Source organism: Callithrix jacchus, chromosome 3 (assembly GCF_049354715.1).
Source record: "Callithrix jacchus isolate 240 chromosome 3, calJac240_pri, whole genome shotgun sequence".
Taxonomy (NCBI): Eukaryota; Metazoa; Chordata; class Mammalia; order Primates; family Cebidae; genus Callithrix; species Callithrix jacchus.
The window spans coordinates 41,931,411-42,418,997 of record NC_133504.1 but is presented as its reverse complement, the minus strand read 5'-3'; the positions used below and the strand labels follow the sequence as shown (position 1 = coordinate 42,418,997).

Sequence of the window (487,587 nt, the reverse complement as noted above, 5' to 3'; positions counted from 1 at the left end):
TGGTTTAAAAGTGATATAAAATCTAATATTTAAACTCGAAACCATCAAGCATGCACTGATTTTAAAAACGGCAACCAGGAAAAAAGATGAGCTAACGAAATTCCACATTCTGACACACTGTCTTCTGAATGTCCATTTACTTGTTTATATGGATAAAGGCAACTACTTAAAACCACGGCACTCTCAATGCCAATGTAGAGTGGGAAATAAGGTAATAATTCCTACTGTTTGGTTCTGAAATTCACCACAGAAAACACAATAAATGCAAGTTTTCATGGTGAAATGTATTCTCATTCATTGTCATCTAGCTTTAGAGTCACAGCTTGATACATTTAAATTGTTAGACTGTGGAAGGAGAGATTTGAGAGGAACAGAAAGGAAGGAGAAGAGATTCCTCACAGGGATGCATCTACGAAGGGCAAATGACTCAGAAAAATCTTCATATGCTAAAAATTACCTTTTACAAGTCATTACCCAGCTACCTTCTTGCATTTCTCTACTTGTGTCCTAATTACTCATTTTAAGATTTAATTGTCTATTTCTCTTCTGTCCCTCCCTCCTTCTTCCCCTCCCTTCCTCTTTTCCTTCTCTTCCATCTTTATAATGGGTAGAAACTCAAAACTGAAATACCTAGTTTGGTCCTAAGCAAAGCTTCTGCAACTCCACTGATCCCAGTATCCCTCCTGTATAGGACCATCTTCCATTCTAACTTCCTTCAGTTATGGCCAAATAGACAGCTCTATATCTTTCAGCTCAAGTAAAACATGCTGTGAAAATAAACCCAATTAACTTATCTGGAATATCATGTGAGAATACACTGACCATATTAACTCCATGTATTTTTTTGCTTTGAAGTGGATTATCTTAAATCTTTAGTTATGCCTTGCTTTTTAAAGTTAAGGTATGTTTAGAATGGTAAAACAAAATTAACAAAGTATACGTTTGGATTTTTTTAAAATACAAACTTTAAAATGTACAATCAAATTATTGCTGTAACTTCTAGAAAGCACAGCAAGGAGGGCTAAAGGTAAAGGCGCTGTGAAACACAATCCTGTCTCAACTGGACGTCTATTGTAGACTGAATATGAATACATGGAGGCAGCAGAAGTGTAGAGTGCATTTTAATCATTTTTAAAAGAGTTAAATGATCAAATCCCTAAAGATACAGCATTTTTCTTTTTCTTTGCCCAGGAATCTGTTTTGGAAGCCAATTCAATGATTACTACTAGGACATGGAATTTTGATATCCATTTGGTACTGATTTACACCAGTATTTTAAGGCTGCCAACAAGAAAGGCCAGAATTTCAGGCAGCCAAAATTCCACAAGAGACAACTGTCTTTTATTTGATAGCTTATGAATTTGGGGCTTAATATGATTTTCCACTAACAAGTTCTGTACCCCCTCCAGAGTGCTAAAGCCAGTGCATAGATCAGCAAAGTAACCCAGAACATATGAGGCAAGTTAATATTAAACTTGAAGGAAAAATGTACAAATTATATTGTTTACTTAGGAAAAAAAAAGCACTCTAGTTGAAAGGGCTGATACATGATTTATTGCAAACACTTAACCAGAGTGTTCACATTTTTACCCACAATCCCACTTGTAGTACTTGTTTGGTGGTGGTGTGGCACTGGATACAGATTAATAAATCTATCAATTAAGTCCGTTAAATATTGGTAAGAAGCTCTAACAAAAACTACACGTCTTCCTTTTTTTATGAAATGGCTAGAAAAAATACAGAATCACATCCATAATGAGTAAATAAATCACAGTAATAAATAACTTAGGGAATAGGTAAATGAATAACTCTTTTTAAGCACAGTAAATAAAGAACCTGTTTAATTAAAAACAACAAAATGTTCTTAGTTTCCAGAAACAATTCTGTTGTGAAAAGAAAACTTCCACACACAATTAGGAAAAATAGTATAGACTTTCTTTCTATGCTCAAAGCAGTGTTTTCAAAAGAGTCAAAAAGAGGGCTGGGCACTGTGGCTCACGCCTGTAATCCCAGCACTTTGGGAGGCCGAGGTGGGTGGATCACGAGGTCAAGAGATCGAGACCATCCTGGTTAACATGGTGAAACCCCGTCTCTACTAAAAATACAAAAAATTAGCTGGGCATGGTGGTGCGTGCCTGTAATCCCAGTTACTCAGGAGGTTGAGGCAGGAGAATTGACTGAACCCAGGAGGCAGAGGTTGCGGTGAGCCGAGATCGCGCCATTGCACTCCAGCCTGGGTAACGAGCGAAACTCCGTCTCAAAAAAAAAAAAGTTAAAAAGATAATAAATAGTGGAACATATAAATGATTAACTGTGTGGGGTTTTTTGTTTTGTTTTGTTTTTTACGTAAGTCATGAAATCTTCTTCCCCAGACTCCAGAAGAAGAGGAGAAACATGTATCAGTCTCCTGTTATTTAAATTTCCCACTCTACAGGATTTTTCCTAGGATTTCAGGCTTATTAAAGAACTCTTCATGTTTCATACAGTTTGTAATGTAGCTTTATACATTTGTTCTCAATCTGAGTCAGCATTGATATATAAGAGATAATATCAGCATACGAAGCTGTAGAATTATTTATCTACAAAACCAGATATCAAACACTGCACCCTGCATTATTTTTTAGTAAAGAGAAATTAATTATGTCACAAAATTTCACAGATGATGCCTATGGAAGAAAAACACAAAGGAACTATTTCTATAGTAGAAGCCCATCCTAACTACTAAGAAAGCCACACAATACCCTTTAGATTTCACATTAGAATTCCTGAACTGTTAGCCTAACACCTGGCCCTGGTGCCAACCATGGGAAGACGACTTCTGAACCACCATCGTCAGGATGCACTCCGCCTGCCTGAGAGGGATGAGAATCTTCGAGGGATTCCCAGACCCATCATAAAGAAGGCTAGAGCACTGTATATGAGCACCATATAGCACTGCTATATTTCTAAAATAGTAATTGTACAGAGTCATCTTAACCATGTGCCAAACTGCTCCACCTATTGACAGTTAAAGCTGTGAGCAAATGGTTAAAAGACTTCTGACTTCTTAACTTTTGTAGTAGAAACATTTCCATAAAACAACTTCATTTAAAAATATATTGCTAAATTATTCTATGAGATTTATCATTAGCTAATAACATGATTTTATCTACACAAACTTTAAAAACTGACACTGAGTGGATAAATTATTTCACACAAAAAGTTACTGTATCTAGAAGAAAATAAAACGAAGAAATTTCTATAAATTAATCTTTAAAGTTTAATGTCTTTACTCACACCGACTTATAAGACAAGACCTGGAAAAAAAAAAGCCATTCCATTTGTAAAGGCCAAGATAATATATCTCAGGTGATAGCAAATCACATAAATACTGTGAGTATCAATCCTGGCCCTCTATCAGGAACATGCTTTTCTGGTTTATTTAATCAGGAATAATTATCTTATTTGTTTTCATCTTATTGGCACAGAGTTATGACAAATTCCATTCTTAATTTCTCACTAGATTTCCAAAAGACTCCAAATTGAGCTTCAATTATGGCTAAACTCTACAGGTGTGATATTTGGGGAAAAAAATGGAGAAATACTCCTCTAAATATATGAGATCCACCGACTGCTGCTTTATCTTAAAACTAAAGTTTATCCATTTAGACTCCCCCTGTCTGTTATAATACGTTCTGACCTAAACTTATCCCATATTTTGCCTTTACTCGGCAGCAATGTGACCAGTACACTATACTTCGTTACAAGATAAACATTCTGGCAGTCAGTTAAGTTCACTGTGTCCTTTGGAAGTCTAATCATACAGACAACAAGTATGACAGAACATACACTACTTGATATATACAAATGTGAGTCCTGAGAGCAACACATATGGATGAAAAGAGGAAATAATTTTTCATTAAGGCTGAAAGAAATTTGAGAAACTTTAATAGGGAGATTTTAAAAACTCTGACTAAAGTATATCACTTGCTTTTAGATAAAAACGAGCCCAATCTTGAGTTGCTGGCTGAGAATGTTTTGTTCATTTATTCATGACCGATGGTGAGCAGGTACTTGGCATCCCAGTGGTTTTATATTTGAATTTCATCTTCTACTTTAGGTTCATGGCATGTACCACTGACGTGTGTTCCTAATAATTCTCCTTCTGATAACAGCGAAGACAAGGCAGGAGGCTGCATGGTCAAGAGGGAAAGAGATGGAGAAAAACTGGGAGTCATAGCTTCTGGCAGAGAACCAAGATGATAGGGGATAGGAGAGCGTGGGTGTTTCTGAGGCACCTGCCCCAGGGTTACTGCTGGCATTCTTGGTGGGACTGCTTTAATCCCAGGCTTGGCTATTGCTGTTATCAAAGGGGGTGGAAAAACAAAAGATTTCTTCTCTTTTGGAATGCCAGACATATGCACATGTTCATCCTTTAGTTTCGCAATATCATTAAATACTGAGGCAAGAGGTTGGAACTTGGGTTCCCAACTGAGAAGATAATTCCAGTGATAGTTGCCTCTTCCATCATGATCAGAGGTTGTCTGAGTTGAAAGAGCTGCACACCTTACTTCTTGATCACCTGAAGTAAAGACAGACTCTTTTCTAGCATCAGCCAGGATGCTCTCTTTTGCTTCTCTCTTCTGAACTGTCTGGGATAACACATTATTTTGAGCACAGATGGTACTGCAGCCTTCCCCTTGATCTCCTTCCCCAAGCATTTGGCTGGCATCTGCTATTTCAGCAGTCACCACCACATCAGTTTCCCCAGATAGGCAGGAGAGCTGGTCCGAGTCCCTGGGGATACCTGAGTCTGGCACCCTGGACTCGCAGTCACTCAGAGCTAAATCTGAGCCCTTTCTATAGGGATGCTCATTTATCCTCTGGATTTCCTTGTCTTCTGCAGTTTCTCCTTCCACAGAACAGTGGCCACTGGAGTTTGAGTGTCTGTACAGATTGACAACGTCCTTCTCCATGATACTAATTAAACTCAACCATTCTGGCGTGGCATCCACAGGCACCACCTTGTTACTGCAGTCATCAGTTTTCTGGAAGGCTTTGAGCACATTGGGATCCCTGGTAACTTTCAAGTCCATATCTGAAGATGAGGTTTTCTTCTCCTCATACGTGTTTATTGTGTCTTTCTGTTTATGTCTTAAAACCAGTACAATTAGAATGCAGATGAGTATCAGAAACACTAAAAAGGAGACCACCAGGCTGATTGAAAAGCTGCTGGCAAACACTGCCAAGTGTGTTCCTTCAGAGGAGAAAGACACATTCACAAAAACAGTGCAAGATGCAAACTTGGAGTCTGGTTTGGGGCTATGAGCGATTATTTTCATTTCCATGATGTCTTCTTTGTTGACTTGACTTTTCATTAGGGGAAGGGCTCTAATCAAATAAATATTTCCATTGGTTTTATTTACTGAAAAGAAAGGAGATGAGGTCCCAAGAGAGTAAAGAATGACTCCATCAATACCAGCATCTGCATCTGAGGCTTCCACTCTTCCAATCAACTGTCTGTCTTTATTCTTTTCTGGGAGGGTGAAAAGATACTGATCTTGAGTGAAAATGGGTTCAAATTCATCTATCCCTTCAATATCCACCCAGACCACTAAAGAGGCTGTTGCATCACCTTTGTCTTTAGCTTGGACTGTGAGGCAGTATTTATTGCCATTTTCATAGTCAAGGATTTGCTTAGCATGAATATCCCCTGTCAAAGGGTCAATGAGGAAGAGATCATGATCGTAAGACATTCCATGAATGAGTAAACAGGGTGATACAATAGAATAGGTCAATTCTCCATATGGACCTGCATCAAAATCCAGAGCATTGATAGAGCATATGGTAGAGGAAACAGGCAGATTTTCAGGAACAACACAGTTGAAACTTGAAAACATAAACTGAGGTGCATGGTCGTTATCGTCCAGGACATTGACAAATACAACTGCAAAAGAAAAGTGTTTCTTTTCTGCATCTGAAGCTTGGACAGTTAAGGTGAATTTTGTCATTTCTTCATAATCCAGAGTTTTAATCAAATAAAGAACTCCAGTGTTTTCTTCTAAATAAAAATGTCCCTTCTCATTTCCAGAGATGATGTGGTAGATGATTTCTGCATGTGACCCTGTGTCACGATCGTTTGCTGAGACCACAGTGATGTGACTCCCTAGAGGGGTGCTTTCCTTGACATGGGTGTGATAGCTCAGGCTGCTGAAGTTTGGAGGATTGTCATTGACATCAAGTACTTGTATTGATATGACAGCTGTGGCACTCAGTGGAGGGCAGCCACTGTCAGATGCTAGAATGACAATCTCATGGCTAGCACTTGCTTCTCTGTCCAGACTGTGAAGCAACACAAGGTAAGCAACTTGCTTATAAGGATATTCTGAATGAATGAAATTAGTTTCCACATGAAAATTGCTCTGTAAATTACCACTGATGATGGAATATTCAACATATGTGTTTTCAGGGGTCCAGTCACGGTCGATGTTTGAGAATGTAACAAGCGTGCTTCCAATCAGAGCATCCTCACTTAGGCTAAGATTATAGGATTTGACTGTGAACTCGGGGGCATGATTGTTCATATCTTGTATTCCTATCTCCACTAATGTAAGAGCTCTCAGCTCAGGATTTCCACCATCACAGGCTTCAACAAGAAGTTGAGTTGTTGATATTTTATCCAGAAGCAATACGGGACCGGTAGTAAATATTGTGCCTGAAAAATAAGACATAGTATTTCAGCATTATGAGGTGCAGTTTCACGATCCATTTAATCAGCAGATGATTACTGAATGTCTAATAATATGTATTCAATTATTTGTTAGATTTGTTAAGTCACAACCTTAATAACTCCAAATAGAAATACAAATTATTGTATATATGTATATGTTTATAACATGTAAGATACAGCAATAATATTCATGACAGTCACTCTGTGAAATATGTGTGTGGCTTGAGGTTGCTTTTGCCACAGATTTCTCAGAATTTTATTTTTGTAGAGTAAGTTAGTTGTTCCACTATTCTTAAATTTTTGTTTGTTAAATTTATACCCGATTCTACTACCCACAAACACATGTATAGAGATATTCTGTTATAAAGATACTTATTCTGGGCAGGGCACAGTGGCTCACACTGTAATCCCAGCACTTTGGGAGACCGAGGTGGGTGGATCACGAGGTTAGGAGATCAAGACCGTCCTGGCCAACATAGTGAAACTCCGTCTCTACTAAAAACACAAATATTAGCCGGACATGGTGGCATATGCCTGTAGTCCTAGCTACTTGGGAGGTGAGGAAGGAGAATTGATTGAACCTGTGAGACAGAGGTTGCAGTGAGCCGAGATCATGCTGCTGCACTCCAGGCTAGGTGACAGAGTGAGACTCCGTCTCCACAAATAATAATAATAAAATAAGATATTTATTCTGGAAATACTTGTTGACACTCAAGCCAAATGAAAGCAGTAAAAATGATAATGCAGAGTTACTACTGAGATGAGCTTTCCTAAAGGTCATGCAAGTTGATTTTTCCCTTATTGCTGAATGTAGCTAATAGAGTTTATTGTGGTAAATATAGAAATATATAGTTTTTATAAGTATGTGTGTTATAACATTTTTAAGATAAATGTATCTTAAGGATGGTCACTAAGAAAGAATACAGAATGTTGACATTTAAATGCCACATTTCAATTAGAGTCCCACTATGAACTAAATAGATTGTCATTTAATGTTTAAAAAATATTTGAATCAATAGCTCAGTGCAAAATTTGTTGATAGCACATGTCAAATGAAAGTGTTGCTAAGGTTTGAGTGCTCAGAAGGACTTGCACACTGTGATCTGCTGTGGCCAGGGTGGCAGTTGCCATCATATGAGACGAGAGAGATTGAGAGAGAGAGAGAGCATGATATGTTTGTGTTCAGGGAGTAATCGTTCATCCATGGGCAACATGATACATGATACACTTCTCCATTTTCAACACCAGGTGGGCTTCATGCTGGTATTTTTGGACTAAATTCACCTTTCAGGTAATCCCAAGGTTGATTTTTAAATGAACTCTCACTTGTGAAATGATGCAATGGTGGATAGAGATGGGGAACACAAGAGTGTGATGTGTCCCAGGCCCTATTATTTTCCATTGTGCTCTGCTAGGGACATTGGTTTTGCTAATTATTCCTCTTCGTAAAATTTAGCTTTTAATGTTCACTCACTGTTAAACTTTCTCTATATACTGTTTAATTGAATGTGGAATCACTTGTCTGAATGCATTTCACAACCACAAATGTCTTGGTTTCTGACAAAAAGACAAAAAGCTTTGGGAAGCATCAAATAAACCAAAATACCACAATGGTTTCTAGTTGATAGAGATGCTTAAATAACTTTCCTTTTTAAATGATTCTTGTGCCTATTGAACACATAATGCTATTACTGATTTTTTTTTAACTTGGCTTGGGGAAAAGCATCCAAGCTCTAGTAAGATGAAGTCTTCAGCGCAGAATAATCCATTCAACATCATTTTGATTCCTTCTGATTCCTGGGATAATTGCCTGAACTGAGCTTAGTTGGGCGAATGAACCTGAGTGTTTATTATACTGGGGTCTCTGAATTTGTGAGCATTTACCAGCATTTAACCAGGGACTTTTGCTTTCCAGCCACTGAGGTTTTAGAGAAGAGAAATAACACTGGCATTGGCTACTGCAGCACTTGATGTGAAGAGTAATTTAACAGTCATGCTTCTTATTCCATGGAGGCGGGGGGGGGGGATTTTTTTAGGGGCATTTAGAAAGGGTTACTTCAGGTTTCCACTTTGAAACTCCAACCTATGAGCACTAATGCAACTATAAATAACTCACCATCCTTAGGATCAATGGAGAATTCCTTAGAAGAGGAAAGAATTCTGTAAGAAATGCTCTCATTGCTTTCTAAGTCTGTGGCTGACACAGTCAGCACTGAATACCCCACAGGTATTGATTCAGGAACTGTGGCCTGAGGGAAAAAGAGAAAAATAGGGACATTGTGTTTAAAGGCTGAAGATATTTTCACAAACAGGGCCTGAACTTGAGGTCATTTTATTCATTTTGATTATGGAAACCATACAATACAACCTGACTTTATTAGACATATTAATTTATGGAATTGACATATTAAAAATATTGTGTAAATAGTCCCTGGAGTCCGGAAGAAAAAAAGATACTGTTTGTTTTGTTTTTGAAACAAAGTTTCACCCTTATTGCCCAGGCTGGAGTGCAGTGGTGTGATCTTGACTCACCACAACCTCTGCCTCCTGGGTTCAAGCAGCTATCCTACCTCAGCCTCCTGAGTAGCTGCTGCTACAGGCGCCCACCACCACACTAGGCTAATTTTTATTTAGTAGAGACGTGGTTATACCATGCTGGCCAGGCTGGTCTTGAACTCCTAATCTCAGGTGATCTGCCCACCTTGGCCTCCCAAAGTGCTGGGATTACAGGGGTGAGCCACCACACCTGGCCAGAAAAAAATAAGTTTTAAAAAGTATTTTATTCCATTTTTTTCATTATAGAAAAATTTCTTCTAAACTATTCCTATGTGGCAGAAGATAGTTAATACATTCACTAATGTATTATATGACAGCATGGCATAATTCAAGCAAACCACAGGGAATCATTACTTAGGTTAACCTCCCCTTGTGTTTACACTTAAATCTTGCATTTGCTACATCAAAAGGTCTGGAGTCCATTTGCAAGGATTGAGCTGAATGCTAATCCTGGCCCTTACTTCTATAAACATATACTATGCTCTCAAAGCTGAAATTTCCAATTTATAGTTTTGTTTATGTTTTTTTTTCTGTAAAATTTTAATCAATGCATTCCAAAAATATGTCTATGAAAGAAAGAATTTTCCCAAATTAAGTGCCGATAATGCAAACAATCTTATCAGTGGTTTTGCAAATATTAGGTAGGTTCCAATTGTCATGAAACACTAGACTACAACCTCTAAAAAGTAAAAAATATATATATGTAGTAAACTAAGTCGAATGAGACTTTCATTTCCATATGTACTTATAGACTCCATGATATTAAGTATAAAACCCACAGCATTAACTTAGGCACTAAAAACAGTGAATGCTGTCTGTTTGAAACAGTCTGTTGGCGATGGAAGGCTTACATCATTCTCTATTCTTTCTAGTTTTGGCTGTGGTTTCAGCATCCCTTTAAGCCCTTTACCTGATAGAATTCTTGAGAAAACACTGGTGGATTGTCGTTGACGTCCAGCACACGGACTACGAGAGCTCCCTCTGTGCGGTGCACTGAATCAGAAATTTGGATGAGCAGCCGATATTCAGTCACTTCTTCAAAATCCAGTGTTTTCACCAACACCACCACTCCAGTGTTCTGATCAATAGCAAACTTGGTTCCAGGATTACTCTCTTTAGCAAAACTGAATATGAAAGCTGAATTCAAATCCACATCATGGACTGACACATGAGTCACAATTACACCAGGCAAAGAATCTGAAATAGTCATGACCAGTGTCAGTCTTCATTAAATTTCATCCTTTGAAATTCATTTCTTTCATAGTTCCATCCAAGTGTTTTTATTCTAAGTCCAACATGATTTGCTCTTTCTTGGCCTGATTTCTCGTACAAAGCTCATTATGCACTGAACAAAAACTTTGAAGAATTTATGAGCCCAATAAAAGTGAAAATTTACCACTGAGAAGGGAATTGAGGAGGTAGGGCATATTTAATTTTTATATTATATTATTTCCCTCATATGCTTACAACACACTTCTAGTAACAAGAAAACATTCTAAGCCACTGATTTACAATATACAGTTTCTGTATCAAAATCGTATCTTCATGGGGTATGTGAATGGGATGAGGGGTAGTATTACTCAGAACATTATAAAATATGGCATTGCATTGTCAAAAGTAGGTCAGTTTAAATATTTGGGCACTAATGTTAGAATTAGATACTTATTTTCTTAAATGTATTTTTGAACAATTATTTCTTTTAGAGTGGTGTGCACACTGCTTTTTTTTCCTTAAATCTCAAAATTATTAAGACTATAGAAAAACAAAGTTTACATAGTACTAGTAAGGAAAGCAAATCTTGAATATTATTCACCAAAAAATTACAAAGTAGATGACGTGCTCAATGCCTCACTCACCACATATGTTCTCTAGCCTAAACAGCCCATGAAAGGGACTTTGTTTCTAAGCTTACCGATATGGTACAGGGGGAAAGAATATGCCAAGATGCTCAGAATCCTTCCACTGTATATGAAACTCATAATTTTCTAATTTCAAGCTAGAACACTCTCAATGTGCACTAACCACACCATACCCCATTGAGCATGTTTTGATTTATGTAGTTTCTTCTTGTGATATATTTATATTAGGCCCATTGCTATATTTTACCACTAATTGCATGTGCTGAAAAATAGAACCTTCCATAAAATCAAATGAAAATATATCAAATGTGTGAGAGGCAGAACTGGATAATTTCTTTTATTTGTAGGCTATAATATTTGTAGATGTCTCTACGAATAAATATTTCTGGAATATTTCCCTCTGTGAGAGGTGATGGTTATAATTTGTTTAGAAAGTGAATATAATAAAATGGTAGAAACATTTTTAGGAATTAGTTTAATATTAAGAGTGAAGTAGAGAGGCAAGCAAGGGGCCCCCATTATTTTCAACTTCAACTTTAAAGACTTAGGTTGTGTTTCGCCAGTGCAGCCATTGACCATGGACAATTTTGGGTTCACAGACTATGGGATCATTGGATAATCCACAGATCCAAATAATGAAAATTAACCAGATGGGCATGGTGGCTCATGCCTGTAAGCCCCAAAATTTGGGAGGCCAAGGTGGGCAGATCATGAGGTCAGGAGTTCAAGACCAGCCTGGCCAACATAGTGAAACCCCGTCTTACAAAAAATACAAAAATTAGCCCAGCGTGGTGGCACATGCCTGTAGTCCCAGCTACTTGGGAGGCTGAAGCAGGAAAATCACTTGAACCCAGGAGACAGAGGTTGCAGTGAGCCAGGATTGCACCAAGAGAGTGAGACCTGGTTTCGAAAAAAGAAAATTAACCAGCATCTCACTTAAAAACTTTCCAGTTTCAACCTCCACGATTACGGGGTTACAAACGTTGAAGATTAGGTTATTCTGGGAAAAACGATGGCTTTTTTCCCAGAATTAGAAAAACATCTAATTCACTTCATTAAACATCTAATTACTTGTTATTAGTATCCTGAAAAGACTGACAGATTATGAATGCTGATTCTTCTTAGAGGAGGCTCACATGGTTATCACAGTAAACAAAATACACTTCTTCATAGAGTAGATTTAATTTGAGAGAAATGTCTGTATATAAACAGATACTGTAAGGAATGATGGTTAGAGCATGGGGACTTGGCCTCCACTGATCTGAGTGCAAATCACAGCTTTAACATTTTACTCCTTTGACATTTAATATTTAACTTATGATCATCCAATTTCTATTCTGCAAAAGGAAAACAAAAATGATCTAGCTTGCATGGTTGTTGAGGATCAGCACTCGTGTTTAATACAGTGTCTGGCTAAAGAAAATATTAAATGATATTATACAAGTTAATCAAAACCACTATGCCAAATCGTCACACTTACCTTCTGCAATTTCCACTGCTTCAGAGTGGAGAAAAGCTGGGGCATTGTCATTTATATCAGTCACCTGTATCTTGATCACCGTTGTATTAGAAAGCCTGGGCATCCCTTTATCTGTGGCTTGGACAATCAAGCTGGTTTAGGAAAGAATGAAAGAATGCGATTCATCATCCAGGAATTAGAAAAACAACATAAATATTAAATATCTAGTTGAAAATTTTAAGATGAGCTGACTAGCTACTTTTATTTCTCTCTTGGATTTTCTAAATGGCAACATTTAAAATGTGTTTTATAAGAATGGTACCCTGAAGTTTGTTTATTCTTGACATGTTCAGAGAACTAAATTCAGCAAGCTGCCATGGATCATGAGGCATTAATGTCAAAATGGACCATTTCAGAGAACCAGACTGTAAAATTCAATCCTGACCTGCAGAGAATAATCTAAAAAAATAGAAATACCAATAGCTGTACTTTGGATGAGTAGACTGTCTCCACCTTGCCATGCCGTGGTCTGAGTATTGCTACATATTTCCATCTTATGGAACCAATGAAAGATGTAGCGACTAAAAGATTGCTTTGTACTGATATTTTTTGATCCAAATAGCAAATCAATCAAAATGCTAGAATTAAGACAGGACACTGCTATGATGAACACACATACAGAAGTTGCACGATTGGCTAGGATTGTGAAGTAGAGGTAAAAGTCCACGATCTGCAAGAATTTACATGTACTGTATATAAATCTCTCTTGGATAATGCTACAGTGAGCTTCTCCATCAAACAAACTACCAACCTTATTACTATCTTCACCTTCTCCCTCTCTCTCACCACTCTTCTAACAAACAACTAATTCTGTGTCTCATCAGTATTACCTCCTGGATGTCACTTGGATTAGTGTTCCCAGCCATTTCTCTTCTGCCTTCAGCATATTTTGCTTTGTGTGGGTGTGAAGAATTTCCTGGGACATGAGACTTGCTGTGTTTTTAAAACCAAGATAGTCCAGGTAAACTGGGACATGGAACTTTCAGTGCTACATCCACGGAAGTCCCAAGTAAACCCTGACAAGCTAGTCCCCTGTAGCCTCAGTCCCTCACCATTTTTACCTGGAATGCTCTATGCTTATTGTATTCTTTCTCACCAGGAGTATCTGATAAATTACCAACCTCCCTATTGTGTGTCTCCTCCCCGTCTACCCTCTATATTGCTCTCAATTGCTCTAACTAAAATCCTAATTTGAAAACCTGACCTTTCCATTTAAACCCCTTCTTTGGCTCTCCTTGTCTCTAAAAGGTTGTCCAACCCCTGAACATGTTCACATAAACTTTTATGCCCTTGCTTTTACTTGGAATCCCACCCCTTACACCTTCTTGGTTTTTCAAAGTTCACATCTCTGCCAAGTTTTCACAGACATTTCATTTGATTTAAATGCACCTTTATGTATTCCCATAGCACCCTGTACATTCTTCTGCCATAGCAATCATCACTCTTTTTCCTAAATAACATACTTGTCTGCCTCTTCTGCAAGTTTCTTAAGGGCAGGGAGCTGCCTTATTTGCTTTTCTTTAGTGAGTATTGAATGTTGGTTTCTCAAGATTTGCCCAAGGTTATATACATATTATGTGACAGAGCTGGGATTCAGGCTTATGTCTTGGTCAACTGGAAACCTGTGCTTCACATTACTCATTGAACATACCTCTCTTTATTGTGTATATGTCACATTCTAATGTATAATTATTGGTTTATTTTTCACTCCACTCTAAACACGAGGAAGGCCAGGAGGGCAGCTGAATTATAAAATGAATTATTAATTAGATGATGCTCTTTATTTCAGAAGTGGAATTAGTCTTAGCTAGTTGTGAGGACTACCTTCTAAGAAACTAAGTCTTGAAAGTTGATACACTTCTACTTTTTTTGTCATTGTTAGCTCACTTGATAAATGTTCTTTCTCTTTCTAATTCTGAATTTTAAAATGATGTAAATATCAACTCTTTCATGGTTTGAATTCCACTTAAAATGAAATGATCAATGCTTATCTATTATTCATGAAGAACACAGGCTGCCTTCTGCACCATCAGAATTGAAATATTAGTAGAACAACCACCTGAATCTCACACTTCTGGAGCCTAATTTCTGAAATAATTCTATGTGGAAACTTAGTTATGAACGTCAGTTAGGTACATATGGAAATATTTCAACAAAAATAATGAACTCATTCTGCTTTCTTCCTTGCTGCTTGTCCCTCCCAATGCCATCTAACATCTCAACCAAGACATCAAAGTTTAACTCTTCTACTGAATCCATAATTACCCTTATTTTCACAATGTTACAACTTCGGGCATCCTACATAATGTTTTGTCAGATTAACAAGAAATGAGATTCTTTGATATGGAGAGAAATATATTGTTTAGCATCAAAATAAATGGAAAAGGAAAACATTTCTCAATGACTTGAAGAACAAATAAAAAAATATGAAGGTAGATGTGCAGATATTCCACACACAACCTCTGCAACACTTCAAGCCATCTATGATGGCTCTTTGGCAGTTGTTGGGAAACTGTTGGTTGTAGCCAGTCCAGCTCGCTCCATGTTCCACAACGGTTCCCTGATTACTATTATCAATAGAGACAATAAATGAAACTGACCAGATTTAGAACAGGTCCATTCTAAGGCTTTTAAATTCAGAGCATTTTTTTTCCTACTTTATCAACCATGGGAAGTGTCTTTTACCATGTTAAACTTTAAGTAAGGCCTTTGACTAGGCAGGATCTTTTTAATTGCCTTAACAAGTACTAAACTTGTTGGTAGAGAATTTTTCAAAACTCTCAATTATATCTTAAATGTCTAGCAAGAATTTTCTATTTTTCTGAAATTCTAAAAAAATAAAAATAATCAGCCACCATAAAAAAAAAACTATGAAAATAAAAACTGATTTCTGGTTAAAGATAGTAAGCAACTACACAGGTTTTATCTTCTCTTCCTCTCAAGATTCTGCTAAAATGCTATCAAAAACCTTGTATCATGAGTTATAAGTCCATAAAGCTAAAAAAATGAGGGGAGATATTAGTGGGTGGAATGAATAAGAAACATCAACAATTTCTGGAAGATCCAAGCAGATTCAAGAGTGGTTGCAGATGAGGGGACTGAAGGAAATCAGAGATTAAAATCCACTCAGAATGTACACCAAAAGTAGATCCCACTGAAAACTGCAAACTTGAGTTATAATGACGTGTCAATGTAGCTTCGTCAAATGTAACAAATGCTCCACTCCAGTGGGGATTTTGATAATGGGGCTGTGCATGTGTATGGGCAGGTATATATAGGAAATCTCTGCATCTTCTCTTTTTGTGGGCCTAAAACCCCTCTAAAAAAGTGTTTTAAAATGCATTTAGAGGAGCATAAAGATACGTGAGGAGCGGAGTTGCTCCCAGGTCACCAAGGAGAGGCTCAAGACATGGCAAAAATTGCAGTGAGATATTGAGATAAAAATAGAATATTTTATCTATTCTATTTTAGAAGAATATTTTAAATTCAGATTATTTAAATAGAAATATTATTTTAAATACAGTGTAGTAATGTCCCTTTTGCCTATTACTCTTCATTCTCAGCCAAAGAATTCCTTTGGTTCGTACTTCAGGTTAATAATATTGAAAGATCTTCTCTGGAGAACTGAAAGTCCCCTCCCAAAGAAAAATGAACTCCATATATACTGCCATTTGTATGCCATCCTGAAAAGTAGTCAACCTCCCCTTTGGTTCACTTGAAAGTGAAGTGTGCTAGTCAAGTACTTCTAGCTCACTCGGAGGTTCTAATAACTTTGTCACTGCCTCACTTATAACTAAGGATCAACACTTATTTACAGAAAGCCTCCAGCATGAATAAAGAGAGCTCAGTATAGACAAACAGAAAGAAAGGAACACAGTGAAAACAGATATTGAAAGGAACAAAAGAAACTTTAAACAATTCTAATTAATACCTTGGAGAGGTATCAGAAGACAATATATCCATAAACCAACAGCTCGATATTATTTAAAGAGCCAAGCATCAAAGAAGAGCTTTTAGAAGTAAAAACAAATACATAATATCCTCCCAATTTTTAACTAGAAAATAAAAAAGAAATTTTAGAAGATTAAAATTCAGGAAATATCTCCCCAAAATAAAACAACAAAAATAAACTGACACACACAACAAGAAATGTAAAGTAGGAAATGAAATATAACTAAGAATCCACCTAGGCAAGCCAATACCTAATTTAATAGGATTCATGAAAATGAAACAGGGCAAAACGACAAAACAAAACTGAAAAAAGGGGAGGAAATTTTCAATGAAATAATACAAGATAATTAAAAGAAACATGTCTGCTTCTGGAGGGCTTTAGCCTTGGGAGAGGTGAGGCAGTAGTTTCTGATTTTCATCTACACTCTACACACTATTTGATTTTTTAAAAGTATATATTATTTTGATAACAATAAAAAGTCAAATTAAGAAAATATACTTAGATCAAAATCTTGAATCTTTATGTATCTACTGACTTCTTCTTTTCTGCCTAAATAGGCTCAATCAAGCCAATCCTAAAACATATTTTACTCTCAAGACTGAATCCCACTCAGTTACACCGTATGGCATTTCTTCCTTTCAACATAATACTGCTGAAAAAGGAAAGCTGTCTATCAAAGTTGTCTCTACTCACTCCTTAATCCATTCATCACTTTTGTGAATCTGCTTTCTATTCATCACTTTTGTGAATCTCCTCTAGAAAACATTATCAAGAACCTCCTAATAATCAAAGGTTTCCTTCCAGTTGTGGACATAAACATTATAAACCTCAACGTGCTTACTCAGCCTTGGTTGAAATGGAAAGAAATTTCACATCACAATGATATTCGTTGAGAAGTCTTCAGAGAAAATAATCCTGCCATATGAACTTTGAATACTAAAACTACTATGCTAGTACTTTGGCTTTTGTTTATAAACAGAAAGATACAAGGATAGAGAATAATTGCATGAAAATGAATATAAAGCACTGTTGGGACACTAGCCAAATTAGATACAAGTTTGATTTTTTTAAGTTTAAATCTATACATACAACACTTTTTTACTATCATGAATTATAGTTCTCTTCTTTAAAGGTTGGAGAAACTCTCTAAGACAATAATTAAGGAAGTATTTGTTGTTTCATATCCCAAAACTTGTGGTGTCTATAATACATACTGGGTATAGGAAATTGCATTTATTCATTTAATTTGTAGAGTATTTTTATTAATGAAAATAAATCTGTTGACTTAAGTTTTAAATGAACTTAACAGATTTATATTAATTAACCTACTACTATAATACCATTAGATTTATATTAATTCATATATTAACAGATTTATATTAATTAACCAACAACTATAATACAACTATAATAGTTGTTAGAAAACAATTTGGAATCAGGTTATTTCTCACAAACCTTTTAAAGTAAGTAATAGTGGGCTTTCTATATCTGTAGGTTCTACATCCACAGATTTAACCAACTGTGGATGTAAACTGAAAAATACAATAGTAAAAAGATACAAAATAAAAATACAGTATTACAACTATTTACATAGCATTTACATTGCATTAGTTATAAGTAATCTAGAGATGATGTAAAGTATGTAAGATTCAGGAGAAAGTTGAAACCCAGTCCAAGGAATCCAGTAAAATGATGCAAGAGCTGAAAGACAAAATAGCCATTTTAAGATATAATCAAATTGAGTTTCTAGAGCTCTTACCACAAGAATTTCATAATATAATCATAAATATTAACAGCAGAATAGACCAAGCTAAGGAGAGAATTTCAGAGCCCCAAAAACAGTTCTTCAAATGAACTCAGATAAAAAGCTTTATAAGGGAAGGAAAAATGAAATCCTTCTTAGGCAAGCAAATGCTGAGGGAACTTGTTTCAACTAGATGAGCAAGAGGTCCTTAAGGGAGTGCTAAACATAAAATCAAAAGAATGGCACCTGCTACCAAAAAGACACATTTAAACACATAGCTAACAGGTACTATAAAGCAACTATACAATCAAGTCTACAGAACAACATGATGACAGAATCAAAGCCACACTTATTAATACTAACCTTGAATGCCAATGGGATAAATGCCCCACTTAAAAGACACAGAGTGACAAGCTGGATTAAAAGACAAGACAAACCATCTTCAAGAGACCCATATCACATGTAATGACACTCAGAGACTCAAAGTAAAGGGATGGAGAAAGACATACCATGCCAGTGGAAAACAAAAAAGATCAGGACTTACTTTTCTTAGATGAAATGTATTTTAAACCAATAAAAAATAAGAAAGATAATGAAGGGCATTACATAATGATAGAGAGTACAATTCAATAAGAAGACTTAAATACCCCAAATATATATGTACCCAATGTTGGAGCACCCAGATTAGATAAAAGTTTAAATAAAACAAGTTCTTCTTGGCCTATAAAAAGGCTTAGATAACAACACAATTGTAGTATGAGACCTCAACCCAACTGACAGTGTTACACAGATCCTCAAGGCAGAAAACCAACAAAGAAACTCTAGATTTAAACTTGATACATCACCAGTTGGATTTAATAGACATTCATGGAACATTCCACCCAGCAACCACAGAATATATATTCTTCTCATCTGCACATGGAATATATTCTAAGATTGACCACAGGCTCAGTCATAAAGCAAGTCTCAACAAATTCAAAACAATTGAAATCAATATCATTAAAATGGCCATACTGCCCAAAGAAGTTTATAGATTCAATGCTATTCCTGTCAAACTACCAACATCATTCTTCACAGAATTAGGGAAAAAAAAATCTAAAATTCACATGGTACCATAAAAAAGTCCAAATAGCCAAAGGAATCCTAAGCAAAAAGAACAAAGCTGGAGGCATCATATTACCTGACTTCAAACTATATAAGGCTACAGTAATCAAAATAGCATAGTACTGGTATAAATGCAAACCCACTGACCCATGGAACAGAATAGAAAACTTGGAAATAGAACCACACACCTACAACCATTCAATCTTAACAAAGCCAGCAAAAATAAGCAATGGGGAAAGCACTCCCTATTGAATAAATGGTGCTGGGATAACTGGCTAATCAGAAGAATGATACTAGATCCTCACCTTTTACCATATACTAAAATTAACTGAAGATGAATTGAAGATTCCAATATAACACCTCAAGCTATAGAAATCCTAGAAAAAAAAAACTAGGAAATACCCTTCTTGAAATTGGCCCTGGCAAGAAATTTTTGGCTAAGTCTTCAAAAGCAATTGTAACAAAAAAACCAAAAATTGACAAATGGGGTCTAATTAAACTAAAGAGCTTCGCCACAATAAAAGAAATTATCAACAGAGTAAACAGCAATAAAAGAAATTATCAACAAAGTATACAGACCACCTACAGAATGACAGAAAATATTCACTAATTATTCATCTGGAAAAGGTCTAATATCCAATACCTACAAGGAACTTAAATCAACTAGCAAAACCCAAACAATCCCATTAAAAAATAGGCAAAAAACATGAAAAGACACTTTTCCTAGAAAGACATACAAGCAGCCAACCAACATGAAAACATGCTCATCACTAATCATCAGAGAAATATAAATCAAAACATAATGAGATATCAGTCAGAATGGCTATTACTATTGTTACTGTCATTATTATCGAGACTGAGTCTTGCTCTGTTGCCCAGACTGGAGTGCAATGGCACAGTCTCGACTCACTGCAACCTCCACCTCCTGGGTTCAGGCAATTCTCCTGCCTCAGCCTCCTGAGTAGCTGGGATTACAGGTACCCACCACCACACCTGGCTAATCTTTGTATTTTTAATAGAGATGGGGAGGCTGGTCTCTAACTCCCGACATCATGATCTGCCTGCCTCGGCCTCCCAAAGTGCTGGGATTACAGGCGTGAGCCAATGCATGCAGCCTAGAATGGCTATTATAAAAAGGTCAAAAAATAACAGATGCTGGTGAAGTTGTGAAGAAAAGGGAACACTAATACATTGTTGGAAATGTAAAATAGTTAAGCCACTGTGAAAAGCAGTTTTGGAGATTTCTCAAAGAACTTACCATAAAGTATCATTGCTGGGCATATTCTCAAAGGAAGATATATCATTACAGCAAAAAGACACATGCACTCATATGTTTATCACCACGCTATTCAAAATAGCAAAAAGATGGACTCTATCTATTTATCTATCTATCATCTAGATATATAGAGAGACCATGGAATGAATGAATATATATATTCATATATATATATGAATATTCATATATATATAGAGAGAGAGCATGGAATACTATGCAGTCATAAAAAAAGAAATCATAGAAATCATGTCTTTTGCAGAAACATGGATGGAGCTGGAGGCTATAATCCTAAACAAACTGACACAAAAACAAAAAAACAAACTACCTCGTTTACAAATGAGAGCTAAACATTGAGCACACATGGACATAAACATGGGAATAATAGACAATGTGGACTGCTGAGGGGGAGAGAGAGAGGCCGGGTGGTAATTTTTCAATCGCCTATGGAGTACTGTGCTCACTACATGGTGCAGTATACCCATGTAACAAACCTGCATGTGTCCTCTGTATCTAAACTAAAATTTGAAATTAAAACAATTAAAAATAATAAATAAAAATAAACCATATGAGAGGCTTGCATGGTAATATGCAAATACCATGCCTTTTTATATAAGAAATTTGAGCATCCATGGATTTGGGTATGGGGGAGTGGGAGAGATGCAATGGAGAGTCTCACAACCGATACTCCATGGATACTGAGAGATGACTGTATTTTTAGAGATTCTACTGCAAACACATTTCGATGCCTTCTCCTTTCATTCAGTCCAACCTATCCCCTTGGTCTCCATGACATCATCTTTTCCTGGGTCTTTCTATTACCTAAATATATTTTGCAGTTCCTATTTCTCTGCCTAATTCTGAGGTGGTGATAAGTCACCACTCCTCAATTCTCATTTTACATATTCTCCCGAGGTAATTCCATTTTACACATTTTCCCTGGATGAATCTCAAATTTGTATCTTAAGTAAAGACACTTATCCTGAGCTACAGATTATTATTTTCAATTGCCTAAAGGGTAGCTTCACTTTTGTCCTTGTACTGGTCAACTCAAAATGCCCAGAATAAATAATCATAATCTCCATCTATTCCTTTCCCTTTCTTTCCTAAGTAGAAATTTCAGCACCGTTCCCTCTCTTTTCTTGTTCAATAAATTCAACTGGTCGAGTCTCTATGGATTCCATATTCAAATCAACATTTCGGTATGTCCCTTCCTTCCGTCTCCACTGCATCATCCATGTAACAGACTTTTCCTTGCTGCAGCCTAGTTCAGCTTGTTGGTTTATGCTAGTTCTCTGTCTTGCAGTGTATCCATTACCAGATGTCTTTAAAAATAAAGACAGGAACTTACATTCAACTGCTTATAATCGTATGTAGTTCACAGAACAATGTATAGTTTCCATTACATGACATAGAAAGTCTTTCAGAACTTGTCTGCTGCCTGTTTTATTATCCCACACTTAGTTGCTTCTCTGATGTGCTGTACTACTTGCTATTTCCAAACATACCAAACACTGGCACATATCCGTGCCTTTCTTCATTCCTTTGGCCCCAAATGCTTTTCATTCCCTTTTCCTCAGGGCATCAGTAGACTTGGATTCTAATCCCAGCTTTGCTTTTCGTGAGTTGTGTATTTTGAAAAAAAATAATTAACATCTCAGCCCATTTCCTATGTTACCTGTAAAATTGCTTTCTCCCAGTCATAATGAGCATGCAATGAAGAATACACTGAGTTTATCATTGCTCCTGGAAATAACTGCTTGCCTTGAATATTTATTTATTTTGTAAATGTATATGCATGTACTCTTAAGATTCATTCACATCATAAAATAAGCCCTGCAATCATTCACATCAGCTAGAATCATGTTCTATCATGTACTAGTTTAGTATTCTTGGCCAAACCACTTTACCTCTCTGAGTTTCCATTTATTTATTTTATAAATCACGTCTACTACAAGAATTCAATTAGTTAATAAATGTAAAGCAGGAGTTCCATAAATGGAAACTACTGTGATTATTAGTGTGCCTTCTGCCACATATTTTACTAGGACTTGATTTTCAAACTCCTTGAGAACAAGGACATTTACACTTGTCTTGGTGTCCCCATCTTCATGCTTGATAAATAGCATTTTATATATTCATAAATATCAGTCAGACAGAAATTAATGCCTATTTTATAATTCATCATATTTCCTTTGAATTTGTTATATGCTGCTTAATATTAAAACCAAAAATTATTTAATACATTTATATTTAGTAGAATCATGACTGATATTATCTCCTTTTTTATTTTATATTTTAATGTATTATTATTTTTAGAAATGCATCACTAATTAAAGATTAAATTGCCCAAGTCTTGGAAATTGAAAAATATAAGAAGAAATCTTTTCTTTTTCAATTTTTAATTTTGGGAGTACATAGTAGGTACATATATTTATGCATTACATGAGCTATTTTGATACAAGCATGCAATGTGTAATAATTACATCAGGGTAAATGGGGTATCCATCACCTCAAGCATTTATCCTTTGTGTTACAAACAATCCAAAGCTTTTAGTTATATTTAGTTATATTCTTTTTGTTATTTTTAAATGTATAATTAAGTTTTTACTACAGTCACCCTTTTGTACCAGAGAATACTAGGTCATACTCATTCATTTTAACTGTATTTTGTACCCTTTAACCATCCCCTCTTACCCCCAATCCTCCCTGACACTTCCCAGACTCTGGTAACCATCTTCTACTCTCCATATGCATGAGTTCAATTGTAATTTTCAGCTCCCACAAATAAGTGAGAACATGAGATGTTTGCCTTTCTGCACCTGGCTTATTTCACTTAACATCGTAACTTCCAGTTCCATCCATGTTGTTGCAAATGACTGGATCTCATTCCTTTTTAATGGCTGAGTAGTACTCTGTTGTGTTTATATATTCCATTTTCTTTATCCATTCACCTGTTGATGGACGCTTAGGTTGCTTCCAAATCTTGGCTATTGTGAATATTACTGCAATAAATATGGCAGTGCAGATATATCTTGTCGATATTGTGATTTCTTTTTGGCAGGTATATACCTAGGAGTGGGATTGCTGGCTTGTATGGTAGCTCTGTTTTCTTTGAGGAAATCTTTTGTATTTTAACACAAAGGGCTGTAATTGGAATATTTTTCTCAATCAGACAAAAAAGCAATACTTCAAAAGTAAAAGCTGAAAGCTAAATGAGACTGTTTCCAAAACATTCACTAAAGGTGTACCAGACTAGGGGAAAATCATCCTCTATTTCTTATTGCCTTAAATATCAAGAAAAGTACTAAAGGATAGAAGCCACACCACAGCAGGGATTGTGGGTAGGGGTGGGGAGAGCCCAGAGAGGCAGGAGGTTTAAAATATTTCCTTGCCTTGGTGATGCTGGAGATTGTGTGTGTGTGTGTGTGTGTGTGTGTTGTTACCTGTGTGTATCTGTGGCAGTGTGTAGGGGGTTCAATTTCTCTCAGTTCTTGCTTCTCCAAGCCTAGAGTTAAATTCTTCATGGGGATGGGAGAGAGGCACTTTTTAATACTGGGACCAATTTAATGTGAACATAGAAACCATGACGCAAATAGGAAAAAGTTGAAAGAAATAAGATTTAATTGTTAATTAGTTTCCATTAAGAAGAACACTGTAACAGAAAGTCCTTAAAATCAGAAAATCCTTAGTTCTTAGAACACAGCTGACCTTTAATAATTCCTGAATTTATAATTACTCAGCTAGACTGAGATTTATCTACAGTCATCCATGGAGGAGGAAAGTTTCATGCTTGAGCAATTACTAGAGAAACAATGTAGCAGGGAATAGGTTTTAATATATTTAAACAATAAGTGCCATAGCCATTGTGCAAAATATTATTTTTAAATTTATAGTAGTTAATACAGGGCAAAGTCTTAAACTTTTTAAAACACTTTTGAAGTATATTAAACAAAAAACCTAAACATTTAAACTTTTGGCGTTGGGAAGTTTTCCGGAGGATAATTAATCCAATCTACCCAGTAAGATATTCCACTTTAATCAGCTCTCATTGCTTAACCACATGCATATACTGTAATTTTTTCACAAAACATAAAAGTAGTCTGGTGTAGAAGAATACTGACACCCTTGTCTTTGGTATACTGTATCTGTTTTCTTTAAATAGGTCTGCTCTGCAGCTCTCCAGTGGAAACAGTGTGCCTTAGAAGGAGAATACTTAAGCGCAAGTTCAAGTTTGAGCCGCAGATTATCCTGTGACCCTAAGCAAGCCACTGTATTTCTTTTGCTTTATCAGCAAATAAGAAAGTGCTCACCTTAACATCTTTATAGGGTGGTTGCAAGGATTAAATAGAACACAGTATGGGCAAGCCCTTTGGAAAAACACAAAAATACGACATCAATCTAAAGCATACTAAAATGTTCAATAGGAGAGCTAAGCCTCTCTTGGACCACAGGCTGCCTGACTGCTTCTCCAGAGACAAATAAGGTGAAAAATTTTTTATGTTTTCTTCCAGAAGCATCCTAAGTATGCAGGTGTGCTTTTATTCAAGCAGGCAGGCTAGATATGCACCGTAGTGGGTATCGTTACTGCCTTCACTTAGTCACATATCTCATCAGTACATAGAGTTTTGCCTCTTTCTTTTGTAAAATCCACTCCATGGTATTCCATTCCAAGGTTTTGCTAATTCTTTAAGCAGTCCCCACTCATGGATATTTTAGATTTCTTAAGAGTCTTTTGCTGACTGGGTGCAGTGGCTCACACCTCTAATCTCAACACTTTGGGAGGCTGAGATGGGTGGATCACTTGAGGTCAGGAATTTGAGACCAGCCTGGCCACTATGGTGGAACCCCATCTCTAGTAAAAATACAAAAATTAGCCAGGTGTGGTGGCAGGCACTTGGGAGGCTGAGGCAGGAGAATCACTTGAATCCAGGAGGTGGAGGCTGCAGTGAACTGAGATTGTCCAGTCTGGGTGACAGAGTGAGACTCCATCGCAAATATATATATATATTTCTATTTCTATAATAGATCGTTCCTATTAGAACACAGAACTGCAACAGGACCTTGAAGGCAGCGTTGTACTTTCACATGCAAGAATAAAGAATTAAAAAGCAAAGCATCCTTCAGTCTTCACTGTTTTTAAAAAACAATAACAACAAACACTTGCAGAGGGCTCTCTAGTTCATTAGGCTACTCACAAACATTATCTTTTTAATGTCACCCATTTAGTGCTTAATAGAGTCACAAATTCATAAAATCTTAGAACTAGAAGGGACCTTAAAGTTTTGCTATTTTAATCACGTTTTCCAAATACAAATAATCGATAAGACTAACTTTTATATCTAAAAGAGTGATCACAAATTGGATCAAAGTGAAAACAAATTGCACAACTGAGCTTACATAACAGGAAATTATGAACAAAGCAACAATGTTGTCAGTAAGCAGGCAGAAAAAGTAGAGCCAATGGATCTGAACCCTGGACCAACCTGTAGGAGCTGGTGAGCTCGTAATCTAGAATAGCGTTTGTTGTTATCACACCACTCAGTGCATCAATCCGGAATGCTGCTTCTTGGTTGCCAGAGAGAATAGAATACTCAATTAGGCCGTTCAAACCACTGTCCAGGTCGGTAGCAAAAACCTGTGAGGAACCGACAGTTTCGTTAGATAAGATTTATTCTGCAACGTAGGTTCAGTCTGTTTTTCAGAGACATGCATTAAAAAAGAATCACAGATTGTCAAACACATTTTAAAAACAATGATTAAAGGGAATACCAATAAACAACTGAAGCTTACATTTAACTTTATGATAAACTGAGTGATGGGGAAAGTCTTCATCCAAAGAATTTCCAAATAGCTCTCAGTAGAAATGGTACATGTTTTTGATCTATAATTTTGTGCAATAGGAAGAAATATTTGTTAAAAACATCTAAGTTGCTTGAATAGGAGCGTTCCAATAGTGTATATGAATTCATGCTAGCACCAGAAAAGGAAAAAAATGTTCAGGGAAATCTCCACATAATGAGTGATTTTTTTTTATTTGCTCTTTTTTTTCTGCTTAAAGAATTACCTATAAAGGCTGGGCATGGTGGCTCAAGCCTGTAATCCCAGCACTTTGGGAGGCTGAGGCAGGAAGATCACAGGTCAAGAGATGGAGACCATCTTGCCAACATGGTGAAATCGCATCTCTACTAAAAATACAAAAATTAGCTGGGTGTGTGTAGCTTCCTAATCCCAGCTACTCGGGAGGCTGAGGCAAGAGAATCCATTGAACCCAGGTGGCAGAGGTTGCAGTGACCTGAGATTGCGCCACTGCATTCCAGCCTGGGGACAGAGCAAGACTCCAACTCAAAAAGAAAGAAAGAAAGAAAAGAAAAAGAAAGAAAGAAAGAAAGAAAGAAAGAAAGAAAGAAAGAAAGAAAGAAAGAAAGGAGGGAGGGAGGGAGGGAGGGAGGGAGGGAGGGAGGGAGGGAGGGAAGGAAGGAAGGAAGGAAGGAAGGAAGGAAGGAAGGAAGGAAGGAAGGAAAAAGAAAGAAAGAAAAAGAAAAAAAGAAAGAAGGAAAGAAAGAAAGAAAGAAAGAAAGAGAGAGAAGGAAATATTACCTATAAAATTGGCCAGGTGTGAATTTTTAAAATATTGTATTTAAAGTTTTATTTTTTTAATTTTATGATTTTTGAGATGCAGTCTGGCTCTGTCACTCAGGCTGGTGTTCAGTGACTTGATCATGGCTCACTGCAGCCTCAGCCTGCTGGGCTTAAATCATCCTCCCATTTTAGCCTCCCAACTAGCTGGGACTATAGGCATGCACCACCATGCCCTGCTAATTTTTGTATTTGTGTGTGTGTGTGTGTGTGTGTGTGTGTGTGTGTGTGTGTGGAAATGGGGTTTTCCCATTTTGCCCAGGCTGGTCTCAAACTCCTGAGCTGAAGTGATCCACCTGCCTTGGCCTCCCAAAGTGCTGGGGTTACAGGCATGAGCCACTGTGCCAGGCCCTAAAGTTTCATTTTAAAGGGATCATTACATTAGTGAAACAAAGCCTAGATTTAGTGCTAACAAATGTAGATCCCAATCATGTATTTGATGAGTTATCAAAGTAGTGTTGAGGATAAAACAGAAGTTTTACATCATTCTCCATTGTTCTGCAATAAACTTTAATCAGTAAACCAATTATGCCTGTGGATTCTATATCTTCTTTAAGAAAATGTTGACAAATTAATCAATTACTTTTTACTTTTTTATATTCTCTATGCCCCTGAACCTCAGTCTTAGCTCATGTTCCTTGTCATCTTTCTCCTGGGCTACTATACGAATAGATTTCCTATTGGTTTTTCATTCTAATTTCCTACCCTCTCAGTTTATCCTTCACATTGCCACCAGAGTTCTCAGGCAACCCTGAATTACCCAAGTGCAGTATCCAGGAGCTCATCAGGGGACAGCTCTTGGGACAGAAAGGCTGCAATATGCAGTTTCCTTTGGGATCACCAAGAAGAGAAACTGGTTGGCATCAAAGTCCACTATGTCCTTTGGAGCTGTACATTTAAAAGTGCTACAGAGAGTAACTCTGGGTGGTCAATCAGCTACAGTTCTAGGGTCCTGGCAACATATCACAACTAGGGCTAACTGCAGCAGGGAAGAAATGTATCAGAAAGACAGTGCTGAGTCTGTTTCCCAGGGAACCTAACCTAACACATTAGGGCAATGCAAATAAACTAAATCCTCCCCGTTCACAGGAGGAAGTCAGCATATAATATCTAAGGGTGATAAAAATCAATATGAAAAGGTGTAAGCATATTCTCTAGAGTTACACAGACAAGCACCAGAAGAACTGAAAATAGAAATGATGAAAAGAATATTGTCAGAACTGAGAGAAGATGGCGCTGTAGGACCAACTCAGGATTGCAGCTCTCAGTGAATCCGCAGATGGCGAATGGACGCCGCATTTCCAGATGGATCTTTATCACACACAAACCAGGAAATTCCCAGGTGTAGGAGCTGCACGGGCCCCCAGCACAGCTGTTTGGGCCTGCACAGCTGTTTGGGCTGGGGCTGCAGCACAGCGGCACTCCATAAAAAAAATACACTGGTTTGGTTGCCCTGTTAAACCAGCAATTGGAGATTTCAGAAGGCAGATTAGCACATTCATCTGATTAAACAGGACTTAAACAGAAAGCCAGGCCAGGAGATTCCCAGGCAGCACTGTGAATCCAGCCGGCAGAGTGGGTCGCTGCACGGGAAATCACACAGATCCCGGCACCCTTTCAACAGGCGACTGGAACACCAGGGAGAATGTCAATCGTTCAACTTAAAAAAAAAGGGCTTTGAGGCATGGAACCAGGTGATCAGGCTCGGCGGGTCCCACCCCCACAAAAACAAACAAAACAGCAATTGGAAATGCTCTGGGTTGAGAGTTTCATGGCAAGCACAGCTGAACCCAGGATGGTGAAGCTCGGAGGGGGAGGGGTGACTGCCATTACTGAGGCACTCAACCCCTACGGTGGTACACTCCCATTGTTGAAGCAGCCTGCTGTTGCCGAGGCAACCCGCCATAACAGAGAGAGTCCGCCACTACAGAGGTGGGCCATCATCACCACAGCAGCTCTAACCACACCCGTATAAACAGGACTACAGGGAATTACACATGGCAATAGGGCACAGCCCACAGCAACAGGGCGAAGCTCACGACAGCAGGGCAGAGCCCACAGCAGCAGGGAGGAGCCCACAGCAACAGGGCAGAGCCCATGACAGCAGGATGGAGCCCACAGCAGCAGGGCAGAGCCCATGGCAACAGGGCAGAGCCCACGGCAGCTCAGCATAACCACTGCAGGCAAGCAGTGATTAGACTGCCTCCTTGCTGGGCAGGACAGTGCAACAGATACTCATAAATAAAGCCCTAACTCCCCAGGACAGAGCACCTGAGAAAAAAAAGGGGGCTTGATGAGTTCTGCTGCAGCAGACTTAAACGTACCTGCCTAGCAGCCCTGAATGAACAACGGAGCTCACAGCTCAGCACTAGAGCTCCTATAAAGTACAGACTGTCTCCCCAAGCAGCTCCCTGACCCCCGTATATCCAAAGAGTCATCTCACAAAGGACTGATCAGACTGACATTTGGTGGGCATCATTCAGGGACAAAGATAGCAGAAGAAGAATCTGGTAGCAACCCTAATGGTTCCGCAGCTGCTACAACAGTTCTCCAGCCAACCAGGGCCTGGAGTGGACCTCAGCAGTCCTACAGCAGTGGGGCCAGACTGTTAGAAGGAAAACTAAGAAACAGAAATACTTAACCATCAACAACCTGGACATCCACTCAGAGACCCAATCAGAAAATCAGCAACTACACAGACGACAGGTGGATAAATCCACAAAGATGGAAAGAAACCAGCGCAAAAAGGAAGAAAACACCCGAAACCAGAACACCTCACATCCTACAAAGGACCAAAACTCCTCACCAGAAAGGGAACAAAGCTGGACGGAGAATGAGTGTGATGAAATGACAGAATCAGACTTCAGAAGGTGGGTAATGAGAAACTTCCGTGAGCTAAAAGAACATGTTCTAAATCAATGCAAAGAAACTAAGAACCTTAAAAAAGATTTGAGGAAATGATAACAAGAATGGACAACTTAGAGAGGAATATGAGTGAATTGAAGGAGCTGAAAAACACAGCATGAGAACTTTGCAAAGCATGCACAAGTATCAACAGCTGAATCGACCAAGCAGAAGAAAGGATATCAGAAGTTGAAGATCAACTCAATGAAAGAAAATGAGAAGTCAAGATTAGAGAAAAAAGTGCAAAAAGGAATAAACAAAGTCCCCAAGAAATGTGGGACTATGTAAAGAGACCTAATCTACATCTGATAGGTGTACCTGAATGTGACTAAGAGAATGAATCCAAGCTGGAAAACACTCTTCAGGATATTATCCAGGAAAATTTCCCCAACCTAGCAAGTCAGGCCAATATTCAAGTCCAGAGAAATACAGAGAACACCACAAAGATACTCTGCAAGAAGAGCAACCCCAAGGCACATAATCTTCAGATTCACCAGGGTTGAAATGAAGGAGAAAATACTAAGGGCAGCCAGAGAGAAAGGTCAGGTCACCCACAAAGGGAAGCCCATCAGACTCATGGCAGATCTCTCGGCAGAAACCCTACAAGCCAGAAGAGAGTGGGGACCAATATTCAACATCCTTAAAGAAAAGAACTTTCAACCCAGAATTTCATATCCAGCCAACGGAGCTTCACAAGTGAAGGAAAAATAAAATCCTTTGCAAATAAGCAAGTACTCAGAGATTTTGTCACCACCAGGCCTGCTTTACAAGAGCTCCTGAAAGAGGCACTGCACATAGAAAGGAACAACCAGTACCAGCCATTCCAAAAACATACCAAATGCTAAAGAGCATCAACAAAATCAAGAATCTCCATCAACTAAGGGGCAAAACAGCCAGCTAGCATCAAAATGGCAGGATCAAATTCACACATAACAATATTAACCCTAAATGTAAATGAGCTAAATGCACCAAGCAAAAGACACAGACTGGCAAATTGGATAAAAAGCCAAAACTCATTGGTGTGCTGTATCCAGGAAACCCATCTCACATGCAAGGATACACAAAAGCTCAAAATAAAGGGATGGAGGAAGATTTACCAAGCAAATGGAGAGCAAAAAAAAAGCAGGAGTTGCAATTCTCATCTCTGATAAAATAGACTTTAAAGCAACAAAGATCAAAAGAGACAAAGAAGGACATTACATAATGGTAAAAGGATCTATACAACAAGAAGAGCTAACGATCCTAAATATATACAGACCCAATACAGGAGCACCCAGATACATAAGGCAAGTTCTTAATGACTTACAAAGAGACCTAGACTCCCACACAATAATAGTGGGAGACTTTAACACTCCACTGTCAATATTCAGGACTTGAACTTAGACCTGGAACAAGCAAACCTGATAGACATTTACAGAACTCTCCACCCCAAATCCACAGAATATACATTCTTCTCAGCTCCACATCACACCTACTCTAAAATTGACCACATAATTGGAAGTAAATCACTCCTCATAAATGCAAAAGAACAGAAATTATAACAAACAGTCTCTCAGACCACAGTGCAATCAAGTTAGAACTCAGAATTCAGAAACTAACTCAGAACTGCACAGCTTCATGGAAACTGAACAACTGGCTCTTGAATGTTGACTGGATAAACAATGAAATGAAGGTAGAAATAAAGAAGTTCTTTGAAACCAGTGAGAACAAAGACAAAACATACCAGAATCTCTGGGACACATTCAAAGCAGTCTCTAGAGGAAAATATATAGCAATAAGTGCCCACATGAGAAGAGTGGAAAGATCCAAAATTGACACCCTATCATCAAAATTGACAGAGCTAGAGGAGCAAGATTTAAAAAAATGCAAAACTTAGCAGAAGACAAGAGATAACTAAGATCAGAGCAGAACTGAAGGAGATAGAGACACGAAAAACCCTTCAGAAAATCAATAAATCCAGGAGATGGTTTTTTGAAAAGATCAACGAAATACACCATTAGCCAGATTAATAAAAAAGAAAAGAGAGAATAACCAAATAGATGCGATAAAAAATGATAAAGGGGAAATCACCACAGATTCCGCAGAAATTCAAACCATCATCAGAGGATATTACAAACAACTCTATGCACAAAAACTAGCAAACCTGGAAGAAATGAATAAATTCTTGGACACTTGCATCCTCCCAAGCCTAAACCAGGAAGAAGTCAAAATCATGAAAAGACCAATAACAAGATCTGAAGTTGAGGCAGCAATTAAAAGCCTACCACAAAAAAAAAAGCCTAGCTCCAGATGGATTCACAGCCAAATTCTACCAGACTCACAAACAGAAACTGGTACCTTTCCTTCTGAAACTATTCCAAATAATCCAAAAAGAGGGAATCCTCCCAACTCATTTTATGAGACCAAATCGTCCTGATACCAAAAGCTGGCAGACACTCAACAAGAAAAGAAAACTTCAGGCCAATATCCATGATGAACATAGATGCAAAAATCTTCAATAAAATACTGGCAAGCCAATTGCAACAGCACATCAAAAAGCTTATCCACCATGATCAAGTAGGATTCATCCCGGGGATGCAAGGCTGGTTCAACATACACAAGTATGTAAACGTAATTCACCACATAAACAGAACCAAAAACAAAAACCACATGATTATCTAAATTGATGCAGAGAAGGCCTTTGATGAAATTCAACAGCCCTTTATGCTAAAAACCCTCAATAAACTCGGCCTTGATGGAATGTATCTCAAAATAATAAAAGCTATTTATGGCAAAACAATAGCCAATATCATACTGAATGGGCAAAAACTAGAAGCATTCCCTTTGAAATCTGGCACTACACAAGGATGCCCTCTTTCACCACTCCTATTCAATATAGTACTGGCAGTTCTAGCTGGAGCAATCAGGCAAGAAAAAGAAATAGGGGGTATTCAAATAGGAAAGGAGGAAGCCAAATTGTCTCTATTTGCAGACGACATGATAGTATAACTAGAAGACCCCATCGTCTCAGCCCAAAATCTCCTGAAACTGATAGGCAACTTCAGCAGTCTGAGGATACAAAATCAATGTGCAAAAATCACAAGCATTCCTATAAACCAATAACAGACTGAAAGAGAGCCAAATCAAGAACGAACTGCCATTCACAATTGCTACAAAAAGAATAAAATACCTAGGAATACAACTCACAAGGAACGTAAAGGACCTTTTAAGGGAGAACTACAAATCACTGCTCAACAAAATAAGAGAGGACACAAACAGATGGAGAAACATTCCATGTTCATGGTTAGGAAGAATCAATATCGTGAAAATGGCCATACTGCCCAAAGTAATTTACAGATTCAATGCTATCCCCATCAAGCTACCAATGACCTTCTTAAGAGAACTGGAAAAAACCACCTTAAACTTCATATGGAACCAAAAAAGAGCCCACATAGCCAAGTCAATTCTGAGTAAAAAGAACACAGTGGGAGGCATCACACTACCGAACTTCAAACTATACTACAAGGCTACAGTAATCAAAACAGCATGGTACTGGTACCAAAACAGAGATATAGACCAATGGAACAGAACAGAGGCACCGGAGGCAACACGACATATCTACACCATACAATCTTTGATAAATATGACAAAAACAAGCAATGGGGAAAAGATTCCCTGTTTAGTAAATGGTGTTGGGAAAACTGACTAGCTATGTGTAGAAAGCAGAAACTGGACCCCTTTCTGACACCTTACAGTAAAATTAACTCCAGATGAATTAAAGGCTTAAACATAAGATCTAACACCATAAAAACCCTAGAAGAAAATCTAGGCAAAACCATTCAGGACATAGGCATAGGCAAGGAATTCATGAACAAAACACCAAAAGCATTGGCAGCAAAAGCCAAAATAGACAAATGGAACCTAATCAAACTCCACAGCTTCTGCATGGCAAAAGAAACAGTCACTAGAGTGATTGGGCAACCAACAGAATTGGAAAATTTTTTTGCAGTTTACCCATCTGACAAAGGGCTGACATCCAGAATTTACAAAGAACTCAGATCCACAAGAAAAAAAAAACAAGCCCATTCAAAAATGGGCAAAGGATACAAACAGACACTTTACAAAAGAAGACATACATGAGGCCAAGAAACATATGAAAAAATGCTCATCATCACTGGTCATTAGAGAGATGCAAATCAAAACCACATTGAGATACCATCTCAAGCCAGTTAGAATGGCGATCATTAAAAAATCTGGAGACAGCAGATGCTGGAGAGGATGTGGAGAAATAGGAACACTTTTACACTGTTGGTGGGAGTGTAAATTAGTTCAACCATTGTGGAAGACAGTGTGGCGATTCGTCAAAGACCTAGAAATAGAAATTCCATTTGACCCAGCAATCCCATTACTGGGTATATATCCAAAGGACTATAAATCATTCTACTATAAGGACACGTGCACACCAATGTTTATTGCAGCACTGTTTACAATAGCAAAGACCTGGAAGCAACCCAAATGCCCATAGATGATTGACTGGACTGGGAAAATGTGGCACATATACACCATGGAATATTATGCAGCAATCAAAAATGATGAGTTCGTGTCGGTTGTAGGAACATGGATGAATCTGGAGAACATCATTCTCAGCAAACTGCCACAAGAACAGAAAATGAAATACCACATATTCTCACTCATAGGTGGGTGATGAACAATGGGAACACATGGACACAGGGAGAGGAGCACTACACACTGGGGTCTATTGGGGGCAGAAGGGGAGGGACAGCGGCAGGGGAAGCTGTGGAGGGATAGCATGGGGAGAAATGCCAGATGTGGGTGAAGGGGAGGAAGACAAAAAATCACACTGCCACGTGTGTACCTATGCAACTATCTTGCATGTTCTGCACATGTACCCCAAAACCTAAAATGCAATTTAAAAAAAAGACAGCACCCAGTGAATACAAGAACCTGAGTGGCTCCAGGGAATGTAAAGCATAGCTTCTTTGAGTTGTCATTAAAATGAATTGGATGTAATTTGTCTCTGTCTTCACCCAAGATTCAGATTTCAAGGAAAGAAAGTCTGTGTTACTGAGAGGTGAAGCACTTCACAACACCTTTGGTGGGGTGGGAGTGGGAGGCAGGTCAATATCTTGATGACAACCACACCAGGACTGCATCGACAGAAGGTCAGAGCCTCAAAAGAAGTTTGTGGGGCTGTAACTAAAGGAGGGCAAGAGCAGTGTGGGAACTAAAACCAGGAAGCAACCACCACAATTGATATGAACACCAGAGGCTCTCTATTTCTACTTTTCTGAACAGGACACAGCAGAATGGTAGTGCTAGCTTCCTGGGAATGCAATGACTGAAAAATGGAAAGAACGAAGTTCATTCTATCTGTCCCTGATTCAGCCTTCTTTCTACAAATCTGCCATAATATGAAGCGCTGGTGGGTCAGGCGCTCTCTCTTTCAGTGCACCTGGGCTTTATATGGGTCTTTGCCTTCACTTATTTCACATTGAGCAATTTAGCTCCATTCCAGTTAGACTGTGGGACAGAGAAGTGCACTGCTGCAGGGCCCCAGTGTGGGAACCTCTAGTGACAAGGTGGCACTAGAGTCACCTGCCATCTCCACTGATTAGCATCACTGAGCAGAGATGATAAAGACTGAAAAAGTGAATGTCCTCACTTTCTTCTGAAACATCTCAGTCATGGCTGAAGCCAGGGTAAAGACACAGCACATCTGGAACAGGCTGGTGACTAGAGTAATTAGACTGCTCTAATACAAAATACATCTGCAGTCATAGCCGAGGGGATCCCAGATATCCTAGATGGTTTGTAGGGACCCAGAGTTAAAACTCCAAGGCAGCTGAGACTCTATTGGTCTTGTTTTCACCAACAGCAGGGATCATGTGCATCAGAAACTGGAATTGATGTAAAAGAAAGGGGTCTTTGTTTTTTTTGAGATGGAGTTTCATTTGTTTCCCAGGGTAGAGTGTAATGGCGTTATCTTGGCTTGCTGCAACCTCCACCTCCCAGGATCAAGCAATTCTCCTGCCTCAGCCTCCCAAGTAGCAAGGATTACAGGCATTAGCCACCACGCCTGGCTAATTTTTGTATTTTTAGTAGAGGAGGGGTTTCACCATGTTGGTCAGGCTGGTCTCAAACTCCTGACCTCAGGTGATCTGCCCGCCTCAGTCTCCCAAAGTGCTGGGATACAGGCATGAGCCACTGTGGGGTCATTTTATATAATAAGGTGAAGGTGTCTGCACAGTAGAGAACTGTTGCAGGTCTTGTCCAGAAAGTGTGCTAGCCTGCCATGTAAATGCCTTACCCCACCTAGCCTGGAGGAAAAGGGGTGTAATAAGCATCAAGTCCTGACCACAGCCATGGCATTCCAGAGGCCAGAGAGAATGGCCATGCCTGTGGCTAACTTTGCCTGGAAGTTGGTTTTATGCTGATTGCCTTTGCAAAGTCACGGGAGGTTGGAGATCTCTTAATTCCCAGTTTCATGACTACAAAAACTCAATTCAATAGTGAAGGGAAAGATGAAACAAGCACTTGTCCTGAGGCAGGCAGAGAAAGTATCAAGGATGGTTGGGTTTTAGAGTGTGAACAAAGCTGCCCTGTGAATGGATGCTTGTTCAGGACTTGCAGACTTTTACTGAGACTAGTCCTGAAAACAGCGGATCCATCTACATTCCTGTTCACCCTTGAAGACTTAGCATAAATATCATTCTTTTGTGAAGTCTTACACTTTTCCTCCAGGAAGAGGCTGTGTTTCCTCTTTTCACTCATGACACTGAATGCATACTTCTATTATATTAATAAATGCATACTTCTAGTGCTCAACAGTGCTCCTAGAGAAAGCAGATGTCAGTATCCGAGCACCATACAAATAAAGAGGAAGAGACAGTGCAAGAATTTCAGAGTTTCTTTATCCTAAGATTTTATCCCATCTATAAAATGTGTACACGCCCTGGAAACACTGAAAATTTAATTTATGTGTTGGACCGTAGGCATTAGATATTTTAAAGTATATTGATTCATCATGATTCACACACACACACACACACACACACACACACACACACACACACACACACATTTCTGTTACCTGTATGATGCTAGCATTGTAGAATTGGCCTTCAGACACTGATGCTTGGTAGATGCTTTGCTCAAAGCATGGTGAATTATCATTCACATCCTGTATCAAGACTGCTACTTTGCTATAGGCTCTATGCCCGCTACTTTCAGCTAAAACGATGAGCTGCACCTCATTTCTGACTTCAAAATCAAGAAACTTGGGTTCTTTCACAGTGAGTTGTCCTATTTTTATTTCCAAGGAGAAAAAAACAAGAAAATGATGTTGTAGTTATTCTTAAAATGACTCAAAGCATCTTTGCCTCACATGCTAACAGCTCGCAGCTCACCAGTCCCATAAAAGCCTCCCACTGGCTGGCCTCCCTTTCCCACCAACCAGGGTCATTGTGAAAAGAGTTGGGATCTTACAGGTGCTTGCAGGTTTCGAACACGTAGAGGAAAAGAATCTATGAAATACCAAAACCTGGGAGTGATCTCTCTCCATATTTAGCCCCTGGCCGTGTCTAGAAAGTCTACCTTTCAAATATATCTTCACTCCAGCCCTACTGGTACTGCCCTCCTTCAAGCCCCCAGCACTTCCCACCTTGTCCCCTGCATTAGCCACATAACTGTCTCTCCCTAATCCAGTTTTCATTCTGGATTTAATAATAATAATAAAAAAGATGCTGTCATTGTTCTGCATGAAACTCTTCATGATCATAGTAGGCATCTGCTCCTTGAATGCTTATTAAAGAGTCATCACGCTAGTGGTTCCATCAGCCCGGAAAGGCCCCCACAGCTATCCTTCCTCAAGGAGTTTTCCAGATCAGCATCCCTGTACCATCAGACGCCCAAAAGTCTCTTACAAAGCCTCTGCATTTCCAGGCAGCTGCATCATTACTTTGTTCAACAGTTTTTGTCCTATTATTCCTCTTGTTTTTAAGCTCCACACACCATCTCTTATGCACTGTCATACCTCCAGTGTCTAGCTCAGGGTCTGACCCCCAGAAGGCACACACCAATACTTTTATGCCCTCATATAAAAGGCAGAACCAGGTTAGGAAAGCAGATTTTTGAGGGTGATGCCATGCTCAAGTTCCCCTCCCCCCAAATTAAGAAACTTACTCCTTTAACATAATTTCCTTCTCTAGTTTTTACTGTTTTTTCCTCCATTTTACAACAAAATTTCTGACTCAATGTATTATTTTTATTAACTTGGCTTTCACCGTCAGCAAGTTCATCGAATAGAGAGTTGCTGAATGAACACTAACTAATTTGGAGTTAGAGAAACCTGAAACCAGGCATAAATCCCAGGCCTAGCCATTTACTTTAAGTCAATGACCTAGCTCCACCAACTCCTAATTTTGTGACCTGGATAAATTATGCAGTTGATGTAAAGCTGAGTCTCCTTTTCTATAAAAGGGGATGTTAACAATGACTTCACAGGGTGGTTGTGAGGAGCAAGCGACATAATACATATTTGGAAGGTCTCTTTGTAGTAACATGTAGATTCCATGATGTATTACCTGTGTTTGTCTGCCCCTCATCATCACATATGGATTTAATATCTCTGTGAACTCTCAATTTAGAAAGCGAATGTTTAATAGCCATAAACTACTAGACGTTCGATCCTGGTTAAAGAATCTGTACTGTTTCTGGAAATATGGTCTGAGAGCTGCAGTTTTTATTGCTCTATCTGAATCAGCTTCTTCAGATAAACAACCTAGTCCAAGAAACTTTTGGCCATCTGATAACTGCTTGAATTTTAGTGGGAGGCATATCCTGTTCAAATATTCTATCTTTGCTGTTGGGTGTTTTGGGGGAGATTTTATAGCTTAAGAAAAAAACCAAGTATTTTTGATATTAAGTCACTATACTACCAAATTTAAAATTTCATAAACTCAGTATCATTTTTTGACATCAGATTCAGTTATCAATTTAATACTAGAACCAAATTATTTCACAAACAGTCTGTTGTGACCAATACCCGTGACAGAAAATTTAGAGTAGCTGTAACTTTTGGCAGCTGGAGAATAATTAAGATGCATTTTGATATGGTGGTGATGAAAGTAGGTGGTCTTCAGAAACCTCCCTGAAACAAAGGCTGGTTCCCACACCCCAAAATGTCACCAGAGCCAGAGTCTGAGGTGGGTCCACAGTTCTCACCCAGGTCTCTTCTCCACCAAGCAGAGCACATGCCTGGCTATCATGTTCCATTATTGGTTGTAGAGGAAAAATAGAATAGAAATGTAACACTAAATTACCCATGTCACTGAGTAGAAAGTGTGCCAATTATTGTGGAGATCAAAGTGGATTTTTAATAAAAGGCTTGTGTTTAGGCTTTGATAATTGGAATTTTGCACTTGGACTGGATCTATGGTTCTAATGCTTTCCTCGCATGGTTTTTATTTTTGGGGTAATAACTGGCATATGCTGTGAAAGTCATGTAAGTAGAAAAGACAATAACCAGCCTGGGGGGTGATTCAAGCCTGGCATACCTGCTAGATCCACATTTTTCCTTGGACCATACATGTGTATTTTTCGCAGACATCAAGGATGTACTGTCATCAGTGAGATGAAAACACTACTGGACCCTGTCTAGTGGCACCTTCCTTAGAGTAAGAAGCCTTGCAAATAGTAACTTCATGTTCTGGCTTATATGTGAATGTCCCAGTTATGTAATAACTTGAGAATAAAATGGTAGTAACATTTTTCTTCTAAAAAATACATACATTATATAGCTTTTGGCAAAGTTACGAAATACACATCCAAATGAGATCAAGATTCTTCAAATGCTACATGCTTGATAACATAATCAGGTTACTTCCATCTATTATATACTGTGTATATGCATCTGTACAAAGCAAAGCAGAATGTGATAAATATTTATGTTATTCGGTAGCTTTCAAACCCTCTCCTACTAAAAGGATGTCTTTATTGAAAGTTTGATAATTTTGTTTTGTGCCACTGTAACAAATACTAAAATGAATGTTGCCATCTGTTATTTACAAAGAAAAACTTAGTCAAGCTCTAAAATTGCTGCTGGTTTAGACAGTGAGAAATAGATGTTTTTACTCTAAAGTGGAATGAAGTTTAAATACAGAGTCAACTTGGTTTGTGACTATGGAACAGAGGGTAAACTGGCACAAATTGACAGAAAACACAGTTCTCATCAGAGATCTCTTTAATTACAACTTATTATATTAATTACTAATAAAATGGTTTTTCACACTTTTATTATTACTATAATCTTAGAGATAAATATTATTGATTATATATATGAGTTTTGCATTTTAAATGGTCTATGGTTTAAAATACATACATTAAGAAAACCTATACAATTAGATATAATTTTAATGATAATCTGTCAAAGGTAGCATAAAAGATGCATTTAACATCATAAAGTTTTAAAAAAGTTTTTCTTGACAGCAGTATGGTAAACTATATACTTGACCAATCCTCATGATAAAAACAATTAAAATGCTTGATAAATTATATATATAATATATATATGTACATGCATAGACATGTACGTGTATGTATTAAAATGCATTATTGAGTTGGTACAGTTGTAAGAATCCTACAGAGGACAAAACAGAAATGAAGATAGAAACCCTGAGAGGTTAGCAAGCATTAATAGCTAATTTTTGTTCCAAAGATTTTTACCACAACCTTCTATCTTAATATTTATTTCTGATAGTTGCATGGAGTATGGAAAATAAGGTGAGAACCCAAAAAAGGTGAAAGGGCTAATAGGAAAAACTAGCAAAAAGCTGGAAACTTAAAGGCTACATATATTCCAAATCAGTGGCCATTATTGGAAAAAAGAAACAACACTGAAACTGAAGCTGAATTAGCAACGTGGACATCACTGAAATGTGCTGAAGTGTTTCAAATTGGGTAGATATTAAAGGACAAAATTATGAATACAATCCTCAGACGGAATGCAGCATCAAAGTCACTCGTGTGATCTCAGAAGAATTATAATCTACAGCAATAGCAATGAGTTAAAAAGAAAGAGACTACAATTTCTAATTACAATGTTCTTCCAAAAGGCTTTGGCCAAAAAATCACCAACTATCAAGATCCCCAACCACTGACATTGTCTGCTTCTGGCATCCAAGTGTTGATATCATCACAGCTCCATGATCCAGAATCACCCAAAGCAGATGATCCTCCTTCATCTGATACACAGTAACTTGACATTTTTTTTTTATTTAACTGTGGTGTTGATTGAAAGAGAGACATAAAAAAATCTTATGTACTTATGTATTAAGTTTAAGCCTGACTTAATGGTAGCTATACTATCATAGTTACATATATTTTTAAAACTCTTAGGAATTAAATTTAAACTAGCTTCCCCCAGATGATTCTCCAGGTAAATTGCAGAAAAGAGAGCAAATCCTCTTTTAAGGGCACATATTCAGCTAAGGCTTCAAAGAATCCTCATAGGGCTTTCAAGGATAATGAGTAGCTAATAGTCCACAAGCAAAAAATTGTAGAGAAACAAAGAGCGATACGTGACTGCAAGCAAACCCATAGACAACAGAACCAAACCTTCAAAGACTTCAGATGCAGGAATTGTTGGACACAGAATTATTACATATGTTTAAATACATTTTATAAAACCTTGGAAATATGAGCAAGGAATAAAAAGCTATTTTTCAAAGACAAAGAAGAGCTGAAAAAGAACCCAACAGAACTTTGGGAAATGAAAAATACAGTTCCCTAGAATGAAGAAAAAGACAGATGAAAAAATATAAAAAATAGATATAGGAGAGAGTCACATAGCCCAACATTTGTCTAATTGGAGTTCCAACAAAAGATACTAATGAATGGTGTTTAGATCAACAGCTGGCTTCTTAATGCAACAATGGGATGCCAGAAAACAGTAGAATAATATCTTACTATGATGAGAAAAAATAACTGTGAAGCTAGAATTAATGACAAGACCAACAAAAACTATTTTAAAAGCAAGGATTAAATAACCATATTTTTTGGTTATCTAAATCTGGGAGAACTTACTATACAAATCCTCACTAAAGGAGATAGTTCAAGCAAAAAAAAGAATACTAAAAGAAAAGCTGAGATGTAAGAAAGAATGGTTAGCAGAGACATCAGCAAGGAGGCAGCTAAATCAACTGAAAATACTAATAATGCCTAATTTGAAAGAACTAAAATTGTGGTCAAAAAAGCAGGTAAATCAAAATAAGAGTACTTAGAGATCAATAATTGCAAATCTCTTGTATTACTCAGGAAGAGAATAGTGATTAATATTGGACTTTATATATGTTAAAATAACTAGGCTAGCCATTGAAATAAGAGAAATAACTATATAACTTCCAACAGGGGAAAGTGGTCATTTTCAGATATGATTGTATGTGTCAAATATACAGAAAAATGTCAGTCTCTAGTTTGCAAATTTGCTAGATAGAAAATCAAAAGAGAAAAGTCAGTTTGAAATATATATACCAGCAATGTCAGGAAAACCATTTTTTTTCATCTACGGTAGCAAGAAAAAGTACGAAGTACGTAAGCTAAATCTAACAAGAGATATGCAAGCTGGTCCATTTCATTCTTTGCTATTCCTCTTTAACATGGAATGGTTTATGCCTTATAAGTCATAGCATAGTACATAGCATAATTCTATTATCATGCTTAAGTCAAGGTAAAAATAAAAGACGTGTTGTTTAGAAATTCAATTGTAGTGGAAAAATTATAACAAAAAAAGTCAGTGATTAGCTGAGTGCAGTGGCTCATGCCTATAATCCCAGAACTTCAGGAGGCCAAGACAGGAGGATTGCTTGAGTTCAGAAGTTTGAGGCCAGCCTGGGCAACATAGGGAGAGCGTCTTTATTTGTGAGAAAAAAGAAGCCAATGATCAATACAAATTCAACTTGCTAATTATTTCTGGAATAAAAGAAGAGAGACATGAAGTGATGTGTACGTTAACTGGCTTAATTTAGTCATTCCACAATGTATGTATATTTCTGAACAACAACCAAGAAATAAAACCAGGAAAAAGGAGATATAAAAATGAAGGGGCACACAAGAGGCTTTCTGAAGTCCTAGTACAGCAGCAATTCCCTCTTCCCTGTGACAGCTGTATTCTAAGAACCGCAGGGAATGTTTGAAACTTGGATGGTACCAAACTTTATATATACTATGCCTTTTTCTGTACATGCATATCTATGGCAAAGTTTAATTTCTAAATTAGGCACAGTAAGAGATTAACAACAATGACTGATAATGAAATTGAACAATTATAATACACTGTAATAAAAGTTATGTGAATGTTGTCTCTCTTGCAAAATATTGTATTATATTGTATTCATCCTTCTTCTCCTTGTCATGATGTGAAATGACAATATGCCCACATGATAAGGGAAAGTGAGGTGAATGACATGGGCATTGTGACATGGCAGTAGGCTAATATTGAACTTCTGACTGTATGTCGGGAGAAGGATCATCAACTGCTTCAAGTGGTCCCGGATCACTGAGTCACGATGACGTTGATGGTGGGGAGTCCTTGAGATTTGCATTTTTTCTTTGTCAAAACCTTTTGGAAATCATTGTAATGAAAGCTTGTTACTTTTTAATCAAAGTGTTGGTATGGAGGTTATAATCCTTCTATGAACATATGGGTGACTTCAATGCTGTAGTTTATCTGAGGACTGTATTCTATAATTTTATCTTTTCATATCTGTGTGATTTGAAACACTTCAGCAAATTTCAGTAATGTCTACATTGTTGGTTCTGCTTTAGTTTCTTCTTTGTCTTCCCTTTCTCTGTAGATGACTCAAAAAGTTCTTCCTCATTTATTAACACTTCTCAATGGCCTTCAGTAAGTTCATCAAGCATGTCGGCAAACCCTTCTCCAACAACTAGTCTTGCTGTGTGAATTATTTTCCTAACTTTTCCATCAATCCCCAGGAAGCCATTAAAATCATTCATGACTTCACTCTAGAAGTTCTTCCAGCAGGCATTTACAGTTTCTGGTTTTAATTCGTGCATTGCAGCTTTGATTAATGTTACTGCGTCAGCAACAGTGAATGACTTCCAGCATTACATTATGTCCAGATTATGGTCTGCCTCAATTAATGGCTGATCAAATGTGATCAAATACCAGGCAGGTGTGTGACCTTGACAAACCAAATGATGCCTGCTCAAGGGGATGAGGCATGGAGGTTTTATTTGGAGGTAAAAATACAATCTATTTTCATAGAATGACCATGTGCATTGACTAAAACTAACAGAACTTTGAATTCCAGCCCTTCCTCATGCAAGTTACTTTTTTTTTCACTTCTGGGATGAAGGACTGGTAGAATCATTCCATAAACAAGATGTGTGCCACCCATCCTTTCTTATTATGTTACAGAACATAGGCAGATAATTTTTTTGTTTTAGAGAGCATGTGGGTTCTTCACTTCGTGTGCTACACTTGATTTTATCGTATGTACTGCCGTGTTGCCACACGGTACCAGAATTCATCTGTCCTTCCATGTTTTATACCTTGTTGCTTCCTTTGTGCTTTTATGAATGTAGGTACTTATTGGGCATCTTCTTCCTGAAAAGCCTAGTTTTACCGCAGTTAAAGATTTGCTTTGGATGGTTTCCTTTCTCCTTACTGACTTCGAGTTTTTCAGAAATGTGGCGGCAACTTTTTTGTTGGCAGATGCAGCCTCTCCAGTAGTTTTTGTGTTTTTCAGTCCAAACCTGTTTCCAAATCTGCGTAACCATCTCTCACTTGACGTAAATGGCTTAGGGTCACTGATTTCAGGGGATTCCTTGCTGAAGTCTTCATTGAGGGCTCAATGCTTTCTGGTGCAACATGTTACTGGCAAATTAAACAGGTTTTCTATTCAGGTCTTCCACCCACAAATGTAATGCTGTTCCCTTCTTAACTAAGCATTTACCATGCACTGTGGCCATGACTTTTGCATTTGTGAGGTGCCATAGCAAAACTAGCACAAATTTCTTTTTCTTTCCTCACAATTTCACAGGTAGAATATTCATTATCTACAATAGTGTGTAGATCTTAGCAACCTTAGTATACAATCTTTTCTCTTTTCTTATTAAATTGTGAAGTTTTACTTTTCACTTCCCCTTCCCCAGGAAAAAACAAAAACTTTAATTTTCGACTTCTTTTTGGCATATCCAAACTGCCAGAATACTACACTTGTGCTTTGGGGCCATGAATATAAATACTGCAATAGGCAACAGTGAAACTGAGAGTTGAGACAGCTACTGAGTAGTAGATAGGGAGCACGTACAGTGTGGAGACCCTGGACAAAAGGAGGATTTACTTCTTGGTGGGTCGGAGTAGGATGATGTGGGATTTCATCACACTACTCAGAATAGTAAGAAATGTAAAACCTATAAATTGTTTATTTCTGGAGCTTCCCATTTATATTTTTGGGCCATGGTTGACCACAGGTAACTGAGCCTGGAGAAAGGGAAACTATGGATAACAGGGGCTACCGTTGTGTCTGTGAATTTTTATTTTACTATTGTCCATTAAATAGTCTTTCACATTTCAACATACCATCTGGCAGATATTTCACAATAAAATTTTAAAACGCAATGTAGGGCCGGGCGCGGTGGCTCACGCCTGTAATCCCAGCACTTTAGGAGGCCAAGGCAGGTGGATCACGAGGTCAAGAGATCGAGACCATCCTGGTCAACATGGTTAAACTCCATATCTACTCAAAATACAAAATATTAGCTGGGCATGGTGGCACGTGCCTGTAATCCCAGCTACTCAGGAGGCTGAGGCAGGAGAATTGCCTGAACCCAGGAGGCGGAGGTTGCGGTGAGCCGAAATCGCACCATTGCACTCCAGCCTGGGTGACAAGAGCGAAAACTCCGTTTCAAAAAAAAAAGAAAAAAGAAAGAAAAGAAAACGCAATGTAAATAAATTACCTAATCAAAAAATAAAGATGTTCCTGTGAATGACCTCTTTGGGCTGACCCTAAGAAGATTTTATCTTCATTTTAATGATGGACAGTAGAAGAAGAAATAAGACCAGGTCTAGGCCACGTTAGAGTGCCGTGGCAGAGGGTCTGGCTAGTCTGGGAAAATATGCCAGCTCTGCTACTCTTCATTCTTCCTAAGCATTCTGACCTGGGCTTCTTTCCCTGAACCCTCAGACACCTGGACTGCAAGAAAATTGAGACTTGGTAATGCTCACAAATGACCCTTTTGTGAACAGGCTTCCTAACCCATCCTTTAATGCCACAATGGGATGACGAGATCAAGATTTCTAGCAGGCTACCACAGAAAGGCTGCTGACCAAAGGCTGTGTGGACCAAATGGTCATAACACCACCCTGGGTGACAGGACATTTACCTAAGGAATTACCCACTCTCAATTCTTCCCAGGTGCATGTAGTATAGATTAAATAAGGCACTTGTATGGCAACATAGACATTATTAGAAACAGTCTTCTCTGAAGTCTGACAACAAAGCAGTAGATGTGTTATCTACTACAGAGCTCTTAGTGAAAAAAAAAAGTATGTTTGAAATAAACAATTGGCATTCATTTAAAACAGTAATGGTTGAACTGAAGCTAAATTTGATACATGCTGTATTTGGAAGTAATTTCTTTACTGCTGTATAGAAACCTTACCAGCTGTTCTTTTTTTGTTGCATTGTTGACATTCAGTGGCAAATTACAAGAATCTCTGATGAAAATTCCTTATGGCTAGACATGTACGCTTATTTTGAATTCAGACTCAGTGTAAATGATCTCAGTACTATATCTCCAACTATCCCAAATAGGTGGGTAAATTGTAAGTGGAAACTAATTTATCTTCAAAAGTTTTAAGGGGAGGATAGGCACTGTCTAATTTGGAAATATTAAGAACACACTTCTTAGTGAATATAAATAGATAATTAATTAAATAAAGAGTTCTTGATTTCCCATCATTTATCATAGGCCAGGTTTAAAAATCCTTTCTTGCTTACTTTTTAAACTGTTTAGCTCTAACAATTTCTACTTTGCAAATTTTGCAGAAATAACACTAAATGGAACAGAAAATAAAGCTATTATATGGTAGAGAAGGATTACCTGACTTAGAGCATAGGGAAAGAACTCCATCTTCATTTCCACTAAAAATTGAATATTTCATGCTGTCCTGCATTGAGTCAGGGGCAAAAGCTTTTACAGTCACAATAGAAGTACCTGCAAAAATTAGGTTAAAGAAGAACTCCATTAGGATAAAAAAACGCCATGGAAACACAAGAATAAATACTGATTATTTATTATTTGCCTACTATATTTTCATTTGTCCACTTATTCAACAATTACTTATTGCCTTCAGTGAGCCAGATTCCATGCTAGGTGCTGGGGCTACGCTAGCAAACAAGATAGAAAACGTCTCTGACCTCATGTTGGTTATTAACTGGTGTAAGGAGACAGCCAATAAGCCATTAAAACATACATAATCATGTAAAAGTTTCCATTGTGCCAGGGCCCTACAAAGAGAGAAATAAGGTTACTTGATAGAAGGGACTCCTTTTTCAGGGGAAGCACCAGACTTTAGAGTGGTCTGGGCACAGTGAAGGATGAGAAGCCATAGAAAGAGCTGGAAGAAGAAGATTCTGGGAAAAAGAGCCACCACCACAAAGGCTGTGGGCTGGGAAAGGGCTTGGTTGGGTAAAGCACAGTGAGTAGGGGAAGAGGCAGAAGGTGGAGGTTGCAGGGTAAGCAAGAGTCAGATTTTATTGTAACTGCAAAGGGAAGTCATGGGAACATTTTAAGGAGTAGAGTAAAATATTATTTACTTTTTAAAAATATCACACTAACTGCTGTGAGAATAGAGAAAAGAGGGGTAAGAATGGAGCAGAGAGACCAATTAAGAAAATACTCCAATAGTCCAAGCAGAAGACAAGGACGTAGGACTGTGGGAGGGGAGATGGAAAGACATGGACAAATTAAAGACATTTGACACACTGTCCCAAACATTGGAGGTGGGAGTGGGAAAGGAGGCTATAGGAGCATAAAGAAAAGAAATATTCCCTCACGCAGCTTCTGATCTAGTTATAGGTAAAAGCAACCAACAAGACAGTAACCAACGAATTAACTGTAAGACATGCATTCATTCAAGAATTGTTCAGAGATATTTGAAACAGTCAAGAGTTAACTTAGAAACAGAAATTCAATTAGGTATAGGATTTGGAAAGATAAAAGAGAAGCATGTCATTTTGAGTTATGAAAACAGATGCCAACATGAAAGAATTAGCAGGGATAGAGGCAAGAAGACAATCCTCGTAATTAGATCTAGAACCAAATAAGCCAGGAGTAGGGAATAAATTTAAATAGAAAGAATAAATATAATATGAAGAAAGGTTAAGAGAGGTAGGCAAGAGAATGGGAGAGCTTGAGAACCAGGGAGAAAGTGTAGCTTTATGTCAAGAATCAGCAAGTTTTTCTGTCAAGGGCCAGATAATAACTATTTTAGGTTTTACAGGGCACACAATCCTGTTGCAAATACTCAAATCTGATATTGTAGCATGAAAGTAGTCACAGATAATGCATAACCAAGGGAGTGTGGCTGTGTTCCAATAAAACTTTATTTATAAAAATAAATGGATGAGCAGATCTTCGCTTTATGTGAGGGGAAGCAATGAAGAAATGCAAACTTCTTGAGGGGATTGATATAAGAGAAGATGCTGAGTGCCTTTAAGACAAACTGGGTAGGGCAGCTGTCTGTATGGGAAGCTCTGGGGAAAAAAGTCATTTACAGCAGCTGGAAGGGTCCCAAGGATTCAGTTGGTCCCCAACTTAGTACTTCAATGTCCTTGTAATATTTTATGTCCTTTGCTGCTCATCCTAGCCCAGTTGTTCATGTGTCTCCCTCCTAGGATTGCCTGTCTTATTTGTAAAAGTATTTTTCACTTAATCAATTTCATTTATATGAAATTTACATACAATATCATGTACATATTTTAAATAAACACTTCTCTGACTCTTGAAAACTATATACACATGTGTAATCAGTATCATGATCCCAGAATATTTTCAACACCTTAGTTCTCTTATGTCCTTTCACAGTTTTCTCTTACTTTTGGCCCCAAGAAATCACTGATCTGCTTTCTATAACTCTAGATTAGTTCTGCCTTTTAAATTTCATACGCTGGTGAATTACACAATACCCGATTTCTTTTGCTCAGCATAATTTTTTGAGAATCAAGCATGTTATTTTGTGTATAAAAATTCATACAGTTGTTATTGCAAAGTAGTATTCTATTAAATGAACAAACCACAATTTCTTTTTCATTACCTATGGATAGGTATTTGAATTGTTTCCAGTTTTTTGGCTATTATGAAAAGAACTGCTATGAACATTCATAGGCAAGTGAGTGTGTGGACCCATGTTTTCAGTGCTCAAGGGTAAATACCTATGATAAGTATACATTTAACTTTATAAGAAACTGCCAAACCATTTTTCCAAAGTGATTGTATCATTTTACGTTTCTGCTAACAACATGTGAGAATTGCAGTTGCTCTATGATATGGTTTGGCTTTGTGTCCCCATCCAAATCTCATCTCAAATTGTAATCCTCATAACTGTCATGTGTCAAGGGAGAAACCAGGTGGGAAGTGATGGCATTGTGGGGGCAGTTTAACCCATGCTATTCTCGTGATAGTGAGTTCTCATGAGATCTGATGGTTTTATAAGGCAGTTTTCCCTGCTCTTGCTGCTCTCTCTTTTCTATTGCCACGTAAGGCATGCCTCTTCCCCTTCTGTCATGATTATGTTTCCTGAGGCCTCCCCTCCATGCAGAACTGTGAGTCAATTAAACTTCTTCCCTTGTAAGTTACCCAGTCATGGGTGAGTATCTTTATGGCAATGTGAGAACAGACAAATACATCCACATTGACTGGTATTATGAATCTTTTAAATTGCAGCCATCTTAGTGGATATGTAGTAGTATCTTACTGGGGTTTTAATTTTAATTTATCTGATGTCTGATGATATTGAGCATCTTTTCATGTGCTTATTGGCCACTTCTACCGGTCTTTTTAATTCATCTTTGTTCCTTGGCCTCCTGTTTCCTACACACCTTCCATTTCTGAGAAACTTCCTCACAGTTCCACTTTTACACTGTTGGTGGGAATGTAAGCAAATACAACCACTATGGAAAACAGTGTGCAGATTCCATAAAGAACTAAAAATAGATCTACCATTTGATCTAGCAATCCCACTTCTGGGTATCTACCCAGAGGAAAAGAAGTCATTATACAAAAAAGATACCTGCCTATGCATGCTTAGAGCAGCACAATTCACAATTGAAAAAATATGGAACCAGCCCAAATGCCCATCAATCAACAAGTGGATTAAGAAAATGTGGTGTACACACACACACACACACACACACACACGCCACGGAATACTATTCAGACATAAAGAGGAATGAAATAATAGCATTCACAGCAACCTGGATGGAATTGGAGACTATTATTTTAAGTGAAGTAACTCAGGAATGGAAAACCATTGTATGTTCTCATTCATAAGTGGGAGCTAAACTATAAGGATGCAAAGGCATAAGCATGATACAATGAACTTTGGGGATTTGGAGGAAAGGGTGGGGAAAGTGAGAAATAAAAGACTATACAATAGGTACCATATACACTGCTTGGATGATGGGTGCACCAAAATCTCAGAACCACCACTAAATTACTTATTCATGTAACCAAACCTCATATGTTCCCCCAAAATCTGTTAAGATAAAAACTTCAATTAAAAACAAAAAACCAAATATGTATATAAAGAAAAAATATTACATAAATATAATATATATATTCTAAAAAATAAAAGAAAGAAACTTCCTCATAGTTCCTTACTGGCCTTAGTCCTCTGATTTTAGGCCTATAACTATTTTAGACTACCAATCTTGCAATGACTCTGCTTCTTCACTTACTCTCATTCTGCCCCATAGGATGACACTTATTGGTCAAAATATGCCTGCTGTCCTGACTGGGGAGAGATGGATAGGAGGTAAGGCTATAGAAGTCTACCCTGCTGCTGGGCACACTGTAACAGAGGCCATGTATAAGACAGTGGTAACAAGTCTCAAGAGAAAAGTAAGATGAAACATTTAAAAAGAACAGGAGCTGACATGGTGTCAGAGAGGGGTACAGAGCAAGACTCATCATCCCAGATGCCTTTGGGTAAAAGCAAGAAGCATGAACAAATGAAGAAGTCAAATGGTAGAGGAGGCCAGAAAGTGTCTCAGACACTCGCCGTCAGCCTATTGCTGCCAGCAGGGAAGGGAGGCTTCAGGATGCTGAAGATTCCATGCTTTTCAAGAGAAGCTCAAAATTTTGTATTTATTTTTATTTGAAATCTCTCAATTTCTAAGTGTTGAAAAACAATTTAATTTATGGGGGAAACCCCACTATATTGGTTGAACAAAACACAGCTGTGGTCTGCCTCCAATTCTGAGTTTTCTTATTTACCTTCTCTGATAGAGAAGACAAATCTCTCTTCTTTTGTTACCAGCTCTTTTGGAACTTAGATCATGCTACTAATTTGTCACCTAAGAACTTGTAATGAACAGAGCTGAAGACTGATCTCATCTCCCTGCTTAAATAGGACTAAGTTCCATGATAGCAGAGGAGATTTTCTATGTATTTGTATTGTATATATTTTATAACTCTGCATTAGTTTAGTTTTGAAAAATTCATCTACTTGTGAATGTTACAGTATCTGGCATCTTTTGCTCAGTATAATTTTTCAAGAATAAAACATGTTGTTTTGTGTATCAAGTTTATTTCTTTGTATGTAGTAGATGCTTAATGAATATGAGAAAAAAGGAGGTTAAAAAGGGAGACAGAGGAGAAAGGATACTGACATTTTCTGAGTATGAGAAATTAGAAAAATCCTGGTCTCTGCCTACAGGATCACTGTAAGCCAACAGCAATTATTTTTTAACTAAAAAAATTTTTTTTCAAATAACTCACTGCTATAATACCACATCTGATAGTGAGATTTGCAGTAGTTAAAAACAAACAAACAAAACAACAACAACAAACCACCTACTCAAGACCTTTGCTGAGCCATCTCGTTGAACCCTCATACACAGGCCCCAGACATCACAGCTTGAAACCCATCTTGCTAGAGGTAATAACAAAAATGACACCTACACCAAGCCAAATTGATATTTTTTCTGAGTATGTAATAGGATTTCACTGAAAAGAGCAGAAAAAAGAAAAGGCTCTGGAACAAATAGTCGTTTTCCTCAGAAGCCTTTTAATGCTTAACTTTCAAAAATGCAATGATCTCTGTAAATGTTAAAGGAAATAAGTATGTGATATTATCTGTAAAACTGGAACTTCAGTGAAAACTCAGTTATAAAAAAAGGCATAAAACAGAATTTGTTATGGAAAAAGAGCAAGAAAACTCAATATATATTGAATATATAACTCTCTTTATAAATATTATGTTTAACATAAACTGTAACAAAATTTAAAAATCATTTATCAGGATTTCCAAATGGTTGTTCAAGACCGTTATGAAGTCATTTAGTGACAAAGTAATGGATTTTAATCAATCATGTTGGAGTCAAGTCACTACACATGTTGATAACTCTTTCAAATTGCATTATAATCTGATGCTTAGTTTATTGCATTTTGGGAGATATGTTGTTAATATAAAAATATCTTACGTTTTTGGTAGGAATATGCCTTTACAGTATAGTACAATATGTTTTATCCCCACTTCTCAAAGTTCTGTGCTTCTGGGTACAATTTATTTCCTAAACACAGGAAATTTTATTTCAACTGGTTTGTCATATAAGTCTTAAGAATAGCAGTAGGAAAATAAACAGCTATGCCAACAAGAGAAACAATCTTGCTGACAGTTTTTTTTTCCCATGGGTTAGAATGCTTAATATATGCCCAATTACCGAAGAAAACATAGTGACTTCTTGCATAGAAAAGAATAAAGATGTGTACAGAACTGCAAAGAAAATTTACACATGGCCTCTCTCATAAAAAGAACAATCCTATTTTTATTGCAAATCAAATTTTCATAGCATCAAATGGAATTGTAGCATAAAAAAATTTCATTCAATGAAAATACTTCAAATTAGACACTAAAGTCAGCAAAGAGCTGCAAATGTTTGTATATGTTTTTCCTCTGACAAAGTCCAAATTCGGGATTCTCTTGAAAAAAAAAAAAAAAAACAGGAAATAACTAACTAGAGGGACTTGAATCCTTCTAGGTATCTGCTTACTGTGAAAATTTAAAATAAAAGTCTATCTCTGGGCATATAGATAAAACTTACTATTTATTTCACATCATCAAGGTAGAAAGATAAGCTCTGAAAACCGACACTGTACCTTCAATTCAAATTAGTTAAGTGAAACATACAGAATAATTTACCTTTTACATTTTTAAGCTTTTATAAATTTTACTTCAAGTCTAACACTGTATTAAGACAAATGTAAAACATTTAATGTTCTTGTTTTTTCTTTACAAAAATAGAGTTAAAAAGCTCTGACCACCCACAGCAGTAATTTAAAAGCATAATTAGATAACTATTAATATTATATGACTGTGAAAATCAATAATTATGTAAATATTTAGGTAAAGTAATTATGAAAACAGTGTATTCACAGCAGTGCATGAGTAAATAATTTTAGAGTTTTTTTTTTTTTTTTCTAAAAAAAAGCCATATGAGGACATTGGAAGGAATTTCTTATTAATTTACTCTCCTTTTCTTTTGTATCAGAAACATATGAAACTTAAGAGTTGGTTGGTACTTTTTAATATCCAAGACTGTGTTTTATCCTGTTATAATAGCATCGTGATCATTCTTTCATTGTGGATATGACTATTCCTTGGAGATTTTTGAGCAAGAAATTAGATACAGACACCTGAAGAGAATTTTAGAAATTCTCTCAAAGAATCTATTCTATAAGAAAACAAAACCTAGAGAAAAACTTTTTTCTTATTTAAATTTACTTAAAATGGTCACGAAGGACTTGCAAGATAGAAATACTGTAAAATCATCAGCTTTGTATAGTAAAAGAAAAAACATCCCATTATGATTCATTAGAAAGATTTGAAAGGTTTCTGTGATTAAAGTATGGGTTGTCACATTAGAAGACAGAGTTCAGATTGTTTTTTTTTTTAAAGTTTTTCAGCAAAAGAAACAAACAGAATAAGAAATAAGAAACAGAAAATTAATAAGGATATCCAGGATTTGAACTCAGATCCGGAACAAGTAAACTCAATAAATATTTATAGAGCTCTCCTCTTTAAATACACAAAATATGCATTCTCCACCTTAAATACACAAAATATTGCTCGGCCATTATTAATACCCATTTTTAGAATAAAGCTACATTCTCGTTCTCTCTCCCTCTTTTTCTTTCTCTTTCTTCCTCTTCTTCATTCCTTTTTTTTCTTTCAAAAAAAAATCCATGTCTTTAATTCTAGAGTTTTGTGTTTGTTATTCCTAAGCAATGTAAACATTTTCTTATTGATGACTGACTTGAGAGAAACAGATTTTCAAACATTTGGATGATTGTGAAGAATCTGTTATCACTTAAGTATCCAACCATTGAAACTAAACATACTGCAACTACTTAAGAAAAGTCTGGAGTGACATTAGGGAGATGGCAGAATGGGAAACCCCAGACCTTGCCGCACACAAAGGCACTGACTTAACAACCACATATGTTCCAAAAGGCCTTCAAGAGAACTGCAAAACCAGTTAAGAAGTCATAGGACACCAGGCAAGCTCAAAACCAAGAACAGTCACGTTGTAGACACTTCATTTAACACCCATTGGACCTTCCCCCAAGCCAGCAACAGTGCAGTTGGGAATAAACACACAATTTACAGCTTTTCCAATGGGATGGAAAAAGAAGGGTAGAATATACATCCAACTTTACAGCTTTGGGGGAGCTGCCTGTGCAGATAGTTTCTGTGTTAATTTGGCTCAGAATACTGATAGGGAGCCAGCATATTTTGGATGCTTGAGGGCTGTTGAGAACAAAAGAGAACTCAGTGGCTTACGCAGTGCCAGAGAATGTGAGGTACTGCAGATAGACACTAGAGGGAGCAAGAGAATAAAAGACCCTCAAAAAGAAACGGGCAAACCTCTCTGGGTAGTTACATACACAAGCCCAGTAAAGATTCATCCCCAGAAAATGTTCAGGAGGCCCCCAGAATGTGTAACCAGGATGATTGGTGAAGATCTTCCTCTGCATAAATCCAGTCTGTGAAGACTAAAGAGGCGGCGACCTTTTTTCAAATGCACAAATCACACCAAAAAGAAAAAAGAAAGAAAGAAAACAAGGAATATGAAGAAATACAATATGGCTGAATCAATGGAATAAAATAAATCTCCAGGTGCTGACCTGAAGAAACAGATCTATAAATTACTTAACAAAGAATTCAGGGCTGGGTACAGTTGTTCATGCCTATAATTCCACCACTTTAGGATGCCAAGGTGGGTAGATCACCTGAGGTCAGGAGCTCAAGACCAGCTTGGTCAACATCATGAAATCCCGTCTCTACCAAAAATACAAAAATAAAATGGGTGTGGTGGCAGGTGCCTGTAATCCCAGCTACTCAGAAAAGTAGGCTGAAGCAGGAGAATCACTTGATCCTAGGAGGTGAAGGCTGCAGTGAGCCAAGACTGCACCACTGTGCTCCAGCCTGGGTAACAGAGTGACACTTGGTCACACACACACACACACACACACACACAGAATTCAAAATAATCATTATAAAGAAACTCAATGCACTACAAGAGAATACAAACAGACAAATGAAATCAGAAAAACTGCATGAACTAAGTGAGAATATCAATAAAGAAATAGAAACTAATCTTAAATACCTAAAAAATTATGGTGCTGAAGAATAAAATAATTGAATTGAAAAATTCAACAGAGGGACTTAACAGACTTAAACAGAAGAACCAGTGGACTTGAAGACAGATCATTTGGAATTATCAAGTTAGAGGAACAAAAAGTAAAAAAAGAATGAAGAAAAGTAAAGAAAGCCTAAAGAACTCATGGGACATCATCAAGTGAACCAATTTATTCATTATGAAAGCTTCTGAAGGAGAAGAGAGAAACAAAAGACAATGGGTAAAGAGCTTATTTGAAGAAACAATGGCCAAAAAGTCCCCAAATCTGAGGAAGAAAATAGACAACCATTTTCATGATACTCAAAGGACTGTACATAGGATAAATCCAAAGAGCTCTACATGAAAACAGATTAAAATCCAACTGTAAATGTTAAAGAGAAAAATCTTAAAAAAAAAAAAAAGAGAGAGAGAAAGTGACTCATCCAGAACAAAGGAGCTCCCATAAAATTAAGTGGATCTCACCAGAGACAGTAGATATCAGAAGGGAGCAGGATGATGTACTCAAAGGGCTGAAAGAAAGAAAATTGCCAACCAAGAATACCGTATCTTCCAAACCTGTCCTTCATAAATGAAGGAGAGGTGACTTTCCTAGATGAACAAAAGTTGAGGGATTTCAACTCTAGTAAACCTGCCTTACAAAATATGAGAAAGTAAGTCTTTCAAGTTGAAACAAAATGACACGAGACAGCAAATGAAAACAACAAAAAAATACAGCTCTTGTAAAGGTCAATATAATATGGTAATAGTGATGAAAAATCACTTTTATTCTGGCATAGAATGTAAAAGATAAAATAATAAAAATAACTATAACTACTAACAATGTTAATGGATATGAAATATAAAAAGATATCTGTAACATTGATAATATAGAATGTGTTGGGGGGATGTAAAGAAGCAGTTTTTTGTATGTAATTGAACTTGAGCTGTTATAAGTATAAAATAAATTGTTATTAATATAAGATATTTTATATAATCTCCATAGTAACCACAAAGAAAATATGCATAGAAGAAACACAAAAGGAAATAAGAAAAAATTATGATGTGGTGCCACAAGAAAATTAACAAAACACAAAGGAAGGAGTAAGAGAAGAAAACAAGCAAATGAAAAATAAGATCCAGCTATATGCTGTCTATTAGAGACTCACTTCACATAGAAGAATGCATGAATAGGCTGAAAGTGAAAAGATAAAAATATTCCACACAAATGCTATCCAAAAGAGTGCAGGAGTGACCATACTTTTATCAGGAAAAAATGGTTTTAAGTGAAAAACTATCACAAGGTGTAAATAAGGCCGTTATATAATAATAAAAAGTTCATTCAACTACAGTATAATGAAACTCAAAATTATTAGCAAAAGGAAAACTAAAAAATTTTCAAGTATATGGAACTTAAACAACACATTCTTGAACTACTGATATATCAAAAAGAAATCAAAAGAAAATTTAGAAAATATATTGAGATAAAAACAGAAACAAAACATACCAAAAATTATGGGATGCAATGATAGCATTACTACAAAGAAAGTTAATAGTGGTAAACACTTACATTTATAAAGAAAAAAGATCTCAATTTAACAACCTAACATTACAACACAAGGAACCAGAGAAAGAAGAACAAATGTAACCCAAAGTTAGTAGAAGGAAGGAAATAAATATTGAAGCAGAAATAAACAAAATGATAGAAAAATAATTTAAAAATCAATGAAATTAAGTTAATTATTTGAAAAGGTTAACAAAATTGGCAAAGCCTTTGCTAGACTTATGAGACAGAGAAAGAAAAAGAGAGAAAATGAATCTGAAATGAAAGAGGAGACCTTACAACCAATGACACAAAAAATTCAAAGGGATCACAAAAGATTAATTTGAACAATTATACAGCAATAAATTAGATAACCTAGATGAAATGAATAAATTTCTAGAAATATATATCTACCAAGACTGAATCATGAATAAATAGAAAAGCTCAAGAAACCTATAAGTAGTAAGGTGATTGAGTCAATAATCAAAACCTCCCAACAAAGCAAAGCCCAGGACCAGATGGCATCACTGGAGAATTCTAAGAAACATTTAAAGAATTAATGTCAATTCTTCTCAAACTCTTTCAAGAAATTGAAGGGGAGAGAATACTTTGAAACTCATATTTATGAGGCCAGGGGACTACACTCATTCCAAAGTCAGACAAACATATTAAAAGGAAAGAAATTTTGTTTAGACGAATCTCCCTGATAAATATACATGCAAAATTTATCAACAAAATACTAGCAAGCAGAATTCAGCAGCACATTAAAAGGATTATACACCATGACCAAATGAGGTTTGTCCCTGGGATACAAGAATTGTTCAACATACAAAAAACAAATTAATGTCATACACTACATTAACAGAACAAAAAATAAAAATTACATGATCATCTCAGTAGATGCAGAAAAAGCATATAACAAAATTCAACATGGTTTATGGTGAAAACTCAAAACATTAGTACTTAGACTAAGGGTTAAAAAAAAAAAGAAAAAAACCCTCAAAACAAGCTAGGAATAAAAGGAAATGATTTCAACATAATAAAGGCCATATATAAAAATCCCACAGCTAACACAACACTCAACAGTGAAAAACCAAAAGCATTTATGCTAAGATTAGAAACAAGACAAGAATGCCCCCCCCCCTTTTTTTTTTTGAGATGGAGTCTCGCTTTGTTCCCCAGGCTGGAGTGCAATGGCAAGATCTTGGCTTACTGCAACCTCTGCCTTCCAGGTTAAAGCAATTCTTCTGCCTCAGCCCCCTGAGTAGATGGGATTATAGGCACCTGCCATCATACCTGACTAATGTATTTTTGTAGAGACAAGGTTTTACCATGTTGGCCAGGCTGGTCTTGAACTCCTGACCTCAGGTGATCCACCTGCCTCAGCCTCCCAAAGTGCTGGGATTACAGGTGTGAGCCACCATGCCTGGCCAGAATGTCCACTATTACCACTCCTATTTAACACAGTAATACAAGTCCTAGCCTGAGTAATTAGATAAAAGAAAGAAAGAAAGAAAAAGCATGAAAACTAAAAAGAAAAAAAAAAAAAAGCAAAATTGTCTGTAAAGAATAATCCTATATGTGGAAAACCCTAAAGATGCCACAAGATAAACTAATAAATTCAGCAAAGTTGCAGGATACAAACACAATATACAAATTTTAGTTGTGTTTCTATCCAGTAACAACAAGCAATCTGAAAAAAAAAAAAATTAGAAAAACAATACCATTTACAACAGGGTCAAACAGAATAAAATACTTAAGAATAAACTTAATCAAGGAGGTAAAATATTTGTACATTGAAAATTACAAAACATTACTGAAGGAAGTCATAGAAGTCACAAGTAATTGTAAAAACATCCCATGTTCGTGAAGTGTAAGGAAATATGGTTAAAGTGTCCATACTACCAAAAGCAATCTACAGATTCCATTCAATCCCTACCAAATTTCCAATGTCATTTTTGGTAGAATTCATACAAGCTACCTTAAAATAAATATAGAATGTCAAAGGACCCTGAATAGCCAAAAATAATCTTGAGAAAGTTAAAGCTAGAGGCCTCATACTTCCTGACTTCAAAACATTTTGCAAAGCTACACCAATCAAAATGTATGATACTGGAGTAAAGACAGGCATTTAGACTAATGGAACAGAATGTAAGGCCTAGAAATAAGCCCACGCGAATATGATGAAATGAACTTCAATAAGGGTGCCAAGGCTACACAATAGGGTATGATTTGTATCTTTAAAAAATGATGCTTGGAAAACTGAATATCCACATGCAAAATACTAAAGTTGGAATCTTATACCACATACAAAGATAAACTCGGAATGGATTAGAGATGTCACTGTAAGAACTGAAACTCTAAAGTTAATATAATATAGGAAGAGAGCTTCAGGACATTGAATTTAGCAATGATTCTTTGGATATGAGACCAAAAGCACAGGCAACAAAAAAGCAAAAACTAGACAAGTAGGAGTATATCAAACTTAAAGCTTTTACACAGCACAGGAAACAGCAGACTAAATAGAAGAAAATATCTACAAGTTATATATCTGATGAGAGGTTAATATCCATAGTATATAAATGACTCTTGCAACTAAACAAGAGAAAAGAAATCTGATTAAAAATGAACAAAGGACTTGAACAAACATTTCTCCAAAGATGATATCCAAATGGTCAATATCATTAAATATAAGCAAAGTGAAAATCAAAACCACAAGATATTACCTTATACCCATTAGGATGGCCACTATATTAAAAATTAAAAAAAATAAAAAACAGAAAATGACAGATGTTGACAAGGATGTTGAGAAATTGGAACCATTGTGCACTGTTGCTGGGAATGTAAAATGGGCAGGCCGCTATGGAACATAGTGCAGAGGTTCCTCAAAAATTAAAAATAGAATTACTTTCTGATCCAGCATTTCCACTTCAGGATATATATCCCCAAGAATTGAAAACAGGATCTCAAAGGGATATTAGCACACTAATGTTCATTGAAGCATTTTTAAAAATAATAAATGAAAGGTAGAAGCAACCTAAATGCCCTCATTGAATGAATGGATAATCAAAATGTGTATATACAGACAATGAAATATTATTCAGCCTTTAGAAAGAAGGAAATGAAATCCTGTTATATGCTACAAAATGGATAAAGCTTAACGACATTATGTGAAATAAGCCAGTTACAAAAACAAATACTGTATAATTCCACTTATGTGAGTATTTAAAGTAGTCAGACTCTTAGAAACAGAAAGTAGAATGGCATTTGCTAAGGGTTGGTACAGGGGGCAGAAGAAAATTGCTCAAAGGGCACAGTTTGAATTTTACAAAATGAAAAATGTCTAGAGATCTGTTGTGTGACAATGCACACACAGTTAACACTGTTGTACACTTAGAAATAATCAAGATGGGAAATTTTATGTTATGTGTTTTTTTAACACAATGAAAAAGAAGAAATGTGTTGATTTTTTTCTAACACTTTCCTATTATTAAAAATGGCTGAAATGTTACTAAGGCTTTAAAAAAAAATCACTCATGACGTGAGACAAAGCATGGAAAATGTATGCTCAAAAGAAATAATATTCCAAAATTTGAGGATAGATGAAAATCATGCTTTAAAATGAAAACGGTATACATTTCTAAACTTATTTGCTTTTGTGAACACCTAAAGAAATAATAGAGAAGCCAGAAAAACTGCTTATTTATTTTTTATGTTTTACCAAAAAAAGATATGCAAAAAAATTAACATAAAGTTAATGCATGCAATGAGCAATAAACATAATTAAGTCTGAAATATGCTTTTAATAGGATTACAGATTTTAATGGGCAACTTTCAAAGAAGTGATTATAAATTGTTGCATTTAATTATTTAAAAATGCACACATAGCAACTTAGGGAAAGGCAGGTGCTAAAATGATCTCTAGATGTTCCAATTACATTTCTAATTTTGTGATTTACAGAAGGCTATATTAAAACATGAGTTGGAGAATTTTCACTGCTGCTTCAGTGTTGGATCAGATTCAACATCTTGCTTGTGGACCTGGTGCTGCCAATTTTCCCTCACTTCCCAACCATTTCCTGTCTGGGCTGTCATCCCAAAGTTGACACTCAGACTTTAGATTCCCTGAATTCTCAAGAGCCATCTTCATTATCTTTTCCAGCTCCCAGACTCCAGACCAAGCTAGAATCCAGAGCCTGCATGTAGTCAGAAAGAAAAGTTGCATAATTTTTCTATGTGTATAATTCTCATTGGTTTTGAGATGCCCAGAACACTTCCAATTATCTCAAAAAACGTAAATCTATCTACCAAAATTTACAGTTATACTTCAGTTAAAGAAATGCCTTTTAAGATGTTTTTAGTTGCCAAATAATAAAACTACAATGTTTTTCAGTGGCTCTTCATGAAAACAACATTTTTATCCTCAAAATAATCTGAAATCAGGCTTCAGACATCCACAAACAATAGATGCCAATTAGAAATAAAAACAAAATCTTGTTATTTCTACTAAATGTTTTATTCTATTTTTGACTTAAATATTAGTGGGGAGGTGGAACAAGATGACAAAATAGAAGTCTCCACAGTTTGTCCTCCCAACAGGAACACAAAATTGAACAATTATCTACACAAAAAAAGGAATTTCATAAGAACCAAAAATCAGGTGAGCAATCAGAGAATCTGGTGTTTACTTCGTATCACCGAAAGAGGCACTGAAGAGGGTAGAGACAATCTTGAATTGCATACACCACACCCACCCCTTCTCCATCCCCTGGCAGTGGCCATGGGCTGAAGACAGAGAAACTGTGCACTTGGGAGAGGGAAGAACATAGTGATTCTGGGACTTTGCACTGGAGCTCTGTGCTGTCCTGTCACAGCAGAAAGCAACGCTGGCCAGAACTCGGCCAGCACCCATGGAGGGAACATTTAGTCCAGCCCTAGTGATAGGGGAATCTCCTGTCTCAGTAGATGGAACCTGAATTCCAGCAAACCTTGCCACTGCAGGCTAAAGAGTTCTGGGGTCCTAAATAAACTTGAAAGGTTGTCTAGGCCACAAGGACTATAATTTCTGGATAAGGAATTGTGCTGGGCTTGAAGTCAGTGGACTTGGGGGAGCACATGACCTACTGAGACACCAACTAGGGTGGCCAAGGGAGTACTTTCACCACCTGTCCCCAGTCCCAGGCTGTGCAGCTTATAGCTCCAGGACAGACTCTTTCCTTTCACTTGAGCAGAGGAGAGGGAAGGATAAAGAAAACTTTTTCTTGCAACTTGGACGCCAGCTCAGCCACAGTATGATGGGACATTAGGCAGAGTGCTGAGGCCCTGATTCCAAGCCCTAGCTCCCAGACAACATTTCTAGACACACCCTGGGCCAGAAAGAAACCTGCCTTCCTGAAGGGAAAGACCTAGCCCTGACAGGATTCACCATCTGCTAATGAAAGAGCCCTTGGGCCCTGACTTCCTTCGTAGCCAGGAATACTCATCATGAGCCTTGTGTGAGACTCAGAGATGTGTTGGCTTCATGTGAGACCCAGCACATGGGTCACATGTGTGGTGTGACATATTCCCAGATGTAGTGGCTATGAGGAGAGACCCCTTCTGCTAGAGAAAAAGAGAGAGAAGAGGAAAATGGACTTTGGCTTGCAGTTTAGTACCAGCTCAGCCACAGTGGGACTGAGCACCAAGTAGGTTCTTGGAATCACTGATTCCAGGCCTTGGTTCTTGGACAGCATTTTCTTGAACTGCTCCAAGACAGAGAGAAGCCTACTGCCCTGAAGGGAGAATCCCAGGCCTGGCAATATTCACCGCAAGCGGACTCAACATTCCTTTGGCCTTGAATGAACATTGGCAGTAGTCAAACAGTATTCATCATGGGCCTGGATTGGTGGTGGCCAGATGAGAGTAACTCTTCTGCTTATACAAAGAGGAGGGAAGAAAAGGATGAATTTTTGTCTTGTGGTTTGGGTGCCAGCTCAGCTGGGGTGGACTAGAGCACCAGGTAGATGCTGTCAGGAGTCCTGATTTTCTGACAACATCTCTGTACACCTGCTTGAGGGGAACTCACTGCCCTAAAGGAAAGGACACAAGCTTAGCCAGCTTCAGCACCCACTGTAGGGCCCTATGGCCTTGAGCAAACATCGGTGGTAGCAAGGCAGTGGTTACTACAGGTTTTTGATGAGACCCAGTGCTGTGCTGGCTTCAGGTCTGACCCAGAGCAGTCCCAGCGGTGGTGGTCACAGAGGTTCTTGTATCACGCCTTCCACAGCTTCAGGCAGCTCAGCCTAGAGCAAAGAATTTGTTTGGGAGGAAGTCATGGAAGAGAATATTCTTCTGGCTTGTATCCAGGACCACCAAGGTGGTGCCTCTCCATTAGGAAACCCCTAATGCAGATATAACTGCAGTGACCAAAAACTTAGATCATAACACCAATGTCACTTTGAATACCTGGAAAGCTTTCCCAAGAAGAAGAGGTACAAACAACCTAGATGGTAAATACTACAATAAATGCCCAGACACTGATGAACATCCACAAGCATCAGTACCATCCAGGAAAACATGACCTCACCAAATGAACTAAAATAAGGCACCAGGGACTAATCCTGGAGAAACTGAGATATGTGACCTTTCAGACAGAGAATTCAAAATAGCTATTTTGAGAAAACTCAAAGAACTTCAAGATAACACAGAATGGGAGTTCTGAATCCTATCAGATAAATTTACAGAGATTGAAATAATTGAAAAAAATCAAGCAGAAATTCTGAAGTTGAAAAATGCAATTAACGTATTGAAGGAATGCGTTACAGTCTCAGCAACAGAACAGATCAAGCAAAAGAAAGAATTAGTGAGCTTGAAAGCAGGCTATTCGACAGAGGAGACAGAAGAAAAAAGGATGAAAAAGAATAAAGTACATCTACGAGATTTAGAAAATGGCCTCAAAAGCGCAACTCTAAGAGTTATTGGCCTTGAAGGGAAAGTAGAGAAAGAGGTAAGAGTAGAAAGTTTATTCAAGGGGATGATAACAGAGAACTCCCCAAACCTAGAGAAAGATACCAATATAAGTACAAGAAAATTATAGAACACCCAGCAGTTTTAACCCCAAGAAGACTACCTTATGATATTTAATAAACTCCCAAAGATCAAGGATAAAGAGAGGCTCCTAAAAGCAGCACAAGAAAGGAAACAACAGGCAATGGAGCTCCAATACATCTGGAAGCAGAGTTTTCAGTGGAAGCCTTACAGGAAAAGAAAGAATGGCATGACATATTTAAAGTTCTTAAGAAATACACTTTTGTCCTAGAATACTATACTCAGTGAAAATATCATTCAAATATGAAGAATAAATAAAAACTTTCCCAGACAAACAAAAGCTGAGGGATTTCATCAACACCAGACCTGTCCTACAGGAAATCCTACATGGAGTTTTTTAATCAGAAAAAAAGGGACCATTAATGAGAAAGAAAAAATCATCCGAAGGTACAAACTCACTGGTAATAGTACATAGAAAACCACAGACTATTATAACTGTAACTGTGTGTGTAAACTATTCTTGTCCTAAGTAGAAAGACAAAATAATGAACCAACCAAAAGTAATAACTACAACAACTTTTCAGGACATGGTCAAAAAACAGTACAATAAGATATAAATAGAAACAACAAAAAGTTGGAAAGTGAGGGAACGGTGTAGTCTTTTTTAAATTTTTGATAGTCTTGCTCTGTCACCCAGATTGAAGTGCAGTGTTGTGATCTCAGCTCACTGCAAACTCCGCCTCCCGGATTCAAGTGATTCTTGTGCCTCTGCTTCCTGAGTAGCTGAGATTACAGGTATGTGCACCATGCCTGGCCAATTTTCGTATCTTTTAAAGTAGAGACAGGGTTTCCTCATTTTGGCCTGACTGGTCTTGAATTGCTAGCCTCAAGTGATCCACCTGCCTCAGTCTCCTGAAGTCCTGGGATTACAGGTGTGAGCCACAGCACCCTGCCTAAAGTTTAGTCTTTATTAATTTGCTCTTTGTTTGGTTGATTGTTTGTTTATGCAACCAGTGCCAAGTTATCATCAGTTTAAAATAATAGGCTATGAGATATTACTTGCAAGCCTCATGATATCCTCAAATCAAAAAATATACAATGAATACACAAAAAAGCAAGAAATTAAAATATACAACCAGAGAAAACCACCTTCACTAAAAGGAAGTCAGGAAGATAAGAAAAAAGAAAGAAAAGACCCTAAAACAATCAGAAAACAACAAAATGGCAGGAGAAAATCCTTACTTATCCATAATAACATTGAATGTAAGCAGACTAAACTCCCCAAACAAAAGACATAGCATGGTGGAATGGATATAAGAAGACTTGATGATCTTTTGCATACTAGAAACACTCTTTACCTATGAAGAGACAGATTGAAAATAAAGAGCTGGAAAAAAAGATATTCCATGCAAATGGAAACCAAAAAAGAGGAAAAGTAGCTATATTTACATCACATACAGTAATTTTGACACAAAAACCATAAATATGGACAAAGAAGGTCATTATACAATGTTAAAGAAATCAATTCAGCGAGAGGATATAATGTTTGTAAATATATATGCACCCAACACTGGAGAACCCAGATATATAAAGAAAATATTATTAGACCTAAAGAGAGAGATAGACCCCAATACAATAATAACTGAAGACTTCAACACTCCACTTTCCGCATTGGATAGATAATCCAGACAATCCACAAACATCAGACTTACTATGCACCATAGACCAAATGGACCCAATAGATGTTTATAGAACATTTCATCCAATGGCTGCAGAATACACATTCTTCTCCTCAGCACATGGACCATTCTTAAAGGACAGACCATATGTTAGGCCTCAAAACAAGTCTTCACAAAATATTGACAAGAATTAAAATTAGATCAAATATCTTCTCTGACTGCAAAGGAATAAAACTAGCAATCAATAACAAAAAGTATTTTGAAAATTAAATAAACACATGAAAAATTTAAAATATGCTCCGAATGATGAGTGATTTAATGGAAAAATTTAAAAGGAAATTTTAAAATTTCTTGAAACAAATGATAATTGAAAGACAAAATACCAAATCCTATGGGATACAGCAAAAGCAGTACAAAGAGGAAAGTTTACAGCAATAAGTGCCTACAGCAAAAAAGTCGAAAACTGTCAAATAAACAATCTAACAATGCCTCTGAAAGAACTAAAAAAGCAAGAGCAAACCAATGGGAGAAGAAAAGGAATAACAAAATCAGAGCAGAAATAAATGACACTTAAATGAAGAAAGCAATACAAAATATCAAGGGAACCAAAATTTGGCTTTTTGAAAAGATAAACACAACAAATCTTTAGCCAGACGCAGAAAAAAAGAGAGAAGACATAAAGAAATAAAATCAGAAGCAAAAAAGAAGGCATTCCAACAGATCCTGCAGAAATTTAAAGGAACATTAGTGGCACCTACGAACATTTATACACCAGTAAGTTGGAAAACATAGGATAAATGGATAAATTTATAGACACATACTGAACTATGAAGAAGTCCAAAGCCTGAACAGCCCAATAACATGTCATGAGATTAAAACTATAATACAAAGTCTGCCAGCAAAGAAAATCCCAGGACCTGATGACTTCACTGCTGAATTTTACCAAACATTTGAAGAAGAACTAACACCTATCCCACTGAAACTATTCCAAAAAAATAGAGCAAGAGGAAATACTACCAAACTCATTCTACAAGGCCATTATTATCTTCATACCAAAACCAGACAAAGAGACATCAAAAAAGAAAAGTACAGGCCCTGTCTCTGATGAACACTGATGCAAAAATCCTCAATAAAATACCAGCAAACCAGTTCAACAACACATTAAAAAGATCATTCATCATGACCAAGTGGGATTCATCCCAGAGATTCAAGAATGATTCAATTTACATAAACCAATCGATGTGATACATCATATCAACCGAATAAAAGACCGTATTATTATTTCAATTCATGCTGAAAAATCACTTAATAAAATTCAACATCTCTTCATGATAAACACGTTCAACAAACTGGTTATAGAAGAAACATACCTCAGCAGGCTCACGGCTAGTTATCATACTGAAGAGGGAAAAACTAAAAGCCTTTCTTCTAAGATCTGAATATGACAAGGATGCCCATTTCACCACTGTTATTCAACAGCACTGGAAGTCTAGATAGAGCAACCAGACAAAAGAACAAAATAAAAGACATCCAAATTTGAAAGGAAGAAGTCAAATTATTCTTGTTTGCAGATAATATAATCTTATATTTGGAAAAACCTAAAGACTCCTCCAAAAAACTATTAAAACTGAAAAGCATATTCAGTAGTTGCAGGATACAAAATCAGCATATTGCCATGTCAGCAGCAAACAATCTGAAAAAGAAACAAGGAAGTAATCCCATTTACAACAGCTACAAATAAAATAAAATACCTAGGAATTAACCAAAGAAGTGAAAGACTTCTGCAATGAAAACTATAAAACATTGATGAAAATAAATTGAGGAGTCACAAAAAAGGAAAATATATTTCATGTTCGTGGATTGGAAGAATCAATATTGTTCAAATGTCCATACTACCATAAAACCTACAGATTCAATGCAATCCCTACCAAAATACCAACGACTTTCTTCACAGAAATGGGGAAAAAAATCTAACATTTATATGAAATTATAAAAGACCCATATTAGTCAAAGCTATCCTGAGCAAAAAGAACAAAACTAAAGGAATCACATTTCCTGGCTTCAAATTATACTACAGAGCTATAGTAACAAAACAGCATCATTCTGGCATAAAAACAAACACATAAATCAATAAAACTGAATAGAGACTCCAGAAAAAAATCCAGACATCTATAGTGAACTCGTTTTTCACAAAGGTGCAAGAACACACACTGGGAAAAGAACAGTCTCTTCAATAAATGATGCTGGAAAAACTGGATATCCATGTGCAAAAGAATAAAACTAGACCCCTACCTCTCACCACATACAAAAATTAAATAAAAATGAATTAAAGATTTAAACCTAAGACCTCAAACTATGAAACTACTAAAAGAAAACATTGAAGAAACTCTCTAAAAAATAAGAGTGGAAGTAGACTCATTGAGTAACACTCCAGAAATATAGGCAACCAAAGCAAAAATAGAGAAATGATATCATATCAAGTTAAAAAACTTTCACACAGCAAAGGAAACAATCAGAAAAGTGAAGAGACAACCCCATAGGAATGGAGAAAATACTTGAAAACTCTCTCTCTGACAAGGGATTAATAACCATAATGTATATGAAGCTCAAATAACTCTTTGGAAGAAGATCTAATAATCTGATTAAAAAATGGGCAAAAGACCCATATAGACAATCTCTCAAAAGAAGATATACAAATGACAAAAAGGAATTTTAAAAAAGGTGCTCAACCTCACTGATTATCAGAGAAATGCAAATCAAAAAAACTACAGTGAGATATCATCTCACCTCATTTAAAATGGCTTATATCCAAAGACAGGAGAAAAAAATGACAGTGAGGATGCTGAGAAATGGGAATCCTTGTACGCTGTTGGTAGGAATGTAAATTAGCTCAACCACTATAAATAGCAGTGTGGAGGTTCCTCAAAAAACTAAAAATAGAGTTATCAGGTGATCACGGAATCACACTGTTAGATATATTCTCAAAAGAGAGAAAATCAGTATATTGAAGAGATATCTGCACTCCTATGCTTATTGCAGGATTGTTCACCATAGCCAAGATTGAGAAGCAAGCTAAGTGCCCATTAACAGGTGAATAGATAAAGAAAATGTGGTACATATATACAATACAGTACCATTCAGCCTTTAAAAAAAAAAATGAGACTGAGTCATTTGCAACAACATGGATAAAACTGAAGGTCATTATGTTAAGTGAATATAAGCCAGGCACTGAGAGAAAAGCTTCACATGTTCTCACTTATTTGTGGTGCTAAAAATTGCAATAATTGAACTCATGGAAATAGAGAGAAGAATCATTACCATAGGCTGGGAAGGGTAGTGAAAGGTTAGAGGGGAAGTGGGACTGGTTAATGGGTACAAAAATATAGTTAGAGAGAATGAATAAGGTCTAGTATTTGATAGCACAACAGAGTTCCTAAAGTCAACAATAATTTATCATAGATGTAAAACTAGCTAAGAGTATAACTGGATTGTCTGTAACAGAAAGAAAGGATACATGCTTGAGGAAATGGTTACTCCATTTAGCCTGATGTGATTATTATACATTACATGCCTGTATCAAAGTATTTCATCTACCATATAAATGTATATGCCTACTACATACCAGTAGAAGTTAAAAATTAAAAATTTTTAAATGTAAAAAAATTAATTTCCTATAATAAAAAAATGAAAGTTTCTTGTAAAATCTCCAGTGCCATAAATCACAAATACCCAAAATCCTCCCGCTTTCAGAAACAGAACAAAATAAACCTCTGATTCCTCATGGTTCTTTAAGCTATTGCCATGTTCCTTTCTTTCCCTTCATAGGAAAACCTTGTGAAAAATAAACTGATGTCCTTGTCTGATTTCAGGGACTGATTTCACTTTTTCACTCTGCACTTCGCTTTTAAAAGAAATCTCTATTGAATTAGTTCATTCCAAGAATCCCAATTCCCTACTAAGCTGTTCCATTTAGCTATAAGGTTTTCTGTTTAGCTATGAAGAATTGCTATCAGAAGCCACAGCTGACTCCAGAATTCACATTAGAAAGCCTGAGCTGCTGGTATCTATTCTTGGGTCAAATCCTGAACAACTTCAACAGAGCAAACTTACTCCTCAGAACTTCCTCTCTGTACTCTCCAAGCACCTTATTTTGCTTTTAATGCCATTTCCTTATTGCTGTATCCTCTATATTTAACACATGGACTTGTTATTTCAGACATACTTTCCTTTCTTCCAAGTTCACAACTCCTGATACCAAGATGGCAGTCCCAGACCATCTCAGGTAATGCTCTTTCCAACTCAACCAAGCCAGGGACTCAGTGAGCTGTAGCCCCACTCCCAGCAGGTGACATTCCATGACCTCATTTACTTCTGCTTTGGGGACAGGCTCCATTTTTCAGTCTCTTTCTTACCTAACCCCTGCTCCATATTAAACATGGCTGACCGCTCCCTTTTTCTTAAATGTGCCACTTTCTTATTTCTCTAACACCATCCTCCGGAGAATTGTCACTACCACTCCAGTCCTCCATCTCAATCTCCTTTTCAGATGCATTATTTCATCAACTCCTATAAAATATTGATGTTACTTTAAATTTTCTTCTCAGCCCTCACTCTACCCTCACCCTTGGCTGCACATTGGAGTAGCATGGGAGCTTCTACAAATAAACAATGCATGGTCTACCTTCAACGAATGATTACCATTTAACTGGCTGTGGGAAAGGGGTAGATGTCCGTGTATTAGTAATTTTTTAAAGCTCCCTTGGGATCTCGATGTGTAATCCTGGTTGGCAGCCTCAGATATAAATAACCCCCACCTCATTGAGGCTATCCTGGAAACACTTGAGAAGCACATTCCCTTTTGTCATCCCTCACTGCTGTGGCTTTCTTCAGGCCACGGTTTTTATCACACAGATCACCACAGTATCCTGCTAACTCGTCTCTCTCCCCCAGGCTACCCTCCACACAGCTTCCAAAGTGAGCTTTCTACCATGTCAAGGTTGATTTTGATCATTTAAAAGCCATCAATGTCTCTCTCTTCCAAGTTATGGCTGGAAAGCACATGAGCCTCTGTGCACGCTGCTCTCCAGCTATTCCAGATGAGACGCTTGGTCACAGGGACAACTCACCACACCCTCTCAGGCCCCAAGCTGTGTGCATGACATTTCCAGTGCCTGGCACAACTTTCTCTTCCACCCTTCCCTCTTACCCTATGTTTTTTTCTTCTTTCACGCATGTATATGTCTTTTGTTATCTTAGAAGTAATGGTTAAATGGTAAAATGATATCAGTAAACATTTGGAGAATATCCACTAGGAGCAAACATCCTCTGGCTCTGCTATCCACACTGTCTGGCTGCACTTTCATCTTCATATCTTAGACTTGGAACTGTTGGTAGTCATGATGGTGAAATGCCTTAGAGATCACAAAGTGCTCACTTAATCATCAAAGCCACCTAGTAAGAGACTAAATGAATAGATGTTCAAGGCCCCTTAAGATTGAATATAGTGTATAACATACCAAGTATATGGTCAACATTTAATAGGAAGTCTGTTGGAGAAGGAGAAAAACCATGCGGGGTATCTTTGGGAATATTGATGAGTGTCCTTCAAGAGTTAAAGATATATGAAGCAGAGTTATAGTTTTAAACAGTAGAGCTGACATGCACGCATAATTAGTTGATTTGTCGATGCTTGATCTAATATTTTTATGAGCCCCACTCCGTATTATGTTTATCAAAGGGAGAATATCCTCTCTTGTACTCCTGCTATAACAATCCTGATGCTATCCACAGCAAATGGATGTGTTTTATAGAATAGGTGGAAGCTTATCCACAGATAGGCAAGAGAAAAAGTATTAATATAGTTCCCAAATATTAACCCTTTTACATTTATAAACAAAGCACGACAGTTCAGAACAGAGTTATGCAAAATCACCATAAAAAATTGTAAGTGGCTTCCAGGGCCAAAGTTTTGACAGAGGTGTTAAGACACCAGCAAGGAATGCGTAAATCAAAAGGAAACTGGTGAGTAATGGAAGCCCACACAGTCAATGAAGGCATCATAAAATCCAACTCGGCAGAGCTGTGTAAATTCTGCCTGAGGAACGAGTAATGTAGGCTGATGACACTCAACACTTGAATGACATCCTCCTCCTAATTGTTGAGCAAGCAACTTTCTGATTACAGCTTGGATTCTTGTGTCTTTTATGCCGAGAAAGAAAGAACTGGTCATTCCAATATTGACTACTGTAATCCGCATAATAATCACAGCTCACCAAATAAATAACAAAACTGTCGTGGTGTATATATCAATCTCCTTCATATTGGTGAATAAGTTCCCACTCCTGAGGAAAGGAACTCCTTGGTGAGTTAATCAAATGAGGTCTTGTGTAGATATGGCTGAGGAACAGATGTGGGACTTGGCTGAATTCACAATGATTAAAAACTGCTTTGTGAAGTATGTGCCTTCTTCTGAGAATACGACTTTCTTCTATCTTTCTCCTCCAGAGCTATCTTGGAGTCATAAGTAAAGTGATTAAATTCCATGCTATTGTATATGGCTAGTTAGATAATCCTCATTACAATGAATTTATACCAAAATATGAGACTGTCCCTAAATAACAAAATAGAAATGACAGATAACACGTGCTTCCCTCGTTCATTACCATAGGAATTCATATGTGGGAACATTCATACATTCCAAAGCTGAGAATAACACTGTGTTTATGGAGAAATCCATCACCTTGGAAAGCATCATTCTTATCTGGTTTGAAGACAAAATAAGACATACCATAGGCCTCTAACAACTGTAAGTAGTTCATTGTTGTAATATAATTGTTATGTAACAACTGGTTGCTCTGGTGAGAATTTATACCCAGCTAACTTTATAAAATTCATGGATTTGGGACAGGAAGACAAAAATAACAACCAAAGCAATGACTAGTATCCTCTTAAAACTTAGTTGAATCTTAACAGTATCCCTTTGAGGAAGTCATCAAAGAGCATATGCCCAGTAGAGCCATCACAGAGGCCGACACACCTAGCTACACTAACTGGTGTCAGGAGGTTCCCACTCTAACACACATGCGCCCAGCCTTACCCAGAGTGGAGCCTGAATTCGCCAGATCAACTGCCAAAGGGCTGGAAGAAGGGTTTTTCCTCCAAAACATCAAGATCTAATTTATATATTATACCATATTAAATACATTTTACTAGTGAGAGTGCTCCCTTGTGTCATCATGTTTTAATTTTCTTTCATTTTCAAGTTCTGAGTATTTACTTTTAATCGGGGTATCAATATCATTCTTAATTTCCATTTTTCCCCTCCTGGCAATTCAGTGAAATGCATGAAGTTGTGAATAGTCCACATCAAGGACTATGGTTGCTGATTCATTCTTATTGTGACAACCAAAGCACTGGAAATGAAACTGAAGAAATAAAAGCTGGTTTTTGGGGATTCATTTACATTGCTTAGTGGAGTTAAACATCATGGGCAACCAAGTGGTTTATCCTTAACTTTTAAAGAGATTCAGAACAGTTATGTTCTCTCTAATCTGTCTTGGAAATACAGGGGAGCAGGTAGTCAGCAGGGGTGGCATTCACAGTAAAGAGTTGGGAGTCATTTGGACGTTAACTTTTCTTGTCACACTGCTGTGGGGCCAGCTTGTGTCTTACCAGAAATTCGCAGAGTGCCTCTTCCTATAATTAAGTGAACATTTCATGACTGACTCTTAAATTTTACCAACCAAAGGGCTGAAGCTATACATTATTTTAAACAATTGAGGTGTCAAGTTTACTATTGTTAATAGAAGAATGCAGTGTTAATCAAAAGCTGAGCCTGTGGGCTTTCCAGCAAAGAAATGTTAAACAAATAAAAGTACATTGGAGTTATTTGTTTTAACTTTTAATTTTTTGTGTTTTCTTAAAAGAACAGGAAAATATTAAAAGCAGTTTGGAGTGATGAAAATTTATGATGATACTAAAAATAAATCACTCAATTCACTCAGGATGCCAAGTGGTGCCTACTGATAGATCAAATGTGTGAGTGGCCCACAGAAAACCTAAACTTCCAAAAGGCATCTATTTTTCATTTGAAAATAAAGGTTAAGCCTGCAGGTGTATTTGGGAAGAAAATGATGCTGGCAGCTATAAAACACTATTAAATAAATTATATCAAGTATTCTAAACTGGCATATGGATTTACAATCTTTTAAAATGACTAGATTTTGGAAATTTGAAAGCAAAAAACAAACAAATGAGGAAAAATCATCTTCTGGTGTCTAAAGTATAATCTGGCAGGTTGCAATGAGTTCATGTTCCAAGCAAAGCATCATCCAGCTTGAAATGTCAATCAATATTTTATGATGTTGTCATTATTTTTCACAGGGGCCCAAGAAACCCTACCAACCCGGGTATAGATTAATTGCATCTAGTCAGCTTCAACAGCCTCCTTAGCTGTCATCCTTTCCTTTTGCCTTTTTCTCACCTGCTACACCTGCAACTTTTAGTTTACCTCTCAACTTAGACTTATGCTCTTCATACATGTTATATTTGCTCTTCAAAGAAAGGTCCCAACCTATTGTTTCAGATGTCTTAACATGTACACCCACCTGGATATTTATGGATACCACATCCTTATGTTATTTCCAGAAGTATTTCTAGCTTTTTTTAATGTGTATGATTTAAAAAAGAAATTTTAGAGTAAATTCTATTAAAAAGATAAAAGCTAAAATTAATTAAGTAATTCCAAACCTAAGGGAACTAAGAACAATTCTAACCAGGGTCCAAGAAAACACAATAAGAACAGCAGATTGAAGGCTCTCCATTCATTTATTCATTAGCTTTTCTAACTGAATCGAGAGCCCTCCTTCAGAGGTCAGAAGGAATTTGATCCTCACTGTCTTCTGCCCTGACGTTTCATCTCAGACCAGGCCCCTCTTAACATGTTTATTCCAATACCAATAATAAGCATTGGAGTAAAAAATTTAAAATTGAATGCACAATGGCACTCTTGTAGTATAATCCATACTCTTAAGCATTTTGTCAAAACGGGTACAATATATGAAGAACTCGAACAGACACTCACCTGCCTCACAATTTTCAGTCACGAGGCCTTTATACAGGTGGTGGCTGAAGGAAATCTTTACGTCTTCTCCTTCCATGTGAATGACCAAGAGACCTGTGGTTGTCCTAGCTGGAACACCCTGGTCTGTAACTTTTAACTGTAGCCAGATAGGGAAATATTCTGAAGATGGACTTTGCTGAAGTTGAATTTCTCCTGTATGTTTATCAATAGAAAACATTGACTGGGTCTCCACAAAACTAAAAACCACAGTTCCATTGGGCCCCAAGTCTGGGTCATCGGCTTTCAGAATGACAGTTGTCTGGTTTGTAGGTGACTGGGGGGAAAGAAAAACATAGAAAGGGTTCTGTTCCAAAACTGGGTCATTGTCATTAACATCAGTGATATATACTTTTATAATTACGGTGGTGCTTCGTGAGCCCTCGATGCTACAGTCTCTGGCCACAGCACTAAATGTATGCTGAGATCTGGCTTCACGGTCGAGGGTGTTGCTGGTTCTCAATGTGCCTGACGTAGGATCAATGGTGAATGCACCAGAAGCCTCATCAGTCAAAAGATACTCAGTTTGCCCATTCAGGCCTTCATCCTTGTCCACAGCTGAAAGCATGAGAACCACTGTTCCCACTTCAGCATCTTCTCTCACAGAGGACTGATAATAAAGTGTGGGAAAAGAAGGGCTGTGGTCATTGGCATCCAAAACTCTAACTTGCAGGTGTATTACAGAGCTCCTAGGCGGATCTCCCAAATCAGAGCACAGGATGGCAAGGGTGAAATTGCTGACTTGCTCCCGGTCCAAAGCACGAGTGGTTGAGAGTTCTCCTGACATCTCATTTATAGCAAAGTACTCATCGGTATTTCCATCTATTAAAAAAATATTCCAAATTCATTTGAATTGAAAAAGTAGTAGCTCTTTGCTAGCACTATCTATGGTATTTATTTATATATTCATTCAAAAAGATATTTATTCCCGATTATATTGTATCCTAGCACCTTTATAAATATTGGGGATATAACAGTCAACACAATAAAGACTCTGCCATCATAAAACTTCTGTTCTATTGAGGGAATAAACAGAATAATATGGTTCAATGCCTTTCTTTAATCAGTCAATAATTAGAACACTAGTTTTCACTGATTTGCAGCCATATGATTTTTTGTTTGCATCTACAACTCGAAGTTTTAATGTATTTTTCCTCATAACAGGATGAAGATATATGTTTTATTTAATATAAAACAATAGGAGTTGGGGATCAGAAACAGAATATAATGTCCTTTTTTTTTTAAAGCTATCAATCAGAAACTAACAGATCTGATTTGCAGTTATTTTCCCAAATATTAACCACTACAGATTTCACGCCTGTTATACTATTGCAGTAAGCTGTCTCTTCTACAAGTCCACAGAGTTTTGTGCATGAATCATAACACTTTGGTTAGAGTTAGTTGGACACTTTGCTATTTTTTCCAAAATGGAAGGACAATGTTCTCTTCATCTATTCCTTTAAAAAAATCTGCCCTTTACTATATTCCATGGTATCAAGTAGAAAAAACATTAAAATTGAACACAAGGACAAAAAGCTTTCAAAGACATTTTTAAAGAATCCTGAAAATTAGTGAGTAAAAGTGTGGTTCAAATACTTGCCAGCCATATTCTTTGGATGAAGAGCAGGCCCAACAGTGTGGGAACTTACTAGAGCCTGCATATCAGATGCATATAGGGACCAAGTGCAGTGGCATTGAGGGGAAACAATAGCAACAGGTAGTTAAGGAGGAGGAGAGGGCCTTGTATTTTTATTCATGAGGCATAGTTAATTTACACCAAAAGTGGAGATGATTGGACAAACCTACATTTCTGTAGTATTTGTGGTTGACAAAGTGAATCGGTCATTCAGCAAACATTTGATGAGCACCTACTATGTCCCAAGTTTGTGCTTGAGATCAGAGATATGAGAGGAGTAAGGCATGACCTAGCTTCAGGAGTTTACAGTCTAAAAAGGAAAGGCTAGTTAATACTAAAGTATTAAAATAGCATGTGAAAATCATATGTACAGAGTGCTACATGAGTACATACAGGTAGTGCTAGCCAGGGGCTGCTGTTTCTCTGAGAAGTATAGAAAAAGGGCACATAGCCCTATGTTAGTACAGCCAAGAAATGCTTATTGGAAAAAGTGAGATCAAAGCTCACTCCTAAAGTGGAGGATGCCACACTACAAGTTTTAGGAAGAGTGTTCCATGCAGAGTAAGAGCCTCTGAGAAGTTCCAAGAATATAAGAATTAACAGGCTGCAGATGTTTGGGTGTGACTAGTACACAGGGCTCCTGGCTGTTTGTGGAGAGTAGGAAAAGGCTGGCAGTAGTGGCAGAGGAAAGACATGAATTTGGGAGGTAAGCAGGAGATAAATTGTAAAGGGCTCAAGGTATACTGCTGAGGATTCTCTGCTTCCCCCTGAAATCCATGAGGGAGCCCCCCCAAAGGATTTTGGACAGGAAAGCATCATGAATAAAATTTCTATTTTAAGAATAGTATTGAGACAGCAATGTCAATGGTTGATTAGAAAATAAAATCCCAGCACTTTTGAAGCACTCCTGAAATCCCAGCACTTTTGGAGGCCAAAGTGGGAGGATCGCTTGAGCCCAGGAATTTGAGTCCAGCCTGGGCAACATAGTGATTAAAACAAATTTAATCTACAAAAAAAATTATAATAAAAGATTTAAGTTATTCAGGCATGGTGGTATACGCCCATAGTCTCAGCTACTCAGGAAGCTGAGGTTGGAGGATCGCTTGAGCCTGGCAGAGAGTAGAGGCTGTAGTGAGCTGTGATTCTGCCACTGCTCAGCCTTGGTGACAGAGCGAGACCCTCTCTTTAGAAAAGAGAAAAAGTAAATGAAAATGAAAAGGTTTTAGGAGTGATAGTAATCTGCTTGTGCAACAAGGTGTATCTGAAAGAATATGTGCATACAGGGGGTGAACACATTGCAAAGATATTAAGGAGGAAAATTAAGAAGTTATGGAGAAAGCATTCTTAATCTGGCTTAGGTGAATGAGTGAAGGGTGTTTAGATCAATCAATCATCTTTAAAATGAGGCCTGAGTGCAGCTGGGTTACTTGAAGCTGTCTCAGGAATTCACCTGGAAACAGGCAGTTTTGTGGTAATTTCCAGAAGTTCAATTTAAATATCCTTATTCCAAAAATTGTTCTACCTGAGGGATCACCTGGGATCACGAAAGTTATCTTTCCCACATTCACCTTTATAAAAACTCATCTTGCAAATGAGAAAAGAAAATCTCCCTTTCATCCAAATAAATGGCTGCCAAATAAAGTGGTCATTCCCAATATTGAAAGTTCAATGTCAAAACAGTAACTGACTTTAATGCCTGGGAAAAATATCCTTTTGCAGTAGAAGAGGCCCCTGCTATCAATCAAATTATAAGGCTTATTCAAGTTTTCAAGTGGTAGATAAATAAAAAATAAGGACTATTTGGTAACGGTTTGGCATATAACTCAGAAGATATATAAGTACTAAATTAACTTCTATAATAATACTTCCATTTTTAAAAATGTAAGGAAGGAATTTTCTGTGCTTACACCTGTAACAAAGAGAAACAGCAACAGACTTGGCGCTGCACTTTGTCTTATTTTAGCAAAAAGGAACATGCATTCCCAGATGCATGAACTTCCTGGGAAAAAGGAACCCATCAATTTGATTCAGAGATGCATTTTCAATACAGTTTTACTTTTTATGTTACTGTTTGTCAAAATCTGGAATTCACTTTCGCTATTGCAATCTTACAACCACAATAACAACAATCTAACATAATTTTCAAAGCGGAGACCTTATGTTCATTGAAAATTTTTTAAGATCTTACATTTATCCACATATTTTAATTGTAGAAAAGTACAGTAAAATGATCGATACTTTAACCATAAAAGTCCATTACATTATGATAAAATTCTGCAAGGATGTAGAAAGGTAATATTGATTGAAGAAGTAAAAATGCAAAACATTTAACTGAAAATGCTTGCTTGTACATATAATTGAAAAAAACTTAAAAAGCAAAATTCTTCTTCTTTATTAACTTTAAAAAATCGTATTTCAAACAGTAGAGTCTGTGAACTCTGAAAATGTACAATTCACTTGGCATTCCCAGTGCCCTCTGCTCCCTGTGACTGCACTGTGCAGGTGTCTCGGTTTGTGCATGGTTGTTTCCATTCTTGCCAGCATCCTCCTCCCCCTTTCTCCCCTCAGGCACCTCATTCCCTTCTTTGCCAGGTGGTGGGGGCTGTTTTAGGCCTGGGTTCTGTTTTTGGAAGGGCAGATTTAGCAGACAACCCTGCTTATCTCCTATGTGGCTCCTCCATCACCTTTACTGTGTCACCTTTTTAGCCTATTTCCTGGGCATGATGCCTTGGTAGGCAGCTCTGCCAATCCAAGGTATGTTCTCTGCTACGGAGCTCCCAGTTTCCAACCCGGCTGAGAAGGTGGACTCCGCATGGGCAGAACAGGAGGAGACTTTGGGACCGTTAAGAGACACGCAGAACCAGGAAACAGGAAGGTGACAGAAGAAGAGGATGCCTTTCATATATTTTAAAGGTATTTTTTAATTCTGTCTAATACTTTTAAAAGGTCATATAACAGTCTTATTTTAATGTGTCAATAGGTAGGATATGCTGGGAAACATACCTTTATTACTCCTTAAGCTTATGGAGAAAAGTTTAATTGGCAACTTAAAAATATGTGTCTGTTGGTACATGATTTTTCAAGATTATTTTAAGGGTAACTGAAGCAAAAAAAAAAAAAAAAGAAAAAGAAAAAGAAAGAAAGCTGCAGATCACAGGCAGAGACTAGCAGAGGTTCCAGACCATGATAGAGGAGGTAGAAAGGGGGTAAGGCTGTTGTGTCATTTTGGACACATTGATAATGCAATGCTGTTGGATATAAAGACTGGGTCCTTGGGGCTGTCAGGAAATTGTGAAACATTTTGAAATAGGAAGAACAAGATGAGCAGGTGTCCTGGTACTGAAGAAAGAAGGGTGGGGCACAGGTGTCCAGTGTGTTCTTGCCATCAGAGTGGTCTTCCACCTTCACTGCCTTTTTGACCACTCTGTATATTGTTGAAAACTGATAATAATGTAAATGATTCTTGTCCACAGAAATGTCAGTAAATCTGGTGAAATGCCACTGACTGTTGTCTTGCAAATATACCTCTTATGTATTTCAGAATTCCTTATTCCCTTTGTGTGTGTGTGTGTGTGTGTGTGTGTGTGTGTGTGCCTATGTGTGGCTTTTGGAATTTTCCTTGAACCAGTTTAACATCTTTTTGGTTCACTCATCAGTTAGTGAATTAAATAAAAGTTATTTGCAGGTACCATTTTAATATTTGTATGAGAGTTACTATTTGACTTTCAGTAACAACATCCTTTAATGGGATCTGGATCTAGGATGCAGATAGAGATGGGAGCCATTAGCCTCCCAATGGCAGCTAAAGACAGGGGCTGGATGAAACGACCCAGTAAGCATGTGTCTATGAGAAAAGAAAAATTTTTAAAAATTAAAACTGATTATGTGAAAGCAACAAAAATAGAAAAACACTATCTGTTCCATCCTTACATCCACTAATGTTAGTACAGAAAAAAATTCACAGCAGTTTGCAAAGGCAGATTTTTAAAGAATGTGGAGGGCAATGGTTCAAGGTAGCTGTGAGAAGGAAGTAGAGAGAAAGCTCATGGCACCAATCAATCAGTTCTGACCGGATGTGTATTTTGTAGAGAAAACCAACAGGTATCAACACTGAGTAATCAACACAGAGGAATGTGTGTCAACATAGTCAGCACCCTGGAGGAAATTTTTAAATACTTACATATTTGGAAGGCTGAGGCACACGAATTGCTTGAATCTGGGAAGTGGAGGTTGCAGTGAACCTTCGTGCCACTGCACTCCAGCCTGGGTGACAGAGCAAGACTCGGTCTTAACAAACAAACTTACCAATTATGTGATATTCAACAGCTCTGTTATTGCCAGCATCCATATCAGAGGCTAAAACAGTATAGACAACCTCTGGTTCCTGGTTTTCCAGAACCTCAATGTCATAACTGAAAACAATAAACTCTGGTGCGTGATCGTTTTCATCTTCAACAGTGCAGAGGATTGTCGTGGTGCCGGACAGTGAAGGGACTCCGCCATCTCGTACTAGTACTGACAAAGAACACAAAGATGGCATGAATTGTGGCCTTTGATCAATACCTAAAACATACTGTTCTAACTAGACAAAGTCAGACTAAACTAACCAGGTAGCACTGGCTCAATTCTATTTTATTTAAAAATACCCTACCAAAACGTAACATTTCACCACTGAACTGGTTTTTTTGTTTTGTTTTGTTTTGCATAGTCAAAGAATCCCTTACCTCGAAGGGTGAAGACTTCTTGAATTTCTCTGTCAAGCATGGTGGTTGTCACTACCTCTCCAGTGTCAGAATTTATCTGGAACAATTCAAATGAAGCACCAGGCATGATTTCAAACTGAAGCTTGGAATTGACTCCTTAAGAAAAACAAAGAAAAACTTAGCAATCATTTCACTGAAATACATTCATCCACTTTCCATTTCTTTTCTTTGAACATGTTATGCCATAGATGAAAATGGCAAGATTCTCAAACAGCCTTCAAATTAAGGTGAAAGAAAAACTCTCTTGGCCGTTCTTGCTAAATAAAAGCCTCATGGGCTGAAATGCTTGATTTTCAAAAGTCTTATGAGACTTCCCCACAGTGAATGCTTAGAATTTTTTCCTTCCCATAAAAAATTTCTTATGAGTGTGCAACTCTACAACATATTCCTAATTACTCCTTCTAACACCCCTGATTGTGATTTAATGACTTAATTTTAAGCTTACAGGGCAAATGACAATTTCTATAGATTGACCCACTGTTTAAAAGCCCATGCTAAGTTACAGAACTGTTTATTCTTAACCTCAAGAAGTAAGCACTTAGAACTGCTTATATACATATTTTTGTTTGTTTTGTCTTCCACTTCGTGTTCAGTCTGGTATCTGGAGTGAGAAATGTGGTACCACATTATTACGCATGTTGGAAATAATTCTTCCCATATTTTTGTGGTTTCATTTCTCCCCTGAGAAAAGTATCACGTCATTTCCATCACTGGTTATGAAGATCATTCATACTATTAATTGTAATGACTTTATCCCATGCCGTTGTAATTTATTTGCATTTTACACAAGTTCCTCTCAGTCATTTTCCTGTGTTCTTTTTTATCACTGACAAGAAGCTAGGTGTACCCCCAGTACTCAGAATGTACGATGTTATACCTTAATAAAAGACGAAATGCCATTCTTTTGGCCTTAACAAAAAAACATCAATTACAGATTTCCATCTTGCCAGTCTTAAAAAGTAAATGTTCATACCATTATGACCTGTTGGATATTATATAGGAGTGAGAGCTGAAAGGAGTGGAATAGAATTCTAGGTTTATCAGAATGAATATACATATCTTCTTACTATATAACTGGGAGGAAAAATATATTTGAGATATAATCCACAGGCATTGGAATGACCCTGAGAAAAAAGTCTAATAACATAGGACCAATGTATTTTATATGATATGGTCAGAGATCACCAAAATGTGTCATTCCATCATTAGGCATTAGGCATATTATTAATGGTTATTACTAAAGAGTCACTTGAGGATTACTTGTTCACTTAAGGATCATATAATCTATTATATAGCCAACACAGAATTTCTTAAAATCCCAAGTTGTTAAAATTTGTTATTCCTATCTCTGCCTATTTTATAAAAATGGGAACAATATTATCTTATATTTACTTTCCTTTTCCTCAAAAAAAAAAGAGAAAAATAACAGGTACCAAGCATAGTACTGTGAGCCAAGTACTGCATCAAACAAATGTGACCTCTGTCTTCAAAAACATCACATGGATCTTTTAATTTTTAAATGAACAAACTCATTCATATGATTTTTGTGACAAATTATATATGCACAATTGCATATTATTTTATATGATTTTGTTACACATTATATATACCATTGCATATTATATATTGTATTACATATTAGAGAATGCTATATATTATACATTTGTAGTTCTCAACACTTGCCAAACCTAGAATATGTCTTCAATTGTTTACACATAAATTCATATCTTTATACTGTCCCTTCCTCCCATAGTTCCCATTATCCTCTAATGTGCTTCACTGCTCTACTCAACACTTATCTGGCTTTTTAGGAACTTCCAGATTTTATTTATTTTTAATTCTATATGGGTTTTATCCCTAAGATACCAATACATTCACCTTCAACCATCTTAATATATCATTAAGGATAAATAAGATCTTTACCTATAACTGTAGTCTGCATATATACATTTTTTTATACCCCAAACTTCATACCCTTTAAAACTTGGTAATAGGAAGTAAATTAAATGTACTTTCCTATGACTTATTTAAAATTTAATTTGTGCTTTGGTTTTTCCTCCTTAGACCCTTGTAAGCCTACAGAACAAACATAGCATCATCAAACATGAGAACTAAGAAAAGAAAAATTAAAAAGATTATTTGGTCTTATTCTATCACCTCACTAAGCAAATTGGAAGTTTGGATCTAAAGATATTTAGTTATATCCTTATGACACATGTCCACTAAAGGATGTGTGTGTGTGTGTCTGTGTGTGTGTGTGTGCCTAGGTATGTATATATGTCCATATTTAGGTGCGTGTGCATGCCAGTGTGGATGTGCACACACGTGTGCACATACAGACACACACACATCTATCTTCTCTTAGACCTCAAGACCTATAGTCCCATGACTTCCTAATTCCTCCCACTCTAGGATACCTCTCCTCAATTCATTTCTCTCCTTCTCCAGTCCAGCCCCATAAGCTATCCCTCTAGCAATCTTGCTTAGTTTCTCAGGTCCTGGGGCTTTCTGCCAAAGATGTCCAGCAGAGCCCCAGCCCAGGATCATTCCAACCATCTCTTTAACTCATTTGAATATCCCAACAGATGGCTGGGGCTACAGAAAATTTCACAACATAATGGATTGAGACCACTGCAGTACCATCGTATAGGGCAATCTTTCCAGGTGTCCATAATCACCCCTCTTCCATGCAGGTCTCCTACGCAATCACTACCTGGCTTACTCTCACAGATCACTTCCCTTTCCATTTTCCAGAGAGAGAAAGGAGGCATTGGCAGCCCTCACCCTGTGCACCTGTACTCAACTGTTCCCCTTACTCCCTGTCTCAACTGCAAAGTCATTCTTCAAACACACTCCCAGAATTTTCCTGTCAGGTCTAGTCTTTCTCCTAATTCTTTTTCCTTAAATTACATCCTTCTCTAGCTATAATAATCAGGCATTTTTCTCCTTCTCTTTGTAGCCAAATTCCTTTTGAAAATCATACTCAGTCTATACCTACCTTCAAATCATGCCATTCCCAGTTATTCTTTCTACAGTGACAGTGACCTTCTGATTATAAAATCCACTGGCCATTTCTAGTTCTTACCTAAATTGTCTTCTCTGTGGTATCATATATGGCTGACAGACATTAAAAAGAAAAAGGAAGAAAAGGAACAAAAGGAGGGAGGGAAGGAAGGCATGAGGAAGAGAGTAGTAAAAAATAATAGAAAATGAGTTTCTTTGTTTGTTTGTTTCTTTATGACATATTTTTCTCTTGCTTCCTTGAGTGGGGTCATTGACAAACAATATGCTGGCCATCACACCATTGCCATCTCACGCTACACATTCATGTCTTCAGTTTGCATCCATATGCAGATGACATCCATGCCCATGCACTGAGCTCCAGTCATCTGTTTGGCTGGTTCATTCGTTTATTCATTCATGTGTTCACTTATGAATGCACAGATACTGAGTGTCAGGTACTAGAAAGGCACTACTGATAGTTACCTTGGTCCACAGAGTTCCCCTCTAGAGGAAAAGATAATTAGATCCGCGAGTTACAGAAAGTGTGATGGAATATATGAAATCACTGAGGGAGTGGATCAGAGAAGACATCTCAGGTATAGTTTGGTCATTAATTATCTCATTGAATTAACATATGTAAAGAGTAATCCTAAGTGCCAAGGTACCAAACCATGTGCTAAAAATATAACGTCTGGTAAACAGACAGATTCTCTACCCTCACGGTGTCCACAATATAGCACTGGATACAGATAAGAAAGCTGATAGTTACAATTCCCCCTGATAAGACATGATGGGTAAGTTGCGTTGCCCTCTATATAGTCGGAGACCTGAAAGATGAATAGGAATTAATGGGTAAGAAGGAAGAAAGTATCTCTGAATGAGTTCAAAATAAAATCCAAATACCTTACCAAAGTCCCCAAAGTCCCATATGATGTGGGTTCTGCATATCTTTCCAACCTCTTCTCAGGGATTCATTCCCTTGCTATATTCTTTTTTTTTTTTTAATTGAGGCGGAGTTTCGCTCTTTACCCAGGCTGGAGTGCAATGGCGCAATCTCGGCTCACCACAACCTCCGCCTCCTGGGTTCAGGCAATTCTTCCGCCTCAACCTCCTGAGTAGCTGGGATTACAGGCACGCATCACCATGCCCAGCTAATTTTTTGTATTTTTAGTAGAGACGGAGTTTCACCATGTTGACCAGGATGGTCTTGATCTCTTGAGCTCGTGATCCACCTGCCTCGGCCTCTCAAAGTGCTGGGATTACAGGCATGAGCCACCGCGCCCGGCCCTCCCTTGCTATATTCTTATCCCACTGGTTTCCTTTCTGTTCTCTGAACATGCTAAGCATCTTTCTGCTGAGGCCTCTGTAGTGGCTGCTCCCTCTGCCTGCTCCTCTCAGTTCTTCACATGGTGTACTATTTATTAAACCATAGTGTCTCAGATCCAAATCTGTTCTGTACTCTGCCCTGTGAGGCTGGGGCTTGGGATCTACAAACCACATTCTCCATCGCCAACTACTCCTCTCCTAGGGTTTGCCACAAACAGACACTAGAAGGAGACTGAAAGTCAGGACAGAAAACAGGACTTCCTTCTTCCTAGTTACTTACTGTCATCATGAGCAATGCTAGTCAGTCTGTTTCACTACTCCCAGAACCAGGCTCTGCAAGGTCCCTTCTCTCATTTTCTTCCTAGGGTTTGATAATCCAAACCTCTTCTTTCGCAGTATTAGGAGTGGTAGCTGCCTTCTAGAGTTTGTTTTTGTTTTTTTGGTTATCTCAGTATTCCCTCTTGCTTACTCATTCATCCGACATCTGCTTGCGGCATCTATTCTTCCTGACTGAATATGGTTGATAGAGTACTTGGCACCAGAATTGTGTCTCAGGTAACAGAGACTCTGAGGTTGGTTTGGTTTTATGTCTTAGGCTTTGAATGCAGTGATGAGTTCCTTAACCATGGGAAATGGAATGCTAGGAATTCAATAATTGGAGAGCTGTCACAATTAATTAAATTATCAGCCATGTTTGACTGTGACAAAGTGACTCTTAAAGGACTCGAATCCCTTAGAGAACCAAATGGTGCTAACTTTGATCATATACTAGTAAAAAGGTCTATGACGTAAAGATTGTTTTTCAAAGGACTAGGAAATTATAGAAAGATCACTACAAGCTGAGGCTTTAAACCTGTAGCTCAAGTCATAGTTACAAAGCTGGAGAGCTCCTGTATAGAAGCCCTAAAATTAACCTCCCTGAAGATCAGACCCAAATTGAGTGGCAGGTATAACAAGTACCTTGCAAGGAGATGCCTGTTCATGTGAATACCCATAACCAGAGTAAGATTTCAGCATAACTCAGGTAGCCAGGGGCAAATCTGACTCAGCTGAAGAAAGCCTATCGTTTTAAAAGAATAGTAAGGTTTTTCTAATTTATATGGCATAAACCTGGTAAATATGGGTGGAAATCAATTCTAAGAATGTGAAACCTAGGAAGATATAACATTGGTTTAGGATGGATTTGTTGATAGATAAACAGACAATATTGATATTATTTGCTAGAGAGTCAGAATTTAATGTGTTAGCTCATACAGTGTGTCTTGAGAGCATCTTTGACTGGTTGGATTCAATGGTGACCTATAATCACTGAGGTTGAGACACTAGATCTTCCTTTGAATACTATTAAAAGCTTAAGGAAATGATAATGTTAGAATGAATTTATCATGTATGACACGCTCACCAAACTTCCCCACTACCTTTTCCAAGAGTTCAGAGGACCCTCCCTTCATAAGTACACTGGGAAAGGTATTAGAAGGTCACCAGCATCCTTGAAAAGCAGAACTGGTGCGGTTTTTCATAGACTGGGGATGGATGATGGTGCCCCTGGTCCCAGGGACCATCTTTTGAGAAGCAACTCTTGATACCAATTTATAAAACTATCAGAAGTCATTTGCTTCCACCCATCTTTATGTAAACTTTCTGTAAACATCTTTATGTAAACACTGTTGAGCATCATCTAGTTGGTAGAGATACTGATCTTCTTGGCATCCAATGGAACATTACGTTGATACACCATTATGATGACATCATGATAATGGGATCTGATGAGTAGAAGGCAGCAAGTAACTTAGATGTCTTAATTAGACACATACATTAGATTAGGGATTGGCAAACTACAGTCCAGTGGTCAAATCTGGCCTGCTCCCTGTTTTTGAAAGGTTTTACTGAAATATAGGCACAATATTAATTATGGTTGCTGTCTTGCTATAGTGTCAGAGTTGCACAAAAGAGACCATAAAACACACAAAGCCTAAAATATGTACTCTCTGGTCCTTTATCAGAAAAAGTTTTGCTGAATTCTATCCTAGAGTAAAAGATGGGAGAGTAATAGGAGCTGAGGACAGAGAGGAAAGCTGGCTGTTAAGCTAAAAGGCACAAAACCTTATCCTCCTCTTCCTCAAACTATGGGGAAATAATAAAGAATTCTTGCCAGGGGGTGTGCTATTTTTAGGAAGATCATTTTTCTTTTCTTTTTATTTTAAGACAGGCTCTCATTCTGCTACCCAGGGTGGAGTGTGCAGAGGCACAATCATGGTTCACTGCATCAAATTCCTGGGTTCAAGCCATCCTTCCACTTCAGCTTCCTGAGTAGCTGAGACTACAGGAGTGTACCACACCAAGCTGGTCTTGAACTCCTGGCTTCAAGCCATCCTCTCATCTCAACCTCCCAAAGCACTAAGATTACAGGCATGAGCCACCATATCCAGCCAAGATTAGTTTTTTTGTGTAATGCCTCACCTGTACAATGACCCACAGTCAGGCATTTCTAAAGCAAAAATAGAATTATGCCTGGCTGAATGAATAAAGAAATAAATAAATGAATAAATTCTGAACAGTAAAGGCAGCCTGAGGAAGCTTATGTCATACCTGCTTCAGTTTCTCAGACCATATGGTCAAAAATGTTTATTGAGTTCCTATGTCACATCTTGCACTACTCTAAGAACCTGGAATACAAATATTAATAAATAGAAAGTGCTGAGTCCAGGAGAAGTTCACAGCTTAGAGAAAAAGCAGACAAATAAACATTTACATAATTAGAATACTATATATTACATGTATTAATAATATGCACCAAAGTTTTCACAGCAATTGGCTCTGAAAGAGTGAGGTTATGACTGGTCCTTATTCTTTTTCATCTGCTTATTTTTGATGTTTATGCAAATGTGTTTATCATAGAATCTTTTTTTATATATAAATAAAATTTATATAGAGAGAGCCAAGGCAAACATAACCATCCTAAGGGGTTAGCAGAAGTACTGCAGCCTAAGTGGGTAGTGGCTTCATTAGCATGCTGTTGTGACTTTCTCTAGCAAATGTTCCACAGCCTTGGATTGGGAAATTCAACTTCTGAAATGCCCTATAATCTAGCCCCCCTCTAAATCCTTCTCTTGGGACTTTGGTATAATCGAAGTTGCTAGAATGGTGCAAAACCAATAAGATCGATCTGCACCTGAATCTTGTGGATCTCCTTATGCATCCCTGGAGTAATTAGATTGAATCTAAATGGTGGGCAAATGCCACTGAGGAAAGAATGAGGAGGCATGTCAATGAATAACTACTAATAAAGTGCAGAGGGGCCCAGCATGGTGGCTCATAACTGTAATCCCTACACTTTGGGAGGTGGAGGCTGGAGGATCACTTGAAGCCAGGAGTTTGAGGCTGAGGTGAGCAATGATTGGGCCGCTGCCCTCCAGCCTGGGGGACACAGTGAGACTCTGTCTGCATAGAAATGAAAAAAAAAAAACAAATAAACAAAAATAAAGCATCAGGAGTATGTTCTCTTTAAATAAAGTATGGAGGAAAGTTGGTGGATATTTTGCCTCTGTATATGATGCAGAGGAAATGTCACTCCATAAAGAAACATTTAAAATAAACTGAATAGCCAGATGTATTGCCCACTCAAGTGAGAAATTATTATTACAGAAGGCTATATATTCAGATATTTTAACATCTTTATCCTTTATTCTTTGGTATACATACAAATAAGTTACCTTCTAATGGGTATACAGAATGGCACCCTATAACTTCCTATGAAGATAAAGCTATCAGCCCAGTGGAAATATTCCAAAGACAAGGGAGAAAGTCCCTATTTACCATATTGCATTAATTCTAAGATACATTTGTTTTTCACATTTCTGAAAGTAGATGCATCTTCACAATTAATGGTGTCTTAAATTTGATGAAATACGGTGTTTTTCCCTGGCTCCAAGTGTAGACTTAGGCAGTGCAGTTGTGCATCTAGGGTAGCACAAGGGATTCCAGAAAACCAGATGTAGTTTACTGAAGATGACCCCAGATGTAGAATACATTTTTATGGAATAGAGAATAACATCTCTTTAATGAATTCTATATTTTATTGTGGCAATGTACTGTTATTTTATGTTCGACACCCTTGAGCAATTATAAGTGAGTGGTATTCCCAGTGGGGCACCCTTTCCTCTTGGGAGTGAGGAAAGGGCACCGCAGGGGGAGATCTTTTTTCACTAACAATAGAGCTCTTGTTGGTGACACCAAATGCTGTAGTTTTAATACCTTAGTTAAAATCTGGTAGTTGTTTTTTCCTTTTAATATAAAAGAAACTCCTGCTAGAGCTAGTGTGAGTCATACACCATAAACATTCAATGCTCAAATCCCTGTGGGTTTTGAATGCCAAATAACACTGCATACTTACATTTTTAAAAAGTGCATCGTAGAATGCTAGAAAACACATGTTAAGCTCTCTAGTATTGAGTAACGCTGTGGTATTTATAAAAAAAATACATACTATAAAGTAAACCATTCATAAATTCCAGTAATGCCAGTTATGTTAAAATCCTGACTACGTCATTTAATTCTCATGCATAATCCTATTTTCATTGTTTCAACCCAATAATCAAAAAAGAAAAGAAGGACTGAGGGAAGATATATTCAATAGTATGTGCATATACACAAATATTCACATATACTTACATAATCACCTACTTAACAGATCTGGCCTCATTAAAAACACTGAGATTTCCAGTAAATCAAAATTGTCTCCAAAATATGTAAGGTTACGTGAGACTCATGAAGATGTTAATGTGTATTTCAAACATCCATTAATCCAGAAAAACAGTAATTTTGTGTCTGAATTCTCAATTGGCAAACCATAATCTCTAGAATAATGAAGTTTCAATTCAATTATAATTAGCAGGTTGTAGACAATTCATTCTAAATGAAAATAGCATTAACACTGGGCAACTTGACAGTAAAAAACAGAAGAATATATTTATGGTAATTGTCTTTGGTTAGTATATGCAAATTTTGAGAGAAATTCTTTTCTCCCTCTTCAAGCGTTAAAGCAAAAGTAATCATTCTAGTAGAATCCATTACAAAAAATAAAATTCATAAAATAAAGCAAGACCAAAGGGAGGAAGCATTTTACATACCTTATTAATTGCAAAATCACACATCAGCAATAGGTTCAGTGTATGTCTACATACTTTGGGGAGTAGTTTTTGTGTTGCCTAGCATCCGATATTGCTCTGTTTCTACAGATACCACTCTATGAGAACTTTACTGAGATGAAAATATTGTAAAACACAAAGCCTATGTATATTTTTTTACTGTGTCTGACACCCTAAAGATGAATACTGCCAAAAATGTGCTAAGTTCTAAGCACAGATTGGAGTGAACAATCGTTAGTAGGCTTCAGTGTGGCATCTTAGAAAAACTCTTTGATCACACTGCCCCACTCTGGTCAAAGACAGAAAACTGGGTTAGCCCTTGAAAAGAGTGTTCGTAACATCACATACAAATTCATGTAAAGTGCATTTTGTTAAGAGATGATGTTTTCCAAATAGGCAAAGTATTGAAATATTTATAATTTGGTTTAAAATTTCATGTAAATGTATCTTTTACCCCTTAACAATGTACAAGGAAATGCTATTGTTAATATTATTTCCATTAAAAATCTATCACAATTCTTGCAAAAATATAACAAAATATTACACTGATGTACAATGCCATTGGCTATATCCAAATTTAAATTTTAAAAGACTGGATTATTAAAGGGAACTAACACGAATAGTTTATATTCACATAATATTCATATTCATATTAGTTCAGTGTTTCCAATCTGAATGGGAATATAAACTATTCATACTAGTTCAGATGGAAAAATTCAGCATATATTTTGAATAGGAAACACAGCACTGTAATTTTTATAATTTTGTTTAAGATAAAAACAGAATATAATTAAAGTTGGTGAATCTTAATTGCCAAAACAGCCACAGTGATGTTGAAAAGCAAGTCAAAGAAATTTGTAAATTCCTAACCATAGTTAACTGTTCACTCCAAAGTCATCTGTCTGAACTCAGTGGTTGAATTTAGTAAAAATAGTCATAAAGTTAACATACCGATCATTTATTGTGTCAGACACTGGTCTAAGCTCTTCAGATGTAACAATTCATTCATGCTTATAACAGAACTATAATTTAGGCACTGATATTATCTCCATATCACAGGTAAGTAGGGATATAGAAAGGATTAGTAACTTGTTCAAGGTCACATGGCATAAGTAAATGGTAGTTCTAGGGTTCAAACCCAGGTGGTCTGACGCCAGCACTACAGCTCTTCCACTATGCTATATACAGAGGAAATAAAGAACGATTTATCTTCTTGTTCTCAATGTATCTAACTATTATATTCTGAAAGAAATGTGATGTGATGCTTTGTCCATACTTCGATTATCAAGGTCAAGTCAATACAGTATATGTTAATTGGGTGTGTGTCACCCTAATATAAATAATAATAAAGTTAATATAAGCAAATGTTAATTAGGTGTGTTTCACCCTAATATAAATAATAATAAAGTTAATACAAGCAAATCCTATATTATGTGATATATCTATACTTTACAGGTGTATATGTTTCTGTGTGGATGCAAATGAAAGTATTAGAAATTTGAGATAACTAGCAACTGTTCATTTTTCCTGAGCCATAACTGTTATAAATTATGTCAATTATAATCTTCAATTTTTTTTTTAAGAATTAATGCCCAGTTTCTGTATTTTTAAATTACCTGAATCTCTGTCCAGAGCTTCAACCCTTACGACAAACTCCCCTGGATTTTGGTTTTCTTTCACTGAAGCTTCATACAGCTGCTGCTTAAATACTGGAGCTTCATCATTTACATCAAGAACAGTAATTGTTAAAGTCTGGGATGAAGAAAGTGCTGGTGTGCCATCATCCAGTGCCAGAACAGTCAGAATGTGCTGAGTTTTCATTTCATAATCCAAAGGACAAGTTGTAGTTAGTAAGCCTGGTTTTGAAAACAGAAGAAAAGAAACATGTATTCTTATGAAAGTCATGCTTACTCCACTTGTGTCTAACTTGTTTACCTAAACATTCAGAAGTCTTAATTGCTAAAATATGAACTGTATTTTTAGTCAGAAAAGTCATCTCAATTTAAATTATATCAAACAAAACAATTCAAGAATAATCTGTTATTCAATTATCTACTGAGAGCACTACATTAATATTATCTAGCCTCAACATCTACCTCATTTTTAAAAAATATATAGGATGCTAACAATATGTATCTTGTCACATAACACCTCGTGTATGAGGTTAGGAGTTCAAGGCCAGCCTGGTCAATGTGGGGAAATCCTGTCTCAACAAAAAATTAGCCAGGCATGGTGGCAGGCACCTGTAATCCCAGCTACTTGGGAGGTTGAGGCGAGAGAATCACTGGAACCCGGGAAGCAGAGGCTCTAGTGTGTGCTAAGTTTGCACTACTTAACTCCAGCCCGGGCAACAGAGCAAGACTTCATCTCAACAAAAGAAAAATATAGAGCAAAGATGTTATAAGTCAGACAATAATCCTCACAAGTAAAACATGTCTCTATCCCACTGCCATTTTAGCATATAAACCATGTAAGTCAGGTATAATAAAGACTTGCACACAGATAGTCATTACATGATTCCAATTATTACATTTTGCTTTTAAGATTGCTGTTTGCTTCTCCCATTTTATAAGAATTTTTCTTAAAATAATTAAAGAGGTTTACTGAATCCTATTTTGTAAAAGTTTTTTAAATAATTACTCATCACTTTATATTTCACAGCCATAAACACCAAAAAAACTCACTATGTCTTCTTTATAAGAAATATGAGCCTTGTGAGAGAAAAAATATTCCATCTCATACGAATGCTTTTGGCAATTATCATTTTATGTCTTCGCAAAACACCTCCATTGAAACAGTCGCTGCAATTACTCAAGAGATTCTGGGACCTACATTACCAAAACACAAGTCTAATTTTATCCATCCTTTTTAACAATCTGAAATATACCTTCCTTAGCCATCTTGGAACACATTCCAAGTATTACTGAAAAAGGTCCTTGGAGAGCCTCAGCTCTAACAGATATCAGCAGTCTGTGTCTGGACTATTTCTCTGTCAGTTGGGCATTTAGGTGGTGTCCATGCATGCCTCAGAATGAAACCATATGTACAGGATTTAATAAATATTTTGATGAAATTTTCCAATGGAATAAAGCCAGACTATAATCATGACTTCCAAATCCTACACATTCAATTCCATTCCAAATAATGCTTTTAACTAACAGTTGGGCCAAATGGTATCTGACATTTTTTTCTAAGGTTTATGTAGAAATAACTTTTTTTTTAGTGAATAAGATGAGAGTTCATTAATTTTTCAATATTCCCTGAAAAATGAGTAGAGGGAAGTTCATTTTTAAAGTCACAAGACTAAAAATTTGTACATTTATTCCTCCATCAACCACATAAAAAACATATAATAGATGTTATCTAGCAACATGGTGACAGCAAGACAAGTGAAGTGAGAGTGAGTAACATTTCTGCAGAGTACCTGACAGTGAATAAATGCTTCTTTAAAAAAATATATGTTACAATTGATGTGAAAAGCAAGGGTCTTAATATCCAAATGAATTCAGCCATTAAAAATATATATTACTTCCAACATTTACAAATATATGCTTGTATAATCTCAAAGATAAGTTTCCACACCAAAGTCTTTGAACAATGCTGTTTATCTGTCACACTGCTACCTTTATTCACTTTTGGTACCATATCCTACCCTGCAAGGACTCACAAAGGCACAGAGAAGTTTTCTGTTGTGTATTCAGCCCATAATGTCAGCTAGCTACAGAGCATAGTTAATATTAACTAACAGGACAATTAAAGTTGGTTCACCAAATACAACCTCTGCGCCTATTACATATAACTAAATTAAACAACAAAAGAAGTCAAAAATGTTTAAACTATATGTATCTTGAGAACCATCATTTTAAGAGAAGAAAATGAAAACGGTAAATATAAGCAAGTGATGAGAGGCTTTAATTGGAAGTGGCAGAAAAAGAAATGAAAGACATCCAAATCAGAAAGGAAGACGTAAAATTATCCCTGTTTGTAGATTACATGATCTCATATGTAGGAAACCCTAAAGACCCCACAAAAAAACGTTAGAACAAATAAATTCAGAAAAGGTAGGATACAAAAACCAGCATTCAAAAATCACTTCATTTCTATACACTAACAATAACTATCTGAAAAGGAAATTAGAAAAACAATTCTATTGACAATAGCACAAAAAGGAATAAAATAAAACAGGGATAAAGTGAGCTAAGGAGGTGACATTGACGAAAGAAATTAAAGAAGATACAAATGGAAAGACATGTATGTTCACAGAGTTTAAGGTCTAATATTCTTAAAATGTTCACACTACCCAAAGTGACAAACTGATCTACAGATTCAATGCAATATCCACCAAAATCCCAATGGCATTTGTTGCAGAAATCAAAAAACATAATATTGCAATTCAAATGGAATCTCGAAGAACCCCAACAGTCAAAATAATCTTGAGAAAGAACGAAGCTGGAGGCATCACACTTCCTGACTTCAATGTATTAAAAAGCTGTAGTAATCAAAACACTATGGTATTGCCATAGGACAAACATTTAGACCAATGGAACAGAGTGGAGAGCTCAGAAGTAAATCCATATGTATATGGTCAATTGATCTTGAACAATGTTGCCAAAAATATACATTAGAAAAAGGTTAATCTCTTTAATAAATGGTGTGGGGAAATTGGATGTCCACATGCAAATGCATAAGGTTGTATCCTAAGCTTATACCATACAAAAATAAAACAAAATAAAATGGATTAAAGACATAAATGTAATACCTGAAACTATAAAAGTTCTAGAAGGAAACACATGGAGGAAAGCTTTGTGACCTGGGTCTTGGCAATTATTTCATGGATACACAACAAAAACCAGACTACAAAAACAAAAATAAACAAGGGAGATTATGTACAATTAAGAAGCTTCTGCACAGTACAGAAAGAGACAGCCTATAGAATAGGAGAAAATGTTTGCAAACAATTTATCTGATGAGGGGTTATTATCCTGTGTATGTGTGTGTGTGTGTGTGTGTGTGTGTGTGTGTGTGTGTATACAACGCCTACAACTAAACATAAAAAAAAAAAAAATAACCAAATAGCTTATCCACCATGATCAAGTAGGATTCATCCCAGTGATGCAAGGCTGGTTCAACATACACAAGTGTATAAACGTAATTCACCACATAAACAGAACCAAAAACAAAAACCACATGATTATCTCAATTGACGCAGAGAAGGCCTTTGACAAAATTCAACAGCCCTTTATGCTAAAAACCCTCAATAAACTCGGTATCGGTGGAACGTATCTCAAAGTAGCAAAAGCTATTTACGACAAACCAACAGCCAATATCATACTGAATGGGCAAAAACTGGAAGCATTCCCTTTGATATCCGGCACAAGACAAGGATGCCCTCTCTCACCACTCCTATTCAATATAGTACTGGAAGTTCTAGCCAGAGCAATCAGGCAAGAAAAAGAAATAAAGCATATTCAAATAGGAAAGGAGGAAGCCAAATTGTCTCTATTCGCAGACAACATGATAGTATATCTAGAAGACCCCATCATCTCAGCCCCAAAACCCCTGAAACTGATAAGCAACTTCAGCAAAGTCTCAAGATACAAAATCAATGTGCAAAAATCACAAGCATTCGTCTACACCAATAACAGACTTAAAGAGAGCCAAATCAAGAACGAACTGCCATTCACAATTGCTGCAAAGAGAATAAAATACCTAGAAATACAACTTACAAGGAACGTAAAGGACCTTTTAAAGCAGAACTGAAGACCACTGCTCAACGAAATAAGAGAGGACACAAACAGATGGAGAAACATTCCATGTTCATGGTTTGGCAGAATCAATATTGTAAAAATGGCCATACTGCCCAAAGTAATTTACAGATTCAATGCTATCCCCATCAAGCTACCAATGACCTTCTTCACAGAACTAAAAAAAACCACCTTAAACTTCATATGGAACCAAAAGAGAGCCCGCATAGCCAAGTCAATTCTAAGTAAAAAGAACAAAGCAGGAGGCATCACACTACCAGATTTCAAACTATACTACAAGGCTACAGTAATCAAAACAGCATGGTACTGGTACCAAAACAGAGATATAGACCAATGGAACAGAACAGAGGCATTGGAGGCAACACAACATATCTACAACCATACAATCTTTGATAAACCTGGCAAAAGCAAGCAATGGGGAAAGGATTCCCTGTTTAATAAATGGTGTTGGGAAAACTGGCTAGCCATGTGCAGAAAGCAGAAACTAGACCCCTTCCTGACACCTTACACTAAAATTAACTCCAGATGGATTGAAGACTTAAACATAAGACCTAAGACCATAAAAACCCTAGAAGAAAATCAAGGCAAAACCATTCAGGACATAGGAGTAGGCAAGGACTTCATGACCAAAACACCAAAAACATTGGCAACAAAAACCAAAATAGACAAATGGGACCTAATCAAACTCCACAGCCTCTGCATGGCAAAAGAAACAGTCATCAGAGTGAATTGGCAACCAACAGAATGGGAAAAAATTTTTGCAGTTTACCCATCTGACAAAGGGCTGATATCCAGAATTTACAAAGAACTCAAACAGATTTTACAAAGAACTCAAACAAGAAAAAAAACAAAGAAGCCCATTCAAAAATGGGCAAAGGATATGAACAGACACTTTACAAAAGAAGACATACATGAGGCCAACAAACATATGAAAAAATGCTCATCATCACTGGTCATTAGAGAGAGGCAAATCAAAACTACATTGAGATACCATCTCAAGCCAGTTAGAATGGCGATCATTAAAAAATATGGAGACAGCAGATGCTGGAGAGGATGTGGAGAAATAGGAACACTTTTACACTGCTGGTGGGAGTGTAAATTAGTTCAACCATTGTGGAAGACAGTGTGGCAATTCCTCAATGACCTAGAAATAGAAATTTCATTTGACCCAGCAATCCCATTCCTGGGTATATATTCAAAGGACTATAAATCGTTCTACTATAAGGACACATGCACACGAATGTTCATTGCAGCACAGTTTACAATAGCAAAGACCTGGAACCAACCCAAATGTCCATCGATGATAGACTGGCCTGGGAAAATGTGGCACATATACATCATGGAATATTATGCAGCAATCAAAAACGATGAGTTCATGTCCTTTGTAGGGACATGGATAAACCTGAAGATCATCATTCTTAGCAAACTGACACAAGAACAGAAAATGAAATACCACATGTTCTCACTCATAGGCAGGTGATGAACAATGAGAACACATGGACACAGGGAGGGGAGCACTACACACTGGGGTCTACTGGGGGGAATAGGGGAGGGACAGCATCGAGGGGAGTTGAGGAGAGAGAGCATGGGGAGAAATGCCAGATATAGGTGAAGGGGAGGAAGGCAGCAACTCACACTGCCACGTGTGTACCTATGCAACTATCCTGCATGTTCTTCACATGTACCCCAAGACCTAAATGCAATAAAAAATAACAAATAACCTAATTTTAAAATGGACAAAAGATTTGAATAGAAATATCTCCAAAAAAACATACAAATGACTAACAGGTATATGAAAAAAACGCTCAATGTCACTAATTATTTGAGAAATGAAAGTCAAAACTACAATGAGATGTCACTCATACCTGTTAGGATGACTATTACTGAAAAAACAAAAGACAACAAGCATTGGTGAAGGCATAGAGAAGCTGGAACCCTTGTACACTTTTGGTGGGAATCCAAAATGTTATAGCCACTATTGAAAAAGTATGGATGTTCCTCAAAAAATAAAAACAGAACTACCATAAGACCCAGCAACTCCACTTTTGGATATTTATACAAAAGAATTGAAATCAGGATCTTGAAGAGAGAGTAGCACACCCATGTTTACTGCAGCACCGTCCACAATAGCCAAGATGTGGAAACAACCTAAGAATGTTAATTGGCAGATGAATGTTAATTGGCAGATGAATGTTAATTGGCAGATGAATGGTTAAAGAAAATGTGGTATGTGCATACAGTTGAAGACAATCAGCCTTAAAAGAGAAAGGCGTTTTGCAAGATGTGACAATATGGATAAATCTTGAGGACATTATGCTAGGTAAAACAAGCCAGTCACAAAAAGACAAAACTCCATGATTCCATTTACATGAACTGTCTAAAATAGTCTAATTCATGAATCAAAGAGTGCAGTGGTGATTGTCAAAGGCTGCATGGAAGGGAAAATGGCAGAAACTAAAGTTTCAGTTAAGCAAGGTGAATAATCTCTAGAAATATGCTGTGCAACATTGAACCCATAGTCAACAACAATGTATTGTACACTTAAAACTTTGTTAGGAGGGTGGGTCTCATGTTTTCTTACCACAATAAAATAAAATATTTTAAAAAGTGACATAGGGCACTGTACCTGATGACTCATCTAGCATAAACGCCATGTTTTCATTTCCTGAGAGGATGCTGTATGTTACTTTTCCATTCCTTCCTTCATCTGGATCATGAGCAGTTATATGGTGCACCAAGGAGCCCACTGTGACATCCTCTTTGACATGGGCAATGGGAAAAGACATAAAAGTGGGCTTGTGGTCATTTACATCCAAAATCACTATTTGTGCCGTCAGTGATCTCAGTCGCCGGTCCGTCACATTCACAGCCTGATCAGACGCAGTTACTGTCAGGATGACAGTTGGAATGCTCTCTCTGTCAAGAGGGGACACAGTGACTAATGTGCCAAATGAGGGGTGGATGAGAAATGGATTCATGCCAGGGTTGTGGGATTCAATGTAGTATTGTATTCTACCGTTCAAAAAACTGCCGTCACCATCTTTGGCATTAAAGACGTACACCAGGGTTCCTATGGGAACATTCTCCTCTACGCTGATCACAATGAGCTCATTCTGGAAAGACGGGGAATGGTCATTCTGATCTTCCACATCAATACTAAGGAAGACTGTGCTACTCAGGGAAAGGTTTTTGCTATAGTCTGTAGTAATCACCCTGAAAAGATAATGAGATGTCGTTTCATAATCAAGTTCCTTAGAAAGAAACAAGTCTCCAGTTGAGCTGTCTATTTCAAAGTGTCCATCTTTATCATCTGCAACAATACTAAAATGTAACTTTCCATGATAATGTTGGTGAAGGTGATCAGGTGACTTTATCAAGCTCATTATTTTTGTGGGCTTCAAATTTTCTGGTATAACTAAGTGTCTAATATTCTGAGAAATGATTGCTCTCCCTTTGGATAGTGGGATCACCTGAAATACAAATAAAAGATATTAATTTGGGGTATTTTAAAAACAGTTTAATCAATACCTATAATAATATTATTTAGAAAACAAATTCCTTTCATGTATGTGATCATACATATTAGTGAGAAGTGTCTTTTGTATATTATATAATTCTAGTATGTCTCAGAAGATCAAAAATTGCACAATATTTAGGAGATAAGAGGTACAGAATTTTCTGTTTCCCAGTTTGCCGTATTGTGTGAAATGACAGCTTGATGAAGCCATGCTATAGTTAAGCCAAACTGTAGCCTGGTGATTCTTCAATGGGAAGGCAGGATAGCTAGTTCTCCAAACTATTGTAAATACTATAGACCAATCTATCCATAATGACAACATCTGTGTACATTTAAGAATCATATGTTTTTGTTTGTCTGAAACAAGAAACTGGAGGGATGATCATATAGATTTTTCTCTTAACCCACATATCCTTAAGCAAAGAATATAATTCGGAAACAGAGTTCTTATGGATTAAGGTTATTGTATACACCTGTATTAATATTTCTGATTGTTACAGGCATGCACAAAGAATCTAGCTATGCACAGTCATCTTCTTTTTGAGTGCTTGGTGTAATTTTTTTCCTACTATGGAGACTTCCCACAACGTGTTTGCCCATTATGATTAAAATAAAACCTTAAAATATGAATCTGAAGTTACTTTTCGAAATTAAAAAAAATTACAAAAAACTATGTCATTTATTACACGGCCATTTGTTTACATAAGAAGTTTCTCCTGCACATTTACCAGCTCCTTGATACTAGGAATAAGTACAAGAAAAGATACCTTTTGTTCATTATAAACAAGTAACATAAATGCAATATAGTGATGATTATCTTGTCAAGAACTCTACAAAGCTAATTTGCAAATAATTTGGATCTAAGGGCCAGGCGCAGTGGCTCACGCCTGTAATCCCAGCACTTTGGGAGGCTGAGGCGGGTGGATCACAAGGTCAAGAGATCAAGACCATCCTGGTCAACATGATGAAACCCCGTCTCTACTGAAAATACAAAAAATTAGCTGGGCATAGTGGTGCGTGCCTGTAATCCCAGCTACTCAGGAGGCTGAGGCAGGAGAATTGCCTGAACCCAGGAGGCAGAGGTTGCGGTGAGCCGAGATCGCGCCATTGCACTCCAGCCTGGGTAACAAGAGCGAAACTTCGTCTCAAAAATAAATAATAATAATAATAATTTGGATCTAAATCATTTCTCTAGTGATATCAAAAAGCTAAGTATGCTATGTACAATGCTCTCTTAAAGCACTGAATATATGCTTTATATATATGAATATTCATGTCACATACATACATATTCATATACCTACATATTACATGTATCTTCACTCTATAAACTTATAATAAAAGTCAAATGAAATCTTTAGATGTCCTTCCACATTTTATGGTGATGACATTACCTGAATATTAACAACTGCCTGTCCTTGAAGAGGAGGCATTCCCTGGTCAGTGGCAATGACAGTCATTCTGTAGGAAGGTCTGTAATCATATGAAAGTATCGTGGTTGTTCTTATTTCACCACTGTTGGCATCAATCTTAAAGTGATCAGAACTATCTTCTATAAACACACAAGAAAATTAAGAAATGAATGTTAATGACAATGCAGAAAACAGAATCAATTAATCCAATATCTTGATCATTGGGAAGATTTATTTGGTTTAAATCCTATGAGAGTATGGACACAAAAATGACACTAAAAATAGACAAGAAACATAAATTTTTTAAAAAGTTATATTACAGAAAATGTCAAGCATATAAAAAAGTGAACAAAAGGATATAATAAACTTTCACGAGTCCATCACCTAGCTTAAACAATAATCAATTCATGGCCTATCTTATTTAATCTATTCCTGATGTATATACTTCTATTTTCCCATTTTTTTGAAGTTCCAGAAATTATATTATTTCTTCTGTATATTTTTCAAAATGCATCTCTAAAAAATAAGAACTATTTTAACACAATCACAGTACCATATTACACCTTAAAATTAATGATTCACTAATATCACCAAATATTCAGTAAGTTTTCAAATTTTCAGTCATCCCATAAATATCCTTTATTTTTCTTGTTTGTTTACATTAGAATCAAAATTAAGTCCATATACTGCATATTTCTTTATGGATTTTTGCCAGCCATTTCTTTATTTGTCCTTGCAATTCATTTGTTGCATAAACTGGATCTTGTATCCTGACATTTTCCATGATCTAGATTTGCTGTTGCATCTCCAACGTGCAGTCTAATATGTTCCTCTATTCTCTGTTTTCCTTAACTTGGGAGGTAGATTTAGAAAACTGACTAGATTCAGGTCAGATTTGATTTTCTTTTCTTTTTTGCAAGACTACTTCACAAATGCTGTTTTTCCCTTTAGATGCATATGTCTAGCAGCCTTAAAAAATAAAAATAAAAAAGATGAGGCCTCTCTCTGTCACCCAGGCTGGAGCATAATTGTGCCATGATAGCTCACTGCACCCTGGAGTTCATGGTCACAAGTGATCCTCATACCTTGGCCTCCCAGATAGCTGGGACTACAGGCATGGGCCAAAAGCTAGTTGTTTTTGATATTGGCCCCACTGATGCACAGCCTACATACATTAACTATTTTTCTGAGATGGAGTCACTCTCTGTCGCCTAGGCTGGAGTGCAGTGTCGCGATCTTGGCTCACTGCAACCTCCGCGTCCCATGTTCAAGAGATTCTCCTGCCTCAGCCTCCTGAGTAGCTGAGACTACAAGCACACGCCACCACACCCAGCTTATTTTTGTATTTTTTTTTTTTTTAGTAGAGACAGGGTTTCACCATATTGGTCAAGCTGGTCTCAAACTCCTGACCTCGTGATCCGCCCACCTTGGCCTCCCAAAGTGCTGGGATTATAGGCGTGAACCACTGCACCCAGCCTTCATTAACAATCTTTTAAGTATTGTAAAGTATAATATAAGTTGACATCCCAAATCCAAAAATATGATATCCAAAATGTTCGAAAATCCAGAATTTGAGTATTGACATGACACTACATGTGAAACTCTATGCCTGATTCATCTGATGGGTTGCAGTCAAGACACAGTCATAACTTTGTGTAATGCACAAAATAATAAAAAATATTGTATGAAATTACCTTCAGGCTATGCATACAGGTGCATATGAAAAAATGAATTTCATGTTTACACTTGGGCCTCATCTTCAAGATAATCTCATTATGTATATGCAAATATTCCAAAACTTAAAAAAAATATCAGAAAGCTGAAACACTTCAGTCTCAAGCATTTTGGATAAAGGATATTCAATATGTGCTGTGCTTTGGTTTATCATCCCTTTTTCATATTTTTGCTGGAATATTTCAATAAAGAGAAACTTTCAGAGAAAGAGTTCATTATAAGAAAGGCAGGATAAATGCTTGATGAGTTAAACTTGAACAATTTTTGAAATAATGAGTTGGTACACCAACATCCACCAATGTTCCAACTATGATAAGTAATGTTTTATCTTGCTCTTGTTTTGGAAATCATTAAGCATGAATTTAAACATATTAGTTGTGTTTCAATATATTGCCATTATTATCTTTACTGATGCTGAAATTGTCCCATCACTGAACATTGGCATCTTCTTAAAGTTGGTTCCTGGGTCTCTTTATATGATCCTAATAGGTTTAGTAGCCTCCTTCTAACTATGATAAAATGGTGCAAACTCATCTGTAGATTTCCTGTTCATGATGTGGCATCACCATTTCTCCAAGGACTGCTGGTTCCTTTTGGTGGAAAATGGTTTTGGGAGAACATTTTTGGGACATTAGGGGTGCTCATTGTTTCTGGGTTTGTCATCATTTCTAGGCTTTTCCAGTGGACAGAGAATACACATGCACACATCTATATATACATTCATATTGACGCTTATAATTCAAATTGGATTCATAGGGTTTTGAGTTAAATAACAGATTTGGTTCTTCGATAAAATCTGAATGTTTCAAACAGTTCAAACATCAGACAAATCCTGAGTAGAAGGATTCATTCCCCTCCATTCTTTAGTTCAACAGTTGCTGAGTCATTACTATGGATCAAATACTTTGCAAGTTATTAGGGATATAAAGGCAAATAAAAAAGAAGCCGTGTCTTCAAGAAACTCATTGCATTAAGCAAGCAATTATGTGACATCTATTAGTTGTGATTTCTATGCTTTAATCCATTGATTTTGTTCTCATAGAAATACCACAGAATGCATTCAGGAATATGATACATATATACCTTTATTCCCCTTACACCGATTTTCATCTTGTTATTTTACCATATATTTTGTAGTTGCTTCTATTTGACTATCAGATAAAAAATAAATATGTGAATAATGTAATATATATTTCCACATTTTTGTATTGATATGCCTTAAGTATCATTTTAGAAGCTAATTTTTAAAAAAGAATATTTTTAACATTCATGAATACATGAACATCAAAGTATCACTTCTTAGATTGATTAATTTTCAGTATTTCCTCAATTTTTTCCAACAAATAACAGAGTATAAATAGAGGAGTGGACCTGTATATAGCTCTAAATCTCATTCCCCTCCTCTTTCCCTGTAGAAAGTCACTTTTATAACTAAAGTTGAGGTTTATCTTTCCAGTTCATACATCTATAAATAATGTATACCATAGCTTTGCTTGCTTTTAAATAACAGCATTATAGCAGGTTTACAGCTCTGTGTGTGTGTGTGTGTGTGTGTGTGTGTGTGTGTGTGTGTATCTCAGTGTATGTGTGTGTCTCTTTCCTCTTCACTATCATTATCTTTACAGGCACACCATGGTGCCTTCTCCAAACCCAAATAAAACAGGAAAAAAAGATGTAAAGATCTTATTGACCTAACTAACCTAATACCCAGAGGAAGATTCTTCAATGTACGCCTGCAAAGCCACTTTGTCTTCCTCCCAAGGACCAGATTAGAATAAGCTAAGACAATAAAAAGATAAATATGAGAAGTAACAAAAGGGAAGACAAAAATAACAGAGGGGGAGGACAGGGAGAGAGTCTCTGAAGGAGAGGACAGCAGGGACACAGAGGCAGGGCTGTCTACAAATGTGGATGTGCTGCAGTCTCACCACCTCTGTATAATTCACAGTTCAAGTGTCCTGAAAACTTGGGATGAACTTCTGAAATGTTTACAGGTAAAGAAATTAGGATGGTTTATACAGGCATAGAAACATGAGAAAAGAATTTGCTCCCTGACCAAGGAGGTATTGAGAAGAATCACATATGTAACTTTTCCAATGAAAGGCAATGCAATGAACTCAAAGCTGCTGTTTGCATCAAATTCTTTTTATCTTCTGTAAAATCTTTGCCTTCCTTGATTAACTTTGGATTCAATATTTATCCACACTGCTATGTATGAAACTCTACTATATTTTCATTGTTATAGTCTGTGAATACACCATATTACGCAAACAACTGAAATAATACTTCAGTGAGTAGCCTGTTTCAGTATCACTGTGCATGTATAGAGTTCCTCTAAGGTAACAGAAGTTGAACTGCAAGGGTATAGCATAGGCACGTCTCCAATCTTATCAGATACTGCTTCACTGCTCTTCAAAGTCTTCACATCAAGGAGTCTGGGCATGCTTTAACAATCTTCTTTTTAATTATTCAGGCTTCTTTTCTTTGAGTTGTCTGTTAATATTCTTTGTCAAGCTTTATTATTTATTTATTTCTTTTTCTTACTGGCTTGCAGGAGTTCTTAATAATTTTGTATTGGTTACTGGGCTGTAATTATCTTTTCCCAACTTGTGTCTTGACTAATCAAATTGTAAACAATGGTCTATTTTGTAGTGTTTTCCATTTTAATGTAGTTTTATGTATCTCTTTGTGAGCGTCTGCTTTTCTTCTTGTTTAAACCATCTTCTCTATTCTCAATGCCATATATTTAACCAGTCTCATATTTTCTTTTTTAAGAGTTAAAGGTTTCTACATTTAGTAAGACTCATCTTTGATATGTTGAGAGTAGAGATATTTTTTCCTTCTAATAACCAATCATATCAGCCTCACATACTGATACTCCATCTTTTCCCCATTTATTTTCCACCCTCTCATATATCAAGTTTCCATATGTGTAAAGTGTGACCCCTACTCTTTTTAACTGGTCCATTTATTAATGAGTGAATCAATATAATAGTGTCTTAATTACAAAATTTTATAAATCAAGACCTGGTAGGGCCTACTTTCCACTTGTTCTTTGGACATTGTTTTAATTATTCCTTGTCTTTTACTCATCCACATGACTTTCAGAATCAGCTTGTCAAATTCTATCAAAGTCTCATTGAAATTTTGATTGAAATCATACTGAATTAATAATTATATTTTTGTTAAGAATTGTCATCTTTAGGATATTGAGTCTTTCCAAGCATGAACATGATAGAGCTTTTCATTTCATTCTTTTATGTCCTTCATTAATATTTTTTACTTTTCTGTATGAAAGTCTTGCACAAGTTATATTGGATTTTTTTCTATGCTTCTAACAGAGACAGATCCTATTTAGGTTGTTTTGAAGTTTATATAGTTTGAGAGGCCCTCCTTAACAAAAATAAATTGTCCACTTCTCCCTCGACCCCGGGGAGGCTAGGCAAGCAAAACACCCTAAAACTAAGCTTCATTAGCTTCACAGTAGATCAGGCCCTACACCCTTTCATGTTCTTTGTGAATTCAACACAGAAAATGAGATCTTTGGAAACTGCTACATTTTTAAAATACTAGTGAGTTTCGTAGGTTGACATTGTTCCCAGAAAACTGACTATTAAATCCAAAGGGTTGCCTATAGCATCTCTTGGGTTTTCCATGAAGATAATCAAATCACCTGTGGGTAAGAGCAATGTTGTCTCTTCTTTCCTATGTCCTATGTTTGTATGAAACATGACAAAGCACCAAATTGTCTTTTAAAATTATATAAAACACAATGCCAACTAAAATAAATAACTGGAAAAAATCTGAGGCCTGTATATCCCAACAGAAAGCATAAAAGTAAACTCATTTCAATAGTTTCCCCATACACATACACATATGTGTACATGTGACATTTTCTAGGCATGATTTACTCCGACCTTACAAATATTTAGTCTTCATAAAGATCCATAGATGCTTGGAACTCTTAATCATACTTAATATCAATTCTTATCCCCTAACACTTTCCTATCATTTAAAGTAAATTTGTACATCATGTTATTGCAGTTTACTTACTAAAGATGAATGATAGAAAGATACTCTGATTTTTCATTTAACTTATACATTCTTTTTCAAAAACTGAAAGTAGTTCTTGACAATAGCAAATATATCTTACTTGTAACTTGGTGTTTTTTCAAAATTAACTACAGCATTTTAAGTAATCCAAATAGAACCTTTTCCCCAGAAGGGAATAGTTGATCAATGAAAGCAGAAATCCAAGGCCGGGCGCGGTGGCTCAAGCCTGTAATCCCAGCACTTTGGGAGGCCGAGGCGGGTGGATCACGAGGTCGGCAGATCGAGACCAACCTGGTCAACATGGTGAAACCCCGTCTCTACTTAAAATTACAAAAAAAAATTAGCTGGGCACAGTAGCGCGTGCCTGTAATCCCAGCTACTCAGGAGGCTGAGGCAGGAGAATTGCCTGAACCCAGGGGGCGGAGGTTGCGGTGAGCCGAGATCGTGCCATTGCACTCCAGCCTGGGTAACAAGAGCGAAACTCCGTCTCAAAAAAAAAAAAAAAAAAAAAAAAAAAAAAAAAAAGAAAGCAGAAATCCTAAAAGTTCTTAATCCTGCATGAACAGTAATTTTTACCTGAAGATACTGAGTATACAACTTCTGCATTATTTCCTTCATCAGGATCCTTTGCAAACACAGTCGTAACCAACATATTTACTGGTTGACCTTCCAGAACCTGCCATTAAAACAAACAGCTTACAAATGAATCAGCAAAAGTTTAAAAAGAAATATCAGTGGACCTTTAAATGAATGAATACATTATACTGAACATTTTAAACTATCTTAAAATCCACATATAATTCAAACATGTACCATGTAAAAGTTATATGGGTGTAAGTCCATGAAAAGCATCCTCCTTACAAATTAAATCTTTTATTCAATTAGAATGAGTTATCTGAGGCATCTAAACTAATTCTGACCAAAAGAAAAAGAAAGAAAGAAATTGAACTTACTAAAAAATCTTATATTTGTAGTGTATTTTAAGATTTCTGGAATAATCTCATTCATCATCTCTTAGGACAATTTTTCAAAGGTGGTTGTTACAGCTTAAAATAAGCATGAACCTTTAATTCAGGAAACATACCTCATGTAGGACATAGCAATTATCAGGAGCTGTCTTGTAATACTGAAACACACATGTGAAGTTCAACTTCTGTTTTAGTGTCCAACTGCCCAATTAAGCCACAGGACATTTTAATGATATGATAGAAAGGCATAGTGATAATATAATAATATTTTATTTTGTTAGAATTTTTCTTTAAAGCTGGATTCAGAATATCAGTTTACAGTACTCTTGTTAAGTTGTTCAATGTGTATATTTGAGCACAATTTGAATGTCTAAGTCAAGTGTTCTGGAACGGTAGCTTCCAAACTTTTCACGATTATAACCCATCCACTAAAAAAATTACTAGTATCCAAACATATTTATTGATTATGTGAATGAATGGATATTCTAATTTATTATGTATGTTATAAAACATACAAAAAGACAGAAATGAAAAAGATGAGATCATATACATACCATTGCAAGTTTGTGCATGTGATCAAAAGAATCAACTTTTACTATCTCTGCATGTCCACCTACCCACTTAGGAGCTACCTATTGTTCCCCTATGCTTAAGTAACTATCTTAGAGATGTGTATCAATTTCTCTTAAGAAGTTCTGCACAAAAAGATGCATGTAAACTAAAACTACTGGAAAAAACAAGCATCATCCTGAAGCACCATTCAGTCTGTGTACAAAGGTCCTAATTACACTCATTATTATAAAGCAACTGGAGGTACAATGCCAAAGAGTACATATATTCATTAACTATTTAAAAGTTTTTTTTATTTAAACATGTGCACAATATCTAGGTTTCCTAGAAAAAGTATGCGTTGCCACACCAAGACTGATGTGATAAATTCACATGTTCTACCACAAGATGGTGCTCAAAACAAATGACTAAAGATATTACCACTTTATTGCAAGGCCACTTCACAAACCTTCACGTGTAACTCCTTTCCAGGGAGACACTGGGGGAAGAGGGGCTTGTTATCATTGATGTCAGTCACTGAGACGTAAACTGCTATGGTGGCATTTCGTGGTGGGGAGCCGCGATCCGTCACTAGCACAGTCATCTGATGATGCCCCTGGTGCTCACGATCCAGTGCCACCCAACTGATCAACTCTCCTGCAGAGCACAGAGCAGAACAAGACACAGGCACTGTGTACCAGACACACCACAGCCAGAACAATTCCCAGAAGGAAAACCAAATACAAAGCTCTGAGCAAACGTGCGACTTCTAAGACCATCTACACAGAAGTTTGGCTTTACGGTACTGTTGAAAAAAATGTTCTCAAGTTGCTCCTGAAAATATCACTTTAAATTTGTTATTATTTGTATTTCAAATTATTGTCCATCAATCATTTGAACTAAAAAAAAATGAGTTCATAAAAATGATAAAACTCTGTGGGCATTTAGTAACGATTTGGAAGATTTAAAACTGCTGTTTATCCCTCTTTATGCTGCTATACAGGATGATAGAAAGCACGTTAGCTCTGACACAAGTTCTGGATTTGGGCCCGAGGTTCCCCACCCCAGACATGTAATGACCTCTCTGAGCCTGGGATTGCTGTCAGGAAGAAATGTAATCACACATTTAAAAGTGTTGTGTAAGCTATACATGATTACACGAATGGCAGTTATCATTACTTTAACATAGTGGCTAAATATCTTTCTGAAAATCAAGTAATATTCCTTAAGCAATGGTTTGTGTTTATGTACACAGGTATTTTTTATCTTACAAAATATACAGGTAGCAATGGATAGTGACTTTCTAAAAACTCTTAATGAAGTTTTATTTCAAATATTTCTGCCTAGAGCTACACTGCCTTTGGTAATTTCCCTCATGTATCGGCCATGCAGACCCAGGCATAACATCTAACTGCCTCTCCCTACTGCCAGGGGCCTTGCAAAGACAAGCACTCAGTCCAGTAGCCTGTCTGCTGTGGCAGAGCTCTGCCAAGCATTGGTTTCCTCATCATTTATGAAAAAAAAAAAAATGTACTTGTGAGAATGTAAGCATGAAGCAGCTACCAACAAACATTTCTACGCTAAAATTTTTTTTTCCTCTTAATGCAAATAAAATAGCACTGTGTAAAAAAGAAAAGTGGAAACAAGGAATGAAAATGAAAATTCTCATTTAGGTAAGTTGCTGAATTGGTGAGCTTAAATGCAGTATATATGATAACTGTTTACCATTAATATATAAACTATATTTATAGTGTTTACTCTGAGGTTTTAATATAGATCATAAACACAACTACATTTTTAAAATTCCAAACTGTAATTCTCCTCTGAAGACCTTAACTTCTGAATGACAAATAGATTTTTATTCATAAAGCAAATCTGATGGGTAAGCAGCAGCCTTGGAGGTCAGGGGTGTAAAAGACTATGCAGCTCATTTTGAAATCTTTTAAGATTTTGAAATCTTAACCAATGAATCGATTTCTAGTGACACCAGGGTAGGGTTCCATGGGAGCTCAAGTCCTGGTCACTTGAAAGACAGTCCAGAGCACTGGATGTAAAGGGGGCGTGCTCCCAGGCTCTGGACACCTTTCCTCCACTCTGCCTTGCCATGCTGTCCTTGGGAGGAGGAACAGTTTACAAGCACATGATCTTATAAGTCCCTTCATACTCTTTGGCTCTTTACCCCTGAAAACGAACATGGCACAGCGCTTGTCAGGAATTGTCTCCTGTATTCACGGTAAGAAGACAGTCTGAGCTTAAGCTGCTTGCTTAAAGCCATACAATGAAATGAGGAATGGACACACCTGGTCTTCTCATAGGGGAGGGGAGATTATCGAGGAACCAAATGTAGTTTGCTTATTTAAAAAAAAATTACCAAGTGAAATAGAAGATCTTGAAAACCACCTAGCCATATGGAAGTAAAGTGCAAGAAGTGTCATCCTGTATACTTGTACGGTTTGTGCCCTCGCAGAAGGAGTCCCAGCTTAGGAAGTGAATGAGAGAAGAAAGGCAGCTTGCAACCTCCTTGGCAAGCCATGTGCCCTGTGAAACCTTCCATCTGCTGAGAAAGGTCACCTTCTCCTAATTCACACAACAGAGGCTTGAGAACAAAGGCTTGAAGTTTATCAGAACTGAATGCAAAATCTGTCCCACTAAAATCATCTGCCCAGGTTATGACATCGATGGTGCGTCCTGGACCTGTGCGAAGCAGGGGCTTCCTCTCCATCTTACCAGCTCTGTGACCTTGGGTATATTACTTGAGCTACCTGAGTCTCAGTTTCCCCGGCTATGCATTTGAAATATAAATACATTTCATTGTAAGGATTAAATAAACTCCCCATAAACTTATACAATATAAATTTTTAAATATAATGACTTTTAATATTTAATTTCTTAATTCAGACTTCAAAAACTTCACTGTAATGATTCCCCTTTTTCCTCTGGTTTCCCTGTCAGAATGAGAATGAGGACACACATTCTTAGAGTGATTTTGAAATCTTAACCAATGAATTGATTTCTAGTTTTACATTAATATTTATATTTCACAAAATATGTTTGACATTTTTTAAAGTCTGCAATTGGAAAAGGATGGTTGCTAAAAAAAAAAGCCTTTACACGAGGATATTTTCACTCCAGTTCTGACTATATCTCTAGTTCAGAAAAAGAACCGTATATTGGCAAGATGTGCATGTGATGCAAAAAAGTATGAATCGTTATGATTGAAACTCTATTCAATTTTCACTCCATTTTTAAGATCTCACGATATAGTAATCAAATACCATATTTATTAAAAACCGTATTTCAGTTGCTTGTATGCACTAATGCTACACCTAACGATTTGAGTTTTCTCAGCACCTATTTTATTTTTACTTAAAGGCCAGTGTGATCGTACTCAATTCTCATTTTAAAGGAATAGGTGGAAACTATAAAGTGCTACCTGTATTAGGATTCATCTTGAAGAATTTTCCTTCGGACAAAAGGAAATATAATAGCTGTCCATTCTTTCCAGAGTCCATGTCAATAGCTGTAATTTTGCCTATTACCCCTTGGGGAACAGGGCTCTCTTCGACTTTTAAAAACAACACATCATGCAAGAAGGTGGGGGAATTGTCATTCTCATCCCGGACATGAACAATGACCGCAGTGCTCACATTTTGCAACAATCCGCCCTCGGGGATCCAAGCAAACACTCTAAAATTATATGTTTGGGTGGATTCATAGTCGAGCTGTCGCCGCAAATAAATCCAGCCCGTGTAAGGGCGGATTCCAAACACAGCAGAGTCTACGCTGGGTTCCAGGGAGTACCTAAGCGGCGAGGCTGCAGGCTGGGGGCCAAGTGGGTGCGCCCGTGTTTGCAGTATTTGTGTCGTCAGTGAGAGAGACTCGCTGACTTCCACTTGATACACCAAGTGTTCGAAAGTCCAGGATAGGCTGGGTTCGCGTTTCTCAATAATGACCGTCAGCAGCAGCAGGGCTGCCCGAGGAGGCACGCCGTGGTCCTCGGCCCTGAGAGTCAGCGTGCGCTCCCGGGGCTCGCCTGCGCCCAGGCTGCCGTTGAGGAACAGCACCCCCAGGGCTCTGTCGATGGCAAAGACGCTCGGCTGAGGGTTGGCGATGGCGTACCGGATGAGTCCATTCCGCCCACTGTCTCTGTCTTCTGCACGTGCGAGGTACAAGGCTGTGCCAGGCGGTGTGGTCTGAGATAGTCTAATCTCATCCGAGGTCCTGAGGAACGTTGGGTGGTTGTCGTTGACATCCAGGACGGTTATGTTGACCTCCGTGCTGCTGCAGGCTGGGCCGCTGCCGAGCTGCGCCTCCACTGTGAGCACAACCACGGGTTGCGTCTCGTGATCCAGGGTCCTCCGGGTGCGAATAGTGCCCAGCCACGGGTGAATGGAGAACTTCCCGCCCAGATCACCAGAAGAAATCCTGTAAAGGATTGGTTCTGAGGAGTCTGAAAAAGAGAGAGGGGCAACCACTGTATGTCAAAAGGGTAGACCCAGTAGAAATTTAGAAATTGAAATATTAATACAATCATGCACTGCCTAATGACATTTCAGTCAACGTTGGACCGCATATACTATGATGGTTCCACAAGATTCTGACACGTATTTTATTGTGCCTTTTTAATGTTTATATACATAAATCCTTACCATTGGCGTACAACTGCCTACAGTATTAAGTATAGTAATATGCTGTGCAGGCTGTGTAGCCTAGAAGCAAACGACTACAGCATTTAGCCTAGGTGTCTGTTAGGCCACACCACCTAGGTTCATGTGAGTACACTCTGTGATGTCTGCACAATAACAAAACCTTCTAGTGGGGCATTTCTCAGAACATTTCCCGTCGTTAAGAAGCATGATTGTATATTCTCCATCTACAGAGACTACTGTGCAATGTCGTACTTCCTAGCCTGTTGAAAAGCGGACACATGGATTTAAGATGTTTTTGGTGTATAAAAAGAAGGTCCAATGGGACAAGAGCAAGCTACAGGTTTAACAATCTTTTTTCATTGTTCTTGCATTAGATAAAAGGGAAAGATATTCAGAAAATAATTCAGTTAGCTTTTTTATATATTTGAAGAAGTCAAGTTAAATTTATGTTGATGTTTCTCTATTATACCTGCCTATGAAGGGCAAATATTCTCCATAGAGATTGAAGGAAGGGAGAGAGGAAGGAACAGGAGAGGACTAGGAAGAGGACAAGCTCTTTGAAGAGGTAATTCATTTTTAGGAGGTTCACACTTGTAGAGTGTATCATTTATCCTGCAGAGGTTCCTCTACAAGTGTGAAAAAGTCACACACAGCTATTTGCTCAAGTACTACTTGGACTAGTAAGATTTTTTAAATCATTCAAATTGGTAGCATAAGGGAAATGTTTACTACTTTCTTTTAAGGAGACAGAATGACGCCCAGTTATCTGAAAAGTTGTTCAGTATATACTAAGTGGGGAAAGAAGCTCTATAACAACAAATACAGAAGGATGCATTTTTGTCAAAAACTTGTAAATTGTGTGTGTGTGTGTGTGTGTGTGTGTGTGTGTGTTTTGTGGTGAGTGGGTTATAGGAGACATATACTTTGGATATTGTAATCTGTATTGTTTTAAACATTCTTTAAAACATACCTATTACTTTTGTGATCAGAAAAAAAATATGGAATGGACAGAAACAAATGGAAGAACAAAGAGCAAGCCACAGGTTGTGTTGTCTCCCCTGTTTTGACTTGCATGGAAAGAAGAAAAAAATTATTCAGGATTGCGCAGGCTAGGAAAAACAAGAAATGTTCCAATAACGGGCTTGCAGCAGCACAAGAAGTAAGAACTTACTCAAAGGCTCTCTTGCTTTCACTGTTCCAACAGGACTATCTTCAGGCACATCTTCATAAACTAAAAAAGTGTACTTAGGCTTTTCAAACTCAGAAGTCACCAGAGTTGTCTGGAAAATGTGTATGGTAACGTCGGCATTAATGAGAGCTGCGAGTCCACCACCGTCTTGAGCAGTGACCATCAGTGAAAGTGTACTCGACTCCAAATGACTAAGAGGTGATGACAAATAAATAATCCCTGGGTGGGGAAAAGAAAGAATTAGTAAAACAGGTAACATGTAACAAATACTGATGAGCAATAGTAACACCTGGTTGATTAAGTGTACTGTGATGTTTTTGATTTTATATGTCAACCTAATTGGGCCACAGGATGTCCAGACATTTGGTCAGACATTATTCTGAGTGCATCTGTGAGGGTGTTTTTGGATGAGATTAACATTTAAATATGTAGCCTGAATAAAGCAGATCATCCTCCCAATGTGGGCGGGTCTCATCCAATCAGTTGAAGGCCTGAATAGAAGAAAAATGCTAAGAGAGAATGCCTCCTGCTCCCAATCTGGGGCATGGGTTTTTCTCCAGCCTTCAGACTCAGAAACACTGACTCTTCCTAGGTCTAGAGCCTGATGGTCTTTAGTCTCAAACTATACCATTGGCTCTCCTGATTCTCAGGTCTTTAAACTGAGACTAGAGCGACACTGCCAGGCTCAGCTATGGCTCACCCTGCATATCTTGGGACTTGACAGCCTTCATAATCACATGAGCCAATTCCTTGTAATCAGTCTCCTCACACATGTACACACACATACATCCTGTTGCTTCTGTTCTCTGGAGATGAACTGATACATGTATTTGCCAACCAAAGAATTTGAGCATATTTGTGAAACAATGTCCAAATTATGTTAGGTAAGCAATATTTTCCTAGAGCTAAGACATTAGACATTTTACAAGTATATAAAGACACTAGAAAAATGTAAATTGTGGTGTTTTATTTTAGGCCTTACCATATTACCAGCCCAAGATGACAGAACAGAGTATATCCCACAGTCCAGTGTATTCTGCTTCAGCCTAATGAGGGGTTGTAGGGTGATTATAACCTGCTCAAGTGCCAGCATCCCAAGTCTACAGGATGAAACTAAAATTTTATCTTCTGAAGTGTTTGACATTTGCCCTGAACTAGACCATGTACGGTAGCTCTCTTTTTCAACTGACTCCACTCCACCTTTGTTAGTGAGAAGATACAATACAATGGCTGGGTACAAGAAAACTTCAGCAAATGTAAAGACAATTGGGACAAGAGTGGCAAGTTAGACTTATGTATGTAGAGTGTGTGAGAGAAGGTATTTAGGGTTAAGTCAGGAAGAGATTCAGTAATACTGACAAAATAAATTATTTAATATTATTAATACTACCACTTAGTGTACTAGCATAAAAACATGAAAATAGATCTAATGCAATCAACTTAAGAAATGAACCTGTTAGTTTTATTTAATGAGAAAAATGCATGCAAACTTATTAAATGAATTTGCAAACAAATGTGTATGGCTGACTTTTATGAAATCCATTATGTACCATCAGCCATAACAATCAATTTAATGAATAAATACTGCAGTCATGGCCAGTTTAAGAGAAGTTGGCAAAAACTCTAGGAGTATCAGTTTCTGGTCATAAAAAAGGTGACATCCATTTGATTTCCTTTTTTATATCAAAATCTGCCCTCTTACAACTTTGATTTCTTGTTTTATTTCTATTAGAAATTTAATAAAATATTATTATTAACTGAAATCAAATATCTTGCCTGACCTGCTCTAAATATATCCTCATTTTCCTTTTTTCCCTAGCTTTATTGAGGTATAACTGACAAATAAAATCATATGTTTAAGGTGTACAATTTGAAAATTTGTGATATATATATTTCTCTATGTATACATATACATACATATGTAAGCATTTTATTTAATGATTCCTTATCTAATATGATTTTAAGTCATTTCTCTCACAGTTCCTTTCTCCTAAACATGGTCCAAGTTGATCGTCTCAATTTTGACACCCAAAGTGAAAACACTTTGTTTCCAACTATTGCAAAGCAGAGTATAAAGACTCTTTATTAGAATACTATAAACTACTAATATAACCGACTATGAGTACACCCGCACTTAGTACCATATTCACATTTGGTTTCAGACAGATTTGATGATCCATCAAAGTACTCAGTACTTACCACAAAAAATTTACAAGTCAGATCTTTCCCATCTGTTATTGGTGCAGTTTTTAAAAAATATTGTTTTCTTATTAAAGTATCTGATTGATTGAAACAATAAAACTTGAATATACAAAAATGTGTACAGAAGAAAAGAAAAAGTCCCTCGACCCCAACCATCCCACCCTCTAGGTATATATTCTTCCAGGGCTACTACTATATTCCAATTACAGAGAATTTTGAAAAGATTTTGTTGACCCCTGAGGATTATGACAATGAAAAACTTAATGTCCGCCTCAACACAACCTGGTCTTTCAGCATCCCGACTGACTCCTGAACTATTTTTATTTTGTGTTAGAATAGTGTTCTTGAAATCCAAATCTAGACACATTGATGGCTCCCCACGTTTTCAGGATAAAGCTCAAATGCCTTATCTTAACATACCAAGCCATTCATAAATGTGTCCTCTCCCTCTCTACAACCCCATCTCACAGCTCTCTGTGCCATAGCTCTCTGTACAGTACCTTTTGCTCTAGGCAAAGTGAACAACTTGTAATTTCCAGAAAAGACCTTGCTGTCTTCTATCTGGATTGCTACATCCTCTTCCTAGAATAACTTCTTCATATTCTTTGACGTAACAATTGCTAGCTATATTTTCTTTTATTAATTTTTTTTTGAGACAGAGTCTGTCTCTGTTACCCAGGCTGGAGTGCAATGGTGTGATCTTGGCTCACTGCAACCTCTACCTCCCAAGTTCAAGTGATTCTCCTGCCTCAGCCTTCCGAGCAGCTGGGACTACAAATACCCACCACCATGCCCGGCTAATTTTTGTATTTTTAGTAGAGATTGGGCTTCACCGTATTGGCCAGCCTTGTCTTGAACTCCTAACCTCTTGATCTGCACACTTCAGCCTCCCAAAGTGCTGGGATTATAGGTGTGAGCTACTGCTCCTGGCCTCTAGTCATATTTTAAAACATAGCTCAAGTCTCACCTGGTACAGCTGGCCTTCTTTTACCCTCCACTTAGCTCTAGCTACCACTCTTCTATGACCCCACATAGCCTGGGTATATGTGCCTATTATGAACTTAACATGTTTTATTTAATTACCAGGCTACAATATTTTATATCAATCCCTCATGTACCCATTAGTTTACTCAATTATTTATAAACAAGGTTAAAAGACATTTTGAAAACATATAAACAACAATTTACTATACATAAGGAGAAGAGAGTTCTGTAAACAAAATGAAAAATAACTAAAGATAGATTAGCAGTGGATAAGGACAAGTAACTTAGACAAGAAAGAATAAAATGTTAATAAATACAATACTGCTCAAAATCACTAAAAATAATGAAAATGCAAAATTAAAATAGCCACATCATTTTTACCTCTAATGTTTCCCTAAAATATTTAAGTGACAATACCCAGAGTTAATAACAGATTGTTAGTTATGTACACTCTCCAAAAGGCATTTTGGTGATATTTATCAAAATTTTAATTGCTCACATTCAATAACTCAGAAACCCACCCCATATTTGTGTAAGCACACAGAAATAAATCAAGAGGATATCATTTGGAACACTGAAAATGACCTTAATATCCATCAAGAAAAGAATGAATAGTTCACTCCATTGTGGTATATCAATACAATAAAATACTACGTAACATCAAAAAAGAATGAAGCACATATACATGTTTTCATCTAGAAAGACTTTACATACTACATTTTATGTGAAAAACAAGTTGAAAAAGTGAATCTATGTTATCAATTAATTGTGCTTAAAAAATAATGTCAATACTGCATGTATTAGACAGGATTCTCCAGAAAAACAAACCAATGTATCTCTCTCTCTCTCTCTCTGTACATATAGATATCTATAGATCTTATATCTCTCATATCTACATATGTAGATATTAACAGATACATATAAAGTGAGATTTATGATAAGGAATTGGTGAAATTGTGAACTCTGAGAAGTCCCATGTTCACCCATCTGCAAGCTGGAGACCTAGAAAAGCTGGTGGTATAGTTTGAAAGCCCGAGGGCATCAGTGGTATAGATTGTAGTCAGGGTGTGATGGCCTGAGAGGCAGGAACACTAAGGGCAAGAGACTGATGTCTCAGCTCAAGCTGTTAGGTAAAGAGCAAATTCAACCTTCCTCAACATTTTTGTTCTTTTCAGGCCCTCAATGAATTAAATGATGCTTACACATTCTAGGGAAGGCCATCTGATTTACTCAGTTCACCAATTCAAATGAAAACCCACTCACAGAGACACCCAGAAACAGATGCCCAGCTATCTGGGCATCTCGTGGACTATTCACATTAACACGTAAAATTAATAATCACGTGGTTCATGCCTGTAATCCCAGCACTTTGGGAGGCCGAGGTGGGTGGATCATGAGGTCAAGAGCTCGAGACCATCTTGGTCAACATGGTGAGACCCTGTCTCTACTAAAAATACAAAAAATTAGCTGGGCATGGTGGCATGTGCCTGTAATCCCAGCTACTCAGGAAGCTGAGGCAGGAGAATTGCCTGAACCCAGGAGGCGGAGGTTGCAGTGAGCCAAGATCACACCATTGCACTCCAGCCTGGGTAACGAGCAAAATTCCGTCTCAAAAAAAAAAAAATTAATAATAACATGAACAAACGTTTTAAAATAATAGTGTATCTATTTAATGTAAAAGAAAAATTCATAAAATTCTGCTGAGAATATTTGATTACAGAACAATATGTAAAGTATATGTACAAGCACTAATACATATACGATGTGTGTACATACAGAACTATGCATACTGAAAAACATGAAAGGATAAGAACTGTCAAGAGAAGTCATCTTTGTGTGTTGAGATAATTTTACTTCTTACATTCCTATAGTTTAACATTTTAAAATAATAATTATATGTTAACTTTGTAAATGAAAAATAAATATTTTAAAGATATTCAGAAAAAGAAGATAAGTTTGGTTATTTATTTGACTGTTTTTAGAACTATGAAGGAAACTTGTAAACTATAGTGAAAACTTAGATTGGACACTAAAATGTGGGCCTTTAAAAATAATTGCAGACCAGGCACAGTGGCTCACGCCTGTAATCCCAGCACTTTGGGAGGCTGAGGTGAGGGATCATGAGGTCAAGAGATTGAGACCATCCTGGCCAACACGGTGAAACCCCATCTCTACTAAAAATACAAATATTAGTAAGGCATGGTGGCCTGCACCTGTAGTCCCAGCTACTAGGGAGGCTGAGGCAGGAGAATCGCTTGAACCCAGGAAGCGGAGGTTACCATGAGCTGAGATCTCACCATTGCACTCCAGCCTGGTGACAGAGTGAGACTCCATCTCAAAATAATAATAATAATAATTGCACAGCATACTTCCTTAAAAATAGAATTTTTATTCTACAAAAGGTTTTAAGGACGACTATCATGGAAATTTCAGAACCAGCAAGTAAAGCTATTTAAGGGAGTTATTTCCATTAAATTAGTCCCTTGGGTTAAAATAAAGATGCTCTGAAGAAACTGTCTATATAAAGCTGAACATGAAATACAACGTTTCAAATCCTCGAATTACTAAAGTGTGCCACAATAACACATGGCAAATTATGAAGTCTAATAAAATTAATATCTACACTGTATTCACTCAGCTACTGAAAAGGATTCTCTCTGGTAGAACTATTCGGTGTATAATTATCACCCCCTCCAAATCCCTAAACGAACATTTTTAATTGAGACAGTTTAATAATAGGTTTTGAGGTTTCTGATGATTTGACAACAGGGAGCAAGAAGCAACACATCGCTTATTTTATCCTTGATACCACCTAGAACGTTAGTCCATGAAGCAAAATTAAGTTTCTTATTATCTTAACAAAATTTTACTGATGAATGTTCATTTTATTTGCCATATTATCAGTTATCAAATACATTTGAAGGAAACGTAAAAAGAAGAAAAGGCAGATACAGCATCATTAATAGAGAGTTATACAAATATAATCTTTTCAAGAATCTTTACCCTTAAAGAATGCATACAAACCAGTCAGTAACTAAGTGTGATGCCAACGAACTCGGCAAACAGGAACTGCCAGATACAGGTGAGCAGGAGATAACAAAACTTATGGTTGTATGTAAACAGTGAAACATTAGCTATTATGGAGAGGGCTTAGCTTAGAACCTTGCATATGGTAGCCACTCAAAAAAATGAATTTATGTGGGGGAAGGATCACGAAAATTACTTCTTAAAGGAAAGTGCCTTGTTAATAATTTTAAAAAATATTTACAAGTATTTCAAAACAGCACCATACAAGCACCTAACCATACAGGGTAAATCTCTGCAATCTCAGTTTTCCACTAGGTTTTAAAAAGAAAATGCCTGGAGTTTTTGAAGGGATTCAAGATGGCGCGGTAAGAACAACTCAGGATCACAGCTCTTAGTGAATGCTCAGAGGGTGAGTCAAAGCCACATTTCCAGACGGATCTTTGTTGCCCACAGAATGGGGGAATTCCCAGGTGTAGGAAAGACACGGGACACAAGCGCAGCCATCTTGGCTGTTGAAGCCACTTCGGCCAGCGCTGCAGCACAGCGGCAATCCACAACAATCCGCACAAAACACACTGACCCGGGTGCCCTGCTAAACTGGCAATCTGAGATTTGGGAGGGCAGATTAGCATATCCATCTGATTAAACGGGACTTGGACAGTGAGCCAGACCAGGAGATTCCTGGGAAGTGGCGTTTGAGCCAGCGCAGTGGCTCGCTGCACGGGAAATCACACAGATCCTGGTGCCCTACCAGTGGGCAACTGAAACACCTGGGAGAGAGCCATCCATTCAACTTAAAAAAAAAAAAAAGGAAGGCGCTCTGAGGCAGGGAGCCAGGCGAGCAGGCTCGGTGGGTTTCACCCCCACAGGGACAAACAAAACAGCAATTCGAAACACTCCGGGTGGAGAGTTTCACTGTAGGCACAGCTGAACCCAGGACGATGCAGCTCGGTGGGGGAGGGGCGTCCACCATGACCAAGGCAATCCGCCCCTACTGAGGTACACTCCCATTGCTGATGCAGCCCACTGTTGCTGAGGCAATCCACCATAACAGAGAGAGTCCGCTGCAGGGCAGGGCCCGCAGCAACAGGGCGGACCCCACATCAGCAGGGCGGATCCTCGGCAGGCAAATAGTGACTAGACTGCCTCCTAGCTGGGCAGGATAGTGCAACGGACACTCAAAAAGAATGCCCCAACTGCCCGAGACAAAGCATCTGAGGAAAAAAAGGGGTTTTAAGAGTTCTGCTGCAGCAGACATAAATGTAGCAGCCTAACAGCCCTGAATGAACAATGGAGCTCACAGCTCAGCACTTGAGCTCCTATAAAGTACAGACCATCTCCTCAAGCAGCTCCCTGACCCCTGTATATCCAGAGTCACCTCAAAAAGGACTGATCAGACTGACATTTGGCGGGCATCATTCTGGGACAAAGATAGCAGAAGAAGAAACTGGTAGCATCCCTCACTGTTCTGCAGCTGCTACAAGTGTACCCCAGACAAGCAGGGCCTGGAGTGGACCTCAGCAGTCATACAGCAGAGGAGCTAGTCTGGTAGAAGGAAAACCAAGTAACAAAAATACCTCATCATCAACAATCTGGGGGTGCACTCAGAGACCCAATCAAAAAGTCAGCAACTACTCAGATGACAGGTGGATAAATCCACAAAGATGGGAAGAAACCAGCACAAAAAGGAGAAAAACACCCAAAACCAGAACACCTCGCCTCCTACAATGAACGAAAACTCCTCACCAGCAAGGGAACAAAGCTGGATGGAGAATGACTGTGACAAAATGATAGAATCAGACTTCAGAAGGTGGGTAATGAGAAACTTCTGTGAGCTAAAAGAACATGTTCTAAATCAATGCAAAGAAACTAAGAACGTTGAAAAAAGGTTTGAAAAAAGATTCGAGGAAATGATAAGAATGGATAACTTAGAGAGGAATATGAATGAATTGAAGGAGCTGAAAAACACAACAAGAGAACTTTGCAAAGCATACACAAGTTTCAACAACAGAATTGACCAAGCAGAAGAAAGAATATCAGAAGTCGAAGATCAACTCAATGAAATAAAACGAGAAACCAAGATTAGAGAAAAAAAAGGCAAAAAGGAATGAACAAAGTCTCCAAGAAATGTGGGACTATGTGAAGAGACCTAACCTACATTTGATAGGTGTACCAGAAGGGGACGAAAAGAACAAATTCAAGCTGGAAAATACTCTTCAGGATACTATCCAGGAAAATTTCCCCAACCTAGCAAGGCAGGCCAACACTCAAATCCAGGAAATACAGAGAACACCACAAAGATACTCATCAAAAAGAGCAACCCCAAGGCACATAATCTTCAGATTCACCAGGGTTGAAATGAAGGAGAAAATACTAAGGGCAGCCAGAGAAAAAGGTCGGGTCACCCACAAAGGGAAGCCCATCAGACTCATAGTGGATCTCTCGGCAGAAACTCTACAAGCAAGAAGAGAGTGGGGGCCAATATTCAACATCCTTAAAGAAAAGAACTTTCAACCCAGAATTTCATATCCAGCCAAACTGAGCTTCAGAAGTGAAGGAAAAATAAAATCCTTTGTGAACAAGCAAGTACTCAGAGATTTTGTCACCACCAGGCCTGCTTTACAAGAGCTCCTGAAAGAGGCACTACACATAGAAAGGAACAACCAGTACCAGCCATTCCAAAAGCACACTAAATGCTAAAGAGCATCAACAAAATGAAGAATCTTCATCAACTAATGAGCAAAACAGGCAGCTAGCATCAAAATGGCAATATCAAATTCACACATAACAATATTAACCCTAAATGTAAATGGACTAAATGCACCAATCAAAAGACACAGACTGGCAAATTGGATAAAAAATCAAAACCCATCAGTGTGCTGTATCCAGGAAACCCATCTCACATGCAAGGATACACAAAGGCTCAAAATAAAGGGATGGAGGAAGATTTACCAAGCAAATGGAGAGCAAAAAAAAAGCAGGAGTTGCAATTCTCATCTCTGATAAAATAGACTTTAAAACAACAAAGATCAAAAGAGACAAGGAAAGTCATTACATAATGGTAAAAGGATCGATACAACAAGAAGAGCTAACAATCCTAAACATATATGGACCCAATACAGGAGCACCCAGATATATAAGGCATGTTCTTAATGACTTACAAAGAGACTTAGACTCCCACACAATAATAGTGGGAGACTTTAACACTCCACTGTCAATATTAGACAGATCAACCAGACAGAAAATTAACAAGGATATCCAGGGCTTGGACTCAGACTTGGAACAAGCAAACCTGATAGACATTTACAGACCTCTCCACCCCAAATCCACAGAATATACATTCTTCTCAGCACCACATCACACCTACTCTAAAATTGACCACATAATTGGAAGTAAAGCTCCTCAGCAAATGCAAAACAATGGAAATCATAACAAACAGTCTCTCAGACCACAGTGCAATCAAGTTAGAACTCAGAATTCAGAAAGTAACCCAGAACCACACAGGTTCATGGAAACTGAACAACTGGCTCTTGAATGTTGACTGGATAAACAATGAAATGAAGGCAGAAATAAAGAAGTTCTTTGAAACCAACGAGAACGAAGACACAACATACCAGAATCTCTGGGACACATTTAAAGCAGTCTCTAGAGGAAAATATACAGCAATAAGTGCCCATATGAGAAGAATGGAGAGATCCAAAATTGACACCCTATCGTCAAAACTGAAAGAGCTAGAGGAGCAAGATCAAAAATACTTAAAACCTAGCAGAAGACAAGAAATAACTAAGATCAGAGCAGAACTGAAGGAGATAGAGACATGAAAAACTCTTCAAAACATCAATAAATCCAAGAGCTGGTTTTTTGAAAAGATCAACAAAATAGACAGACCACTAGCCAGACTGATTAAAAAGAAAAGAGAGAACAACCAAATAGATGCAATAAAAAATGATAAAGGGGAAATCACCACAGATTCCACAGAAATTCAAAATATCATTAGAGAATATTACAAACAACTCTATGCACATAAACTAGTAAACCTGGAAGAAATGGATACATTACTGGACACCTGTGTCTTCCGAAGCCTAAACCAGGAGGAAGCCAAAACTATGAATAGACCAATAACAAGGTCTGAAGTCGAGGCAGCAATTAAGAGCCTACCACACAAAAAAAGCCCAGGTCGACATGGGTTCACAGCCAAATTCTACCAGACACACAAAGAGGAGTTGGTACCATTCCTTCTGAAACTATTCCAAATAATCTAAAAAGAGGGAATCCTTCCCAAATCGTTTTATGAGACCAACATCATCCTGTTACCAAAACGCGGCAGAGACCCAACAAGAAAAGAAAACTTCAGGCCAATATCCAGGATGAACATAGATGCAAAAATCTTCAATAAAATATTGGCAAGCCGATTGCAATAGCACATCAAAAAACTTATCCATCATGATCAAGTAGGATTCATCCCAGTGATGCAAGGCTGGTTCAACATACACAAGTGTATAAATGTAATTCACCACATAAACAGAACCAAAAACAAAAACCACATGATTATCTCAATTGATGCAGAGAAGGCATTTGACAAAATTCAACAGCCCTTTATGCTAAAAACCCTCAATAAACTCGGTATCGGTGGAATGTATCTCAAAGTAGCAAAAGCTATTGACGACAAACCAACAGCCAATATCATACTGAATGGGCAAAAACTGGAAGCATTCCCTTTGATATCCGGCACAAGACAAGGATGCCCTCTTTCACCACTCCTATTCAATATAGTACTGGAAGTTCTAGCCAGAGCAATCAGGCAAGAAAAAGAAATAAAGCATATTCAAATAGGAAAGGTGGAAGTCAAATTGTCACTATTTGCAGACGACATGATGGTATACCTAGAAGACCCCATTGCCTCAGCCCAAAAACTCCTGAAACTAATAAGCAACTTCAACAAAGTCTCAGGATATAAAGTCAATGTGCAAAAATCACAAGCATTCCTATACACCAATAACAGACTTAAAGAGAGCCAAATCAAGAATGAACTGCCATTCACAATTGCTACAAAAAGAATAAAATACCTTGGAATACAACTCACAAGGAACATAAGGGACCTCTTCAAGGAAAACTACAAACCACTTCTCAATGAAATAAGAGAGGACACAAACAGATGGAGAAACATTCCATGTTCACAGTTAGGAAGAATTAATATCGTGAAAATGTCTATATTGCCCAAAGTAATTTACAGACTCAACGCTATCTCCATCAAGCTACCATTGACTTTCTTCACAGAACTGGAAAAACCACCTTAAACTTCATATGGAACCAAAAGAGAGCCCGCATAGCCAAGTCAATTCTAAGCAAAAAGATCACAGTGGGGGGCGTCACACTACCGGGTTTCAAACTATACTACAAGGCTACAGTAATCAAAACAGCATGGTACTGGTACCAAAACAGAGATATAGACCAATGGAACAGAACAGAGGCATCGGAGGCAACACAACATATCTGCAACCATACAATCTTTGATAAACCTGACAAAAACAAGTAAAGGGGAAAGGATTCCCTGTTTAATAAATGGTGTTGGGAAAACTGGCTAGCCATGTGCAGAAAGCAGAAACTAGACCCCTTCCTGACACCTTACACTAAAATTAACTCCAAATGGATTGAAGACTTAAACATAAGACCTGGCACCATAAAAACCCTAGAAGAAAATCTATGCAAAACCATTCAGGACATAGGAGTAGGCAAGGACTTCATGAACAAAACACCAAAAGCATTGGCAACAAAAGCCAAAATAGACAAATGGGACCTAATGAAACTCCACAGCTTCTTCACAGCAAAAGAAACAGTCACTAGAGTGAATCAGCAACCAACAGAATGGGAAAAAAATTTTGCAGTCTACCCAACTGACAAAGGGCTGATATCCAGAATTTACAAAGAACTCAAACAGATTTACAGAAAAAAAACCAAGCCCATTCAAAAATGGGCAAAGGATATGAACAGACACTTTACAAAAGAAGACATACATGAGGCCAACAAACATATGAAAAAATGCTCATCGTCACTGGTCATTAGAGAGATGCAAATCAAAACCACATTGAGATACCATCTCACGCCAGTTAGAATGGCAATCATTAAAAAATCTGGAGACAACAGATGCTAGAGAGGATGTTGAGAAATAGGAACACTTTTACACTGCTGGTGGGAGTGTAAACTAGTTCAACCATTGTGGAAGACAGTGTGGCGATTCCTCAAGGCCTTAGAAATAGAAATTCCAATTGACCCAGCAATCCCATTACTGGGTATATATCCAAAGGTCTATAAATCGTTCTACTATAAGGACACACACACACAAACGTTCATCGCAGCACAGTTTACAATAGCAAAGACCTGGAACCAAACCAAATGCCCATCGATGATAGACTGGATTGGGAAAATGTGGCACATATACACCATGGAATATTATGCAGCAATCAAAAATGATGAGTTCGTGTCATTTGTAGGGACATGGATGAATCTGGAGAACATCATTCTCAGCAAACTGACACAAGAACAGAAAATGAAATACCGCATATTCTCACTCATAGGCGGGTGATGAAAAATGAGAACACACAGACACAGGGAAGGGAGTACCAAACACTGGGGTCTATTCGGGGGAAGAGGGGAGGGACAGCATGGCAGGGAGCTGGGGAGCGATAGCCTGGGGAGAAGTGCCAAATGTGGGTGAAGGGGCGGAAGGCAGCAAAACACACTGCCATGTGTGTACCTATGCAAATGTCTTGCATGTTCTGCACATGTACCCCAAAACCTAAAATGCAATAAAATAATAAAAAAAAAAAGAAAAAGCCTGTTATGATGTTCCTCCCTTTTCATTTAACAGAAGTCTTAGAAATAGAGACCATAACTCTAGGGGTGCCATGTTAAGATACATATACAGCATGTAAATACACTCATACACACACACGCACATACGCACACACACATTATCCATCTATCTGTGTAATAACACTGATCTATCAAAAATTCCTGTGTAGTAATAGGATTACAAATACTGTGTGAACAAAAACCTGTTCATCAATGCTAGGCTTTAAGTAATTTTTCAATAACATCAGAAACTCCACTGCTTTCTGTGCATATCCACAGGCTAATCCCTTAAACCTACTATGGTTATACCTTAATCCCCCTGGTAATACCAGACAGAATTGGTTCCTGTCTGAAACTGCTCAATTCTTGGTTTAATTAATTTCAGAAGCCCAAAGTTTAGTCTTTTTTATTTTTTTATTAAATGAAAGCATTATATACAACTAAATATTACCATCAAAGGAAATCAACACAATTGGTAAAGTCATTTGTCTTTGAACTCGAAGGGCTTTAGAGATACTGTGGGCTTTATTCCAGTCCACTGTAATAAGGCCAATACTACAAAAAAGCAAGACACAGAATTATTTTGATTTTTCAGTGCATTAAAAAGTTATGTTCACACTATGTTGTTGCCTATTCAGTGTGCAATAACAATATGTCTAAAGAAAACAATGTATATACCTTAACTTAAACATACTTTATTGCTTAAAAAAATGCTAATGGTCATTTAAGGTTTTAGTGAGTGGTAATCTTTTGCTGGTGGAGAGGCTTGCCTCAGTGTAGATGGGTGCTGACTGATCAGTGTGGTGGTAACTGAAGGTGGTGGTGGCTGTGGCAATTTCTTAAGACAACAATGAAGTTTGCCACTTTGATCGATTCTTCCTTTCACAAAATATTTTTTCTGTAGCACGCAATGCTGTTTGATAATAGTTTACCCACATTCGAATTTCTTTCACATTGGAGCCAATCCTCTTAGGCCCTGCTGCTGATTTATCAACTAAGTATATGGAATCTTCTAAATCTTTTGTTGTCATTTCAACAGTTCACAGCATCTTCACCAGGAGTAGATTCCATCTGAAGAAACCATTTTCTTTGCTCATCCAAATGAGCAATTCCTGATTAGTTCAAATGCTGTCATGAGATTGCAGCAATTCAATCACATCTTCAGGCCCGACTCATAATTCTATGTCTCTTGCTGTTTTTATCACTTCACTGAAGTGGTGATTCCGTCAAAGTCATCTATGAGGTTTGGAATCAACTTTTTCCAAACTCCTATGTGAACCTTCTTCCATGAATGTTGATATACCAACCTCCTTCCATGAATCACAAACATTCTTAATGGCATCTAGAATGGTGCATCCTTTCCAGAAAGTTTTCAATTTATTTTACCCAGATCTATCAAAGGACTCACTATCTGTGGCAGCTATAGCCTTAGGAAATGTATTTCTTAAATAAAACACTTGAAAGTCAAAATCGCTCCTTGATCCATGGATTACAGAATGAAGCGGGGTGGGTTGGAAGCATTAAGAAAAAAACCTCTTTGTATATCTTCATCAGAGCTCTTGGGTAACCATGTGCATTGTCAGTGAGCAGTGATGATTTGAAGGAATTTTCTTTGAATAATATGTCTTAACAGTGAGTTTAAAATATTCTGTAAACTAGGCTGTAAACAGATGATATCTGTAAGCAGATAATGTTTGTCATCCAGGCTCTGTTGTTCCTTTCATAAAGCATAGTCAGAGTAGACATAGTATATTTCTTAAGAGTCCTAGGACTTCCAGAATTATAAATTAGCATTGTTCCACTTAAAGTCACCAGCTTGCATTGGCCCCTAATAAGAAAGTCAGCCAGTCCTTTTAAGCTTTGCAGCCAGGCATTGACTTCCCCTCTCTAGCTATGAAAGTCCTAGATGTCATCTTCTTTCATATAGGCTGTTTCATCTCCATTGAAAATCTATTGTTTAGTAGAGCCACCTTCACCAATAATCCTAGCTAGATCTTCCAGATAACTCACTGCAGCTTCTCCATTGGCACTTGCTGCTTCACCTTGCACTTTTAGGTAATGGAGATGGCGTCTTTCCCTAGACCTCATGAACCAACCTCTGCTAGCTTCAAATTTTTTTCTGCAGCTTCCTAATCTCTTTCAGCCTTCCTATATTTAAAAAGAGTTAGGACCTTGCTCTACGTTAGGCTTTGGCTGACAGGAATGTTGTGGCGGTTTGATCTTCTAACCAGACCACTCAAACTTTCTGACTCGGCAGTGAGGCTCTTTTGCTTTCTTATCATTCGTGTGTTCACTGAAAGGAAAAGTGTAAACTGAAAAGTGTGTTCACTGAAAGGAAAAGTGTAAACTTTTCCTTTACATTCACAATTTGGATAGCTGTGCAAGAGGCCTAGCCTTGGGCTTATCTGCCTTCTTTTGACATGCCTTTGCCACAGCTTAATCATCTCATATCTAGGTTTTGATTTAAAGAGAGAGATATGCCACTCTTCCTTTCACTCCAACACTTAGAGGCCATTAGTGGGTTATTAACTGCCAGATTTCAACACTGCTGTGTCTCAGGGATTGGGGCAGCCTGAGGAGAGCCAATGGGTGAAGCGACCAGAGCACACATGACATTTATCATTTATGTTCACAGTCTTTCATGGACATGGTTTGTGGTATCCCCAAACAATTACAATAGTAATCTCGAAGATCACTGATCACAGATCACCATAACAAGTAAAATCATAATTAAAAAGTTGGAAATATTGTGGGAATTATCAAAATGTGACACAGAAACATGAGTGTCCCCATAATGCTAGTAAGTTTGTTTGAGGAGAGTTGCCACAAACCTTCAATTTGTAAAAAACACACTATCTGTGAAGCACAATAAAGTGAGTATGCCTGTAGGAATAGACCTGGCTTAGATCTGAGCATGGCTGCTAGGTCATTTACCAGCAAATATGGATATCTATACATTCAATCACTTCCTTCATTTCTTGAATTATATTCAATATATTTGTTTTGTTCAGGGTCTAAGGGAAACCGAAACCACCCTAAGAATTTTAGAGGCCATTTAATTAAAGAAAGTGATTACACAAGTATGGGAAATCCAAAAGAATGAGAAGAGGATGATGAACAGTAACTGCAAGAAACTGTGACCTTCTCTAGGGTTGCGGAAACAGAAGGAAAAAGGCAATGTTGCTACCTTTACCAAAAAGAGGAGGAGGGTGAGGTATGGTGTGTCTTGGAGCTCTGAGGCAGTGCAACAGGGTTGGCGTCCACAGCTCTGAGGCATCTCTGTGCAGCTCAGACTCAGGTGTTTCAGAGGGTTAGTGCAGAGCTATGTTCAAGCCTTTAAAAGCAGGGCTCAGCAGTCCTAAGGTCACCACGGTGTGGCTGCTGTAACCCGAGGAGGACTGGTGAGGGCAGTGCTCACTGCCCAAAAGGCCTTGCGTGGCTGATGACAGCTGACGGTGGCATTCTGAGGAAAACGGTGCAGTTGGTGCCAAAGGACTTGAGAGGAATACTAAATACAGAAGAAAGCATGAAAAGGCCCTTTCTCTCCTCCTCCTGACTTCCAGTTTCCTGCCAGTACCTTCCATTGGTGGAACAGATCTGAAAGCAGGTTATAACAGTATGTTGGGGCATCAGTCCCCAGCTGGCTGTGCCTTCTCCTAAGATGTCTAGGTCCCAGCTCTGTAGGGCCTCCTCACTAATGCTAAGTTTTGACGATGCCTAACGTTTAGCTTAGTTCCCCCAGCCTGGGGTGGTAGTTGCTTCAATCATATGTTAACCTCGGTGTTTCCTTTTTGACTTTTCTGTCTTCAATTACCCACTTTACGAACTTTCCATACTAAATTATTTCTGTTGCTATAAATGTTATTGTTTCTGTTTTCCTGACTGGATGCTGACTGGTACTGATCTCGCCGATCCTACTGGCCTGGCTTGAGTTACTAGTTAGACAAAATAATCACTGTGGCTTGAAGGGATGCCATATCTGACCGATGTCACCTTGTTCACATGTCAAGGCTCTCCAAGCAAATAAACAAGTGCATGCTCGGCAGACAAAAACTACAAGTCCTAATTATGCCATCCTTACAAAACAGGCTCCTGTTATTCTCTGCCTCAACTCCCCTACTGTTTCCTTCATGAAACTTACCACACCTGCAGTATTTTCTGTTTTCCTGCTTTTGTTTGTCCTCCTTCACAAGTTAAAGCCCCTGAGGTCGAGGACTGTGTCTGTCTTATTCACCATTACCAAACCGGGTCTGGGACAGTCCCAGGCTCAGAAAAGGTACTCAGTAATTATTTGTAGAATGAATTAACAAATGAACAAACCAACCTGGAAAAGTCACGGCTTGAGATTAGGTAGAATTCCACAAAGAAGAAAGAAGACATCTTAGTCAGTTTGGCTGCTATAGCAAAAGTACCATAGACTGGGTGGTTCACTTCTGGAGGCTGGGAAGCCCAAGATCATGGTTCCAGCAGATCAGTGTCTGCTCAGGGCTGTCTTCCTGATTTGCAGACAGCCATCTTCTTGTATCCTCACATGGCACAGAAAGCAAGCTCTAGTTCCTTTCTTCATATAAGGCCACTGATCCCATTGTGGGGCTCCACCCTTATGACTTCATCAAACATAATTAACTCCCAATGACCCTGTCTCCTAATTCAATCCCGTGAGGGGTTAGAGTTTCAACATATGAATTTTGGTAGGGCACAAACATGTAGTCCATAGCAGAAGAGTAATGAGGTGTCAGAACTCCAGACCAAATATTTACATTATCATACACCTGTAACAATTTAGAGTGTGTGTTACCAAGGCAAGAACAGATCATAGAAAGGAACAGATAGCCCCTACAAAGATGCTAGTCAACTTAGGTGGCAGTCATGATGTTAATGAAGGAATTCCTCTAGGTCCTGATATTTAAAAATCAGTCAACTCAGAGAAGGAAAAACACCCCACAACAACTTTGTCTCATGCACTGTAAAGTTTCAGTGGATAAGATCAATTTTGTGCCTTTGGTAACAACATGCCCTTATTTAGTCAATATATATAACTATTTTTAATACATTATACATGAATCCTACCTAATTGCCAGTTTAATAAAGGAAGTCACCAGATCAGGTGCCTATGTAAGTCACTGTTCATGTTTAAAGTCAAATTGATGGGACCCTGAAAAGTCATTTATTGAGCTGCTTCTACTTAAGACCACAAAATCTGTCCCTGGCCAGTGGGAAGCAATCTTATGTTCAAAAACTATGGAGAAATAATTCATAACTCCTAGATACCAATCAAAAAACATCTACCCCATATTTAAGTCTACTCATTTGCATTTTAAACCCATAGTCCCCCTCTTGATGTGGAGTATTTACTATAACAAGCTGCAAACTGTGTGCCAAAAAACTGGACATTCAAAATACAGATTTTTTTATGATAATGTCTGACTTCAGATTTGTATGTATCTAACGCTTGTGAACCTGCCTAGGATGATATATTAAAGATATGTCTGTGACAGTTAGAAGACCACTTTAATCAATGTGATATACTCAGAGGATATTATCATTATTTTGGTTTAAAATACAAAGTCTTCCTCCTACATCAGTAGTGCACAAACAAGGGTGTGAAGTTTGTGATGTTTTTAATCCTTGCCTTCAAATGCTGTGAATGTTAGATTTCTGATTCTATATGCTAATTTTATGTTCTCAGTGCTAGGTTTATTTGGGAATGATTTTGATTAAACCTTAGCAGAACCAGACTTCCTACATAAACCTGACATCCTAGATATTTTCCATATGGGGAACTGCTTCTTAAAAGCAAAGCAATAAGTCTATGATTTAGAGTTGATGGAGTAAGAAAGGAGCATGGAGTCAGATTTTTGGCATCAGATACAGCTGGGTTCAAATCCTGGTTCTATCAATCCCTAGTTTGATCTTGAGCAGTTTCTTAAATGCTCTGTGCTTCTGTTTATAACTTTAAACAGACTGAAAAATAAAACCAATATCATTTACCCTGCAGAACTGCTGAAAGGATAAAACTACATCATATATATAAGCAAAGTACTTAGTGTAGTGTCTCACATATCCTGACTCCTTAATACAATACTAGTTCCCTTCCTTCTCTCCTAAAGACTATGAGGTATTAGATGGGTAATTCCATGTACCAATAAATAATCAATAATAAATGATTTAAAATATTTTTGGGAAAGGTAAAGTAAAAGGAACTGGAGTAGCATCAATATTTCACGGCAAAGCATGTGTAGGAAGTATGCTAGAAGAGCTGACTAGTGGCCCATCTGTCCTGGCAGCCTGCCACCAAGGAACTTTTTGGAGGAGGCTGTAATGACACTCCTTATTTCAACATGTCCAGCCCCTCTACTTAAATGGTACTGATTTCTGGTCCATAGATTTATCTAAACCAGTCCTGTATGGATGGTTGTATATTTTCCATTTGTATCACTACTGTCCAAGGCAGACCCACTACTGTAGATTTGTCCCACTACTGTAGATGGCAGACTCTTATAAGTTTGCATGTGTTCCCCTAAGTTAATATTTCAAAATATTTTCAATAAACCTTTCTGATTTTATAAAGGAAAAACCTGTGTGCTGATACTGACACAGGTTGGCAACATGGATGCAGGCTGATAGTTGCTTTTGGGGAGGCCCAAATACATTTCCAGTGGACACAGATGGGAGACCAGAAGCTTAGCTATTATTCTCTCTCATTTTATCATTTGAAACACTGATAATTTGAGAGAATCAACTCTGCACACCACTGTTGACACCAACCCACCACCACCAACAGAGATAACATTGATTTAAATATTCAGTTTAAAGGAAATCACTTACTTAAAGCAAAAACAAAAACCCTCGAAGACCTAGACCTGAGTGGTCCTTACAGTTGAAAGAGTGCCATATAAAGGTCATTAATTTGGCAATAATTGAGAAAAAAAGCAAGTAGTACTTCAAGATAGCATAATTTTTAAAAGGTAATATAGAAAGTTGGATAATGTCTCACCAAGTTTATGTCTACTTGGATCCTCAGGATATGACCTTATTTGAAAAAGGGTCTTTGTAGATACAATTAGTTAAGGATCTCAAGAGGAAATCATCCTGGTTTTAAGTGTGCCCTAAATCCAATGCCTGGTATCCATACACAAGGAAGGACACAAGAAGACACAGAAAAGAAAGCTATGCAAAAATGGAGACAGGGATGAGAGTTACGCTGCCATAGCCAAGGAGTGTCAAAGATCACCAACGAACACCAGAAGATAAGGGAGACTCCAGAAGAAACTAATCTTGTTGCCACCTTGATTTCAGACTTCTGACCTCCAGAACTGTAGAGAATAAGATTCTGCTGTTTAAGCCAATGAGTGTGGTGCTTTGTTACAGCAATTCTAGGACACGAACACCAGCAGTAGGCATACGGTAAGTTTGGGAACTCTGAAGCGAGACTGTCTCAGTTCACAATTTGGTTGTCACTTCCTCACCATGTTTATGAACTGTTTATCATCTTTGGAATCATTTGCTCATTTGTGAAATGGAGACAAAAATAGTTCCTACATCAAAGGTTTGGCATGACAGTTAAGGCAGTTAATGCTCAAATGTTGACAAAAGACAAAATGACAACAAATTTCATTTAAAGATCTTAATTGGCTTTTATTTGCAATTCTAGAATTGAGCAGCACCTCATTTTATGACATAGAATGTGTTCCAATGAGCTGAGTAGAAGTGGCTGGCTTCATAGACAGAAAAGAAAAGCAGAAACAGGGAACAAATAGGAGACTGGTCGTTTCACAGTTACTTTCCTTGTAAATGTTAAAACAGACAGGACTTTGTTATCCTGCCAGCTAAAATTGGCTCATTCGGGGATTTGGCTATTTATTATCCCTCTCTCCCCTGATTTCTTGGACGGTCAAATAAACAACTTCATTTCAGCTCGGTGGCATGAAACTTGAGCATGAGTGACTCCATTTTGGTCTGGTCTGTTGGGCCTAGTGCTCCGTTCAAACCAACGGCTTCCTATAAATTTTATTTAACAACACCCATTATGTTTTACAGACTGTGTCTCTATGTCCCTGTATCTCCAAAAGCATATTATTTCTGCCTTCTTCTTACTTTATGGGAAGATTTGTGACATTGATATGAACTAATATTTTTATAAACATGGTAAATATGACTAAGCCTGTGTTTCTATTATTACCATCCTTTCATGTCTACATAGGGGTCAACAATGAAGGGAAATCGCAGCCTTTATGGTAAAACTCACGCATTTTTTGTGTGACAGTTGTAACGAAAAACTGATTCACATGGCATGTGTTTCAATGTGCTGCTATGATTACTTTAAGAAAATAACAGATAGTGGATGAATACTATTTAAGTAATAAACCAGAAGCTTTATTTTAGAATTTTAGAAAATAAAAGTTACAAAATGCATAGTTAATTCCAGAAATAAAATCTTTGTGGAGAGATGATAAATAAAAATGCCTTCCACTTCCTTTAATTTCATTCCACAGTCTTGGTTCTGTCTCAGAGTCTGGAATCTACCCATTTGAAGTTTTCTATTTTAATAAGGTGAGCAGGTCCTGGCTGCTCCACCTATTGATGTTACTTGACAGAAAATCATGAAACTTCGCTCAGCATCTGTTTCTTCATAGGAAACACAGGGAAACAAATAGGCTCAACCTTATGGAGCACTGAGGAACTCAGCTGACAGGACAAGTAAAGAAAGAACTATAGCATGTCTACATGGTGACTATTCAATAACTTTCTGAAAAAGTTATTCTTCTCTCTAAGACATTCTACCGTGAATTTCTTTGATTTTATTTATTTATTTATTTATTTTGAGACAGGGTTTCACTCTTGTTACCCAGGCTGGAGTGCAATGGCGCGATCTTGGCTCACTGCAACCTCCGCTTCCTGGGTTCAGGCAATTCTCCTGCCTCAGCCTCCTGAGTAGCTGGGATTACAGGCATGCACCACCATGCCCAGCTAATTTTTTGTATTTTTAGTAGAGATGGGGTTTCACCATGTTGACCAGGATGGTCTCGATCTCTTGACTTCATGATCCACCTGCCTTGGCCTCCCAAAGTGCTGGGATTACAGGCTTGAGCCACCGCGCCCGGCCTTGATTTTAATTACCTTAACATGAAAGATCTCATTATATTCAACAACTTAGATTATACACTTAACAAATGGCACCAAAAATGAACAAATCATTGGAAAACATCTCTCCAGAAAGAAATGCATAATTAAAGCACAGTCTGTGAACATCTATAGTTTTTGTTTTCAACTTGAAGATGAAATTGTACATCTAGGCTTTGCCACTTGACTACTTTCTGAGGCTGATTTGAGTCATGTGCACACACTGGTTCCCAGACACATGAAGCAAAAGCAAGACCTTGACTTACAGTGACATTGCTTTGGTAAGGGAAATGCTAAATACCTGCTACTTGGTATCTTCTAAATCTTAGATATTTGTTTTTATTCTAAAGCCAACCTATGTGTCCATAACTGCACAGCAACAATTGTACATCTATATATCAGTAAAATTCATAACTTTAACTAGAAAAAGGTATGGAATTTTGTACTTGTGATTTTCAGGCGACGCATACCACCTTTTTTTTTTTTAACTATCAATCTCATCACAAAAGGTATAATCACATGTGTTTTGTATATTGGAAAGTAAATTTGCCAATAATAACTTTAGGTAGAAAATGTAAGAAAATCCTTTTAATATTATTTTGACCTTTATTTTCACCAAAAGTAATAGGGTAGTATCCATTAAAAATATGAGCTTTACAAAAGTGCAAAGTTTCTAAAATTATCTGAGAAGTCAGACCTCAGGAAAAATGCAGAAAAAGAAGGCATGGCCAGAGGTTCCGGAAGAGGGACACCCATTGACCATGCCTTCGGGGTTCTTGTTCGGGTTTACTGACATAGAAGCTGCATTAAGGAAACTTCCTTCTAGTGATGAAAATGGCAATGGCATTTTAGACAATGGCACTTGTGATGGGTTTGTCTGTCTTATGTTTAGACAATGGCACTTGTGATGGGTTTGTCTGTCTTATGTTTAGACAATGGCACTTGTGATGGGTTTGTCTGTCTTATGTTTAGACAATGGCACTTGTGATGGGTTTGTCTTATGTTCAATATGACCAACAAGAAGCAGAAGGATTTGGGGAATGGTGGGCATCAGAGGAAACAAAAGGGCAACTGAAGGAAAAGCTTTTAAGTGACTCCAATAAAGTATGTACCAAAAGATGGTCCTCTTGTCGGGAAATGCTAAAAAGTGATTACACTACAGGTTCTCAATGGGAGTGTAAAGAGGAGGGGTGTGGGCAAAATTTGGAGGGGGTTATAGTCTGGAAACCATATTCAAATACTTGCCATTTTCATAATATAGTTTAAAATTACAGAATTAATGCAGCTGCAATAAAAAATTACAAAAATATTTAGAGTGGTATAAATACTCAAAATAGAAATCAATAAATCATATAGGTTTAGCAGAAAAATACTGCCTTCACAAACAGTTGCTTCTGAAAAGATGTCTTCTTATTTATACAATAGTTTTTAGCTATTCAATGTATTTAACCTCCAAATCAGCAGTCCCCAATCTTTTTGGCACCAGGGACCAGTTTCATGGAAGACAATTTTTCCACAGAACAGGGGTGGTGGGGTAATGGCTTCAGAATAAAAGTGGTCCACCTCAGCTCATCAGGCATTAGTTAGATTCTCATAAGGAGCACTCAACCTAGATCTCCTGCGTGCATAGTTCATAACAGGGTTAGTGCTCCTCTAAGAATCTTGCACACACACAAATTATGAAGGACTCCATGTTTGTTCAGCAATGAAAGGCTTATTATTATTATCTATGTTATTAACTTTTTATTTTCTATAGGGACTTTCAAGGATTTCTAGTTCCCCACTGGTGCCACTGCCCCACAAATCACCGCAACCCACCAGACTAAATATGGACGCTTCTCTAAACCAATAAGGCTGAGATAATAAGAAGCAACAGCTTGCTTTATCCTCACCCACTGACAAGCTCAGCCTTCTGAGAAGAGATAAGTAGCCATCCCATCCGATCACAAAAGGTGTCGAATCTGGAATTTAGTTGCCCTTTCAGAAAAGTCAAGTGTCCAGATAAAGACTCCCTTACCTGTCTTCTTTGTAACATTCCCAATTTCCGATAAATGCAGAGGTTCCTTTTGGGCCTCTTTCATGACACTCAGGTAATATAGGTAAAATTAAGTATAAAATAAGACAAACACAGACAGATAATTTCCATCTCACAGACCATCACTGAAAAGATTACTAAAGGAAAGTCTTGTTTTCTAGCACTAGGGGCTCTGACTAACCTTCCTCCTGAAATCAAGTGCTCCGTAAAATATAAAATACATCATCTTAAATGCCTCAATAAACTGATAATAAAGAAGGCAAAAAGTTTAAGTTATGTCAAAAACTTAGAAGACAAGCAGCATAGTGAATTTGGCTTTTGACCTCAGGGCATTTGTGAAATCCTAGTGACCTTGCACTTTCCTTTTACTGACCTTGTGGAACTCATGGGGAGCAGAAGACAAGATCAAAGCTGTTTGTGGGTAAGTACAGTCTGGGGATGGAGAATCTCAGAAGACTTTGTCCAATAAAGTTAGGTCCACACAGGTTTCAGTTTAAGGATGAACTAGAAATAAGTTCTTGTATCCCCAGTAGATTGCAAATAAAATTGTCTGGCTTGAAATTCAGTGATAAATAAGAGGTGGTAGAAATTTCCTTTGAGAATTCCTAACTACAAACCAGCATTCACATCAGTTTTCAGTCTGAACTCATAATACAGGATGATGCAAAAAATTTCAAGCCAAGAATTTAGTTTAAAATGGTAGGAAGTAGTATTTTCCTAGGACACTCAGGCAAAAGAAACACGAATACCTAAATACCTTCCAAAGAAACCCACCTTCATCTCAGGATTCAAAGACTTCTCTCAGATAAAGATCCAAGCCCATAATTTTTAAAAAATCACACCAAAAATGAAGAAATATGACAGTATGAAACCAAGGACCAATGGCAGATTTAAAAGAGGAAAGACTTCAGAAAATACAAACTGACAAAATGGTCTAGTTAAAGACAAACATTATCAGAGTGGATTTCAAAATAAATACAATCATATGTTGTGTATAAGAAGCAAACTTGAAACAAAAGAATACAGACAGGGTGAAAGTGAAAGACATCCAACTGGATTTCATCTCCACCCTCATGTTCCCTGACTCCTATCATCTATCAGATCCGTGATGACCCCTTGCTCCTTGTCTCTTTCCTTTGGTTATGTTACAGTTTTCTTTTTTGCCTTCCCTAACAATCCCTTGGACTTCCCCAGTGGTCCTTCTTCCTCCTCACAGTTCTTTCATTTATTTACTTATTTATTTTTGAGATGGAGTCTTGCTCTGTTGCCAGGCTGGAGTGCAGTGGCACGATCTCGGCTCACTGCAACCTCCGCCTCCAGGTTCAAGTGATTCTCTTGCCTGAGCCTCCCAAGTAGCTGGGATTACAGGCGTGTGCCACCACATCTGGCTAATTTTTTTTGTATTTTAGTAGAGATGGAGTTTTACCATGTTGGCCCAGATGGTCTTGATCCACCTGCCTCACGTGATCCACCTGCCTCAAGTTCCATCTTATTCATGCTCCCCTCCCTGACTGTTTTAGATTTTCCAGCACTCTCTTTAGAAGCCCTCCACTACTTGCAAAAGTTACTGTAATCAATACATGGAGTTTGCACTTAATTTTCATGAAACACAGTCACCTTCATAAGATAGTGACTCTCTGGCCTACAAACTTGATTGTACTTGAAATATAAAAATATCTTTGAAAAACATGTAGACCCAAGGAGTGGCTTATGAGTCTAAGAAAAGTGAGACAAAGAGAGGCAAGTGTTAGGCATGCACACTAGGTTCAGTAAATTTCTCTGAATGAACATTCATCACTTAGAGTGAGAGGGAAGTATTAGGATAAAGCTGTTTCTTCCATATTATATATGCTGAGTATTTCAAACATTCACTTTTTTAAACATTTGTATATAAAGAGGAGCTAGAATACCCATTTATTTGAATTTAACATTCTTTTTTTCAGCTTTATTGAGTATAACTGACTAGTAATTGTATATTTGAATCTAACATTCTTAAATAACTAAGCTCTCTATTGGAAGTTGAGGGGCCAGAAAACATGTAACTCCCGTATTCTTTATTATTTACTATATATAAATATGCATATATAATATATGCATGTATTATAATTCATATTATTTATCAATAATAAATCATAAAATCATAAATAAAATGAATAGCTCTCTTTGCCTATGTATTGGCCAGAGTAAAATTTGTGACACTATATTTTAATATTTTAAAGTACAGTGATTATTTAGCCCACATTTTTCACAACACTTGCAAATGGTCATTAACCACCAGTGCAGGGACCAACTTTAACTTTAAAAAATGTCATTAATTAATTTACAGAGCACCAGTTATTTTCTATTTTAATGACTGCTTGGATTTATGCATACCATTATAATGCATAATGTTTATCTATGTTCTTCATCTTGTTACTTTTTATTTAAATAGAGGAAACTGTTGAAATAAGAATTTTTTTGAACAGATGCAATGCTAAGTGAACTTAAAGAGATATATATATGTAGATATGCCTATGTAAGTTATGTGCATATATAAATAAAATCATGCTCTTCTACTAAGCACTACTTTCAGAATGAAATATCCTGAAAAAATATAATTTTTAACCAAAGTAGCAATTCACAATTAGTAAATCATTACTAAAATTGTAAGCTATGGAATAACTAAGAACAAAAATAAGCATAAAACCATGACCTTCAATGGATACAGGGTTTATATGTAAGGTTCTCTCACAAACATATACAAACCAAAAACTACAGGATAGCAACACCAATTTCTTATTAGTTGTAGATATTTATGAAGTCTCTCCTATATTTAGTTTGTGAGAATACAAAAATGGATTCACTAAATAGATTACATTGTGCTCTTTATTTTGCACACAAATCTTGGTGACTAAGTTGTGCTGGCTGAAAGAACTAGAATGGATTTCAAATTCTATCTCATATTGAGAATTTTTTAAAAAGTTTAAGAAAAATGTACCTGTTTTGGAAAAGTCCATTGAGTTCTACTTATTCAATTGGAAAGAGTAAATAAAATTCAACAGATAATTTGGTGTTCAAGTAGTCTCATATATGGAAATTCCTGTCACAATAAGAGATCATTTTTCTATCCTATTTAGTTGAATCAGTAGAATTTATATTTATCTTAACTTCATCTTTAGTGTTTTTGTAAGTCATAATACTGAAACAAGCCTTAAAATGGAAATGCAAGAAGTAAATTCAAGTGTCAGGTTTACTACTATGTCTCTGAGTAAGTCACTAAGACTTTCAGAGTCTTCAGTCTCTTAATCCGCAGATGAACATAAAAATATTCACCTTGTTTATCCCATGTAACTATTGTAAGACTCGAATAAGCAATACTACACATGGAAGAGACACTGAAAAGTATTATTATCTAAGACAAGCACAGAAGCAGATCACAGGTCTAGAATGGGGTTCAAGTTCAATTCCATCATCACTAACAGTGTACCCTTTAGATAAGTCACCAAACCCCTTCCAGCCTCAATTTCTTCCTCCACTAAATGAGGCAGCTTATTTTTAAGGTTTTTTCCCTCTTTATGAGTCTGTGATCTTGTACTAGAAAGGCTAATAAAGAAATTCTCTAACATGCTTTTGTTTCCTATGAAAGTGACATACACTGATTAGGTGCTCATGATTAATTTCAGGATCTGTCTTGCAAATAAAAGAAAGTCATCATTTATTTGTCAGGAACAGGCTCACATCCCTTATGAAATGATGTGTGGTATTAATTTATTAACTATATGCCAGAATGTTCGATATTAAATGTAGGAAGGTACATTCATGAAGAATTACAAGAATCATTACATGGTATAAAATCTGAGCATAAAACTAACATTGGAAAAGAATCTGCCCTTGAAATACAGAAAATGAGTCTATACTACATTACTTACAGTCCATGTTAAAATCCACACACCCAATACAAACAAAAGATTACAACTAAACATTGAGGCACAGCTACCCTTGTCTGGCAGTTTGATGTCCTTTTAATTACTTGTTTTTCTGTAGTGCTAAAATTGGATTTTGTGTACACCACAACTAAACATAGAACAGACAAAGGATGGGCAACATCAGCTTGTGGCTGTAAGCACTACAAAAGCAGGGATTCCTGTCTGTTTTATTCGCTGATGTATCCCAAACACCTAGAACACTGCCTGCAACATAAAAACCACTGAATAAATACATGTTGAACAGATGAACTGGCTTCCATTTTTTCCTTGAATACACAAGCTACATTCTGTTTATGACCTTTATTGATTTGTGTTTATGTCATTAACACGCTTCTATAAAAAAAGAGATAAACCACATGATTTAACCAAAGGCTGCCCTAATAAAAGAGAGTTTTTGGGATAACAATAAATGACCAACCCGAAAGCTTGAAACCTATCTGTTGCCTTAATATGATCTGAATTCCCCAAACCTCAAACCTTAGCATCATGCAATATACCCAGGTAACTAACCTGCACATGTATCCCCTGAATCTAAAATAAAAGTTTTAAAAAAAAGTAGTTTCTTCCATTATAAAACTACAAAATAAATAGGACAAACCCCAAAGCTAAAGAACTGCTCTCGGGCCAGGCGCGGTGGCTCAAGCCTGTAATCCCAGCACTTTGGGAGGCCGAGGTGGGTGGATCACGAGGTCAACAGATTGAGACCATCCTGGTCAACATGGTGAAAGCCCGTCTCTACTAAAAATTACAAAAAAAATTAGCTGGGCATGGTGGCGCGTGCCTGCAATCCCAGCTACTCAGGAGGCTGAGGCAGGAGAATTGCCTGAACCCAGGGGTCAGAGGTTGCGGTGAGCCGAGATCGCGCCATTGCACTCCAGCCTGGGTAATAAGAGCTAAACTCTGTCTCAAAAAAAAAAAAAAAAAAAAAAAGAACTGCTCTCTTCATGTTACTAAAGAGAGCACTTCAAACAATGGAGGAAGAAATCTACATATAATTCACAAAATGGGATTAAAAATACATGAAAAAAGAGCTAAAGAGAGCACTTCAAACAATGGAGGAAGAAATCTACATATAATTCACAAAATGGGATTAAAAATACATGAAAAAAGAGCTATTAATAAATAAGCCTCTTGTGTTTCTTCCCTTTAAAACTCAAAACAGTGTGGTCTGCCTTGTGCCCACATCAAAGAAACCCAGTGAACTAAGAATAAGAGAAATGAAGGCTCAACTCAGTATATCTCCCCTGGCGCCTAAACACATTTTACAGAAATATTCTTTGAACCAACAACAAACCCAGAAAACCAGAAACAGAACAGGAAGATGAACCCACAAGAGAAAACAACCATGACATTGCCACACCCCCTTCTAGTTTTCTCCAAAACATTTTTCATAGCAGACGAACACAGTAAGTCAAAGACCTCTATTTTTAATGCATGAGTCTTGGTTGTGGCATAACAGATCAATGAGAACTCTTTTGTCTGCAGAAAAACACAAACCTATATCAGAAAGCATGTTAAGTTTATAAAATAGCATGTTTGATAAAGAAAGCATCAAAATGAAAGAATGAATGAACCAGTGAGCAAATGAATATCTCTAAGAGAAAATTCTAGAGTAATTCAAGAAGAAGTAACAATGTATAAATGGGCTCATCAATTCTCAATATTCTCCTCATATGCTATAACATCTCAACCTGCCTATATAAGAACTTAGGTTAAAAAGGAAGAAGGACAATTGAAAGGTGCTGAGACTAGTTTCAAAGTTCCCATTGTCAAGGGCAGAGAGTTATTCTGGAAGAGAACAGAATAAATGCAGCGACAAAGGGAGGTAAGAAAAAGTAAAGTACCAGCACAGGTAAGTTGGAGAGAAAGTCTTGGGAGAGTTTTGAGGAAACGTGGGGATAGGCTATCGAGTCACTTACCATGCTGTGATTCAGAAAGAGGATTTTATATAAAATTTTGCTCCATTTATCAATGAAACTCCCATGCAGTTTTTAAGAGGCTCTAGGAAAGATTTAAATTGCTTTTTCAATATTTCTGTATGTCATTTACTCATTGAATCACAAGTATATGATAGAGGCACTTGCTTATGACTGTGTTTACATTGCCAGCCTCTGTAGCGATCAGCCACATGATGGAAGCAAGAAATTCCAGCTTTATGTAGGTTCCTGAAAGAAAATATCCAGAAGAGGAAGACTACACTTGAGCCTTGAACAACATGGATTTGAACTGCATGGGTCCACTTATACACGGATACATTTCAACAACAGTTGCAAGTGCACCTGCCTGTCCTCCGTGCCCTTCCACCTCTTCTGTCTCTACCACCTCCACTACCCACAAGACCAAAACACTAACCCTTCCCCTTCCTCCTCCTCCTCAGCCATGTCAATATGAAGATGAGGATGAAGACCTTTACTTAATGAATAGTAAATATATTTTCTCTTCTTTATAATTTCCTTAATAACAACTTCCCTTAGCTAGCTAACTTTATTTTAAGAATATAATATATAAAACCTAAAACACACAAAATATGTGTTAACCCACTATTTATGTTATGGGTAAGGCTTTCAATCAATAATAGGCTATTAGCAGTTAAGTTCTAGGGGAGTCAAAAGTTATGCAGATTTTCAACTATGTGGAGGGTCAGAATCTCTACCCTCTGCATTGTTCAAGAGTCAACTGTGTATTCTAATACTACTTCTTGTTCTGTTCTTTGAGAACATCTTTATATAGAAAATGTGTTACAGCCATTATGGAAAACAGTATGGAGGTTCCTTTAAAAGTTAAAAACAGAACTACCATATGATCCAGAAAGTCCACTTCTGGGTGCATATCCAATGAAAAAACAATCAGTATGTCAAAGATATATTTGCATTAGAATGTTCATTGCAGCATTATTTGCAATAGCCAAGATATAGAATCAACCAAAGTGTCCATCCACAGATAAATGGATAATGAAAATGTGGTATACATACCCAATAGAGTACTATTCAGCCTTAAAACAGGACTGCCTGTCATTTGTGACAACATGGATGAGCCTCAACGACATTATGCTAAATGAAAAAAGCCAGGCACAGAAAGACAACTACTGCATGATCTCAATTTTACATGTGGCATGTAAAGATACTGAACTCACTGAAATAGAGAAACAGTTTAAAAACAAAAATACTGAACTCATAGAATGGTGGTTGCCAAGAGCTGGGGTAATTGGAGATGTTGGCCAAAGGGTACGAAGTTTCAGTTAGATAGGATGAGTAAGTTCTAAAGATCTATTGTATAGTGTTAATAATAATGTATTCTAATACATCAATGATAATGCATTAATAATAATGTATTCTGTACTTGAAAATTGCTAAGGGAGTAGATCTTAAATATTCTCACCACAAAAAGTTCTAAGTGTGAGAGGTGATGGGTATGTTAACCAGCTTGATTTAATCACTTCACAATGTACACATATCAAAACATCACCTTGTACACCACAATTAGATACAATGTGGTCTCAGTTGCTGTCAACCAACAAATGAACTTTCAGAACTCAACCATTCAACTTGGAGACTGCCTGTTCAAAGGACAACTTTTTCCCATAGCTAGTCACGATGCTTTTTCATTCTCTTCCAAAGGTTAAAGTAAAGCACTACCAGGCCTCATGAATTTCTCATGAGTTATGATTAAGTGCGACCAAATTCCAAGCACTATTTGACTGAGAAATGTCTTCAATCTAAATGCACGGGCCTCAAAACTGCCAACAATAACAACCCAAGGCTTTTTTCATTATAAATTGGTCTTTGCTTAAAAATAAAATTCCATGAAACTTCCCTAAGATAATGACCCACATAAAGCGCTTTCCACGATTAACAATGGCATTTGTGCTATAGTCGCTGCCAGGAAGGGAAGCATGAGTCTAGCTACGGCCAGGACAGCAACAGAGGTCTCGTCTAAAAACAGAATACAGTATAGCTCATTTTTCCAGATCTTCCAGGGGAAACCGAATGGTGAGTGTGTTAATGTCTTTTTAAAACAATCTGTGAAATGCTTTTATATCCTGTGCCCTGATTACTGGCTGACCTATATATTTTTGGCATTGCTAGTGCCCTAGAGGGCCTGATGATTTGACGGGCAGTTAAGTCCTCAGTTAAGATGAATTTTGAAAAAGCTCAGATAAACAGACTAATTTCCTACAAAAGTATTTTCTTCTGATCTTTGAAATGTTAAAAGGACCACATCAGTGTATTATTTTGAGCAAGGAAAATTTTGCCTCAAAAGGACTGCCAGTATAAACAACTAATCCCTGGCCAGTTGCACAAGCCAGACAAAGCACAGTTTCCAGGCAGAAGCAGCAGCTCTCTACCTAATGGGGCTGGGTGGGAAGGCATATTCACATAGATTTCCTGTGTAAATTATCATTTGTTTCTACCGTATATGGCTATTTCAAAGCATGTTGTGAAGATCCAATAAGACAATGCACAGAAAATGTCTAGTGTAGCATCTGACATCATTGTCATTACAATAGAAACACATTCTACCCATTGTTTGGATCAGGTGAAAAAAATGCAAAAGAAAGAGGTTCTTTTTTTTCTTTCTTTTTTTGCACCTTCATTTTTTGACCAGAGTATCTCTACGCATCTCAAAAGTATTGTAATGTCATATTATATACTTAATATTTTTTAATTTTCTTATAATCAAATATTTAAACCATTATTTTGTTAGCAACAAGCTAATGAATAGAACATGAAAGGTAACTTCTTAAATATTTATTATTTCTAAAAGACAGCTTGTCCACTGGGCTTCTTTGGCAGATATTCAATTGCCATCGTAGAGAACTAAAAGGAGTTTTAGGTATCATTTTAAAAACAAGGAAACTAAAACCCAAAGAGACTAAGGGAATGCCAGACTGAGTACAGAGAAAAGGATCTACTTTGGATGCCTGTACAAATCTCTTGCCCTAATCTTAGCTATTAATACACCAAAATGAGGCTCAGTCACCCCACAAGTCACTCTCAGATGGCATGATCATACAATAAAGGGAAATTAACATTTGCAAGGTAAATAAATACTGGCTGACTATTTCTACATAAACTACTGCCTTTAGTTCTCTCACAAAAACTTTGCAACATAGGTATTATCAGTAATATATATATATGTGTGTGTATATATATATATATTTTTTTTTTTTTTTGCTTTTTTGGAGACAGGCTTTTGCTCTGTCACCCAGGCTGGAGGACAGTGGCCTGATCATAGCTTCATAGCTCACTGCAGCCTCAAACTCCTGACCTCAAGCCATCCTCCCACCTCTGCCTCCCAAGTAGCTGTGACTGACTACAGGAGTCAGCCAGAGCCCGGATAACACTATGTTTAAGGTAAGGACACTGAAACCAATAAAGACCACAAGATCAGTAGTAGGCAAAGCTGAGACTCAGATCCAGGTCTAACCTAACTACAAAGCCTCAGCCCTTTTCAATATACTTCAGTGCCAGCTGGAAGGTTAAGTGAGTCCTGCAACACCCCCATTATTGAAAAAATGTCACTTTTTCTAATTTTCTGGTTGTTAAGTAGTTAAGCAGAAAGTTTACATCCAAAGGATAAAAACTGTTCCAAGTTCACATACCTGTGGTGGAGTCAATGATAAAAAGGGATGACACATCTCCTGGAATAAGCTCATAAGCCACTGTCCCATATATCCCAGAGTCCCGATCAGTGGCGAGAACATGGATGATCTCGGAGCCTGGCTGTGTCTGACCACTGATACTTGTCACATAGGTTGATGGGTTAAACACGGGATGATTATCATTCACGTCCTCCAGGTCCACACGAACAAAGGCTTGGGCACTTAGCCCACCCTGGTGGATGAATGAGCAGTGATTACAAATGAGTTTGTGCCGAACACTGGGATGTAGAATAATTGACAATGACCCTAGAATAGATGTGAAACAATACAATTTGAACATAAACACATTTTGTCATGTCAAAAGAGTATGTATACATACATACACACATACACACACATGCACATCTATATATTCATTTTATTTTCAACCTTGATGTATGAATTCATATGTATTAGCATGGTATGTATACTTCACTGCTGGTTCTTAAGCATGGAATGAGATTTCCACTAACAGCAGCTATGAGGCAAAAATTTCATAGTAGAGGCCAAATATATTCAAGGGAAGTTGTCCTGATGTCCAAAAAGAAATCAAAATCACTTATCCCTAAGATAATTTTTAAATGAATGCTGGTAAGTGCTAAGAAGAAGGTGTGAGGAAGCATGGACAGGGGATGTCCCCGTGAAGCCCTGGCTAGGAAGGTACCACTGGCCTGCAGACCAACCCACATGACTTCAGGTAACTAGACTTCAGTTACCTGAAAGGAAAGGGTAATAGGCAGAGGAAAGAGCAGAGTCAAAAGGCCCTGAGGCAGGAGCCCAATGTGCCTTTCTGGCCTGCTAAGCCACAGCAAGGAAGCAGGAAGGGCTCAGGTCAGAGAGGCAGGAGCGGGTCACAGGGACTTTTGCAGATCTCTGGAAGGACCATGGCTCTTTCCACAAGAGGGGTTTAAGCACAGCAGTGGCCTGATTTCACTGAGGTGTTAACACTGCTCTGGCTGCGGTGTTCTGAACAGGCTAAAGGGCAGCAGAGTGGAAGGAGGGAGAACTGGCAGGAGGAGGCTCTTTGAATCAAGTCCAGAGTGGATGGGGCCTGAAGGAGGACAGGAGCAGTGCAGGTACTCAACCCAGACACTCGGGGTTGGATCTGTTTGGGAATTCTGAATGTTTTAAGTTTTAGAAGGGAATACAGCACCTAAAGCAGTGAGAAGTGGATCCCACACTGTTTATTTTGTGTTGCCTCCATCTAAAATCGAGAAGAAAGAGAGCAAATGAAACAAGAAAATAATCCTCTGCAATTCTTACTTTTCTAAAGTGAAACACATGTTCCTTCTTTAAAACACCATTTTCCATTTCTATCAGGTACATTTTGACACTTTCATCTTTGACAAAAATCCTTGGTAAGTCACAACAGCCTGGGTTTTCTCACTCATGTATCCTCCCCCTCCTCATCTTTTGTTTCCTTTTTCTACTCTGGCAAGGAGGCACAGAGCAAGGAGGAAAAAGGACAAGGAGGAAGATTTGGCAAGAGACAGAGGGAGAGCTGCTGCCCTGCAGATGGAGAGGGGGCGCTTTTTGACAGGGCGGAGGGCAGGAAAGAAGGTTGTTTGGGATGAAGGTAAGACAAACCCAGAAATGGCTCTCCCGCTCTGAGCTCTGAGCTCTGAGATGCCGTGTACTCCAGACTTTGAAGATTAAAAAAGAATGGGGAAATACTTTAGAAATAGTGTGATTTTCCATGTTCTGAGTTGAATAAAGTGCCAGAGCCATGCCAGGTATCAATTAGAATAGAAGAAATGGGGCTGGTTATGACTCCACAAAGAACAATGCAAGTTCATTCATCTGGCCTTCATGCTTAAAATGCAGGCTGGCCCTACATCTGCAGTCACCCTCAGTAACCTGTACGTCTCCAGGTATGACCTGTAAGAGGGGACTGCAGACGTGATAAGCGTATAGAAAATATTCCTTCACATCTGCCGTAGACCCTGCTGCTGCTCCAAACGGCCTTCCTTCTCAGTTTTGCTTTCCCTTTTCTTTCTTCCCTTTCCTCTTTTTTCTTTATTTCCCCTCAAGTTCAAGATGTCATTTAGGATGGAGGTAAGAGAAGTATTGAAAAAGTAAGGAAAATATGAAAAAATGAATATTGCCCCAGCTTAAGATCTTTAAGAACAAAGATCCTAAATCAGGCAATGCTCTAAAAAATATGCAAATGTTAGATGCACAAAGTAGATAATGTATTGTCATCGAACAATACATTTTTGTTGCAGGTATGGCAGGTGCACTAGTGGAGCTAGAGAGGGCTGGGCGTGTAGTGGCAGAAGCTAAGCAGAATCTAGAGGACAGGCTTGGCATTCAGATTCCTCTCACCTGATTTAAGTGCTAAGGAGGACAGACTTTATTCTACAGAGCAGTAGACTCCATCAGTATAAAATGTGGTGTGTACATTCTTTTTTTTTTTTTGAGACAACAAGTTTCACTCTTGTTGCCCAGGCTGGAGTTCAATGGTACAATCTCGGTTCACTGCAAACTCCACCTCCCAAGTTCAAGCGATTCTCCTGCCTCAGCCTCCTGAGTAACTGAGATTACAGATATGTGCCACCATGCCTCGCTAATTTTGTATTTTTAGTAGAGACGGGTTTCTCCATGTTGGTCAGGCTGGTCTTGAACTCTTGACCTTAGGTTATCCACCCGCCTTGACTTCCCAAAGTTCTGGGATTACAGGCGTGAGCCACTGGGCCCAACTACATTCTTTATAAATATATTTTTATCTGTTAATAAACCGTATATACATTTACCGTGCTAATGTATTATTTATGTTATAAATATCAGAAAAAATGAAATGTAATAAGACAGAATTCTAATGTCTTCTAAAATGCCCACACGGGACAACTATTGCTGTCCTTAATGAAGTGACAAGATCAAATCTAGATTTTAGAAAGAGGTATCTGGTGTAGGGAAGAAAAGATGTATCTTTACAAAAAAAAATACAGAAGTTCTTAGACAAAAAGCTGGGAAAATGCTGAGTTCACCAGGTTAAGTGGATGCATGATTTGCCTCAGAACTTCTCACAGAGACTTTTGCATGTACATTTCTAGAAGGAGTGAGTTCTGAGTTGTTCTCCACTCTTTTTAGGCCCCAGACGCTCTTTGGAAGAAACAGTTTGGAAGAAACCAGTTTCTCACAGAACACAGTGTGGGAAAAGTTGATTTAAACTCATTTTCTCTCCATCCACTGAGAGTGTACACTTCCCAATGCTGTGTAGCTAAATTTCTGTCCAGCTCATGAAAACTGTTTTGATAATGCAACCTCATAAAAGATTCTGAGTCAGAGCCACCCAGCAAAGCCACTTGCAGATTCCTGGCCCTTAGAAACTATATGAGATAATAAATATTTGCTATTTTAAGCTGCTAGCTTCAGGAATAATTTGTTATACAGCAATAGGTATCTAATACATTTCATAAATCCCATGCATAAATACATCTTAATTTTGCCTTATCTTTTCTTTTTTCCACCAATGATTCATATAGCATTTTTATTTCATTTTAACCATTTAATTGTTAGGATTATTGTAAGGAACCCAATTCCCTCAAATTATACCGTAAAAGATGAAAGTAGTTTGGGAAAGCTTCAAGCTTGAAAACATACAATATCAGAGGGAGGATGGTCGCCTAGGGCAGTCAGCAGAAGGAACATTTTCTACTGTTACTTCTACTTTGATAGTTGTCTGCTTTCCACTCTCTTTGTTCTTGCCTTCTGAGACTCCTGAATAGTAGAATATTAATAACATCTCTCCTTCACATCTCTTAGCTCTGGTGAGCTACTGTTTTATTCCAGTGAGCTTTCTATGTCAATGAACTCCAGTCTACATTTCATGATTCAGTGAACAAAGGTGATAGGAAATGAGGTTCCAGGTTGTTAAGGGGGAAAAAAGAAACCTAAGTTGTGATATCACCAAATCCAAGAGAAGTGGCATTCAAAGAATATTTTCAATTTCATTGAGAGAATGAATAAGATAAAAATAAATAAAGAATCCCAGGATATGGCACAACAGTAACCATAGAGAGAAAAGCAGTTTTATAGGACAGGTATAGAGGGAAAAAGAGATCAAATAAAGATTGAAAAGTAAGAAAACAGAGACAACTATCTTAGTAGACTTGATGTGAAGGAAAGAAGAGAAATAAAATGGTTTTCTGAAAAGGTACATGACATCAAAAGGAATCTGGGGTAATTTTTAACATAGAGACTATCATTGTACCCTGTATGCTTATGAGGGTCATTCAAAAGAATGTGATAAATTAATAATTCAGGAAAAAAGAGAAAATCATTATAGAAATGATATCTGTAAGAAGGTTAGAATGAATGGGACCCTAAACAGTAGAGAGATTTGCTTTTGATGCAAACAGGGACATCTCTAAAATGATAACAGAAAAGAAGGCAAAGAATGTGAGCCGATACACAGGTAAGTTAGTGGATTTGGTGGCAGGAAGGTAAGACCTTCCTCTCTCAAGCAGACCTGCTATTTTTCTCCAAGTGCATTCAGCTGCTGAGGTGCAAGGGCAGAAAAGGCAGTCAGATTTACACAGGGCTGGGGTTTTACCAGGAGAGTTCTACAGAATGGGGAAACTAAAAGGAGTTTGCAACTGAGTGACTTTAGTGATGGTTAACAAATCAATGATCTTAACATGGGAGAAGAATTATTGATTACAGCAGACATGCTACAGTAAATTAGACAGAAATTTAAAAATGCTTATCAGATATAGCATGCTTGAAACCAAGATGTCAAAGCTTGTGTAATTACTGGTGACAATCCTTGGAAAGGAGAAAGTCAAGGAACTGAGAGGCTCAGGGTGTTGGGTTTTTCAGTAAACAAATAGTAAGATCTCCCAGAATGGTGAGGAAACTGGTGAAGTGGAAGAATGTGAACAAGGGGTAAAAGTCCTAAAGTAATAAGAAGGTCTAAATCATGACAGCAAAAAAACAAAAGAGGAGGGGTACCTATGGTATAGTCAGACAACAGGAACTTTAAAAGAGATTCATTTTTGATGGAGAAAGAAGTAGAAATTACTTGGTTGTTGCCCTGGGCAACAAGCAGGGCATCCAACTCACTACCTACCAGCTTGTGATTGGTGAAATACGGGCTTCCTTGTGATACCTCAGAGAGTAATGGGTATCCTTGGAGGACAAGTTGTGTTTAATCAGGGCAAGAAGTTAAAGGAACAGAGACCAGTTTAAGTTTATAAAGGAGTTTGCTAAATAATGGACCATGAATTTTAAAGAGCATGGTAGAAGCGTTTGGAAGGGCAGAGAAGGCGGATAGGTATATTAGTCCATTCTTACATTGCTGTAAAGAATACCTGAGACTAATTAATTTACAAGAAAAGAGGATTAATTGGCTCATGGTTCTGCAGGTGAACAGGAAGCATAGCAGCTTCTGCTTCTGGGAAGGCCTCAGGAAGCCTCCAATCATGGCAGAAGGCAAGAGGGAGCAAGGCATCTTACATGGTAGGAGCAGGAATGAGAGAGAGAGAGAGGAGGTGGCAGGTGGTGGTGGTGGGGTGGGTGTTGCTACACACTTTTAAACAACCAGATCTCATGAGAACTCACTCACTGTCATGAGAACAGTATCAAGGGGGGATGGTGCTCAGCCATTCATGAAAAATCCACCCCCATGACCCAGACACCTCCCACAAGGCCCCACCTCCAACCTTGGGGATTACAATTTGACATGAGATTTCATGGGACACAGATCCAAATCACATCAGTAGGAGATTGATCCAAACTAAGGGATGAACTGGGCAGGGTAGGGAGGAGAATATGGACAATAATAAATGGCTGGGACACACTTAAAGATTAGAAGGAGGTAAAGGGGTACTGAAGATATTTTGGGATTCATCCTGGTCATATATTAAAAAATGGTGGGAATCTGAGATATGCTCCACACAATTTAGTTAGAAAACATGGGACTATGAGGAGATGGGGCAACTGCTTATTCCTAGAACAGGTGGACGATGGTAATGAAGGAAATGAAAGACAGGAATAAGCACTTGAACATTTGTTAGAAAGTGGAAGAACATAATCTATTAAAAACAAGTGTGCCTTTTTACTCAGCAAGTTTACGTTTTGGTAGTAACTGCATTGCACACAAACTATGAGTACAACTTCAGTAGCCAAGTTTTCTCATGACTCTATACAACAATGAAGAGCTCAGTCCATTTACTCCCTATATTGCTAGTCTGACAAAATCCTCCCTTAAATCTTGAGTGGTGAGATGGAGTTGAAATATCTTTATCTCAGACACATATGTCAGCTACAGAATTCTGGATGTAACAAAAAAATAGAGATAGAGCTTTAATAAGCGTATACACCAAAAAAATCTATTTGTTAAAAATGAGTGGGAAAAGGAAACAGAAAATTAGATATAAGCATGGAATAATTAAATTACAGAGCTTTATTCCGAGAAACCACTTGATTGCCAATGTAATCCAATTGTTTGGTTCCATTATGTAACTTGATAGCATTCTCATGACTTATGAGATAAACAGCAGCAGCAGTAGCAGCAAATATAGAGTATTTCAGAAGGAATGTCAGTAGAGCAGAAGTGACTCCGTTGAAAACAATATTGACAGTCATCACAAGGATAAATAGAGCAGTGGCAAAGAACAGCAGGCATATTTTACAAGAAAATTCCTCTATTGGCAGATAAAAATCTCTTAGTAACCACTAGCAAAGGGTTCTCAGCAATTTTCTTCCAAAGGGCTTTCAGGACATTTATTAGAAAGAGAGAGAATCAGAGGGAAAAACCACAGATTGTCAAGGTAATAATATAAAGTTAAAGGACTTCTGTCAAGGCTCAGTTTAAGGTTTTAAATAAATTCATTATGGCCTAGAATCCAACAACGTAAACCTAAAAGATCAGGCCTGAGTTAATTTATTCTTTGAATGCAGTCTACATTGCTTTCAGGGGAAGGCTACTGAGCCATTACCAACCTTGTCATCTTTCTCTTTACCAACTTTTTTGACTATGCATTTCTAAGGGCCATGTAGTGCTAATTAATATTACAAAGAATAGTTATGATAGATGAAGAATCCACCCTGTAAAAACTCGGTTTATCACAGAAGAAATTCATGAGGATTATGCAGTCAACAGAATAAGCACTGCACACTGGTTAACTTCATATTTGTATATGTGTTTTATACATATATATACTATGTGTGTATACACACACATACACTGACATGAAAACACATGTGTTTCTTTCTCTCCATACATTCTGAAGCAAACATAAGAAATGCTGGAGGCAGTTTTAGGTCCAGAATGAAGGTTAGGAATTTGTTAAAAGCCTATGATGCAGAGGGCTCTTCTAGAATTTGTCTCTTAAAATGCATTCCTGGGCTTGCATCAGGCCCTGTTTTCACAAGAACCTATTTCCAGGAGGGGATCTGCTTCTGAGAGGGTTCCCTCCTGCACACAGCTCCCTGCCTGGGTCTCCATTCAGCCTCACACCTGCAAGACAGGCAAGAGGGCAAGAAGGAGAAAACCACAGCCAAGACGAGGAAGGTGTGCAAATGCTCAGGGGAGGAGACCTCGAAGCTCTGATAACCCATTGCCAGACACTAGATGTTAAAAGACTGAGTGTAGAAACATCATGTTCCTCACCTTCATCAAGGCTAAATGTGTCACTCTCTGCTCATCCTGAAAACAATGAATTGATCCTTTTTGGAGGTGAATATTTTAATGGCCAAAAAACTTGCTTATATAATGACCTCTATATCTATAATACCAGAAAGGACACCTTGGTTAAAGTCCAAATTCCTAACGCACTTCTGGGGCACTGTGCTCTCCAGGCTGTGGTGGAGCATCAAGGCGACAGACAGGTTATGAGTGTTTGCAGGGGAGCTTGCTTCTCCTGATGGACAGCAGTTCTACCACTGCAAGGATCTCTGTCTTGCATCTGTCCACCAGGACCTGGGAGTAAGTCAAATCAACAGTGGCTCATTTATATCACAGTGAACAGCAGATGATAGCCTGGGAGACATAGCTAATTCTTTATGGTAGTTTACATGAGAATAGTTCATTTAAACTCATTATTCAATTCTAGGATGGCATTATATAATTATATCAAAATCTATCAAGAATACATTTCTAAAACCTTGAATTAATATTTTGATGTGTATCTATTGAGCTTCAAATAACTACATAGGCTTGAATTAATGTAAATTCTGTTTACTTCTATTTTTTGTTTCCTACATATTTTCTTACATAGAAACAGGGATTCCTGACACCATATGTTAAGGTATTGGCAAAAATCTAACCAAATAGATCATGGGTATTGTATTGAATATAAAGGGCTTTACTTTCATGCTCGTTTTTACGTGTTTACTTGCAATAAATATATTTAGACTTATTTTTTTCCCAAAAATTTATGGCTTAAATAGATGAATTCTCTCACTAATTTCAAAAGAGAAAGATTAGACCAGAGAGATGTTAGTAGGATCTGTCTATATAAAGGAGTAGTAAGCAAATAAAAAAGAAACAAGGAAAGTCTCCAAAATGTATAAGTGAAAAATATAAGTAAAGTCTCCAAAATAAAATAAGTGAAAAAAAGGTGCAGATTAGTGTGTATAATAGGCTACCTTTGCTGTAAAAAATGAAAATTGAACACGATGTTTCTGAACAGTATTTGGAAATGTAAATGGTCAAAAATAGTCAAGACAATCTTAAGTCAGGACAAAGCCAAAAGAATACATGATATGGTGGCCTATGATAAAGCTAAAATAATTCAGAGAGATGTTGCTAGCACTAAGGTAGATAAATAGGTAAAACTGAGAATAACTAATTCAGTAAGTGGTGCTGGCTTAACCGTAGGAAAACAGTAACAAAACTTCTTCCCACTAGATTGAAAAAGGTAAGTATGAAGGTAAAACAAAAAAGTTTTGGAAGAAAACAATAAGAGAACACCTTCATATCCCTAAGATAAGCAAATATTTCTTAAAAGAACACAAAAATAACTAGCTATAAATGGAAACAAACTGAGAAACTACTGAGCTCTATTACAATGAAGAACTTCTGTTCTTCAAAGAAACCATGAAGGATAGAAAAGGCCAGCCACAGAATGGGAGGACTATATACGCAATAAATATATCCAACAAAAGACTTTCAGGCCAAAAATGTAAAGAACTCATGCAAATCAGTAAGAAAAAGATTGAACAATAACAATGGAAAATGAGTAAAGGATTTTCTTCTTGTGAAGAATAGACACTTCACAAAACAAATTATACAAATAGCAATAAACATGAAAAAACTCAACTCATTAGCTATCAAAGAAATGCAAAGTAAAACCCAAATGTGATATCCCATTATGTAAGTACTATTATTGCTATAATAGAAAAGGCATTAAATATGAAATGTTAATAGAATGTGTAGCAAATAAATCTTTCATACTTTACTGGTAGGAGTGCAATTCTACTCCTAAGTATATACTCAAGAGAAATGCTTGCATTTGTCCAATATATTGCACCTATAAGAATGCTAAAAGAATCATAGCCTAAAATGGATACCACAAATTACAGAATAGATTAAAATTATTATATATTCATATAAAGACATACTATAAACCAATAAGAATGAGTGAACTACTGCTATACACAACTTCATAAGTGACCCTAACAAATGATGTTCAGCAAATGAAACTCGATAGAAACACATACTGTATGATTTCATTCACTGAAAGCTGAAAAAAAATTGGCATACTAATGCTTGGTGTTAGAAGTCAACAGTGATTTCTCAAAAGGCAGGGATGTGGGGTGGGGGAATGGAGGGAGGACAGTTAAAACAAGAGGCAAAGAGGGGGCTTCTGGATTCTGGTCATGTTTCCTTGTTTGCTTTTATGGGTCTGTTCATTTTACAAAAATCCATTGAGCCATACACTTATAATTTGTGCATTTCTCTGTATGCATTTCATATGTCACTTTGAAAGTTTAACAACAACAAAAAAGACATAGGAATCAAGATGAAGGTGACTTCACTGATCAAGAATGGGTCAATTAGAACACCAGAAAGGATAAGGTCAGCAATGTATTGAAATACATCAAATTTTTTAAATTTCAGGAATTTATATTCAAACTAGGAAAAAATTTTTTATTTACCTTTGGAGATGATTAAGACACAAAGTTACTATTCAAAACTATTGCTAAAATAAAAACAATCAAGTCTTATCCCACATTTCCTGTATAAATTATACCAAAGAGTAATCAAATAGTTGTTGTGAGAACATTTTCCTTAAAGAATTCCAGATACTCAACACAAAAGGAATAATAGAATTCTAAAGTTACCATTTTTCAGCGTCTAATAAAATAATGGTATGTGTCTGCTGATGCAATAAGAAGCACATGGCATCACCTAAATGAATCTGAAAACAATCAGCTCTCTATCTTTAATGGCAGTTTATAGGAAATAGAGGGGATAGAGAAACACGGTTAATGAATCCCAAGGATGTAATCAGCCACATTTAGTATGTGGAAAATTTACAGGACAAGTGACTTGGTTTTTTAAAAAGGCCATAGGAGAAAAGGTAAAAGGCCTGACTGTAACAGGTGGAAACTTAAAGAATATATCAATCAAATCAATTTGCGAAGTTATTTGGATCCTCATTCAAAGAAATCAACTATAGAAGACATGTTTAGATAATCGAGAAAATTTAACATAGAAAAGGTATTAGCTATCATTAAAATAAAGTATTATTGTTAATGTTTTCTAGTTCTTTTTTTTCAAGTCGTTATTTTTTAGAGATACTATTAAATTATTTATGGGTGAAAGGATATGCTTGATATTTGCTTCAAAAAACTCCAGCAAAGGAAAGAGGTAGTGCCACATGCAACATAATTAGCTAATTTTTGGTAATCATTGGTCCTTTGTGCTGTATACACAGTGGCTCACTTGTGATTATGTTTAAAACAAACTTCATACATAAAATCTTACCCCGTCCGTAGCTTTCACCAGGAGATCATAGGTAGCTGGATCTCTTTCCCTGTCGATATCTTGGGAAACACAGATTCGCCCATCATGAGGGTCGATCTGAAATGCCTGAGGAGCTTCATAGCTCAGGAATCCATCATAAAGAGAATACTCAATAAAGCCATAGAGTCCTGAATCTGCATCGGAGGCTGTCACCTATGAGACAGGAGGGTGATCAGGAGGAAATAGAAATGCTAGCATTACTTTTCAGTTAGTCATGAACTATTACAATAATTTGTACAACCACACAACCCTCATAGCTATTCACAACGCCTAGTCTTTGGTTTTCTATCTCTTTCCTCACTTACCTTCTGTGATAATTCCCCCTCCACTTTCCTTCTTTCTTTGTGAGTTCTCCTTTTCAATCTCTTTTGCCCACTCCTATCTTTTCAGATGATCTCTCAAGGTTTAAAGTCCTTAGGGCTCAGCCCTGTGTTCTTTTGTCTTCTTATTTCATTCACCACACCTAACTAATCTCATCGAATCCTAAAGATTTAAAAATACTCATCGAGTTAAGGACTTGACAACCAATCTGTTGATTCCCTCTCACACCTAGGCCTTCGAGTGATAGGCTTGATACTCCCCATCTTTGAGAGCAGCAAGGGGAGGGCAAAGAAATCAAGACAGTAAATGCCACTATTCCTAGAAACCCAATCCCAGTGAGAGAATTCACCCTGGAATGTGAGAGTTGAGTCTCCCTGGCCAGCTTTCCTTCTGGGAGTAATGTCCCAGTCAGGGCCCTGCACAGTGGAGTAGCATTCAGTCTGCAGGTGCCTGTTGGCACACAGGGAATGAAATACAGCCCATGCTGTGCTTGCCAAACAGGCACAATCATTGACATGCCCAAAGGAAAGGGCACCTTCTTCTTTTGCAGTAAGTACCATTTATGTTACCAGCAGTCCTGTGCCTGGTAGAAAAGATGAAGCAAGTAAAATGATGAAAGCACTTAACTTATTTATACTAACTGTGGGAGTATATGGTGAGAAATACAACAGGCTCTATAAAATGCAAAAAATTCTTGCACTCATAGACTCATGATAGATAATGCTTTTAATTTACAACCCAATTAACAGTAAGAGCAAACATCTACATAGCACTTACAATAAAAGAAGCACTTTAAGGAAATACAGAAAGGAAGGGAGGGAGGGAAGGAGGGAAGGAAGGAAGGAGAGAAGGAGGGAAGGAGAAGGGAAGGGAAGGAAGGAAGAAAAGGAGAGAAAGAAGGAAAAAAAGGAAGGAAAGGAGGGAAGGAAGGAAGGAAGAAGGAAGGGAGGGAGGGAAGGAGGGAGGGAGGGAGGGAGAAAAGAAGGAAGGAAGGAAGGAAGGAAGGAAGGAAGGAAGGAAGGAAGGAAGGAAGGAAGGAAGGAAGGATTCTATGCTACAGAACAGGTACTCTTATAAGTGCCTAAAATACATTACGTACTTACAATCTATAGGTACTAATATTCATTCTTTGGATCAGACAAGTCAGGCTCAGAGAGTTTATATAACTGGCCAAAGGTCACATAACAAATAAGTGTCAAAACCGAGATTCATATCCATGCAATTGGCAGCAAAGGGCATGCTCTAATGACCGCAGTCTATGTGCTGCCTCCCAAGTCTGAGACCTTGTCATTTAATCTTTTATTTATTGAAAAATCAGCTGCCAAATCTCCTGACCTTCTTTCAACGCATGTGCTAGATTATGTGTAGCACTATTCCAAGTAACTGTTTACCCCAAGTACATGTTTCTCACCGTAATATCATTAACATGAAGAAAGGCAACCAGTAGTGGTGCCTGTGCTCTCAAGTCTTAGCTGAACCTTCTATTCCATGTGATCCAATTCCAGCTGGGTTCCAGAAAGAAATATAGAGAAAGTGACGACAATTGGAAATAAAAGAGAATTAAGCAGATCAATTCAGAAAGTCCAACTTCCCATTAAGGGACATCACAGAAAAAGAGAAGAGAAAACAGAGAAAATGAAAAAAAAAGGTGCAAAGAAGCAGCTATATTTCTTTGGTTCACAAGAACACATATGGACAAGGTCCCCAAAGTCACTCTGATAGAAGAGGAGAGAGATGGAAGAGGCATTCTGGCTTTTAATTTCCTCAGTCCAGAAGTTGTGCTCAGCTCACATTCCCCTGGCAAGAACTAGTTATGTGTCCCCAACTTAGCTACAAGGGAGACTGAGAAAAGAAGAGAAGCATAAGGATATTTGGTGCACACAAACAGTCTCCGCCATAAATGTCATGTCATCTAGAATGTATGAAGACAGGCACATAAGATTATGTAGGTCTCCAAGTAGAGGTTGTGAAACTCAAGCAAGTGTGAAGTTATACCCAGAAGTGGCTACCCAATGCTACCCTACTATAGATTTAGTTGTGGAAAATAACTTTGGCTGTTCTACATATATTTGTAAGGCTTTTAGAACGGAGGCAAAAATAAAAGACAATCTCATCACCGATAATATTTTTGCTCCTATTATTTAACTCTAGACTGAACACAAAATAATTAGCTTTTCATCAATACAATATACATGCAGGATTTACACCTTAATTACAGTACTTCCCAAATAAAGCCTCATCCTGATAACATGTTCAACAAAATTCTCAATGAACCTGATCCTTCATCCTGTTCTATCTTGAGCATATAACTATGATGTGACTTTTGGAACTATTTTGAAGTAGTCTAGCTTAGTGGTTCTCAACGAGGGACAAGTTTGCCCCACAAGAAGACATTTAGTATGTCCAGAGACATTTTTGGTTGTCACAACTGGGGAAAGGTTCCTATTGTCATTTAATTGGTTAGTGCCAGAGATACTGCTACAATGTATTATATAACATCCTACAATGCATAAGACAGACTTCACAACAAAGAATTATCTGGCCCAAAATGTTAGTAGTGCCTAGACTGAGAACCCCTGGGCATAATGAAACTCTTACCAATTGGCAGTGTTATTTTCCCGTTTTAATTGTCTATTTTTTAAACTGATGATACAGCCTTTAAATTTATCTTCCCTCTCATCTATTTCATATTCTGTAGCAAAATTGTTCATCCTGTGCAATCATCTAACATACTTATGCGTTCTTCTCATCACTTCTTCTCATACTGTGATTCTTCTCATTAGCTGGGCTGAAGCAGAAATCCACAAATTTCCCCACTACAAAGAACTAAACTCCAAATACATTTTGTCTATTCTATTCTGACAGCTGTTAATAATTTAGAAGTTTCAAGTTCCTGAAGACACCAAATATATGTTCTAAAATTATATGGTATTCTCAATAACTTCAGCTTCATTGAAAGACACATACGATGAACTTTTAAATTGTAAAATTCATTCTTAGCATTTAACAGTACATTTTAATAAGTGATTCAGCTTATATAAAACAAATTTCCTTATTTCCACTTTCGAGATCTTTTTCTCATCTGGACTTTTGGCAAAGCAAAATATAAGGAGTCAAGAGTAAGATAAGAATATTGATCTCAATTTATGTTAGCAGTTCATATTCTGAGTTTCAGAATTATAAAATAAGAATGTTTTTCTCCCAGTTGTGACCAAAATGCCAAAAAATATTGACCTAGAATTCCCAAACAACATATCCCACCTGTTAGGTCTTGAATGCCTAGGATTAATATCAGGTCTTGAATGCCTAGAATTAATTTGACATCTTTCTAAAATTTACATTTTTCAATATCCATTGACTGACACATAAAATTTAGGCAAACTGAATAATAGAAAATGGAAGTGGCTTTTTCAAAGCTTCAAGAGGAATCTTGCTCAGTTAATAAGCTCCGTGGTCCTTTCTCCAGAGATGGTTGCATGAATTGAAGCAAGAGGCACCTGGCCAAACTCTATTATCGCAATCTTATGGTGCTGATTGAGCACCAAGAGACTTCAGGAGGACTTTATCCCTCCGTCTACTTACTGAGCCACATTACAGAACTCTCAATAATATTCCTGTGTTCTTCATGCCAATCTCAATTTACCTGTTTTAAACAGAGGTGAATTTGATACATTTTACTGTAAACTTCTTCCAACTCAGAACTGTTCTCCCTGAGTCTTATCTTTCACAAGTTTGATGGAAACATAAAAATGCAAAATATCAATATAATATTAAAATCCCCCAATTCCATTATTAGCGTTCTGAGATTTAAATAATTTTTATCACACAAGGATGCTCATGCTCACTACTCCTATTCCACATAGTACTGGAAGTCCTAGCCAGAGCAATTAGGCACAAGAAAGAAATAAAAGGCATCCAAATAGGAAAAGAAGCCAAATGATCTCTCTTCACTGACAATATAATTCTATACCTAGAGAATTTGAAAGACTGCCAAAGCCTCCTGGAACTGATAAACGACTTCAGTAACGTTTCAGGATACAAAACCAATGTACAAAAATCAGCAGCATTCCTATACAGCAATACTGTGGAAACTGTGAGCCAAATCAAGAACACAATCCCATTTACAATAGCCACCAAAAAGTAAAATACCTAGGAATAAATCTAACCAAGGAGGTAAAAGGCCTCTACAAGGAAAACTACAAAACACTACTGAAAGAAATCATTGATGACATAAACAAATGGGAAAACATTCCACACTCATTGATTAGAAAAATCAATACTGTTAAAATGGCCAGACTGTCCAAAGCAAGCTACAGAGTCAGTGCTATTCCGATCAAACTACCAATGTCATTTTTCAAAGAATTCTAAGAAAAAGTATTCTAAAATTCACATGGAACCAAAGAGGAGCTCTAATAGCCAAAATAATCCTAAACAAAAAGAAGAAAGCTGGAGGTATTACCTTACCCAACTTTGAATTATACTATAGGGCTACGGTAACCAAAATAACATGGTACTGGTACAAAAACAGAAAGAGGCCAATGGAACAAACTAGAGAGCCCAGAAATAAAGCATCATACCTACAGCCATCTGATCTTTGACAAAGTTGAATACACAATGAGGAAAGGACTCCCTATTCCACACATGATGCTGGAATAGCTGGCTAGCCATATGCAGAAGATTGAAACTGGATCCCTACCTTTCACCATATACAAAAATTACAGGAATTTATAGTGCCACTCCAAAGGCAAAGAACTACGATTGACAATAGTCAAGCTGTGGATGAAATGACCAGGAATGGAGAGTGAAGTATATAAATCCCAGCTTCATAGGAACTTCTCATATTGCTTTTCTGACTAAAATTGCTGTTTACCTGGTCTCTGAATGTTAATGCCTGACTAACTGAAGTCCTTGCCCAAATCAGTTAATCAGTTTTCGTCTTGCCCCATCAATATGTTCTCTTCTCTTGCATATACTGGCCTGCTGCCATATAAATTAAAATATTAGAGATATTCTATATTTTACATATAGATTAATGTATTGTTGGGGATGTTTTCATTGTGCTCTTTTGGATGTAATAAAGAACTCTCTATTGAGAAAAAAAATTACAGGAATTTTAATGTCGACTGGATGACTTTTAATTTTAATACACAATAATCCAGTGTGTACAAATATTTAAATGGATTAAATATTTAAATGTGAGACCTCAAACTATAAGAATCCCAGAAGAAAATCGAGAAACAACATTCAGAACATTGGCCTTGGCAAAGCATTTATGACTGAGTCCTCAAAAGCAACTGCAACCAAAACAAAAATTGACAAGTGGGACCTAATTAAACTAAAGATTAATTAAACTTCTGCACAGTATAAGAAACTTAACAGAGTAAACAGACAACCCACAGAATGGGAGAAAATCTTCACAAACCATGCATCTGACAAAGGTCTAATATCCAGAATCTATAAGGAACTTAAATAATTCAACCAGCAAAAAACAAAAAACCCATTAAAAAATGGGCAAAAGACATTAACAGACACTTCTCAAAAGAAGACACACAAACGGCCAATATACATATGAAAAAAATTGCTCAATGTCACTAAACCATCAGAGAAATGCAAATCAATACCACAATGACATGCCATCTCACACCAGTCAGAATAGCTTTCATTGAAAAGTCAAAACTAACAGATGCCAATGAGGCTATGGAGAAAAGGGGACACTTATACACTCTTGGTTAGAATGCAAATTAGTTCAGCCACTGTGGAAAGAAGTTTGGAGATTTCTTAAAGAACTACTATTCAACCCAATAATCCAGTTACTGAGTAAATAGCCAAAAGAAAATAAATCATTCTACCAAAAAGACACATGCACTTGCATGTTCATCACAGCACTATTCGCAACAGCAAAAACAGAGAATCAACCTAGGCACCCATCAGTGGTGGATTAGACGAAGAAAATGTGGAACATATACACTATGGAATGCTACACAGCCATAAAAAAAGAACAATATCATGTCCTTTGCAGAAACATGAATGCAGCTGGCTGCCATTATCCTAAGAGAATTAACAGAGGAACAGAAAACCAAGTACTGCATGTTCTCACTAATAAGTGGGAGCTAAACATTATGTACACATGGGTATAAAGATGGGGACAATAGACACAGGAAGGGGAAGGGTGGGAGATGGTTGAAAATCTGTCCATCAGTTACAATGCTCACTGCCTGGGTGATGGGATCAATTGTACCCCAAAATTCAGCATCACGCAATACATTCACATAACAAACCTGCACATGGTACCCCTTGAATCTAAAATAAAGGGTGAAATTACAAAAAGTAAAGTAAAATTCAAATAAATAATTTTTATTACTTCCTACATATTAACATTTAGGTAAGAATTCCTCCCTATGAATATGTCACAAAGACAGGAGACAAATTGAAATCACTGGCCCTTCAAGGCAGGTTTCCATGGTTTTTGGATGTTCTACAAGTGAAATGGATCTGCTTGCACCCCCCCTCATCAAGATAGCCCCCTTTTATGTGGGCTGGGCTTCTTCCTCTTCAACATCAGTGGTCAGCCTTGTGGCCGGCCACCTGCCCAGTCATTTACACCACCCAAAAGGCATGATGTGACAGCGTTGGTCATATTTCCTCTACCTACTCCTAAGCAACTGTATACTTAACTCAGCAAAAGTTTTGAAAAAAAATTAAAAAGCCTCAGAGCCCAATAAAAAAGAGCAATAAAACAGGTGTTCTAGGGGGAAAAATGGCAGCACTTGAGATGAAATTTAAAATTAAATAACCCACTTTAATTTTTTCTTATTAAAATTTCCAATTTTTCTACCCATAAGCATATAACAATTTGTTTGAAGAAACAAAGTTCTTAACACACACACACACACACACACACACACACACACACACAGAACTTGAAACAGAAAAGAAGAAAAAAATCATTAGTGTTTTACATTTGAAGCACTCGTCAACCCCTGATCATACAGCTGAAATAGGACTATAATATTCCAGGGGAACTTGGATTCAGCATCGGGGACCACAACTAATGCAAGCATGCCACTCTCTGAACACCACTTGGCAAGTTCACCAAGTTCCAAAGTCTAATGACTGAGGCTTGATCCTTATTTTCTGAATCATTTGGCAGCCTTTTACACAGCTAGTCATTGCCTTATTATTGAAACACATCCTTTGTCAGACACCATGCTATGGCCCTCCTCCTCCTGCACCATCTTACTGACCTCCCCTCAGTTTCGTTCACCGGCTTTGTGTTCTCTTCCTGGCTTCTGAACACTGCAGCACCCCAGAGCTTAGTCTTGAGACTACCTCTTTTCAGTCCACACTAAGTGCTTGTAAGGGACTGAATGTTGGCTCCCAAAAAGCTCTGTCAATGTTCTAATCCCCAGAACCTGTGACCATTCTCGTACTTGATAAAGGAATGACTACTATCTTATATGGCAACAGACACAACTAAGTGGAGCATTTTGAGAGGAGAATCTTATCTTTGCTTATTTGGGTGGGTCCTAAATCCAAAAAAAATGTCCTTACAAGAGGTAGCAGAGGAAGGTCTGTGCAACAGAAGAGGAGGAGGCAATGTGACCACAGAGGCAGAGAGTGAAGTGATGTGGCCACAAGTCAAGGAACACCAACAGCCACCAGAAGCTGGAAGAGATAAAGAATGGATTGTGGTCAAGCCTGGTGTAATCTCAGCACTTTGGGAGGCTGAGGTGGGTGGATCACTTGAGGTCAGGAGTTCAAGACCAGCCTGGCCAACATGGTGAAACCCTATCTCTTCTAAAAGTATAAAAACTAGCTGGGCGTGGCAGTGGGCGCCTATAATCCGAGTTACTTAGGAGGCTGAAGAAGGGCAATCTCTTGAACCCGAGAAGTGGAGGCTGCAGTGAGCCAAGATCATGCTACTGGACTCTAGCCTGGGCAACAGAGGAAGACTCCATCTCAAAAAAAAAAAAAAAAAAAAAAGATTGTCCCCAGAGTCCCTAGAAGGAGCAAAGCCCTGCTGGACTGCAGACTTCTAGTCTCCAGATATGAGAAAGGATTATTTCTACTGTCTTCAACCACCATATTCTTGGTAATTTGTTCCTGCAGCCCTAAGAAATTAACACACTCCCTGAGTGCTCTGACCAGCCCACTGCACTACACCAATCTCTGTGCCGATGACTCCTGATTTTGAATCTTTGTCTGGGCTCCAGACTCTGCATCCTCCTATGCCAACTCACACCTCACACCTCCTCTCAAGTGGTGAATTAGCATCTCAAATGCAACTTGCTCAAAGGGAACTCCTCATTCCCACCCAACTGCACCCCACAATCTGCTACCCTCCCAATCTTTTTAGTGAATGATATCACTATTCACTTTCTGCTACATGCAGTCAGAGAGATACTGTTTGGAATGACACCAAATCCTATTATTCTGTTGCTCAGAATCTTCCAACGGCTTCCAATCCTACCCGACGTAATCCAACTCTTTAATCTGACCCCTGGCTACTTCTCTGATCTCATCCCCCACTCCTCTCTGACTCCCTCATTCCCCTCTAGACACACCAGTCTCCTCCACAGTCCTGGAAAACACTGGCTTGTTCCCACCGTAGGGCCACTGTACTTGGTGTTCTCTGTGTGAGCAAGGCCTTTCCTCCAGCCTCCAGTACAACATGCTCACATCTCTGTAATCTTCCTACACCTAATCACACAGGCCTTGCTTGATGCTCTAGTCAAGAGTGTCACTTTAACTCTGTCTCACCCTTTTTTTCTTAACCCTGTTTGCTTTCTTCAGAGAACTTACCTCCATGCTATGTCGCATTATGTATTTTTATTTATTTGTACATCGATAATAACATATCTTCCTCACTGAAATTTAAGCTTCGGGACAAACGTTACGCTGATCTTGCCCCACCCCTAACCACCCCTGCTGCATCGCCAGCAGCCACAGCACTGGTGGCTAGTTCATACTAAAGTGCTAGAAATGTTTTTTGCATGAATAATGAATCTAATACCATGTATAGGACACAAGCACGTTTAAAAAATAACCTTCATGACTATTCTCTCTATTTGCCCTTCAGAGGAAGCATATAAGAACAAGATATTTCATGACACTCATCGAACACTCATTGAGGAATCATGTTTTTACTCATAAAACACAATCTGCTAATGAAGTTACATCATCATAGAATAAGATCCATAATACTTTGTCAAAGCCACTAAAATGCTACAACTAAAATCAGCTAGACAAAAGAAAGAAAGAGAAAGAAGAAAGAAAGAAAGAAAGAAAGAAAGAAAGAAAGAAAGAAAGAAAGAAAGAAAGAGAAAAGAAAGGAAAGGAAAGAAAGAAGGAAGGAGGAAGGAGGGAGGGAGGCAAGGAGGGAAGGAAAGGAAGAAAAGGAGGAAGGAAGGTAGGGAGGGAAGGAAGGAGGAAGGGAGAGAAAGAGGGAAGGGAAGGTGAGGAAGGGAAGGGAAGGTGAGGAAGGGAAGAAGGAAGGAAGGAAGGAAGGAAGGAAGGAAGGAAGGAAGGAAGGAAGGAAGGAAGGAAGGAGAGAAAAAGAGAAAGAAAGAAAGAAGAAGGAAAGAAAGGAAGAAAGAAAGAGAAAACTATCTCAAGGCATGTGAAGCTGTTAAGATGTTGGAAACAGAACATCTTTTAAAAGGTATTATCTTTTAAAATGTATATTCAGAGAGACTCACACAGCTATTAGATGAATAAGCTGAATATATATCCTCACGTTACAGACCCAAAAAATTGTTACAATAACATGTTTTTAATTGGCTTAATTGAAGAATGAGTTTAAGGAATGACAAATCCTACTATTTAATTTTTGTCCTTTCTCCCCACCTCTAAAAAGCAGTCTAAGGAAATTTAATGAAAGGAGACCAATGGGGCTTAGTGGGGTGGAAAGTAACATGTCCTATCATAAGGTGTCACAAAGGAAACAATTAAAACAGTGTGATCTAATAAAAGAATTGGCAGATAGATCAATAGAACACAAAAGCAAGACCTGAAACAGATCCTACTAAAACTAAAATTTTATATGACAAAGAAAACCACTGATGAATGTGGGTTTGTTCACATAAATTGCTAGAAAAATTGGCAAAGGACATGAGGAAAAATCAGATATTAATCTCGCACCAAAATAAATTCTATACCAATACGTTAAATATAAATAGTGAAATCGTTTAAAGCACAAAGAATATATAAAGAAATATTTGGCTGATCCTTACATTGGAAAGAAATTTCAAAGCACAGAAGAATTTCAAAATTAAAGCAGATCACAAAGGAAAAAGTCAATAAATTGACTACACAAATGCTTAAACTCCACTACGTCAAAAATATGCACACAAAAATTAAAGGAAAATTACGTATGTTATCTGCAACAAATACATATTAAAATGTTAATGTCCTTAATCTAGAAAGAGGCCTTTAAAAATAAAAATAATACAAATTGCTCATTAAAAAAAAATGGCCAAAGGACATGAACAGATAATTCATAGAAAAATATATTTAAGATATTCAACTTCACTTGTAATTAAATCAATAAAAATAAAATAATACTTTGGCCTTCCAAATTGGCAATCATTAAAATAATGATCATGTGTAGAAAGATGTATTAAGCATAGGCTCAACTTTGCAGCCCATCTGAAGAGTAACTTTGTGTTTACCACATATGCATGTTAAACATTCTCCACAATCTAAAAACATTCACCTCCTTTGACTCTCTTAGCATATTTCTAAAAATATACATAGAAAGATATTTTTATTGAAAACATACAGTGTGGCATTATTTATTCTAAAACCCAAATGTCCAATCAGAAGAGTTGTTAAATAAATTAAAATCCATCCATAAGAGAGAATTCAATGTAGCCATGAACACTGTATATTTAAAGGCACAATAAAATGTCCACAATATTGTGGTGAGCAAAAAACAAGATAACTTAAAATTACATATAAAAATCCAATTTATGCAAAAAAAAGTATAGAATTTAAAACTAAAAGGAAGTAAGCCAAATATTAAGTAATTTAATGTGGGGAATAAGTGATTTTTATGTTTGTACTCCATTCATTTCTTTCCCAAATTTTCAAAAATAAATGTAATTTTATGGAAACATTATTATGAAAGAGAAGATGAGGGGCCAGGTGCGGTGGTTCACGTCTGTAATCCCAGCATTTTAGGAGGCTGAGGCGGGTGGATCATGAGGTCAGGAGATCGAGACCATCCGGGGCAACATGATGAAACCCTGTCTCTACTAAAAATACAAAAAAATATTAGCTAGGTGTGGTGGCGCACACCTTTAGTCCCAGATACTTGGGAGGAAAATCGCTTGAACCAAGGAGGCAGAGGTTGCAGTGAGCTGAGATTGTGCCACTGCACTCCAGCCTGGTGACAGACTGAGACTCTGTTTCAAACAAAAAAAGAAGATGAGCATCAAAAAATATTAATCGTAAAAATAAATTGTATTTGATAGGCACTGGCCATTTGTCTATTCAACTATTATGAGTGCCTCTTCACAGTATTGGGTTCTTGAAGACCCAATACAGCACAGATGGGGAGGAGTCACACGGTTCAAGGCATTACTGATTTCTAAACCCAGGGTGAGCAAGGGCCAGACAGTAAATATTTTAGGCTGCATGGGCCATAAAGTCTCTGTTACAACCACTCAACTCTGCCATTTTAGCATGAAAAAACCAGACAATAAGTAAATGAATGGCTGTGTTTTGATAGAATTTTATTCACACATACCAACATTTAAATTTCATGCCATTTTCATTTGTCACGAAATATTATTTCTCTTTCCTTTTTCAACCATTTAAACATGTAAAAAACCTTTCTTAGCTCACAGGTGGTAAAAAAACAGGCTGGATCTGGCCCATGTGCCATGGTTTGCCAAACCCTGATCTAAAGCATAAGAAGGAATCTTTAGAAAAACCAAGTTAACACTTCAGGCCCAGGAATATCACTGCAGAATGACCTCATTCCAGTACATATCAGGGGCTTGTTTGAGATCCCATATTTGAGCTGGTCTCATAGGCAGGTTTAGTCACCACTTATTGCTGTTCTATGTTCTACTCCTACATTAGAGACACAGGCTTTTTTCTTTCTTTCTTTCTTTTTTTCTTTGAGACAGAGTCTAGCTCTGTCGCTCAGGCTGGAGTGCAGTGGCACAATCCCGGCTCACTGCAACCTCCACATCTCAAGTTCAAGTGATTCCCCTGCCTCAGCATCCTGAGTAGCTGGCACCTGCCACCACATCCAGCTAATTTTTTGTATTTTTAGTAGAAACAGGGTTTCACTCTATTGGCCAGGCTGGTCTCGAACTCCTGACTTTGTGATCCACCACTCTTGGCCATTATTTCTTTCTTTTTTTTTTTTTTTTTTAAAAAAAAAGAGGACCTAAAGCTGAGGCGGGTGGATCACGAGGTCAGGAGTTCAAGACAAGCCTGGCCAAGATGGTGAAACCCTGTCTACTGAAAATACAAAAAAATTAGCTGGGTGTGGTGGTGGGCACCAGCAATCTCAGCTACTTGCTTGGGAGGCTGAGGCAGAGAATTGCTTGAACCCGGGAGACAGAGGTTGCAGTGAGCTGAGATCGCACCACTGCACTCCAGCCTGGGTGACAGAGTGAGACTCTGTCTCAAAAGAGAAAGGACCTAAATTATTTGACTTCAGGCCCTTGCCAAAATACTTTCACTGACTGAAATTTTTTATATCGTGACTTTATATTTTACAAAAAATTCATTTTAATAACGTTCCTCATTGGAAAATCTAAAACAGAAAATGTCTATTACAGAATCCAGTAATTATTTTACCAAGATCCTTTTGACTTTAAATCTAATCAAGATTTAAATCTAATCCAAGACCCCCACCCCTCTGCGCAAAACACACGCACAAATCAAACAAAATGAAAACCTCTCCGAGGTTCCTAAGCTAAAAGGAATTGAAGGAAGTTGAAGTTGGAGGAATAGAGTGCCTGCGCGGGAGCTCTCATCCCAGAGTTCATCCCATCACACTGTTTCAATATGGAAGTTGAAGTTGGAGGAATAGAGTGCCTGCGCGGGAGCTCTCATCCCAGAGTTCATCCCCATCACACTGTTTCAATATGGAAGATGAAGCTGGAGGAATAGAGTGCCTGTGCGGGAGCTCTCATCCCAGAGTTCATCCCATCACACTGTTTCAATATGGAAGATGAAGTTGGAGGAATAGAGTGCCTGCGCGGGAGCTCTCATCCCAGAGTTCATCCCATCACACTGTTTCAATATGGAAGTTGAAGTTGGAGGAATAGAGTGCCTGCGCGGGAGCTCTCATCCCAGAGTTCATCCCATCACACTGTTTCAATATGGAAGTTGAAGTTGGAGGAATAGAGTGCCTGCGCGGGAGCTCTCATCCCAGAGTTCATCCCCATCACACTATTTCAATAAGGCCTCGTCTTCCTTCACAGGTAAGATACTCATCTTTAAGAGAATAATTAATTGATATTTACGGCATAAAAATTAGGTTGCTGGTAGCTGATCCACAGACTGGCACTTCAACATCTTTTTGATTACTTGCTTTTGAGTTATTAAATTATTTTGGTGAACTGACCTAGGCTGTTGATACTCTTAATCCTGTGGCAAAAGAATAGATCAAAATACTGGTAGCAATTGTAAGTAACTCACTGACTCAATACTAATGTTCACAAGTCACCTCACTTTAATGACACTAAGTCATAATTCACACACGTACACACAGTAGCCCCAAATACATACCTACATTATCTTTCACTTTAAGATACAGCTGAAAAATAAGTTATGACACCTACTTTCCCAAGTTCACTATATGACTTTCAAGTTCTCTTTTAAACTGTTTATTATTAGCATTAACAGTGTTAGTAACAAGTGAAATTCTCTTAGTTCTGGTTCATATGATCATTTGTCATGTACAACTTCTCTAATTGTTCTCTGACAACAATCATTTTCAAAAACATTTGTACTACCCTTCCATCATCAAACAATAATAAAATAAAGAGAAAAAAATATGTCAAAAACAAATCAATCCATGACCAAATATTTTCATAGTATTCTTACAAGTATCTGGAAACACAAAAAAGTATATGATCAGAAAGTTTTATTCATCCAAAAATGAATTTGGATTACAAATACTAAATGTCTATCATAGATATTGGCAATGCCTAATATCATAAATCCTAAATGATGAACAAATTCATGAGAAGATCCTAGCTAAGTATTTCTTCCAAAGTTTTGTTTCCCTGAATCTCAGAAGTAAATTCTTTGGCCAGTATGAATCTCATAGGCAATTTGGCAGAAGGAACAGACTTATAAAAGCTGATACCTTATTTTTATTTTTTCTCTTACCTCTAAGATTTCACGATGGAATTTATTTTCACATATGCCTCATATACACAGGCATCAGTACTTTCGAACTGCTGAGTAAACGTCTTCTTTTCTCCATCTTCATTCTCTGGTTTGGTTATCTCATCCAGCTTTGTGATTTTAAATATCTCTTATATGAGAATAGCTCCAAATTCATGTCTCTAGCATGAACCCTTTCCTCATGCTACAGCTTCACATACAGAAATACCTCCATGACTTTCCCACTTGCAGCACAAGGAAAGCATTCTAAACTAAAAACAGCAGATCACAGAGTCACTGATGTTGGGTTTGCAAGAGGAGGCAGAGTGCTGAAGGAGAAGAGGAAGAGTTAAAAAGACTGAGGCAAAGGAGTGCTTCTCCAGGAGAGGGGCCATATGCAAATGGAAACAAGAGTCCTGGCAAAAGAACAAGGCAAATGGGCAACTGGGTCAGCCGACCTCACCTGACATCTCAACACCCTCTCTACACCATATGGATTGGATTGCATTGCAAGAATCCAAAGTAAAAGGTGACTTTCAATGTTTTGGGGGTTCTGTGTGTTCCCAGCAGAGGAAGAAATCAAAATACTGTTCTCCCTGCAATCACCTGTACTCCACCAATGTGAACAGCAGGAGATGAAGGCGATGGGCCACATGATGACCCTGACCTGTTGAAAGCTGAAGCTCATTTCCTTTTGACCAATATTCTAACGCAAGAGAGAAGACCATTGTGCAGAGTTACATAAATGTTACTATTCCCAGAGAAAATAAAAATCTGAATAACATACCCCAAACTACTAACAGGTGTTCTCTCTTGGGGTATAATCATGGGAAACATTAGCTTATAAAATGATACCGTTTTTGTAAACAATGTTTGATACTGAGCCTGATTTTCTTTATATACACCAAAAGCTTCCACATGGTGTGATTGTTAAGGGCCACCCTCTTCACACTCCACCCACAAAGATACCTTGAAATGCCCATGAAGTCCAGAGAGGGGAGCTGGTTTTGTGTTTTTTCCAAAGGATTCGCATTTTAGCATTTCCTTCTCTTTTAGGAATGAGTATCATAATTAAGAATCATTTGACTTTTATCTTTTAGCTGTACTTCCCCTGTATATATTTTGTAAAACAAAGAGATACCCTAAGTTTCTGCACAGAGGTCTTCCCAATGGAAGGATGCATTCTCATATATAAACATGAACAGGTGCACTCTAAACTCAAGGGAAACCCAGGGTTTTGCAGGCAAAAAAAAAAATCCTAATGAAAAACACAAAAGAGAGGGAAGGCGAAGCGAGTAAGTTCACAATATAACTTTAAGGGCTGTGATTTCCAATATGGACTGTGACTGATTCCATGACAGCTAACTGCTTTAGTTTTTCACACCTGCAAAAGGGTCATAGTCACAATGGGCAAATATTAAAGTTTGGAAACCTATTCTTATTTTAGCAGCCTGGCTTCATAGAGGAAAAGAGAAAGCTGGGCACATAGATTTAACTATGGAAGTGTGGACTGCACTGCTTTGTATACCAGCTCCTAATACAATCGCTTTTACAAAACTGTGTATTTATTGTAAACATACTATTTAGGAAACTTCCTATTATATTTTAGTGTCCCTTTTATAACGACTTACAGGAAAAACATTTCCTCAAGCCTTAGTCTCAGGAAAAGTCAATGCTACTTCGCCTGATCAGCTAGGAATGTTTCTAACTTGTGGACTATATGAGTCTTACCACTTCATTGAATCTGTGGTAGCTTTCATACACGTGCATAATCTTGCATAATCCACTTCTATGTACTAAGGCTTCCTGATTTTATCTCATTATTCCACCAGACTTTTGTCCTGATTTCTTTAATTTTATCTTCATCTTACTGAGTTTTCTGTAGTTTTGTTAGTAGCTGATATTGTATTTTTTAAGTAGATGGATAATAAAATACATTAACTTAATAAACAGTATCCAATAGAAATAGATGTTACAAGCACACAGCTATATGATTAATACCTGACTAAGGAATTTAAACCTAAGAAATATTTTCAGCCCAAAATAGACCAAGAGATAACTCTAAACATGCCACTAAAATGAATTATGTGCAAAGCCCATTCCTTGCAAGTTAGAACTTCTACATGTTGATTCAAGTCCCATTCACATGGCTATTCAACTAATCTCTCAACGTCCCAAGTCAGTGATTGGGCTTAAAACCTTTTTGTCGGGGAAAACAATTGGGCCTCGTATTTTAACACATATGACAGTAGAGGGATCATAAAATGATTATTTTAAAAAGATTCTCTTTACGTAATAGTTTAATCAGATGTTGTATTTCATGGTGGCGTATTCACAATGTCTTTGACATCCCGATGTCGTAAGTGCTGCCCAACTTCTGGCTATGTCCAAAAGGTACTTTTAAGCTAAAAAGCAGGATTTTTCCTGCCAAGGTATCCTATAGAATGTTTCTTTATGTCATATGCTAGTCTAAACTCTACAGCCTTCCAGAAATGTCCCACCAGTCCACTCTTTCGCTGTTTCAGGCCTGACTGGGACATGCTCTTGTCCATGACCCTGAAGTCTAAGATGCACCAAATCACCACTCCCAACAGCATGTCAAAGGACCCCCAGAATTAATTACATTATGTCTTGATGGTGTCTGTCTCTACAAGAATGAAGATTGCCTCTTAAGGTGACTTTATTCTCAGGCTGCTACAAACTATCAAGTAATAACATTTACGTATATAAATATTTATGATGCACATATGGGATAATTTCTCGGTCTCAGACACATCCACACTCAAGAGTTCAAGGAATCAATCTAAGTAAGATTTATCATACAGTTAAAAACAGAGTTGACAAAACCCAAAATTTCACACATTCATCGAATAAATGCTCTCTCAAATCTGTAATCACAGGTAAAGAGGAAGTGTAGACCAGAAAGAAGACTAGAAGCACATCACATTTCTCTTCTGCTGCTTTGTAACTATTACTAATGAGGGAGCCACAGTCCAGGGAGGCCTCAGAATCACCAATAATCTTACTCTAAGGCCAGACTAACAACACTGTACAGAAAATTTTATTCTTGAAATGCAATGCACTTAAATCAGCACTATTCCGCTCATAAAGAATGAAAATGCCAAGGTCAGTGCAGAGGGATTACACTTGGTCATCAGGCACAAGGCTCCCCTCAGGAGTCAGACAGGTTTTGGACTCTGGTATTCCTTCTTAGCAGCTATGTGACCTTGGACAATAACTTAACGTCTCTGTGCTTCAATTTTCTAGAAAGGGAATAATTCATCTCTAGGCATTCTCTCAGTTACAAGTAACAGAAAACCCAACAGGACCATCTTAAACAATAAGGACATTTATTATCCCAATTTGTCAAGAAGTCTGGGCTGTGTGGAGTAGGGGGAAGTGTTAGGCAGTTCCAAGACTGTTTAATTCAGTAGATCAATAATCCTATCAGGATTCTAGGTCCTTTATATCTCACTCCTTTCATTCCCTGGCTATGCTTGGTGCATTGGCTTATCCTCCTTAGCCTGGTCCTCACATTGGGCTAAGTTGCTGTTTGGTGCTATACTTCACTTGCCAATGACGATATCCACAGATAGAAAGAACAACATATTTATCTTGCATCCATATTTTAGAATGAGAAAACTCTTCTCATAAATTCTCAACAGTGTTTCCCTCAAGTCTCAAAATTGCATGGCCTTTCCAGCCCTAGCCAATTATTTGGTAAGTCAAATTAGACCAATATAATTTGTTTATGTCAATTACAGTTCACTCCAAGTAGAAGGACTGAGAAAGAGCCAACTAGAGAGTGCCTATTTGGAGAAAGATAAAAAACAATAGGGACTCTGTAGCAAGGACAAAGGGTGTGAGACTGTTGGACAGGCAACTACTAGATCTGCCACTATCTTCTTGAAGCTATTTTGAGTTTTAAATGAGATAATGTGTGTTAAAGCTCTTAACACAAAGCTTAGCAACTAGTGCAGAGAAGTAAAAATACGTTAGCTGTTTATATCATTAGGGGCATTATTAATAACACCATTAAGTATTAGTCTTTCCACAATGTTCATAATCAATTTATTTAAACATAATCTTTTTATTTAATCTGTTTATTTTAACATCTGCTTGGTCATACTCCACCTGGAGAATCTGATGAACTTTTCTGCCAACCTAGCATGCAGCTACAGGTGTGTGCCTCTGTGGTGACCATACACACACATTTTCCATACTGTTTTAGCTGAAGGTTTTTGGCTAAAACAAGAACTCTGGTTAAAGTCTTTAAAGAATACTTCCTGATATAGGTCTTCCCACTTCTCCTCCTAGCTTCTGGATGGCCCCATCATCACACCTGTGGTCTGCCTCCTGCCACAGCCCACAAGATCTACAAGGAGAGAAACCATCTCTATCTCCTTCGATGTTAGTTTCTACTGCCCAGCACGGGTTTTGATTCAGCACATTGACCAAGTTCTATTTGTAAAACTGAAAAGTTATCAAATTCAAACAATGAGTTAAAGCGTTTTCAAAGCAAAAGCAAATTTTCTTTTAATACAAAGTAGCTACAAGACTATTATATAAAACTCAAGGGTGGGTTTCTCGGAAAGTCCTCAAATATCCTTAGTGTAGAAAAGCAAGCAAGAAGGAAGGTGAAAGAATGAGTAAGAGGACAAAAAGGAACTATGGTAGTAAGAGTTGTTAAGAAGAGGGAAGAAAACTCAACTTGTTTTTATGTGTGAACAGTATGCTATGATATTCAATGTGCTTTCATTTGACTCACAATCATGGAGGAGTTGTTCAAGGGAAGAGTTTTTATTACTATTTTATAGGTTAGAAAATTGAGCAAGGTAAACATTTGTCATTTCTGTGGTTATACAGCATCCTGAGTTGAGCAGAAGAAATTGAGCATGATCAGCTGAGGCTTTTCTGGGATCTTTCTGTTCAGATCTGGTCTGCCTTAAGAAGACTCGAATTCTTTCTTTCTTAAATGTAAGTCCTACGTTTTTCTTGTTTAATACTTTATTCTCGGCCATAGAAGTGTACCTGGCACATAATAGGTACTCAATGCATACCAGAAGAAAAGAAGAAACAAAGGAAGGGAGGGAGGGAGAGATGTGAGAAGAAAAGAAAGGTGGGGTGAGAAAAAAAGAATTGAACAATTTCTGATATCTGCCACATGGTTCAGGTTCTGCTCATGAAAAAGAGGCCTTCAGTTGCCCATTAATTTTGTCTAATGCAAGGGTAGAGTATTAATAAGCCCACTTGGCCACCAATTAAAAGTCCATTCTCTAATCAGCTCTAACCATGCTGATGATGGCATAATTCCAATTTGTTGACACCTAAAACTTCTTAATTGGCTCTGAATTCAGGAAGGGAAGAGAGTTTATTGAGCCCCCAATATGAACTCTTTGTGCTCAAAGTTTCAACGATGTCTCTAACCTCCTTTATAGCCTATTCAGTTTTACTTTTTGCAATGCCTAATCCTGTCAGAATATACAATCAGCTGTTTCACACACTCCTCACTCCAGTGTTTGCCTCATGGTGTTCTCTTTCCATGAAATTCCCTTTCCCACTCTACTTCAATATAACCAAATGCTACTAATAATTTATTTATTTGAACACAACGGCCCAGTGAAATTGTTACCACTCTTCCCAGATGCCCACAGCTGAAGTAATCTTCCCTTCCTCTGAATTCTCAGAGCTACTTCTCTGTATCATTCTAATACTGAACATCTCCTATTTGATTTATTTGTATATCCTAAACCTTCCTGATATAACTCCTTCAAACATAATCTGAAGGAATTGGTAGGAATTAAATAGCCCAAGAGAAGAAAGGCATCCTTGGTGAAATTAACAGCCTGAGCAAAAAGTAAGACCCCATGACTGTCTGTCTATGTGGAGTGGAAGAAGCACAGGGGCGTGTAATATAAGCTAAGAGTAGAAAAAGATACTGCATTATTCTAATTACATAAATTCTAATGACATTGGAAAGCCAACACAAGTTAGCATAGGGAAGAGATGTAAACAGTAATGTGGGCAAACATTTATCAGGCTAAACAGATTCTTACATATCTGTCAAATTCTATTTCATTCACACATAACATTTGGACAGGATCAGGCATTGCAAAACTGAGTGATTATTTTCTCTATTTCTGTTCTTAACTCCTTTTATAAATTAGGCCAAAAGTTTGAACTAAGTTTAGTCTAGGTCTAGAATATCTATTCTATATTTGTATGCCTGAAATTGACCCAATTTAGGATATGGGCTCAATTTAAGTAAAATATTGCATCATACAAAACAAAAACAGTTCACATATACTTCTTATGCTTCTTACCAAATGCTACTCATTTTCACAAAACTATGACACTCTTTAATTACAAGATACTGTGTCCCCTGGTTTTTCTAGACAACAATCCCTCCTTAGTGGGTACCTTTTCCCTTCTTTTTGTTTTTGTTTCTGTTTTGTTTTGTTTTGTTTTTTCACACAGTTTCATTCTGTTACCCAACCTGGAGAGCAGTGGTGTAATCTCAGCTCAGTGCAACCTCTACCTCTTGGGTTCAAGCGATTCTCTTACCTCAGCCTCTGGAGTAGATGGGATTATAGACATGTGTCACCACGCCCAGCTAATTTTTGTATTTTTAGTAGAGATGGGGTTCTATTGGTCAGGCTGGTCTCTAACTCCTTACCTCAAGTGATCCTCCCATCCCAGCCTCCCAAGGTGCTGGGATTACAGGCATGAGCCACCAGGCCCGGCCCCTTTTCCAGACTTTTTTAGCCTGACTGTGCCTAACAGTCTGAGTTTTACCCACTCTATAGTTAATTCTCCCAAGGACAGGCAAAGAATTGACCTTTTACATGTTCACTTTACAAAACGGCACTTACTGAGACCCAGATTTCCCATTTGTCAATGAAATTCTGAAGGGCTCCTTTCAGAGCAACAGCTTCTCAAAATGAGGAGATGAGGCAGGTGGCTGAGCAGTAGTTTCCTCTTCTCTCTCATTCCCCCAAAAATGAATAATGAAAATATCTGCTCATAATGAGAATATCTGCTCATTTCTGTGTTGGGTAGGGTAAACCTACGAAGAAGGAAAACAGCAAGTGAGGGGAGAGTTTGAAGGCATGAAAGAAAGGCTTAATAAACAGACCAAGGCCTGAGACTAGAAAAGGAGACAATAATGGGCTTGAAAGTAGATACACTTTATTTTTGTTTCTGTTTTGGCTTTAAAATGGAAAAATTCCATCTAATACATGTTTATCTTCTATGTTTTTTAAGAGATTCTGAAATCTATATTACCATAAGGCCTTATATTATAATCAATGGATATTTGTCAATTTCATTTTAATTTCATTCAAATAAAGAATTATACCCATAAATTCCCTCCATGCCCTTATAGGGGTAGTAAAGAGGAGTTTGAATCCTGAGTCCACCATGTATAAACTGTGTCAGAGTTAACTAGACACTTCCCAGGATCATTGCAAATATTCAGTGAAATAATGTGCAGAAAGTGTCCGATGCCTGACATATAATAGGCACTCAATGAAACATAGTTACACTATTATTCTCATTCTCATTTTCTATCCAACTTCTCTTTAACAATCACAGTTCCAGCCCTTCCACGGTGACACTGTGGCTCCATAGTTCTCAACCACCACACCTCAACACATCATTGTAGGGATCAGCAGTGAGGCATGTCTCAACTAATGTGCTTATGATATAGAATAACTTCCAAAGTTTTTGAACGACTTTTGGAAAATAAGTGTTATTGAATTCCTATCCCTTTAAAGCTATCCCCATGATAATATCACTCTTAGTCATTCACATTCCAGTGAGCTCTCAAGTAGGACCTTCTCCCCGAAACTGACTGCCAGCCTTAACCACTAAAGTCATATTTAAAATATAAAGAGCTGAATTCTCCATTTCTACTTAGAACTAAGGTCTGAGTCTAAATTTGCATAACCAAAAACTCACTAAGTTATTCTACTAAATGGAGATTTATAGGTCTATATACCTCTGGCCAGAGGCTTTAAAAAGACAGTTTTTCCTTTAACATGCTCAAATTCTTAGGCAGGACTCTGCTCCCCACCACCCCCACCTTCTCAGTAGGTCTAAGGGAAAATGGGAACAGAACAATTAGCATGAGCCCTCCGTGTCTGTGGGCTTTTTCCATGCCTCCAAAAAAACATCTTAAGAGGAGATGTGGAGTTTCATGATCTGGGAGAACTGGAAACAGAAACTGAGCTGTAAATGCTAGACTATCATGCCTGAGAGCAACTTCCATTTTCCATTCTGGATTGGCTTTAGAATATGGTATCATTCCCAGAACCGTTAAGAATAATTCAACTTTTACCTACCCACCCTCTCCCTTTGCTTTTAATCCTTCCCCCAAATCAGATGGCATGCAAGCGTTTAACATTACAATCTGCCAAAAAGTTTAAAAAACTTGTGAGTACAAATCTGCTAATAGTTAGAGGCAGTTTATGGAAATACATGTTTTAAGTACTCGGCATTAAAAAGAGAGAGAACACAATATCTGAGACATGCCTCATCACTGACCCTAACAACGATGTATTGAGGCGTGGTGGCTCAGAACTACAGAACCATACAGTATGACCATAGGGGGCTGGAGGTAATGGCTAAAAACAGGGAAATGGGAAGGAAAATGGGAACTGCAAATAATAAAGTAAGTTTCGTTGAGTGCTCAATCACAAGTGAACATCATCTTGTTTTTGTGTGGAATTGCTATCTTTAATATTCCAAAGAGATTCGAGGCCAGCAGAGGGAGTTGGTGACAAAGGGATCCAGGCATCAAAGCAGAAGCGGGAACCAGTGGTGGTCTATAGTGGTTCAGGACTAAAGAAAGTACATTCCAGCAGCTCCCAGAACATTCTGCTGGTGTTTTCATAGAGTTTCAAATTGTTTTAAAACAGCAAGGGAATGCTCAGGGAACCCTCTGGGAGCCAAGGAAATAGAGAGGATACGCTAAGCTGCTGTGAATGAGTTGTGAGACAGCATAAATCCACAGGGCATTTCACTCTGTTCAAGGAACCCATGATGGAATCACCAGGATTTGTCACTTATAAATTGATTTTTCACTTATAAATCGAGAGTAAGATTTTCCTTTAAAAGTAAATAGGCTTACTTTTAAAGTAAGTAAGATTAGCCTTTATTGTTTGATGATATAAAGAGCCCTGCAGAATATCTTTCCAGGGTTCTTCTCATCCAGGAAAATAGAAGTGTACACTACACTCTATAGAAGTGTACATCAACCTTCACCTCCCATGCTGTCAGGGTGTTGAATTATTTGATGATTAAATGAGAGTTGGATGCTACCTTACACCCTTACAAATCAGAGTCCTCATACAACAGGTCTTGGTGTAATGACACTTTCAAAAGCAATAGGAACCTACTCTGAACACCAAAAGGAAGATGCAGCTCTTCCCTTCAGTTTTTCTTGAAGGGATAATGAGAGTCTACACACTGCTTCAAACTAATAAAACTTCCTTAAAATCTGTCTTAGACATCCTTCTCTTTTCTCTAAGGATTCACACTCATGCCAACTACCAAATCCCTCCCTCTCATGTAACGTTGCACACAGTCACCTCTTTTTTTATGCTGTCCCCACCATTTTGTTCTCTGTCCGCCTACTCCATGCTCCCAATTTGGGAACTGCCAACTGCATGCAGCTCCAGAAAATTAGGAAGTCCATTCTCTCAGCCAAGCCCTTTCTCATCACTTTCATTGCAGTACAATTGATATTCAGAGTTATGCATTGACCTTAAAGTATAGTTAGATGAGTTTTGAAATGTGTACCTGCAATCAATACACCAATCAAAATAGAGAACATCTAAATCAACCCAGAATGCTTCCTGGTTCCTCCTCCCAGTCATACCCATGCCCCTAAGCAACCACAGCTCTCATTTCTATTGCCATAGATTAATTTTGCTAGTCTTTAACTTTACATAATATCACACATGTGCTTTTTTCTTTTTTAATTCAACATAAAATTTTCAAGATTCATCCATGTTGTTTCATGTTTTAGTAGTATTCTGTTAATGATATACACCATACTTTATTTATCCGTTCATCATGGACATCTGTTATTTCCATTTTGGAGCTACTATGAACGAAGCGGCCGTCAATATTATTGTGAGTCCCTTTGTAGACATATGTTTTCATTTTGTGGGGAGGTAAAAATCTAGGAGCCGAATCAGAAGTTCATAGGGTACCCATCTAACTGCAAAAGAAACTACCAAAGACTTCTCTCTAAGTATTTTACTGGTAACATCTGAGTTCTAGCTGCTCCACATCCTCATCAACATTGGTGTTATCAGACTATATTCTCCCAATATGTAGAAGCCTTCTTTATTTTCTTAATGATATCTTTTTATAAGCAAAAGTTTTTAATTCTGATGAAATTCGTTTTAGTAGTCTTTGTTTTCTTTTATGGTTTGGGCTTTTTGTGTTCTCTCCAAGAAATATTTTTATCTCAAAAAATCTCACTATCTCAAAAGTGCAATGGTGGCCAGGTGTGGTGGCTCATGCCTGTAATCTCAGCACTTTGGGAGGCCGAGGCAGGCAGATCACTTGAGATCAGGAATTCAAGATCAGACTGGATAACATGGTGAAACCCCATCTCTATTAAAAATACAAAAATTATTCGGGCATGGTGGTGTGTGCCTGTAGTCCCAGCTACTCGGGAGGCTGAAGCAAGAGAATTGCTTGAAATCGGGAGGTAGAGGTTGCAGTGAGCTGAGATCATGCAACTGCTCTCCAGCCTGGGCAATAGAAAAAAAAAGTGTGATGGTATTCTGCTGTGTTGTCTTCTAGAAGGTCTAAAGAAACTTTTAAAACTTTTTGGGTCTATAAGCAATCTCAAATTAATTTTTGTTTACAGTGCAAGATGGTTGTCAAGTTTTTCTCCATGCTGATGTCCAATCATTCCAGAATGATTTATTGAAAAGACTTCCTTTTTACCATTAAATTGCTCTGGTACTGGACTCTAATTCTGTTCCACTGAATTATTTGTCTTTCTTAATGCTTATACTGTACCCTCTTGATTAATATAGCTTTATACAAGGTTTTAAGTCAAGTAGAGAAAGTTCCCCAGTCCCCAGCCCCAAAATGTTTGGCTGTCCTAAATCCACTATATGACCATATAGATTTTAGAATCGACTCACAACTTTTATAAAATAAGCTTGCTGGGAATGTCAATTGGGACAGTGATAAAGGTATAGATCAATTTGGGAAGTAATGACATCTTAAAAGTACTAAGTATACTATATTAGTCTGTTCTTATACTGCTAATAAAGACACACCTGAGACTGACATAAAGTAAAGATGCTTAATGGACTCACAGTTCCACATGGCTAGGGAGGCCTCACAATCATGGCAGAAGGTGAATGAGGAACAAAGGCCCATCTTACGTGGCAGCAGGGACTTGCCTAGTCTTAAATGAAAGTTTGGACTTGGACTTTTGAGTGAATGCTGGAATGAGTTACAACTTTGGGAACCTGTTGGGAAGGCATGATTTTGAAATGTGGGAACATGATATTTGGGGTGGGGACACAGCCAAACCATATCATATACTAATGAATGAACATTATATGCCTCTCCATTTATTTAGATCTCCTTTATTTTCCCTTAGCAGAATTTTATAGTTTTCAGTGTACAAGTCCTCATGCAATTTATTAAATTTATTCTTAGTTATCTTATTTTTGATACTATTTAAAAACTGAAGTTTTAAAATTTCATTTACTAATTTTATGTTTTTCTATACATTAATGGAAAAACAATTATGTGTTGTATATTGACCTTGCATCCTCACATCTTGCTAAATTCATTTATTTATAAATTATTATAGATTACTTAGGCTTTTCAAGATAATCATGTAATCTGTGAACAAAGATTATTTTATTTTATTCTTTCCAATATTTTACCTTTTATTTCTTTTTCTTGCCTTACTATTCCAAGGACCTTCATATTGCAATGCTGATTAGAAGTGGTGAGAAAAGCACTTTTTCTTTTTCCTAATCTTAAGAGGAAAGCATTCAGTGTTTCATGTAAGCATAAAATTAGCTACAAATTTTGTATAGATACGCTTCTTGGTTCCTATTTTCAGTTTGTTGACAACTGTTTGTATTATTTTTATCTCAAATAAGTGTTTAGTTTTTTCAAATACTTTTGCTGCATTTATTTAGATGATTTTATAAATTTTTCTATTTTTTTCTGATAATGTGGCTAATTTACATTGATTTTCAAATATTGAATTACTTTATATTCCTGGGATAAACTCCGCCAGGTTTTATGATCCTTTTAATACATAATTGGATTTGATTTTCTAGTATTTTACTGAGGATTTTCATGTCTATGTTCGTTAGAGATACTGGCTGTAATTTTGTTTACATGTAATGCCTTGATCATGTTGTGATATTAGGATGATCCCGGCCTTATAAGATGAGTTGAGAAACATTCTTTCACTCTATATGTTCTGAGTTTGTGTGACATTAGTACTGATTTTTTTTCTTGAATGTTTGATAGAATTTACCAGTAAACCATTTGGGCCTGATATTTCAAGAAAAAAGAGTGATAATTGCTAAAAATTCTATGTCTTAAGTAGATATAGAGCTATTGAGATTTCTTATTTCTTTTTGTGTCATTTGTAGACTTTGTTATTTGTCCATTTCATGTAAGTTGTTAAATTTACTGATACCGAGTTTTACATACCCTTTTTAAGGTATGTAGGATCTGCAATTATATCCTCACTTTCATTCCTGCTATTAATAACTTATCTTCCTTCTCTTTTATTCTTGATTATGCTTGCTATGGGCTTATAAATTTCATTAGTATTTTCAAAAACACTTTCCTATGCTACTTTATAGGATTTCCTCTTTATAATTATTTGCTTCTATTTTCTACCTTGCTCTGTCTTATCTTTCTTCTTTTTTAATATAAATATGTAAAACATTTCCTTCTAATAACTACTTCAACTGAAGTTCACTGATTTTTATATTGCATTTTTATTACCACTCAATTCAAAGCATTTTCTAATTTCCATTTTAATTTCTTCTTTGACTCACAAATTATTTAAAGGAGTACTGATTAATTTTCAAATATTTGGGTTTTCTTTTTTCTAGAAATCATACGGTTATTTCTAATTTAATTCCATTATGATCGCAGAACATAGTCTATGACTTCAATCCTTTAACTGTGGTGAAACTTTTTTATGGTCTAACATGTGGTCTATGATGTTGAACATTTTATGTGAACTTCAAAACCATATGTTCTGCAGCAGTGAGATAGAAAGTTGTATAAATGCCAACTATGGTAAGTGGAGAAAAGGGTTGTTCAAATCTGTATTCCTGGATTTTTTTGTTGGTACTTTTGTCTACTCGACCTATCAATTACTAAAGAAAGGTGTTAAAATCTCTAATTTATGTACTTTATTCTTTCTCCCTGCAGTTTTATCAGATTTTTCCCCAGGTATTTTGAAGCTATTATTAGGTCCAGGCACATTTGGGATTATGATGTCTCCAGTGATTAATAGTCCTTTTATTTTTTGTATTTTTGAAATGTTATGAAATGTCTTCCTTTATCTGTGATAATAATTTGCATCTTGAAGCCTACTTCATCTAAAAAGACAAAGCCACACCAGCATTCTCATGCTTATTATCTGGACAGTATATTTGCTAACCTGTCATTCCCTACTAAATAATGTGTTTCCTTGGGAGGCCGAGGCGGGTGGACCATCCTGGCCAACATGGTGAAACCCCGTCTCTACTAAAAAAATACAAAAATTAGCTGGGCATGGTGGCACGTGCCTGTAGTCACAGCTACTCGGAAGGCTGAGGCAGGAGAATTGCTTGAATCCAGGAGGTGGAGGTTGCAGTGAATCGAGATCACGCAAGTGCACTCCAGCCTGGCGCCTGGTGAGAGAGCAAAACTCTGTCTCAAAATAAAAAGAAAATAATAATAATAATAATGTGTTTCCTTTACCCTCACCCCCATCTCCACCCCCAGACTCTGGCCACTTGAAACATTTTCTCTTGGCCAGGTGTGGTGTGGTGGCTCACGCCTGTAATCCCAGCACTTTGGGAGGCTGGGGTGGGTGGATCACCTGAGGTCAGGAGTTCAAGACCAGGCTGGCCAACATGATGAAATCCCCCTCTACTAAAAATACAAAAAATTAGCCAGGCCTTGTGGCAGGCATCTGTAATCCCATGTATTCGGGAGGCTGCGGCAAGAAAATCACTTGAACCTGGGAGGTGGAGGTTGCAGTGAGGCGAGATCATGCCATTGCACTCCAGACTGGGCAACAGAGTGAAACTCCATCTCAAAATAAATGAATAAATAAATATAAAAAATAAAATGTTCTTTTCATCTTTGTTTCATTGTTAGCAGTTTGAGGATAATTTGCTGAAGTATATTTCTCCTTTTATTTTCCCTGTTTGGGATTTGCTAATGTTCTTAGATATGGATGTTGATATTTTTTCCAAATTTGGGAGATGTTTAGCCCTTATTTATTCATATATATGTATATATATATTTTTTATTGCTTCATTCATTCTATTCTCCCTACGGGACACCAATTACATATATGAAAGACTGCTAAATATTGTCCCAGAGTTTACTAATGCTTTAAAAATATTTTTTAAATCTTTTTTCTTTTCATTCTTCTGGTTAACTTATTTCAGATGTTATCCTTTTCATCTCTGAATTTCCTTACATAATTTTCATAATTTTTATTTTCTGCCATCATTTCCACATATTCCTTCATTTTTTAGCAGCTGTTTGAAAATATTTGTCTGCTAAATCTAACATTTGTGTCATCTTGGGGTATCTCTCAGGGTTTGATATTGGATCACACAGCTTCCTGCTTCTTAACATGTCTGGTTAGTTTTTTCATAGTATGCTGAATATTGGGCAGGATACATTGTATATAGCCTGAATTATGTTGTCTCCCTTTAAAGAGTTGACATTTTGTCCTTAGGGGATGGCCCTTATTTGAAGGCATAATCCTTATTGCTAAGGTGTGGACTTTCTGTCATCTCAAAAGAAAGCCCAAGTTGTACAACAAAGCTCTTCACCTCTATCATGGAGAACCACTGTCTCCTAGCACTGGATGAACTCTGGCTTCTCCATGTCAGATTTCATCCCAACAGCAACTGTTCTCTGCTGCACCCGAGTCTCGGCCAGCAAATGCGCAGCCCAGGCCTAGGCCGTGGACCTATGGTAATAACCCATGCAGATTTGTAGAACTCCCCTCTAAGCAATTTCCTTTTCTCCCGTAGTGTACCCACAAGGCTTAATAGCCCTCAAGTCCCAATCACTGCCTCTCAGTTCAGCAAGAACACTGCTCCTCTTGAACTATGCCTCATTTTGCTAAATTAGAAAAGTGCCCTGAATCAAAGTGTCAGGGCCAACAAAGAGATCATTTCCTAAGTTTCTCTTCTCTCAAGAATCCCAGTCCTGCTCTGCCCATTGTCCAACACCTGAAAACAGCTGTCTCATATAATCTGTCTGATTTTATAGTTGTTCATGGTGAAAGGACAAGTCTAGTATTGGCTACTCTGTTGTAGCTCTGAAATACAAATGATAGCTCTTCTTGTTTTTCTTGTGAAAATCAACCCCACCTAAGAATGTTAATGACTAAATTCCTTCATCTCATTACATCTCACTCCAGGAAAAATTTTTGGAATCCTGACAAATCCATTACACAGTTTTCTCTCAGAGGACTTACATGTTGTATGCACTTGTGGAAAGTCAATCTCTTCTGACTGGCAACACAGATCCCACCTTCCTTTCTTGTTTTGCTCTTATGCTGGACAATATTGTCAGTTTCCCAACGGCACCTGATTGCATATTCCAAAGTTTCTTCCAACAAATCTTGGGACTGAGATATAAGTGACTGTCTTGGAAAGAAAGTTGCCAGTATCAGGTTCTAATCTTCCCCTCCTGGGGGTCTCTTTCTCAAAAGAGAAAAGATGCCAAGTCCATTAATCCTTTCCTCATGAATGCAGTGATATACCAAACACTGCAAATAAGAAGACTCCCAAGTTCTAGGCAGTCCTGAAACTGTCCCACACACACTGGGGTCTACAGTGAGTAAGAGAACAAGTGGTAACAAAAATATCTTTTATGGCAACATGAGGGAGGACTGGATACACAAGGAATTTCCCACAAGGAAATTCTGGGACTCAGGCATCTTTTACTTGAGACTGAGGGCTCTCAAGCTCCTTCCCCATCATAGGGACTCTCTTACTTGTTACAAATCTAGCTTTAGAAAGCTGAGTTATATGAATCTTAACTTCTGTCTCCCCCAAGCATCTCATGTATGGTCTCTGTTAATTTGCTATTGAAAGGTTTCTATGTTCTTTTTCTTTTCTTACATCAACCCCAACTTGCTTAAACAAGAGCAAAACCTTGGAGCTTCTCAGGTATATGGTGGAAGCAGAGATTATATGTTAATTCTGAACCATTGCATAGGCCTCATCCAAGTAGCCATTCCAAGTTGAACATACATAGAAAACCTTTTCTTTTTCTTGTTGACGGGAAGTTATACTTTTTTCTAAAACCCAAGATTGCTCTGCCTTTCCATATACTTGTTTTAAAGTAGTCACACATTGCACCAGAAACAGTCCTGGTTGCTTTCTGGTGCAGCTGAGAGCACTGACTCGGAATATCCCCCACTATGCCCGTGAGGTGCCCCACACAACCCCAAGACCCTCCCCCTCAGTCTCAGTACAGTGCTTCCTATGAGTTCCTGGAGGGTCTTGCAGGGTGTGGTTGCACCAGTGCTTGCAAATGTCTGCTGAATGGCAAGCTCCACAGTGGCAGTCCCTGGGAAACCATTTTCTATTAGCAGGACAGGTCAAAAACCCTGCATAAAGACATACATTCCCTTTACTATATCCTGCATTTTCTCCTCCTTCATGATCTCTTTCTTCCCATCTCCTTACAAATGCAAAAGTTTCTATAACTAGATCTTCCCTGCTGCTCCCCCCACCCACCCCAAGTACCATACGTCTCACACCCTTAGACTGCCCATGTCATGGGCAATTTCTCTGGGTTTCTGCTCAAATAGTATCTTTTATCTCTGTATGTATTTGACATGGAATTAACCTTAGAAAGCAAGTTTAAGAATGAGAAAGTTAACAATAATATAACTTTAAGATTAAATTCTCAATACCTAGGTTCCAGAATTTTAGTAATAAAAATGCAAATTTAAAATACTTCTCTCATGTGTGAAATACATTCTGCCAGATCATTTTAAAATCACATTAATCATATTATCTCATTTGTCACTCAATGATTACTCTAATTTAAATATTATGATGGTGCCTGAGCTACATTTAATGAGCAAATTTAATAAGAATAACATTGAAACTTTATCCAAGCAGCTTAATAGTTCTTGAGGAAAAACTTTCATAGGCAATCAATCTACAATTCATACACGTTGAGCAAGGAAAATAAAATGTATTGTCTTTTCCTAACATAGGCCATCATTATTATGTATATAACTTATTTCTTAAAATTAACAGTTTCAAGTTAAAAAGGAACGACTTAAGAATTACAAGAGGAAAGGTCAAATGGAATAGAGCAAATAGCCAACTAGAAGCCCTTAGCACTCATCCCTACACAAATATAGCCAAAACAAAAAATAAACAACTACATCTTGATGAAAATAACTAAGTGAGAGTGCTGGAGTACATCAAAGGAACAGCAGAAACCCTGTGAAGCACAGTAACCTAGGACAGACACAAAGAAAAGAGAAGAAAACATCTGGCTTCCACCACCCCAGCAGTCAGTTGGAATCAGCTTAGAACTAGGAGGTACTTCCCTCTGCAGAGAAAAAGTAAGCAAGGGGACCCCAGCAGCCCCCATCACTTTTTGACACCTACAGACCTCACCACTAGGAACTTCTGAGGTTCTCACAGATGCTAAGCCCAGATGAGTGAGCTTCCTGGAGTTCTCTTGGAAAGACGATGCCTTGGATACCCAGAGCTGCCACACACATTAGGCCTGAGATAAAGGAGCACATCATCTCCTGAGGAATTGGTGGCTTGGACAAGCCAAGCAGCCAGGAATCCCAGGACTAAGCTGATGTGGTGCCCCACATCCTAGAGTATTGGCTGAATTCAAACACCTAGCCCTACAGGCCAAATAATTGAAGTACCCTGCTTCCCTGGAAGTAGACTAGAGTCTGGGCTGCTGAGACGCTTTCCTCCCCAGGGAGTAGAGTCATTATTGTGCTGCCTGCTGCCTCCCAGGGCCCAAGTGACAGCTATACTCCACCATTCCATATTCCTTGCTGCTGCTGTACCTGGCCCCACAGAATCTGAGATACTGCCATGTCTCATCATTCCAAGATCCAGAGTCACCATTATGCAGTGTCTTATCTTCTGGGGCCTGAATTTCCACTGGGCCCTATTGGCTCTGGTTCCTAAATTGCAACTGTACCATGTTCACCAAGCTCAAACCTCCAGAGAATCCCTTGTTTTTCAGAGCCAGGTCAGTACTGTGCTCTGTCCCCAAGTGTCAGCTACAACCTGCCCTCCTGAGCCTGAGCTGATGGGGAATTCCTCAGAATCACAGACCCCAACTTTGCTAGTAATGTTCATCCAAAAATGCCTTGGAGACTCAACCTGTACCCTAGTGCCACAATAGGTTCATAAGCTTCTGAGCACAGGACTCTGGCTCCACAGCCACTCTGAGCATCTGTGTCCTATAACCCAGCACCATGACAGCTGCTTATGGGTCATGTCAGACATGACACCAAGAGGGATCCCCTCAACTAAGATTACCTATTGTAGGGAAAACAAGAACAAAGGTCCCAAAAGTCCTCATCACTGAGGACTGTAACAACCTATGCTCCTGCAGACACTGCCACAGACTCCTATAGCCTAGGCCACTGAATCACCACAGTCATCACTGACATTGATTGCAGCTGAAGAAGCTGCACAAAAGGTATACTACTGCATCTACTTGGAACCAAAGTCATCACACCCTTCCCAACTGGCAGACTAAGAACCATCTGTAGTGCAAGTTTTCCCTACAAAAGCCACTCTGTAAAGTTTGGAAGAAGTGATTGTTCCACCAGATGCTCAGCCATCAATGCAGGGCAACAACAAAATGAAAAAGCAAGGAAACATGATAACACCAAAAGAACACAATTCTCTAGTAACTGACCCCAAAGAAAATTATATTTATGAATTGCCTGAAAATGAATTTCAAAAAATAATCTTAAGGAAATTCAGCAAGATACAAGAGAATAAAGACAGAAAATTCAATACATTGAGGAAAAAAATGCATAACCTGAATTAGAAATTCAACAAAGAGATGGATCTCATACAAAAGAACCAAGCAGAAATCCTGGAGCTTAAACATTCAATTAATAAAATAAGAAATAAAATAGAGAGTTTCAACAGTAGACTAGATTGAGTGGAAAAGAGAATCTCTAAACTTCAAGGTAGATATTTTTAAATTACCCAGAGGGCAAAGAAAAGAACATAGAATGAACAAGAGTGAAGATGGCTGGGTGCAGTCGTTCACTCTTATAATCCCAGCACTTTGGGAAGCTGAGGTGGGAGGATCATGAGGTCAAGAGATTGAAACCATCCTGGCCAACATGGTGAAACCCCATCTTTACCAAAAATACAATATGCCTATAGTCCCAGCTATTCAGGAGGCTAAGGCAGAAGAATCACTTGAACCTAGCAGGCAGAGGTTGCAGTGAGCCAAGATTGCACCACTCCACTCCAGCCTGGCAACAGAGCAAGACTCGACCTCAAAATCAAAAAGGACAGAAGACAGCCTATGGGTCTTATGGGACACCAATAAGCAAACAAACATTCACAATACGGGAGTTGCAGAAAAAGAAGAGACAAAAATAGGGATGGAAAGCTTATTTAATGAAATAATTGCCGAAAGCTTCTCAAGTTTTAAAAAAGATGTGGATGTTGACATCCACGAAGTTCGAAAGTCTCCAAACAGATTCATTTCAAAGAAGTGGCTCTCTAAAGCACATTATAATTAACCTGTCAAAAGTCAAAGACAAGAGGGAATTTTTAAAACAGCAAGAGAAGTGTCAAGTATCAGTATATACAGGAATCCATACTAGACTACTAGTGAATTTCCTAGCAGTAACCTTGCAGGCCAAGAGCGAATGAGATGATGTACTCAAAATGCTGAAAGGAAAATCAAACAAACAAACAAAAACTGTCAGCCAAGAATACCATACCCAGGAAATCTGTCCTTCAGAAATGAAGGAGGAGATTCTGCCATTTGCTATAAATGGATGGACCTGGAGAACATTATACTAAATGAAAGAAGTAAGACACAGAAAGAAAAATATTGTGTGGTCTCACTTATATGTGGAATATTTTTAAAAAGGTCAAATATATAGTGACAGAGAATAAAACCAGGGCAGGATTGGGATGGGTGGGAGGAAGTAAGCAGATGAATGTCAAAGAATACAAAGTAGTAAATATAAAGAATAAACAAGTCTGAACAAGTCAAAAGACCTAATCTACAACCTGAAGACGATAGTTAATAACAGCGTATTGTATTCAGGATATTTGCTAAATTAGTAGATTATAGCTGCTCTTGCCACCAGGTGAAGTGAAATGGGTAACTATGTGAGATGATGAATGTTAATTTATTCCATTACAGTAAGTATTTTACTATATACAGTATATGCATCATGCTGTACACCTTACATATAGAAAATACAACTTATTTTTCTAAAATGGCCTGAATGTCTTATTTATAGAAATAAAGAAAATATAATTTACTTGGTATAAAAACACAGAATTATTCTTATGTGCAATTAACCCAATTAACCTTTTATAACATGTTTATGGGTTTGCTTTATTTTAGAGGGACGCAGTTTAATTCAGGGCTTAAATAATTTTTTAAAAATGAATTCTACTTACTAATTTACTGTATCACTCGCAAATGTGAAATAAATTTAATTTGGTTTAAATATAAGGAGAAAGATAGTTATAAGGGACATGTAGTTCCCAGAGAGAGAGAGAGAACACACAATTGCTAAGATCTCTTTCCAAGTGAATTGTCTTGTCAACATTGAAAATAAAGAGAAAACTCTGCATGCCTCTAAAGAAGCATCTCTCTGAGCATAGGGCAAAATCTTATTTCTCACCTCCTCGGTAGAGGACCCAACAATGTTTTACCCCCATTAATTTCAGCATGTCCTCAAGCCAAACCTCCAGCGTGAGCAATCTTTTTTTCAGTTTAGCTGCCTTTCTCAATTCCCCACCATCAAGACATTTGGAATTCCAGAAAAAGAGGAAGAGAAGAAAATGTTTCTGAGTGGAAGGATATCACTCTGGACTTAAACTCAATTTCAATGGGTCTACCACTGAGAAATGTTCCTTATCCATAATATATGCAAAATTGAAATCTTATGCATACTTGATAAGCAGTAGGTTGTCCAAAATTTAATATTTCAGCAAATGAGCACTTTTAAAACAATCAAACAGCTTTACAGGGCTAAAATGTGGGAATATCATTTCAGTAATCCCTTCTTCTAAGCTTTTCATATATTCTTCCTAAGACAAACCAAGTCTCCCTGAATAAGAACAGTATCTGGCATGTAACAAGTGTTCACATAAGTGTTTGCAATTATGATTACCTTGTTGAATTACTGAGAAACCCTGTGGAATGCTGAAATTCAAACTAAACTCCCTGATAAAGTAGGAAACACAGTCTTGTTTAATGCAGTGACATACTGCTTACTTATTGCAACTATGCAAATCATGGATGCTCAATAAATGTTTGTTGAAACCCAAAGCAGTAAGAAGAGAGGAGAAAGAGAAACAAAGAGGAAAAGAAAGAGGAGGAAGGAAGAAAGCTAGCCAGTACTGACAGACACAATTTCCACACTGGGTAGGGAGGTTAGATGAGAGCAGGTTTATTTTTAATTACAAGTCTGATTCTGAAAGGATTACAGAATCATCCAACCACTGGAGTCAATTTATTTCTAAAACATGTCCCATCTATGCACTTTGGCCCATGACATTTTGTATTCCTGGGATGCTTCCTTCTTCCTTTCCGACTATTAACAATCTATCCATTCCTTAAGCCCAATTTCAATTATACTCACCCTATTAAATGTCTCCTCTTCTTCCAAAGTAGAAGCAATCTTTTCCTGTTCTTAAATACAATAGTTATGGTATAAATGAACACCACTTTTGACACTTACATCCAGTTCTGCATTGCTACTTATATTTTCATGAATTTATTTTTGACCACCTTAAATAAACTGTAAGCATCTTTGAGACATTGCGTTTTAGATCAGCAAACAATGTAAGTTCCATGTAACATCTCATTTCTCTCTGATGCTGGACACCTCCTGGTGGCTCCAGAGCCACATGCTCCACCTTTTTCCCACTTGCTCTGTGCCCCAGAAGGTTGACCTGCAGGATGGATTACATCATCAAGCTCCCTTGCCATCTGACTTCCAGTAGGTTAGGCCAATGGGGGAAGCCAGTGAGTTTGGATACTTACTTCTCCAGTTCCTTCCTTCCTTCCTGGCTGAGGCCCTCACTGAAGGTCAGAATCCCTATAAGATGGCCCTCCCTACCTGGCCTCCCTGGCCTTCATGTAACTATGCCCTCTACTTCAGGGTTTACTTCTGTTACTAACCCCATAGCACTGCATTAATTTATAGTTTCCTACCATGCCCTTCCACTTACCCTTGTAAACAGAACTTTTATTAAGCTTTTCTTAAATTATAATAATTTTCATGCTCTGTCTTCTTGAGACCCTGGTTAATAGATCTGCTTTATTTTCCTTTTTGCACTTAAGATCTGAAATAATCATATTCATTTGTTTACTGAGGTTTATTTTCAAGAATCCTCTCTTTCCTCCAAAAAAATAACAATAAACTCCATATGGCAGGCATTTTGTCTTATTACCCCAGCTTCTAGAACACTGCAGATAGAGAACAAACAGTCAACAAATATTTCTTGTAGAAATAAATCAATTATATATATATATATATATATATATATATATATATATACACACACACACACACATATATATATATATGTTCCAACTCAGAGTGATATCTCTTTATGTTTAGAAGATTCCAAAACTATAGGTCAGTTACTAGTCCACTTTTTCAAGATTTAAAACAAAGTACTAACTCAGCCCTTAAATACAGCATTTCCTTAAGCCCAATCAAAACACAAAATCCTTAACATTGTACATTATCCTCCTGAAGTAGAGTTTCTAACATTAAGGGAAGCAAAGCAGAAAATTCCCAGAGAGTGTAATATAAAGACAAAAAGACATCTCCAAACAACTTTTTTTTTTTTGGCTGAGGGACATATGATAACTGCCAAAAAAAATTAGGCCGCAATTTAAGAAGCATTCCTGACATCATTGTACACTTGTTTGTCTACTTAAAGCACAAATTTATCACTGTCATTGCACTGCTGTCCAGCTACAACTTCCCCATCTCATGCCTAAAATTATGCTTTTAGAGTACTGAAACATTAATACCCACCAAGATGAAGGATAGGCCTTCTCTTACATTAACACCTAAAAGTTGATTTAGGTATCCATGATAGAGAAGTGAAGGAAAGACTGGAAATGAGACCTTGCTCACCTCTTTCCTAGATGGGATACTGCAGGTTTATAAGGAAAATCAAGAGTAGACAGAGAAAAGGGAGTTTACAATGAGCTGAACCTGTGTTGGCAGTCACGTCATTGGTCAATGCAGTAATTCAACAATGGAAGTAATTGCCTTCCTTGACAGCTGCTAAGAGGGTAATGCTGGGGCTACAGTTTCCAGATGAGCTCATGTGGGTGTGGCAAAAGGTTCACCCTTGTAACATGCTGTCCTCTTTAGCAGCTGTTCAACTGCCTGACACGTGGCTATTTTCTCTGGCTAAATAGAGTATCATTTAATTATACTAGTGAAGACCAGGAGGGACATGATATAACTAATATTATTTGCAAATCAATAAATGAGGGAACTAAGCATAAAAATAAATAGTATGCATTTTCAGAAATTTGATAGCAATTCGAACAGTATTTTCAATCAGTTACTAGGATTCACCTCTAATCCTCTATCTCAAATACTGATAAAACATTTCATAATTTGTTTTGACTATACACAAATTTAATTGCATATACATTTAATTAGAGTTCATGACTCATTAACAATAGAATTTTCCAACTTCCCCCACATTTTAAGTAGCCTCCGGTTTCCCAAAGACCCAGCCTTTCCCAGTTGTCAGGCATTTCCTGCCTCTAGGAGTGCCTCCACATTATTGCATAGAGGCATTCCTACTCCTAGATCTGTTCTTGAATGAGCTGGCATTTGACAGAATTCCTCCTTGTTTGGAGAAGCAACCAGAGGCAGTTTGAGAGTATTCAGATATTTAACACTGAGTTCCAGTACTGGGGGAAAGACAGAAAGACTTTTAGCTAAAGAATCTCAAGTAAGCCTGACCTTGGTTACTGGGAAGCTAAAGCTGCGTTCTCTCCAGGTCCTGAGTGTCAGTAAGATGGAGCAATAAGATCCCATTCAGGCCGAAGCATGGCCAGGAATCAGCTCCCTCCAGAAGTCTCCAAAAAGTGGCAGAACACTCTGAGTTTTCTCCAAGCGAACTGATGGACAGAATTGATTGAGAGAAGAAAACATAAATTCACTTAATAATTTCTTATCTCTTCCATTTTTTATGTTTCTAAATATTTTTATCTTATATATTTTAAATCATATTTTGTCTTCTATATTTATTTTTATTTTATATATGCATTCACATGTATACACCTGTATACATAATTCTTATGTGTGGTTTATAAGGAAATAAACATATACTGGAGATGAGTACTCCAAACTTTTATTAATAGGTGCCTTTAGTCCAAAAAATTTTAAGGCTGATGCAGTAGGCCTGAGATGAGCACACGAGAAGGGGAAGGAAGAGAGCGCTAAGTCAAATGGTCATGATCAGCTGTCTGAAAGTTGGGGAGCTCCCACAGGAAGAGAAGCCCAAGAGAGAAGGGACAGGAAGGGCTCCGAGGACAGCCTGGAAGGAGGGTCCACAGCAGAAACAGAGGAGCACAGCTGCATCTGCCCCATCTTCTATTTCCTGCCAGAGGGACACAGTTGACCTCACAGCGCCCCCACCTCCCATCCCAGGATCACTAGGGAGGCTGTGTTTATCCAACCTCTTTTCTTTTTCTTTTCCTTCAGGCCGTTGGTGTTATTCTCCACCCGAAGAGGAATAAGTCTTCCTTCTGTTAATAAATCTTCACGCTCCCCGAGTCCTAATACCATTGCTTCCCCTTTCGTGCCATCTGATCCTCCAAACACCTTGTCCTAGGCTCTAGTGGGACATTTATGACATCTCTAGACTACAGAAGTTGATTTCACAGCCCCTCAGGTCACGCAGTAGCTCCACCCACTTTCCTAAGCAACCAACTTGGTACCACAGAGGAGGAACTCAAACTGGATAAATACTTATAAATAAGCTAGTTTCCCCGTGTGTAACAGCGCGGTTTCCCCGGTGCTGCTCGTTTAAATCTCCGAGCTGGCGACGCAGAGGAGGGAAATGTCTGCTCCAGCTCCTCGCGGCAGCTTCCTTACATAATCTTGGCGAACATTCACATTTCCAGTCAGTGTGGCTCATTTTATTTCCCAGATGTTTTTACACTCCAAGGCCAAAACTAACACGAAATCGCTCCTTCCCTGTCACCCCGGCCTCCGTCTGTCCCCGTCGCTCCCGCCCTCCCATTCCCCGTTCCCAGCTGCGGGGATCAAGGACGCCGAGCGCACTATTTCCCTAGGAGCTGCAACTACCACCACAGGATTGCGGCGGGGTCGCCCTAGGTGAGAAGCCACGCAAACGCGACTCACGGGGCTAAAACCACTCAAAGAGCACCTGTCACCACCTCAGGCCAGTCCCGTATGTGTGCGTGTGCATGTGCGTGTGCGTGTGTGTGCATGCCTGTGTGTGTGCGCGCGTGCGTGTGTGCGTGTGCAGGTGCGTGTGTGTGTGTGTGTGTGTGTGACCTATCAGGGGAACGGGGAGGCATTCTTCCCTTTTACATTGTAGACTCCCAAGTGCACCGTGAGCACATTTTTGACAGTTTAATGTTCAGTATTAGTAGCCTTACCAGACATCCTTGGCCAAATTCAAGAACTATTTCCATTTAAGCCCAAGCACTTAGTTATTACTCAACAGTTGTTCCAATCAACTCCCTCAGAGCAACTGTGGCCCCAGTAAGCTGCTTCAAGGCAGGGATCTCATGATGTTTTTGGACCTCACACAAGAAAAAACTACAAACATTAGTGGATTGGTTAATCTGAGCTGTTAGAGAAATCAAATTGTTTCATACACTATTTGGGACATGATTATACTAAAAATAAAAGAAAAAACTATTCATCATTTATCTGAAATTCAGATTTAACTGAGCATTCTGTCTTTTTGTTTACTAAATTGAACAACCCTAACATGGCCAGTGGGGGAAAGTGTCCTGGTTCTCTGAGAATCAGTATTGTCTTAGGAAGACCTGGAAAACAAAAGAAAAACCTTCTAATAGCAGAAACTATCTTAAAAATCAACTAGACTTTCAATTCTCTTTCTATATGTTACTATCAGAATATGGCATTTTCTCAACTTTCAGAGAACGAAATAAGTTAATTACAATTTCTCAATGTTAAGCTGCTTCTTACAATATTTTTTCTAGCCATTTCATCCTTGCTTCTTTGCCAGCAAACATCAGTGGATGTCAGAAAACGTGAATAATCCTTAAATCACTTTAGTAGGAAAAATGACCTAACCATTCTTAGTTTGGAAAGTTGACTTTTTGTGGACAAAATTTTTTATTTTTGTTACATTTATATTATATGGTTAAATTTTCTGTCATTAAAATTATTTCTAGTTAATTCCATTTGACCCAGCAATCCCATTACTGGGTATATATCCAAAGGATTATAAATCGTTCTACTATAAGGACACATGCACACGAATGTTTATTGCAGCACTGTTTACAATAGCAAAGACCTGGAATCAACCCAAATGCCCATTGATGATAGACTGGATTGGAATGTGGCACATATACACCATGGAATATTATGCAGCAATCAGAAATGATGAGTTTGTGTCATTTGTAGGGACATGGATGAATCTGGAGAACATCATTCTCAGCAAACTGACACAAGAACAGAAAATGAAACACCGCATATTCTCACTCATAGGCAGGCGATGAAAAATGAGAACACATGGACACAGGGAGGGGAGTACTAAACACTGGGGTCTATTGGGGGGAAAAGGGGAGGGCCGGTGGGAGGGGGAGGTGGTGAGGAATAGCCTGGGGAGAAATGCCAAATGTGGGTGAAGGGGAGAAAGGAAGCAAAACACACTGCCATGTGTGTACCTACGCAACTGTCTTGCATGTTCTGCTCATGTACCCCAAAACCTAAAATGCAATAAAAAATTTATTTAAAAAAATTATTTCTAGTTAATACATTAATTTTAAATGTGCCTGTATGTCATGGTATTCTTCTAAGGAGACAGTTGTCAGAACTAATGTGAAAACCACCAAATAATTGCAAGTATTTCTTTAATTTTAGTTTAATTTTACATATGTGGAAACTGAGGCTCAGAAAACCCCACGAATGTGCCCAGAGTTAGGCACATGGCCCTGTTGTATCAGCACTAAGGCCAGGTGTCCCAGTGCCCAGCTAAGTACCTGATTAAACAGGACACTACTTTTCTTTTTATTTATTTATTTTTTTTTAATTGCATTTTAGGTTTTGGGGTACATGAGCAGAGCATGCAAGACAGTTGCATAGGTACACACATGGCAGTGTGTTTTGCTTCCTTCCTCCCCTTCACCCACATTTGGCATTTCTCCCCAGGCTATCCCTCCCCACCTCCCCCTCCCACTGGCCCTCCCCTTTTCCCCCCAATAGTCCCCAGTGTTTAGTACTCCCTTCCCTGTGTCCATGTGTTCTCATTTTTCATCACCCGCCTATGAGTGAGAATATGCGGTGTTTCATTTTCTGTTCTTGTGTCAGTTTGCTGGGGATGATGTTCTCCAGATTCATCCATGTCCCTACAAATGACACAAACTCATCATTTCTGATTGCTGCATAATATTCCATGGTGTATATGTGCCACATTTTTCCAATCCAGTCTATTATCAATGGGCATTTGGGTTGATTCCAGGTCTTTGCTATTGTAAACAGTGCTGCGATGAACATTCATGTACATGTGTCCTTATAGTAGAACGATTTATAGTCTTTTGGATATATACCCAGTAATGGGATTGCTGGGTCAAATGGAATTTCTATTTCTAAGACCTTGAGGAATCGCCACACTGTCTTCCACAATGCTTGAACTAATTTACACTCCCACCAACAGTGTAAAAGTGTTCCTTTTTCTCCACATCCTCTCCAGCATCTGTTGTCTCCAGATTTTTTAATGATCGCCATTCTAACTGGCGTGAGATGGTATCTCAATGTGGTTTTGATTTGCATCTCTCTGATGACCAGTGACGATGAGCATTTTTTCATATGATTGTTGGCCTCATTTATGTCTTCTTTGGTAAAGTGTCTGTTCATATCCTTTGCCCACTTTTGAATGGGCTTGTTTTTTTCCTGTATATCTGTTTGAGTTCTTTGTAAATTCTGGATATCAGCCCTTTGTCAGATGGGTAAACTGCAAAAATTTTTTCCCATTCTGTTGGTTGCCGATTCACTCTAGTGACTGTTTCTTTTGCCGTGCAGAAGCTGTGGAGTTTCATTAGGTCCTATTTGTCTATTTTGGCTTTTGTTGCCAATGCTTTTGGTGTTTTGTTCATGAAGTCCTTACCTACTCCTATGTCCTGGATAGTTTTGCCTAGATTTCCTTCTAGAGTTTTTATCGTCCCAGGTCTTGTGTTTAAGTCTTTAATCCATCTGGAGTTAATTTTAGTGTAAGGTGACAGGAAGGGGTCCAGTTTCTGCTTTCTGCACATGTCTAGCCAGTTTTCCCAACACCATTTGTTAAACAGGGAATCCTTTCCCCATTGCTTGTTTTTGTCAGGTTTATCAAAGATTGTATAGTTGTAGATATGTTGTGTTGCCTCTGGTGCCTCTGTTTTGTTCCATTGGTCTATATCTCTGTTTTGGTACCAGTACCATGCTGTTTTGATTACTGTAGCCTTGTAGGATAGCTTGAAATCCGGTAGTGTGATACCCCCCGCTGTGTTCTTTTTGCTTAGAATTGACTTGGCTATGCGGGCTCTCTTTTGGTTCCATATGAAGTTCATGGTGGTTTTTTCCAGTTCTGTGAAGAAAGTCAATGGTAGCTTGATGGGGATAGCGTTGATTCTGTAAATTACTTTGGGCAGTATAGCCATTTTCACAATATTAATTCTTCCTAACCATGAACATGGAATGTTTCTCCATCTGTTTGTGTCCTCTCTGATTTCGTTGAGCAGTGGTTTGTAGTTCTCCTTGAAGAGGTCCCTTACGTTCCTTGTGAGTTGTATTCCAAGGTATTTTATTCTTTTTGTGGCAATTGTGAATGGCAGTTCGTTCTTGATTTGGCTTTCTTTAAGTCTGTTATTGGTGTAGACGAATGCTTGTGATTTTTGCCCATTGATTTTATATCCTGAGACTTTTCTGAAGTTGCTTATCAGTTTCAGGAGTTTTTGGGCTGAGGCGATGTGGTCTTCTAGGTATACTATCATGTCGTCTGCAAATAGAGACAATTTGGCTTCCACCGTTCCTATTTGAATACCCTTTATTTCTTTTTCTTGCCTCATTGCTCTGGCTAGAACTTCCAGTACTATATTGAATAGGAGTGGTGAAAGAGGGCATCCTTGTCTAGTGCCGGATTTCAAAGGGAATGCTTCCAGTTTTTGCCCATTCAGTATGATAGTGGCTGTTGGTTTGTCATAAATAGCTTTTATTACTTTGAGATACGTTCCATCAATACCGAGTTTATTGAGGGTTTTTAGCATAAAGGGCTGTTGAATTTTGTCAAATGCCTTTTCTGCATCAATTGAGATAATCATGTGGTTTTTGTTTTTGGTTCTGTTTATGTGGTGAATTATGTTGATAGACTTGCGTATGTTGAACCAGCCTTGCATCCCCGGGATGAATCCTACTTGATCATGATGGATAAGTTTTTTGATTTGCTGTTGCAATCGGCTTGCCAATATTTTATTGAAGATTTTTGCATCTATGTTCATCATGGATATTGGCCTGAAGTTTTCTTTTCTTGTTGGGTCTCTGCCGGGTTTTGGTATCAGGATGATGTTGGTCTCATAAAATGATTTGGGAAGGATTCCCTCTTTTTGGATTATTTGGAATAGTTTTAGAAGGAATGGTACCATCTCCTCTTTGTGTGTCTGGTAGAATTCGGCTGTGAACCCGTCTGGACCTGGGCTTTTTTTGTGTGGTAGGCTCTTAATTGCTGCCTCGACTTCTGACCTTGTTATTAGTCTACTCATAGTTTCAGCTTCCTCCTGGTTTAGGCTTGGGAGGACACAGGAGTCCAGGAATTTATCCATTTCTTCCAGGTTTACTAGTTTATGTGCATAGAGTTGTTTGTAATATTCTCTGATGATGGTTTGAATTTCTGTGGAGTCTGTGGTGATTTCACCTTTGTCATTTTTTATTGCATCTATTTGGTTGTGCTCTCTTTTCTTTTTAATCAATCTGGCTAGTGGTCTGTCTATTTTGTTGATCTTTTCAAAAAACCAGCTCTTGGATTTATTGATTTTTTGAAGGGTTTTTCGTGTCTCAATCTCCTTCAGTTCAGCTCTGATCTTAGTTATTTCTTGTCTTCTGCTGGGTTTTGAATTTTTTTGATCTTGCTCCTCTAGCTCTTTCAATTTTGACGATAGGGTGTCAATTTTGGATCTCTCCATTCTCCTCATATGGGCACTTATTGCTGTATATTTTCCTCTAGAGACTGCTTAAAATGTGTCCCAGAGATTCTGGCATGTTGTGTCTTCGTTCTCATTGGTTTCAAAGAACTTCTTTATTTCTGTCTTCAATTCATTGTTTACCCAGTCAACATTCAAGAGCCAGTTGTTCAGTTTCCATGAAGCTGTGCGGTTCTGGGTTGGTTTCTGAATTCTGAGTTCTAACTTGATTGCACTATGGTCTGAGAGGCTGTTTGTTATTATTTCAGTTGTTTTTCATTTGCTGAGCAGTGCTTTACTTCCAATTATGTGGTCAATTTTAGAGTAGGTGTGATGTGGTGCTGAGAAGAATATATTCTGTGGATTTGGGGTGGAGAGTTCTGTACAGGTCTATCAGGTTTGCTTGCTCCAGGTATGCGTTCAAGCCCTGGATATCCTTGTTGATTTTCTGTCTGGTTGATCTGTCTAATATTGACAGTGGAGTGTTAAAGTCTCCCACTATTATTGTGTGGGAGTCTAAGTCTCCTTGTAAGTCATTAAGAACTTGCCTTATGTATCTGGGTGCTCCTGTATTGGGTCCATATATGTTTAGGATTGTTAGCTCTTCTTGTTGTATCAATCCTTTTACCATTATGTAATGGCCTTCCTTGTCTCTTTTGATCTTTGTTGCTTTAAAGTCTATTTTATCAGAGATGAGAATTGCAACTCCTGCTTTTTTTTGCTCTCCATTTGCTTGGTAAATCTTCCTCCATCCCTTTATTTTGAGCCTTTGTGTATCTTTGCATGTGAGATGGGTTTCCTGGATACAGCACACTGATGGGTTTTGATTTTTTATCCAATTTGCCAGTCTGTGTCTTTTGATTGGTGCATTTAGTCCATTTACATTTAGGGTTAATACTGTTATGTGTGAATTTGATACCACCATTTTGATGCTAAGTGGCTGTTTTGCCCATTAGTTGTTTTAGATTCTTCATTATGTTGATGCTCTTTAGCATTTAGTGTGATTTTGGAATGGCTGGTACTGGTTGTTCCTTTCTATGTGTAGTGCCTCTTTTAGGAGCTCTTGTAAAGCAGGCCTGGTGGTGACAAAATCTCTGAGTACTTGCTTGTTCGCAAAGGATTTTATTCTTCCTTCACTTCTGAAGCTCAGTTTGGCTGGATATGAAATTCTGGGTTGAAAGTTCTTTTCTTTAAGAATGTTGAATATTGGCCCCCACTCTCTTCTGGCTTGTAGTGTTTCTGCCGAGAGACCTGCTGTGAGTCTGATGGGCTTCCCTTTGTGGGTGACCTGACCTTTCTCTCTGGCTGCCCTTAGTATTTTCTCCTTTATCTCAACCTTGTTGAATCTGATGATTATGTGCCTTGGGGTTGCTCTTTTGCGGAATATCTTTGTGGTGTTCTCTGTATTTCCTGCATTTGAGTGTTGGCCTGTCTTGCTAGGTGGGGGAAATTTTCCTGGATGATGTCCTGAAGAGTATTTTCCAGCTGGGATTCATTCTCTTCGTCCCCTTCTGGTACACCTATCAAACGTAGGTTAGGTCTTTTCACATAGTCCCACATTTCTTGGAGACTTTGTTCATTCCTTTTTGCCTCTTTTTTCTCTAATCTTGGTTTCTTGTTTTATTTCATTGAGTTGGTCTTTGACTTCAGATATTCTTTCTTCTGCTTGGTCAATTCGGCTATTGAAACTTGTGCATGCTTCGCAAAGTTTTCGTATTGTGTTTTTCAGCTCCTTTAATTCATTCATATTCCTTTCTAAGTTATCCATTCTTGTTATCATTTCCTCAAATCTTTTTTCATATCTTTTTTCAAGTTCCTTAGTTTCTTTGCATTGATTTAATACATGTTCTTTTAGCTCACAAAGGTTTCTCATTATCCACCTTCTGATGTCTAATTCCGTCATTTCGTCACAGTCATTCTCCATCTAGCTTTGTTCCCTTGCTGGTGAGGAGTTTTGGTCCTTTCTAGGAGGTGAGGTGTTCTGGTTTCGGGTGTTTTCCTCCTTTTTTCGCTGGTTTCTTCCCATCTTTGTGGATTTCTCCACTTGTCGTCTGCGTAGTTGCTGACTTTTCGATTAGGTCTCTGAGTGGACACCCAGATTGTTGATGATGAAGTATTTCTGTTACTTGGTTTTCCTTCTACCAGTCAAGCCCCTTCGCTGTACGACTGCTGAGGTCCACTCCAGGCCCTGCTTGTCTGGGGTGCACCTATAGCAGCTGCGGAACAGTGAGGGATGCTACCCGTTTCTTTTTCTGCTATCTTTGTCCCAGGATGATGCCTGCCAAATGTCAGTCTTTTGGATATAGAGGGGTCAGGGAGCTGCTTGAGGAGACAGTCTGTACTTTATAGGAGCTCAATTGCTGAGCTGTGAGCTCTGTTGTTCATTCAGGGCTGTTAGGCTGCTATGTTTGATTCTGCTGCAACAGAGCTCATTTAAAAAACCCTTTTTTTCTCAAATGCTCTGTCTTGGGGGGTTCGGGCTTTATTTTTGGATGTCCGTTGAGGTGTCCTGCCCAGCTAGGAGGCAGTCTATTCACTGTTTGCCTGCCGAGGCTCTGCCCTGCTGTTGTGTGGTTCGCCCTGTTGCTGCAGACTCTGTTCTTCTGCTGCGGTCTCCGTCACGGGCTACGCCCTGCGGCGGAGTCTCTCTGTTGTAGCAGGTTGCCTCGGCAACGGCAGGCTGCGTCAGCAGTGGGCGTGTATCTCAGTAGGGACGGGTTGCCTCGGTAATGGTGGACGCCCCTCCCCCACAGAGCGTCTCTGGGACCGTCTGCACGGGGAGTGTTTGGAATCACAGTTTTGTCCATCCCACTGGGCTACCCCAAACGCTGTGTCCCTGCAATCCCCTGGGCTGGCCCACTTTCTGAGTCCCATTCAGTCTCAAGTCCAGCCCTCTCAATTCTCAGGTTGCCGGTTCAACAGGGCATCTGGACAAGCGTGCCCTGTGGGGAGCGCTGGGTAGGGCTGGCCGCCGCCACTCCAGCTGCTGGCTTCACCAGGCGGTGCCTCTGCCTGGTGTCCCGTGTCTCTTTTATACTTGGGAATTTCCCCGTTCTGTGGGCAACAAAGATCAGTCTGGAAATGCAGCTCTGACTCACCTCTCTGCAGATTCAATGAGAGCTTCAATCCTGGGTTGTTCTCACAGTGCCATCTTGAGTCCTCCTTCCCAGGACACTACTTTTCAAATGGCAGAAGCCCCTTGCCAGGTGTGGCCAACTGAGAGTGACTTTAATCCACTCATTAAGACCCTTTTCCTCTTCCACCATTTAGAAAGGATGATTATCATACCACCATAGCTAAAACATAAAAGAACTTTACAAAGGAATTTGTAAAGTATTTATTAAAAACATTCATTTCTGAAGAGTCAATGTAACACAATTTCACGATTACAAAATTGACAGTAAATGCCAGTTGTTCTCCCCTTTCAGATCCACGCACTCTTTTTGGTTAATCATTTTGTAATATCTCCCTTTGTATCCTGATATAATTTTTTTATGAAATCAATATATGTCCTAGCTATAATATAAAGGGAAAATAAAAGTGATTCATACTAAAATAGCATTTATTACAATATGTAATTATCCAGGAATAACTATAATAGGAAATACAGTGAGATAGATATCTGCACATATTTTTAATGAACAGGTTTGAAATTATGAGAAGGCTCCATTCAATATGCTTTTGTACATAGTTTACACTTTGAAATAAGAACTAAACAAAGGTGTACACATACAGAATCAGCATGAATGCTGCACATGCAGGAATGCTTCATATTTGACATTTTAAAAGAAAAGCTAAATAAGCTGATATGCATGGGTATACAACACCCATATAAGCTTATATGCATGTGGGTGCAAACACACAAACACACACATGCAATCAGCATGAATGTAATAGCTACAAAAATAAGCCTCCTGAGTTGGTGGCTCAATTTAATATAATATTACATGTAATATCTCCTTTTCTTATGAATTTTTTATGAAATTGATATAATGTCCTAGCTGTAATTTAAAGGAAAAGTAAAAGTGATTCATAGTAAAATAGCATGTATTTCAGCATGTAATTATCCAGGTACAACTATAATAGGAAACATAATTATAGTCATATATGTAGATATTATATATACATATAATATATACACATATCATATATGTAGATATTACAATGTAATATTACAAAAATAGGCCTCCTGAGTTGGTGACTCAATTTAATAGGCAGTGCTGCCATCAGTGACACATTTTGCAAAATGGTCAAGTTACAAATAAAGTTTCATCTTCCCTCAATTTACTCAGTAGTTGTATCCTTGGGTAATTCAAAGTATATATATAAAATCAGTGCAAAAATTATTTTGTGTGTTTATACAGCAAACAGAGTAAGGTTCTTGACTTAGGTTATTATAAGTAGGTTTTTCACCTGCTTGGATATCAAACTACTCATTCAAAATTTATGAGGAACTCAAGCAACTTTTATATTGTATGAAAAAATGAGATGCAGAAATTGTATTTTTTAAATGCTGGCTGCCGTTAGGAAGCATGTGGAGGACACTGCAGGAGCACAGAGGAAAGGAGGCGCCTGACTCCTTCTGGAGACGGTGAAGAAGGTTTCCAGGACACAAAGCAGGGTGATGCTAGAACTAAGTGTTTGAAGTAGAACAAGACCAAAAAAAAAAAAAAAAAAAAAAATAGAAAAGAAAGCCAGAGAAGAATATATGAGTGGACAACGACTGGGGCATGAGGAACAGTGGTGTGTAGTAGAAGTGGATATGTATCAGCAGGGAGGAGATGATGAAAAATCAGAGTATATCCTGGAGTCTTTCAAGCTGGAGTGACATCCAGTTTGCATTTATGAGCATCCACTTTGGTGGCCGCGTAGAATGATGATTTGTAAGAAGGTAAGTTAGATAAGTTAGGAAATTGTTAGATTAACACAGGCAGAAATAGTCAAGGCTTAAAATAACAGCCATGGGGGCTGACTGAACAGGGCAGACCTGACATATATTTAGAGGTAGATTTGATGGGCTGGGAAGACCAGATGGAGAGAGGAGGCAAGAGACAAAAAGGAGTCAGGGTTCTCCAGAGAAACAGAACCAATAGGAGATCGATAGATGGATGGATAGATGCATGCATACATACATACATAGATGGATGTGAGAGAATTTATCACGGCAATTGGTTCACACAGTTATAGAAGCCAAGAAGTTCCACAATGTGCTATCTGCAAGCTGGAAAACTGGGGAAGAGAATGGCATACCTCAGTACAAGGTCAAAATGCTGAGAACCAGAGAAGACCATGATTTAACTCTCAGTTCAAAGCCAAAGGCCTGAGATTTGGGGCACATCACTGGTATAAGTCCCAGAGTCTAAAGACTGGAAAACCTAGAGCTCTGATGTCTACAGGCAGGAGAAGATAGTCCCAGCTCCAGAAGAGTCAGAAAAATTCATCTTTCTTCTGCTTTTTTGCTCTATCTGGGCCCTCAACTGATTGGATAGTGCCCATTCACATTGGGTGAAGGCAGATCTTCCTTACTTGGTCCACTGATTCAAATGCCAATCTTTTTCAGAAACACTCTTGCAGATACACCCAGAAACAATGTTTTTCTAGGTATCTGGGTATCCCTTAACCCAGTCAAGTTGACACCTAAAATTAACCATCACACCCTCATAGTAGGATAATGGTAGAGGAGGACTGGTAGCTATGCAGGGAAGACACTCTTTTGGCATGAGTAGATGGTGGGTGCTAACTAAACTAGTAATTACCAAGTTACAAGTAGGCACTAGTGACTTGGTAATTACTACTACATATAGTGTATACACTACCATCATTGGAAAAAAATGGCCCAGAAATCACACTCACTGACAGTGGGTTGAATAATACAATTCAGCAATTTTTAATCACATAGTTGCTGAAGCAGAGAGAAGAAGACTCAAAATGAGGCTTTATAGAATTTTAGTCACACAGAGGACATTATAGAAAGTAACCTGAGAGCAGAAACTGTTTTCCTTGATATAATCCTAGTTCTAGCATAATGCCTGGCACAAAGTAAAAGCTCAGGAAATATTTATAATATAAAAGACTTCATCAAGCATCAAAATACTTTATTAAAGAATCACTCCTTTCTAGTCTGAAAGTTTCTTCTCTTTACTAGACCCTTCTTATCTTTGTTTATTTAATTTAATTTATTTATTTGTTTATTTATTTTTGAGAGGAGTTTCACTCTGTCACCCAGGCTGGAATGCAGTGGCACGATCTTGGTTTACTGCAATTTCCACCTCCCAGCTTCAAGTGATTCTCCTGCCTCAGCCTCCTCAGTAGCTGGATTACAAGCACCTACCCCATGTCTGGCTAATTTTTGTATTTTTAGTAGAGATGGGGTTTCGCCATGTTGTCTAGGCTGGTCTGGAACTCCTGACCTCAAACAATCCACCTGCCTTGGCCTCCCAAAGTGCTGGGATTACAGGCACGAGCCACCGTGCCCAGCCTCATCTGTGTTTAAACATGCTTTAGTCTGCTTCGAAAAATAAAAACACTACCTTGCACCCATTTTCCATTCTAGCCACAGCCTTTTCTCTCTCCATCCTGCTGCAGCTAAGCATTTCAAAAGGGTTTTCACATGCTCTTTCTGTTTTCTCACTTTTCGCCTCCTCCTTAATCTGCTGCAATCTGGTTTAAAATCTCATCACTCCATTGAAATACTTCTTGCTAAAATCACAAATAGCCTCCATGTTGCTAAATCTAATAAACATTTTATATCCTCTTTTTATTTAACAGCTTGGCATCTTTCAATAAAGGTCGCCACTCTTTACTTCATGATAGAAAGTTTCCTCTCCTGATTTCGCTGAATCACACTCTTGATTTTCCTCCTACTTCTCTAAATATTCTTTTTCAGTCTCCAAGGCTGATGTGCCCTCTCTAGTCAATGCTAAGTGTTAGAGTTCCTCCAAGTTTGGGTCTTCAATCTCTTCTTAGGTTATATTCTCTGCTTAAGCTATTTCATCTCTACCCATGATCTCAAGCCCATATGATGCCAACTTTTAGATTTTATCACCTATCCAGCACATTAATCTGAGCTCTAGTCCTCTAAATACAACTTTTTCAGCTCCCTCAAACTCAATATGAACTCATCAAGACATACTGGTCAGAAACCTAAGAGTCACCCCTGAATCACCCTTTTCTTTACCCAGTAATCCACTCCATCAGCAAGTTTTATTGCCTCCCCATTCAGAACATACCCTGAAACATCCACTATTCTCATTCTCTATCAGAATGCTGGGCTATTCCACTAATCTCCAAAGGTCTCTCAGTTTCCATTCTTGGTCCGCATCCAATCCATACTCCACCCAAAAGCAAGAGTGATCTAGAAAACATACATAAACCCATTCATTATTGAAGTTCTTTAGTAATCTTTTATTGTTTTAAGATAAAAATCAAAGTCTTCTATGTGACCTGACCTTGCTGCCTCACCAGGCTCGCTCATGATGCGCTCCTCCCTCAGCCCCATGCTCCATCCCACTGGTCTGTCAGGTCCTCTGATATTCTGTATGCTTCCTGCTATAGACCCCAAGTAATGCCACCCTGTCTGCCTGGAAGGCTCTGTGTCCCCACTACCCTTGTCCCCGCAATTCCCATGCATTCACCAAAGCTTAGCTAAAGGAACACCCAAAGAAACCTGTCTGTCCATGCCTGAAGTCCCCTCTTCCTCCATAGCTTTGCCCAAAATAAGATTTTAACAGTATTATAACCGTTAAAATTTTATGGTATGTGAGATGTAACTCCCATACCATAAAATACATTTATTGCATTGACTTAAAATATAACTCACATACCATAAAATTCACCCATTTAAACTGTATACGTCAATGATATTTAGTAGGTATGTAAATTTTAGAAGTTTTCATTACCTTGAAAAGAAACCCTGTAGCCTTTAGCTATCAGCACCTGGTCCTCCAGTCCCCTGACCTAACCCTATGCTAATATTTTACTAACTTCTGCCTCTATAGATTTCCCTATCCTGGACTTTTCTTATGAAAGGAGTCATGTGATATGTGGTCCTTTGTGACCAGTTTCTTTCATAGAACATAACGTTTTCAACATTTCATTCCTTTTTATGGTCCCCAAATTATTTTTAATAATTGAATAACTGGTTGTCTCTCCTGCTAAAATAGAGTTCCTATAAAACCAGAGACCATGTCTCATTTCTTCCTAAATAACACAGAGAGGTGTTCAAAAACACCTCTAACAAATCAAAAAAAGTGAGCTTGGCTCAAACCTCTGCAATACATCACTCCAATTTTGAAGGCTAAGAATCCAGCTGAACTTTTTATCACTAAAAACTCATTCTGCAATCTATATTGGTACACTGTAGCAATAATTACAAAATAATTAAAATCTAGGACTACATCCTCAAATTCTTGTTATATCACTCTGTACACTTTTCATATATGCATATGCATATGTTAAAATACATATACTTATATACTTACTTATATGCATATGTTAAAATGCATATAAAACACCTGGGGATTTTGGTAAAGCGCAGATTCTGATCCCTAAATCTGGGATGGAGCCTGAGATTTTATATTTCTAACAAGCTCCCAGGTAATGCTAATACTGCTGATCTAGGGATCAAACTTGCAGCAGGAGGGTCTTAAAATATCCTATTTTATCTTCTTCAAGCCTACTGGTATTCTTGAACTATGTTTAAATCATTTTTGATAAATTATTATACTTACAATATACATGGTAGGAGATTAACAACTACTTGTTGAATTTCTACTTAGTAAATGTATAAATTGCCTCCAGACATAACAGCGTTCCATTGCTACATCCCTGGTCTGACCTATGTATACAAACAAAAAAAACTAAGGCTGAACCATCAATTAAAACAAGGAGCTTTGACAATCAAAGGATTCAAGAAAAAGAAAAAGTAAATCAGACCCTAAACTACTATAATTCAGGGATATAAGTAGGATAAGTTACTAAGTTGAAAGTAAACAGTGAAAAGGAACACAGAAAAGAACTTAACATTCCAAGCAAATGTGTGTGCTATCTAAAAAAGAAGTAAAAATTTTCCTTTGTCTTTATACAATGATTACAAGGAGCAAAAGAAAATGAGACAATATAGGATGTGCAAGAATGAAAATTTACAGTGGATAGGAAAAACCATGCAAGAAGCAGAAAACGAGGATGAAAGCATGCTACAGATGCAAACAACCAAAATGAGATCTCTTTTGAGAAAATGAATCATGCAGACATTAAACTGAATTACTAAATCAAACTACAGTCTCTTGGATTTTAGAATAAACGGCACAACGGCACACTGAAGAAGTAAATGAACACTGACATTGGAGGTTCTCAAAACTGCAACTTGTCAGAAACCTTACAGGGTGTCAGTAAATTAGTTAGGTCTATGTGCCCAAGTAAGCCTTCACCTCAAATCAGATGTTTGGCAGAAAACAGAAAGATTATCTCCATTTAAGCCCTCCTATTTAAGATTCAGGATTGTGTTATCTGTAAATTCTGTGCACTCCTCTACCACAAGCTAATGGCAGCTGGAAGTCTCCAGCTATAGAGACTCCCCCCCATGATAATAACATCTACAACAGGCAGAGTCCAGGATAACCATGGAACACAGTAATTCACTTCTGGCAGCTCTATTTCTTTTTTAATTAACATCTTTTCTAAGCAAGAGAGAACGCTGCACTGCAAAAAGCAGATTCCTGATAAGCACACCTTGACAGCAGCAGATAACAGGATCGCTGGGCTGAGGGATCACAGCCAAATAACAGGTGACAGCAGTTATTCACTGGGACTGTGCAACAGGCCTAGAGGGGTCTATTCCTTCAGGAAAGAGATTTACCATAAAAGTCATCTCAAAGTCACAGCTGAATGAAAGGACAAACTTCTTTTCAAGGTTCTAGCCCCATCTGAGGAATGGGTAGCTCTTTACCACGCCTGTGTTGTGCAAATGCTTGGAAGTAGTCCACGTGCTTATACCCAGTCCCTCAAGTAACATGTGGAGGACTCTTCTCTATTTTTAAAACTTCTAAGCTAAGTAAATTTCTAAGCTAAGTGCATTTCTTCCAGATAGAATAATTTAATCTACTGAGGTCACTCGTATTTCCAAATGTTGCTGAAAAACATCTAGAAAAAGTACAAACTCACTGCCCTATTTAGAAGCCAAATGCTAATTAGCAGGTCTCCTTCATCATTAAAACCAGAGCTGTGAAACTGACATGGCAGTTGGCTCATTTGGAGATCTCAGTATTTAACACTTAGCAGGAACTGAATTTCCATTCCACCCAATCTCTACATTATATAATAGAAAGTGCATTTCTGGTTCATCAGGCTCCACTTAACTAAGGCAAAACACATAGCTCCAAGGGAACTTGCAAAGCCACAGTGCTTAAATGAACCATAACCAATTTTCAAACAGAGCTTTTTAAAAGTAATACTGTCATCAGCTTCTCAGTGCACACACCACAGACCCCTCGCCCCAGCCAAGTGTGGCTAATTCATCTTTGCTGGGCCCACCCACAGTCTGAGAGCAGTTCTGGCCCAGGGCAAAGAATGAGGAAGGGCTCAGTATCATAATCAATTTTACTACTAAAACGTTCTGTTACCCTGCCTGCACCTTTAGATGTGGATGCATTAGGGCCCAGGCTACATGGATCCCTGGACCTTCCATTGATCGCCCTCTGCTGCCCTATTTTTCATTTCCTTCCTCGGTTGGCCTCTTAACCTCTGTTTTTTCTCAGGATTAACGTGCAGCCCGTCTAAACCAGAACTACAAGCCAGACTCTTCTAGGGGCTTCAACACTGTTCCCTCACTCCATACCCCGACCCCAGGCCCCACTTCACTGGCCTATTGCCATCAAAGTCCTTGAATGACTAACAAGTGACCAAAAATTCTATTTTATCTTATGGCATCCAAAAGTAGATTGTTATATCTCATGTCTTCTTTAATTAGTTCTTAGTGGCAGAAGTGAAAGGCTGTAGTGAATGCCTAACAGAGAAAAGTTGTCAACAATTGGTGAGAGTAATAATACCATAGATTATTTAAAGTCATCTCTTTCCATACTTTGCAGTCTTTAGATCAGGAGGCATTCCATTCATTGGTGATGATCTAGGTAACGTAAGGGAATAAGCAGGAAGCAACACAGGTCTCCTCATAAGGTTGTATGTGAAGTACTGTAATACAAAGTGCTTATCCCCAAAAGGGAAAAAAATGCCATGAAATCAGTGCAAATATATAACTAGATAGAATAAGATGGAGTATTTGACAGCACAACCGGGTGACTATAGTCAACAATAAATTATTGCCCATTTTTAAATAACTGGTCAGGAGCGGTGGCTCATGCCTGTAATCCAAACACCTTGGGAGGCTGAGGTGGGAGATTTCTTGAGCTCAGGAGTTTGAGACCAGCCTGGACAACATACTGAGACCTTGTCTCTACAAAATAAAAATAAAATAAAATAACTAAAAGAGTATAATTGGATTGTTCATAACACAAAGAAAGAATAAATTCTTGAGGTGATGGATTCCCCATTTACCCTGATGTGATTAGTATGCATTGTATGGCTATATCAAAATATCTCATGTGTCCCATAAATATATACACCTACTATACACCCACAAAATTTTTTAATTTAAATTTTTCTAAATGCCATACAAAATCAGAAAAGGTAGAGATTACTCAGAATCATCATGATTCAAATAATGTTTCACTTGATAAATGTCTGAGGTGATGGATATGCTACACGCTGTGATTTGATCCTTACACACCGTATACATGTATGGAAGTATCACAAGTACCCCAGAAATACATACAATTATTATGTGTCAATTAAAGAAAAAGAGCATGTTTCACTAATAAGTGTTAAACTAAGTCTAGCCTAAAGCTACCTTCTTATGTATTTTAAGTTCAGCCTTAAGGTTTCTTTGTACATAGTGAACTGTAACCTAACTGGATGTATAAACAGACTAACTTGCTCTTGTACCACCAGAGTTTCAGCCACTCACAGGTGAACTGTTCAAACAGTGTTAAAACAAGGCAGATGCCAAACTCCAACCAATCCAGCTGTTCTGAACCACACTTCACTTTTCCATATGTCACTTTCCTTTTTCTGTCCATGAATATTGCCTGACCATGCAGCAGCCCTGAAGTTGCTCTGAACCTATCCTGGTTCTAAGGGCTGCTCAATTTGTGACTCATTCTTTGCTCAATTAACTCTGTGAAATTTCGTCTGCCTAAAGATTTTCTTTCAACAGAGGTAGCATCTGAGTTCTGTCTTGAAAGATGGAAACATTTAGTCTTAATGGAAGTAAAGGGAAAGGGAATCCAAGACAGAGAGAACTGAAGATGCCAACAGACAGAGGTGAGAGTGTCCTGACGAGAGCGAAGGCTCTGAGCTAGAAAGAATGGGTCTGAAGACTCGCTCTACCACTTCCTGTTGAGACTTGGGGAAAGCCCATAACGTTAACTACCTTTCTCTTCATCTGTAAAATGGAAAATATAAAACCTTCTCGCTTAGGAATTTTGTGATTGAAATAAATAGTAGAAACCTATCAATTGCTCTATACATTAAAGCAAACAACGTATAGATTATTCATTCTCAATTCAGCTGGAGAGAAGTGTATATGAAGGCAGTAAGTGGGAAATTAATTTGGAGATGCAGTCGGGAACCATGCCATGTGGTTCCTTGAACTCAAAAGCAGGGGGCTACAGCCGTTGAATAGCAGAGAGCAGGAGAGTCATATAACCGGAGCTGCGCTTCAGAGCAACTTAATTTGGTAGCAAAAGGAAAGGCAGACTGAAAGAGAGACACACTGGAAATGTGAAATCTGGGAGAGATAAAGCAAGTCATGCAAAAAAATAACAAGGGTGAAAATAAAAAGAGAGGGCCAATTCTAGACATGAAAAAAGACTGGCCAGGCACAATGGCTCATGCTTATAATCTCAGCAGTTTGGAAGTTGAGGCGGGAGGATCTCTTGAGGCCAGGAGTTCAAGACCAGCTTGGGTAACATAGTGAGACCCCATCTCTACAAAAATTAAAAGTAGCCAGGTGTGGTGGTGCATACCTGTGATTTTATCTACTCAGGAGGCTGAGGCAGGAGGATTGCTTCAGTCTAGGAGCTCAAGGCTGAAAAGGTCTATTATTGTACCACTGCACTCCAGTTTTGGCAACAAAGTGAGACCATGTCTGATAAAAACAAGAACAGGGCCAGGCACGGTGGCTCACGCCTGTAATCCCAGCACTTTGGGAGGCCGAGGCAGGTGGATCACGAGGTCAAATGATCGAGACCATCCCGGTCAACATGGTGAAACCTCGTCTCTACTAAAAATACAAAAAATTAGCTGGGCATGGTGGCGCGTGCCTGTAATCCAAGCTACTCAGGAGGCTGAGGCAGGAGAATTGCCTGAACCCAGGAGGCAGAGGTTGCGGTGAGCCAAGATCGTGCCATTGCACTCCAGCCTGGGTAACAAGAGCGAAGCTCCATCTCAAAAAAAAAAAAAAAAAACAAGAACAAGAACAAAGAAACAAAACATTACTGCTGAGGTTTGGTAAATATGTGGTTTTTGAAGCCAATGAAAATGAAAAATGAAAGTGGGTATTCTAGTCTCAACACTTTGGGGGGCAAAGTCAGGCAGATCATTTGAGGTCAGGAGTTTGAAACCAGCCTGACCAACATGGTGAAACCCCACCTCTACTAAAAATTCAAAAGAAAAAAAAATTAGCTGGGTGTGATGGCACATGCCTGTAGTCTCAGCTACTCAGGAGGCTGAGTCAGGAGAATCGCTTGAACCCAGGAGGCGGAGGTTGCAGTGAGCTAAGATTGTGCCACTGCACTCCAGTCTGGGCCCTGGGTGACAGAGCAAGACTCCATTTCAGAAAAAAAAAAGGAAAGTGGTTAAAAAGGCAATGCTATTGACAGACTAAGAGGACCAAAAGAAGGGCTAAGTTTAAGAAGAAAAAAAAAGATGAATGAAATTAAGTTTAAGGTTCTAGCAGGATATTTGATAATGGCTCTAAACAGACAAGGAAATCTTCAAAAGTGAGAGCAGAATCTGGCAATGGTTTATAATCTGGGTCAGTTATGTCCAATGTAACTATGAGGGGCTGTTTATTAATGTCTTTAATCTGGTTTATGCATACAGCTCTCCTATTTGCCAGCATAGAATGTGAGTGCCTATTGGGCCACTTTTGGTAGACAGAACTGGCGCTTCGGGATGAACACATGACAGAAAATTGGAGAGCCGAAATGACTGTTCATCATTTTTTTGGCTGCCTGACATCTATCTCCCCCTCTTCCTTCCTTTTGTGGGGACATCCGCAGTGCATGTGTTTTGATGGGAAGCCAAGTCCTACTTCTCACTACAAAAGCCAGAGAGGCCAGATACTCCCTCTCCTCTCTCGGCAGATGGATCATGAACAGGTGTCCTAGACTTTACCAAACAAAATGTTTCTACATGAAAACAGATTTGTGAGCAAAGGACATGTGGGAAAGGAGGCAGCATAGAACTCAGCCTCAGCAGCAGCACCCAGCAGCTGCAGGATTCTTAGACCACCTCGGCCACTTGACCCAGCTCTCCCGGTTTCTGCCCACACTCCTTATTCTTGTTTTCTAGATTTTGGATCAATTTTTTAAAGTTACCCAATATCCCTCCCATACGTTTTTTTTTTTTTCCCTATTAGATAGGGTCTCTTTCGATTGTCATATAATTTTAAAACTTCAAAACTTCTCTCCTGTCATCAGTGTTTCCTGTATATAATAAGTATCATGTGGTAGTGAGTAGTCAGGACTCTGGAAAAGTCCCTCCTGGGTTTTTCCCTAGCTATGCTCCTCACTAGCTGTGTCATCTTCTGCAAGCCACTCACACACTGTGCCTCAGTTTCCACATCTGCAAAACACAGGTGATAATATTAACCCATGGCATGGTAGTGTGCAAATAATGAGATCATATAAAGTGCCTACCACAGTGTTTGACACCTAGTAACCATGAATGTTGGGAGTGATTATGATAGTAGTAGCAGTGTAGGTGTCTCCTGAATAAGCCATGGTCTTTGTCCTTAGCACTTTGGGACCTAAGTGAAGAGGCAAGGGACATACATGTGAATGGCATAGCATCCTTGTAGATGACACAAATGTGAGTCTAAAACCTGTTGTCATGTCAGTTTATAAAATGTTCCTTTTTCAACTAGTCACATTTATGCTACTGAAATACTAGGCCATGCCCTACAGCCATGAAAAGTTTTCAGAGTCCAGCTAAGAACGACTGACAGGCTAAGACTGAAAGAGAAAACCAGCAAAGGCATCTGTTTCAAGCTGGGCAGCAGCAAAAATCCAAAAGCACTCCCCAGGAACATGAGTCTGTTTCCATGTGCCCTAGGGATTCTGGTCAGGCATATGGAGACCCAAGGCAGAGTAAAATTAAAATAGGACCTCATAGGATCCTCCCTGAGAAAACGTAAGAAATAATTCCCCTGGATGAAGAGTTAACTATAGTCCAAAAAGAGTCTCTTCTGTAGAGCAGACAGTGCTGTAGAATTCTTGGACCTGTCCTCTCAGTGAAGACTGAGTTATAGACCTTTTACATTTTAAGCATGAGCTGTGTGGTGTAGCATCCATCTGTCAGTATTCTTCAAAAATGTATCCATCCTCCACTTATCTAAAACAATTACTTAGAGGAATTCAATTTCAGGATCATCTAGTACATTGCTTTTGGGGATTCAGTTTCATCTTTTCACTCTAAATTGCCAATAGTTCCAGCATCATTTGTTGAAAAAGACCATCCTACCCTGTGGCCTGCAGTGCCACTTCTGAAATAAATCAAGTGTCCAAACGTGGGAGTGCTTCTGGTCTCTCTTCTGTTCCATTGAATGATCTGTCTATTCCCACACCAGCAATGTCCTATCTTAATCGCTACACTTTTATTATTAGTCTTCTTATCTGGTAGCTCAAGTCTCCTCACCTTGTCCTTCTTTCAAGTGTCTTAATTACTCTTAGCTGTCTACATGTTAATGTATACTTTAGAATCAGCTTGTCAAATTCTACCCAGAAAACCTGCTGGAATTTTTCTTGGGATTGCATTGAATCTACAGATCAATTTAGGGCAGCATTAGCATATTTATGATATTGAAACAAAGAGTGAACAGACCTCAGCTTGGATGCAGGGGGGAGATTTAACATGAAATTCTGAGTCTTGGCAATTACAGGAGGGTGGGAATCCCATTTGCTGAAATAAGACAGTGTGTGGGACTTAAAGAAAACATAAAACTTATTTCATAAGGAAAACATGAAATTTACATAATAAGCAGTAGTACTGCTCAATATACCAGTATCATTCAGCACTAGTATATACTTTTCTCTTTTGTAGATTTTACATATATTTTGTTAGAGATATAAGACATCTTTTGTTGGATATATTTCTAGTCATCCTCTCTTGTATTTTGTTATACCTTATATTACTGTACATAGGAATACTCCTGAGTTTTCATGTTAATCTTATGTGTTGTAAAAAATTATCTTATAATTAGTTGTTATATTTTCTTGGAATTCTCTATGCAGATAATAACACCAGTCCCAGTTAAATCTCTTCCAGGCCTTGTAATGGCATTTCAGGATTCCTGTCCCGTGAGGACATTGGAATATCATAATTCTAGACTCAAAGCCCACAGAAGGCCTGAGTCAGTTTTTGGTCACCTGGCTCTAAGTTCCTGGACTCCATGGGCCTTCAGCCTTCTTTACATACAGAAGCTGAGTTCTTAGCCATCACCTCCTGCTTTCATACCATCCCAAGCCCAAAAAGACTAAGGCTTTGGTTCTAATCAACATTTTAAAATTTTCTGTCCTATATGTATTCCACAGAGAGGAAGGTGTTCATTTTAAACCTGGATACAAATTTTTGTTTCATATTTTAATTTACCTGCCAGTATTCTTTGTTTATAAAGAAGGGAATGCATCAAGATATAAACCACCTGTGCCACTTTATCAGAAGTTAATACAATCACCCTTACTATGTATCGACTATGGGAAATGTTTTGAACAAGTACTGTGTACTAAAAGTAAGTTGAAATTCTTAGAGACCATAAGACAAATCATTTTAAAAAGATGATTTTAGCTATTTTGTCTAGAGAGCAACTTGAATAGTCCACCATTTTACATATTCTCCTGGAGGTTACAACATGGACCATAGTTTATCTTTATATTCCTAGAGTCAGGTATGCAAATATACTAAAGACTATTATTAGCTTATATACAACTATAATTTTTCAATTTAATTTAAAATATTAAAATTAAAAACTCAGTGGTGTGCTAGTTGTCTTAAAACAAGCCACATAACTTTCAGTGCTTTATTTTCTTTATCACACAAATTGTGTTATAATAACAACTATTTCAAATAAACCATAATGGCATATAAGTTGGGAGGGAATAATAGGAGTAAAGGTCTTACATTGTTCAGTAAGAGAGTACAGGCCCTAATTTGTTTTAGACTTTAAATTAAATATGCATGTTAAAATAGGCTGGGTGAACACTTAAAGGATAGGCACAAAGAATAAAATTTTCAGGATAATGGAGTAATAGAATGAAAAAAAAAGATAAGAAAAAGAGAGAGAGAGAGAGAACCTCAATCAATCCAACAGCTGTGTCCAGATCCAGTCCTTACCCTTCACCAGGATCTGTGCCCTTCAAGCCTAACTTTGCATGCACCACAGACCAAGGCTCCCTTGCTTCTGGAGTTCCAGTGAGCTCAGCCATCCGCTAGGAGAAAGGATAAGAGAGCAGAGAGAAGAAAGGCAGTGAAAGCAGAGTGTTTGTTCTCTGGCTCCCTTGTTACAGGGCCGTCAGCTTCTGAAGGGAAGCTTCTACAGATCTCTCTGTATATACCCCTGGTTCCAGTAACTGCTCCCTTCCTTAGTGGGTTGAATTATGTCCTGCAAAAAGATGTGTTCAAGTCATCAACACTGGTACCTGTGAGTGAAACACTATTTGAAAATAGGCTCTTTGCAGATGTAATCGGGTTAAGAAGAGGATATATTGAATTAGGTGAATCCTAAACCCAATTACTGAATTTTTATTTATAAGAGAAGAAAAGGAACTTCAGTTACAGAAACAGAGAGGAAAGAGGCCACATGACCATGGAGGCAGTTTGAGGTGATGCAGCCACAGCCAAGGAGGGAGGGAGGATTACTGAGAGCCCCCAGAAGCTTGGAGGAAATGAGGAAGGCCTCTACCTTGGAGCCTTCAAAGGGACCACAGTAGCCCTGCCAAGTACATTCATCTTGGCCTTCCCATCTCCAAAATGGTGAGAAAACGAATAACTGTTGTTTTAAGCCACTCAGTTTGTGATAATGACCTCAGGCCTCTCACTGGCTCCGGGCCATCTTCTATCTCTTGTGGTTTTCCTACACCTGTCTAGGCCATCATAAACAGTCACTTAAACGACAGTCTGCAAATTACAGTATTACCCAGTTTCAGAGTTCATCAATTTTATGCCAGGACCTTGACTGATAGAGAAAGCAAAAGAAAAACGGAAAAAAGAAACACAAAAAGCTTGATAAACAAAAAGTGCATACAATGGTAGAATAAGATAATAAATCCAAATATCAGTCATAGAGATGAATAAATGTAACAAATTAAAATTGAGCTGAATAAATTGAGTTTACAGAGAATACATACAACATTACATGTTTACATGAAATTCAAAACCTGGCAAAAAATGTGCTGGGCATGGTGGCTCATGCCTGTAATCCCAACATTTTGGGAGGCCAAGGGGGGATGACTGCTTGAGGCCAGGAGTTCAAGACCCGCCTGGGAAATATAGTGAGACCCTGTCACTACAGAAATTTTTAAAAATTTAGCCAAGCATAGTGGCATGCACTTGTAGTCCCAGCTACTGGTGAGGCTGAGGTGGGAGGATCGCTTGAGCCTGGGAGGTTGAGACGGCAGTGAGCTGTGATTGTACCACTGCACTATATGACAGAGTGAGACCCTGTTTCCAAAAAAAAAAAAAATAATAATTAACTGGCAAAAATAATACAATATATTGTTTAAAGATACATATTGAAGTAGTAAATTTTATAAGAAAGATTAATACAAGATTTAGAATTATGGCCATAAAGGTGGAATACAGAAAATTTCCAAGGTATTGGTTTCTTAAGCTGGGTAAAGGACACATGAGTGTTTTTTTTAATTATAATTAATTAACCTGTACCTATATGTATTTTATGTACTCTTATGAAGATAATGTGCTTTATGATAAAAATGTAATGTTAAAAAGTTAGCTAAGATTATCACAATAAAAATTATAAGGTTAAAAATTTAGCTAATGTGCTTCACAATAAAAATTGTAAGGTTTAATGTTAGCTAACGTTATCAGTGATAAGTCATGTTGATAACATGTACTTTTGATATGATGTGATGAAAATGGCATTTTACCTCTGTGGTCTTCTTCCCCCATAATTTATAAGTCCAGTCAAATCCTGAGAAAAATGTAGGAGAAACCCAAATTAAGGGACATTCTACAATACCTGACAAGTACTCATCAAAATTACCAAGGTCATCAAAACCAAGGAAAGTCTGGGAAACTATCACGGACCAGAAGAGCCAAGGGAGACTGGCTGCTTAAAGGTAATGTCGTATTATCCTGCGTGGGATCCTGTGATGGAGAAAGGATCGGGGAGCAGGGGTTAGAACTAAGGATATTAAGAATGGAGTTCAGTCCATAGTAATGCACCAATGATGGCTTATTTGTTTTGACAAATGCACCATGGAAATACATGAGGTTAACAACAGGGAAACTAGATGAGGGGTACACAGAGAATCTGTACTATCCTTACAATTTTTCTGTAAACCTAAACCAATTCTTTAGAAATTATAAAAGTTATTAGAAGCAAAAACAAAGCTAACTTTCTAAGACTGATCAGCCAATTCTCAGTCATCAAAGTTACTATGTCAGGTAACATTCAAAAATTGCAGAAGTTATTACTTTAGAAAAACCAATATTACTTTAGAAATCATGAATACCTCTGGCCAATTTTAAAAAAAGGGTACAGATTTTATATCCTCTCAGTTACATCCTAACAAAATAATCCAAATTGTACCTACCAACTACCAAAAATGAAAACTGATAAACTAGATTATAATCTTGAAGATTTTGTAGAGAACTTGTTACACAAATGTTTATGCAAGCTGCAAAAATTTGTCTTGCTATTAGTGCCAGTATTATTTGAGTCCAAGCTTGATAAGAAACCTGAAATAGGCTCAGTGAGAGCAGAAAGTGAAGGCCAAGGGAGAATGGAAATTGGTATAGCTAAGTGTTGAAGGCGTACAATATAATCACATATAACATCATGATAAACATTCTAATTCATAATAAACCTTGTGAACCTCTCTGCTTCCTCTGCTAAATTCCCCAAAGTAGAAACAATGCTGGGTCAGAGGGTAACCATCTTTATTGCTCTTCGTAGTGACATCCTGTCAGGGGTTTCCCCAAAGACTGAACTAATCTGCCCTCTTCCTCCATGTTGTTTTTCCCCCAGTAATGCTCAACTGATAAATCTCACTGCTAGTTTTAATGTTTTTATCAATAAGGTTAAATTTTTAAAAATGTTTTGGTCATTTGTGTGTCTTTTGACAAATTATATCATGTACACTGCCCATTTTTCTCAGTAATATTAGTTTAAGTGTATTATCTATATTATATGTTGTAAGTACTTTTTTCCACCTTCATTGTTTGATTTCTAATTTGGGATGAAGTATTTCTGATTAATTAAATGTTAGCTAGATTTAACTGCATGAAAAGCTATTATTTTCTTTTATGACTGTTTTTCCCTGTGTTTTCATGTTTAAAAAGACCTTGTGGTACTTCCGATATCAGAAAACGTGTCATCTACATTTCAATCACATTACTGTATGGTTTCATTTAAAAATCCTTGACTGGGCATGGTGGCTCACGCCTGTAATCCTAAGGTTTGGGAGGCCACGGTGGACAGATCACTAGGTCAGGAGATTGAGACCATTCTGGCTAACATGGTGAAACCTGTCTCTACTAAAAATACAAAAGAAAAAAAAATTTGCCGGGTGTGGTGACACGCTCCTGTAATCCCAGCTACTCGGGAGGCTGAGGCTGGAGAATCGCTTGAATCCAGGAGGCGGAGGTTGCAGTGAGCCAAGATCACGCCACTGCACTCCAGCCTGGGGAACAGAGAGAGACTCCATCTCAAAAAAATAAATAAAATAAAAATAAATAGAAAAAATAAAAATCTTTTATCCATCAGAAATTTATTTTGGAATATATGTCATGATATATACATATATAATAAACATATACTGTAAACATGCATTTGGTTTGTATACAGGAACTCAGAACCAGCATGTCCAAATTTTTATTTGGGCTAAAATTTGCATAAATCAGAAAAAATTCTTTGACTTTTTTATAGTTCAGTATGGTAGCCAGAAGTCATATGTGGTTACTAAGTGCTTGAAATGTGGCTGTATTACAAGGCACATGGTATATTCTAAGTATAAAATACACAGGGGATTTTAAAACTTAATTTGAAAATAAAGTATGTAAAATATCTCGATAATTTCTTCCATGGATTACATGTTGAAATAATAAGATTTGGGATATGTTCTTTAAATAAGATATAATATTACAATTAATTTTACCTGTTTTGTCTTCCTTCTTTAGGTGTGGATACTGGACTTTTTTTGTTTTTATTTTTTTGAGATGAAGTCTCAGTCTGTTGCCCAGGCTGGAGTACAGTGGCATAATCTTGGCTCACTGCAACCTCTGCCTCCTGGGTTCAAGCGATTCTCCTGCCTCAGACTCCTGAATAGCTGGGACTACCGGCATGCACCACCATGCCCAGCTAATTTTTGTATTTTTAGTAGAGACAGGGTTTCACTTTGTTGGCCAGGCTGGTCTTGAACTCCTGACCTCATGAATCACCCACCTTGGCCTCCCAAAGTGCTGGAATTACAGGTGTAAGCCACCGTGCCCAGTTGGAAAATTTTAACTAACATATCTGGCTCTCATCTATGGTTCACAGTACATTGCTGCTGGACAGTGCTGATTTAGTTCCTATGTTCAAATTAGGCCTCCTTGGCTCCTAAAACTGAAAAAGTATGCTTTAGTCTCCTACTATGCTTTAGCACCTTGCTACGCAAAGTGTGAGCCCTAGACCAGCCTTAAAGAGTTCATCCAGAAGCTTGTTGAAAATGCAAAATCTCATGTCCCACCTCTGGACTACTAAATCAGAATCTGCATTTTAAGGAGACTCCAGGGGACTCCTTCACACAATAATGTGAGAACCACTGCTTCCATCAATAAACATCCAAAACTTGGCCATCTAGTTCTTACCACTAACTACCCTCAAAATGAAAAAAGGCCATGAAACATAAATTCAGTGACAGGGAAGGGAGGGCAGCAACTACTGAAAGCCTAAAAGAAAACAAGCCTAATCTAGGCTTTCTCTGGGTAGAGAGAAAGATAAACCCCACTCAGGTGGACCCTTGGGAACTCCCTAGAGCAATGATCCAAAATCAGGTAATTCAACAAAACAAAAACACTTGCTTATTGGGCTTATATTTTTAATTAAGCAACATAGATACTATATGTATTTTATAGGTTTCTTTGGAGGGAGAAACTTTTAGAATCTATACATCTGACTTGTGCTATGATCCTGACATTTTCTCCACTCTTGCAAATAAACTTTGCTCCTGAGTTAACATATTCTTTGAACCTGGCTTACTTTGTTCTTCCTTGACTGACTTACAGTACCTCTTTCAATTCTTCTCTAAAATGATAAGTTTTTAAATCACTATATGTAAGAAAAACTGAAAAAGTATGCTTTAGTCTCCTACTTAGAAACACACTACTCCAAAAATTCTTTTTTCTTAGAGGCTAAACAGTTATACAGCAGAGATTTGAATTTTATTTCTAAAATGATCCACTAACTGGGCATGGTGGCTCATGCTTGTAATCCCAACATTTTGGAAGGCTGAGGCAGGAGGACCACTTGAGCCCAGGAGTTCGAGACCAGCCTGTGCAATATAGTGAGACCCTATCTCTAAAAAAAAAAAAAAAAAATTAATAAAATAAAAACAAATAAATAAAATGACTCCTCTCAGTCCCTCCATACACTTCCTCACTGTCATTGTTTCCTCTGTTTATTTTTTATTCTAAGTACTGCTGATTCTGTGAATGTATCTTTTTTATTAACAGGGAAAGAAATGAATTAATTTGATATGCTCTAAATACATAAAGATGCTTCAAAATATATAGAAACATTACTATGAAATCAGTTTTTAAAAGATATACTTTCTCATTGTCCTGAGGTTTTTGGTCTTGTTCAAAAGCAAGAAGTCTTGCCTTCCCAAGTTCTTAATGACTTACAAAGAGACTTAGACTCCCACACAATAATAGTGGGAGACTTTAACACCCCATTGTCAATATTAGACAGATCAACCAGACAGAAAATTAACAAGGATATCCAGGGCTTGAACTCAGACTTGGAACAAGCAAACCTAATAGACATTTACAGAACTCTCCACCCCAAATCCACAGAATATACATTCTTCTCAGCTCCACATCACACCTACTCTAAAATTGACCACATAATTAGAAGTAAATCACTCCTCAGCAAATGCAAAAGAATGGAAATCATAACAAACAGTCTCTCAGACCACAGTGCAATCAAGTTAGAACTCAGAATTCAGAAACTAACTCAGAACTGCACAGCTTCATGGAAACTGAACAACTGGCTCTTGAATGTTGACTGGATAAACAATGAAATGAAGGCAGAAATAAAGATGTTCTTTGAAACCGATGAGAATAAAGACACAACATACCAGAATCTCTGGGACACATGTAAAGCAGTCTCTAGAGGAAAATATATAGCAGTCTAAGTGCCCACATGAGAAGCAAGGAGAGATCCAAAATTGACAACCTATCATCAAAATTGAAAGAGCTAGAGGAGCAAGATCAAAATAACTCAAAACTTAGCAGAAGACAAGAAATAACTAAGATAAGAGCAGAACTGAAGGCGATAGAGACACAAAAAACTCTTCAAAAAATCAATAAATCCAGGAGCTGTTTTTCAAAAAGATCAAAATAGACCACTAGCCAGATTAATAAAAAAGAAAAGAGAAAATAACCAAATTGAAGCAATAAAAAATGATAAAGGGGAAATCACCACATATACCACAGAAATTCAAACCATCATCAGAGATTATTACAAATAACTCTATGCACATAAACTAGTAAACCTGGAAGAAATGGATAAATTCCTGGACACTTGCCTCCTCCCAAGCCTAAACCAGGAAGAAGTCAAAACCCTGAATAGACCAATAAAAGGGTCTGAAATTCAGGAAGCAATTAAGAGCCTACTACACAAAAAAAGCCCAGGTCCAGATGGGCTCACAGCTGAATTCTACCAGACATACAAAGGGGAGCTGATACCATTCCTTCTGAAATTATTCCAAAAATCCAAAAAGAGGGAATCCTTCCCAAATCATTTTATGAGACCAATATCATCCTGATACCAAAACCCGGCAGAGACTCAACAAGAAAAAAAAACTTCAGGCCAATATCCATGATGAACTTAGATGCAAAAATCTTCAATAAAATACTGGCAAGCCAATTGCAACAGCACATCAAATAGCTTATCCACCATGATCAAGTAGGATTCATCCCGGGGATGCAAGGCTGGTTCAACATACACAAGTCTATAAACGTAATTCACCACATAAACAGAACCAAAAACAAAAACCACATGATTATCTCAATTGATGCAGAGAAGGGCTTTGACAAAATTCAACAGCCCTTTATGCAAAAAACCCTCAATAAATTAGGTATTGATGGAACGTATCTCAAAATAATAAAAGCTATTTATGACAAACCAACAGCCAATATCATACTGAATGGGCAAAAACTGGAAGCATTCCCTTTGAAATCTGGCACTAGACAAGGAGGCCCTCTCTCACCACTCTTATTCAATATAGTACTGGAAGTTCTACCCAGAGCAATCAGGCAAGAAAAAGAAATAAAGGGTATTCAAATAGGAAAGGAGGAAGTCAAATTGTCTATATTTGCAGACAACATGATTGTATATGTAGAAGACCCCATTGCCTCAGCCCAAAAACTCCTGAAACTGATAAGCAACTTCAGCAAAGTCTCAGGATATAAAATCAATGTGCAAAAATCACAAGCATTCCTATACACCAATAACAGACTTAAAGAGAGCCAAGTCAAGAATGAACTGCCATTCACAATGACTACAAAAAGAATAAAATACCTAGGAATACAACTAACAGGGAACATAAAGGACCTCTTCAAGGAGAACTACAAACCACTGCTCAATGAAATAAGAGAGGACACAAACAGATGGAGAAACCTTCCATGTTCATGGTTAGGAAGAATCAATATCGTGAAAATGGCCATACTGCCCAAAGTAATGTACAGATTCAACACTATCCCCATCAACCTACCTATGACCTTCTTTACAGAACTGGAAAAAAACACCTTAAACTTCATAAGGAACCAAAAGAGAGCCTGCATAGCCAAGTCAATTCTAAGCATAAAGAACAAAGCGAGAGGCATCACACTACCAGACTTCAAACTATACTACAAGGCTACAGTAATCAAAACAGCTTGGTATTGGTACCAAAACAGAGATATAGACCAATGGAACAGAACAGAGGCGTTGGAGGCAACACAACATATCTACAACCATCTGATCTTTGACAAACCTGACAAAAACAAACAATGGGGAAAGAATTCCCTGTTTAATAAATCTTGTTGGGAAAACTGGTTAGCTATGTGCAGAAAGCAGAAACTGGACCCCTTCCTGACACCTTACACTAAAATTAACTCCAGATGGATTAAAGACTTAAATATAAGACCTAACATCATAAAAACCCTAGAAGAAAATCTAGGCAAAACCATTCAGGACATAGGCGTAGGCAAGGACTTCCTGACCAAAACGCCAAAAGCACTGGCAACAAAAGCCAAAATAGACAAATGGGACATAATCAAACTCCACAGCTTCTGCACGGCAAAAGAAACAGTTATTAGAGTGAATCAGCAACCAACAGAATGGGAAAAATTTTTTGCAGTTTACTCATCTGACAAAGGGCTGATATCCAGAATTTACAAAGAGCTAAAACAGATTTACAAGAACAAAACAAACAAGCCCATTCAAAAGTGGGCAAAGGATATGAACATACACTTTAAAATAGAAGACATACATGAGGCCAAGAAACATATAAAAAAATGCTCATCATCACTGGTCATTAGAAAAATTCAAATCAAAACTACATTGAGATACCATCTCACGCCAGTTAGAATGGCGATCATTAAAAAATCTGGAGACAACAGATGCTGGAGAGGATGTGGAGAAAAAGGAACACTTTTACACTGTTGGTGGGAGTGTAAACTAGTTCAAGCATTGTGGAAGACAGTGTGGCGATTCCTCAAGGCCTTAGAAATAGAAATTCCATTTGACCCAGCAATCCCATTACTGGGTATATATCCAAAAGACTATAAATCGTTCTACTATAAGGACACATGTACAAGAATGTTCATTGCAGCACTGTTTACAATAGCAAAGATCTGGAATCAACCCAAATGCCCATTGATGATAGACTGGATTGGAAAAATGTGGCACATATACACCATGGAATATTAGGCAGCAATCAGAAATGATGAGTTTGTGTTGTTTGTAGGGACATGGATGAATCTGGAGAACATCATCCTCAGCAAACTGACACAAGAACAGAAAATGAAACACCGCATATTCTCACTCATAGGCGGGTGATGAAAAATGAGAACATATGGACACAGAAAGGGGAGTACTAAACACTGGGGTCTATTGGGGGGAAAAGGGGAGGGCCAGTGGGAGGGGGAGGTGGGGAGGGATAGCCTGGGGAGAAATGCCAAATGTGGGTGAAGGGGAGAAGGAAAGCAAAGCACACTGCCATGTGTGTACCTTCGCAACTGTCTTGCATGCTCTGCTCATGTACCCCAAAACCTAAAATCCAATAAAAAATTTTAAAAAAAAATCTGGAGGCAGAAGATGCTGGAGAGGATGTGGAGAAATAGGAACACTTTTATACTGTTGGTGGGAGTGTAAATTAGTTTGACCCTTGTGGAAGACAGTGTGGCAATTCCTCAAAGACCTAGAAATAGAAATTCCATTTGACTTAGCAATCCCATTACTGGGTATATATCCAAAGGGTTATAAATCATTCTACTATAAGGACACATGCACACAAATGTTCATTGCAGCACAGTTTACAATAGCAAAGACCTGGAACCAAACCAAATGCCCATCGATGATAGACTGAACAGGGAAACTGTGGCACATATACATCTTGGAATATTATGCAGCCATCAAAACCGATGAGTTCATGTCCTTTGTAGGGACATGGATGAACCTGGAAACCATCATTCTCAGCAAACTGACACAAGAGCAGAAAATCAAACGCCACATGTTCTCACTCATAGGCGGTTGTTGAGCAATGAGAACACATGGACACAGGGAGGGGAGCACTACACACTGGGGTCTGTTGGGGGGAATAGGGGAGGAACAGAGGGGGTGGGGAGTTGGGGAGAGATACCACGGGGAGAAATGCTAGATACAGGTTATGGGGAGGAAGTCAGCAAATCACACTGCCACATGTGTACCTATGCAACAATCTTGCATGTTCATCACATGTACCCCAAAACCTAAAATGCAATTAAATAAATAAATAAATAAAAAGAATTCTTGTCTGCCATATAGAAACTCTCTAGCACTCCCTGGCCTCAAGCTTTTCTAAAAATTCTGCTTGTGTGAAAAGTACAAGAATAACAATACTTACAACTTCCATTTTTGTAACCTACTTTCAGTTATGATCTGGATTTATAAACACTACTTGGTATAATGTTGTTTATTTCCTTTATTGTCTCTGTTTTTTGGTTCTACCATTTGTTTTGTTTTTGTTTTTATCCATATTCTTGGTGAATGTATTTCATCCTTAGAGCAGGTCAGCGTTTTTCCCCTTATGCGAATGCTTGTTCTGTTAGGGAAGGGCTGCTGCCAAATTCTAGTGAAATCCATGCTGTTGCTTGAAGTGAATAAAAGTCTATTGTGTAACTCTCAAAAAAAAATCCTCCTTAAGGAGGTTAAAGTAAAAAGACATTTTCCCCTAAAATCAACTTGCCAGGTAAACCCAATCAAATGGTCATCCTCTGCCTGCCCTACCTAATACCTAACACTGAAATGGCACAAGGTATGGTGGAAAGTGCAAAGGAGTCAGGGCTGAGTCTGGCCCGTTGTGAATGACAATAAAGAACTTGGAAGGCTAAATGTGAATCTCTAGTAGAAGGCGATGCCCAAGAGACTGTAGAGGCCAGCCCACTAATTTCTACCTTTCCATTCTGTTAACTAGATCTTCTTGTCTAATCATGAGCCAACAGTTCACTATTTTCGTTACTTAATTTTAGAGTAGTTTAAATAGCTGTTTGTACAGGCATACTCCTATAATTCTTTTTCAATATTTTCTTGGTTATTCTCACCTACATTTTTTGTTCCTGCAGAACTTTAGGATCATTTTGCCAAGTTTAATTTCCCATGGGTTTTGACTAGATTTGCACTAACATCTATAAACTTATATTGAATCATTGAATTCATGAACATGTTACATCTCTCCATTTATTCAGGTCTTCTTTTATATACCTCCATAAAATTTAATAGTTCTCTTTCCAAAAGTCCTGCACATTTCCTAGCAGCTTAATTCCTAAGTTGTCTATATTGCTGTGGTTATAGCAGATGCAATCATTTTTAAATATTTTCCTTTTACTTAATTATGCAGCAATACATGAATACAGTCATTACAAAGCATTACAGAAGAGTAAAAACGAACACTCTTGTCATTAATCCTACAAACCCTCAGTCCTCCCTCCAAAGGGGACATCTATAAAGAGTCGCACTCATGTCCAACAAGACAATTTTCCATGCCCTGTAACTATTGTTGAGTTTTTTACTTTATTATGTTCTGCACAAACAAGATTGTACAATGTATTTTCTTTATGACTTTTCATACAGTGGTGTCGTTTTAGAAAAGTCTCCAGGTCGGCATATATGGCTATACCTATTGTTGCATATTAAGCTATTATAAGAATTTGACAATACATTTAATACATTTCCCTATTAATGGACATTTAAATCACTTCAGGCTTTTCACAAGGAAAGCACTATTTCACCAAACATACATATACCTACATTTATGCACATATTTATGCCAGTATTTTCGTAGGTGAGATTTATGAAGGTGGGAGTTCTGGGTCAACATATGAGCATTTTGGCCGGGCGCGGTGGCTCAAGCCTGTAATCCCAGCACTTTGGGAGGCCGAGGCGGGTGGATCACGAGGTCAAGAGAACATATGAGCATTTTAAGAAATTGAAAGCTACTATCCAATTGCCCTGAAAAAAAGGATTTACCACCTTGTGCCAACATTCTGAAAAAGTCCATTTTCCCACACCCTTATGTTTTACATTTTCACCCTTAATTTTTGGCAACTTGCCAAAATGCTATTACATAATTTTTTTTTTTTAGTTAATATTGCACTGAAGAACTGAGAGAGATACTTATATTTGCATTGGCTATCAATATCTTCTTCTATAATCTGTCTTTTCCTAGCTCCTCTGATAAGCCATGAATTTCCTCTTTAACCCCTTGAATGTGCGGTAGCAGCTCTATTTTATTATGAATATGGTTCTCTTGTCTGCTATATACACATCCCATACTGTCATTTGCCTTTTTGTGGTGTCCTTTGTCAAGCAGAATTTCTGTAATTTATGTACTTAGATCTGAGCTTTACAAAATATGTGCTTTATTAACAAAATGATAAGTAACAAAATCTAGAGGTATATCTAGTATTGTAATTTCAAAGTAGTTATGACCACAAACCGTATTTCAAGATATTTCAAGATCTGTAGTGTACTATGGAAATAACTAGTGATTCTATTGCTGACAAAGTTTAGGTCCTGCTAACTACTGAGGTTTGCCAGACTGTAATTAAAGGAAACAGTAAATTTTAGATATAGTTAATTGTTAATAAAGATGTGGTTGTTTTCCCATTCGATTTTGCAAACTCCTTGGTCTAAAGTCATCTATTTATTAAATTCTTTCCTAAGCACCTTCTGGCAAAACTAACTATTCTTCCTCTGTGGTCCCACAGCTGTCTACACTGCACTCACAGAATGCTCCATGCCAAGTGTTTCACTTTCCTTATCTCATTTCCCTCAAAAGACAGCTCCTGGAGAAAGGACCAGAGTGAGACAAAGCTGAGGCAGCCAACACCCTGCCTTACAACCCTGGCATACATGGCCTAGTGTGAGTTACAAATAGACTGATGTATTAAAAACAGTGTAAGATTGATGGTTAGCAAACCAATGAAACTATACTTGCAACACACAATTGAAATTTATTTTCAAAATCCATCTATAGTCCCGTTGTGCTGGTAGCTCACATTTTATTGTGGTGCTGAGCTTCCATTTCAAAAGACTATATCAGCCATTCTAAACCTTGTTTTTTAAATTATTGTCCCTCAACAGGGTCTTTTTTGGGCATTTTTTCCTAATTGCCCCATGAAATTTTTATATCTCAGTTTAAAATATACATGTATAGCTATTCATGTACGATGACCCATTGGAGGGCCAAAAACCACTATTGTAATTTTTTTATTTCCCCAAACCAACTTTTGCCCCTGCTAAGGATTCACAGACTAAAATGAAATTCTACGAATGATGAGTTTTAATGAGACATAAATCTGTATTCTATTTTAATGAAACATAAAAAAAATCATAGGTCATTATATTTGTTACACAGAAACAATGTTATGTTGTACCCTTCTTATCCCTACAGGCTAAGAAGTTGTAAGACCAAAGAACACGGCATTAAGCAAGATATAAAGAAAGGCATTTTTTAAAAATCACAATTGAACCCCACACTCCTTGCGACATAACTCAGACTTTCTCAGTTTCACCAAATAATGTCTTTCACATGTTTATTACTTCATATGTCATTAGAAAAAGAACAGCATGCCTGAAGTTATAACATGCAAAAGGCATACACATATATCTCACCAGTAAGTTGAGAGGTACTATGAAGTCTCTTTGAACTTTGCCAGTATTTTATGAAAATGACTCAAACTTTTGCTGGCATGGGCAAAAATAAAGCAGAGTCACAGCACTGACAGTCCTTTGATATTAGATTGTTGTTAAAAGAAAGGATGCAAAGTCTTTGTTGGAATCATGTACTAAAATAGAACGGAAAGCTTCATTGACTTAAAAGCTAAATGGAAATTGGTTTGGTCATACTTTAAAACTGTAGTCTAAATGTCTTCAATATGATAATATAGTGTGTTCAAAAGATTTCTGCATCAACTGTAGCAACCTGTTGAGTCTTTGGGAGCAAAAAAGATAACACTGTGAATCAGCATTTTGGGAAGCAAAGGGATTACAATTCACAAATTAATTAAACACAGTAGATAATGTTCTTTTTCCCCAACCTTCTTAAATCAAATACATGTAAAGTCTATTTTTTAAAAGCATGCAGCGTGCAAAGTATTTGTCATAACATAAAAGTAAACTGAGAAAGCTCTTTGTGTTTGCTGAGACGATTGCTGGCAAACAGGGTGACATGAGTAAAAGATTTTCAGAAAAGCTTTTTCCTATTTTCATTTTGAAAGCTCCTCTTTTAGCAGAACACCCTTTCCCCAAATTAAGAAAAACTATACCACAACATTTTTCAGTTAGCAAACCTCAATTTGTTTAAAACTATTAAATTTGTATTGAAGGAGCTATGTCACCATTTATTAGGCTGTTATTTTTTTATGTGAAAGTCTCAGTGTTCATGAAGCATTTCTTGTTTTATAAAAACAGCTATTTATTTATTAGTGACATAAGTGTACGTGTCTGACTAATAAGCTCTGTGGTTAAAAGGTTTGGGGAGGGGGAAAAGACATAAACTGGGCCACTATCGATTGTATCCAGGTAATATTCTGGTGAGTGATATCACTGGGAAGAACTGAGCTTTGTTTTGCCTTTATCCACCATACCCAGTTATCAATAACCATTGGGCAAATAAATGGGTAAATTTTATTTACCGCTAAGCCAAAGTCTCCTTTATAGCATCATCAAATGTACCATATTCATCCCCTACTCCAAACATCATTACATCATCTTCATCTGTGGGATCTCTCTTGTTACCACTAGAACAAAATTTAGGGGGCAGGAACACAGGACTTGCTCCCAGTCAGACCACCATTTATCCTTCCTAACTCGTGGTGCCCCATTTTACTGCTGAAATGATCCATCCCAAGAATGCTACAAATTTCAGATCATCTGTCTCCCCTCTGTGACTTTCAGGGCAGATCTTACTATCATTCCTCCATCCTGTTGACCTCAATCCCTACATTCCCTCTATCTCTACATTTTGTAGGGATCCCTATTTTGAGCTCTACAAAAATGTAGAGCCTGAATCCCTAGACTCTCTTACCCTACAAGGCTCAGTATATCCTGTAACAGGCTCAAACATACCCTCCTTGAATCCCCCAAATCCCTCCACTGTACCTTGAATAATCCAAGTCTATGACCTCAGGAAAATCGCCTGTGTTCTCATCCTCTTCTCTGAATGTTCTCTTAACTTTTGTGCTGTCCCTGAAAAATGGACATGCCCTCGAACACACACACACACACACACACACACACACACGAACACCAGGACATTGCTCACCTTGACACCTTCTAGTGTAGCAGCTGTTATTTCCCCCTCCCCACATCTCTAGTGCCAGTGGCTAGAAGTGAGGTGCATATCTTCTTTGCTTCTCCCAAGCTATTTATTTTTCCCCCTTCTTGAAATCCATAACCCCTTTAAGGCACATGTCATCAGATACACAGCTACCTCTCCTTATGATAATTATCTACTATATTCCTAAAGACTCCCCACTTATTGTTAGAAGATTTTGCCATGGTTCCCTGTCTTTCTCTTGGTCACTAGTTTTCTTATCTGCATAGATGACTCATCCATAACCCTGGTGCCAAGGTCCATGCTGTCCTCATGTAGAAAGATCCTATCTCCCAGTCCTCCTCAGGCATGCACACCTCTGCTCATGCCCTGTCATCATGATTGTCAATAGCTGCACCACCCACAAACACCCCAACCTCAGCTATCCCTTTCTTTGACCACCACCTCCCCTCTCTCCAGCCTACTCACTCCAGTATCCACTCCAACCACCTCCAACAGCCACCACCCCCTCATGCCCTCACTTCCTCATTATATTATTTAGACTCCATGGTCCACTGTTAAGGTCAACCTCATGCCCAAACCCTTACTTCCATCGCTCTTAAGCTAGTTAAACCCAACTCTTCCCCTATTAGATGTTTCTCTAGACCAATATGGCTAAACAAAAACACAGTTACACTGGCTCATCTCCCTTAAAACTTATTAACCTCAAGTGACAATAGAAGCTTCCTGGAAAATAAAATAAATTACTACTTAAGGTTGTGGTAAAATAAGTGTCTCTGCTGAGTGGATATTTTCATTCTCACAGACACACTGTGGAACACTCTGTCTTCAAATGGCTCCCTTCCCTCCACCACCTGCACTCTGCAATGACTGTCAATCCTGTCTCTCTTATTTTCCTGAGAACATAAAAACCAGCAGAGAACTTCCATATTGTCCCACCCACAAACTACCCATCCCTGCTGCAAACATACCCACAGACTACACCTTCCCCATAGCAATGGATGAATTGTCCCCTCTCCACTAGGGCTCTGGGCCCCATCCCATCTCACCTACTCCGGGACTCTGTACCTGCAACCATTACATATCGTAGGCATCATCAATTGTTCCCTTTCTCAGGATCATACTTTCAGCATACAACAAGCTGTTAGTTCTCAAAAAATCTCCAGTGAGACCACACGGTCAAACAGCTACCCCACCCTCTCCATTCTGCTATCCAAAGGAGTCGTGGAAAGTGAGGAGTGTCTTCTTCTCTTTATATTAAAACTGCTTGTGAGCTGCTCGCTGCGTGTGGCCCATTCTTAGCCCTCATTTTTATCCAGCTTTCATTTGACAGAATGGATCACTTGTTGATTCTTGGAAAAACGTCATTCTCTTTGCTTCCAGGATCCAGAATTCTCCTGGTTTCCCTCCTCCCTGACCAGCTGCTTTTTTCAGCCTCCTTGCTTCCTCCTTCTGTTTTGGGATGGACTGCTGCATGGCTCATCCCACAGACTTCTTTCCTATTTACATTCAACTCACTGGTGATGGGGCTCAAACCAATGGTTTTGATACCACCTGCTAGCTGATGACCCTCAAATTCATATCTCCAACTCAAACCTCTTTTGAATTTCAGAATTGCACATCCAAGTGCCTAATTGTTATCTTGCTTGGATATTTTGTAGGTATCTCAAAATTAACATGCTCCCAAATCAACTTCTAACTTCTTCCCCTAAACCTGTTGCCCCAGGTCCCATAATTTACTGCCTGCATTTCCATTCACCCCATTACTCAGGCCAAAATTCATACAGAGAGTCTTTCTAGCATTGCCCTCATCCAGTCCATCAGCCAATCTTGTCTTCCCTACATGAGAATATATCCTGAATCTGATTTCTTCTCCCCACTTCCACCTCCACTGCTACCACCCTGGGCTAAGCCAGAACCACTGTGCACCTGCATTAATGCAACAGCCTTTTCATGACTCTCCCTGCTTGGAATCATGCTGTATCACCCCCAGTACCACCCTCACCATGCCATCTTATCACACAATGCCAGGTTATGCTCTCAAAGGATAAATCAGATCATGTCACTTTGCTGGTCTAAAAAGCCCCCACTCACTCTCCTCCACTCTCAAGATAAGATGCAAAGTCATTGCTGTGGCCTACGAGGCAGGCCTCAGATCAGCAGGCCCCTGACCATCTCACCATATCTCTTCCATGCTCACTCTTCATTCCTCATTTAGCTCCAGCCACACTGCCCTCCTGGAGTTCCACAAACCCAGCAAGCAGGCTACTGCCTCAGAGTGTTTGCCCATTACTTGCTGTCTCTTCTACCTGGATGACCACTCCCACACAGGTGGGTATGGTGACTGGCACCTCACCACACTTAGTTCTTGGACCAACTGTTACCTCTTCAGAGAAGCCTTCGTGACCACCTTATCTGAAAGAGCAATGGCTGTTACTCTGTCTCCTCATCCTGCTTTAATTCTACTTATACACTTGGCACTGAGCACCATCAGTTGTTACTTCTTTATTATCTTTCTCCCCGACTAGAATGGCTCCCTTAAGACAGAGATATTGGCCCACAGTGTCATCTTTAGGGCTTAGAATCGAGTCTGGACCCTCGTAAAGCCTCCATAAAGAAATATTTCCTGAATGAATTAATGCATAAATCACTCTTGTCTTCATGCTCTGAGAAAACCAACCCTATTAAGCAGGAAATCAATTTCTCCAGGAAGTTAGGAAAAGCAGTTTCCCAGGTCACTTTTGCAAGTAACCAAAGGAAACTGTTTTGTTTTGTTTATCATGTATAATTCATTCTTCTTGCTCCTCCAAGCACCTCCTAGAAAAGCCTCAAATAGCTGCTTGTTCTAAGTGCACCTTCTGTTACAACGACAGCATAGGCTAGGCCAGGCATGGTGGGTCACACTTGATCCCAGTGCTTTGGGAGGCCAAGGTGAGGTTATCACTCGAGCCCAGGAGTCCAAGACTAGCGTGGGCAACATAGTGAGACACTGTCTCTACAAAGATAGAAAAAAATTAGCTGGGTGTGGTGTTGTGTGCCTGTAGTCCCAGATACGAGGGAGGCTGGAGCTGTGATCGTGCCACTGCCCTCCTGCCTGAGTGTCCCAGATAAAAAATAGAAAAAAAATAGCTGGGTGTGGTGTTGTGTGCCTGTAGTCCCAGTTACGATGGAGGCTGGAGCTGTGATCGCACCGCTGCACTCCTGCTGGAGCTGTGATCGTGCCACTGCACTCCTGCCTGAGTGACAGAGCAAGACACTGTCTCAGAAATAAAAAAAGAAGAAAAAAGTATAGGCCACCTGCTTTCTGGTCGAGCCCAACAAGTCCCTTGAGTAGAACAAAAACTGATTAAACTGATTATAAAATTCTCATTAATGCATTTGTCTATCCCTGAAAAATGACTTCAAAATCTCTCAGGGTAAGATCAGAAAAAAAGTTTCATTACTGAATTTATAGAAGATGAGAATATTCCCTGGAGAACTTTTTTTTTATAATTTCATCTACATTTTCCTGTCAAAAAGAGCTCTTCACCTTCTCCTTTTCCAATAATGAGTCTAACTCTCCTATGTTATATATGTGGCGTCAGCTCTTAATAAATCAATAAGATTTCTCAGGAAATAGATAAGAATTAAAAGTCTAATCCATATAGCTTACATTGGAAATCTGAAGGTTAAAGAGTTGTCTTTAAGGCTTTTATCATGGCTCTGAAATGGAATTTCATGAATCAATACATCCCTGAGAGTCAAATTTAGAGCAACATATTTCGATTAATACCGAAAGTTAAACATACACTAAAGTTATCACAGACCCACTCCCACTGTCAAGATTAAGACTTGCTTTACACAAAGTGAAGAAGTTAAGGCCCAGAATCTGTTTCTGGAATTTTCACTGACAGACAAATTATAGTCTTGAAGGAATTAACTGTAAAAATAATGAGGGCAGTTCTCACTTACACAATGAACTCTTCAATCCTCAGAACAACTTTAGGAGGTGGGCCCTATTATCATCTTCATTTTACAAATGAAGAAACTGAGTCAGAGAGTGCTTACGACCTGCCTGAGATCATATACAGAGAGTGAGGGATTGAGCTGGAACCTGAGCCCAGGTGATCTGGCTGGAGTCCACGCTCAGCACTCCTCCAGATCACATACCATGATGGGACCCGCGATGCTGCTTCTCCAAACATTGCAAATTATCAAATTTTAAGAGTAAAGCAAGTTACCGGCTGGTAAAAAGGAGGCAAATAGATTACTTACAGTTGCTCTTCTACCTGTTCATGTACAATTTATTATCAACTATGCAAACTTAAGAGTGCTAACTTTTTTTCTCATTAAAATACTTTTGACTGAGGTAGGGGACACAAACCTACACCTGTAATGAAGCTGTATAGCACTACATATATGCACACTCATACACACACACGTATGTACACCCTACACATACATATAATAAATACAAGTAAAACTAGGACATCTGGGCAGGGTGCAGTGGCTCACACCTGTAATCCCAGCACTTCAGGAGACTGAGTCGGGCAGATCAGTTGAGGTCAGCAGTTCTAGAGTAGCCCGGACAACATGGCAAAACCCCTTCTTTACTAAAAGTATAAAAACTAGCCGGACATGGTGGTGTGCACCTGTAATCCCAGCTACTCAGGAGGCTGAGGCAGGAGAATCGCTTGAACCCTGGAGGCAGAGGGTGCCGTAAGCTGAGATCATGCCACTGTATTCCAGCCTGGGAGACAGAGCAAAACTCTGTCTCAAAAAAAAAAGAAAAAAAGAAAAGGAAAAAAAATTACAGAAATCGAAATAAGTGTTTTTATATCAGTGTCTATAGCCTGGTTGCAATATTATACTATAGTTTTGCCTCTGTAATGCTGCTGATGTAAGCTGAATAAATGATATGTTGATCTTTCTACATTCATTATTCCTCCCAACTACATGTATGTCTACATTTATCTCAATAAAAACTTATTATCTCAATTTAAAATTATTAAAATATATATCTTTAGGTTTTTGCTATTTTGAAAAATCACTTTCACACAGATTTGGATTTTCCATGCTGAACCTCAAACTATTTTTTGCTCTTAACAAGATGGAGTTCGAGGAAAAATCACCTGGAAACTTTATACCATGAGGTATTCTCAAGAGGGCTTTAGTAACAATATTCAACCGTAGTTCTGATGTGGCGCTGCCTTTATGGAGAAGTTAAAACTGTTGTATGATGGTCAGTGATGTGGAAGACATACCACCTTTTTAGATAATTTTTATGTAACTAAAATAGATGAATAAGAAAATTGTAAACAAGGAAGGATACTGTTTCGAAACAACCATTTGATCATAAAATATGTCTCTTAAACAAGCTCCCTCACTCCTATGTTTCTTTCCAAGCAAAACACAAAATTCTCCAAAGAATTGCCTCATTTCTTGTTGACTTCCTTTCCTCACCTCCTATTCACTCTTCAAACTACCTCAGTCCTGTTTCAACCCTCAGGACGCATGCCATTAAATTCAACTGAAAATTATTGCACTGAATTTCTTGCCTTTTCCTCAGCCTCCAGAGCTGTTTGCCCTCCCTGTTTCTTTCCCTCCCTCTTCCTGGGCACTTCTGGATTCTCCACATCTCAGGTGCTCCTTTGCACTCTGCTCTGCAAGCTTGCCCTCCTATTCCTGGCTATTACATGTGGGCACTCCTCTCTTCCTAGGTAATCTGATGCAGGCCCATGACGTCATTTTATATCTATAAATTCATCTTAGCTCACTATTTTATATCTCAAGACCAGAACTCTCTACCTCAGATGCTCCAAGTGTCCTCAGTAGGAAATCTTAATGTATGATCTTTTCCTCTTTACACGAGCAAGTTACCCAGGAGTTCTCTTCCATCACTCTCATTATCGGTTCCCTCAACAACCCACTTACCCACTTATCCTCACAAGGATTTCTCCAATGTCTGCACCTCTCCATTACTCCTGCCACCACCCATATCCCAGCTACCTCTATTTCTCACCTCAACTAAAGCAAGAGCCTGCTAACACATCTCCCTGGCCTCATTCATTCCCCTGACCTTCATCCAAGTGACCTCCTTGTGACTTTCATGCTTAAAACACTTTGATTACTTTTTATAATAAACACAAAATCCTTAACATGCCCCCTGCTCTCTATTCCAGCCATATGAGCATTTCTTTCTGGTGTTCACAGAAGCTGTCCCTGTTCCCCCTGGCTGAGCCAGTCTTTCCAGTTTGTTTGCCAAGTCAGTTTCTACTAACCATCCACAATTCAGCTCCATAATCATATTTCCCCAGGTGGGACATGCCTGTCCTCTCTATCCCCCAGTATAGGCTCACACATTGCCATATGCCATTCTTTGTAGCACTCATTGATATTTAAATGCAACTTCTATCTGTGTGATTGGATGGTTAATGTGTGCCTCCTCACTGGACTGTAAACTCCTCAGGGAAGAATCATGTTTATATGCACTCATCACTGCACTTATGCCTGACACGCTCCCACTGATACACCAATATTGAGGAAATTGCATCAGAAATAAAAGACAGATTTTAGAAACGGTGCCTCTGCCTTTCTGCCTCTTCACACCATGGCTGGGGAAGAGGATGAGGTTTTACAATTATATACATGATAAAATTGTCATTTAAACATCCCCAAAATTGAACCAAAAAAAAAAAAAACCACTGTCATTGATATGAATGTTATTTAAACGTTACTATTCATGTTTTATTTTTTATTTTTTTGAAGAAAGAAAAAAGAATAAAAAAGGAATGAAGGAGAGGAAGAAAGAGGGAGAGAGAATGGGAGTGTTGCTTTATTCTAAAAATGGGTATTGAAAACCTCTTTTATGCCAATAATTGTGCTTAATAATGGCCAACCAATGTTTCATTTAAACCTATGAGTAGGTGTGATACTGATAAGAGTGTATATTCTGTGTAAAGAGGAGAGCTCTATAAATGTTTATTAAGTTTACTTGTTCCGGATCTGAGTTCAAGTCCTGGATATCCTTATTAATTTTCTGTCTCGTTGATCTATCTAATACTGATGTTGAAGTCTCCCACTATTATTGTGCGGGAGTCTAAGTCTCTTATAGGTCTTATGTATCTGGGCGTTCCTGTATTGGGTGCGTATATATTTAGGATCGTTATCTTTTCTTGTTACATTGATCCTTTTATCATTTTATCTTTGTTGCTTTAAAATCTATTTTATCAGAGGCAAGAATTACAACTCCTGTTTTTATTTATTTATTTTTGCTCTCCATTTGGTTGGTAAATCTTTCTCCATCCCTTTGTTTTAAGTCTTTGTCCTTGCATGTGAGATGGGTCTGGATGCAGCATACTGATGGGTTTTGGCTGTATCTTTTGATTGGGGGATTTAGTCAATTTAAATTTAGGATTACTGCCATTTGATGTTAGCTGGCTGTTTTGCCCATTAGTTGATGTAAATTCTTCATTATGTTGATGCTCTCTACTTTTTGGTATATTTTTGGAAAGGCTAATACTGGTTGTGCCTTTCTATGTGTAATGCTTCTTTCAGAAGCTCTTGTAAAGCAGGCCTAGTGGTAATGAAATCTCTGAGTACTTGCTTGTTCATAAAAGATTTTATTTTTCCTTCAATTGTGAATCTTAGTTTCACAGGATATGAAATTCTGGGTTGAAAGTTCTTTTCTTTAAGGATGTTGAATATTGGCCCCCACTCTCTTCTGGCTTGTAGGGTTTCTGCTGAGAGATCAGCTGTGAGTCTGATAGGCTTCCTTTTATGGGTAACCTGAGCTTTCTGTCTGGCTGCCCTTAGTATTTTCTCCTTCATTTCAACCCTTGTGAATCTAACGATTATGTGCCTTGGGGTTGCTCTTCTTGAGGAATATCTTTGTGGTGTTCTCTGTATTACCTGGAGTTGAATATTGTCCTGCCTTGCTAGGTTGGGAAAGTTTTCTGAGTAACATCCTGAAGAGTATTTTCCAGCTTGGATTCATTCTCTTAGTCATATTCAAGTACTCCTATCAAACGTAAATTAGGTCTTTTCACATAGTCCCATATTTCTTGGAGACTTGGCTCATTCCTTTTTATCCTTTTTCTGTATTCTTGTCTTCTCGTTTTATTTCATCAAGTTTGTCTTTGACCTCTGATATCCTTTCTTCTGCTTGATCAATTCAGCTGTTAAAACTTGTACATACTTCATGAAGTTCTCTTGTTGTTTTTTTCGGCTTTGTTAATTCACTTATATTCCTCTCTATATTGTCTATTCTTGTTAGCATTTCATCAAACCTTTTTTCAAAGTTCTTAGTTTCTTTGCATTGGATTAGAACAAGTTCTAATCCACCTTCTGAAGCCTACTTCTGTTAATGAAACAGAGTTCTTCTCCAACAGGCCTTGTCCGTTGCTGAAGAGGAACTGTAATCCCCTGTAAAGGGAGAGGCGTTCTGATTTTGGGTATTCTCAGCCTTTTTAGGCTGGTTTCTTCCCTTCGCTATAAATTTATCCATCTATCATCTTTGTAATTACTGCCTTTCTAATTAGGTTTCTGAGTGGACGTCCAATATATTGATTCCCAGTGCCGGAATCTGAGCAACCCACTGCGCCAGCTAAAACAGCGGCGTTAAGATTGATGGTGCTTTTCTGCCCGGGAAAAAATCATAATTCAATTAAAACATGATGTTAATTGAATTATGATTTTTTCCATTTATCTTGATTTTTCCCCATATCTCCATTCCACAGGTAATAAATAAGTAAAAAAATGAGTACATAAGTTTTTAAAATAATCTTACTTGTTTTTTGTTTTTTTGAGACAGTATCCCTGTCTCCTAGCCTGGAGTGCAGTGGGACAATCATGGCTCACTGCAATCTCCACTTCCCAGGCCCAAGGGATCCTCCCACTTCAGCCTCCCTAGTCGCTGGCACTACAGGTGCATTCCACCACACCCAGAAAATTTTTGTAATTTTTTTATAGAGATGAGGTTTCACCATCCTGCCTAGGCTGGTATCGAACTCCTGGGCTCAAGCAATCCTCTTGCCTCAGCTGCCCAACGTGCTGGGATTACAGGCATGAGCCACCACACCCAGCCAATCTTTATTTTCTCTCAAAATTATAATTCACAACTAAAAGCTGAAAATGCATATAAAGAAGGAGTTTTATATTGTTAATAATAAATGCAATTTTCAGATTTTAACTTATTAGACAAGCAGCATTGCTAAAACATTTCCTTACGGCATCATTTATTTGCCTTCACATCTGTGATGATCAATGTCATAATTTTATCAGCCTCTTCACAGCTTTTGTAACTACACAAAAAAATCATTAACATGTGAGCATCACACCCTTCCCTCCTTCTACTTTCTCCTTTCCATCAACAAGACAGAGTTACCAGTGTAGCCTTACCCTGTCACTTCTTTGAGCACAGAAAGCCAAAAATCCATGCAAGTAGATCTTCAAGAGGAAAACAGTTAAAGAATTGCACTCCTCATGGACTGAACATGCAGAAGGAGCAGACTCTGGGGAGAAGTTTACCCTTGGGAAACAGCACAGAAGTTGCTTAGAGTCCATTGAGTAAGGCAACAGTGAGAAAGAGAAGATGGTATAGAGGAAAGAAAGTACTTCTTGGCTAGGAGTGCTCCAGTCTCCCAAAGTTAGGAGTGCCAAAGAATAGGAAAGGGACTGGGGACTTTAATGAGATTTGCCTTGAACTGCACTTGAATGCTCTTAAGTGCTGGAGGGAGTTTCAGGTGGACTGGAATTCTTGCTTGTTCTGTGCATCTCCAAATGGACATGCTCACATCACACTTTCTTTACCAATCACTAAAAATAAGAATATTTATTCTGCACTTACTTATTCGGTGCTGGATACTACAGAGAAAGTTCCTGGTTCTAGCAACTATTCTAGACTTACTAGTAAGAATTTTTTTGCCAGAAGGTGAGAAATACATCCATCAAAAATTTAGGAGGCTTCTGCCTCAGTGAAATGTCCAGGGGTCCAGTGGTGTGGGGCACATTGAGATATCCCTTCTAAGGTGAAGGGTAAGTTATTGCATCTGGTCCCTCCTACAACCAAGGAAGAGGCACATGCCTGGTGAGTCTCTTTGGATTTTGGAGGTAACATATTCCCCATCTGAGTGTGCTGCTCCAGTCCATTCACTGAGTGACCCAAAGAGATGCTAGTTTTGAGTGGATCCCGAACAGAAGAAGGTTCTTCAACAATTCCAGGCTGCTCTGCAGGCTGCTCTAATGCTTGGGCCAAAGGATCCGGCAGATCCAATGGTGCTTGAAATGCCAGGGGCAGACAGGGATACCGTATGGAGCCCCTGGCAGGCCCAGATAGGTGTATCACAGCAAAAACCCTTAGGATTATAGAGCAAAGACCTGCCATTCTCTGCAGATGACTACTCTCCTTTTTGAAAAGCAGCTTTTGGCTTGCCACTGGGCCTTAATAGATATTGGACAGTTAACCATGAGTCACCAAGTTACTACGCTTATCATGAACAGGGTGTTAAGAACCCTCCAAGCCATAAAGTTGGGTGTACACAGCAGTAATCCAGTATCAAATGGAAGTGTTATTAATATACATAGGCTCAAAAGGGCACTGAAGGTACAACTAAGTTACATGAGGAAATGGCCCAAATACCATGGACCTGACTCCTGCTAGGTTATCTCCTCTCCCCCCGCCCACAACTATGACCTTATGGGAGAAAACTTGGACCTGGTTCACAAATGCTTCTGCATGATAAGGAGGCACCACCTGAAAGTGGACGGCTGCAGCACTATAGCCCATTTCAGGAACACCTATGAAGGACAGCAGCGAAGGGAAGTCCTCCCAGAGGGCAGAACTTCAAATAGAGCATCTGGTTGTTTCTTTTGCTTAGAAGGAGAAATGGCCAAATGTACAGCTCTATGCTGATAAATGGGATCAGGCAAGTCATTTGGTTGTATGTCAAGAAACTTGGAACATGATTGGAAAATTGGTGAAAAGGTCGGGGGAAGAGGTATATGGACAGACTTCCCTAAATGGGCAAAAATATTTGAAGATATTTGCGTCCCATGTGCATGCTCAGCAAAGCGTGGTTCCAGCAGAGAAAGAGTTTAATATCAAGAGGACAGGATGACCTATTCTGTTGATATCAGTCAGCCCCTTTCCCCAGACACTCCTGTCATTGCCTATAGGTCTCATGTACAAAGTGACCATGGGATTAGCAGAGTCACCCAGTGCTTATGACACACCACAATGTAAACACAAAATCCATAATGCCAATTGTTATCACGGGTTTTGTGCCCCTGCTGGTATACATAGCTCATCATATAGCTTGATACTATAGCGCCATACAATTTCTACACAGAATGGAAAGAATATGTGTTTACATCTCTAATATAAAATAGCATTAAGTCCCTAACAAATATTAGCTTGTCAGTCTAATACTCTGCTAGCATGTATTAACTTGTCAATTTAGTACTCTACTTGAGAAGCTTTAAAAATTAAAAGTTGAGCTTGTAATCCAAGCAATTTGGGAGGCCCAGGTGGATCACCTGAGGTCAGGAGTTCAAGACCAGCCTGGCCAACATGGTGAAACCTCATATCTAATAAAAATACAAAAATTAGCCAAGTGCGTATAGTCCCAGCTACTAAAGAGGCTAAGGCATGAGAATCACTTGAACCCAGGAGGCAGAGGTTGCAGTGAGCCGAGACTGCGTCACCGTGCTCCAGCCTGGGCAAGAGGCCAAGACTCCATCTTAAAAAAAACACACACAAACCAAAACTATTAAAGGTTGAGCTTCATTTCATATATCTCAACTGTGAAAAATCTAAATCCATCCCAAATAACCCTACACTTTTTTCTGAAACTAAGAAGGATCTACATAAGTGTTCTGGGAAAAACTGTTGTGCGAAAAAGAAGCAATATTTGTTACTTATTACAAATATGAGTAGGATTGATCCAGGCAGCTGGAAGTCCTTTTATTTGACAATCACAAAAGCATCATCCTCAGGATAACAACTTTACAAACATCTCAAAGGACACAGTAAGCACTTCACTTCAAGTACTATGAAACACTAGATATTCTAAGAATCCCTCAGGCAGTAAGTCAAACAGAAACTGGACTGACTGCAACAAGCTTATTGCCTTGCTGAGCTCACAGTGAGGTGCAGGCGGAAGTCTAGGTCTTAGGCAAGAGGAGCATTAAGAACAAAGAGATGCAGCTAAACTTTGAGAGCACCCCGTGCACGCAGGCAGAAATGTTTGAAGCCAACAAACCCGAGAGGCCCACATCCAGCTGGAACTCCTGAAGGAAGTACTGTCTTTCCTATTTAATAAAGGCCTTAGGGGACTGCAGTTAGACATTTTAGGAAACTGCATAGTAATGCAACACTGCTGGGAACAGAAATGGGCAGACATAGGGGCCCTATTGCATCCTAAATGTGAAATCTATTTAAGGGGGGGGTGGGCAAAGATAGAGCTCAAAAGGGTTATAGTCAGTAAATCATAAAGACTTTTTCACCATTTCTAGCAAGACAAGAGTTCCAGGCATCTTCAGAGTATCCAGCAGTTAGCTGACAGCCTCCGGCTGCCATGCCTTCAGGAACTGTGGCAGCATCCTATCCCCAAGCTTCTTCCAGTCAGTGCCTACTGTGTGGGAGAGCTGGGCTTTCCTGCCCAATGGTGGACTCATCTGCTGGACCGTTTTTGCTGTAGAGCACCTCGTGGTCTAATCAAGATTTTTTTCAAAGCTATATTTAGTCTGATTCTCTTCCTGCCCAAACCTCCTTCCTTCCCTCTTTCCATTCACAAGTGTCAAACCCGTGTCACAGTCTGAGTCCTGCCCACCTATTCCTGCTCTCTTGCTCCTGTGTCCTTCACAAACTTGTGTCCCTATGAATCTCTTGCCTATCTAATGTAATCATGGAGCCTGATCCGCAGAGTATCTCTGAACTGACATAATAATCAACAGTGCTATTTTGTATTCGTTTTATTTTATGAGAAGGAATACTGTTGCCATGATGAAAGCACATTAAATTTCATGAATGTTGTGCAATTATCTTTTAAAGCATTGATGTGACAAATACTAATATAGCTCTTAGCTTTCATACACTAAAACTAGTAAATTATTTAACACATACCATTGATGAGAATGAAATATTAAATAGAAACTATAATTATTTACATATGGTCCAATCATTTTATATATTCCCATTGTTCAAATAGCACTTACACACACACACACACACACACACAACTTTCCAGGGTATTGATGTATTCAGCATAACATGCTCAGGTCATTCAAAAAAAATTGTTTTAATCAGAGAAATAAGACAACAATCTGCCTATTTTTTGTTTGTTTTTGTTTTGAGATGGAGTATCTCTCTATCATCCAAGCATGAACACAGCTCACTACAGACTCAAACTTCTGAGCTCAAATGATCCTCCTGCTTCAGCCTCCCAAGTGACTGAAACCACAGGTGTGCACCACCATGCTCAGTTAATTTTTTCTTTTTTATAGAGATGAGGTCTCACCATGTTGCCCAGGCTAACAATCTACCTATCAACTACAAATTAAATATTATAGTACATATGTAAATAATTACATATGTACTATATGTAAATAATGTAATATTTACATATAGTACAAATTATTTAGTAAAAATTATTTACTAAATGTAAATAATTATTACGTTTATAATTTGGATTATGTTAGTTATCATCAAACAAATATTTATTGGTTTTGTTTCAGTAGCACCCTGGACCCTGCAACCAAGCAAAATTGCAAAGAAGGTGAAGCTGCCTAGGACTCCCTCCCATTCATTTTTAGTCTTTCCAAGTTCTTATCCCCAGATGCTTCTCCATCCCACTTCAAGTCTATAAACGAGGCTCCCCAGAGTCCACATATGTTCCCTCTCAGGAATATCCTCTAAAGTATTAACAAGTGATACTAGTTCATAGTACAGTTGCTTTTCAGAAAGAAAATAATCTGAGCTGCAGTGAAAACTGTCCTACAGAGCTGACCCTGTGACCTGGATCTGAAGGGATTAAAGGCAAAGCTCACTGATTTGAGAAATGAAATATAGCTGGCGTCAGCTTTCCTGCTGAACCACAGCTTTCTAACTATTCCTTGTCAAAATGTGTGTCACTGCAGACTTTGTCATCAATGACGTCAATGTGAGGAAGCAGCTAAAGAACTGTGTGAAGACAAAATGCTAAATCAGAGAAATGCACATATAAACTTTCAATTACCTATAAATATATCAGAAGTCCAGTGTAGTAAACACCCTTTCACAAGTCTTAAAAATCAAAACCTCTGTTAAATTCACCAGGTCCAGGCCTACTTTCTGGTATTGGTGTTCAGTTCATAACATCTGATTTCCTTCTTTGAATTTATAATTCATTTACCAACCATTTAGGCTCAATAACAAACCTACTTGAGAAAGAGCCAGGCCAGCTTAAGAGAACAACTGGATCTGGGCCATTTTATGTAACCAAAGAATCGTCCGACTTCATGAACTGTCAAGGGAAATATCATAGGAAGGAAGAGATGGGAACGGAAAAATTAAATACCTTTGGCAATTGCTTGGATCCTGTCTTTTAACATATATTTTGTGATATGAGTTCCCACCATTTCTGCAAGTGATTTTTGTTTATTAAATGTCCATCACACACATTATTTTATTTAATTATGTAAACAATTCTATGTTGTAGGTTTGCTTGGCTCCATTTTGCAGAAAAGACATGAAATCACTACTGGCGGAATTTTAGTGATTTAGATGAAACTCACACTTGCCATATGGCAGACTGGGGAGGAGACTCCAAATAAGAACTCTACTACACAGCTTCTTTGCAAGATGCCGTATAGCACTTCTCCTTCACTCAACACAATATTTCAAAAAGGTATTTTCATAGCTGCTCAAGAAAGTGCTTCTTAGCCACAAAAGATTACCTCACTATAGGATTTAAAAGATTAAACGTAATAATTTGGGGCTGGATGCAGTGGCTCATGCCTATAATCCCACACATTGGGAGGCAGAGGCGAGTGGATCACGTGAGGCCAGTTCAAGAAGAGCCTGGGCAACATGGTGATACCCCATCTCCACTAAAAATACAAAGATTTGCTGAGTATGGTAATCCCAGCTATTCAGGAGGCTGAGGTAAGAAAATTGCTTGAACCTGGGATGTAGAGGTTGCAGTGAGCCAAGATCACACCACTTCACTCCAGCTTGGGCAACAGAGCAAGACTCCATTTAAAAAAAAAAAAAAAGTTTTTTCTCTAGCCTGCACTTCTATCTAGGCTTCTTTATACATAGTATATAGGTTTTCTGTTTTGCCTTTTGCTGTAAAGTTGTCAGGAGTCTGTCCTCACTGCTCTAATCTCTTTCCACCAGGAAACTTTCTTTTAATTTGCTATCTCTCAGGGGCTGTGAGATTGGAAACCAGACTAGCATGTTAAAATCATTCATGCAGCAAGCATATATTGAGCCCCTTTTATTTATCATCAACAGGGCAGTAGCTGCTGATGATCTGAGTTCCTTGAGACGCAGTCCCTGTCTCCCAGGAATCTGCAGTCCAACAGAAAAGATGAGCACACAGAGTGGAACCCAACAGTGGAGCTCCAGACACTAATGCAGATTTGACACACTGCTGTGAGCACACAGGAGATGTGAAAACTAGCTGGCCTCTGAGAATCGTTCTCGGAAGTGAGATGTGAACTGGATTTTGAAGAATATATACAATTTTATTAAGCGAAACAGGAAGTAAGGGCATTACAGGCACAAAGGAACAGAGCATGAGAAAAGTCATGGTGTCCTGGAAGGGCTTGCTGGATTTAAAAAAGGTAGACAACTTAAAATAACAAGTCAAGGAAGATGTTGTAGAAAATAAACTTTGAGTCAGAGCTGTAGGTAAAGGGCATGAGGTTAGTAGATGAACTTGGCATCTATTTTGGGTTTGCAGAGGGCTTTTTTCTTACTTTCTGGTTAGATGTGTTTGGAATTATCACATATTCAGGCTGTAAGTAGGTAAACTGTCATTGCCATATGGGGCTTTTTTGCATTGTGATTTTTTCCACTAATCAACCTCAGTTTACTGGTAAGTACCCGTGTGTAGCTTAACTATAACATGTACATACTAAAGTATAACTGCAACCCGCTAGATTGTGAGTTCTGTGAAGGCATGGACATCTGTTTTCTTCATTGTTGATGCTACAGCCCCTAGAGCACTTTAATGTTTGTTGACTGAATAAATGCACACGCTGCATTTATGTTTTGCTTTACATAAGTTTACCTACTTATAGTCCTATTATATAGTAATTTCAAACACATCCAACTGAAAAGTAAGAAAACAGGCCTCTGCAAACCCAAAATAGATGTTAAATGTGTTCATCTACCAACCTCATGCCCTTTAGCTCTAGTTCTGACTCAAAGTTTATTTTAGAAAACATCTTCCTTGGACTTGTAATTTTAAGTTGTCTGCCTTTTCTAAATCCATCAAGTCATGCAAATCATTTTCATGTCTATGACCTTCTTTTATCCTATTGACATGACACAAATAAAAGCAAGCACCATTTTAACTAAATGAGAAAGTACTCACCCATGGCTGGTTCTTCTGTCTCCCATCACTATAGCCTTAAAGCTTCTGTGGCAACATTTAAGAATGGCACGCACATCCCCACCTTTAAAGCTACTACTGGCTCTTCCCCAAAACAGCCACGCAAATTTTTCTCCACATGAAAGACTTTTACAAATTGACGTAAAAGTATTGACGATTTTGTTTTTCAGAGTATCTGTGCCATCTGTTACATCTGGCTTATAACAGGGTGAACTGAATTGACAAGTGATACCCAATTACAGTAATTATTCTAGGGCCCACTGAATCACCTGGAGGGCTTGTTAAAACAAAAATTGCTTCTCTCCCCCACCTCTTTCTACTGCCAGTTTCTGCTTCAGTAAACCTGGAGAGAGCACAAGAATTTGCATTTTTAACAAGCTCTCAGGTGATGCTGATGCTGCTGGTCCAGGGACCACACCTTGAGAACCACTGATCTGGAAAATCAGGATAATTCATTCATTCTATTATTGTAATTACATCAGTATGCCCTCTGCCTTTATGTTTAACTTTTTTTTCCTATTTTTAATCCACATCAATCTTCAGTCATATGCAGAAATAAATGTTCAGATACAGAAATAAATCTTAATTCGGATATTATTTCATGAAAGCTGAAGATTCATCCTCTTGCTAATTAAAATGAGTTAAAAGTAGAAAAAAGTACACAACACAAAAGGGGTAGGTAACTGCAGAGAATTAGTATAACACTATTTTTTTTTTTTTTTTTTTTTTTTTTGAGAGGGAGTTTCGCTCTTGTTACCCAGGCTGGAGTGCAATGGCGCGATCTTGGCTCACCGCAACCTCCGCATCCTGGGTTCAGGCGATTCCCCTGCCTCAGCCTCCCGAGTAGCTGGGATTACAGGCACGCGGCATCGTGCTCAGGTAATTTTTTGTATTTTTAGTAGAGATGGGGTTTCACCATGTTGACCAGGATGGTCTTGATCTCTTGACCTCGTGATCCACCCGCCTCGGCCTCCCAAAGTGAACACTATTTTAAATGAAATATTTCAATTTAGGACACGTTTCTAGCCCCCAAACAGAAACAATATTTTGCTAAAATCCTAAATAAAATTTTCTAACTATATGAATAGAAAATCAGACCGATATTTCCACATGAATGGAATTTTCATTATGGAATCAAGTTACTTGGTTCGCAAACTTAGTATATAGAAGCTCTATGCTTCCTTTGGACAAACTGGAAAACAGCTGTTCTGGTTTTTCTTCTCCAAGCCTTAATTTCACAGAGAAGAGCTAATATTCTCTTGTCTGGTATACCATAAAGCACACCACAGTGTTTCCCACTATGAGATTTATCTTGTTTATTTTGAAGCTCAAAAGGCAATGACTCTCTGGCCAAGTCAGGGCTCATGAAGTTCTAAAAGTTGATGAGCTCAATTTTTAAATAAAATGCCATCCTGTGCACACACCATTTTAAATGTGGGAGTCAGTATTTACATAGCTGTTAAACGATCTTCCATGTTACAATCAAAATATCAACATATGCTATACGGATATGTGCAGATATATGCTGAAAACTCTAATGAAAATAAAACAAATGAAATTCTCTCTTTTCAAGAGTTGATAATTAGAATGTTTATTGTTTCTAAAGTTCATTAGACTGGTAATAGTATCAGTTCAAATACTATCCTCTAAGGTTGCAGTTTCTCAGGTGCACACAGAAATATTCCACAGATGCATACAAAGCAGATTTAATCCCAATAAAACAATAAAAACATCATTACAATAATCTGATTTACCCAATCTTCTGCCCTAAAAAGATACCAAATGGAGAATTGCCAGCACAAAATACTACAGTGATAACTGCTTTCATCAACTGACCCCAAAATACTCTATGTGATACTTCCAAGAAGATAATGTCTTTATACTTACATAATGAAGGCCAGAATTTTAAAGAATTATGAAGAATTCCTACTCCCCATGTGTGGAAATAAGTCAGATCAGAAAGTAGCAGCTCCCATTAATGACAGAACATTTCAACATTAGATTTATCAGGGGAGTTATGCTGCCGCTAAAGCATATTCTCATGACAAAATGGAATAACCCTGATGGTAGAATGTATTTGGGAATCTCTCATTTAAAAATCCTAAGAGGGAAGGTTAGGATTGAAGCATTTGCCCAAGTGATAAAACTCGTAAATTCACAGCTCTTAAGGAACTTTATGCTTCATTAAAAAATGAAACAAATGAGACTTTAAAGAATCATCAATAAACCAAAAATCAAAGTTTTTGTTCTTCCCTTCTCAACAAAAGGGAAAGCAAAGGCAGAGCCTCTACAACCATCTTCACAAATGCTGTGCCAACCCTGCCCTGCCCTCCACTTTTCTCCCCTCCTCTCCCCTCCCCTCCCCTCCTCTCCCCTCCCCTCCCCTCCCCTCCCTTCCCTTCTCTTCCCTTCCCTTCCTCAGAATGACCCTGTAAGCTATTGCTCTCAGGAATCCCTGCTAGGTGGCTTCTGGTTAGATTTGCATAATGGGATAAGGCAGGAGACTGAGGGCCAAAGGAAGGGAAACCCCAATATGTGCCAGCCCTTTTCTCTGTCTCCAGCAGGATCTCTAGAAAATAGCTGCTTCTTCCCTGTGATCTTAGCTCCTACACACACACATTCTCTCTCGCTTGCTCTTTCTCTCTCTCATTGTTTCCAACTTACAAAACCCAATCCAGATGTAAAAATAGAATATTCAAGACCTAAATGGACCCACTGAACCCAATGAGTACTAATCTAGTGCTAAGGTGGGGTCTTCCCAACATTAAATCTGCTAGGCCACTAATTCTGCACCTGATGGACCAGTAGCTGATGGGAGCTTGTCTTGGCATTGTAACCAATATTATTAGCATGAATAGCTAGACAATACCAAGGTTGTGCACAGACCACTGGTACATTTCTACTGTTACAAGTGAATTAATGTCCTATATATAAACCTGAGCTTCAGTGCTCCTTCTTAACCTGGCATTAACGATACTAATTCAACGGACAAAAGTCTCCAATGATTTAATTAGAGATGCATACAGAAGGGAAAAAGCAAAACAAAACACCAATATATACTGCCATGTAAATGCTAAATGTTATTTTGATGAGCTCAAGTTCCACCCCCTCCTTCTTAGAAATACTTTGTGCTAAATGAATTTGTCAATGCTGATACAAACATTTTCCATGTAAAGTGGAACATCTTCCTAAGGGAGATTTGTTTCCTGAGACATTTGTAAACCTCCTTAGTATCACCAATTAGGTATCCTGACTCCACCATTTATGATGTTTGACCTCAGCACATTATTTCACTGCTGTTAAAGCCTCAGATTTCACATCTATAAAATGGTTTAGTAACAAGACCAACCTCATGGGGTTGTAGTGAACTTTGAACTTTGGTGATGCTATTGCTTAGTATGGGTCCGGGACTGGGATTGGAAAGGCTCTGCTTGAACCCTCTTTGGGGCTTCCTAAGCTAATGGAAAGAGTTTTCTGAGGACTTGGAGTTTGTCAGAAGCTTGTGCTTCTGACCCATAAATGGGTTAGATCAGATACTGCATATAAAGTCAAATGGTATTGCCTAGCATATAGTAAGAAGTCAATAAATCTTAGCTATCATATTATTGCCAGCTACAGCTTCATGCCAGTAACTGGAAAGGGATATAATACAAAAACGTTGCTGATCTATGTATTATTTGGTGAAAAAAATAATAATTATTATAACAATAAACAACTAGCAAGCTAAAATATCTTCAGAACATGTAAAAATCCTATTTTCAGATTCCACTTTCAACTGAAAGGCAGTTGAAATTGAATCACTGTATGCTATCGGTCCCTAAATGGGCTTCCAGACCAAGAAAAATTCAAATGTGTTTAAAAGGAGAGGCAATTCAGGGAGCAAAGGAATAACATATGAAGCACAAGCTTCTGACAAACATCAGGTCCTCAGAAAACTACTTCCACCAGCCTTAGGAAGCCCCAAAGAGGATTCAGGCAGAGCCCTTTCCAATCCTAGGCTCTGACCTATACTAAGCAATAGCATCATTAAAATTCAAATACAATTTTAGGCCCGTCATCTAACAATCTAGAGTTTTTCATTGAAAACATATTTACCCTTTTCTTCTATAAAATATCATGCTCTGTTCTCTTTCAGTGTCCATTCATTGTATATCCCATATATATCCATCTTGGGTCTAGCTAAATAAAGCTGATGGATATAGTTTTTACAAAAAACATAGTTCTGGGACCATAAAAACAAACAATTCCACTTTGTATTTCAGGATCTATCAGCATTTAGTGTATCTCAGTGGGAAATTTATATTTACCTACCTTTTAAATGCTAACATTTGTTTATCTATGCTACCAGATCTATTTTCTGAAAGAGAGCAGAAAAGAAAGAGAAAATATATGAAATGGAAAAGATTGTGACATGGATATGAAATAATGATAGATCATAACTTAGAATAGAAGGTATATAGGAAATTAAATTTTAAAAATAGGACATATTTTTATAAACTAAAATGAAATACACTGTAAATATTCTAGGTTTAAATCCATATATTGTAAGAAGGGATAAAGATGTTGCCTTTTTTTTCCCCTTGTGCTCTTAATATTATCACCATCTGGCTGCAGCAGATAGATCTTTAAGTAACTATATTTATCATTTAGAGAAACATAGAGCAAGAACCTGGACATTTTCAGTGGATTGTCCAAGGGATAGGTGAGGAGGGGACATTTTCAAGAGGAAGACTTTCCCATACTTATTCACTTTCCAAGGCTTCTCAGAGAGTTCTCCCTGAGGCCAGGAGCTGACATTCAATGCCCTGCACTTGATGTTAAACTAATCAAAAGCACAAGAGGGAGGTCATGCTTTTAAAATTCAGAGGAAGGAAAGGGACAGAAGCCACCTGGCGGGAACACCTCCACCCCACCCATCCACCCCCAACATACAACAATCTTTTATTATCCAGAATTTGTATCCCCTTAACATAGAGTATCGTTCGTTGCTCTTTTTCTCAAGTTACAAATGATATAGATGAATTTTGCCTTTGATTTTTGGCTTCATAAATATTATCTGATTCCTTCAATGTCTTTTCCTATTTCAAAATATGGGAAAATTGGACATCTCAACTCAGTGGTCTTAACACTTCATGGTCCAGCAAAAGACTACGAAGAATCACACTTTTTGTTTGCATATTGTTTTACAGCATACAAAAGCTTACGTGTATATTCTCTTTTGTTCCTCATCACAAACATGTAAGGTAGATAAGAAAGATGGCATTGTCATTTACATCCTCTGAGAGAAAACTGAGGGTCTGAAAAATAGTTGGGAATGTTGATACTGTGCACATGGGTAGACAGAGAGACAGAAGAGTTGTGGTTAAATTTCCCATACAAGGTCTTACAACTATTAAGTGATAGAATTTAAATTCCTTCCAGAATGTCTGACTCTGGATTTTGTATATACAAATTGACAACTGTTCCGATCCAAAATGTGGCTTAGGGAGATTTAGCAACTTTAAAACGTATAACCAAAAGCATTAAACACTGGGATAGAGGGGAAAACATTATCTAAGGGATTTAAAATTTGTACTGCCTATAGCTAAAGACATATATATATATATGAAAGCCCAATATGTAGTAAAAAGACTATGAAAGAGAGATCCTAAAACAGGATGATAAAAGAAAATAATTGTACATAGTTCTCTACAACTAATGTAAGATTGCACAACTAATATATATGTGCTCAATGTTTAAGGTAAATGGCTAGTTAATTGAGAAAATGACATGAAATAATAAAAAGCCAAAACTTCAAAGATGAACCGTGAAAAAGTAAGACTCCTCCCCACACCAAATCCTCAACCTGATTCTTAAGTTTCTTCTGTATCTTTCTAAACATTTTGTATACATTTATACAAAATGTACACAGGTGCACACACACACACATACGCACAGAGGAAATTTGAGGGTTTTGTTGTTTTATGTCAATGGCAGCATACTATAGAACTGCTCTTTTCATTCAGGATATATCAGCATATTTTCTAAATCAATATATGTAAATCTACTTCTTTCAAAATTATACAGGCTTTTTTCCCAATATAAGGTCTTAAGATCCCCAAGTATTAATTTCCCTATCATAGCATTTTTCAGGGACATAAATTGCATGACTAGAGAACAAACACTTTATTGTCATGAAACTAATTCATACTAAGACTGACAAATTTTTAATGAAACTAACTGGCAGCATGTAATAAAAACTGTACACTGACAATTTCAAAACCCTGTAAGAAAGCCTCTTTCCACTGATCTCTTGAAGGAGAATCAGAACCTTTTGGAAAACAGCACTGAGCTATTAAAATGTTCATAGAAATTTATACCTTAAGTCTTAGTACACATAGTACAAGAAGTCATTTAGGAAACTAAACATCCTGTAAACTATTCTCTCTTTTTTCTCTCTCTCCTCCCCTTTGTCCTTCTCCTCTCTCTCTCCCCCCCTCGCCCCCCCATCAAAGTTGATACAATATAACAAATTTTAAAAGTCAGGGCTCTATGTATATCAGCATAGAGACTTCATATAAATTCAATGTTATTTGGATTTTATGCTTAACTCAGAACAAATTTATTTACTTCTTTACTCAAAAGTGTATGTAAAAATAAAAATCATCAATATTGATTTTGCAGAGAATAGCAAATATTCGAAGAGATAAAATATGATATTAAAAGTATGCTATTTCATTCCCTATTACCCAAGTGATATCAAAATACAATTCTAGCCTTCCAAAATAAGAGTTGGAAAATGAGTCAACATCAGAATTAACACCTTAATGCCCATACATTGTCGGAAAACAGCAATGTCACCATGTAAAATGTGTGAACAGCCCAAATTAGATTGGTCACCAAAAAAACAGCTTCCAGGATGTCATATAGGGTGTACACAGAATTCCTATAGAATTCAACAAACAGCCATACTGAAACATATCAGCAAAGATGCTTTGTGATTTAAGAAGTATTTGCAGGAAAAGACTTCCATTAGTGCTTTTTAACTTCCTTGAGAGAAATGAATGTGGAGTTTGACTTCTACTCTTGATAATGGTAGAATAAGTGATTCAATCCTCTCAGAGGGTGACTAGAAAAATTGGACAAATTTAAAGATATAGCCTATTAAAGGCACACAGACCTCTCAAGTACAGTAAAGATTTTCTGGGAAAGGAGTCTAGGTAAATGTAAGTTTGAAGCATCTTCTTTCCATGGGAATTTACATGGATTCCAGCAGGGAGAACTAGAAACTGAGAGACTGAACAGGATTTGCAATATCCTCTTGGTGCCCAGGCCACAGAGATTGGTCTCTAGGGCCTATAAAGGTTTGGGGACTTTGGAAGGCTGAGGCAGGTGGATCACTTGAGGTCAAAAGTTCAAGACCAGCCTGGCCAACATGGTGAAACTCTGTCTCTACTAAAAATACAAAAAAATTAGTTTGGCATGGTGGCAGGCACCTGTAATCCCAGTTACTAGGGAGGCAGAGGCGGTAGAATCACTTGAACCTAGGAGGCAGAGGTTGTAATAAGCTGAGATGGCGCCATTGCACTCCAGCCTGGACGACAAGGGCAAAACTCCATCTCAAAAAAAAAAAAAAATGGATTGGAGAAAACCTTGCAGAAGTCCCTTACTTTGGCTGTGATTCCTGAAGGCTGTTCCTAAGGAGTAAAGGTGAACACAAATTCAGCCCCTCAAAGGGGCTGCAACACAGCTTTGAATTATTGCAATATTTGAGACTGGAAAAGAGATCTTTCTACCAACCAGTCTCCCCAGTTTCTTAAAGTGTTAGCACTCCCAGGCAACTGGCAGAAGGAAATATAAACCCTAACTGTTAAAAAGAGATCATCATCTGTATGAGTTATCAATTGCTGCTTACAACATTATTCCAGATTTAGTGGCTTAAAACAAGGCGTATTTATCATCTCACAGTTTTGAGTCAGGAATCTAAGGGGAGCTTAGCTTGGTGGTTTTGCATCAGGACTTTCAACAGGCTGCAACCAAGGTGCAAATGAAGCCGCAATCATCTAAGCTTTGACTGGGTCTGAAGGAGCCACTTCCAGGTTCACTCAGCTGGCTGTCGGCAGGAGCTTCAGTTCCTCACTGTGGGTTCTCCATAGGGCTGCTCTCAATGTACTTCTCCCAGAGAGATCCAAGAGCACAAGAGGAATCCAACATGGAAGACACAATCTCAAAAGTGACATAATGTCTGGGTGCAGTGTCTCACGTCTGTAAATCCAGCACTTTGTGAGGCTGAGGCAGGTGGATCACCTCAGGTTAGGAGCTCGAAACCAGCCTGGCCAACATCAGGAAACCCTGTCTCTACTAAAAATGCAAAAGTTAGCCAAGTGTGGTGGTCCACCCCTGTAATACCAGCTACTTGGGAGGCTGAAATGGGAGAATTGCTTGAACCTGGAAGGTGGAGGCTGCAGTGGGCCGAGATTGCACCACTGCACTCCAACATGGGAGACACAGCGAGACCCCATCTCAAAAAAAAAAAAGTAACATACAATTACTTCTGCCATTTGCTATCAGTAAGAAGTGAATTACTAAGTCCAGGTCACCCTCAAGAAAGGACACTACACAAGGATTGATGTCGTCGGGGCAATCTTAGAGCCTGGATGCCTCATCATGCTGGGTCTCAAAATATTTTTACAAACAGCTTTTCAAATACAATATCCACATACCATCAAAGGTAACCAGGAATAAAAAAAAAGTCAAAAAGAAAAATACATTAGAAGCAACAGATCTGTAAAGCTTCAGATATTAAAGCTGCATTGTCAGACAGAGGCTTTAAAAGCTGCACATTTTTTGTTGTTATTGATAAGGAAAGGATGATGAATTTTAACAGATAACTCTAAACCCAAAAATAATTAATTTAATTTAATTAAGTTTCAGGTTTCTACTTCCCAGCTAGCTGGTGTAACCAGGACTGGACTTACCCTTTTGTCTTAAACAACTAGAAATCTGGACAAAATATACGAACTAGCTCCTCTCAGACATCGGAGAACAAACAGTACAAAACTGTGATCCCTGAGCTGAGAAAAACAAGGTGATTCTTGCAGTTACCCAGTTTAGAGGCTGAGAGAAGACAAAAGAGTCCTGGATCAGAGATGAAAGACTTCATGACTCATATCAAAAGCAGTCGCTATATATAGCATATTCACATCAATTACCCAAGCCTAAGTTTTAAGGGCAAGGAGGATGGCCAGATTATGCGTGCACATAGACAAGTGGAAACACTGAGGGTAAAGAACCCATCACTTTATAGGGAGCAGTAAAGCCCGCTCTTCATCCTGAATGGAGACATTTACCTCATTCCTCAAGGCTGCTTGCTGAAAATGCAACCCTGATAAATAATCCAGGTAAAGAGTGGTCAGGACCTTGCATTCTTGGCATACCCAGCAAGACGTGTGGGGCCTAGTCAAATGCTAAGTGCATTTCATGTTAGGCAGATTAGAATGATAGTTCTAAAAGCTGAAATATTTTTTGCCTGCTTACAAAACCAGACTGTTTATATTCAGTGTTTTTATTAATCAAGTAAGACAATTATTGTTAAAGCTAGGTTTTAAGAAACAGAGACGAGACTTTTTATTTTAGTTCAGGAAATATAAATAGTGTATATTTCCTTTACAAAAGGAACTTTAAGATTTAATTAGATTTTTTCTCTAATTCCTTTTCTATTTTAGCTTCCTTTACTGGCATATAAGTAATGCTTGCTCAATAAAGTTCCAAAAGAGCCCTCTTTTCCATATTCACAGGTATTAAGTATTATACACAAAAACTTTGTCAGCACCTGGTACAGTATTTAGTGCAGCATCTATGAAGGTTACACAAGATTTTTGATTAAAGAATAATTTGAGGAAAATCCACAGCAAGAGATAGTTCCAATTACATCCAGAGATCATTCTAATTAACCTGGTATACATTTTTTTAAAAAGAAAAGTGAAAATGTGTATAAGGGTATAAAATCCATCTACATGTTTATGGAGTATATTCGTATAGAATAAAAAATAATTTATAAGCTTTGTATACAATATGCCTGATGGCTGTTGAGTTGTCCCATAAGTTACGTATTTAACTTCAGTCTTGTACAAGCAAGCAAGGATTGCCAGGCATGAAATGATACTAGGTTATACTTCTTATTAGCAAAATAAGGTATAGCCCAATAATTTACTTTTTTATACTATATTTTAAATGGCTTTAACTCTACATATATACTTTATAGCTACTGTAATAATTTAAACATGGAGGCCTATCTCTTAAAATTGCTAAAATAACGAACATATTCAAAAGAAGCATTAGCCCATTCTTATAAGAAGTTCGCAGAAATGTCAAAAGTTTATACAATGTTTGTAATTTTACCAAGAACAAAGAGGTGTATTATGTCCAAGTATAATACTTAATATATTTACATGTTTCTGGAAAAAGTGGAATAAAAATAGATATTTGTAGGTTGAATTATAATTTGAATGCATGATGGAAATTATACCTAAAGGCAATTTTGAAGAAATCATTTATAAAGCAAATAATTTCTTCATAAAATAAGTGTATTTTTATAAATCAGACTTGTTTAAAGCAAGGTATATCCTATATGCTTTATAAATGTTTGCCAAATGATATTCAATATCATAATCCCTGTAGTCCGATGAAATCATTCTGTCACATATTCCTGCCAAGATTACTGAATAAGTATGAAATGGTTTTGAAGATACATGCGCATTTAGGCACTGTGATGTGTAAAATCTGGCAGGTACACATTTAAATGAGTCTGACTAGGTAGTTGGTTTTAAAGCCTGACCAGCATTACCCTAAAAGCAAAACCTCATCTGCCTGCTATTTGGTGTCCACAGTTCTCTCTGATTAGTTGTTTCATATACAAAAGATTATTACATGTGGGCAGTGCTCCAGCCGGACATTCTTACCCAATGACTACAGAGTTTTATTTCACATACATGTTTCATGAGCAGTAATATCACATTTTAAATGGCTTAGAATGTTTTTTCAGCTCATATAGATACAAATCATAAAATAATCAAGTCCAAAGTGTGCAGCAGTATTACAGAGTGCATAAGGTTTAATCATATGTGATTACACATAGAAAAAGTTAAGTATTTTATTTTAGAATTTTTTCCAGGATTTTCTTGGAGCACTCATGTTATCTAAAGTTCCCCAGTGCAGAATCTTCTCCTTAGAATCATTCATTTGCCTGGCTATTTCTCTAGGTTAAGCTTCTAATTATTCACTGGACACTTTTCTTTATGAATGTGTTTATTTAAATTCTCATCTGCCATGCAGTATAGAATTTCATTTGCTCTAAAGTCATGTTTTGATGGACTATCATGTTAATTTATTTTATACTAACATCCAGTTAAATAAGATTAGTCTGTTTCATAATGATAGTATTTCTTTACTGCTATTGATACAATGATTTCTCTTAAAATAAAAGTCCTACATTCATTAACTAATTCATTAAATTTATTCAATGATTCCTTCTCTGAATACCATCTTGGCTCTATCTGTTAGCTCTCCTAGACATAGTAGTAACATACTATAAACTATTCATTAAAATGCCAAATGTGCATTGCCTACTATGTACCAGGCATTGGTTTCCTAAGACTAGTAAAATATGGACCATGCTATTGCGAAGGCACTTAGAGTTTGATGGAAGAAGACAGAGAAGGGAGGAAGGGAGAGGGAGTGAAGAAGGAAGAAAATGGTAACTAAGTAAAGTGATGGATATGTTAATTAGCCTAATTCTGGTGATCATTTCACAACATACACATATATCAAAACATCGAGTTGCACACCTTAAACATATACCATTTCATTTGAGAATTATACTTCATTAAAGCTGAAAAATAGCAGATACATTTATACTTGCTTGTATATGGAGAAAGAAACACTGGAGGCTGGGCACAGTGGCTCAAGCCTGTAATCCCAGCACTTTGGGAGGCTGAGGCAGGTGGATCATTAGGTCAAGAGATCGAGACCATCCTGGCCAACATGGTGAAACTCCATCTCTACTAAAAATACAAAAATTATCTGGGCACGGCGGCGTGCGCCTGTAGTCCCAGCTACTTGGGAGGCTGAGGCAGGAGAATTGCTTGAACTCAGGAGGCGGAGGTTGCAGTAAGCTGAGATTGTGCCACTGCACTCCAGCCTGGCACCTGGTGACAGAGTGAGACTTTGTCTCAAAAAAAAAAAAAAAGAAAGAAAGAAAGAAAAGAAACACTGGAAGGACATACGAAACTAATAGAAAAGGTTGTTTATTGGGGCTAAGGGTGGCTGGTGAGCTGGGTAGACACAAGAGTGCAAACAAAGCTTCCTAAAATAAATTTCTCTATTTTTTTTACTTTTGGATCCCATAAATGTCCAAAATTATGACATTTAATTTAATTTTTTTTAAGTGTATACAGTACAACAGTGTATAAAAGTCTATAATTCCTGAAGGAAAGGTGCAAATTAGCATTGAACTTCCTAGAGGTCATATCAAGTAGAGAATTATGTTGTTTCAAAATTCAGATTTTCCCAATATTAAGACCTGAAAGGAATTTCTCCACTCTATTCTCATTAATCGGATATTCTGAGATGCAGTGAATGAGAATCAACATCTTCTTAATACATCCTTTTAAATTTCAAATCATTCTCTTGCTTAAACTGTCAATACCTTCCAATTTGAGTGGGATAAATCTGAATCTCTAACTACAGTCTGTGACACCCTATATGACCTGGCTCACATCTGTTCTTCCCTTTGATCACAAGGCTCCAACAGCACTGGTCTTCCTTCTGTCCCTTGACCATAGCAATCCATTACCTGTCTCAGTGCCTTTGTACTTACTATTTCTTTTCGCCTTCAATGTCTCTCTCCCAGGTAGTATTCACATAGCTGCCTCTTTATCATTCAGTCTCAACTGTAGCATCATCCTCTTAGAGAAAGCTTACCTTCCCACTCTCAATATGAACGCATCACCATTCACCCAGACGTTTTTGAGCCCATCCTTCTGTTTTTATTCTTTATGGCACTATTTACAGTCTTCTATTTTATTATTTTTATTTTCTGTCTGTCTTCTCCCGCAAGAAAACAACTCCTAAAAGTTGCTGACTACCATCTTGTATCATCAGCTTTCTTCAACAGGGCCTGAGATGTAGTGGGTGATCAATAAATAGTTGAATGAATGAGTGAATGACAATGAATTAGTGACTGTGAGAGAGAATAAAAGAAGCAAGAAATGGAAAGATGGAGACAGAGAAGAGAGAGAAAGGAAGGAATCTCTTAATGTTCAACAATTGTTAGCTGGGCATGGTGGCTCATTCTTGTAATTCCTGCACTTTGGGTGGCTGAGGTGGGAGGATCAATTGAGCCTCAATTAAGGAGCTTGAGACTAGCCTGGGAAACAAAGCAAGACCCCATCTGTACAAAAATAAAATAAAATAATTAGCCAGGTGTGGTCACACTTGCCTATAGTCTCAGCTACTCCAGTGGCTGAGGCAGAAGGATCACTTGAGCCTAGGAGTTCTAGGCTACAGTGAGCCATGACTGCACCATTGTACTTCAGCCTGGGTGACAGAGCAAGACCCTGTATCTAAAAAAAAAAAAAAAAAAAAAAAAAAAAAAGTCAAACAGCTGTGGCTAATATTAAATAAGATCTTTCAGCTAATTCTGATATGACCTTACATGAGGCTTTTAGACCCCAATGGCTATTTAGAGTACAAAGTTTTAATGCTGCTGTATATATGTTACTGATCTCATAAGATATGTATCTCAAAATTCATATTGGAAAAGTCCTAAAATTTTAACTAATACCTGTAGTTAGATTAGATTTATCATAAATTTAGGTTTTTCAAAGCATCTTCCCACCCAAAAAAATTCATAGAGCAAGACTAAGGATTCTGAAAAAGATTTTACTGCCTACCACCATATTTTTCCTTTGTAATACTTGGTCAAAGTTAACTAACACTTACTTCTTTACAACTGGGGCTTCACATAGACTTGATTTGGGCAACCACGTTTATAAATCAAGAGAAGGAACTTGAATAAGTATCTACTGGATCACTGGACTTCTGCAGTTGCATCATAGAAGCAATCTAACATCAAAACTTACCTTCTTCCAGCCCCTTCACAGTGGAAGAAGAGAAGAAGCCTACAAATGGTTTCTATTAATTGGCCCAGAATTTCACATCCTTTATTTCTTTGTGTGCTGGCTAGATTTTATAACCATTGCCATGTGGCTTCAGGACACACTGACTTACTTAAAATCACACATTAAAAATGTTTCAACTCCACAGTGTCTCTGACAGCCCAGTTTTTATCAGAATGATTCCACAATCTACACAATGTGCAAAATTACTCATAAAAGATTACTCCCTATTATTTGCATCTGTTAAGGTTCATGTGTATTATTTATTGCAGCATTGGTCTGAAATCAATTGTGGTTTAAGTATGTGTTCCTGATAATGCCCTTTTCGTATCACAGCAAGAGGGTGACTGGTATGAAAGGCTTCCCACTTTTGATCAAACCATGCTTTCCTTTATTTTCAAGGTCAGCTATAAAAAGAGTTATGTTTCTGAGTTAGAAATGGTTTATCATAGTACCTCACTGGCTATCCTCGGTCACAGATGATTTTTTACTTTTCAGTTAATAAATCCAGGGTTAAATTTAATATCCATTGGCCCTCCTGAGACCCAAGCGCACAATCCTAAGAGGACATCTGTCTCAGAGAGCAAACGTCTCTGCCATCCCCAAAACTAAAGTCACATTATGGTCACGTGCATAGCATTTGTTTTGTGTCTTTTCCATTCTCTAAACTTTAGAGAATGCTTTAGAGTGTGAGATTGAACTTTTCCCTGGAAGAGTAATTCTTTATGCAAATCTGTGCCCAATCTTCCCAAAAAGTGTGGAAAATATATGCAAGCAGAAGCAGAGAACAGCACTGCTCACAGCCAACATTTTGAAGGTGATGTGTAGTTAGGTCGGTGATTTGAACACTGCTGGAGCTTTCAGACTGAAAAATCATGTTCTTATTTCAATAGTAATGGCATTAACGATTCTACTACAGATATTGTATGCCTTATGTCCTGTTAGTCTCTAACAAAAACAACTTGCTATTTAAAGTACAGCTCTGGGCAAAAAAAGGTGGTTTGGATTGCAAGAAGTTATTAATTAACATGACAGCAAAGCTTCAGGACATGAAACCACAAAGCAGCTCTCTGGCTGGTTGTCAACAGTGTCACACATATGTAAATAATCCACAGTTTTAAAAGGCTGTTTTCTCTTCTATACTTTATCCCCTTGACAATGATTGTAATTTTCTGTACTGAGATCTCTTCCAAGTCTAACATTTGTGATTACAGAACAGTATGAAAGTAATCTTGGTTCCAATTGTTTCTTTTTAAATCTCATAATAATAAAAGCATCCTAGAAATGAGCTCTGTCATATTCTTAAAGAAAACTGAGACAATTATCAGTATATCTATCCACTGTAATCAAAGCTAGCAGGTAACAATAAAATTAAATTAAATGTTATGGGCATACTTTTAAGCCATTTTTAAAGAACACTATCTTTTTGTCAACATATTAGAAAGTCCTCATTTTTCCCCTAAACTTTTGGCATATACAGCATGTACAGGAAATAGTTCATTAAGACTAAGTGCAAGAGAAAGACTCACTCTCTCACTAAAATGTCTAAACTTAAGTGCATTTTACAAAAATAATTTTTTAATGAACCACTAACACTGATGGAAACATGAAGACTTAGTAAAACTGCCTTGGATATGCAAACCCATATTAAATGTGTAGGTTTCAGAGATGACCCAACCCTGCCCACAGTACACAAACACACACTTATGCCAAGTGACCAGCTGCAAGGAAAGAAGTTATATGCTGTGAGAAATAATGGACTCTGATCATTAAGAGGAAGGGAGAGCTGATATTACACAATGCAGACAGGGGAGAATTCACTTGACACCCAGTTGATATATGGCGACATTTTTTGGTACTGCCTCTCCCAATTTTGATAGTAAATGGACAAATGTAGTGGATACAGCCCTAGAAGGGTTATGGTATTCAGGTGTTTGACCCCTCTGGGATGAAGACCTGAGTCACACCACCTTGACTGAAAGGAGTGGTAGCCAATGTGAGGGGATTCTAGAATGGGCAGGAGAGGAGGAAGATGATGAGTATCAGCTGCAGTCCCAAAACCATCTGCAGCAGAGAGATATGGCTCCTCCCACTGATCTTGTAAGTTTCCCCAGAAAAAGAAACTAACCAGAGTCCAGAATCCTGAAGGAGCAGCTCCTGGATGGAATAAAATCCTTTAGGAAGCAAGTGGACCCAGGAAGCCCAATGGTGCTGTATTCGTTTCCTTAGGCTGCCAAAATAAAGTACCACAAACTGGCTGGCCTGAGACAACAGAAGTTCATTATCTCACAGTTCTTGAGGACAGAAATCTGAAATCTGAGCTGAGATTAAAGGTAAGTAGGTGTCAGCAGGGCCATGCTCCTTGCACGGGCTCTAAGGAACAATCTGCCTTGCCCTTTTCAGCTTTTGGTGACTCCTGGCATGTCTTGCTTTGTGGCAGTGTAACTCCGGTCTCTGCCTCCATCTTCACACTGCCTTCTCCTCTGTCTCAAACTTCCCTTTCCCTTGTCTTATGACACCAATAACTGGAATTAGAGTCCATCCTAAGTTCAATATGGTCTCATCTTCAGAGCATTAACTTACATCAACAAAGTTCCTATTTCTAAATAAGGTCACAGTCACAGGTGGGCTGCAGTGGATGGCCCAGTGCCCTGCCTAGAATCCCCTTTCAAGCCCAGACACTCATTCCCCCAGCAGGCAGTGAAGTGTCCCCCCCAGGAAAATGCCCTCAGTGACAGGGAGCTGCCTCACACAATACTATGCCCTTTCCTCAGGGGCAGCCCCATGACTCAATTCAGCACCGATCTGAAGGGCGTCTCCAGCCCGGATCTCCCTACAGGAGAGGCTGAGGTCTTGCTGTGTTTGCATCATGGTTCACCTTCCTCTCTGCCCAATCCTGCTGCCTGCAATCTATTCCAGGTGTGGTTCCCAAGAACACACACCAATAACCTTCCTCCATACAAGTCTTCACCTCAGCAGCCATTTCTAGGCAACCTGACCCTCAGGCTCCCTGACCCCTGGCCAAGCCTCTTGACCACTTACTAGCTGGAGAATTTTGGACAGGATACTTAACCATGCTACTCCCAATTTTTCTTATCCACAAAATGGGGACAATAGCAATACCTTCCATGCAGGTGTTGTGAGAATGAAACAAGTTAATTAATCCAGATTTTTTAGAATGCTGCCTGGCAACATAGGAAGTGCTCCATGAATGTTGATTACAAGCTATTGTTATAAGCATGTTTTCTTCTGTAGGCAAAACATTCATTAAGGAATGAATTTGTTTTTATATTAACGTTGTATTTCTTTAGCTTTTCCTAAGTTATAAATCAGTAGGACAATGAATCTAAAAGCAATAAGTTATAATTTATATTATTTCTGGTAATCTAATTATAATAAAATTGAAGTATTACTACTTTTTAAAATCACTATTATCATAATTTCCACATTAATTAATTTTCAGCAAGGGAATGAAATAAGTGGTTTCTGTATTCCTTATACATATCAAAGCAACAAATGTACTGAACTCCTTCTGTAAACTTATGTATTTACTCTAAATTTAATATATCAAACCCAACAAAATCAGAAAGGGGCAAAACTAATTTAAATCGAAGGCTTAACATATCAAAGTGGCTCTGGATCTTAAAATTTATTAGCCAATTAAAATATCAGAAAAGTATCTTATAGAGTTCTTCCCATCAAGGCGATAAATTAACCCTTGGAGATCAATATAAACTTTCAAGGGCAGAGTCATTTAATTCATAAGCTTAAAGTGCTGAAATCTTAAAGGAATAAATTAGCCATACTTTTTTTTTTTTTTTGCATTTAGTGCAGCCATACCTTAAATTAGTTTTTCTCAGGATTTGGATGTATTACTTATTTATTTGTTAGGACAAAAGCAAGTAAGTCCTAGTTAGTCAAAGTAAATCAAGAAAATTAATCCAGCAGACAGAGGACTCGCAGGCTGTTTACCTTTATGTAGTAAATATGTCCCACATTGCTTCCGCCAGCAATCTCACCCAGTCCAGTAAGCGCCAGTCCTAAGAACGATGTCTGGTTGCCTATCCATGTCTCCACTCGTAAGAAATAGCTGACACTTTTTAAGTGCCTGCATATGCTAGTGCTTCAAGTACATTATCTTCAATTCTCAAAATAACCCTTCAAAGTACATATTATTATCCCATTTTCTAGATTAATAAAATGAAGTTCAATACACACAGCTTATAAAACACAGAGCCAGATAGATTCAAGTCTATCTGTTCTTTCCTCTTGCTGTGTCCCACTGAGCACATAACTATTAATAAATCAACTCATATTCTGCTTAAAAGGATTGGAAAAGTACCTAACAATATTGGCATTTCTCCCAAAACAAGAGGAAATATATCTACCATTATCAATTTTTTAAGTTTTCAATACATTTACTTTTCAAGTTAGAGAATAGAATTAACTAAAACGTTAAAATATTGTTGTATTCTCAAATCTGCTACCCATTGCATAAAAATAAGAAACATATCTGCCTTTTAAAAAGTGATTTCTTTCTTTTTTTTTTTTTTTTTTTTTGAGACAGGGTCAGGCTGGTCTCAAACTCCTGACCTTAGGTGATCCACCCGCCTTGGCCTCCCAAAGTTCTGGGATTACAGGCGTGAGCCACCACGCCCGGATAAAAAATGATTTATTTCTTACAAGTGAAGACTCAAGACTAAAAGACTAAACAGCAGATTATTAACTTGAGACGTTTGAGAAATAAAATCACTCATAATATCTCTGCTAATATGCAAAATTCATAGCTTCATATGCTGACAGTAAAAAGAGGCATGGACAAAGATCAAGTTTTTTACGTGAAATGAAAAGATCTGTCTAATACTAAATGACAACACAAAAAGGGTATTAACTGTTGTACTGTTTTATAACGTCTATGGCAGACATTTCAATGGCAGCACTGCTGTAAGAACATGAAAGATTATAGACAGAATTCACGGTTACCCTGCAGAATGTACCCAATTCTTCCAGCAATCAACATTCATTGTTGTGGCTACCATGCAGATCATTTCATTTTATCACTGAACAAATTTTATTTTTATTATGTGCCAATCATTTTACTAAGCCGTTAGCAGTAGGCAAGATAGATAAGGTCTCTACCATCAACTCATGATGCTTACAATGAGCAGGGAAGCAGACCCTGAGCACTTACCTGTGAGAAGAATGCTACAGAAGATAAAATGCATTATGCAATATCAGGAAATGTCAGGTCCTGATACATGATAAGAGATATTACCTTTAATATCTCTTATCACATAATGCATATTACCTTTGGGTGTTTATAAGATGGGAACTTAATGAGCAGTGGGCAAGTGGGGAGCTCAGGTGGTCAAGAAAGGATTCCTAAGGATGTAATATTTTTAAGAAACAAGTAAAAGTTAGCTAGGGGAAGGAGAGACGCATGGCAGACAGGACAAGGATAGCATACGGAACACAAAGTGTCTTACTCAGCTCAGGCTGCTGTAACAAAATACTGTAGGCTGGGAGGCTTAAACACTTAAACAACAGAAGTTTATTTCTCATGGTTCTGGAGGCTGGAAGTCCAAACTCAAAGTGCCAGCATGGTTGGGGTCTGGTGAGAAATCTCCTCCTGGTTTATGGACAGGTAAACTCTTGTTGTACCCTCACATGTAGAAAGAGATCTAGCTCCTCTCTCTCTTATTAGGTCACTAATCCCATCATGCAGATGCAACCCTCACAAGTTCATCTAAACCTAATTATCTCCCAAAGGCCTCACCTCCCAATACTATCACATTGAGGATTAAGACTTCAACATATGAATTTTGGGGACATACAAACATTCAGATCATAACATAGCACAAAGGCCTGAGCTGAGAAAAAGCATGGTGCCTTTTTGAAATACAGAGGACTGGGGAAGAGTCCCTTGAAACAAGGATAGAGAGGCAGGCAGAATGGATTAAGATGTGAACTTGATCTTACAAGCAGCAAAGCCCTGGAAAGTGTTAAGCATGAGTAACATAATCAGATCTGTGTTATCGATGATTTTGAAAGAAAGCAATTACCAAAGGAAACGTTGGTTTCTATCTGATACATGATAAGAGAACATGGTACTCAGCGAGAGATAATTGTGAGATATTTGGGCTCCAGAGCCTTGACTCTCAAAATGAGAACTAGCAAAATAAATGTTCACTTAAGATGAAAGTGTCTTTGGCATTCAAAACTTAGTCTTTACAATTTTTAACAATCTTAGGTGGTTCTTACCATGTGGACAGGGCTTGCTAAGGACTGATGTTCCTCAAAGGGGCTACAGTGAATGACTTTTCCTGCATGTCCTAGTCAACCCCAAACAGAGTGGGAAATATTATCAGCTAATTCATGGATTTGATTTCTGTTTCTACTTTTCCATGAAGGATTATCACAGTTATTCAATTAAGATTCCATAATCATAAATATACAAAATTATTTGTTCACACTGAGTGCTTAAATAATTTTAGGCCAGTGCAGTGGCTCACTCCTGCAATCCCAGCACTTTGGGAGGCCAAGGCAGGTGGATCTCGAGGTCAGGAGATTGAGACCATCCTGGCCAACATGGTGAAACCCCATTGCTACTAAAAATACAAAAATTATCTGAGTGTGGTGGCACACACCTGTAGTCCCAGGAACTAGGGAGGCTGAGGCATGAGAATCGCGTGAACCCAGGAGGTGAAGGTTGCAGTGAGCCAAGATCACGCCACTGCCCTCCAGCCTGCTGACAGAGTGAGACTCCTTCCCAAAAATAATAATAATAATAATTTTTAACTGTTAACACTTAGTACAAGTAACACTAGTTAATCCAAGACACATTGACCTAGTAAACCTTTGCAGCTGTACACAGTAGCTATCAGTCAAGAACAATGTAATACATTATACAACTAGAGTAAAATTCTACAGGCTTTATTTTCAAAGGACTCCTACTATTAAGTCTTAATCATCTGAATCTCATTGGAATTAATAGAAATTGAAATGCAAAAATAAAGCAGGAGTTCTGCTTCTGGTATAGCTGAGTATATGCCTACTGAAACCTCCTGCATGTAACAACTGTAAACTTTAAATAAAACAAAACCAAAAACACCTGAAACTTCTGGGGGTAAATAAAAGCACTCAAATTTTTACAAGGGGTCCAAAATGGAAGAATGAACCAATATGGAGTGGGTTTCCCATTTTTGAGGTTTATTTATTTAGGCTGTGAAGCTGAGGGTGGGCAGCAGTCAAGGCACCATGCAGGGTGGCTAGAGTCACTAGAAACACACAATCTTTCTGGATGCCAGGACCTTAGCATAGGGGTCCGGGCAATCATAGCCATTAGAGAGAGAAAAGGAAATATTAGAGAGGGGAAATCCGGTCAAGCTTGAAATTCTGTATATAAACTATGCCCAAATTTCTGGCTGACCTCTGAGCTCCACATGTATGGGATATGGAACAGCCCAGTTAAGAAAAAACAGACCTGAAAAGGGACTTGCCCAGGTGCCTGAGAGTGAGAGTCTGCAGCTTGAGTCCAATTAAGTTAATTACCTGCTAAAACAGAAATATCAACATTATTTGGAAGAACATAACACTCAGAAGAATCTACAGTCTCCACAATATCACATATCACATACATAATGTCCAGAATACAATGCAAAAGTATTCAATATCTGAATAACTAGATAAATATGATACATTTACAGGACAAAAAACAATGAAAAAAAGCCAATCACAGATGACACAGATGCTCGGATTCACAGATAAAAACTTTAAAGCCGCTATTACAGTTATAAGAGGTAAAGGAAGACACTCTTGTAATGAATGAAAAGATAGTTAAGGGCCGGGCGCAGTGGCTCAAGCCTGTAATCCCAGCACTTTGAGAGGCTGAGGCGGGTGGAACATGAGGTCAAGAGATCCTGGTCAACATGGTGAAACCCCGTATTTCCTAAAAATACAAAAAATTAGCTGGGCATGGTGGTGCGTGTAGCCTGTAATCCCAGCTACTCAGGAGGCTGAGGCAGGAGAATTGCCTGAACCCAGGGGGCGGAGGCTGCCGTGAGCCGAGATCGCACCATTGCACTCCAGCCTGGGTAACAAGAGAGAAACTCCATCTCAAAAAAAAAAAAAAAGAAAAAAAGAAAAGATAGTTAATATCAGCAAAGAAACAGAAACTATAAGACTGAATAAAATGAAAATTCTATAGGTGAAAAATATAAATTCAAAATGTGTTTGAAGGGCTTAGGAGCAGGATGGTGATGAAGAACATGACAATGAATTTGAAAATAATACAAACCATCTGATCTGAAGAATAGAAAAGAAAATTATTGAAAAGAAAAATTAACAGATTCTCAAGGCCACAGATCTAAAAGTCTAACCTATGTGTATCTGACATCTCAGAGAGAAAAGAAAGACTGTGGCAGAAAAAAAATATTTTAAAATAAAGAAAAAGCACGTTCTAGGCCGGGCGCGGTGGCTCATGCCTGTAATCCCAGCACTTTGGGAGGCCGAGGTGGGTGGATCATGAGGTCAAGAGATCGAGAACATCCTGGTCAACATGGTGAAACCCCTTCTCTACTAAAAATACAAAAAATCAGCTGGGCATGGTGGCACCTGCCTGTAATCCCAGCTATTGGGGAGGCTGAGTCAGGAGAATTGCCTGAACCCAGGAGGCGGAGGTTGCGGTGAGCCGAGATCGCGCCATTGCACTCCAGCCTGGGTAACAAAAGCGAAACTCCATCTCAAAAAAAAAGAAAAACAAAAGAAGCACCTTCTAGAAATACTCCTAATTGCACATGGAATACGCTTTCCCATTTTAAAAAAAGTTTTCTACACAAGTAACACACAAATGTGGTAAGTGTGCCTCAGATGTTGAAACGCATTTAGAGAAATAATAATAAAGTAGCCTTAAGATATTATGAATTTAGATTAGAGCACAGTTGTAGTCCTCTGTATAAATGGCAAATCTGAATTCCGCCCCCCCAAAAAAAATATTTCTTTTAAAATCTACTAAGCTTCAAGACTCAAGGTAAAGTTATTAAATTCATTTTGTGGTATTAAGTGTATGCTGTGATATGCATAGAATCTATATGTTTAATGCCAGCAAGCAAATTACCTCTAGTACCATCAAACATTAATTTATAAATTGCCCTTCCTGTCACCTCTCTTCTTTATGCTGGAAGCTGATAGAGGCAGTGGAAGTGAAACAGACATAAGCATGACAATTAGATTCTACACAAGAAAAATGTCATATAAAAATTCTTGTAAGATGAGTCCAGGAAATATATCTGCCAGCACTGAAATATTGTGTTCTTGTTTATACACAATGTAACAGAACAGCCTTTGTATTATTTTTAACCATTCATACTTAAAATAATCTATACTTCAAAGGAGAGTAAACAGTGCATAAGCTTAGATTGCTCTTTACTTCATAACTTGGTTCTTGTATAATAGATATTCTTAGGACCAGACAAGTCAATCTCTAAATAAACATTAACTTCCTCTGTGTTTCCAAACGTAGAAATAAAGATGAACATACAACATGAGGAGTTTCTAACTAAACAATTGTTAAAAATCCAATCGTATTTAAGGCCATATATGGTAAGGCTAAAAATAATATTTAACCTCTTGAAATCATACCCATAACAATAGCTAATTCTACACAGTTAATTTAAATGAAGAACAAAGGAAATTTCAAAATAATCTGAACAAAAGAGCTTTGGAAGTTGGAGGACAGTCTGTCCTACTGAACAGAATTTTTAGATTAATTGTTATCAGCAATGAAGCCAATCAAAAATTGCCAAGTTCTATTTTGTTCTTTCCTCTTTGCTATTCTCATGAAAGTGAAGCTCTACTACAGGTCTTCCCTGCCTTTTTGTCATAATACATTTTTCAAAAGCAACAAGGGGATGGCATTTTCTAATCTGAGAATTTAGTGTGAAATAAATCAACAGGGTCATCAAAGCAAGTATTCAATAATTACAAATTACTACAAACATTTAAAATAGAAAATATGGATTTTAATTTCTATAAGGCATGCATAAACAATTTACTTGATTGCATGTAGGGCTATGAATATATCTAATACATGATACAAATAAATACAACTAAAAAGTTTTACAATAATATTATTTTTTAAATTTATTTTCTTGAAATAGAGATAGAGTTTTGCTATGTTGCCCAGGCTGGCCTCAAACTCCTGGCCTCAAGCACTCCCCCAACACAGGCCTCTCAAAGTGCTGAGATTATAGGCATGAGCTACCGTCTGGCTTAATATTCTAATTATAAAAATATGTTAACAATTATTTTAATAATAAGTTTCCTTTAATATGTGAAAGAACATTTTAGAAAAGATTTGTGTTTTTCAGCTTTCTTAAAAGTGGTTTACAAATAAGTTTTAACTGATGTCCCTTTTTGTTAGTAAATTTCATACAATAAATGAAATTATTCAAAATTATTCAATGACTTTATAATTAGCTCCATGCTCAAAGTAGTGTATTAATAAATGTTTGTTGAAGGACACTGCTGATGATACTGCTCCTCTTTACTTGAATTGAAGAGAAATTGAAAGCATCTTCTTTTTATCTCCACCCCACTTCAACCTCCAAATAAGAAGAAGGAGCTCACAGGATAATCAATTTTTTAAAAAATGAAGAAGACACAAGTCAGTCTTAATACTAGGAAGTTAATATTTTTCTCTTTCACTAAGTCATTTATTTCTTGGGAAATTAGAGCTAAACGACTAAGTAGGCCCCTTTCTTAGGAAATACCCTAAACTTTGGGAGGGCAGAGAAGCACCCAGGGTAATGAAATCCATGGAATAGGCAAGCACGACCACAGATGAACTGTGGAGAGTGCCAGAGAATAGGCTACTCAAGCTATCCTAATCTTTAAGCCAAAAAGGCCAAGATATCCTCAAGGCTTGCAAGCCTCCTGGTTAGCTGTCCAAGGTAGGAAGATGACTGAATTTCGGATGGAAGTCCTGGATGTTAATTAGGACAGTGGCTTTCCTGGAGTATCTATTGAGGTCCTGTCTCGAGCCATTTAACATGAGTAGCCATAGGAATTTTTAAAAGAACTAACTTTTATTTTATTGGAGACAGGGTCTTGCTCTGTCACCTAGGCTGGGTGCAGTGGTGCAATCATGGCTCCTCACTGTAGCCTCGAATTCCCAGGCCCAATTGATCCTCCCATGTCAGCCTCCCAAGTAGCTGAGACTACAGGTGCACCCCACCACACCTGGCTAATTTTTGTATTTTTTTTTTGTAGAGACGGGGTTTTGGCATGTTGCCCAGGCTGGTCTCAAACTCCTCAGCTTAAGCAATCCGTCAACCTCAGCCTCCTGAAGTGCTGGGATTACAGACACGAGCCACCATGCCCAGCCTGACAGTTCTTTTTCTCACACTCTCTTAGCTCCATAGTTTAATCAAACTCAAGTAAAATTACACAGAATGATGAACTTTCCTGGGAGTTTACCATGTGTCAGGCAGTGCTCTGTGCCCTGGATAATATGTATCCTCTCATTTAATCTCCACAATAACCTTACCAGGTAAATCCCATTATCATCCCTATTTTATGGATGACAAAACTGAGGCTTCCAAAGGTTTCGGAACTTACTTGAGGTCAAGCTGTGAGCTGAAATTTAAACTCAGGTCTGTCAAACTCTGCAGTGCAAGCTTTTATCCACAAGATTACACTTCTGTTCAAATGAAGGAAACTTGGAAATAATGACAACAAGCAAACCTCTTCCATCCTCTCTACTAAAGAGCTTTCACACACTTCATCATGGACTATCTGAGATCTGCATGTTTATGGGAAAGTGGTAAAGCCTGAAATGAAGTTAACAGCCGGGCTTTTTAAAAGGAAATTCAAAACAGAATTATTGAGAGAGGAAGACACAGTGTCTAACTGCACAGACATGGTAGGGTTAGTATGCCCCAAAACTGTCCAGTAAAAAGTGAGAGCAGCAAGATAATTTAAGCAATAATCAAGATGGAGATATTTTTGTCTGTTCAATAGAATATTCTATCTTGATCGATTCAACCATTTCCTCTCATATGAGAGATATTAGTTACTGGCTTCTATCAATAACAGCATATAATGTAAGAAATGAGCAAAAATAAATTCCACATGTCATTTCTTACACCTCAACAGCTACATTTTTTCACAACTTTTTGATACTAACAGATGAGAAAGAAGGCCACTTTTGCTCAAGAACTAAAGCAGAGTACTGAACCCATCATCAAGAGATATCACACATTGAAAAAGATAGCAGCACAGGTTTCCAGAACTCTGAGTAGGAAAGACCTGGGAAAAAAGATGGGCCAACAGGTAGCAGATATCAACTTCCACAGGGCATTGAGGAAAGGAGTGAGCAACAAAGACCCTCACATACTTAGTTTTTAGATATTACAGACTATGAGAGAGGAATATTATATGCTAAGAGAAGAAGCAAATGTAGAGGTAGAGGTAAAAGATAAAGGAGAAATTGAGTGATCGAAAATCAGCATCAGAGAAGATGGGAGAGAGGATGGTTGGATGGATGGATAGATGAATGGCAGAATATGGATGGGTGAGTTTGATTTGGACAAAGAAGAATCACCTAGTTCTTTGGAACTGGTTAGTGCATTTACAAAAATATCTGATGGTAGCAGGCAAAAACACAAGCAAGTTTTCAACTATTAGTCCGTACTGAGTAGGAAGCATAATTACCTGTAAAGAGTAAAGGTAGCAGGCTATGATGCTTAAAGCGAATGAGGTTGTGGGAGAGATGCTTAGTGAATGCAACATAATTACTCAACAGAGTTGAGGGCCTAGCTGATACTATAATACCATACTTAAATTCTACTCTAAGTAGACTCTATTATCACTTGGAATTACTCCAGCAGTCCTCTGTAGTCTGAGTGTTTCAGGGAGTGGGTGGGGAGGGGAGAGATATAGTTGGAGAGACCTACTGTTGGTGATACGTGTGCAAGTATGGAAGAGGAATGGTTAGTTTGCTGCATAGAGAATTACAACAGAACAGAGAAGGAACTAAAGCAAGGAGGGGGTGATATACAAGAAGAGAAAAGAAAGAGCTAGGGGTCTAGTAAAATCTAAATTAAAAAATAAATGCAAACCAAATCAAAGGCCGAGAAAGCTGAAAGGCTGGCAGGCTGTGATCAGAGACGGAGTTGAGACAGAAGAGGTGGAGTTGTTCTAAGTGATTCCAAATTACAGGAGACGGTTGTAGGACAGGGTTCCTGGAGAGGAATTGATAGTAAGGACCTCAAACCTGGGTCAACTGAAGAAATGTGAGACCAGATTGCTTGGATGGCAGGAGATACAATGGGGACAGCAATGAGTAAAATAGGCTGTCAATGTCCTCACTGAACATGGAGACTGGCCAAGTGGTCCACAGGAAGCAGAAACAAGAGGGGAGAGAAACAGGCAGATCCAAGTAGTATGTGCCTTAATGCCTGGGACTGTGGCACACAAGGCTGAATGTCTCAGAAGCTGTGCTGAGGAGCTCAGAAAATGGAGTAAGATGCCGATCATTTCTCTGGGTTGTGGTCCTTGGGGCTCAGAACAAGCACACAGCATCATCATCACAGAGACTTGCCCCCCAACATTATATGAGTGGCAAGACCTTGTCCCAGCCAGCATCCATAGCTATAGACTCTTCTCTCATTTTCCTCACTGTCACTTTCACAGCTTTCAGTGTCACCTCCACATGAGTAACTTCCAAGTTTACGTCTCCCACCTTACACTCGTAGTTCTGAAGCTCTACCTAGCCTTCAAGATGTACTTTCCTAGACTACTGGCCATTAATTCACACTCAAATCAAACACTCAAGAAAGTCAGCATCTTTTCCCCAAAACTATTGCTTCCAGCTTTTCCTATTCTTCCCACTAATCCAGACGGAAAACAAGGTGTCATTTTTTAATCATTCCACACTTTCTCACTCATGTCTATAAAAGTTGTACCAATTATTCCTTTGTGATGCTTCCAAGGCCATCCTTCCTCTTACACTTCACTACCATCCCCCTAATTCAGGCCCACGTAGCTGGCTTTGTGTTATTACAAGAGATTCAGGATTCTCTACCTGGTTTCCTTCCTGGCTTCTTTCTACTCTTTATACTAATTTAAGATTAATCTTTCTGAAACATTACTTTTCATATGTGAATCTCTATTCATAAACCTCCCATATCTCCCACGTATTTCCATAATAATAAAAGCCAAACTCTTTGCACAAACACTGTTAAGTCCTTCATAGGAGGCTTCTCCCATGTCTCCAAAACCACTTCCTATTACTTCACTGCAGGAACCAGACACACCATGATTATTCCAATTCCTCCTATCCCCATAGATTCAATAGATTTTCAATAATTCATATTTCTGATTATATTTACTTTATCTACTTTCACTACAAAGCATAGATTTTAATTAAATGAAGATTTTAATTCATTAAGATTCAAATAACTTGGCATTTGTAAAAATGATTTAGCAAAATTTCCCTAATGGGCTATGAAAGTATAAATTACTTCCACAGTTGCTCACTTTTAATTTATAATTTAAAAGATGAGGGAACCATTAATAGATGCCTGGAGTTTAGTTGTTAATGAAATTAACTTAGTAAGGTTTCAATCCTCAGAGAAGGGAAATCTTGCTGATCACAACTTTCTGAAGTCCATCCTAAGTGCTTCCCGTTTGAAGATGATCATACCTAGAAATGCATTACACATTTCTACATACACACAAAATGTGCAGCTACAGTGGAATACATTCATGACAGGTTGTAAATAATAATGTATATAACAGAGAATCCCCTGATCTACTGGATAAGGAAAACTTTCTCACCTATAAACCCTACATACCACTTTCTACCATGAAACATCAGTTATCTCCAATCCTTAGATTCATGTGGTGTTAAACAGGATTATAACATGCTATTGATGAGGAACTAGGGCTAGAGAAGTTAATCAAGATAGTAAATAGCAGAGTCAGAATTGGAGCCAAGGTTTTCTGACTCCAAGTCCAATGCCCTCTCATTCCATACTCTTTCAATAAAAGATTCCAAAGAATAATAACTGAGAAACTGAATAAAAGACCCCAAGGCACTCCATAGAATGAAGAAAAAAAAAATAGAAGGGAGATTAGTTCAATTTGAAAAGTGTTAGATTAGCAGTGCCAAAATCCAGGTAAAGACACATACCAGGAAGAGAAAGTGCTAACCGGAAGCTTATATGGGAGGTTGATCCTGGAGATTTTTTTTAAATGAACTTCTGGGAATTCACAGGAAGAGAGTATAGAAAGGCAAGGAGTGAGGTGAAAACAGAGCCTTTGGAAATGCCTCTACCACATTGAGTGTGGGGTGGCACAAGAGAAACAAGGAAAAAGAGGAATGAGCAAGAGAGAGGCAGAAAGAGAATGTAAGGAGACAATGGGCAGTGAAAAAGACGCATGCAAGAAAGAGGAAGCAGGCAACAGTCCAAAATGATTCAGAGAGCATGAGGGAGGTTATGACTAAGAAAAGCCTATTGGATTTTAAAGAAACAGACACAGGCCTCTTGAGAGGCAGAATTTAGTACAGTGATGGGAGAAAGTCAGAACACATGGAGAGGGGTGATCAGCAAGTGGGAGCCGGGCACATGTCATTCATTCACAAGGACTGACAGAGAAGGGAAGGAGATGTAGAACATAGCACTGTAAGCCCTGCTGGCAAGCACCTTGCCCGTTTTGCTCATCACTGTCCCCAGCACCAAGAACAGTTCCGGGCATGTAATAGATACTCAATAATTATTGGTTGGTTGGATGTTGTTGAATTCAATCAAAGTTATTTATTTCAATAAATGTTGTTTGGATAAATAAATGAATTAATGAATCAATATAGTACTTGTATTTGAGGGAGTATGAAAGACTACTCTTCATGTTATCGCACATAATTCAGGTCTCAATGCTGGAGTTGTACTGTACAAACTAAAATCTGGTTATAAGATAAAAGCTGTGAATGCAGTTCACATCATCAGACTTCATGCAGAGTTGAGGATGGAGATCTTGTCTAGAGGTTGAAGTTAATCTTTTTGACAGTTATCTGAGTGAAAATGGAATCCTTCAGACCAAACAGAGAACTGGAGGAAAATCGCTGAGTGTCTGCAGAGTAGAATTCCCTCTCTGCCTTGACCAAGAAGGCAGCAAAAGATTGAAAGGAACTCCTGAGGGGTGGATTGTTAAGAAGAGGCTCTCCACCCGAGACAGGCAGGAACTGAGTTAAGAAGTCCAGATAAGTGCCTACAATGCTGTAAAAACCTTTTGCAGCTAGATGTTACCTATCTCAGTTTGCTAAGGGTTCTTGTCCTCTGTGTTAATTCTTTCAGTTCTGCCTCACACTTAAAGTCTTTTGAAAGTTTTAGTCTGGGCATGAGAATATAAGAGTTCAGCTAGCACTTGGAGTGAGGAGGGTGGCTGGCACCATGGTGGCAGCAGGAACAGCAACTAGAGTGGAAAGATCCCAAGCATTGGGGATGTGGAGTAACCACTGAGACAACTTGAAGTTCAAGGATTTGTTGTTGTTGTTATCAGATGACGTGGTGTCCTCTTAGAGGAAATCTAGGCAAGATTTTGTTTTTCCTCTTTTTCATTTGTTTTTGTTTGGTTCTGACAAAGGCAACTTGAGCAGATATAAGCAATAAAGGAGGAAAACTTGTAGATAGTAACAGAAAGAAATTACAATTACAAGGATGTATGTGATGTCATTGAGGAAAGCCCTGGAACGAAGGAGGGGTCATGAGTTTCAAAGGCAAGATGGGGAGTTAGTTTTTGCAAAGGGGCATAAGGAAAGACTGAGAGAACAGAAAGAAAGAAGATGCTTCTGAGAAGCTCATCTGGAAATTAGTGGGTAAGTCAGCTGCAGGGCTTATGGAACACAAAAAGTTAATGAAGCTGCGTTGGAGAGGCCACCAGAGAGGCCAGTGACTAAGAGGCTTTTGCAAATCTTGAGGGGCTACATCGCTGGAATTTCCAGAAACTCTAGTCAGCACAACTGAATGCTGTCTGCAGCAATACTTGGCAACCTGGAAAGGTTTGTTGCAATTGTTGGAGGTGCAGTCCTATGTGTTAGCCAAGCTCAGCTCACCATAATGGATCTACCACACATGGAGTCATAACAATGGGATAAACTCACACCTCATAGAAGAATCTTCTCACAGTGTTAGAAACAACTCTAAAGGAAGGTTCTAATCAAAAGAGTCATAATTAATCCACCCTGCTTATTTTCCTTCCAATGGAGTCAAGTTGTACTGTTCATACCAAGATCTTTAGGGTGTTCCAGGTAAAAGGAGTCTTGGAAGTCATCCAGTCCAACCTCTCACCTATTATGGCTTTCACTTTTAGAAATCCATGGAAGAAACTATCAGTGAGCACTGGCATACCCGGGCTCCCCTGCATTTCTCAGCCTCCTCTGAAGTACACATGTGAGGCTGCATGGCTGAGCTATGGCTAATGCCACATTGGTGGAAGTTGTGTAAGTCACTCCCAGGCCCGACTTTCTCAGACGGAGGAGAAACAGCCAAGTTGCATCACACCAGAGTCTGCTTGAGAGAGAAATATACTTTGACAGTGTTAGTCATTACTATTTGTGGACTTGTCTGTTTCATCAGCAAGCATTCATTAATGGGAAGCCACTTTTTCATAATCTAGCAACTCAGAGTTGTCAGTGACTCTAGAGAAAGGGATGGAGATTATTACCACCCATATACCTAAAAGATTTAAATGGTGGAAGCAGTCATGAAACCCATTGTTACTTTGCAGTAGCACCTCACATACCTAAAAGTTATTATGTCAGACATGATTTGCAAAGCTAAAGCCTCAACTCCCTAAGAACGAGAGAGTAAGCAGCAAATGCCTAAAACAACCCAGGCTGAGAGCAAAATAAAGCTTTTGAGCTTCTTTTCCTGGTAAGCTCTTCAGGCTGGATTTCTTTACGCAAGTTATTTCAGAGTAAATAAATCAATCTTGGAAATTTGATTATCTCCCATCAAATGGGAAATTGGCCAGGCACGGTGGCTTATGCCTATAATCTCAGCACTTTGGGAGGCCGAGGAGGAGTTGAGCCCAGGAGTTTGAGACCAGCTTGGGCAGCACAGCAAGACCTCATGCCTACAAATTATTTAAAAATTAGCCAGTCATGTTGGCGTGTGCCTGTGCTCACAGCTACTTGGGAGACTGAGGTGAATCACTTTACCCTGGGAGTTCCAGGCTGTAGTGAGCCATGATTGTGCCACCGTACTCCATCATGGGCCACAAAGCAACCCTCTCCCTCAAATAAAAAAATAAAATAGAGACAAATAGGAAATTGAAAACCCAAAAAAGAATGGCCTGAAAAGGGGCAAAAACATGCCATTCTGATAGCGACGGAGAGATTGGGAAAACTATAAAAGGCAACGCACCCAAATCAAAAAGCAGGGCATAGTGCCCCATTTTATAAAGAATAATTGAGCCCACTGCCCCTCAGAGTCCTGCAAGCATCATGGAAGGAGCTCAGCTCACAACTGATGCTAATAAAGATGACTTCAGTCTTCATCCAAGCTTTGTAAGCTTCGAAGGAAGGTAGGAAAGTGTGGAAGAAGTTTCTGGAAATGGTAACTCAAAACTGTCAGTGTTTAAAGACATAAACTTGGTCATTTGAAAAACTCACTTATGAGAACTACCTTATTGCCTGAGTTGCCTCATAAAGCTGCTTAAAAAATACGAGACATTGCTGGGCATGATGGCGGCTCATGCCTGTAATCCCAGAACTTTGGGAGGCTGAGGTGGATGGATCACCTGAGGTAAGGAGTTCGAGACCAGCCTGGCAAACATAGTGAAATACCATCTCTACTTAAAAAATACAAAAATTAGTCAAGTGTGGTGCCAGACAGGAGAATCGCTTGAGCCTGGGAGATGGAGGTTGCAGTGAGCCAAGATTGCATCACTGCACTCCAGCCTGGATGACAGAGTGAGACTATGAGACACTATCTATTGGAAGAGGTCTGACTTAGAATGGGTGGTTCCTCCTGAACCTGTCTAGGCACATACATCCAGCGTGAAAGACATCAGGCTTCCATAAGCTAAATCAAGATCTAAAAGTCAAGCTGAAAGGACGTTAGAGATCATGCAGCCAAGACCCCGGCAAAAAAAGTTAGGTGACTAGAGGGCATACATTCATCTCACTGCAGAGGGGGAACTACAGCCAGTGTCGTATTTGAGAGCCGGAATATTACTAACATCACAATTTCCTAGGCCTACTCACAACCCTCTACATCCCTTCCCAAGCCTTCCGGTTGGCCCGCAGGCCTGATGCACTCACCTGCAGAAAGCAGTGTCCAACCGGAGCATGTTCTGCAAGGGTGGAATTGTACACCTGCCTCCAGAAGATGGGCTCGTTGTCATTCACATCATCCACGGTGATGCTCACCAAGCTGGTGGCGGAGAGCGAGGGCTCTCCGAGGTCCTGGGCCACTACTCTCAGCTCCACCGCCTCCTGGACCTCTCGGTCTAGAGTCCGGAGGGTGCTGATAGCACCGCTTTCGGGATCAATGGTGAAAGATGGTCCACACTCTGCTGTGGGTAAAGCCTCTGGATTGCAGGGAGCCGAGAGTTGGACTAGCCTGTAGCGCAGCCAGGCGTGATCAGTGCCTGCTTCGTCGGCGTCGGAGGCGCTGACCCACAGGACTACAGTGCCAGGGGCCGCGGCCTCGGACACTGAGGCCTTGTAATGCTGTTGGCTGAAGAGAGGTGGTTGGTCGTTGAGGTCGGCGACCCGGAGTAGCAGCGTCTCCTCAGTGCTCAGCGGGGGGGACCCCGCATCGGTGGCCACCAGTCGTAACTCGTACAGATCGCGGCTCTCTCTGTCCAGGGGCGCATCGACGCAAAGGAAAAATACCCCTGGGGGGCCGCCGGGCCGCAACGCGAAGGCTCCCTCTCCGCCTTCCAAGGACAGAGAGATGCTCGCGTCTCCCAGACCAAGCTCCCCCGCGGCCTCGTCTTCCTCCTCCCAGTCACCGTCCGCATCCGACACGGAGAAGCGAGCCACATAGTCGCCGGGTCGGGCGCCTTCAGAGACGCGGGCGACGCCTTCCTCTGTGAGGAAGAGCACGTGAATGGCTGGCCGGTTGTCATTCACGTCCAGCACGGCGATGGACACGCGCACCGTGGCAACCTCAGGCTCGGCGCCTCCATCGCGGGCCTCCACCACCAGCTGGTGCCAGGCCTGCGCCTCGCGGTCTAGAGGTCTCCGCACTCGCACCACGCCGCTCAGCTCCTCCACGGCGAAGTAGGCCGCGTCGCCCAGGGCCCCGCCGCCACTCCCCGCCGCGGGCACTTGCCGGGAGCGGACGCTGTAGCGCACGAAGCCATTGGGCCCCAGGTCGCGGTCGGTGGCGCGCACGCGGCACACCTCCGCGCCAGGCGGGGCGTCCTCGCGCACCGCGGCGCGGTACTCTTCCTGCTCAAAGACCGGGGGGTTGTCGTTCTCATCCAGCACGCGCAGCTCCACAAGCAGGCTGCCTGTGCGCCGCGGGCGGCCGCCGTCCCATGCGTCGATCTGCAGCCGGTGCGCCGCCGCCTCCTCTCGGTCCAGGCGCCGCAGCAGCACCAGGTCTAGTGGCTCCAGGGGCGACGAGGAGCCTGGCAAAAGCGGTGACGGTAGTGGCCCCGGAGCCCCGTAGCGCAACTCGAAGAACGGGCCTGCAGGGTCCTCGGGCAGGTCAGACGGTAGCACCAGGGTGTATCCCTGAGTGCTGAACAGCCCGGCGTCGGGATCCTGGGCACCTGGCAGGCGGAAGGCGGTCCCCGGAGGGCTGAGCTCAGAGACGTCGAGCTGCAGGGAGTCGAGGGGAAAGCGGGGCGAGTGGTCATTCACGTCGTTGACGCGGATCTCCACCTGCACCACGGCGCCCAGCAGCGTGGCGGCCACGAAGCTGTAGCGGTCCCGCCGTTCGCGGTCCAGGAGCCGCGCAGTGCGGATAATGCCGGTGTCCGGATGCACGTGGAAGTCGTCCAGCAACGGGGAGTCATCCGAGTCCTCCGACAGAAAGAAGCCGCTCCCCTCCTGCTGCGCGGGCGGCAACCCCGCGCGGATGTCACCGACCAGCGTGTCTGGGGGAAGCCCTTCATCCACGGAAAGGGTGAGGTTGAACAACTGGGCAGAAGAGCCCGAGGCCCCCCAGAGCCACACGTGCACCAAGAGCCCGAGCACGGAGCGCTGAGTCCAGGCGCCACTGCTGCCTGGCCGTCCGCGGGGTGTCTCTCTCCTCCCCGGGAGCAGAAGGGGCTTCCCGACGGGAGCCCCCAGCTGCTGACGCCCTTCGCCCATCTTCCGCCCACAAGGGCTCATTTCTCCGCCAGGTCCTGGGAAGGTTCTCGGGTAACTGCCAGCTTGTGGCAGGATCGCAGAAAAATCCAGGAGCCTCGTCAGTGTCTAAGCCAAAGAAGAAAAGACTTTGTTTGGCAAACAAACCGAGGGACCCAGGAGTTCCCGAGGTTACATCTGCAACTGGTGAAAGCGTCCTCCTCTGCCTGCAGCTCACGCAGACAGGGAAGCTCTAGCTGCCTCTGCCGCGGCAGCCACCTCTTCATCCCCTGGATTTCTTTAAAAGAGTCTCATCTCTTTTTCTCTCTCCTTTTATTCCTTTTACATCTGTTCCTTGTTCTACTCGTCTGGTTGTTCCCCCCAGTAAAGTCAGGTGCATTATTTCTTTTGCCAGAAAGGAGGAGATTATTTGAAGGGCGCGCACACAAGGAGAGGATGGGGATCGGGCCGGAGGAGGGGGTGGAGAAGGGCGGGGAGGCCGGGAGTCAGGGCGCGGGGTGGAGGGAAGGAGGGAGGGAGGGAAGGAGGGCTGCGGTGGTGTCTGCTGCTCCAGGGGCGGGGCGGGGCGGTCTCTCCCCGTGGCGTCTCCCCGCGCCCGGGACCGCGCGACTCCGGCTCCGACCCAGCCTCCGCCGCCTCCCTTCCCCTCCCCGCCGTGTGACGCGGCGCACACGAGGGCAAACTCCAACCTGCGAGCCGCGGCTCTGCAGCAGGGCGGTAGAAGAGCAAATGCAAAATCCCTGGGAGACCTGCAACGCGGGGCGGGTGGGGGACGCGCAGGCCGGGCGTCTGCACCCGCTTGGCGTGCCCAGTAGTGATGGGTGACGGGAGCGGCCTCTTTGCGGCCTCGCCCTCCATCCCCTTGACCGTCCCTTAGCAGGCCTGACGCTTGGCTTGGGCTGAGCAGAGAAGGTGGGGGTTATCATCACTTTGGGGTGCCAAACTTGTGTTCTCCATTTGGCGAGAGGGACTCCCGTCCGCAGCGGAAGAACAGATGGAGTCAAAGGCCGTTGCCTAGCTGGGGCCAGGATGGCTGCGAAGGGGAGAGGGCGGAACTTGGAAAAACCTTCCAGAAAACCCGAGAAATCTGTGGCACACATGGTGCAAACCACACTTTATTGTGCCGCGCTACTACTCAGCGATGTGTGAGCCTCTTGTCACTACCCTCTGCCACCAGGAATGAGGACAATATATCCGCCTTGAGAACCCTTTATCTAAATTCAGCGCCATCATGACACTTCCAGGGTGTTTGACGATGCTGATTTATGAGCAGAAAGCCCTAGTGGCTGACACCCCCTCAACCCCTCAGCGCTCCACCACCGCCCCTAAGCAAGGAAGTTTGCAAGCGAGACCACTCCACGGATACCACTTTCAAAACTAGCTTCTGTCTGAGCGGAACGCAAATGCCAATAAATAGCCATAGTCGCAGATTTCCATTCAATTATCCCTAATAATCGATAGAAAGTGATAAATGTCCTCTAATAAAGTATGCCTGAGAAAAGACTCTGGGCTCTTAAGAATGGCTGGCCGTATTTAGCAAATGGTTTCTGCAATTTTGCATTTGGGCCAGAGGGAAGAATTAATTTCCTAGATACTGTTTCTCTTCTTTAGGGAGGACCAAAAGCCCTGCATAGTGGTTTCTTGCAGCAACAACAAAATGCCTTTTCAATGTGCAGTGGAGTTATATATAATTGCTAATCCACAGCCACACTACCTCTGACGAAATAACAATAAAATAATTGACTTTGTAACAGATATGTTGCCATAAATGGAGACATTATTAAAATAAATTTAGCTTTCATTCCCCAATGAACTCTCTTTAACCATTAAAGCGATTTGTTATGAGTCTTTAGAACCTTTTTATCTTCAGTCACTGCATTCTCACCCTAACTAGTCCCTTCCCTCCACACTTGCCCCTCTGTAAGTCATTCTTTTTTGTTTTTGCTGTTGTTATTGTTGCTGTTGTTTCTCTGTCACCCAAGCTGTAGTGCAGTGGCACAATCGCCACTCACTGCAACCTCTGTCTCCTGAACTCAAGTGATTCTATCACCTCAGCTTCCGGAGTAACTGGTACTATAGGTCCCCACCACTACGCCTGGCAAATTTTTACTTTATTTTATTTATTTTTTGTAAAGATGAGTTCTCACTATATTGTCCAGACTGGTCTCAAACGCCTGAGGCCAAAAAAATCCTCCTGTCTAGCCTTCCCAAAGGACTGAGATTACAGGCCTGAGCCACTGAAACCAGCCTATAAGTAATTCTTGAATGAGCATCTGGATTAATGTTTTTAATTAATATGTCTCAAATCATATTATCTCCTGCTTAGAATCTGAAATGATTCCATTGTACTTAGCTTGTAATTCAGACTCCTTCAATCAAGCTTCTTTTAATAGTGCAGGTCCAATCCATGTTTCTGATCTTGCCTCACTCCACCACTCTGGACTCAACCATCTGCCTTCTTTCTCTCCTTGTACCTTTGAATTGTTAGAATTTACCATGCATGGGAGTTCTTTTTTCTGCTTTGGAAAGATCTAGCTCTTTCTCCTTCAGGTCTCAAGTTCAGTGCCCTCTGTTAAGAAAGATCTTCCCTGATCATCCTACCTCAGATCTCCTAAATCCTATTATATCCTTTCAACATATTTTATTCACAGCACTTATCCGCATCTGAAACCAGTTTGCTTTTTTTCACTTGTTTATTAGATTATTACAACCTTAAAACCCTCATTCTGCTTTATCTCAGCACCTAGAACAGTACCTAGCATGTAGTGGGTCTCTATTTACTAAATATGTGTTGGACAGATAGTTGGTTAAATCTTTGGGTAGGTGAATGGATTTGTCTATTAAAGTAGAAGTTTGAAGCCATAACCAAGAACAAATTGGCCGTGAGAATCTTCACTGTGATCAATTCTATCTTTGCAATCTTACTCATCTAAATCATTCTGTAGGGCTTCTTGAACTTATTTTTCATCTTCTTCAACTTACTTTGTACACCATTGTATTAGTCTGTTCTCACATTGCTAAAAAGAGCCTGAGACTGGGTAATTTATAAAGAAAAAAGACTTAATTGGCTCATCATTCTACAGGCTGTACAGGAACCAGGATGGGATCAGCTTCTGAGGAGGCCTCAGGAAACATAATCCTGGAAGAAAGTGAAGGCGGAAAGTGCAGGCAGGAGGAAGAAAATGAGCAGGAAGGTGCTATACACTTTTAAATGAACACATTTCACGAGAACCCACTCACTATCATCAGGACAGCTTAGGGAGATGGTGCTAAACCATTCATAAGAAACTGCCTCAGGAGCCGGTCACGTCCCACCAGGTCCCACCTATAACACTGAGGGTTACCATTCAACATGAGATTTGGGCGGGAAACAGATCCAAACCATATCAACCATCTTGTTAACAAATATTTACTTGAATCTAAAAATAAAGAAAAAGAACCATCTTTTTCTGCATCTTTCACTGACACATTCTCTGTAAACAGTGGTTTCGTTTAGAAACAGCGGAAAGCAAATGGAAAGTCAGGAATTTCAGGCTTCTATTTTCCCATTAGTTCTAAAGCTTTATATTTCAAGCATGTGCAATTCAAGGTCTCCTGTCCATTGCACAATTAACCTTCGTTGAAGGTACTGAATGTCCTTAATTATAGAATTAAGAATTCAATTTTGTGAAGTAAGAGAAATAAGGGCATTTCTCAGATATGTGAAAAATAATTTTAGATAATTCAGAAGCCAGTAGCCTGCAAGAAATAGGTCAAGGTCTGATCCTTGTAAGGGAAGCATCATGGTGTAACTGGCCAGAGTTTTAGCTTTAAAATTGGAAATCTCTTATTGTGCTCTATAACTGGGGGGAGGTTACTTAAATCTTAAGCCTTAGAGTTTCCTCCTTTCTAAATTGGGGATGATACAGCTAAGTTACAGGGATGTCATGAGCCTTAAATGAGACAATGTATGCGGATGGGCATATAGAAGGCATCTGGTAAATGGGATGTTTTTGCCCTCTTTTGTTTGTGTGATGAAATGTTTTAGGAGTGAATTATTTTGGAATTCTCAGTAATATCAAACTCTGACTTCTTATTCCTTCAGAATGTGTGAAGAAAGAGGATATAAAATTCCCACTATCTGGCAGGATGCAATGGCTCATACCTGTACTCCCAGCACTTTGGGAGACCAAGGTAGGAGGATTGCTTGAGCCCAGAAAGTCAAAACCAGACTGGGCAATGTGGCAAGACCCTATGTCTACAAAAAAAAAAAAATTAGCCAGGCACACTGATGTATATCTGTAGTCCCATGTATTCAGGAGGCTGAGCTGCCAGGATGGCTTAAACCCAAGGTGTTTAGCTGTGTTCATGTCACTGCACTCCAGCTTGCATGACAGAGCAAGAGCCCATTTCAAAAAAAATGCCCAGTATTATAAACATAAACTATTATTGGACAAAAAGGCTCAAGACAGTTCTTCACTTTGTCTTACACAGTTTAAGTAATACAGGAAGTCCATCTTCAAAAACATTTCCCCCCCAGACTTTAGATAGCCCTCAGCTTTGTAATAGTTAAACAGTGTAGTTACTAAGTGCTCAAATCAGTGTTCAAAGCACCCCAAGTCAACCTTTTAGAAAAGGAGTTATAATTATTATCCCCATCTCACAGATGAGGAAACTGAGGTTCAGGAGCATTGCATGTCATGTGACCAAAGTCACACAGGTAGTAGAATTGAAACCTGAACCCAGTTTTGTTCCAGTGTCCATGGTCTTCATTGGTCATTTACTGACTTCATCGTTTTCTTTAATCAGATTGTCTTCTTCTGAATTATTAATGAAGTCGGCACAGTGATATAATGACTTTTGGGAAGACTTGGGAGAACTACAGAAGGAGGAACTTGTAAGCATGTTAGTGGGCATCATGAGGAGGCACAGGAAGATAATCACAAGTCAGTAACTGAAAATGCAACAAAAACAAACCAACTCTGCACTTAAAAAATGGTACTTAAAAATTTGGGAGGCTGAGATTACCTGAGGTCAGGAGTTCGAGGCCAGCCTGACCAACATGGAGAAACACCATCTCTACTAAAAATACAAAATTAGACAGGCATGGTGTCTCATGCCTGTGATCCCAGCTACTCGAGAAGCTGAGGCACAAGAACTGCTTGAACCCAGGAGGCAGAGGTTGCAGTGAGCCAAGATCGCGCCACTGCACACCAGCCTGGGCAACATGAGCAAAACTCCAACTCAAAAAAAAAAAAAAAAATAGTACTTCGAAGCCAGTAAGGAGAATCATGTGACATGGAGGGTTTCTTCCCAACTTCTCACCCAGGAGAATGACCCTCTGAGGGTTAAAAAGGGTACATGACACCAGGGAGCCCCCATGTGAAGCTCCCTTGCCTCACATGCCATCTTTCTGAAAATGGTTCAGCCAAAGAGTGTTTGGAGCTTGTGATGGTTAAAGGTGATGTGTCATGTTGGCCAAGGCTACGGTGCCCACATTGCTTCGTGAAACTCTGGCCCAGATGCTGCTGGGAAGGTCATGTCATGTTGGGAAGAACCCTAACTAATATAGAACTTTGTGGAAGTGGAGATAATTTAGTATTTAATATTATAGCTGGTATTTAGAATCTACATGCATTTTGTGCTCTTAAAGTTTTTAAAATCAGAATCTTGGACATAATTGGGATCTTAATAAGTAATCAAGTACATCTTTCTATTTTAGAATCTAAGCCACCAAAAAGAGATGATAGTCTTTTCCTTTTTTAAAATGTTGAGAACCAATTCCACATATGCCTGTATGATATTCTTAACTCCACAGAATATGATTACATTTTACAGATTATGAATTTCTGATTTGAATATCAACATATAGTTATTTACTTTGATTTTTTGGGAAGATGAAGAAAAACTGGCCAATAATTTTTTATGCCAACCCTTCATCACATAGTTGAAGGGAACTATAACAAGGCTTACCGTTAAGCAGGTTTATCATACTATATTGAATCACAGTTTCAGATCTAGTGGAAGCTGGAATGTAAGAATCACATACACCAAAGTTGTCCCTGCTTTTGAAGATTGTGGTATAAGTAGGTCTCAGATAGAACCCCTGGCTAAGGTAATTCCTGCCTAATTTCCCCTTCTCTCTCCTAACGTGCTTATTATCCTTCTCAATACTTGGTAAGGCAGACCAGCTTTCCCCATTCCCTCCAACAGACTCAGGATGGCCTATAAAGGCCAATCAAACCTGCTTTTCCCCATTCCCTCCAACAGACTCAGGATGGCCTATAAAGGCCAATCAAACCTGCTTAACCACATAGCCCCTACAGTCTGGCTTTTCTAATTCTGTCTTTGGCACAACCCCATTTTGCCTTTCCTAAAAGCTTTTCTTTAGATGAAATAATCTCAGCTCCTCACTTCCCCAACCCTTTAATCATTTTGTTTCTGTTCTCTGAACTCCTTCCAATTTTCCTATATATTGTATCAGATGCAGAAACCAAAACCACACACCATTTTCTAACGGGGTCTATGCATTGCCAAACCTGGGGAGGCTGACTTACTTCTTCAATCAGAAATCAGAGCCAAGTCCAAAAGGTTAACAAGTAGATGTTGGAACAGGTGTGACACCCCTATTCCAATAAAGCAACACTTTCTGAGTTGGTAATTATTCGGTGTGGAAAGATAATCTACTCGTTTTCACACAAAAGAATTTTTAGAATATTCATGTATTTGTATAAGACAGCATGATAGATAAAGCTGGTGAAGAAAAAAGATAAGTAGCTTTGGATCCTGACCATATTTTTCTAAGTACTATTGTTCTTTGTGAGAAGTTTAGAAAGCCTATCTGTTTCCTGGGACAAAACAAAGTTCACTAAAATATATATACATAATATATGTTATAATAATTCAGGCAAGAGAAAGCAAAGGAAATACCCAGGACCCTGCCAATCCCACAAATATTCAGTGAGAAAAACACCTGGATTCTCCCCAAGCCACAGCTGTTTAGTTGGAAAATGCCTGGTTCCCATTGAATCAAGGCAGTCAGGGAAAAGAGCCACATCCGGCCCAGTGTGTCTGCTGCCTACAACGCACACACATGAATCCTATTTGATCAAGACACAGTTATTTTGGAAATAAATAGGCCCTGCTGGATCCAAGCACAGTTCATGACTAGCACACGCAGATGGGGTGTACTGAGTGCAGATATTATCTATGAGAAACTCCAATACATAGATATTTGGTAAGAAAACTTATGCCACAGATTTGGGGGCTCTGTTACTATCTCAGTTATTTCTTTCCTGGGACATAGGTGGATTTGGCAATGCTTCTCCTTGATTAAGGTTGCTTGGATCACCAGGATCTAAGTGTGTTAACCCAGGTTCTTTAGGTCGAGCAGTGAGTATATATTAAAAAGAAACATAAAATTGAGTAAGTTAATCTTGTTTTCCTTTAGTATACAATCAACAGTATAGTAGCATAATCACAATAGGAATGTTGCAGGACTTTCTGAACATATGTGAATTAGGAAAAACCTTTATCTTTCTCATCACAGTGTACACTTTCCACATATTCCCATCTTTCCTTTATTGGCATAAACTTCTTTTGTGTCAAATGGACACAATTTCACTACATTTTCCAAGTAACTTTTTCAGCATTTTTAAAATCCATTATTTTAAAAATACTGCTATTGGCCCTGAAGTTAATCTGAAAATTAGGCAGGTATTTCCAATGAATTAAATAATCATCATACTTATGATTTATCTCCTTTAAAGCATACAGAGGTTTCTTATTGTTAATAGAATTTATGAGGAGTGAATCCATGCTTAATTCCTTTAAAGATGTTTTTAGTTTGTTACCCAAAATAAACCTGAGGAGAGAACCTGTGCTTTGAGAAATCACAGACTTCACGTCTGAGGGTTCTAGAATCCTGAGGGCTTGGGAGAGTTTCTTCTGCCCCATCACTTGCTCCAGAAATCAGGATAGGTTAGAGTGGCAACAGCTTCGTGAATTCAGGTTCTCCTCAGCTTTCCTCTGTCGACTGCAAATACCTTATTTCCCATAATTCTTTGTATCTCAGTGCAAAAAAAAAAAAAAAAGAGAGAGAGAGAGAGAGAAAGAAACATAGAGGAATCATATTACAGAAGCTTCCAGCCTCAAAGGATGCATTCAATTAATACACAGTAATCTCTCAGGAAAGCAAACCTGAATCCCCTGGTCAACAGTGTCCATTCTGGCCACTGCACATGGAGTGTTTTAGCCATCAAACTGACCTCCAGGGTATCTGCAGTCACATGACCGCATGTGCAGGAGCCTCTCTTCAAACACAGCTTCTTGTGTTTGCAAATGTGTCTCTATATTTTTTTCTCTGACTTCATGGACTTTTATTCCTAACTCTGTACATTTTTTTTTTTAATAAATGTAGCCTCCACCTTTTTGCTGTGTGCTTTATCTTGAAAATCCTTTTTGAAGGCCTCTGGCCTCTCATGCATTTTTATCCCCAGTCTGTCCTGCCTCACCTGTGGGCTTTATTCACTGTTCTTCCTTCTGTTAAGCCATGGTCTCTTATCCAGGCATAACGGGAAAGCTTAAAAATAGCCATAAAAAATGTAGTTTAGAAGAGATGCTTTGAAGCTGAAATGATAAAGCCCTTCAGGGGGCACAGATGAATGTTAAATGCTGGGAAGCAAACACCAGTAATCAGAGCTGCAATCATTCGTTTTTGAGCAAGTGCATTGTGCGGCCCAAGAGGAAAAAGGCAGAGCTGTAAAAGGCTGCAAAGTGGCCACAGCTGCCAATCCTTGAACTTTGCAGGTGCCCAGAGTGAATGATTCCAGGAACTCACCTCTCCTTCTGCAAGAATGTCACCAGCAGAAAAGCCATATTCGCAAATCAAGGGAACCTGACGGATTATTCTAGACCTAATCTCCATCGTCACAGTCCACTGTGGTAGGCAGAATAATTCCTCCTCCCCCACACCTGCAAAGATGTCTGTGTCGTTGAACCTGTAAATACATTACTTTATTGACAAAACAGACTTTGCAGGTGGGATTAAGTTAAGGAATTTGAGATGGAGAGATTGTCTAGGTGGATCACCCAGAGGGCCTTAGAAGGGAAAAGGGGAGGCAGGAAAGTCAGAGTCAGAGTAGGAGGTGGGACAAGAGGTTGGAGTGAAGGAGCCATGAGCCAAAGAACTCAGGCAGTCTCTCAAAGCTGGCAAAGGAAAGGAATTGAATTCTTCCCAGAGCATCCAGAAGGAACGCAGTTCTGGCAACACCTTGATTTTGGCCCAGAGACCTGTGTGAGACTTCTAATCTACAGAACTGTAAGATAATACATTTGTGTTGTTTTAAGCCACAAAATTTGTGATAATTTGTTACAGCAGCCACAGGAAACTAATACACCCCTTGGCAGCGCTGAGGCCAGTTTTTCCTCTTCCCTGAATTCTCTGAAATAAATACTCACATTTCCAGTGCCATTGTTCCCTCTCAAACATTTATGTTCTCATTGAAAAGAAGACTGAAATTACCACAGCATCGGTTTTTGCCTCCAGCCAACAAGATCTCAAGGGATCAGTTACTGCTGGAAATGTGGGCAGAGTCCTTTCAGAGAAAGTGTCTCTCAACAATATCAAGAGGAAGTTTTTCCTTGATTTAAATGCATCATTTGAAGTTTTGTCTTTGTAAAAATGTTTTTAGGAAAAAATCTGTTCACAAAATAACCTTCTTGTTTAAAAGGCTAATGATTCCCTATGTAATTAATATACAATCAAGATTGTTAAAACTTTAACTAGATGTGATTTGGGAGTAATATTGAGTTAGCCATAATTTATCAGGGGGAGAGAATAGAGTCTTTGGGAAAGAAAGAGTCAAGGACACAAAGGTTCTTTTTAAATCTAAGGGCTTGACCCAACAACCAGAAAATGGGGTTCTGGCTATACTGTGGAGAGAAATAAATCCTGACTGGAAACAAATCTAAGTGCTCTATAATGGGCCATGAAATCTATTCAATGGGAGTCACTGGCTCCAGAGGTGGGAACCTGCTAGTGTGTACACAAGAATCTGTTTCTTTTCATCTCCTCATACTCATATGGAAATGTGATGGTTTCCAAACTTTTCTGACTCACCGTAAGTAATGTATTTCACATCACAGGCCACATACGCACCTATACAATGTAATTGAAACAATAGTTTCATGACATCTTACTTACCCTTCCAGAGTGAGCTATATTCTGATATTTCCTAATTCTTATTGCCATTTTTCATTAGTGTTCATTCTTTCATTTATTTTTCATTTTTAAAGTGCTAGTCAGGATCAATTAAGTGGTCATGACTAGGAGTTTGAAAACATAGCTTCAGTAGTACTATTTATTACGAAAGTAGGTCTTTTCTTTCGGTGTTAGTAGTAACAATTATTTGTTATTCCCTAGAAACTTCAAAAGGAATGATAGCTTGAAACTATCTTTGAAGTCTTTCTAATTCTATAATTATGTAGTTTTTCATCAAAAGAAATACTATGTTATTTTATCTAAAGTTTTTTAATAAAATAAAGCAATGACTAATAACTTGGAACCTTCTCTCTAAAAAGTTTAATTAAAAAAAATGTTTTTTCTAAGATAATTCTGATTCTGTTGTGCTCTTCAATGATTAATGCTAAACCCAAAAAATGTCTTTCTAATCAAAATCAGGAATTACTGAAATTTTGCCATATCTTTTTTTTTGGTCACATTGGCATTAGTGTTTCTGAATTTTGATTTCAGGAGTTGGGGAACTAGAATCACTTGTAAGGGATAAAGCATTTTGAGTCACTTCCAGAGAGTATCTTGATTTATGCTCTACCCAATATCGCCTTGAAATCCACCTCCTCTTCTCATCATTAATATTGCTGAAGGCAGGGGAAGCATCCTAAGACTCGCAGAGAAACTGCTCACTCTCACTTTGTTTTTAGCAATTATGCTGCCCAACACACTTCTCAGATTCCTGCCTGTAAAATAAAAGTGACACTAAACTCTCAGAGCTGAAGAATAGCTAATAACTGTTCTAACCCTTCAGAGATGCAGAACAATAGCACTCACTCATCAGTTTGCTGAGAGGTGACAGGTTCCAATTTCCTATTTTCCAGAAACTCTCTCCTCATTACCAAGCAAAACTGGACCGGTTAACTTGCCCAAGATCTATAGCTTGCTCAGTGATCTCATCAGTCTGCGTCCCTGATGGGAACTCAGGCAGGTGGTGTGGAGAGCAGCAAGATGACATATGGAGACATATTGCCTAAATAGACTGATCTACCAGGCCAACTAATTTTCCTTCTGAGGAGAGCAATTATTTTAAATTGCCGTATATCAAAATGACTTTGTTCTTGCCACTAAAATATGTCAATAAACTATAATGTAAATGAGTACCTCCTGCTACTTTGATTTTTTAAAATTAAAGATTAAAAAAAATGAGAAGAAGCAGAGCCCACATTGCTTCATTTAGAATTAAGAAAGGATCACAATTCAAGGCTTTACAACATTAAGCTGGGGTGTGTAACTCACACCATTTTAGAAGCCTTTTGACGGTATCACAAAACTACTCTGTAACTTTGTTTTTAAATCATATTAATTCTGTTGAAAAGTTTTATTTTGTGTGAAAGAACATGGTCTCTTATAGTAAGTGATAGATACCAAAAGAAGGACGCTGGAAAGTAGATGTCGGATACAATAGAGATTATAAATAACTCACCTGCCCAACCTGTCTAGGACCAGAACTTAGGCTGATTCAATCAAATACTCCTTATGAAAGAAATGCATTCAGAATTCCAAATAAGGGTTTTGAAAGAAAATTTTAATATCTATATTTAGATTTAGCAGCCCTAAAGGGAAATAGGGTGTTGATTTATGCAACTGAGAGAAATTATGAGCAGCTGGAACATTAAGGGCACATTGTTAGAGGGAGTTTTCATTGCCAATTTGGACTGAAGTTCCAGAACCATCCAGAGCCATGATTTAAACACATAAGACCTTAGAAGCCCCAGTCTAGTTAATTTTAGCATGTATAATATCCAATCCTTGGGTTATTTGATTGATGGAGCCATTAAAGATACAGCTGTTAATGATAGACACAGAGCATAGTTAAATTTTATTACATTTTACAGTTTTTTCTTTAGCGATAACTATTTTTAAACTTATGATGAGTGATTTTTGAAATAAGATACATCTTAACAGAAGAACTGAGTAAAAATAAAGTCTGAAAATCTTATTATTAATTCTAGAGAGCTTGACTATCAAACTATAAAGCTGTTCCCCTGGTAAAGTATCTAAATACATATAAGCCTCCTCATGTGGGCTGAGCTTGCAACAGAGACATGAAACAATAAGAATAACGTCTCAGGGTAGACAAAGACATAATTATCTTCTATATTGTTGAATAAATAAATCACTGCATAATAAATTGTCTCAACCCCTTATTCTTCAAATTTTGTTAAAAATCATTTTCCCCACTTCTTGCAAAGAGCTTCCATTCCTGATCTCTCTGTTTTCTCCCAGAAATCTTCAAGTCAAGATAAGCAGTTTAAACCATTGGATTCATTCAGTTATCTTTGAGGGTTTTCTCTAACACTACTCTTCATTCGTCTGGACAAACAAGTTACCTGGCATTATGGTGGACCCTATCATTCTCCCTACACAAGCGAAAGATCATCTGGGGTGCATTAGACTACCACAAGGGGGAGTGAGAGCCAAATATTTTCAGTTGGGATTTCAGAAGGAAACCATTCTGATATGTGAAGTATTTGGATTAGGAATTCAAGGAAGAAGTCTGGGTGCAGTGGCTGATGCCTGTAATCTCAGCACTTTGGGAGGTGGAGGTGGGCAGATGACCTGAGGTCAGGAGTTTGAGACCAGCCTGGCCAACATGAAGAAACCTCATCTCTATTTTAAAAAAAAGAAAAGGGAATTCAAGGAATAATCTGGTAGGACGAGATCCAAGATCCCTTCCCTGGAAGAACCTAGGATCTAGTAAGGAAGTAGGTAAGAAAATTTAACTACATTACAAGACGAATAATGCTGTGAGAATAAGGACTTACGGAACTTGGAAGAAAGCTTCACTCTCATTCATATCCAATCTGGCCAACAGAGTTCATTGCTTCAACTGTCCCTTAGCAACATGCCTTAATATCCTTGGCACCTACTTATTCCAAAGCATTATCCCCTTCCACAGCCTCCCTGTTCTCCACATCCTTTTGGATAATCCAAACAAGTTTTTCCTTTTGTTTGGCCTTCCTGGAGATGCTGTCTTCTCCTGTGGGTAATTCTCCTCTCCTTCTGTGTCTCACAGCTGATGATCTTCCTGCTACAGCACTCATCACTTTCTAAAATTAACATCTTTGTTGGGGTACCTGTTTATTTTTCTAAAATTAACATCTTTGTTGGGGTGCCTGTTTATTGTCTGCCTTGTCTCTAAAATGCATGATTCCTGTGAATTTTATTCCCTTCTCTGCCCTCTGTGCCTACAACAGCACTGACTGAATTTATGAATTCATGCAAACTGAAAGCATTTTAAATCTATAAGTTCTGATCCCAATTGGGTCTCCACTGCTGTTCAACAAACCTTTAGTTAACAAATTCCTTTTCTTGAGTTATAAGAATCTCCTTCACCCCTGCTACAAATTCACTTCAGCAAACGATCTGGTCCTCCACACCCCCATGGCAGTCCCAATAAGGACTTCATGGGTGAGGAATATTTAGGGTACTGTCTGGTCTGTCTCATAGGTAGCATTTCTGCTGCATTAGGCAAGGTTTCTCAGTCCCTCTTTTAAATGCTTCTCCTGTGGCTTACACAAAAACCAGTCTCTCTTGATTTTCATTCCTGAGACCTCCTGGATCAAAGTCTCCATAGACAATACCTAAGTGTGTGTGTGTGTGTGTGTGTGTGTGTGTGTGTGTGCGTGTTTTCTGAGACAGAGTGAGTCTTGCTGTGTTGCCCAGGCTGGAGTGCAGTGGCACAATCATGGTTCATTGCAGCCTTGACCTGCTGGGCTTAAGTGATCCTCCCACCTCAGCCTCCCAGGTAGTTGGGTCTACAGAGATGAGCCGCCATGCCCAGCTAATTTTTTTATTTTTGTTTTTTAGTAAAGATAAAATCTCACTATGTTGCCCAGGCTGGTCTCAAACTCTTGTGCTCAAGCTATCCTCCCAGCTCAGCCACCTAAAGTGCTAGGATTACAGGCATGAGCCACTGTGTCTGGCCTGTTGGTTTTTGTTTTAAGAGCCACTGGTGCACAGGTAGGATTGATAACCACTTGCTCTGGATTTCTTCTCTTCTCCTTCTCTGTCCAGAGACATCTTTACACTTAGTAACTGGGTAAAAGCTGAGGTAAGGTTATAGGGGCCTGGACTGGGGCGGAGTCACATTTTGCCTTAAAACTGCCTTTGCAGCCAAGCACGGTGGCTCACTCCAGTAATCCCAACACTTTGGGAGGCTGAGGCAGGCGGATCACGAGGTCAGGAGTTTAAGACCAGCCTGACCAACATGGTGAAACCCTGTCTCAACTAAAAATACAAAAGTTAGCTGGGCATGGCAGTGGGCGCCTATAATTCCAGCTACTCAGGAGGCTGAAGCAGGAGAATCACTCAAACTTGGGAGGCAGAGGTTGCAGTGAGCCAAGATTGCCCCACTGCACTCCATCCTGGGTGACAGAGAAAGACTCTGTCTCAAAAAAGAAAAAGATAAAGAAAAAAAGAAAAACAAAAAAATCTGCCTTTGCATGACAAACACATCTCTTTTATTTGGATTACATGTTTCCAGATTATTACAAATAGGAAATTTTAATCAACATGCCCATATACACAACATACATAAAGGCAGTTGTAAGATGCGTATGTTCCATATCTATATAAGTTTCAGAAAATATTAGTTGCCATATAGAAGAATATTGCTATACCATGGTGATTATCATTTGAGGGAAAATCATTTGAAGGGGCCGATGCCTCAGAATGACCAGGTGCCAAGGATGTTAAGGTATGTTGGTAAGAGATAGGGTGTCCCCACTATTGATACCCCCTCACTTGTCCACTCTTGTAGCTTCAGCTTCCTACCTAGACCCCAACAATGCTCAAGCTTATGACTTTAAGATCACACACTCTTTCGTCCTCAAATGTGAATTCCTCATTCTCAACTGATGACTAATCTTTTCTAACTGACGTTTAACAGGCCTCGTTGGTATATTGGGGCCACTATATTTAATGGCTGGTATATTTAAATATACCAGCCCCAGTATACCATTTTCTCTCCTAAGCTTCCTTTCTGTCACTGGGTCCAATGGACTATATTTTTGATTTAAATGTGTTCTCTCTCTCTCCACTGTTTCTTGAATCTGGATAATCAGGTCTTGTTTAAATGATTGGAGTTGTTTTTTAACAAACCAGCCTACCTTCAACACCTAAACATGCTCCCTCCCCCGTCAAACTACTAAATACTTCCATAGTTATCTTTCTGTAGAGACAATCTGATTATTTTCCCCACCATCCCCTCTTGTTTTAAAACCCTTCAGTGGTTCTTCCATTAAGGGCTAGAGTCAAATCTCCTTAATCCTGCATGCAATGTCCTTTGTGATCAGACCTCAGCTTATGTGCCAGGCTCATCACCCTCTTGTCCTCCCCAGGCCTTTACCAGCTCACTACGTGAGAGTTTGATAAGACATCACTAAATTCAAGCCTTTCAAATGCCTTCAATTCCTAGGCACACGCTTATGCCTGCCAAATGCAAATTAATAAAATGCGGAAAATAATCAGTGTATTTTTATTTGCTAGTTGGTTTTATTCCACGTGCTAAGGTTCTTCTAAATTTATTCTGGCTTCCCTGCGCAATTCTGCCTAATTCCATTTTATGTGAAATGACAACAGCAGCAAAGTTCAGAAACACTGCCACCTTGTGATGGCTGAGCAGGTGAAAAGCAAAGTGACCCTCCCTTTATAAATATGTTTATAAACAGAGGAACTGAGAACTGGAGATTCCCTGACCAGTCCCTCTTTCCAGGCCTTAAAATTAACAGCCACTGGATTACTGCTAGAAATTCAAAATTTAAGAACTCTACCTTCAATGTCTACTTTTAGTGACTCTCCTTTGTAGAGTCTTGATTTCCCTCTGAATATTTAAAGATACTGAAGGACACACTTATTTAAGGCATCTTCAGGTTCAGGTTCCCTGAAAGCCCAGAGAACTTTTTTCTTTTGAGACGGAGTTTCACTGTTGTTACCCAGACTGGAGGGCAATGGCACGATCTCGGCTAACCGCAACCTCCGCCTTCTGGGTTCAAGCAATTCTCCTGCCCTTTACTTTTAGATCTGTGCTCCAGACCGTAGCTGTCAGCTACGGACAGCAGTGAGTTGATGCTATTTGCCAATACAAACCCAAAACAGGGCATGTAAGAAATCCTCAAGAGCTGCTTATGGAGAGAATTAACGAGGAAACAAATGAACAGAAGATACCATGATGACTCTAAGAGTGGAGAAAAATGTTTCTAAAATTTTTGAAAGCAGTCATTTTATTCTGAAACATTGACATATTCTATACTCTTGAGCTATTTTTAAGGTGGGCTTGAATAAAAGAATAATGGAGGTATAGAGAAGCGAAGTAACCTATGTCTAGTGGCAAACCAACAATATATAGGTTCAGAGCAACTCAGGGCTTTGCAAAGATGGGTGAGCCTGAAAGGAAATGTAAAACATATTCATTCAAACCCCTTTTGATACTGCTTTGCAAAAACAGGTTTATCTAGCTCTTCCTTTCTCTCTCTCTCTGTCTCCCTCTCTCTTGGCTCAAGACAGGATCTTACTCTGTCACCTAGGCTGAAGTGTAGTGGTGTGATCATGACTCACTGCAGCCTTGATCTCCCAGGTTCAAGCAGTCCTTATGCCTCAGCCTCCACACCTGGCTAATTTTTTGACTTTTTGTAAAAATGGGTGCCCATGCTGGTCTCAAATTCCTAAGTTCAAGTGATCCACGCACCTCCCAAAGTGCTGGGATTACAGGCAAGAGCCATAACACACAGACTTCTTTCTTTCTTTTACTCTCTGTCTTTCTTTCTTGCTCCTTCCTTCCTTCCTTCCTTCCTTCCTTCCTTCCTTCCTTCCTTCCTTCTTTCTTTCCTTCCTTCTTTCTTTCTTTCATTCCTTCTTTCTTTCTTTTATTTCTGAGACATAGTCTCACTCTGTCACCCAGGCTGGAGTGCAGTGGCACTTTCTAGGCTCACTGCAGCCTTTGCCTCCTGGGTTCAAGTGATTCTTCTGCCTGAGCCTCCGGAGTAGCTGGGACTATAGGCATGCACCACCAAGCCCAGCTATTTTTGTATTTTTAGTAGAGATGAGATTTCACCATATTGGCCAGGCTGGTCTCAAACTCCTGGCCTCCTGATCAAGTGCTGGGATTACAGGCATGAGCCACTGTGCCCAAGTGACTCTATTTCTTCACGATTATTTCATCACATAGACTAGCTTATTTTTTTTTAAGTTTGTTCTCAGAATGATTGTTTTCAAATGACTTAGAACTGGATTTCTCATAAGCAGCATAGTAGTCACTGGAGACTTTTGTACACAGGTAGAGAATAAGCTGCTTTGGAAAGTCATTGGTCATTCCAAAGCTCATTTGTATCATGAGACATCACAGAATATATGCTTTGTAAATAATTGGTTTTTCACAGAGTCAATAACTAATTACCAGTTCATGCCCTATAAATAAATCAATATTAGAAATTAAGTCTAAGTGAACTCATCACAGAAATGAGTGGCCAACTGACCAAACAGCAAACTTCATGATGTACTTCTTGGCTTAGTTGCTCTTTTTGTATTTTTTTTTAAAGCAGTCTTCCTCCCCTATTATTATTATTATAAAGAATGAAAATGGACAAGGTGAGGGAAGGCTAGGCAGCTATGAGGCCAAAAGGAAAAATAAAATATATTCATTTAATTTTAAAAACCACTGATCCTAGAAAATGTTTGCAGCTTTTGGGTTGTAACAAGATGAAGCAGGCCTAACATGGTGGGTCACACCTGTAATCCCAGCACTTCGGGAGGCTGAGGCAGGAGGATTGCTTGAGCCGAGGAGTTTGAGACCAGCCTGGTAATATAGGGAGACTCCATCTCTACTAAAAATACAAGTAAAATATTAGCAAGGCATGGTGGTGCATCCCTGTGATCCTACTTACTCAGGAGGCTGAGGTAGGAGGATTGCTTGAGCCCAGGAGGTCGAGGCTACACCAAACTGTATTCCCAAGGAAGATGATGAAGCAGGTCAGCATGATGGCTCACGCCTGTAATCTTAGCACTTTGGGAGGCCAAGGCAAGACCATCCTGACTAACATGGTGAAACCCTGTCTCTACTAAAAATACAAAAATTAGCTGAGTTGCATGCCTGTAGTCCCAGCTACTTGGGAGGCTGAGGCAGGAGAATCGCTTGAACCCAGGAGGTGGAAGTTGTAGTGAGTGGAGATTGTGCCACTGCACTCCAGCCTGGCAACAGAGTGAGACTCCATCTCAAAAAAAAAAAAAAAAAAAGATGAAGCAGGTTCTGTGACACCGAACAGAATTCAGGGCAAGTGTACGGCTGAGCAGCCTCATACTATAATCCACACTCAGGGCAATTAACAGAAAGGAATTTTCAGAATGAAATCATGACATTGATCTTGTCATCATCTCCATGCACTTGAGTTTTTCAAACAAATTAACCTTGTCTCCTTAAATGCAATGTGTCCTTCTTACACTCCTTAAGGAACTTTGCCATCTAAAAAAATTAAGTTTTCAAGATAAAAGGACCTACTCTGGCCACACTGAAGATTATGACCAGCCAAGTGGCAAATGCTAGAAGAAATCCACGTCTTTCTTTTCCTTTCACTTTGCCCATGTTCCATGTGTATCAGTTCCACTTAGCTAAGATGGCTGCTCTTTTTGACTTGCTGAAATACCACAATGCAATTCTGGTGGGTACAGAAATTCTAGGATGTTGTCTATTCTTAATTAAACACCCTCATCTGTGGTGCAGCCAAACTTTGAGATTTTCATGACTACTGAGCCCTGGACAAAACACAGGTATTTCTTGTCCAGTAGAGTTGAAAGCCAAAAGAAACAAACAAGAAGGAGGAAACAAACAAGTAGGAGATTGCAAAGACAGAGAGGCAAAGATGGCTTAGCTCCCAGTGGTCAGTGATGCTCTATCCAGATAAGGGGCTTTGGGACCTGGAGCCTACATGTCCTGATGGGTTTTCAATTCTGATCGCAAGATGTTCATCTGAAATGCTAATTTTCCGTGTTCAGCCATTTGCCATCTGGATAAAATTCCCAGCACAGCTTCTGCACAACCTCAGGATAAAGTGGCAAGCTCTCAACTGCCTTGAGTGGTATACCATGTAACTAACCACTTTTCTTTGTTTTTTCACAGGCAAGATACAGTAATCTTATTTATTCATTTAGAGACAAAGTCTCGCTCTGTTGCTCAGGCTGGAGTGCAATGGCATGATCTTGGCTAACTGCAACCTCTGCCTCCCAGGTTCAAGTGATTCTTGCCCCAGCATCTGGAGTAGCTGGGACTACAAGTACGCATCACGAAGCCCAGCTATCTTGTTGTTGTTGTTTTTTTAGTAGAGAAGGGGTTTCACTGTGTTAGCCAGGATAATCTCAATCTCCTGACCTCGTGATCCGACCGCCTCAGGCTCCCAAAGTGCTGGGATTACAGGTGTGAGCCATCAGGCCCAGACAGTAGGCTTTCTAATATTAACTACAGCATAAATATTGAAACTCACATAACTGGAATATTGAAAAAAATTTCCAAATAATCTTTGAATTTAAATAGCACCTAGAGAATCCCAGGCCCCAGAACAACTCTAAAACTCAAATGACTAACCAATGTGCCATTCTTTGCCTTCTCTAATTTCCATACTTGTTTTTTGTCTGTGTGTGCTGATCATTAGTCATCTCCCACATTCTTGACAGTAGACCAGGCATGGTGGAGATAGCAGCTAATTAACATCATTGAGATGGAAGGGTTTTTATGTCCTGCCTGCTCTCGGGAAATTAATCCCTGGAAGATTTTCTTTGCGTGGAGATATCCTATGTCCATCCTGTGGACAATAGGAGATGTTGTCCAGAGTCTGTAACATGGATTTGATCATTCCACCTGCCTACTTTTAGCAGTGTGTGATAACACAAGGTAGGATGGCTTGCCCTGGCCCCAACATACGCACGACCGTGGTTTAACATCACTTCACTAGAGTACACAAATTTTTCTGGTTTACCTGCAGAAAATTCAACATTTAAAAAAAAAAATTGGGAAATGCTATTGGTCGTGCACAGCACTCCAGTCATGCACTGAGCACACACCAACGGTTGTTTAGTAGGCGGCCCCACGTTGGGTACAGTTCTCTCCCCGAAACTACAGGAAAGGCACTTCATTCTCACACATTGGATTCTTTTTGCACTTTCATTCTCACATGTAACAAATCTCCCACAGGCAGACAGTTTGCAAAGACCATATGGATAAAGAAATATTTTGTCTTATTTTTTAGTTGTTTTTTTTTTTTTTTTTTTTTTTTTACAAAACTGCTATGTAGATTTAATGAATTATCTAACTCAGTATTGTCAAGGGAGTTGGGCAAAATTTTCAGATAATTATATTTGGCCCCGTTTCACATGAAGATATCCTTTATGACTTAGAGTACATGCTTGGTGTATATATTTTAATGTATTACTCACATTTTGACTTTTAAATAAAATATGTTGAACTCTAACTATCCTCCCTGAATCTTTGATGTAACTAAGAATAGCACTGATTCTTCCATTCTCCAATGCCCCCGGTCCTGCTTAGGTATTTGAAGCTGTTTCTTGCTACATGAAACATCCCAGACTGATTTTTTCGGGCTGTCTTTTAACATTGTAACATACTTTGTTTCTTGGAGCCATTTGGTATTTTCATTGTGTTGATTTCTGGTAGCCTTGCTCCTGAATATTTTCTAGATTAAGCCTTACATGGCTATGGTAGGTGATAATTTTATACTTACTAGCACTCACCAGGACATTTATACATATCCACATTTATGGCTATCTTGATAGTTTATAACTTTACTCCTAATACATAGAAAAACCTACTTCTTTTTTTGCAGAGCAAAGCTTGGAGATGTGAGTTCTGGTGGTTTACAGGCTCACTTATTTGTGGCCCTGTGTGACATCTTCTCAATGAGCAGTATTTAAATCTTGTATTTACAAACTTAAAAAGAGCTACAGGTCATACATTTCAAAAGGTAGACCTGCAAATGACAAGGATGCAATACATTGCATTTATACCTACAATCACAAATGAATTAATGTCAATTCAACTCTCTTCAGGAGCCAGTGAGTAATACAAATGTGTGAATGAGCCAAGGTTAAGATAGCAGGGGGTAAATGAAACCAGATTGCATGCCCCTCCTATTAATACAGATACCTTTAGAATTCGTGCAGTCTCAGGCAAACACATCTGCAAGTCAAATATGGCCTCTGGAGCATGATGATTTTAATTTTCAGGTTATCTCCATCACTAATTTGCTTGTTTTATTCATTTAAGGGCAATGTAACATCATTTGCCCTTATATGGGCAAGAGTGATTGAAGAGCTTTTTCTTTTTGAATGTTCTGGTAGAATTTTATCAAGGAAGAATTTTATCCTTTGAAAGTGTGAAGGAGTTTATAGTTAACACAATATGGTGGAAATGCTTTGATAATTCTTCTGCAGTTTGGGAATGTTCATGACAACTGGGGAGGAAGGAATATGGCAGGTGATTCTGAACAAGGGCCCCAGAGTCAGATTGCAGAGGTTCACATCCTTTCTCCTCTAGTTCCCAGCTGGACAATCCTGGTCACATGTACTCCCCTTCCTAAGACTGGGGATTTCCTCATCTGTAAAGTAGAACAGGAGGTCAGGCACAGTAGCTCACACCTGGAATCCCAGCACTTGGGGAGGCCAAGCTGGGAGGACCACATGAGGTAAGGAGTTTGAGACCAACCTGGTCAGCAAAGTGAGACCCTATTGCTACAAAAATATATATATTTTTTCAATTAGCTAGGCATGGGTGTGCACATCTGTAGTCCCAGCTACTAGAAGGCTGAGGTGGGCGGATCACTGAAGCCCAGGAGTGCTGTGACTACAGTAAGCCATAATCATACAACTACACTCCAGCCTAGGTGACAGAATAAAACTCCATCTCAAGAAAAAAAAAAAAACTTATGATGGAACAGTGCCTACTTGACAGAATTGGTCTGATGATTACATGAGACAAGAAAAATCTCACAACAGTGCATGGCAAATAATAGACACTCAACTTATGATGGTTATCACCATTATCATAATTATAGCATTATATTTTACCTTGTAATTAATGTATTTTCTTTATTTCCAGTGATTCTAGTAGTTTCTAGTAGCCTCTGGGGTTGCTACCCAATAAATCAATGGCATTTATTGTTCCCAGGAGGAAGGTGGGTAAAACCTAGGACAAAGACATCAATTAAAGTTCTAAATTAATTTCCATCCGTCTATAACATAAATAACAAACTAGAAAGCAAGGCATTCATTTGCAGGAGGCTGGCTTTCTTAAGAGAGAAAAAGATTTGTATTTCCAAAGGGCTAGAGAGTGGAGCACTGGAGCCTTTGGGTGCATGCTATAAGTCACAAGGAGAGGAATAATACACACGTGTGAAAACAGTTTCCCTCTACACCGAGGACAGACGGCAGCCCTCCCTGGGCTGGAGGGTGGATGGAAAAGAAAGGAGAGAGCAAAGGCATTTAGACACCAATAAAATGGCGACTCACTGCCCCTCCCCATCCCATACTTCATCACCAGCATCGAGCCTCAGAAAGAGGCAAAATTGAACCCTCAAGTTTGTCTGCACAGACAAAAATCAAGTTTCAACCCCCAAGTTTGTTTCAAAGTATGGGAAACCCACGCCCCAATTCCCCTAAGAAGCTCTAGCAGAGCAGTTTCAGAGTGGATGGTGTGTTACCATAAACCACAGTAGAGAAAAATAGCTGCTCCTCAGATTTCAGACACAGGAAGAAGATGTGAGGATGTCTAAATGTCTGTGTGTGAAGAAGAGGACTGCAGAAATATTTTCTTAAGTTTAAATCCTGACCTGACTATATTTTAAACCAGAAGTGACTGAGTTTTGTTGAATTGGCAAGGTGATTTTTCTGCTACTAGGAAGAAATAGGGGCTTGTAATTGATTTGCGTAAAAATAAAGAAAATTACCAATCTGAGTCTAATGAATGTTTAAAACTCTTCCCCTTTTATTATGATTTATTAATTGACTTCCAGGAAGGTGTTTTTTGCTTGCTTCCCTTTTCTCTTGATTGCTGGCTGCTGACTCTAGTAATTAAGGAAACAAGATTATGACCCTGAAACTTTTTGACACTCCACCAATTCTGTGCAGCTGTTTTTTCTCTGCCATGATCTGCTCTCTGCATTTTGCAGCCACATGAAAAGAGCAATGTTTTAAACCTTCACTGGTGCTATGGATCAATTCTAGCTCGGATTCTCATTTGAAATTGATTCCCCATGGGCAGGAATGTGGGTGCTATATCACTTCCTGAGCATGTCAGTAAACATCCTCTCTGTCAGCATTGCTGTTCAATCATGTCCTGCACAGTACCCTGTGGGTACATGAGATCACAGAGCCCTTACATTTAGCCATTTCCTAAGAAGCCACACTTTTTTACACTCAGTCAAATTCTCAGAGATCTCTTGGTTTTGCTTCTATTTTCACCTCCCAAGCTGACATATACTTTCTCAAATTAAGACTTCTGGAGACTTAGCTGTAAAAATATTTTTAAGAAATAATTTTGATTTTATGGAAGAAGAAATATCAACTTAGAACTGCTTTGTGGAAGCATATGATAAATTTGCATAAATTTGGACTTAACTATGAGAGTCCTGGAATTAAAACACTGTGATGTGAAAACTTTCTTTGATGAATGACATGTGGATTCAGCTGAGTTCTCTACTACAGCATTCATGGAAGCCCCTCCTTCGAGCAAAATACACAGTGCCATCAAGAATGACAGCATCCTGGCTGGGTGTGATGGCTCGTGCCTGTAATCACTTTGAGTGGCTGAGGCAGGAGGATTGTTTGAGCCCTGGAGTTCAAGACCATCCACCTAGGAATCATAGTGAAACTCTATCTCTACAAAAAATATATATATAAATTAGCTGGGTGTGCTGGCACATGGCTGTAGTCCAGCTATTCAGGAGGCTGAGGTAGGAGGATCACTTGAGCCCAGGACATTGAGGCTGCTGTGAACTGTGATTGTGCCATTGGCACTCCAGCCTAAGCAACGGAGGGAGACCCTGCCTCAAAAAAAAAAAAAGAGTAAGAGTATCCATTTTCAATGGGCACATATTGGCTCCTTGGCATCCATAGCCATGTGGGAGTTAAGGCTCCAATTGGGGGATCTGTGCTGCAGTGGCCTGAGCTGGATAGTTCACGGACGGGTCCTGATGTAACCATCCAGTGTGTTTGTTCTCCCCACTGCACAGACAAAATCAATTCACCAAGATCATGGCATTGCAGTAAAGATGGAGTTTAATCCATGGGAGGCTGGCCAAGAGGGAAACAGAGTTATTACTTTAATTAATCTCCCTGAAATCTTGGAGTTAAGGTTTTTCAAGGATAGTTTGGTGAGCAGGGGGCTACGGAATAGGTGCTGCTGACTGGTTGAGGAAACAATCATTGATGTGTGGAAAATGATATCATGTGCTGAGTCTGCCTCTGGGTGGGGCTACAGGACTGGGTGGGTCATGAGGGTCCAGGTGGAGACAGCCAGTCATCAGGAATGCAGGAAAAAAAATCTCAAAAGGCCAGTCTTATGGTCAACAAATAATGATGTTATCTACAGGAGGAATTGGAGAAGTTACAAACGTTGTGACCTTTGGAACAATGGTTAGCTATTGTTTAATTATGCCCATGTCTTTGCAGAATTCAGGCCCTTTTGTCGTGATCCTAATCTTGTGGCTTTTCTTTAGTTTGACAGAGGCAGTTTAGTTTTGGGAAGGGTTATTATCATCCTTACTTTAAGGTTAAACTATAAGTTAAATTCCTTCCGAAGTTAACTTGGCCCTATGCCCAGAGATGACTGAGGAAATCTCTGAAGTTAGAAGCAAGATGGAATCAACTATGTCAGATTTCTCTTGCTGTCATAATTTTGCAAAGGCGGTTTCACTGATGTCTAATATGCAGGTCCTCTCAGGGTGTCAGTCCACATGGATTCAGAATACAGGATCACTGCAGCCCATTTCTACTTCATCTTCTCCTCCAAGGCACTGAGTTATTTCATGTGCATAGTGCAACAAAACAGCTTATCGAGGTAGTGTATAAGTAGAAAGAAAAAGAGAAGACAAAGAAATCCAGAAGAAAATCCTGGTTCTATCTTTTGAAATTCATGTTCATTCCCAAACATGAATGCCAGTATTTGCTCATAAACCAAAAAGAATAAAAATAATAACGTATAAGGCTTTCAGACTGTTCCATATCGACTTGAGGTAGAATATTATTGTTAGTGACCTGCTGCTCCTACTCATGCCATAAACTTGCAGATTTAAATTTGCAGAAAACATCAATTGCATGATTGTGCCAAAGCACCTGATCTCTCCCCTTCTTGCCCTCTGCAACTCTTAATTACATTCATAATGTTAACTTACCAGTTTTCAAAATACTTTTTCAATTGGATAGGACTATATTTTTAAAAAATCTAATGTGTAAATATGGTGAAAAAATCTAAGGATGAAGGTAAAATTCATAGAGGCAATTTCAAAGCCCCTCATACAACTAAACTCTTTCTACATGAAATTTCTCCATCCAAATCTGATCTGTGGGTGCTCTCCAGAACAGCCTCTGGAGCAGCATTAAACTTTCTGGAATGATGGAAATGTTCTAAAACTGACCTGTTCAATATAGCAACCATTAGCCACATGTGGCTATTAACCACTTGAAATGTGGATAGTGTGAGTGAAGAACTGATTTTTTATTTAATTTTAGGGAATTAAAATTTCAATCTCTTAATTTAAATAGCCATGTGTGATATGATAAGAAATATGTATTTTGGTCTTCTTTCTACATTTCTTGGCACACAGCTGTTAAAACCCTTGCAACCTCTGAAGTAATCATGTCTTTCTATATACTAGAGGTATATTGAACCAGGTGGCTGGGAGCTCTGTACAGCCTCTGAATAGGGTGATAGATTCAGAGGCTTTCCAGAGATTCCAATCACATGATTAGAATCCAATCACACGATTAGAAAGCTGGAACTTTGAGTTCCAATTCCCCTACCTCTGGAAGGGAAGAGGGCCTGGAGGTTGAGTTGATCCCAGTGCTCAACAATTTGATTAATTACACCTACAAGATGAAGAAGTCTCCATAAAAAAACAAAAGGATGGGGTTTGAAGAGCTTCTGGGTTGGTGAATGTGTGGAGGTGCTGTGAGAGAGAGTGGTCCAGAGAGGTCATGGAAGCTCGTCACCCCTTACCCCATACCTGGCCCAATGCATCTCTTCCCTCTGGCTGTAGCTAAATTGTATTCTTTGTAATAAACTGGCCATCTTGTATGTAAACTGTTTTCCTAAATCCTGTGAGCTGCTCTTGCCAGAGAGGACCTGTTATTGTTAGCTAAGTCAGACAGAAGTTACAGGCAACCTGGGGCTCACTACTTGTGATTGGCATCTGATGTGGGGGACCAACTGGAGTCCTTAATCTGTGGGATCAGATGCTATTTCCAGGTAGATGGTGTCAGAATTGAATTAAATTGTAAGACATCTAGTTGGTGTCCTCAGAGAACTGGTGAATTGCTTCATAGGAAAAAGCTCTACACATTCTAGTGACCAGAGTGTTGTTAGAGTATTGAAGAGAGAACAGTGATTTTCCCCCTAAAACCATGAGTCTGGTAGCTGCTATTTTTGACAGCACTACTCCAGAGGATTTTGCTCTTAAGGTTACAAAGAGCAAAGCTCCAAGGGGGTGGGAGGGAAGAGGCCCCAGCACCAGGCCTAGGCATAAGGTAGACCACTACATTTGACCTTGCTGGTGACTCTGGAGCTTGTGAGAATCCCCAAAGCTGACCCTGGGAGAATGGAAATGGGCTAAGACACCCTTTATGAGTCTTCCGGGCTCATGAGAATTCTGCTCTATTCATTGTGTAATTGTAGTTTCTCCCTTCCTGCAGACATTTTTCTCATTTGGAGAAGTGTTGGTTGCTAGGAAACTGAATTGCCTTTTCAAGGAGAGTACTTCAGAGGGAAACAATTCACATGATTTTCTTCTTCTATAAAATAAAAATTTTTTAAATATTTGCAATGCATTGTGAAAAAGTCAAGCTTGTACATTTCTTTGTATATTTGTTTTAGCAATCATAGAACCTTTCAATTACTTTTCCCACTGCTTCACAATGCAAGAAAGAAAACAGAATCTGCCCTTTCTATAGTATTTCTTAAGAAAAAATAACATTCCCAGGCTTGTTTCCAGAAATGGTGAGGTGATATCTATTCTGCTTTCTTCATAAGGGAACTGTGAGTGAGAATCAAAAATAATGACATTTATAATGGAAATGGAAATTGTAAAGTACCATCCACCAGAAATAAATTAGCATTGCACCCGACACCTCATAGTTTTAGAAATCACTTATTCTTCCCATGATTTTCATAAACTTACAAAATCATGCAGTCTGAACACATCATTTAATAAATGAAAGAGCCACAACTTGGAGAAATGAATAGGTCTCTTAGGTTTCTAACTTCCAGACAAAGATTTCATTATACTGCAGTGACTTCTCAGGGAATGTGAACAAAACTCCTTGTAATCACTGTCAACAACATTTTAACCTTGGATAGGGAGTAGTCAGCATGAAATGACATTTCCTCTCTAACTCACCTAATACGATGCCTGGCACACAGTAGGTGCCCATTAAAGAGCAGTTGTTAATAATGATGATAATATCCTAGCTAACAAGGATCTTTTCTCTCAAATTTCTTGGCCCTTGCTTTAAAAATCCAGCTGTAGGAATTTTTTTATTGACCAACAGCAAAATTCTGTCATGTTTGAGACATCTGCCCATGTTAATTGACAGTCTGAAGCAAAAGAGCTTCCTTTCTTTGTATATCCGAGCAGCAGAAGAGCCACCAAAAGGGGAGTAGGAACAGTTTATTTACAAAGAAAGATTTTGTGGTGGCTCATACCTGCAATCCCAAAACTTTGGGAGGCTGAGGCAGGACGATCATTTGAGCCTAGGAATCCAAGACCAGCCTGGGTAACATAATGAGACTGTCTCTACAAAAAACAAACAAAACCATATAAAACTATCTGGGCATGCTGGCACACACCTGTAGTCCCAGCTACTTGGGAGGCTGAGGTGGGAGGACTGCTTGAGCTTGGGAGTTTGAGGCTGCAGTGAATCGTGTTCAAGCCATGCACTCTAGCCTGGGAGACTGGGCAACAGACAGAGACTCTGTCTCAAGAAAAAAAAAGAAAGAATGTATAATGAAAGAATGATATGGTTGGAAGAACCTATTTGATAATTACTATAGATGCTATATTTTTCAGATTATCCACGGCTTTTGTGGAGCCCATACACCTTAGAAAGTGTTCAGCACAGGAGAGCATCCCAGGGGTCCTCTTTTGTTAGATGAGCTAGTATTTTAAAAGTACTTAGATATAGGCAAGCTCCTCGGGGTGGCAACTAGCTTACAAATAGCATCCCACAAGCACACACAGCTGGTTTCATACTGGCCCAATATCTCCAGACCTGCCACGGGTCTCAACCCTGCCTGGGCATTAGAACTACCCAGTGAGCTTGAAAAACTATTGATGCCCGAGACACTCCCCAGGTCAATCAGTCTCTGTTTCTGGGAGGTAAGGGAGGTCTGGGCAGCTTTTAAAACTCCCTGGATGAATCTAACATGAATCCAGAGTTAAGAATAAAGTCCTTAAGGCATTCTGATTTCAGGTTTCTTTGATCTAAACCAAGCACTTGTAGGTCCACAGCACTAGCTAAAAGAACTGTGAGATCAAAAGTTTCTCTGCCCCATCTAAGAAGAGATTGATAACATCAGATCCTCACTGAATCACCTGCCCTCCTATTTCTGCTCCTCTCTCCCTCCCTTTTTCTCCTTGCCTTACTCTTTCTCTTTGTCCCTTGCTCTCATCTCTCTCCCTTTCTGTCTGTCTCCTTACTCTCTCAGTCCTGCTTTGAGAAATCTTCCCCCTCAATATGTCTTTTGATCCCTTTCACTTTCTTCCTTTCTGATAGTTTATCTCAGGAATCCACCTTTCTTATTTTTCATTCATTGCTCCACTTTTGTTTCATTTGTGAGCCAAACTAAAAGATTATGTGTAACATGAGCGAGGAGCAGGAGGGTTAGAGGTCAATGATCCAGACATACACATATAAACGTTGAAAAGGAAAAAGTCCAAAAAGAATCAATGCCACCAACTTTCAAAGCACTTGAAAGCAGCCACAATTTCCATTCCAAATCTCTCTATCCTCCTCTAATTAGACTTTCCTTTCCCTAATCACCAGCATTGAAGAAAATGAAAAACAAAAAAAATCAACAATACAATTTTATTTTTAATGTAGATTAATGCTCTTCTCTCTTTTTTTTTTTTTTTTTTTTTTCTTTTTTGAGACGGAGTTTCACTCTTGTTACCCAGGCTGGAGTGCAATGGCGCGATCTCGGCTCACCGCAACCTCCGCCTCCTGGGTTCAGGCAATTCTCCTGCCTCAGCCTCCTGAGTAGCTGGGATTACAGGCACGCGCCACCATGCCCAGCCAATTTTTTGTATTTTTAGTAGAGACGGGGTTTCACCATGTTGACCAGGATGGTCTCGATCTCTAAACCTCGTGGTCCACCCGCCTCGGCCTCCCAAAGTGCTGGGATTACAGGTGTGAGCCACCGCGCCCGGAATGCTCTTCTCTTTTAATTAAGGGTAAAACAACACCACTTGCTTGTCTTTGCTGCTTTCAGTACTCAGTTCTGCAGCTCAGTGGCTGAATGCCTGCACCACTGTGGCAGTAGGGAACTGCAGATTGAGAAACAAGATCTTAAGGAAAAACTGTTTGGAGGTCATCAAGATCGAGAGTAAAACAATTAGTAATAATAAGTTCTACAGCATGAATTTCTATTTCACATCTCTTGCTCTCTGGAATCTCTTGAGGATCTCCCACATACGCCATTTTAGTGAGGTGCTCATAAATCTGTTTAACTTTGTTGAAGATAAAATGCAGACTAAAACACATTGGTCTCTGTGTCCATACTTGCACCCCAAGTTCTCCACATATTTGATAGTTCACTCAGCAAGTGTTTGTGCTTATCTCTGCCTCCACTGTCCTCAGTCTCCTGTGCTGGAATTATTCTCCACTTGTTATATTCTCCCCAAGAACAGCCATCTGAGATGGAGGCACACATTCTGCACTCATTTTTGCCATCCCTGTCTATTTCTCCCATTATCTCATTTAACCCTGGGAGGAGGGGCTTAAGACTTAATAAAAACCTAATTCCTTGGGATTGTTGTAAATATATACAGAAAAGACTTCAGTATGCCAGGATTTATTTATTTATTTTAGTAAAAGAAAAGGGGAGAGAGTCAGGCTACTTCAGATTCCCTGGGCTTTTGCCAACTGACCTAGGAACCCAGAAGCAAGAATGTGAATGTTTCTGGAAAATGCTTTCTGAGTTCCAAACAACCAACTTTCAGCAAATATAGGGCATAAAGTCAGCATACATCTATTCAGTCAAGAATTGCTGTTCTGGGAGTTGTGAATTGAGGACTGCCTACGATGATGGGAATCCAAGTGTGCTGTTTGAATAAATAAAAGATAATTTTGCCTTTTAAAACCTTCTTAGCCTGTGGGATGTTTAAATGGTGCTGGCTAAGAATATTTGGAGAATCAACACTGACAGCCTTGGGGATGAGAGACGTCAAAAGAGAACAACCTTACTAGGGAAGTGGATAGTTTCCAGCATTTTCCACCTCCCTGGTGTGGGCACTTGCTGCTGCTGTCACCCTGTCCCAGACTTTACTGTTGCCACCAAAAACTAACTAATAACCTGACTCCTTTCAGGAAACCAAAGATAAAGGAAAATAAAGAAAGAAAGATTCAATGAGCTATGAATACAATGTTTAAAAATAATAATCTTGCAAACTCACTAGTTAAAAATAGATGCAGCAAATAAAAAATAAGCAAACATAATTTAAAAAAGCAAAAGTAATATTAAAACAGCTAAAATACTAATTAAAAGAATAAGATGTTAAGCAATTCAGAGTACATTTAAAAAAATACCATAAAGAATAATTAGTATGGTGAAATAAATGAATATTTATTAAATACTTAATTTTTTTTTTGAGACAAAGTCTCATTCTGTCACCCAGACTGGAGTGCAGTGGTGTGACCTTGGCTCACCGCAACCTCTGCCTCCCAGGTTCAACCAGTCTCTTGCCTCAGCCTCCTGAGTAGCTGGAGCTACAGGCATGCGATGCGTCACCATACCCAAGTAAGCTTTTTTGTTTTTTTGTATTTTTAGTACAGATAGGGTTTTACCTGCGCCCAGCCAAATACTAGTATTTTAAAAGGAAAAATAGTCTATGTAAATTCAAACTCTGTTAATGAGTATTGTACCAGAAACAGGCTATCATTATAAATATCAGCTACTAAATGCTTAAAGTATTTATTTGCTCACCACACATCAAGGAAACATTAGTCAGCCTGTTGAGTTATAAAAATTATCTCCCTATGATTAAATTATTATAGTACTAATTAAAATAAGCATATACTTTTTATACCTGCATTTTCTTAAACACATGTTCACTTACATCTAGACAAACACTAAATGACTGTATTGTAAACAATGCATGAATTCTAAATCCCATAGACCAATGCACATGACAATTTCATTTTGCTTTTCAAGATAGCAAAAAGACAGAATAAATCTTGCTCACCCATTTGAATTTTCTATGCAGGCATTATTCCCTGGTTATCTCAAGTTGAATGGTTAATGCTATTTAATTTTAATGGCCTGCTCAATTTTAAATCCTACTTGCAGAATGTGTACTCTGTTTATGCTATTTCATGCTTGACTTGTCTATATATCTGGGAAAAAATTTTATTTTGATTTGCATGCAGAATTTTTAAAAAATTGCAACTGGAAACCACTAATATCTGAAAGCACAACCAAATGAATTTTCTCTCATTCATAGCACCCAGGAAAGCCAAGATTGGCAGGAATGAATATGTTTTCCAAGCCTTGGCTTTTCTTGGGATCAAGAAGATTTTGCCTTGTATTTTTGCAAGTACAGAAATAAGAACAAAAAGCACAACTATATATATTCCATTTTTGCACTAAGTTTTAGGCTGCTTATACAACTTAGAAATGTTTATCTATCCATCTGTCTATTGTCAGGTAGAGTCCAATGCTACTACAGGAGCTACGCTAAGCAGAAGAACCTCAACTATGTTTTTAATGGCCATTAAATGAAGTCTCAAAAGTGAAGATATCTAATCAGGTCCAATTCCTGGAACAATGTAGAAAAGATGGACCTAAGAAACTAAAATTGAAGTGTCTTTTTCATGGATTTAGTGCAAATTCCCTTTAAGAAATTGATAAATTTCACTATGGACTGGTTGCTAGGATACCTCTCAAAATCTATTAAAGTTAGCTCTTTTCTTTAAAGGTCTGGGCAGGGTTTCCATTATTTCAAAATGACTTTGAGAATCATGATGGGTGTTCCATCTAAGTGAATGAAACAGGTAAATGAATGACCCTTAAAAAAAAGGATTACCAAGATTCTGAAAAGTAATGAGGCTCTCTCATAATGATATATTTAAAAGTTAACTTTGTCAAAGAGGTTCAGATTTTCAGATCTGAAAGGAAGAAATAAAAATCAAATGTGAAATGGACAATGTAAAGTTTCTTGGGAGTAGTTAAACGCCTACGGTTGCAGAAAGCAAGGGACAGAGTTTACATTTATAGAGGGTATGTTGTTTGCCACTTATCATCTTAAAAGTCTTTTTTCTCTGGAACTGAAAGTAGCATGGATGCTTCGAACATTTCACATTTTGAATTTCTGTCAATTGGTGAAAATTTGGTAAGCACTCAGGAATGTCCACATCCATTTCTATTACAAGAAAGCAGACTGGGGTAAAAAAAGATGAATGAGTTCTAGAAAGGAAGCTAGAAGCATGACTCCTGAACTGAGGACACAGAGTGAATTCTTTGATATTTTGATATTCACATCTCTGGAACTTCATCACACATGGATATTTTCCTTATCTCTTTTAATAAACTATGGATAAGAATTCTGAAATCAAGAGTGATTTGTATCACCAAAAATGAGAACTTTGATGTCAATACTACCCAAAGTGATCTACAAATTTAATGTATTCCCTATCAAAATCCCAATGTTTAGCAAAAAAAAAAATCCATCCTAAGATTCATATGGAATCTCAAGGGACCCAGAATAGCCAAAACAATCTTTAAAAAAACAACTTTGGAGATTTCACACTTCCTGATGTCCAAATGTTTTACAAAAGTATAGTAATCAAAATAGTGTGGTACTGGCATAAAGGGACATAGAGGCTAAGGAACAGAATAGGAAGCCTAGAAATAAGTTATCCATATGTGATCAAATAATTTTCAACAAGGTTGTCAAGACCAGTAAATGGGGAAATGACAGTCTTTTCAGCAAATGGTGTTGGAAAAACCAGATATCCATATGCAAAAGAATAAAGTTGGAACCTTAAGTTATACCAATACAAAAATTAAATGGATTAAAAACTTAAATCGAAGAGCTAAAACTATAAAACTGTTAGAAGACAATATATGAGAAAAGCTTCCTTACCCTGGATTTGACTATGATTTCTTGGATCTGACACCAAAAGCACAGGCAACAAAAAGTACAAATAGGCAGATAGGACTACATACAAATTAACCATCGTGCATCAAAGACACAGTTATCGGAATGAAACGGCAACCAATGAAATGGAAGAAAATATTTGCACATCATATATCTGTAAGAGTTTCATATCCAGAATAGATAAGAACTCTTACAACTTAACAATTTAAAAAACCCAGACGACATGATTTGAAAATGGACAAAGGACTTGAATAGAGATTTCTCCAAAGAAGACAGACAAATGGACAATAAGCACTTACAAATATGCTCAGCACTACTAAACACTAGGGAAATGCAAATTAAAGCCATGAGATACCATCTCATACCCATTAGGATGGCTACTATCAAGAGGAAAACAACAGCGACGAAATCCAAAAACAGGAGGTGCAACACGTGGGAGTTGCTACCAGAGCAGAGTCCAGGTTGGAGTTGGAATCAGTCCGGATTGGAGTTGGAACCGTGGAGATGCCGAAGGAAACCCGTCTTCCCTAGCATCCCGTAATGCACCTGCATGCGTGGAACGCAGTTGAAAGCTGAGCGGTACCAGTCCCATAGGGTACTTCGGCTCGGGGTCCTCCAGTCTCAGTGGCCGCTGCTGGCCAGCTCCCTCTGGCTTTTTAAGGACCCCTGTGTCGTCACCCCTAAAGAAGGCTTCTGCTCTGCTGGAGCCCAGATGGAAGCTGGAGTGGCTAACCTTACTTGGGTGGGGGAGAGAGGTATCATCGTGGCTTCTGATTCGAGTGCTCGTGTTGTCGCAGGTGAATGAGAATGAGCCACTTATCGTCAGCAAGTTCTGCAAGTATGAGCATGGTGACATTGTTTCTACCCTCAACATTCTCAGCTGTCAGCAGCAGCAAAGACCAGCATCAAGGGTTGGGACCTTGCTCAGTAGGTGGCACTGAATTCATACCAAGCTCATGCTGGGCAGGTCACCTGTGCTGCTGCCTCTCCCCACAAGGACTCTGTTTCTTTCCTGCAGTGAGGACAATAGGTTTTATTCTGGAATACTCTCTGTCCCAAGCCTGCATCACAGGTGGGCTTGGGACAGGAGGAAGAGGATGAGAGAACTGAAGGCAACGGGAAGGGAGGTCGGAGGGAGAGGGCAGGGTGGAGTTACCTGCCAGACTCTAGAAAGATCAAGGACATTGAAAAAAAAAAAGAACAGATTTACCATCAAAGAAAAGATGTGGGTAAAAAAATACAACAAACAAATAAAACAACAGGTTACAAGACTGGACATGAAGAGAGACTAACCCTTTAAGGAAAAGAAGTCTCAATAGAGGGTTAGAAACATTAAAAAAAACTCTTTTCACTTTATCCTATGAGGAGAATATTTCTGAAATTTCTGTTTATGGTTATATAAAATTGGGCTGAGGATTTTTTAAAATGTAAAGTTTGTAGCAGCCTTTGATTGGGATATTTTCACCTGTATATGTCTTTCTACCTTTAATAAAATAGTGTGCATGTTTTATTTCAGAAGATATCAAAGACCACATTTTGATTGGGCCACACAATCAAATCAGAAGAATGTTCCAATTTATTGAATTTGTCTCATTCTTTAAGATGAAGAAAATTAACCCAGGAGAACTTAGAGCTCCGTCCACCAGCTGGGTCTCTGATGAAGGGAAGTGAAGTGAGGATTCTGCACAGGTGGGTAGTAGCTGGTGGAGTAAGCACCCTGCAGGTGCAAGTCATTACCACAGATGGGCAGGAATGCTGCAAAGGCATTCCCCCATTGTGTTGGGAGAATTCCCAGACACCCCATTCCACTCCTTCAGCTCTCTCCAAGATGGAAGAATGGGGAACTATGTAGTGCATGCACCATCCAGGAAAAATCCTAAATCACATTTACCCTGAAAAGCATGCTTCTGTCCGTCAATATCTCTACCCTATGGCTGAGGCTTGGGGACAGGTAGGGAACTGTGTGGCTGGTGATATTTATATTTTACTTTATTTACCAAGAATCTTGTAAATGGAACTCTTTCTTTTTTTATATGTCAGTGTTTTAAAATGAACTATCTGCAAATCTGTGACGTTGTACTAGAATAAATATTTTATTACCTGCTCAAATTCAAGTCTCACTTAAAAGGTGATAAACAGAAAGTACTTAAAGGAATACCTTACATTTTTCATCCATAGTTCAAGTGAAATGATAGAGTAATACTAACATATTAGCTGTCCTTTATACATATTAATCAATAATGCAGTTTTATTATCAAAAATTGATGTAAGTCTCAGTAGTGAATAATTTTAAAACGGTCTAAACGTGAAAGGCTTCCGCATTCTAATTATTCACAGACAGGCAAGTTAATGTATTTCACAACTAAATGACAATATATGCATCCAAGTTTAAGTTTATAGTCAAATATAAGGTTATTATGTCAAGTCTTAGATGAATTATTTTTATTTTATAGGACTTCTAACCTATGTATTTCATGCTTCTGTTACTAGATAAAAACATTTTGCTAGCTAGAATAGACTTATACTTAGAAAGTTCCATTTAGAGTTACATAATTTAATAAAGTTTGATTAAATGAAATAGCAAAATCTGTGATGTTACAAAGTGACAAAATATAAAACTAAAACTATGGCATATCTAAAAATCGAGAATGATTTGTTTTGCACACATTATAATTCCTGTATACCAGAATAATAAGGTATGTTATATCATAATTTTTCATAAATGGTTTTTCAAAATTCATCAACAATTTTAAATAAATATGTGCTTATATATGTTTTGTACATAGCTCCACAAGTTTCCCAACTGAAATAACTAAAGAAATAAAAACAGAGAAAAAAACCTGCCTCTGTGCTGGAAGGAGGGAAAGATAACATGTCAATAAGTGTTTGTCGAATGAGTGAATCATGCAAAGATCTAATATCGTATTAAAATAAGACAGGAGATAAACTTCCATAGCTAGGACCCAGAAATAAAGGAAACAGAGTTACTTTCATTGTATCCGGGGATTATCCCTAAGCTGTTTCTCTCAGCATTTTGAGCCCATGTCGCTAATAGGTGGATATCAAATTTTTCAAACACCAGCAGAGGACAAGGAGGAGCTGACATTCTGACCCAGTGAAAGTGGACTCTGGTACTTTCATTAGTCACAGCCTAGCTCAGGGTGTCTTGTTTCTTATTCCTCACTAATAGTCCCAGTCATATGAGCACTTGAGATTACTTTCACTCCACCCTACTTCCCTGTAGCCCCTATGGCCTCCCACCCTCTCACGGACATTCATCATTATTTTGCTCTTGCAACATTCCCTCTCTTGGCCACACTCCAATGTAAACGATTTACTGTAATACATCTCCACCTTCACACCTCGTACAAATGAAATGAAAAATCCTACAAGTAATTCCCAAGGAAAACAGTATCTTCATTCACTTCTAATGCCACCAAAGGTATTGGAAGCAATATTATTAATTGCGATTGTCGTTGCAAATAGCTTCCAAGAGGATAGTAGACAGCCAAGACTTTTTATTCAAATAGCTGTTTTCATTCGTAAAACAATCTACTAAATGATAATGTCATACTTTTTGGCAACATCAGCATTCATGGGTTCCCCTTTTAAGAATATTCTCTTACATTTGATATGCTCAGTACAGGACAATACTCCTTAAAAAGTTTGATGAATAATTTTCTTTTGTATTTTTTAATCAACAGAAACTGCACTGATTTTTATTTGCTTAAACAAAAGTATTTTTTCATATTAAAAATCATTTTACCATAGTGTTAGAAGACACCATACTGGAGGTACTTGTAGTGAGATAACATTCTGCATATTAACCCTGTGTTTTTCTCTCCTCCACTTCCTGACCCTTTCTCTCATCAGTCAGACGCAATCATGTTGCCTGGGAGAGAATTAAGATTGTTAGAGCAGGAATTTAAGGAGAAAGAAACTATCTTAATATTATTTTTGAAGTAGAAACTAGGGTTTTAAGATTCAAACGAGAAGCTCCAAGCAGAACAGAGCAGAGAGTTTATAACCTTTTCAAAAGGAAAGAGTCAGCCAAGAGTCAGCTCCACCCCTTGGAAACATCAAGAAGCCCAGCCAGCACCTACACACCATCCCTTGCCATTCCTGTGAGCTCATGATCATGACCCTGGCAGAAAAGCTACAAGTTTCTTCTCATGACTTTCCTATTAATGCCTTCGTCATGTTGTTGCCTATACATTGACCATTGCTCATTCAACAAAAGCAAACTTCTCACCATCCTTCACCCTCTATCCTGCCCTGAGACGTTGATGAGCTCCCATCTGAGTTGCCATTGATATATATACCCACTTCTGGGGGCATTCAAAAGCAAGTCCCCTCTATCTGTTAAGAAACAATGTGGCTGCCTATAAAATAGAAAAGTCAAAGTAATGGTAGCTTAAGGAAGATAAAAGTTTATTTCCCTATAATGTAATAGATTTCTAAAGGTGAGCAGTCTCGAACTGGAATAGCAGCCTTGGGTTCATAATGACCCTCTGTGTCCCTCTGCATTATCCTAACACTGCCTTCCATTTTCAGGGCCACCTCTTGTTCCAAGATGGTGGGACAAGTGGTCACATTGATATGCTCCAGCAGTCACATTTGCTTTCCTGACAGGAGAAAGGGTGAATGCCCACATCTCCCAGCTGAGCCAACAACTTTAAGCAAACTTTCTGAAAGTCCCACACAACATTTCTGATTAAATCTCACTGGCTAGGACTTGCCCTCATGGCCACACATAACTGACTAAAAGTCTGAGAAATATAGCATTTTAGGTGGATGCATCCCCTGCACCTTCCCCACTGACCCCTGCCAAAATAATAGTAATAAATAAAGTGAAAGAGGAGAATGCTTATTGAAAATTAACTCACCCTACCATATGTCTCTCTCCTCAAAAAAAAAAAAAAAATAGAGCTGGGTCTTTGAAAGAGAGTTGGTGTGGAATTGAATTCACAGGTGCATATCTGGGGGAGGATTAGATAATGGGGAAAAGTCATCCTTGTTTCATAAGAAATGTATAGATACATAATCAAGTAATTAAGGTTCCATTAAGATTTATAAATGGCAATTAACAAAGTCAAATATTTCAAGGTGTTATATATAATACAATTATCTATGTTATATAGAAAGATAAAGATGTATTATGATTATATAAAATATAGATTATATTAAAAATAAACATGAGTAAAATATATGCAAATATACGTATATAAATTTTGTGGGGGAAAAATAGTCTGTGGGAAGATATGGAAATACATTTGTAAGGGACGCCTGAAATAACACAGATGCCTCCTCCAAAGCTGTGTGGTCATCTCTCCGTGAGTGCCCAACATGAGATTCACCAGAAACTGAATAATGTCTAGAGACACCTTAATTTTCACCTAAAACAAAAAGAGCCATTTTACCAAGCCCTTGGGAGAGACGGGTGTCCTAGAGTCTAGAACTGCGTAAGCAGCTTAAGCTAGAAAGGAGAGCAAAGAACCTTAAAAGACTTAACCATATGCTGGTTTCAACCATAAAAGACAACCAGTAGCAACCAACCATGATGGCAATTAATATATCCGACAAAATAATAGCTAATATTCATAGAGTGTTTACTATTCGCCAGGCCCTGTAATGACCAATTTACTCTTAAATAGGCACAACAACTCAGTGGGGCTAGGACTAGTATCATCCCTGTTCCACCAGTGAGAAAACTGAGAAACAGAAAAATGAAGTCGTTTGTAGATGAGGACATTGCACAATGAATCAGTGTCAGAGCCAAGAATAAAACCAGGGTGAATTGCTCTGAACTATACCTTCTTCTCTTCCAGAACTGCAGACATCTGATCAGAATAAAAGATCACATGATATCATAGAATCATCAGGATGGTGCTGAAGATGAACAAACTGAAATGTCTGAAAGTTTTTAAGAAATTCATAGGCTGTATGAATTACAAAGTATGATGTTAGAGATGCCAACCATATTGCTTTTCGGAGGAGTGGGCCATTTTTTTATTTCATTTTCAGAAATTTCCAGTTGATACTTTTTATCTTCACAAATGATAGCTATAAAGGAAGGCTACTTGAAATGCATGTCAGTCCTTATCTTTAATAAATTCAGCTTACGATCAAGCCACAAGACAAAATACGTTTATCTCCAGGGGGTCTCTCAACTCAATGCAGATTATAGAAGTTGCAGTTTTGTATCCAAAGAGGTGAAATGTTTTTACCACTGACCTTCAGATCATCCTCACTTATCTGAATTTCTGAATTTCAGATAGAAATTAAGCAAGGATGTGATGTATACTCTATTTACTTATTTATATATTTCAGAGCTAAATTTTTCAGAAATGCAAACACTATGTTTGTTTGTTGAGACAGGGTCTCACCTGTTGTGGACTGCATTGTAGTGCAGTGGTTCAATCATGGCTCACTGAACCCTCGACCTCCTGGGCTCCAGTGATCCTCCCACTTCAGCCTCCCAAGTAGCTGGGACTACAGGCTTGTGCTACCATGCTTAGCTAATTAAAAAAAAAAAAAATTGTAGAGACTGGGTCTTACTATATTGCCCAGTCTGGTCTTGAACTTCTGGGCCCAGCCAGTCCTCCTGTCTTGCCCTCCCAAATTTCTGGGATTACAGGCAAGAGCCATCATTCCCAGGTGACACTATCTTTAAACCATAAGCTACATGTATATTTTAGAAAGAGCAATAGAAGGTACAGTTTGTTCAAATAAGAACATTTTCCAAAGGTCCACTTCTTGAAAAACTGAACAGTACAAACGCTGTGAGACTGTAACTCACACTTTCTAAATTCAGCTTAATCATATCAAAGTATCTTCCAAATCTATGAGTTCGCTGCTAAATGTTAATTACATTTTAAATTCATAAATGTATAAATTAACCTTGTTAAAATTACTTTCAAATCCCATTGTTTAATAATTCATTCAATAATTTACTTTTGTTACAAAAGTTTAAAAATTCAAATCAGATCACTGAAGATGATACTTCCAACTTCCCAATTATTAAAATTTCTGACTTCAAATATCAAACGAAATAAAGTGAGTACCAGCCAACATATTGGTGAATAAGATAGCTCAGTTATTTCGCAGCTCAAATTCTATTGGGTGAAACAGACAATAAAAATAATAAATCATATTAAAAAGCAACAAGTGAGAAAAATAGAGCAGAAATAGGGGATAGCTAGGGATTACTATGTGATTTAGCTGGGAGGGTCACAATTTTAAATCAAGCAGAAAGCACACCCATTCCCCCTATTCTAAGGCAGAAGAGTCCAGTAAACTTCAGTTTTTACAAAATTGAACTATGATTTATGACTCAAGTATCAATATTTCTTTCTTTTTTTTTTTTGAGACAGATTCTCGCTCTGTTGCCAGGCACCAGGCTGGAGTGCAGTGACGCGATCTCAGCTCACTGCAACCTCGGCCTCCCGGGTTCAAGCAATTCTCCTGTCTCAGCCTCCCGAGTAGCTGGGACTACAGGCGTGCACCACCACGCCCAGCTAATTATTGTATTTTTTAGTAGAGACGGGGTTTCGCCATGTTGGCCAGGATGGTCTCAATCTCTTGACCTCATGATCCACCCGCCTCGGCCTCCCAAAGTGCTGGGATTACAGGCGTGAGCCACCGCGCCCGGCCAAGTATCAATATTTCTACTTCATATATTAAAATAATTAGGTAAATTATTCTCATGGAGAATTTCTGGTTTTCAGCTTTCTAAATTCTCCTAAGGAAGTTACAGGAGAAACTTCCCCTGACCAAGTTAAGAAGGAAGAGTCGTATTTAATCAAAATATCTATCTATGCTAATAAGTTTATTAACCAAGAATGAATTTATATTCACTATATGGAGAATAGCTGGAACCCAGGAGGCAGAGGTTGCAGTGAGTCAAGATTGTGCCACTGCACTCCAGCCTGGGCAATAGATTAAGACTAGGTCTCAAAAAAAAGAAATATTATATATATATATATATATATATATATATATTTATTTAATTACATAATTTTCTATATATGTATTTATATTTACATATATACCCCTTTTTTCTATATATAGAAACCCTTCTTCAGCATCTATGAGGATGCTAAGATTTTATTTATTTATTTAGAGAAGAAGTCTCACTTTGTTGCCCAGGCTGGAGTGCAGTGGAATGATCTCCGCTCACTGCAGCCTCCGCCTCCCGGGTCCAAGCAATTCTTCTGCCTCAGCCTCTCAGGTAACTGGGATTACAGGCATGAGCCACCACATCCAGCCAATTTTCTTTTTCTTTTTTTGGTATTTTTTAATAGAGACAGGGTTTCCCCATGTTGGACAGGTGGGTCTCAAATTCTTGACCTCAGGTGATCCGCCACCTCGGCCTCCGAAAGTGCTGGGAATATAGGAGTGAGCCACCGGGCCCGGCTGAAGATGCTCATACTTTCTACCTTATCTTAATCAATATAGCTAATTAACTTATTTCCTAATTGTAAACCATCCTCGTATTCTTAAAATAAACTCCACTTGGGTATGTGGCTTGATTCTTCTATTAAACTTTACTAAGAACTTTTGCATCTGTAAGTGAGATGAAACCACGGTTTATTTGTTCTTTATTAGATTTGGGTCTTTGTTATATTAACATTTAAAAACACACAAAAGATTTCCTCCTTTATCTAGGTCCTAGAAAAATTTCAAGTCATTGCAATTATTTCAGGACTCTATTCTGAAGCCCTTCGGGTTTGGTGATGTAGGTGTTAGTGGTGGTAGGTTGGTTGTCTTTGACAACTTCATTTTCTTTATGGCAATTAATCTGTTTATGTTTTCTGTAACTTTTTGAAACAGCCATAGGCTATTTTTTCTTTATAACTAATCATTTTGTTTGCCTTTTAAAATATAATGGCATGGAATTGGACACAGATCTTTTAGTTATTATTTACTTCCTTCCTCCTTTTGTTTCTATTATTTATACTTTTGTTTAATTGGTTTATCTAGTTTTACCTATTTTTGTAACAAAAAAATCAGTTTTTAGGTTGCTAATTCCTTTATTCAAAAGAAAAATGTTTAACATATATATATGCAATTGGTTGAGAAAGTCTAAAGTGAGGAAATAGAAATCAAGAGTTTGATTATAAGTGAGTAGAGAAATGGTATGTTCCTAGAGGGAAACATTAGATTAAGCGTTTTTTTAAAGAGGCAGTATTACAACCTATTCTTTTTATGTTGATGACACTCATTTAAGAGACAGGGAAGGAATTCATGGTACAGAGAGAAAGGGTTTAATCATGGGAGCAAGGTCCTTGAGTGGGCAAGAGCATATGGCAACAGCTGCATAGAGGGAATTGTTCTGAGGCAGATTGCTCATCCTGTGTAACAACAGGAAAAAGGCATTAACTATGAAAATGTGTATTTGGTCATCATTGATGGTCCACTTGAGATATGTGGTTACAAACCCAAGAATGAGTCCAGTCAGTGGAGTTGCTTTTCTTTGCTAACATTTTATAGCTTGACTATACTCAAGCTATAATGGAATGGGCAGTGGAAGAGATTTGGGCTTAACAGTGGTTAGGGGTTCTGTCAAGTAGGTAAAAGGGCACATACATGAAATTCTGCATCTGAATTCATAGGGTTCATGAATACATTACGGTAGATGAAATTAATGCATCTAGGGCATTAAGGGCAGTGTGGAGCAGGGAAACATTTTTTAAAATGCTTTTCGGAATCTGATACATATACCTAACTTGAATACAACAGTTGAAGCTAGGGGCTTTCTCATCTCCTTGTACTATTATTAATTTCCTCTCGGCCTTTGGGGATGGAACATCATCCACCTCTGATTTTTCTTGTTGGAAGGCATATTAGAATCTCTCAGGAATGCAAGTGTAGTGTTCTTTTTTCTTTATTTAAGTTTACAAAATACATGCTTATAGAAAATTAAAACATTATAGAAATATGTAAAACCAACCATGAAAGTTCTTTCATAATTACGCTTCCTAACAGAGCCACTGTTGGTAACGTAGTGTTACTTATTGTATTTTAGAGCATCAAGTTGTTCACAAAAAATGCTTGCACAACTTTTTTTTTTAACTTAAAAGTAAAGTTTGGAAATCTTGCCCTAATAATCCAGACATCCCTTTCTTAATGAATACTTAGAAACAAATTACATCAAGGTACCATCTGTTAAACCAGTCACTTACTGGCAGGCCATTTGGGCTAGTTTTAAGTATGAAAGAACAAAGGTGCAATGAATTCGCTTGTGTACACTTGTCAGATTATTCCTATTAGGCAGTTTCCTAAAAATGAATTTAGTAGGCCAAAAGGTTCAGTTTCAATCAATCCTGGAAAACTACATTCCTAAAGGCTGTGACAATTATACTCCCACCTATAGCATGCAAGATGGGTAATGTAATTGGAAATGCTCGTTCAAAATCATGGTGTAACTTTTTAATTTGGAAAATTAAAAAAATTGTCCTTATAACTGTGTTTTCTAATTATATAAGATGAAGTCTGACAAATCTTCACTGAAGGGGAATCAGGATCCCAGGGAAGGATTGATAAAACTTGTATTTACCAAAAGAAGGAATCAGTATTAGAAACTTTAAAACTTCATTATAAAATCTTCACAAGATTATAGCTCTTGCTTTCGTTTTAAATAGCTGCACTGGTATCTCCAGTTATTTTCCCCAAGTTTCAATACCAGTACTGGTATCATCCTACTAGTTGTGGAATAAAATCCATACTTGTATGAGCTTTCCCCACTACAAAGCAGCTTTACTCCCCATTATTCAACAGTAGCAAATTCTTTGTACAAGAACACACCGCAGGCTTTGCGTCTGGTTTCATCTTATAATACTCTTTTCTGTCTTTGTCCCCTTCACTTCAAAGTCATCTCCAATGACACTTACTCTATGAAGTCTTCCACAATCCTTCCTGAGAAAAATGGTCTTATCCCTTGTGTTCCCCCAGCATTTCACCTGCACCTCCATTACAGAATATCTATAAACTACCAAAGTGAAAGTCTTAAAGGATAGACACATCTTACTTGTCTATTTCCTGAACACTATCTAGTGTAGAACTTTGTAGAACATATACTCAAAAACTGCTTTTGGAATAAACATACATAAGACTTCAAATATTTTAATCTCAAATTATTAGTCACAGATATTAGTTTTTAAAGGATTTTTAAAAAAAACTACTGTGCCCCCATGTCCTGTTATTATAATGTTTCATATTTTTAAAAAGGGGTTTTCTAATAAGACTGTCAAAATATTCTATCTAGAATAGTTATGTTCAATAAACCTGCATTTGCTTGATATCTGCATCTTCCTAGCATCACAAATTGTTTTAGAAATAAAAACACGGGGGTAGGGGACAGGGGACAGTTTATTGTAAAATATGAAGCAGCAATGATTGAAGCAAGTGAATTTCTGCTTTATACTCCCAGCCAGAGCACAAAATGACTGGATATCTTCATCAACGCCATGTTTAAAAAAAAAAAAAAAAAAAGAAAATTCCACATTCATTAAAATCTCTTTCTCTTGATAATTTCTGGTTTCCAGCTGACTGGATGAGTTTCTTCTGTCTAAAAATAGAAAAGTAAGTTAAAATAAAGTATTATTAGTTTGCTTCATGTCTAACAGGCTTTCTAACAAAAATAAGGTATCTAACATTATTCATCGGCATTACACACTTAGCAGTTTTTTTGACAATTTTAGGAAAAGTTGATAAACTTCTGGCATTATCGAAGTCTAATAACAGATGGATGGATTATGATTAGTTTGTAGTTTTTCATCTAAAATAACATTTCTATTCGAATATTCTAACACCAAAGCTTATGATTCTCAAATTAATTTGCATAGCAATCTATTTATTTGCTGTTATCCTTGGTGCAACATTTCCCAGCAACTACAACAAAGAAAGCTGGGATAAAATCAAAGCCATCCATGGATTCACTGGCATCAGTGAAACAATATAGAAATCGATAAATAGACACCATTCAAGAAGACAAATATCTTAAATATTATGAAGATTATTTCTCCTTCTGATAATTAAATGAGAATACACTGCCAAATTGGTACAGCTGTTTTACTTAACGAATGTTAAACAGAGAACTTACGGCTGTGTCATCCTCTCGGTATACCTTAATAGTTTTATCAGCTTCAGCTGTTAGCAATCTACTTTCAGACTGATCAAAAGCACAAGCAAATATTCCTGATTCACTGTCCAAAGACCCAGGTTGCACAGCTGCATGAACTCTCTGAAAATTGTAGCCAGTTCTCCAATCCCAAAGATGCATGGTGCCATTGTCAGCTTAAAGGGAAAAAAATCTAGTTACACCTGGTATCCCTTCAGCAGTACAGCCTGACATTTATTAAGCAAAATTAGCCCAAGCACCAAGGCAATACTACAATTATAAAAATACATACGACACAGGCACTCAACCTTCTCTTAATAATAGTTTGTCTCATTTCATTTGTGCTGGGTTCAGAATTTATAGATCTTATAGATCTTAAAAAGCACCGCAAAGTCTGACATCAATTCCAGAATACCAAACAAAATTTTGGGCAATTCCCAGTATAAATCCCTGAGATTCTTTAGGTGGGAACTCAAAGAGAACTAAACTATGAAATATACTACATGTATTATGAATATGCATAAACACCCATAGTAACATGCACATATACCCTAATCGGGCAAGTGCTGCTCTAATACTTAAGTGTCACAGCTTAGAAGCATTACAAATATTTATTCATCATTAAAAGAAAAAAATAAGAGACCAAACATATTGATTATAAAAATCTTATTTTACCTCCAGATACAAGTACTCCATCAGAATTTACTGTCAACGTGTTAATAATAGCATTATGACCAGAAAGATTTTGAATGAAACTTCCATCAGGGAATTTCCACTGCTTTATGTTATCTGGAGAACCAGATGCAAATGTGTAACTGAAATAATATTAAAAAGAATTAATGACAAAGTAAACCAAGTTAAATAAAGTGGGGTAACAGAACACAAGATACTATGTATGGCATACGATATGATATGTAAAAAGCATGAGATAAAAACAGTGCAATGAAATTTCATTTGAATACATTTCAAATGTCCACGATTAAAATATGACACAGAAACACTATAATAAAGCTTATTATAGTTATATTTTGCATGTGCACTCAATTATTTATGTATTCAGCAAAATACTGTCATATCAAAATGTAAAAATATTAAGACATTCGTTCAAAGATAAATCGGATTTTCAAATTTTAAACAGTATATTTTAAGTCCTAGATGAATGTTTTATTCTCCTTTCATTTCCTTAATCTCTGCAGTAAGCTAGAACAATAAATGTGCAAATGCCCTGTTTCACATGAAGGGCAAGGCAAATGCAACTCTTACAGAGGGAGGGAGAGCAAGACAGGAACGGAAAGAAAGGAAGAGAAGGAAAGGAATAGAGGGCAAGAGGAAGAGAAAGGGAGTGAGGAGGAGAAATGGGAGTGAGAAAGACAAGCAAAGGAAGGAAGAAGAGAGGAGAAAAGGGTATGGAGAGTGAAAAACAGAGAGAAGGAAGGGGGAGAGAGAAAGGATATGCATATAACCAGGAAAGTGTCAGGGTGAACTGATAGAACAAACAGTAGTAGTGATATTATGTTCCACCTCCTGGGATACTTTGACTATACTGTCCAGATTTCTTATTTCTCTTTCTACATATATTAACTTCCTCCTTAAGAATTAAACTATTCAATGAATGTCTCAGTGTTCAGATCATTTATGTCCAAAACATTAAGCCCAGTCACTAATATCTTTTATTTTGACAAGCAGCATTTAATCATGATATATTTACATTGTCTGATTTGACATTATTTACGTGTTATCAAGTAGAAGGCTTTCCTTATGTTTTATAGGGAATAAAGCAAAATAGTGCATGAAGAAAATAAAAGAAACACATGTTCCTGTGTGACACAGGCCTAGAAATGACAGCAGCTAAATGACTGCCAAAAAGCATGCTGACACGAGCATTTCAGCATTATACTAAGAACTGAAGAAAAAAGAGAAGCTAATTAGGAAAATACACTTACTGTCTTGGATGTAAAACTACAGCCCTAACTGATTTTTTGTGATTTGTTAAAGTCACTCTTGTTTTTCCAGCCACCAGATCCCATAATCGAATTGTAGTATCATGGCTTCCTGTAATGGAAATACATACATCTCTCAAAACAGACCAGAAAAAAGAATGAAAATTAAATAAAATACAAAGCATTCTTCCAAAACACATATGTTCTAAATAAAAGTCTTATCACTTGGAAATTAGTCTTGGCTAATTTCTTCATAGTTCCAAACGTTTAGGTTGACTTTAAATCTTTAAAAAATTACAATTGATTCACTGTCAATTGAACAGCTAGAACAAACGCAAATAACAAATAAAACAAATATATGATTTTATACCCTCATGAAAGGGAAAAACTCCAATGATTTTTTAAGTTAATAAAATACAACAGGCACAGGAATTATTTTCTAGTATTAAAGATCCAACTTTATTTAGAGAAAAACAAGATTCAAATCATTTCTAAAGGTTCTAAAGGTTACTAGTCTCAAGGTATTTTGTCTTCTAACTTTAATTTTCTAGAAAAATAATTTTGACACTGTAAAATAGTAAACTGCTCATAACACAGTATTCTAGTCAGACATTACAGGATACTATGTATGGCATACTCTATGATATGTAAAAAGCATGAGATAAAAACAGTGAAATGAAATTTCATTTGAATATATTTCAAATGTCCATGATTAAAATATGACACAGAAACACTGTAAACACAATACAAAGCATGAGTCATCGTGACTATTAAAAGTGTATGTATAACATGGATTCTGTTATGAATATGCTGTAAACTTGAAAAGTATCAATCATACCTGTAATAATTTGTGGTTCTGCAGCCTGACATCTCACTGTAGCAACTGCATTTGTATGTCCAGATAACGTGTGTACGCTGGCTTTAGTTCTCACATCCCAAATCTATAAAAATGCAACAGACATAATATAATGAAGAAAATGCTTTAAATCAAAGATAATGATTTATAAACTGGAGAAAGAATATAAATAGACAGCTTGCAAGAATTTTAAAAAGCTGAAAGATCAGGTACTGAAAGTCTAGGAATGGGTATGATGGGACTACTTCTGGACTACTGAATGAAAGAACTAATGGACAATAGTTGTGGTTACAGAACGGAATGTGAGAATGTCACACTTCAGGGGAAGGGCACTAACAACACTAACATGATGAGGCCATAGAAATGAAGACTAAGGTGGAAAAATAACGCAAGTTAAAAAACAGGGATTAGGGTATTGATGACTTAAGATAACTGTCTTTAATTCTCTATCAATCAGTTGAAGGCTCTCAAACCAAACGTGCACATTACAAGATGCATATATTTACAGATAAACACACAAATCTATCACGTTTACCCGTGCAGTTGAATCTCGACTACAGGTTACCAACACATCGATTGTTGGGTGCAAATCCAAACCATACACTGCACTTAGATGTCCATGATAATGCCTTATAACCTAAAGAAAAAACAGGAAGGTTAAAACTTCTAGAATTAGAAAGATAAACAGTGGTTCATAACATTTTAAATCCTTAACTCCGAGCTTACCTTATTGTATTCAAGATCCCAGCATTTTACTTGTTTGTCTTCTCCACAAGAGAATAGGTATGGGCTTCTTGTGCTTACAATCACGCCCCTCACAGTACTAATATGCCCAGTCAATGACAGTTTTAATTTGCCACTAGCCAAGTCCCATATCTGCAATCAAAGAATATTTATGTTTTTCTTTCACTGGTTATCGCAAAGCAAATTTTTAGAATCCTGATATTAAAATTAAGCTTTCGAAGAAAAAAGGAAAAAGATAACAAATATGTAAAAATTAAAAATTTTGCAAAATGACTCCCCTCCAAATAAAAGCAAGAAAAAACCTGACATGCTCAAACTGGAAAAATATTTGTAATTAGATGACAAAAGGTTAACATTCTTGTTACATAAATGGTATCGTTGATAATAACAGTATGAAAAGGTATTAAATTAACCGAGGATGGCAACAAATTAAAGAAACCCTAAAAGCAGCAAATACTGCTGCTTTTTAATACAAATATGAAAACATTCAAACTCATTAGAAATTTTATACAAAGTTTTTAAAAAAGAATAAATATCCATTTTGCTTACCGTATTAGATATATGTAAAGGAACGTACAATCAATGTGTTGAAAAGAATCCTCACATATACTGCAAGTATCAATTCACCCATTTGGAAAGTAATTCGTACTTTGGGTATCAGCTTCAAAAATATTTGAACCATTTATTCCACTTATAGAACTCTCCCATAACAAAATAATTTAAAATACAAAAAAAGTCTTATATACAAAACTTAACAGCATTACTTATAATGGTGAAAATCAGACTAAAAACTCTAATGTCCAACAGTAGGAAAACAGATTACAGACTATCTAAATGATATATTATGCAACCACTTTAAAAGATGGTAAATTTTTCACAGGAATATGCTTTTGACATGATGTTAAGTAAAAAAAGCAAGATGTAAAATTACATACTAAGTGATTTTTAAAAGAAAAACACACACACAGGAAAAAAGCTTAGAAGTGAAGGCACAGTTACAGAAATAAATACTAAAATGAAACTTACCCAAATATCTAACAATGGTAGGATTATATACAGGTGTATGTATTTTCATAATTCTCTATACTTTCCACATTTTCTACAGATGAGCAGGCTCTTAATTTTGTAACCAGTTGGAGAGAAAATTTTAACTATCAAGGAATTAATGGTAGGTAGTCGGCAAGTAAATACCACTTTTCAAACAGATATTTACTTAGAACACTTATGGGTATAAACGATAAATTTTACTCCTTATTCAGGTCTAAAACAACAGAGGAACTGCAATAGCAATTCCTGCCACAAGAAGTAATAACTGATTAAACTTAAATGACAAACACAAAGTCAGGTTTATATGTTCTGCCTTCATTATTACCTTTATAGTTCTGTCAGCAGATCCAGTAACAAACCACTGATTTCCAGGTTCCACAGCAATACATCGAACCCAGCCAAGATGCCCACTGATAACCTGTATAAAACAAAGTAGAATGGGCAGACTAACATAGAAGTTAAAATGTATTTAAGCTTAACCGCAGCCCGAGTTTGAATTGCCCTCCCATCTTCACATCCTAAATTTAAAAGATAATTTGACTATTAGATTTTATAGTAATTTAAATTATCTTCAATGAGTGAATAGATACACAAACTGTGGTTCATCTACATAATGTATACTACTCAGTAATAAAAAGGAATACATTATTAATACTTGCAACAACTTTAATAACTCACAAAGGTATTAAGCTGTGTGAAGGAAGCCAATCTCAAAAAGTACAAATTGTATGATTTCAATAGTCAAAAAGACATAGCTAAACCAAGTTAAGAGTCCATCGAGAGGTGACTAGATAAAGAAAATGTGGTACATAAACAAAACGGAATACTATTCAGCCATAAAAAGAATAAAATTCTGTCATCTGCAACAACATGGATGGAACTGGAGGACATTATGTTAAGTGAAATAAGCCAGGCACAGAAAAACAAATATTGCATGGTCTTCCCGATACATGAGAGCCGAAAGATAAATGATCTTGAGTGTTGAATGATGGCTACCAGAGGTTAGGAAGAACAGTGAGTGGGGAGGCAGAGGATAAAGAGGGGTGGTCAATGGGTACAAAAATATAGTTAGATAAAGGGAGTAAGATTTAGTGTTTGGAGCACTAGTTTGGTTAGTTAGCTTGGTAGCACAATAGGGTGACTAGAGTTAAGAATAATTTATTGTGTATTTCAAAAGAACTAGGAGAGCAAAATTGGAATGTTCCTAATACAAAGAAATAATATCCCAATTACGTGGAGAGAAATATCCCAATTACAGTGATTTGAGCATTACACATTGTATGCTTTTTTTTTCTTTTTTATTTTGAGATAAGGTGTCACTCTGTTGCCCAGGCTAGAGTACAGTGGCACAATCTTGGCTCATTGAGAACTCCGCCTCCTGAGCTCAAGTGATCCTCCCACTTCAGCCTCCGGAGGAGCTGGTACTACACAGGTATGCACCACCACACATAGCCAATTTTCATATTATTTGTAGAGACGGGGTTTTGCTGTGTGGCCCAGGCTGGTATTGAAATCCTGGGGTCAAGAGACCCACTCACCTAGGGCTCCCAAAGTGCCGGGATTACAGGCATAAGCCACCATGCCCAGCCTACACACTGTATGCTTCAAAATTGGATATGTAGCCCATAAATATGTATATCTATTAGCCATTAAAACTAAAAATAAATTAGTATTTAAATTATTGAAAAAAAATAAGACAACTACAGTGACAGAAAACAGATCATTGATTGTCAGAGATGAAGGAAGGCATAACTGCAAAAGAAAAGCACAGGGGTGTTTTTTGAGGTGATGTAACATTTATATCCTAATTGTGGTAATGGTTACCCAAATCAATACATCTATTACAATTCATTAATCTGTATGTCAAAGAAAAAGGTTCTTACTGTACCATCATTTGAAAAATAAAAATTTAAAATATATATTCTGTGTAGCTGTACACTTCCTATGTATATTTTCTTTTTAAATTTTCTGTTTTTAATTTTTGTGAATCCACAGAAATATGGGGTACATGAGATATTTTTATACAGTCAAGCAATGCAAAATAATCAAACAGTATGGAACACTTCACAAATTTGTGTTATCCCTGTGCACGGGCCATGCTCATCCTCTCTGCACCATTCCAATTTTAGTATGTGTTGCTGAAGTGAGCATGCATGCCCATTTTCTTTTAGATGATATACTCTGAATCACTGTAATTTATTGTAATTGCAAGAATAACTGGTAAGCCCAGTGAAATTTCTTCACATGGTATTTCCCCCTTCACCTTCAAACTAAATACTTTGAACACTTTTTCTGAATTTATTTAGTCTGCCATCCATATTTAGTAGCTTTATCTGGACATTTTGTATTGTATTTTATATAAAATACAAGTGCAAATTTTACTTAGGGAAGTGACCTTCCCAAGAGCTCTTTTAAGATACTGCCTGGATTCACTTTTTCCTCCTTATTCTGTTCTTCGGTGTTTGTCGACTAGAAAGCAATCATGGTTTACATAATAAAATAAATGCAGAGTCACTCACCCTGTAGAGTTTCCACGGCGGATGCCACTGGGGTTTTGGCATTGTAGGAGCTTTTTTAGCTATCAGTGCAGAATTCTTGGTATTGCCAGTCTCCATGACAATCTAGACATAAAAGAGACTACATTATTATTATTAAAGACATCATACCTAAGGCTTCATGTTATCAATTCCGAAATGGAAACTGAAAGAGAAAACTTACAAAAGCTTTTCCATAAATGAAGAAATAAAATTTTCTGCATGCTAATTTAAAAAAGCAATTATAAAGCCACAGAGAGGCAGAACTTAGACTTAAGAGTACACATCACCGTATGGGTTCAAAACCCAGCTCCGCCCATTACTAGCTGACTGACACTGGGTAGTAATTATGTAACCTCTATGTGTCTCACTTGTAAAATGGGAATAGTGCCTATTTCATAGGGTTACTACAAAAAAGTAGTAAATGCTCCATGTAAGCTTCTATTATTAAAGTTATTTTAAGTGTATTAATGCCACTGCCTTTCACTGTCATATTTTAACATTATTAATATTTATCTTCTAATACTTAAATAATATTTTAAAAGGTATGCTACCTGATATACCTTCTATTTTAGCAACCATCTAGTCACCTAAAAAATATTTAAGCCCATAAAGTTCCTGCCCTCAAGAAACTTAAATTATACCCTCATAATATAAGGACAGAGAACCTGGACAGAAAATGTGTTCTGAATGAAGTTAAAGGAAGAAATGAGATGTGGAGGCTACACCTTCACTCCTTTCATAAGGTCAAATCAATTGCATAATGAGCTGAGCAGTAAAGCCAGCACTTATTTCAAATGGCAGCATAAGAAAATACACTGCAGATAAATAAGTCAGTAAAAACACTGTAGAAAATAATTATATTACTACTTCTACCATACTGAGCAGTTGCCACTTACTTACAAACCAATAAACTTATTTCTAAATGTTCATTTATAAGACCAGTTGTATAACGCATGAATAGCACAACACTAACAGCACAGTACAACTGTACAGTTCTACAGTGTGTAACTGAATAGCCAACTTAGTTTTAACAAAAAACTAAAACTTCATCTAATACATACTAGCACAAGTTTCAAAAAACACTCCTTGCATTTTTAATAGTGGGCAATAAATACCAACATCATATTATCTTTATCAAAATATATATATTATGCACAATATAACAGAATTAAATTCTTAAAAATACATTAATTTACTACCAACTTGAGTTTTAGGGCTATGAAATATGAATGACTAGCTCATGCTGCTATTTATCTTAATTATTCCAAAGAAGTGTTCATTTCTTTAGTATTTAAGACTTTTGGTTAAAGGGAAATAAGGCAACATAATCTGAAAGTTAAAAACCTGCTATTTGAGGCAGAAAAACTTACTGAATTCATCGTTGTAGGCTGTGGACGGTCAGCAGCCCCAGGATGTCGGTATTCACTTCCACTAGGTGCAGTACGATTTGCATCAGCCCTGAGGCAAAAGAAATTATATAAAGTAATTAATACCTCCAGTCATATATTCTGCAAAACCAACCCTTTAAACTTTTCTTAGTCCTGATAAAGAAAAATGTCATATAATAGTTATAAAGAAATTTTTTAAAAAACCATCAACAGTGAAATATGCTTTTAAGATCTTTGTAATTATAGTACTTCATACTTGGCCTGAGAAGGTAATGCCACCGCTAAGGACTGTGCAGCTGATTCACTTGGCATTCTCTGGATCTTAGTATCTGCTGTCAAAGCGACCCCTATTAAAATGAAAAATCAATTTCTTTTAGTAGCTTTGTTTTCATTTATATACATTTAAAATAAAAGGATGAAGGAAAACATACACCAAATGTTTATCTCCAGGCAGTGGAGATAAAATTTTGATTAAATTTTGCTCATCTTTGTTTTTAATTTCTACAATAAATACTGCCTAATAACACGTAACTCAAATTTGATTTCATCACAACCAACCTGGTATTAAAGCAGCCCAGAATAGTAAAGTTAATTTCCATTATATTCGGGTATTGGTTTCAAAAGTCAGTATTAAGCAGTTCTTCAAATACTAACATAATGTTTCCAAAGGTGGGATGGAACTTACTACACCCAATTTCCCTGTACTTTCTGTATATACTAAGCCTTTTGTCCTCTACCCTGTTATACTAGCCCCTCCATTTGAAAGCCAATGCCTTAATATAGACATAGGACATGTTTCTAACATACTGCTTCTAACATTTCCATTATTTTTATAAGCTTAGTGATATTTACATGTCTGCCTAAGCCACCAGATAATAAATTGGTCTAGGCCTGCAACAGTTTTACTGTCTTTGAATTCCTAGCACAGTGCCTGAAAAATTACATACTTAAAAATCTTTGCTGATGAAGGCCCATGAATATTTATTATCACCTACAAAGCTATGTATGGATGCTTGGCTATTGAGCTTATCTTGCATTTTATAGGCAATGAGAATCTCATTATTGGCTCATTAGTGAAAATATGTGTGACATTTTAAAGACATTTTCAATATGCAACAGCTCACTAACCAGGTCCTGGTGGGTATGGATGTGTACCTGCCACAAAGTATTCAACTTCTTGTCCTGGAAAAAGGGGGAAAAAAAATCAACAGTACTGAATGTATCTTATATAAAAGTTACCATCTCTTTAAATGTAGCAAATAATATTAAATTATCAACCGAGCTACCAAATTTTCTCAACTAAAGTCAAGCCTCAGAAATAAGGGAAGTTGATCACTTTTGCTCTGACCCCTGTAAACCATGTCCTTGCCCATTCGCTGTACAGCAATGGTGTGCAAAGAAGCCCTCCTATCAAATGACAATCCACTCTGGTATTTCTTCCAAGTGAATGGTTTCCTGTGGAATCTTGAATTCTCTTTATTACGATTTTAGTATTTAATTTCATCTTTCTGAATTACAGACAAGATACATGGCATCCCCACAGGTTAAGAATATTCTCCAAATTCTTCCCTTAGTCTCCACTGCGACTTTCTCCACATTCTAAGAATCTCTGCCATCATTATTCTGCTTTAAAAAAAAAGTCAGCAACCAATGTCTCAGTATTCCCATGAGGATCAAAACTTCCATTATAATACCAATACAGCCATTAAATACTGTATGATCACAATAAGTTCTGCCAGGAGGGGCATAAATAACCCATTTTATTTTTCTATTTTTAAAATTCACATGTAAGTCCTGACATTTCTGATAATACCATACTCACCTTGATTGGCAGGGTACTGTTTATGACCATATGAATCTGTTGCATTCTGAGGACCCTTCTCTTTAAGGTTTTCTTTTGAAGTAGGCATATGCAACACAGGACCATACTCATTACGAAGCTTGATTGCCATTTTTCGTTTGTGACTATTTAGAAATTATAAACATAAGAACATATCCGTAAATACTTTAAAACAAATACTTGGATAGCTTAAGTTTGCCAAATCATGTAGAAAAAGTTTCTAGTAAGATTTTAAGTCATATTTAAAAGATTAAAAAATTTCCAAGTTCATTTTCCCACCATTATCTGTTTTCTTTTGCTCACATTCCACCACACAGCATTCATTAAACCTAATATTTTAGTTCGTTACCAAATAAATACAAAACCTTTTATGATAAATTATCAAGGGTCTGATTGAAAGATATATAGAAACTAACATATCCTTTAAGAAACCTCAAAATCAATATACTTTCCTTCAATATATAAATATAGTAAGAACTTTATAGCAGCCTTTCTATGTTTCTAAACAGGTTAGTCAAAACTAATCAAAATCCTTAACTGGTTCAGTATTTTAGAAAGAAAGGCACTTATATTACTTTTTAAAATTGTCTACTTTATAAATTAAATATAAATGCTTGTTTGAGGAATTCAGTAGATTTTAAAAGGGTAAAGAACAAAGAAGGAACACTGCACATAATGCAATCCCAGACTAGAGCTGGATATGTAGAACCAAAAATGTGCCACCATTCAAAAATCTTTATCATACTAACGAGAAAAGATAGGAGTAGAGGTACTGGCCAGGTACAATTTCAGCTCAGCAAGGCTCTGAGAGCAGCAGGAAGCTGAAAGCACATACAAAGTGATTTATTATAAAATAAAACACCTAAAAGGGGCTCGCTTAATTACTGGGCATTTATAAAATGCAATTAATTAATGGAACTTTTACTGTAAAAGGCAAAAAAAAAAGTTAAATCAGCTTAAATTATGCCAAAATACCACTCATTATTGAATAATTAGGCCATGAGTATTACTAACTTATCTTTAAAGGTCTCCCTCTCCCTGTTCTCTTTGCCCAATATTAAAATGTTAAATATTTCAGCAACTGGAAAAAAAAAAAAAACAAAAACAAAATCTATACCTACCTCTCTTCATCTAAAGGCACAGGTTTTCCATTATCAGCTACAAACATGTCATGGGTCCTCTTCAACGACCTGAACACAAGTGTGTGTACAGAATGTTTCTGTACCTCCTAAAAAGAAAGAATGCAATTACACACCTACCTATAAATTAAACAAATCATAACATAACGTCAGATTGGTTATACACTTTACATGTTTAAAAATGTAAAAAGCTTTATACACTCATCATAGCTACTAGTTGCAAGCTACAGGAGTCAAGTTCAGAAAAGAGGAAGCTCCTCTTTGGCTAGAAACTCAGGTATAGCAACTGAGTGATGCCTGAGTTTAGTCATTTATTTAACAAATATTTATTGAGCTCTGGCAGGTGTTGTGCTAGAATCTCACAACAAAATGATAAAAAGGTGGTCATGGTCCCTGTGCTCAGGAGGAAACAGTAAAAAGTAAAATAATTCCACATTTTGATAAGTGCTATGAAGGCAACAAGCAAGGTGCTGAGTCAGAGTACGAAGGACTAAGTATAATTGTAAAAGATTTCACTAAGATGATATTTAAGCAGAAAGGGAGTTAGCTTTGCACAAACAGAAGTTAAAACGAACCAGGCTGACAGAAATATTATGTAAAAAGGTGTTCAGTTAACTGAAATAAAACAAGGAGCACAGTACAGCTGTATATGGTGGGTGAGAAGGTGCTTTGTGGTTGCAAGGGTACACAAGGTCCAGATTAGGTAAGGCCTTTTAGACCATTACAACAACCTAATATTTTGTGTTCCAGCAACATAGGGTCAGTAAAGGGTTTTAAGCAAGAAAGGTATGAACAACTTACGTTTTAAACAGAACTTATAGAACAAAATGGAAACAAGGAAACCAGTCCAGGTGAAGGATGCGGTTGGTCTGAATTAAGGTGGACTGCAGTGGTTACAGAGAAGAGTTGATGGAATCAATAAATATATGGGGTAAGATGGACAAGACCAGCTAACAGAGCGGCTGTTCAAGGCAGGGAAAGATGTAAAGAATGGCAAGATTTTCTGGGGGTAGAGATGAAATAAGAGAAGAACCTGAACGCAAGATAAAGAAGGCCGCCAGTCTTTTAGGGCACAGAATCACTGACACTGCCCCGAGGGCGGCGAGTACCAGTGGTCGAACACCAACAGAGGCCCCGCCTCCAAGGACAGTGTCCAGCCCCCAAGAGTCAAACGGGGACTGAACGATTTATCTCAGGCTTCGCGCCCGGATTGAACTTCTGACTCGGGTTCTCATCCGGTTTCTCCCCCTTCCCCGAAAACCTGAAAAAGAGACCACCCGGCCTTGGCCAAATAGCTCCCCTCGTAGCCTCTTTTCTCTCCGGACTCCAAGCACTCTCAATCCCCCACGCCCACTGCCAAAGAAAAACAGTCCAGAGGCAAACGGTTCTTGAGAGCACCAGTGTCACTTTACCTCGACCATGATGCTGCCGTATATCCCACCTCTGGCAGCGACGAAACCCTAATCACTAACGCAGTACCCGCCGCCACAACTGTGCGGCACCTTCCGGAATTGGGCACCCAGGCGGCGGATGTGACGCAACTCTGCGCACGCGCGCTGGTTTCCCCCGGCCATCTGGGATCGGGAGGCGGATCTTCCTCCTCGGGACCGCCTCTAGGGCGGAGTCTCGAAGCTGAGGAGCGGAGACTCCTTGAAGCGCCTGACCGGAGGGTTTCACTCGCACCTCTGAGGAAATCTTACAATTTGTTTTCTTCCTTATCCTCAGCCTTAAATGTTTTGATTGGGGTCCTGGTTGTTCGTGCTGTTTTGCTTGGGGTCCTGATTGTTCGTGCTGTATTACCCGGTAGCTTAATGCTTTTTATTCAGGGAACCTCAGCGTCTGGAGAGCAAACTCCCGTGGGCTCTAAGTCACTTGCACTGCCTTGATCTCTTTGGAGGTCGCCGACGTGGTTTGTCTGCTGGTTCCAGTCCTGGCGAGAAGCACTTGAACACTGTTGTAGGCTTAACGCCTGAAAACAATTTCGCTTAAACAGTCCAGTAAACACTTGTTGAGTGAATGTTGCGGAATAGTTGTTTTAATTTGGAGATTTTTCATATGTAGATATACAAAATAATTTTAACAGTGTAAAACCCCACATTTATTTTCTGCTAATAGGTTGGTTTTTTTTTTTTAGTTTCTCAAAACTGTGTAGCTCTTGGCCATTTCCTAGTTGTCTGCTGATTATTGGGCTTCAACAATGCCAGGATACAGCGTTTCAAAGCTGGTTGAAGAAAGGCACAATTGGAGACTTTAGCCATTTTTATTTTTACATATCCTTGTGCCAAGTATTGATATTTTTGCTTTCTACCCTGGTAAAATCTGCGGTTTGTGGTCAATCCTACCCAATTATTTTTCTATGTAAAATGAAAAATTGATGGACTTGGGCATTTGCAAGCTTAAATAGACAAACACCTTACTGGCCCTGTTTCAGTTTCACTGATCCTGTCCCCAGAGCATACTACATACACTTCGAAAGGAAAAAAAAAAAAAGACCTAGCAAAAGAATAGCAATGTAAATCGATGACCTCACTTGGAAATTTAAAACATTAAGGTCATGGTGGATTTTTGTTTTGTTTTGTTTTGTTTTCGAGATAGAATTTCGCTCTTGTCGCCCAGGCTGGAGTGCAATGGCACGATATTGACTCATTGCAACCTCTGCCTTGCAGGTTCAAGGGATTCTCCTGCCTCAGCCTCCCGAAGAGCTGGGATTCCATCTATGCACCACCACGCCTGGCTAATTTTTGTATTTTTAGTAGAGGCGGGGTTTCACCATATTGGCCAGGCTGATCTTGACCTCCTGACCTCAGGTGATCTGCCCACCTGGGTCTCCCAAAGTGCTGAGATTACAGGCCTGAGCCACCGCACCTGGCCCTAAGGTCATGTTTTTACTTGAAGATGCATCACCTCTGAATTTGACTGATTTTCTGTAAAAGTGGTCAGTGATGGTATTTCCTTGCGAGAAAATACCATAATTAAAATATATACTTGAGGAACTAAGTAATATACTCACCTATGAATAATAATAACTATAGAAAACAACGTGATTTGAAATGACAAACCATAGAAACCTAAGCAAGACTATTATCTATGACAATATATTTATTATCTAGTTGGACCTATTAACTTTTTACATATTTAATCCTCCTAGAGATGTTAATTTATAGGCCCAGACTCATAATAACATGGTAATGATTGAGGTAAATTGCCTCGAATTTGCTCCTTTTAAAATGCTGTCCTGAAGTTACAGAATTATGTCATCCACTTGAAAGTTTACAACATTTTAGATAAATATAGAGCGCAAGTGACCCTATTATTTAGTTCAGGGATTCATGAATTATGTGTATTATAGGAAAATGTTGTATTTATATGGGAAAATGTTTTATTTTCTGGAGAAAGGATTGTAAGTTTCACTGGACTCCTGAAGGTCTCCTGGATACATACATCCCCTGGCTGACACCCCCAGCTGCCTTATTTGAACAGCAGGTGTCACTGCTGCGCTTCGCAAGTGCCCTCAGGGCTCTCCTTAAAGCAAACACGGCAAGTAATTTATTAATATAAATATTAGTATTATGTCTGTGTAAAACCAAGAATACAAGTTTTAAGGAAAGCGTTCCGTCTTTAGTCAAGATTTTTTAAACCCACCAATACAGAAAGTCTTTTTATTCTCCTTCAAATATTGTCCTTTGCTCTTGAGCAGTGATAAGTCATATGAGTGTAAATTTGAGTACCAATTTCAACAGCTGTTTATGATATTTTCATAGGAAGTGTTTTATGATTCTTATAATCATAAAATAATGAATATTATTATTTGTTTTTCCTGTTTTTCTCAACTTAGAGGGTTACATATACAAGCTTTCAAAAACACCATATGCAATGTTCTTTAGAGTTGTGTGGCTCAGTATGCCCATCCCTTAAATTTCATATTTGAAGTTGTTCATTAATTCAAAAAAAAAGTAATGGTGGGAGTTAGCATTGTTTATTTAAAGTTGGGAGGTCAAAACCTGTGAAAAATGATACTGGGACATTTCTTCCAAAAGTTTGATATTTAATTGTTTAGCACAATACTATGAATTTGCCTAAATACTAGGGTAGTGTTAACAGATACTTTCTTGTAACATAGTTGAAACAGAAGCTTCTGGACTACAGGGAATAGTGAAGGAGCTATTCTTCCTGCTAATTCCTGGACTTTGGGAATAATAAAATTGTACTATCAGTTATAACCTGTCAGTTATAAATATCTTAACAAGTATGTGTATGTGCATATGAGAGAGAGAGAGAGTTTTGCTTATTATAATTTCACCATTCTCTACTACATGAAGCTCCATCTCAAGTATATTAGTTTGTTAGGGCTGATATAACAAAGTATCACAAACTGGATGGCTTAGACAACAAAGGTTTACTGTCTCACAGTTCTGGAGGCAAGAAGTTTGAAATAATGGTGTTGGCAAGGTTAGTTCCTCCTGAGTGCTGTGAGACAGAATGTGTTCTATGCCTCTCCCCTAAACTTCTGGTAGTTCTCTGGCAGTCTTTGCCACTTCTTGGCTTCTGCTGCATCACTCTCATGTCTGCCTTCATCTTCACATTTTGTTCTCGCTGTTCATATGCCTATGCCAAATTTCTCCTTCTTAAAGAACATCAGTCATGTGGAATTAAAGGCCCACCCTACTCCAATATGGCCTTATCTTAACTAATTCCATCTGAAAAGACCTTATTTCCAAATAAGATCACATTCTTTAAGTACTGGGGGTTAGGAATTCAAAATGTGAATTTGGGGGACACAATTCAACCCACAACATTGTGCCACAAAACAAGTGACAATATTGAACATAATTATGATTTTTGTTGTTTACCTTTACAAATAAGAATTTGTACTTACAAACATTTACAAATGTTTTATTTTACGAAAATATTTTTGATGTTTATGCTGCCACAGAAGAAATAGCAATGTCATGGTTCCAGCTTTCTTAGCTGAATGTTTGGTTGTAATATTTCTTCCATTATCTGTATTTCCTGGTAGACTTATGGGTGAATATGGCATGATGTTCACTATCACACACATAGGATTGAATTGACTTACAACTGGTAAGTTTTCAATATTTGCTGAATGAATGAATATGTAAGCACTTAAATATGGGTGTAGGTGTCATTGAGACCTTAATTTTGTTTTTTTGTTTTTTTGAGATTGAGTCTGGCGCTGTTGGCCAGGCTGAAGTGCAGTGACGCCATCTTGGCTCACTGGATTCAAATGATTCTCCTGCCTCAGCCTCCTGAGTAGCTGGGATTACAGGAGTGCGCCACCACGCCCAGTTAACTACTTGTATTTTTAGTAGAGACAGGTTTTTACCATGTTGGCTAGGCTGGTCTCCAACTCTCGATCTTAGGTGATCCACCTGCCCCAGCCTCTCAAAGTGCTGGGATTACGGGTGTGAACCACTGTGCCCAGCCAAGACTTTAATTTTGATTTTGACTTGCAGCTACTGAATATGTAGGAAGAATAGTGTGTGTGTGTGTGTGTGTGTGTGTGTGTGCTGTTGTGTGTGTGCTGTGCTCACAGCACACACACACACACACACACACATCTTTTCAATGCTATTTCAGCAACCATTAATTTAATCACAGTCTTTCTCTGTAACACAGATAATTGCTTTTAAGAGGATAGTTCAGTTCTGTTTTTCTGATCATAGTGAATTTTATGACAACAAAATATTCATTACATCTAAGTAATTTAATGCTAAATTTTATGTAGTTTCATAAAACTTAGCTATTTAGTTACAAAATAGAATTTATCTGTAGAAACATTTTCAAAAGTCAGTTTAGATAGCAGAAATACCTCTTGATGCAAATGATCAAGAAGAGTAAGGCATTTGATTAAATATTTTACTATTTTTTTTTTTTTTTTTTTTTTTTTTTGAGACAGAGTTTCGCTCTTGTTACCCAGGCTGGAGTGCAATGGCGCGATCTCGGCTCACCGCAACCTCCGCCTCCTGGGTTCAGGCAATTCTCCTGCCTCAGGCTCCCAAGTAGCTGGGATTACAGGCATGCGCCACCATGCCCAGCTAATTTTTTGTATTTTTAGTAGAGACGGGGTTTCACCATGTTGACCAGGATGGTCTCAATCTTTTGGCCTTGTGAGCCACCTGCCTCGGCCTCCCAAAGTGCTGGGATTACAGGCAATATTTTACTATTATTATTAATTCATATTTATAGATCCCATTATATTTATATACTATAATGCTATTTAGACACTTTTAGACTTTCTTTTAGAAATATGCTACCAAAAGCCAGTATCATGTTCAGAGAGAAACATTAAAAATATTTTTGGCTGGGCACTGTGGCTCACACCTGTAATCCCAGCACTTTGAGAGGCCGAGGTGGGCAAATCACCTGAGATCGGGAGTTTGAGACCAACCCGACCAACATGGAGAAACCCCATCTCTACTAAAAACACAAAATTAGCCGGGAGTGTGGTGCATGCCTGTAATCCCAGCTACTCGGGAGGCAGAGGCAGGAGAATTGCTTGAACCTGGGAGGTGGAGGTTGTGGTGAGCCAAGATCTCGCCATTGCATTCCAGTCTGGGCAACAAGAGCAAAACTGTTTCTCAAAAACAATATATTATTAGTTAGTCACAAAACAAGGATGCCAACCATCACCACTATTATCCACATTTATTTTTTATGAAAGTACTAGTCATTCAATCGGACTAAAAACAAAGAATTAAATTGTGTAAAATAGGCAATAGGAATGCAAAGTTATCTTTATTTGCAAATAGTATGACTTTATACCTAAAAAGTCAATTGAAAAAACTATTAGAAACAATAGGAAAATTCACTAAACAGTACAAAAATGTTATTAAAAATCAATAGTTTTCCTTTACGCAGTTAAAAATATAGCAGGGAAGGGGATTTTTATTTAAAATCACAATAAACTTTAAAATGTGCAAGACCTAGATAAGAAAAATTAAGAGACATAAAAACATTAATCAGGGGCCTCCCTCCTCCCTAGTCCTGTGGCCCCACTACTGCTGTTTCTGGACGGACTGCAAAAGCTCTCAGGGATGCTGGTCTGGCAGTCAGGTCTCTAAGCTGACAGGATTTCCTGAAATGATGTGAAAACTTTGCATCCTGAATTCCATGCTGGAATCCTGGCTCATAATATTCCAAAAGGTAATGCTGACATGGCCAGACCTGACTGTTGCCTGTAATCTCTATCCCTTTCTGAAGACAGGGCTTCTCCAAGCATAACAGTTGAGAGGCTGTTGGGCAAATTGATACTGGTCAAGTAACTTTACTGAGAGATGCCACCAAAAAACCACAATCCAGTGACAGTGGTGTGTCAGAGGACTATGAGGCAGTGTCCACAGAGAGGCAGAGCTCCGAGAGTAAGGACACCTTCTTGGAGAGTAGACACTGGTTAGCCTTGAAGGTGTTTACAATTACTTATATGGCAAAGTATGATGAGGCAATTTCAGATTACTTCAGGAAAAGTACAGTAAAGAAATATCTCATATGCCCTTGCAGTATGAAATGATCCCTCATCAGACTCCTGTGCAGCTATACACACTGAAGTTGAAGCTTCCCATCAGAATTCTAAATGACGCCCCTGGATTTAAAAACTTGTGTGATACTTTGAATGCCTGGCAGCTGGGGAAGGAACTCAAAGAGGCATTAGGCATTCCAGCTGCTGCCTTGTTCAAACATGTCAGCCCAGAAGATGCTGCTGTTGGAATTCCACTCAGTGAAAATGAGGCCAAAGTCTGCGTATATCATAAACAAAGTCAAAAGACAAATGAAAAATTGGGAAATACATGCAATGTGTGTGTTACCCACAGGGCTAATTTTCTCAATATGAAAAGAGCTCTCATGAATCAACAGAAAAAATGAACGACTCAATAGACAAGGCACATGGACAGGCAGTTCACAGAAAGACCATTGACATTGTGGCTGATATACAAATTATGAAGGATTCTCCGTGTGCTCATGATGAAAGAAAATGTAATCACAATAACAAGGTAACATATTTCACCTAATAGGTTGGCAAAAAAATTAAAATTTGATAAGAACCAGTGTTGGCAAGGATGAGGGACAACCTAAGTATTGATGAGAGCATAAATCGAGGGAATTGTTTTTATAGGCAGTTTAGCAATAAACCAACAATTTTTTTTTGAGATAGGGTCTTACTCTGTTGCCCAGGCTGGAATGCAGTGGACAACCTCCTAGAGTCAGGCAGATCCTCCTACCTCAGCCTCTCAAATAGCTGCCTGGCTAATTTTTGGATTTTTTTTTTTTTTTGTAGAGATGGGGGGGGTCTCACTATGTTGCCTAGGCTGGTCTCAAACTCCTGGGCTTAAATACTCTTCCTGCTTTGGCCTCCCAAAGTGCTGAAATTACAGGTGTGAGCCACCACTCCCGGCCCCAAAATTGTTTGCATACCTTTTGTTACAATAGATTCACTTTCTAAAAATGTCCTTGGTATGTATGTATGTGTGTTTTTGTGTGTGTGTGTATCTGTATGTCTTCATGAATGTGTGTATGTATTATATATAATCTTCATAGAAGGATGCAAAGATCTACATACACAGGTGTTCATTTTGCTAAAGTAGGAAATCAATACAAGAGAACAAATATCTTTGTGCATAACAGGAAGAAACTATCCATCACAGCAGGTAAGGGAATAGAGTCAGAATGCCGTAATTGCACTCCTCTGCAAGTTATTGGCAGTATCACATTGGGCAACTTTCTTCTTTTTGTGCTTCAATTCTCCCATTTGTAAAATGGGAATAATAGTACTACTCTAACTCATAGTTATTGTAAGAATTAAGTTTAATGTACAAGTAACAGTGACTGGCACAGAATTACTTGATTCATAAGTGTTAGTTATATGACAACAATTATCTCATTTGTTAAAAAAGGGGAGAAAGTTGCATAAATGTAACCTAGAAGTCAGAGGTCAACTCTCCTACACAGGGAGCTTCTATTTTCATCCTAATCTAAACCTAAAGTGGGTCTCAATTCTCCCCACAAAGAAACCTAGTACACAAGATATTAGTTAGCAAATACGGTAGTCTGTTCTCACACTGCTAATAAATACATACCTGAGACTGGGTAATTTATAAAGGGAAGAAATTTAATTGACTCACAGTTCCGCAGACCTGGGAAGGCCTCAAGGAACTTACAATCATGGCAAAAGGAGAAGCAAACACGTTCTTCTTAACATGGTGGCAGGAAGAAGTGCAGAACAAAATAGCAAAATCCCCTTATAAAACCATTCAATCTCATGAGAACTCACTATCACAAGAAGAGCATGAAGGTAACTGCACTCATGGTTCAATTACCTCCCACCGAGTCCATCCCACAACACATGAGAATTACAGGAACTAGAATTCAAGGTGAGATTTGGTTGGGGACATGGCAAACCATGTCAGCAAAGTAGATTGAAATATTGAACAAATTACAAAGGACTGAAGGGAGATCCTGGACAGAATAGCATACTTTGTCCCTCCTCCTTCAACCTGCTTCTTTTTCTTAGTTTGTCCTTAACCCTTTATTATGTGAAGAGGATGGATATTTCTCTGTCCAGGTCTCCCTGTTCCCTAACATTGTACCCACTTTTCTAGAAGCCAGCCTTTCTGGTTTTCTTTTATTTATGTCTAGATTCAATATTTTTTTCGAATACATGTTTGTGTTTCCTTTTTAAATATATACACATATATTTTTCCCCCATTTTTATCTATAGCACTCATGCTTTCCCATCAAATTGTAACTCTTTTTATGAAAATTTCATTAAACCTTTGTCCAATCCTGTGCACATTTCACAGAAAAAAATTGTACATCTAATTCAAGAAATACTTAATAGTTAGTAAATTGTGAAAGATTTTTGAAATTTTTGAAATGCATGTTATTGACATGCACCAAAATTAAAGTTCCCATTTTCTCTAGAGTTTCACTGCTAATACTATCAGACTGGCTGTCTTATTTTTAAGCATAAATTGCATGTTGGAAAGAGAAGCTTTACGTTCAAATAATGCAATCAATCACTAAAAGTTTTCATATATTAAGTATACGAACTGGGCACGGTGGCTCACAGCTGTAATTCCAGTACTTTGGGAGGCCAAGGCTAGCAGATCAGTTGAGCCTAGGAGTTTGAGACCAGCCTGGGCAACATGGTGAAATCCTATCTCTACAAAAAAATACAAATATATATAGAGAGAGACAGAGAGAGAGAGAGAGAGTCTTGCTCTTTCACCCAGGCTGGTGTATAGTGGTGCAATCTGAAGCCCACTGCAGCCTTAACTTCCCAGGCCCAAGCAATCCTCCCACCTCTCAACCTCCTGAGTAGCCTGAGTGGCTGAGACTACAGGTGTGTGCCACCATGTCCAGATAATTTTTGTATTTTTTGTAGAGATAGGGTTTCACCATGTTGCCCAGGCTGGTCTCAAACTTCTGGGCCCAAGCAATCCACCAGCCTTGGCCTCCTGAAGTTCCAGAATTACAGTTGTGAGTCACCGCTCCTAGTCCATATATCTCATATATGAAAACTTTTAGTGATCGATTACATTATTTGAAAATAAAGCTTCTCTTTCTAACATGAAATTTATGCTTAAAAATAAGACAGCCAGTTTGATTCCTAAAAATTTGATCTCAATTTTCTCAACAAATGCCAAAAATCATCTCAGTCGAAGTTAATGAAAGATAAAATGAGTACTATAGAAAGGACATCAGGTGTCTAACAGATTTGTCTGTGAAGAATCAAATTATTACATTTGGAAGTTTTGGTTACTTCTGTTGCTGCAGTTGGTAGGCTTTATCTCTAAAATGCTACCATAAATATAACATCAGGCCAACTGACCCAATTTTCTGCCGCCCTCCTCTTCCTCGTCCTCCTCCTCCTCCTCCTCCTCCTTCTCCTCCTCCTCCTCCTCCTCCTCCTTCCCCTCCTCCTCCTCCTCCTTCTCCTCCTCCTCCTCCTCCTCCTTCTCCTCCAGCAAATATCAAATTGGGAGAGACAATCTGGTAGGTTTAGCTTGAGTAAGGGGTCTGTCTGCCCCTTGCTTGGTCACCTGTGGTTAGAGGGTCAGGGTGTTGTTGGACTGACAGGACCACTGGAGCTTCACCCCTCCATTTTAGGGGTCATTCCAGGAGAAGGGAGCAGCACTCCCAGAGGTGTTTATTTTACCATTCATGGTTGTAGGTCCTAATGTGACAAAAGCAGAAGAGCATCTCTATCTTTTCCCAGTTCTTGTGATCTCCATCTGTTTGGAGGAGAAAATGTCCTATCTTGTATCCTCTGTCAGCTCCCATAAGAAAAGGAAACTGACATCTACGCCAGTAGAGGGAGACATTCTGCAAGAGATGGCATCATCTCCTATTCCTTCCCCACCATATGCTTTCCCAGAGAAGATAACTAACAAATTGCAGGTGTCACCACTGCACTGGTCTCAGGCTTGCCCCAAGAGCTCTGGTCTGGCCTGGCCTCCAACTCTTCAGTGTTAATTTTCCTCTGGACAGTGGCTCTCAAACTGTTGTTGAAGGTAGCACACATACACAAAAATACATTACAGAGACTAACAACTTATTACACTACCTCAAAACCCATGCCTATTTAGACAAGAGCCAGTATTCCTTTTAGTCATTCACTCATTTATACATTCATACATTTGCTCAACCAATATTCATTAAATACCTCTTATGTGTCAGGTGCATTATATAAACTGTACAGTCATTCAAACCATGTTTCAAGTCTAAAAGCCCTCTTCCTTTTAAGTTCCTTTCCCACAAAGGAAGTAGGTTCTCAAGTTACCGGTCCCAAAGCCTCACCTCCCCTCATCTTTGGCTCAGTACAAGTTATTGTAACTAGTTTTAATTTTCTGTCTTTCCTTCTAGACTTACAGCTTCACCAAAGTATCCCCTTCCCCCTAGCATGTTACCTGACAGAAAGTAGATGCTCTGTAAATACTTGTTGAACCCAAACTGCCTTGTGCTATAGAGACTGGGCCCAAATTGAGTTGTAAAAGTATCAACAAGTATATTGATAATTGGTACCAGCAAGGCTTTGCCCTTCGAGCCAGAGAGCTGCTGGGCCAGACAGATTATCTCTGTTTTCTCTGTCACTGATTTACTGCCCTTGACTTATGTAACGACATCAGCTAATATGAAGAACACTGCACTATTGACCTCAAAATCACGGAACAAATAGTCCTCCCTTTCCCCTCCACCAATGGCATCAACATTCTAAAAAATTAAGCATCTTAGAAAGTGGTGTCTCTGCAAATATATTTCTTCCCTGAAAACATGATCATCTACTTTGCAATATTAGGCAATTTAAAGTGTTACTATAACTGTACATAACTCTACAGAAAAAAAGATATATAGACACGAATACCTATACCGACATGTGAGAGTAAAAATATAAGTGAAAATAAGGGCTAAGAGTGAGTGTGTCAGCCTGATATGTTATAGTCCCAAGAGGATGGGCTGGCCAAAAAACTCTGAAGGAACAAACAAACAAAAAGAAGGTACCAGTAAATTCTTATTGTGTTTATATCCTGTTGGCCAATATGGTGTAATGGGCACAGAGTACGGACTGTAGAGTCAGACAGACATATCAAGTCCTCATATCAGCCCCTACTACCTATACACTGCAGGGTAGCTTATTTAAACTCTCTGAACCTGTCTCATCATCTGTAGAACTTAGTGGTTTCAAGAATTAAATACAATAAATGATTACCATAGTTTAGCATCAGAGACATGTACCAATGATGGCTAGTTCATTCATTCACCCTATAATTATGTCTTGAAAGCCTCCTATGTCTATCTTGCTCACAAATGCATTCCCAGTCCCTACCACACTACCTGTCTCTGAGGAGACTCTGTAAATTGAATGTTCTTGTGAGATACAAGAACTATTTGTAAGATGAATGTTAAATCTGTGCTGTTACGGTGCATGCATGCTAATTTTCTTTCATCCTCCTTCTAACCGTGGAAAGAATGCCAGTCAGAGTAGAACAAAGTAGGAAAGTAAAGGAACTTTCACTTTAGTTTTGAACAAGCCTCTATTGTACACTAGAAAAAACCTTTACAAATTTACAGACTTTGAAAGTTAAATGATTATTCTATTGTTAGTTGATCAAGTATCAGTCATTGAAAATGTACTAATATGTTACCTCAAAAAAAAAATTGTTATAGTTTTCTTAACAGATAATTCTTTTTAAATCAGAAAGAATCTGTACATCACTAAAATAAAATCCTGTCCAGATTACTAAAATAAACTTTGTTATCAGTTATATTTTCATGAGAAATATTACTGAAAATATTTTGATCAATATTCACATACATATTTGCCTTTTCTGTCAGATCATCTATCCTAAGAAACATTAAAACTAAAGAAAAAATCTTAAAATATAATACTTACTCAGTGCTACTAAATGGAACACAAATTTGGAAAGACTCAAGTGAATATTTTTCTTAATTTGAACTGAGTACTTTATCTCTATTAAGCTAAGTTAAAAGAATTTGGGAGGACAACCTATGCTACTAGGATAAGAATTTGTTTCTATGAATCTGAGATAAAATAATTTGGGGATGCAGTCTCTGCTACCTACAGAAGAAAGAAATGTAGTAGGTCTCACACCGTTCTTTTTTTTTTTTTGAAACATAATAATTTAATATTTTTTATTGAACAGTAAAATCTTCTAATACATTTTTATTAAATTATACTTTAAGTTCTGGGATACATGTGCCATGGTGGTTTGCTGCCCCATCAGCCCGTCACCTACATTGGGTGTTTCTCCTGTTTCTCCCCTTGCCCCCGATCCTCTGACAGGCCCAGAGTGTGGTGTTCCCCTTCCTGTGCCCATATGTTCTCATGGTTCAATTCCCACTTCTGAGTGGTGTTTGGTTTTCTGTTCCTGTGTTCGTTTGCTGAGAATGATGGTTTCCAGCTTCATCCCTGTCCCTGCAAAGGACATAAACTTATACTTTTTATGGCTGCATAATATTCCATAGTGTATATGTGCCACATTTTCTTTAATCGATCTATCATTCATGGGCATTTGGGTTGGTTCCAGGACTCTGTTTCAAAGCATTGTTTAAATAACCTGCTGATCCAAACCCTGATAAGTTGCTATCTTTTTAATAAAATAATTTATAAATTTAATGAGAATGTTTCACTCTCAGCCGGGCGTGGTTTCATGCCTATAATCACAGCACTTTGGGAGGCCCAGACGGGTGGCACAGAGTCAAGAGATCGAGACCATCCTGGTCAATATGGTAAAACCCCGTCTCTACTAAAAATACAAAAATTAGCTGGGCATGGTGGCGCATGCCTGTAGTCCCAGCTACTTGGGAGGCTGAGGCAGGAGAATTGCTTGAACCCAGGAGACAGAGGTTGCAGTGAGCCGAGAATGTCTCACTTTCAATACAAAAGGACAAAAAATGCTTTGAATCAATGCACTAACTGGGATTTGGATTAATGACTAGTGTTCCTATTGAATCTTGTGAAGTTATTAATCCTGATTGCAACAAAGAAGTGAACAGATGAGAGATGGATTTGGTGGTTTATGAGAAATTAAGGAAAATGGGCCTCATTTGCTCTGTAAGCACACTAATTGAAACAGATGTATGAAGACTTCCCCAATGTTAAAATAATATTGTTTTTATAAATAATATAATCTAAACTACATAATAATAAAATAGAATGCTAAACATGTATTTAATCATTATCAGAATTTTGATTCAGAAATCTATAATTTGGGATCTTAATAATGTTTAGAATTTGTTAAACATTTTACCTTATGTGAATTAAGGACAAGATATAAAAGCTGTTCAGAGCAAAAAAAAAAAGAGGCTTTCTGTTGTCTTTCACAGAATAGGATATGAATTTGTTATTTTGATTAATTTCTGAAAGAAAAGACAAACACATTATTATATAACTTCATTCTTGATTTTAATGGCCCCTTTTGAAATAGAATTACATGATTGTCTCAAAACATAAGCATTTATGGTATATCATTAATGAGTCATGATTTTAGTGGTTGTCTCGTGAGTAGGTCAAATTTACTGTGCTTAGATTTTTTTTCTCACATATTCTTTATGAGCTTGTGCAGTTCTCACATTAATTTACCAGAAATAAGATACACATCTCTTTTAGGAATTCCCTAACTTCCCATCATTTTGTCCAATTAAATGAATTGAAGAAATTTAATGTTTCTAAACTAGACTAACAGAGAATACTAGTTGTATGACAAGTAAATAAGTTTTGCTGGGAAGATGTTGCTTAAGTGATAATATGGTTCAGCCAACAAGTGAACCAAAAATTAAATATTAACTAAGAGAAGGTAACCATTTCTGAAGTCATTCCTAGCAGAGGACTCAGATATATATAGGATTGAAGATCTTTCAGTTAAGTCTACATGCAAAGGAAGGTTTCTTGGAGCTTCCACAGATTTAAAACCATGAAACATCTATTATTGCTACTATTGTGTGTTGTTCTAGTTAAGTCCCAAGGTGGCAACGACAATACGGAGGTGAATTTTTTTAAGCATTATTATATTATTACTAATATTATTAATTAAGATGTAATATCATATGAATAGTTATTTAAATGAAATTAGCATTGCTTATAGTTATGAAACTGAATTACTAACCTCTGACTTATTGTATTTAAAGAATGTTTCATAGTATTTCTTATGTAAAAAAGTAATTTCTTGTTTTCTGGTTTATCACCTTATTTTCTCAAGATGAAGATGGCTTAGCTAATGTAAGCTGTGTTTTTCTCACTTGCTATCCTGGGTACTGTGATTTTCATTTACATCTAGCAATACAGGATTATAATTAAGAGAACAAGATCTGAAAATCTCAGACTATAAATAATAAAAGAGCAGTATTTTAAAACAAAAAAACACTGGTGGTAGGTAGATTGTTCTTTGGTGAAGGAGGGTAATATATTGTTACTGAGATTCCCATTTATAAAAACTTTAAGCTTAAAAGCAAAATATGTCAAGTATAATAATAGAAAATGAAATACTTCTTTTTTCAGATGAAAAATTTAAATTAGAGATAGTGTGTATTTTTATTATTAAGGACATGTTATGAAACACGGTTCAGTCTAGTTTATCTGTAGAACAGTTTGTCCTCAACTATTATTTTTGATGACTTAATGATACTGATTTGCAGTTACTAAAAATGCAAAAATGCATTTAGGACAATGAATATGTAAGAAATTTAAATTTTATCATCAAATGTATCATGACCAAATTTCTTACATATAGCAAAGTATTATTAAACTAGAAATAAGAATACACAATAATATTTAGAGGAAGTGATTCATTTTGGGTCATTGTTGAGTTTCAAGGGAACTTAAATGTTCTAATTATCAGACTCTACCTGTAAGAATATATGGTTAATCTGGTTGTATGTGTAAAAAGATATGGTTAATCTGGTTGAGTCTGGTTAATCATATTAGGTAAAAAAATGTAAAGAATGTGTAAGACTAAATTTTTCTAAAGTACTCTACCAACTAGTCCTCAGCGATAGTTTCGTAGTTTAGGCTCCAGAATGGATTTTGATTATTCCACAAGTGCCCTTCATACTTTTTATAAGTGTTTTTCTTTAAGTATATAATTTTTCAAAATATTTTTAAAAATTTCCTTTATCTCTAGTAAAGCCAGACCATCCATGCTACCTCTCCAGTGGCACTCTGAAATAAAAAAATAATAATAATTTTCCCTTGTTATAATTTTATTTGTAATAAATAAATGAATCACATTTCTTAAAATTTGTTTTAGAGAGGATAAGCTCTGACTAGGACCATGCCTTCAATGTGAAATATGCCTATATCCTCCAAATCTTTACGTATTAAGGATGTATATAGTCAACTGGTTAAACAGGAAAATCTGGAATCCTAGCACCATCCTACTAAATGTTAAATAATATTATAACCTAATGAATAAATGACAATACAGTTCCAAATAGAGTTTATCTGATGATTTTTAGACTCACAAAATTGTAAGAGAGTTCAGTTATTGCTCCATTGTTCCAAATCATGTCATTTGTTAATTTGTAATTAAGCTCCAAAGGATGTAACTACTGACCAAAAAAAAAGACTGTAGTTAATCCAAACCAAAACTTTCCTATTGCAATGGGTAGTTTCTGCTTTATTACCATTTAATATAATATTTTTAAATTAGCAAGTAATTTTAATTATAATACACAAGCCTTGAGAATTATTTTAAATATAAGAAAATCATGGTGTTTGATAAAGAAATCATGTAGGAAATTTCAAGAGAATGGTTTAACGAGCAATTTTGTTGATAAAGATTAGACTAAAAGTGAAATTAGCAGTGGAGAGGTCACTCAAACTGTAGTGCTTGTTACATGTGATTTTAATAAAAATAATAATGAGCCAGGCACAGTGGCTCCCACCTGTAATCCCAGAACTTTGGGAGGCCAAGGCGGGTGGATCACGAGGTCAAAAGATCGAGACCATCCTGGTCAACATGGTGAAACCCCGTCTCTACTTAAAATACAAAAAATTAGCTGGGTATGGTGGCGCGTGCCTGTAATCCCAGCTACTCAGGAGCCTGAGGCAGGAGAATTGCCTGAACCCAGGAGTCGGAGGTTGCGGTGAGCCGAGATCGCGCCATTGCACTCCAGCCTGGGTAACAAGAGCAAAAAAACTCCGTCTCAAAATAATAATAATAATAATGAAGAACACTGATTATTGCCAAGTACTGTTCTCAGGCTACCATACACAATAAGTTATTTAATCCTTACAGTAACTTTATAAGGCAAATACAAACTATTATTTTGCTTATTTTACGTTTGAGGAAACTGGAGCACAGATAAAGCAACTTGCCCAAGGTTCCATAGCTAGTAAGAGGTAATATCAAGACTTACAAGCAGCCTAGCTCAGAGTATCTTATGAGGGTCAGATATTGTCTAACAAATAAATTTTTTGATAAGTCTTTAATGTCTCTTAAATATGTTTGTATAGGAGTCTAATCAACAATTCACAAAAATTGAAAGTAGGGAAATGATTAACAATAATCATAGGAATCTAATAATTCAAGTGGCTTGCGAATATTCATTCCTCTTGACAGTATAGATTCCCTACAATTTTGTGTGTTCCAGTGTATGTTGTAGGAATATGAGGTCATTACTATTCATAATCTGATATAGCTTTGTCCTAAGGCTTCTCTTTAAAAACTACACTGCATCAAAGCTTTTTGTGCAGTTGGTCTTTCTACTGTTACTGAACAGTAAGCAATCTACGGATTCACCATCACCAACCAGCCAGTTGATGTTTCTTAAGCAAATCATCAAGCTTGTGATAACCTAAATTATAAAATAAGGTTGTTAGAATAGTTACATTCCAAATCTTCTATAACACTCTGCATTTTATTTCTTCCTGGTTCCTGTAGGGCATCTTGGGTGCCCGTGGTCATCGACCCCGTGACAAGAAGAGAGAAGAGGCTCCCAGCCTGAGGCCGGCCCCACCGCCCATCAGTGGGGGTGGTTATCGGGCTCGCCCAGCCAAAGCAGATGCCTCCCTAAAGAAAGTAGAGAGAAAAGCCCCTGATGCTGGAGGCTGTATTCACGCTGACCCAGACCTGGTGGGTGCACTGATGTTTCTTGCAGTGGTGGTTCTCTCACGCAGAGAAAGCCTGTAATCGTGGTGGTCCCCTAATGTTTCACTGACCTGCATTCCCATAATTGTTATTTTGTTTATTTTGTAAATGAAATTCAAAACATAAACATATTGGGCCTCTGGTTTAGGCTTCCTTTCTTGTTTTCTTTGGTTTGGGCCCAAAATTACAAATTAGGAAATGTGGGTGCTACCTTTCCTTTTGTATTTTGCCCACTGCCTTTGTTCAATTGGTAAAATTTTCATAGCCCAATTCTTCTGGGGTAAGGAATATTGTAAATCTCCATAAGAGTATGATGATGACTTTTGAATTTCTGATGTTACAGAAAATCAAATAATACGTTTTTATGTTGACTAATCATATCCCTGAATTTTCCTATGTGCTATTTTAACAAATGTCCATGACCCAAATCCTTCATCTAATTAATGCCTGCTATTTTCTTTGTTTTTAGGGGGTGTTGTGTCCTACAGGATGTCATTTGCAAGACGCTTTGCTACAACAGGAAAAACCAATCAGAAATAGCGTTGATGAGTTAAATAACAATATGGAAGCTGTTTCCCAGACCTCCTCTTCTACCTTTCAGTACATGCATTTGCTAAAAGATATGTGGCAAAAGAGGCAGAAGCAAGTAAAAGGTAGATATCCTTGGGCTCTCCATTTTATTCTCAGCTATAAAATTGTAACTGTTGACTGCCACAAGAATGCATGGTTGTGAGAAGATTAACATTTCTGGGTTAGTTAAACAGCATTCATACTGCTTTCGGGCACCTTCCGCTGCATCTTGCCAGATAAGCACTATTCAGCTCTTATTCCCAGTCTGGCATCAGTAAGTATGATTTTCTATGAAAATTCCACTATGACTCCTTATTTTTAGCATACAAGAAACTTGCGACTCAGAGGATAATATTCACAGAGTGGAAAAAAAATCCTAGCATTTATAGTTTTAACATTTGAGGTTTTGAATGAGAGAGTTACCCATAATATATTCAGTTATACTGTGGTTAATGAATGACACCTAACCTGTGAATCTTGAGATTGGAGTGTTGAGTGCTGTTGGCTTGGCGGTCAGGAATCAGCTAGCACATGAGCCTGGCACAAGCTCTCAGTGAGTAGCATACCCACATTTGGAAATTTTTCAAAGAACTCAAAGGAATCATGACATCTTATAAATTTGAAGGTTCTGCTATGCTTATGTGACATGGATAAATAAATCAAGCATATACACTCTATAAGATGTTGAACTTTTCAGATGGAAGGTCCAAATACTGCTTTCTCCTCTTTTCCCTTACCAAGGAAATAAACATTTTGAATTTAATACCAGGCATAATCTTTAGCTTATTCCTATGGTAAATTACTGATATGGTAGTTAGGCTATATGTTAATTTGTACATGCCATGGATCAAATCATTCCCCTAAATATGAGTATATATCATAACTGCTTGGTGATAGCTCAGTGTTTATTATTCTCAGAAAATCAAAATTGTATAAAGATGTTAGTTTCATGAGGCAAAAGTGCTATTTCTATGTAATTTCATTTTTCCAGATAATGAAAATGTAGTAAATGAGTACTCTTCAGAACTGGAAAAGCACCAATTCTATATAGATGAGACTGTGAATAGTAATATCCCAACTAACCTTCGTGTACTTCGTTCAATCCTGGAAAACCTGAGAAGCAAAATACAAAAATTAGAATCTGATGTCTCAGCTCAAATGGAATATTGTCGCACCCCATGCACTGTCAGTTGCAACATTCCTGTGGTGTCTGGCAAAGGTAACTGGTTAATAAACATATTTTCAGAGAGTTCCAGAAGAACTCACACTCCAAAAATAGGAGAACCAAAAAAAAAAAAAAAGAGCAGATTTTCTCAACAGATCATAATAACGTTATGGTACATCACAAGGCTATCCTTAGCCAGTTGTGTTTTGACCCAGCCTGATGCGTTTGCTGGTTTTGATGAGCAGGTCAGAGCACAGGATATTGATGGTGGTAGTCACACGGGTGGCTGATGTGTGCACGTGTGTGCTGGCTTCAACAGATGGCAGGATCACAGATAGATGTAGAGGTTTCTCTATCTTGTGTGTTCTGGAAGCTTGTGGATATTTCAGACGCAAAAGGTGGAGAAGAGCTTTTTCAGACTCTCGGCAGATAAACGTCCTCAAAACTGCATTTGATTTACTAAAGTAAAATGAAAATCTAATATTTGTTAATTATTCTCAAAGGTTTATAATAAAACATTCCTTAATAAACTATGTAATGTTATCTTATAGAATTTGTGACTAATGACAAAGTAACTATGTTGTAAGGCCCTGACCATTAATATTGTCTTACTTTTGCAGAATGTGAGGAAATTATCAGGAAAGGAGGTGAAACATCTGAAATGTATCTCATTCAACCTGACAGTTCCGTCAAGCCATACAGAGTATACTGTGATATGAACACAGAAGGTGGAGGTAAGTTTTGGACAGTTGTTGACCTGTAATTGTTTGGATACCACAAAATGCCAGGAAGCAAAGCCAGGTGTGGTGGGTAATGCCTGTAATTTCAGCACTTTGGGAAGCCAAGGTGGGCTGATCACTTGAGCCCAGGAGTTTGAAACTAGCCTGGGCAACGTAATGAGACCCTGACTCTACAAAAAATACAAACATATTATCTGGGTTGGTGGTATGTGCCTGTAGTCCCAGCTATCCAGTAGGTTGAGGTGGGAGGATCACCTGAGTCCACAAGCTGGAAGCTTGATCATGCTACTGCACTAAAGCCTGGTCAATGGAAGATACTGAGATCCTGTCTCAAAAAATAATTAAAAAAAAAAAAAATAGAAAGTCAGGAAACAAGGCTTAACTCTAAAATCTAACAAAGCTGACAATGAGTTATTTGATTTGGAATTCAACTTGATATTTAAAAAGTTATGAAATGTCTATAATTCATACTTTGGGGTAAGATACAGCACTTGAAGTTTTCAAAGATTTTACAAGTTTTCCTCTCATATTTATTTCCTTGCTGTATCTATTTTAGAGCACAAATATAGGTGAATATAAAATGAATGGAATGGACAGGGGATTCAGATATTCTTCTGAAAGTGACATGATTTGCTGTTGGTTAATATGCTCTTTTTGTTTCTGTCAACCAAAGGATGGACTGTGATTCAGAACCGTCAAGATGGTAGTGTTGACTTTGGCAGGAAATGGGATCCATATAAACAGGGATTTGGAAATATTGCAACCAATGCAGATGGGAAGAATTACTGTGGCCTACCAGGTAACAAACAGGCATACAAAATAAAATCATTCTATTTTAAATGGGATTTTTTGTTCATTAAAAAACATATGGCTAGTCGCGGTGGCTCACGCCTGTAATCCCAGCACTTTGGAAGGCCGAGGTGGGCAGATCACCAGGTCAAGAGATCGAGACCATCCTGGCCAACATGGTGAAACCCGTCTCCACTAAAAATACAAAAATTACTTGGGTGTGGTGGCACGTGCCTGTAGTTTCAGCTACACAGGATGCTGAGGCAGGAGAATCGCTTGAACCTGGGAGGTGGAGGTTGCAGTGAGCTGAGATTGTGCCATGGCACTCCATTGTGGCCACAGAGTGAGACTCCATCTAAAAAAAAAAAAAAAAAAAAGCATACGGTGTTGGAAGCCTGTTTTAGGCAGTTACAAAGAGTTTCCTGACAAAAATGTGGAAGCTAAAGATAAAAAAACAAAGGCAGTTTTCAGTTTCCCAAAATTTTATTTTTGGTGAGATTTCATTTTGTTTTCCTTTTAGGTGAGTATTGGCTTGGAAATGATAAAATTAGCCAGCTTACCAAGATGGGATCCACAGAACTTTTGATTGAAATGGAGGACTGGAAAGGAGACAAAGTAAAGGCTGAATATGGAGGATTCACAATACAGAATGAGGCCAACAAATACCAGATGTCAGTGAACAAATACAGAGGAACAGCGGGCAATGCCCTCATGGATGGAGCGTCTCAGTTGACAGGAGAAAACAGGACCATGACCATTCACAACGGCATGTTCTTCAGCACATATGACAGAGACAATGATGGCTGGTATGTGTGGCACTCTTTGCTCCTGCTTCAAAAGACCCACTAATATTATTACTCAGAATTATTAATAATATTTTTAATAGCTATCATTTCCTGGGCACTTACTGTGAGCCACTATGCTAAGCTCTTTACGCATCACTCTAAAGCATTTCAACCATAAGGTAGACATTATTATTCTCGTTTTACAGATGAGGTTTAGAGAGATTAAGTGACTTGTCCAATGTCACACAACTACCCAGAGATAGAACTAGAATTTGAGCACAGTTATTTTCTGATTAATGACATTTAGATAAATACCTATATCTCTATATTTTAATATGTACGTGAAAATTTTCATTTTCATTTCTGGGGTTCTCTGATACTAAGGGATGTAAAAACTATTATTCCGGTATAAAGTAACCAGTGCAGTCTCTACAGGGATTGGCCACATAGACTCAGTTTTCTCTCTTTCTTGCTATAGGGCACGGGAGGTCTTTGGTGTATTACTGTGACTCTGTGTATAGCACCCAAAGGAAAGAGTACTGTGCATATGAGTGTAGCACTCTTCTATGGATAATCTGCAAAATGTAACTTCACCATTGTAGTTCTGTTTCTAATAATGCCAAACACATTTCCTTTCAGGGTAACAACAGATTCCAGAAAACAGTGTTCTAAAGAAGATGGTGGTGGATGGTGGTATAATAGATGTCATGCAGCCAATCCAAATGGCAGATACTACTGGGGTGGAACGTACACCCGGGACATGACAAAGCATGGCACAGATGATGGTGTAGTATGGATGAATTGGAAGGGGTCATGGTACTCAATGAAGAAGATGAGTATGAAGATCAGGCCCTTCTTCCCAAAACAATAGTCTCCAAAATGTAGATTTTTACTCTTCTCTGTGTAACAACATTTTTATACATTATGTTATTGGAATTTTCTTTCATACATTATATTCCTTTAAAATTCTCAAGCAGTTGTGAGTGCTACTTTTTGGAAAAAGTATAGGATAAATTACATTAAAAATAGCACATGATTTTCTTTTGTATTCTTCATTTCTCCTCACCGAGAAGTAACTGAAAGTATAGTCTTGACAGATTTGGTGTTCATAATTTCAATTCTAGTTGACTGTGAGAAGTTTCAAATGCAGAAGAGGGATGTTTTATCCTTGTTGTAGGAAAACCATGAGGGAAAGGAAAAACTGATGTTGAAAAGTCCACTTTTAAAACCATATTTATTTATGTAAGATCTGTCAAAGAAAACTTCCAAAAAGATTTATTAATTAAACCAGACTCTGTTGCAATAAGTTAATGTTTCCTTGTTTTGTGATCCACACATCCAATGAGTTAGGCTATGCCTAACCTCAAAGCGTTGATAACCTCAAAAATCTAATAAACCAGTCTTGAACATTTGCAGCTTTAATATATGACTCTACATCATGGAAAAAGCCCCACTCAACCACTTAAATAGACTTCAGGATCAGAGATTCCAAGAGGACAGTCTGGATCAAGTCTTCATCAAGTGTTTTCTAAGGGAAATAATAAAATAGGGAGCAGAATGTGCCTGTTGCCCATAGAAATGAGGTCTATTCTTGTCCTCAATTAGGCTTTTTCTTTTTACGTAGTTATACCAGAACTAAAGTAAAAGTGAGTTTTCTGTTCTTTCTACTTCTCCCTATGAAATGGGCATATCATCTCAACACTTCACTCCAGCTGCCCCTGGGCAACCACATGACCCTAGGTCCTCCACCCCTAATGAATCATCATTGCCACCCATTTTTTATAGTACTTATTGTTCTTAAGCTTCTCCTCTTAATCTTTTCCTGTAAGCAAAGCTCATTAATTTGTATCTTGGAAATGCTACTACTCTCTTTAATTTCTCATCAAATTCAACTTTGACTTTTGACCTGACTTCTCTGTCACAAGTTCTGTCCCACTGGAGCCTGTACTCACCTACTCCTTTGCCATCACATTTAATAGAAAATTCTCTTCAAGTTACTTTTCTGCTTAACATTAACTCCTTGCTATCTATATCCAAATTTCCTAAATTTTAATTTTTTAGTTGGAGGTAAGAATGGTCCCAGTACCATCTCCTGTTCCCTTCACTATAACCTACATTTTTGTCACGATAAGTTTTTCACTATTCCAGGACAGGTCAGGCCCTTTGAAAAATTCAACAGCTTTATTAAGATATAATTGATATACAAAAAAAATAATTCTTCACATGTGTCATGCTGAGCCCTATTGATTTCAACAGGTATGACTCCATGTCCTAGAAGAGACCTGGAACCAGTGAATGGGTCATATGGTTTATTTAGAACTTAAATACATTTGTGGTCCAGTGGTGGTGGGCTGGACAGGAGGATTGCTACTATTTGTAAACAGTATTTGCAGTTTATGTAACATTTCTACTTAGCACGCTCCATCTTAGCATGCTCCATTTAACCCAAAATAAAAGGCCTTTGCCCATCCTGTGTTCCAAGGGACAGGCAGAGAGTTCAAGTGTCCTTCAGAGATAAGAAGAGAACCTCTGGGTTGGCCATTCCGGGACTCCTTAGCTTAGGACTCTGAACACAAATTCTTCTTAGACCATAGTCATTCTCAGGGTATGCTTGAGTTATTGCTGTCAGGGGCATCTGCCATACAAAGTGTTTAACAAATACAATTTTATGATTTTGAAAATATACATATGCCCATGATATCATTGGCACAGTCAAGATATTAAATATATCCATCACCTCCAAAAGTTTCCTCGTGTTCACTTTTTTTATGGTAAGAACATTTAATAGGAAATACTATCAACAGATTTTTAAGTGCACAATATTGTCTTATTATTATTTAGGTACTGTACAGCAGATCTCTAGAGGGTGCTTATCTAGCATAAATGAAGTTTTACCTCCATTTCTCCCTATTTCTCATCCCCTGGCAACTACCACTCTCTTTTCTGCTTTGATTATTTCAGATACTTCATATAAGTCAAATCACGCAGTCATCTTTTGCCCTGTTGGTGGGAATGTAAAATGGTGCAGCCACTATGGGAAGAAAGGTGGAGGCTCCTCAAAAATTAAAAAAAAGTTGCAATTACCATAGGATCCAGCAATCTCACTTCAGGATATACATCCAGAAGAACTGATATTAGGATCTCGAAGCAATATTTGTACACCCTTGTTCATTGTAACATGATTCACAATGTTCAGGTCCTTTTATACAATGCTCTCATTGCAACACTGTCTTCCTCCCAACACCATCTGACAAATGACTACCTGTTTTCAAAACTCACTTTAACTGTCAATGTCCAGAGAAGACTTTCTGAAATGTTTGGGTAAATTTTGGCCCTTTTTGACAGTGAATGCCTATACCCTTTTCCTTCATTAATGACGAGCTTTTATTCAGCTTTGATTCCAGAATTATCAGCTGTCAGAAAGGCTAATGTCATACATTTGTGAATACTGGATGACTAAATCCAGTGAAGATCAAAGTCTTGAATACCTTCTTTTTAAAATGTAGAACCCATTTTCCATTGAAGGCACACACAGAAACTCAACACGCAAAATTCTTGAATGTGGAACTTTTGGGGCAAGACTGAGAGTAGCAAAAGTTCACTGAAAGAAGGCTGGGGGTGGAAGGACTGCAGTCCTCAGACCTTTGCTTACTCCTTATGTGCACACAGAGGATCAAATGAATCCCTAGAGTTTGAAGTAATGCCACAGAAGAAAAACCACTAAAATAGATCATCTGACGATTAATTCATAGTCAATTCACAAATAGAAAAAACACAGAGATGACTCCCAGGTAATATGTAAGTCTATTCAGAAAGAAATGTACTTTCTTGGCTGGGCATGGAGGCTCACACCTGCAAACCCAGCACTTTGAAGGATATGGTGGAAAGATTGCTTCAGGGCAGGAGTTAGAGACCAGCCTGGCAACATAGTGAGACCCTGTCTCTACTATAAAATTTGTAAAAACAAACAAAAACACAATAACAATAGAAAAAAGAAATGCATTTTCTTAAAGTGTCATTTGGTAAAAAATGTTATGTATCTGATTTTGCCCATTCAGACATCACAATTTTGAATATAATAAAAAGGTAGCTTCCCCTAGTTAGAATATAGAAAACAGTATCAACAAGATTTTTTAACTCATGATTGTAAGACAATAATAAAAAGATAGTTGGAAGTTATTAATCCCACACTGTGGCATGAGAAATATAATATAGATACTTTTATACAATTAGGACTGAAATTATGTAACAAACTACAATGATTACATGCACTTGGGACAGAAACCTCTAGTTCCTCTTTATTTACGAGCCAACACAAACAGCTAACTCAGGGATGGTTTTTAAACTGACTACAGATTCCCGTCATGGAGCAAAACATGGGTGATATGATGCATTACCAGCTGCAGTAGCTCAGCTCACATTTCTGTTTAAACATTGCACACTTAATATCCTGTATGCTGGTCATTTAAACCTACAGACTTCTTTTAAAAATGCAGATTTCTTGGTACTAACCTAGGTTTATTACATCAGTCTATAGGGAAAGAGCCTGAGTCTCTATTTTTGAATAAATGTCCCTGAGAGTTACTGATCACTGGTTGGATTTCAGAATTACTTATAGAGAAAACATTTGTATTTATCGGAGACTCCCTTGATATTTCTTATCTGCTATCCTTTTCACTCAAATAGTGATCACGAGGCAATTTTTTGAGCAAATAGTCATCCTTGAAATTACCTTGAATGACTTCATAGGTGACCACTGCCTATGTTTAGGACTGGACTTGGATTTTATGTCTCCAAATGCTAGAAGCACTATTTCCACTATGCTGCCACTAGTTTCTGGTGGTTCTCAAAGCTGGACTTCAAATTCTCTTGAAGTATAAAAAAGAATTAGAGACGCTACCTCTCACAGGTACACAGAGCTGATGCTTCAAGTTTTGAACCGCATCCTCCCCCTCACTGTTGCATGTGATCTGATACTCTTGCTTGAAATTCTTCTGGTGTGCAGTTCTGCACCGTGTAGCAATGAATTGGTACATAGTAATTCATACACATGGAAAGTGGAGAGGAGATGAGATCCAAGATGGCTGATCACTAACAGTTCAGGATTGTAGCTCCCAGAGGACGCCACACTTTCAGATGAATTTTCGTTGCTCAAGGACCAGAAGATTTCCAGTGGCAGCGGGGGCGGGGGCACGGGTCACCAGCACGACTCTTGTGGCCGGCCCAGTGGTTTTGCCGGTGCCTCAGCGCGGCAGCTCTTCATGCAGAGTAAACGGGAGGAGATTCCCAGGCAGAAGAGCACCATTAGTCTTATCACTGCTGTTTTGGCTGGCGCAGTGGGTTGCTCGGATTCCAGCGCTGGGAATCAATAAACTGGGTGTCCACTCAAAAACCCAACTAGAAAGGCAGTAATTGTATAGACGACAGATGGATAAATTTATAACAAAGGGAAGAAACCAGCCTAAAAAGGCTGAGAATATCGAAAATCAGAACCCCTCTCCCTCTACAGGGGATTACAGTTCCTCATCAGCAACAGAATAAGCCCTGATGGAAAAGGACTGTGTGCCATTATCAGAAGTAGGCTTCAGAAGGTGGATGATAAGAAACTTCTGGGAGTTAAAAGAACTTGTTCTAACCCAATGTAAAGCAACTAAGAACTTTGAAAAAAGGTTTGACAAAATGCTAACAAGAATAGCCAATATAGAGAGGAATATAAATGTGTTTTTGAGTTGAAAAACACAACACAAAAACTTAGCGAAATATGCACAAGTTTGAATAGCCGAATTGATCAAGCAGGAGAAAGGATATCAGAGGTCGAAGACCTACTTAATGAAATAAAATGAGAAGACAAGAATAGAGAAAAAAGGATGAAAAGGAATGAGCAAAGTCTCCAAGAAATATGGGACTATGTGAAAAGACCTAATTTACGTTTGATAGGTGTACCTGAATGCGACGGAGAGAATGAATCCAAGCTGGAAAATACCCTTCAGGATATTATTCAGGAAAATTTTCCTAAACTAGCAGAGCAGGTCAAAATTCAACCCCAGGTAATACAGAGAACACCACAAAGATATTCCTCAAGAAGAGCAACCCCAAGGCACATAATCGTTAGATTCACCAGGGTTGAAATGAAGGAGACAATACTAAGGGCAGCCAGAAAGAAAGGTCAGGTTACCCACAAAGGGAAGACTATTAGACTTACAGCAGATCTCTCAGCAGAAACCCTACAAGCCAGAAGAGAGTGGGGGCTGATATTCAACATCCTTAAAGAACAGAACTTTCAGCCCAGAATTTCATATCCTGCGAAACTAAGATTCACAATTGAAGGAAAAATAAAATCTTTTATGAACAAGCAAGTACTCAGAGATTTTATTACCACCAGGCCAGCTTTACAAGAGCTTCTGAAAGAAGCATTATACATAGAAAGGCACAACCAGTATTAGCCTTTCTAAAAATAAACCAAAAAGTAAAGAGCATCAACATAAAGAAGAATTTATATCAACGAATGGATAAAATAGCCAGTTAACATCAAATGTCAGTATCCCTAAATTTAAGACGACTAAATCCCCCAATCAAAAGATAAAGCCAAAACCTAACGGTATGCTACATCCAGACCCATTTCACATCCAAAGATACACAAAGACTTAAAACAAAGGGCTGGAGAAAGATCTACCAACCAAATGGAGAGCAAAAATAAATAAATAAATAAAAAGCAGGAGTTGCAATTCTTGCATCTGATAAAATAGATTTCAAAGCAACAGAGATATAGTGGTAAAAGGATCAATGCAACAATAAGAGCTAACGATCCTAACACCCAGATACTCTAAGACTCATAAAGAGATTTAGACTCAACAAGACAGAAAATTAATAAGGATATCCAGGACTTGAACTCAGATGTGGAACAAGTAAACTCAATAAATATTTATAGAGCTCTCCATTTTAAATACACAAAATATACATTCTCCACCTTAAATACACAAAATATTGATTGGCCATTATTAATACCCATTTTTATAATAAATCTACATTCCCGCTCTCTCTCCCTCTTTTTCTTCCTCTTTCTTCCTCTCCTTCACTCCTTTTTTTTCTTTCTTTCTTTCTAAAAAAAAAAAAAAGGAAATTGGAATCACTGATTTCTTTCTTTCTTTCTTTCTTTTTTTTTTTTTTCTTTTGAGTCAGAGTTTCACTCTTGTTGTCCAGGCTGGAGGGCAATGGTGCGATCTTGGCTCACCACAACTCCTGGGTTCAAGTGATTCTCCTGCCTCAGCCTCCCGAGTGGCTGGGATTACAGGCATGCACCACAAAATCTGGCTAATTTTGTATTTTTAGTAGAGATGGGGTTTCTCCTTGTTGGTCATGCTGGTCTCAAACTCCCAACCTCAGGTGATCCACCCTCCTTGGCCTCCCAAAGTGCTGGGATTACAGGTGTGAGCCACTGTGCCTGACCAATTGATATTTATTTTAACAACATTAATTGTGGCATTAGTAATGAAAGTAGCTCATATTCTTTGTGGACATTTTGGGAAATACAGAAATGATTAGAACCATTTATAACTTCAACACAAACAGTGGAGCAGCTAATACCTTTGTTTATGTTCTTATTCTTACCTGTACATATTTTAGTACCTGAATTTTTCACATTGTGTCATGAAAAGTTTTTCATACTATTTAACATTCTTCTACAGTATCATTTTCTGTAATTTTCTTTTTAATGGCCATATAATATTCCATTATGGGAATTTATTTAAACAGTCTCCTCTCATTTCACATTTAGGTTTTTTCCAACCTTTTTCTATTAAAGAGAGTACTGACATTAACATCCTTCTCCATAAGCCTTTTATGCATATATATTATATAATACATTCTATACATTATTTATAATATAAATTTTTTGTTTTAAAATATTTATTTTATAATTTTGTTTACACATTATAAACATTTATTTATAATATAATATTTATTTATTTCTAGGATAAATTACTTGGAGCAGAATATCTGGAGGAGATAAAAGGTTTTGGGCTGAGCACAGTGGCTTGTGCTGTAATCCTAGCACTCTGGAAGGCTGAGGTGGAAGGATTGCTTAAACCCAGCAGGTCCAGACTGCAGTGAGACCTGATTGTGCTACTGCACTATAGCCTGAGTGACAGAGTGAGAACCTGTCTCAGAAAAAAAAAAAAAAAACAGGTTTTGGCTTTAAACATATATATCATAATATTAGTAAATACTTTAATTTTAATATCTTTACTAGTACAAGTGAGAGATTTAAAAATGTTTAATGACCATTTTACTATCTTCTGTGAATTGTTTATCTATGTCTTTTCCTCAATTTTCTTTTTTTTCTTTTCTTTTCTTTCTTTCTTTTTTGAGACAGGGTCTTGCTCTGTCACCCAGGCTGGAGTGCAATGACATGATCTTGGCTCACTGCAACTTCTGCTTCCTGGACTTAGGTGATTCTCCCACCCAAATAGCTGGGACCACAGGCATGCACCACCATACCTAGCTAATTATTTTGTATATTTTGTAGAGACAGGGTTTTGCCATATTGCCCAGGCTGGTCTCGAACTCATGGACTAAGGTGATCTGCCTTTCCTGACCCCCAAAGTGCTGGAATCATAGATGTGAGCCACTATCCCTGGCCTTTTCCTCAATTTTCCATTAGCAAAGACATCTTTTATATGAATTACTCATTATGTAATATGTAGGATAGCAATCAGGAACATAGTATTTTCCTCTATTTATACAAATATTTTAATTTGTAAGTGATTACACTGGGAGTTATATACTTATGCAAATAGTCTTAACTGGTACAAATATTCACTGTCAGACCCTTTCTCTTCTTCTCCCAACCAAGATGTGATCAACAGATGATACATCTTTTTGTTTGTTTTTTGATTCAATTATATTTATTTCTGCCCCAAACCTTTTATTTTGAAAGCTTATAGCTTATGCTCTACAGACAAATTGCAAGAATTTTAATAAATACCTCTGTGTCCTTCTCCTGGCTTTACTCATTGTTTGTCAAAAGGAGATATTTTAGTGCAGAATTGCAACAGCTTATGTAGGCATGCAACCTTGAGGTCATAGACCTATTAGGGATTGAGACAAAGGTGAATTCAGCAAATATTTTCCAGAATACTCTGCTGCAATCACCACGTACCCACCTTCAGCAATGACCTGGTGAACAGGGAGACTATTGTTTAGTAAACAGAGCAATTCTCAATTCTCGGCTCAAACCTGGCAGGTTCTAAGTTTTTTTGACTCTGTAGTTTTGAATGGTTGCTCTTACTATGTGAAAATGGAAGACATCATGTCCTGCTCATGTTTAAGAATTAATTGAAATACTTTTCAATTAATTGGGGAAAATTCTTCATGATACTGTTTCCTTAGTGATATTTAATGCCCTTCCTACCCTCATCCCCAATTAATTAAGCATTTTTCTCTATACATGAGATTTATAAAGTACTTGGAATTCCATTTAAAAGAGGTAATATGTGAATTAAAAGAATGTATAAACAAATACATCAAATATAAGATAATCTCAGAAATGGTTTCTGTGTAAATTTTGTTATCCACAAGCAACTTGTATTATTTTCATGGCTACTGAAATCTAAATGTGGTTACTTCCCAAGCTGTTTGGCAAAGAGCAAACATTGTATTACTTTATTTGGGTATAACAAAGCTTTAATTTATGATTGCATGTGCTTACATTGACATATTGGCATTTCCTTTCACGCTTTTCTGGACATGAAAGAGATTAGTGAACTTGGCTGGATGGGTCTTTCCTTTCTGATGCATCAGCTGCACACCTAGCATCAGCTAAATAACTTGGAAATATATATATTTTTTGCTGGGGAACCTATGACAAAATATAATTAGATCAGTAATACCACTGGGCCAATAATGAACAGCAAATTCATTTTTTTGAACAGTGTCATGTTTATTTATGAAGTTTAGTATCATTATCCCAAAATGAATAATGAATGAGGTGTGGAGCTTAGGTGGTTAGAACCTGTAAGAACAATATCGTGGGCTTCATCCCCAGGGCTCCTCCTTATCATTACATTATTTCTCCTCCTTAAATTGCTATTTACTCACCTAGAAAATCGATTCATAAAATGTTCTCACCTTCGTTAATACAACACTAGTAATAATTGATTATCCATTAAAAGTATCAGTATATTTGGGGGGAAAGTTGCAATTCTTTATTCTAAAGAGTTTCCAGGAACTGAAAGTAAATACATAAACACAATACTTAGATTAGAATGTAATAATATATTTCAATAAGAACTGAATGTGACATCTTAACTTTCTTATATTACCAGATATAGAAGGGACTTATGCATTCTGTAGAAGGTTGAAAGAGATTATCTTAAAAATTCCTTTTCTTTCTTTCTTTTTTTTTTTCTTTGATATAGGATTTCATGCTGCTGTCCAGCCTCGAGGGCAGTGGCACAATCACCACTCACTGCAACCTCAAACTTGACTGCCTGGGCTCAAGTGATCCACCAACCTCAGCCTCCTGAGTACCTGGGATCATAGGTATGCAACACCACGTGCAGCTTATTTGTTTGTTTGTTTATTTATTTTGTAGAGATGGGGTCTCACTATGTTGCCCAGGCTGGTCTTGCACTTCTGAACTCAGACTATCCTTCTTCCTCAGTCTCCCAAAGTGCAGGGATTACAGGCATGAGCCACTGCACCTAGTTCCAAAAGTTCCTTTTTAACACTTAGATTCCTTAGCTCACAAAAATTTATTGAGTCATTGTTATGTATCAGGCCTTGTGTTAAGTACTAGATATCAAATAATAGTTCTTACATCGAATAAAAGAATAATGAGGTCCTTGCCTATGCCTATGTCATGAATGGTTTTGCCTAGGTTTTCTTCTAGGGGTTTAATGGTGTTAGGTCTTCTGTTTAAATCTTTAATACATCTGGAGTTAATTTTAGTGTAAAGTGTAAGGAAGGGGTTCAGTTTCAGCTTTCTGCACATGGCTAGCCAGGTTTCCCAACACCATTTATTAAACAGGGCATTTTTTCCCCATTGATTGTTTTTGTCAGATTTGTCAAAGATCAGATAAAATACCAAAAGCAATGGCAACAAAAGCCAAAATAGACAAACAGAATCGAATTAAACTTCAGAGTTTCTGCACAGCAAAAGAAACAATCATTAGAGTGAACCGGTAACCAACAGAATGGGAAAAAAATTTTGCAATCTACCCATCTGACAAAGGGCTAATATTCAGAATCTATGAAGAACTAAAATAGATTTACAAGAAAAAATAACAAACAAACCCATTCAAAAGTTGGCAAAAGATATGAACAGACACTTTTCAAAAGAAGACATATATGAGGCCAACAAACATATGAAAAAGTGCTCAACATCACTGGTTATTAGAGAAATGCAAATCAAAACTACATTGAGATACCATCTCATGCCAGTTAGAATGGTGATCATTAAAAAATCTGGAGACAACAGATGCTGATGAGGATGTGGAGAAATAGGAACACTTTTACACTGTTGGTAGGAGTGTAAATAGTTCAACCATTGTAGAAGACAATGTGGCGATTCCTCAAGGATCTAGAAATAGAAATTCCATTTGACCCAGCAGTCCCATTACTGGGTATATGCCCAAAGGATTATTAATCATTCTATTATAAAGGCACATGCACACATATATCCATCATGGTACTATTTACAATAGCAAAGACCTGGAACCAACCCAAATGCCCATCAATGATAGACTGGATAAAGAAAATGTGGCACATACACACTATGGAATACTATGCAGCCATAAAAAAGGATGAGTTCATGTCCTTTGTAGGGATATGGATGAATCTGAAAACCATCATTCTCAGCAAACTGACACAAGGACAGAAAACCAAACACCACATGTTCTCATTCATAAATGTATGTTGAACAATGAGAACACATGGGCACAGGGAGGGGAACATCACACACTGGGGTCTCTTGTTGGGTAGGGGGCTAGGGGAGGGACAGCAGGTCATGGGGAGGTTGGGGAGGGATAACATTGGGAGAAATGCCCGATGTAGGTGACAGGAGAGTGGAGGCAGTGAACCACCACGGCATGTGTGTACCTATGCAACAATCCTGCAAGATCTGCACATGTACCCCAGAACCTAAAGTACAATAAAAAACAAAAAGCCTACAAAAAGGAATAATTAATTTTGATATTTTCCTCATATACTATGGTGTACTAAAGGAGAACATCAAAGATAGCTTCAGGCTAAAACATGGAGATAAATGTCCCTGGATGTAAAATTAAAATCTATTCAGATGTTTTTTCTATTCTTGACCCAGGATTTAAAAACCAATTCAACATTCTTCTCTCTAGCAAAAATATTTAAAACCATGTTCTTTCCTGACAGACTTTTCACATTCATATCTATTTTGCTCATTGATCCATTTATTAAACTAAGAACTATTTTGAAATGGATAGCCTGGATAGAACTTGCATGATAACAGAGAGAGGCCATTATAAGTAAGGGAGCAAAAGTTAAGGAAAGAGGAAACAATAATATTATAAAGGTAAATGTAAAATAAATTGAGTTTTAAAAGTTATCTATTATTTATAAGAAACCATTCTAAATAAGATGAAAACGAAATCTTGAAAATAAAGGGATATGCAAAACTGATGAAAGGGAAAACAACAGTAAAATAAAATCATGTTATTCATTTGTTATTTCGAGAAAGTCTTCTAAATAAAGTGATAAAAAATTTTGAAAATGAAATGACCTGTCAAGATATGTAGACAAATTCAAAGAAAAGAAAATCAGAAGTGATATATTGATATTTGACAAGGTGAAATTCAATTCTGAAAGGAGGAAACAGGAAAAAAAAGAGAAACATTTTGTAATGATAGAAAGTACAATTAGTGAAGACGATATAACAGCTGTAAACTTTCATGCACTGTATAAGGAAGGAGCCATACAATCAGAATCCCTAAATGCAGAGACCACACACATGCACAAAACCAGAGTGAGGTTTTTTTATATGCACACACTCACAAACATGATGAAAATCTCGTATCTATTTCTCATATCTATAATCCCAGTGCCTTGGGAGGCCAAGGAGAGGCTAGGAGTTTGAGTCTCCAGTGAACTATGATTGGACCACCACTACACTCTTCCAGCCTAGGTAACAGAGTGAGACTCTGTCTCTCAAAAAAAGTTACATAAAAAGGAAAAGATATGGGATATTTAAATAATACCCTCAACAGGCTTGGTAATATGGAATATTATATCATATGGATGTGACAATATACATTCTTTTCGTCTATGAACCATTTACAAAAGTTAATGCAAACTCATCTACAGAGAAAACCTGGGCAACATAGCAAGACTCTGTCTCTACAAAAAATGAAAATATTTGCTGGACATGTTGGTGTGTGACTGCTTGAGCCCAGGAGGTAGAGGTGGCAGCGAGCCATAATTGTACCACGGCAATAAAATTAATTAACTAATTTTAAAAATCTAAAATGTTTAGAATGAAACAGTTGGTTAAATCAACAAAATTTATAAAATACTTGAAAACAAATGATTGAAAGATGACTCACTCTAACCCCCTAAAAAATAACAAATATGATTTTAAAATGAAAACATTGGAAATTAAGAAAAAGTTCTCTAAGTAGTCTCAGAACAACGACAACAAAAGAAAGTAAAAATTAAAAGTACAATTTTACAGACTAAAAAAAAGAAATGGATAAAATGGGGACTAGGATGGAAACTACTTCATCCAAACTCTGTACTTGAAATGTGAACAAGGAGGTACAAGCATAGGAGCGAGTTTATATATAGATCCCAAGAAAATCTTATACCAAAAAATGGATATTTCAATTCTAGGGGCAAAATATGCTTTCTTCAGTAAAGGATCCCAGTATAGCTGGCTGTCCATCCACAAGAAGACAAAAGTAGACTTTCTTCATGACATATTAAAATAAATTCTAGATTAAATACATACATGCAAAAGACAAAACTGAAAAAAGAAAAAAGTTCATTAAAAAATTTAAGGAATTATTTGGTTTTGTTGTTGTTGTTGTTGTTGTTGTTGTTTTTGAGACAGAGTTTCGCTCTTGTTACCCAGGCTGGAGTGCAATGGCACAATCTCGGCTCACCGCAACCTCCGCCTCCTGGGTTCAGGCAATTCTCCTGCCTCAGCCTCCTGAGTAGCTGGGATTACAGGCATGCGCCACCATGCCCAGCTAATTTTTTGTATTTTTAGTAGAGACGGGGTTTCACCGTGTTGACCAGGATGGTCTCGATCCCTTGACCTCGTGAGCCACCCGCCTCGGCCTCCCAAAGTGCTGGGATTACAGGTGTGAGCCACTGAGCCTGGCCTTAAGGAAGTATTTAAAAGACTGTATAATCTTAGAATGGGGAGATATTTTGTGTAGGACAGGATACACTGTATAAATGAGCTCTGTCCCAAAGGAGTTCATAACCTAGTGCCACAAATAATATTAATATGTCAGTTAGAGTTAGGGATAGAATATGCTATTTTGAGATAAGAACAAAAACTGTGAGGGCCTAGAGGACAATTCATTTTATGGTGGGCACTGGGGAAGGGTTCACAGAAGCAGCATTATTTGAGCTGTTTTTAAAGGGGTGAATGAGTGTCTTCTAAGTAGTTTATGAAAAGGCATAATATCATTAAAGAATTTGGTATTTCAGTGCCAGTGAGAAATTCAGTGTAATTAATGTGTAGAATGAATGATTGCAGAGATTGAAAATGGACTAATTTGTGAAAGTGTTTGTATTCCTAGCTAAGAAGCTTTAACAGTATATTTAATAGTTATAAAGTACTATACACACGCACACACACACACACACATATATACATAGTACTTTAGGTTCTGCGGTACATGTTGTGCAGATCATGCAGAATTGTTGCATAGGTAGCAATACCTCGCATACATAGCAATGTGGTTTGCTGCCTCCATCCCCCCATCACCTATATGGCGTTTCTCCCCATGTTATCCCTCCCCAACCTCCCTTAACGTCTGTCTCCTGCTTAAGGCCACTGGTAGTAGTTGAAGCTATGGTGACTGTCAGATCAACCACGGTAGAGCGAGATAACATTGGTCAAGACTGGTAATTGCGGACTCCTGTATCTATTCTCCCTCTTTTCCTTATTAGCAGAATCCCAATTTTAGTTAGGATAGTCTTGTACCTAAGGTAAAAGTCGACTTGCCTCACCCTTTCCTGCAACCAAGCTTATCTACATGACTAAGTTGTGGCTAATATAAGCAGAAGTGCTGTTTAGAACACTCAAGAAAGTTCCTTAAAAGGAGAAAGTAGTCCTTTGCCCTTCTGTCTTTCCTCTTTCTTCCAAATTGCCACAGGACATGATATTTGGATTACAAGGTGAAGCAGAGGATATAAGTCTTTAATTAACATGATGGCTTCCTGAAGATTGCAGGGACATATTCCTGCAGGCTTTTCTGTGAGCGAGAAATGAATTTCAGTCTCGTTGAAGCCAGATGAGCCAAACCTAATCCCAAATGAAAAGGTGAGCACCAGTGTAATTGCCCCTACATTTAAGAAGTAGTCTGAGAAGAAATTACCAGTTAAAAACACTGAAAAGGGTGAGACAGGAAGAAATGGCACAGGAACCAAGACAAAAGGACAGGCCCAAGAGGCGGGATAGAGCAAAGTAGCAGATGTTTAAAAGAGATCAAGTAGAAAGAGGCTTGAATGCAGCACATTTAATTTAGAATTGCAAAATTGTATTGACTTAAGGAGACCAATTTCAAGAGGGTGGTAATTGTATGAAAACCAAGTCGAAATGGGCTTTTGAGTGAATGAGAGTCAGGGAGCTAAATTAATATTTAATTTCAGGAAAAGTGAAATAGAAGGCTAAAGATAAGGTGAAATGGAAAATAAATATTTCATGTATTTTCTCACAACCAAACTGTATCTCCAATTCTCACGATCCTGCTAATATTGGCTACCACTTCTTAAATTAAAAGAGGTTTATCTAATCCTTCGATAAACTCAAAATCTTTTAAATAATTAGAAGTGACTGGCCCTTCCCATTCACAATCACTTTCATTTCAGGACCCAGTTCTGTTCCTACATAGTGTGCTATTCTGGAAAACAAAATATTTTCTAGTCTCAACTCAAATTCTGTCGAGGCATATGTGTGAGTGTAAGTGGAGTGGGGATAGAGATAACAAAGTTCTGATAGCTGAAAGAAACAAAGCTTCATTTAATTCCAAAGAAGTTCTTTTCCAAGTATCTAACTATTTGAAGGTATAGCATTTAGTTTGTATCAGAGATTTACAATTCCCCATAAGGAATTTACAATTCCCCATATGAACTCTGGGGTTCATATGTCATGCATATTTCCTTTTTGATCCCCAGGCTCTAGCCCCTAGCCATAGCCTCCATTTTCCTCCTCCCTCCCTTCTCCTCTCCTTCTTTCCGTCTCTCCTTCCTTGAGAAATAATGCAGTTATGTCAGAATAGAAACTATGCAAGAAAGGGTGTTATACTAGATTACTGAGGATATTTTAATACATGTTCAAGAGAAAATGGCAAATATTTCTTAATAGAAAAGGATACAAATTAAAAATCAGGGGTCAAGGCCACCAGGATTAAAGATGCAACTTGAATCAAATATTGACCAATGTAAATATGTTGAATTTTAATTATAGCAGAGATCATACTTAGTGAGATGCTTTCAAACTAACGACTTATACTGAATAATAATTAACATGTCACAGAATATAGTTTATGGTTGTTAGAAAAATGAAGTAAAATCAATACTTGGGAGATTGTTTAGTAATGTGTGAATTATGTCTGTTTTTTAAATATTTTTAAAATTTTATGTGTGTTTTTGAAAGAAATTGGTTACATCCTGGGAAAAACATAAGTGTGCATTACAATGTCTAGTGGAAGAATTTAAAGGACAGATTTTCATTTCTATTTAGGAAAAAATGTTTCTCCTGCCTTCCTCAATTTGCTCCATAACAAAAGACATGAATACATATTATAATTATAAATTGTACATTTTAAATATAAGTCATAAATTCTACTACAAAGGTCAGCTACGGTTAGATTCAGGGCACTTTACCTTAAAATATTGGTTTAAAACCATTCAAATCAAATGAATAAAATAACTTTTTTACCTTGCAATGGACTTATGACTTTGGGTGGTATGGGAAGACAAGTTCTCAAACCAATACTCTTCAAGGTTGCAGAGAGAAGCTTCTGTCTGACACCTTCCTGATATACTGAATGTCCCTTGGTATATCCTTATAAAAATTTTAAAACCCACAGAGCTATTTAAAGATAAAGAAAAACTTATATAACTTTATTTTTCAAAGCACTAATATGTCTCAGGTACATTTGCCTACAGTACAAAAATTAAGAAAATAGTACCTAGGAATTTTTTAGATTGTAGAGAATCTCAACTGCTTTACCTTTCTTATTTTCTCTCCACTTCTCTAGCAAAGAAGACAGAGTGCTCCCACTCCCACGCCTTCAGCCTGTTGGGTCACAAGGGGCCTAATTTTCATGCGAACAGCTCTGAGGGAATAATCTGCCCCTCTAAAGGAAACCCAGACCACTCTGTTCTCAATCTCACAAGGACTGTTATTCCTCAGGTCATAGAAGCCCCCACGGTAGTAGACACCATTGAGATTGGCTGCTTGGCAGTTGATACCACCAGCCTCCCCCATAGACTTCTGCATAGTTCTCTTCCCACTGGTCTGCATCCGTGTCAAAGGTGCGGAACTGCATGTTGTTGTGAGAGGCGTACTCGGTCCCTTCCTCTACGGAACCCTCAATCAGTGCATCACCCGCAGTGCCTTCACAGGAGGAGACCTACAGGGCATAGCCTTTGGCCTCAGAGCCTACCCCGAAGTGATATTCTGCATAAGCCTTTTTTCCAGCCCAGTCCTCTAATTCAACCCTAAGAACAGAGCCCCTCTGGGTTAGTAAGTGGAGGCAGTCATTGCCTAGCCAGAATTCTCCTTCCCCCTTGTCATTCAGGCTGCTGAAACCTCTCTTGTAGTCTTGCCAGGTCCAGTTAAAAATTCGGTGATCCATCCATTCTTTGCTGGACCAAAAGCTATACTCCCAAACTGGTTTCTTGATTGCAATAAACAGAAGAAATCTTACTGGATCCTGGTAGCTCGCCATTGAAAATGTCACACTGAGCACTGGAAGGATATGTTTGGAGGACATCATCACAGTCTTAAAAAAAATTAAGCTGGTTGGAAGAAGTTATTCTCATTTAACTTTACAAGGATAAGCATGGCTCAGATTAAAGAAGGTAAATACTGTTTCCTTCCCTTCCTTTCTTTCTTCCTTTTTTCCTTCCCTCCACAGGGGAAGAATGCACTTACAGTGAGATGGAACTTATGCAAATAAGGCGTTATTTATACCTACAAATTGCAAAGGGGATTTTCCTCAAATGGATTTGGAATTTTACTTGCACATACTAATAGCAAGTAACCAGTACAGGTAGCTAAGCATCAATTAATACTGACACAAGTTGTTTTAGCCTGACCTAAATGTCAACTGAGACACATACTAAAAACATGATTAATCAATTGGGTGACAATTCTAGCAGCAGACACTTTGAATGGTGAAAGAATTTGATTAAGTAAGCTCAAATAGAGTTTCAGAGAATTCATTCATTCATTTAACATGTATTTATTGAGTCATGACTCTCTGTACTGTTAGGCATTTGAGAATACAGAGATGAGACAGACAAAGGCCCTGCCCCCATGGAACTTATACAGTCTAGCACAAAAACAGACCAAAAAAGTGTAGTTTCAATAAAGTCTAACAGAGAGTTAAGAAGGAAATGCAAGGTGCCATGGGAACACTGTGCAGAAATATTTAACTTAGTCTAGGGGGACAGGGAAGGCTTCCCCAAAGGAGAAGTGTGGATTTAGCATGGCTTCTCTTGGTGGTATGTGTTCCTTCATGATCAGCTTCACTTCAGGCCTCATCTGCCATTGTATGGCTCTTGGATTGAATTGTGGAGCCTCCTTTGCTGTATGTCTTGCTACTGACAAATTGTTTGCTGTGACTTGAAGTTTTACCACTGGAAGGGAATTCACGAACCCCAGCATGATGAGAACCTGTATCTGTAAAGATGCCAGATTCTGGGTCCATCGACTCAGTCTCATCATCAAACTCTCTGAACCTAGATGAGAATAAACTTTCTAATGTTTTTCCAGTTGAGACAGTGTCAAAGAAGGAAGCCTCATCAGGGTGCCTACGACGGAACTCATCCAGAGTGCCCATGCCAGACAACGTGCCTAAATCTATTGCCTCGGGACAATCAGAACCATCTTCAGAGGTCACCACTTCTTTAGTAACTTCTTTGTGACCATCAGGACCGATAACAGTCTTAGTAACAGTTTTAGAGCATAAATGACGCATGGTGGTTGTACTACCAGAGGTGACCTTCTTATTACCAGTCATGAGCTCTTTTTCTCCCTTAGAAGTGACCAGTTTATCTGTGTGGTATTCTTTCTTTGTCCCTGGACTTACATTTCCTGGCACCTCTTCAAATGTGCCCCAGTCTGGGTTGTTAGGCCTGGTGTTCCCATAGCCTGAGCTATCTGGCCTAAAGCTTCCAGATCCAGAGTTCCAATGTCCAGTACTACCAGTTGCAGAGCTCCCAGAGGTCCAAGTCCCAGTACTTACACTTCCAGAGCTGCCAGAATTCCAGGTTCCAGTACTACCAGGTCTAGAGCTCTCAGGGTTTTCATTTCCAGTACTTCCAGATCCAGAGCTCCCAGGGTTCCAGGTCCCAGTACTACCAGATCCAGAGCTCCCAGGTGTCCAGGTTCCGGTACTACCAGATCCAGAGCTCCCAGGTGTCCAGGTTCCGGTACTACCAGGTCCAGAGCTCCCAGGTGTCCAGGTTCCGGTACTACCAAATCCAGAGCTCCCATGTGTCCAGGTTCCAGTACCACTAGATCCAGAGCTCCCATGTGTCCAGGTTCCGGTACCACCAGATCCAGAGCTCCCAGGGTTTCGGTTTCCAGTAGTTCCAGGTCCAGTGCTCTCCGGGTTCCGGCTTCCAGCACCGCTAGGGTTCCTGGGGCTTTCCGTCTCTGATCCGGTTCCATAAGAGGTGGAGTGTCCTCCCGCAATCTCATTTCCACCAGGTCTCTCTAACTCCATTGTCATCTGCTGCATTTCTGTCAATGCCCTCCACTCTGGGGGCGCCTTCTGAAGCTGGCTTTTGAAATTTCTGGACACCAAGTCTGAAACTGGGTTCATTTTTATCAGTGGTAAGTGTTGCGTATCTCTAGAGGGAAGTAGGTCTTTGGCAATGACCTGCTCAAGTTGCTTCTGCTGATCTTCGTAGTCCTTCAGATCTATTTCACGAGCTAAAGCCCTGCTGCAGGATCCTTTACAAGATCGGATCTTAATGTCAATGTCCACCTAGAAAGAGGAGAGAAAAAGAGAAAAAGTAGATCCAAATACATGAATTATGTCTATTGAGTTCCTGATAGTTAATTTTCCTTCTGGAAACTGCTTTCATTTCTTTGACTTGGGGACCTATCACTTAATATTCTCTGCTTTCTGGAATTCTAGCATCCTCAGTGGAAGAGATGTTGGGTATTGCAAGGCTAGCCGGGATAAGCAGTGGGTGCTATTTGATTCATCTTAGCCTCAGAATGCATCAAGAGTAAGGTGCTATTCCCTCTCAAAGGAAACACTAATTAAATGATCCTTGGTGAAACTCAGGCTGAAGGTTCAGAGGAATGGTGATGTAACAGGCTTTGGAATTATACAGGGACTGTACATTTGGTTTTGAAATTTACTATGTACTCTTGGAAAATTTACTTAGTGTCTCTGAATTTTTTTCTTCAACTATAGAGTGGGGAAAATAATACCTACTTTTAGGTAGATAATGGATATAACACTTTTCTCTGCACGTAGTAGACACTCAATGTATAACTACTGCCTTCCTTTTCCCTGCTATTCAGAAACAAGGAAATCTGGGGGCAGAGCCACCAACTTACCTCCAGTTGTTTCATGTAAACCAGCTGATCCCTAACATTCTTCTGCAGAAGCTGGATCTGCTGTACTTTCTCTATGACTTTGCGCTTCAGGACTTCGATTCTGCTTCTCAGATCTTCTGACACTCGGTTATAGGTATTATCACGGTCTGAAATAGAAGTAGCTGCTGAGTGATTTGCCTGTAATTGCCAGCAAGTAAGCAAGAGAGAGAGGGAAGCGGGGGTGGGGGTGGGGAGAGACAGGCAAAGAGAGAGAAAGATGAAAGAAAGAGAAAGAGAGAGTGAAAGAGAGAAAGAAAAAGAAAGAGAAAAAGAAATAAGAGAGAAAGAAAGAAAGGAAGGAAGGAAGGAAAGAAAGAAAAAGAAAGGAAGGAAGAAAAGAGGGAAGGAGGGGAGAAAGGAAGGAGGGAAGGAGAGAGGTAGGGAGAGGGGAGGGGGGAGGGAGAGGGAGGGAGGGAAGGAAGAAAGAAGGAAGAAAATTTGCTTGTAAATATTCCCAATTTTATTGTGGTTATAGTTTAATCTGTGAGTTCAAAACCTATGAGGCATTTGACTTTTGGATAATGTTATGCCAGTTAAGATGTCCTAATAGCAACTCGTAATCCGAAATAAGTATAAAAGAAGAAATATCTTTGGAATTTTAAAAGTGTAATTTGGAGTTAAAATAATTGGTTTAATTGCATTCCAATTACTTTATAATATCCTTAATCAAAGGACTTGAACATATTGAATATTCTGACTAAAGTGGAAATTTTGCACAGGATTTTGTCAGCACATTGTCAGTAACCGTCCCTATTTTTGACACTGACCCGATTTTTGTTAGTAACTGCCTCTTTCTGCTTCTGTGCCTCAGGTTTTTGCTTACTAACTGGAAAATCTTAAGAGAAACTCCACGTTGTCTAAAACCTGCTGCATTGTCTAAAATCCTCAGTTACTCCTCCCTGCCCCTTTACCTATAAAAACTGTGTACTTTTCTTAGCTGGGGTCCAGACTTTTGGGTGTGAACCCTTCTGGATCCGCCGGCATAATAAAGTGTGTTCCTCCGATCCCCTTAGTGCCACTTGGGTTTCTTGTCGGGTAAGATTTTCCAGAACATTACTGATGAGTGGTTTTTTTTTTTATCTATAGATATGAAATTGTTCCTAAGCTTTTTTGGGTCAACAGGATCACTCACTTGCCAGCTAGTGTTTCATCACTGATTTTAAATGTTAGGTGTTTATGAAGGTGTAAAGAGCAAAGCAAAACTTCAGAAACTGAGGCCTCGCCAGACTCGCTGCCCATGCCCAGAAGGAATGCAATGTTTCCTAACCCTAATGAGTAGACTATGAGAACGATATAGCTTGACTCTGTATTTTAAATGGAAAAATCTACCTAATCAGATCAAGAGTCTGGGGGTTGAACTCCCAGTTCTCTGTCTTTGAGAATGTTCTTTGACCTCTCAGTATTCTCCCCTGCAAGGTAGAAACAAAAGTATCAAATCCAAGAGTCTGGCCCATTCTGCTTTCAGTATATACTGTTGAAAAGAACACACTTAAATTCTTGTTTTTAATCCAAAATTCAGACTTATTTTGTCACCTTAAACAATCTCAGTTAACGTCTTTTACTTTGAAAAATTAACAAAAACAAAAGCTCCCCCTTACACTTTTCAGGGATATTATGAAGACATGTGTTTCTGTACTAAGTAGTTTGGGACGAAAGTGTCATAGCTAAGAGCAGACATCGTAATCATTTAGGACTTTTGTTGTTTCTGTTATAAAGTCAAAGCAGTAAATGTGTAATACTTACTATTGGCTGAGGCAAAATCGCCTCTCAAAATTTCCATTATATTTCTGGTCAATGAATTAGAATCCTTATTGTTCTTCTGATATTCAAATAGTGCATTTTTAAGCTTATTTATTCTGTTTGTAAAATCTTGATTGACTTCATCAATTAACCCTTTCATCCTGCAGCCAGAAGGACATCTATCGTTCTGAAAGTGAAGGGGGAAAATTACAGTAAGGTTCTATCTCTTGGATCAGCATAATTTTGCATGTTCCCATGCAGCCCCCATTTATTCCTACCCTATCTCTTCCAGATCAGTTGGCTTAAACGTAGGTAAGGGGACTAGTTAGAGGTCGTAGAGAAATTGTGGCATGAGGGTCCACTTAGCCATAGATTAGGTGCCAGGAAATTGAGGCCACAATACTCAGGTGCCTAGTATTGCCTCAGCCTGCAACTAAAATCCAATCTATTCCCCCAGTCATGATCCAGAGTTGGGGAGGTAATTAGACAGTGTTCTTGGGACTAGGTTCCTTCTCTTTCTTTGGTATGTAGGGAGCTATTCAATTATTTTCTATTTTAAAAAGTTTCTGGGACCAATCGGGTCAGCCTGTGACACCCCCTCTAGTATCAGAGGGAAGGATTCTCCTGCTTCCTAGCTCACTGCTTACCCAGTCTTCATCAGAGCAGAAGGGCCAGTCTGAATCTTTGCAGACAGATTGCTGTTTTTCCACAACCCTTGGGCCACGCACTCCTCCTCCTGCTGCTAGAAATTCACCTTCACCGGTATCTGTAGTCTTTAAAGATTCATTCACATACACAAAAAAGAGCAACAGCAACGTTAGCCAGAAGAGGAGACATCAGCATGTCTACAAGTCCCAAGGAAGAGATGGCAACTCTCAGAGATCAAGGCACCAGCCGCAGGGCGTCTGCAAGCTTCAGGTTTCTAACTTCAAATGGAAATCCTAAGACCCCTTGTTATGAGAATTAAAGGAGGTAAGGCGTACAAATTTCTTAACTGTGTATGACATGAAATAAGCATTTGATAAATATTAGGAGATTAAAAAGATCCATTCTAAAAGGAAAATTATTTGAATCCATAAAATCAGTTAAATTTTAGTTTTTCGGTTTTACAAATGACTGCAGACAGAAAGAAAATTGAAAGCTATAGAGCTCTTTCTCCTGTAATTCTTACTGCTTCAGTAGAAAGAACCCACACCATCTTAACCTAATGTTCCTCTCTCTTACAAGTTGCTCTGTAACCTTTAGAGATGAATTCATAATTCAAAAGACTACCATTACTTCCAAAAAGCATATTGCCTTACTAATCTCTTCTGATACTGCAAAGATGTTTCCAAAGAGCATTCATTTGCTTTTTCTTTTGTCTTGACAAACACAAAAACAGCCTATCAGCAAAACTGTACTAAAACTAAAAGTTCTGCTTATTATAGCAAGAACTTAATAATCAGAAAATAGCAAGAAATCAATAATTACAGAAAAAAACTTACCATAGAATTGCATTAACTAGCATTATAATGCTCCAAGGCTTTATAGCTACAAAGATGGCAAAGAATTCTTGCCCTTTTTTAAAACAAAACAAAACAAAATGTGGTGAGACTGCATGACAAATGCTAAAGTTTCCCTGTGAGTTTGTACACACTCATTCGTCTAAGATCTTCCTCTTGGAGCCATATTACCCTGTATTCTTGAGGTGCCAAGGCCATCCAGAACTTTCCTCTCAGGCCTGGAGTAAATAAAGCTAAGAGTGTGTCAGGACAGCACGGGTAGGCTCAGACCTCCAAGCTCTTCACGGAATAAAACCAGAGAGAAAGAAAGAAGAGAAAATGAAAGGGACCATACCCATGCTGTGCCCACCACACTTAGGACCAGGCAGAAGATCCTCATGGAAAACATATTTTCTGAGGGTGGGGCTGGCTCATGAGGAGCACTCAAGCTGAAAGAAAGGATTGCTTCCACTCCTGGTGTCCATCCTATTTAAACCTGTCAGAGGTTTGGTTAATCATTGGCTTTGTCCTATGTCGAAAATCAACTCTCCGTCTACATGCTTTGTTCCTCCTATGCTGTTGGTGTCCCAGAAATTCTTGCTCAATTCCCCTCAGCTTGTTTGCTTCCGATAATCTGTTGCAAAGACAGCATTTGATTCTCCAGCCAGCAATCAGGAGAAGATCTCACACTCCAGGAACAGGGAGGCTTTGAGAGCGAAAAGAGGAGCATAGGAGGGTATATCCATATTTCTATACTTGAAAGGATATCGAAGGTGCTTAGGTAAGCGAGCTGTAGCCCCTTGTGGTAGTGATTTAGCAAACAATATTTCACTTTTGCAGAAATTAGGGTTGGGTGATCTGGCTAAAATATGACTTTGGTGATAAGCTGGCCCTGAAGGCCTTCTATAAGCATATGTAGGACAGGTTACCTTTCTCTTTCTAAAATATTAAGATGACAGCAGCCCCATGAGCCAAACATCTTGGGTTCATAATCCCAGCTGCACCACTTCCCAGCTCTATGTTCTTGGACAAGTTATTTTACCTCTTTATACCTCAGTTTCCTCATTTATAAAATAAGGATGCTGATAAGCTACTCCATGTTTTTGTGAAGAATAAATGAGTTAATTATTGTAAATCCCTCAGAACAGTGACTGTCAGTGACTCACATAGGAAGTACTCAGTCAATTATGGTAGAGCATAAAGTGCCATGAAAAATATGATTTCTTTCCTGTTTTCGTGCCAGCAATCTCACTTCTGAGTATATTTGCAAAGGAAATAGAATCAGGATCTTGAAGAGATATCTGTACTCCCATGTACATCACAGCATTATTGACAATAACTGAGATATGAAAACCACCTAAGTGCCCATTGATAGATGAGTAGATAAAATATGGTATACATATACACAATGGAGTATGACTGAGCCTTGAAAAAGAAGGAAATTCTGTCATTTGCAGTAACATAGATGAACCTAGAGGACATTATCCTAAGTGAAATCAGCAGATACAGAAAGACAAATACTGCTTAGCCAGGCATGGTGGCAGGCACCTGTAATCTCAGCTACTTGGGGGCCTGAAGCTGGGAGAATCACTTGAACAAGAGAGGCAGAGGTTGCAGTGAGCTGAGATTGCACCATTGCACTCCAGCTTGGGCCACAGAGCGAGAATCCAGAAAGAAAGAAAGAGAGAAAGCAAGAGAAAGAAAGAAGAAAGAAGAAAGAAAAGAAAGAGAAGGAAGGAAGGAAGGAAGGAAGGAAGGAAGGAAGGAAGGAAGGAAGGAAGGAAGGAAGGAAGGAAGGAAGAAAAAAGTGAAGGAAGAAAGGGAAAGAAAGAATACTGCATGATCTCTTTTGCATGTGAAATCTAAAATAGTCAAACTCACAGAAGAAGAGAGTAGAATGGTGGTTGCCAGGGCTGAGGCATAGGATAAATGGGGGACATGTCGCTCAAAGGGCACAGAGTTTTGGTTATGTAATATAAATAAGTTCTGGAGTTCTAATGTGCAGCATGGTGACCGTAGTTAATAATACTATGCTGTACATTTGAAATTTGCTAAAAAGGTAGACCTTAAGTCTTCTCAGCCACAAAAAAGGTAACTATATGAGGTGTTTTATGTGCTAATTAGATTAATTGCAGTAATCATTTCACAATACATGTGTGTATCAAAACACCAATCAGAGAGAAGTTCCCCTTTAAAGGAAAAAAAAAAAGAACAAACATCAAGCTGTGTAACCTAAATTTTACAATTTTTCCTTTTCGATTATACTTCAGTAAAAGTAAAAAAAAAATCTTCAGCTTAGATTTGCCAGATGTATTAGGTTGGTACAAATAGCAAGTAAAAATAAGGATGTCCCAGTTAAACTTGAATTTCAGAAAAACAAGAAATTTATTTTAATATAAGTATGTCTTGTGATATTGGAGACACACTTAATTTTTTTTGTTGTTTATCTAAAATTCAAACTTTACTGGACATCCTGTACTTTATCTGGAAATCCTACCTTGCCTGAAATTCTGCTTCTTATGTGAAGCCAATCCTAATAAGAGGAACAGCTAGTATGTATTGAATGTTAAGTCCTGGGTTCTTTGCTAGACATTTTACAGGGTGCCTGATTCAATGTCCAATTAAAAGCAACCTCTTGTTCTTTCATATTTCCTTAGACTGTGCACCACTGCTGGCATTTATCATTGTAGGAGTACTGTCTCCTCCACTAGATCACAAATTTGAGAACTGAAATGTTTTATTGGTCTTTATATTCCCCAGAAAAGGTGTGCACCTTCATTGAGCAAGAAGGCATGAGTGGGTTCCACTGATGCGAAGTTGCCTTGCTGCCTCCCCCAGCAATGCAGACATATGAAGCTTTCTATAAAGGGATGGAAGCTCTGGTGCAAGGCAGTGCACTGTGATCAAGCTCACCCCTGAGGCAGCTTGCTGGGATTTCCAGAGTTAATTGCAGAGCGAAGAGGAAGACCCAGAGCCCTGTCCAGGTTCCAGAGGGCAATGATTCCATGAAAAGCTGGGTTATACTCACTCACAATGACTGCACTGGCAAAATGTCAGGCTTAGATGGAAGGCAAGGCTTGATCTCCGCACACATTTTCCTATACCCATAAGAAGTGCTCCTTTTGGGAAGTGAACATGGTATATAGCAAAGACGTTCCAGGCCAGGTGCGGTGGCTCACACCTGTAATCCTAGCACTTCGGGAGGTCGAGGCAGGCGGATCACCTGAGGTTGGGAGTTTGAGACCAGCCTGACCAACATGGAGAAACCTCGTCCCTACTAAAAAAAATTCAAAATTAGCTGGGAGTGATGGTGCATGCCTGTAATACCGGCTACTCTGGAGGCTGAGGCAGGAGAATCGCTTGAACCGGGAGGCGGAGGTTGCAGTGAGCCAAGATCGCTCCATTGCACTCCAGCCTGGGCAACAAGAGTGAAATTCTGTCTCAAAAAAAAAAAAAGGTTCCCTGAGAGTAACCTGATAGGCCTCAGGTAAGTCGGTTGAACATAATCTGATTGAAGGTAAATTAACAGAAAACAATTTGATTGAATGCCACCCCGCTAGTTCTATGTCGGGGGATTTCTAAGGATGCCACCTGAGGGCTTTATTCTTGCCTCTCAAAATCAGCACATCTCACGCCCTTACTCAGCAGGCCTCTGCTCACAGAGCACCTATTCAGAGAGTCAGAGAGGCCTCTGGCTACCCAATTTAAAGAGCTGCCATTTTCACATGTCATTCCATTGACTCTGCTTGGTTTTTCCGCATGGTACCTTGTCACTCCTGGACAATGTACCTCTGGGAAGGTATTTGTTTATTCTGTATCTTGCCTACATTAAGCTTCCTGAGGCCAAGGCACAAGGCCTAGCACAAATGCCAACTGTAGAGCAAGTCTGTTCAGTGTCTCCTAAAGGAATGGAAGGCTGGTGATATCACTGCATGGGGGGGCTTTCCAGCATGTGAGACCTGGATTCCAGCTAAGTGACATGGGAAAACTCTTTAAATTCTCTAAGCTATAAGTGGATGGTGATATTTATCTTGCAGGATTGCTGTGAGGATTATGTAAAATGTTGGCCATACACAGCAGGAGCTCTAGAAACAGTAGCTTTTATTGTTCCTAGAATGTCGCATGCTTCATAATAGAATGTTCCCTTGTTTTGACTGTAGTATGAGGAGTCCCAAATGAGGCACTTTTGTAGGTCACTCTTTGGCCCCACACTGCAGGCTGCACACCAGGCTGGTCTCTCCGCCCCATGAACAGGCTGTACTGTAAGCTTTGGAGGAGTGGGTTTTGGTTAGATGAAAAGCCATGCAAATTAATAGGCAACAAATAATACAAGAAGTATCGTTTTCTAAAAAGCATGTGATAATAACGGTATCTTTAAAAGTGCAAAACTGGAAAAGAGATTGAAGAAATTTTTAGTTTCTTAAATTATAATCTGCTGTGCATTGCATTTTTTATTTTTTATTTTTCTTTCTTTCTTTCTTTCTTTTTTTTTTTTTTTTTTTGAGATGGAGTCTCACTCTGCCACCCAGGCTGGAATGCAATGGCATGATCTTGGCTCACTGCAACCTCTGCCTCCTGGGTTCAAGCAATTCTCCTGCCTCAGCCTCCCAAGTAGCTGGGATTACAGGAGCCCACCACCATGATGAGCTAATTTTCTGTATTTTTAATAGAGATGTAGTTTCACCATGTTGGCCAGGCTTGAACTCTTGACCTCAGGTGATCCATTTGCCTCTGCCTCCCAAAGTGCTGATTACAGGTGTGAGACATTGTGCTAAGTTTGCCTTTTTCCTAGAGATAACTACATCCTATTTTCCTTAGCTCTAATGAGAAGGATGTTTGATAGATCCATCCTTTGGAAATTAATGTAATATAAACATTTAAATATAATTGTTAATATAAACACTTAAATGCAGGAATTTACACATTTGTTATGCCATAACTTTTGGCATGACTAGAATAGTTTTTACTAGTTTTAATAGTTTTATTTGGATGGTGTATAATGCATACAGAAAAGTAGAAATTCTATAGCTGTATATTTCAGTTTCAAACTATATATGCTCATCACAACTTCCACCGGAAAAGTAAAATATGTAGTTATCTAGATATTTGTAATTATTTAAATACAACTTAAAAATACAAAGCCAAACAACAGCGTTGTTTTGAATGGAATATTTGTCTTACCCTGGGCTGATACCAGAATTTAAATGTATTGATTTCTGAGAGAGGTTCACTCATTCATTCATCTAAATTTAGCAATTATTTATCCTATGTATACTATTTCTCTAGTCCTGCATACTATTTGCTTAAGATAGAAAGGCAAATAATGTATAGGCTTTTACCTTCAAATTGCTTACAATTGGCGAGCAAGTCAAATACATTATGTAGCTGAGAATTAAGTTGAGCTCTGTAAACTTGATGTTTTCATAGGTCAAAACAATGAATATCTGCAGTTTTATATGGTTTAATCTAATGTAAAACAATGGAAAAAAATCTGTGAGCTCTATGCTGAGTTCTGTTAGGACACACAGCAGAGATGTATTGCTTTTTGTTACATTTTGTGTGAGATATTTCTTTAAAAAATCAGATTTAATTCAGGTCTCAAAATACAAGATGTTTCTGAAAAATCCTTGTGTCATCTATCATAAAAATCTACATAAATCTGTACATTTGGTATCCTAATAACAAGAAGATAATAGCACTTTGACAGGAAATATTTTGTTAAAACAATATTAAGTGCATTTTTGGAAAGCACTAAAATTATTTTCTAAATTTTGAAATGACTAAATTATAAACATTTACAGTATTTTGGCATTTATAAATATAGTCTGATCTATAATGAATTCACTGTACAACACTGGCAAAGCCGTTTAACTTTCTGTAGTTTTTTACTTTTATTTTTTGTTTTTTTTAGAGACAGGGTCTTGCTCGGTTGCCCAAGCTGGAGTACAGTGGTGAAATCGTGGCTCACTGCAGCCTGAACTCCTTGGATTCAAGGGATTATCTCACCTCCGCTGCCTGAGTAGCTGGGATTACGGGCTTGTGTATCTTATTTTCTCTATTTGTCTCATGCAGCTCAAGGGTGTTGCAAAAGTTTGTCTTTACTAAGCTGCTTACTGTGAAAGGCGAATGAGCTGGTAGGATGACCTATGTAAGTGTGACTAATGGGGTATTCAATATTGATTTTCAGAACTCATCAATTTCCTGACCCCAAGTCATTTCCGCAGAAGTTACAGCTGCAAAGATGAAATAGGAATTTCCTTAATACCCAGAAGTGATTCTGATTGCTCTTAAGAAAGTGAGGAGGAAAAAAAAAAAGAGCTTTTTTTTGATATTGACTGATTCCGTTGTTGTATTTCTTTTACCTCTTTATTCAGGAAAGACATCCACCTTATTTTTTATAGTTGAATTGCCTTTAGATTAATGACCATTTAATTGAAAATCTTTTTTAGTATTTTTGAGATTAAGATCTATCCTGTTCCAATAATATAATAATAATTCTTTTTTTATCCTTAGGCATAATTTTCATGGTCTTTTACATAAGCATTTTTAATCAAGTTCACATAATCATAACACATAGTTTTGAGTGTGTGTGTGTGTCTGTGTGTGTGTGGAGAGAGGGAGAAAGAGGTGAAAGCAGAGTGTTTGAGTTTTTCTGATTGTTTTATTTCATTTTTAACTACAATTTCAATTACAAATTCATTTTTCAAGATTAATTTATCTTACCTATATTGTGCTTGATCTAGATTTACTAATTTTTGGCATTTAATATGTATTAAAACTTAAATGCTAGTTTGGTAAAGTAAAACCATTATACAGATAATCAATTGATGTATTAGTCTCAACAACATGGATTCATTCTCACATCATATCCATTAAATCAATGATATTCAGCATTGCTTGTCTGATTTCACTGTTTCTTCTATTAAAAATTAGCAAACAAAATCTATCAGTTGGTGTTGATTTAACAGTGACATGTTAAAACTGCAGAAATATCATCTGCAAAGCACGTACAATTTACACAAACAAGGAATTATATGAACAAAGGGTTATGTCAATTATCAAGATCAATTGAATTATCCATGGTATTTATTGGGCCCTATATTAATGGAAGGTTTTACATAAAATTTTTACTTAGTTAAAATTCAACAAAAAGTTACTAGAAAAACAGCAGAGAAATCTAAATTGAGGGACATTTTACGAAATTCATGATTGGTACACCAGAACAGATCTTCTTAATTTGTGAAGGTTGTGAAAGGACGACAAAAGACTAAGAAACGGGGGACCAAAGGTGATTAAGGAGATGTGACAACTAATCTAATGCAGTATCCGGATGGGATCCTGGACAGAAAAGGGACAATAGTGTGAAAATTGGTGAAATCTGAAAAAAGTGTGAAAGTTAGGCAGTAGCAAGGTACCTGACTTGGTTTCTTAATTTTGACAAATGTACTATAGTAATGTAAGACACTAATGCTAAAGAAAACTGGGGCATGATGTAGGGGCTCACAGCTGTAATCCCAGCACTTTGGGAGGCTGAGGTGAGTGTATCACCTGAGGTCAGGAGTTCAAGATCAGCCTGACCAAAATGGTGAAACCTTGTCGCTACTAAAAACACAAAAATTAGCCAGGGGTGTTGGCACATGCTACTCAGGAGGCTGAGACTGGAGAATGACTTGAACCTGGGAGGCAGAGGTTGCAGTGAGCTAAAATCACACCACTGCACTCCAGCTGGGGTGACAGAGTGAGACTGCGTGTCAAAAAAGAAAAAAAGAAAAAGAAAACTAGGTGATAGTCTAGTGAACACTGTATAGTACCTTTACATATTTTCTGTAAATAAAAATATGATTCCAAAATAAAATTATATTTGAAAGCAAAAGCAAAAAAATGTTAAAGTTTTAAAATTATATTTCCAAATTTAACATGATTCAAGTCCCACGCAGCTATACCAACCTTAAGAGTAAAAAATAACTCAATTTTCTTTTTGTTTTATTTTATGAAGCAATTACATATATTATCTCACTTGACCCTTACCGCAGCTTTGTGATGTAAGGAGAACAAATTGTGAAGGAAAACATTTCCAGTCCAAGGTCTCTTAAATGTTAGGTCATATTGTTTTAATGTCACATTTTAACTATTTGTCTCTGAAGATTTGAAAGAAGCCACTTTCATAACAGAGTGGAATCTGCCCTACTCTGTTTATCTAAGTAGAGTCAACATTCAGATTTATTTATTGAGGATTCTCCACTTGCCTCAGTTCACCTCACCCTTTAAAGTTGCCAATAAAAGAAAATCTGGGTGAGGACCTGGGAAATAGGAGTGAGGTCCAAGGATACCAGATTTCGGATTTGGGAAACACATTTTTGATCCAATTATAGCCGTGATTAAATGGCATGATCCTGAATTTACCACAGTTTGTTCCTTCAAATATTTCCCAATGAAATTGAGGTGAACAAGAGCTTAAAATTGTGCCAGCTACCCTTCCCAGAAAGCTTTCAAGGCTGCTACCGAGCAGTGTTCTGTAGCCATGGTTGAGCCACCATCAGGGCCCAGAATGAGCCAGTGGCAACAGTACCATTTGGGTCAAAGCTCATGTTTTGGATAACCATTTGTCTACCTTTTTCCTTCCTTTTTTTTTTTTTTCGAGACAGAGTTTTACTCTGCAACCCAGGCTGCAGTGCAGTGGCTGCATCTGGGGCTCACTGCAACCTCCACTCCCTGGGTTCAAGTGATTCTCCTGCCTCAGCCTCCTGAGTAGCTGGGACTACAGGTGCGCACCACCACGCCTGGCTAATTTTTGTATTTTTTAGTAGAGAGGGTTTTCACCTTATTGGCCAGGTTGGTCTCAAACTCCTGACCTCATGATCCGCCTGCCTTGGCCTCCCAAAGTACTGGGATTACAGGTGTGAGCCACTGTGCCCAGCCCTTTCTTTTCTTTTCTGTTTTCTTTTTTTAATTTTTTTTAATTTTGAGACAGGGTTTCATGCTGTCACTTAAGCTGGAGTGCAGTGGTGCAATCAGGGCTCACAGCAGCCGTGGCTTCCTGCGCTTAGCTGAATTTCCCACTTCAGCCTCCCAAGTAGCTGGGACCACACCATGCCCAGCTAATTTTTGAATTTTTTTGTATAGACAGGGTTTCTCAATGTTGCCCAGAATGATCTCAAACTCCTGGGCTCAAGTGATCCTCCTGCCTCGGCCTCACAAAATGCTGGGATTGCAAGTGTTTTTTTCCTTCTTAAAGCAAAAAAATATTAATAGGCTTCCAGTATATAGATCATGAGTGAAGAATGATTACAATTGATGTATACTTTTATGAGGTGAGTTAATTCTGTAACAAGCATTTGTTCCAAAATAATTCGTGAAATCCCTCTCCTGAGAATCAATATAATCAAAACTATATTCTCTGATTATAATGTAATAAACTTAAACAATAATTAAAAATAGTCAGTTGAAAAACTCACAAACTGTAGAACCAGATAATATTCATTTCATAACCCTTGGGTTCAAAAGGAAATCAAGGAAAATTATAAATACTCAGACTGTGGATAGATCATTTTTTTTCATTCTACTTTCAAACTGTAAACTCATATGTGGATAGATCTTAAAAACACAATGCTGAAATTACAAAGTAATAAATATTATGAAGACTTCAGCAGTGATTCTCAAAGGATTTGTGGTGAAGGACCAGTTTTATTAAAATTCTAATCAGTCAGAGACCAATCTTTTATACAATACAATAAAAATAATTTATAGAAAAACGAAATGTGAAAAAGTAATGATATTCAAAATATAGGCCCAAATTTTTATCATGAGATTTGAAAGATATAAAATTACATCTCAATAATAATAAGAACAAACAGAACATAGGAAAAGGCCTCTCCATGCTAATTCTGAATTTTTGTACTTAATACGGAAGAGTAACAAGAGTGTGGGGACCAGTATTCTGAATAACATTAATTTATAGCATAATGTCATTTGTAGAATTTAAAAGTACATACACACAAAAAGCAATCTATAATTTATAGGAATGTATATAAATAAAAAAACAAACATCAAATCTATTGAGGTGATTGTTTATTAAGGGGAAGATGGAACAAAAAGGAAATGTGAATAAATGAGAATCAATCAATCCATAGAGTGACCCAGCACAGACCAATGAGAATGATGTACTGAGTGTGATTAACTCAACTTCTGTCTCTGCATGTACACACACACACACACACACGCGCGCGTGCATGCACAGACATGCACAGCGATAAATGACACGTGGTCTTTTCCATAATCTTGGTCTCTTTCACCAGACTCACCTTACTATCTTTAACTTTTTCTCCCACTCTTAGACCTACATCAAAGTGATAAGAAATCAGCAGGTACACATATTTTTTGCAGGGTTAAAAGTGTACTTTGTTTTCAACCTTTTCATCTGAATAAACTGAAGTTATCTATTATAAATACTTTGGCTAGTTTATACTAATTAGAATCAGAGCAAAAGAATTTTAGATCTTGGAAAAATTTCAAGTATGCTGTCTATACTTACATTTTTTCATTTCCCACTCACTTTCAACCCACCCACAGATATGAAACAGAATCTACAGAGGTATATTTTAAAGCTTGATATTTGGCCAGTAAGTCATCGCCCTCTCTGGTTGATTCAAGAACTCTGCTCTGCAGTTGTATGGTTTGAGGTCACAGTATTTCTACCCCTGGTATCTTCCTTTGTAGAAGCTTCCCTCTGTAGGTTTGTCACAGTGTGAGACACTGCACATCTGCTTTGCACTTAGCCTCGCTACTTTTCAGTGACTAGAGTTTTTCTGTGTACAGGAAAATAAAGGGGAGGGCTTAGCAGTAGTCACTTGTGATGAGCTGTGAAAAAAAATATCTGTCTCTAGGAAGCCTCAAACTCTTTTTTTGTTTGTTTGTTTGTTTTTTTGAGACTGACTCTTTCTCTATCACCAGGCTGTACTGCAGTGGCGCGATCTCAGTTCACTGCAATCTCCACCTCCAGGTTCAACTGCTTCTCCTGCCTCAGCCTCCCAAATATCTGGGACTACAGGCACACCCCACCACACCCAGCTAATTTTTGTATTTTTAGTACAGATGGGGTTTCACCATGTTGGCCAGGATGGTCTCGATCTCTTGACCTTGTGATCCGCCCGCCTCAGCCTCCCAAAGTGCCGGGATTACAGGTATGAGTTAAGATTCCTGGCCCAAACTCTTTTTTTCACTTAAAAGGTTTTTGGTTGATTTCTCAAGATAACCCTTTCAATTGCCACTTTGTTTAAGGAGACATGATGCAAATGAGTCTGGATGGATTTTTCATACTTTAGTTCTTACTGAAGCTGGATATTAACAACTAAACAAGTAGATTTTTGAAATTCATTTTTTTCTCTATCTTACTAGGTTGCAAAGTTAACCACAAAATTAATATGTAATGATTAAAACAAGTCAAACAATGCAGAGATATCTAAAGAAAAAGTTAGTAGCCCCTTCCTGTCAGTGAATGCTGGATTATTCAACATGCGGATCAAGCTTATAGTCAAGATACCTACAAAGATCAAGAGACTAAAATGTTTTTGAAAGAGTGCTCTGTTTGGTATTTCAGAAGAAGCATTTGACAAGTAATCATGGGAGACATCAGAAATCTTTAGACGTCTTTATATTTATTTATTGTTTTAGTATTTTTGTCTCGTTTTGTTTTTGAGGCAAGGTCTCACTTTGTTTTCCAGGTTGGAGTGCAGTGGCACAGTCACAGCTCACGGCAGTCTCAATTCCCCAGGCTCAAGTAATCCTCACACCTCAGTTTTCCTGGTTGTTAGTGTGCTATAGCTGGCCTAGAGTTAGAACCTGAGCAACGCCATTTATACAAGATAAAGCTGTTTTTCCAAAAATCAGTTGTAACTGCTGCCCCATTCTCCTTGCAGTAACTGCTGACCTTGGCTTCTGTAAATAAAAACAGCTAGCTTGCTTTGAAAAATGCCCACTATGTAAAACTGCTTGCTTTTGCTTATCAGTAACTGCCAAGAATAAGCTTCTGTAAAGTTGCTTGCCCTGTATCCCCTCACCCTCTTGGTCCTAAAACCAGGATGTGGTTTTTCAGCTTAAAAACCCTGCTTTTCCTGAGCTCAGGGCCACGGGTTGGAGAGACGTGAGTCCTCCGTGGCTGCCGGCAGTAAAGACCCTGCAATCTGGCATACTTTTGTCTTGGTGTTGACTTTTATATTTGATCTGATATTACGTTAGGACTATGGGTGTGCTCCACCATGCCTGGCCTTTTTCGGTATTTTTATGGAGACGGTTTTACCATGTTGCCCAGGCTGGTCTCGAACTCCTTGGCTCAAGTGATTCTCCCATCTTGGCCTCCCAAGTACTGAGATTACAAGTGTGAGCCATTGTGTCCAGCCATGTTTTAGAATTTTCATGTAATTATATATTGTAAACTAGTTGAGAGGAGGACAAATATGTAGAAATAGTGATGTATGTTAAGATTATATTTTGTTCATAAAGTATATGTATATATAACTCTACATAATTTTTATTTTAGAATTATTTTTAAATCTTAAAATGTCACTTATTTCATAAATATTTTCATGTTCATAAAAAGCTATTATGATTATTATGTAATCATTGTATTTTATTTCATTGTACTAATAAACTATCTTGCCTGTCCATTCTTCTACTATTAAGCATTTTCTTAATTTCCTGCTAACATGCAATTTACATCTACATTTTTATATCTGTATATAACTATTTTCTTTTTTAAAAATGATTTTTTGGGGTAAATCACTGGAGTGATATTGCATGAAAACTTATGAATATTTGTATATCCCTTCATAGCTATGACCAAATTGCTCACCCAAAGGATTTTATAGTTTCTCAAAGGGTAGACCGTAGGTATTCTGGGTTTAGAAGTGGTTTGGAGGATGACAAGATGGTGGTAGGTGAGGCTGGATGTAAGAAAGGGAACAGGACGTGGGTGATTGCCCTTGTTCTGGCAAGAGATGTGTATCTCAACAACAAGGCTGACAGTCCATAAAGAGGAAAAAAATCAATATAATAAATATTTAGGAGGTGAATTCAGCAGGCTTGATGAGCAATTGGATATGGGGAGGGATATGGGGTGGAAGATTAGAGGATGAGTCACTGTTTTATTGCATTTGAGGACTAGATGGAATAGAACAGGTTTGGGAGAGTGGAGGATACTGAGCATACCATGCACTATATCCCCAAATCCAGCACAGTGGCTACCACAAAGAAGGCATTCAATAGATGTTAATTGAATAACTGCTTCATGCATACGTGAATGTAAGAAGGTTGCAAAGAATGAATCCATGTTTCTATTTTCCAAAGCCTCCCACGTGTTTGGTTGTATATCTAGAAGTACTGTTTTTATCTACTCAGTAGGATATCTTAAATTCAGCACTCCTGAGAACAAGAAAGTGAAAAGCTTTAGAAGGAAATTGTGGGCCTGGCACGGTGGCTTGTGACTTTTTTAATCCCAGCACCTTGGGAGGCCAAGGTAGGAGAATCACTTGAGGCCAGGCATTTGAGACCAGCCTGGGCAACATAGTGAGAACTTTTCTCTACAAAAATAAAAATTAAAAAAATTGGCCAGGTGTGGTGGTGCACTCCTGTAGTCCCAGCTACTCAGGAGGCTGAAAAAGGCAGATCACTTGGGCCCAGGAGTTTAAGGCTGCAGTGAGCTATTATTGTGCCACTGCATTCCAGACTGGGTGACAGAGTGTGACCCTATCTTTTAAAAAAAAAAAGTAGAGAAGGAAGAAGTATGGAAAGAGAGAGAATAAAGCAAACGCTCAGGACTTCAGAAAAACCAGACCCACCTCTCATAAAATTAGCCAATTAATTCCCACAATCAGCCTTATGCTAAGTTATGTAGAGTTAGAGAGTTGGCGAAAGAACCTGAACTCAGGCTGCTAAAAAGACAATACCCCTGAATCAGAAGGAAGAGACGGTTCCATTCAGCTCACTTCATGACCAGTGAGAAACCTGTTCTCACTGGTTCGCTAAAGCTCTCTGCTCTGAGTTGCAGTCCCACTGCAGATGTTTGGAGCTAAAAGGTTCTGCTAGGAGAATCGCTAAGCAGCTTTTCCATCTCCAGCTGCCCTTTAGGTACCATGCTTCTTATTGTGTGGTTGTGAGTCATGCTTAGTGCTTAAGTTCTTGTATAGAATATTGTCACTTTGGGTTGCTGTATTTTCCTGTATTTTTCCTATATCTCCCGGAGGGCAAAAGCCATAATTGCTGTTTCCTTTGTAATGCAAGAGTTAGGTATAACATTTAGCATAAAATGAGGACTCAGGTACTACTGACGACTGCACAATTATAATCAGTAAATTGGTGAAAAGTGGTGGTTTTTAATGGTCAATAAAAAGTACCACGTTTCTAGTCTTAGGAAACAAAAGGTTTACTGAAATGCATGTAGATAAATTATCACCAGCATAAAACTGTTAGTGGAGTTTTCAACAGGGGGTCTTTTCTTCTTAAAATGAAGTGAAGCTTTCCAAGTCCATTGTCTAATAGGAAAATATTGTATTTCTCTGTTCAGATAAAGTCCTTTAAAAAAGTAAACCTCTTTTGAAATGGTCTTTTAAACATCTCCAGCCTGTGAATATATAACAAAACAAAAAAGTATTAAAAAGATATCATTTTCTCCATTGAAAAAGAATTAAATAGGAATGATTTAGGGCTAATAAACGATGAAACTACTTAGGCATTTGAAACTCTAAAATTTTCTCCTATTTTATTAAGTATATGCTAAAATATTGGAGATAAGAAAAATAAATAATTTACCAAGACAAAATAAATGAAAATAAAAATGCAAATAAAGTCAAATCATTTCATTATTATATATTTAGGAACAAAGTGGAAAGGTTATCACCTCAAATAAACAATTTTTAAATAACTCTGATGTCAGTCCTTTGGAAATACAGTCTTAAGTGAGTTTTAATTTCCATTGAAGGCTAAATATTCTTCATAGAAGACTTGAAATCAGTAAATATAGTAAGAGAAAATAGGAAGAAACTTTCGGAGAATTTCTGAAACTTTGCGGGTCAATAGGAATTAGCATTTAACTTCCTATACATAATCCTCAGGGTAAGGTGACTCATAGTCTATTTCCACAGGATGCTCTGCTCTGACCTGTTTGGAGCCCCCCAGGTGGTGCTGCTGTCCTTCTCCAATGGAGAGTCTGTTGAATGGGATTATCTTCATAGTGGTTTTCTTCATGGAATACCACCGGGATTTCCAAGTGGCCCAAATAATGCCATTATCGTAACCATTAGGAGTAGATGCTTTTGAGTAAGTGCCACCTAAAACAAGTTGTAGATGTACATATCATCATTCTGGAATCTTTTACCTCTGCAAGTCTATGAAGAACTGTCCATTACCACGTGCATTGCTAGTTACATAAAATTTATAGTGTTATCTGCTAACTGAAAATATCTCCAAAGATTCCTAAAATCTCAATTTATAATTAAAATAAACATATTATTAAACAACATCTGTGTTGTGACTCATGGTCATACCCACACTTTACATTTATTCATTACTGGTAGGGCTAGAAACCCAAAGTTCCCTAACTGGCCTCTTTCCCTAAGCGTATTCATCCTGGGCTCAGCTACTGCAGATCATCTTTCCTCTGGCAGGTTAGAAGAGAAGGAACCACAAGATTCCTCATGAGATCTTCTCAGGTTATTTGAAAGCAAAATTTTATTGGTTAATTGAAGCAAGGCTGAGGAGCTTTATGAAATGGTTCTGGAATGCTATTTTATGCCTCTATTGTAAAGTGCAACCTCTGTTGATTTGCCTTTTTCTTGTCCTAGGGAAGCATATATCCTGTAATTTCATAAAGGGCTTGTCAGAGCACAGCACTGGCCTGAACCACAGGCTCCGGCATGACTCCTTGGTCACACAGATCAAGCATTTTTCCTTAGCGTTTCTTCTCATTGTATGGTTTGTGGATGCAAAGATAAGTTATGTTTCTCCAGTTCAAAAATGTTGTAAAAACCAGTTACTTTAAATAAACTTTGCAAAGATTCCTAGCTGGTGATTGGGTAGGACGGTGCCATCAGGAGGTAAGGTTGCTCATCTCGGTAGATGAGGAGACTATGGTTTGCTATAATCCTGGAATGGTTTGGGACACTGATTTCACTCACCAACCTAGCAGATATGTGTGGGAAAGCCCTACTGATGCTAACCAGGTCTGGTCTGATTGGTTTGGCTTTCTCTAGGTGGTGTTGGAGTCCTTCTCCAATGGAGAGTCTATTGAATAGAATTATCTTCATAGTGGTTTTCTTTATGGAATACCACTGGGATTTCCAAATAACACCACTATCATAATATGGCTCCTTTAGAATCGGTAAGGCTTCCTTACACATAACTGCTGGGTGTATGAGTGAAACCAGTGTTCCAAACCATTTCAGGCTTATAGTAAACCATAATCTCTTCATCCAACCCCTATCCTAAAATAAGTGTCTACTACCCTCAGACTGGTCTCTTCTCTGAAGCTTTCACAAACCCCTGCCCTTACCAGTACTTGCCGCTCTTTATTCTGTTCCTCCAAACACCTGCTCACTGTGCATATCTGACACATGGCTCATGGGAAGCCAGGTTAATGTGTCAACAAGCATCCATCAGTAATGCTAGTCTATCCAGATCTTATATGTGGTATATCTAAAGGATACACCATAACCCACAGTGATAGTTTCAGGTATAATGACAAACCACTGGATATGTTGCAGCAGGTGGATTTCTTTAGAAGGGCTAAGTTTAGGCATGAACTTGGTATTATCCAGTTCCAGTTTCAAATAAGGAACTTAGTTGAAATAAAGAGACATGATATCATCTCTACTATCTTTATAAATTATTCTTCATTTCTTCATATCTATTTTTTTTTGCAAATACTGTATTCTGCACATTAATTTGGAATCTAAGAAAGGAAAACATACCTTGGTAATAAACTCCATTGAGGTGGCCAGCATGACACTTGTTCATCCACCAACCAGATCCGTCCTGTTCAGCACAGTTGCCTTCGAACTTATCATTGTCATTGTCCCAGGTACTAAACTGCATGCCATTATGAGATGTGAAAAACTTGTCACTAGGATCGTCGCCAAAATCATAGCCATCGAAGGCATCTCCAGCATCTCCACCAACGAAGTAGGCATATGTTAGGCGGTACTTGTCAGCTTCAGATCCCACCTTGAACATGGCATAGTCCGCAGTACTGAGAAGAAGGGAATACAGCCATCACATTCTGACCCTCCTCAGGGACCTCAGAAGTTCCCTCTTTCATAGAACAGTTGCTTGGAATTTTTAACTTTGTTTCTTAAGGTTGAAATGTGCTCATTGAGTAAGTTTTTGCAAATCTGGCAAGAGGCAATGGATACGTGAACCAGTCCGCAGCTGATTAACACTACCTGGGATGGGCCTAGAAGCCTTTGAAGCATTTTGGTGAAAACTAATAATTACACTCACTTGAATGCTTTTTTGCTTGTTTCAGTCTAAGATCAAGTCCAGATGTGCAGATGACCCTAATTTTATGTTTTCTACTTTTATGTAAATGTTATGCATCATTGGATCACAGAAATTATCTGACAGTGAGTGACCCTTAATTAATGTACCAAACTTGAAGGAGGTACAGTTCCATTAGCCACTCATACCACCTGAAGGATTAGGTACTAAAGGGCTTTTTTTTCCCCAATACAGTGTGGTAGTGGCAAGAAGGAGAGCTTCTGAGTGCATTGAAGGCATTACACAAATGAAGTTTTCCTTGTGTGGTCCAAAGCATGTGAACATGTGAAGGAGTTAGAGTGAGATTTTTTTCCTGGAAAAAAATTGTAGAAGTGGGCCATAATTCTACAGAGTAAGGGAAAGGATGGCCTTTAATAAATGAACAGAAATTTCCAGAAAATGTTTAGCCTTTTTTCTAATCTCCAGTACACGAGAAATGGAACATCCTCTCATAGAAGAAGGTCTACTGACTATAGCACTTTCTGGATTAAAAACCAACCAACCAAACAAACAATAAAAAACCCCACGTGTTTGGAGACAATATAATTCACTATTTCTTAAACATAACAAGAGGGTTGGATATTTTTTTCTTTTAATTAGGTATCTGTGCTTAAAACCTTCAAATACCTCAAGTGAAAAGAAGCTCTAGATCACCAAAAGAGCAAGCGGATTTAATTTTAGGGTAGCTAATAATTTGACAGAATAAATGGCCATTGAAGGCACTGGGAAGTCTGAAGAGACTGGATTTGCTTTTCAACCAGGATAGTTGATAACAGGACAGGCTCTAAAGTTAAACTACTTGAGTTCAAATTCTACCTCTACCGTTTATCAGCAATGTGACTTTGAGCAAGTTAATCTGTATAATGAGATTAATAATAATACCTGCTTCAAGAAATAGTAATTTGAACTAACTAAAATTATAATTTTATGCTCAATTTCTGGGACTGATTAAAAGTTCAGTAATTAGCTATTATTCGGAATGGCTCCAGGGTAAGTAGACTGTACCAAAACACTCAGGTTCATCCTGAATAGAATCTACCTTTTTGGACTGCCCAAGAACCAAACTTACTCCTGGAGAAAATGGTGGCTGGATGGGCTGTTTGCATTTTGTCAGGCTACATTTGCCATTGTCTGTGGATAGATGGAAAGAACATTTTCCAGATAATCTTTTTGTTGTTGTTGAGAGGGAGCCTTGTTCTGTTGCCCAGGCTAGAGTGCAATGGTGCGATCTCAGCTCACTGCAACCTCCATTTCCCGGGTTCAAGTGATTCTCTGGCCTCAGCCTCCTAAGTAGCTGGGACTACAGGTGCACACCACCATGCTAGACTAATTTTTGTATTTTAGTAGAGATGGGGTTTCACTGTGTTAGGCTGGTCTCGAACTCCTGACTTGTGACCATCTGCCTCAGCCTCCCAAAGTGTTGCGATTACAGGTGTGAGCCGCTGTGCCCCGCTGACAATCTTTGTAATAAAAAGTCAGAAGTCCTTTCAAAACAGTACCTGGTTCTGCCATTCCAGTCTTCCAGTTGTACTCTTAATGCATATGGGATGGCAGACTGTGTGCTTATCAAATGAATCTTCTCATTTCCCAGCCAAAATTCTGTTGTACCAGTAGGAGACAGATGTCCAAATCCTTCTTTATATTGAATCCAGTTTTTCTTGAAATCCACGCTGCCATCAAGTCTCTAATTACACATTTGCATAGGCAAAAGGAGAAAATAGATTATCAATACATGTAAAGAACATGCTGTCAATATTTTGCCAAAAATATGAAACATAGGTTCTATCAACTCCCAGCTAAGTGATCACGGCCAAGCTACCTCAATTTCCTCATCTATCAAACAGGAAAAATGATGCTTGCTTCTTAGGGTTGCTGCAAGGATTACAAGAGAGAATATAAGAGAAATACTTAAGAGAGTTCCTGGCACATTGTAAATTCTAAATTAACTGTAGTATTTAAAAAGACACCTAGATGACTTTAGAACTCTAGCTGGATATTACTGATTCTCCATTGCTCAATTGGTGTCTGGCAACTAAGGTGTTCACCATTCACTCCCTCTGAGCGCCCCCTGCAGGAATAGTTGTAACAGTGGCTGGAGGTAAACAGAAGGCAAAGGAGCCAAGATTCCTAATGGGTATCAGCCAGTGGCAGAGGCAACAAAGGTCCCTTGTCTTGGAGCAGCCCAAGTGTATCCTCTGGTGTGTGAAAGGGTGGTGGTGAGTGATTGGGCTTTATTGTTTTGTGATGGGAAGCCTCAGGTCTTGACCTACCTGACAAAAGAGTTCCCTTCTCGTTCTTTGTCACTACGGTACTATGATTATGTGCCATCATGCATCTACAAAGTCAGTGCCAGCACAGTATAGAGTCAAGGCACGGGCTCTGAAACTGTACTGCCTAGGTTCAAATGCTGACTCTGTTGCTTATTACTTATGTGGTTTGGGCAAGTTATTTAACCTTGTGTGTCTCAGTTTCCCCTTCTGTATATAGGAGTAACAGAAGTACCTACCTCTTAGGGCCATTGCAAAGGGTAAATGAGCTAGTGTTCGCAAGATGCTTAGAAAAGCATCTGGCATATGGCAGAAACAATTAAACACTTAGTAAATACACATGGTGAGGAAAAAAAATTACCTTCTGAAGTACAGTCCATCCATTTCCAGACCCATCAATTTCACAGTAGACTAGGAATTGCTGCTTAGCTTTCAGAGGTTTGATAAAGTAAAGGCCACTCTGTTTAGCTCCCTTATTGGCAATGTCTTGACAATCTGGAGAAGAAGAATAGACTTTTACTGTGGTTTGAAATCCAGGTAGGACTGTGTCAGCCTCGAAAATTAGCTTTTAACATATAGTAAACTATTCATTTTCCAAGAATAATTTTCTTACTTATCACATCATCATTCCTTTTAAACTCTTTTTTAGCTATTCAAGAAAGGTCTAGAGAATTGAAATTCTTAGACTTAATGGCTAGCCACTTTCTAAACTCTTTCTGTGCACTGCAGTACATTCTCCTTCATGACAGTTGCTTCAATGAACCTAATTCCCACATAACCCTCATCACTTACCTTTCCCAGTTGTGTCGTGGATTTGCACTGTGTCTTTGCAAGGTTCCTGGCACTGTGCTTCAAGCTGGTCTACCTTCTGTTTTAAGTTAACAATCTTTTGACTATTTGAATTATATATTTCCTGCAAAAATCTACAAACAAAAAAATAAGATAACAAAAATAAGCATTTCCTTCAGAAGAATGATTTCATATTTTCTCTGGAAACTGCTAACTAAATATTTTCTCAATAATTACTTTCTGATAAATTATTCCATTCTTGGGGAAAATGTAAAATTATATCACTAAATTAAGATGAATTAAAATTTTAGTATATGTGCTGCCAAAGTGAGCACAAGATGAATTAAAATTACAAACTTTTTGAAAAAGAAAAACAAAACCAAAAAATCAATTAAAACGGGAACACAGTGTTGACTTAAATCTTTTCACCTAGAAAGGGGCATATTGTCTCAACTCCGAACACAAATAACAAAGTCCTTGTCAATAAACGAATGTCATTGGCATTTTGCTTTTTACTTTATGCATAAGGGGCAGCAGGTAACAACATGCAAGAGTAATAAGACTGGTTAACAGGAAGACTCCCTCATGCTTTACAAGCAGGAAAGGCTCAGTTCAGTAATTCACATGTGCTGAAATAGTATTCCTTTCACTTGTGGTTCTGCTGAGGATATACTCATAAGCTTCAATCAAATGAGGAAGGGATCTGGAACATTACTACATGTAAAATAAAGCAACAGATACTTTCCCTTTCTTTTTTAATGCTTTTGGTTACATAGCTTTGGGAACTGACTGGGGGAAGTAAAAACCCTACTTTTGTAGTTAGTTACAGGGTGGCTTATAAATATTCAAAAATGAAAGAAAACTGTTTATAATGCATAAACTGTTCTGTCTTTCTTTGAAATAAAAAAGGGTAAACAAGTTGTCTACTTTTCCCCTCTACTTTGTCCTAGGCAATTTCTGTACAATAATCTCCTTCAACTTCAATGATGGACAATAGTAATGCAAGTAGTAATAACAATAGTAACAATGGCCCTTTGATATTAAAAAGAGGAGAAATCTTTCCTGGGCCACTTCTCCCTACCCACCATTTATCTCAGTTTCTCAAGTTGCTTTGAGAACAATTTAGAAAAAAAAAATTGGGGAAAAAAATTAAAACTGTATCTGAGACCTTTTGTTCCTAAAGTTTATGAGTCCCTGAGAAGCTGTTTACAGAGACATTCACTTCCAAATGAAGGGAGGAGACTCCACAGGTTCATTCTGCAATGATCAACACGTAGCTTTCCAATGTTTGCTACATTTAATCTCTTAATATATGTTTTTTTCCTGCTCCACCTTCAATATAATTTACTTTAGGAGCCAAAATCCTTACTATGTTTCTGCTTGCTATTTTTTTTTTTACCACCAATTTGTCAACATTTTTATAAATAGGATTTTATTTTCAACACCCAAATTCCTATGAGATTAATTTTACGTCGTAAGATAAGTGGGGGCTGGGGAAAAACATTTATATAAATGTGGACAAAATAGCGTTTGAAGACATCTAGAACATCTTTCCCCAATGTGATTATTATAAGCAATTATAACCCAGCATAAGTTACAATGCACTAAAAACGTCTACCTTCACGATGTTCAAGATAGGCACAATGCCGTTAGGAGATCAAAAATGGGGAAAACACATTAAAAAATTACTTTCACACAAGTATAGAATATTAATTAAAGCTAAATCAGTCTTGCAGAGCAAATTAAAATAAAAATGCTTACCGAATACTTGAGTCATGCGTTAAAATTAAGGCTTCATATTTCATAATTTCTTCTAGCATTTTCTTGGACTTCTGGGTAGCACCCTCTATCATATCTGTAATATAAGATCAGAGACATAAACATCTTTAAGCAGATAGGACAACTCAAACAACAGCAAAGGAACTTCGCAGATGATTTCTTTTGGTCAGTAGTCTTTATTGTCTCACTTGGTTTTGATGGCTCATCAGGTTTATAGCTGTTTTGGATCGTTTTTACCAGCTCTTTGGCTTCTGATGTTTGGTTTTCGACTTGATGTAAGAGGTCTTCCAAAGCCTGTAGATCCTTGTCTACTCTGGTTTGATAAGTAGATAGAAAATCTGCAATGCCACAGGTAGTTGGGCAATAACTACCCTGAAAATAAAACAGGAATTAAAAATGTTGACAGATGCTACACATAACATCTATTAAGAAAAATAGGTAAAACCTAGACTCTGTATTTAAAACACTGCAAGTGCTAGATGATATTTATGAGGAAATTATTTCTATTTCTCTGCCCCTCTCCAGTTCGCACACAAAGGGAGAAACAAAAACTACTTACGAATCTTTCATCTAAGATGCAGCAGTTGTCTCTGGTAGCAACATACTAAAAGAGAAAACATACAGACATTTCACTAGTTTATTATCTGTTTTATTTTCCGGCTTTCCATTTAAAAAAATGTTTTGTGCAGAGCACACTTACTGCCACACATGTTGAAGAGAGTAATAAAAGAGCATAGAAGTAGAAAATTAAATTCCGGGGGTGCAAGGACCAACTCATGATGTCTGGGTGCCCGGAGTTCCGAGCCTTGTAGCGTCAGCACTGTCACCTCCCCGGCTCTAATTGTCCCTTTATGTCAGCTCCTGGGACAGCCGGGACTGCTAGTGGCTGGAGCTGATCACGGGGCCTCCTTACCAGAAGGGCGGGGAGGTCTTTCCTGTTCCTTTTTCCTCCCTGGCCCCCAACCTATACAGTCAGGTTCCCAGATTTTGCACACAGGTTGAAGCTCCTCCTTTTTGGCCCAGCTCAAGGTTTTTTCTCTGATCCAAAATTATCTGCAAAGGCTAGTGAAGCATTATCCATTGCTGTGAGGAGGCGGGCAGTCCCGGAGGCGGCGTGATGCAACTTCTTCCAGTACATAGCTGAGAGCAAACAGATCTGACCTCAAACCGAGCAAACCCAGTCTGTCCTTGTGATGGGGCCTGCTGCCATCACCCAAATTACCGAAAGAACTTTGTTAGCCTAGAAATCAGTTAACATTATTATTTTTAACCTGTAGCGGTGGCGGGAGGAGACTGACTTCCCCCATGCCCCAGTTCAATATTCCCAGGAAAGAGTGACTCTGGAAATACATTCCTGTCTCTCTGTGTTAACCATATTCATAGGCTTTCAGTTCTCAGGGAGATTTTGACCTCAATTTTCCTCTTGTCTGAAAGATGGGTATGGCACCCCATCTGCCACAGAGAGAAAAGAGCCAGGTGCCCACTTCATTGTTCTTGTGGTTCCATTAAGCTACCTCAGGGAAGAGAAAAAATCCACCTCCGTTGTATCTAAGGAGAGTAGAAGCATAGCTGAAGGAAGAGTGGCAAAATGAGGTACTGGGAAGGGGCCATCATCCTGTTTGGCCCTTACAGCATCCTTGTGTTTGGGAAAACAGGTCTGTCATCACTGCCTACGGAGAATTGTCACTGTGCATTACACTATTATTAATGTCTCTATTTTCGGTTATCCTTCATTTCTTCCTCTGGAATCAAGTTTATTATAAGTTTTGATGAAATGCCTCCAGTTTGAAAGAAATACTAATACTTAAATGTTTAATTCTAAGTCTTTACAAAGGAATACTTGTATGACTTGAAAACAAAGATACATGTTCATATTCAGTAAATAATCAATAATTATAACAAAGTGAATGCATCAAAACAGATTTGTTGCTTTTCTTCTCCTTAATATCCCTCTCTGACTCAGCAGTTATTGTCAATCATCTCACCATACCACCAGCCAATTAAGTCTCACAATCTTTCTCATCCATCTTTTCCATTCATCTAGTCAGCTGTCAATCAAATCAGCTGAATTAAACATTAAAGTGTTATTATTCTTTTAAACAGCTCTACCTCAAATAGCATTTGTAGCAACCTTATATGTATACATGTCGTATCCACTCCATTAGATTGTAAACTGATTTCCATGGCTGCAGCATCTAACATATATAGCTCTATTTAACATAATTGTATTTAACACTCAATAACTACATAATAACTTGAATCAGTTGCCTTTGTGAAGAAGTATGGGATGCAGAGGTGGAGGACAGAATTGGAAAAAAGAAAAAAAACTTCGTTTTTCTCTATAAACTCTCTACATTGAGAATTTGGAATGTATGCAAATATTATCTACTAAAATAGATACAATCAAAATATGTAATTATTGATCATTCACAAAGATTTACACAGTACACTCATAATTACATCTTGCTTACTTTTTAATCTGACTTAAATATGAAGGGTGACTAAGGTATTGCCTTTGCCTTTAAAAAGTGTATAGCACAATTGGAGAACATATAAATAAATAGTTATTGAGTTCTGGAGTTCATTGGCCTAGGTTTGAAGCCCATCTCTACAATTACTGGCTGTGTGATTCAGTACAAGTTACTTAATCTCCTTGAGTTCCATTATTCATGTCAGTAAAAGAGAGATAATACTTATGATATAGTATTTACTTAGTAGGACTATTACCAAGATTTAGAGGGATAATATGTTGAGCACATTGCCTGATCCACAGTAAGGGTTAAGGAAATATTTCCAAGGTTTATGAATTACCAAATGTATTTGACATAAAATCTATGTAAATAAGAAAGTCCTTTAACACAGTCATTATTGGTAGATTTGGTTCATGGGAACAAGCTTTGTTGTCCCAGCTATCGGAAGTTCTTCCATAAAATATTGGTTTGGTGAATTTAGGGTAACCCATTCATGCAGTTACAAGTTGGGTTTTGATGTCCTTAAGGTCATAAAGTTTTATTGGATGTATTAATGTATATAATAGTGACAAAGTTGACAAACATTTAAATTGAGGACATTAGAAATTCTGTCTTATCGCATTTTAGAAGTGGAATACTTGCATCACCAGCTTTTAACTGACTTGTATTGAAATCTAGATGTGTTATCAGAATTTTAGAGAAAAACATTTCCTTTTACCACAGTCTCAAGTCCTAAATCCAAATCATATAAGGCAAGAGGAAAAAAATGGGCAACAGCGATTTAGCAGTCTATATTGGCCCTGCATTCAGTCTAGTATCACTTAGGTTTATTAAATTTTAACTCGTTGTTTCATGTTTGGGCCAAATTTTTCTTTGAAAAATGAGAAATCATTGATGAATTCCAGGAATGAAGAATATTTCTTAAATCACAGTTCTTTTACTTCCAGGTATGTTTTTTGAGAGAATAGCATAGGTAGTATGTAAGCCAAAATAATCATTTAATGTAATTCCGAGGTCAATAGTCTTGTTTATTTAAATAATAACGTCCCAAATTCCCTATCATCCAACTGTTTGTGTTCTGACTTGAAAATACGTCTACTGCTAACAGTCATCATGTATATTGATAATTTACTCTGTGAGCCCCTTGTCTGTTTCGTTCGTCTTTGCTCCAAAATTATTTGCTGAATTTAAATTTGATTACATAGAAGACTTCTTGACCTGGTGACAAATATTATAGGCCCCAAGGAATAATAGAAAGAACTACTAATTTTGAGCATCTTCTTTATGCTAGTGTTATGCAGTAGTATAGTTGTTGTTGTTGTCATGTATATTCTCTCATTTAATCCTCACCACAAGCCTAGGAAGTAGATATAATTACCTGTATCTTATAACGAAAAAAGAAAGGCCTAGAGATGCCATGTAACATATGCAGGGTCAGTGTGCCAGAACAGGAGCTCAAACTCATGGGACCCAATGCCTGTGCTCTTAACCATGAATCTTTAAACAATGGCGAAATACTACTTAATTTAAAATGATACATAGATACAAGGTGTTGTGAAAGCCAAAGTTATTCACTGATAGAATGGATTTTAAAGATGTGTATATGCATGTATATGTAAGTGTGTGCATGATTATTTGAACATACGTTTACATCTATCTAGTTATCTATCTTCTTATCTGGGTTACAGGCAAGAATGTGAGAATGATCTTTTACAGTCTTTGAGTCTTTCTTGAACCTAGATTTGTGTTGTTTTATGATTGGCTTGTGTTTACAGTCCATTTTTTTTTCCTTTGGAGATGGAGTCTTGCATTGTTGCTGGCCTCAAACTGAACTCCTGGGCTCAAGCAATCCTCTTGCCTCAGCCTCCTGAGTAGCTGGGGCTATGGGCACGTGCCACTGCACCTGGCTTCAGTCCAATTTTAGATGGAAGCAGTTTTTCAATGCTAGCTGCTTGGTTCAAGTTTAATAGGACTTGATAAATCTAATTCTGTCAGTAGGTTAAAAGGGAGAGACAGCCACTGTGTGGTCAAGGAAGCTGAAATCAATGGCAACAATGATATATCTGTTTTTCTAATAAGTAAACCATTTCTAGATCTAAGCTAAATTTTTAGCCTGAATCCTCAGAACTGGATTTCCTAAAAACTGGCAGAAAGAAAATGACCTATTGGCATATTGAAAACCAGTCCAACCTAATAGTAAAAATACCCCATTAAGGGCAACAGAGTTGTCTCTCACAGAATATTTGCTTTGTGTGTATAAAAATAGACCAGGAAAAGTGAAAATGCAAATGCTTTTTTGGTAGTCTATGAACAATGTGCTTTTAGTTTCACTATGTAAATCAAAGACAAAAACAGCACTGGGCACGGGTAAGATGGACTCCCTCGCTGGCTGCTGAGCGGCAGCCACAGGTTGGGCTTTGCACTTCCTAACTTCATAAAGTTCATTACATGTGTCATTTGGGGGATCTGTCCCGGTGACACAACTCCCTGCTGTGGTTGGGATTTAGGAAATTAAGTAACTCAGTGCCTAGAGAAAGAAGGATTATCCTGTTGGTAATTACAGAGGCCAAAGAGGCTGGAAATTAACCATTTTTAATACAGTTTGAGACTAAGGAATGCTCTGAGGTGCCCTGGATTGAGACAAATTGGAATAGAGAGGTTGGATGTAGGTGTTTTGCTGTGCTGCATTGGTATTTGCTACTGGTTCATTTGTTTTTTTCCATCTTTGTGTAATCTATGATTTCAAATCTCTCACCCTATGAAAGAATTTTCACAATTAAATGTGATTAGCAGATTTACAAGAGCAAATGAGATTGGTTAAAAAAAAAAAAAACCACCACCAATGAAGGGGCCAAGTTATATTCATGAGAATGTGCTCTGGAAAGAAGAAACGTTTTAAGCCTTTGAGTAGAAATACTGGCCAATGTTGAAAGTGAATAGGCCCCTGTTTGAGGAAAACTGTGGTTATTTTGTCATGTAAACTAGTTTTGGAGGAAAAGCATATCTATATATTCCTAAAGAAGGAGAGAAAGTAGGAAGACTAGAAAATGTTCTCAGATCATCAAAGCAATTTAGTCATCTTATCTAGGTTACTACACACACTTGCTTTAACCTGCAATCTTGAATGAGGACAAACAAAACATTTAACAGATTTGGATATTTGTTTTGAATTCTAACTACTTGGGTTAGTTTATTGTCTTAGTGTGACTTCACTATAGTGTTTTCAAAGTAAAATCCATATAGGATTTGCTGTGTACAAAGGCAAACTTTCTATTGACATTTTGAAGGACTTTGCTTCATCCATGAAGGTGACATATTTCAGTCTTCTTCAAGTGTAGATTTCTGTGTATGCTTTACCTTGAGTGGTGGAACAATGACCTCTGCTAAGTAAACAAAGACACAATTTGCAAAACCGGATTAAGTCAAAATCCCAAATATTTACCGAATATTTTGCAAGAAAGCCTAGAGTCTAAACCACACTCTTGGTTGATATCCACTATGGCTGCAAGTTACCGAAGAACAGCCTGGCTTCAGGGTTGACCAGGGCAACCTCATTCACAAAGAAACAAGGATAGGTCAAAATTTAGAACATTGTGTTTCATTTTTTATAGACAACACAGAGGAAATTCTGTTAACCAAGATCTACGAAACTGGTTGCTTAATTATGCATCCTTCTGGGTTGGAAGACTACCCAATATTTACATATCAATACTTTCTATGGCTCTCACTCACTATGCTTTATAACCCTTCATTAGTACTATATTGATATTTAATGCTACTTCATCTCATTATGACGATGGAAGTCCCCACACTCTTCATTATATTGTCTTGATATGGTAAGCTATTTCTAGCTCTCCCTGAGAAACTTTATAGAATTTTTCTAAGATAATACCTAAAATAATGCTGAATCAAATATGCAGCACAAAATGTGGCTGCTCGGGAACTGCACATTGTCCCATGATGTTCCTCTGCTGGATACTCAGACCAAAGTGGTCATTCATTTAGTAAATACATATTGGGCTTATGCTATTTGCCAGGCCCTACTCTATGCGACGAACCAAAGTCCCTGGAGCTAAGTTTACATTCTAGTGGAGAGAAAGAGGATAGAAACAAAATACATAATGTCAATTGTTGACAAGCGCTGTGAACAAAAATGAAGAAGGATTAAGGAAATGAGAGAGGGGGTGTAGTTTTAGATATGGCGATTGGGCAGCTCTCTTGGTTAAGGTGACATTTGCTGAGTTTCTGGTGAGGCCAGTTACAAATAGTGAGTTCATAGCTGACTCACTATTGCCACCTGCAGGCCCTAATATATCTGGAGGATGAATGATTTAAAGCCAACATACACATATTTTTTTATTTGGAGTTGTCAGAGATTTTTTTCTTTTTCTCTTGAGAAGAAGTATTGCTCTTTCCCCCAGGCTGGAGTGCAATGGCACGATCTTGGCTCACTGCAACCTCCACCTCCTAGGTTCAAGCAATTCTCCTGTTTCAGCCTCCTGAGTAGCTGGGATTCCAGGTGTGCACCACGATGCCTGGCTAATTTTTTGTATTTTTAGTAGAGACAAGGTTTCACCATGTTGGCCAGGCTGGTCTCGAATTCCTGACCTTGTGATCTGCCTGCCTCAGCCTCCCAAAGTGCTGTGATTACAGGCGTGAGCCACTGAGTCCGGCCTGTCAGAGATTTGGCAAGTGTAGTTAAGTGATAGAATGAGAAGAAAGTAGGAACACTGTGCAAGTTAGCCAGAAAACACCACAATGGCCATCTACACATTACTATTGTGCTTACAAGTGATGTCATTCTCCTTCTCAAAAACCTCTGAGGAATTCCCATTTCCTATCCAATGAAATATACTTCCTAGCCTTGTAGTTAAGCTTCTCCCCCCAAAAATGGCCTATGTAACTTGTTAGCTATATCTTCTAAATTGGATTGAGGTATCACATCCCATACAATTTCAAATTACCTTCATGAGGCTTACATAAAGGATATTTTAATTATATAATTGTTATAATATAATAATACATTAATTAAAATACCTTCATAATCCCATAATACCTTAATTAAAATAATATTTATGTAAGCCTCATGAATGCAAGGATTCTTATCTGCTGTTAACTGTGGTGCTTCATCAATGCACTCAATAAATACTTGTTGAATGATAAAATATATTTTACTAAAATGTTACTAATTACTAAATATTACTAAAACACTAACATAAAATATTAAAATGCAATTTGAGGCAGAGAACATGTCTATTAAGCAGATAACAAGTTCTGTCAAGAAAAGGAAATACACCCATTTCAAAACCATCTGTTTCAGAGCAAAATTCTGTAGCCAGGCAATCAGGTCCCAAGGTGTGGGTAAGTGACAGAGCTGATGGACAGTACAAGGGAGGGACTACGGTGATCCTCCTGATTCATTTGAGTGGATTAGGAGAGGAGTGAGACATTCACCATGACTTGTTGACTGAAGGAAACTTTATATGTATTTAAGTTTTGGAAAACTAAAGCGAAATCATGTCACATTTTAAAACAACTCCAAGTTTGAATTATAAACATAAAATAGAATGGGTAAGTCCTAGAATATCACAATACTAGGAAGAATCACCTAGAGCCATTGGTCACTATTTCTCGGGATTTGTTCTATAGAATATAAGGAGAGAAGGCTCCACGTAGGCCTCTTAGCCACTCCTGCTTACCTGGAACAGGGGGGCTGCCCTAACCAAACAGTACAACCTTAAAAAAGATGAATAAAATCCTAGAAGACGGGGAAATGAGGGCGTTTATAGCATTGCGTTTTGCAGCTTCTCACTTATATAAACCTAAACAAATTCTCTAGAATATGCGGAACTAGGGCTAGAGTGTGTCACAGAGAAAGCTAAGTGATCTTCGCCTGGTTCTTTCCTTAGGTTTGTCTGTTTTGGTCCCATGCTTTAGCTCAGTTCACTCAGCTGTACTCCAAGTCAGCAGGTGGTCATGACCTACAGTTAGGACACTATTGCAGCATCTTGGGTCACCCACTGCACTCCATTTCTCAGCTGGACTTTGCAGCTGGGCCTCCAACTGCCACAACATCTAGCTACTGTCGGGAAATGCACTGCTGCATCCCAGCCTGGCCCCAGCACCATACCTGACTTAGGTTTGTTGTGGTCCCTTCTTTCTCCATTCAGGAATCCCTCTCTACTTCCTGCTCTCTTAATCACCAGATCTGGTAAACTCATACGAAGTAAGGTAGAATCGACTGAGCTCGCCTAAGGTATTGCTTCTACTAAGACTGAAATTTAAACTTGAGGGAAAAAACAGAAACTGAAGACATCAGTATCTAAGAACAGACTTTTACAAAACAGTCAGCTTTTGGAAGAGAATTATGGGATCAAATACAAATTAGGTAACTAAGAGCAGTTGTATAAAGCCATTTAATGATGTAAAGACAATGTTTTATTTCTATTTTAAGTACTTAGAATATCTTCTAGGTGACTATATCTTAAACCGCTCCTTAGATTACTCTGTTTCACTTTGTTAAAAATGTTAGGTTCCTCAGCCCCTTTCTGGATCTACCAATGATGAGTATCTGGGAGCGGACCCCAAGAATCTTCATTTTATTTACAAACTTCCCCAGATTATTATTATACACAGTAAAATAGGAGAACTGCTGCCCCACCCAGGAGAGTAACGGTACCTGCTTTATCTAAAGAGGTCTTCTTTCCATTAGACAATCTCAAATCTTGTATACTTCCTCTTTGTTCAAGTAGTTAATGCTGAAGGTATGCTGTAATCATTTCTTACTGCAAACGAATTTAAAAACCACTGTATCAGTTTTTGTTTGCTATTGAAGTTTAAAATTAGATTTTGGTAATTCGGAAACAAACAGACAAATACAGCGTGTTCTCACGGGATCTAAATATGTGCACATATGGGCATACAGAGTGGATTAATAGACACTGAAGACTCCAAAGGGTGGGCCGGTGGGAGGGGGTAAGGGGTGAGAAATTACCTGTTGGGTACGTGTATATCATTCAGGTGATGGTTATGCTAAAAGCCCAGACTTCACCACTACACAATATATATATGTAACAAAACTGCATTGGTACCCCCAAATCTATGAAAATAAAAAACAAAAGAAAACCAACTTAGATTGTAGATAATCCAGGTTACTGATCTGCATTGCTTTATTGATGAATAGGGCATCAATGCTTCCCAAAAAATAAAAAGTGGACTGGCACCAAGCCACAGTGCCTTAACACACTGCAGAAGCAGCTGTTGAAGAAATTCAATCCCTTTACAGAAGTAGAATAGAAAGGACTTAGGGAAAGACTGAATTGAGACATGGAAGAGGGAGAAAAGAATCGCAGATAATAACTCTGAGAAATAGTAAATGTGGGAGAACACTAACATAAACAGGAAAACGAGAAGAAGAACTGATTTTGCTGAAGAGAGAAAATAATGAGTCCAATTTCCAACTTTATTATTATTATTATTTTTAAGCTTCACTCTTATTGCCCAGGCTGGAGTGCGATGGCGGGATCTTGGCTCACTGCAACCTCCACCTCCCGAGTTCAAGCAATTCTCCTGCCTCAGCCTCCAGAGTAGTTGAGATTATAGGCATGCACCCCCACGCCCAGCTAATTTGTATTTTTAGTAGAGACAGGGTTTCTCCATGTTGGTCAGGTCTCAAACTCCCATCCTCAGGTGATCTGCCCACTTGGGCCTCCCAAAGGGCTGGGAGTATAAGCGTGAGTCACTGTGCCTGGGCCGATTTCCAACATTTTAAGTTTGGGTGGGAGTGAGACCTGTAAGAGTTGATGGCGTCAGAACGCCGGAGTCGAGCTTTGGGAATGATGACTAGTGGTGAGTTGATAGAAGGTGAAGTGAGTTTCCAGGGAGAAAACAACCTGAGGACAGAATTTGGACTAAATTTAAGAGCTGGCAGAACAGGCAGAGAAGGGAAGGACAGCTCTGCCTCTGCCTCATGGCCCTATCTCTATGCAAAAGCCAAAGACTTTCGAGTCTCCAAATAACATCCCTTGGACATGATTTAACCTATTTATCTGTGCCTTGGAAGGCTTTCAAATGAAAGAATTACAAACTATCTCATATATATATACACATATATACATATACACATGTATACATATGCATGTATATGTGAAACCTTTGCCGTTGGATATGCCTGATAATACAGAATGAGTGGAAGTCGTTTTACCCATTTCATCTTCTATGGTGCCAGAAATGGGTAGGCTATCTAGTAAATAGATTTTGTTAATTAGTAGAGTCTGTGATGTAATCTCCTAGTTGTGTTAAATTTCCTGAGATGCTTGGAGGAATCTGTTGGATTTCATTGTGAATGGCTTTTATGGTGCATATGTCATTACAGATTTCTGTGAACATATAGGGCTTATTAGAGCTAATTCAAACCAAAATTCAAATAACTTAGAAATTAGCTTAGCTGTGTGCTGTGGCTCACACCTGTAATCCCAGTACTTTGGGAGGCTGAGGTGGGAGGATCGGTTAAACCCAGGAGTTCAAGTTCAGCATGGCAACAAAATGAGACTTCAAAAAGTAACAAAATTAGGTGCCTGTGGCGGTGTGTGCCTGTGGTCCGGAGGCACCTACACGGGAGGCTGAGATGGGAGGATCCCTTGAGCCTAATAGGTCTAGACTGCAGTGAGCCGTGTTCAAAACACTGCATTCCATTCTAGGGCCTGGGTGATGATAGAGTGAAACCCTGTCTCAACCTTATCTAAAAAAAAATTAAAAATGAAAGAAAAAGAACAGAACTGTATTTTAAGGCCCTCTGGTGAAAGGCCAGTCTTCTAATGGTTAGTGTAATAGAGCCACCTGCTGGTGAAATCATTTTATTACTAGACAGCCTCAGGCATGCCTGTGGATACACCTGTGCACTCCGATTGCCACATAGATTCTTGTAGATTAAATATCCTTCACCCATTCTTTTTGTACGTGTATAAGTTCTTATCCACATGTTAGGTATCTCTGTGTTCATGCTGAAGGGTTGGTGAGGTAGGTATTTTTCTTAATGTCAATCAACAGCATTCAAAATGGGTCCTCAGGTCAAAACCTGAAATTCAGAATTTGGGATTCTCTGTGTGTTTGGACATACTTCCAACCTGGTGGTCAGGGTCTTATATAAATGACCCCCAAATGGCCTCCGTATATTGATTTTTAAGCTGTTGATTTATTTTTATTTTCGAAAATGTATTATTATTATTTTAAGGGATGGGTGGGAGTGGAGGCTCTTGCTCTGTCACCCAGCCTGGAGTGCAGTGGTGCAATCACAGCTCACTGTAATTTCCAACTCCTGGGCTCTAATGATGTCCTGTCTCAGCCTTTCAAGCAGCTGGGACTACAGGCACATGCAACCATGCCCAGTTAATTAAAAAAAATTAGTAGAGATGGGATCTCACTTTGTTGTCAAGGTTGGTAAGGTTGTTTATTTTTTTATTAACAGCAGGCTGGCAACAAGTCAAATGTTTATGTATCTTAATGTTTTAAACACAGCCTAAATAAGCAGATTCTTAGCTACTTAGAAACTGCCTGCTCAGTATACCCTGAGCAACTGCACTCAAGCTCTGCTAGCCATAGATAAGATAAACTTTGCATCTATAAAGACCCCACTTAGCAGCTGCACTTTGTGGGTATCTGATCCTGAGATTTTGCCATGTGCTGAGGGATATTACCTAAATATGGAAGTCCCCTCTCTAATCCCTCTTCTTCAGGGCTTCCTTTATTCTCCTCCCCTTCTGGGTGGTGGCCTCCTTGCTGCCAGAACTCTGGATGGGTCCCCACTATGTGGGACTCCCCAACACCACGCAAACCTGTCAAAGTGCTTCTCCAGTAGAGCTCATTGCATGCTACTCCAACTTCGTGATTATGTTTTTTTCCTTGATCAGCCTCAAAATCCCTTGAAAAACTCACTCTATCAGGTGAGAAAGACCTCACCTCAGTGGGGAGAAAGAAATGAATGTCATAAACTTCCCTAACTCTGGTTGTTCATATGGTCATGACCCTCGTTACCCTCTGTGCATCTTCCTCAATTACTATTGTTCCCCTCCAGAAAGCAACATTATTTCCTCGAAAAGGGCAAAGATTACTTGGCGATACTGGTGCCCCCAGTTGTCCCTTCCCAAAGAGTCCAGGAGACCTGGCTACATCATGTGCCACACTGTGCAGAGGTCTTTTTTGTGCCCTGCCCTCCTAAGGGAAGAGTTGTTTCAACAGTAGCTAATACAGTTGGATCTTAGTTTGGCCCTGAATTTGGCCAATGGCCCCTTATGCTCCTGGCATTGCTAGTGCAGTGCAGGAAGGGAGGAGCTACCTGAACAGACAGTTCAGCCCAGTGTCAGGCCTCGACTCTCAGGGACTCAGCCTGAAGCCCAGGTGGATTGGTTGAGGTTCTCTAGAGGGACAGGACTAATCGGATAGATGTATATATGAAAGGGAGTTTATTAAGGGGTATTGACTCACATGATCACAAGGTGAAGTCCCACAATAGGCCGTCTGCAAGCTGGGGAGTAAGGAAGCCAGTCAGAGTCCCAAGACCTCAAAAGTAGGGAAGCGAGCAGTGCAGCTTCAGTCTGTGGCTTGAAACATAATCACGAAGTTGGAAGGCTGGAGAGCCCCTGACAAACCACTGGTGTAAATCCAAGAGTCCAAAAGCTGAAGAACTTGGAGTCTAATGATCTAGGGCAGGGAGCATCCAACATGGGAGAAATATGAAGGCTGGAAGACTCAGCCAGTCTAGTCCTTCCACGCTCTTCTGCCTGCTTTTATCCTAGCCATGTTGGCAGCTGATTAGATAGATGGTGCCCACCTAGATTGTGGGTGGGTCTGCCTCTTCCAGCCCACTGACTCAAATGTTAATTTCCTTTGGCAACACCCTCACAGACACACCCAGGATCAATACTTTGCATCTTCAATTCAATCAAGTTGACACTCAGTATTAACCATCACACAAGGGGCTGGTTTTGTTCTTGTTTTTGTTTAAGAGATGAGCTCTCCCTCTGCCATCCAGGCTGGTGTGCAGTGGCACAATTATAGCTCATTGCAGCCTTAAATCCCTGGCCTCAAGCAATCCTTGTCCTCCTCAAGTGCTGAGATTATAGGCAAGAGTCACCAAGCCCAGCTGGGGCTCACTAATTGAAGGTGATGAAAACATTACACACTTTCTAGGCAATTCTTTCTCCCTCTTTATGGTTGAATGTAGGAAAAAGTATCTCCCTCTCATGGTTGGTTAAGGATCAGACTCACTGTTCTAATCTTGCCTGTACAAGTTAGTAGCTCTGTGGTCCTAGACTACTAGCCTCTTTGTGCCTGATTCCTTTCTTCATAAAAAGAGGCCCTAACAGTACCCATCTTGTAGCTTTGTTGTGAAAATTAAATAAGATCTGGGATCATAGTGAGTTTCTTTGGTTTTTGTTTTACTTAGACAGTATAACATGATAACTAAGAGTATTAAGAGAATGGACATTGGAGCCCAGCTGTCGGGGCTTAAATTCCAGCTTTATAATTACTTCTAGCTGTGTGACCTTAGGAAATGTACCTACTTCTTTGTCTCATTTTTCTAAATTGTAAAAAGGGGATAATATTATTATCCATCTTATAGGGTTGTTTTGTTTAAAGTGTTAATAAATGTAAAACCTTTAAAACATTATATAAGAGCCGATTTTATTATTATTATAAATAAAGCTCTTAAAACTGTTTCTGGTAAGCAGTAAGAACTCAATAAATGTTAATGGTGAATATTTGTCATGTAACTACCCAGATAATCCATGAACTGTATTAGTTGTCCTGTAAAGAATCAGGGCCTGGTTTGTTTTCTTCCTTTTATTATAAAATTTTACTGCTTCTAAGTTAAACTCTCATCTCCCTAAATTCAATCCAGGAAGAGAGTCAGGATGAAAGGTCTAGAAGGAAAGACAAGAGTGCCGATGGAAACAAAACTGCACCAATAGTAGGTGTTAAAAAGAGAGAGAGAGAGAAAGACACAGAGAGAGAGAGAGAGAAAGAGAGAGAGAGAGAGAGAGAGAGAGACTCTCTTTGTCTAAAAATTAACTAGACTGTCAGCTCCTGAGTGTTTTGCTTCTCTCTTGGAACCTGGAAAAAAATATTTGCAGTGGTCCTCATGTGCACAGCAGGCCTTGCTCCGATGGTTTTGCAGACCAGGAAGTGAAGATTTCCAACGGAGGAAGAGCAGGATAAGAGAATAAAAAGAGATAGATAAGCTAGCACAGGAACAAGGCGCAGAGCAGGAGAGTTACCAGGACAGAGCAGGGAGAGACTGACTGTCGCAGGGCAGGGAGCAGGAGAAAGGCAGCCACTTTTCAGGGAAGGTATTTGTGACTACAAGAAAGCCAGGTTCTTCAGGGCCCTGGGGAAACAGAAATACAATTCCCTGGCTTCGGGGAGAGACCTTAGGAGAGACACTTGGACCCTGGAAAGTTAGAGCCTCCGTAGCTGGGCTCTTCTGTACCACGCGTCCCAGCTTTGCTTTTTCCTTCGCTCCAGAAGTAGCTAGGGCCAGGTGCCAACTCCTTGCTCAACTTCTCCCTGGAAAAGTGGCTGCTTTTCCTGTGACAGTCCCGCCCTGCTCTGCCCTGTAACTTTCCTATTCTGCACCTTCTCCTTGCTGGCTTGTCTATGTCCTTCTCTTCTTCCCTATTCCTCCCACTGGAAATCTTCACTTCCGAGTCTGCAAAACCGTACAGCGGAGGTTTGGAACAGAGTCGGCTCTTGCAATCATATCGTCTCTTGGTTGGCGGTGGTTCTGGATTTGAGGGCAGCAGTAGGGACGATTAATACTAGTTTTTTGGTGTTTTTTTTTGTTTGTTTGTTTGTTTTTTGAGACGGAGTTTCGTTCTTGTTACCCAGGCTGGAGTGCAATGGCGCGATCTCGGCTCACCGCAACCTCCGCCTCCTGGGTTCAGGCAATTCTCCTGCCTCAGCCTCCTGAGTAGCTGGGATTACAGGCACGCGCCACCATGCCCAGCTAATTATTTGTATTTTTAGTAGAGACGGGGTTTCATCATGTTGACCAGGATGGTCTCTATCTCTTGACCTCGTGATCCACCCGCTTCGGTCTCCCAAAGTGCTGGGATTACAGGCGTGAGCCACCGCGCCCGGCCAAAACTAGTTTTTAATACTTAAATGGTTTAGGGCTTTCTTGTGCCTTTGTTCTCCCTAAGCATTAGTTTGATTTACTAAAATCCTGGCCTACCCCCATTTTTTGGCAACTTGTTAAAGAAACCAAGTGAAGGAAAGAGATTGGGGTGTCAGATCACCATTATTCAAGTCTGATTATACCTACTGGTCATAGCATACAGTAATCAGTCCTTGGGTATTTATTTATGTAGAAATCATCTAGCAAAATAGAATGAATAGATAATTTCTTTTGAGGGGCCGTAAACTTTTTTGTATGTTGAAGTGTGTTTTGACACTTGAGCATGCCCTGGTTGCAGTGCTGCCTGTTTCATTTGATTTGATTGTCTGACATTGACACTCTATTAGTAACGTTTATTCCTTTGGTTTAGTCTGTTTTTTTTTTTTTTTTTTTTTTTTTGAGATGGACTCTCGCACCCTCTCCCGGGCTGGAGTGCAATGGTGCAATCTTGGCTCACTGCAACCTCTGCCTCCCAGGTTCAAGCGATTCTCCTGCCTCAGCCTCCTGAGTAGCTGGGATTACAGGTGCCTGCCACCAGGCCCAGCTAATTTTTTTGTGCCCAGAACAGTGCCTGGTGTGTAAGATTACCAATGTATCTTTTTTGAATAGATTATATTCATAATATTTATACCCTAGGGCTAAAGCGAAGATCCTCCTGTGAGGCCAGTTTGTATACTGGAAAAACCCTTGGCTTTACAATTAGAGAAATCTGGTTTCCAATCATGGTTGCATACTCACTGGTAGTGTGAACTTCTCAGGAGGTCCATTTCTACACTTGTGTGATGGATACAATATAGTATCTTGAAAGTTTGTTTGGGGCATAAGGTGGAACACAAATGTTCATAAAGGACTCAGCTATGAGGAGGCTAGAAAATGAGCAGGTTTGAGAATATATATGTGAATCTGTTTTGTAAGCTATAAAGCCACATTTATACATATAGAACTAATAATCCTGGGGACAGTTGTGTGAAATGTACTGTGCAAAGATTTCATGGTGAATGGTTTCACTGCTTGTACATACTGAAAATTAGAAAATAAATAATGGCTGGTGCCTATACATATATTTACATATTCTAATGGAACTGAATGTCTGACTTTCTATTATTTCTGCATAATGTTCCCAATAACCTGTAGTCCTGTTGTGCCTGAGAAGACAGTACGTATTCTTATTATCTCAGTCTCTCAAAAAACATCTGCACAAATTCAGCTATTTAACATACTCACCTGAAACCCAAGTAATTAGCTGGTGACAATTAGCTGCCAGTCTCCACTTTGTTAGCATGGTCCTGCTAGACGATTACGGGCTGGTTTATTTTAGTTCAGCACACATTGCTAGGCCTTGGGGATTCAAAGGGAAATATAATATGTCTTATTTTCAGGGTACTCATAGTCTCTTGCTATAGTCTAGCCTAACTGTGCAAGGTGTATACAATTCAGGCTGTTTGAGGGCATGAGTGCGGTCAGCTAGCATATAGATATGTAAGTGCTTTTAACTGCCACAGTTTGAAGACAGCCGGAAGGCAGACAGATGCTATGCTGATGCCCCTTTTCATCTTGAGTTTTTCCATAAAACCTTCAAGGTATAGGACATATTCTTTAGACTATAAGTTAGATTTGTCCCTGAAATCCAGGTCCAGTTCTGTATTCTTCTATGTTGAAGTTTAAGAATCACAGACTAGGGTCGGGCGTGGTGGCTCACACCTGTAATCATAGCACTTTGGGAGGCTGAGGTGGGCAGATCAATGGAGGTCAGGGGTTTGACCCCAGCCTGACCAACATGGTGAAACCCCATCTCTACTAAAAACACAAAACTTAGTCGGGCATGGTGGCACACAGCTGTAATCCCAGCTACTTGGGAGGCTGAGGCAGAGAATCACTTGAACTTGGGAGGCAGAGGCTGCAGTGAGCCGAGATTGCACCATTGCACTCCAGCCTCGGTGACAAAAGCAAAACTTGGTCCCCCCCCCCAAAAAAAGAATCACAGACTACAGGACTCCTAGATAAATGGGGGCAGCTTCAGAACCCAAGTCGTCTTGTCTTGGTCGTGATGTACCTTTCCCTGGTTTGCAATCCATTCCCCAATGACCACATGGGCTCAGAACAGATACTTTACCAATGTATCTGGTAAAGAACCTAGATACATTGCTGAACTATCTATGTCCACCTGCCCCCCAAACCCTTCTCACCTGCTGCCTCTCCAGCAGCCTCACCTTTGCAAATAAGGTTGTGCTTCTTCCAGATGTGGAGATTAAGCAGAAAATGATGCAAGGTCACCAGAAGATGATCTCCATGTATGAGGGCTCAACCAGGGTAGAGTTGTTCTAGATCTGGGCAGCAGAACAGCTTGCTTGACTGTGAGACAGTGCACTCGAGGTTAAAAGAAATTCTTCAGTGAAATTCTTCAACACAACTGTCCCCAGTAGTATTAGTTCTATATGTATAAATGTGGCTTTTTAGCTTCCATGTGGCCAGTAAATACCTTCATTTCCCTATCAGGTAAAATAGGCTTGTAAGCACTTTCAGGACTGGGACCAGGATTTATGCATCCTTGCCTGGCACAGTATTGATCAACTGTACATAGATCTATTCTCCAGGAGTATTCATTGCCTCACATTTATTCATGAGTAATTCTGATACAAGTACATACTTTGAAATACGTAGATATTGTTTCGGCCTCACATTTACTTGGCAATAAATATTTCTCGAGCACTATGCTAGATCTTGGGAGTATAAACCAGAATACAACCAATTTCTTGAACCCAGGATACTGTCTTGGTGTATTTTTATTTCCAGATTTATATCAAAATTAACACACTTTTTACCTTTATAAAACCTACGGCTGGTGTATATATAAACCATGGAGAAATACTTTAGGATGACTACTTCTGTTATCTTCTCATCTCTATTTACTTTTTAAAAGCTCTGATGAACACAGCATATAAGCACATTCGCTCATTGAATTCTTTTGTAATCTTCAACCCTGCAGTTGGAATGGAGCAGAGTCCGGCTGAGCTCTCCAGGGCTCCATCCCTTGTAGAGAATGACTTCCTTTAGGGAGGGCACAGTGCAGCCCTTGGGAGAGGTTGTCTAGCTAGACCGCTGCTGCTGCTGTATCCTTGAACCTCAATGGCTTGGCTCTGGACTGCTTGCGGATTCTTGCACACTGAAGGGAAGGAAGACTGACAGCGAATTTGGCTGCTTTTTGAGTTTTCCACTGTGTCTTCAACTTATTCAAATGCCTTTCCTGAAGAAAGCAGATTTCATGGACCACTCCATTTGCTTCTGGACTATTGAGACACTGGCAGATATGATTAAGAATCTGAACATGGAAACATTTAAAAATACACGACACTGATTTGCAGTGCAGTTTACATCTCTGTCTCGGATTTTACATTGTCTCTGGAACCCACAGCAGTCATTTGAATTATCCATCATTCACAAAGCTGGCTTTGTCTGATTTTTGTGGCATCCATTTGTTCTTGTCTTTCTTTTCTCCCTTTCCTCAATATTCCCACGATCACTGACACAACTGCTTTTTGTGCCCTGTTTGAATTTCACACTTGAATCCCTTTTACCAAACATCTCAATGTCAAATCCCAAAGTGAGACTTTTCTTTGTCCTCTGAAACCTTTGATGAAAAGTTACTGTCTGCCTGCAGTTTGTAGAATTGCTTAATTGGAGATTGTTAAAGTTTCACTGGATGGTATTGCATCTCATTTTGGAATAGTTGCTGTTGATCTTTCTGAGCTCAAGTGCCTTAAAAACAGACAAGCTGTTTTTAAGTTATCCGTATCATCCATGAGAAATAATGTATGATTAATAATGGGACCATTTATCTTTCAGTATTTCCCTTCTTATATCTTAACGGTTTTCCATACGTGTATTATATCATGCCTGAGTTTACTCTTTTATGATTGTAAAAGCTATCCATCCTATAGGGTATTGCAGTTGCATTATACAGAAAAAAATGTGTAAATGTATATTTCAGTAATTAAGAAATGCTTTTAATGCTGTATTTATTTTACGTATTTACCTAAGACTGCTGTGCCAACATCTCTGACCTAGTGGAAAATATTTCCATCTTTGGTAAATCTTTACCTAAAACTTTAATAGTGGGTTTTAGGAATTCCAACATTTCAAAATAAAAACATTCTATGGTAGTTAATAAGAAATTAGAGACAAGTATGCCACCAGAGCATATGAAAAGTGAGAGATATGAAATCAAGACATTTTAAGGGGAAGAGCTGTTTTAAAATGTGATTTCCTATTCATTCATTCATCATGCAGCCAACTTTTGCCCAGTGCTCATCAGGTACAATGGAAGAGACTAGGGACACATACATCAAGACAAAGCTCCTACCTTTAAAAATACCATTTTAGAATTAAACACTATCTTATGATGGTACTTTTTCTTTAGGTTCTTATAGCTCTTTTTTTGGACTCTTGGACCTGCCCTTGCATAACATTTTTTAGTAAGGGAGTAACCTGAAGAAAAGCTGTTATTTTAGGATTATGGAAGGGGGAAAACTAGAGGCTTGGTAGCAGCAAATGTTACCTTTGAGAATACTGCTGACCCCTCATACTTACATCATACATCAATAAGCAGGATCAATTTTGGCCTTAATTGATATGAGCTTGGAATAGCAAAGACAATTGTGCATTGGATGAAGGAAATATATAATTTGTTTTAAAATGAGATCTTTGCCATCAGAAGGAAATAATTTCTGGAGCTCACTGGGAATAAAGAGATCTGCTACCACTGTTATATTTCCCTGACTTGTCTTTCTGTTACCATGTAATAATTTGCTTTTCTTTTCATCAGCATGATTAAGTATGTGGATTACCACCTTAATATGCCAAGGGTTGAATGTAAAGTACGGGGACAACTCATTAGGATAGAGAGGGTTGCCAGGAAATATCCCAGATGAATAAGAATATATCTACAACTTCTATATTTGAATAATGTAATACTGTACTCACATATTTTTTTCAACTTTGGTAAATTCATTATTAAATTTAAATTTTAAAAAGTAAAATACACTTATTGTTTTTCTTCCAGTTCCTCAGCTTCTGATATGGTTTGGCTTTGTGTCCCTGACCAAATTGCACCTCAAATTGTAATCCCCATGTGTGTCCAGGGAGGCACCTGGTGGGAGGTGATTAAATCATGGGGGTGGTTTCTCCCATACTGTTCTCTTGATATTGTGGGAGTTCTCACGAGATCTGGTTGTTTGGTAAGCGTCTGGTATTTCTCCCTTCTCTCTTTCTCTTTCCTTCTTCCCACTATGTAAGACATGTCATTGCTTTCCCCCATGATGGTAAGTTTCCTGAGGCCTCCCTGGCCATATGGAACTGTGAGTCAAATTTATAAACCTCCTTTGTTTATAAATTACTCCGTCTCATGAAGCATCTTTACAGCAGTGTGAAAACAGACTAAGACAGCTACTATATGGAAAGAAGCTAGATTATTTGATTTTCTTTTTTTTTTTTTTTTTTTTGAGACAATCTTTCTCTGTCACTCAAGCTGGAATGCAGTGGTGCTATCTCAACTCACTGCAGCCTCTGTCTCCCAGGCTTAGGCTGTCCTCCCACCTCAGTCACCTGAGTAGGTGGGACTATAGGTATGCACCACCACGTCTGGCTATTTTTAAATTTTTATTTATTTATAATATATGTTTTTTTTGTGGAGATGAAGTTTCACTGTATTTCCCAGGCTGGTCTCTAACTCCTGGGCTAAAGCAATTCTCTTGCCTTGGCCAGCCTATTTGAATTTTATTATCTCTCAGAGATAAACTCTGTTCCTGCTAACTGCTACAAAAGGAAAATCACCTGTAAGTGACTACTGTAGTCACTTTAATAGCCCCCTAGTTATATCTTTAAGGCTAGACCTTAAAGACAATACCTAAGCCAGGCTCAGTGGCTCAGGGTTGTAATCTGAGCACTTTGGGAGGCTGAGGAGGGCGGATCTTGAGGTCAGGATTTCAAGACCAGCCTAGCCAACACAGTGAAACCCTGTCTCTACTAAAAATACAAATATTAGCTGGGCATGATGGCGAGTGCCTGTAATCCCAGCTACCCCGGAGACTGAGGCAGGAGAATTGCTTGTACCCAGGTGACAGAGGTTGCGGTGAGCAGAGATCATACCACTGCACTCCAGCCTGGGCTACAGAGCTAGACTCTGTCTCAAAAAAAAAAAAAGACAACACCTAAAAGGCTAATTACAAGACTGTTTATGTAAGTGATTTATTGTGAAACTTTAAAAATGTTAGATGCTAATGTTATTAGAACAAAGGTAAGTATTTTGGTTATTTACCATCTTTATGTCTGAATATCTTAGGGAAGTACAGCTAATTAAAGAACTTCTGTTCACAAAGATGGATATGGTAGCCTTATTTATAACACACACACAAAAGGAAGGACCTAAATGCCCAACAATAAGGAAATAAGGAAATGGTTAAATAAATGAGGAGAGAGTCAGGCAATAAAATCTTACGTAGCCATTAAAATTATATTTATGGAAAACCTTATTACCATGAAAAACTGCTTATGTTTTCATATATAGTACCCAATAAATGTCTCAGACTTAATTTTAAATATTTCAGTTGCTACAGATGGATTACATTTTCTTATTTTAATATTTAAGGCCTATAAATTGGCCTTAGGCATGGAATATCCCAGCAGAAATTCCATTTAGACAAGAGAACCATTCAAGTTATTTAGCTTATTAGAGAATATGTAAATATTATTATAGCTATAGCATCAAATTTGTGATTTGTAGTCTGTGTAAGAAGCTGCTTTTATTTGGTGAAATTAGTTTAAAATGTCTCCATCATAACATCCCTAGGTTATCTACTTGGTGCTTTAAAGGGCAATTTGATCACAAACGAGGTACTTTTGAAGAGCTACATCACCTATGGAAACTCTTACTCCAATGTGCTCTTTTGGTTTTCTGCATCTGTTTCTATAATCTGTCAAGTAAATGTGAAATCACTGGTTTCTCTAAGGAATAGTGTAGAGTTACAGTAATGAATGTTCAGGGCATGCATAATGTGGGTAACTTTAGGTTTTAGTAACACTTTGGAGTTAAAACTGCTGTTAGTTGGGTGCGATGGCTCATGCCTGTAATCTCAGTGCTTTGGGAGGCTGAGGTGGGAGGATCACTTGAGCCCAGTAGTTCAAGACCTGTCTGGGCAACATAGTGAGACCCTGTCTCTACAAAAAAAATTTAAAAAAAAAAAGCAGGAGGATTACTTGAGCCTGGGAGGTTGGGGCTGCAGTGAGCTGTGCTTCTGCTACTGCACTCCCCTCCTGGGTGATAGGACAAGACCTTGCCTCAAAACAAGCAAACAAAAAAGCTGCTAATAGATTACAGAAGAGAAGTGGTTACTTTGTTTAGTTCTTTTAAAGCCTTTTCACTTTGGTGATAATGAAAGTTTAGTTTATCTTGAACATAATATCAGATCTTTCCATCAATTGATTATATTTCAAATTCACATAGTATTAGTTAATATAAACAACATAAATATTATAATTTCTTAATGTTTATTATAGCCTTGGAAGCATTAAAATGTTGATTAGTCTGCATTATTGCTTTTGATAGCCAAATATATTTTATAGTGAATACATTTGTTTTTATATTTTAGACCTGGGCTATGCTCCTGATTTTATACAGACCGCCATGGCTCCAGATAAAAAAGATATTCACCAAAAATATAATTTGAAAACTATTTTGTCATGTGGATTATCTTAATTTTTTGTATTCAATGGAATGTCAAATTTTAAGATGGAATCACACACACACATATACACACACTTAGTAAAACTGTTTGATTTATATAGTCACAGAAAGCAACTAACTCAATGAACATTTAAAAGGGCTTTAATACACACATGCACACATATGTTTATTGTAGCATTATTTACAATAGCAAAGTCGTGGAACCAACCCAAATGCTCATCAATGCTAGAATGAATAAAGAAAATGTGGTATATACACACAATGGAATACTATGCAGCCATGAAAAGGAATGAGATCATGTCCTTTGCAGGGACATGGATGAAGCTGGAAGCCTTCATCCTCAGCAAACTAACACAGGAACAGAAAACCAAACACTGCATGTTCTCACTCATAAGTGGGAGTTGAACAATGAGAACACATGGAAACAGTGAGGGGAGCATCACACACCGGGGCCTATTGGTAGGTAGGGGGGAAGGGGAGGGAACTTATAGCACAGGTCAATAGGTGCAGCAAACCACCATGGCACAGGTATACCTATGTGTGACAAACCTGCACGTTCTGCACATGTATCCTGGAACTTAAAGTAACATTTTTTTTAAAGGGCTTTATGAGCCGCCTTGCAGTTCTGAGGAAAGAAGACAGTTGCCATTATATGAAAGAATTTTTAGAAATATAAAGCCACTTTGAATCCCCCAGCATTTTGGGGGTGATTCCCAGTCGGAGAAAGTTAGAACTGAACTGTTTGTTTGCTCTCTGACACTCTGGATCTCCCGTGACTCAGGGCAAATCATTTTATGATGACTCCCTGGAGTTAGTGTGAATCTTGAGGCTATGGAACCAATCAAAGTGGCTGCCCAAACTAAAACAAAATCCAGGACTCTGACATCACTATCACGGTACTTTCATTTATTGAGCTAATGAAGAAAGTTTTTTGCAATTGAGTCCTGAATATCCAATCGTGTTATGAATCTCTCCTTTTGAAGTATTGAAAATGTACTTCTGCTTAAGAAGGATCAACTCCTTAGAATGTGCTGTTGTTTTAGATCTACATGAGGAGCTGTGAATAATTAGCAGTCTGGATGTTGTTACTATGTACGACTTAGTTTTATTAATGATAAATTTCAGAATGCACCAGAGTTGGAAGGCCTGTCTTTAAAATACCATTATCATCCATGAGGGGGAGCTATATCGTCTTTTAAGAAATCAGTTGCTCAGAGGAAAAATAATAAAACTAGTTATACTACCTTGCAAAAAAGAAAGCAAATTATTATCTGAAAAAGTCAATTTTGCCAAATTTGAGAAACTTCTTGTAAAATCACCAGAATTGTTCTATTTGCAAACTAACTTTCACTTTTTTTCCATTTGTATACTATCTTCACTGACATGTGAAGGTTTCTGCACATTTACACTGCTCTTGCTGGTATATATGTCCCAAATATAGAGTTAGACATCACAGAGCACAAGCAGTGTTCAAGACGCCAGTGCCTCATAGATGAGAAGGTGGAAATAGAAACAGATTGGGGCTGGGAATTACATTTGATAGATATGACTGTTGAAGATATCATTGGGAAATAATTCTGTAAACAGGGTGAGAATGGTGTCAACCTGAATTGAGTGGCAGGGATTAATTCTCAAGCTTATTAGGAAATAGCAAGGAACTGCAATCACATAACACATAATGCATGCCTTCTATGGCAGATCATACAGGTATTCGAGGGAGCTGGGAAAAAAAGAAGCTTTTAAAGGCAAAAAATATCCATATGAATATTTTGAAATAAAGACCACTAGCTACAGGGTCTTGTTACATGTGGTGGCATTTGCTCATTGGTGGTACTGGCTGTTGGTAGGAGAGAGTTTTCACAGAAGTGACTTAACTGGAAATTTTCAGTTGAAGAAGTCGTTTGTGGTATTTCCTGGTGCAGGCACACATGAGGGCCCTTCCTTCATGGCCTCCCACTCCATATTGTTAGGGTTTGACGTAAGTGACTCCATTTTGGGTACTGACAACCTTCACAGGAGTTCTACTCAATAGAAGTAACAGTAAGCGGGCAGGGAATGGATGTAAAGTAGAGTAGGATTGAGCTTTAGGAAACCCCAGGAGAGAGGGGAAATGGTGGCAGCTAAGGAGCTAACAAATGGAAGAGGAAACCAGGTGTGGTGGCTCATGCCTATAATCCCAACATTTTGGGAAGTGGAGGCAGGCTGATCACATGAGCCTAGGAGTTCAAGACCAGCATGGGCAACATACACCTTCTCTAAAAAAATGAAAAACTTAGCTAGCACCATGGTACATGCCTTTGGTACCACCTGCTAGAGAAGCTGAGGCATGAGGATCACCTGAGTCCAGGAGTTTGAGGCTACAGTGAGCTAGGATTCCATCACTGCACTCCAGCCTGGGCAACAGAGCAAGGCTTTGTCTCTTAAACACACACACACACACACACACACACACACACACAAACACACACACACACACACAGGGGAGGGAGGTGAACCCTGGAAGAAGTGGGAAGAATCTTGATGATCATAGAAATCCTGGAAGGAGAGAATTTTAAGAAAGTGGTGGTGCTGGGGGAGGAAGCTAGGAGGATAGGGTGAGTTCAGATGGACCTGAATAGGTCCAGGAAAATGAACACAGAGAAAAAGACTTTTTATTTGGTTAGAAAGAGGACTAGTGCATATCAATTCTAAATATAGACACTTAGTAATCATTCTTGAGCTAGTTAATAGGAGTAGTAGAACATTTAAAACCTTATCACATACTGTCTGATGGCCCTTGTCATTAACCACACAGACAAGTCCACATAGAGCCTGATATAGCAGATGAAGCAGACAAGGAGTAGGAAGAGCAGATTTCCATCTCGCCTCTGTCACTAAAAGCTGCAGGACCCTGGATGAGTCACTTCACCTCTCTTTTCCTTAATGTCTTCACCTACAAATGAAGTTTCTTTTCTTTTCTTTTTTTTGAGACAGAGTTTCGCTCTTGTTACCCAGGCTGGAGTGCAATGGCGCGATCTCGGCTCACCGCAACCTCCGCCTCCTGGTTTCAGGCAATTCTCCTGCCTCAGCCTCCTGAGTAGCTGGGATTACAGGCATGCGCCACCATGTCCAGCTAATTTTTTGTATTTTTAGTAGAGACGGGGTTTCACCATGTTGACTAGGATGGTCTCGATCTGTTGACCTCGTGATCCACCCGCCTCGGCCTCCCAAAGTGCTGGGATTACAGGCGTGAGCCACCGCGCCTGGCCTCAAATGAAGTTTCTTAAATTGATGTCCGAGGATGAGCTTCAGGGAATCTGAGATGCCTGACGTTATAAGGAAAAAAGAAAGTTTTCCCTCTAGGGAAAAGATCTGTAACTTTGATTAGATCCCCCAAAGTGGTAATGCATCCTAAAAGCTAAGGACTACTGGATTAGTTGATCATTAAAGTCCTGCTTAGTATAGAAGATCAGGCATTTTAATCTTCAGCTTTTGCCTCTCTATTGTATTCCACATTGGCCTGTCTCCCAAATCACTCTCAGAGAGCAAACTAAGGATTAGACTTTCTGAAATGTAATTGACTGTAGCAGTCATCCCCAGAGGACTATTTAGAAAATCCAGGGAATTTTTAAAATTGAAGTTAATCGTTTCTTTAATAGCCCACATATATTTTTATTAGAATACAATCTTTATATCTTTATTCAGATTATTTACTAGCCATGCATCTGATGATCATAAACACCAGAAGTGGCCGTAGCCAGTTAAACATACGCAGATACCACTGCCTTTAGTGTTTTCCCTCCAAAAGGAAAAAAAAAAAAAAACACTGGGAAGAAAAAGCAGTTCACTGAATGTAAATTGTGACTGAGCTCCCAGCAGGGTGATTGCTTTCGTGGTTCTCTTCTGGCATGCATGTGATCTCTCAGCAGTGCTGGGGTAGTAAGCCCCCAGGTGTACTGCTGCCCTTCTTCATAAGATGGACAGCATGGATTTGAAAACAACAGTTGTCACTGTAGATAACATCATGGGAGATGTTATTGACCTTTATATGATGTGCTCCTAAGCAAGAAGCTGTCCTGCCATGTAATATACAATTATAATCATTTAATTTTGTATAATTAACAGATAACTCTTAAGACTGAGCTTTAGAAAGCACCTTCTGATCCCTTGTTACTTTATTCTATAAAATCTGCTATGTCAGCTGCCTTTACTGGTTAACCATTTATGTCTAGAACCCACCTATGTGGATGGTATTTAAGATATATTGTTTCACTGAAAGCAATGTTTAAAATAACTCTGGACATTTCTAATGCACACAGAAGGTTAAACTGAAATTGTGCTTCTTACAAAACATAAAGTTATTTAGCACAATCCATTATCCATCTTTCTCATCTTACCATCATTTGGTTCCAACTGATGGATTTTTCTGCAAGTGATACATTTTATGTGTCACAACAGAAAGGAAACTGAAGTTAATAAATACTTTTATTAACACTTCAGTTTGAAAAACTGAATGTTGAAGGCAAGTGTCATGCTCTTTCGTGGAGCTGTTTCTTTAGTACCATCTTTAGCTTCCAGTGAAATGCAAGAGGTGGAAAATCCCACCTATGACATCCAAACACAGGTCTTGCAGGTCATGGATATCTGCATTATTGGTAGGAGCTGTCAGGAGCACAAAACACTAATTTGTTTGAGTGTAGACACAAGAGTTCTCCTAGTTAGTTTATTTTCCTAAAACCATTTTCCTCCCTCACAGGGGCCTGCTAAATGTACCATCTATGCAGAAGGTTTAGACTTCTGATTTGTGAAAATTGTTCTGGAGATAGCATTGTAGAGTTGTTCTCTTGCTGTGTAGACAGTGTATTTTGAGTTTATCTTTGCTCTTCTTCAAAAAGGAGGTTCTTGTTTTTACACTACCAATGGTAGTAACTGGATGAGTGCCGTAACTGCCTGTTGATTATTTTGAATATGGTGTTTGTTAGCATATGGCAGACTTCTGCTTTAATGATCACAAAGTGATGACAAAAAAGCTAAATCTTGTCCAACAGAATTACAACATGGACCCGTTTTTGCCTTACGGAAAAGAAAATACCCCTCAGAGAGTTTAATTTGCTCATAAAAATCAAATGTGGAAACAGTAACACCTTGAACAGAGGGGAGAAATAGGAACCTGTCTGGGAATGTAGAATTTAATAGCCTAAATTTTACTTCCTGTTGTGATAGTAACTGAAGACAATGTAAAGTACACTTGTCAAAATAATAACACTCTTTAAAATTCCACATAGATGATTTAAGGATGGAGCAGTTTCAAAATGCTTTAATTTTTGGTAGGGAACTTGCTTTTTTGGCTTTGATTGCTGTGGACAGGCAATCCACAGCCATCGGTCAATATGGAATAGCAGAAAATGTCCCCAGCAGCTGTAATGGCTTGATAAGGTGATAGGCAGTTTTTATGAATGGCTATATCCAAGGAGCATCAGCTGGTGCTATGGTGGCTTAGAAATTTTCAGGGGCTTTTACCTGTTTTCCATAACTCTAGCCAACATGTGGGAGCCTTCACCACAGCCTTACCTTTACTTTGTAATAAAATCTAAGCTGATCTCTTTTCTCTACTCTCTCAAATCATTTGTGAATCTGCTTGGGAGCCTTTCTCGCTCTCCCCAGAAAGCCTCATTATGTAAGTATGCAAGTAGTAAATGTTTGCATATCCTCTTGATGTGTATGTACCATTATCATCAGTCTATATGTGTGACTCCAGTTCAGGTGTTTAGGGGTGAAGGGAGCCTATCACGTCTTCTTGTGAAGACCACAACAGTATGGGTTATAAAAATGGAGTTTAACATATATATCTCAAACAAGAACAAGATTACACCAGGCATATTTTGTAATAACCTAATTTTAATTTAATAATGTATTTTCAACAATGTCATTAAATATTCTTCACAGTATCATATTTAGTGACAGTATATTATACCAGCATATGGTGCAAATGATCTAACCAACTTATTACTGAATAGATATGTTGGTTCCATTTTTTCCCCCTAATTTAAATAAACTACAATGAATAACCTTCCAGCTATACCTTTGTGTTTATTCTTGATGGTTTCTGTGAGATAGTTTTGCATTTAAGTATTAATGTGTCATAAGTGCATTCACTAAACATTTATGGAGCACCTAAAATGCACAATTTTGGGGACTCCTTAACATAAAAGACATCAAATTTTATTGTAGAGAAGTTCCAATATAATAAGGGATCCAGAGAAATATTTACAAGTTGAAAAACTGAATTTTTGGTTAAACCAATAGTGGTTTTAACTGTCTGCATTAAAAAAAATCACAATAGCTTTTTTTATTTGTATAAAATTTTATTAGGTGTGAAGTTTGCCACAGGGTGGCACTAATACATTTCTATTTATTTTTGACACATTAATGAGCAGTTTCTTCTCTGATCTATTTTTAGTGAGTTATAACTGGAAAAATAGGTTTCATTTGACATTTAAAAAAATTAGATTACATAAAAACATAACCACAAGGCAGGATTTTTATTTAACACTGAAGTATTACGTATGTTTTTATAATCACAGAGCCTGACAAGTGATTTCCTTTTTTGAAAACCAAACTCACATTACTGAACATCGTGTGTATGTATGTGTGCAAATGTATGGACATATGTGGATGAAATAACCAATTTACAGGGTTAGGTTTATTTTCTGATCTAGTGTCTAACTGAAATTTCAGGTTTGTATGTTTGCTTTTTTAAGAGATGGGGAAGAGGGAGGGACCAAGATGGCTGACTAGAAGCAGCTGCAGTTGAGACTCCCACCAAGAAGAAAGAAAACAGTGAGTAAATCCTGCACTGGCAACTGAGGTGTCCAGGATCTTTCACAGGGGCTGACGAGGTGGTTGGCATGACCCACAGAGAGCCAGGAAAAGGAGGGTAGAGTGATGGCCCACCTGGTAGCCACATGGAGCAAGGGAAGCTCCCATCACTTCCCAAGAGAGGTGGTGAGTGATTCTACTACCTCATCTTGAAAAACATGCCTTTTCCATGGTCCTGAGGTCCTTACAATATATTACAAAATACTTTGCAGAAGGCTTGTACAATTTGTACTTACTCACTAGAGGTATTATTATTACGTTTGTTTAACCATACCTTTACCAGCACTGGGCATTTTACTTTCTCATTAGGTTTATTTTCTGACCTAGCATCTAACCGAATGTGTCTAATTGTCTAACTGATGTGTTCAAACCACAGGTCAGGAGATCCCCTCATGAGCCCATGCCACCAGGGCCTTGGGTCCCAAGCATAGAGCTGTACCCAATGGCTGCTCAGCTAGAGACTGCTTAAAACTACCCAGTTACCAGGGGGAGACGAGACCATCCTCACTGATGCCTAAGAGAATCGGGGAGACTGGGTGATTTGGACCTAGGAGGAATTCCCCACAACGCACCACAGTGGCTGTGGCAGATTATGTCCAGATTGCCTTTTTAGGTTAGACCCTGACCAATCCCTGCTCACTGGGTGTGGCCTCCCTGTGGGAATTTCAGCAACTCCAGCCAGGGGTTTACTGATATTTCTGGGATAGAGTGCCTAGGGGGAGGGGTGGCTGTGATATCCGCAGATCAGCAGAGTTAGTCTTTCCTCCTGCTGGCTTTGAGGAATCCAGGCATTCTGGACAAGGGATTCCTCCCAGTATAGTGTACCTCCCTACCAAGAAGCAGCCAGAGTTCTTTGTTAAGTAGGTCCCTGATCCTGTGCCTTCTGACTAGATGAGACCCCCCAACAGGGTCACCAGACACCTTATACAGGAGCATTCCTTCTCTCTGGTGCCCTTCTGGGACAGAGCTCCCAGAGGAAGGAGCAGGCACCCATTTTTTGCTGTTCTTCTGCCTCCTTGAGTGACAACTCCAGGTACAGGAAGGACCCAGGTGAATAGTATCTGGAGTGGACCCCCAGCAAACTACAGGTGCCCTATGGAAGAGGGACTTGACTGTTAAAAGAAGCAACAAAAGCTACAGCATCAAAAAAAGTCCCCACAAAAACTCTATCCAAAGGTTTAGCTTCAGAGATTGAAGCTAAACTCATGACGATGAGAAAGAATCCATGAAAAGACTGAAAACTCAAAGAGCCAGAGTGCCTCTTCCCCTCCGAATGATCACAACACCTCTCCAGCAAGGGCACAGAACTGGGCGGAGGCTGAGATGGATGAATTGGCAGAAGTAGGCTTCAGGAGGTGGGTAATAAACTTCGCTGAGCTAAAGGAGCATGTTCTAACCCAATGCAAAGAAGCTAAGAATGATGGTAAAACATTATAGGAGCTGTTAGCCAGAATAACCATTTGGGAGCATAAATGACCTGATGAAGCTGAAAAATAAAACACAAGGACTTTCCAATGCAACCACAAGTATCACTAGCTGAATAAACCAAGTGGAGGAAATAATTTCAAAGCTTGAAGGCTGTCTTGCTAAAATAAGAAAGTCAGACAAGACTAGAGAAAAAAGAATGAAAAGGAACAAATGAAACCTCTGAGAACTATGGGATTATGTAAAAAGACCAAACTATGACGGATTTGGGGTAAGTGAAAGAGCAAAGGAGAATGAAACCAAGTTGGCAGGGAGAATGAAATCAAGTTGGAAAACATACTTCACGATACCAGCTTGGAGAACTTCCCCAACCTAACAAGACAGGCCGACATTCAAATTCAGGAAATCCAGAGAACCTCAGTACCATATTGCATAAGAAGATTAAACCCAAGACACATAATCATCAGATTTTCTAAGGTTGAAGTGGTGGAAAAAAATGTTAAGGGTAGCCAGAGAGAAAGGCCAGGACACCTACAAAGGGAAGCCCATCAGACTAATGGTGGACCTCTCAGCAGAAACCCTATAAGCCAGAAGAGATTGGGAGCCAATATTTAACATTCTTAAAGAAAAGGATTTCCAACTCAGAATTTCATATCTGGCCAAACTAAGCTTTATGAGTAAAGCAGAAAGAAGATCCTTTTCAGACAAATGCTGAGGGAATTTATCACCACCAGGCCTGCCTTGCAAGAGCTCCTGAAGGAAGCACTAAATTTAGAAAGGAAAAACCATTACCAGCCACTAAAAAAACACACTGAAGTACAAAGACCAATGATACTATGAAGCTACTACATCAAAAAGTCAGCAAAATAACCAGCTAGCATCATGACAGGATCAAATTAACAAATGTAAATATTAATCTTAATATTATCATTTAATATATATTAATATATTAATATTAATATTATTAACCTTAATATTTTAAATATTAATATTTAATAAAATTAATGTTGATATTAGTAGGTATATTAATGACATTAATATTAATATTAACAATGGATCTTAACTTTAAATGTAAATATTAACCTTAAATGTAAATGGATTAAATACCTCAATTAAAAGGCACAGAATGGCAATCAGGATAGAGTCAAGATTCATTGGTGTACTGTATTCAAGGGACTCATCTCAGTGCAAAGACACATAGGCTCAAAATGAGGGTTAGAGGAAAATTTACCAAGCAAATAGAAAGCAGAAAAAAGCAGGGGTTGTAATACTAGTTTCTGAAAAACAGACTTTAAACCATCAAAGATCAAAAAAGACAAGGACATTGTGTGATAGTAAAGGGTTCAATTCAACAAGAAGCATGAATTATTCTAAATATATATGCACCCAATACAGAAGCATCCAGATTCATAAAACAAGTTCTTAGCGACCTACAAATAGACTTAGACTCCCACACAATAATAGTGGGAGTCTTTAACACCCCACTGTCAATATTAGACAGATCAACAAGACAGAAAATTAACAAAGATATTCAGGATGTGAACTCACCTATGGATCAAGTGGACCTTAATAGACATCTACAGAATCTCTACCCCAAAACAGCATAATATACATTCTTCTCAGTACCACATGGCACTTACTCTAAAATCAGTCACATAATTGGAAGTAAAACACTCCTCAGCAAATCGAAAGAATTGAAATCATAACAGTCTCTCAGACCACAGTGCAACCAAATTAGAACTCAAGATTAAGAAACTTACAAGCACCATGCAACTACCTGGAAATTTAACAATCTGCTCCTACATGACTCCTGAATAAATATTGAAATTAAGGCAGAAATCAAAAGTTCTTTGAAACCAATGAGAACAAAGACAACATACCAGAATCTTAACACAGTCAACGCAGTGTTAAGAGGAAAATTTATGGCACTAAGTGCCCACATCAAAAAGCTAGAAAGAGCTCAAATTGACACCCTCACATCATAACTGAAAGAACTAGAGAACCAAGAGTAAAGAAACCACAAAGATAGCAGAAGACAAGAAATAACCAAGATCAGAGCAGAACTGAAGGAGATGGATACATGAAAAACCCTTCAAAAAAATCAGGAGCTGGTTTTTTAAAAATAAATAAATAAATAAACAAACCACTAGCTGGACTAAAAAAGAAAAAAGAGGAAGGAATCCACAAGACAAAATAAAAATTCATAAATGGGTTTTCACCACTCATCCCTGAAAACCAAACAACGATCAGAGAATACTATAAACACCTCTATGCAAACAAACTAGAAAGAAATGGATACATTCCTGGACACATACACCCTCCCAAGACTGAACCAGGAAAAAGTTGAATCCCTGAATAGACCAATAACAAATTCTGAAATTGATGTAGTAATAAATGTCCTAACAACCAAAAAAAGTCCAGGACCAGATGGATTTACAGCTGAGTTCTACCAGAAGTACAAAGAAGAGCTGGTACCATTTCTTCTGAAACTATTCCAATAAATTGAAATGGGGGGACTCCTCCCTAACTCATTTTATGAGGCCAGCATCATCCTGATACCAAAACCTGGCAGAGACACCACAATGAACAAAGAAAACTTCAGGCCAATATTCCTGATGATCATCAATGCAAAAATCCTCAATAATATAGAGGCAAACTGCATCCAGCAGCATATCAAAAAGCATATCCACCACGATCAAGTCAGTTTCATCCATGGGATGCAAGGCTGGTTCAACATATGCAAATAAATAAATGTCATTCATCACATAAACAGAACTACAGACAAAAACCACATGATTATAGACACAGAAAAGGCCTTCAATAAAATTCAACATCCATTTACATTAAAAACTCTAAATAAACTAGATATTGATGGAACATGCCTCTAGATAATAAGAGCTGTCTGTAATAAACCCACAGACAATATCATACTGAATGGACAAAAGCTGTAAGCATTCCCCTTGAAAACTGGCACAAGACAAGGATGCCCTTTCTTGCCACTTCTATTCAACATAGGAGTATGTTCTGGCCAGGGCAATCAGGCAAGAGAAGGAAATAAAATATATTCAGATAGGAAGAGAAGAAGTTAAACTGTCTCTGTTTGCAGATGAGATGATCCTATGTCTAAAAAACCCTATCATCTCACCCCAAAAGCTTCTTAAGCTGATAAGCAACTTCAGCAAAGTCTCAGGATACAAAATCAATTTGCAAAAATTACAAACATTCCTATATGCCAATAATAGACAAGCAGAGAGCCAAATTCATGAACAAACTCCCATTCACAACTTCTACAAGGAGAATAAAATATCTATGAATACAACTAACAAAGGGAGTGAAGGACCTCCTCAAGGAGAACTACAATCCACTGCCCAAGTAAATCAGAGAAGACATAAACATTCCATGTTCATGGTTAGGAAGTATTAATATCATGAAAATGGCCATACTGACAAGTAATTTATAGATTCAATGCTATTTCCATTAAACTATCATTGACATTCTTCACAGCATTAGAAAAAACTAATTTCAAGTTCATATGGAACCAAAAAAGAGCCTGTATAGCCAAGACAATCCTAAGCAAAAAGAACATAGCTGGAGTCATCATGCTACCTAACTTCAAGCTATACTACAAGGATACAGTAACCAAAACAGCATGGTACTGGTACAAGAACAGACACATAGAGACAGATGGAACAGAATAGAGACCTCAGAAATAAGACCATACATCTACAACCATCTGATCTTTGACAAACCTTATGAAAATAAGCAATGGGGAATGGATTCCCTATGTAATAAATGGTTCTGGGGGAACTGGCTAGCCATAGGCAGAAAATTGAAATTGGACCCCTTCCTTACACCTTATGCAAAAATTAACTAAAGATGGACTAGAGATTTAAATGTAAAACCCAAAACTATAAGAACCCCAGAAGAAAATGTAGGCGGTACCATTCAGGATATAGGCACGGGCAATGATTTAATGACAAAAACGTCAAAAGTAATTGCAACAAAAGCAAAAATTGACAAGTGGGGTCTAATTAAACTGAAGAACTTCTGCACAGCAAAAGAAACTATCTGAGTGAACAGACAATCTATAGAATGGGAGAAAAATTTTGCAATCTATCCATCTCACAAAAGTCTAGTGTTCAGATTCTACAAAGTACTTAAACAAATTTGCAAGAAAAAAAAAAAAACAACCCCATTAAAAAGTGGGCAAAGTACATGAGCAGACACTTCTCAAAAGGAGACATTTATGTGACCAACAAACATTGAAAAAAGCTCAACATCACTGATCATTAGAGAAATTCCAATCAAAACCACAATGAGATACCATCTCATTACGGTCAGAATAGCAATTATTAAAAAGTCAAAAAACAACAGATGCTGGTGAGGCAAGGCTGTGGAGAAATAGAAATATTTTTATATTGTTGGTGGGAACATGAATTAGTTCAACCATTGTGAAAGACAGTGTGGTGATTCCTCAAAAACCTAGAACCAGAAATACCATTTGACCCAGGAATCCCATTACTGGGTATATACCCAAATGAATAGAAATCATTCTATTATAAAGATACATGCATGCTATGTTCATTGCAGCACTATTCACAATAGCAAAGAAATGGAATCAACCCAAATGCCCTTCGATAATAGGCTGGATAAAGAAAATGTGGTACATATACACTATGGAATACTACGCATCCATAAAAAGGAATGAGATCCTGCCCTTTGGAGGGACATGGATGGAGCTGGAAGCCATTATCTTCAGCATACTAATGCAGGAACAGAAAACCAAGCACCACATGTGCTCACTTATAAGTGGGAGCTGAACAGTGAGAGTACATGGACACAGGGAGGGGAACAACAGACACTGGGGCCTGTTTGGGGTCGGGGAGAACATCAGGAAAAATAGCTAATGCATGGTGTGTTTTAACACCTAGATGACGGGTTGATAGGCATAGCAAAACCACCATGGCCCATGTTTACCTATGTAACAAACCTGCACATCCTGCACTTGTATCCTAGAACTTAAAATTAATTTAATTTTATTTTTTTAAGGAGACTAGGGTCTGGATATATTGCCCAGGCTGGCCTGGAAGCAATCCTCTGGCCTTAGCTTCGTGAGTATCTTGGACTACAGGTGCTTACCACCACACCCGCTTTAACATTTCCTTACGTTAAGGATCCTCAGTAGTCCATTCTGGTTCTCTCCTGCCCCATTAAAATCGCAGGGTCAGGGAAGTTTCAGGAAGTGTACTCTAATAGCTTCTTCCCACTCGTAAACATCTGATAATGCCCCTGCTGGCGTTTCCTTCCCTCCTTGGCAACCACTGGCCTAGGGAGTGCCTGTTGACAGGGAATGTCCTCTCCAGTACACCTGAATGAAAAAAAGGATAAATGCCCTCTTTTTAACGTATGCCTTTTGAAAATCATTTTAAGTCATTGCTATAAGCAGTTATGATATTTTACTAATATTTAAAAACTAGTTAAAAATTTTTTAAATATTTTTAAAATAAAATAATTGATGGTATACATAGAGATAAAATTCTTGAAATTGAATAGCATTATAAATTCTTTCTTTGCTTAATTTGAAAAAAATCTTTCTAAAGTAGTTTTAATATAGATGTTTTATTAGTCCATCATCAAGGATTAATTTTAAGTGTCTTTAGATGTAAATTTGTTAACTCATTATTTTGTACTTTACATTTCCCTCGTGATAAGAAAAAATATGCCAACAAAAAGTTCATTGTGCTTTAAGTTAATGAATTGCAGTGAAAGGTGATATTATTGGAGAGATGATTTTAGGTTAGTGCATGTAATTTTTTTTTTCATGATTGTCTTTTTTAAAAACAGCATTATTGACTGGGTGTGGTGACTCACACCTATAATCCCAACACTTTGGGAGGCTGAGGTGGGAGGATTTCTTGAGGCCAGGAGTTTGAGACCATCCTGGACAACATAGGGAGATTCTGTCTCTACATAAAATAAACGTGAAAAATTATCTGAGCCTGGTGGCTCACACCGTTGGTTCCAGCTACTTGGGAGGCTGAGACAGGAGGACTGCTTGGACCTGGGAGGTTGAAGTTGCGGTGAGCTCCAACTCCACTGCCCTTCAGCCTCAGTGACAGAGAGAGACCTTGTCTCAAAAAAACAAACAAACAAATAAAAAACTCCCTAGCATTACTGAGGAATAATTGACATGCAGTGAACTATACATATTTAAAGTGTACAGTTTGATAAGTTTGGATAGACATATACACTATTTATTTGCTCTAGTGTCTTTTAAAAACAAAGTTTTAAATTTTGTTAAGAAGTTCAATTTATTGGCCAGGCTCAGTGACTCACATCTGTAATCCCAGCACTTTGGGAGGCCGAGGCATGTGGATCACAAGGTTAGGAGATCGAGACCATCCTGGCTAACTCGGCGGAATCTCTTCTCTACTAAAAATACAAAAGATTAGCCAAGTGTTATGGCACACATCTGTAGTCCCAGCTATTCAGGAGGCTGAGGCAGGAGAATTGCTTGAACCTGGGGAGTGGAGGTTGCAGTGAGCTGAGATTGTGCCACTGCATTCCAGCCTGGTGACAGAGCAAGACTCCTTCTCAAAAAAAAAGGAAAAAAAGAATTTCAATTTATCAATTCTTTCCTATGTAGATCATACTTTTAGTGTTGTATCTGAAAAATCATTGCCTAACTCAAAATCACAAAGACTTTATCCTATGTTTTCTTCTGGAAATCTTTAAGTTTTAGGTTTTACATTTGGATCTATTGTCCATTTTGATTAATTGTTGTATATAGTGCAAGGTATGGATAAAAGTTCTTTTTTTAATGTGGATATTCAATTGTTCTAGCACTGTTTTTAGAAAAAAAATCCTTTCTCTACAAAATTCCCTTTACATCTTTGACCAAAATCAGTTGACTATGTATTCTTTTTTTGTGTTCCATCGATTTATTAGTCATTGTAATGCAAATATTACTGTCTTAATGAACATAGCTTCAAGTAAGTCCTGAACTCACATGAGTCATCATCCTTGTCCTTTTTTAACATTGTTTTTGGTCTTTGCATTTCAATATAAATTTTAGAATTGGCTTGTGAATTTCTATGAAAAATGCTGATAAAAGTTTGGGATTGCCTGGAATCTGTAGATCAATTTGTGAAAAATTGACATCTTAACAATATTGATTCTTTGGGCCCTTGAACAATGTGTATCGCTCCGTTTATTAGATCTTCTTTAATTTTCCTCAGAAATGTTTTGTAGCTTTCAGTGTACAGGGCTTACACATCTTTTAACAGATTTTTTATCATTTGTTAATTATGTTGCTTTATAATTTCAATATCTGATTATTTATTGCTATAATATGGAAATACTGTTGCTTTCTGAATATTGACCTTGTATCCCGAATCATCGCTAAACTCATTGGTTTTTGGTAGTATTTTTGTAGATTCCGTGGGATTTTCTGCACAGATGATCATGTAGTCTGCAAATGAAGTGTTATTTCTTTTCAATTTGAATGCCTTTTGTTTTCTACCTTGACTTATGACCTGGTTAGAACCTCCAGTACATTGTTTAATACAAGTAGTTAAAGCAGTTATGCAAGCAAATATGCTTTTCTTGTTTTTGATCTTAAGCAAAGCATTCTCATGTTTCGTTATTAAGCATGATGTAGAGTTTTTGTCAGGTCGAGAAAGCTCCTTTCTATTCCTAGTTTGCTAAGAATTTTTATCATGAATGGATGTTTGGATTTTGTGAAATCTTTTAAAATGTCTGTTAAGATGCGTATGTATTTTTTTCTTTTTCAGTCTGTTAATATGATGATTAATATTGATTTTTCATCTTTTATTTTAAAATTTTTAATTATTTTTATCTGTCCAAATTGTATAAACTTATGGTATACAATTTGATATTTCAAAATATATGTGCATTGTGAAATGGATAAATCATGATTATTAACATATGCATTACTTACATACTTACTATTTATTTGTATAGTCATTGATTATTTTCTTTTTTGTAAAGACAGCATCTCCCTATATTGTGCAGGCTGGTCTCAAACTCCCGGTCTCAAGAGATCCCCCCACCTCGACCACCCAAAATGTTGGGATTACAGGCCAGCCTGTCATTGATTTTTAAATATTAAACTAATCTTCATGCCTGGGACAAATCTCACTTGGTCATGATATATTATCCTTTTTATATATTGTTTGATTTGCTTTCCAAATATTTGTATTATAATTGTTGTATCTACTATGTTCATGAGGGATACTGGTCTATATTTTTATAAGAATATCTTTGTCAAGATTTTGGTATTATGGTAATGTTTATATCAAAGGCTTGGGAAGCATTCCCTCCTTTTTGATTTTTCTGGGAGAGTTTTGAAGAATTGGTATTATTTCTTCCAGTAAGTGTTTGGTAGAATTTACAGTGAAGCCACATTGGCCTGGAGATTTCTTTGTGGGAAGGTTCCTAGCTGCAAATTTAATTTTTAAAATAAAGCCATGGCTATTCAGATTATCTATTTCCTTTTTAGTGAACTTTGGTTACTTCTGTCTTTTAAGGAATGTGTATATTGTATTTAGGTTGTCATTTATTGGCATGAGATCATACATATTTCCTTATTCTTTCACTATCCATAGAATCGTAGTTATGTTATCTCTTCCGCCCCCAATATTGGTAATTTGTGTTTGCTCTCTTTTTTCCTAGTCAGTTTGGCTAGAGGTTTATCAGTTTTATTGATCTTCTCAATAAAAGTGCATCCCAATTAGTGCATCCCAAAGCTTTCGGGAAGATCAGTTTTATTGATCTTCCCAAAAGCTTTGGGATGCACTAATTTTATCTTCTGTTTTGCTTTTTTCAACTTCATTGATTTCTGCTCTGATTTTTATATTTCCTTTTTTTCTGCTTACTTTGGGTTTCATTTACTTTTATTTTTAGTGTCTTAGAATGAAAGCTGGAGGTCACTCACTTGAGATTTTCCTTCTTTTATAATAGAGACCTTTAGAGGCTATTTACCTTTAAATTTTACCTTAGTGGTGTGGAGGCAGAATAATACCCCTCCTTAAGGATGTCCATACTCTAATTCCCAGAAGCTGTGAATATATTACCTTACATGGCAAAAGGGATTTTGCAGAAATGATTAAGTTGAGGATTTTGAAATGAGAGTATCCTGGATTCTCTAGGTGACCCCAATTTAATCACAAAAGTTCTTCTAAGTGGGAGGCAGAAGGGTCAGAGTCAGAGAAGGAGATGTGATGAGGGAAGCAGAGGTTGGAGTGATGCAAATCCTGGTTTTACAGATGGAAGACGAGACATGTGGCCAGCCTGTAGAAGCTGGAAAAGACAAGGAAGTGATTCTCGCCTAGTGGCCCTGGAAGGAACACAGCCCACTTGACACTGATTTTAACCCAGCGAGACTTCTAATCTCTAGAAATGTGTGATAATAAGCTCATGTAGTTTTAAGCCACTAAATTTGTGATAATTTGTCAGAGTAGCAATAGGAAACTCATACACGTGGTATCCCCCAAGTTTTGGTATGTTGTGTTTTATCTTCAGTCCGTTCAAAACACTTTTCAATGTCCTATTTGATTTCATCTGGACCCATTGATTATTTAGTAGCAGGTAGTTTGAGGGATTCTATAGATTTTCCAGCTATCTTTCTGTTACTGATTTCTTATCCAATTCCACTGTGGTCAGAGCACATACTTTGTAAGACTTGAATCCTTTTAAACTTATTGGGACTTGTTTTATAACCCAGAATTTAATTTGTCTTGGTAAAACATCAAGTACACTTGAAAGGCATATGTATTTTGTTATTGTTCAGTGGAATATTTTATGTATGTCAATTAGGTCACGTTGGCTGAATTGTGTTGCTCAAATCTATATTCTTATTTTCTGTTTACTAGTATCATTTACTGAGCAAGAGAGGTGTTAAAATCTCTGATTATAGTTTTATATTTGTCTGTACAGTTTTGTTTACAATTATTTCGTGTTTTCTGATGAAATGACCTCTTTATCAATATGAAATTACCTTCTATACTCCTGGTAATTGTCTTTTCTCTGTTTGATAGTGATGTAGCCATGTTAATTTCTTCTGAGCTTGCTTTTTTATCTAATCTGATAATTGATGCCTTTCAGTTGGGATATTTAGACCATTTGCTTCAATGTGACTATGATATTGCTAGGCTTAAATGTCATCTCGCTGTTTGTTTTCTATTTATCCCACCTATTTTTTGTTCCCCTTTTTTTGCCTTGTTTGGGTTTTTGAAAAATGATTCAATTTTCTCTCCATCGTTGGTTTATAAACTGTAACTCTTTACGTTCTTTTAGTCATGACTTTCGCATTTGTTGTCTGTATCTTTAATGTAATAGTCTGCTTTCAAGTGATATTATACTGCTTCACATAGAGTATAAAAACTTTATCATTGTATACTTCTGTTTCTCCTTTCTCATATTTTGTGCCTTTGTTTTCATACATTTTGCCTCTGTATGTTATAAACCCAACAATATTTTGTTTTTATTTAGTAGTGTTATATATGGTTTATTGGCATTATTATAAATTATATTTTAAAATTACTTAAAGGCTAAGAAAAAAATCTTGTATATTTACCCTTGTAATGAACATTTATGGTGTTCTTCAGGGTTTCCTGTGGATGAATATTTCCGTTTGCTATCATCTTCCTTCTGCCTAAAGAACTTTCTTTAACATAAAGGAAGTATTATACGTAGTATTTATATATCTGCTGGTTATTAATTCTTTCAGCTTTGTATCCCTGGAAATGTTGTTATTCCATCATTGTTTCTAAAAGATACTTCCACTGGGTATAGAATTCTAGGCTGATAGGTTTCTTTTTTCTTTGGGTACTTTAAAATGTTTGTTCTGCTGCCTTTTCACTTGCATTGCTTCTGATGAGAAATTGTTGTCATCCTTATCTTTGTACCCCTATCTTTATACATATCTTCTTTTGTTTTGGCTGCTTCTGAGACTTTGTGTTTATTATTGAATGGTTTTATTATATGTGTCTTTTCTTCATGTTTATTCTTGTTGGTGTTAGTGAATCTCTTTGGATCCGTGAATTTATGGTTTTCATCAAATTTGAAAAAAAATTAGCTGTTATTCCTTTAAATAATTTTCTTTTCCTCGTCCTTTCCTGGGACTCTAATTACACATATTTATGTCACTTAAAGTTGTTTGACAGCTCACTGATTCTTTTTTAATTTTAAAAATGCTTTTTTCTCCCATTGTTTTCTTTTGAATAGTCTCTATCGCTATGTGTTAACTGATCTTTTCTTCTGCTACTATGTATGTCTTGTCTGCTATTATAACATTCCACGTTTTTTTCTTCTCAGACTTGTAGGTTTCATCTTTAGCAGTTCACATTTGGATTTTTGAAATGAGATTTTGGTTTTGGATCTGTTTTATGGGTATGTTTTCAACTTATGGAAATGGAATACAGTCATAATAATGGTTTTAATGTTGTTGTCTACTGATTCTAACATCTGTGTTAGGTATGAGTCTGTTTTAATTGATAGATTTCTTTTCCCTCAATGTGAGCCTATTATTTTTGAAGTGAAAATATGGACATTATTTAATAACTGGTCTTCTGTAATAAACCATTTTAAAATATTTTACAAGGAATCACACACACGATATTTTACAAAGTTTCTTGACTTTTTTGTCGCTGTTGTTTTTCTGACTTGTCTGTACAAAACAGAACAACAAAAAAAGGGCAGAGAAAAGGAAATGGCCCCCAGGCCCCCAGCCCAAGGTGAGGGGTAGCCAGGTCGGGTGGGTAATAAGAAGGATTAGACTTTTTGGCATACCTGCTAATTTTGGTTAGGAAGACAGACATTGTGAAATTTACCTTGTTAGTTGCTGATTCTGTTCATAATTTGAACAGTGTTTTGGATTATGATTAAATTACTTTGAAACTGGTCCATTTTGGTCTTGCTTTTAAGATAATTTAGGTAGGACCAGAGCAGCATTTAGTTTAGGACTAAATTCCCCAGTTTTGAGGCAAAGCCTTCTAAGCATTCTACTATTTTCCTATAAATTGTGAGCTTTTCCAGTTTAGCTAGTGAGAATAGGCACGGCTGTCAGACTTAGGTAGCTTCTTTATACCCATACACTGCTAGTTCTCTGCTGAATACTTCAGAGGGACCCTCTGTAGATTTCCAGTTGTCTATCTGTATATCTGTCTCTCTCCTCTGTGGTAATCTGTCCCGTGAACTCCCTGGACTTCCTAGTAATCTGTGTTCTTCCTGGACTCTTAGTTCCTTGACTCGGGGAATCTGCCAGTCCCCATCTGAGTTCCTCCTCCTAGTGCCTGACCTGGAAACTCAATCATGCACACACTCCATTTGTTTTACATCTCTTAGGGATCACTGCTTTGTTGCTTCATGTCCAGTATCTTGAAAACTGTTGTTTTATATATGTTGTCTGTTTTCTTGGTTATTTCAAGCAGAAATATAAATTTGGTCCATATGACTCCATCTTTTCCAGAGTAAAATTTCTACTTAAGTGTCTATGAAAAGGTTTTTGTCAGTTTTGCTGTATGATTTTCTACTTGAATTTAGGCAGTAATGTAAATTGTACTTTAGATTAAGAAAGGAATAAATTACTTTATGTCAAATACATACTTATATAAAGAAATATTCTACCTACAAAAGGTGTATTGTAAATAAAATAAGTAGCTTTTATTTTTTCATAGTTTGGTTGGAAAAGTAATTATTTTGATTTATTAGCAGCTATAAGTCTAACAATAATGTAGTAATTTTACAGTTTTAACTATATTACAGTAAAAGTGTTTTTTGAAATTAAAATAAATGTCTGGGGGTCATGCTAAATACATTTTAAACTTAATATAGTTATGCCTTTTTAATACTGCAGATTATTAAAGCTATATAAATAAGCCTTATGCAAAGACTTAAGCGATTTTCTGAAGCACAGTAACTATCACTTACCGACTGTGTACTTTGTGACAGTTACTTAACAAAATTATTTTTTATTCTCATAATGTATTTATTAGGTAGATGTCGTTATTCTCATTTTAGAGATGAGGATATTGATATCTAATAGGGTAATATAATTTGCCCAGAGTTACAGTTAAATTGTAGAGCCTGGATTCAAACAGGTCAAATAACTAAGACCCAATTATTATGCCACACTGGTCAAAACTCTCAACTCTATAAAGAACTTCCAATTATTAAGATTTTTAGGAATGTGTTTTAATAATGAATTTGTTGGTTAGTTTTAGCTTTTAACATATCAAGTAGGATAGTAATGTTTTATAAATTTTCTCTCCTATTCCATAATGTAATGACAACTTAATGTCACGCTTCAAGTCTGGTTATAAGTCACATTTTGAAACACTTTGCAGTTTCCATGGTGCTTTCACATAGTTTTATCTATGAATTCTCATAGCCACATGGGTATGACATTAACCTCATTTTGCTCAGATTTTACCACCTGGTCTAGATTGCCATGATTCTTAGACCAGTGTTTTTTTTTTTTTTTTTTTAATGATTCCAAGCTAGCCTTTTTGTGTCATTAACTTATTTTATTAAAACAAACAAATAAAATCAAAATGACAATGATATAAAATAGTCATTTTTTTTCCTACTTTTATCATACCTTTAAAAATGAAGTTTTATTTGTAATATATTCTTTTTATATTTGAACAGATATTAAAACATTTTTCTCACCATAGTAATACCAGTTTTTGATTTACTTTGCAGTCTTGCAGGCAATCTCACTGAATTTGGTACTCAGAGTACTGATGCAATATTCACCGATTATCATTTGATGCCAGACTGACAGGAAGCAATGAATATATATATGTAGAAAGATATTGCATGGCATATTATATCTACATTTTATACATTTTATTGTTTGCTTATTAAACAGTATTTAATTAATGCCCATTTAAAAATCTCTTTGTACTGTGAAACACAAGCAAATTTTGTATCCGAGTTGTTGTTATCTTATTAGGATCCAGAACTAAGTTGTAGGAGAATTCTTTAAGGTGTCTTAAAGATCATACTTCCTCAAAATATTATACAATATTTTTGTACTCCTGTTATAATTTGGCTCCAACTTATGAATGTTTGTTGTTATTAAATACTTATTTTATCTGTTATGAGTTGAATTGTGTTCCTCCAAAAAGATACAGTATGTTGAAGTCCTAACCCGCAGTGCCTAAGAATATGACCTTTTTTGGAGATAGGGTCTTTACAGAGGTAATCAAGTTAAAATCAGGTCATTAGGGAGAACCGTCATCCAATATGAATGGTGTCCTTATAAGAAGGGGGCATTAGGACAGACAGAAGATAGGAGTGAGGCATTTACACACCAAGGAATACTAGAGATTGGTGGCAACAGAAGCTGGGCAGGGGCAAGGAAGAATTTTCCCTTAGAACTGTCAGAGAGAGCATGGCCCTGCCTGCTTATACCTTGATTTTGAACTTTAAGCCTGCAGAACTGTGAGACTATAAATTCCTGTTGTTTCAAGTCACCCAGTTTTTGATACTTTGTTATGGCTGCCCTCGGAAAGTAATGCAGTACCTGAAATAGAAATAGAACCTCTCCCTTTAAGAACTGACTACACTGAATATACTGAGATTTTAAAAACCAGGACATGCTCATGATTTACTTTTTCTCTCACCCTATTCCATCCAAAGCTTCATTGTTAGAAGTAGCAGAAGGTCCTTGGTCCTACTCTCAGAAGCCCTGCAATATGCGCCAACAAAGTCCGGCTTCGCTTACCAATATGAAGCTTACAATACACAGGCCTGTGCTTTAGTATAAAACAGGAGCCTTTAGATGACATTCCAAACTTCTCTCTGTCTAGACAGCAGACCTTTCCAGTCTTGTTTCCACTTTTGCTCTGTGAGCCTTGTCTACAGCCAGGCAGGCACTGCTCACTCTTCTCTGTCATTTCTTTCTCCTCTGACTTGGCTGTCCTGTGGTGCCAGGCTGGCAGGAAGCAGTGAAAACATGAGTGTCAAAGCATTGATAGGAAATGTGGCTGAGGCCCTTCGCTGTCAGGGCTCTGCATTGTCTCCCTCAGGGGGGAGCATCTGCTGTCTCAGTGTGGAGAGCAGGTGACTTCCACACTTTACATCTACTGCCCTGGCTTCTCACTGGAGCTTCTGTATCACAACTCCACTAGAAAGACTTGAATAGATTTGACTTTATTTCTACTTTGATTCTTACCTCAAAATCATCAACCCCTATTGAAGACGTGTGCATTTCTGACAGTGACATGGTCAGTCTGCTGCTAATCCAGACTCAGGCAATCTTTGTTTTCTTCCATGGTCAATCACCAGATGAGATCAGTGTTTCAATCCATAACATTCCTCATTTTGTCCTTTTATATTCACTCACACTTGCCAGTTTCCTATTCTAGATTCTGCAGGCTACTATAATACTCATTTAATTGGTTTCCCTGTCTCTTGTTTCTAGTGCCAGGGTTTTCCAACTCTAAAGTAGTTGATCATCTCATCTAATCAACCAGATCGTAAACTCTTAGAAGAGAGGGATCTTTGCATATCTAGGAATTTATCATAATATCATTGTCTCACTCAAAATATCAATTAAAGACTGTAAATTCTACAGACATTACCTGGAATCCTAGTTCTACCACTTATTAGCGTTGTGAAATGGGTCAAGCTGTTTAACTTCTTCCTCAGTTCACCTATCGGTAGAATAAGGATAATCTATGCTCCTTAGGTTGTCGTGAGAGAAGGTCGTGTGAATAAAATAATAAATGTAAAGCACTTAGGACAGTGCCAAAGATATGTAGTAAAATGTTCACTTCTATCTTACTGTTTTGCACTTTGATGTTGTCAAATATTTGTAGACTAATCAAACTGATACTACATTAACTCAAGAATGGACATGTGCTTTGACTGCATCTGAACATATATGCCTCTCTTAATTATGGTGATGTAGTCCTAAGCTTTTTGAGTTCCTCAAGCATACAGTTAGGGTAACACCTATTCATAGGACTGTTTAAAGATGAAAATCAATGAGTTGCCATTGGTAAGGTCTGAGCCCAGAGCCTGACATATAGTAAACACTAAATAAATGGTACCCAGTAGAAATAGAAATCATGGCAGTACTGTTAGTAGTAAAGCAGTGGTAGCAGTGATGGAGGTGGTTTTAATGGTAGTAATGGAGTGGGCAGCAGTATTTCCTTTAGTTTCTTATAAGTGTGGGACATATAAGAAATTGAAAGTAGCTTCGGGAAATGTGAAGAAAAGATGTAAAGATTTACTTGAGATTGGGTGGGCAATGATAGTTGAAGTCATGGAAGCGGATGAGGTGACTTAGGCATGTAGAGGGTCACAATGGGAGAATAAAGGAATAAAGGGAAGGGAAGGACAAGGGGAAAGTTGAGGCTATTGGGCATTAGTACATTCCTATCCATCTGATTCAGAGATAGTGGGAGGAAGCATGTAAGTTCTAAGAGGGGCAGCAGTGATAAGAGAGACAAGGAAGACAGCTAGTGCTGTGCTGTAGTGCCCGTCCAGCCTGCATCTCCAGTCATTTCTCAAACATGTTCTCATCTTTCCATCTTGCTTGCACTTTGTCTCCTTTCCTTCTTAACATTTAAAGTATTAATTTCTATATACATATACTCATATAAAAGATTTATCATAAATGAATAAACGTGATCATATTCCGTCTGCTTTCTTTAATTCAGTTGTTATTATTTTTTGTTTGCCTCCCATTTACCCACTGCTCCTCTCTCCTGCTTATTGGCACTGCTTCTGCCTATGTAATCATGCTATAGACCTAATATGTATACTCTTGTACTTTGTATTAACCCTCAGATAATCATATATAGATGTGAATGCATATACACATATTAACATATTGGTATATCTGATAAGCCAAGTCCTTCCTCATCCTCTTTTCTTAGAAAATATTTTTGCTATTATTTGGCATTTGTTTTTTCACGTGAACCTCAAGATTATTTTATCCAAGGAAGAAATTCTAATTAGATTTGTTTTGAGTATATAATTAACTTAGTAGAATTGACATTTTTATTATAATGTCTTTCCATCTAAGATAATGAAAGTTCCATTTTTATAGATCTTGTTTTATTGTTCTTCAATACATTTTAGAAATATGTGCCATGGATCATATCAAAGAATTGTCAACTTCCACACTTTGCTTAGAAAGGATGGTGTGAGGTTGGAAACAATTGCAATTTTGTATGTTAAAGACTGGTGTGTGTGTGTGTGTGTGTGTGTGTGTGTGTGTGTGTGTAGATGTAGCATTTAAGAACAAAACCATATTATTCATTGACCTGGAATTTCAGTAGGCGAGACTTGGGAAGACACAAGTTACACCTACTGGGGATCAACCAACTTCATACAATAGCTGTTCAGCCACTGTACCAAGGAAGACAGTCCCCCATGTAGGGGATGGGTTTGGGAACTGCCTATCAGAAAGCATTCCAGTATAGGTAATCGTATATTGTGCATAGGTGAAAAACAAGGAAAGTTATGGTTCAGAGCAGCCAGGAGGAAAACCCAAGGAAAAGTGACTACATCTTACCAAATAATACATTTGATGACTAACAATTATCCAAAATGGTTTATTTTACATATTCCATTTCTATATTTAATATTACACATCTTAAAATCACAGGATGACTTATCAGTGTGTGATAAGAACTAAATTCAGATGATGCCTGGGAGCCCAAGAGAAAGAAATCATACTGAGAGGAATGGATGTATTTAGTATAGAAATTCAGATAATGTTTTTCTAAAGGTGTGGAAGTGGCTTCTGGCTTCTCATGATGAGAATCCTGGCTGGAAGGAGTGGGAATTCCAGGGAAAGAAGTCAGAAGAATAGAACGGCATGAGCTGTGAGGCCTGACAAGGGCTATGCATGACTGGTTCCTGCCCAGTCAAATTGAGGCAGAATGGGGTCTGGAGGCTGGGAACCTAAGGCTGTTTCACGTGGACTTCCTAGAACTAAATCGAAAGGAAAACCCTAACTTTCCACCCTAACTAACAAAAGGACCAGAGTCTACTCTCTTTGCAAACCCCCCACCTTTTCTGCAGTGGCAGATGGGAAATTGCCTGTCCACAACAAATCAGACTGCCGGTGGTCTTTCGTTTGCAACTTTGTAGCTTCACTCCAGCCTCTGAATAGTTGCTGTCCACATCTAATCAGAATGATTGCCAGCTGAGTCTTCATTTGCATGGAAGTGTAACTTTATAATTTCACCCTAGCCTCTGCTTTGTTCAACCAATCAGAGGCTTGCAGAGGGGTGTGACCTTTGTAACTTCACTGCAGCCTTTGGTTGGGTGCTTTCTGCAACCAGATATTGCGGGGTACCACTTCATTTACACGAGGTGAGCATGAAGTGGCCAATGGGAAACTTATAGGGGGTATTCAAACCCAAGAAGATACTGTATCAGGGCCCTCGAGCTCCAGTCTGCTCCCACACTGTGGGAAAGTACACTGTGGAGTGCACTTTCGTTTTCAATAAATCCCTACTTTCCTTCTTTTGTTGCTTCATTCATCCTTTGCTTTGCTGGGCGTTTTGTCCAATTTTTTGTTTAAAATGCCAAGAATCTGGACAACTTGTAGTCACAACCCTCTATCGGTGACAGAATTCCTCTAGTCCCTGGTGACTTCGGAGTGATTCTAGGGCTTACTTGGTAGTCAGATTGATTCCCCACTCCCTTCTTACTGCTTGCAGTAAAGGGAAGAGTGTTATGAACCCAAGCTGGTAGGACCTAGCCTCAGCTTTCAAATACCCCCTGTGATGTACCAGTACTTTATAGAAAGAAAATATTTTTAATCTTTGAAGCTAGAAATTATACCCTAAATGTATATGTGCTCACTATTATTTTCCTTGAAAAATATTCTTCTAAATCTTAAAAAATACAGTTTTATCCAAAACAAAAATCTTAAATTTTGCCTCAGTGATTCAAATCTTATTGATGAATGCTGTCTGATTTAGGTTTTTTAATGATTCAGTGATTTATCCCAAATAAGAGATAGTTCTCCTGGCTGCCTACTTTTAGTATAAACAGCCCACAAATATTGTACCTTAAATAGCATTCCTAGCAACTGCAAATTAAAAATCATGTCTATTCAGCTAAATAGATGATATCCACTTATTATTTCTGATGTTTTCTCTTTTTCCTAAGTCTCTATATTGCTGCATTTAAATGTGTAGTTTTAAAAAAGTATTCAATACAAAATGTAAAATATGACAACTGTTTTAAATAATATCTAGAAAAATTTATCTATAATTTATTCTCTAAGGGTAATCCCAAGGAATAGTATCTTTATCATCTTCTTTGGAGTAATTTTTATTGTAATTATGCATAGCACATGGCCTTTTAAAATTTGTAATTTTTATTTATGAGGTTTACAATGAGGTGGTCATAATATAAAATAGGTTCAATTATTATATTTATTCTTTTTCCACTGTAGTCTTTAAAAACGAATAATAAACTCCCAGTGAACTTTTACCCTGTAAATGACCTGATACAACACATTTGAACTTGCAGTGAACTTAACACATGAACTTTCAGTTATCCTCTGAGAAATATAGCAGATGGAAAATAGGCAGATTTTTCAAATATTTTCAGATGCAGGACTTTGACATGCTCAACAGAGGCAACAAGGCTGGTTATCTCTTTGCAGTGTTTACTTTGCTGTCTTTGTTGTACTGCAGGCTGTTAAGTTACATTATAGGCCTGAACAACAGAGAGGTTCAGTTATATTTGTGTTTGACTGACACCTTGATTTTAAACCAGTTCTTGTGTATGTATTTCAAGACAAAACTAATTGGGTCGTAAAATGTAACAAATTCTAAGAGAACTTTATTGAACCCATTGAAATAATATTGTTTCAAATCATTTAGATGCTAGGGGATTTCAAAGGTTCCTTTTAGATTTTAGAATATGAATCAGCTATAATGTCTTTTCTCTGAATAGCTTTCAGCTAGAAATTCATGTCCAAATGCATGTGGTTTCTGAAAGGTCATTTGGGAAAAGAAGAGGAGAATTAACTGAGCACTAACTATTCTACTATTATTGCTATGGTGTGAGACAGGCTCCTTAGAATTACTTAATCCTGACAACTTTCTTACCTTGTAGTTCATTTTACAGAAGACAAAATCATGCTAATTTTACAGAGAAGGGACACAGAGGTTGAGTAACTTGCTCAAGGAAACACAGCTAACTGGTATTCAACCTTAGGTCTCTCAGAACCTCAAACCCTTGCTCCTCGAACAATTTCATGCTCCCAGAAACAAAATATTTTGTTTGATCAATAACTGCTAAAGATCAAAGTGTGATAAAACTATAATACTTTTATAATCTTTGTTTTGAGAATTTAAGCAGTTTCTTTATATTTATCCCACAGTATCTTTAAATAATTTACATTGAATAAATTATTTCAGAAAGCTCTCAGTGGTTTAAAGATAGTAGCTAAGATTTCTGCTTCTCTCAACAAAAAACTATACATGCATTACATTTACCAAAGAATGCAGCTGTGTATACTATTTATCTTCTGATATGCATCTCTTTCCTTGGAATCAATTCTTTTTAACACCCACTTTATTCTCAGACCATAATTGATTCATCCTAAGTAGTGATTTAGATGTCATTTAGTTGAGAGAGATTGTATTTAATGGACATAGATGTGTAAAATGGCACACAACTGCATTTATAAGATCAGAATGTGAACTATGTTAAGCTATGATTAGTCCAGCTTTTTTGACATTTGACTTAGTAATGGCAGTATCATTGGTCAGGCGGATAATCTTTTCATTTGTACAAGGTTGTGCTCAGAAACTTAAAAGGCCTATTGTGGTCTTGTCAGTGATATAATTTAAATGTATAACAAGTTAAAATAAGTTATTCACTTTAAGGGACTTTCTAATATTCTTCATTCTTTAATTTTTGCATTTCACATTCATTTTTAAAAACAATTTTTTCATTAAAAGTAGGAACAGATTTTATGTTAAAATAAGTGATGCTGTTTTCCTCTCCAATGTTTACTTTTGAAGATACAGCAGTGTAGGCTCAAAATGCAAAGAAGTCTATTTCTTCTTCCTTCCTTTATTTATTTTTTCTAGAGATGGGATCTCTTTTTGTTGCCCAGGTTGGACTTGAACTCCTAGGCTCTGTCCTCAGCCGCCCAAGTAGTTGGGACTACAGGGTATACACCATTGTACCCAGCTCTGTCTTTCATTAATAAGATCTTCTCTCCTGTGTTATTCTGTTACTTGTTCAGAGTTGAGGGAGGAGCGCACTAATTTCCTTCCCTATGTATAATACACAGGGAGACTTAGAAGTAAAATATTAATTTCTCAAAGAAAGTAGGGAGAAACCTTAGTTGGAAGATAAGTCCACAGACTCTCTTTGGTTTCATGACATTGATTAAGATTAATTGGTATATATAAATTCCCAATTTTATAGTTACCTACTCTTCCAAGATGGCAATTTCTTCAATTTGAAGTTTTCATTGTTAAACTACAGGTGTATACTTTGGCACTGCAATTATAAAGCATCATAGAGGGGAAGTTTAGTTTGGATTTTGAAATGTTAATAGAGGAACATATCTGTATGATGTTCAAAATGATGTATATTTTAGACATAGTATGGAAATGGCAGAAAACATCAAATTTAAGCATTTTTTAACATTGTAATGAATTTTTTTCTTTTGTCCTTTTGCTTTAACACAGGCTTCTGAAAGCTATAAGGAAATATTGTTTCAAATAATAAAGTGTCAACTAAAAAAACTGACTTAATAGAAAGTTAGCATAAAATTTTATTAGTTTTCTATTAATAATCTAAAAATATATTAGTTTGGATTTTTTTGGTTTCAAGTGACAGAAGCTTAAACTGGCATAAACCAAAAAGGGTGGTAGTCACATGTGAACATAAACACACATAATATTTGGATCATGTTATATACCATTTTTACCTCTTTTTAGAAATGTTAACATTAGGAGTATTCCTTCGTGATTACATACCCTTTAACAGTATTTCAGAAGCACTTGATAGCATTTCATTATCCACATATATCAAAGTGCAGGTAATCATCCTAATCTTGTTAGACATTTACGTTGCTTTCAATATACTGTTTCCAAATTCTCTGCCCAAGTAGAACAAAAAGCGTGATTGGAAACTTAACCAGCAATGAAATTTAAAGCCACAAAATATTTGTCTGAATTCAGAAATAAAACTGAAAGGCAGCTGTAATTAGTTATTTAGTATTTAGCTAGTGAATATTTTTAATTATTTATTAAATTCAGTGTGACTCAAAAATAGCTTTTAAAGGACACATTTCTTGTAATGAACTTTAAGTATCAATTTACTTTCCGGCTTTTGTTTGTTTGTTTTGGGCTTTTGTCAGTTTCCAATTGTGCCAGCCTTTCAAGTTTTCTGCATGTAATTTTAACAAGTACCCATACCATATATGGAAAGTTTGCAGTTACATTTTTAGAGCCATGAGTTACTTGAATCTTTGTTATAGACATATTCTCTACGTATGCCTTTGTTAAAAAATAAAGCTACATAGCATTAAAACAGTTTTAAAGTTTATGTATTTTTCTAAATTTTTGCAATGAAATTATGTTTCCATTATAATCTCCCACAATTATCTCAAGCCTCTATTTTATCTCTATAAACATCATTATTATTTCATTATTTAAGAAAATATAATTACTGATTTATATGTTTAGAATAGTTTTTATTTATTTATTTTATTTCTCTCTATATATTTTATTGCATTTTAGGTTTTGGGGTACATGTGAAGAACATGCAAGATTGTTGCATAGGTACATACATGGCAATGTGGTTTGCTGCCCCTCCCCTAGTTCCCCCCCACGGACCCCAGTGTGTGATACTCTCCTCCCTTTGTCCATGTGTTCTCATTGTTCAACACTCACCTATGAGTGAGAACATGCGGTGTTTGATTTTCTGTTCTTGTGTCAGTTTGCTGAGAATGATGGTTTCCAGGTTCATCCATGTCCCTAAAAAGGACATGATCTCATTGTTTTTTATGGCTGCATAGCATTCCATGGTGTATATGTGCCACATTTTCCCTGTCCAGTCAATCATCGATGGGCATTTGGGTTGGTTCCAAGTCTTTACTATTGTAGACAGTGCTGCAATGAACATTCATGTGCATGTGTCCCTATAATAGAACGATTTATAATCCTTTGGATATATACCCAGTAATGGGGTTGCTGGGTCAAAATTATTTTAAAAACCTTCTTATCTACAGTAGTATGATTCATTCTAGGGCATGTTATTCCTATATAATCTCATTGTTTATACTTGTAAACTTTGATAATTTTAAATTATTTATTAAAGTTACTTTTGACTCAAAAATAGTTCATGTAAATGCTTGTTAACATGATGGTTAACATGATGGTTTTGTTAACATGATGCAGTCTACATGATAGGGCCCTACATGAGAGCCTAAAGCAACTGAAAAGGAAATGAGAACAGCTGAAAGTATTTTTTAAAGGTTTGTATGTGAAGCAAAAAGACAGAATGTCCAGTCTAACTAATTTTTTTTCTATAGACAGGGTCTTGCTGTGTTGCCCAGGCTGCACTTGAACTCCTGGGTTCAAATGATTTTCCCATCTAAGCCTCCTGAGTAGCTGGGACTCCAGGTATGTGTGCCATCACACATGGCCAATCTAACTAAATTTAAAGTGTGATAGTGATCAAATTATTTGATAAAAGTCATTATTACACTCAATATTTTCTCCCAGAGTATTTATGTGTTCACTTGGCACATTATATATTAAGCAACAGGCACTATTGGTAATACAAATAAGCCCTGTACTAACAACTGTACAGTTTACCAACATACATATCTAGAAAAAAGTTAAGTACTAGGAAAGTTTTATAGATGCCAAATTTTGCTAAAAAACCTGTGCGTTTTTCTCTCTTGACTTAGAAATTATGTTCAGAAAGGTAATATGGTGTACATGGGTGGTAGAATCAGAAGTAACAGACCTTTTGGCCACTTACATGGTACATCCAACTGTTAGGTGTTTGGAGAGCACTTCATTTGTTTCAGAAACTTCTCTTTTCCTTAGAAGTATCCAGATAAAGACATTTTATATTATTTCTGTCACCAAATTGAATTATATCATGTATTTAAATTGTGTTATAGCATTAATCAAGAAAACCTAGGTTTAAATATAAGCAAGCCCTATTAATATAACGTATAAGTGTTGGTGAGAGATATAAAAAATTAATTCTATTTGTTCTTTGTATGAAAAGAGACTCATATCAAATCATGTCATTCTTTTTCAAAAATGAACATCATAAATCATTTAATAGTACCAGAAAATGTAAACAGGAAAATAAATGAAAGTCTTTCATTTCATCACTCAGTAGAGAATCAAAGTGTGTTTAAATTAAAGACAGTCACAGTTGAATTTTTAAGAGTATCTACACCATTCATTTATACATTCAGTCATTTATTCTTTTAACTAACATTTACTGAGTCCCTTGCTACGTGGCTATCCCTTCTACACCCTCGGTATATAGCTGTGAGCAGTACAGACAAGGAACCTATCCTCTTGGAATGTAGTGACTGGAAAGAAATTACACTAGTAAACTCACAAAGAATCACAAAATACTTTGAGGAAAAATTAAAGGATGCTGTGAAAAATAATAGAAGAACATAATTTAAATTAGCTGCTAACTAAGGCTTTACCTAAGTGATTTTTTAAAACGGAAATCTGAAAGATGAGTATAACTTACCTTCTTAGGCACTTAAAATAAAAGCAATTAAAACATAGTTAAGTGACACAATATATGCCATTTATTCTTCTGTAAATACTGTTGAATCAATAAATGGCTCTTCTAAAACATGAGAAAACCAAGTAAGAGTTAAAAGAGAAAGCATAAAACAAGATTTCTCAAGTTAAATCAAAATTGTAGTTGTGGAAATAAATGAATACTAGAATACTGCAAGACAGAAGATGACATGGTCATGCATTTTCCTGTGCCAATAACACAGCACAAAGGCACTGAAGTCAGAACTATTAGATACCTAAAGAGAATTGGAGAGAAATACAGTTACTATGGAAGATTTTTAACAGATCTTAATATTTTTTCAGGTTGGTTTTTAACAGGGCACAAAAGATTAGAGTAATATAATAGTATTAAAAATTCATAGCTACAGATAGAACATTACCCCATGAAGCCAAGCATGCACTTTGTTTCCAAGTATCCTCAAAACTACCTTAATCCTTTTCAGAAAGTAGATATTTTGTAGACTACTTTTTTGGCTGCAAGTAGTACAACAAATTAGTAATTAAACCTTAAGCAACAACAAAAATAAAAAACTCTAACCCTTTGTTGATATAAAAAGCACTGGCTTGCCTGGAGGCCGAGGCGGGTGGATCACGAGGTCAAGAGATCGAGACTATCCTGGTCAACATGGTGAAACCCCGTCTCCACTAAAAATACAAAAAATTAGCTGGGCATGGTGGTGAATGCCTGTAATCCCAGCTACTCAGGAGGCTGAGGCAGGAGAATTACCTGAACCCAGGAGGCGGAGGTTGCCGTGAGCCGAGATCGCATCATTGCACTCCAGCCTGGGTAACAAGAGCGAAACTCTGTCTCAAAAAAAAAAAAAAAAAAGCACTGGCATATGTAACTATTGGATCAAAGAGGAAATGTTTAATTTTAGACTAATGACAACATAAGAATATTGAGTCTAGGACATATCAAATGTGGTTTGAAGCTAAAACTTTACTAGTGTGTGACTTAATAGCCTTAAATGATTTAGATTGCCCTGTTGCTTTAACTGTAATTGTTATTGAGATCCAAAAATGGGTAAACTCTATCACGAACCAAAACTAAGGGAATGTTAGAATTGATCTACCACACATTCATGGATATATTTTATTACATATACTTTGCTACAGAACTAGACCTGTGTTTCAAGAAGCTGGTTTAGATCATAGGGAAGTTCACATTCAAATTTTAGGATCTGAAGAAACATATGTGGCACAAGTTACAGCAAATTTAGGTGGAGTAAGTAGAACAGATTTCTTATTCCAGTGTAAATGAATGGGTTGGAATATTCTTAGTCATGTATGTATAAAAATATTTATTGTATAGGCCAACCCAGTTAAGGTTTAATGGGTTGTAAATTTTGGACTACTTCTATTTCACAGTATGTATTTTTTTTAAAGATCTCTATTTCTATGACAAGTTTATTATACATGTACACAGTGTGTATATTTTTTAAAAATCTATATTTCTGTGACAGGTTTGAATTTCATATTTGTCTATGGCAAAACATATCCCAATTCTATTCTCTTCCTTTCTTGGTCCACCTTTATATTGTGTTATGTTCAGCAACTGGGGTGTCACGTATAAGATTTTCTTTAAAAATTCTTGTGGAGTTGTAAATCTTTAACCTTTCAACTTCTAACTACTTCTTAATATATGCTGTTCTTTATCAGTAAAAACCGAAGTAATATTTCTTCTATTCTTGCTGAATGTTTTCTAGCTTTTCACTAGAAAAGGCATCAGACATTCAGAATTAGATTTTTTGCTTACCTTTTAAAAATTTTAACATATAAAGCATGTCTTAATCTATTGTGACTACCCATTAAAAATTAATTTCATTAATCTAATTTAATCGGAGGCATTTCAAGATCACTTAAAAATTTTGAGAGAATTAAACAAAGTATAATCAATATCTTATTAAATTGTGGATAATAAATTTGACCTTGTCTAGGTAGTTTCTTTTCTCTATCCATGTACATATTTCTAGCAGCATTATTATAGGTGTCTCTTATATTATTTATAAGCTTTCTATTCTCATCTTTTATCTGTTTGAATACTTTTTTAGAACTTTAAATGCCAGTAATCATATTCACAAATATTTGATCATCTTACTAATTCCGGATTATTTGTAGACATTTTGATCTATAGTGATTATTTTCATTTAATAAGTGTTAATCAAAGATAGGAAAATGGTTATAAATAACAATGACTACAGTAACAATAATGACACTTAAAATATAAATGTGTTGAATACCAGCTTAAATTGCTGAAAGTAATTGAGGTAGAAATTTCCTTTTAAAATAAACCATTACCTCAATTCCTAGAAACAGATGTTAACCAAAGCCTCTGTTTTCATGATTCGAGGTACAGTATGTGAAGACTTCTCCTTAAATTGCATAAATGGAAACACTTGCAGTGCAGAAATAATTACCCCTCACTGGTTTTATTGTTTTCTCTGTTTTAATGGAATAAAAAGCTACTTTCTTGTTCCTGATGTGATGGACATAGAATGAAATTAATTTTTATTATTCTCTGAGCCTTCGACATCATATTTCTGAAATCACTGCATTGAAGGATACACTCCTGTGTATTAAACACCAGAAACTTCCAAGTTTACAAATGATCTTCTGTTGTTTATTCTATGGAAGTTGACATTTGAAAAATGTATGTGGGGGACATTCTACAACCATCTGACTAGTATTTCTCAAAACTAAACTGGTATCATTGCATATAATTTAAGTAAATTCTAAACAAAAGTTAATTTGAATAATATTTTACTAAAGTATTTTTATGGCTTTTGTGAAGCACTTTACATTGGTATATGATTTACACTAGACAAAAATGTGTGAATGTTAAAAGGGAAAGAGTTAGAAAGGGAGAAGATTACTTTGCATTAGTTTCAAGTATCAAAAGCCAAACGTGATTTCTGTTAAAAAAAATTATGCTCTTATAGCATAATAACAAATATTATTATTAAAAAACCAATTAACACTAATTGCGGGATTCATATGTGGCAGGCACTGTTGTTAGTGCTTTACTTGTGTGAAGTCATTTAGTGCTCCTGAAAACTTTCTTTTAGGTAGGTTCTGTTCATAGTTCCTTTTAAACATGAGAAAACAGGCGTAGAGTGATTGAGTCTTACATACATACATGAGGTTATACATAAGTCATACCTAAGATGTTACAGCTAAGGAGGGACAGGGCCAGATATTGAATCCCCTATGGTCTAGTTCCATTTAGCACAAGTTTTATTTAGTGTAGAAAGTCAATTAAAAATACATAAAACTGTTGTAACTGGATTATTAGGGCTTGAATAACATGAAAAGCTCATTCATTAAATTTTAGAGCAAAATGAAATTAAAATAATATATATTAGATTCCTAGATATATTAAAGTAAAATTAACTCAAATATCTTTATTGAGACTTTTGTCTATTTAGAGAATTTACTCTTCTATATAAGAATAAGCTCAATGAAGTATTGGCTAAATATTTTACTTCAAAACACTTTTTGGATAAAAGCTTCTTGTTTTCGTAATTTTTGCAGTCTGTTATTAATTTTATTTTATAAAGCTCTAAAAACGACAAGAACTTCTTGTGTTTTATTTTGTAGACTAGTGTGTGGTAAGGTCAAGACATAAACTTGGGGACTATTTAGAATTATAGGAGAAATTTCAGATGCTTGATAAAATCCAGAAACAGAAACCAGGTGTTACAGTGCAGATATTTCACAATACACAGAAATATGTGCTCTATTAGTTGCCTGGTAGCGTAATTGCCATATTTTAATTCACTAAGTTAAAGTTAGTAAATATTAAACTTAAAATGAAAGGTTATTGTGACAGCAACGGTGAAAGCAACATATAGTCTGTTGTTTAGAAGCTTCTCTTTATTAAACGTTCTTGAAAACAGTACCTATGACTATTATTCATGGTTTCACTATAAACTCCAATTTAGTCACATAATTAAATTGTCAAATGAATTCCTCACGTTGGATTTTGAGAGAGAGTAAGTGATAATAAACATGTTGGGAAAGGTAGAAATTTACTTTAATGATTGGTCTGATTAAAATAATGATGTCTCATAATTGTAGTTGAAGAAGTGTTTCACATCTGATGCAACATTGTTTTTCATCATCATAGTTCTAAGAAGCACTTAGGAAGCCAATATGATCTGTGTTTTACTGAAAAGGAAAATTAAGTAATGAAGAAATGAACTGCCTTAACTAAGGACACGCAGTTATTTAGAATAAGAAGCAGAACTAGACCTTAGACTTCCACTCTTTTCCAGAGACTTTCCAAATGACTGCACATTTCAAAGGTGATTGACATGTTATTACAATTTTCAGGTTAGATATTTAATGTACCATAAGTCTGTTTCAAACTAAAAGAATTGATTCACTCTACAATAAGCTATCAATTTACTACAGACCATCTTTGTTATAGATATTCCATGGAGGAAATTGAGCTGTCTCAGTTACATACATATCATTTAAAGTCAGCCGTCACATGAAAGAAAGCAATGGGCATCAATTAAATAAAAGAATAAAAAACAAAGGAATTTTACAAATAAAATTTAAATGATTTTTTTCAGGTTTTCATTATTGCGTGTCAAATTGTATTCCTAAGATAAAATTAACTATTATTAATTTATGGGGGACCAAAAAGGTTATCCTCTATTTTTAATAAGTTGTTTATCTTATGTGTACATGTATGGCATAATTACAAAAATTTATGATAACCTTCTCATAGCATAAAACTATATTACCCAGAAAAAAATGCTCTTTCATGGTATGCAAATACAGATTTGTACCTTATTTTGAGGTATGTTCTTGTTAGTTTCTATTCTTTGTTATTAGGGTCCTTTAGAAGTTGTCTTTGCCTTTCAGTTCTCTTAAACAGAAGATGACAGTGAAAATCTTTTCTAGAGAAACTGTACTAGCAGGGACTGGAGTGGGTAACTACACATCGTTTTACAATTGTGACTAAGAATCCCTACTTTCTTTTCACCATCATCAGTTATAATACTTATTATTAGTTAGCCCTTTTGAACTTGGCAATGTGTGCTAAGCTACAAGCGTTATGCAGTACTCACAACCCGCTGCCTGTGAGCATGTTAACACCTTTAAACATTTATCAAGAATATACCCTTGCTTATAATGTTTATTTCAAGTTTTATCAACATTAAAACAACCCTGACATTAATTATCACAATGTATATTTGTATATTCTGTGTATGCTGAATTGTGAATTTAGGGTGATGATCCCAGACCAAAAAAAAAAAAAAAAACTGGTAAAGTTTACTTTGGTTTCCTCTGCCCCATCTCCATCCCCATCCTACATTCCAGTTTCCTCTACATTAGGATCCCATGTCCCCACAAGGGTATCTTCCTTCCTAGCGCCCTCTAAAGAGGTCTCATGGAGTCCTGGGTTGTGTAGCCCTAGGTGCACTGGGCCCTTTCCCACAATGCCCTTGCTTTCCCCACACTGCAACTGAAATGGACTTGCTTTGGATCTGATCATTAAAGGACCAGGCCTTTCAGGACTTCAATTCATTTTATCCAATGAACTAATTTTTCACTGGACCATAACATTCGATACACCTCAAACTTCCATGTTTACATATGGAGAGATTGAGGTTTAGAGAGGTGAATGGGTGAAATGGAAGAGGCAGAACCCTACTCTGATTCCTAGAAAGAGAAGTAAAATTTCCTAGAAATACTGGTGCCATGGGGAAAATTTCTGTTCCGTTTCCACCTCCCTCTTCCTCTCCCAATGATTAAAAATGGAGAGAGAAATCGAATGTTGGCTAAAATAGAACAGAAATAAAAATTACATTACACTTTAAAATTAAAACAAGGGCCACATTATAGAAAGAGCAGAGGCATATTCACCAAAAAGCTAATGAAACTTAAACTCCAGGGCCCCTCATTGGTGTGGTGTCCTTCCAAGGCCTTATCATTGTGATCACACAATCGAGATGTTTTTGTAAATTTTCTAAGAACATAAGATATTTTATCTGCAGTTTTTAACAAAGCTTCCACAATTTATATTAGTTCCAGGCCTCACAAAATCCTGGATCCATTCTACTTATGGTTAATATTGAGTCTGGTTAACATAATTTTTAATGTTGAGAAAGTTACCAAACTTTTAAAAGACTGAGTTTCTTTGTGTCTGGAAGGAGAAGAATAATGAATAATGCTTGCTCAGATGCCGTATAGGTTTATGAGGTTATAAAAGGAAGACAGCAGTGAGAAGGCAACAAGAAGAAGGAAGAAGAATGGAAAGGGGTGGGAGGAGAGAATGTGAAATTATGTTTTGAACCACAAAGCGATATACACGAGCAGCATACAAAGTGATCTTAATGAAATATTTCTGCAGCATGTGACCTGCTTGCCTCTCCTTAGCATATTATCCATTGTTTTCCTTTTTAATGGATGATTTTGGATTGCTCTGTTGAGCACATGAAATGGATAGACTAATTCTCCCTTTAATGTCCATTACTCTGCAGTATGAGAAAAATAAACCCCCAATTTGTTTAAGTCGCTGTGGGTTTTCGCTTGATTGGTTGGTTTTTCAGTTTTTGATGTAATTAAAAACAACCTCAATGAAACTGAATTTGGGAAGGAATTTGGGAATTCTGGGTATGAAGAATTATTATCCAAATCCTATTAAACATTTTCAGGCTGGACCAAATTTTTCTTACTCTTTCTTCTACCAGAACATTCACAGCACGTGGTGGTCTGCTTTCCAAGGGGAAGGGTGGGGCAGTTTGGCACACTTTGACATTACTGCATTGCAAGAGTTACAGCTTTCTGGTTTCCAATATTTGTATCTTTGATGCTTAAAAAAGCCCCACCTCCTTCAGTAATTTTATTCTACATTGCCGGTGGCAGCATCTCATTTCCAGGTACCAAATTCAATATAAGTGAAAGTTCTTGGTCTCAAACAGGATTCTAACTAATTTAATCCTAAAGGGATATACTAGAAATTATTAGGTGGCTCACAGAAATTTGGGAGAGCCGTATCAACCATTTTGGACACTATTCCATGAAAACAAAAACTAAAAACACCAGAGGTTCTAGGGAGCTGCCGCTGCCCTCAGCAGGTAGGACACAGCATGCCAGAGAGTCCTTCAGTTTTCTCAGAAGAACCACGTGGCTCCACTTCCATGCTCCCCAGGAGATACAAATTCTGTCTTGATGCTTATTTCTCGTCTGAGTCCTGGGCGGACATCTCTGTTTGTCAGAAGCTTAGGCCACATGCCAGCACTCTGGCTTCAGGAAGCTGGGGAAATGTTTTCCGTTCCCAGCCCTGGTAGTACAGTAAGACAAGCTACAGAGGAGTTAGAATGAGTGCAGGCTGAGCCAGCCTACAGAATTTGCCCCGGTGTCTTGCTTCCTTACAGTACATTGTGGGACTTAGGGCAAGACACTTAACCTCTCTAACTAATCCATACTCCTAATACGTAACATGAGGATTTGGACCCCATGGATTCCAGAAGTTCTTACCGTAAAACAATTCTGGGTCTGTACTAGTTAGAATTCTGGCTTCTAGTGATGAAATCCTTACATGACCTTGTGAAATTAAGTAAGTAGAATTTATTGGCTCTTCTAATCTAACTGTGGAAGATCAGGGGTGAAGCTGGTTTTAGGGATGTCCAGCCCATCTGGCCTGTCTCCCCTTTTTGCTTTCTCTATATGTGGACTACAGAAACCAGCTTGTCCTTGAAGATGGGGAGCTTGTCCCTTATGGTGCCAAAGCTCATATTCAAATAGCTCTGAGGTCAGAGGAGAAAAGAGCTCCTCTTTCTCTGAATCGGTTTCTAAGGTCCAGAAGGATGCTTATTAGCTAAGCTTGGTTTGTATGCCCACTCCTGTGATCAGGGACTGGAGTCTTTAATTAGAGAAAGGCAGGCTACCAGAGAAGTGTTTTGAGGCAATCAGCCACCCCAATCTGTGACCAATGCAGATTTTAAAAATAGTGTGCCACAATATGTGATGTGGGGTTTATTGATTTGTTTTCAGGCCCTTATTATGTATAATAATGTTGTGTGTGGGGCTTAATGGGCACATCAGTGCAACCTGTTTCAGGGAGCTTAAATCAAATTCTATAGATAAAAGCAAACACAGTTTGGAGTCTTATCCACAAATAAACTATGTAATAATGTTTTTAGGGAATAATCTGAATCCTAAAGCAAATGAATTTGGAACTTGAAGGAAGAGACTGGCTTTATTTATCTTTTTTTTTTTTTGGTCAAGCATTTTGTGTCCCAAGTCATATTTCTAAGCCAACTCATATTCGGCTTAAAATATCACAGGTAAAATTTAAAATTGATTTTTTTCCTTGAACTTTTTGCTTTTGTTTCTATTTATTTGTTTATTATGGATGTTGACTGTGTTGGTATTTGGACATCCTTTGGCAAGTTACATTACTGTACTGGAATATATTTTGCCTTTAGCAATAAATATGACAAAACAGACTTTTGGTCTTACGTTTTATCAACACAGCTTGTGTAAAAGGAAAAAAATGTATTTCCTCCTTGGAATAAAAATATAGGTCGCTCACCCTAAAATTTATCTGCACTTGAGTAGCATTTTGCACACTAAGTTATACTTTGTTGACAACTAGATTGTTGAAAATGTGTGAAAAGTTTCAGCTGATCCACGTTTCAGTCTTTGGTTCATCATACAATGGTGCTTCTTAGTTTAATAATCTGAAGCACATGCATATTAAGTAGAGAAAACTAATTGCAATAAATCCTGGAAATAATCTGGATGTTTCAATAATGTCACATTGTTTTTTCTGAATTTACTTGTAACACTATTACATAAGGGTTTTATTTTTAAATTCTTTTAAGTCTTGTTGGCCTCTACTACTCTGATGATAATTAATAACTACATGATTTAATTAGATTTCATATTTATATGTCATGTCAAGGCTCTTGAGTGCATTTTATATACTTTTCTACTTGAACAATGCCTGTAGATGTAGCGAAGTATACATATTCTGTATAGTGATTCTTTCTAGAAATTTCTGTTGCAATAGGAAATAACTATACACTTCAGGGATAATAGAGGATCACTCTTTGCTTTTAAACATAGGATATATCCATTCCAGTAAGTGGAATATAACCATTTTTAATAAGACCAAGGTGATTTTAATGACTATATATTCCAGCATTTATGTTTCTTTTTCATTTTACAGTATTTGAACATCCTTTGGCAAGTTACATTACTGTACTGGAATACATTTTGCCTTTAGCAATAAATATGACACTATATAGCCTTTTGGTCTTATGCTTTATCAACACAGCATATATTGTAATATATACTATGTTGTAAACTGTAATAGCAATATTTACAGTTATTAAATATAAATGGAAATCTTTCATATTCCATGAATTTGATGCACAACCTTTGATGAGTGCCAATCTTATACAGAGAGTTGTTGGCTTGGTGCAAATAAAATTAAAAGCCTAGCATTATAATCGAATTGAGAAGTCCATTGGAAGAGACTGGCTACTAAAGATGAAAAGTATCCTTGTGGGGCCGGGCGCGGTGGCTCAAGCCTGTAATCCCAGCCCTTTGGGAGGCCGAGGTGGGTGGATCACGACGTCAACAGATCGAGACCATCCTGGTCAACATGGTGAAACCCCGTCTCTACTAAAAATACAAAAAATTAGCTGGGCACGGTGGCACGTGCCTGTAATCCCAGCTACTCAGGAGGCTGAGGCAGGAGAATTGCCTGAACCCAGGAGGCGGAGGTTGCCGTGAGCCGAGATCGCGCCATTGCACTCCAGCCTGGGTAACAAGAGCGAAACTCCGTCTCAAAAAAAAAAAAAAAAAAAAAAAGAAAGAAAGAAAGAAAAGTATCCTTGTGGAGCAAAACAGAAACATTGATAGTGGGAGTCTATATGTTATAGCAATACACAGCAGAAGCATCCAGTGCAGCCTCTGGTACCAGGGAAGTAATGCTTAAACTGAGAATGGAAAGATTGTTAGTAATGATGCTGAGCCTTGTGAGAAGAAAAATAGTTAGAGGAAGTAACATGTATGAAAGCCCAGAGGTGAAAAGAGAGTTTGGCAGCTCTGGAGAAACTAAAGTAAATTCCCTTCAGCAGAGAGATGAGGTCAAGCAAGAGAGAGGTGTTGGGGAACTGATGACAGAAGAAGCCTGACCTGGGATGAGATTAGTAGCACTAAGCAAAATGGGCAGATTCAAGAGGAGGACCTACTGATAAACAGGTTTTGAGAAACAAGGGAAGGGAGGAGCATCAAGGATTTTTCCAGACACCTTGGGCAACTGGGTGGATGTGGGGGGGCTGTGCATGGAGAAAGACAACATGGGAGAAGAAGCAAATTTGGGGGGAGTCTTGGGGACGTTTCAAGATCTCCAGTGGGAAGCTACTTTGGTGGTAAAGACTGAGGAGACACCAGCATAAAAATATTAATTTCATACCAATACCCAAAGGGTTTGCAAAAGAAGAGGAGGCTTAGAAGGATCTGCCAGAGAGAAGAAAAACAAAGACAGAATGCTTTTAAATATTCAAGCAAAGAAAGTTTTTCAAATGGGACTGAATGGTCATCATGCCAAATGCTACAAAGAGGTCAAATAAGAACAGAACAGTTTCCACTGGATTTTGCACTGAAGATGTTGCTGGTGACCACTTGACAGTTTCATTCAAGTGGTCAGGGGTGAATCCAGATGCAGTGGGTTGAGAAATAAATGGGAAATAAGGAATTGGAGATAGTGAATGTAGACAGCTCTTTTAAGAAGAATGTTAATGAAAGGGAGATAAAGATAAGGCTGCAGCTGGAGGAAGATGGGAGGCCAAAGGACAGTTTCATTTTTGATTAACATGGGAGAGACCTGATTGTGTTTAAGCACTGGTGATATGAAATAACAAAAGGAGAAGGGAAGACTGAAGATACTGAAGGGCTTGGGGACGGATGCCATCAAAAGAAGGGTGCCTCTGAGAAGGTGGAGAATGATGGGATCCACAGTCACAGATAAGGGGGCTGTCTTCAATTGTAAAGGGAGGAAAGAGTGGGATCAGTAGCAGTTAGGAATGCTTTCACTTGCAAATAACAGAAAACCCAACTACCAACAGTGCCTCCCTCAAGCAGATATTCATTTTTTTTTTGTATGACAAGGAATTTAGGGTAAGCAGTTGCTGATATTGCTTCTGCAAGTTGATGTCAGCACTAAGAGGTTGACATCACTGCATTTGCCTTCATCTTTTCCGTTCAAACTGTGCTCAAGGCAGGAAAAGGCGGGAAGAGATGGTACTGGCTACACTTGGTCGTTTAATTAGGAAAGTATTTCCAGAGGCCCCCAGGAGACTTCTGCTTGCATCTCATTGGCCAGTATTGTGTTCCAGGGCCACTCCTAAATACAAGGGAGGCTGGGAAAGACTTTTTTTTACTCTCTTACTGGGAGAAGTCAAGAGAGATAAGATTTAGGAATGACAGGTTAGTTAAATGGCAGCATCTACCACAGAGCAAATGCAGATGAAGAACTTCCCATCTGATATTTCTGTAGTCTCTAAAATTGGAAATAAGATAATCTGTGAAGTCAGAAATAGAACTTTTGAGGGTGGTGAAAAATAGGAAATGCCCTCTTTGGAGAACTTGAAAAATTGGGGGCTGATGAAGCAGTGAAGGATTTAGAGATTAGATATTCATAGGGCACATGCCTAGAGAATTATGTGACTCATCAAAGAGCAATTACCAGACAATGAGAATATTATTCTTCATTTATATTATACTTCGTGTGAATATAAAACATCCTATTTAGTGCTTTTGATTTTGAATTTTGTTTGTATGAAATCGATATTATAATTTTTTAAAAATGTGTTTATGTTCTGTAAATCATTACCTACTTGTTTTATTTTAGGTATGTCTCTTAGACATTTACATATATATTTATTTATGTGGATTTTTCCCCAACAACTCTTTAATTTGAAAACTTTCAGATATATAGAAACCTTGAAAAAGTAGGACAGTGAACACCCCATGCCATTCACTGACATCCACTAATTAACACTTGCCCACATTTTCCTTCCCCTCTTCTTTCTTTCTCTGTCTTTCTTGCACACACATCACACACATTTTTTTCTTGAACCATCTGAAACTTGAAGTTGTAGACAATAAGACACTTCAGCCCTACATTCTTCTGCATTCATCCGGTATGAGTGAGAACATTCTCTTATGTAATCCCAACACCAGAACTGCACCTACTCAGAATGAATGCTAATATCACCCCTAAACTTCAGTGCTTGTTTAAGTTTTCCACTTGTCCTCAAATTGTCTTTCGACCCAAAGAGTCTGAAGAAGAATAATTCTTTTTTGTCTTTTTCTTTCTTTCTTTCTTTCCTTCTTTTTTTTTTTTTTTTTGAGATAGAGTCTTGTTCTGTCACCCAGGCTGGAATGCAGTGGCGCGATCTTGGCTCACTGCAACCACCACCTCTGGAATTCAAGCAATTTTCTTGCCTCAGTCTCTCAGTAGCTGGGACTGCAGGTGCACACCACCACACCTGGGTAATTTTTGTATTATTAGTAGAGACGGGATTTCACCACATTGGCCAGGCTGGTCTTGAACTCCTGACCTCAAGTGATTCACCCGCATTGGCCTCCCACAGTGCTAGGATTACAGGCATGAGCCACTGCGCTCAGCTAAAAAAGAATATTTGAAAACTCATTTCTTTTTTATAAATTAATCAACAGGTTTAGAAGTGTCCTTTAGCAGTAGACTTAATGTTGAAATTTTGTTTCCATATTTCAGGGCTTTTCCAGTCTTTGTAGATTTTCTTTTTTGTTTTTTTTTTTTTTTGAGACGGAGCTTCACTCTTGTTACCCAGGCTGGAGTGCAATGGCGCGTTCTCGGCTCACTGCAACTCCACCTCCTGGGTTCAGGCAATTCTCCTGCCTCAGCCTCCCGAGTAGCTAGAATTACAGGCATGCGCCACCATGCCCAGCTAATTTTTTTGTATTTTTAGTAGAGACGGGGTTTCACCACGTTGACCAGGATGGTCTCGATCTCTCGACCTCGTGATCCACCCGTCTCGGCCTCCCAAAGTGCTGGGATTACAGACTTGAGCCACCACGCCCGGCTGTAGATTTTCATTTTAGATGCACACACACTAGACAGTAAGTATCTGCATGTGTGTATATAACTGAAACTTGTGTTGACTTTTCTCTTTGTCAGTATCCTCTTACTTCCCAATTTGATGCCCAAGCTTTCCATCCTCCACTTTGACAATGGTGGAGTATTGTGTGATAGATAAAAGATATCTATATTATCTCTTTCACAAACCAATTAAAGCTTCATTTTGAGTATATATTATAAACTGTTGCTTTCATTTTTAAATAGTAAATTTAACATATTTTTTGTCCAAGTGGATAAAGTAACTGTTTTATGGGGATATTAGAACTATTAATTAATAAAATAGAACCCAGTGACTGAGATGGAGGTATTATATTAGAAAATTAAAATTACTGTGGCCAGGCGCGGTGGCTCACACTTGTAATCCCAGCACTTTGGGAGGCTGAAGCGGGTGGATCACGAGGTCAGTAGTGAGACCAGCCTGACCAACATGGTGAAACCCAGTCTCTACAAAAAAAAAAAGAAAGAAAGAAATTAGGGCATGGTGGTGCATGCCTGTAATCCCAGTTACTCAGGATGCTGAGACAGGAAACTTGCTTGAACCTGGGAGGCAGAAGTTGCAGTGAGTTGAGATGGCACCACTGCACTCCAGCATGGGCAGCAGAGCAAGATTCCATCTCAAAAAAAAAAAAAAAGAAAGAAAGAATAATTAAAATCATGTAAAATTGAAAATGCTGGTGATTAATGTTCCCTGGAGG

At 38.1% G+C, this 487,587-nt stretch overlaps 5 protein-coding genes, 1 long non-coding RNA gene and 1 pseudogene across 7 annotated transcripts; 2 read left to right on the top strand and 5 right to left on the bottom strand.

Moving 5' to 3' along the window:
- Positions 1-1,531: 1,531 nt before the first annotated feature.
- DCHS2 (dachsous cadherin-related 2) lies at positions 1,532-290,943 on the bottom strand. The gene is made up of 20 exons (XM_008992578.4): positions 288,479-290,943; positions 160,024-160,215; positions 149,049-149,280; positions 115,241-115,477; positions 112,854-113,870; positions 109,890-110,077; positions 108,480-108,579; positions 102,099-102,256; positions 99,814-100,657; positions 93,039-93,278; positions 81,908-82,042; positions 81,489-81,698; positions 75,512-76,369; positions 47,384-47,497; positions 37,350-37,561; positions 26,203-26,354; positions 12,605-12,735; positions 10,176-10,462; positions 8,826-8,958; positions 1,532-6,694 (listed from the first exon to the last, which is right to left on the bottom strand). Exons 1-20 carry the CDS (start codon positions 290,504-290,506, stop codon positions 4,071-4,073), a joined length of 10,092 nt encoding a protein of 3,363 aa, XP_008990826.4. The 5' UTR covers positions 290,507-290,943; the 3' UTR covers positions 1,532-4,070.
- On the top strand, positions 113,410-115,525 carry LOC118152176 (uncharacterized). Its single transcript, XR_008480024.2, has 3 exons — positions 113,410-113,586; positions 114,300-114,409; positions 115,274-115,525. It is a non-coding gene; the product is annotated as an uncharacterized LOC118152176 (long non-coding RNA).
- Positions 290,944-334,213: 43,270 nt separating the features above from the next.
- On the bottom strand, positions 334,214-349,462 carry PLRG1 (pleiotropic regulator 1). Its single transcript, XM_002745372.7, has 15 exons — positions 349,368-349,462; positions 347,938-348,044; positions 346,799-346,941; positions 346,105-346,158; positions 345,233-345,323; positions 344,959-345,046; positions 343,571-343,672; positions 341,377-341,469; positions 339,987-340,136; positions 339,796-339,897; positions 339,243-339,345; positions 338,408-338,516; positions 337,140-337,279; positions 336,447-336,640; positions 334,214-335,912 (listed from the first exon to the last, which is right to left on the bottom strand). Exons 1-15 carry the CDS (start codon positions 349,374-349,376, stop codon positions 335,853-335,855), a joined length of 1,545 nt encoding a protein of 514 aa, XP_002745418.1. The 5' UTR covers positions 349,377-349,462; the 3' UTR covers positions 334,214-335,852.
- Positions 343,100-343,200, bottom strand: LOC118152548 (U6 spliceosomal RNA; annotated as a pseudogene).
- Positions 349,463-363,354: 13,892 nt separating the features above from the next.
- FGB (fibrinogen beta chain) lies at positions 363,355-371,933 on the top strand. The gene is made up of 8 exons (XM_002745359.7): positions 363,355-363,476; positions 366,372-366,563; positions 367,048-367,231; positions 368,140-368,367; positions 368,934-369,047; positions 369,727-369,852; positions 370,363-370,648; positions 371,267-371,933. Exons 1-8 carry the CDS (start codon positions 363,363-363,365, stop codon positions 371,496-371,498), a joined length of 1,476 nt encoding a protein of 491 aa, XP_002745405.1. The 5' UTR covers positions 363,355-363,362; the 3' UTR covers positions 371,499-371,933.
- Positions 371,934-387,131: 15,198 nt separating this feature from the next.
- FGA (fibrinogen alpha chain) lies at positions 387,132-395,364 on the bottom strand. Its single transcript, XM_078366369.1, is given in 8 exon segments — positions 387,132-388,305; positions 388,307-388,680; positions 388,682-388,845; positions 389,532-391,056; positions 391,641-391,786; positions 393,423-393,606; positions 394,067-394,192; positions 395,256-395,364. Coding segments are annotated over 8 exon segments (2,787 nt in total). The 5' UTR covers positions 395,310-395,364; the 3' UTR covers positions 387,132-388,091.
- Positions 395,365-409,246: 13,882 nt separating this feature from the next.
- FGG (fibrinogen gamma chain) lies at positions 409,247-418,083 on the bottom strand. 2 transcript variants are annotated; one of them, XM_035292835.3, is made up of 10 exons: positions 417,959-418,083; positions 417,818-417,862; positions 417,447-417,630; positions 417,241-417,334; positions 415,483-415,613; positions 415,052-415,185; positions 413,923-414,107; positions 411,859-412,136; positions 410,051-410,220; positions 409,247-409,514 (listed from the first exon to the last, which is right to left on the bottom strand). In XM_035292835.3, exons 1-10 carry the CDS (start codon positions 418,034-418,036, stop codon positions 409,500-409,502), a joined length of 1,314 nt encoding a protein of 437 aa, XP_035148726.1. In that variant the 5' UTR covers positions 418,037-418,083; the 3' UTR covers positions 409,247-409,499. The 2 variants fall into 2 exon arrangements, with proteins under 2 accessions (XP_035148726.1, XP_035148725.1); XM_035292834.3 differs by lacking the exon at positions 409,247-409,514 and having other exon boundaries at positions 409,735-410,220.
- Positions 418,084-487,587: the final 69,504 nt, after the last annotated feature.

Excerpts from the sequence above, each read along its gene's own strand:
- PLRG1 (XM_002745372.7), bottom strand. Across the intron at positions 345,047-345,232 it reads GCATTACCTTCTCAGGCCAA|GGCTGATGCAAATCGTACTG; the intron begins GTATGAAGTACT and ends CTTTTGCCTCAG. Across the intron at positions 335,913-336,446 it reads ACCGAGAGGATGACACAGCC|ACAGAAGAAACTCATCCAGT; the intron begins GTAAGTTCTCTG and ends TTCTATTTTTAG.
- DCHS2 (XM_008992578.4), bottom strand. The coding sequence starts at position 290,506 with ATGAGCCCTTGTGGGCGGAAGATGGGCGAAGGGCGTCAGCAGCTGGGG. Across the intron at positions 113,871-115,240 it reads GAAAGCAAGAGAGCCTTTGA|ACTCCTCAGAACCAATCCTT; the intron begins GTAAGTTCTTAC and ends TCTCTTTTTCAG. Across the intron at positions 102,257-108,479 it reads TGTATACTCAGTATCTTCAG|AAGATAGTTCTGATCACTTT; the intron begins GTAAAAATTACT and ends GTGTGTTTATAG.
- FGB (XM_002745359.7), top strand. The coding sequence starts at position 363,363 with ATGCAAAGGAAGGTTTCTTGGAGCTTCCACAGATTTAAAACCATGAAA. Across the intron at positions 368,368-368,933 it reads TCCTGTGGTGTCTGGCAAAG|AATGTGAGGAAATTATCAGG; the intron begins GTAACTGGTTAA and ends TTACTTTTGCAG. Across the intron at positions 369,048-369,726 it reads TATGAACACAGAAGGTGGAG|GATGGACTGTGATTCAGAAC; the intron begins GTAAGTTTTGGA and ends TGTCAACCAAAG.
- FGG (XM_035292834.3), bottom strand. The coding sequence starts at position 418,036 with ATGAGTTGGTCCTTGCACCCCCGGAATTTAATTTTCTACTTCTATGCT. Across the intron at positions 417,631-417,817 it reads GCATCTTAGATGAAAGATTC|GGTAGTTATTGCCCAACTAC; the intron begins GTAAGTAGTTTT and ends TTTTATTTTCAG. Across the intron at positions 417,335-417,446 it reads TGATGAGCCATCAAAACCAA|ATATGATAGAGGGTGCTACC; the intron begins GTGAGACAATAA and ends CTTATATTACAG.